Consider the following 576,716-nt stretch of genomic DNA (forward strand, 5'->3'; position numbering starts at 1 on the left):
AGAAATTTATAAAAGTTTCCCTCAGCCCTTCATTCAGGTTGATACAGTACAGTGCGCTCAGCTAAGTGCACCGTTTAACACCTGTTTGGATTCGCGTTTTCAACGTGCTCCTATTACCCCTTATACTGTAAGAGGTAATAGCGCATGGAAAACACACGGCCAACCCCTTGGAAACTAATAGTGCTCATCACATGCAGATGCATGTTGATGAGCCTATTAGTTATTACTCCGGAATACTGAAAGTAAAATGGGCGGCCAAGCCGCACATTTTACTCTCAGAAATTAACGCCTGCCCAAGGGCAGGCGTTAACTTAGAAAGCACTGGGAAAAGTGTACAGAAAAGCAGAAAAAACTGCTTTTCTGTACACCCTCCGACTTAATATCTGAGCGATATTAAGTCAAAGGCACCAAAAATTAAAAAAAAAAAAAAATCTTCCCACTAGTCGGCAGGTTCGAAAACAGACGCTCAATTTTGCTGGCGTCCATTTTCCAAACCCGTAGCTGTCAGCGGATTCAAAAACCGACGCAGGTAAAATTAAGTGTCAGTTGTCAGACCCGCTGACAGCCGACTCTTCCGCTAATAAGGAAGCGCTAGGGATGCACTATTGTCCCTAGCACCTCCTTATTAGTACCCGGCCTAATTTAAATACAGAATCGCGTGCCCAGGAGAGGTGCCTGGGCGCGTGTCAGAAGAGCGGGCGATCAACTTTGAGCGCCGGCTCTCCCGTACCTTTTATTAAATCGGCCTGATTGGTAGTAACAGATGATGACCATGATTCCTCTGGGGACATAAATGCTGCCTCCACACATCCCTATCTAACTAGGAGAGTGGAAGATCTGACTCTGACAAAGAACGAGGACAGACCAATCCAAATCATTCCAAAAAAGATCAACATTAAGGAATAAAAAGGATAAGACTAAAAATAGTTGCAATTGCGTTTTCTTCACTCTCCTCCTTACAGTTTTGGTGTCAGTATGATTTATGAAGGAAGTACAGTTCCATAGCCTTCTTCCAAGGATTTGGTGATTCCATTTTTTCTGTAGAAATCACAGCGTATGAGGCCCACCCTCACAAATTTTCTATTTATGGGATCCACTCTGCGTTCCAAGTACCTTCCATATACTGACGATGATAGCACTGCCAGTGGTCTTGCAATTTCCTATGAACAGAAGAATGTCAGGATTTTAAAATGGTTCCCTTTTAATTAATAATAATGCACTGCAATATTCATTATTATTGCGCCGATCTGGTGTAATAAAAGTCAGTCAGTCTTATTCGGTGTCCCCTTTTTACCAAATAAATCTGTTTTTCCTGACTATGGCTTCTGTGGCATAGGATTTAATGTTTCAGAGAAACACAAGCAACCACTGGTATCAAGCAGGTACTATTACTGATTATGACTACACAAAAGCAAGTCAATATTCAGTAAGGGGTAGATTTTAAAAAATTGCGCGATCGCGTACTTTTGTTTGCGCACCAGGCGCAAACAAAAGTACGCTGGATTTTATAAGATACGCGGATAGCCGCGCGTATTTTATAAAATCCGGGGTCGGCACGCACAAGGGGGTGCACATTTGTGCAACCTGCGCGCGCCGAGCCCAGCGTGCGCTGCCTGTTCCCTCCGAGGCCGCTCCGAAATCGGAGCAGCCTTGGAGGGAACTTTCCTTCACCCACCCCCTCGGCCCTATCTATACCCCTCCCCTTACCTTTGTTCCACGATTTACGCCTGCTAAAAGCAGACATAAATTTGTGCGCGCCAGCAGACTGCTGGCGTGCCATCACCCGACCCGGGGGCTGGTCCGGAGGCCTCGACCACGCCCCCAGGCCGACACCACGCCCCCGGGCCCACCCCCCAAATGCCGCATCACGCCCCGAAACGCCGCATCATTTTAGACACGCCCCCCGACACGCCCCTTTTAGAAAGCCCCAGGACTTACGTGCGTCCCGGGGCTCTGCGCGCACCGGCGGCCTATGCAAAATAGGCGCTCCGGCGTGGGAGGGCCCTGCATGCGTAAATCCAGCCGGATTTACTCGTGCAGGGCAATTAAAATCCACCCCTAAGTCGAATAGTGGACAAGTTATTCGACTAAAGTCAGCTGAAAAACTTGTCCCGGATATTCAGCATGATAAACATCCTGCTGAATATATTCCCCAAACGTTATCCAGCTACATGCAGCCAAATCATTTTCTACTTAACCAGATATCCAGGTAAGTAGCACTGTTAGTAGAAAAATAAAAAAACTTAAAGGGGCTTCCCCCCATCCAAATTATGCATATTGCCCTTTTAGGCCGTGCACCCCCATTCCTCAAATCCCTCCTACATTAATGAAAACTGTTGCAGTTTTTGAATATAATCTAAATCTGGCTTCCTTCATGGACCCACCGACCCTCCCACTTTCCCTACTGTTTAGGCCACAAATGCCCCCATAGCATCCCAGGTCTCAACTCACTCATTCCCGGCTCCAGCGCTGTTTCTGACAGAAGCAGCCCTGAAAGTGTAAATTACCTGCTGCCAGAAGCAGCGCTGGAGCCGGGAGTGGGTGAGTTGAGACCTTGCTCCCAGCCTTTTTTTTTTTTTTTTTTAAATCTGGGATGGGAGGAGGGGTACGGTACAGACAATTGGGACAGCAGGTAGGTGGGAGGGTCTGCGGGAGAAGTCAGAATAAGATCATATTCAAAACAAGAAAGGGGGGGGGCTGACTGCAACAGTTTTCATTAATGTAGGAGGGTTTTGGGAAGTGGGGGTGATTGATCCAACAGGACCATATGTGAAATTTGGGGGGGTTGGGGGTTTGGAGGAAGAATCAAGATGAAAGTCCCTTTATTTTTTTTATTTTTCTCCTGACAGTGCTGCTTAAGCAGATATCTTTTGCAGATATCTGGTTAAGTAGAAAGTTATCTGACCACAAAAGGCTGGATAACTTTAGAACTTCTCTGAAGCAGGTAAAAGGTTATCCAGCTAATTTAGCCAGTTACAATTAAAAATTGACCAAGTTAGCTGGTTAAGTTAGTCATGCCCCACAATGACCTATCTGGCTATAATTTAGCATGATAAGTGGCCAAGTATTTAAAAAGTTGCCATTTAGATGGCTAACTTGTGAGTTATCCATCTAAATGGCTTTGAATATTGACCTATGAATGTTTAGCAATAACCTATATTAGACGTACCACACCTGACATTCAAACTGGTAATAACATTTAATTATGTCACTTTAAAAAATATATATTGATTTCTGTTACTGCATGTAAACACATATAACTTTACAAGAGGTGAGAGATTCTTAATATAACATAGAAACATGATGGTAGAAAAAGACCATGTAGCCTAGGCTAATTAGCCCATCCATACCAACTATTCAGCTTTATAATCCCTACCACCCCCTTCAGTAATGTACAGCACAATACTTTAGGAAAAGATAAGTTGCTTATCCGTAACAGTTGTTCTTCATAGTCAGCAGAATAATCAGCCACAGCAATGTGTGACGTCATGTGATGGTGTTGATGCATGGAGTATTCTTCAAAGCTCTGGAAAAATCTAGAATGCTAGACTGCACAGTGCATAGAAGCCATGTAGCCACTGTCAGCTGCATGAACCCTCTCAGTCCTCTATAAAAGCTTAAGAAAGCCAACTTCAAAAGGGGAGGGACAGTTTGTGCAGCTGATTATATCCTGCTGTCTACCGGGAAAGGAAAATTGGTTCTTACCTGATAATTTTCGTTCCTGTAGTACCACGGATCAGTCCAGACTCCTGGGTTTTGCCTCCCCTCCAGCAGATGGAGACAGAGAAGGTTTGTCAGATTCTGCCCTATATCCTAAGGTGCCACCTACAGTCCATCAGTATTACTCAGTAGCAAAGCAGAATGGTTCAAAACCAAACTAACTATATACAACTTAACATGTTACCTGAACTGGATCACAAACCCCAAATGGGACCAGAATCCGTTGAACACGGTGAACAAAATTGATCTGTAGACCTGAAATAAACAAATGATGAAAAATCACCTTCAACATGAGATCTTTCAACATTGCCCTCTTCAGAGGCCCAAAGGGCGCCGCACACAGAGCTGTGAGGACCAAGTTTAGTCTCCAGGAAGGACAAGGGTGTCTGACCAGGGGACGTAAGTGCTTTGCACCCCGAAGAAAATGAGCCACATCCGGATGCGCATCTAATGCTATCCCCTGGATTGCACCGCGTAAACAACCAAGAGCTGCAACTTGCACTCTCAGGTTGCTACACGATAAGCCCTTGGATAGTCTGGCTTGTAGGAAACACAAAATATCAGACACCGATGCCCAGGTAGGAACGCACCAAGATTCGAAGACTTTCCACAACCAGACGTAAGCGAGGGAGGTGGACGTTTTGCAAGATCTCAAAAGCGTTGTCACTACCGCATCAGAATAGCCCTTGCTCTTCATTCGCTGCTTCTCAAAAGCCATGCCACTAGACAAAAGTGATCCACCTCATCCAAACATATGGATCCTTGACGCAGAAGGTATGGAAGGTTCTGAAACCACAGGGGCCTTGCCATCGCCAAATTGAGCAGATCTGCAAACCATGGATGCCTCGGCCACTCGGGAGCCACAAGGATTACCTCCGTCAGGTGGATTTCTATTTGCCTGAGCACCTTGCCGATCAGAGGCCAAGGTGGAAACACATACAGCAGAATGTTTCTCGGCCAGGGAAGAACTATGGTGTCTACGCCTTCTGCTCCCGTTTCCCGGCGGCGAGCGAAAAAGCGCGGGGCTTTGGCATTCTGAAAAGTTGCCATCAGATCCATGCTTGGTGTGCCCCACGTCACATATGAGCTGAAAAGCCTCCTTGGCCAACTCCCACTCCCCTGGATCAAGACAGTGACGACTGAGAAAATCTGCGTGAATGTTGTTGACACCAGCTATGTGAGCTGCCGCAATACTGACCAGATTTTGCTCCACCTAGCTGTTCAACTGTCGAGCTTCCAATGCCACTTGCTAGCTTTTGGTCCCTCCTTGGTGACTGATATAAGCCACTGTGGTCGCATTGTCGGACAACGCCCTGACTGACTTCCCCTGGAGGAGCGGAAGGAAGGCTTGCAACGCTAAATGCACCACTCTGGTCTCCAGACGATTGATGGACCACTGTGATTCCTCCCGGGACCATTGGCCCTGTACGGACTTCCCCAGACAAACCGCTCCCCAACCAGAGAGGCTGGCATCCGTGGCAACCACTGTCCACTCGGGCACTACCAAGGGGACTCCACAGCTCAAATTGTCCGAGAGTAGCCACCAATCGAGACTGGACTGCGTTGAATCCGTAAGAGGCAGGAGTAGATGAAATTGTTCAGAGACTGGGTTCCACCAGGAAAGCAATGCAGACTGTAAAGGACGCATGTGAGCAAAGGCCCATAGGACCAACTCCACAGCAGATGTCATTGAACCTAGGACCCGCAATTAATCCCAAACTCACGGAGGATGTTTGGACAACAAGACTTGAATCTGGCCTTGTAGCTTGACAATGCGATCTGTGGTAAGGAACATTCTCCCCTGTTGCGTGTCAAATAGAGCCCCTAGAAACTCCAAGGATTGAGAGGGTACTAGACGACTCTTGGAAAGGTTGACAACCCATCCGAGTGCTCACAATAGTTGAAGCACACGGTGGACTGCCGAATGGCAAAGCGACTTCAATTTCGCTCGAATCAGCCAGTCGTCCAGATATGGATGCACCAACAATCCTTCCCTCTGTAGTTGTGCTGCCACTACCACCATTATCTTGGTGAACGTCCTGGGTGTGGTAGCAAGGCCAAAAGGCAGAGCTCGAAACTGATAATGATGTCCTAGGATGGAGAACCTCAGGAACTTCTGGTGGGCGGCCCGAACTCCAATGTGTAAATAAGCCTCCATCAGATCTAGCGATGCTAGGAACTCCCCCTTTCAAACTGAAGAAATGACAGACTGCAAAGTCTCCATGTGGAAGAGGAGGATCCAAAGACATCTGTTGACCTGCTTTAAATTGAGAATGGGCTGGAAGGTTCCCTCTTTTTTTGGTACCACAAAATAAATGGAGTAGTGGCCCACCGTTGCTCCGCAGGATGAACTGGCATAATTGCGCCAAGTTCAAGAAGGCGCTGCAATGTCTCCCATACCGGCTGCCGCTTTGACTCATAAGCACATGGGGAGACTAGGAACCGGTGCTGAAGGCGACTTGCAAAATCTAAAGCATAACCGTGTTTTATCACTGAGAGGACTCACTGGTCCGATGTGACTTTGGCCCATTCCTCGTAAAATAGAGACAGTCTGCCCCCTACAACCAGAACCAAAGAATGGACCGGCCGCACATCATTGTGGAGGCTTACCTCCCTGCGCAGACTGGGGGTTACCAGGCCTGGTGAAGCATCGCCCGTGAAAGTACTGAGCCCAGGACTGATGTCTGTTGGAATTTTGCCTAAAAGAGGAAGTAGACAACTGGGGCGCTTGAGATCTTCGACTCTCCCAAAAACGAGACCTAGAAGAAAAGGAACACCTCGGCTTTGACCTATCTTCAGGCAGCCGGTGAACCATATTCTCTCCTAGGGACTGAATATTGTCCTCCAGTTCCTTTCCAAAAAGTAACTTGCCCTTAAAAGGCAAAGACCCCAGTTGGACTTTGGAAGAAACATCCACAGACTAGTTTCTTAACCACAGTAGCCTACGCACAGAGACAGCAGAAACCATTGACCTAGCAGAAGTCCGTAATAGATCATAAAGGGCATCCGTACTATAAGCGATCGCAGCTTCAAGACGCCCAGCCTGAAGAGCTTCCCCTTCTGACAGCAATTTGTTGGCCTGTAGCTGTTGCACCGAGCGAAGGCCAGCTCTCAAAGAAAAACTACTACACATCGCTGCTCAGACTCCAAGCGCTGAGACCTCAAAGATCTTTTTGAGTTGAAGCTCCAGCTTTCGATCCTGCAAATCCTTGAGGGCCATTGACCCCGTAACTGGGATGGTGGTCTTTTTGGTGACTGTCGACACCGCTGCATCCACCTTGGGAACTCAAAGAAGGTCCAAGCATCCTCTGGCAGAGGATATAGCTTGTCCATCGCATTAGTGACCTTCAACCCCAAATCAGGGGTGTCCCATTCCTGGAATAGCAAGTCAGTAACCAAGAAATGAAAAGGAAAAGAAGTAGGTGGACCACGCAGGCCTAACAACACTGGATCTATAGTTCCCAACCGGGATTCTTCTTGTGGAGCCTCGATGCCCAATTCCCCCAAAATAGTGGGAATAAGAGGCCCAAGCTCCTCCTTCCTAAACAGGCGGACCACCTTTGGATCGTCCCCATCCACAACATGAGACCCAGAACAGCACCCTGCTGCTGGTCTACAATCCCCTTCAACCCCCCGCGGAGGCTGGGATGGCAAGTTCTGAACATCCTGGTCAGAGGTTTCCAAAGACGTATCCGTGTCGTCCTGGAGTGCCACTGACCTTAAGGGGTCCAAGCGGTAGGCTTGGACCCCTTTCTGGACTTGTAAAGTGGCCCTGAGAAAGCAGATTTGTCAGCAGCCAGCTTTTTTCCTGATTTCCTGGCCTTAAAGGCCTTATGTAACAATAAAACAAACTCCAAGGAGAAGGAAGATGAAGAAGAGGAGTCTGAATCCCCTTTGGGGTTCCCCTCTGGTGTATTGGAACCATGTGCTGCTGATTTACCCCCACCGGGGCTCATTTGCTGTGGAGACAACGAGGGCGGGAGAATCCCCTCCCCCACTGCAGCTTGTGCTGCCGACCTAATGGAATCCAAAATGGCGTCCGCTCCCGTGCTCAGCGGGAACAGATCAGGGAAAGGAGGCCGCAGTTCCCCGAGGGCTTGCAAGATCGTGCTCATCCTGTCTCCCCAGGGGCCACGGAGGTACCCTCCTCCCTAGGGAGACAGGATGAGCATAGGCTGTCCCTCAAGAGTTGCGTGCATGCCACACCGCATGCCCGACACGTTGATCTCTGCGGCATGTCTGAGGGAAGTAAAAAAAGAAACTTATTTTTTAAATCCGGCTAAAACGGTGGCACAAGATTGACTGCGGCAACGAGGGAAGGGAGAGCCCAAGCAAAGAACGCAAAAGTTCTAACAATTACTTTTTTTTTTTTAAACTTGCCCGGCAGTCTATGAGTCCTGGTCCTTCTGGGGTGAGTGAGCCAGGCTCCCCGGTATCACCCCCAACACTGCTGTAAAGTGGCAATAGGGCCCTCAACCCCTAGCCGCAGCTGCCTCAAGCACCAGGGGGGATGGTCCCCTCAGGACTTAGCAACCTCCAGGGAGGCTGAAGAATATCCTCTTCGTCTTCTTTCTTTTTTTTTTTTTAATTTTCTATCTGTCAAATTTTTTTTTTTTAATACTAAGTAATCAGTACAGACTGTAGGTTTTGCACCTCCACCATCTGCTGGAGACAGAGAAATACTGATGGACAGTAGGTGGCACCTTAGGATATAGGGCAGAGTCTGTTAAAACTTATCTGTCTCCATCTGCTGAAGGGGAGGCAAAACCCAGGAGTCTGGACTGCTCCAGGTACGTACAGGGAATACCTTTTACAGGTAAACAAGTTTGTCAACAGGCAGGATATGATTAGCTACACAAAAAAGAATCCCTAGCTATTTGTTGCCTTCCAAAAAAAGGGGGGAAATAATCCAACAACAGGCAGAACAAATACTGTTTGTGGAATATGTCCACTTTTCAGTTTGACGGGGTTTTAACAATTTTTTAATGGAAAACAACTTAAATAATATTATTGTTTGTAAGGTTTTGGGTGGACCCTTGGACACTGTGGCTGCTGACCACGCCCACAGGGGGAAGTCCCGTGAGGGGCCACAGGTCAGGCTCAGCTTTAGGACACACAACACAGATAGATCTTTTATTAACAGAATTGAGGAGCCACCAAAGGTGGCAGTAGTGAGCAGAGATGAAGCCCGGCTGGGCTTGTAGTCCCTCAGGGCTCTGGAACAGTGATCCCACAATGGCTGTGCTGTAGTGAAGAGAAACTGAGATAGTGAGTACAATGAAATATATGCAGGGTTCTGGAATAGAGCCTCATTGGTTGAGTACTCACACAGCGGTTTCTCTCGGTGGGAATCACAGGAGCTGAAGTAGAGGCAGGCCCTCGAGGAGCGAGTACCTGGTTTCAGGGAACAGCTCTGAGAGAGAAGTAGATGGTAACTCACTGATGGTGTAGGTAGCGGTATCTTCCAGGCAGAAGTGAAGTCCAGGCAGCGAGTCCAGGAACATGGGCCCTCGAGAAGCGAGTACCGGTTCCAGACAGTGACCTGAAAGAGAAGAGAGAGGCCCCCGAGGAGCAGGTACCCCAAATAGAGTAAGTCCAATAATGGAGAGGCAGAGTAGCTAGGTACGGAGAGCGAATCCCATCCGTAAGGAGTTCACCAGTATGAATACCTGATGCTAACTCGATTAGCTAGCAGTAGTGTAGGCCTTTTGTACCCGGGGTGCATGACATCATCACAGAGGGACGCCACTGAGGTTCACGGCAAAGAAAGTATTTGAAGCAGGGCCGCGCAGCGCCCGCGTCTTAAGGCAGCTGGATAGCAGCGCCCAAGCCGGACCGGGGATGCCGGAGAGGACAGCAGGCAGACGCCACGGCAGCCAAATGTCCGTCAACCGTGGGAGGAGTCGCCAGAGAGGTAAGGAGGGTGGAGTGGAGACGTCGAGCAGCGACAGTCAAAACAGTACCCCCCTTCAAAGGGCGCTCTCCTCTGCGGGTACCAGGTTTAGGTTTTGAAGGATGCGCGAGATGAAATTGACGGAGCATCTCTTTATCAAGGATGTTAGCCTGAGGCTCCCAAGAGTTTTCTTCGGGGCCGAAACCCTCCCAAGAAAGGAGGTATTCAAGTGTTTTGCCTCATCTTTGGACATCAAGAATCTCTTCAACCTTGAATTCCAGGTCATCTTCTGTGTTGATGGCAGGTGGTTCCTGAGTCTTGGAAGAGAATTCACTGAGTAAGAGAGGTTTCAAGAGTGAAACGTGAAAAGCGTTGTGGATGTTTAATCTGGGTGGAAACTTCAGACTGTAGGTGATGTTGCCAAGACATCGGAGGATTTGAAATGGTCCAATGTAGCGAGGAGCGAACTGAGTAGAGGGTAACTTCAGTCTGAGATGTTTTGTCACCGGGTTTGAAGACAGGCACTTGAGAATGGTGAGCATCATAAAACTTCTTAGCACTGTCACTCGCTTTAACTAGCATGTCTTTCGTATGAATCCACAGGTTATGGATTTCATCAGCAGTAGATTGAGCTGCTGGAGATGTCACTGAGAGCTTCAGTGGAAGTGGCGGTGTTGGAGAACGTCCATATACCACTTCAAAAGGTGTTGATCCAGTTGATGTTGCTGGATGAGAGTTGATGGCGAATTCAGCCCAAGGTAACAGTTCGGCCCAGTTATTCTGACGGCAACTCATGTAGGCTCGAATGACCTGCTTTAAGGTTCTATTCATCCATTCTGTTTGGCCATTTGATTGCGGATGATAGGCTGAAGTGTAGTCTAGAGAGATGTCGAATAACTTGCACAAGGCTCTCCAGAATCTTGCCGTGAATTGAGATCCTCGGTCTGAGACAATGTATCTTGGTAGGCTGTGAAGTCAAAAATGTGCGATATGAAGAGCTTCGCAAGCTCCAAGGCTGAAGGTAAGCCAGGCAGCACCACAAAATGGGCCATCTTGCTGAAGCATCGACTGTTACCCAGATGATATTCATTCCTCCAGAAGGGGGTAAATAGACTACAAAATCAGTAGCGATGTGTGACCAGGGCTGTTCCGAAACTGGTAGTGGTTGCAGCAATCCCCGCGGTTGGCCAGAAGCAGGTTTGTGTTTGGCACAATTGGTACAGAATGCCACGTAGGATAGGATATCCTTCTTGATAGTAGGCCACCAATAAAACTTCTGGATCTTGAGCAGGGTACGGCGTTGACTAGGATGGCCAGCCAGCTTGGAATCGTGCGCCCAAAAGAGCACTTTCTTTTAAGTGTTTAGGCACGATGGTCTTACCAGTGGGCACAGAATGTGTAGTCACCAAGATGACTTTCTTCGGGTCAATTATGTGCTGAGGTTCTTCAGGCACATCCTCCGAGAGAAAGGAGCGTGACAAGGCATCAGCTCTGGTATTTCTGTCTCTGGGGCGATATTTAAGCACAAAGTCGAAACGATTGGAAAATAAGGACCATCTAGCTTGTCTGTGGTTAATACATTGCGCATGGCGGAGATACTCTAGATTTTTGTGGTCTGTGAATACGGTTATTTGATGTTGAGCGCCTTCGAGCCAAGGCCGCCATTCCTCGAATGCAAGCTTTATTGCCAAGAGCTCTTTATCGCCGATCCCATAGTTTTTCTCTGCCGGGGAGAAACATCGTGAGAAGAAAGAGCAGGGACGTAAGGTTTTAGAGTCTCCAGTCTGGCTCAATATAGCCCCCACACCAACATCTGAAGCGTCAACTTCTACGATAAAGGGCTTGTTGGGGTCAGGATGCCGCAAGCATGGTTCCGTGGAAAAGGCAGTCTTTAGTTTCTCGAACGCGGAAATCGCATCCGCTGACCATTTTGAAGCGTTGGTACCCTTGCGGGTCATTGCGGTCAAGGATACTGTTAAAGAAGAGTAGTTCTTTATAAAGCTTCTATAATAGTTGGTAAACCCCAGGAATCATCTCAGGGCCTTCAGGCTGGTAGGTTGGGACCAATTTTTGATACTCTCGAGTTTTTGAGGGTCCATCTGGAAGCCATCTTTAGACACGATATAGCCAAGAAAAGGCACTGAGTCTTTATGAAATTCGCACTTGGAGAGTTTGGCATAGAGCCGGTGTTCACTGAGTCGATGTAGTACTTGCTTGACATCCTCTAGATGAGTAGGCAAATCCTGGGAAAATATCAGGATATCATCCAGGTATACCACGACACTCTTGTTCAGCAGGTCCCGCAGGATGTCGTTCATCATGTTCTGAAATATAATGGGTGCGTTGCACAGGCCGAAGGGCATAACTAAGTACTCAAATTGGCCGTCTCGAGTGTTGAAGGCTGTTTTCCATTCGTCACCACTACAAATGCGAACTAAGTTGTAGGCCCCCTTCAGGTCAAGTTTTGAGAATATTTTGGCCCCCTGAACACGGTCAAACAGCTCTGAGATTAAAGGCAGGGGGTAGTGGTCTTTAATCGTGATCTCGTTCAGACGTCGGTAATCAATATAAGGACGTAGGGTACCGTCCTTCTTCGCCATAAAGAAGAAGCCTGCACTGGCTGGAGACTTTGATGGTCTAATAAACCCCTTCTGTAAATTCTCCTCGATGTAGTCGGACATCGCCTTGTTCTCAATCGCTGAGAGTGGTTAGACACGTCCTTTAGGAGGTTCAGTATTGGGTTTCAGTCTTATGGCACAGTCATAGGACCTATGCGGAGGAAGGATGTCAGCAGCTTCTTTGGAAAACACATCACTAAAAGATGTGTATTGGGGAGGCAGTCCTGGCATTGCTGGAGTAATAGGCATGCAGATGACAGGAGCAATCTCCTTAAGGTAAGAACATAAGAACATAAGAAAATGCCATACTGGGTCAGACCAAGGGTCCATCAAGCCCAGCATCCTGTTTCCAACAGTGGCCAATCCAGGCCATAAGAACCTGGCAAGTACCCAAAAACTAAGTCTATTCCATGTAACCATTGCTAATGGCAGTGGCTATTTTCTTAGGGGCGGATTTTAAAACGAGCGCGAATAGCCTACTTTTGTTTGCGCTCCAGGCGCAAACAAAAGTACGCTGGATTTTAGTAGATACGCGCGGAGCCGCGCGTATCCGCTAAAATCCTGGATCGGCGCGCGCAAGGCTATCGATTTCGTATAGCCGGCGCGCGCCGAGCCGCGCAGCCTACCCCCGTTCCCTCCAAGGCCGCTCCGAAATCGGAGCGGCCTCGGAGGGAACTTTCCTTTGCCCTCCCCTCACCTTCCCTTCCGCCCGGCCCTGTCTAAACCCCCCCCTTACCTTTGTCGGGGGATTTACGCCTCCCAGAGGGAGGCGTAAATCCCCGCGCGTCAGCGGGCCTCCTGCGCGCCAGGACGCGACCTGGGGGCGGGTCCGGAGGGCGCGGCCACGCCCCCGGGCCTCCCCGGGCCGTAGCCACGCCCCCGGAACGCTCCCGACACGCCCCGAAAACGCCGCGTGGTTCGGGCCCGCCCCCCGACACGCCCCCTCCGAAAACCCCGGGACTTACGCGAGTCCCGGGGCTCTGCGCGCGCCGGGAGGCCTATGTAAAATAGGCTTCCCGGCGAGCAGGGCTCTGAAAATCCGCCCCTAAGTGAACTTAATAGCAGGTAATGGACTTCTCCAAGAACTTATCCAATCCTTTTTTAAACACAGCTATACTAACTGCACGAACCACATTCTCTGGCAACAAATTCCAGAGTTTAATTGTGTGTTGAGTAAAAAAGAACTTTCTCCGATTAGTTTTAAATGTGCCCCATGCTAACTTCATGGAGTGTCCCCTAGTCTTTCTACTATCCGAAAGAGTAAATAACCGATTCACATCTACCCGTTCTAGACCTCTCATGATTTTAAACACCTCTATCATATCCCCCCTCAGTCGTCTCTTCTCCAAGCTGAAAAGTCCTAACCTCTTTAGTCTTTCCTCATAGGGGAGTTGTTCCATTCCCCTTATCATTTTGGTAGCCCTTCTCTGTACCTTCTCCATCGCAATTATATCTTTTTTGAGATGCGGCGACCAGAATTGTACACAGTATTCAAGGTGCGGTCTCACCATGGAGCGATAGAGAGGCATTATGACATTTTCCGTTTTATTCATCATTCCTTTTCTAATAATTCCCAACATTCTGTTTGCTTTTTTGACTGCCGCAGCACACTGAACCGACGATTTCAATGTGTTATCCACTATGACACCTAGATCTCTTTCTTGGGTTGTAGCACCTAATATGGAACCCAACATCGTGTAATTATAGCATGGGTTATTTTTCCCTATATGCATCACCTTGCACTTATCCACATTAAATTTCATCTGCCATTTGGATGCCCAATTTTCCAGTCTCACAAGGTCTTCCTGCAATTTATCACAATCTGCTTGTGATTTAACTACTCTGAACAATTTTGTGTCATCTGCAAATTTGATTATCTCACTCGTCGTATTTCTTCCAGATCATTTATAAATATATTGAACAGTAAGGGTCCCAATACAGATCCCTGAGGCACTCCACTGTCCACTCCCTTCCACTGAGAAAATTGCCCATTTAATCCTACTCTCTGTTTCCTGCCTTTAGCCAGTTTGCAATCCACGAAAGGACATCGCCACCTATCCCATGACTTTTTACTTTTCCTAGAAGCCTCTCATGAGGAACTTTGTCAAAAGCCTTCTGAAAATCCAAGTATACTATATCTACCGGTTCACCTTTATCCACATGTTTATTAACTCCTTCAAAAAAGTGAAGCAGATTTGTGAGGCAAGACTTGCCCTGGGTAAAGCCATGCTGACTTTGTTCCATTAAACCATGTCTTTCTATATGTTCTGTGATTTTGATGTTTAGAACACTTTCCACTATTTTTCCTGGCACTGAAGTCAGGCTAACCGGTCTGTAGTTTCCCGGATCGCCCCTGGAGCCCTTTTTAAATATTGGGGTTACATTTGCTATCCTCCAGTCTTCAGGTACAATGGATGATTTTAATGATAAGTTACAAATTTTTACTAATAGGTCTGAAATTTCATTTTTTAGTTCCTTCAGAACTCTGGGGTGTATACCATCCGGTCCAGGTGATTTACTACTCTTCAGTTTGTCAATCAGGCCTACCACATCTTCTAGGTTCACCGTGATTTGATTCAGTCCATCTGAATCATTACCCATGAAAACCTTCTCCATTACGGGTACCTCCCCAACATCCTCTTCAGTAAACACCGAAGCAAAGAAATCATTTAATCTTTCCACAATGGCCTTATCATCTCTAAGTGCCCCTTTAACCCCTCGATCATCTAACGGTCCAACTGACTCCCTCACAGGCTTTCTGCTTCGGATATATTTTAAAAAGTTTTTACTGTGAGTTTTTGCCTCTACAGCCTAACTTCTTTTCAAATTCTCTCTTAGCCTGTCTTATCAATGTCTTACATTTAACTTGCCAATGTTTATGCTTTATCCTATTTTCTTCTGTTGGATCCTTCTTCCAATTTTGAATGAAGATCTTTTGGCTAAAATAGCTTCTTTCACCTCCCCTTTTAACCATGCCAGTAATCGTTTTGCCTTCTTTCCACCTTTCTTAATGTGTGGAATACATCTGGACTGTGCTTCTAGAATTGTATTTTTTAACAATGACCACGCCTCTTGGACATTTTTTACTTTTGTAGCTGCTCCTTTCAGTTTTTTTCTAACAATTTTTCTCATTTTATCAAAGTTTCCCTTTTGAAAGTTTAGCACGAGAGCCTTGGATTTGCACACTGTTCCTTTTCCAGTCATTAAATCAAATTTGATCATATTATGATCACTATTGCCAAGCGGCCCCACCACCGTTACCTCTCTCACCAAGTCCTGTGTTCCACTGAGAATTAGATCTAAAATTGCTCCCTCTCTCGTCGGTTCCTGAACCAATTGCTCCATAAAGCTATCATTTATTCCATCCAGGAACGTTATCTCTCTAGCGTGACCCGATGATACATTTACCCAGTCTATATTGGGGTAATTGAAGTCTCCCATTATTACTGCACTACCAATTTGGTTAGCTTCCCTAATTTCTCTTAGCATTTCACTAACATCTCACCATCTTGACCAGGTGGACGGTAGTATACCACTATCACTGTAGTCTTCCCTGATACACAAGGGATTTCTACCCATAAAGATTCAATTTTGTATTTAGTCTCATGCAGGATGTTTATCCTGTTGGACTCTATGCCATCCCGGACATAAAGCGCCATACCTCCTCCCGACTGCTCCTCTCTGTCATTGCGATATAATTTGTACCCCGGTATAGCACTGTCCCATTGGTTATCCTCTTTCCACCATGTCTCTGAGATGCCAATTAAGTCTATGTCATCATTTACTGCTATACATTCTAATTCTCCCATCTTACTTCTTAGACTTCTGGCATTAGCATACAAACATTTCAAAGTTTGTTTTTTGTTTGTATTTTTATTCTGCTTTTTAATTGATAGGGATAAGTTAGAATTTTTTAGCTCAGGTGAGTTTTTAGTTACAGACACTTGGACTACTTTTCTAATTATTGGAACCTCACTGTCGGGATGCCCTAATTCTAATGCATCATTAGTATCCTTTAAAGATACATCTCTCCGAACCATGCGCTGCTGAGCGACTGTCGGCTTTCCCCTTTGTTCTAGTTTAAAAGCTGCTCTATCTCCTTTTTAAAGGTTAGCGCCAGCAGTCTGGTTCCACCCTGGTTAAGGTGGAGCCCATCCCTTCGGAAGAGACTCCCCCTTCCCCAAAAGGTTCCCCAGTTCCTAACAAAACTGAATCCCTCTTCCTTGCACCATCGTCTCATCCATGCATTGAGACTCCGGAGCTCTGCCTGCCTCTGGTGACCTGCGCGTGGAACAGGGAGCATTTCAGAGAATGCTACCCTGGAGGTTCTGGATTTAAGCTTTCTACCTAAGAGCCTAAATTTGGCTTCCAGAACCTCCCTCCCACATTTTCCTATGTCGTTGGTGCCCACGTGTACCACGACAGCCGGCTCCTCCCCAGCACTGTCTAAAATCCTATCTAGATGACGCGTGAGGTCCGCCACCTTCGCACCAGGTAGGCATGTTACCAGGCGATCCTCACGCCCACCCGCCACCCAGCTATCTACATTCCTAATAATCAAATCACCAACTATGACGGCCGACCTAACCCTTCCCTCCTGGGCAGTAGGCCTTGGGGAGATATCCTCAGTGCGAAAGGACAATGCATCATCTAGAGAGCAGGTCCTTGCTACAGGATCCTTTCCTGCTACACCTGGTTGGTGCTCTCCCATTATGAGACCTTCTTCCTCCAAGGCAGCACCAGGGCTGCCAGTCTGAAGTTGAGACTGGACTACTATGTCCCTGAAGGTCTCATCTATATACCTCTCTGTCTCCCTCAGCTCCTCCAGGTCTGCCACTCTAGCCTCCAGAGATCGGACTCGTTCTCTGAGAGCCAGGAGCTCTTTGCATCGCATGCACATGTACAGCTTCTCACCGGTGGGTAAAAAATCATACATGTGACACTCGATGCAAAAGACTGGGAAGCCCCCCTCTTGCTGCTGGACTGCTGCCTTCATCTCAATTTTGATCAGTTCCTAGTTAAGTTTTAGGTTGCTATGGGAGTAGGAATGTGTCTAAGTTCCTTTAAATGTATTAGTGAATTCACTATATGTCTGGTAGTGGCCTACTGGGGTCTGATCGAATTCTCAATAAAGTTTTTGTTGATGGGTTTTGGTTTTTTTTTTGTGCAAGTGGCACCTGCCTATAAATTAAGGGATGAGCTTGGGGTGGGTGGGAGGGTTGGGAATTACAAACAGTCTAACTTTAGTTAGTCAGCCTGAGTGACTCACAGCTCCCTTGATTAACAAATGTTGTTCCCTATTCAAACCTAATCACACTACCTCAACACCTTTCCAAGGTGAGTAACTGAGCTGAACTATTCAACTTTTTTACTTTGGTATATACTGCTCCTAGCTTATTTCTAGCTTCTGGCTACTTTTTTGTGGGGTTTTTTTTTTGTTTTTGTGGGGGGTTTTTTTGTTTTTCAATACAGTGCACTCAGTTATTATTAAATAAAACACTTAGCTCTTTAAAAGTCTGGAGGACACTTTAATAGTCAGGCAGACTTTTAAAAAATAAACACACTACCTACTGCTACCTTATTGACTGACTAAAAATACAAACAGTCTAACTTGTTTATTCACTGCCAACCTACTGCTGCCTTATTGACTGACTAAAAATACAAACAGTCTAACTTGTGTATTCACTGCCTACCTACTGCTACCTTATTGACTGACTATTTAAAAATGCAAACAGTCTAACTTGTTTATTCACTGCCTGACTATTAAAGGCACAAACACACAAACACACTAAATAATATTCCCAAATAGTTAACTTTGCCCCAATACTTTTAAAAAAGTCAATGTCAATGTCCCAAGCAAAAACTTACTGATTGCTTTCAGCCACCAGCAAGGTGATCCTCTCCTCTCAGTGTTTCCACTGGAATGTGGTACTTCCCATGACAACCTGCGCCGCAGCGGGAGAGTCCAAGGATGCCCAGTCAAATTGGGGTTGGTGCGACTGCAACCAGGGTAACCCCAGGACGATAGGGTGCATGGCCTTCTCTAACACAAAGAAGGGAATTGACTCAATATGGAGAGTTCCGGTGCAGAGAATTACCGGTACAGTTTGGCACTTACCGGGTGACGTGACGTCACCCGGTAAGGGCTCTCCATGGATGGAGGATAGGAGTAGTGGAACCGTCAAGGTGACGAGGGGAATCCTCAGATGTTCCACTAGGCGTTGAAGAATAAAGTTGCCTCCTGCTCCTGAATCAAACCAGGGCAAGAGTTTGAACCTTAGACGGTCCACAGATCAAGGAGACTGGGAGAGAGAGCGGAGGAGTGGGCGTTGTAAGGCTTAAGAACAGTCCTCCTGCAGGACTTAGGCCTGTCCGTTTCCCCGGATGAATTGGGCATGTTGGGACATCATGACCAGTCTGTCCACAGTACATGCATAGACCATGCCTCTTCTGAAGTCTTTTCTTTTTGGAAGTCAAATGTCCACGACCAAGTTGCATCGGTTCATCTCCACTGGCAGCAGGAATTACTGGAACCATCCGAGGTGCAGGTTTAGCACTAACCGCCTCCTGACCAAGTCCTCTATTAGGCCGGAGCTCTTTCACCTTATCATGAAGCCGGTGATCGATCCTAGTAGCCAAAGCCACTAGTTCATCCAGCAAATCATGTGTTTCACGAGCGGCCAGCTCGTCTTTCAAGCAAGTATCCAGGCCTCTGAAGAAGAGGGTCTTCAGGCATTTGGGGTCTCAGCAGAGTTCTGTAGCAAGAGTCTTAAACTCTATTGCAAAATCAGCCAGTGATTGGTTGCCTTGCTTCAGGTCTACCAGAGCAGAACCGGCAACTGTCACTCAAGCAGGATCATTGAAAATGGATTTAAATAAGTCCAAAAATCCATCTATGTCCTGCAAAATAGGATCCTTGCATTCCCACAGTGTAGAGGCCCAAGACAAGGCCCTTCCATCAAGATAAGATAGAATGTAAGTAGTCTTGGAAAAAGCTGTGGGGAACTGAGAAGGCTGTAATGCAAAAATGCATGCAGTACTGGTTTAAAAAGCCCCTGGTCTTCTGAATCTGAGAAATGAACTGGAGCAGCCAGCAGTACAGCAGTCTTTAAAGTTACTTCATGTAACTGACCTTCATTGCTGGAATTAGCACCTTGGGTCTTCTGTGTGTGCAGTTGATGAAACGCTGAAGTGAGTTTCTCCAATGCATCTTGCTGTTCAGAAATGCGCAGGGCCAGGCCCGGAATGGCCAGTAGGGCATTGAGCTGTGCCAGATCCATGGAGTTAGCAATCTGTTATTGTTTGTAAGGTTTTGGGTGGACCCTTGGACACTGTGGCTGCTGACCACGCCCATGGGGAAAATCCCATGAGGGCCACAGGTCAGGCTCAGCTTTAGGACACTCAACACAGATCTTTTATTAACAGTATTGAGGAGCCACCAGAGGTGGCAGTAGTGAGCAGAGATGAAGCCCGGCTGGGCTTGTAGTCCCTCAGGGCTCTGGAACAGCGATCCCACAATGGTTGTGCTGTTATGAAGAGAAACTGAGATAGTGAGTACAATGAAGTATATGCAGGGTTCTGGAATAGAGCCTTGTTGGTTGAGTACTCAGACAGCGGTTTCTCTCGGTAGGAATCACAGGAGCTGGAGTAGAGGCAGGCCCTCAAGGAGCGAGTACCTGGTTTCAGGGAACAGCTCTGAGAGAGAAGTAGATAGTAACTTACTGATGGTGTAGGCAGCGGTATCACTCTTTCGGATAATAGAAAGACTAGGGGGCACTCCATGAAGTTAGCATGGGACACATTTAAAACTAATCGGAGAAAGTTCTTTTTTACTCAATGCAAAATTAAACTCTGGAATTTGTTGCCAGAGGATGTGGTTAGTGCAGTTAGTATAGCTGTGTTTAACAAAGGATTTGATAAGTTCTTGGAGGAGAAGTCCATTACCTGCTATTAAGTTCACTTAGAGAATAGCCACTGCCATTAGCAATGGTAACATGGAATAGACTTAGTTTTTGGGTACTTGCCAGGTTCTTATGGCCTGGATTGGCCACTGTTGGAAACAGGATGCTGGGCTTGATGGACCCTTGGTCTGACCCAGTATGGCATTTTCTTATGTTCTTCTTATGTTCTTATCTTCCAGGCAGAAGTGAAGTCCAGGCTGCGAGTCCAGGAACATGGGCCCTCGAGGAGCGAGTACCGGTTCCAGACAGCGACCTGAAAGAGAAGAGAGAGGTCCCCGAGGAGCGGGTACCCCAAATAGAGTAAGTCCAATAATGGAGAGGCAGAGTAGATGGTACCCATCTACTCTGCCTCTCCATTATTGGAGAGGCGAATCCCATCCGTAAGGAGCTCACCAATATGAATACCTGATGCTAACTTGATTAGCTAGCAGTAGTGTAGGCCTTTTGTATCTGGGATGCGTGACATCATCACAGGGGGATGCCCCTGAGGTTCGCACCAAAGAAAGTATTTTAAGCAGGGCCGCGTGGCGCGCGCACCCTAAGGCAGCTGGACAGCATGGCGGGAGAGAGCGTCCAAGCCGGACCAGGGCCGCTGGAGAGGACGGCAGGCAGACGCTGCAGCAGCCAAATGTCCGTCAACCGCGGGAGGAGTCGCCAGAGAGGTAAGGAGGGCGGAGTGGAGATGTCGGGCAGTGACAGTCATAACAATTAATAAGCCCTATGGGGGTGAAATTTAAATTCTACCCCTCAAAGAGACCCTGGAGGATACACTAATAAAACTTGCTATCATATTGTGAGTCAGTATTCAAACAATAAATGGACTTAAATGTGTGGACAGAAGAAAAAGATGCTGATTGCTCTGAAAGAGGATTTGTCTAGGTCTCAAAAACCCTTTCCTACCTTCAGGGCTAGATTAAAGTCAACTGATGCCCTAAACACAGCTCAACAGTGGTGCCCCCCTCGGCCCTTCCATTGCTTAACTGACAAGACATTAAGCTTCAATAAGTGCTGAAGGTGACATAGATTAAAAATTCAGTTTTCTTGAGGCCATTCCGACATCTATATTAAATATAAATTTTTTAAAAATGTTATTTATTTAACACTGAATAGCAGTATGCAATATAAGCAAATCATTTACTTATAACTAGGGGGCAACCAAATGCAAATTTTTAGCTCTCTGTGGTGCCCCCCTTCCCTTAGGGCGCTACGCATGTGTTTATCTTGCTGAATGTTTAATCCAGGGCTGCTTACTTTGCAGTTTGCAGTATTCCATGCACAGAGGATTCTGAAACTTTGTAGTAAATGCTTTACAGAGGGCTCCGGTAGAATAAGACCTGTAACACATAGATATCCAATTTCCTCAACAGTGCAGCATCCAGAATATCCATCGGCACTCCCACAGAGGAGTCAGAAACCCAGGAATAAATGAATTACAGTGGACTGTGATAGAGCAAGACCTATAAAGAGACGTGATACCCTTACTGTTACGCCTGTCGGTCGCAGACGGCTGCGACCTCTCATGCTCACCTCCTTTTTCCCTGCACCGTCAATCCTAGGAAGAATGGCGGCCTCCGCCAATGAACGCCGACCTCCCCGGCATCCCTGGAATGGCATGGGTGCTGCCGACAGACATTTTGTCTCCGGAATCACCTAAGGCGCGTGCAATGGCCTCCTTTGTACACGTCATGGAGGGAACCTTGAGGGCGTCCCCTCCCGATGATGTCAACTTGCTGCTGTACTTAAGCTGACCAGCCCTTTGCTTCAACGAGTTAGCAAGGAGTTCCCTCGTTGCTGAATCCGCTTCATTCTTGGACTTCCAGTTCTAGATTCCTCTCTTGGCGTGTGGACGCTCTGGGTACCCGTTCCTCGGGGCCCTTCCGCATTCTTAGCTATCTGCTTCTCGGAGGGCCTTCCTGCCTTGGACTACTACCTGACCCACTTCTTGGGACACTTTCCTGGAACTACCACTTGTGAGTACCTTACCACAGACTTCAACGATATCAGCTTTACTGAAGCTTCCCTACGGTGTACCCAGTGCCTCGGGCCACTACCATTCTCTTCAGTAGAAATACCCTGTGCTGCCCAGCTACAAGATCCACTTCCGGGTTCCTGCACCTCAGACTTCTCATCATCATCATCTTCTTCAGTACAGTCATCCTTGGCATACCCCGCTTGCAGGCCACTACCAGATCTGCACTTCTGAGGTAACCTCTACTTGTCTGAAGGGACTTCCTGGTGTACCCCGCTCTGCGGGCCACTACCGGATCTTCACATCAGTGGTATCACCCTGGGTATACCCCATGGCTCAGAACTGTACTTATTTGCATCTCCCGCTCTGCGGGCTCTGCTTTTCCTTCCTTCATAATAAAGTCTCTATCATATAGCTGCATCCTACGTCACTGAGACCACGCCTACCGACGGTGAGGCTCACAGGGCTCCTCCCTGTAGGCGGAGACACCTCGCATCTCGGCCCAGGATTCACATCCTTACCAAAAACATAACACTTACAAAATGCCTTTTCTATGAAATTGATACGATGAAGTTTTTCCTGATCTGACCAGGGACCCAGTGGGTGAAGCTTGTGTGTGTGAGTTTCCATAATTTAAGGCAGATGCATCAGTTATCAGAACAGTATAATGTGGGGAACTTGGAAGGATAATTCTCTGGTCAGATTGGAATGGGTAAACCACCAAGATAGGGAGTCTCTGAGCTGACCTGTGCTTATTTAGCTTTTGATTTGTTTGATCCTACTGAGAATTTTAGGGCCTCTTTGGCTTGCCTCATATGGAAGTGTGACTGAACTAATGAGGCTACCTAACCCAACATCCTCAACATGTCCGAAGCTGATTTCTGCTAACTCTGCAAAATACTCATTATCTTGGATCTCAGGTCAACATGCCTGTTAATTTATTGATTTGATGAATCGATTTTCAACATAATATCAAAGTGTTGTACAAACAAAAACATATAGTATATATAATTACATTAAAAACATACTATCATACATCAATAAAAATAGAACATACTATAACAAAGTATAATAATTAAACCAGGGCTTCCCAAACCTGTCCTGGGGACCCCACAGCCAGTCGGGTTTTCAGGTTATCCACAATGAATATACATGAGATAAATTTGCACATACTCAGTCTCCATGGTATGCAAATTTATCTCATGCATATTCAATGTGGATATCCTGAAAACCCGACTGACTGTGGGGTCCCCAGGACAGGATTGGGAAACTCTGAATTAAACAATAACACAGCAATAACTTAAAACATCAATAACAGTAAAAGCAAAAAGGTGAAAGACAGTCGAAGGGCCAAAAGCTTGCATATAAAGCCAAGCTTTGATTCCTTTCTAGAATGTTGGATAATTAAGCTCTGACTTCAAATTAAAAGACAGCATATTCCAGATAGAAGGAGCTGTATAACTGAAGGCAGAGCACCAAGTAAATTCCTACTAAAAGTCTGAGATTCACCCAAGACACAGGAGGTGATTGCATCCATTAGTTTCAGAGCATAGCCAGTCTCCCTTGTTTAGGAGGGCAATGAAGTGGCCCAGAAAAATCATCTTGAAGTTTCACTAGAATCTTATTCAAGGCCTTTAAGTGTAGGTAGGAACAGTATTCCCCAGTTTTCTTGGGCACCAGGAAATATATGTACTAAAATCTCTGCTTTTTTTCTGCACTGGTAAAAGCTTGACTGCTCTAATCTATAAAAGGGAGATGTCCTTCTTTAGAATTTCCTGATGAGAGAGGGAATGCACTCAACTCCTTGGAGGTTAATTTGGTGGCATCTTCTGCAACCTGAACCAATAGTGCCCTAATACTCAAATAATTCAATTATCTGAAGGCAAGAGGAGCCAACAACTTCCATAAAACTTCAGGCTTCCTCCAACAAGCAGATTTTCTGAGATGGAGGCTGGGATACTGGCAATGAGCTCTGGCGCTACTCAAAAACCCAAGCCTAGTTTTCACTGGATTTCCAATTGGACCTTTCAGCTACTGCAGTCATGTTGGTGAGGTGAGGAGCCCTGATGTTACCAAGACTAAGTGTAAGTAGGATAGCATTTCTTCAGAGGAAACAACTCTCTCTTCACTGGTCCACTCAAGTAACTCCTGGAAGTGGAGAGCAGATCAGAAGTGGCAGGGGAGCATCAAACAGCCTTTTTCCTTAATGAGATTTGCCACTAATGAGATTCTCCCTACTGCAAAGCAGATCAATGAACATCATATACATATCTTCTCTGAGACCTGAGGCTCACAATCTGCAGGTCTCAATGCTCAATTAAAAGTATCATAAGTTGAGAGAAAAAGTACTTTTCCACACTCTTCTCTTTGTCTTGCTGTGGAAAAGACATCCTCTGTGTTCTTCAGAGAGAGTGAACTCCTGGAACTTCCTATTAGGAAAACCAAACAAATCGGGCTGCTATCGATCCCTACACAGAAACTACACACTAGCAAAATAGCTCACCTTAGTCACAAATGCAGAACACAGTCAGACCCTCACCAAATACAGAATAAAGAGACCCTAAAGTAAAAATACAAATCAGACGAAAACTGAACTAGAAACTGGAACAAGCTAAATTCTGTATGTAGCGCAACAATGGAAAAACAGAAACAATGACATTCTTCATAAAATATAAAACAAGAAAATCAAGAAATATAAATTAATAGTAGTAAAACCAATATAATAATATAGCATCCAATAATTAAAAACTCATATTTAAAAAAATATTCCAAACACCAAAATAATATTGCATAACAACAGACACATCAAATAACACCCAATGATTAGAACTAGCAAGGATATAAATCCACCAACTCTCCATACCTGGGAACTTTGATTTCCAGATGCCCTGAGATTGTTGTCAATTAACTGGTGAGGTGGGGAGGGGAGGGTTGTGCACAAACTTTATCTTCTCTCTCTCTCACACACCATACATGCACATATTCTCTCCAGACACACAGGCTCTCCCACAGATACGGTCTCTCATTCTCACATATACACACTCCCTCTCTCACACACACGCATAGGTTCCTTTTCTCACTCAAACACACTCCCTCACACACACCTAGGGACAGAAGAAGAATATCTTTTTGGTTGTGGGGAGGCAAACCAACCACTGACCCTGTTGCTGTTCTAATTGCTAATGCTATGTGGGGCAAAAAATTGGTAGGACTATGGCCCAGTGTCCCACCCCATTCCACAGCTTTTGCTCACATACTAGGTGATTTCCTACTATTTATTTTGTCAGTTTGTCCCATTACATCTTCCAGGTTCACAGAGATTTGTTTCAGTTCTTCTAAATCATCACCTTTAAATATCACTTCTCACATGGGTATCTGCATTACATCATCCTCCATAAAGACAGAAGCAAATAATGTATTTAATTCTCTGCTATGGCCATGTCCTCCTTTAGCCCTTTTATCCAGGGCTAGTGTGTCCATAAGGCAAACTAGGCAGTCACCTAGAACACCAAACCTTAGGGGGCACTACAAATCACCAGCACAAGCTCCTGGTCTGGTGACTGAAGATACAGGGAAGAAAGGCCTAGTAGGATTGAGGCCGAAGAAGCAGGAGAAAGGCCCAAGGCAGTGAGGCCATGAGCAGAGCCCCACCCACTCACAGCCAAAGAAATGGGAAGAAAGGCCCAAGCAGTGAGGCCACGGGCAGAGCCAATCCCACCCATGGCTGGAGAAGCAGAAGAGAGAGGCCCAGGAAAGTTGTGAATGGATCCCATCCCACTTGCAGCCAAAGAAGCAGAGGAGAGAGGCCTGGGAGAGCCATTGGTGGAGCCCATTCTGCTTGCAGCCAAAGAAACAGAGGAGCAAGGCCCAGAAGAGCAGTGGGTAGAGCCCATCCCACTCATGTCCGAAGAAACAAAGGAGGGAGACCCTGGAGAGCCATGAGCGGAGCCTGTACTGCCCATGTCCGAAGAAATAGAGGAAGGAAGTCCAGGAGAGCCATGGGAGACACCGTGGATTTGTTTGCAAGTGAGAGACAGAATTAATGTAGTGTGTGTGTATGCCTGAAAGTGTGCCAGAGTGAGGGCTAGAGTGAGAGCTAGAGGGCACTTGTGAGAAGTGAGGTGTCATGTTATGTGTGAGAGAGAGAGAGAGGGGGACCTTGTGTGAGGGAGTGAAAGGGTGTGTGTATGAGAGAGAGAGGGAGATTGAGGTAGTGAGTATGTGTGTTTGAGTGAAAGAAGGAGCCTATGTGTGTTTGTGAGGGGGGAGGGGAGTCTGAATAATTTGTGAGTGAGGGTATATGTGTGAGTGAGAGACAGAAGGAGCCTTTGTCAGCGAGATGATGTGTGTGTGTGTTAGAGAGGGAGCACCTGTGAATAAGGGTTAGTATGAGTAAGAGGATGTGTGTTTGAGTGAGAGGAGGATCCTGAGCATGTATGTGAGCCCAGGAGAGGTGCCTGGGCGCGCGTTGGGAGAGTGGGCACTCGCCTTAGAGTGCCGGCTCTCCTGCACAGTTTACTGTATGGGCCTGCATATTAGCAGCAGAAGACAAGTCTCCTGTGCTGCAACACATTGTCTTAGGTCTAATTCCTCTTCCTCAGCAGGCTGTTTCTTCCCTCCAGAAGCTGCACACGCTAATGCAACACAAAGAGGATCATGAAATTCTGTAAATACAATTGCAAGCAATAGGAAGATCCCTACTGTACTGGCTTTTTCAACTTTGTGGCATTACTGAACATTACTTACTGTCTGAGATGGAAAGTAACCTAATTATTCCATGTATGTCTTGTTTCAGCTTCCATTCATACCATGCATTAGCTCTTCCTAAAGCTGTTTCTCAGCTGCACATCCTGTAATATCTGAACTGGTTTGAGAAGAGAAAAGAATTCTAACAGCAAAAGTTAATGTTGCAGAGTCTATTCTGTACCTGGCCGTGAATGTCAAGACCTTGATGTTTTGTATGTTCTCTGTCATCCCGGTGGATTTTCTGATCATAGCCAGCTGGTCTTTTAAAAATTGAGTCATATGTAGAAACATGTCCTGCCTTCAAAATAATAATAAAAAAAAAAAACACTGTTACTTTATTGTTTTCACCAGTGGTACCAACTATAAATCTGAAAGGAAGAATACAATTGTCTGCTGCCCTTCTTTGATGTGTCATGTTTATTTTCATTGCAAATACATTCCTTCTTCTTGATTAGATGCTTTTCTAACACATTTGATTTGTGGATATTGTTTACTGTATTGCGGTTCCTAATTATATTATTGTTTACAAGTACTTTTTGATGCAAATGTAATGTTACTGCTTCAGTTAAGATATCTTTTAAAACCAATATTGGAACTAGTGAGTAGCATCTTATGAGAACCATTGTCAAAGTACATGGTGAGTGCATTTTGTCCCTGGTTAGTAAGTGGTGGAGGTTAAAAAAAACAAAACACCTTTGGGAACTGTTGAGCACTCCTTTCCAATCTTGTTTAATTAGAAGAGGCCTAAGATTACAGCATGGTGTTGCAATTTTGAAATATTTCACAATGCTCAGTAGGTACAAGTTTCTTCCTAATTCTGTCGAGACCTGCTGATGACATAATCTGCCATACAGAGAATGAAATAATATGACACGGTAGCAAAAATCCAAAGATGTCTCTACAACCTAATTAGGCAATCATGAAATACCTGATCTTTCTCCGATGCTGTTCCTCCTCTCATATACATGCTCTGTGTCTGTATCAGTGCAGCCTGATCCTCTCTCCTCACAGACTGCTTCTTACCATCTTGACTCTAACTATTGACACATCCATCAAGCTAACAGGTTTTGTTAAAATGAAAGCACTGAACTTTAAAATATGAGGAATTTTGCAGGGGCAACTGTGAGAAAATGTGACTCTACTGGAAATGTCAGAGAGGGGTCCTGCTGACAGCTTGCTGGTGTTACTGGAAACCATACAATAGTGATTTGCAGCCTTAATTATACTGTCACTTTTGTTTAATTTTTTATTAGATGTAGCAAAAACGCTTATTTTTTTTCCTGTGACTGAATTTTAAAACAGCTTGACATTTTGAAACAAGCAAATCCATTTTTATCAGAGCTACAGAAGCTTTGAAAAGCATCACTTCAACATTTGCGGCAACTGGAAACAGGTCTTATTGGTGCAGGCAGAGGGGGTATTTTGCATTGATAATATTTATTTAAGCAATGCAGCACTTTAAGGTCAGACTTCTTTGCCATTGGTCATAAGTGCTAGGGACAAAAAGTTTACATCAATTAGAAATAACTTTCCAACATGTCTCTCCATCCTAGACATTCTCTCACCCACTGGGTCCAATCATTATATGGGAACTCCAAAAGTGCTCTCTGATTGGGCTCAGCAAACATCAAGGGATGAGGGAATAAAAGGGTAATTAAAGTTGCACGGCACTGGACCTGGGCGCTTGCTCAGGTGTGAAGTACTTTTGTGCAGATTTCTTGGGCCCACCCCAGAACACCCATTCCCTGCCCACACCATGCCCATATTCTGCCCGATGTGGTAGCTTTTATCATCCGAAATTTATTTTGTAACACGTATGCCCCAAATGTATAGCAACATACTTGGTTTTTTTTACAAATTTAGGGGGTCATTTATCAAAGTGCTTTATGGTGTTTTCACATGCAAAAAACACCTTTAACGCATGGTGCAATGCAAATTTGGAAAAGGGGAGAGGAGTCTGGGATTTCTGGCCAAGTGGGCTGGCTTTACAATTTGCAAAGCCATATCGCACAGTTTTAACATAGGAAATAACTACACCTTTTTCATTGTACTTTGCGATGTTTTCGCAAATAGTGCTTTCACTTTTTTAAGGGGAGGGAGGGGGAGGGGAGGGAGAGAGACAGAGACTAACTATAAGGCCCTTATAGTATGTAGGCATTTATACCTCTATATGAGGCCTACCTAGTACCTCGAGGTGAGGTTTAGGTAGTAGTGTACGGGTTAGGGACCAATTTGACATTCAGAATGAGATGTATGAACAGAACAGTGCTCTCTTGTGAAGATTTGAGGTCCTTCAGAGTGAGGAAACTCTCACAAAGATGAGATTTGTGCAATGTTCTCTCAACCTAGCTTGATGTTACCCAGGTAGAGAATCCATCAAGCTAGGTTGAGAGAACATTGTACAAATCTCATCTTTGGGTGAGTTTCCTCACTCTGAAGGACATTAAATCTTCACAAGCGAGCACTGTTCTGTTTGTACATCTCACTCTGAACGTCAAAGTGGCTCCTAACCCCTACACTACTACCTAAACCTCATCTCAAGGTACCAGGTGGGCCTCATGTAGAGGTATAAATGCCTACGTACTATAAGGGCCTGATAGCTAGTCTCTCTCTCTCTTCCCCCCCACCCCCCGCCCTGTGGTTGTAGATAGGAATTGCAACAATTGTGGAACTTACTACACAGTGTGAAAAAGTTATCACAGTCTGTGATAATACCTATGCAAAGCTAAACAGGCTATTACCATAAAACACACCCCTTTTCCTATCGCATGCAATATTTACTGCATTTTGATAAATCCAGGCCTTAGTTGCTGAACTGAGTCATTTTTTTAATTGCAAACTGATCTTAGGAGGAGACTTTAACTCAATAATGGATCCACATAGAGACACCAAGTTGATTAGAATTGGCAGATCTCCTAAGACAAATGAAGGTATCCAGTTTCTTAATAAATAGCTACAAATGATTGCTGAATGGCATATCTTTCATCTGACAGAGTATGATTTCACACTCTTTTTCAAGGTACATAATAGTTATTCACGAATTGACTGCTTACTGATTTCTGACTCTCTGTTTTCAAAGATTTGTCAAGTAAATATTGGCACATTTACAATATGAGATCATGCTCCTGTTTCTGTTCTTTTGTAATTGAATATACAGCACTCTTCAGCATTTCAATGTCGCCTCCATCCTTCCCTGTATCAAGATGCCAAATTTTATGCTTATTTAAAAGCAAAATGGCAGGAATATGCTAGCTTTAATAGGTCACCTGAAATGTACCCTTAAGTTTCTTGAGAGGCTGGACAGGCTGTTCTAAGAGGGGATATAATTGTGTATACTGCTCATAAGACCAAAAGTAAAGATGCAGAAATGTTGAGACTGACTTTACACCTGCACAGTCTGAAATCTACACATATTAAGTAAATGACATTGGAAATTTGGTCGCAAATGGAGGAGGGTTCAGCGGTCTCATAATCAGTTTCCTTTTCAAAGGGAATAAATGGTCAGTTTTCTTAATGGAGAAAGATAAAACACTGGAGTGCCTAGACCATCCAGTCCAGAGGCCTCCACAAGCTGAAGGTTATGCATAGCTAAAGAAATATCCATAATAGAAAACAGGTCTCTCAAACAATTGTACCTGGGATGGTAGCAGCTGAGGTAGTTAGGTCAGCAAAAAATTGTTGCAAATTACTTTCTGAAGCAGAATGAGTTGTGTTCAACTTTAAATAATATTCATTAAAAAAGTTAGTTATACTTTCAGTGGAATTGCAACTATTCCCCAGTGGAGTTTTTAGCTGTAAAATATGCTGTTTAGGCTTAATATTTTTCGCCACTTGGGCTTTATCACCAAATCTAAATAGGTGAGTACAGAACTATGTCCTAATCTCGGTTTCCTATCTTTTAACCTGTTTGCAATATGCAATAGGTCATTGCCTCCTATCCCATGACTTTTTAATTTTCTCAGGACTGTCTCATGAGGGATTTTATTAAATGCCTTCCAAATAGGATTTTCAGATACAGATCTTATCTGTGCATATTTTATATCCAGAGAATCTCTGGGATTTAGATGGAATTTGTTTTTTTTACTCCATTTCTGGAGGCCTATGAGACATGTACTTGGCTTATTTATAGCTGTTGATTGATTCTGATCCATTGTTGGTATGAGCTGGATGTCATCAGAGTAGAAATGGCTTTTATATCAAAGATTCTGATCAAATAAATAAATAAATAAGCTGTGTTAGTGGTCTAAGAGGTACATGTTGCAACATACTGTTGATAGTATAGGACCCTGGAGGAACCCACAATTCAAGATCCAGGGTGCTGATCAAGTGTCAGGAAAAAGCCCAAATTGTTGTCTGTCAAAAAGAAAGAAGTTGAACCATGTTAGCACCTTGCCCCTTAGACCGACTTCTGCTAATTGTGTTAACATGATATTGTGATCTAGGGTGCCAAAAGCTGCTGAGAAGTCCAAGAGCACTCAACCTGCTGCCTGGCTTCTATCGTGGCATCTAAGAAGGTCATCTAATAGGATAGCAATGACTGTTTCTGCTCCATGACCTTGTCTGAATCTGGATTGGAACAGGCTGGCCAGTATCTTTCTGCAAACCAGTTATTTAGACGATTTATTCTGTTTATTCTAATAATTTCCCAGAAATGGGATGTTAGACACAGGGCAGTAGTTTTCAGGTTTGTTTGGATTCAGGGTGGCCTTTTTAAGTAATGGCCTTATCACAGTTTTTTTTTAGATTTGCATGGAGCAGCCCTTCTGAGAGAGAGAGAGAGGAGTTTCCAATTTTGGATGCCAGATTGCAAGGCTCCCACTTGCTAGCTTTACTAACTTGGATGGGCAAGGATTAAGGGTACAGGTTATTGGAGATAAGGCAGCCAGAGCCTTTTTGTAATTGGGGTAAATGAGTCCCAAACCTCTAGTGTACTTGGCAGATTAGAGGTTATTTTTGTCTCCATGTTGGGGATGTTTTAGTGGAGATGATGGAGATCCTTCATTTTGTTCTCAAAAAAGGAGACAAATTCATTTGAGGTCAGTTTGAATTGAGAAGTATGATTCTGTGTAAGTGGGTTTTGTAGCAGTCCATTTATTAGTTTAAATAGTTTATTGGGTGGATTTGGGGCTTATACAATACAAACAGAGCATTATTTTTTTTTTGGCTCTTGTTATAGCCCTGTCATAGTTATTACAACTTGCTGGATGTGGATTGGAGTATCGTATTTGCCAAATCAGAGAAAAGTAGAGAGAAATTGTGGATGCCTTTCAAGGAGTTCTGCTCAGACAAATGGTAAAGGAACCCAAAAGGGAAGGAACAGTACTGGACCTGGTACTTACAAATGGAGGAAGTATCTCAAATGTCCAGGTAGGTTCCCACCAGGATTCGTCAGAATAGTTTGATATAATAGCCAAGGTAGAGAGAAATCATACAAAGCTCAACATCGTGAATTTAAAAAATACTGACTTTGGCAATATGGGCAATTAGCTGAAGGATGTGCTGGTGGGGAGGGAGGAAGTAAATGAAGTGGAAGAACAGTGGACCAAACTAAAAGGAGCCATAATAATGGCAACAAATCTTTATGTCAGAAAAATAAATTTTAAAAAAGAGGAACAGGAAACTGATATGGCTGCAAAAATGAAGACAAAAAGATTTGCATCTATGTTGTATATTTTGTATATTATTTTTAGGGCTGTTCTTATCTTGTATGCTACTTTGAGCTGTGGATTTAGGCAGCATACAAATCTGGGAGATATATAAATTCAAAAAGTACTAAGGTTCTCAAAAAAGACCATCACCAGGAAGAATAACTAGAAAAGTCGAATGAGACAAAGCAAGAAATCTGGATGACAAAAGTGCAAGAGGAAGAAACGATAGGTAAAGAAATAAAGCAAGATGACAAGACATTTTTCAGGTATGTCAGAGAAAGGAAGAAGACCACAGGCAGAATAGTAAGATTAAAAAGTGACAAGGAGATGATGGACTTCCTATATATGTACTAGAAATAGTCTTCTCTTAGCTATGGTGTATACAAAACAAACAATGACATGTTGGACACAGTGATACAAATATCACTGTGTCCAACATGTCACTGTTTCTATTGTGATTCAATAAAAATACTTGAACCATAAAAGGTGACAAGGATCCATGTGTGGAGAGAGCTAAGGACAAAGCAGAAATGATAAACAAATACTTCTGTTCAATAATCGTTGAAGATGACCTTGGACAAGGACTGCTGATGGTTGGCAAGAAAACAGATGGAAGAGAGTATTTGCAAGGAAATAACAAAAGTGAAAGTGAACAGTCATGGGGCCGGATGGGATGCATCTTAGAATGTTAAAGTAGCTCAGAGCGGTCCTAGTGGGTCCACTTAAAGACCTGGTCAATAGATCATTGGTGATAGGAGTGGTTTCACGGGACTAGAGAGAAGGGCAGATGCAGTTCCTTGTCATAAAAGTGGTAAGTGAGGTTGGAAACTATAGGCCAGTTAGTTTTACCTCAGTAGTGGGAAAATTAATGGATATTCTCCTGAAAGAAAGGATAGTGAACTATCTACAATCCATTGGGTTGCAGGATTCAAGGGAGCAAGACTTTACTAGAGGCCAAGTGTGTCAAACAAACCTGATATATTTTTTTGGGTGACAAAGGAATTATATCAAGGACATGCAATGGATATGGTTTACTTGGATTTCAGAAAAGCTTTTGATACAGTCCTACATAGCTCAAGAGTAAACTAAGCAGTCTTCCCAAGGTGGAAAACAGGCTTAAAAACTGGTTGAGTGATAGATGACAGAGGGTGGCAGTAAATGGAAATCATTCTGAGGAGAGAGTGGTGATTAACTGAAGTACCTTAAGGATTAGGTCTGCGGCCAGTTCTATTCAGTATATTTTGTAAGAGAAATTGCAGAAGGGATATAAGGGAAAAGTCTGCCTTTTTGTGGATGACACTAAAATCTGTAACAAAGTAGACACATCTGAGGGAGTAGACAAAATGAGAAGTGATCTATGAAAACCTGAGGAGTGATTATATGCTTGGCAATTAAGATTCAATGCAAAAATGTGAAATCTAAATAAAAGTAAGTATGTAGATATCCAAAGGAGCAATATGAGATGGTGGGAGAGAAGCTAATGTGTACAATCAAAAACCCTGGGGTGATAGTGTTGATGATCTCAAGGTATAGAAATACTGGCAAGGCGGTGGCTAGAGCCTGGAAAATACTGGGATGAATAAAGAAATGCATGACCAAGAGAGGCAAAGGAAGTGATCATGCCTCTAGTGAGGCCTCACCTAGAGTACTGTGTTCAATTCTGGAGACTGTATCTCAGAAAGGAGAGAGAAAGGCTAGAGGTGGTCCAGAAAGAGGCAACCAAAATGATGTGGGGCCTACATCAGAAACCATATGAGATGATACTTGAGGATCTAAAAATGTTTACCATAGAGAAAAGGAGAGATAAGGGAATATTATACAGACATTTAAATATCTGAAAGGTATTATTAATAATGAACAAGAAGCAAACTTTTTTCAATGGGAAGGAAATTCTAGAACTCAAGGGCATGATATGAAACTCCAAGAGGGAAGACTGAGCACTCATGTCAGAAAATATTTTTTTCTGGAAAAGGTGGTGAATACCTGGAATGCTGCCCCAGTGGCGATGGTAGAAATAAAAATGGTATCAGAATTCCAAAAGGCATGGAATAAACACACAGAATCCCTAGGATGGTAATGAAACAATGTGGTAACCTGTAGTTATAACCCTACATGGAAGGCGGGAAGGTAACATGTATGGAGCAGTTATTGTAATCCTAAAAATTCTTGCTGGGTAAACTGGATGGGCCATTTATGCCTTTTTCTACGGTAAAAATCTGGAGATGGCTGAAAAGCTACCATCCAGGAGCTACCACCCAGGAAAAAGATCTAGGCATCATAGTGGATAATATTTTGAAATTGTCGGTTCAGTGTGCTGCAGCAGTCAAAAAAGCATACTGAATGTGAGGAATTATTAGAATGGTTAATAGAACGGAAAATGTCATAATGCCTCTGTATCGCTCCATGGTGAGACCGCACCTGGAATACTGTGTACAATTCTGGTCACCACATCTCAAAAAAGATATAATTGCTATGGAGAAGATACAGAGAAGTACAGAAAATGATAAAGGGGATGGAACAGCTTCCCTATGAGGAAAGGCTGAAGAGGTTAGGGCTGTTCAGCTTGGAGAAGAGACGGCTTAGGGGGGATATGGTATTTAAGATCATGAGAGGTCTTGAACGAGTAGATGTGAATCCGTAATTTAGTATTACACTTTCAGATAATAGAAGGACTAGGGGGCATTCCATGAAGTTAGCATGGGGCACATTTTAAAACTAATCGGAGAAACTTATTTTTCACTCAACGCACAATTAAACTCTGGAATTTGTTGCCAGAGGATGTAGTTAGTGCAGTTAGTGTAGCTGGGTTCAAAAAAGGTTTGGATAAGTTCTTGGAGGAGAAGTCCATTTACGGCTATTAATCAAGTTTACTTAGGGAATAGCCACTGCTATTAATTGCATCAGTAGCATGGGATCTTCTTAGTGTTTGGATAATTGCCAGGTTCTTGTGGCCTGGTTTGGCCTCTGTTGGAAACAGGATGCCGGGCTCGATGGACCCTTGGTCTGACCCAGCATGGCAATTTCTTATGTTCTTAAGATCCACTACCTCCCAATTGTACTGAATTTCACTCAGCAAAGAATTGCCCTCTGCTTTCTTCTTCAACTCCTCCTTTCCCAGCATACAGAAATCAGGTAGGGAGGGGGTGAGGCTAAAGCTAATGGAGGAAAGAAAAGCTTCTCTGCTCCCTAATCCAGGTCCATCTCTCCTGTCCTGTGCAGGGAGGAAGGACACACCAGCTGTGTCTAGGGGCAGCCATAGCAAATACCTAAATCTGTTAGCTGGGGAAGAGAAAATGAGGAGAAGGAAATTAATTTAAGGAACACTGAAAAGAATCTGCTGGGAGATAGAGAGAAAATGGAAGGAGTAGGTATAGGGGAATCTGTAGGGAGGAGATGGAGAAGAACTTGTCAGCAGCATTTGGGGGGAGGGAGGAGACGAGGAGGAAAGGAGAGAAGGAGCAGAAGGGAAGGTTAAAGAAGTAGGGGATGATACACTATATCATATGCAGCCCCCTCCCTTTTTTAAATTCTAGATCTACCCATGTGTGCCATATAAGATTCAGTCACAGCAACAGCAGATGACAGTAAAAGACCAAGCAGCTCATCCAGTCTGCCCAGTTATTCCTGCTCATGCTACCAGCGTGTGACCTCTTATGCTAGCTCCCCCTCCCCCAAACCCTTCTCACCGGCTGGTGCATTTGAGTCCCTGATTGGGCAGGACTAATCCCATTACTTCTGCTCTGACAGCTTTGTAAATCAAAATGCTGCTGACTGACTCAAAAGCTCTTCTTCACATGTGGGGCAAAGGGAAGCCTTGCCAGAATAAGAGTGACTGAGGATTCAGTCACTGTGGGTTCCTGCTCGATAATGAACCCAGGAGCTCCAGAATGGGGTAATTTTTGTGGAACTGAGTGACTGGTGAGGTTTACAGCTGAGATGACTCTTAGCAGCTCTGCTTCATTTCAACACTTTTATGCTCCAAGGCCCCCTGTCCTCTGCTCAGGAAAACAAATTACCAGGACAGGTAAAAACAAACTATCACTCTTTAGGGATTGCCCCAGGAAAGGAGGAGTCATGAGGCAGGGTACACTCAGGAACCCCCTCTTTGCCCCATTACTATACCTCGCACTCCTGATAGAAATAGCTCTGTTCCTTGGGTCCCTCTCTTCTGGGTGGGATATTTGAGAAGGCAGACTGGGCAGCGACAGGCGGTTCCTTGGGCTTCTTCCAGAGCCTGAGTGCAGTTTCTTCCTCATCTTCTGGCAGCATCCTCACAACGGTGTAAAGTTGCCCACCCTTCTACTCTTTACCTCCCCACCGATTCCCTTTTTATTTCCTGCCGTCGGCCCTTGCCTGGGACATCCTGTGGTTGCTAAGATACTAGACGGAATGTGGACTCTGTGACACGATTGGCAGGGTCCCACTGTTGCTAAGGACAACACATGTGTCATACCTAGCTCTTGCTCTCGGGTTGCAGATGCCTACCAGGGGGTAAGAACATAAGAACATGCCATACTGGGTCAGACCAAGGGTCAGACCAAGGTTCCATCAAGCCCAGCATCCTGTTTCCAACAATGGCCAATCCAGGCAACAAGAACCTGGCAAGCACCAAAAAACTAAGTCTATTCCATGTTACCGTCGTTGTAACAGCAGTGGCTATTTTCTAAGTCAACTTAATTAATAGCAGGTAATGGACTTCTCCTCCAAGAACTTATTCAAGCCTTTTTTAAACACAGCTATATTAACTGCACTAACCACATCCTCTGGCAACAAATTCCAGAGTTTAATTGTGCATTGAGTGAAAAAGAACTTTCTCCGATTAGTTTTAAATGTGCGACATGCTAACTTCATGGAGTAACCCCTAGTCTTTCTATTATCCGAAAGAGTAAATAACTGATTCACATCTACCCATTCTAGACCTCTCATGATTTTAAACACCTCTATCATATCCCCCCTCAGCCGTCTCTTCTCCAAGCTGAAAAGTCCTAACCTCTTTAGTCTTTCCTCATAGGGGAGCTGTTCCATTCCCCTTATCATTTTGGTCGCCCTTCTCTGTACCTTCTCCATCGCAATTATATCTTTTTTGAGATCTGGCGACCAGAACTGTACACAGTATTCAAGGTGCGGTCTCACCATGGAGCGATACAGAGGCATTATGACATTTTTCGTTTTATTCACCATTCCTTTTCTAATAATTCCCAACATTCTGTTTGCTTTTTTGACTGCTGCAGCACACTGAGCCGACAATTTCAATATATTATCCACTATGACGCCTAGATCTCTTTCTTGGGTGGTAGCACCTAATATGGAACCCAACATTGTGTAATTATAGCATGGGTTATTTTTCCCTGTACGCATCACCTTGCACTTATCCACATTAAATTTCATCTGCCATTCTGATGCCCAATTTTCCAGTCTCACAAGGTCTTCCTGCAATTTATCACAATCTGCTTGTGATTTAACTACTCTGAACAATTTTGTGTCATTTGCAAATTTGATTACCTCACTCATCGTATTTCTTTCCAGATCATTTATAAATATATTGAAAAGTAAGGGTCTTAATACAGATCCCTGAGGCACTCCACTGCCCACTCCCTTCCACTGAGAAAATTGTCCATTTAATCCTACTCTCTGTTTCCTGTCTTTTAGCCAGTTTGTAATCCACGAAAAGACATCACCACCTATCCCATGACTTTTTACTTTTCCTAGAAGCCTCTCATGAGGAACTTTGTCAAACGCCTTCTGAAAATCCAAGTACACTACATCTACTGGTTCACCTTTATCCACATGTTTATTAACTCCTTCAAAAAAGTGAAGCAGATTTGTGAGGCGAGACTTGCCTTGGCTAAAGCCATGCTGACCTCGACCCATTATACCATGTCTTTCTATATGTTCTGTGATTTTGATGTTTAGAACACTTTCCACTTTTTTCCTGGCACTGAAGTCATGCTAACTGGTCTTTAGTTTCCTGGATCGCCCCTGGAGCCCTTTTTAAATATATGGGTTACATTAGCTATCCTCCAGTCTTCAGGTACAGTGGATGATTTTAATGATAGGTTACACATTTTTACTAAAAGATCTGAAATTTCATTTTTTAGTTCCTTCAGAACTCTGGGGTGTATACCATCTGGTCCAGGTGTTTTACTACTTTCCAGTTTGTCAATCAGGTCTACCACATCTTCTAGGTTCACCGTGATTTGGTTCAGTCCATCTGAATCATTTCCCATGAAAATCTTCTCCAGTATGGGTACCTCCCCAACATCCTCTTCAGTAAACACCAAAGCAATCATTTAATCTTTCCGTGATGGCCTTATCTTCTCTAAGTGCCCCTTTAACCTCTCGATCATCTAACGGTCCAACTGACTCCCTCACAGGCTTTCTGCTTTGGATATATTTTTAAAAGTTTTTATTGTGAGTTTTTGCCTCTACGGCCAACTTCTTTTCAAATTCTCTCTTAGCCTGTCTTATCAATGTCTTACATTTAACTTGCCAACGTTTATGCATTATCCTATTTTCTTCTGTTGGATCCTTCTTCCAATTTTTGAATGAAGATCTTTTGGCTAAAATAGCTTCTTTCACCTCCCCTTTTAACCATGCCGGTAATCGTTTTGCATTCTTTCCAACTTTCTTAATGTGTGGAATACATCTGGACTGTGCTTCTAGGATGGTATTTTTTAACAATGACCATACTTCTTGCACACATTTTACTTTTGTAGCTGCTCCTTTCAGTTTTTTTCTAACTATTTTTCTCATTTTATCAAAGTTTCCCTTTTGAAAGTTTAGCACAAGAGCCATGGATTTGCTTACTGTCCCCCTTCCAGTCATTAATTCAAATTTGATCATATTATGATCACTATTGCCAAGCGGCCCCACCACTGTTACCTCTCTCACCAAATCCTGTGCTCCACTGAGAATTAGATCTAAAATTGCTCCCTTTCTCGTCAATTCTTGAACCAATTGCTCCATAAAGCTATTATTTATTCCATCCAGGAACTTTATCACTCTAGCATGTCCCGATGATACAGTTACCCAGTCAATACTGGGGTAATTGAAGTCTCCTATTATTACTGCACTACCAATTTGGTTAGCTTCCCTAATTTCTCTTAGCATTTCATTGTCTGTCTCACCATCTTGACCAGGTGGACGGTAGTATACTCCTATCACTATAGTCTTCCCCAACACACAAGGGATTTCTACCCATAAAGATTAAATTTTGCATTTAGGCTCATGCAGGATGTTTATCCTGTTGGACTCTATGCCATCCCGGACATAAAGCGCCACACCGCCTCCAAGGTGCTCCTTTCTGTCATTGCGATATAATTTGTACCCCAGTATAGCACTGTCCCATTGGTTGTCCTCCTTCCACCATGTCTCTGAGATGCCAATTAAGTCTATGTCATCATTCACTGTTATACATTCTAATTCTCCCATCTTACTTCTTAGACTTCTGGCATTAGCATACAAACATTTCAAAGTTTGTTTTTGTTTGCATTTTCATTCTTCTTTTTAATTGATAGGGATAAGTTAGAATTTTTTTTAGCTCAGGTGAGTTTTTAGTTACAGGCACTTGGACTACTTTTGTTATTATTGGAACCTCACTGTCGGGATGCTCTAATTCCATTGCATCATTAGTATCCTTTGAAGATACCTCTCTCCGAACCATGTGCTGCTGAGCGACTGTCAGCTTTCCCCTTTGTTCTAGTTTAAAAACTGCTCTATCTCCTTTTTGAAGGTTAGCGCCAGCAGTCTGGTTCCACCCTGGTTAAGGTGGAGCCCATCCCTTTGGATGAGACTCCCCCTTCCCCAAAAGGTTCCCCAGTTCCTAACAAAACTGAATCCCTCTTCCTTGCACCATCGTCTCATCCACTCATTGAAACTCTGGAGCTCTGCCTGCCTCTAGTGACCTGCGCGTGGAACAGGGAGCATTTCAGGGAATGCTACCCTGGAGGTTCTGGATTTAAGCTTTCTACCTAAGAGCCTAAATTTGGCTTCCAGAACCTCCCTCCCACATTTTCCTATGTCGTTGGTGCCCACATGTACCACAACAGCCGGCTCCTCCCCAGCACTGTCTAAAATCCTATCTAGGTAACGCGTGAGGTCCGCCACCTTCGACCCAGGTAGGCATGTTACTAGGCGATCCTCATGCCCACCAGCCACCCAGCTGTCTACATTCCTAATAATCGAATCACCAACTATGACAGCTGACCTAAGCCTTCCCTCCTGGGCAGTAGGCCTTGGGGAGATATCCTCAGTGCGAAAGGACAATGCATCACCTGGAGAGCAGGTCCTTGCTACAGGATCCTTTCCTGCTGCACCAGGTTGATACTAGGGTAGGGCCTAGTGATGCACGATGGGATCCGGAGCCTAAAGATGTCTGCTCCTGCCTCCTCCCCTTCCCTGCTGATATCATCACTTACTCCTGCCCATCCCACTGAAGCCATAACTTGCTCTTTTTCTCCACATGCACTTCCAATCTTTCCCCCAAGCTGAACTGCTGGGGGCCTGTAGTTTAGTTTAGTTTATTTGCTTGATTAATCGCTATTTCTTACAAAAGTACACCAAAGCGAAGTACAATAAAAACATAATAATATAGGCCTATTGTGGTGTCTGCAAGTCTCGTAAGAATTCTCTCAGCACTGTATGAGAGCTTGAAGCCCGACTGAGAAAACTGGAAAAGAAGCCTGAAAGCATGCAAGCAAAGCAGACTCCTGCACTGCTTAGCTCTTCATGGAAAGTAGGATTTGGATTATACTGGGGGCAGTGTGGGGAGAGAGGCCCTGGATTTTGCTGTGTGTGTGCGGTAAAATAGGAAACATACCTGGACCATACTTGGGGGTGGTGGGGAATGAAGGAAGGATCCATGACCTAGGATAGACTTGGTGGGGGGAGAGGGTGTAGAAATATATTAATACTTGCAGAGGTCTGAGAGGGTTAACTACAATTATACAATGAAAAAATAATAGAGTGCAGGCTAAATCAGTTTCTGTGAAACTCACAGCAGAAGCTTTTCAGAGCTATATTTAAAGCGTGTGATATTATTGTAATTCCAACTGGAAACAGAAATTGGTTCCATACATTTTTTTTTCCTACTGGTGCCTCCTCTCTGCATATTTTTAAACAGTCATCAGACCACATGTGCGACCACATTAGAAGACATCAAATGAAGATGCATAGAGACCTAATGAGGAGCCATCTTCTAGGGCGAATGTCCAGAAGATTTGCCCTCCCCCCCCCCCCATGATGAAGTGAACCTTCATCACTGCAGAAGGCAGATGCAGTGTCACATGTAACAAAGAAGAACCCAGCATGCTCTCTGATGATAAGAAGGTAAGATACAACTGGGAAAAAATAAAAGTTTGGAAATGTAAGAATACTTCTGCATGTATTCCTATATGGGACATACCCAGATCATACTTGTGGATGGATGGGGGAGGTTAAAAGAGAGATGGTCAAGCAATTGCTGTTCACACTTAGGGCTGGGAGGAGCAGCTGGGTCAGCATAGAGGAGAGGCTGTGGGTGGATGGCAGGGGAGAAGGAAGATTATGCTAGGAAAGGATATGGGGTGAATAAGGGACCCAGAAAAGTGATGGCTCACAAATTTCTGTCAGTAACTCAGCACCTCCTCTCATAAAAAATGCAATGAAAAAAGTGCCAAATCTAGTAGATCATCATCTAGGGTGCTTAGAAATTGCCAATAGTAAAATCCAGCGATTTAGCTTTAGACACAATTGTCAGCAAAAAAAAAAAAATGATGTTAGGAAATAGAATGCCAAGAATGACCACTCAGAGACCAGGCAAAGGAGGCCTTCACTGACAATATGTTCCTGCTGAATTTTACTGTGACTCATTCAGATCATTTGACTGCAGATCCCTATCTCAGGCTCTGCCCTACAATGGTTCCAATCCTACCTGATGGAGAGACAATTCAGTGTGCAAATTGGAAATTGCATTTCCAAACCTATTGCTGCAGCTCAAGACGTACCCCAAGGCACATCTCCCTATCCTCTACACTTTTCAATATATACCTCCTACCCCTCTGCCATCTCCTTTCCAAACTAGGCCTTCCGCATTTTATATATGCGGATGATGAGCAAATACTGATACCTGTAACGGACACAATACACAAAGTCATCGAAACCTGGAAATCAGCCCTCATGGTCATCAGCACCCTGCTTTTTAACAACTTTCTCGCAATCAACACTGCTAAAACCGAGCTCATCCTCATTTCACCCCACAACATCAAACTCCCTCTACCATTGATCAATGCTCCCTCTACTAATATCACCTTCCCACTACACGTGCGCAGCCTCGGCTTCACCCTTGACAATCATTTTAACTTCAAAAAATTCGTCAATGCTACTCTTAAAGACTGCTTCTTCAAATTGCACACACTGAAAAAACTCAAACCCCTTTTACATCTCAATGATTTTCATACCAAACTACAAGTCTTCATCATATCTAAAATCGATTACTGTAATTCTATGCTTCTGGGCTTACCTAAAAGCACCATCCAACCCCTTCAACTACTCCAAAATGCAGCAGTCCGTATCCTCACCAACACCCACAAAAGTGACCACATTACCCCTATATTCAAACATCTGCATTGGTTACCCGTATCGTCAAGAATTACATACAAATCTCTCACTCTAATACACAAATCCCTTCACAACCACAACATGCACTGGTTTAAAGAACATTTCACCTTTCATAACAATGATAGACCCACCAGAAAACAGTACCTGGCTACTCTGCATACCCCCTCACCCAAACTTACTAAGCTTCGCTCCACCAAAGAAAGGGCCTACTCCCTAGCAGGGCCTTCCCTTTGGAACAAGTTACCATCCTTGCTCTGCCAAGAAACTTGTCCTAAAAAATTCAAGCAGAACCTTTAGACTTGGCTCTTCAAGCAAGGCTACACCTAACTGCATGCCATCTCTATTGCTGCCCCTGACACCACCTTACAATTCCCACTGCATGACACCCTGCGTTTCCCTTTCCTCCAACCCCCCACCTGTTGTAAAATCTTCTCCTATGCATTCAACTCACCACCTTTTGTAATATCTTTGCCTATGCATTCAAATCAAAGTACAATTTGTCAGTATAACCTCAGCAGCCTATGATAATGCAACCTTCTTAACTCCCATGCTATCTAATAATTGTATATAATATGTATATAGTATGTATATAACTGGTACATAGAGCCTCATTCTAAGAATGTGTTGTTAAATATAGTCAACCACTTCTCCCTGTCCCTTGTTCCTCTCCCTCGCTCCCCTCCCTCCCCTTCAGTTCTCCTCCCCCCTGCCCCTCCTTCTCCCTTGCCCTCCTTAAATTTCCTTCAGTTCTTTGTACCTTGTAAAGCCTGTTGCTAATTTTTGTTCATTGTTAACCGATGAGATGTTCCCAAAGTTCGTCGGTATATAAAAGCTGTGAAATAAAAATAATAAATAAATAACTGTGATAGTATTCCATGCAATGGGCATTACCTGAAACCTCACCTTCAGCTCAGAGCAGCTAATTATTGATATATGCTATTATCTTATGTTATTGACCCTTGGCCTGTCCAACATGCTGAAACATTGGAAAACGAACATATAGATCACTTTTGCTACATGGTGATGGATGTTCTGGGTGAGTTGCCAGAGTCCTGACAGGAGTGACACATGTGAAAGCAGATCCCCTTATAGAAGGGCTATGCCTATTTTTGAACTTTTTGGCTTTTGCTTGCTCTTTTTATGTTTTACAACGTATTGGATGTTGGAAAGAATTATAAATAAAGTATCAATGCCCATCTGTGTTTGTCCATGTTTAAACACAATAATTAAAAAAAAAAGGGGGACAAAAATTCACACATTTGGCATGCAGAAAGAAAACTGAATTTCTCACTACAGTTAGAAAAACCAGAAAGATTGGGTCAACATTTTCAGAGAATCAATCCCTCAGATAAGATCCCTATTGCTTTCTATGGGAAACAAAAATTGACCAGTGCTCCATTCTCAAAGCATATCCCTAACCCCCATCCCACCCGTCACCCTTCCAACACTTTGACTCAGAACAATGCAAAGAAAGAAATAAGGAAAACTAATTGAAACAGCTGGTATAGGAATGGCACCAAAAAAAAATGCACCTTCAAATCCACCTCTCCCAAATTTCCAACGTTACATACCCACTCATCACTGCACACACACACTTACACTCCCCCAGAAACAGGGAACATAGCTGTGACTGGTAAAGAATGGGACCAAAAGGTGCCCTCCAAGTCACCCCGCCCCCCCCACCACAGCACACACACCCACATGCATAAATCTTTGCAACTCCCACCTACACATACACAGCCATACAAAAAAAATGCATATCCTACAATCCCCTCTATCCACCCAACTTCCACCCACACAAAAACTCCTATCCAAATACTTCATACACATGCCTTCCACACACCAACAGCTGCACACACATAAACACCCCTAAATGCCCCCACACACTTCCCTATACCTCAAAGACACCTCCTACACTTCCCAGATGCTTGCCACACCCCCCAAAATTCCCCACACTCCACATGCATACAGCAATTTCAACACAACCACTCCTACACATAGCTATTCCCCCCAAAACAACTCTCTCCAAACAACTCACTCACCTCCACCCTAGACACCCCCCCATCACAAACCATCTTCCGCACCCATGTACCCTGAAGCCATGCCTTTCTATGCTTTCTTTACTTGTATGCTTTCCAAAATACAGAATCTGGGAAATAATTATGTAAAAAAAGATCAATGTCTCTCTTTTGGCAGCATTGCTCTCCAGAAAAGGGCCATAAATTCACCATATTTGGCAAACAGAAAGAAAATGCGAACATCTCAAAAGGGTTTGAAAACTAGAAACATCGGGCCAGTAATTTTGAAGAACTAGGCCTCCAAAACGTATCCTTTCCTTTCTATGGAAAAAAAGTTTTAAGCTGCAGAATGTTGCCCAGCATTTCATTCCAAAAGCCCCCACCCTCTCCTTTCCAGCATTATGACATAATGCAACACAGGCAGACAGAGGGACAATAACTGAAACATCTTCCAAAGGATGGCACCAAAATGTACTGCAAAACCACCTTCCCCACACTTACAAAGTACACATGCACTGCACACCAAGCCTCACACACCCCAAACTCCCTTCTACACACAAACATCACACATACATACCTGCTATCAGCACATTCACACCACCTCTCATATATACCCCTGCCAAAGACAAGGAAATGAACTGATTTAGCTGATGAAGGATGATGCTGAAAGCATCTTTCAAGCCACCTTCCCCAGACTTCTCAATTCACACACACACACACACATCCGCACATGCACCCCAACCATATCCCACCCCACTTTACAGCCCCAACATCTGCATCCCACACCTAAACACACAGCTATACCCAAAAACTACACATCCCACAATCTCCCCTACACACAAACCCTGCTACACATAACCGTCCACTTAAGACCTACCCACACATACAAATCCTACCCACCCAATCCATATACATCCATCCCCTTAACACAGGGGTTCTTATCTCAGTCCTCTGGACACACCTAGCCAGTCATGTTTTTAGCATATCTACAATGAATACGCATGAGGTAGATTTGCATACAATGGAGGCAGTGCATGCAAATCTCTCTTATGCATAATCATTGTGGATATCCCCTAAATACATGATTGGCTAGATGTGACCAGAGGACTAGTTTGAGAACCCCTGATGCACAATGGCCCCCCTGCACCCATCTCACCCACACATATCCTCAAAAAACATACTGCTACCTGTACAAACAAAGTCATGCCCCAGAAAACACACAACCTCCATCCACACAAACACATCCATCCCACAACATCCACCCAACCACACCCTATTCCACACAAGCACACCTCAACACCCACATATACCCCTTCAATAAATCTCTGTTGGAAAGCATTCCCATAGCTATGCTTCTGCATGCTTTGCCTACTTACATACGGGCCGATTCAGTAAAGTCTGCGGGAGAGCGGGCGAATGCTCGCTCTCCCGTCGCGCGCACAGGCCACTCGCCTGTGCACGCGATTCTGTATTTAAATGAGGCCCAGCGGTAGAAACAGGCAAAAGGAGGCGCTAGGGACACTAGTGCATCCCTAGCGCCTCCTTTTGGCCCGGAGCAGCGGTTGTCAGCGGGTTTGACAGCCGACGCTTAATTTTGCCGGCAAAATTGAGCGTCCGGTTTTTGACCCGACAGCCGCGGGCCGACTTCAAATTTTTTTTTCTTTTTTTACCCTTCGGGACCTCCGACTTAATATCGCCATGATATTAATTTGGAGGGTGCACAGAAAAGCAGTTTTTACTGCTTTTCTGTGCACTTTCCCAGTGCCCGAAGAAATTACCGCCTACCTTTGGGTAGGTGCTAATTTTTGAAAGCAAAATGTGCAGCTTGGCTGCACATTTTGTTTTCTGAATCACGCGGGAATACCTAATAGGGCCATCAACATGCATTTGCATGTTGAGGGCGCTAATAGGTTCGGTGGGTTGGACGCACGTTTTCGGCCCCTTACTGAATAAGGGGTAAGGGAAAACGTGCGTTCAATGGCAGGTTACTGTACTGTATTGGCCCGTTTGTGTTTTTCTGGAGCTTATATTTGCTGGACAAATGCCTATGCTCTGGAACGCCCCCGTTCTGCCTCTCACCAAACCAGCTTCATTTTAGCTGGATAAAAAGTTAGCTAACTGGCAGCTGCTCATCATGCTCAAATATTCAAATGGAGCCACTTAGATGGTTATGTCTGAACTTAATTGACGTGACACTGAATCTTGAACCCTCTTTAATTTGGATTTCTTTTTTCAATTTTAATGTCTGTTTCATTACTTTTTTGCTTTCTGGCTTATTTTCTTTTATTCTTACTGCTATTTTTGTTCTGTTTTTTTTTACTTGCTTTTTTTTTTTTTTTACTAATTTTTATTTGTTATCCTCTGTAGCTTCTCTTGTATATTTGCAGGGAGCAGTCCCAGGCCTCAGTGACTGCGACTTTCAACAGTGAGGATGGCTTTTCCTGGCCCTCGGTCTAGGACAGAGGTAGGAACCAGGTGCTCGTTTTTAGGTGCCCAGGGATTTGACATCTTTGTAAGTGTCTTGTGACGGGCTTTTCCCCTATTTTACCCAAAGCCTTTAGGTTCTTGCTGCAGTTCAGGGTTAGATTCTGTGGCAAATTTTCTGAATTTCTGTAGCACATCTGTATAAATCTGAATCATTTTTACAGAGTAAATGTTAATTATTTTGCATAATAAAAATGAAGTCATTTTCTAAATTTACTTTGTGTCTGCATAATTTAATTTGTTCTTATAGGTGGAGGATCTCAAATATCGATGTGGGAGAGGTGAGAAAGACAATCCAAGGGATAGGGGAGGACAGGGAGGGAGCTTTGGGGAGGAGGTAGAAAATAGGGGATGGGAGAGAAGATTGGGGGCTAGGAAAAGGGGAAGAGAGGGAGGTTCTGGGATCTCGGGGAGGAATCCAAAGAGGGGTGTATGTGTGAAGAAAGTGTACATTCCCCATCTCCAGCCCGGTTTCCCCTTGCATCCCTAGCCTCTATTCCTCCCCTTCCTTTTCCCATCCCAGGTGCCTTCTCTCTCATCTTATCCCATCCCAAAGGCCAATACACATACATGTACACATCTATTCGCCCCCCATTCCTCTTTCATATATAGCCTTCATCCTCAGAGCACAACCCATTCCCTATCCTACCGTACCTCCTAATTCTCTCTACCCACCTACCCATTCCTCTCCCCTCCTGCACTGATTGAGTCTGTAGCGACTTGGGTTGTGACCTCCCTCTCTGTCACAGAGATGGATTTTTGAGGGGCGTGGGATGCGTGTGGGTGAGGACGGTGGGGAAGGTATTATAGTTGTTCTGTGTATGCCTGGGGAAGGGTTGCAGTTTCTCCGCAATAGGTTTCACAGGAGGGCGCACATTCTCTCACACCTTCTCCACTCAGAAGTGCATTTCTATCTGTGACCATGTGAAAAACCAAAATAGAAATGGTCATTCACTACAGAAATGGTGATGTCTGAAAAAGGTATGAGAGTGTTGTTGGTATACCAATAAAAACTTCAAACTGACGTACTGGTTGCGAAGGCAAAGGAAAAATAAATTGCGATTGGTCATGCTTTTTTTCCCATACCATTAGAACATCACTGATATAGCGCCACCAGAACTTGATCTCATCTTTAAAGGGCGAGGTAGCCAGCCATCACTGTTCAAAATCACTGACATACAGATTTGTGACATCTGCTGCCATTGTGGGCACCCATGGCCATACCCTTCACCTGTTGTAAAAAGTTCAATTAAGCATACAAAAGATCTTTTCTAAAGCTACTGTGGCCAAATCACATAACAGGGGGAAGTAGACACTCTAATCTCTGCCGTTCTGGAATCCAAGTTCTGCCTTCCAATTTGCGCTGCCCTGTCCTGGGGAAAGGTAGAATGAAGGAACTCGATGTCTGTGGCGCTCAATACTAAATCTGTCAGTTTCATGATACAGTAATAATGTCTACTGTGTCGCGGATGTATGAGGAGGGCCACTGGCACAAAGATTCTCACATAGACCTTTTATCCAAAATGAGCATTGCCTTCAAATACTCCCCCCACTCAGGGCTGATGCAAGTCATGCACTTGGCACAGGGCGGAGGCTCCAAGGAGGTGGTGACCTGGGTCAACTAGTGGCCAAAATGGAGTGGAGGCTGCAGGGCCACCCGCAGGACTCCACACCATGGGCACACAAAGTAAAAATTAAAAGCTATGGGATGGATACGAGGCTTAACAAACCCCTGCTGACTTGGTGTAGAGGAGCAAAAGCACATCAGCTGCGTGAGCCAACAGTAGGAAGAGCAGCAGCATTTGAGCGACGTCATCTCCCACTGCTGCGGGGATCAGTCTCGCAAGAGGAGCAGCGAGATTTCACAGCTCCTACTGCGAGACTGGCTCTGCAGCAGCGGGAGATGACGTCGCTCAAATGCTGCTCCTGCTGCCGGCTCCTGCGGGATGAGGGAGAAGCCCGGCTGTTCAAACTGCGCTGGTGATTCCCAGTACTTGGAGAGGGAGAAGGAAGAGCCTGGGAGACACTGAATGAGAAGAGTAGGGGAAGAGCATAGGGAAGGTAGAGGAAGAAAGTGATGAAAGCATAGGAAGGGGAGGAAAGAGCAAGGGATGGGGAGGGGAGGGAGGGATGGGGGAAAAGCTGAGGTAATGAGGAAATAAGGTGAGCAAGGGGCATCAACTGAGATAGTAAGGGATGAGAAGGAGAATCTCTAGAGGGACAAGAATGGGGGAAGAACTGAGGCAGTGTGAGAAGGGGAGGGAGGGAAGAGCCTCTGGAGGGAGAGAAGGGGTGAAAAGTGGGGGAAAGGGGAGGAAGAGCTGAGGTGGTGAGGTAAAGGGATGAGAAGTAAAAAGCAGAGATAGTGAGGCCACGGTCCACGGTGGACCCCATCCGTCCGCCGATGGCCTAAGTAGAGAAGAGGCTTTGGGCTGCCCTTGGACCGCATCCCACCAGCAGCTCAAGTGGAGTGGAGGCCACCTTGAACCCTGACCCGATAGAGGCCAAAGTGAAGAGACGAGCCCAGAGCTCCCAGGGGAGCAACTGGAATAAAAGAAGAGATGAAGCCCGTGTGTGTGTGAGAGACAGCATATTTGTGTCTGTGGGAGAGAGGGAGTATGTGCATCTGAGAGAGGAAGCATAAGTGTGTGAGCATGAAGATGTATGAGAGAAAGAAAGTGTGTGTGCATTTGTGAGAGAGATAGGAGAAAGCTCCCTCCACCACTAATGCCCAGGTTAGGAGAGTGGGAATTTTTTTTTTATCCTTATTAGTGTTAATTATTGGGTGATTGATGTCTGCTGTTTTGAAATATTTTACTGGTGTTTGGGAAATTAAAAAAAACAAACAATTTAAATGAGTTTCCAAATATTGGATGTTTATTCTTTAGCTGTCTTGAAATATTTCTGTTATTAATATGGCTTTACGATTATGATTGATATTTTATATTTCTTTATTATTTGATATTTTAGGAGGAATGGTGGTTTCTGTTTTTGCATTGCTGCTCTGTAAATAGAGTCTGGCTTTTTGCCATGTCCAGTTCAGTTTTTGTCTGCAAACCTCTATTTCTACTTTTTGGTCTCTTTATTCTGTATTTGGTGAGGGTATGTCAGTGTTTTGTATGTGTGCTAGAGGTGAAGTATTTGCTAGGAGGTAGCTTCTGTATAGGGCTGTATAGCAGCCTGGCTTGTTCCATTTTCCTAATAGGAGGTGTATTGGTATTTTAGGAGCTGGTGTTATATTTGCCGTGTTACTTTTTCATAGGCAAGATTGTTATTGTTTGAGTGCTGGCAATTAGTGCTGTTTTGGCATGGGAGGTTTGCTATATTGTAATTGTTTACTCATGGCTTTCTGAAGGTCAAGCCCACATTTAACATGCATTACAATAGGCATAATAACATATGGGTATTTTTGCAGGGTTTTCTGGTAGGCACCATAGCATGTAAATATAATATAGAGGTTGCTGTAAAGATACTTTCACTTCAGAAGACTGTACTCTGAATGTTATTTGAATGCAAAATCTGGCATTATAGATGCATAATTTGTAATTGTGTGTTTGTAGAGGGCTGGAGTGGGAAAGGGGGTGCTAGGGCAACTAATGCTCTTGCATTGACCATGAGTTCCAGAGGAGATGGGGTGGACCCGGGCATTTATTTATTTATTTATTTATTTAGTAAGGTTTATATACCATCATTTGGATCAATTCCTTCACAACGGTTCACATGGCACATAATATAAATTAATAAGGTACAAACAATAAAATTAGTTCAAGTGCCAAACATTACTACATTGTAGTCAAATTAATAAAATAATAAACTGTTAGTATTGATATTTCTAAAACAATCTATAGCATAAAATGACCAATCTTAAAATCCTATGCACAACATAAAAAACATTGAATAAAACAATTCTTAAAAACCTACATACACAGTAAAATTAGTAAAATGAAATAAAACAATTCTATGTGTCATTGCTCTCGTATGTAAATGCCGGTGTGCACAACCAAATTTTAAGATCTGATTTAAAACGTGTATGCTCTGTGATCACTCTTAATTCTTGTGGCATTGTGTTCCACAGTGTTGGGCCTGGGTAGGGAGAAATGTCTGATTTTAAAGTTTTTAATTTACTAGAGGGAGATGAATGAATCATGGAGGGGGGAAGCACACTACTTGTTCGCACAGGGCAGCAAAATATCTAGCACCAGCCCTGCCCCCATCTGCTTCAATGCAGGCATAGGAGTGCCAACACCCAGCCCGTGTGAGGTTTTTTTTTTTCTTTTGCAATGTGCTTTAATAATATGCCCAGGGCTGGCGCATCCATTAGGCGAACTTCGGCGGTCGCCTACGGCGCGCCGAAGAGCAGCCACCTGGTGCCGCAAGCGGGGCCTATCCCGCTCGCGGCAAAGAGAAATAGAGACTGTTTGCTGCAGTCGGCGCCGAAACAGGTGGGGGCGCAGCACAAGGGTCGCCTAGGGTGCCCAATACCCTTGCACCAGCCCTGGGTATGCCGAAACAAACAAGGATTTTTAATGGTAAATGATGTATAAAAAGTGCTTATGCACTGAGAAATCATGTAGCACACTAGCACATATTTATCAATACAGGATATTTATCCACTACAATTTCTTAACTGCATAAAAAAGAAGGCAGAGACTGCCTAAGTTTGTATATACTTTTGCTTCCAAGTATTATTTTTTTCAGTTCTTGTTTTGGGGTGAGAAAAAATTGTCCGACTCACTTAAAATGCCAAAATAAAACGCGTCTTGTTGAATGACATGGCCTCCAAGTATACTTTTGTCTTAAGTGTCAGTCCTGAAATGTCATACCTAGCAGCTATGTTTCATTTTAACACCTTCCCTTCACCTTCACGCTCCTCAGCTCAGGAGGATAAAAACATCTCCAGGAAAGAAAACGAACTAGGACTCCTTTAGGGAATTCTCCCAGGAAAGAACAATGGCAGAGGAAGCAGGGTGTGCCCGAGACCCTCTCCTTGCCCCTGTAATGTACCTTGCACTCCTGGTGGAAGTAGAGCTCCTCCTTGGGTCCCTCTCTCCTGAGTGGGAGGTAGGAGAAGGCAGACTGGGCAGAGATGGGCAGCTCTTTGGGCTTCTTCCACAGACTGGGGGCAGTTTCTTCCTCGCCTAGTTCTGGCGACATCTCCCACCACCCCCGTTCTCTCGTTCCCTTTCTGCAGATCTCTTTTTATTTCCGGCTGGCAGGCCTGGTGCAGAGGCGTCCTGTGGTTGCTGGGATACTGTAACCCGAGGGCAGGATTTCAAACTGGCTTTTTTTTTTTTTTTTTGTTAACCTTTTTGTTTCAGGGATGTTGCTTGGACAGTTCTTGGAGGCAATGGAAACCTGTGCGGACAACGGGGGGGCTTTAATTTAGGGGAAGCTTTCCAATAAGGCGGGGGGGGGGGGGGGCTTTTGTGAAAAAATAAAAATAATCAAAGATAAACCAAGCCGGTTCCTATGGGCTGCACTGATGCCGGACTGGGACTGCATTCTTTTGGATGCTGCAGGCTGGAACGTGCACCAGGGGAGCCCCGGCTGCACCTTTCCCGGGGCTGCTTATGGAATCTGTATGTCAGAGGGCGGAGGGGCTTTTTTTATTATTTTGAAGGGGGGGGGGGGAATTATCAAAGTCTGGTGAAAGGATTTTTTTTTTTTTTTTTTTTTAAGAGTCTTTGGGTTAGAGCTAAACCTGAAGTAAGAAAGCTGCTTTCTCTAATCGGCTTCTCAGCAGATTGAGCCTCCTAGAGGTGTGGAAAGTGACACCTGAACTTGTAAATAGAAATAATTCACGTGAGTCCAGCGAGTGTGGTACATGTAACAATATATATAGACACACACACACACCAAAAAAACACTCCTACTGGAATGAAAATCAAGCACATCTCAATATTTAACGCTGAATTTTATATTTTGAAAAAATACCCAAAAACATTCATATAACTTTTACCAAAAACATTCATGTAACTTTTACCATTCATAAGATATGTAATTTACATTTATTTTTCACAATACATATTCAATAAAAAACATTCCCACTCATACACACTCAAACACACTTAATCCATTCATAAAACATTTTTAAGATAGAGAATCCTATTTCATTCAAACCCACCAGAATCTGACCATAATATATTTTTATATCTTAATCTGTTCTTTACATCAATCCCTTGATCTTTCCACCAATCCCGGATAGTTTTCCTGATATAGGCGGTATAAAAAAAAAATTGGAAATAAATAAAAATATAAATTCAACAATCTTAATGTGTGATTGCTGATGTACTGTATGGGTATTTGGCTTGAAGCATGATTAAATTAAGATATTATGACTTTTTATTGATTCCGTGGTGTTTCTAGACTGTATAATTTGGGGGTGAGGGGAGGGGCATGATGGGGAGCAAGCCAAAGTGACATTTCCACAAATAATGCCCTTCCCTACAGCATTGTCCCCTGTCTTTAAAACTGACTACAAAAGACAATAAGAAAAAGCCCCAAAGACTTCTAAGCAATTTAAAAAACCCAGCCAGTTTCATCTTCCCAGTAAAGATAAGATTAAAATTACTTTTTATTCTCATTCAACCAGTTCTTCAATATAGATACGAGCGTGAAATCTGGAGTCTGTCCAGGAAGCGACAGAATCTCAATATCAGCTCTCCATCTCCAGCTCTGTAACACACTTCACATCCATAGAAATTTATCCTACAACATACTTTGGATGTTTCTCCTTAAAACTCACTATATAAAATAACATTTTCAAATTTTTGTGTCACCTCAGTAATAGAAGCACAAACACCTTCTACTGCAACATACTTTGAGAAATAACACTAAATCCTGCAAAAAAGACCCTGCAAAAAAGACACTAAACCCTGCAAAAAAGACCTGGATAGCAACCCTGCCATACTATAACAGCACTAATTCCAAGAATTTAAACAGGAACAACCCTATCTAAGAAAAGATAGCACTGCAATATTATACCAGGTCTGGAACGATGCATTTCCTAGGTGGAAAACAAAATAAGCTGTACTGCAACACATCCTTACGGAAGCTGCACATTAGCAAAATCCCTCATTTTGGTCACACATACAGAATACAGATAGACCCTCACCAAATACAGAATTTGGTGACTATAAATATAAACAGAAATGTTCAGACAAATTGAACTGGAAACCGCACCAAGCCAGAGTCTGTATGCAGTGCAACAATGGAAAAACAGAATCACCATTCCTCATAAAACATCAAACAATAAAATTAAGACATATAAAACATCAATCTAACAGTAAAACCATGCTCATAAATAATTGAATAGAATATCATAAATTTCCCAAACACCAATAAAATATTTCAAAACAGAAGATAGTCAAGCAATAATTAAAACAAGAATAAAAAAAATCCCTCTCTCCATACTTGGGAACTTTTGATTTCTAGATTTTCTGAGATTTTCATGGATTAGTGGGGAGAAGAGGGGAAGGCACTCACAGCTTCTTCACATACACACATGCATGCAACCTCTCACTCTCACACATACAATCTGCCCTTCACTCACACCCACCCACACACACACACACACACAGACAGAGCCTTTTTCATAAACACACACCCTCAACTCATGGCCTTCCCTTCATTTCTGGGCCTCTTCTTTAGCTCCCAGGGGGATGGGGTCTGCTGGCTGCTTGCTGAGCCTCTCTCCCTCACTTCAACCGCCAGCAGGTTGGGGTCCACTGGTGGCCACTGGGTGAAGTCTCCTTCTCTCTCTTCATTTGCCATGGGATGAGCTCAGAGGTATCCTGTCTGGCCTCTGTCCATCTTTAGCCACCAATGAGCTGGGCTCCACTGGCAGATTACCGGGCTCCCTATTTTCAGCTGCCAATGGGATGGGGGTATATTGGTGGGCACCAGGTGAGATGCCCTCTCTTTGGCTGCCAACAGGATAGGCTCTGTGGTGGCCTGCTGGACCTCTTCTCCATCTTCATCCACCAGCAAGATGGGCTCTGCTGGTGAATGCCGGGTTGGCTGCCCTCTTTGTCTTCAGCCACCATGGGATGAACTCTCTAGTTACCTGTCGATCCTCTCTCCATCTTCAGCCACCAGCAAGATAGGATCCTCTGATGGCCACTGGCTCATGGCATGGGCAGCAGCAGGAGTTGCATTTAAGGAACATCATCTCCCTTTGCTGTGGTGCTGATCTCATGGTAAGAGCTGCAAGATAGGTCATGCAGCAGCAGGAGATGATGTAAGTTTAAATGCAACACCTGCTGCTGACTTGGGGCATCTAAACATTGATGCGGGCGGGGATTTGGTTTATCCCTGTCCGATCTGATGTATAAACCTGGGATAGCAAAGGGGTGGTAAACCATTTTTTGGGGTGGTACTTGGCACCCCTTATGTTACGTTCAGGAGGAGAGGTGGACCCTTGGACCGGCCAGGAGAGGGAGATCCTCTTGGAAGGCCGGGAGGCGGACTATAGCAGGTGGACAGGTGATGGCTTCACCCAGAGCCCAGGATCCCCCCAGGAGGAGCCCATAGGGATCAGGACTACTGGGACTTACAAGGCCGGGAGGCGGGGTCTTCACCCGGGGACCCCCCCAGGAGGAGCCCGTAGGGGCCGGGGTTCCCGGGGCTTGCTGGCCTGGGAGGTATTCTCTTCACCCAGAGCCTTGAATCCCCCCAGGAGGGGCCCGTAGGGATCGAGGCTACTGGGACTACTAGGCTGGAGCTGGGGACTGGAACCAGGAGTCAGCAGCAAGCAGGCAGAAGTGAGGTAGAGAGGTCAGTAGCAGGTCCGAGGTCAAGACAGGCAGCGAACAGTGGTGTCAGGGGGAACCGGAGTCAAGAACCAGGAGGCGGCAGCAGACAGGAACAGAAGCAACACGAGTCTCAGCAGAGGAACCTCGTTGCAAGGCGAGGTACTGAAGCTGGGGCCCGACCTTTATACTCGGCCGGCGTCTGATGTCATCCCGGGGGCGGTCCCGTCTCCCCGGGGTGCTGGACCTTCAAAAGTGCGCGCGTGTGGCCTGCGCTGAGGACGGAGTTCGTGAGGGCCCCGGTGGCGTCTCCTACGCAGAGATGCCGCAGCCATGCGGCCTACTCGACTGGGTGTTTGGCGTTTCTTCCCGCGGACCTGGGCAAAGGTAAGAGGACCCGAACCCGGTCGTGGGAGAGGCGGTCGGAGCCACAACACCTTAGTTTCACCTTTTATTGATCAACAAACAAAAAACATACTTTGAAATGTCTGTATACAAATACAGGAAGTCTAAAAATTAAAATAGGAGAGTAAGAGTGTACAGCACTGAACGAAGAGGTAGACATAATTGGCATCTCAGAGGCCAGGTGGAAGGAGGATAACCAATGGGACACTGTGATACCAGGGTCTAAATGATATCAAAATGATATGATGGATCAAATTGGTGGAGGGGTGGCACTATATATTAAAGAAGACATTGAGTCAAACAGGATAAAAGTTTTGCAGGAAAAATGCAATATTGAATCTTTATGGGTAGAAATTCCAGGTGAAAGGGAGAATAAAATAGCAGTGGGTGTGTATTACAGTCCACCTGGCCAGAATAAACAAACCAACAATGAAACGTAAAAATAAATTAGGAAAGCTAACAAAATCAGCAGCACAGTATTAATGGGTGATTTCAATTACCCCAGTATTGACTGGGTGAATGTTATATCAAGTCATGCTCGAGAGGTAAAGTTCCTAAATGAAATAAATGATTGCTTCATTGAGAAGCTAGTACAAGCACCAATAAGTGGAGGAACAATCTTAGATCTAGTCCTTAGTGGAACAAGGGATTTGGTGTGAGAGATAACAGTATTAGAACCACTTCACAATAATTATCACAACATGATCAAAATAACTGGAGAGAGGACACTAAAGAAATCTACTGTGACAGCATTTAACTTTCAAAAGGGTGACTATGATAAAATGAAGAAAATGGTTAGGAAAAAACTGAAAGGAGGAGCTGTAAAGTTCAAGAGTTTACAATAGGCATGGGCTTTGTTTAAAAACACCATCTTGGAAGACCAGACCAGATGTATTCCACATATTAGAAAAGGCAGAAGGAAGGCTAAATGATTACCAGCATGGTTAAAAGGTGAGGTGAGAGAGGCTAAAACAGCTAAAAGAACATCTTTCAAGAAATGGAAAAGGGATCTGAATGAAGATAACAGGAAACAGCATAAGCACTGGCAAGTTAGATGCAAAGCACTGATAAAGAAAGCAAAGACAGAATTTGAAAAGAAGCTTGCCTGGAAGCAAAGCTTGCCTGGAAGCAATGCATATCCAGCATAGCTCTCTGCTTCAAGGGCAGGGGAGATAGTCTGATACTTCACGCTTATCCAGCATAACTCCCTGCTTCAACAGCAGGGGAGAAAGTCTGATACTTCACTTTCAATGCACATCCAGCATAACTCTCTGCTTCAACAGCAGGGGGAATGAAGTAAAGTGGATCTATATACAGACAACAACCAACAAGGACTGAATTACATAGTCTGGGTAAACAAATAAGCATGGGTGTAGCTTGCTTATTGCGGCGGTTACTACCCCTAACTAATTAAGCTAGATATTTCACTTAGATGCAGTTCCAGCACTGCTCTCTACATTAATGGTGGGGGTGGAAGGGAAATAGAACCAAAAGGTTACTAAGAGCCAAGAGTAACTGATAAATATGAGAAAAAAGGAAAAAAAGTGTGAAACTTGCTGGGCAGACTGGATGGGCCGTTTGGTCTTTTTCTGCTGTCATTTCTATGTTTCTATAATAATAAAATCTTTTTTAGGTACTTTTGGAGGAAACATCTGCAAGAGAGTCAGTTGGACCATTAGAAGATCAAGGGAGTAAAAGGGAGTAAAAGGGGCACTTAGGGATGACAAGGCCATAGCAGAGGGACTAAATTAATTCTTTGCTTTGGTCTTCACAGAGGAAAATGCAACAGAGAAACCTATGCCAGAAATGATATTCAAAAATTATGATTCAGAAGAATTGAAACAAATCTCAGTGTACCTGGAAGATGTAATAGGGCAAGTTGACAAATTAGAGTCACAAATCACCTGAGCCAGATGTGCTGAAAGAACTTGAGTACAGGTGTTTCCCAGGGATCCTCCCTTTCTCCTTGTTCCCCTCTGCACAGTTCTATCCAATCTAGGTGTGTCTTTTAGTGTGTATGCAGATGACATACAGTTTTTTATTCTCTTTCTTCCAACATCAGCGATGGATAAGCTAGCCACCTGCATGACAAAAATCAAGGAGTGGATGACTGATAATCAGGAAAACAGAAATCATGATTCTTTCCCACTTCCCTTTTATAGATGCCCCCCTCAAACTTCTTATTTGAAGACTATACTATCCCTATTCTATTGAAGGCATGAAACTTGGGGGTTCTCATCGATTCCTCCTTGTCTCTACAGCCTCATATTGGGTTCCTGGTTCAATCTTCTTATTATAAGCTTTGCCTGCTGTGTCCTTTGAAACCATTTCTCTGTTATTCCAATTTTTACATCATCATGCAATCCCCAATTTTGTCACCCCTGGATTACTGTAATAGTCTGTTGTTGGGCCTGCCTAACTCATTTTCATGCCCTTCAAATAATCCAAAATTCTGTGGCTAATCTTAACTCTGGCACTTCTCTACATAATTATATTTCTCCAGTTCTTGCTGAGTTGCAGTGATTGCCCATCATATGGTGAACAAAATTCAAAACTCTCATCTGGATCTTTAAGGTCCTTCATGGGTTAGCCCCCACCTTGCTTATCTTCCTCTATTTGGGTATACCAGCTGGCCTGTAGTTTCTGCTCTACCTCCCAGCATTTACTAGAAATCCCCTTTCTCAAACAAGCAGGGCTATTTGAGTCTTGCAAGCACATGTCTTTCTATTGCAGGCCCAGCCCTATGGAAATCCATTCTTCCACTGGAATTCAGAGCAGAAAAAGACCTGCTTCATTTTGTTTACCCTGACCTTCCTTGACTGATGTGATTCACTTATGCCTCTTACCTTTCAGGTTTCCAGTAGCTTTTGCTCCTTAATTGCAAGTGCTGCTTAATATTAAGGGTTTTTGTTTTTTTTTAATTGTTTGTCCAGTTCTATTTTAATGTTTTTTGTACTCCACTGAGATTTGCAGATCAGCAGAAGTTTGAATTAATAAAAAATGAAATTGCCGACCTGCTATTCGTATCATTAAAATCGTCTATGGTACCTGAAGACTGGAGAGCTGCCAATCTAATGCCAATTTTTAAAAAGGGATCCGGGGTGATCCAGGAAACTACAGACCAGTGAGTCTTTCATCTTGCCAGGCAAAATGGTAGACACTATCATGAAGAACAAAATTACTAAACATACAGATAGCCAATATGGATTTAGCCAAGGGAAGTTTTGCCTCATCAATTGTTTTGAGGGCATAAATAAATATGTGGATAAAAGTGAGCTGTTGATATAGTCTATCTCAATTTCCATAAAGCATTTGACAAAGTCTCTCATAAGAAACTTCTTAGGAAATTAAAGTCATGGGATAGGGGGCAGTGTCCTATTGTGGATTGGGAACAGGTTAACAGAAAGAAAAAAGAATAGGTCTAAATGATAAATTTTCTCAACCGAGATAGGTTAATAGTAGAATGCCTCAGGGATTTATTCTAGGACCACTACTTTTTAAATGTAGTTATAAACTACCTGGAAATGGGAAAGAGTGAGGTGATCAAAGTTTCCAATGACACAAAATTATTCAAAGTTATTAAATCACAAGAGGATTGTGAGAAATTGCAAGAGAAACTTGCAAAACTGGGAGACTGGGCATGCAAATGGCAAATTTAATTTAATGTGGACAGCATTCAGGAAAAGGAGCTAGGTGTCATTGTTGATAATAAGTTGAAATCTTCTGCTCCATGTGAAGCAGCAGCCAAGAAAGCAAATACAATGCTAGGAATTATTAGGAAAGGAATGGAGAATAAAACAGAATATCATAATGCCTGTGTATTGCTCGATGGTTCAACTTTACTTATTTTATTTATTCAAAAACATTTATATCCCATGATCTGCACAATTCAGCGGGTTACAATATAATATATATGAAATAAAACACAAATAAAATAAATAAAATGGATAATACCAAAAGAATTAAATGCAGACATACATCAAAGCATCACCTGAGAACTAACCACCCCTTAGAGTTTTGCTGCTGTACCTCTCCTTGGGATGCAGGATGTGCAATTTCACTTTTACATGTGGCGAAGACTAGATGGCCTTTAAGCATTTTTCTAAAACGTAGATAATCATGTTCCTTTAAAAAAAAAGTCTGGGAGCTCGTTCCAGAGCATAAGACCAGTAACCTGAAACTTCCAGCCCCAAGATTCCTTCAATTGGTTTGATTTCTGGGACAGTATACTGAGAACTGTTTAGACGCAGATTGTAATGGGTGAGGCGGTTGATAAGTAGGTAATGCTGGGATGCTGTGAGATAATAGCCCTTTAACAGACTTGAAGACATGCGGGATAATTTTAATTTCATGTGCCAACAGACCGGAAGCCAGTGGAGAGTCATAAGTGTAGGAGTAATACGGGAGCACGAAGGAAGACCAGTTATCAGGCACGCTGCAGAGATCTGTTAAAATGAATTGTGGGGACTTCCGGCGATGATGTAAGCGAGGCCTTTAAAGATGACTTAGGTAAACCCATGTACAAAGAATTACAATAATCAAGAGGTGATAAAATAAGAGCTTGGTCCACTATCTGGAAAACTAATACATTTAAGAATGTTTTGACAGAACGAAGATTATACTAAAGATCGAATCTGAGGGCAAAAACACAGAAGAGTCAAGCTGCATACCCAAATCTCCTGTGCAGGATTTTATAGGTATATGTGCACCATCAAATGACTAATGCTGGAATACTAGAGATTGCAGTTTGAGACAGCCAAATGATTTCTGTCTTATTGAGGTAAAGGACTAGATTGTCTGTTAGCCAGACTCAAATGTTGGTCATACTATGCCTGGTAAACATAGACTCCAGAGAGGAAGATACAGGAAGTAAAAACTGAATGCCATCTGTGTATATCATGAAAGTCAAGCCCAACTGAGCGAGCAGATCACACAGCAGCAGCAGCAGCAGCAGCACATAAATGCTAAACAGAATAGGTGACAACGTGGATCCTTGAGGGAATCCAGTAGTTCTCAGACAGGTTGAGAACAAGAATTACCAATTGCTACCTTACAGAAGAACTGTCAGAAAAGAGGAAAACCATGAAAAAACTTCAGCAGCAATATCAAGTGACTTGAGACAACTTAGCAAATGTGATGATTCAATGTATCGAAGGCTGCTGTCAGGTCGAGCAGCATTAAAATGTACTGGTACCTTCATCAAAGACTTTTCTTACAATTATCCAAACAAGATAGTAGCAGTAGTTCAGTGTTGTGACCTGGCTGGAAGCCAAACTGTGCATCACGTAGAAAATGATTGTTATGTAAAATTTCCTGTAGCTTTTTAAGAACTACCTTCTCAATTATCTTGCTTAGCAGAGGGAGCAAAGTGATTGGGTGATAGTTGTTAGGATTATTCATCCTGGATCCCAATTTTTTCAGAAATGGATGAACCATTGCAACCTTAAGAGTGGCTGACTTGCTGGAGTAGAGAAGCATGAACAATGGAATTAATAAAGATTGCTAAGTCCATTCTCAACATTTTAATTAGTGCAGTTGAACACGAATTAAAAGGGAAAAAGTTATCCTTCATAGCAGAAAAAAATGGAACTAATCTCTAAGGAAAAAGGCAATTCAAAGCAGCTCCATAGGGCCTCTGACTAGTGTTGCTGAGGCAAGCAAAATGAGGTAGGCACTAAGTTAAGAGTCAATTAAGCAATCTTCTGAGAGAAAAATATAGTAAATTGCTCACATCTTGAGTATTGTGAGCAGTTCTGGTCGCATCACAAAAAAAGATATAGCAGAATTAGAAAAAGTACAGAGAAGTGCAACCAAAATGATAAAGGGGATAGAACGATTCCCCTATGAGGAAAGGTTAATGGGGTTAGAACTCTTCAGCTTGGAGATGAGGTGAGATATATAAAATAATGGGTGGAACAAGTAAATGTGAATCAGTTGTTTACAAACTCTCTCTCTCTGGCACTCACTCTCAAACATCCCCCCCCCCCCCCCGTTCTCTCACCTCCCCTGCTCTCTCACAGCCTCCTGCTCTCTCTCACACACATTCACTCTCACTGGAGCCTTCATCTTCACCACAAGCGAAGTACGTCCCTCGCCACGTGGGGGGGCCTTCATCTTCGCTGCAAACAGCAAGTCTAAAGTTATCCAGCTAACCTACCCAGATATATCCAATATTTGGCTAGGTTAGCCGGATATCTCAGCCTCTTCCTGGAACGCCCCTTTTTTATCTGGCTATAATTTAGATGCATAAGTGGTTGAATATGCAATATTTGCCATTTAGACAAATAACTTTTGAGTTATCCATCTAAATGGCTTTTGAATATCTACCCCTTTGATTATTGCTCACCCTATACATAGGTAAAAATATCTACATATATCTTCGATGTGATACTTTTACCTGCATATGTTTAGAAGTTATCTTGGGCTTGGGTTTGGTCAGGGGTGGCGCTTATGCAGGCAATTCTAATTTGCCTTGAAAAAGTACCCACATAAAAACCAAGCACAGTTGTGTGCAGGCACTTTTCCATAGTCAATAATCAAAGTAAAACTATATGAGTTTTGCTTTGATTAGTTTTAATTTGCTTATTTCAGCAAACTCTGGGGGCAAAAACTACCCACAGGCTTTGCAAAAATGTGGGTAGTTTATTTACTCCTTAGTGGGTAATTTTCATAGATTTTTTCACAAGTAAACAACAGCTTTTTACCCATCTAAATCCCCCATTGAAAACTGCCAACCCTCCTCTGCAGGTATTTTTACTCACCAGCAAAAATGGCCAAGTCAGGGCAGAGGCAGGTTTGGGGAGTTAAAGTATGCATGGGGGCTTCAAACCAGGTGCAAATGTACATGGATATATTGTATCTGCTGTCCGCGGCCACCAGGATTTTCAAAAGGAAACCCCCAGAGTTTTCCCTTTAGTTTGCAGTACTATGGGTTCAACATATCCACAGGACTGCAAGCTCCGCAGTTAGATTAAAAATCCCTCATTTAGGTATTATGTATCTGAATGTTGTTGATTTAGACTCAGGAGGGCTGGGAAGGTTCATTCTAATTTTTGTCACATCTATTCTTTTCCAAACTAGTTTTCCTTTTAGCCTCTCACTTTCTGTTAGTGAATTTCTTTGTTTTTTGTTTTTCTGCAAGGAGATTTAAAATGAGATTTTGTTTTCTAAGTTTAAATTGCTAAAATGCACTGAGGGCATTTTCCAAATCATTGCATTGCATGACAGTAATGTTAAACCAGTAGCTCCAAGTGATATTTCAGCACTGAGGAACTTGGATGTCAGTAACCATATACTGCATGTCCCTCTCAATAAGATGCATGAACTAGACAAGGATAACTTCCATGACAGCTATTAAGTGTATCTAGCTGTGATATACGATGACTCCTTAGGGGATTTCAGCACTGCTGTGTGTCTCTGTATGTAGTTAGTGGAGGGAAGTCATTTGTTCAATTTTTCAAGGCAGCCTAAATAAAGAGAGATAATTCATAGAAGCCTCTGTAGATACAAAGCCACATGGCTCAAAAACCTGATTGTTCAACCACATGGGCACAGACAAGAAACATCAGTGCTGTGGAAGTAAGAACCCTGGGACAGGATTGCAAGCACCAGGTGGAGTATGGAGGAGGGAGGTGAGAGGTGAGAGGAGAAAAAGGCAGGGAGAGGATAGCTGCAAGAACAAGCTTAAAGCTCTGAGAGGGTGAAGGGGGAGTGGAAGAGGATGGAATAAATGACAGTTTTATGGAGCAATTGGTTCAGAAGCCAACACGAGAGGAAGCAATTTTAGATTTAACTCTCAGTGGTACGCAGGATTTGGTGAGAGAGGTAACAGTGGTAGGGCCGCTTGGAAATAGTGATCATAATTGAATTAAAGAATAAAAGAGGGACAGTAAGTATATCCACTGCTCTAGCACTAAACTTTCAAAAGGGAAACTTTGATAAAATGAGAAAAATACTTAACCCCCTCTGCCAAAAAAACCAAAAACCTAATACCTGAAAGGTGCAGCTACAAATGTTAACAGTGTGCAACAGGAGTGGACTTTGTTAAAAAATAAAAACCCAAAACAAAAAACCCCCCAAACAACAAACATCTTAGAAGTGCAGTCCAGATGTATTCCACAAATTAGGTGGATGGAAGATCAAAGGATTGCTGGTGTGGCTAAAAAGTGAGGTGAAAGAAGTATTCTAACCAAAAGATCTTCACTCAAAAATTGGAAGAAGGATCCATCAGAAGAAAAAAATAGGATAAAGCATCGGTAAGTTAAATGTAAGACATTGATAAGACAGGCTAAGAGAAGATTTGAAAAGAAGTTGGCCACAGAGGAAAAAATTATTAAAAACTTAAAAAAATATATCTGAAGCAGAAAGCCTGCAAGGGAGTTGACTGGACTGTTACATGATCGAGGTGTTAAAGGGGCACACAGAGAAGATAAGGCCATCTTGGAAAGATTAAACAAACTCTTTGCTTTGGTATTTACTGAAGAAGATATTGGGGAGATACCCATTCTGGATATGGTTTTCAAGGGGGATGATTCAGATGAACTGAACCACATCTCGGTGAACCTGGACGATGTGGTAGGCCAGATTGACAAACTGGCCTACCACATCGTACCTAAAAACTGGAAGGTGGCTAATGTAACCCCAATATTTAAAAAGGGCTCCAGGGGCAATCCAGGAAACTATAGACTGGTGAGCCTGACTTCAGTGCCGGGCAAAATCGTGGAAACTGTTATAAAGAATAAATTCACAAAACATTTAGACAGACATGGTTTAATGGGTCACAGCTAGCAAGAATTTACCCAAGGGAAATCTTGCCTCACAAATCTTCTACATTTTTTTGAAGGGGTGAATAAACATGTGGACAAAGGTGGACCGGTAGATGTGGTGTATTTGGATTTTCAGATGGCATTCGACAAAATCCCTCATGAGAGGCTTCTAAGAAAACTAAAATGTCATGGGAAAGGAGGTGATGTCCTTTTGTGGCTTGCAAACTGGTTAAAAGACAGCAAACAGAATAGGATTAAATGGTCTGTTTTCACAGTGGAAAAAGGTAAAAAAAAGTGGAGTGAATCAGGAATCTGTACTTGGACCGGTGCTTTTTAATATATTTATAAATGATCTGGAAAGGGGTACGACTAGTGAGGTGATTACACTTGCAGATGACACACAATTATGCAGAGCAGTTAAATTTCAAGTGGATTGTGATGAATTACAGGAGAATCTAGCAAGACTGGAAGACTAGGGTTCCAAATGAAAGATGAAATTTAATGTGGACAAGTGAAGGTGATGCATATAGGGAAAAATAAACCTTTATGTAGTTACACAATGTTATGTTTTATCTTAGCAGTTATTACCCAGGAAAGAGAACTAGGCGTCATAGTGGATAATACATTGAAATCGATGGTTCAGTGTGCTTTGTCGGTCAAAAAAGCAAACAGAATGTTAGGAATTATTAGAAAGGGAATGGCAAATAAAATGGTAGATGTCATAATGCTTCTGTATCGCTCCATGGTGAGACCGCACCTTGAATACTGTGTACAATTCTGGTCGCCGCATCTCAAAAAAGATATAGTTGCGATGGAGAAGGTACCGAGAAGGGCAACCAAAATGATAAAGGGGATGGAACAGCTCCCCTATGAGGAGGTTAAGGCTGTTCAGTTTGGAGAAGAAACTGGGGATATGAAAGTGGTCTACAAAATCAAGAAATGACTTGAACAGGTTAATGTAAATCGGTTATTTACTCTCTCAGACTAGGGGGTACTCCATGAAGTTAGCAAGTAGCTCATTTAAAACAAATCAAAGAAAAAAGAAAATTCTTTTTCACTTAGTGTATAGTTAAGCTCTGGAATTCATTGCCAGAGGATGTGGTTACAGCAGAGTAACTGGGTTTAAAAAAGGTTTGGTAAGTTCCTAGAAGAGAAGTCCATAAACTGATATTAATTAATAAGCAATAGTAGCTTTGAGATCTATTTAATGTTTGGGTACATTCCACCAGGTTCTTGTGACTTGGATTGGCCACTGTTGGATTGGCCATTGTTGGAAACAGGATGCTGGGGTTGATGGACCCTTAGTCTGACCAGATATGGCAATTCTTATGTTATGTTCCTTTGGGAATCAGCTAAACTGTAGTATTTATTTCCTATACCTTCGCACAGATGCGTGCCCGATTTTATGAAAGTGCTCGCATGTGCATGCGAGTGCCTACTCGTGCGCACGAGGGGGGATTTGATTTAAACGCGTGCGATTACACGAGCGGACCTTGCCCAGTTCCTTCCCAGTCCGATCCAATAAAGGAGTCCCCCTATCTTTCCTTTTTCCCCTCTCTGCCCCAACCCCCAACCCCCCCAACTCACCTACATTTTGTTTTAAAACTTACCTGCTCTCACGAGCAGAAGTAAGTACCTCGCACTGGCGCCTGCCCCCACCCCTTGAGGAACCCGGCTCTTCTGCGCATAAAGAGAGATACACACGTGGCAGGGTTGCTCTGAAAATGCGCTTTGCATGTGTGTGGCTGGGCCACGTGCATATCTCCTGAAATTGGTGTGAGCTGGGTTTTAAAAATTTGGCTGTTAGATTATAAGCCCTCTCTGGAGAAGGGATTTACCCTCTGTATCTGAACTGTACCACAAGTTTGGAAAGATAATTAAATCCAAGGTCTTGTCTTCAGTATTCTATAATCTAACTTAAAACTGATTTTATGCTATTGATGTTGGATGATTAGAAAGGGCTATGTGTGATCATTAAGGCAGCTTTGTTCAACTGGATGCTAATTCATTTAAAGATACCCATAGGAAATCAAGTTTGCTACCAATGTGTATGTTTAAATGCTTTTCTAAAGAAAGAAGTGTGTTTTCTGGTATTTAAAAACAACTATCTTTATGAAGGTTGTCAGGAGCCTGAAAAGATCTGTTTCATAATTTTGACAATTTGTCATGTGCATTATATTGGTGCAAGAAATAGGAAAATTGGTTCCTACCTGCTAATTTTCGTTCCTGTAGTACCACAGATCAGCCCAGACTCCTGGGTTTTGCCTCCTCTCCAGCAGATTGAGACAGAGAAATTTCAACGGACTCTGTCATATACCCCTGAGGTGCCACCTAGAGTCTGTCAGTATTACACTGTACCCAAGCAGAACCAGAATAAAACCATAACTTTCACATGAACAACCTTCCCCCAAAGAGCAGAGGTAATGAAAAAACATGTAACTGAAGAAATGAAATCATGCCCAGTAATTCTTACCCTAAAAGGGGGGCATTATGTAACTCGTAGAAGAAAGACCTAACTGCCGGCCAAGCGGACTCTCCCATAACCCCATGGGTGGGACTCTGGGCTGATCTGTGGTACTACTGGAACCACAGATCCTTTCCCTGTACGTAACCCCGATCAACTCAGACTCCTGGGATGTACCAAAGCTTCCCTAACCAGGGTGGGACTGAGAGAGTCTCGCTCAGAGCACACTGGCTCCAAAAGAACCGGGCTCCAGGGCCCGGACGTCCAGTCAATAGTGCCTCGCAAAAGTATGTGCCGATTTCCAGGTAGCCGCCCTACAAATCTCTTGAGGTGCCACCTGCTGGCATTCCGACTACGAGGTCGATTGCGAATGAGCCATAAGTCCAACCGGAATCGGACGACCCTGCACAAGGTATGCCGAAACAATAGCCTCCTTCAACCAACGTGCGATAGTGGCCTTTGAAGCCTTATGACCCCTCCTGGGTCCATTCCATATGACGAACAGAAGGTCCGAGACACGAAAGTTGTTCGTAACCTCTAGGTAACGCAACAACACCCTCTTTACATCCAGCTTCCGTAAATCTCTGGCGTAGAAGAATCCATGTCTGCAAGAGAAGGAAGCTCCACTGACTGATTCAAATGAAAGGAAGAGACCACCTTCGGGAGAAACGAGGGAACTGTTCTTAAGGAAACACCCGAAACAGAAATCCGCAAAAAAAGCTCCCTAAAAGATAAGGCCTGAATCTCTGAAATACGCCTTGCTGATTAAATAGCCACTAGAAACACGACCTTCAATGTTAGGTTCTTTAGAGTTGCCCGTTTCAACGTCTCAAAGGAAGCATCACAAAGAGCGCGGAGAACCAAATTCAATTTCCACGAAGGACAGGGGTTCCAGACCGGTGGTCGCAAGTGTTTAACTCCTCTCAGAAACCGAGCCACGTCCGGATGAGAGGCTAGCGCAACCCCCTACACTTAACCACGAAAACAGCCCAGCACCGCCACCTGGACTCTCAGGGAATTAAAAGCTAAGCCCTTAGATAACCCTGCCTGTAGAAATTCCAGAACCTCCGGAACTGAGGCCCTGGACGGTTGCACATCATGGTCCAAACACCAGGACTTAAACACTCCCCAAACTCTAACGTACGCTCTGGAGGTAGAAGTTTTACAGGAGTGCAAGAGCGTGGCAATAACCTCTGCCTTTCAAAAGCCATGCCGCTAGACAGAAGCAATCTACCTCTCCGAAACAAACGGGACCCTGATGCAGGAGATGAGGAGACGTTCGAAACCTCCGTGGTCCTTCGACAGCCAGATTTAGGAGATCTGCAAACCATGGGCACTGCGACCACTCTGGAGCCACAAGAAATACCTTGCCTGGATGAATTTTGATTCGACACAACACCTTTCTGACCAACGGCCACGGCGGGAAGACATACAACAGGACGTCCTTGGGCCAGGGAAAGACCAGAGCATCCACTCCCTCTTTTCCTGGTTCTCGTTGCCAACTGAAGAAGTAAGGAGCCTTGGCATTTTGATACATGGCCATGAGGTCCATGGACGGTCTGGTCCAGTGCTTGCACAGAAGATGAAAGGCATTGTCAGAGTTTCTACTCCCCCGGATCCAACTGGTGATGGCTGAGGAAGTTGGCTTGCACATTGTCTACCCCGGCAATGTGGGAAGCCGCAATCTTGTAGAGGTGTTGCTCCTACCAGGTAATCAACAGCTGTGCTTTTGCTGCCACTGGACGACTCCTGGTTCCTACCTGTCGATTGATGTAAGCCACCGTCATCACATTGTTGGACAATATCCTCACAGACTGACCCTCTACTAAGGGTAGGAGGGCCTGTAACGCCAACCGAACCGCCTTGGTCTCCAAACGATTGATTGAGCAGGATGATTCCGTCTTTGACCACTGGCCTTGTACCGCCGACCCTAGGCACACTGCTCCCCAGCCGGAGAGACTAGCATCGGTAGTTACCATTATCCATGAGGGAATCTTCAAATCCACTCCTTGACGCAGGTTGTCCGGAGAAAGCCACCAGAGAAGACTGGAGCGCGCCGAGTCTGCAGTGGCAAGCGAAGCTGAATCTGCTCAGAAAGAGGATTCCAGCAGGAGAGCAATGTGGATTGAAGAGGACGCATATGCACAAATGCCCATGGGACCAGTTCGAGTGTGGAAGCCATTGACCCCAGAACCTGCAAATAATCCCAGGCCCTGGGCTGCAGTTTGGATCTCAAGGATTCCACCTGAGCGACAAGCTTGGATATGGATAGTCTCTCTTCGGTAAGAAACACCTTGCCCAAAACTGTATCGAACCAGGCACCCAAAACTTCCAAAGACTGGGAAGGAACCAGATGACTCCTGTCGGGGTTCACCACCCAACCTAACGAGGTCAGCCTCTGTAGTACCCTCTGGACCGCCGCTCTGCAAAGATCTTCCGACTTTGTTCAAATTAGCCAATCGTCCAGGTAGGGATGCACCAGTATGCCATCCTTTCTGAGAGCCGCTGCCACTACCACCATCACCTTGGCAAATACCCTGGGTGCCGTCGCCAAGCCGAATGGCAGGGCGCAAAATTGGAAATGTTGGCCGAGGATCGTGAACTGTAGATGATCTGGACGGATGGGTATGTGCAAGTAAGTTTCTGTCAGGTCCAGTGATGCCAGAAACTCTCCCTTGTGTACGGACACTATCACTGAGAGTTTTCATCCGATAATGAGGCGCCTTTAGCGTCCGACTGACCCTTTTCAAGTCGAGAATGGGGTGAAAACTGCCCTCCTTTTTCGGCACTATGAAGTAGATGGAGTAACACCCTCGCCTGAGCTCTCCTGTGGGAACAGGAACAATGGCGCCCAGAGCCTTGTAACCACTGCAGGGTGTCTCGCACGGCCTGCCGCTTTTGACGGTAAGAGCACAGAGAAAACATGTAGTGCTCCTGGACTGGACGTGCAAAATCTATTATGTTTAGGACCATTGATCCGATGTCATGGTGGTCCACTCCTCTAGGAACAAGGACAACCTGCCCCCTATTCTTGGAACTGAGGAGTGAACCGGCCTCGCTTCATTGTGTGGACTTGGGACCCACATGAGCCTGGGGAGCTCCTTCCCTGGAGGGCCTCTGACCCGAAAGGACTGGTTCCACGAGTTTTGGCAACCTTGCCCTTAGCAAAAGGAGGATCTGGTGGACCTCGAGGATCGAAAACGTCGATTCCCCCGAAATCTCGCCCGCTGAGGAAAGGAGCCTCTCGTCCTGGGCCTGTCCACCGGCAGCTTATGGTCCTTGTTCTCCCCCAGCGACTTTATCATATCCTCCAATTGCTGTCCAAAAAGCAGTGTCTCCTTGAAGGGCAGAAAACCCAATTGTGCTTTAGAGGAAACATCCGCCGAACACTTCCGCAGCCACAGGAGTCAGTGGGCTGTGACCGCCGAGACCATCGTTCGTCCTCAAAAGATCATACAATGCGTCAGCACTGTAAGCCACCCCGACCTCCAGCCGACTTGGCCTGCTGCGCCTGAGTGTCCGAAAGAGTCACAGTCGACTGCAAGTCCTGCACCCAGTGGAGACTGGCCCGCTGCGCAAACCTGCTGCACGTGGCAGCCTGGACTTCTAGAGCCAACACTTGAAATATTTTCTTGAGTTGCACTTCCAACTTGCGGTCCTGCAAGTCCTTCAAGGCTGTGGCCCTGTCACCGGAATGGTGGTCTTTTTCGTCACCGCTGACACGGCAGTGTCCACCTTAGGGACCTTGAGGAGATCCAGCGCATCCTCTGGAAACAGATACAACTTGTCCATAGCTCGACTTACCTTCAAACCCAAGTCAGGCGTGTCCCACTCCCTAAACAAGAGGTCTGTCACCAACAAATGAAAGGGAAAAGACCGAGCCGGACCTTGGAGCCCCACCATCACCGGATCCATAACACCAAAACGGGAATCCTCCTGAGGAACCTCAATCACTAGCTCCTCCAGGATGGCCGGTATCAGGGGTCCCAATTTGTCCTTCCTGAACAAGCGGACCTCCTTGGGGTCATAACTTTCCACTGGAGGCGAGCCCACCTGCTTGGATGGCTGAAGCTGTATATCGGGATCCGCAGCTGGCCCCTGATCAGGAGCCTACAGGGGAGGCTCCTCATCATCCGGCTGGTCCAACGAGGAACTGTCCACCGGACAAGCAAAGGACCTAAGCGGACACTTGTCCTTGGGGGCACCGTCCACCTTTGGCACCTGAGCTCGCTTCCAGGCCGAGGAGGACCCCTCCCCTGCAGGCATTGCAGACTTGCACGCCAACTTAGAACTTTGAGCTTTAAATGCCTTGCGGGAACTGAATGCCTTGTGCATTAAAAGAACAAAATTGGAGGTGAATGAGGAGGAAGACCCCTCCGAATCTCTTCCGGAGCCCTCGTCTAAGGAATCATCCGTAACCCCTTCCAAATCGGCCCTCCCGGGAGCCTCAGGCCGCAGCAACAATGGTGGAGGGGAAAGCCCTCCCCCCCCTTGCAGCTTTCTCCTGTGCCCTGCCTGCACTCAAAATAGCCTCCGTTCCCGCACTAAGCAGGAACACAGCAGGAGGCTGAAGTGGCAAAAAGAGTGTCCCAGACCCCCCAACGTGATCGTGCCGCACTGCCCCGCGATTTTCCCGGTGCTGCGACCCCCGAGGACCCTTCTCCTCCCGATACACAGTCCATGAAAATGCCGGCACAGGAGAGCACAACGCGGCATGACCAGCGGGCTAAATTTAGAAGCGGCAGTGGAGAAAAACGACGTGAAGAAAACAAAAAAGCGATCGGGAGCTGTCCACGGTCTGAAGGGAATCGGACACTTAACACCGCGCCATGAGTGAACTAGGCCGGCAGAGCAGGAGAAATTAAAGTTATTTTTGCTTTTTTAAAGTATATAAACCTAAGAAAACCTGTGAGCTCCCCGGTATCACCCTCTGTCTTGGGCTGTCACAGGGTTCTCAACCCTCTGCTCCGGAGCCTCTACTACCAGGGGGGGTGGTCCCACCAGGACCTGGCAACCCCCTCGGAGGCTAAAAGGGATCCTAAGCCAAAAACCCCCCAAAAAACTAACTTAGTCCTTTTCCTTTTTTTGAAGTAGGTACCTACAAGCCAAAAATCCAAATCTAAACCTAACTACCAGTCTAAAGGGATGCACCTTCACCATCTGCTGGAGAAAGAGAAACACTGACAGACTCTAGGAGGCAACTCAGGGGTATACGACAGAGTCCGCTGAAATTTTTCTGTCTCCATCTGCTGGAGGGGAGGCAAAACCCAGGAGTCTGGGCTGATCCGGATACATACAGGGAACCAATATCATAAGAAATTAACATAAGAACATGCCATACTGGATCAGACCAAGGGTCCATCAAGCCCAGCATCCTGTTTCCAACAGTGGCCAATCCATGCCATAAGAACCTGGCAAGTACCCAAAAACTATGTCTATTCCATGTTACTGTTGCTAGTAATAGCAGTGGCTATTTTCTAAGTCAACTTAATTAATAGCAGGTAATGGACTTCTCCTCCAAGAACATATCCAATCCTTTTTTTGAACCCAGCTACACTAACTGCATTAACCACATCCTCTGACAACAAATTCCAGAGTTTAATTGTGTGTTGAGTGAAAAAGAACTTTCTCCGATTATGGAGTGCCCCCTAGTCCTTATATTATCCGAAAAAGTAAATAACCGATTCACATTTACCCATTCTAGACCTCTCATGATTTTAAACACCTCTATCATATCTCCCCCTCAGCTGTCTCTTTTCCAAGCTGAAAAGTCCTAACCTTTTTAGTCTTTCCTCATAGGGGAGCTGTTCCATCCCCTTTATCATTTTGGTCACCCTTCTCTGTACCTTCTCCATCACAACTATATCTTTTTTGAGATGCATTGACCAGAATTGTACACAGTATTCAAGGTGCGGTCTCACCATGGAGCGATACAGAGGCATTATGACATTTTCCGTTTTATTCACCATTCCCTTTCTAATAATTTCCAACATTCTGTTTGCTTTTTTAACTGCTGCAGCACACTGAACTAATAATTTCAATGTGTTATCCACTATGACACCTAGATCTCTTTCTTGGGTGGTAGTTCCTAATATAGAACTTAACATTGTGTAACTATAGCATGGGTTATTTTTCCCTATATGCATCACCTTGCACTTATCCACATTAAATTTCATCTGCCATTTGGATGCCCAGTTTTCCAGTCTCACAAGTTCTTCCTGTAATTTATCATAATCTGCATGTGATTTAACTACTCTGAATAATTTTGTATCATCTGCAAATTTGATAACCTCACTTGTCGTATTCCTTTCCAGATCATTTATATATATATTGAAAAGCACTGGCCAAGTACAGATCCCTGAGGCACTCCACTGTTTACCCTTTTCCACTGAGAAAATTGTCCATTTAATCCTATTCTCTGTTTCCTGTCTTTTAGCCAGTTTGTAATCCACGAAAGGACATAGTCACTTATCCTATGACTTTTTACTTTTCCTAGAAGCCTCTCATGAGAAACGCCTTCTGAAAATCCAAATACACTACATCTACCAGTTCACCTTTACCTACATGTTTATTAACTCCTTAAAAAAAGTGAAGCAGATTTGTGCGGCAAGACTTGCCATGCTGACTTTGTTCCATTAAACCACTTTCTATATGTTCTGTGATTTTGATATTTAGAACACTTTCTCCTTTGTTTCCTGGCACTGAAGTCAGGCTAACTGGTCTGTAGTTCCCCGGATCTCCCCGGAGGTCTTTTTAAATATTGGGGTTACATTAGCCACCCTCCAGTCTTTCGGTACAATGGATGATTTAATAGATTACAAATTTTTACTAATAGGTCTGAAATTTCATTTTTGAGTTCCTTCAGAACCCTGGGATGTATACCATCCCTTCCAGGTGATTTACTACTCTTCAGTTTGACAATCAGGCCTATCACATCTTCTAGGTTCACCGTGATTTGGTTCAGTCCATCTGAACCATTACCCATGAAAACCTTCTCCAGTACAGGTATGTCCCCAACATCCTCTTCAGTAAACACCGAAGCAAAGAAATAATTTAATCTTTCCGCAGTGGCCTTATCTTCTCTAAGTGCCCCTTTAACCCCTCGATCATCTAACGGCCCAACTGACTTCCTCATAGGCTTTCTGCTTCGGATATATTTAAAAAGGTTTTTACTGTGAGTTTTTGCCTCTACGGCCAACTTCTTTTCAAATTCTCTCTTAGCCTGTCTTATCAATGTCTTACATTTAACTTGCCAACGCTTATGCATTATCCTATTTTCTTCTGTTGGATCCTTCTTCCAATTTTTGAATGAAGATCTTTTGGCTAAAATAGCTTCTTTCACCTCCCCTTTTAATCATGCCGGTAATCGTTTTGCCTTCTTTCTACCTTTCTTAATGTGTGGAATACATCTGGACTGTGCTTCTAGGATGGTAATTTTAACAATGACCACGCCTCTTGCTCACTTTTTACCTTTGTAGCTGCTCCTTTCTGTTTTTTTCCTAACAATTTTTCTCATTTTATCAAAGTTTCCCTTTTGAAAGTTTAGCACAAGAGCCGTGGATTTGCTTACTGTCCCCCTTCCAGTCATTAATCAAATTTGATCATATTATGATCACTATTGCCAAGCGGCCCCACCACCTTTACCTCTCTCACAAAATCCTGTGCTCCACTGAGAATTAGATCTAAAATTGCTCCCTCTCTCGTTGGTTCCTGAACCAATTGCTCCATAAAACTGTCATTTATTCCATCCAGGAACTTTATCTCTCTAGCATGTCCCGATGATACATTTACCCAGTCAATATTGGGGTAATTGAAATCTAGTACTAGAGAACAATGGTGCAGGAACAAATCTCAGTTCCACCAATTGTTTCAAATAATGTTGGGATTACTACCTGATAATCCCCTTTTCCTTAGTGTAGACAGATGGACTCAGTACAAATGGGGTAGTATCCGCGTGCTAGCAGTTGGAGACGGATCTGACGTCAGCACGGGGGCGTATATATCCCCACAGGAAGCGTAGCTATTCAGTAATCTTCCTTGCAAAAGCTGTTATAGTGTACTGACGCACAGTTAAAAAGTGAAACAGGATTCCCCTGACGATTGATAGTAGCTGGAGACCGCCAGCATTCCCAACCAAAAGGCGTGGACACCTGGTAGAGTGTACGCTCTCATGGAAACAGATGACATGGCTTACCTGGAATCTGTGATACCCATGTACGCAGGCAGCTGAGCGGGATGCTGAGTCCATCTGTCTACACTAAGGAAAAGGGGATTATCAGGTAGTAATCTCAACATTTCCTGGCGTGTAGCCAGATGGACTCAGTACAAATGGGATGTACAAAAGCTTTACTCCCCACCTGGGCGGGAGGCTGCCTGAGGCCCATGTAACACCGCCCTGGCAAATGCTGAGTCCTCCCTGGCCTGGACATCCAGGCGGTAGAATCTGGAAAAGGTATGGAGGGAGGACCATGTCGCCGCTTTACAGATTTCCGCAGGCGATAGCATCCTGGATTCCGCCCAGGATGCCGCTTGAGCTCGGGTAGAATGAGCCTTGACATGTAGAGGCGGGGTTTTTCCAGCCTCTACGTAAGCTGCCCGGATAACTTCCTTGATCCAGCGGGCGATGGTGGGCCGAGAGGCCGCTTCACCTTGTTTCTTCCCGCTGTGCAGGACGAACAGATGGTCCGTCTTTCGTCGGTCTTCTGTAAGTTCCAAATATCTGGGCAGCAATCTGCCAATGTCGAGATGGCGCAATAAACGCCCTTCTTCAGATTTCCTCAGCCCCGCCGTGGTAGGCAAGGTTATGGTCTGATTAAGATGAAACCGTGAAACCACCTTAGGTAGAGAGGAGGGAACCGTACGAAGATGGATAGCCTCTGGAGTGATCCTGAGAAATGGATCCCGGCAGGACAATGCTTGTAGCTCTGAGATGTGGCGGGCTGAACATACAGCCAGCAAGAATACCATCTTCAAAGTGAGGGAACGAAGAGACAGGCCCCGAAGGGGTCGAAAGGTGGATCCCGCAAGGAAATCCAAAACAAGGTTGAGGTTCCACAAAGGCACAGGCCACTTCAGTGGCGGACGAATATGCTTGACCCCCTGCAGGAAGCGAGAAACATCCTGGTGCTTAGCGATGGTCTTGCCAGCCCTCCTGGGACCATAACAAGACAGCGCAGCCACCTGAACTTTGATGGAGCTGAGGGAGAGACCCTTCTGAAGGCCATCCTGCAGGAAATCCAACACAATAGAGATCGTGGTTGCATGTGGATTGGTGCCATGCGAGTCGCACCAGGCTTCAAATACTCTCCAGATCCTGATGTATGTGAGGGATGTGGAAAACTTGCGAGCTCAGAGGAGGGTATCAATCACGGGCTCCGAGTAACCCCTCTTCTTCAATCTAGCCCTCTCAAGGGCCATACTGTAAGAGAGAATTGAGCCGGATCCTCGTGAAGAATGAGAAGAAAAGAGAAAAATTAAAGTAGTCTTGGAAAGCACGCTCAACTAGCGTGCAGGCACTCCAAACTGCTTTGGAGACGGAAATTACTAAATAGCTACGCTTCCTGTGGGGATATATACGCCCCCGTGCTGACGTCAGATCCGTCTGCTGAGAAAAAAATCAGCAGAACCAGGGGTCACGATTTGAAGCTCCAGGGAGGAAGATTCAGAACCAATGTCAGGAAGTATTTCTTCACGGAGAGGGTGGTGGATGCCTGGAATGCCCTTCCGGAGGAAGTGGTGAAGACCAGAACTGTGAAGGACTTCAAAGGTGCGTGGGATAAACACTGTGGATCCATAAAGTCAAGAGGCCGCCAATGAAGAGTGGGTGACTCGCCAGAATGATGGCTACTGCCTGGACACAATACCCTTATTCAATAAACATACACATGGTTACTGTGACTCCAACATCACTCTAAGCTTCAACAGCAAGAGGAAATGTGGAAAAAAGGATTTGCACTCACAAAGCTGGGAGTAGCTGGCTTGTTACGGCGGTTACTACCCCAAACCAAATGTGCCTGATACTTCACTTTCGATGCACATCCAGCATAGCTCTCTGCTTCAACGGCAGGGGAGAAGAAAAACTGATACTTCACGCATACCCAGCATAGCTTCAACGGCAGGGGAGAAGAAAAAAGGATTCACACTCACAAAGCGGGGAGTAGCTGGCTTGTTACGGCGGTTACTACCCCAAACCAAATGTGCCTGATACTTCACTTTAGATGCATATCCAGCATAGCTCTCTGCTTCAACGGCAGGGGAGAAGAAAAACAACCAATAAGGGCTGTATAACATAGTCTGGGTTAAAACAAATAAGCATGGGTGTAGCTTGCTTATTGCGGCGGTTACTTTAGTACCCCTACTACCCCCTAACTAATCAAGCTTGATATTTCACTTGGATGCAGCTCCATCACTGCTCTCTACATTAATGGTGGGGGAGGAAGGGAAATAGAACCAAGAGCTAAAAGAAACAGATAAGTATGAGAGAAAAAATGTGTGAAGCTTGCTGGGCAGACTGGATGGGCCGTTTGGTCTTCTTCTGCCGTCATTTCTATGTTTCTATGTTTCTATGTTTCCAACTGCTAGCACGCGGATACTATCCCATTTGTACTGAGTCCATCTGGCTACACGCCAGGAAATGTATTGTTTATTTTCACAATGTTCAACTGGCGACTCCACAAGTAACAGCAATAACTTATCAAAGTCCCCTGACACTGTCCCGTGTTTCACTGTGGCTGCATCGGGAGGGACCAGGCATATAATTAGAATCTGCAATAAAATGTACATATAAATAGTGGAACCAAAAAACATGGCTACTGTGTTTCATTAACGTTATACACATACCTTTTGTATCAGTCAAAGGAGCGCAAGTACCCTCAAAAAGTGACAGCCATTTAAAGGAGAAGAAAGGCACGAAACGGGAATCTATCGCGAGACTCATACCAACCAATCACAACAGAGCACGGAATCACTCACTCAGTCAAACCATTGTTCTCTAGTACTTGCGTATGTGCAAGGTGTTGCTTCGTTGGCTTTTTGGAAATTGAAATCTCCCATTATTACTGCACTACCAATTTGGTTAGCTTCCCTAATTTCTCTTAGCATTTCACTGTCCGTCTCACCATTTTAGCCAGGTGGACGGTAGTTTACTCCTATCACTATAGTTTTCCCCAACACACAAGGGATTTCTACCCATAAAAATTTGATTGTGCATTTAGTCTCATATAGGATGTTTATCCTGTTGGACTCTATGCCATCTCGAACCTAAAGCACTACACCGCCTCCCGGGTGCTCCTCTCTGTCATTGTGATATAATTTGTATCCTGGTATAGCACTGTCCCATTGGTTATCCTCCTTCCATCATCTCTTTGAGAAGCCAATTAAGTCTATGTCGTCATTCACTGCTATACATTCTAATCCTCCCATCTTACTTCTTAGACTTCTGGCATTAGCATACAAACATTTCAAAGTTTGTTTTTTGTTTGTATTTTCATTCTGCTTTTTAATTGATAGGGTTAAATTAGAATTTTTTTAGCTTAGGTGAGTTTTTAGTTACAGGCACTTGGACTACTTTTCTTTTTATTGGAACCTCACTGTCGGGATGCCCAAATTCTAATGCATCATTAGTATCCTTGGAAGGTACCTCCCTCTGAATCAAGTGCTACTGAGCAACTATCCGCTTTTCCCTTTGTTCTAGCTTAAAAGTTGCTCTATCTCCTTTTTAAAGGTTAGCGCCAGCAATCTGGTTCCACCCTGGTTAAGGTGGAGCCCATCCCTTCGGAAGAGACTCCCCTTTCCCCAAAAGGTTCCCCAGTTCCTTACAAAACTGAATCCCTCTTCCTTGCACCATCGTCTCATCCACGCATAGAGACTCTGAAGCTCTGCCTGCCTCTAGGGACCTGCGCGTGGAACAGGGAGCATTTCAGAGAATGCTACCCTGGAGGTTCTGGATTTAAGCTTTCTACCCTAAGAGCCTAAATTTGGCTTCCAGAACTTCCTTCCCACATTTTCCTATGTCGTTGGTGCCCACATGTACCACGACAGCCGGCTCCTCCCCAGCACTGTCTAAAATCCTATCTAGGTGACGCGAGAGGTCCACCACCTTCACACCAGGTAGGCATGTTACCAGGTGATCCTCACGCCCACCAGCCACCCGGTTGTCTATATTCCTAATAATCGAATCACCAACTATGACGGCCGACCTAATCCTTCCCTCCTAGGCAGTAGGCCTTGGAGACACATCCTCGGTGCAAAAGGACAATGCACCACCTGGACAGCAGGTCCTTGCTACAGGATCCTTTCCTGCTGCACCAAATTGATGCTCTCTGATCATGAGACCTTCTTCCTCCAAGGCAGCACCAGGGCTGCCAGTCTGAAGTCGCTAATTTAGTGCAAATATTGCACAGTGAATGGTTTGGCCAGCCACTAAACCTTCCAAACAAGTCATGCAGAGTGCCCAGCTGTTGCAAACAAAATAAGGTATCAATAAAAACAATGTCTCAACCCACTTTCTCCCTATCTTTTACAGCCTTCTCTTTATTTAAAAGAGAGCATCAGGCATTAAAAGTCACTTTTTAAAAAACAAACCCTCTGAAATTATATGTCATACATGCTCAATTTACTGGATTAAAAAAGTCACACTCCTTACATGTTCAGTTAATGCACAGTAAAAATGCATTTGGGATTTAGGATTATGTTTGCCCCTATAAACCATGCCTATATTTGCCCAGAGAATCAATCTAGTTTGCCTTGCCAGCAACAAAACATATAGCATGAATTGCACGTCCCTTGCTCATCATCATATATTATACCCTCCCCCCCCAAAGACAGTATAAGCATATGAGCTTTGGAGAGAAGGAAGGCCCCCTTCTTCAGATGTGGCCAAGATGGCTACTAGAATTCTGCACTGTGGACATATGGTACACGGTTATCATATTTTCTGAAAAGCCAGTCAAATCCATGAAAAGCATCAATGTAAAGTCCAAAGCTGCTCCTCCTCGTGAGCACAGAGCTCCTGACTGTAGTCCAGATTCCTCTGGAGATCACCAGCTGAGCCTGAAAGTATAAGGAAAGATTTTCTTGTGGAGGTACGCGACAATGTCATCGCTGCTCTGTAATGCTTCAAACTCAAAATAGGGAATCTGCAAGTTAAAAAGAGATGCAGTTAGATGAAGAGGCATTTTGGGTTGTATTGCATTATAAATGTACAGCTGTGACTACAATTTAGAACTAAAGAACAGTGTCTTGTTCTCAGCTGCACCTGGAGTGGCAATATTACCTAACTTGATGGCGTCTGCTCCTTGGGTGACCAATCAAAAAGATGTCTGGGTCAACAGTGAAATAAATGACTGAACACTTGGTTTTAATTTTCCAGCATAGCTTCTGTGTTTAGCATTTTAGAGTGCAGCATATTCAGACAGTAAAGTATATGATTAATGATTATTTTGGATAACAAATATTTTACTTAATATAGAACACTGTATATTTTTGTGTGTGTGTGTGTGTGGGGGGGGGGGTCAGCAGTTTCCCCCTGCTTCTTTGGGCTTCCCGCTCATCTGGAACCTGGTGCCATAAGGCTTCATTTACAACTACCCAGGCATTCTTCTCCTATTCTGTATCCCTTCTCAATTTGCTTTAGTTCAGTCACTGCAGCATCAATCCTCAGAGGCCCATGCACCAATGCTCCTTCCAGAACTGTCCAATCATGCGCTGTAAATCGGCCACGAAGTGCTGCCGTTGCCAGATGTTGTGAATGCTGCCCTCCACAGCAACCCCAGTCCCAGCTGGCACAGCAAAGTAAAAATTAAAAAAAACATGCCCTGGGAATCAAACTCAGGGCCTCCCACATGGCCCCAAAGTGCCAATTTTACAAAGCACTGGGAGCAATGCATAGCAACTACTGTGGAACTCCTGGGGAAAATCGATGAATTCAAGCAATCCGTTTACACAGCACTTTTTGCCTGTGGGGGGAAAAATGGTTCTTTATCTATAGAAAATAACAGTTAGAAAATTGTGACTGATACCAGTCCCACTTTAAAGGATTCTCTTCCTATGGATTTGAGAATGGAAAAGAATGACCTCAGATTTAGGAAACGGACTACAGCCTGGCGCTTTACTCAGGTTTTCAATGATTTATCTTGAACTGTTATTAATGCTGTCCAAGAAATTATTCTTGAGGTCTTCCTTCAAGTGTTTTGTTAGTGATTAATGTAGAGGTTTAATGGATTTTAGGATGTATCTTGCAGTTTGTAGCATACTGTTCATTTATCATTATTTATGGATTCTGTGCACCATTTTGATTATACAGAAAATCAGTATATTAAATAAATTTACATTCACATCTATAATATATCGGGCTTGGTAGTGTGTCAGTCAGTGCTCGCGCATGCTCCCCAGCCCGCCGATAGATGGCACAGGCGGCTCCTGGCTGCCTTGGAGGCTCAAACACGCCGTATAGTGGCCATGTCACAACACCAGCTACAAGAGGTACTCCTGGGGGAATTCAGCGCTACTGCGGAATGCAGATTTTATGCAGAATTCCTCCTTCCCGCAGATTTCCTCCCTCACCTCGCCAATTTCCTCCCTTGCTGGCAGACTATTCAAAACCGGAAGGACAGCGGCCATCGCGGGACAGGCAGAAAATAGCAGAGGAGACCCTGGGATACCGTGAACGGAGCGCGTCCTGCGACACATGCTCCGTTCGCAGCGAAGATGAAGGCCCGGCATGCCATTCGTGGCAAAAAGGGAAGGCCCCCATGTGCCGCGAACGGTGCGTCAGGCCTTCATCTTCGCCACGAATGGCATGGGTCCCGCGGCATGCAGGTGAGAAAGAATGTGTGTTGGGAGGGGAGGGTGGGAGAGAGCAGGAGGGTGAGAGAGAGAGAGCATGGGGGGATGCTGGTGAGAGAGAATGTGTGTGTGTGAGAGAGGGGGGGTGATAGAGAGCATGGTTGGTAAGAGGAGGTGGGGAGGGTGTGAGAGAGAGCATGGGAAGTAAGAGAGGGTGGGTGGGGGGATGCTTGAGTGTGGGTTTCAGAGAGAGGGAGCCTATATGAGGGGAGGAGATGCCGTTGAGAGAGAATATGTGTATGAGAGAGGAGAGGGGGTGTGGGGGAGTGCGAGAGACAGCTTGATTGGTAAGAGGGGGAGTGCAGGGGATGCTTGAGTGTGGGTTTCAACCTAGCATGATGTTACCCAGGTAGAGAGGCCATCAAGCTAGGTTGAGAGAACACTGCACAAATCTCATCTTTGTGTGACCAAAGGTCATCAAATCTTCACAAGAAAGCACTGTTCTGTTCGTACGTCTCACTTTGAATGTCAAAGTGGCCCCCTAACCCCTTACACTAATACCTAAACCTCACCTAGAGTGACTAGGTGGGCCTCATATCGAGGTATAAATACTTACCTAGTATGAGGGCATTATGGCTAGGCTTTCTCTCTCTCTCTCATTGTAGAAGGGGCCTGATAGCTAGGCTGGCTCTCCAGCAGCTTAAAACTACTAAAAACAGCATGTGCGAAAACATCGCAAAGTGTGATAAAGCCCTATCACACGGCTTTCTGCAAATGAAAAAGGTGTAGTTAAAATTTGCGTTAAAGCCGTGCGATAGGGCTTCGCAAATCATGAAGCCAGCCCGCTTGGCCCCAAAACCCGCCCCAAACTCCTCCCCTTTTTCTAATTTGCATCGCACTATGCGTTATGGTGTTTTTGCATGCGTTAAAGGCGTTTTTTGCATGTGAAAGCGCCTTAACACATGCGAAAACGCCATATAGCAGTTTGATAAATGACCCCCTTAGCCGGCTAACTGAACTCCTCTCAGTTACACCCCCAGAACGTAGCCAGTTAAAATGTAGCTATATATCATACTAGCTGGCTAGAATTTAGCTGGATAAGTGTTCAAATATTAATTTGGCTGATTAACTTCCGAGTTAGACGGCTAAATGCTTTTGAATATGGACCCCTGATGTTAACTTAAAGCTCATATATGTCATTTCATATCTTTTTGGGTGGTCCAGTAAAACATCAGAATCTACTAAAATTCAAATGTTTTCCTGGATCAACTAGAACTTTGCACCACATAATTTCAAAAGATAACTTATAAATGGCAACAAAAAAGATAATACACCACAAAACAAAAAAGTGGAATATAACGGAAGAGTTATGTTCCTTTTAACATAAAGAAAAATACCCATTTACGCCAGTGTGTCTGTGACTGGAATTGTCAAAAACACAAAATAGAAGATTTTCCTAAGTAAATCCATGAGATAGAAACACCTTAAAATCACCCCCTGTCCTTGCTTCGTCAGTGATGTCACAATAATGGGGAATTTCCATGCCCCAGACACTAGACTGTGTCTTTACTGAATAGCATTCTAATACTTATTACTTCTCAATACTTGGTTATCTGTGACCGACGGCCCGCAAATGCGCAGTAGAGCGCAGCTCTACTGCGCATGTGCGGGCAAGGATGTCGATCAGAAAAAAAAAATGGCGGTGGGGCCGCAGGAGCGGGAGGAGAAGTAGCGGCGCCGCGCGCGCGCGCGGTGCCGCTGCTTCTCCTCCCCAGATCTGCCGGCAGATCTCGGGGGGGGGGGGGGTCACTCCCGCGCCCCCCCCCACCGAGATCTGCCGGGCAGATCTCGGGGGGGGGGGGTGTCACTCCCGCGCCCCCCCCCACCGAGATCTGCCGGCAGATCTCGGGGGGGGTGTCACTCCCGGACCCCCCCCCCCCCCCGAGATCTGCCGGCAGGAGCGGGAGGAGAAGTAGCGGCGCGCGCGCGAGCGCGGCGCCGCTACTTCTCTCCCCAGATCTGCCGCAGATCTCGGGGGGGTCACTGCCGCGCGCGCGGGGGGAGTGACCCCCCACGAGATCTGCCGGCAGGAGCGGGAGGAGTTAATGGAGCCGGGTGAGGGTTGCGGGAAGTAGCGCTTACGGCGCCGGGAGGAAATGGAGGTGGGTGAAGGGAGGGAGGGAGAGGGGGACTGAGTGAGTGGGAGGGAGAGGGGGGACTGAGTGAGTGGAGGGAGGAGAGGGGGACTGAGGGAGGGAGGGAGGGAGAGGGGGACTGAGTGAGAGGAGAGGGAGGGTGGAGAGGAGTGGGTGGGGGAGGGGGGTGGTGAAGAGTGAGGGGAGAGAGAATGAGGGGGAGGTGAGAGACAGAGGGATGTAGCCCGTTTTAACGGGCTTTACGGCTTGTGATAGGATAAGAGAGAGCTGTAAAACAGGATAGTTACATGGAGTTTGGGGAAAATATATTTGTGTAGAGAATTAGAGATTCCATCTTGTAATATTAAATAAGTAGAAGAACTAAAATGCTTAGGGGTGAATTTTTAAAGCACTTATGCATATAAAATTAACATATATGGGCTGCTATGCAACCTCCCCATGCCACGGATCTGCCTGTTATGCAGCCTCCTGACCAGAGGAGGCCTTCAGCAAGCCCTGCTCATAGCTGCCCTAGCCACCTCCTCATTGATCACGACACACCAATTCCAGGCCTACTTAACCCAGCCTGCCCAGTCCCTCCTTGCCACTTCATGGAGTCACCTTGGCACCTTGACCTGGCCAGCTGTCTTGCTATACTTTGCTCTGCAGCCTACCCAGGCCTTTTGCCTTGCTTTGGGGCCTACCTTGGCTTTCTGTCTTGCTCTGGTGCCTACCTTGGCCTTCTGCTTTGTTATGGGGCTTTCTAGGCCTGCCTGTCCTGCCAGGTGGCCTTTAGGCCTACAAGGGTTACCTTGCCCTATCTCATGCTCTGTTGGGCTTTCCTGTTTACTGTTGCACTTCTAATCCTTGTCCTGCCCAGTCCAGTTCAGTCCCTTGTCTGTTTCCCATGCATTGCACTTGTCCTTTGTTTAAGTCCTGCCTGTATCCACCCCCTGCCTGTCCTCATTACTAGTCTTGCATTTGGCCTTGCCTATGTCTGACCCTTGCCAGTCCTCAGTACCAGCCTTGCATTCAACCCCGCCTGATTCCAGCCCCTGTCTGTCCTCAGCACCAGCCTTATAGCCTGACTCCAGCTCTGAGTCAGTGCCTGGATGCAGCTCCCAGCCAGTGCCTGAATCCAGCATCAGAGATGGTGTTCTCCAGGGGGAAAGTCCTGCCAGGCCCCAGAGCTCAATATGCGGGGGGGAAGGGGTTGGTTAGACGGCAGACCATCTCCAGTCCTGCCCTGTAGTCCTGTGACACTTCTACGGGGGTGCTCCCTGATTCCAGCCTGCCAGACTGTGACAGTATTCGTGTAATTGCTATTTTATAAAAATCAAAATATGTGCAATTTAAATTTCATGCGCACATATATGAGTGAAAAAGGGGTGGTGTAGGGGTGTTCTAGGGCCGGCTCAACAGTTACATGCATAAATTGCTATTTTATAAGAGATTTATATGCATACATTTGTCAACGCGCTCGCGGAATTTTATAACATAGAAGTAGATTTTAAAAGTCTTCCATAAGCAAAAACAGCCACACACGCGCGTAAGTTGGTTATGCAGGAGCTACACAAATTTTAAATAGCCGGGAAAGGTGCGCGTACATCAAAGCATTTTAGACCTTATAAATGGTGAAAATTCTAACAAGGGAAGTTGATTTGTACACTGCAGTCTCTGCTAGCTGCATTGCACAAATCAAGGTCTAATATTCTTTTATGATATCAGTTTTACAATGGATACCTCTGAATGTGTCCATCTCCCGAAAACTCACCTTGAATCAAAGTGCCCCATTACAATAGTCCACATATAGAGTATCAGACTGAGCCTTATAAAGAGTGTCTCTCAGCACACGTAAGATATGTGTGCAGACTTGCAGACATATGCACGTGAAGAGAATTTTATAACCTATGCATAGTTTATAATATAGTGCTTATCTTTGTGTGCGGCAAGATATGCGTATTTATGGGCGCACGCACGCACAGCCCTTTTAAAATCTATCCGAAAGTATCTTGTGTAATAGATATCAGACTTGTTTATTGTCTGTTATTGGCTGGGTAGGAGGCTTGGATGAACTGGGGCGAGTAAAGGCTGAAGAACCAGGAGGGTCTCGATGACCTAGAGAAAGACTGGGCAAACTGGTAGAGGAATTGGAAAACTGGTAATTTCAATTGTGTAAGCATGTTCTAAAATATACCAAATTTCACGCATGAATCAGGTTTAGCGCAAGCAAATGGAGAAATTACTTACCTGATCATTTTGTTTTCCTTAGTGTTGACAGATGGACTCAGGACCAATGGGTTATTTTCTCTGCTAGCAGATGGGAGACGGAGTCAGGTTTCAAAGCTGTCATCACCCTAGATATACCTCTGCAGTGACCTCAGCTCTTCAGTATACCGCACTAGGAGTCTGCCAATGTTTAGATGGCTAAGAAGGCGGGAGTCTTCCGCATTCTTGTGTCCCTCCGGTGACGGCAAGGAGATGGATTGATTCAAGTGAAACTCCGAGACCACCTTTGGTAAGAAGGAGGGGACAGTGCGAAGCTGTACTGTTCCTGGAGTAAATCGAAGGAATGGTTCCCAACAGGATAGTGCCTGTAGTTCTGAGATGCGACTGGCCGAGCATATTGCCACCAAGAATACTGTCTTTAGTGTTAACAGGCGTAACGTCAGACTGCGCATCAGTCTGAAGGAAGGTCTTGCTAGGAAGTCCAATACTAGATTGAGGTTCCATAGGGGCACCAGCCACTTTAAGGGTGGTTGGAGTTGTTTAACCCCTTTTAGGAAATGGGCCAAGTCCAGATGTGCCGATAGACGCTTTCCGTTCAACTTGGCCCTGAAGCAGGAGAGGGCTGCTACCTGGACCTTGAGGGAGTTGAGGGACAACCCTTTCTTCAGGCTGTCCTGTAAAAATTACAGAATCATGGGGATCTTGGCCATTTGAGGGGGCACTCTGCGGCCCTCGCACCAGGCCTCAAACATTTTCCAGATCCGTATGTATGCCAGGGATGTTGAGAACTTCCGTGTGTGAAGCAAGGTGGTGATCACGGCTGCCGAGTAACTGCGTTTCTTCAGGCGAGCCCTCTCAAGGGCCAGACCATAAGAGAGAATCGAGATGGATCTTCGTGAAGAATCGGGCCCTGCTGGAGAAGGTCCCTATGTTGGGGGAGGCACAGAGGACTCTCCACGAGGAGCCTTCACATGTCTGCGTACCACAGGCATCTGGGCCAATCCGGGGCCACTAGGAGGACTAAACCCTCTGTTGTGTTCTATCTTGCGGATGATCTTGCCCGGTAGAGGCCATGGGGGGAAGACATACAGTAAGTCCTCCTCTGGCCAGGTCTGGACGAGGGCGTCGATCCCTTGGGTGTGCTGATTTTGTCTGTGACTGAAGAACCGGGGGGCTTTCGAATTGTGAGATGTGGCCAGTAGGTCCATGGCTGGGAGGCCCCAGTGATTTATTAGAAGCTGGAAGCCTTTGGACGACAGCATCCATTTGCCCGGGTCCAGGCTTTCCCTGCTGAGAAAGTCCGCTGTGATGTTGTCTTTTCCTGCGATGTGGGAGGGCAAGATCCCTTGTAGGTTTAACTCTGCCCATTCCATAAGGGGGTTTATTTCCAGAGACACCTGATGGTTCTTGGTTCCTCTCTGGCGGCTGATGTAGGTAACTGTTGCTGCGTTGTCTGACATCACCTGGTTCACTTGCCCCTGGAGCCTGTGGCTGAACTGCAGGCATGCTAGTCTGACTGTTTGAGCTTCCAGGCAGTTTACGTTCCAGTACACCTCTTCCTTGGTCCATTGTCCCTGGGCTGTCAGCTCCTAAAAGTGAGCTCCCCACTTTCGGAGGCTCATGCCTGTCATGAGGACGATCCAGCTTGGTGGGGATAGGCTTATGCCCTTCCTTAGGTGGATTTCCTGAGCCACCACTGGAGCCGAGAGCATATCTCCGTTGGTAGGTGGAGGTGAATCCAGTAATCTTGGGACAGTGGGCTCCAGCATGACAGTAAGGAGCGTTGGAGAAGTCGCATGTGAGACCTCGCCCACGGTACTACTTCCAGTGTTGATGCCATGAGGCTGAGGACCTGAAGATAGTCCCACACCTTGGGGCATATTTTGGTCGTCAACCGGCATACTTGGTCCACCATTTTCCTCCTCCTCGGGGGAGGGAGGAAGACCTTGTTCTGCTTGGTGTCGAAGTGTGCCCAGCGAAACCATTTTGAACTTTTTCTTCACCAAAAAAATGGTTTAAGGCAAGTCCAGAATGGATCGAAGGCCACCCATTTTTTCGGAGATTAGAAAATACCTGGAATAGAATCCCTCCCCCTACTGGCTGAGTGAAACGGGTTCAACTGCTTGAGCCAGTATGAAGTTGGAGAGCTCTATCTGAAATATCTGTTAATCCCTTGCTGCTCGCCACTGGGGACATGGAGGTGAGCAGGGTGGAAGTCGCTGGAAGTGCAACTGGTAACCCTGATGCACCATGGGACAGGACCCAAAGGTCCGAAGTAATTGAGGTCCATTGATCCGCAAACAGCTGGAGCCGACCCCCAACAGGGGGGGGGGGGATGGCGTGCTGCAGGAGGCTGGCTCGTGCGCCCTGACTGCCAGTCAAAACCCTGTTGTGGGGTTCTGTGGTGGGACTGTAGTTGTCTGTTGAGGTTGTCTTGGCCTCTGGGCCTGCTTTCACAGGTTTCTGGAGTACCGACCCAAGTATAGCTGGAAACAAGCAATGTGGGCAGTCAACATTGCACCCTGAAAAATATGATTACCCCGGACATCAAGGGCCCTATGCTCTCGCCCCGGGGGCTGAGGCATGGGTACGGCTCCTCTTTGACTTCTTTAGAGCAGATTCTACCACCACCGACTGGTGGGGCAGCTGATGGTGCTCAAACCCGGTGGTAGGTTGGACCAGGTAAATGGCATCCGTCTTACAGTTCACAGAAAGTACCGATATGGGGTGCTCCCAAAAGCGGGAATTGCAGAATCTCGAGCATTTTGAGTCTAGAGTCCTGTTCAGTTAAAAGTTGGAAAAACATCGATTCTGCCATGGACTTCACGAACTCTACAAAGGAGAGATCCTCCGGAGGAGATTTTTGCCATTCCTCTGGAGAAGGCTGAGAAGGAAGATCCTCTGATTCCTCAGTGGAGGATATGGACGCCTCCCCTTCCCAAGGGTCATAAGGAGCCTCTCCCTCACTGCGATCCCCCGAGGATGCGGGGCTGGGAGACCCAGTTGTTTCCAGGGTGCAGGCTCTGAGAAAGGCACCGAAGGCATTGATGGGCCTTGAGGTTGCACGAGCGTCGACAGATCCACTGGGGTCGGTGGGATCAGTTCCACCAGTGCCGTCGGTACTGCCAATGGCCCTGGGAGAGCTGGGAGGTGATGAAATACTGTACGATTCCGAGCCACCATCAAATTAGATGGCCCTTCCTCGGAGGAGTCACTCACCGGTATGGGAGCTGGTGGCAAAGGTGCTCCCTTCGACCACAAAGGGGATTTGGGCACCGCAGCCGGCTGCGTCGGTTAGACACCGAGTAGCATATTGAGCCACTCCAGTAAGAGTGCAAACACCAGAGGAGTAGGCTCTTGCGGCGGTGGCAGTCCCAGTGGAACTGGAGGCTTGAAGCCCTGCAAGGCCCGGCTGACTGCCAACTGCATGTGCCTCTCTAACTTCTCCTCAAAAGCAGCCGATGACAAGATTGTATGATGAGGAGGGGGCAGAATTGGGACATCCCCGGGAGAGCTGGGGGGCACAGATTCCTCCACCGGTGTTGGTGGAGGCAGCTGAGAGGCTTCAGCAGGACCAGAGTGAACCATTTTCTGTGCCCGGGACCGCTTCGGAGGAGGCACCGATGTCTATGCCTGTCTGTGATACGGCTTCGATGACGATCAGCGGTGACAATGTTTCTTAGATCGCTCTCAGTGGTCACACGGTCTCTTTCCGGGACCGAGGGAGATGGAGAGGAACCCGATCAGGGATGGGATGACAGAGACCACGGTTGGTCTCCTGCTCCCAAATTATGTCCGGGGAGCAATTGTGGTGGTGACCCCAATGGAGTAGAAATTTGAACCTCCTTACCGAGAGGGGTGGGAGTTCCTGATACTGATGAAGGATCAGATCCTTTGGATCCGAACAATTTCTCCATCTTATCGAGACGTGCCCGAAGGCCCTTTGGGGTCATCTGGACACAAAGGTGGCAACCACAGATGTCGTGGGATGCCCCCAGGCAAAAGACACAGACCTCATGGGGGTCTGTGATGATCACAGTCCAGGGGCACTGGAGGCACCGGCAGAAGCCGGGTGACGCCATCAGAAAAAGTATGCGGCACGCGGTCAATGGCCACCAGAAGATGGAATTTTCAGCGATCGACTGCGAAGAAGCACGAAACTTACCATGATGCAAAGGAACAGACGAAAAATTGGAGGGACCCTACACGACGTGGGAAGCAAAATATTGAGAAAAAGTTGTGAAAAAAGTGCAAGCTCACAAACTGCGAGGCAGCAGCTTCACGGAAGAAACTGAAGAGGGACCCCGCATGGACGCGTGGTTAGCAGCATGCTGGCCATGCTCAGTGTGCCAAAGTTTTCCTTGCCGGGCTCCAACCAATGATGTCACCCATGTATGAGGACTACCATCCTGCTTATCCTTGGAGAATATGCTGTTCCTCTGCTGAATATTGTCTCATGATTCTGATTTGTTGATGATTAGGAATATTCTTGAGTTATGTTTTGAAAGGTTTGTGATTATTAGAATTAACTGTTTTGTCAGTTGCAGTAATATCTGTATTGTTTTGCATTTAATATTTGTTTCAACTGGTTTGTGTATGATTTTATTGTAATTTATTTTGATTTAATTGGATTGACTTTATTATTGGATAAGAGATGTTTGTATTTTTGCTACGTCGTAAAGTACTTTGGGTGTTATAAGACAAAAATAAAGTTCTTCTTCATCTTTTTCTTATAAAAGAAGCTCCAGAATACACGTTATGAAGGTTTTAAGACTATAGGGATAGACTCAGGAGTAATGTAAGGAAGTAACTTTTACAGTGAAGTGGTGGTAGATACATGGAACAACCTCCACATGAAGGTGCTGGAAGAAAAACTCTAGCAACTGAACTAAGAATGCATGGAACAAGCACAGAGGATAGAAACATAGAAATGACGGCAGAAGAAGACCAAACGGCCCATCAAGTCTGCCCAAGAAGCTATGCACTTTATCCATTTTTTTTTCCCTTTTTCTCTCTCCCACCTGTTACTATTGGCTTCCAGTACCCTCCAGCCCTAATTCCCCTCCACCCAATTTAGAGAGCAGCTCTGTATCTGCATCCAAGTGACATCCAGCTCAATTAGGGGTAGCAACCGCTGTAACAAGCAGGCCACCCCCTTGCCCCATACTCTTACCCACCCCTGTTTTTATTTTTTTGTTTTGTTTTATTTTTTTTTTGGAAATAGCAGCCCTCCATCCTTCCGCTCCGTGAAGGTGGAACACCAACTACTGGCCACTGGCATCCCGCTCCGTGAATGCCTCTGTCGCTACTGCCGCTCCGTGCAGTGTTTGAATGCCGCTGTGGCTACTGCCGCTCTGTGCAGTGTTTGAATGCCTCCACTTTATTCACGCCCTCTAGACTTGATGGATCCACAGTGTTTATCCCACGCCCCATTGAAGTCGTTCACAGTTTTAGACTTCACCACTTCCTCCGGAAGGGCATTCCAGGCATCCACCACCCTTTCCGTGAAGAAATACTTCCTGACATTGGTTCTTAGTCTTCCCTCCCTGGAGCCTCAGCTCGTGACCTCTGGTTCTGCTGATTTTTTTCCGACGGAAAAGGTTTGTTGTTGTCTTTGGATCATTAAAGTTTTTCAAGTATCTGAAAGTCTGAATCATATCACACCCCTGCTCCTCCTTTCCTCCAGGGAGTACATATTTAGATTCTTCAATCTCTCCTCGTATGTCATCCTATGAAGACCCTCCACCTTCCTGGTCGCCCTTCTCTGTACCGCTTCCATCTTGTCCTTGTCTCTTTGTAGATACGGTCTCCAGAACTGAACACAGTACTCCAGGTGTGGCCTCACCAAGGATCTGTACAAGGGGATAATCACTTCCCTTTTCTTACTCGATATTCCTCTCTCTATGCATCCCAGCATTCTTCTGGCTTTTGCTATCGCCTTGTCGCATTGTTTCGCAGACTTCATATCATTAGACACTATCACTCCAAGGTCTCTCTCCTGCTCCATGCACATCAGCCTTTCCCCCCCCCCATCGAATATAGTTCATTCGGATTTCCACTCCCCATATGCATGACTTTACACTTCTTGGCATTGAATCTCAGCTGCCATATCTTTGACCACTCTTCCAGTTTCTTTAAATCCCGTCTCATTCTCTCCACTCCTTCCGGCGTGTCCACTCTGTTGCAGATCTTAGTGTCATCCGCAAAAAGACAAACCTTACCTTCTATCCCGTCCGCAATGTCGCTCACAAAGATATTGAACAGGACCGGTCCCAACACCGATCCTTGCGGTACACTACTTAAAACCTCTCTCTCTTCAGAGAAAGTTCCATTTACCATCACGCATTGTTTTCTGTCTGTCAACCAGTTTTCAATCCAGGTCACCACCTCAGCACTCACTCCTAAGCTGCTCGTTTTATTCACCAGTCTCCTGTGCGGAACCGTATCAAAAGCTTTGCTGAAATCCAAGTAGATGACATCGAGCGATCTTCCTTGATCCAATTCCTTGGTTACCCAGTCAAAAAAGTCATTCAGATTTGTCTGACAGGATCTTCCTCTGGTGAATCCATGCTGCCTCTGGTCCATCAATTCTCCGGGCTGTAGATAGCTCACAGTTCTCTCTTTCAACAGTGACTCCATTACTTTTCCCACCACCGAAGTGAGGCTAACCGGTCTGTAGTTACCAGCTTCCTCTCTGTTCCCACTCTTGTGAAGGATAAAGCCACAGTTAAAAACAGGGTCTGCTGGAATGCACTGCATAAGGGAAATGGATAGATTAGATGGGACTGTGATTATTCTGCCTATCTCTAATCATAAAAAAGGTAAACTGAAACGGATCTGTTCAGGAACATGTCCTTACCTGCACAATTTCATAACCAAGTAGTCGGAGCTGTCGCTGTTTTATGGCTTCTTTTCCTAGTAGATTGTGACTGTTGGCACAAAATCTCTTTGGGCCATCAATACAGAGAGCTATTCTGTAAAAGTCAACACAAAAATGAATGGAAGCACACATTAATATTGCAACTCAAAAACACCTGTTAATACCATTACTGTGTAAATACTTTCTATGGCAGTATGAATACCACACCACACAAATTGATTGGAAATCTGTGCTTCGCAGCTGAAAGTCAGGATTAATCATGATTACTAATTGAAAGCAAGATTTCCTTTGACATCAATGGCTGCCAGAGGTTCTATGTTCTACTGATGATCCAGCACGGCTGGAGCCATCTCATATAGCCACATCTTGGACACCAATTTCTCCTACCCTCTAAAAATTATTTGAACAAAAACAAAAGCAGACAAAAAGAAAAATTCTAGAGTAGATTGAGGAATTCCTTGTGCTCCTCAAAATTACTCTTTTCTGTACAGTTTTTCGACCTTCCAGGTCCCGAGTCTCAGCTTTCTTACACAGTGCAAGGGACACCTCTCATCTGCAGCTGACATTTTTTATGTCTTTGTTCTGGCTGCTGTTGAGAGCTTCAACTTTTCCTGGGATCTATTTATGTCATGGGGGCATGATGGTGCTGCCATGGGCAGCAGTAAGAGAAAACACACATTTGGGGGAAATTCAAGAACTGATAAATAAGGTGTAGAAGCAAGCCCTGGTTAGCAGATATTTTGTATGAAAGTCCTGCATCCCAGCACAGCTGAGATGAAACTGGAGCTAGCTATAGAGTTCTAAAATATGTGCAATACTGTTTCATTACTGTCATCTGAGCTTATCTTTTAGGCTGTTTCACAAAGATTTTTTTCTAAACTACAACTGATGCAGATTCACCAATTTTTTTCTTTTATGTAACAAGAACATATAAAATTCCAATTGATTAATATTTACATTGAAAGGTGAATTTTAAAAGAGCTGTGCATGCAAAAATGAGCATATGTGTGCGCAAGTAAGGCATATATGCTTATGTACTATTTTATAGACCTCAAACATTCGCGTACAAGTAATGGTGTGCAAATAAATTTGCTCATATAACAAAGGAATGGGTCAGGGTCATTCCTGGGTGGGGGTCAACATTTACACATAAGGTGCTTGTTACTTGCACACATAAGGTGCTTGTTACTTGCACATATCTACCCCAGCTAATTATCTGCTATAAGTCAGAATAAAAATCTTTATAGCCAAATACTGACTGGGTGTGGGGTCTGGGTAAACTGGGAAGAGTGTGGGCTGAAGAACCAGGGGGGTCTTATGAACTAGAGATCGATTGGGAAAACTGATGGACTAAATCAGTAAAACTGGTAATCTTCTTCACACGCACATGTTATAAGAATTGATAATTTACACAGATAAAAGACAACAAGTGCTAAGGAAACTATGCAAATTACATTTCCTAGTGTAAATGATTAAAATTAGGAGCACAAATATGTGCACATAGCAGATGTCTGCCACTTATCTGGTTAAATTTGAACGTATCCGGCTTCTCTGGATAAGTCTTAGAAAGTGCTACTTGGATGGATCATTACAGTGGAATGATGATGTGCAAAACCAAAAGGGGTGGGGTGATAGTGTGCAGCTGGCCACATCGCGGCGGTGCGTTTTCACCTGCCGTGGTTGCGGCCGTGCCGAACACTATCGCCCCCATAGCGCCACGGCAAAAAGCTGATGTTATTACCCGTGCTACTGCCGGCAATAATGTCCAAAATATTATAGCCTGCAGCGGTGCCGCCATCTCATTTGCCTTATCCCCGCCCAAACTCCTCCCGACCTCCGCCCCTTCCCCTAATTTAAATTTTACAGCTGCGATGTGGTAGTTATTTTGTGTGTGGTAGGCGTTATTGTGTGCGATAATACTCCATCGCATGCGATAAGCCCACATTGTGTTTTGTTAAATGACTCCCTAAGTCTTCAAATGTTAGTAATCAAGCTAAGTAGCACTTTTCTTTTACTTATCCTGCTATCTTACTTAGCTGGATAAGTCTTAAACAGTGCTACTTAGTTGGATAAGTAGCCTCAGCACTACTTAGCAGAACTTTTGTCACCATTTGGCTGGATAAGTCAAAACTTATCTGGCTGTGTTTATAATACATGCAGTGTATTTTTAGATATGTGAACATGTTGTTGGGTAGGTTTAAGTGTATTTTCTATAGTGTACACATATTTGCATACGCGATATAAAACGTGTGCATGTGTGCACACGTCCATATAGCTGCATATACAGGCGTGCTCGTGCATGTTTTAAAGTTTTCCTCTAGAAGAAATATATTTTTTTTTTATTGGAACTTTGATGTCACTGACCCCCATTTGTCTGTAATCCCCCTCATTTAAACCTCTTTCCCTACACCTTTCTGTGAGTCTGTAATCCCTGGCAAAGTCATAAAGGCTGTTCAAATTTAGGAAGCTTTCAAGTGGGACTTTTGAGGGTTGTAATGTAGATGTTTTGTGTGTACATATATATTTGTCCTGTTATATAACAATCACATACTCAAGTTGCAATAAAAAAAATTAGGGTATATTTGTTAGCTCTTTATCAGGTTGGGTCTGATTGCTTATTAAGCTAGGTTCCTTTGTTGTGCTTGTTATATACTGATCTGCTGCGTGGTTTATCGATGCATTATGTTTTTGTTTCTATGCTAATTTTATAGGAAAATTAGTTTCTTACCTGATAATTTTCGTTCCTGTAGTACCAAGGATCAGTCCAGACTGCTGGGTTATGCCTCCCCTCCAGTAGATGGAGTCAGAGAAAAGCTGAAAAGGCACCCCCTAGATATACCGGTGTGCCACTGCGATCCCTCAATATAATTGATATCAAAGCAGAAGGAAATAATCAAATACCTACGCTGAATAAGCCACCAATTTAATCCAACCACTGACCAGATCAAGTAGAAACAGTACCCCAAAGGACAGAAAACACATACGTCCCCCATGTGAGTAAACAGAATGGGGAGACGAAACTTAGAAGAACTTACCGTATAAGATGCACTTGTACCTATTATCCAAACATGGCAACGTGAAACACTGTGAGGCACACAGACCAAAGTACGAGCGGACTCTACCGAAAACGACTTGGGCGAGCGTCTGGACTGATCCTTGGTACTACAGGAACGAAAATTATCAGGTAAGAAACTAATTTTCCTTTCCCTGTACGTACCAGGATCAGTCCAGACTGCTGGGATGTACCCGAGTCGCCTTAAATGGGGTGGGACCCTGAGAGTCCCGCTCGAATGACACTGCTTCCAAAGGACTCATCTGACGGACCACGAACATCCAAGCGATAATGTCTAGCAAACGTATGCAAGGACTTCCACATGGCCACACTGCAAATCTCCTGGCTAGACATGAACTGGCTTTCCGCCCAGGAAGTCGCCTGAGATCTCAGAGAGTGAGCCTTAAGCCCATCAGGGACAGTCTTACTGCAACCAATGTAAGTGGACGCGATTGCGGCCTTCAACCAACGGGCGATAGTTGTCTTGGACGCCTGAAGACCCTTCTTGGGTCCATTCCACAACACAAAAAAGGTGATCCGACCTTCGAAACTCATTAGTTACCTCTAAATATTGCAGAAGGACCTGACGGACATTCAAACGCCTCAAGTCCCGACCTTGAGAAGACTGGAGCTCCTCCGCCGAAAAAGAGGGCAAATCCACCGTCTGATTAACATGAAAAGCTGATACCACCTTGGGCAAGAAAGAGGGTACAGTGCGCAAGGACATTCCAGACTGAGAAAAACGCAAGAACGGCTCCCTGCATGAAGGAGCCTAAAGCTCCGAAACATGAAGCGCTGACGAAATGGCCACTAGAAATACCGTCTTGAGTGTCAAATCCTTCAAGGTAGCTGTCTTAATTGGCTAAAAGGGGCCAAGCAGAGCCCCCAGAGCACCAAGTTCAAGTTCCAGGAAGGACAAGGACTTCTCACCGGACGCAAATTCCGAACACCACGCAAAAAACGTGCCACATCCAGCTGGCACACCAACGAGGAACCTTCAACCTTGCCCCTCAGGCAGCCTAGAGCCACCACTTGAACCCGAAGAGAACTGTAGGCCAACCCCTTTTTCAGACCATCCTGCAAAAAGGTAAGGATATGGCCCACTGAAGCTTGCCATGGCACAACATGTAAGTCACGACACCATGAGTCAAAAACCTTCCATACCCTCGCATAACTCAGAGTGGTGGAGGGTCTGCGCGCCCGAAGGAGGGTAGATATCACCGGTTCCGAATAACCTTTCTTCCTCAACTGTCTCCGCTCATAAGCCAAGCCGCCAGACAAAAGCGATCCGCTTGATCGAAAAAACACCGGCCCCTGATGAAGGAGATTTGGGAGATGACCGAGACGCAACGGCCCGTCCACCGCCAGATTGACGAGATCCGCGAACCACGGGTGTTGCGGCCACTCCGGCACCACAAGAATCACCAGACCCCGATGGGAATATAACACCTTTCCTACTAGAAGTCACGGAGGAAACACATATAAAAGGACGCGGCGGGGCCACGGAAGCACGAGCGTATCCACCCCTTCCGATCCGTGCTCTCGCCTTCGGCTGAAGAAATGCGCCACCTTGGCATTTAAACGAGTCGCCATCAGGTCCAAGTGCGGAGTTCCCTAACGCTGAGTTATAAGATACAGAGCCTCGGTCGACAGCTCCCACTCTCCCGGGTCTAGTTGCTGCTGACTGAGATAATCCGCCTGAATGTTGTCCACGCCTGCAATATGGGTGGCTGCGATGCGGGATAAATGGCGTTCCACCCAGACCATTAACAATGACGCTTCAGCCGCCACCGGACGACTCTTTGTGCCTCCCTGTCGGTTTATATATGCCACAGTGGTCGCGTTGTCCGACAGAACTCGCACCGCCTGACCACGAATCATCGGAAGGAATTGACGTAAGGCCAGACGGACCGCCCTGGTCTCGAGACCGTTGATGGACCAGGTGGTCTGGTGAGGAGACCACGTCCCCTGCACCGCTCGGGACTGACACACAGCCCCCCCCCCCCGTCGGACAGACTGGCATCCGTCACGACTATCCAAGGTGGAGGTTCCAAGTCCACCCCCTTCAAAAGATGGGCCGGTATCAGCCACCACGCGAGGCTGGACCGAGCCGGCTCCAGCAATGGTAACAACATGCCGTACTCCTCGGACTTGGGGTCCCAGCGAGAAAGAAGCGCTGTTTGTAAGGGCCGCATATGCGCAAAGGCCCATGGTACCATCTCCAGAGAAGACGTCATATGACCAATGACTTGGAAATAATCCCAGGCCGTAGGCAGCAGCAGATCCAACAGGTTGTGAATTTGCGCCATCAGATTGACCCGCCGCTGATGGGGCAGGAAAACCTTGCCCAGCGCAGTATCAAATCGTGCTCCCAGAAACTCCAACTGCTGAGTCAGTCTCAACTGGCTCTTCACGAAGTTGACTACCCAACCTAGTTTCTGAAGTTGCGCTACCACGAACCGAACCGCTCGCCTGCACAATACTTCCAATTTTGCTCGGATGAGCCAATCGTCTAGATAGGAATGTACCAGAATTCCTTGACGGCGTAGAAAGGCCGCGATGACCACCAGAACTATGGTGAAGACCCTGGGGGCAGTTGCTAACCCGAACAGAAGGACACAAAACTGGTAATGTTCCCCCAAAACCATGAACCTCAGGAACCTCTGATGTCGTCCCAGGATGCCAATATGGAGATACGCTTCGGTTAGATCCAAAGAAGCCAAATATTTGCCCTTTTGGACGGCCGCAATGACAGACCGCAGTGTTTCCATGCGAAAATGGGGAACCCGTAAGGCCCTGTTGACCTGTTTTAAATCTAAAATCGGTTGGAACGTGCCCTCCTTCTTTGGAACTACGAAGTAAATCGAATACCGACCAGTGCGACGCTCGTCCGGTGGTACTGGGACCACCTCCCCAAGCGCCCGCAATCGGTCCAAGGTTTGTGCCACCGCTACCCTCTTTTCCGGAGGGCCGCAGGGGGACTCGAAAGAAAGATCCCGGAGCGGACAAGCAAAATCCAATGCGTAACCGTGACTTACAACGTCAAGGACCCAGTGATCCGAGGTTATCTTGACCCATTCCTCCCGAAATAGGGACAATCGACCCCCGATTCGTGGAAGGGAGGAATGGGCCTGCGTGCTTTCATTGTGCAGCCTTGTTAGGGGTAAAAGCCTGCGAGGATCCCGCTCGCTGAGGCCGTAGGAACCCAAATGGGACTTAGAAGAAGCATCCGCCGCCCATCGACAAAGCCACAGCAACCCCCTGGCGGATACAGCAGAAGACATAGTGCGAGCTGAAGTCCTCAGAAGATCATATAAGGCATCCGCTGTGTAGGCCACCACAGCCTCCACGCAATTGGCCTGCTCTGCCTCGTCCGGCGGAAGATCCTGGGCTGTAAGCATCTGCTGAACCCAGCGAAGAGTGGCCCGCTGCCCGAGGCTGCTACAGACCGCTGCTCGGACTCCTAAGGCCACAACCTCAAAGATACGTCTCAATAAGACCTCCAAGCTTCGGTCCTGGAGATCCTTCAACGCTATACCCCCTGTGACGGGGATGATAGTATGCTTTATCACGGCCGTGACTGCCGAATCCACCGTGGGAACTTTGAGAAGGTCCAAGGAGTCAGTAGGCAGGGGGTCCAATTTAACCATAGCCCTGCTAACCCGCAAGGAGGCTTCAGGAAGGTCCCATTCCTTAGACACAATCTGCACCAATTTGGGGTGAAAGGGAAAAATTTGCGGGGGGGGGGGGGGCGAAGGCCTGCCAATGCTAAATCACCCGTGGAGGTGTCTGCTACCTAGTGGGCTGTTGGAAGGTCCAGCTCCTTCAAAACATACTGTATTAAAAAAAAAAAATTCAATTCGTCTTTCCCGAATAAACGGAGTACCTGGGGGTCATCCCCTTCCACAGCCACCTGAGTGTGCAAATCACCCTCACCGGCTGTGACTGCACCGTCCACGTAGGGATCCGGAACCTCCTGAGCTGCCGCGGCACCCTGCGGGCGAGGACCCCTCTCCCCCTAGCTCTGGCACTGACCTGGGAATCCTAGGGGGAGCCCCCACTCCCCCCAGCTCCGGTGCCGACTTGGGAATCTTCGGGGGAGAAGGTCCATCTGCCTCCCAACCCGCCTCTGCCTTCAAAAAGGCCTTGTGCATTAAAGCACAAACGTCGATGAAAATGGAACTGACCTGTTACAAGTTTTCCCCGCGGGTCGGGAGGGGAGGGGAATCGGGTGTGCTCAGCGGGCTGCGAGCCGGTGGGGAGAGAGGAGGAGCATCCGCCTCCTCTGACGCTGCACTTACTGAGTTCAACGTGCTCAAAATGGTCGCCGCCTCCTTCTCTATGGGAGGCGGGGCTGCCGACCGGGACCCAGCAAGTCTCCGGGACCGCGCCGAAGAAGCAGGGGAAGAAGATCTGCGGGCAGTGCTCGGCCCCCAAGAGGGTCCCTCGCCCCCGGGAAGACATCGGGAGCAGAGACCCTCTCGGGAGAGTCGCGCCCCAACCCCCTCACAGGCCGTGCAGGCCGAAGAACGCGGCATGCCGACGTGGGAAGATAAGCTGCCACAAAAAAGCGCGCCAAAAATGTAAGTACTGCACCGCAAGTTACAGGAACGCGCCGGGTGAGCCAGCCACCCCCTCCGGAGTCCCGGGACAGATTAATGGCAGGCCGGGGCTGAAATGAAAAGGCTCACTGCCTGCCACCAGCAGGACTTACGCGGCCGCTTCTTTGTTTTTTTTTTATAAATGAATACACAAAGCTTACAAGCCCCCTTCAGAGGAATCCTCTGGAATATGTTACATGTGGGGGGAGGGTGACCGGCCCACCAGTAATCTCTCCCCCTGTCCCCTGGGACTATCCTAGCTCTGGGTAAATAGTGAGAGGGCAGTGCCCTACAAGCCTGCCCTGAAGTTTGTCACCTCGCTGCGCGAAAACTCCAGACAAGACCAGCCTCCCTTAATCCAAAAATATTTCTTTTTTTTTTTTTTTTTGAACTAGACAGACAAAGGAAGGAAGGAACAACCTAATTGATCTAGTCAGGATTAATTGAAATAAACAAAACCTGTATAAGTAATGTAGAAAACCGAGAGATCAGGACTGCAGGTTATGCCTCTCAATCTGCTAGAGTCAGAGAAAATACTGAGGGATCGCAGGTGGCACACCGGTATATCTAGGGGATGCCTTTTCAGCTTTTCTCTGACTCCATCTGCTGGAGGGGAGGCATAACCCAGCAGTCTGGACTGATCCTGGTACGTACAGGGAATAGTGTATTTTGTAACTTGCCCAGAATGGTGGATGGATGGGAAACATTTTCAATAAATCAATAATTTTTAAAACATAAACAAGACATTGGAGGAAAAAGCTGAGAAGAGGCAGATGGTGCAGCTGGGGGAGAGGGGTGCTGGGATGGAAGACAGAGGCGAGAGAGGGAAGCTTGGGGTCAAACAGATGGAGGTTGATGAGTTTGTATAGCAATGGCTGACATAAGGAGCATTGTGTGCTCTTTCAGCGGTGCTACAGAGGAGGAACATTTTGAGAAAATGTTGGAAGAGCTGCCTTGAAAGTAACACCAGAAGCTCATACAAGTAAAGCCTGGTCTATGAGTTTGATTTTTGGTGGCATTCTTTAGGGTTGTTCACTAGTATTTATATCTGTGGAGGAGTAGCTTAGTGGTTACAACAGAGGGCTGAGAACCAGGGAAGCCAGAGCTCAAATTCCACTGACACTCCTTGTAACTCTGGGCAAGTCCATTCACCCTCCATTACCTCAGGTATTAACTTATGGGATCATTTACCAACCCTGCACGATTTTCTCCAGAGGTTATTATCCCTGGGAGTGAGATATAAGAAATAGATCAATTATTGGGGATCTGCTGGGTACTTGTGACCTGGACTGGCCACTGCTGGAGACAGGAAGCTGGGCTCGATGGACCTTGGTCTGGACTAGCATGGCACTTCTTATGTCCTTAGGCTTCAAACACATCATCAATACACATTTTAAGTTAAAATGTGCAGGCGCCAGAAATTTTCAAGTAATTAAAGCTTAAAAATAGAATGTTCAGCAAACTGGAGATAAGTAAACTAATGCAATCCGTTTTTACTCCCAAATGACTCTGGACATATTAGACACACATAGCCTAATGCTTCGCTATTTCAGCAGATGCGGATTCTCTTACCGCTTAAAGACCTCTTCATGACGATTTGCAGATAATACGAATCCTTCTTCATCTAATTTAATCTCCACATCTAATAAAAAAAATATATGCAGAGAAAGCAAGATGTCATCCAAATAATATACAGTAGTATCTGGCAGAAGAGGACAAATGTGTTATAGCAACTATCGCAGGCATGGCAATAAAAGAAAAAAAAGAGGGTTAGAGACCAATGATTATATATCTTGAAATGTGGCAAATATGAAATGCCAATGAAACGGTCTTTTGGAAACTACCAAGAAAGCGAGAGTATGAATATATGAGGTCTCCTCCCTCTAACAAAATAAGATAAAAAAAAGAAATAACAGCTTCCACTTATGATGTTATTTTGAATCACTTTGTTATAGCTACATCATATAAGCAGTTTATATTGGTATAAATGGCATGGAGGGAAGAGGAGACTGCATGCAGACATGACTTTATTATATGGTGTGGAGGAGCAGCCTAGTGGTTAGAGCAGCGGGCTATAAACCAGGAAAACCCACTGCTCCCGTGGTAGAGTTAAAGGGCCATGAGGCCCAAACATCTTACGATATCACCACTATAGGGCTATATTGCATGATATACAGCCCTATTGTAGCTTAATAAATCTCCCTGTTAGTTTGTACCTGAGACAACACTGGGTAAAGTGACTTGTCCAAGGTCACAAGGAGCAGTAGTGGGATTTGAACCCTCATTTTCCTGGTTTGTAGTTTGTTGCTCTAACCACTATGTCACCACTCCAATATGTATGGATGTAAGGCTCAGGAGCAACTTTTCATGCTGTATGGATTCCTCTTCATTCAACCTTTCAGCCACTTTTCTTATACTTTACCTTCAAATATGTTAAAAGGAATTAAAATTGAGGAGTCCTATTTCTTCCAAGTCAGATTATTATTATTATTTTTTTAATTCTTTATTTATCTGCTTTTCAGTTTACAAAAATTCATCATTTTTGCAATACAGAAAATGGAACAACCAATTGTAATATTAGAAGGAAAACCAAAAAATAAAACTAGACTAAATCCTATCACATTACTTCACCATCTTTTGTTATCGAAATATTTCCATTTACCCCAAAATCAATATCATCAATGGGACAACTCCATGGAATTTAAAGAGAGAATTACAGGAAATAAAATATTCAAAATGAAAATGGCCTTTACACGCTATGCAGCAAACAAAAAAAAAAAATCATACATTTGTGGGAGTCGATGTGACTGGCTTTCTCAAATCAATAAAGGACTTTAACTGTTCAGGAGAAAAAAGAATAAAGGTATCTGCACCTTTCTTGAGCACGCATTTACACGGAAACTTTAACATAAAAGAAAAACCTAATGCAATCACTTCCTGACGTAGGGCTAAAAAGCCTCTACGTCTTATTTGTGTAGCAGCGGCCAAGTCAGGGTAGATTTTAACATTAGCATTCATACATGAAACTGGAAAAGAACCAAAATATTTTCTCATAACCAGTTGTAAATCTGTTAAGGAAATAAAGGAGACCAGAAGTGTTGCTCTCTCCAGCACATTAATATCTGAATTTTCTATTATTTCAGTGAGGTTCCCTTGCCAATTCTGAGCAGTAGCTGTTGCTGCAGACTTTGGGAGGAAATAACATTTATTAATAGATGGAAGTTCTTCCTGGGATATTCCCAGTATTTCCCCCATACATTTCTTTAAGGTGGTATATGGAGTCTCTCCAATCACTCTTGGAAAAATTCAAAATACGCAAATTCAATTGCCTTGACTTATTTTCCAGAGTCTCAATCCTCTTAGCAAGGGTATCGCTCTCTCTTACTGTGGCAGCTTTGAACTCCAAATTTCCAGACTCCTTCTCTTCCAAAGCATGAACTTTATCAGTAATCACATTTATCTGTTTTTGCATTTGAGAAGTAATTATAGTACTTTGTAATATTGAATGCTCCAGTCTTGTATTAAAACCATTGAAGGTATTCACTACGCCTGCCATCATTTCCCACAAAGCGACAAGAGTTATAACCTGAGGCCGTTCAGGGACAACCAACGGGGCAAATTCGGGTACTCCTCCCGCAGGAGTTTGCAGAGTTCCTCCCGAGGGTTCTTCCCCGATTACCCCTGGTCCTAGCCCGGTGCCTGATATTACTTCGCCATTCGGTGTCCCTGGATTGTTTGTAGCCGCAAGTCCCGCTTCTCTCGGAGCTGCAGTTACAGCTGTTCCCGCTGCTAGCAATCCAGGAAGGTGTTCACCGATAAGCGGTCCGTGCTGCAACACCGTCTCAGCCCTCTGCGTCGGCCCTTGTCTTAGGTCTGGACTCAAGGATAACTCCTCCAAGGACAGAGACGGAGCTCTCTCCCCATCTAGTCCAGCGGGATCCTCGTTCCTTGGAAAGTTTGTTGCCGGGCTAAGGAAGTTCGTGATTTCTTGTTGTCCCATTACTGAAGGTAAAGAGACCGAGGGGAAAACACGAATTTTCCCCTTTCTTTTCGCAGGCATTATTTAAAAAAAGAAGGTAATTTTCAGGAGCTTCAAGAATCCTGGCTTCCCGAGCCTCTCAGCGTGCAGCCATCTTAGGAGCCCCCAAGTCAGATTATTATCTGAAAAAATCTTCATAATTAGATTGTCCCTTTGATCCTGCTGCTCTCTCCCCATCTTCCTTCTTAGAACATAAGAAATGCATACCAGGTCAGACCAAAGGTCCATCAAGCCCAGCATCCCATCTCTGACAGTGGCAAGTCCAGGTTGCAAGTACTTGCAGGATACCACAAAATAGATCCAATCCTTGCTCATGAAGAGGGACAAGCAGTGGATTCTAGAACAATAGCCAAGCCCTCAATTCTCCTTTATGCTGCCTATTCTCAGGACATCACAAATGAAATCTTAGCATTTTTAGCTAAGCCAGAGGCTTCCCCTAACCAAGCTTAACTATTTCTAACTTTCTGTTCTTTTAACAAGTTTTCCCCAGAGCCAAGAGGATGGCTGTCAATGGATACAGTAGACTCTGAAATTTGTTTGACTCATGGGAGTAACCTTGACTGATGACAGGGCAAATTCTGCAGTTCCAAGGAAAATAATAATACAATTATTAAAAAGGTTGTAATAAAAACATAAGAAATTGCCATGCTGGGTCAGACCAAAGGTCCATCAAGCCCAGCATCCTGTTTCCAACAGAGGCCAAACCAGGCCATAAGAACCTGGCAATAACACAAACACTAAGAAGATCCCATGCTACTGATGCAATTAATAGCAGTGGCTATTCCCTAACTAAACTTGATTAATAGCCGTTAATGGACTTCTCCTCCAAGAACTTATCCAAACCTTTTTTGAACCCAGCTACACTAACTGCACTAACCACATCCTCTGGCAACAGATTCCAGAGCTTTATTGTGCGTTGAGTGAAAAAGAATTTTCTCCGATTAGTCTTAAATGTGCTACTTGCTAGCTTCTTGGAATGCCCCCTAGTCTTTCTATTATCCGAAAGTGTAAATAACCGATTCACATCTACTCGTTCAAAACCTCTCATGATCTTAAAGACCTCTATCATAGCCCCCCTCAGCCGTCTCTTCTCCAAGCTGAACAGCCCTAACCTCTTCAGCCTTTCCTCATAGGGGAGCTGTTCCATCCCCTTTATCATTCTGGTTGCCCTTCTCTGTACCTTCTCCATCGTAACTATATCTTTTTTGAGATGCGGCGACCAGAATTGTACACAGTATTCAAGGTGCGGTCTCACCATGGAGCGATATAGAGGTATTATGACATTTTCTGTTTTATTAACCATTCCCTTCCTAATAATTCCTAACATTCTGTTTGCTTTTTTATTTATTTATTTATTTAAGTTTTTTTATATACCAACATTCAAGACAATAGTCCCATCATGCTGGTTCACATGAAACAGGAGTGCAAAATAACCTTAAACTTGAACAATAGTGCGGAAAAAGCAGTTACATGTAACAAGGAAAAATAGAACTTGGAGTGAGAAGGAAAAAGGAAAAGGAAAAACCAGCTAATTACATATAATTACATTGTAAGAGGTAGCTAATAGTGATATTGATGGTGATGTGTGTTGATTGTTAGGAGTTAAATAATATTGGAGTTAGGAATAATATTGGAGTTAAATAATATTGGAGTTTGACTGCTGCAGCACACTGAGCAGACGATTTTAAAGTATTATCCACTATGATGCCTAGATCTTTTTCCTGGTTGGTAGCTCCTAATATGGAACCTAACATTGTGTAACTACAGCAAGGATAATTTTTCCCTATATGCAACACCTTGCACTTGTCCACATTAAATTTCATCTGCCATTTGGATGCCCAATCTTCCAGTCTTGCAAGGACCTCCTGTAATGTATCACAATCCGCTTGTGATTTAACTACTCTGAATAATTTTGTATCATCCACAAATTTGATAACCTTACTCGTCGTATTCCTTTCCAGATCATTTATATATATATTGAAAAGCACCGGTCCAAATACAGATCCCTGAGGCACTCCACTGTTTACCCTTTTCCACTGAGAAAATTGACCATTTAATCCTACTCTGTTTCCTGCCTTTTAACCAGTTTGTAACCCATGAAAGGACATCGCCTCCTATCCCATGACTTTTTAGTTTTCTTAGAAGCCTCTCATGAGGGACTTTGTCAAACGCCTTCTGAAAATCCAAATACACTACATCTACCGGTTCACCTATATCCATGTTTATTAACCCCTTCAAAAAAAATGAATCAGATGTTAGGCAAGATTTCCCTTGGGTAAATCCATGATGATTGTGTTCCATTAAACCATGTCTTTCTATATGCTCTATGATTTTGATCTTGAGAATAGTTTCCACTATTTTTCCCCATCACTGAAGTCAGGCTCACTGGTCTATAGCTACTCGGATCGTCCCTGGATCCTTTTTTAAATACTGGGGTTACATTGGCCACCCTCCAGTCTTCAGGTACAATGGATGATTTTAATGATAGGTTACAAATTTTAACTAATAGATCAGAAATTTCATTTTTTAATTCCTTCAGTACCCTAGGATGTATACCATCCGGTCAGGTGATTTGCTACTCTTTAGTTTGTCAATCTGGCCTACTATATCTTCCAGGTTCACAGTGATTTCGTTCAGTTCGTCTGACTCATCACCCCTGAAAACCATCTCCGGAACTGGTATCTATCAACATCCTCATTAGTAAACACGGAAGAAAATAATTCATTTAGTCTTTCTGCAATGGCCTTATCTTCCCTAAGAGCCCCTTTAACCCCTCAGTCATCTAATGGTCCAACTGACTCCCTCACAGGTTTCTTGCTTCGGATATATTTTAAAAAGTTTTTATTATGAGTTTTTGCCTCTATGGCCAACTTCAGTTCAAATTCTCTCTTCGCCTGTCTTATTAATGTTTTACACTTAACGTGACAATGCTTATGTTTTATCCTATTTTCTTCAGATGGATCCTTCTTCCAATTTTTGAAGGATTTTTCTTGGCTAAAATAGCCTCTTTCACCTCACCATTTAACCATGACGGTAATCATTTTGCCTTCCATCAATCTTTCTTAATGTGTGGAATACATATGGACTGGGCCTCTAGGATAGGAAAATTATTCTTTACCTGCTAATTTTCATTCCTGTAGTACCATGGATCAGTCCAGATGGTGGGTTATTTCTCCTGTCCAGCAGATAACCCACCAAGCTTCTGAAGGTGCTGCCTTATAAACCAATGCACCCTCTGCTACTCTTCAGTAATAAGAATATCAAAGCAGGATACACAGAGAAGGATGGATCAAGGAAATCACACACGTGTAACTTCAAACAGTGTGAATGAAAAAATTACCAACTGCTTCCAAAGGGCAAACTACAAATTGATGCCAAAGGGCAAACTTGCAAAGAGAGGTATTGAACGGCACCATAAGAGAGAGGCTGCCGCAGAGGTCAGAGAACAGAGAAGCAAAGCAAGGAAGTCGAGCAGTAAATCCCAAACAAATATCCCAGTCAGACTTAGGGAGGGTGTCTGGACTGATCCATGGTACTACAGGAACGAAAATTAGCAGGTAAGGAATAATTTTCTTTTCCCTGTACGTACCAGGATCAGTCCAGACAGTGGGATGTACCAAAGCTTCCCTACTTCGGGTGGCCCCTTGACAGATCTGCTCGAATGACCCTGTCGCCAAAAGAACCAAAAGACGACGACTGGAGATTCAAGCGATAGTGCCTAGCAAAAGTATGCAATGATTTCCAGGTGGCCGCCCGGCAAATCTCCTGGGCAGAAACAGACTGGCTCTCCGCCCAGGGCGCCGCCTGAGAACGAAGAGAGTGGGCCCTGACGCCCAATGGGGATTGCCGACCTGCTCCAATATACGCCGCCACAATAGCTTCTTTTAGCCAGTGAGCGATCGTTGTCTTCATGGCCCTGGATCCCTTCTTGAGATCATGCCAAAATACAAACAGATGATCCGAAAGGCGAAACTCATTAGTGACCTCCAGGTAACGGATCAGAATGTGCTTGACATCAAGCTTACGGAGCTCACATGGCTCATTAGTGGAGAAAGAGGGGAGCTCCACCGTCTGATTCGCCAAAACCACCTTAGGCAGGAAGGAGGGCACTGTGCGTAAGGAGAGCCCAGAATCCGTGAAACGGAGGTAGGGCTACCTGCAGGACAGCGCCTGGAGTTCTGAAATCCGACGGGCAGAGCAAATGGCCACAAGGAAAACCGTCTTGAGTGTGAGATCTTTGAGGGTAGAGTCACGCAGAGGCTCGAAAGGAGGGCCTCCCAAGATCCGTAGGACTAAGTTGAGGCTCCAGGAAGGACAAGGAGCCTGAACCGGAGGCTTTAGAAGCTTCACAACCTTGAGGAATCAGACGATATCCGGGTGAGAGGAAAGCAGAATTCCCTCCTGCCGATATACCAGGGATCAAAGAGCAGACACATGAACTCTCAGGGAGTTGTAGGCGAGGCCCTTCTCCAGGCCCGCCTGTAGGAACGAAAGGATCTGAGGGACCGAGGCCGGATGGGGTTGAGCTGAATGGGAGGTGCACCAGAATTGGAAAACCTTCCACACTCTTTCATAAGCGAGAGACATAGAAGTCTTTCGAGCCTTGAGGAGAGTAGAAACTACGGCCTCCGGATATCCCCGGCGTCGCAGTCTATGCCTCTCAAAAGCCAGGCCACAAGACAGAAGCGATCTGCCTGGTCGAAAAATACTGGCCCTTGATGAAGTAGACGCTGAAGATGGCAGAGGCGGAGAGGGCTGTCCACCGCTAGGTTGATCAGATCTGCGAACCACGGACAGCGGGGCCATTCCGGCGCCACGAGAATCACTGGACCCCGGAGGAATTCGATTCTCCGAAGGACCTTGCCCTCAAGGGGCCACGGTGGGAACACGTAGAGAAGGTGACATAGCCAAAGGAGCACTAGCGCGTCCACCCCTTCCGCGCCGTGCTCTCTTCTGTGACTGAAGAACCGCGGAGCTTTTGCGTTGTGGGAGGTGGCCATGAGATCCAGGTGAGGAGTCCCCCAACGCTGGATGAGGAGCTGCATCGCCTCCTTGGAGAGCACCCACTCCCCTGGGTCGAGACGTTGTCGGCTCAGGAAGTCCGCCTGAATGTTGTCTACCCCTGCGATGTGGGAGGCCGCCAGCCGAGAGAGGTGGAAGCCTCCCACATCGTGCCTCCCTGGCGATTGATATACGCTACCGTGGTTGCGTTGTCCGAGAGAATCCTGACCACCCAATGATGGATGAGAGGGAGGAAACTTCTCAGCGCCAGGCAAACCGCTCTGGTTTCCAAGCGATTGATTGACCAAGTAGCTTGAGACCTCGTCCACTGCCTCTGAACCGAGCTCGTTTGGCAGACTGCCCCCAGCCAGAGAGACTGGATGCGCCTTGTGCCATCCTGTCCCTTGCCAGTGTATGGCCTCGAAAAGGACGGGACCGAGACTGAGAGCGGGAAGAGGGCATCCTAGGTGTCACCTTGTCTAGTGGTGCGGAAGTGATGTTGACCTCGGAACCGGCTTCTGGAGGCTGTGAACGATCTGGTAGTTCACGGCCGATCTTCCGGGAGCCTATGTACAGTGTTCTCTCCGACATCTTTGATGATCTGGTCCAGACTGTCCCCGAAGAGGAATTTCCCCTTAAAAGGGAGGGATCCCAACCGTGTCTTGGACAAGGAATCCGCCAACCAGTTGTGGAGCCAGAGGAGACGGCGGGCCGAGACTGCCGCTACCATTGATCTGGCCAGCACTCTGATGAGGTCATAAAGTGCATCTGCTCCGTAGGCAATGACGGCCTCCAGACGGTCAGCCTGATGTGCTTCCTCCGGGGGTAGATCGTGAGAAGTGAGGAGCTGCTGAACCCAGCGAAGTCCCGCTCTTTGCGCCAGAGAGCTACAGATAGTCGCCAGGACTCCCAGCGCGGAGACCTCAAATACCCTTTTGAGGTAGACCTCTAATACCCTTTTGAGGTAGACCTCTAGCTTTCTGTCCTGTAGATCCCGTAGCGCTGTGCCTCCCGTCACCAGAATAGTTGTTCGCTTCGTGACTGCAGAAACCGCCGAGTCAACCTTCGGGACCATAAGCAGCTCTAGGAAATCCTCAGGGAGAGGATACAGTTTTTCCATTGCCCTGCTGACCTTGAGGCAAGCTTCGGGTGAGCCCATTCCCTAGCTAACAGCTGGAGAAAGGTAGGATGAGTAAGAAAGGCCCTGTTCGGAGGGTGGAGCCCCGCCAGAACAAGGTCCCCCTTCTTCCCCGACGGAGTGGGAGCAGGTGGATCTAGAGGTGGCTCAATGTCCAGTTTTTGTAGGATATGAGGGATAAGAGTGTCCAACTCGTCCCTTTGGAAACTCCGCAACACTCTGGGATCGTCCTCTTCCAATTGCAAAGTAAGCAGGGGATCATCCAAGTCTGGGTCTGGCCCATGATCCACCCCCCCCCCCCCCCCGCAGGGCCCGGGACCCCCACCCCTGGTGCCCCTACTCCCTGGTGGACTCCCACGGGAGGAGGGTCAGCCATTCTGGGGACCTTGGGCGGTGGGGGCCCAGGGAGAGGATCCGAAGGCTGTGACATCCTGGCCAGATAGGCATTGTGCATGAGGAGCACAAAATCTGTAGAAAACGGGGGCGGGCCTGAGGGGGGTAGAACGAAGGATCCCCCGCAGGCAGGACGGTCTCCAGAGGGGAAACTGGTGTTAAAACCAGGGGAAACAGCATCAAAATATCATCCGATGTGTCCCCTGTCGGCTCTGTATCCAAGATAGCCACCGTTCCCGCGCTAAGTGGGATCGGGGCCTGCTTCTGCCTGTGCATGCGCGCTTGACTGCGCGAAAATCGTACTTCCCGCTGGCTGCGAGGTGCTCTCCCCCCCAGGGAGGCACCTCGTGCAGATCCCCTCGCGAGAGAGCCGTGACCCGGGCTCTCCGCACACCGAACATCTGACGGCCCTCGGCATGACCGGGGGGAGGGGTGCAGCAAGGAAAAGGCAGGTTGTGCCGCGGAGAGTGGGAAAGGACAACCTCCGCTGCAAAACTAACACCGACCCTAGGAGCGCCTGCTCCCTTCTGTCAGGCACCGCAGAGGAATGTGACCTCTCTGCGGCTGGCAGCCCCGGGGAATGCGTGTCTCGGGGTTGCGGGTCGGAACGCAGCAAGGGGGGAGAGGTTGAAACCTCCAACGTGCATCCCCCGGTCGGGCTGTATTGGGAAATAACCTGTAGAAGCCAAAGTATACACACTTACCCCGCACAGCCAGAGGTGAAGAGACAAACAAAAACTAGACAGAGGGAGAGAAGGAACAAATCTGTCTGCAAGTTTGAAAGAATAAAATCTCTTCTTTTTTTTTTTTTTTTTTAAACTAGAGTGCTTGATCCATCCAGAGAAGCTTAGTAGAGGTAAGAGAAATGAACAAGTACACTGACAATGTACTGGAGAAACAAAGGTTCCCCTGCTCCTATCTGCTGGAGTCAGAAAGATACTGAAGAGTAGCAGAGGGTGCATTGGTTTATAAGGCAGCACCCTCAGAAGCTTTGTCTGACTCCATCTGCTGGACGGGGGTCATAATCCACCATCTGGACTGATCCTGGTAAGTACAGGGAATGTATTTTTAAACAATGTCCATGCCTGTTGAACACATTTAACCTTTGCAGCTGCACCTTTCAGTTTTTTTCTATTTTCCTCATTTTATCAGTTTCCCTTTTGAAAGTTTAGTGATAAGAGCTGCAGATTTACTTATTGTCCCCCTTCCAGTTATTAGTTTTAATTTGATCATGTTATGATCACTATTGCCAAGTAGCTCCACCACAGTTATCTCTCTCACCAAATGCTGCGTTCCACTAAGAATTAAATCTAAAATAGCTCCCTCTCTTGTTGGTTCCTGAACCAATTGCTCCATGAAGCAGTCATTTATTACATCCAGGAACTTTATGCCTCTAGCAAGTCCTGATTTTACATTTACCCAGTCAATATTGGGGTAATTGAAATCTGTAAACAATGAGGGAAACCAAATTCACTTCAAACACAGCCCAAGTGACGGTGTCAGCAAGCCCAGCTTTTTTTTTTTTTTTTTAACTGACTTTCAAAAAGGATCCACAAGCATATGATTTCCAATAATCTTCTTTAAGAACATGTGCATATTTATGACACACACCCTTAAAAACATGACTAAGCAGATCCCTTAGAATATGCCTTGTCATAACAACATCCCAAACGTGGGATGAGTGCATACTCCTCCTGATCTAATTTTAAAAGTAAAACATGAGCTTAGAAAGTGATAGAGAATCTGAAGGATAAAAAAAAATGTGAACTTTGTGGGTGCCCACTTCTAAGCCAGCCTTCATCAAGTCATGTCCTCCTGTTGCTTTGGATGTTATAAATCTGTGCAAAGCGAGGAGAAAGTAAAAGTACTGTAAAATAAAAGCCCTCAGCAAGTCGCAGCACGCTTCACCAACTCATGCATCTTGCTCCTGTAAATTTCACTCTTATTTCTTCTTTTTTAAATATCATTCTCTTTTTACCTTAATATATTATGTTTATATATTTATGGCTTCTTTTCAGAATAAAGGTCTGAACTTTTTATGACTACGTCCCTGACTTCTATTAATGCAGTATTTCTTCCACCAGGTTCCTGATGTGGATCGATACCTCAGTTTGCCCAGAAAGGCAGCAGTGAAAATGGCAACGCAGGGGAATCCTTCACAACTTTTAGACACTTATTTTATTTTATTTTTTTTATTTATTCATTTTAATACATAAACAAAAAAATCATATTTGCTTATACAGAAATACTGTGAGTACCTTAATATCACAATTTAATTTATCCCCTTGCTACCATTTCAGCAAGGAAAACTCATAAACAAAGACCATAAGCAAAATGTTTAAATCTATGCGGAAGTGACACGCAAAGAGCTTTTTATAATCACTTTTTAACATTATTCAGTTATTAAGACCCACACCTAGCAGAAAGACCAGTTGGGGGAGACAAGAAATCTTTTAAGGAAGAAAAACAATAGGTTAATAATAAGACATTTATCATGGTGCACGTAACAACAGTGCAATATATTTTTACTGGGTTAGTATGTTCACTTTCCTAGCCTCTATAAACTCTTTTAACTGGTCTGCAGTAAAGAATACATAACGCTCATTTCCCTTCGTGAGGAAACATTTACAAGGAAATAAAATCTAACAACATAACCCAGCCCTATAGCCTCTTGTCTGAGGTTTAAAAACCCCCGACGTCTGGCCTGGGCTAAATCAGGGAAACTTTTTACTGCTGCCTCGTGAAAATTAACAGGATATTTCCTGAAATATGATTTCATAACTGAGCCAATATCTTTAACAGTTATAAACGATACCAAAAGTGTTCCTCTACTAATTACATCCAGTGTAGAATCTTCTAAGAACTCCGTCAAATTCCCTGCAAAGGGAACATTAGGCGTGTTTCCTGAACGAGTCGACACAGGGAGAAAAAAGCAGGAATTGATTGAAGGCAAATTTGCCTCAGTTATGTCCAACTTTTCCAGGAAAAATTTCTTAAGGGTAGTGTAGGGAATTTCCCCCACTACCTTGGGAAAGTTAATAAAACGTAAATTCAAGTGTCTAGATTTGTTTTCAATAAATTCCATTCGTCTAGATAATATTTGGCTATCTTTAATTGCAGCGATCTTATACTGTTGAAACTGCTTACCTTCCTCTTCCAAAGTATTCACTTTCTCTTTCAAACCATCAACTTGAATTTGTATGGCAGCAGATTTATGAGCGCTTTGTGAATTTGAAAGTTCCATATTTTCATTCAAAGAATTTATAGCTGAGGCCATCCCAGCCATAAAGTCCCAGAGGGAGTCTAATGTTACCTGTGCAGGCCGCGTTGGAATGGCGATTAACTCCTTCCTCATGATGTTCTCCGGGGACATACCTCCTTCCAGAATTACTCTGGTGTCGGTTAGTCCCTCCAATCTCTGATCTTCTGCCGGGCTTGATGTGAAAAATCCCGGTACTATACCTGGGGAGTTAGTGAGGGGTCGTCTGGGTTCGGGTTGGCTTGAATTTCTGCCGAACCTCCACTCCTCGTCTCCTCAACCAACTTCTGCACAGGCGGCTCCCTCTGTTCCGGGCTTAGAGACACCTCCCCTGCCGGTGAAAACGGCTCTTCCACGCCGTCACGCACATCAGGTTCTTCGGCTCTCTGGTGCTGCAGTGTTGGACGCATAAAGCCAGTGATCTCCATCTTGATAGTCGAGGAGGGGGTTGATTCGGACGGGTAAGTCCAAACTTTACCCTTCCTCTTAGCAGGCATTTTTTCGACGAAAAGGAAAAAAGGCAGAGCACTCCCGCTTAGGTCTCAATACGTGCGGCCATCTTAGTTCCCCCCCCAACAATCTAGACACTTATTTTATTCAAGAGAATGAAATAAAATTCTGAAATTAAAAGGAATGTCTTTGCTGACATGATTTTTTCAGAACCCACAGGTTTCCCGTCGATAGCAGGATGAATTAGCCATGCTGTCATGGGATCTGTCAATCAGGTCCGGGAGGCGGAGCTTGTCAAAGCAGAGATCAGAACTTTGTTCTCTGCGGCTGCACGTGTGTTCCCGCGCAGGAAAGTAACGGAATCTCCTCAGTCTGTTCTTATCGCACGTGGAGCTGTTCTTCTCCTCAGCGTTATAAAATAAATATGTCAAAATCGGGGTTTAAACCCGGTATTTGCAGCAAGGTAATGTCGGTCACAGATGGCCATGACCGATGTTACCGATGCCTAGGGCCAGATCACAATCGTGAAGATTGTGAATTTTATTCGAGGATGTCTCTGAGAGCCCTGAAACAACGGGCCTACAGGCTTCAGGAACTCTTTGCCTCACCGGAGACATTGGAGGCTCATCATCGTGGGATCATCAGTCCTCCAATCTTGGAGGTAAGGACGTGGCAAGCTGGCAAAGGCCATCGGATTTCAAACAATCCACAGAGCCAAAACTGCCGGCGCAAGAGACACTGGCGCCAAAAATCACGGCGCCTAAGACTTCTGCGCCTAAGATGCCTTATGTGCATAAAACAATGACGGCGCATAACACTTCTGCGCCTGAGGAACTATCGGCGCACAACACTTCTGCGCGCATGGTGCCGAGGACACTTGTGCGCATGGCGCCGAAGGATCCTGCGCACACGGCGCAGAAAATTTCTGTGTGCAGGGTGCCGAAGACACCTGTGCAAGCGATGAAGGGAAAATCTGCGTGCACGGCGCCAAAGTCACTTGTGCGCACGGCGCCGACAACACTTGTGCACACGGTGCCAAACATGTCTGTGCACATGGCGGCAGAGACATCGGCGCCGATAACTTTTGCGCACACAGAGGCAGAAAGATATACGCACAAGTCCAGATCCGCACACAAGACACAGGAACACACATCTCATGTAATACAACATGAGTTGAAGAGACGATGTGGACCCTCACAAATGTCTCATTCCACCTCTCCATCGATAACCCCACCTCGTTCGGGTACTTCCCTCTCTTCGAGAGCTACTTCGACAGTTTACAATAAAACTGCCTGAGCTGCCACTGGAGATATTATTGCTGAAGTCCAGAGTGTAAGCAAGACTCCAGGTCACTGTTCTCACAAGCCAGAAGATTTTTGGAAAATGCTTTCTCCTTTAAGGAGCTCATGATCTAGATGTCTTCTTCCAGGCTGTTGTTCCTATGCAAGCCTGCATTATTATAAGGAACACAGTCACACCGAGCTGTCTTATTCCCTAGCATGTTTGCGCTTCTTACAGAGAGCAGTTCAATGCCAAGGCTAAGTCAGGGACAGGACTGCATTGGCAATGTTTGCCTCCAGGAGGCTGAGTTCAAAATGATATCAGCCACCACAAAAGACCCAGAGAAGCATAAAAACAAATTGTGTCAGTTGTGCAGTGGCAAGCTCTTATTAAGTCGGTCAGATGGTTTTCACTTCAGCAATCAACGGTGAAGAAGAAACTAGATAAAGATGGGTCAACACTTACTGCAACTTGCGGTCAAAGTTTATGAATCGAGTAGACAGGAGCAAATGATGTACAATTAGAACTTGTGTACTTTTCAATTTTTCTTCACATGTTGCTATTATAGAATGGAAAACCCCAATAGCAATTATACAGATCTGGCAGCCTAACAGCTGATATAATGAGCAAATATGAATACACAATCTAGTCACATTTTTAAGGGACAGTAATCTTTGCAAAATAAACAAGTCAGAAAATGCTGTTTTGCAGAAGAAAAAAGTATGATGAGTCTGATGTTCAAACGCTACTTAGCTGGATAAGTTGGATTAGCTGGTTAAATGGTGAGTGCTGAATATCCGGCTATGTTCAGTAGCCTCCACTTAGCCAGATATGTTGTGGGTGGGCAGATTGAGTTGGCACTATTTATCTGGCTAACTTCATACTTATCCAGTTAAATTAATCTGATAAGACAGACCTGCCATAGAGTTAAATATGGGGATATTCAGCAGCATAGCCATGCTGCTGATTATCTCATGTAAGTTAGCTGGATAAGTCTTATCTGATTAACGTACCGAAATGAATTGCTTTGAATATTGAAGCTGATGTACCTGGTAAAGCTTTATCAAATACTTCATGCTTTTTTCCAAAGAAAGTATGCTCTGTTTAGGAGATCTGTACCACTTCGCAGAGCAAATTTTTTTTAGCACGGATTTGCAGTTTAATGACATACAAATGAAACACGAGTTATAAAAAACATGCTTTTTAGCTTTGGACGGGTCGGCTGCATCTCATGTGGGGTGCGGCTGGGTCCTGGACCCGAGCTGGTTCCCCTTTTATTGTGCTTGTTCCGAAAGGACTGGTTCCTGCCTGTAGGACGGGGCGCTTGATAATTGTTTCTGTATGGATTGAAGCGCTGGAGGATCAGGGGAAAGGTCGCTGGTTTCTCTTGCTTTTGTCCTCCGGTAGCCGCGGTAGTGGGGACTCGCCCCATTTGTCAGCCAGTTTCTCTAGTTCACTGCCGAACAGGAGGGATCCCTTGAATGGCATCCTTGTGAGTCTCGAGTTGGAGGACGCGTCGGCTGACCAGCTTCGGAGTCAGAGTTGTCTTCTGGCTGCCACAGCTGATAATACTCCTCTAGCAGCGGTGCGTACCAGGTCGGATGAAGCATCCTCAAGGAATGACACTGCTGGTTCCATGGCTTCCCCAGGGGTGAAAGGCAGGCACGTGTCACAACAGTGCAGCAGGCCGCTATTTGTAGGGACATAGTGGCGACGTCACAGGACTGTTTAAGGAGGGATTCCAGACATCTGTCTTGCGCATCTTTGAGTGCTGCACCTCCCTCCACTGGGATAGTAGTGTGCTTCGAGACCGCGCAGACCATAGCATTCACTTTTGGGCATGTCAGAAGGTCTTTGGCCGCCGGGTCCAAAGGGTACATGGCTGTCATAGCCCATCCCCCTTTGAATGCGGACTCTGGAGCAATCCATTCCAGGTCAATTAGCTGTTGAACGGCTTGTAACAGAGGGAGATGGCGGGAGGTCTGACGGAGTCCCTCTAGTAGAGGATTCGTCTTAGGCTCCCCGAGGCACTTGTGCCCGGGATAGCAAGCTCCTTCAGGCTGTGGGTGACCAGGTCTGGAAGCTCGTCCTTGGTGAAGAAGCGTCTCATGGTCCGGTGAGGCTCTGTCCCTGGAGGGAGTTCCCCCTCCTCCAGGGGCTCTGATTCCTCCTCAGAGATGTCCATGTCCCCGTAAGTGGGGCTTCTGGGTGTTGGATTCACTTCCCTGGGCCAAGAGGGGCCTGGAGCGTAGAGGTCCTCTGGGGGAGGCTGTGGCCGTGTTACTGGAGGCTCTGTCTGCATGTGAACGAAGGTGTGTAGGCCTTTGAAAAATTCCACCCAGGAGATAGATACTGGGCCCAAGCTAGGAGGCGCTGTGTCCCTGGGGGGCCCCGTTTGGGGGGGGGGGGTCCCGCTGGGATTTGCTAGGTCCGGGGTACTTATTGAGGAACTAGTACTCAGGCCTGGATGGGGCTGGCCCTGGGCTTGATCCCCCAGGGCCTCTTCGCACTGGGTACACAGGGCGTCGGCCTCTTCATGTTGTGCGGCCCTAATGTGGCATGCTGGGCAGAGGCCCTGAACTTTGAGCTCCTTTTCTGGTGGTGCCATGAATATAGACGCGTAAAATCTCTTGTGCGCTCCAGTGCGTCTAATATGTGCGCGCGGACGGATGTGTGCGCAGGTGTGCTCACAAATCGTAGTTATGCGCCCTGCCTAGTAAGCGCGAGTAACTTGTGCGCCTGGCACTTGAGCGTATATCGTTGTGCGCACGACTCGCCTTATGCGCATGGATCGAGTCGGCGGACAGTGCGGCAAATAGGCTAAAATGGCGATGGCGACCACGCAGGCAATATGGCGACCACCTCGGAGGGTCCCCATGTGGGAGAGCCCTTGGCTCTAACCGGGGTCTAGCCCTGCTAGGGCGGATCAACCCGGTGGCACTGGTCCCGGCCAGCGACCTGTGCGACTCCTCAAGCTTCGGAGACCGGAGACTTTAAACAAGATTTCTACCTTACCTTGTCTCGACGCTTCACGGTTTCGTTCCGGGCGGTCCCCGGCTGCGGGGGGAGAGGGCAAATACCTTCACCGCCGCGCTCGTGGTTGCGCCCGTTGCCTCAGCCCCGCCCGAAATCGGGGGCTCGGTCCCCGCTGAGTGTTGGCCGCCAGACTGAGGCTTCACCTCCGAGGGACCACGGAAATCACCTCGGGAATTCTCGACTGGGAGAGGGACCTGAGGGTGTAACCGCAGGAGAGCGGGGTTCGCTGTTGAGGTAAGATTTCTTCTTATTTTGGGTTTTCTCCGTTAAATTTCGTTCTAACGCTGGAGAGCGTGCAGGTGGTCCGTAATTGCTATGGAGACGGAAAATACTGAAGAGCTGCACTTCCTGCAGGGGTATATGTACTAGGACTGATGTCAGATTGAAATCTGATCCGTCTCCAACTGCTATCAGGAGTACACTATACCCATTGGTCCTGAGTCCATCTGCTATACGCTAGGAAATTGTATTATTGACAGGCAGGATGATTATTTATGAAAATAATACAGCAAAAGTTTATACAAGAAAAGAATTTCACAAAGAAAAAAAAAAATCACATTTAAAAGGAGGTCATGTTGGGCCGGTCTGCTGACTCGCTGCTTGTGCTACGCACTGCCATGTGCAAGATCCAGCTGAGATTCTGAGTCCAACTTCGGCCCCACCTAGTGGGAAGGGAGTACCAGTCATCATGCAACAGCAACACCTAGTGGTTGGCTGAAGGATGCATATGTGCCAGGTTGTAGAAGAAACTGTGACCCATGACTGTCAGTCAGAGGACTGCTGCTGTGACGACTGGGCCAAATGAGAACGGGTTAAAGCTGCTGGAAAAATATACATTAAAAAAATCTTCCCCTCCTACCTGATTCCAGTTGAGCTAGAAGCTCAGATGAATATGAAGAAAATGCCAGATTATAAAGAAAAAAAAACCCAGTAGGGAATCATGGTAAGAGAAAGCCAACAGCATAAATGGAAGGGAAACGCTGAGTTAGGATTAAGCTTATATATGGCAATATGTAGAAACAAACCTTGATTCATATGACAGCATCACGTCTTGTGACTTCGCTCCAGAATGAGTCCTCAGCACAGCAGCAGGCTGATCCTGACTGTGCAACCACCCTTCCTTTCATGCTGGGGTCCTTCTCCCTGCATTGCTTTTCAATGCACTTTTTACATAATGGATTCAGTCCAAATTCACCAGCAAAAGGGACATGTAACTTACCTAAGGTGTAACAGTATGGGGTCAGTACATGTGAAGCAAAATACATCCTTGCTCCCAAGAGTTCAATCAGTCCAGTCTTTACTCTGTTAAAGAGGTGAGTATCCAGCGGAGTCTCCAGCGAACGGCCCGGTGTGAGAAAAGTCTTCACGCGATACTTCGGAAGGAGTCTGGGACCCTAGGAATTTGTGAGAAACTGTCTGTCAACAGAGGAAGTCATTTTCATACTGTATAACTTCCAAAGTACAGAATGCAAATCTATATTACGGCATGACCTCTCTGAGGAACTGTAGGGGGATAATTTAAAAAAAGACAGGGGAAATCCTTGATACCCTCAGCTATTCCAGGGAACGGATATAAATTATTATTCCAATGGCACCTCACCTCACACAGGTTACAGTACTTAAAATTTAGGTCTAATACCTCTGCAGAGCACTGAGGAAGGTTCTCTGATACTGATAGGGTGGGACAGTTTTCAACAGCCTGGAATTAACTACAGCAGATGTGCAAGAGAATATCAAAAGTGGGTTTGCTCTGGAACCCCAAACCTTTTTGTTAGGTTTGCCTGAAGAATAAACTGATCAATCTTCTGGTGGAAGATCACTGGGACTAAAGCTAAATTTCCTTACAAGGACTGACTGGTTGAAATAAATGTGGAATGGTCTCACTATGGAAAAACTGAGGGAGAAAAAGAAGAGAAGAAAAAGGTCTATGGCTCCACATAAACTGGGATTGCTTCACGAAGTCCGCTGGGTCAGGTTTTCGTGATATTAAGCCAGTTCACCTACAAAATCTCTGTCTTGGTTGTTAATATTTATTTATTTTAAATGACATATTACCTGAAGCCTCCCTACAGTTCAGGGCGGGTAACCAAAAAAAAAAAAAAAAAAAAAAACCCACGCACACATAAAATACAATTAAAAAGAAACAGCACATACTGTATAACAAACACTTTGCAAACAGACACCAAAACAGCTGTACAGCTCAAAAATACCAGCTGGAAAAACAGAAAGTAATCTACTCTGGCAAACGAAAGGCATTTTTAAACAAAACTGTTTTAAAGCCCTTTTAAAGATTTGAGTGTCCAAGATGGTGCTCAGGAAAGCTGGAAGAGCATTCCACGCGACTGCTGCAGCTCCTTTAAAAGGTTTCTCCAAAGTGGGTATGACTCACTGAGGGGAGGTCAAGAAGACCTTGCTGTGAAGATCTTAGTGTTCCTGATGATCTCTGAAGGATCAAATCGATCCAAGGTGCATTCAGGTTATTTAGGAGGATACCTTGTAATCAATCTGCTGTTGTACTGGGAGCCAATGCAATGAATACAGTGCTGGAGTATTGTGCTCATGCATATGGATCCCAGTCAACAGGGCGAGCTGTGAAAGCGCTTGCTGGAAGAGTGAGGTAGAACGTACTGCAATAATCTAAGGCTGGAAATATTAACATCTACAGCTCAGAAATAAAATAAAAAGTAATAACTCACAAATGGACTAAGACAGACATAATGAGAGCATAAATAGAAATATGGTTAAAGTTATATATTTTCTTTTGGCCTTTTGATGCTAACATATGGAATGTTGGAAAGAATTATGTAAAAGGGGTCAATGCTTGTCTGTCTGTAGGCATAAACATTCCTTAAAAAAGGGATGGGAAGTCACATTTGGCATGCAGGGAGAAAATTCAAATATCTCAGAAAATTAAAAAAGCAGAAACACCAGGTCAATATTTTCAGACAACTAAACCTCCAAAACAAATTCACATTGCATGCCTTGCAAAATAGTTCCACTCTGCAGACTAGAGCTGTAGCTATCCTATGGCCTGGGCCAGAAGGGCCTGACAGCTGCTTTTCCTGCAGTCCAGAGGGGGAAAACAATAGGAAGGGAGGTGCTGGATTAGGCAGCTGTTGTGTTCACACTTAATTCTTCTTCTCCCCTCCTGTTCCCTGCAAAAAAAAGGAACTGGATTAAGGAGCAGGGTGGTTTTTTTCCTTCTCTGCTCTCTATGATCTAGCTCCTCTCCCAGCTTCTCCGCTGCAGGCCACTTGGTAGGGGAGGGACTGGAGCAGGAAACAGAGGGCTGTTCTCTGCTGAGTGAGATTCCTAGCCCAAGCCCTGTGTGCCTATGGCTATGGAAGGGGAGAGTGCTGAGGTTGATCCTGGGGCCACCTCTGGAGGAGGGGAAGATAGAATATGTGTGAGAGAGTATGTATATGTGTGTGTGTGGGGGGGGGGGGGGAGAGAAATGGAAGAAAAAAAGTTGATGTGTTCACCCCCCCACACACACATTCAGAATTTCCAGGTGACTACAACTCAAAAGTTCCCAGATATAGAGTTTGCAGAAAGGTGGCTGGATGGAAAAAATGGTTGGATGGAGGGTTTGCTGTTTCAGACTACATACAAACACTATACACTGGAAATGTAAACAGGCCTAGAGTAAGTGCTGATCCCATTCATAAAAATAAAGGCCCCCCCCCCCCTAAAAAAAAGAGACTGAAATGAAGAACGGACATGACACTTTGGACTTATGGCAAACAGAGAAATCTTGTGAGAGATTAAGCAGTCAAAAATGTTTAGAAAGTGGATGAGTGGGTCCGCCAGGTGTGTGGGGAGAGCTCTGCAGTAAGGTTGTTGCTGTGGCAGTCCGGGGTGTTAGTGTTATTATGGTACGACAGGCTTGCTGTAAAGGTTCTGAGAGGGTGCTTGGGAGAGTTTGTGCATCACAACCGGCCTGGTAGTGGAGGGATTTTGCTTTGCTGTAAATGAGACCTGGATCCTAATTAGTTTAATACAATAAGAAACCATATTTTTTTTATTTAGGATTTCAGTTCTGCCTTGTGTGTCTTGACAGTCACTTCAAAGCAGATCACAGAGTAATTTAACATTTATCTGCAACCATTGTGTACTCTGATGGAGGAACATAGTTTGAATTTTAGGTTTTATGCAGCTTTGTTTTCCGGTACATAGCGATATGGGTGAGGTCTGTTTCAATATCTGTCTTAAGATTACAAATGATTTTAGGAAGTCAGACAGACAGTTTGGGGTCAAAGACAGGGCCCGGCGGCATCCAAAGCGAAATGGATCAAAGAAGCAATTATAGCGGCCTACATTGGGGAAGGACATGTGCCACCAAAATTAAAGACCCATTCGACAAGGTCCCAGACTGCATCATGAACAGAACACAAGCTAGTGTCTCCACAGGATATTTGCATAGTGGCTACATGGTCATCTCTACATTCATTTGTAAAGCATTATAGGTTGGACCTGCAAACAAAAGAGGAGGTAGCCTTTGGTAAAAAAGTTTTAATGGCCATTGGGGCCTCATCCCACCCGGGGTAGGCACTGCTTGGCATATCCCATTTGTCTGGACTGATCTGCAGGATGAAAAGGAAGCTGAAATTTAAACTTGCTGGTTAATTTTTTATTGTTTTATTGTAACTTTGCTTCCTCTTTAATGTAAATGTTAGAACCCCCTTGTTCCTTGTGAACCGATATGATATGATTTGTATCATGAATGTCGGTATAGAAAAGAGATAAATAAAATAAATAAATAATTTCCTTTCCTTGAGTCCTGGCAGACCAGTTTAGTTCCCCAGAGGAGATAATTAATAGAGAGAATTCTGTTTCTTTTATTTTTTCCCCTCTCTCTCTTGCTGTGGAAAATGGGAAGAGAGAAAAATTGAATTAAGAAACAGGAGAAAAAGGTTTCACTATCTTTCTGTCGAAGTTCTCGGCAGTGAATTAAAAAAAAAAAAAAGATGATGTAATGTAAAATTCACCCTCCACCATACCTCATCCAGAGCACCAGTGGTTTTTGAGACACCTTCGTCACACTGGGAGTTACTTCGTCCACTGTGAGTTACTCACTATGACAATGGTGAGCAGCATGAGCGGTCGGGAAAGGCCAGGGATCTACTCCGAGTGCCTCAGGCAATGGCAGGCGGCATTCTCCCTGTCTGTGCGACCCTCAGCCATTCCAGGATTCTACCATCGTCCCGTCATAGTCTCAACCTCATCAGTTCTGCACTGCACAGTGCTGAGGAGCACTGGCATGGGAGACGTCATCACACTCTCTGTGCTTTGTCATGGGGTAGTGCGTAGCCACTAACTCTGGCACGTGGTGCTCTGTCCTCGCTGTGGCTGGGATTCTACCCACAGACACAGCGTATTGGATCATTGGTGTGCAGCTATCCGCAGGATGGGATACGACTACATGAGTACTGCTCAGCGTGCTTTTTCAGCAGGGGCTTGTTCCTCCGGTTGCCCTCTGCTGTCTGAGCGGCTGTGTGCGTGTGCTTTTCCATTTGGGCGGACACAACAGGTTAAGTTCGCAGCCACAGGACTGTCCCAGGACTGCGTTCCTGGTCGGACCCTGAGGGGAGTAGACATCGAGAGAGTGGCTTGGGAGTCCTCTTCTCCCTCAGCAGAGGAATGTGTCTTTCGATCCAACAACCCTTTTTTGTGAGGAAGCCCCTAAGGCTCTGTCCTGACAAGTTTTTCTCTGAACTAGGGCCTCGATCTTTGAATCGGTGTGTCTCCTTGATGGCCAGGGTCGGGGGAACGGCAGGGGCGGTCGTTGGACAGTATTCGCTGGGGCCCTTCCATAGATTATAGTGACGACCTTCCCCATCCGAGGCTGGCTGCCTGTGGGGTGTTAGTTGCTTTGCCACCTCAGCGATCAGTGATTGTGCCTCATCTCTCCTCTGGGGAGATGAAAGGTCTTTTGGGATTCGGAGGCCCCAATCCCATTGCTCCCTCTCCCCTCTGGACAGGTAGATTCGAGTGGGTTCCAGGGCAACCCTTATGGGGGGTGTCCCTCGTTTCTCCATTCCCGGAGAAGGGATGGCACTGCTCTGACTGGCACCAGCCTCGAGAACCAGTCACAGGTAGCTCTCTCTCTCGGTTGCTCTAAGATGCAGCAGGTCTATTCACAAGGGAGCCTGTCCAGTATTGCTTCCCGGTGACCCTCCAGGGTTTCCTCTGTTCCTGAGTTTGATATCTGCTGGACTGGGTAGGCATCTTTTCTTAGGGACTGCTATCGCCAGTTATTCTTGCCTGCGGGACCCTCCTCTCTGTGAGAAGAGTTTTCGTCCATCAAATGGACGAGAATGCCTTTCACCCTGTCCATGGCTGAGTGGGTTGGAGACCAAGTGACTCTGCAACAGAGGTGGTTGCCTTTGCTCGCTGTAGCATTCACTCTCAGTTTCCGCTGTTCCTAGCAGGCTGAGGGATCTATCTTGGTGGGTGACTCCCTGCTGGATTCGGCAGTGAGTTGTTCACTTGGGGTTGATACACACGACTTGTGCTTGCCCCAGCAGTCAACCGGTCTGCCTCCTTGTGTTCTTCACTCCTTCTGACTTCCGGTGGTTTGTCAAGGGGAGGGGAGGACTCGTGATATATCTTCTGTATACCTTCCAGGAAGGATACACCCCGTATTTTGGCATGCTCTGGCCAACACTGCCTTTAGCTTTTCTCATTTCTCTAGATTGCCCAAAGGGCCTTCCTGCTCCCCTGTGCTATCCTGTGACAGGACAGATGAACCTGTTCTTGACAGGTACTCTTGGGTGAGCTTCAGGCCTATCTCAGCTCCCTGCTTGGGAGTTTTGGGCTACAGGCTTGTTTCAGGGATTGCTCCTCACCCCCAGAAACCCTTGCACTGCACTGCGCAGTGAACTAGGTCTGATGCTTCAGCATGTAGTGTCTGTCCCAGGCCCTGCTGTGGTTTGCTGCTTTTTCTCCAAGCGTTGCTTGGGTTTTTCTGCCCATTATGCCTACCAGTCATACCTGGGCATTCTTCTGCAGAGACATTCGGTCCTTCGGATGTCAGTGGACTACAGTTTCTTCTGTTGGGGCTCTTGGGTCCCAGTTGTTTTTCGGTTGTCTTTAACTCCAAAGGAAACTGGGTGGCCTTTGTCCAAGAGTTTTTCTCTTGTCTACACCTTTGGGTTCTTCCTATATCCAGGAAGTTCTATACTTATTGTTGTCAGGGTTTACTTTTCAGGAACCCTGCTTGTACTGTTTTCCATGATACGGAGTTTGCTTCTGCTTGCACCCACATCACTCCTCTGCCTTAGGCTCCCCTGCTGCGCAGAAGGATTTGTGTCTCAGTCTTTCTATGGCTTTTCTTTGTATAACCTAACTCTTCTCCAGCCTGAACCCCTGGTGGGTCGGCTGCCTCTCAGGCAAAAGAGGGAGGTAGTGCTTCAGCACTGTGCAGTTTCCCACTTTGTCCTGCTCAGACAGCCTATAGCTAGGGATTCATCTATGTGTGAGGACTACCATCTTTCTTGTCCTAGGAGAAAGCAGAGTTGCTTACCTGTAACAGGTGTTCTCCTATGACAGCAGGATGTTAGTCTTCATGAAGCCCTCCCACCTCCCCTGGAAGTTGATTTCTCCATGTATTAGCTATATCATGGACTGAGGGACTCTGCCTAGAGGGCAGGATGATGACTACAGCTGCACATGCTCAGTGGGGCATGTTTGAGAGTTCTAGAACCTTTGAGATCAAAATTCTGTGCCAGGCTCTATCTGATGATGTCACCTATGTGTGAGGATTATCATCCTGCTTGTTCTAGGAGAAATAATGATAGCATTATTTAAAATAAAAAAAAAACAAAAACGAACTTTACAGAATTTCCCAGCTCATAATGTTGTGCGTTGTGTACAGGGTGAGGGTGCACTTTTTCACTTGGCCATAGGGGCCAAAATGCTTGGCTAAGGCTCTGATGTGATGGGCCTAAGGAGTGAACACAGCAGTCATGCTGATCAGATAAGGATATCTTGTAAAAACAGCCGGGGCATCTTTTGAAGCCTGGTTTGCTTTCTGTCATCAAGAAGAGAGCAGAGGCTAGGACAAACTCAATTTTGGAAAACAAAGTAAGAGAAAAAAATGTTCTTATCAAAGATTTTCAAAACAAAAAGTCAAAATACTTTGATAAAGGAAATAAAATAATAAAAACTGCAAGAGCAAAAAAACTAACGAGTGGCAGAGAGAAAGCAGAAACACATCCCTTCACATAAGCAGAAGAAAGAAGACTGAAGAGACTCAGGCAGTGGCTGCTGTGCAAGAAAACCCGTGCATGCTCAGAAATCCTTTTTAGGTTTTCTGCATTGCAAGAGAGCTTTTCCATCTCAGCACTGTCGGATAATGTTACTCACTTACGTGGTTGATTGCTGTCTTGTTTGTCCACAGAGAAAATTAACTACTGCACGGAGACGGTGATTTTATATGGTATTATTTTGATAAATATAGTATGCAGAATTTTACAGAAATTTAAAAATAAAAATGTGTGCAGAATTCCCCCAGGAATAAATGTCTGGATGAAAGATGCTACAGAAAAACAAGCTAATAATACAATATATAATCCTCAAGTGTGTCTTTATGGCTTACAAAAGGCAACTTCCACATGCAGAACCCATAGATAATGAAAATCTGTTGTCATTTAAATTTTAGCTGTCTCTGTAGCATTCTTTAGAAGTTGGGTGAAATCTAGTTATAGAGAACTATCTTTCCAGTAATCTCACAGAGAGCCAAACAAACCTGGAGTTTATAGAACTGGTGGATTTTTCTTGCTAAGTCTCGACTAATTCTCAGCTAATTTTACATCATTCAATAATTGGTAGCACATAGTTTGCAATGTTGGGTAAAGTGCAGGCCAACTGTGGAAATGTAGACATTTGCTGATATATGTGAAATGTCACAGAAAACCCTAGCCTAATAAAGTGACCCTCTTTAATAAAGGCAAATATGATACCAGTGTATACTCTACCTCATAGAATGGGCACTCTAGCCTCACAGTCAGGAAAAGCTGAGTCAGCTGGGACAGAAGAAACTTATCCATGCCTTTCTCTTGAGCTGAAATGAAAAAAAAAAAAAAAAAAGAAAAGAATCAAGCTTATTGTTTCATTTGATGTCTTGCCTTTCATAGGTAAATCAAAGTGAATTACAATGTAAAAACATAGTAAAAATACAATCATATAAAAAAGCAAACATATCAGCTTTTAAGCCCGTGTATCAAGTTGCACCAGGCATTCTGTCATTTCCATCCCTCCCTGTGATGTAAGTGGTTTAGACTTTCACAATCTAATAAATCCCTACCCCAGGAATAGGCAGACCATAATACATTTTTGGCCCAGCTTTCAAAACATATTTTTTGCACCTATAATTTAATCTACATTTTTGCATCCCATACATAGCTCTCCCTCCTATTTTGTTGATTACTCTCACATGTATTATTATTCAATGTTCCATGTTTACTGTAAAGCCTGCTGCTGCTGCATTACTTTTTCTGTAAACCGATAAGATGTTCAAAACAATTGTCGGTATATAAAAATGTTAAATAAATAAAAGACATGCAGGTAATTCTCATTGTATAGGAGGGCATGGAAGGATAAACCACCAATGAAAAATCTATACCTTCACACCAGAGCAGCAAAAAATTTTGTATCTCCGTCTGGCAGACAGGCACTTGATGCATTTGTCAGATGTATCAAGAGGCATTCTGTTTAAAACTTTATTACTCACTCATCTGGCTACCCTGTCCAATTTATTTTAAAAAACTATTTTAAACAATATTTTAGAACTCCTGAGGACTCTTTGACCTGTCTTGCTGGAAAAACCACTACCCCCAAAGAAGACTGTGTTAAATTTCCTGGTTGAATCCATGCAGCAGAGACACACTCCTGTTAGTTTAAGGACTCCTAAACTGCTGAGACCTACGTCACAGCAAAAAGCTAATCTGCTTTTATATTAGTAACCAACTAACTGAACTCTTAAACCGTTCTTTCAATATAAAGATCAAAATGTCTTTGCCTCAAAGATTAGAACTCATCCAGTTATAGAACGCATGATCCAGGCACACAGGACAAGATTTCTCAATTTTTGAAAAAAATATTAAAACATGGGAGATAGCCAAGTTGCTTACCTGTAACATGTGTTTTCCTAGGACAGAAGGATGTTAGTCCTCACATATGAGTGACAATATTGGATGGAGCCCGGCACGGAACTTTGATTTCAAAGATTCTAGCGCTTTCAGCATGCCCCACTGAGCATGTGCAGCTGTAGTCATCACCCTGCCCCCTAGGCAGAGACCCTCAGGCCATGAAATAGCTAATACATGGAGAAACCAAGTCCCAGGGGAGGCGGGTTTCATGAGGACTAACATCCTGCTGTCCTAGGAGAACATCTGTTACACGTAAGCAACTCTGCTTTCTCCTAGGACAAGCAGGAAGGTAGTTCTCACATATGGGTGAATACCAAGGTACAGGATGTCTGAGCAGGACAAAATGGTAAACCACATAGTGCTGGAGCACTACTCCCTCCTTTGCCTGAGAGGCAGCCAACCCTCCATGGGTGCAAGCTGGAGAACAGTTGGGTTCTACAAACAAAAGCCAAGAAAAAGACCGAGACACAAATCCTTATATGTAGCAGGGATGCATGAGGCAGGGGAGTGATGCGAGTGCAAGCAGAAGCAGCAGTGCATCACGGAAAACAGTACAAGTAGGGTTTCTGACAAAAACAATAGATCTAGATCCTCCTGGATACAGGAAAGAACCAGAAATGCAAACAAGAGAGAATCTAGGAGGAAAACCGTACAGTTTCTTCAGTGAGAAAAAAACAACCTAGGGTCTGAAAGCCCTCCAGAAAGAGACTGTCGACCACTGACAGTCAAAGGTCTGGAGAAGAGTGTATGGCTAGTAGGTCAAATGGGCAGAAGAAACCCACGTCACGCTTGAAGAACAAGCAGTAAACTACGGCAGGGCCTGGGACAGACACTACGTGCTGAAGCATCAGGCCTAGCTGACCGTGCAGGACAGCGTCAAGGATTTCAGGGAATGAGAACAATCTCCGAAACAGACTTGTAGCCCAAAGTTCCCTGGAAGGGAGATAAAATAGGCCTGAAGCTCACTCAAGAGCACCTGCCAGAACTGGTTCATTTATTCTGTCACAGGATAGCAAGGAGAGCAGGAAGGCCCTTTGGGCATCCCAGAAAATGAGAATATGTGACAACATTTCACATATATGCAGATATACGGAGAGATACCATGGGCATCTTAGCTTCATCTCCACTCTCCCCGACAAACTAATCGGAATTTGGAAGGAGAGAAGAACATAAGGAGGCAGTCTGGTGGACCGCCGAGGCAAGCACAAGTCGCCCGATTGTCTATCTACCCCAAGCAAACAACTCACTGCCAAAGAAAGCAGGGAGTATCCCACTGAGATGGAGCCCTCAGTCTTCTTGAACAGTGGAAATTGGGAGCGATTGCCCCTGGGGCGAAGTCCCGAAGGCTCCACCAGGAGACGGGAAGTCGCAAGCGCAAACCCTGGTAGAACCTGATTGTATTACCAGCCTGGAAACCCAGAGGGCATCAGGGCAGGCCCAGGGCGATCTCGAGACAGAGTACCAAGTCACCCGGCAGCGGTATCATTACCCCAGTCATGAGTGCACATACTTCCCCTCCTAAATGAGCACATGGCCTAGCAATGGACAACGTTGCATGACCCAGGATTGCTCTGCCCACAGATAGGGTGGCCCTGAAAACGGGGGAAAAATAGCTTGCACGCTACCACGAGCAGAGGGCAGAACCCTCATGTGGGGTACTCGGCCCCCAAGTCCCTCTGCCATGGACATGGCAAAAAGGTGAAGGGCATGATCGCCTAGCTGATTGACCGAAACACTCCTCACAGAGGAGGGTCCCGCAGGAAAGGATGACTGACGATAGAGATCCTTAAGAAAGACGCCCACAGATCTCAGCCGATACCAAGGTTACTCCTGAACGGGGGGGGGGGGGGGGGGGAAGACACGGGACGGGACCTGGAGAGCCACCAGGGAGCAACACTGGACAGGCTCTCTTGAGGTTAGACATGCTGCATCTCAAAGCATCCATGGGAGAGTGCTACTCTCGACTATTGCTGGGAAAGGCGCCTGTCAAAGTAGTGGCATCCCTTGTCTGGGAACGGAAACAAGGTACACCCTCGAAGGGTTGCACAGCATGGCATCTATAGTGGAACCCGAAAGAGTTGCCCCAGAACTCAGTTGAATCTCACAGAGGGGAGAGGGAAGCAGCAGGATCAGGGCCTCATGATTCTGAAAGACCTAGCAACTCCCTGAAGGAGAGTTGAGGCACAATCACTGCTTGCTCAGGTGCCAACGCGACCAACTCACAACAGGCAGCCGGCTTTGGATAGGGGAGATCACCACTGCAATCCCCAGAGGGGCTCCAGCTGAAGACAGTCCAATGACTGCTGCTGCCGGTTCCCAGCCCTGGCCTCCAAGGAGACGTGCCAATTCAGAGGACTAGAGCTCCAGATCAGAGAAAACAATTGCTCTGGGAGAGAGCCCCAGGAACTGTTCCACAAGAACATGGTAGAGGGCAAAAGACATATTCCTCTACTGAGAAAGGAGAGGATCCTTGAGCCACTCTCGTGATATTCACTCACCTTGGGATCCGACCAGGAGTGCAGTCCTAGGTCAGTCCTATGGCTGCAGAACACAACCTGTTGTGACCGCCCGGAGGGAACAATGCACACACACATACACCAATGCCCAGGTGACAGAGGGCAACTGGAAGCCTTCCGCTGTGAAAGCAGGCTGGGCGGACTCATGCAGTGGTAACCCATCCACAGATGGTTACACCCCTGATCCTGAGCGTCTTGCTTGTGGGAGAAATCCCACGCCCCAGCGAGGACCGAAAACCACGTGCTAGAGTTGGTGGCTACATGTTGCCTCATGACCAAGCACAGAGTGTGTAATGACAGCTCCTCCGCCAGTGCTCTTCAGCGCTATGCAATATGGACTGACGTGGAAGCTGACACTATGCCGAAAGATGGCAGAACTCTAGTGTGGCTGAGGACTGCACAGCCAGAGAGAATGATGCCTGCCAGCGTCCAAGGCCCTTGGAACAGATGCCTTATCTGTCCCAACCAAATAAGCTGCACCTCAACGCCACAGTAACAGCAGCGGAGTGGAGAGGATGCAAGACGATGGCATCCCCAGCTCGGGGTAAAGCATCGCCACCCTCAGTACTTGAGAATGCTCCAAAAGGCAGGCCATCGAAACTGCGTCGGAACCTGCTCGTCTGCAAGTCCCACAACTGCAGCGCAGGTGCTTAAGGAGGACTGCGGACACGTCCTGCAATCTATAAGCAGTTTGCTGTTAATTAGAACCTTTCCTGATGCCACAGATGCCCACAGACATTGACCGCCCGGGGGCTCTGATGCCTGAAGGTATGGACCAAAGAAGCCATGGGCATCTGCAGGGAGAGGCCCTCAACCCCATGACAGGCCATCAATATCAAAAAGGTACCAACTACTGCCAGTGCCAAGGCAATTCCCCTCAGCTCCTCGATTTATCCAGTGGTGTCAATGCTGCAAGCTAGATGGCCTCGCAAGCATTACGGCTGTCAAGAGCGTCACTAGCGTCCAGTAATATTGATTTTGTGTGCATCCTGGTGGGGCCCCCAGCATTGGGATTGTTGGTTGAAGGAACAGCCCTGCGTACAGACACACACAGCACACCAGGGTGCCTCGAGTAGATGGCTACTTCTCGCTCGATCCATAAGAGGCAAGAACCCGTGTTCTCCTGCAGGGTCATGTGAAGACTTCAGAAAGTGATGGTAGTCGATGGCCACAGGGGAGACAAGGGCGCTCAATGAAGAGTCCGGAGCCAGGTCAGTGGCACCGGACTCATTACTGCCTCGACTACATGACGTAGTCGAGGCAGTAATGAGAGGCATCGGTGGTCTGAAGGCCTCTCCGGTAGACCCCCCCCCCCACCTCGATGTCCTCGAGGGCATCAATAGTATTGGGGCAGCACCGCATCGTGATGGCATTGAGGTCATGCTGGCACCAAGGCCATGCACTTCAATAACCTATGGCATAAAGGGTATGTGCCTTGACAGCATCGAGGGCCTGCCCCCACTTCAACCTCGACAGCCCAGAGGATGGCCATGTATGTATATTGATGGATCAAGGGCGACTATGGCTCAGCAGACATCGAGAGCACCACAGCATCGATGGTACCACGGTAATCACAGCACTGAATGCAGTTAGGGCACTGAAGCATCGAGTGCACTGAAGCATTGCGTGCTTGGACAAGTGTACCAAGGGCACCGCAGCATTGAATGCATCTAGAGCACAGAGGCATTGAGTGCTCCGAAGGCACTGAGTGCACCGGACAAGTGCACCAAGGGCACTGTGACATCGACTGCATCAAGGTACTGTGTCATTGAGCTTGCCACATCACGGCACCATGACAACGAGGCATTGGGTCATCGAGCATGCAGCATCACAGCACAGCAGCACCGAGGCATCGACGCCCAAACTGGTGCAGCGAGATTCCAGTTCCACCGACACCAACAGCACAGAAGGCCACCACGGTATCATGGGCGGTTATGCACTTCGATGGCAACGAGGGTGACCATGGACCTCGTCAGCATCAAGGAGACCCTGGTACCGAGGATGGGCCATGTCCCTGAAGTTCAGTGCTCTTCAAGGTAAGGCCTGTGAGCCATTGGCAGTTCCTGTGGATTTCAAATGCAGTTCCCCCTGGCATTGGGGATTTTTCTTTTTTAAAGGTGTTGGCAACATTTGCAGTCGATGAGTAAACCAGACTGAAGCTGGAAAGGAGTAGATTCAGGCCAGAGCCCATCCCATTCAACACATGTATACAGTTCCTCTCCTTTCTACCCATGTATACTCCCCTCCTACACGTCCTTCCTTTCCTCTACATCTCCCAGTGCTGGTATGGCGCCTCTCCCTCTGGGTGCATGATGAAGAAGAGGGCTGGGCAGCTGATACTGCAACAGCCACATGGGCCAAGAGGAGGAACTGGGGTCACACAGTCTGCATGGGTGGAGGGAGGACCAGACAGTACTGCTTCTACTTGTGGGTGGAGAAAGGAGATGCTAGGATCTGGGGGTAATTGTATCTGATGATCTTAAGGTGGCCAAACAGGTGGATAAAGTGATGGTAAAAGCCAGAAAGATGCTTGGCTGCATAGGGAGAGGAATGGTCAGCAGAAAAAGGAAGGTGATATTGCTCCTGTATAGGTCCCTGGTGAGACCTCACTTGGAATACTGTGTACAATCCCGGAGACCAAAAGTTCAAAAGGATATAAACAGGATGGTGTTGGTCCAGAGGGAGGCTACTTAAATGATGAGTGGTCTTAATTCTAAAGCAGACTTAAAGATCTAAATATGTATACATTAGAGGAAAGGTAATATAGGGGAGATATGATTGAGACATTTAAATATCTCAAAGGTTTTCATGCATAGGATGTGAGCCTCTTTCAACAAGAGAATCATGGGATGAGGGTAAAAGGGGGTAGACACAGAAGTAATCCTAGGAAATGTTTCTTTACAGAAATGCATGGAGCAGCCTCCTAGTGGAGATAGTAGAGGCAAAAACAATATCTGAATTCCATAAAGCATGGAATAAATACAGAGGATCGCTAAGGAAATGAGAATTATAATGCTAAATTAATTGGACAGATGGGCAAACTGAATGGGCCATATGGTCTTTTTCTGCCATCATGTTTCTATCCCACTGCTGCAGACGGAGCACGGAACGTGCTCGTGAGTCCCGGTGCCTTGATGTGATGTGTACAACCCCGAGGCTGGCCGTGGTCCAGGTCGCTGGTGGGCCAACGCATCTGAGCACGGACTAGGCTGAGACTGGAATATTCTTGAACTTAGCATATAAATTGAAGACCTCGCTGAACCTACATGAGACCCAGCAATGCAATGCTGGTCTCTGGTGTAGCCTCCGGCCACTCTGAAAGCCCTTTTGAACTTGCCACTTGAGAACGGCTTGAGTGTTAGGACAAATAGAGAACGAGGACAGTAGATGACTATGGTAATGAGGACATCACAAAGGCACCAAAGAGTTAGACAAGACGAAGGCACTGAAGACTTGGACGAGATGAAGGCACTAAGGGTAACTGGCACCACTGAGCATCCTACACAACCTGAAGGCTGGTCGCGGACCACGACAATAGCAGTGCAGGCACTGGCTCAGGAACAAGGACAAGATGAAGGCACTGAGCGGGAGTGGCACCGCTGCACACTTTACACAACCCGAAGGCTGGTCGCAAACCATGACAACAGCAGTGCAGGCACTGGGCTCAGGAACAAGGACAAGATGAAGGCACTGAGAGGGAGTGGCTGCACACTTTACATAACCCAAAGGCTGGTCGCAGACCATGACAATAGCAGTGCAGGCACTGGGCTCAGGATCAAGACTGAAGCTGGAACACGACTCTGAAGACCGGGGACTGGACTCAGGAACTCAGATTCAGGTTCAGGAACTCAGATTCTAGTTCAGACTTTAAAACCAAGGTTGGACTTCCGGAGACTTGATGTAGCAGCGAAGACTGAAGACTCTGGGTAGGACGAAGACTGGAACATTAGGAACTTGACAGAAGACTTGGACAGAACGCAGGAATGGGCTGAAGACAAGAAACACTGGAGCAGGAACGAAGACCAGGAGCAGGAACGTGATGAGAGACCAGGGACAGTAAGACCATTGATGATCACAGGAATAAGGAAGACCTTGCGAAGGCAATGCTAGACTGAAGAAAGGCCCCTTATATAGGCCTGGCAGGATGACATCATCAGGTGGGGCTGCGGGGCTTTTCACGCTGCTGTCCCTTTAAATTCAAAGCAGGGGCTCGCACACCAGGAAACACTGGTGGTAAGTCAGACTGCAAAGAGCAGGGCCATTGGCATCGGCTCCTCGCCATGAAGACCACAGGCAGCGATCCAGGCCGCATCAAGAACAGGAAGTGGTGGCATTGGGGATAGGCGGCGCTTCAAGGCCATGCTGGAAATCAGCGCTGGGGTAAAGGAGGTGAGAGAGGAGCTCAGGAGTAGCAATCGCAACACCCACAGGCTGGTCTGGCCAGAAGAAAGAGCAATGCAGCTGAAGCTTAATCTTCCCTCAGGTTCAGATGAACAGATGGAAGTTGGGACCAGAGGCAGGAGGGATGGGTGAGAGTATGTAAGTGAGGGATAGTGTATGTGTGAGTAAGAGAGATTTTGGAGGGGGGGGGGGGAAGTGTGTACTGCTCGACATGGTGGGGAGGGCCAGGGGGAGAGAGAGAGGTGGGGGGGAGGCTGAGGGAAAGGGGCTATGCTTGACAGAGGAAGGCTGCATAATTGTAAGGGGGCCAGTTGGCTGTGATATCAGAGGGGTTCCTCCCAACCCTATTGGCCGCAATATTAGAGGGGGATCCCCCCCTCTTGGGCAAACTCTTTTAAACCTTTTCCTCCTAGTCAGTTTCTGCTGATTCATGCTGACAACTGTATTTCTCATTAGGAGCTGTTTTCCAGTTCAAACCATGGTTGGTTCCTGCCAGCACATTCCCAACTTCATCCTTTCTTCCAGTGCAGGGTCTACTAATCTACCACAGCCAGAAATAAAGACATTGTCAACCACCACAATGCAATGCAGTCTATTACACATCACTTGACCCATCTTCACTATACACATCAAGTACAACTGACCTAATGATGTGAAATAAGGCGAGGTGAGAACCAAATTAAAGAACAATAATCCGTGAAGGGCACTAGAGAGGTCGGTTTATTTATTTATTGGCTACATCAGATCTCTCCGCTAATTTTTTCCAAAAATACCTCAGCCTGATTATAATCATAAATCAGAAGATAAAAAAAGTATCCTGCTTTTGTGCTGCATTGGAACCCCTCAAATGAAATTGAAGCAAATAATCCTAGATAACCGTAGCCAATGCCTGCATTGATGTCATATTGGTATGAATAGGTGATATCTCATATGTGTTTTCTGGGGTCTCCATGTGTATATTTTTTTTAGGTGTGTTGTTTGTATTTTGTATGGCATGCTGGCTTGGAGCATGTATAGCCCTTTATTCCACCACAATGTTTCTAACAACAAGGCATGTTGTGGTACTCATATTTTGGTTCCTTGAGGTTGATACTTGCATGATACACAAATGCATCTGCTCAAACTGAATGAATTTCAGCTGGGCAGACTGAATGGACCACTTTGGTCTTTATCTGCTGTCACTATGTTACTGTGTAATTTTACGGATTATTGACCTTATTGAAAGGACAGAAACATATTTTTCTGGATTACTGTAGGAGAGGATTACGTCTGCACATTTCTTTGATACGCCAGTTGATCTTTCATTAGACTGGATAAGGCTTATTGAATTCTGTTTTGAAAATCCTAGCTATTTCATGAGGTGGCAAAGGGTAAGGCCCACCCTTGATGAGAGAATAAGAAGATTGGTTCAACATTGTTAAGCACTTTTTTTCTCAGAAACAGATGGATAAGGCTAAAATGAAGAAATGCTGAGCTTAAATGGCATCAAGGTCAGACCTAATAGCAAAGGCCACACAAACGTGTCACAGAAAGTTTGCTCTCTTACAGAAGTAAAGCAACTACAGCTATTTCATAGATTTGTCAATTTTAACATTAAAGACAATATTTAAAGCATGCCAGTTTTCTCTGTATTGCAGGTATTTTGTTAAAAGTTAAATTCTATGATCATGTTTTGTGTATTCTTTTGTTAACTTCAGTTACAGATTTTCAAAGCAGCATTCTGGCAGGTTATGGTGTCCCTATTTCTCCTTAAAAAAAAAAAAAAAAAAAAAAGTTTTGATTTATTTCAAGTTGTCACATATGTGTTTTTCCCTTTCCTATCTCATCGAGACTAGGGCAAACTCCCATACATATTTCATATTATTTTTTAATCAATTCCCAATTTGGTGATCTGTTATAATGCCTTGCATTTCAGGCAACCTTTCAGAATAGTGTGCCCTTCTCCATCACTGCTTTTCTAGGATCTAAAACAATTCCTTGTTGTTTGTCTTGGTTTTAAGGTTAGTCTGGGCCTTGTTCTCTGTCAATTCTTTATTTAACACAATCAAACAAAAATATAAGTATCTCTTATTCCCATGTTTACCATCAAAATCTCCTTGAATTTTTTTTTAATAAAACAAAGCAAACTTTATCACTAAAAGATATAAATTCTATAAATTGGATACAGTGTAAATACAACAAAGGGCAGTTCAAAGGCACTGCAAACACGGAGCATCCAGTATCTAACAGGTAAGATAAGGAGGTCAGTTGCATAGTTGTCAGATTATGTGAGCATCTTACCCACGTACAGGTTGATGCAATACAGTGTGCTCAGCTGAGCATACTGTTTAACCCGTGGTTGGACTCGCGTCCACAATTCCTTATGCTATAAATGCATATCCAACACCCCCCCCCCCCCTCCCCCCGTGAAGCTAATAGTGCTCATCACATGCAAATGCATGTTGATGAGGCTATTAGCTATTCGCCCATGATTAAAAAAAAAAAAATAAAAAAAATGTGCGCCTGAATCGTTCATTTGTACTCTCAGAAATTAATGCCTGCTCTGCATAATCTGACAGCTATGCAACTGATCTCCTTATCTTACCTGCTAGATACTGGATGCTCCGTGTTTGCAGTGCCTTTGAACTGCCCTTTGTTGTATTTACACTGTATCCAATTTATAGAATTTATATATCTTTTACTGATAAAGTTTGCTTTGTTTTATTAAAAAAAAAAATTCAAGGAGATTTTGATGGTAAACATGGGAATAAGAAATGCTTGAGTAGCCCAAAAAGTGTACAGAAAAGCAGAAAAGGAAAATTGGTTCTTACCTGCTAATTTTCAATCCTGAAGTACCATAGATCAATCCAGACAAGTGGGTTTTGCATCTCTACCAGCAGATGGAGGCAGAGAACTAAAAACTTTGAGGCTCTGCTATATAATCGAGAGTGCCACCTGCAGTCCCTCAGTATTGACCTGTACCCAAACCAACTATATAGTAACAACTCAACAACCCCTTAAATGAGGGCAAATGCCAAACCCAAAAGTTGGAGCCCCCCCCCCAAAAAAAACAAAAAACAGAAAAACCACAAATCAACCCAAGGGGCTAACCACAACCTGGCAAACTTTTTTAGATTCTGTATATATACATTCTGACAGTTCTTTCCAATAAGCATGCCAGAACACAGATTTGCCATAATGGTCTTGAGAATATGAAGGGGCTGGGTCTCTGGACTGATCTGTGTTACTTCAGGAATGAAAATTAGAAAGTAAAAACCAATGTTCCTTTCCTGTTCATACCCCAGATCAGTTCAGACAAGTGGGATGTACCAAAGCACCCCTACACTGGGTAGGCCCGCGAAAGACTTCCTCTAAACACAATTTCGCCAAAGTCCGACGGCTCTCCTGGAGCCTGAACATCTAAACAGTAATGGCAAGATAAAGTGTGAATAAGACCACGTCAGTGCTCTACAAATCTTCTGCGGTGACTGTAATTGACTCTTACTCCACGACTCTGCCTGCACATACAACCCCTCTGGAGTTCTTCTCCCCTTACAAAGGTAGGCCAAAACAATAGCTTTCTTCAGCCAATGCACTATCGTACCCTTGGAGGCTTTGCATCCATTTCTGGCACCTCCAAACAATACAAATAAATGATCCAACCACTGAAAACTGTTTGTGACCTTTGCCTCCGGTGATTCAGCAGATCGATTTGGGAAGGAAGGAGCACCACAGACTGATTCAGGTGAAACGAAGATACCACCTTAGAAAGGATTGAAGCTATCATGCTCAAAGACACCCCGTCATCCAAAATCTTCAAAAATGGTTCCCTACAGGACAAAGGCTGCAGCTCTGAGATCCTTCTGAACAAAAACATTGCCAGCAAAAATACCACCTTCAGCATGAGGTCCTTTAACGATGCCTTCCACAACAGGCCCACAAAGCACCCGCAAGACCAAGTTTAAAGTCTATGCCGGACCCAATCTATGTACAGGTGGCCACAGATACTTGACCCCCTTCAAAATCTTCACAACATTTGGATGTGAGGCCAACAACCTTTTCCCAGTAGTATACCTCTGATACATTATTTATTTATTTATTTATTTATTTAAAGTTTTTCTATACCGGCATTCGCGATGGGTATCGCATCATGTCGGTTTACAATTAACAAGTGAAAAGGTAACAAGAGGTCATAAATAACAATAAATAACATAAATTAAAAAGGTAGTAGTAATAGTAACAATATACAAGTGAAAGTTAAGGGTTGCAGTTACAATAAAGCAAGGTAGTAATATAACTAGGAGCAGAGAAAAGAAGCAGGGGTATTTAACTAGATACATATGATACATATATGCCTATCAATGCATTTGAGGTAATAACGAATTGCCCTAATGCTGTGGAGTTAGTGATTAGTCAAAGACTGATTAAGGTTCAGTTTACGTCAGGAAATGCTTTCATAAAAAGCCATGTTTTGAGTCTTTTCCTGAAAGTGGGGAGGCAGGGTTCCTGTCGCAAATCTGGTGGGATGGAGTTCCACAGTGATGGTCCTGCGGTGGAGAAAGCCCTGTCTCTGGCTGTTATGTGTCGCATGGTTTTGGAATGTGGAATTTGTAAGGATTCTTTGTAGGACTCTCTGATTGGTCTATTGGAAGTTAATTTTTTGAGAGGAATTTGAAGGTTGAGCTGAGAGTGTTGATGTATGGTTTTGTAAATAATGGTTATGGACTTATAAATAATTCTGTAGTGAATTGGCAGCCAATGTAAGTCTTTGAGAATTGGTGATATGTGATCTCTTCTCCGGGTGTTTGTTAATATTCTTGCAGCTGTATTTTGAGCCATCTGAAGGGGTTTAGTGTGAGAAGAGGGAAGACCTAATAGTAGAGAGTTGCAGTAATCTAGTTTAGCGAATATTATTGAATGAAGAATTGATCTGTAGTCTTGAAAGTGAAACAGTGGTCTTATTCTTTTTAAGACTTGGAGTTTATAGAAACAGTCCTTAGTAGTTTGATTTATGAATGATTTAAGGTTTAGCTTATTATCAAAGATAGCTCCTAGGTTTCTTACTTGTGGGGTTTGTAAATTCGGTGGTGGATTTGTGTCTGTATTACTGTTTTCGGTGGAAATTAGGAGGAGTTCGCTTTTTGAAGAGTTTAGTATTAGATTTAGGTTGGAGAGGAGTCCGTCAATTTTTTGAAGACAAGAATCCCAGAATTCAAGAGTTTTAGTATAGGATTCTTTGATGGGGATGACTATCTGGACGTCATCTGCATATAGATAGTGTTTAAGGTTTAACTTGTTTAGAAGTTGGCAGAGAGGAAGCAGGTAGATATTAAAGAGCGTTGGTGAGAGGGAGGAGCCCTGTGGAACTCCTGAAGAGGAAGCGTAGTGCTGAGATTCTTTGTTGTGTAGTTTAACTTTGTATTTTCTGTTCCCTAAGTACGATTTGAACCACGATAGAGCTGTTCCTGTTATTCCAATATTTGCTAATTGAATTAGTAAGATGGAGTGGTTAACCGTATCAAAGGCAGCTGAGAGGTCCAGGAGGATTAGCAAGTAAGCTTGACCTTTGTCCAGGCCCATGATAAGGTAGTCAGTCAGGGAGATTAGTAGTGATTCTGTACTTAAAGATTTCCTGAAACCATATTGGGTCGGGAACAGAATTTTATGTTCTTCGAGGTAGTCTGATAGTCTGGAGTTAACCAATTTTTCCATTACCTTGGCTATGAATGGGAGATTTGATATAGGACGGAAATTGGTGGGATCATTGGGGTTTAAGTTAGGTTTTTTTAAGAGCGGTTTGATGGATGCAATTTTCAGGTCGTCAGGATAGATTCCTTGTGCTAGTGAACAGTTAATGATGTCTGTCAGAGCGGTAGAGATGGTGTCTGGTATTAGCAGGAGAAGTCTGGATGGGATGTAGTCTGATGGGTGTGATGAGGGTTTCATTTTCTTCAATGCAGAGAGTATCTCTGATGTAGAGAGTAGTTCGAAGGATTGTAGAGAAGTGTCTTTGTTGTGATGGAAGTATAGGTTTGATGGATCTGAAGTATTGGGTCTCAGCTGTGTTATCAGGTTGGAGATTTTGTTGCTAAAGTAGAGGGCCAGTTCCTCAGCTTTTTCTTGTGCTAGGTTTGCCGGGATGTTAGGAGTAATGGTTTGTGTTAAGTTAGATACATAGGCAAATAGGGCTTTGGAATCGAAAATAATGTGGTGGATCTTCTGTGCAAAGAAGTCCCTTTTAGTTTTTAATGTGGCGTTTTTGTATTGGTGTAGAGCGAGTTTGTAAGCGGAGAGGGAGGTCGGTGTTGGTGATTTCCGCCATTTGCTTTCCTTCTGTCGGAGGGAGTGTTTGTGTTTTTGAAGTTCTTCGTTAAACCAAGGTTGTTTTTTGGAAGTGTTCTGTTTGAGTTTTTTTGTTGCCAGTGGACAGAGTTTGTTTGCTGCTGTTTCTGTTATCTTGTTCCATGAGTGAAGGGCTGAGTTGGCTGAGGTGATGTCTATGAGTGGGAGTTCTGGGACCAGATGATTGTGTAATTCCTCTGATGTGCAGGATTTCCTGTATATAAATTCTGGAAGTGGGACACATTTTTTGCTTGTTTGTTCCAACGAAAAGGCTGAAGATATTAAAGTATGGTCTGACCAGGGGACTGGTTGGCATGTGGGTGGCGTTGAGTGAGATATGTTTGAGTTGACAAATATAAGGTCCAGGGTGTGGCCAGCTCTATGGGTAGGTTTGTTTATAATTTGTTTGAAGCCTAAAGCTGACATGGCGGTTAGGAAAGCTTCGCAATTGGTAGAGCGAATGGGGTCGTCGACGTGTAAGTTAAAATCACCCAGAATTATGGTCGGACGATCCAGATTTAAGTGAGTTGCTATTAATTCTAGTATGGGTGAAGCATTGGATTCCAGCAGGCCTGGGGGGGCGTAGATTAGAAGAATTTGCAGATGGTCTGATTTGAATAGTCCTGTTTCGATTTTTGAGGGTGAACTAATTGGGAATTGAGTAATTTTTAGCTCTTTTTTGGCTGCTCGGAGGATACCTCCTCCCCTTTTTTTCTTTCTGGGAATGGAGAAAATATCGTAGCTTTGAATTGGCAGTTGGTTTATTAGTGCTGTGTCCGTTTGTTTAAGCCATGTTTCCGTGATAGCGCAGAGGTCAGGATTGACCTCTGCGCTATCACGGAAACATATCAGGCTGCCACCTGATAGCGCAATTTCTTGCGCTATCAGGTGGCAGCCTTGGGATTGACATCCCAAGGCTGCCACCTGATCCCGCAAGAAATTGTAAACTAAGCTCTTGAAAATCACGGGCTCAGAGTATCATTTTTGTTGCAAGCGCTTGCTCACAAAAATCAAGATGCGAGACAAAAGTGATCCCGCCCGATCCAAGAAAATAGGGCCTAGCCTTAACAGCCCCTGCAAATGAGCCAATTTCAGGGACCGTCAATTGTGTGCTGAACCAGATTCATGAACCACGGATGATGCAGCCTCTCTGGCACCCCCAGTACCACCTGGCCCGGATGCTTCTTGATGTGCTAAACACTCGACCTATTAATGGTCACGGAGGGAACACATATAGCAAGGATCCCCGTCGGCCATGAAAAGACCGTCTATGCTCTTGGCTGCGATCTATCATCTGCAGCTGAAGAAACTTGCTGCCTTGGCAATAAGGAACAACGTCATCAGATCCAGACAGGGATTGCCTCAATAAGACTGGATAAGGCCTCCTTCGACAGCTCCCATTCTCCCGGGTCCAACTGTCACCTGCTGAGATAGTCCGCTTGCATATTGTCCACTCCTGCAACATGTGAAGCAGCTATCTCCTGCAAATGTTGCTCCTCCCAGGCAAAAAGATCCTGGGATCCTTTGGCAACTACGCGACTCTTCATCCCCCCTTGCCGATTGATATAAGCCACTGCTGTCGCATTGTCCAAAAACATTCTGACCATTCGACCTTGGACTTGTGGAAGGAATTCCACCAACACCCTGCTCACTGCTCTCATTTCCAAGCGATTGATAGACCAGGATGCTTCCATTGGCGACCACAGTCCTTGTGCCAGCTGTTCTTGACAAATCACCTCCCAACCCTTGAGGTTGGCATCTGTGATCCCTGTAACCCAATCCAGAACCTCCAGGCACATCCCTTTCTCCAAACTGGACAGACACAGTCATCATGAGAGACTGGACCTGGAAATATCCTGCAGCGGTAAAGCTCGATGAAACTCCTCTGACAACGGATTCCAGCGCAACAGCAATACCTCCTGTAGAAGGCACGTCGGCAAAAGCCCATGACATCAAATTCAAAGTAGATGCCATTGAACCCAGAACCTGAAGATAATCCCAAGCCCTGGGCACTGGCATTCGCAAAATCTGCACCACCTGGGATTGTAAATTCCGAATCCTCTTCGAGGTGAAAAATATTCCACCGAGCTGAGTATCGAACTTTGCTCCCAAGTATTCCAGCATCTGGGTAGGGCTCAGATGACTCTTCACCAAATTCACCACCCAGTTCAAGGACCACAACATATCCTTCACCGTGTGCACAGACTACCGGCATACCTCTTCCGATTTCCCTTGGATAAGCCAGTCATCTGGATAAATATGAACTCGGATCCCCTCCCTGTGGAGGGCTGCTGCCACCACCATCACCTTTGTGAACATGTAAGGTACAGTCGCCAAACCGAATGGGGGGGCCCGAAACTGGAAAAGTTACCCCAGAACCACAACATGAAGAAACTTTGATGTTCTTCCCGAATGAGAATGTGCAGAAAGACTTCCGTCAAGTCCAGTGAGGCCTGAAAAACTCCACGAGACAAACTGCCATTATCACCGTCTGCAATGTTTCCATACGGAAAAAAGGGGGTACTCACAGTATCACATTTCACCTTTTGCAGACTGAGGATGGGATGAAAGTCTCCTTCATTTTTTGGCACAATACAGTAAATCGAGTACTTCCCCTGGCCGCTACCGGTACTAACATGCCAGCAACTGAAGGCGACACAATGAGTCTCAAATGCAATGGGACACCACGAAAGCTTCCATGATGGGACGAAAAAATTCTAAAGCATAGCCATCCCTTATTACCTCTAGGACCCATTGGTCCGAGGTAATCCTGGTCCACTCTTTGTAAAACTGTGATAGACGGCCTTCTACCGCTATCTCGAGAGAGTAGACCAGCCCGGCTTCATTGTGAAACCTTACTGCCTTCGGCCCCCTGGGCCCCCTGGTCGGAGTCCTCTCAGGGAAGTCTACGGGCACCTCAAAAGGACTGCTGCCTACTGGAACCCTGGTTCTGCCTTGACGACAGTGTAGAACCCTTATTGGGACAAAAATTACCGCAACTCCCAAAACCTAGAGCGAAGCAGAAAAGACTTCCTGACTGTCATCTTATCCTCCAGCAGCTTATTCCCTTTAGACTCCCCCCAAACCTTCATCAATTGTTTCAGGTCCTCCCTGAACAATTTTCCTTCCTTTAAATGGAAGATTACAGAGCTGAGACTTGGACCACATATCAGCTGACCAATTCTGCAACCACAGCAGATGTCTCACCAAGACCCAAAAAACAATTTGCTGCTTTCAGGCAGGATACAGGAAACAGAGTCTTCTCCCCTCCACTTCATGTATCCTTCCACTGGAATTCAGCCACAGAACATTTGGTGCTGTTTCTTGTATAGGGTTATAATGGCTAATAGCAATATTGCCAAATAGTAATAGAGATCTAGTGAGCCTGTTTCTTTTGGGTTTTGACAGAAATCTTGTGTAAATTTCCAATGTAAATTTGGAAACTGCAGAGTCCAAACATTCACATATTAATGTTCTCAGAGTCTATGGGGCGATTCATGAGTACTAAATTGCCACTGACAAAGAACTGGATTTTTACAAGGCCAAAAATATAAGTACAGAGAGGTTAAAAAATGAAATTTTGGAAGTTGGAATCACAATCCTAATCTTAATCCAGGAATTTTCAGACTTTTTTTGGAAGCCGCTGAAAATGGGCAAAACATGGTAAAATCCCCAATATAACAGGGGTGAATTCCTAGACCGAGGACACAGTTTAGGGAAGCGATCCTGGAACCCGATTTCAGTGTCAGTTTATACTTGTAACCACTAATCTGTGGCCCAGCAAGAAATAAGCTAGTAATAAAATTCACAACAGATAATGAACCTCTACATACAAGTATAAAATAAACTCCATTCTGGAAAAGAGTACATCTTTCCTTCTCCTGGGGTGGGTTTGGACAAAACCTAGTTGGGAGTCTGCTGTGTTGAGAGGGTGCCGTTAGGGTTCTCCTGGGCCTAACGTCCATAACTTTCAGTTAATGAATGAATAATGCTAGTGCAAAGCACAATCGAGTGGATTTTGTGCCAAAGTGACTGATCAACATACAGGGTAGTGAAATGAAAAGAAAATATGTTATGCTAGCCTAGACCCTCCTCAGCTGTGCATATCATTATGTATCCAACTGGCCCATATAGGCAACTGTGAAAAAATGTTCAGTTTATGTGAAAAGCAGCAGAACAAGGAATGAGAGAGGATGCGGAAATCCAACATATTCACAAACCTGGGAAAGAAGTACTCTAAAATCTCCAAACTTTGGATCATGGTGCTTCTTGCACCAACAGCCACCAGGGCCTGTGGAGTTCAATTTTCTTTCACATTTGATTGGAAAAGGCTGTGAAGGTCGGGAATGAGCTTTACAGACAACTGCAACAAGTAGAACCTGGGCATTCAAACAAAAGGCTTATGCAGATCCATGTGGAGGCAGGCAGTAAATATTATGGGACACTGACAGACATGCAAGTCTGGAAATACAGAATTGGGGTGCTGTACTTGTTTTAAAAAAGAACATACAAATACATTTATTTCACCTAAAATACATTCACACACTGATCTAGAGTTAACTACAGATGTTGCACTTAATTTTTTGTATGAGTTGTTGGTTAAGCTAACAAAACTGGTAGTCACAAATAAGTTTGCATGCTGCCATGCAGAAAACTGGGTTCAGTTCCTTAGGGTGGAATGAGGGATATTGCAAAAGCAGCATTTACAGTGCCCAGGCTATTGCACAATGGTGCCACCTAGTGGTCAAATCCTAAGTGTACATGAACTGGGTTCTGCAAGAAGATGCAGTCCCTGGCTCATGGCAGAGAACTGCTGCTTTAATGGTTGGGCTAGATGGGAGGATGTGAGGGGGGGAGAAAAAACCCTGGGTAGTTGTGAATGAAAGCTCTTGATGCTGTTACACCAGTCAGGGGCAGCAGAACACCTTTTTGTTTGGGGAGGCCAAATGAAACAACTTCTTCCCCTGCCTAAGCTCCTTCGCTGCAAAGAGTTGGTGGGTCCATGCCCTTATGGTTCGCCCTGGTCCACTGCCTATGGCACCAGTAGATAAAGATTCTGATTGAGCTAGAGGATCCTTTTTTTTTTTTTAGTAAAAGTAAAGTGGACTGATCTATTGAGATTACTGAGTCAAAGTTCCTTATAGTGGACACACAATTTTAGTGGCCCCTATATCTGTCTTCAACAAGCTGAATGGAATTCAGCGGAGCGCACTGTTAACCCGCGATTGGATGCGCGTTTTCGACGCACTAGCATTACCCCTTATTCAGTAAGGGGTCGAAAACGCGCGTCCAACCCCCCTGAACCTAATAGCGCCCGCAACATGCAAATGCATGTTGATGGCCCTATTAGGTATTCCCACGTGATTCAGAAAGGAAAATGTGCAGCCAAGCCGCACATTTAACCTTCAGAAATTAGTGCCAACCCAAAAGGTAGGCGTTAATTTTTCCAGGCACTGGGAAAGTGCACAGAAAAGCAGTAAAAACTGCTTTTCTGTGAACTCTCTGACTTAATATCATGGCGATATTAAGTCGGAGGTCCCGAAAGTTACAAAAAGTAAAAAAAAAAATATATATATTTGAACTCGGCCCCGCGGCTTGAAAACCGGACGCTCAATTTTGCCGGCGTCTGGTTTCCGAGCCCGTGGCTGTCAGCGGGTTTGAGAACAGACACCGGCAAAATTGAGCGTCGGCTGTCAAACCCGCTGACAGCCGCCGTTCCTGTCCGAAAAGAGGTGCTAGGGACGTGCTAGTGTCCCTAGTGCCTTTTACCTCTTTTTACCGCCGTCCCTAATTTGAATACTGAATCAAGCGCACAGGAGAGTAGCCTGTGCCCGCTCTCCCGCGGACTTTACTGTATTGGCCAGTTGGTAAACTCTTGTAAAGTGAACCCAGCTTTGCTGGAGTGTAACTTTCTGGAGACTAGGTCTACAAAACTTTTGAAAAGGTGCTGCAAGGAACAAGCAACCCTTTTCACTAGACTGCTGACTTGTTTCAGCTTCTCAGACAATGCTGCCGCTTCTATCCCCCCCTACTTCTGTGCTGTGATGAGAAGTCAGAATCCTGGGAAGGACACCACCAGTGAAATCTTTCTTCCAAGGGTGGGCGCGTGTTTCATCTGATATTTAAGCGAACTCTACAAAACACCAACCCCATCAGACAAAAGACTGCCACGCACAGTCCGAGCTTTAAATTAACAACCTCCCTTCGCCCCACCCAAAAAAACCCAAAACACTTAAAAATGTACAATTGCATGCACTGATTACTAGAAATACATATTGTCTGCTACAAAATTCAGTAGTGTTTTAATCTGTACATCCCCATTACAATTAAGTGATTTCTGCTTCTTACATTTAAGTTTTGTTTACTGCTGAACTAATTTCTTTGTCTCTCATGGTCCAAGCAATTTTTATACCAAATATCATTTCAGTTGTTATGAATTCCTATCTTGGCTGCAGCACACTACATTTGGAAGAGCCACTTATCTCATGAAATTAACATTATGGCGTCTCATGGCAGAAAATAGATTTTCGGAAGCATGAGAACGTGTGCAGACAGGACCAAGCTGAAAAGAAAATGGAAGGGAATTAGTCTTCTATTCCGTGCAATGACAGACATTTTTGCCCTATTGTTCAGAGACTGCCCGAATTCTCCACTTGTTCCCACTCGTGCTGCCGTTAATGAAGTTTTTTCAAGCTGCATTATAAGGTGGCATGCTCACATTATGTTTCAGACTCCTGCTTCCACATCTGCTTAACATATTCCGAGTTCGCCTTGGAGCCTCAATTTTAAATTAAACATCAGCAGTGCATTAATAGTAGGCTATAAATGTACATTAAACTCCCATCAGCTATCGCAGCCTGCTGAAGCCTCCTGCAAAACTACTGAACAATTATCAGCACAAGACTGAGTGTGGCTGTTCCACCAATCGCATATATATAATGATAAATCACTATGCATCTCTCGGATCTTGGGCAAGAGATGGGGTTTGGGGAGGGGTGAACGACTCCTGTCAACTTGTGAGCAGGGCTGCAGAGCCCGGCCCTTGGTTAAGAGTAAGAGGATCTGCACGTACCACATAACTGGCTGGGGAAGGTGAGGGACAGGAGAGAGTGAGGCAAAGAAAATACATTTTCACACAATGTGGTGGCGGGTGGGGGTGGCCCCAAGAAGCCAAATCCCAGCACCATGGGACCGAAATCCAAACGCGTTGCCAAACACCAACTGATAAGTTCACCAAGCCAGCGAATGCACGCACATACAAAACTGCTCCTCAGAGAAATGTGAAAAAACAAAACAAAAAAAACCAAACATGGATGCTTGGTGCCTATACTGCTTACAAACTGGACTGAATCTGTAAATTCATGTACGGTACCGGCTTAAATGTAAGACGAGAGAGAAAGATATGGGGATGGGGGGAGGGGCGACTGGAAAAAACCAAACATTTCCATAATCTGTCCCGACTTTGATTTGTAGCTTAGACTGATCTGGCACCTGCTGGCCTGTTAAGGAAATAAGCGGTGGCATCCAGCCCAGGTACAGCAGAGGAGTCAGTCAGCTCCTGCTGTGGGTCCAGCAAAGGAGGAGTCGGCAGCATCTGCTCAGGCCGGGAGAAGGAGTTAGCAGCATCCTGCTGGAAACCCTGGCAGAGAAGTCGTCTAGCAGGGGAAGATGTGATAGGCGTCTGGCGGCAGAGAGCTGCGTCCTGCCTCGACCCGGCAGCATCTGCTTGAACCAGTGAGGAACAGGAAGCAGTGCTAGGGCTTGGGCAGAGAAGAGACTGCAGTTGCTGGCCACATTAGTTTTTCTACTGTACTGGCCTAAATATAAGGGGAGGGGGGGGGGGGGTCATCTTATATTCAAGCCAACACTAATAGAAGAAAACAGGTATATTTAACCTTCTTTCCTGCCATTCCCTGCAGTTTTGTACATGCACTCATTGTGTTGGTGGCCATAATGGTGCCATGCTGTGCTGGTGATCATAAAGGGGTGTCTCAATGACCCAGTGTTGTCTTGGGAGTTTCCTGCTTCAGTTCTTGGCTAGTATGAGCCCAGAGTGCTACAAGCACCAGGAAGGAGTCCCAGCCATGACCCAACAGCAGCACCTGCTGGACAGGTCAAGATCAGACTTGCGCTGGGATCTGAAGGCTGCTGCTAAGTACATGGTCAAAGGACATGTCCCAGGGCTGCGAAAGAGAAGTGAAGATGGATGTGAAAGAAAATCTAGACTAGAGCAATAGTAGTAGAAAGTGCATGCAGATTGCTACTGGCAAACAGTGGCACCAGGTTCCCAAACCAGCACAGTAATCTCAGGAAAAAACACAAACACACCAGGCACTCTTTTCTTTAATTAACTAACTTTCTGCATTGAATAGCTCCAAGATTACAGTGTTTCAGTTCCTACAAAAACCAGGATAAAGTTCATGAAGGGAGCTGTGGATGTTTTTTTTCCTTCATTCATACAGTCGGCAAGATGGGAGTTCAACAAGCAACTTCACTTCTTTTTAAGTGCAAATAAAGAGTCATGGTGCCACAGCTTCGGAGCATCCCCATTAAAGACAGGAGAGAGTGTGTGGGTGTGGGTGTGGGGGGGGGGGGGGGGGGGAGGAGAGGAGAGAGAGAAGCAGAATCCAATCAGCCCAGAGAGCCGGCCCAAGCAATCCAGTCAAAAACGGAAGTGTCAGCCTTTCATCTCACAGCTTAGGCGGCCACCAGCATCCCTCAGTAGTTTTATTGGCCCAGATCAGCGTTCCCTAATAGCACCTAACTGGAATGTATATAACGAGTTTCAACTGAATAAAGAGTCACTGGTTCATGGGATTTTCTTTAAATTACCATAAAGAAACACCAAAACATGTAACAAGTCCCAGGAAGCAGCAACCCTGTTAACTTTCATCCAACATTATGGAAAAAATGTAGCTAAACCAATAACAATGAATTGAAATGTAGATAGAATTAGTTTTTGGGTACTTGCCAGGTACTTGTGACTTGGATTGGCCACTGTTGCAGACAGGATGCTGGGCTTGATGGACCCTTGGTCTGACCCAGTATGGCATGTTCTTATGTTCTCCATTAACTGGCTCACTGAAGGTGAGATGAGTAAGAGGCAGTGGTGTGACTGGATCTTAAGATTTCATAGTTGTAATTTCTATGTTGCATAACTGAGGATAAAACCGTTTAATTCTATGAAGCAAAGCAGTGGGGTGGCAATCATTAGACGAGGCATCTCTCTGAGAATAAGCCTTAACGGTGATACCTAATAAAGTCTCCGGGATACTGGGATACAGAAATGACTAAAGATTTAGAAAGCAGAGAAATCAGGTTAAACTACGTACAAGTAAAGTAAAACAAAATAATTTTTAATGCGTGCTTAATTGATGTTACAAATCTCTTAGACCTCTTATTTTAGGACTATGGTTCAGTCTACTTCGTGGGAGTAGTCATCTTAGCATCCACTGACCCTGCATTACAGGAGACTGGTATTTTAAGTCTTTAAATGTGAAATAAGGTCAAATTCACAACAGAACGCGGTTCCTGCTTTTTGTCAGACGTTTGTTAGCACTGAGGCAAGAAATCAAGAGGCAGGCAGCAAAGAACACACTATTGATATTCATATTACGTTGGCTCCCTCTTATGGCAAGATGTTGGAATTGCAGCCCAGTAAAATCAGCACCAAAGGGCTGAGGGCATGTATTGTATACCAGGCTAGAGCGGCATTTCATGTCAGCATATTACAAACTTTCCTTTTAAAATTAATGGCATTTGTCTTCTTCAGAGCCCCAACTGTTGTCTTCCATGTTCTTTATATCTATAGATAAATCTTAGCATTTTAAAAAGCTGGCAAATGGCTGATCCAATGAGTGTCTTGTGCTGCATCAGCCTCTCTGTGGGTCACTGTGAAAGGCTGACACATATACCTATCATGCAGGGATGACAAAGGAGGCTGAAACTGGAGGCACACACTGCAGGGGAGGAGACAATCATGCACCCAGGAGAGTAGGAAGAAGTTTGATAACAACTAAAGGCTTACTTTTAAGTAAAAGTACCATCTCTTTATTTTCATTGATCAGTGGCAGACGTATTCTGGGCTCCCGGTAACGCAGACATTTAAAATAATTGCTGGCGCCTACCCCATGGGAAAACCTTCTGGGACATACTGAGGAGGATGTGCGGATGCGGTGCTGTCCCCACTGGGCTACTAGAATTAGAGATCATGCCAGTGCAGCCTCTACTGGGTGACTGGAAGACCACGGGATTGCTGGCACGGGCCCTGGGAGGGGAAGACAAGATGCTGGTGCAGATCCTGCCAGAGAAGGAGCCGCTGCAGGATCTGCACCAGCCAGAGTTGAAGATACTGGAGATGGAAGAAGGTTTAAAGGAAAAAGAGATTGGGAGATGGCCAGAGGGAGAGACAATTCACTTCTCACCCCAAAATGAACAAAATAGGTAAAAAGTAGTGCAAAGAATAGAATAAAAGAACAAAAAAAAAAAAAAAAAAGCAAGATGAATAAATTGTAAAGAAAAAGAATAATTTTTCCCAGTTCTTTAAAATTTCAGCAGGGGCCTAACTTTTCTAACTATTTTTCCACAGCATTAAATAATTTATTTAAGGGTTAGAACAGTCACTAATGTTTCCTCTTTTGTTCTCCTGTACGTGATGTCCCTTAGAGGTATGAAAATGCTTTTCAAAAGTTGTAGTAAAGAAAAAGAACAAGCTGAAAAGCTTCCAATCCCAGAGGGACTGATCAACCCAGTTTTCCAGCATTCTTTCCGGTCCAGCAGTAACCTCTTTCTCCAGTCTGCTATGAGATAATATTGTATTATTGTCTCTGTCCCTGCAAGTTGCTAGCAACTTCCAATACCCCTGACCTCTCCATCAATGTTGCTCAATTCTCCCCAGCGATCCAATAGTGGGATTCACATTCACCAGTTCTGGGTGCACTGCCTTGCTCTCCTGGACTACTGCTCATGTACCGTTGCTCTCTGGATGCAACGCTAGTTACCTCCAAACCCTGTTCAGTGCATGCAATGTATGCTGTGTACATTGCACAGAGTTCATGTACGTGCACATATAAAAGGGTCACAAATGGATGGACAGGGCCTGGACAGAAGGTGCTTTTTGTTTTCTTTTCAGAAAGAATGTCTAGCGTGGCAATGATACCATCTTGGCCAGCAACAGTAAGGAGGTGCGCTCTGGCTCTGAAGTAATTGGTTTTCCTCTTGCTGTTTTTCCTGAAGTGGTTGGATTGGTGAGGAAAAGGAAAGGTCAGGTCCAGCTTGCTATCACCAATGCTGCTGGAAAAGGCTGAAACAATGATGCCAGAGGAAGGCAGGTCGCTCTCCTTAGCGTCTCTGAGCAGCCCCCACTCTGGAGGCTTTGCGGCCAGTTGAGTATCGGGTGAAGGCGGGACCAACACAATCGAGTTGCCAGTAAATCTAGATGTACAGGAGACTACGAGAAAAGATTATTTTCTGCAGCAAAGGAAGGTAACGCTTTTGAATCCCAAGCTACAGTTCTTGATGAGATTCCTAAGGAGGCTTTCCTGCTCCTAAAGAACATCCTCAAAACCTCGTCTCTTTCCATATTCATTGCAACAGAAGCCACAAGTGCTCCCCTATTCGTTATCTCATCTTCAGAATTTTCCAGTAAATCTGTTAAATGCTGGGACAATGGAATCAAAACATCTAGAGGTTCTCTGCACATTCAAGCTTATATCCAGAAAGGTAATACATCCAAGACACTGCAGGTATTATTACCTCAGGCGAAAATATTAGAACCTCAAGAAAATGTTTCTTCAAAACATAATACAGAGCGATCAATATAAGCACAAGAAAGTTAATTATCCGTAAATGTCTATATCTCATGGTTTCTTCCACAAGATCTGTATTATACTTTAAGGGGGCTACATCCTTCACCAAGACTGCCTTGGTATTTTGTAGTTCTACAATCTGTCCCTGGGTCTCCTCAATTTTATTTTAACAGTTACTGATGGCCGTTCCTGATTAGAAAACTTACTCACTATACCTGATATAAACAAACACAGTTCCCGTCAAATTACACTCAGCTCTGGCCATCATAAACCATAAATCCTGAAGACACACATTTTCTGGAGCCTGTAACACTTCCTCGGACATCACAGAACTTATAAATGAAGGACTATGGGATAGATAGTCAGGACCTATCCATATCTAGCCAGGGGTGTTCAAACTCAGGAAGAATTCCTTAGCTCTGCAGCAACATGTTCTAGACGTAGGGGCTACATTTATTTCTTAAATATCCCTGTAAGCGTACAGTAGCACATCAGGGCAACACTTCCATTTTTGTTGTGCCCAACCAACTGTTTTTCTTAAAAATAAAGCAAAAAATTACTTTGACTCCTTCTTAGATGAGAAAGCTGTTCTATCATAGGTTTGTGCTGGCTTAGTATAATATTTGTTTTTCTGCTCTTCTCTTTTTCTATTTCAAGCGCTGCTTGGATCCCATATGAGGACTGTGGATCATGTATGTTATTGTATTATTTCCTATATTATGTTCTTTCTTCGAGGATTGGTACATGCGTGATGGATTTCTTGTGCATGAGGCCTAATCTGCTTTAGAATGAAGACCACTCACCATTTTAGTAGCCATCTTATGGACTGACTCCATCCTGTTTATATCCTTTTGAAGATGCTGTCTCCAGAATTGAAAACAGTATTCCAAAAGAGGTCTCACCAGGGACTTATGTGAGGGCAATATCACCTCCCCTTTCTACTGATCATTCTTTTCTCTATATAGAAAAGCATGCTTCTGGCTTTTGCTGTCTCTTTATCCACTTGTTTGGTTATCTTAAAACCACCGGATGCAATCGGATCCCACTCTTCTTTCATGCTTAGAAGAATTTCATCTCCAATACTGTACCTCTACCATGGGTTTTTGTATTCTAAATGCATTACTGTTCAGTTTTTTACATTAAATCTTAGCTGCCAGAACTTAAACCATTCCTCGAGTTTCACTACTTGTTCATGTTTTCCACACTTTCCAGGCTGTTCACCCTGTTGCAGATTTTGGTCTCATTGGCAAAAAGACAAACCTTTCCCAACAATCCTTCTGCTATGACACTCACGAAAATGTTGAAAAGAACTGATCTGAAGACCAAACCCAGAGGGACGATCCCTGAGGCACATTGTTAATACCCTAATACCCTCCTCCTCAGAGAAAACTCCATTTACCACTATCCTTTATCACCTCCCACTCAGTCAGTTTCTAAACAATTGAGGTCAGGATATTCATTTTATTTATAAGTCGCCCATGCAGAGCTGCATCAAAGACTTTACTGAAATCCAAGTACACTACATCTAGAGCATTCCCTTGATCCATCTCCTGTCATCCAACGAAAAAAAATTGAGCAGATTCGTCCGACAAGATTTACCTCTGATAAAACTATGCTTCCATGGATCCTGCAATTTATTGGATTCCACAAACTTGCACTATCCTCTGTTTTAGCAGCGATTCCATTCATTTGCTCACCTCAGAGGTCAGACTATCTGGCCTATAGTTCCCAGCCTCTTTCTTACTTGCACTTTTTTTTTTTTTTTTTTTTTAAATTTTTTATTTATATTATTACATTAACAATCAAAATAATCATGACTGAACAGGAAACAAAATTTAGCCATTCTCCATATTCCAATATAATAACAAAGTACAAACATTCCCCAAATTAATGGCTAACATCGTAGTTCTCAAAAAGAAGGGGATCCAATTCTCATGAGAGCACTAACATAATATAACTTTACAGAAGATATTAGTAGATAGGACTTACTACTTAATTAATAGAACATTAGCTTACTGAGGTAAGGAGACTTCTGGTAGATTTATTACTACATTGGGAGTCACTCTATCTGATATAAATTTTACCAATTGGGATGGAACAAAAAATGTATAATTAACTTCTTGATACCTTATGTTACATTTACAAGGGAATTTTAATTTAAATTTTGCTCCCATATTTAAAACCTGCGGTCTCATCAACAAGAATTGTTTCCTTCTCTCCTGTGTTTTCTTCGCTACATCTGGGAAAATCTGTACCTTCATCTGAAGAAATAACTCTTTTATATTTCTAAAATACATTTTCATTACCAAATCCCTATCTGAATCCAACAGGAAAGAAACAATTAATGTTGCAGGTTGGGCCAAGTTAGTGTCCGACGTCTCTAGTAACTCTGAAATATTTAAAGGTGAAAGTGTTCTAAATTCCTGACCTTCAACAGGTTTTTCCTTCCATGGTATCACATAATGTATCTTAGTTAATGGAGGCATTGTTTGGTCAGAAAATTTCAATATTTCTTGAGCATATTTCACCCACATAACTCTTGCTGATACCAGAGGAACCTTTGGAAAATTTATCAATCTCAGTGTTTTCCCCCGTGCTTGATTCTCCATATTTTCAAGCCTTTTATCAAGGATTTGATTTTCTTTAATCAAATTTGTATATAGATCTTTTAAGTTTCCTATATTTTGTTGCACTGAGTCCAATACCATTTGCTGTTTGACTTTTTCTTCTTGCAGGACCTTTACTTGCAAACCCAGATCTTCAACTTTAGTTGCTACCGGGTTTAATTGGAGAAAAATGTTCTCATTCAAAACTACTAAGGTTTCCCATATTGTACTTAAAGTTATATCAGGAGGTCTCACCAATGGAATAAGATTTCTTCGTACTTGCACTTTTATGAATAGGAAACACATCCGCCCATCTCCATTCGTCTGGAACTATTACAGACTCAAAAGAAGCATTGAAAAGATCAGCTAGGACATCTCTAAGTTCCCTTAGTACCCTCAGATGTTTACCATCCTGCCTCATCCTCCCGGATTTATGCGCGCAGGGCACTCGCGCTCCGGCGTGCCTATTTGGCATAGGCCGCCGGCACGCGCAAAGCCCCGGGATGCGCGTAAGTCCCGGGGCTTGCTAAAATGGGCGGTCCGGGGGGCGTGTCTGTGGTCCAGGGGCGTGGCCGGGGCGTGGCCGAGTGCAGCAACCCAGCGGCCTAGGGGCCTGGCCAGCTGGCGCGCACAAGTTACGCCTGCCAGCGGCAGGCATAACTCCATCGAACAAGGTAGGGGGGGATTTAGGTAGGGCCGGGGGGGGGGGGGGGTGGGTTAGATAGGGGAAGGGAGGGAAAGGTGGTGGTGGTGGGGGGGGGACGGACAAAAAAAAAGTTCCCTCCGAGGCCCTCGGAGGGAACGGAGGCAGGTTGCACGGCTCGGCGCGCGCAGGCTGCCGATTCTGCGCAGCTCTGCACGCGCCGACCCCCGATTTTAAAATATACGCGCGGCTACGCGCGTATCTTTTAAAATCCGGCGTACTTTTGTTCGCGCCAGTTGCGCGAACAAAAGTACGCGCTCACGCGTTTTGAATTTTGGCCAAAATACTCTATTTTTGTCTCATTTGACCAAAAAAAACATCCCACATTTTAGCTGGTCAATAAAATGCTTTCTGGGAAAACTCCAGACATGCTTTGATATGGTTTTTCTTCAGTAATGGCTTCTTTTTAGTTACCCTCCAATGCAGGCAAGTTGTATACACAGCTCTTGTTATGAGTGACTAGTGCACCTCCACTCCAGTCTCAGCTATTGAACTCTGTAGCTCCTTCAAAGTGATTGCTGGCCTTTCTGTGGCTTCCCTCACAAGTTTCCTTCTTGCTCTGATGTTGAGTTTTGAGGGACAGCCATGACTAGGTAGTGTCTGGGTGGTATGATGCAGCTGCCATTTCCTCACAATTGATACAACAGTGCTCACATGGATATCCAAGCACTTGGGATAGCATTTTGTAACCTTTTCTTATTTTGTGCATTTCTATACCTTTATCTTTAATTTCCTTAGAATACTCTTTGGTCTTCATTTGCACAGCTTTCCTTCAGATTCAGTCTGACCAATGGTACTAGAATTAGGGGGTCCTTTATCCAGAAAAGCTGACCCTTTTTAATGATTCACAGGTAGAAGTCAATTGAAAGCCAATTGTTAGGGCAATATTTTTCATCTGTGTAAACTTGGAGCTCCCATACAACAGGGGTTGAATACTCATGCAAGCAGTATTTTTCAGTTTTTAATTTTACAAAAAATGCAGAGAAATAATGAATTGTGACTTTGAAAATTTACTTTAAGAGCATACTTGCTTGCAATAAACATACTGCCTGGAACAATCTGCGTTAAGTGTAATTTGTTATCCACACAAATCTGCTTTTTAGGGGATCACATACTTTTGCAACCCACTGTATTTCAGGCCTGCCCTGCTCCAAGCAATGGAGTGCATTACCTGTCTCATTAATACTATGCATGACCCCCATGAGCCCTTTTCAGACATGCAATGACTCGGCTGACATCATTCCCTTATTGCAGCAATTCTCAATCCAGTCAAGTCTTCACGATACCCATAATGAATACATATGAGATAAATTGCATACAATGGAAATACTGCATACAAATCTATCTTATGCATATTCATTGTGGATATCTTGAATACCTGACTGGCTGCCTGTATCCTGAGGACTGGGCTGAAAACCTCTGCCTTATAGAAAAAAGCAGATAAGCCACACTGAGCATGCTCACAACATGATGTTAGTGTGAACTAAAGGCAAACCCACCCTCAAAATACCTCTCCAGACTTCTGTTTCTACACTGCCTTATTTGCATAGTCTGGAACACTTGTTTGCCCTAGTTCCATAGGATTCAATGGGGAAAACCCCATCATTCAGACACATGAGAAAAGAAAAACCAACAACAAATGCTTTAGCAAGCTTCAGGGCATGAAAGACAAGCATATATCTAAATGGTAAAAACCACACTTTGTCCCATCTACAAAATCTTTATTCTCCATTCTTTAATTTTATTTATTTATTTTATTTATTTAAGAATTTTTTATACCGATATTATCTATTTATTTATTTATTTAAGGCTTTTTTATACCGACATTCATGATTCCAATCATATCATATCGGTTTACAAGAAACAATGGTGAAAAAAACATTAACATCAACATGAACAATAGGCGAAGAGAACAAGTGAACGAAAGTTACAATAAAACAGGGGTACATGAACTGGGAGGAGGAAGAGCCAGAGACATGGCTAAATCAGCGCTAAATAGTATCTAGTCTTAATTCAGGATTATAATAAAATATGTACTCAGGGATTGGATTATTTCAAATATACAAATATTAGTCGAAACATCATATCGGTTTACAGTGGAACAAAAGGATGGAAAATAAATTGAACAGGGAAAGGGGTACATAGAACCAATAGAAAGAATGGAAGGAGCAAAAACGGGCACAAAGGCAACATGGGAAAAACAAATGCAAAGCAAATAAAGCAATTAAAACAATTAGAAAATTTAATTGATTAAATTAAAGTTAAGAAACATAAATATGTACAAGGATAGGGTGAAGACTGTGGGGCATGGGGCGCGATTGGGCAGGGGAGCTCTTAATTGTTCGGAGGGTAAGCTTGTTTGAATAACCAAGTCTTTAGTTGGGATCTGAATTTCAGGGGGCATGATTTTAGCCGGAGGTTGGATGGGAGTGCGTTCCAGTGCGTAGGGCCGGCAATGGAAAAGGCCCGATCTCTCGTGGATGAGAGGTGTGCCTTCTTTAGGGATGGCACATGGAGGGTCCCTTTGTTGGAGGTTCTAGTAGGGCGATTAGAGCATGAGAGACGGAGAGGATCATCAAGCCAGTCTGAATTGTGTGTGAAAATGGCTTTGTGGGTAATGGTAAGGGCCTTGAAGAGTATGCGGGATGATACCATGAGGCAATGAAGGTCCTTGAGGATAGGGGTGATATGGTCATATTTACGTGCATTGGAGATGGTTCTGGCTACTGCATTTTGCAGCATCTGGAGGGGTTTTATGGAGGAGTAGGGTAGGCCAAGGAAGAGGGAATTGCAGTAGTCCAGTTTAGAAGAGAGTGTGGCTTGGATGACGGTGCGGAAGTCACCGGGGTGCAGTAAGGGTTTTAGTTTTCTCATGATATTGAGTTTGTAAAATCCCTCCTTGAGGATTGGGTTGAAATTCAGCTCGCGTCCAGAAAAGGATATGCATGTATTACACCGCGTCATTTGATGATTCTTTTCGTTGAATTGGATTCTATTCTCCAGCGTTTCCCCTGAAGCAGGACTTCGGTCCGAAACATGGCCATGTCGGGACGTTTGGGACCTATTCATCGTGACAAGGATAAATTTCCTCATCGTGGTTAAGTATAAATATCATTGTTTGGAATTACTAGTTGGGAGTTTCCCCATGAATTTTTGTCGGGACTGTTTTTATAGATATATTTGAAAAAGCAAAAAGAGATGAGATTGAAAATTAAAGTAATGAGACCTCTTATGAGAAACGAGACGGATTGATTTATACCTCCTCGTGAATAGAAGGTCTAACAAAAATTTACTGGTAATAAGGTGCTGCTTAATATATACCAGTACATTGGTTTGGATTTGTTGTTGTTTACAGAGTTGTGTACTGGAATACACGGGTGGTGTGAGTGGGTGTTTGTGTGATTGATATAAGTAAATAAATTTGACGTGTGTGTGGGGGGTGTGAGGAGGGTGGTTTTGTGTGTGTTGGGAGGCTGTGGGAAGTAAATCAATTTGGCATGTGTGTGGGAGGTGTGAGGAGGGTGGTGGGTGTATTTTATCTGTAAAGGAAATAGTTATCTTCCGGCGAAAAACGTGCACGAATGTGTTAAAATGGAAGTGAAACGTGGACCTGGACTGGCGAAATGATTAGTGTAGCGTGTGTTAGTGTAAGGTGTAACAGATGGCGCTTACATCCAGCAGATGTCGCTGTTTTCTCAAAAAAAATTTTAAACCATTTTACCTGTGACATATCTGTAATATAAGCACAGAAGAACCTTCCTGTATGCGAAATGAAGGTTGTGTCCAAATTTGAAAGCAATCGGTTCAGTGGTTTCTGAGATTAGCGATTTTGTCAAACTATTTAACATTTTTAATTATATAGATCTTCCACTATCATGACACATGCTTTCAAATGTCCTGGATTAATTCATCTTTGAATGCCAAGAGAGGGAGATCTTGCTCCGCCATCTCTGACTCGACTAGATTTGATTTATCTTGGAGCCCTTGGGAAGCTTTCACAGACATAATACATAGTAGGAAGATAGGGTAAGGATCCTGAGTCAATACCTCACTGCTAGAGAATTTAATTAACAAAAGTCAGCAAAAATTAAAAAGAAAAAAGTATCGGAAGAGTATAAGCAAAGAAAAATAAAACTGGCCCCAGGAGCTACACCACCTTGTGACTTCCTAGGCAGCTATCTTGACCGGAAGGACAGCTTATTCTTATACACTCAATGCAATCCTCAGGGATATGGGGGCCTAGAGGACCAGCTCTGGCTGGCTGAACAGATTTACCCATTTAGTATTTCCCTGAAATTGTTTGTCAAATGTCCATCATGGCAGCTTGTCTGTGTGTTTTCACATATCTTTTCATGTGGGGACTCTCTCACTCTCTGTGGCATACTGATATGGTAAATGCTGTGTTATTTTGTGTTGATTGTATGTGTCATTTGGTCCAGATTTTCTCAGAGTCATGCACCTCCTTTCTATCCTTCTCTGCTGTGTCTATACTTCAGGACTGTGGTCTTTCTCTGCCTCACTCAGTGGAAGAACATGTGCTATTTCAGTATTTCCCGCATAGTATCTGTCATGATGATTGACTTTGTCTTATGTTACATTGTATGTCTTCTCTCTTCTGAGCATACTGGTTTTGTATTCTTTGTTCATACTGCTTAATGCAACTGCTATTATTGTATTGGAATTTCTTCCCACTTCCCTATTTCTCTATCTACCCAAATATGCAGCAGGCTCTCAAAAAGGCCAGTGACCTGTAGTGCAGGTATGCAACTAGTTGATGTAGGCATTCAGTTCCAGGTGTTTGCCTTAGAGGTGAAGAAATGTTCTGTGCTGAAGGTATAGTTATATGCATTGACTTCTTTCTGCTTTGCACCTGCTACTTTCTGTGCTGTCCGAGGTATAACAATTGTCCTTTTCCTACTCTTTCAGCCTCACCAAGACATGCTGCTGCTCCATCTCCAAAAGCAACAGCACAAGGTGAAACACCATCCCCACTGACCCTAAGGCAAAAGAGAACTCTCACTCTTACCTCAACCAGAGGTACTGAATTATCATCATTATACTCCTCTCCCTTCCCAGGAAAATGTAAACCCCCCCCCCCAAACATATATTTCTTATCTAAAATGAAAGTTATTCTCTTTTAGTTCAATATGGTATCCTCTGTGGATTTTCCTAGGCTTATGGTGTGATTGTATGCGCATGAACAATTCCTTGCCTTCCCATTGCTGTTATTGGTATTTTGCAGACTTGTCATGCTGCTGCTTTGTTCTAGCCTGTTGGTCCCAATCACTTTTGCTTGATATCACTGGACTTGGACATTTCCTGGAGCTTAGAGGGCTATCTGGAGATGGAACAACGTGGAAATTATTTACCTGATAATTTCATTTTCCTTAGTGTAGACAGATGGACTCAGGACCAATGGGTATAGTGTGCTCCTGATAGCAGTTGGAGACGAAGTCAGATTTCAATCTGACATCAGCACTACATATACCCGTGCACGAGACTTTGCTCTCCAGTTTTCTCCTTGAAAAGCAATTATGGATATATGTGTGTTTGGATAATTTTGATTAATTTTGTTAACTTGATATTTGATTAATCAGATTGGTTGACATGGTTTCTAGCTGGAGACCGCCAGGGCACTCAACCGAGAAGAGCCGACACCTGGAAATACGGGTGTCTGAACTAGAGATAAGGGTTGCTTACCCGTGCTTGTGTTGCACTCGGGGGGGAAGGTTCCCCCGAGGATTCTTGATTGCGAGGCAGCCATGGGTGGGGTGCTGAGTCCGTCTGTCTACACTTAGGAAAATGAAATTATCAGGTAAGTAATTTCTACATTTCCTAGCGTGTAGCAGATGGACTCAGGATCAATGGGATGTACAAAAGCTACTCCCGAACCGGGTGGGAGGCTGCCCGTGGCCCATTTAGTACTGCCCTTACGAATGCTGTGTCCTCCTTGGCCTGAACATCCAGGTGATAGAATTTCGAGAAGGTGTGGATGGAGGACCATGTCACTGCCCGACAGATCTCTGCGGGTGACAGCATCTTGGTTTCTGCCCAGGACACTGCCTGGGCCCTTGTGGAATGGGCCTTGACTTGTAGAGGTGGAGGCTTGCCTGCCTCTACATAGGCCGCCTTGATTACTTCTTTGATCCAGCGGACAATGGTTGCCCGCGAGGCCGCTTACCCTTGCTTCTTCCCGCTGTGAAGAATGAACAGATGGTCCGTCTTTCGTACAGGCTCCGATCTTTCCAGGTATCGGACTAGGAGTCTGCCGACATTCAGGTGGCGAAGAAGGCGCGAGTCTTCAGAGTCCTTGTGCTCGTCTGGAGATGGCAGTGAGATGGTTTTGTTTAGATGGAAGTGAGAAACCATCTTTGGCAGGAAAGAGGGTACAATGCGCAGCTATATGGATTCCGGCGTGAATCTGAGGAATGGCTCCCAGCATGATGGTGCTTGAAGTTCGGAGATTCGATGGGCTGAGTAGATTGCTACGAGGAACACAGTCTTCAAGGTCAGGAGCCATAGGGACAGACCGCGAGTTGGTCTGAACGAAGCTCCCGCTAGGAAGTCTAACACTAGATTGAGATTCCATAGGGGTATCAGCCACTTTAGAGGTGGCCGAATGTGCTTGACCCCTTTTAAGAAACAGGAGATGTCTGGATGGGCCGCTAGGCTGGTGCCGTCCACCCTGGGTCTGAAGCTGGCCAAGGCGGCCAGTTGCACCTTGATGGCGTTGAGGGGCAACCCTTTGTTCACGCCGTCCTGCATAAATTCCAGGATCATGGGGATTTTGACTGTCCATGGAAGGATGTCGCGGTCCTCAGGCTTCGAATATTCTCCATACTCATATATATGTTAAGGAGGTGGAGAACGTGCGCGCTCGGAGCAGTATGTCAATCACTGGTCCTGAGTATCCACTCTTTTGCAGGCGAGACCTCTCAATTGACAGACCGTAAGCGAGAATCTCGTTGGGTCTTCGTGGAGGATAGGTCCTTGCTGGAGTAGATCCCTGTGTGGAGATAGGCATAGAGGGTTTCCTGCCAGAAGTCTTCGCATGTCCGCGTACCACGGTCTTCTTGGCTAGTCCAGGGCCACTAGAAGTACTAGCCCTCTGGGGTGTTCTATCTTGCGGATGATTCTGCCCAGTAGTGGCCATGGAGGGAAGGCATACAGTAGATCCTCCTGAGGCCAGGTCTGGACAAGGGTGTCAATTCCCTGGGACAGCAGTTCCTGTCTTTGGCTGAAGAATTTGGGAACCCGGTTGCCAGAAGATCCATGGCTGTGGTTCCTCAGTGGTTTACTATCCGCTGGGAGGCTGCTGTAGACGGTGTCCATTCCCCCGGATCCAGACTCTCTCTGCTGAGGGGGTCTGCAGTGATGATGTCTCTTCCCGCGATATGGGCGGCTGATATCCCTTGTAGGTTTGATTCTGCCCACGTCATTAGGGGCTCTATTTCCAGAGACACCTGCTGGCTTCTGGTTCCCCCCTGGCGGTTGATGCAGGCCACTGTTGCGACGTTGTCCGACATGACTGACTGATTTGCCCCGGAGTCTGTGACTGAACCGTAGGCAGGATAGTCTGACTGCTTGGGCTTCCAGTCGGTTTATGTTCCATGCCGAATCTTCTTTGTCCCATTGCCCTTGAGCCATTTGCTCCTGGCAGTGGGTTCCCCATCCTCGCAGGCTCGCATCCGTGGTGAGCAAGATCCATTCCGGTGGGGATCGGCTTGTTCCCTCACTTAGAAGGTCTTCTTGTAGCTACCATTGTAGTTGGTTCCGAACCTTTGCTGGTAGCCAGAGCGGAGTAGTTTTAAGACATCGGGTTCCACCGTGACAGTAGGGAATGTTGTAGGGGCCGCATGTGGGCCCTTGCCCATGGGACGACTTCTATGGTTGATGCCATGAGTCTAAAGACTTATGCCGTGGGGAGAATGGAATTCAACAATGCTCGTAGTTGTTCCATCAATCTCCTTCTCCTTGTAGGGGTAAGGGTGACTTTGTTCCATTTGGTGTCGAACCGGACTCCCAGGTACTCTAGGGTTTGGGAGGGCTGCAGGTGGCTCTTAGGTGTGTTGACGACCCACCCGAGGTTCTGCAATAGTTCCTTGACTCTAGTGATTGCTTGATGGCTTTCCTCTGGCAATTTCGCTCTGATCAGCCAATCGTCCAAGTATGGATGCACGAGGATTCCTTCTTTCCTCAGTGTCGCCTCTACTACCACCATGATCCTGGTGAACGTTCGGGGAGCCGTAGCTAGCCCGAACGGTAGGGCCTGGAACTGGTAATGATGGCCCAATATCACGAAGTGTAGGAAACGCTGATGGATGCGATGGATCATTATGTGGAGATAGGCTTCTGACAGAATCAGGGAGGTCAGGAATTCTGACGGTTGTACCTCCTTTGTGACCCAACGCAGGGTTTCCATGCGGAAGCGGGGTACCTTCAGGTAGCAATTGACGGTCTTGAGGTTCAGTATGTTCCCTCTTTCTTGGGCACGATGAAGTAGATGGAATAGTGCCCAGAATTTTGTTGATGCGAGGGCACCGGTGTTATTGCCTTTAGGGTGAGTAGTTTTGATAGTGTGGTTTCCACTGCCTTCCTCTTGGAGGGGTCGTGGCACGGAGGAATCACAAACTTGTCCAGGGGGATGCTGTGGAAGTCCAGGTAGTATCCCTCTCGGATGATGGATAGGACCCAATTGTCCGACGTTATTTCGACCCATCTTTGGTAGAATAGGGCAAGCCTGCCCCCTATGATCTCTTCCTGTAGATGGGTCTGCTAATTCTCATTGTGTGTTGCGGCTGGGGCCTGGTCCCGAGCCGGCTCCTCTTTTGTTGTGTCTGTTCCGAAAGGACTGCCTCTTGCTGGCGGTGCGGGGGGGGGGGGGGCTTGGTAAGTGTTTTTGTATGGTCTATAACGCTGGGGTCCTCTGCCCTTGGGTGCCCAGGGAAAGGGGCATTGGTTCCTCATGTTCCTGTCCTCCGGTAGACGGGGGTACTGGGGACTATCTTCATTTGTCGGCTAATTTGTCCAGGTCGCTTCCGAATAGGAGTGTTCCTCTAAAGGGCATTCTCGTGAGCCTTGTCTTAGAGGTCGTGTCGGCTGACCAGATTCGGAGCCAGAGCTGTCTTCTGGCTGCCACTATGGACGAGAGGCTCCTGGCTGAGGTGCATACCAGGTCTGAGGTCGCATCCGTGAGGAATGATATTGCCGGGTCTAATGCCTTGATTGGCGTAGTTGCGTCCCTGGCCATAACTAGGCAGGCGCATGATACCACGGCGTAGCAAGCAGCGATCTGTAAGGTCACAGCTGATATATCGTAAGACTGCTTGAGGATGGATTCCTGCCATCTGTCATTGGCATCCTTGAGTGAAGCTCCTCCCTCGACTGGTATGGTAGTGCGCTTTGTGGTGTAATAGACCAGGGTGTCGACCTTGGGAAACCTCAGGAGTTCCTTTGTCGCGGGGTCCAAGGGGTAGAGAGCTTCTAGGGCTCGACCTCCCTTAAAGGTGGCCTCTGGAGCGTCCCATTCCAGGCTGATCAGTTGTTGTACAGCCTGTAGCGTAGGGAAATGGTGTGAGGTCTGTCGGAGCCCGGCCATGTGTTGTATGTGTCTGGGATGGCCAATGCCTTCAGACTCGTGGCTACGAGATCTGATAATTCATCTTTTGGGAAGAAGCGCATCATTGTGCGATACGGTTCCATTCCTGGTGGGAGTTCCCCCTTTTCCAGGGGTTATGATTCCTCCTCCAAAACATCTGTGTCCCCTAAGAGGAGGTATTTGTCCAGGGGAGCCTCATCTGGTGGAGGCCGGGAGGGGCCTGGGAGGTTCAGGACCACTGGTGGGGGTTGTGGTTATGACGCTGGTGGCCCTGTCTGTGTGTGGATGTAGGACTGCAGTTCAGCGAAGAATCCCGCCCAGGTGAAGTTGCCTGGGACCGCATTGGGTCCGACGGCACTCCCCGAGGGCCCCCACAGGTGCGCGTGCTGGGATGCCTGGTTATGCATTCTGGGTGTGCCTATGTTGTGCGCGTAGGAACGGAAGATGCGCGCGTGGCTGTGCGTGTGGACCTAGTTGTGCGCTTGGCACCCCTGAGTGTGCCGCTGTGCGCCCGGTCCCGATGTGCGCGTTGCTCTGCGCACGGCGTAGATGCGTGCGCCGCTATGCGCACAAAGTACTGGCTGGCCACTGTGCGCACGGCTCGGTTATGCGGACGATGTAGCGACCGGGGGGGGGGGGGGGGGGGAGGGGAGGCACCGGCAACCACGCGGTAAGATGGTGGCCCCCCACGTGGGAGGACCCTCTTGCCGGATCGGGGTCTAGCCCGGACGGGGCTGCTCAACTCAAATCTATAGACACCGGAGAGATGATCTGTGCGGCTGTCCGAGCCTCGGAGACCGGAGACTTAGAAAATGTTTTCTACCTTACCTTGTCTTGGCGCTTCCCGGTCCTCTGCCGGGCGGTCTCCGGCTGCGGTGGGAGAGGGAATTACCTTCACCGCTGCGCTCGGTTCTGCACCCGCTGCCTCTCAGCCGCTCCCTTTTCAGGGGGGCTGAGTCCAAGCCGGGTCGGCTACCTGACTGAGGCTGCCTCTCAGCCACTCCCTTTCCTGGGGGCTAAGTCTACATTGGGACTGAGGCATCTCGGAAATCACTTCAGGAAATCTCAACTGGGGGAAGGACCCTTAGGTATCACCGCAGGAGAACGGGGCTCGTTTTGGAGGTAAGTTTTTCTTTGTTTCTTCTTTAAATTTGGAGTTTGGTTTTCTAACGCTGTGCAAGCACGTGTGAAGTCCCGAAATTCTATGGAGACAGAAAAAACTGGAGAGCAAAGCCTCGTGCACGGGTATATGTAGTGCTGATGTCAGATTGAAATCTGACTCCGTTTCCAACTGTTATCAGGAGCACACTATACCCATTGGTCCTGAGTCCATCTGCTACATGCTAGGAAATATTAAATGGAGGCATTTTACAGGACTTTTGCTATCAGAATATTGTTAGAGGTTTTATTTTCTGTTTTCGTGTATGCTGTTATTTTGAAGTACGATTCTGTTAAATTTCCGCTATTCAATTCTGTTAGAATTCTGCTTCTATTATGTTTCTCTGTGTTACTGGCAGATAATTCTAGTGGTATGTCATAGGAGGTACATGTTGCTATACAGGGCTAGGCAGGAAGTTGAACCAAGTGGCTCCTAGTTTTAATATGCAGTATTTAAATGTTTCAGGAGTGCTAGCTGTTTCTAAACCTATTAAAGAAGTTTATCTTAAAGTTAATCTAATTAATGCTAATTCAGAAAGAGGGAACCTCAACGTGATACATGACTTCATAGTTGAAGAGCAATTAGATTTAGTGTTTGTAGCTGAGACCTGGCTAACTAAGGCTGATTGTCTCTTTAGTTCTTAATTGTGTGCTTTTGATTATGCCCTTCTTTCTTGCCTTAGAGCTGATAAGAAAGGAGGAGGAATAGGGGTAATCTCTATGTTGAGGGAATGTGCTCACAGCTGAAGCATGCCTTTTGGGACTGACTGCATGCTTGTTAGTTTAGGAGACACTAATGAAGTGTTCTTTCTTGTGTATCATGTGCTACTTGAGTTACCATTATTCATCCAATAGCTATTAGATAAGACTATTCAACAATTCTATTTCTTTCCATAGCTTAATTATTCTGGGTGATTTTAATTTGCATTTGGATTCACTGTCTCTTAGCTCTTTAAACAATTATATGAAAGCCATGAGTAATTTTAGTTTTAAACAATAAATTGCTGAAGCCACATATTCAGCTAGGAGGATTTTAGATTCAGTTTTTCTATCTTATTTCTTAGCTAGATACTTTAAACTTATGGATTTAACTATTGCTTAGGTGTACTGATCAAACCATTGTTGATTTAATTTATTTTAAAGGGTTCACTGGACTTAAGTTAACTAGTCCACATATGTGTATGAACATTTAGATCAAGAGATGAATAGTCCCCTTCAATTTAATTGTGACACTGCGTGATTTATCTTTGGGGAGGGTAATTTTCAAACAGCCTGTGGAGGGCTTTTGTTTGTGGATACAGACTTTATCCTGGATTTTCAAAGAGGATCAATGAGCATGTCTGCTCTGAAAATTTGTAGGTTGACCCGGTGCACATATATATAGGAAGTTACACCTGCTCTGGACAGGGCTAGCACGACCACTGTGCAAGCCATGCATTTGCACAGAATGGCAGTGGCCTAAACCAGCCGATGAAGTCAGCACTGGCACAGAGCCCCAGCAGCAGGAGGAATAGGCAGCACCAAGCCTAGCTTATCATCAGATGTTTCCCTTTCTCCAGGCTAGCAGCAGGAGTGGATGCTGCTTATTAAAGCATCAGAAGTTGACACTATATTAAATACTGCCTACTCCTGCTGGTGGCCTGGGGAAGGGGAAAAAGCAGGGGCACAGCCACACATGAACCAAAAGTGAAGTGTCTGTCTGCCAGTTGAGCCCTCCCCATTTTACCAGGCCCAGCAGTGGGAGCAGCAATAGCAGCAAAATAAAATCGGCACGAACTGAGAATCAGTGTGCACCTGCTTAAAGGTTCTGAAGTGGTCCAGCTCTCTCCTATTGTATGGGCTGCCTGCAACCAAGGAAACCAGTACAGGGGAAGATTTGCTGCAGGATGGTTAGGCATGCACAAACCAGCTTTGTGCCCTGCACCAATTTTATTTGGCTGCTGCTCCCATCACTGGGCCTCGTAAAAAGGGGATTTCTAGAGATGGGGGAAATGTCAGGAAAGGGCCATTGGGTGAGCAGAAGAGAGAACCTGGTTGGAATGAGATCATGGGAAAGGGAAGTTGACATAAGAAGGGCCATGATGGGGAAGAGGATTAGAGGACGCACCATGGTGGAAGGAAGAAGCAGCCATGATGGGGAAGGGTTGTGAGTCTAGTACAGAGTGTGAATGCAAGTGTACAGGGTAGGCCAAGAAACAGCAGAGCTGCTTAATTGTAATAGGTATTCTCCGAGAACAGCAGGATGTTAGTCCTCACACATGGGTGACATCCTCATATGGAGCCCCGATGAAGAAAACATGTCAAAGTTCCTAGAACTTTGATTAGGCACACTGAGCATGACCAGCATGGTCTACATGGGGTCCCTCTCCAGTCTTGTAACATAGAATTATAATTAAAACAAAAAATAGGAGAAACCCAACTCTGCAGGGAACACCTGTTACAAGTAAGCAACTCTGCTTTCTCCAAGGACAAGAAGAATGGTAGTCTCCTGATACATGGCTGAATTCCTAGTTATAGGCTGTTCCCCAACACAAAAGGAGACCAACAGACACCCAACCAGGTCCCAATGGGCACAACAACGACAGTGCTGTTGAAATAGCCTGAACCCAAACAATGGGCCCTATGAGGGAAGAGTTGAGTTCTACACCTCAAACAGGTTCTGAAGGATAGACCTGCCGAACCTACTGACACGTCTGCCATCTCTATCCAGGCAATAGTGTGATGTGAATGAGTGGAGAGAAAGTCACATTGCAGCCTTGCAGATCTCCTCCACAGGAACTGCTCACAAGTGGGCCACTGACACTGTCATGGCTCTGACAGAATGAGCTTTGACATGACCCCCAAGATGCAGTCCCGCCTGGGTATAGCAGAAGGAGATGCAATCTGTTAGTCAATTGGATAGTGTCTGATTGGTAATGTCAATGCCCAACTTATTCCTATCAAAAGAAATACAAAAATCAGGTGGACTGTCTATGGGCTTCTGTCCACTCCAGATAGAAGGCTAAGGCTCGCATGCAGTCCAAACGGTGCAGGCCCCGTTTGCCTTGGTGCAAATGGGGCCTGGGAAAGAATGCTGGCAGGACGATGGAAGTCCGTCAACACCTTAGGCAGGAACTTAGGAAGTATATGCAAGACCACCCTGTCATGCTAAAACTTATTGTAAGGTGGATAAGTCACTAAGGCCTGGAGCTCGCTGAGCCTGCATGCTGCGGTGACTGCCACCAAAAATGCAATCTTCCAGGTCAGGTACTTCAGATCACAGGTGCACAGTGGCTCAAGATATGCTTTCATCAGCTGAGCTAACACCACAATGTGGTCCCAAGACACAGCAGGAGGCGTTAGGGGAGGTTTCAGTTGAAGCAGACCCCACATGAGTCATACAACTATAGGCTGAACAGAGATGGGCGTACCATCTACACCTTGGTGGTACATGCCAATTCCACTGAGATGAACTCTAACGGAGTTGGTTTTTAAGCCAGCTTCATATAGGTTAGGAGGTAATCAAGCAGTTTTTGTTTGGGGCAGGAGAACAGATCTAGGGCCTTTGGCTCACACCACACGGAAAACCTCCTCCATTTCAGTCCATAGGACATTCTAGTATAAGGCATTCCAGAAGCCACCAGGACCTGAGATACATCCTCTGAGAGAATGAGTGGCTGCAGGATTAACCTCTCAACATCTGGGCTGAGTGACAGGGCTTGGAGACTGGGATACTGCAACCTGCCTTGATCTTGCATGATGAGATCTGGGGAAGTTGATCGTTCTCCAGATGGACAACCTCTGTAGGAGTGGAAACCAGACATGGCTTGGCCAATAAGGGGCTATGAGGATCATAGTCCCCTTGTCCTTGCAAAGCTTCAAGAGAGTCTTCACTACTAAGGGAATCAGAGGATACGCGTACAGAAGACCCTTGCCTCAATGACAGGCAAGAGCATTCGAGGCTGGTTTGCCATCTGACCTGTTAAGAGAGCAAAACCGAGGCATCTTCCTGTTGCAAAGAGACGAGAATAGATCCACATCCAGGATCCCCAGAGCTGAAATATCTGATTCACTATCCCCTTCCAGGGACCACTCTTGGGGTCTGAAGGCTTGACTCAGCCTGTCTGTTACTAGGTTTGCCGTCCTGGCCAGGTACATGGCCCTGAGCACCATGACCAAATCTGGACCACTTCCTGATATAGAAGGTATGTTCCCGTGCCTCCCTGTTTGTTGACATACCACATGGCTTCCTGGTTGTTGGTTTGGATCAGGACAACTTTGTTGGACAGCCAATCTCTGAAAGCCCATAGCATGTACCTGATTGCCCGAAGCTCCAGGAATATGACTTGACAAGAGCATTCCTGATTGGACCAGATACCCTGGGTGCTGAGCCCTAACAATGGATGCATCTACCATGGGGTGGATGCATCCATTAAGACAATTTGGGTAGGGGGTCTTTGAAAAGAGATCCCCCATTCTAGATTTAAAAGTACCCCCCACCAGGACAATGAGTCCCGAAGAGACGGGGTGACTCGGATGCAATCCCGGAGGCTCTGAGTTGCTTTGCGCCACTGCGACATCAGGGTTCATTGGGCTCTGTGCATGTGTAAACGTGCCAAGGGAGTGATATGGATGGTTGCGGCTCCCAACAGCCTCAACATGTATCAGGGAGATACCTGCTGGCTTTGCTGAATCTCTGCCATGATGGTCATCAAGGTGATGGCCCTTTGACGAGGCAGGAAGGCCTTGGCCTGAGCCGTGTCTAGCAGGGCTCCTATGAAGTCCAATTGATGTGATAGGCTGAGATGGGAATTCTGGTAGTTGATGATGAACCCAGATTGTCAAGTGCATGGACTTGGCGGCCCTCTCCTGAGAGGTGCCCTTGACCAGCTTGTGGAGGTGTGGCTCCACCATGGCCAGGCATTTTGTGAAGACTCATGGGTCGGACGCTAGCCTGAAAGGCAACACCCAATACTGGAAGTACTGTTTTCCTACCACAAATTAGAGATACTTCCTGTGACTGGGGAAGATCTCAATGTAAGTGTATGCGTCCTTTAGATTGAGGGAGCATAGCCAGTCCCCTTTTTATAAAAGGGGAATCAAGATGCCCAGGGAAACCATCTTGAACTTTTCTTTTTTTTTTTTTTTAGAAACTTGTTCAAGGTCCTTTAGGTCTATTCTCTTTGGAATCAGGAAGTATTTGGAGTAGAATCATAGAAATGACAGCAGAAAAGTATCAAATGATCTACCCACTCTGCCCAGAAAGCTTATGCTAGTATCTGCTGCACTGTGCAGGTTACCCCCATGTTTATCTGTTTCCCAGACTGCAAAAGACCTTAACTATAAAAGCAAGGCCTTCACTGGATGCTATTTGAATCCAATTTCCCTTAATCCTTGCCGTGGAAGCAGAGAGTTGGAGTTACATCAAAGGTATCAGGCTTAATGATTAAGAGTAGTAAAAGCTGCATCAGCAAGTTACCCCCATATTTATTTATTTATTCCCCAAACCATAAAAGACAGAGCCCTAGTTATTTGCTGTCTGAATCCAATTCCCATTTTCCTACTGCTGTTGAAGCAGAAAGCAATGATGTAGTTGTATTAACCCTTTAATGACCTCTTTGCCCTGGTGGTATGGGCTCAACTGCCCTGACTGTTAAAAGGGAGGAGAGCTCCACTAGCAGAACCTCCTGATGCACTACTGGCCCTCAAAATGGGCTTCCATAGCAGTTCCTGAAACCTGCTGAATCTTTTATCAAAAATGAAAACGTTTTTGGTCAATGCTAGCCTTAAGAGTTGCAGATAGCTACGCCCTCTCTGTCTCACCTCTTTTCTTTTTCTTTCCTCTCCTCTGGGCAAGATGGCAGCCTCCGCCTCACCTTGCCAACCTCTCCGGCGTCCCTGGAACAGCATGGGCGATTGCGTTCGCCATTCTCACACTGAGGTCATGCGTGTCACCCTCCCTTTTGAATACGTCATGGCGGGAACCTCGGGGATGTCCCCACCGCAAGACGTCACTACCTCCGGGTATTTAGCCTCCGATCTCCAATCCAGCTATGAATTAGCTGGATTGGACGCTCTAGGTACCCGCTCCTCGGGGGCCTTGTTGCTCCTACCTACCCTCCGGGGTCTCGCTGTTCCAGCAAGGATGCTCAAGGCACCCGCTCCTCAGGGGTCTTGCTTCAATCCTATCGACTCTCCAGGTTACCCTGCATCTACAAGGACGCCTATACGCCTATAGGTACTCTCTCCCCGAGGGCCTTGCCTCGCTCCTGTCTTCTTCCTGGGTTGACCTGCTTCCTGGGTTGACCTGCTTCTACAAGGACATCCTGGCACCGGCGCTCCGGGCCTTCGCGCTGCAGAGGTCATCTCTCCAACAGCATTACCAGCCTTGTGAGTACCTTCACTCTTCAGTCTTTCTCTGCCTGGCTCACCACCGAACAGATTCTCAGTGTACTCCGTTCCGCGGACCACTACCGGATCTAGCACCGCTGGCTATGTCATCTGTGACTGGGTTCTCAGCCTACTCCGCGCCGCGGACCACTACCGGACCCCTCACTTTCCAGCATCAGGTGAGATCTCCTCTGCATTTACTACATCAGTGCCTGGACTGAACACTGCCATCTGGGACAACTCCTTGGCTGAAGAGAGCTGCCCGCTCCATGGGCATTGCTCTATTGCTGTCTAATAAAGCTTCTATTCTCTCTGTGTTGCTTACTGTAGAGCCAGCCTATTGCTGTACTTTCCCCACGGGGCCCCTCCCCATGGGAGGTGTCATCAATATAGCAACCAAGGGCCCACAACCATGTCAAACCCACAACAGGTACATCATGAGGACGTGGTCTTTGGTACAAGATATTTCTAATAGTTGTCATAAGAGGACCTTGTGGAATAGAGGTGTACAATGATTTGACATCTAGAGTGATCAAAATAATTTCACTGCAATTTACCTCCACACTTCTCAAAATATTCAGAAAATGAGTTGTATCTTTGATATGAGATGTCATATTGGGGACATAATTCTTCAAAAACTGTCCACATACATTTTCTAAAACAGATCATGTAAACAAACAAATCACCCCTCTTCATTACTTCCTGGAAGTTTCATCTGTGTGGTTCCCGAGCCTGAAATCACTGTTTACCATTACAAAAGGAGATATTTTTTTACCAAACTACACCATCTTCTCCATAACTTGGGATGGCCAACTCTGGTTCTCAAGAGCCACAAACAGATCTAGTTTTCAGGATATCCATTATGAATATGCATGAGATATATTTGCATACAGTGAAGGCAGTACATGCAAAACTATCTCAAGCATATTAATTGTGGATATCCTGAAAACCAAACCTGTCTGTGGCTCTTGAGGACCGAAGTTGGCCATCCCTGTTCTAGGCCAAAGGACTACTGCAGCGACTGCTGGCCTGAAGAAGCAACTCCTCTCGATGCATGCATGTTTCAGTTGGCGGTCTTTTGTCCAGAAAATGATATGATTCATTGGTTTTCATCTACAGAGTGGTTTTGTCTGGTGGCGGAATTTCTCCTTTTATAGCCGGACAATTCTTTATTTTTCGTGTTATTTGACTCCCACATGGTAGCTACAACACTACAAATACCAGAATTAATTGGAATTCAAGTTTAAGAATCAGGACCTCCGCCAGACCCTGGGTCTCATCATATCTCTGCATGAGCCTCATCAGCAAGAAGTCTCTTACCTTGTAGCTGCTGGAGAAAGTAAGGGCTGAAGACCTTGGCCAAGAAATTCACAGGAAACCGCTGGATAAGTGTGCATGAGTGAAGCAGGTTCAGGAGCGTGCGAGGCTGGAACTGCGAGAAACGATTGTTCAGTACATTTTCCAGCTTCCTGAATAATGCAGTGGCATTGGGTGGCAGGTAATTCAGTTTCCCGAAGGGCATGATCTGGCGAGCGACCTGACTGGTGGTAAACTTGTCTGCATTGTAGACAAAACTTTCCGCTATGGCATCAAATATGGGCCGAGAGAGGATTTGCCTGCGGCTGCAGTATTGAATGGCCTTGCTGACTACTTCAGGGTGCATGGTGAAAGATGCTTTGGCAACGTGCCTCTCCAGAGCTTCAGTGAAGTATCTGTCACTGTGTCCAAAGTGCATGAGAGCCCCCAGCACATTACCCAGTTCATCATCCATGAAGTGAGGGAGGTGCCTCACTGATTGCTTGCACAACCTGATTACCAGAGAGGTGGCTTGAGTTTGGTTAAGGACAACGAGAGCATGCAGTACTGTGCTAAGTAGTTCAGAGCTCAGTTTGGGTGCTATAGACAGTGTGAAACCATTCATGCGGTTTAGCAAGCCTTGGTACTGCCCTCCTTCTCCGACACCCCACTGCAACAGCTTATATACCATTGCTATTTCTTCAGGTGTCCAATCTTCAAGTTTCTTTTCTTGTACTTGCTCCATGATTTGCTGCAGAACTGCACAACCTGGACCCTCCAGGTCCAGCATACTTTCTCCCAGGATGCACAGGTCTACGATGCTCATGTGTTCTTTATCTAACCGCTCTTGGCTTTCAGATACCAATCGCACCATTAAAGTGCTCCAGGGATCCACACATAGCTGCACCAGAGCTCGCAAAACCCGCACCAGACTGGCGGTAGACACCTTCTGGGAATCCTGCTCAAACTGAAAACACAGAGCTTTGAAGACTTCATTCTCAAAGATCTCTATGGGCTTCATCAGGCTACCATCCTCCTGAACTTCAATCTGGGAAATTCTCTGCAGTGCTAAGGCCACTATCAGGTCAGACAACACTTCCAAAGAAGCCACGAGCTTAAAAACATCACTGGAGGATTTGTGGCAGCTCAGCTGTTCAGCGAACTGCTTTTCATCCACACGCGCTTTCTTCAGGCCCAAACCACTGCCAGCATCTCCATGGTGCCGCACAGTGCCCCCAGTAACAATGTCGGGCTGGCTCCAGATTGTTGAGTGGTAACATCTGCAGGACAGGGGCAGGAGCTTGCCATTGGTGTACCCAGCATGCAGGACCAATGCACCACTGTGCCACGAGCTCAGTGTCTTGCGGTATGTGGTGGCGCAGTTCAGGGCCTTCCTCAGCTTTACTGTGGATCTACAGACTCGAAGCATGTGACGGGTGTAAAACTGAAGACCTTGCCAGTTCACCAAAGCCATGTTAAGCATTCAGAGTTCTGATGCTGCCTAGGGTAAAAAAAAGAATGAATTACAAAAAGAAATTTAAAACTCTAAAAGGTTTCTCATTTACAAGGTGATAAAAGCATAGGACTGATATTTTTGATTTGAAGACCATGAAGAAAAGGAGAAATTACCACTTACCTGATAATTTCCTTTTCTTTAGTATAGACAGGTGAATCCAGAACCAGTGGGTAATGCACCTCTACCAGCAAATGGATACGGAGCAAAGCTGACATCACGGTATATATATACCCCTGCAGTGACATCAGCCTGCCAGTATTCTCTGCAAAAGCCAACTGTGGACAAACTAACAAAACTTGATTATTAAGAGATAACCAGCACTCAGCCAACAGGAAAACACTGAGCTTCCTTTGGCTCAGACATAGATTCATCCCCAGATACACTCAGCAACTTCTGGGAAATCAAGAGACGGTACTCAACTCTATGAAAGAACCGCAAAATAGTTCCATACAGCTCCAATCTTGGAGGAATTTCCCCATCCTCCAGGGAGTAAAGATTAGCTTCATCATCTGTGCCATCTGGGTCCATATCAGGAAGACCAGCAGCCAATCTAGGTGACACTGACCCACAGCACCAGGCAGGCGGGATTTCACCGCCTGCAACCCTGATCTGTTAAGATTGGCTGGGACAGAGGACTGCGTCTGAAGAAAAGACTGCAGTCCTTGAAAAGATTCTGCCCAAGAAAAGGCAGAGGGATCCATGCCAAAACCAGGGGGTACCTATCTTGTGCCTACTGAACTACCTTCCCCTGCTGATGAACCAATTAGGGGAGTTCCAAAGTCAGGCAACCCTTCTGGCAGCTGTTTTCCCAGTCCCACATCAGGCTGGGAAGAACCAGGCTTAGTAGAATCAGACGAAGGCAATTCCCCCTGAGCCTCCAAGCAACGCTGACACAAGTTAGAGGGAAAGCCAGGCTGAGATGCTCGAATATGACAAGGAGCACAGAGGCTAAGGCACTTAGAGTGATGGCGCCTACAGCAAAGAAACCTATCAGTATGCTCTAATAAGCGTCTGAGGAGTTTGTGCCAAGCTGTATTCACGCTGCAAAAAAGATATAATTGCGATGGAGAAGGTACAGAGAAGGGCTACCAAAATGATAAGGGGAATGGAACAACTCCCCTATGAGGAAAGACTAAAGAGGTTAGGACTTTTCAGCTAGGAGAAGAGACGACTGAGGGGGGATATGATAGAGGTGTTTAAAATCATGAGAGGTCTAGAACGGGTAGATGTGAATCGGTTATTTAGTAGATGTGAATCGGTTAGTTACTCTTTCGGATAGTAGAAAGACTAGGGGGCACTCCATGAAGTTAGCATGGGGCACATTTAAAACTAATCGGAGAAAGTTCTTTTTTACTCAACGCACAATTAAACTCTGGAATTTGTTGCCAGAGAATGTGGTTCGTGCAGTTAGTGGGCTTGGACCTGTGGAAGCCATGAGTAAACTGAATTACAATTACAATATAGTAAACCTTCTATACCAGAATATCACTAACTGCCAGATCCCAAATATTCACAACCCTATATATGAAAAGGCAACACTTTCTCTAACTCACACACACATACTCACTCTTACTCCTGTGCTCACTCACTCTTCTACCCCTCTGCAATCAGCAGCAGCCTCCTTTTCTCCTGGCCGCTGCTACTCCTGTTCCTCTGTTCTGGCAGGCCAATGCTGCCCCTGTTCCTCTCTTCCATCCGTGCTGGCCACGGCTGCTCCCTCCTGCTCCTTTCTGCTGGCCCCATTGCCCACAGATGCTGCTCCTGAGTCTTCCGGCCATTGCATCTCCTTGTTCTTACTACCCAAGTGAGCTCGAGCAAAGGATTTCCTCCTCTAGGTCACATGGGTGGAAAGAACAAGGCGGCACACTCACCATGGTCCTAGCACGGTTGTGCTGCCGCCTCCACTGGTGCTGTAGGCAGTTGTCTATGCTGCCTAGTGCTTCCAATAGCCTTGCATATGGGACACTGGGGCAAACAGCCTCACAAGCAGCATAGGGTGAGGGAGGAAAAGGCTGTAGCATCCCAGACAGGAGTCAAGGCAATATAAGCAGGGCTGCCCTTGTTCTGAAGAAAGCCTCATTGTTTTCATTTTATTTTATTTGCTAACCCAACCTGCATATGAGAGAGGCCATAGAGGTAGAGAGGTACAGCTAGCAGTGGAGAGGCAACGATGGAAGCACTGCAAACAGCCTCCTGCTGTGGGAAATTGCATGGGATCGGCAGATAGCCGCATCAGACAGAGCCAGGAGCAGCGGCGGGAGCTCCTGCTGCCAGTGGCATCTCTAGACATAAGTATTTGGAGGGGAGCAAGCCTGAGCAATATTTCCATATGTCACACACACCCCTTTTCCATATGTCACATACACCCCCTTTCTGCATTCAACACAGATGTGCACTTTTCTGTGCAATTGCTACACATGATGCCAAGGGCACAGCAAAGGATTTTGGAGCATAGGACAAGCTGTCAATTTGATCGTCATCATGCCTGTACAGAGTAAGATAAACAATCTGCAAATAGCTACAGGCAGGAATATTTTCCACCCCTGAATTAGTTATAAAGACCCTTAAAGAAAAAGTCCTAAGGGCCTTCTATGCAAAAAAGAAACCCCTTACCAATTTCAACTTCTCAGCAAAACTACCATTAAAATGATTTGAATGCATCATTCAACCAATTCTCTCAAATGTTAGAAATATCTGAGATAAAACAGAATCCCATTATAAATCCTGCACCTCCAGTTTTGTAAATATCCCCCACAGCCACAGAAATTCCCTTGCCCTGCTCCCTCATCCAAAAGTGAGTGTAGAGCAGCAAAATATTGTTTCCTCTTACACCTCAATAGAACAAAAGTTCAGTTTTTGTGTCACCTCGGTAAAAGCAACACAATCTGCCTGCATTGCCAAGCTCAACTGTGAAATACAAAACCCTGGAAAAATCACTGAGTAGATACTGTACATAGGAATCCTGCCATACCAAAACAGCATGAACTCCTAGGACACAAACAACCACCACCCTACCTATGCATAGGCAGCACTGTAAGTCTTACTCTGGATCCTAAAACACCAATACACCTTCTTTGGGGAAAATAGAACAAACTGGACTGCTACAGATCCCTACACAAAAACCTACTTGCTAGCAGAATCCCTAACCTCTGTCACACACGCAGAACACAGACAAACTCACCAAATACAGAATAAGTGACTACAAATTTGAAATATGAAGACCAAAAATGAAATGGGAACTCCCCTTCCAATAAGCTAGACTCTACATGCAGTGCAATACTGGAGAAAAACAAATCAAAATGCAATTTCTCTTGTACCGAGCACAAAAATATAAGAGATGTTCATTGCCAAAGCTGACATGTTCTAATCATTAAAGAGAAAATAAAATGCTTTTTTGCTATCATTTTTGTCTGGACATTTTATTTTTTTCAATCACATTGTCCTAGTCTCTTGTTCTCAGCTCTCCTATCATCTCTCTTTATCTAACCCCTTTTCCAGGGTCACCTGTCCATTTTCTGTCTCTTCTCTTTCCTCCTGTCTTCTTCATCTGCCTCTCACATAGATTTCTTTCCACCTCCCGTTATTCCCAAGATCTCTCTCCCCTGTCCAGCATCTCAAAGCTCTCTGTCCTTTTCTTCATCTCCCTAGCTTCGGCATCTCCTCTCATTCTTTAGCCCAACCTACTTCAGCTCTCCCATTACTCTCTACCCAATCCTTTATTCTCCCCTCCCCCCACCACAGTCCAACATCTCCCCTCACTTTCTTCCCTCCCCATCCCATCTATTCCGTTCACCCAACGCCTCAGCCCAGCATCTCCCCCTCATCCCAACATCATCCGGCATCTCCGCCTCTGTCTTCCGCAGCCCCCTGATCAGCTTCTTCCCATGGCCCCAACTCGGGTCTTCCTACTTCGCCTGGCTTGGATCAGCTGATCCAGTAGGACTCCAAGGGAAGGGCTAGATGCCAAACAAAAAGGCCACAGTGCAGCTGAAGATGTGCAGAAAAGGAAAAAAATAAATATGGGGCCTATCTGTCGGTTGGCATTTGCTCAGGCCCTCAATCAACCCCACCTTCTCCTGCCATACAAGTTTCCTGTTACCCAGCAAACCCATGCGAGGGATGGGGTTCATTGAAGGGCTTGAGCATGTACCAGCTGACAGATAGGCCCCATGTTTATTTTCTATTTTTCTGCACATCTTTGGCGGCACTGCAGCCTTTTGGTAAATGTACTGTGACTCCCACCTCTTCCCCCATAGTTCCAGCACTGTCACAGGGAAAGGGAGAAGTAAATGATGTCGCAACGGGGTTGCGAGCCCTGTTTTTGGAGGGGAGGGGGTAATTTGCCATCCCCTTGCACCCCTCCTGGGGGTGCCATTGTGTGCTGCTGATGACTGCTAGGATAGGGTTGACTGAAGGTGGGGGGGAGGAGGGGCGGGCACGGACAGTCTGGACCACAGCAGGAGTAGAAGTGCCTGTTTTCACTGCTGTCACGGATAGCCAGGCCCAGTGGTGATGCTAAGCATGCTGCTGCAAACCCGAAAGCGGGGGCCTGGCCTTGGCGTCATTGCTGTGGGAAATCAGATTTTTAAAGTTGCAAATATAAATTTGCCACATGGCCTGGATTCACATGGACAGCTAGACCAGCCCACTAGGGCATTCCTGAATGCAAGATAGGCCAATCCACTCCTAGGCTCCCAATCATTTGTTTTAAGTCTCAATTTGCCACTTAACTGACTACATTCTTTTGAATATATCCGCATAATTTTAGATTTGCACTCGGGCACACCTACTTAGCCAAAAAACTTATCTGGATAACTCCTAATATCAGAGTTAGACAGTTAAGTTATTCTCTTAACTTGGCCCACCCCAGAATCTTAGTCAGATAAGGAAGGGGAATATTCAAAACTAACCAACTCACAAAGTTATCTGTCTAAATGGCTTTGAATATTGACTTCTAAATATCTTAAGGGCAGATCAAACTTGAGAAGTAAATCACAGTTGGGGATGGACAGTGAAATGAAGGACATGAATCACAAAAGGCCTTCTAAAATGGTACAGAGACCATGCACAAAAGGCTTAAGAAATTCAAAATCTACTCACTGGAAGAAAGAAAGGGTATAAGATTGCAATCAATTCTTGAGAATGAGAAGAAATGTGGCTTCTTGTGCTGAACATCTTCTATGGCAAATACTTCTACCTTGTACTTTATGCAAACTTTAGTCCTGGGGGAATTCTACGCTAGCACGGAGCACAGAATTTGCGCAGAATTCTCCCGCTGCACAGAGTTGCCACTTTCTGCGCTGAGTTTGGCAAATATGGAGGAGGCCCTGGTGTGCTGCGAGTGGAGCTCATCCTGCTCGTGGCAAAGATGAAGCAAGCCAAGGAGAGAATGTGTGTAGAGGTGTATGTGTGAGAGAGTGTAAGACTGCGAGCCTGTGGGGGGTGAGAGAGAGCATATTTGAGGGTGAGTGAGTGTGGGTGCCAGAGAGAGGGCACCTATCTGAGGAGATTGTGAAGGAGTATGTACAACTGTGTAAGATTGGGAGCTGGTGTGTGTGAAAAAGGGATTGTGTGTATGTGAGGGTGATTGTTTTTTTTGTGAGGGACAGCCTGTGTGAAGGGGTGTGTGAAAGAGAGAGACATAGATAACCTGTGTGAGAGGGTGTATGCATGAGAGAGAAATGGAGCCTATGTGGGTGTGTATGCAAAAGAGAGAGGGACCCTGTATGAGAAAGAGTCTGTATGAGGGGGTATGTATGTGTACTAGAGAGAGGGAGCGTGTGTGTGTGTGAGAGAGAGAGAGAGAGAGAAGGACAGAGGGAGCCTATGTGAGGGGCAGTATTGAGAGAGGGGGGTCAAACTCTGGGAGTGGTGAAAGAATGGAAGGGGTTGAGCCTAGAAGGGAAGGGGAGAGATACTGGCAGGTGGAGGAGTTGGGGCCTGAGAGGACAAAGTGGCCTGGGGAGTAGTGAGAGCGAATGGGACACTTTTACAGTGAACTTCTAGGGAAATTCTGCTCAAAATATTTAAAATTCTTCATCTTTCCTTGCTGTCACCATTCATCATGAGAGGTCTAGAATGGGTAGATGTGAATCTGTTATTTACTCTTTCGGATAATAGAAGCACTAGGGGGCATTTCATGAAGTTAGCAAGTAGCACATTTAAAACTAATCGGAGAAAGTTCTTTTTCGCTCAATGCACAATTAAACTCTGGAAGTTGTTGCCAGAGGATGTGGTTAGTGCAGTTAGTATAGCTGTGTTTAAAAAAGGATTGGATAAGTTCTTGGAGGAGAAGTCCATTAGAGAATAGCCACTGCCATTAGCAGTGGTTACATGGAATAGACTTAGTTTTTGGGTACTTGCCAGGTTCTTGGGGCCTGGATTGGCCACTGTTGGAAACAGGATGCTGGGCTTGATTGACCTTTGGTCTGACCCACTATGGCATGTTCTTATGTTATTTAATTTTGTTCTTCTGGAAACACAGTGATCTACTCAATGAGCACTTCTGTTGGAACTCCATCTGTTCATATTGTAAATATGAAAAAACTGTCGCTATTAAAAGTAGTCTTGCCTCATGGTTGTGGGTGGGGAAACCATGAGACGATTATTTTGACTCTCTGGGTAAACCTCACTGGTGCACAACTCTTTCCACTAATGTAGCATTATCCTTACTGTTGTTTTTGTAATTATTTTGTTAGGGCAGCCTTCTCTAACCTGTGTCTGTATTTTGCAGATTTGGTTTATTCTTTTCTTTTTTAATGTCTATGTCCTTGGACTTGTATTCTTTTTCTCATTTAATAATTCTTATAATAGAGAATTGAACATAAAAAAAAGTCTGCATCTTTAAGTAATAATTTTTTTCTGTATTACATTTTAAATCAATTACTTAAAGACTGCCATGTATAGTGTGTTATTTTGACCAATATAAAGTATGCAGAATTTTAAGGTTTTGTGCACAGAATTTTATGTGGTGTGTGCAGAATTTTAATTTTTTTTTGTGCAAAATTCCCCCAGGAGTAAAACTTGCTACATACCTGAATGTTTCTGCCGGCCCTCAAGAATAGTGCTTGCAAATGGCGAGTAGAACTGTTGAGTTAGGACCCTGACTGGTGCCGTAGTAGGAGTATGAGGTGCTGCTTTCTGGAACAGAATTAGCAGTAGGACTGTGAGCCGGCACGTGATGGCCAGCCCCATTCCCTCCCACGGATTTCCTTTTCACAATCCTGTTGATTCTTTTCCAGACAGCAGTGCCCCACATATCCTTACTGGGGGTATGGATTACCAAGAGAGGGGATACGAGTGGAAAAGAGCAGGAGATGGGAGTGAATAGGAAGTACAAGTAGAGGATATGTTATACCCTGCAGGGAGCAAGGATTTTGGACCTGTGGGTTATAAAAACTTTCAAAGTAAATAAATAAAGCTAGGAGGAGCGAAATGTGAGGAAATACTTCCTGACAGAATTGTGGGTGCCTTGAAACGCCTGCCAGCAGAGATGGTAACACATGAAGGAGCGAAGGAATTCAAGCCTGCTTTGGACACATACAGGTTGAAATTATAAGGAAAAGGGAAGGAGAAGACTGGAGATCAAGTAGGGTCTGCGGTGACACTGTAGGGCAAGGGCAATCGAACAGAATGGACGGGCCAACAGATCATTGTCAGCTGACAACTACTGCATTATTAGGTATTCATACAAATGTGTCATCCATTTTCAGCATTTTTACAGCATGTCACCGACAGGAAAATAACATCATAAAGAGAAACTGGAACGAACAAAGCTGAGGCCCCTAATTCTCTAACTATGGCAACAAAGGGAGGAAATGACTTGCCCAAGGTCACAAGGAGTATCAGTGGGATTTGAACCCTGGGTCTCAGCCCGCTGCTGTAACCAGTCTACAGAGGGAATGGACAAGGTCCGTGGACACAGTTGGTAGCAGAAAGAATGCAGCTCGAGTACTAAAACAAGAGCGTGAAATGAAGATTGGGAGTCCTGGGCAGTCGGGCAAAGGATTCCCAGAGCTGTAGGACTCGTTAGTCGGAAGAGGTGCAACATCGCAAGGAGTGATAGTTTGATTACAGTCAGTATACAGAGCTTAAGCTCGATTTGATAGGCTTGAGGTTTTGGAAAAAACACGAGGGTGATGAAGTGGTTGATGTGGAAGCTGAAAGCCATTTGTATGAAAAAAAGGCGGGATGCATACGCAGCTTAACCCTATGTCTGAAGTAGGTGAGGGCGACCGAAACGAGCAGCTTCCAGGAAAGTAACGTTAGAGGACAAGTGTCTAGCCGGTCATCTGATGGAAGCATGAATTTGCTCCAGCACGTCATCTATATAGCATGGAAATATATATTATTTATTTTACTTCATTATTTATTTATTCATTTAATTGTGGCTCTCGGCTCGGACAGGAGAGGTAGGATTCTCGACGTGAACTCAGAGCTGAGCGGGTCCAGAGTGTGGCTCTAGATTGAAAGACTGGTAGGGGTATGGCCCCGAGGCATGCTGGAACAGAAACCGGCCAGAGGGTTCTGGCAAAGGAACTCCCCAGCTGTCATGGCGAGCAGGTGAGCGGGTTTGCACTATGCTGAACACTCTAAGGTGTAGCACCTCTTTCCCCGCCGGCAGTTGATGTGAGTGGAGAGCGCCTTGGAATGAGAGGAGAAGAATTCCATGCTAAGTAGAAAAATGTCCCGGACCTGGGATCAGACGCGTGCAATCCAGAGATGAGTGAAGCGGGTGGAAGAGGAGATCACCGCTTCGGTGAGGAGATGGGTTGCTTCACAGGGGTGTCGGCTGGCCACACCCCTGTGAAGCAACACCTATAGGAATGTTTGTTCGTGGTATGTGCGATGCAGCGGTGTAATGTGCAGGGAAGTTTGTTTATGGGAATGACTTCCCTTCAGTCTATGAGTATTGTAAGCTGTGGTAGAGAGCATGCAGTGAGGCACTAGCTGTGTCAAGAGGCCACCAATGAAGAGTGGGTGACTCGCCAGAATGATGGCTATTGACACAATACCCTTATTAAATAAACATACACATGCTTACTGTGACTCCTACATCGCTCTAAGCTTCAACAGCAAGAGGTAATGGAAAAAAGGATTTGCACTCATAAAGAGGGGAGTAGCTGGCTTGTTACGGCGGTTACTACCCCAAACCAAATATGCCTGATACTTCACTTTCAATGCATATACAGCATAGCTCTCTGCTTCAATGACAGGGGAGAAGAATAACTGATACTTCACACATCCAGCAGAGCTCTCTGCTACAACGGCAAAGGAGAAGAAAAAGGGTTCGCACTCAAAACGCGGGGAGTAGCTGGCTTGTTACGGCAGTTACTACCTCAAACCAAATGTGCCTGATACTTCACTTTCCATGCATATCCAGCATGGTTCTCTGCTGCATCGGCATGGGAGAAAGACTGATACATCACGCATTTCCAGCATAGCTCTCTGCTTCAACGGCAGGGGGAAAAAAAAAAAAAAAACAAACAAAAAAACAAAAAACTGATGCTTCACGCATATCCTGCATAGCTTCAACGACAGGGGTGAAGAAAAAAAAGGATTCGCAATCACAAAGCGAGGAGTAGCTGGCTTGTTACGGCGGTTACTACCCCAACCAAATGTGCCTGATACTTCACTTTCAATGCATATCCAGCATGGCTCTCTGCTTCTACAGCAGGGGAGAAGAAAAAAAAAACCAACAAGAGCTGTACAACATAGTCTAGGTAAAACAAATAAGCATGGGTGTAGCTTGCTTATCGCGGCGGTTACTGCCCCTACTACCCCTAACTAATCAAGCTAGATATTTCACTTGCATGCAGCTCCATCACTGCTCTCTACATTAATGGTGGGGGTGGAAGGGGAATAGAACAAGGAGCTAAGAGTAACAGATAAGAATGAGAGAAAAAATGTGTGAGGCTTGCTGGGCAGACTGGATGGGCCATTCGGTCTTCTTCTGCCGTCATTTCTATGTTTCTATGTAAAGAAGATTGAGTATACTGTTGTGCTCAGTCGCAAAGAGGCCTAGATTCCAAGCTCAGAAACAATATAACATATATATATATATATTTATATATATATTTTTTTTTGTATGCCCTGAAGGTATTAGTTATGGGCAGGAAGTAGGGTGTAGGAAGATGGGTCTGCTTTTCCCTTGCTCGAGAACTTCTACAGATGTTTGCAGGGGCAGCAGGAACTCCATTGGTGGAATAGAAATTGAAATCTGGTTGTTCAGGTGGACTACCAGAGTGCGTCTACGGGGGTGTGCTTGAATATCTGAAAAGAAAGCTGGGGGCTCAAAGATCCTGGCAAGTCGTGTGTCACGCTGTTGACAAGCGGATGACAGACCCTGAATGCACAGTAGGGCAAAAAAGAAAAAAGGGGGAACTGCACTACCCGGTGTGCCATCCTGGTCCCATTGGAATAGAACGTCCTCCGGAGATTACAACCAGCCTTCATGGAAGGGCTTCTGAATCCCAACCCATAATCAGTGGTTGAAGGGAAGATCCCTTCCCACCTTTTTTTTTTTCTTTTGAGGGTTGCCCATGCACCGCGGGTGTCCAGAGGCAGCGAGGAAACGATACGCCAGCAACCGGCATTACAGGGTCCCTCGTTCTGACGCCTCCACACCGGCATACGCTGCAGAGACAATCGCTGGACGCTGGTGCATTCACGCCTGCGCAGCCGGATACTCCGGTCAACTGGAGGGCGCGTCTGTGCGACATTCATGGACTGCGGACGCATTTTGTCACGGACGTGTCAGCGTTAGTGAACTTGTGTATGCGCCCATGTGTCATTGTATGCGTTGATCCATCAGCGTGCCCGCAAGTGTTTATGTACGCACCGGCAGCCGCATCAATGTGTCTGCGCACCGGCGGTGCGTCGATGTGCCGGGGGAACACCTCAGCTCTTATTTCTGCCGGTGGGCGTATTGGTTATTCAACCAGGTGCGTCGGTGTCTCGCTGTCGACACCATTTTGGATGCCTCGTCGATGCCCCGGGTCGGTCATCGGCGCCAGCTCGGAACCGGGAGGTCCACCGAGGATCCCATGGTAAGGATCCCTTTATGGCTGGGGGGGAGGGGGGGGGGGAGGAGATCCTGGAGAAGATTATATATATATACACACACACACACCTCTCCTTAGGGCAGTCCTCAATACTGTTTCTGACAGTTTCAGAGGATTTTTTTTTTTTTTTTACAGTTTGTATCTTCTTTTAAAAATGTTGTGAATATTAGTTGAATGGAATTCCTGTCCCTCGTAGAGGATGTCTCCCTTACGTACTCAGTCGCGCGGAAAAAAAACGGACTGAGGTGATTTGGGGTAGCGCGGCATGGTGCAAGCAGGCGCTCCTCACTGGCAAAGATCTGTTTTTCAGCTTTGAGAGCTCCGCCACCTAGTGGCACGGAGGACGGTCCCAGACAGCATGGCTAATTCATGCTGCTTATCTACAGGAAAAAAAACCAGGACTTAGAAAGCAGTTTTCTCTGACAACTCTGCTATATTTTAGCAGGGACCTGGTAAGCCAAGTTCCAATTCTGCTGTAAGAAAAAAAAAGAACGGTGCTCCTTCTTGCATTAGGTGTGAGGCATATGCAGAGGTGGAAAAACACGCACTGTAGAGCAGTTGCTTAAATTGATCCCTGCATTTAAATCTTTAGAAATAAAGGTTAACCACAATGTTGCAGGCAATACCTTTTTATTGGACTAACAATACATTTCTGACTTCCCTTCAGCAGGTCAAAACAAAATGAGCTAATCAGAATTCTGCTAAGTTTTTAGTCCAATAAAAAAATATCACCTGCAACTTTCTGGTTGACCTCTATTTCTATAAATGCAAGTGGACACATTTATTTAAGTGGTTGAATGGCCCAGTGCTGGGTTTTGTTTTTTTGTTGCAGTTAATTCAGATTGGCCTTGGAAAAAAAACAAAACACAAAAACAGGCCAATGGCCAGCTTTCTAAAATTCTACAAATGGTTCAGCGCAGGGTTTTGTTTTCATGCTGTAGCTCATTCCTCAGTTTTCAGGGATAAGTAGAAGAACGTGCTTAGGGCACCAAATTTAGAAGACATCCACAAACTGGGACTCCCCCTGCTACTCTGATTTCCAGGGGCAACCCCCTGCTACTCTGATTTCCAGGGGCAACCCCATATTCTTAGTCCATTGCCCATAGGCCTACGCCCTTAAATCCCTTAAATCCAGCCCTGCTCTGCTTTAATCAGTACACGTGCAAAATTGAAGGGATTACTGAATTATTTTCTTGCTTATGATGCCAAAAGCTTTCCTTATGGTTAGTTCCATACTAATAAAAAAAAGGGGTTGTAAACAATCTTTAAATTGAATTTAAAAATGTTTAAATCTCTTTCTCAGGACAACATCCTGTAAGAAGTGGTGCACATCCATTCAGCTGGAACTAGAATGGGTCTTTCCATACAGTTGGAATATGGGCCACTGCCAGTCTGGAAAGGCTTCATGTAGTGCATGCTGGGATTTGTATTCACTGGGCATCTTATTATGTGAATGTATTACTCATCAGTTTGAATAAGAAATTAATGCAAGGCAGGGTATGATACAATTCAATCTTGCCTGCTGATTTGCTTTCCTTGAGTCCTGACAGACCAGTAACCTGTGGGATTATCTCTCCCACCAGCAGATGGGGACAAAGTGTGAATGCTTCCTCTCTGAAGTCACTACCATAAAGGCTGGCCCAGCAGAGGGGATGTCTGTAGTCTTTTGCCAAAGTGTGGCTTGTTGCTTGTACCTTTATATCTTTCTTCTGAAGCCCTTTTTCTTTCTTTCCATTTTAAGGAAACTTAGCTCATCACCCAGCCTGCTTCCTTGTCCGTTTGTCCTTCCCAGCATGATAATTCCCCTGGTCACTCTACTTCCTGCAGTAAGGGAATGCAAAAAAACAAAACATAATGAAAATGGTAATGAAAAAGCTGTGTTCCCTTCTTATATTCTCATTTACTTATCGGGGTATGTATTACTGTATTTTTTGCTCCATAAGACGCACTTTCTTTTTCCCCAAAAATGGGGGGAAAATGTCTGTGCGTCTTATGGAGCGAATATATATAAAAAAAATAAATTAACTACAACCCCCCAGCCTCCTGACCCCCCCAAGACTTGCCAAAGGTCCCTGGTGGTCCAGCGGGGGTCCGGGAGTGATCTCCTGTTCTTCAGCCGTCGGCTGCCAGTAATCAAAATGGCGCCGGTGGTCCTTTGCCATTACTTTGTCACAGGGGCTACCGGTGCCATTGGTCGGTCCCTGTCACATGGTAGGAGCAATGGATGGCTGGCACCATCCCTGGTCCCCGTCATTGCACGCTTTTGTCACTAAGGAGGGCTCAGGAGTTCCCTTCCTTTGGAAATTGTCTTCTGCCCCGAAAGGGCCGAGATCTGCCTGGGATCCTATCTGGAGGGGATATCTGGTGTCTACTGCCCCTTTTTCTATAATCTCTGGGCCACTGTCTCCAATTACTCCCCTCATGAAGCCTCTGGGGCCTTGCTCATCCCAGTCTTTGACCATCTTTTCTAGGTCCTCTCCAAGCAGTAGTCTCCCTTTAAAGGATAGCTTCCCTAGCCTGGTCTTGGATGCTGAGTCTGCCGCCCAGTTTTTCAGCCATAATAGCAGTCTTGCCATGACCACTGTTGCTGCTAATTTAGCTAAGACTATTATTTATTTTATTTATTTCTAATTTTTATATACCGATGTTCTTGTATGAAATACAAATCACTCCGGTTTACATAAAACAGTGGAATGCCCAAAATAGGGGAGGGGCTTTACATAGGACAGTAGAACAAAATACAAATTAAACATAGTATAGTATAGTATAATTACAAGAAAGCGTTTGAACTCAAAATCATAGTACAGTTAAAAAAAAGTCATAATAGGATAACTCCAAGAGGTATCCCATAATTGAGTTTATCAAAGCATCTGGGCTGCATTAAATGTCTGGGAAGGCTTGGCGGAAAAGCCAGGTTTTTAACTTTTTTTTTAACTCTTGATGACTTGGTTCAAGTCTTAGATCTGGGGGGAGCACGTTCCATTGGTGGGGGCCTGCTGAAGATAGTGCTCGTTTGCTCAATGATGATTTTACCAGCGAGGCATGCAGTGTGCCTTTGTATGCGCCTCTGATGGGTCTAGAAGATGTATGAGGTTGGAGTTGTGTGCTTAACCTGATGGGAGCAAGTTTGTGTGTTGCTTTGTGAATGATTGTAAGAACTTTATAGAGGATCCTTTGTTTAATAGGAAGCCAGTGGAGGTTACGAAGGATTGGAGTGATATGTTCTCTTTTGTTAGAGTTTGTGAGGATTCTGGCGGCAGCGTTCTGTACCATCTGTAAAGGTTTGATAGTATTTGTGGGGAAACCGAGTAGGAGGGCTTTACAATAATCGAGCTTAGATAGTATGATTGATTGGAGTACCAGCCGGAAGTCAGTGAAGTGAAGGAGGGGTTTTAGCTTTCTGAGGACTTGCAGTTTGTAAAAGCAGTCCTTTGTGGTTGTGTTTATAAACTTTTTTAGGTTTAGATTGTTGTCTAACCAGGCTCCAAGATCCCTGACATCAGGTGTGAACATGCTATTTGAATTTATTGATTGAGAGGAGCTTGATGAGCTGGTGAGGGGTCATGGGAGATAATGAGCATTTCAGTTTTATTGGCATTCAATACTAAGTTGAGGCTAGAGAGTAAGTCTTTAATTGGCTGAAGGCAGTCATTCCAGTAGGTGATAGTTTTTTGAAGGGATTCTGTAATTGGAAGAAGGATTTGTATGTCATCTGCATAGAGGTAATGGGTAAGCTTAAGGTTTGCGGGTAGGTGGCAGAGAGGGAGGAGGTATATATTGAAGAGGGTGGGTGAAAGTGAAGATCCTTGAGGGTCTCCTTGGTCTGTAAGGACTGGATGAGATTCCTTGTTGTTTATCCTGACTTTATAGAATCTGTTGCTCAAGAAGGACTGAAACCAACTGAGAGCTGAGCCTTTGATGCTTATGTTGGCTAGTTGGTCTATAAGTATAGTGTGTTTTACCGTGTCAAAAGCTGCAGACAAATCTAGAAGAACAAGCAGGTAGGATTGTTTTTTCTCCAGGTTAACGAGGATGGTGTCTGTGAGAGATAGTAAGAGATTCGGTGTTTAGGCATTTGCGGAAGCCGTACTGAGCCGGGGACAGAATGTTGTGGTCTTTCAGATATTCTGACAGTTGCTTGTTGACAATTTTCTCCATCAATTTGGCAATGAGTGGTAAGTTTGCGATTGGTCGAAAGTTGGCTGGGTCCGCTGGAGAGGCGTTTGATTTTTTTAGCAGAGGTTTGAGGATTGCCAATTTTAACTGGTTGGGTACTAGGCCTTGAGAAAGAGATGTGTTAATAATTTCAGAAATTGGTTTTGAGATGGTGTTCGGGATGGCGATGAGCCATCCTGAACACCACTATTATGAGGTCATACATCGTATCTGCCACAAAGGCTGCTGCCGAATCCACTAGGGACGCGACCGCCATATCCCCCGAGGGTTCTGCTTCCTCGGGACCCTGGATCTCTTACTGAAACCAGATTAGAGAGGCCCTGACTACATAACCTCCACAAATAGCCACCTGGAAGGTCAGGGATGAAAGATCAAAACCTTTCTTCAGTAATGTCTCCACTTTCCTGTCCTGAGTGTCTTTTAGGGCTGCTCCATCTTCTACTGGTATCATAGTTTTCTTTGCTACTGCTGCAATAGCTGCATCCATTCTAGGAAGATCTAGAAGCCTATCATTATCCTGCTTTTCTATTAGGTATAGTCTCTGTATAGTTCTATGGCTTCTAAAGCCTAGACTCTGGCACTTCTCACTCCGCTGTCAACATGTCCTGGATTGCTGAATGGATGGGAAATGCCTTACATGATTTCTTTATCCCTGTGAAGATGGAGTTTCCCTTCATTCTAACTTTGGGCATTTCTACCTTCAAACTTAGGACTTAAATCACATCTGAGTGCCTAGTCTCAGGTTCCTCCTCACCTAAAATCTCTTCTTGGGATGAATCCTCTTCCTCCTCAAATCCTCCCCACCCCCCCCGGGCCACCACGTTGGTACTCCAATCCTTCTAGCCTGGGAGCGACTTGGGCTTTTCCCCGGAGAAGCTGCCTTGCTCTGCTTCTCCTTCATCTGGAGGTAGGCTTGGTGCATAGCCAAAATGAAGTCCAAGGAAAACTCAAAGTCCTCCTTCCCCTGGGACTTTGGTCACTGAAGCTGCTTGGCTGAGGCTTCTTCGCTCTCCAATGTTGTGGAGGAATACCTCGACTGCCCTGAAACCGGCTCCAGAAGCAGCGGAAAGGACATGCTCCCTGACGTGCATTGCTCAGTTGGCCCAGCCTTGCCTCCTTCCTCTACCGGAGCCTGTTTTTCGCAGTTGTGGCAGAAAGAGCTGGTGATGCTAGGGATCCTCCAGGCCCCGTAGCTGGCACTCTTCCTCCCCTTGTCCATACCTGGGCCAGGCTGCGATGCTTCTGGCTGGGTTGCTTCTCTGCCTCTATGTTTTGTTTTGTTTTTTTTTTTTTAACATCACAGTTTAGTTGATTTCACCAGGAAATCGGGAGACCAAAACAACTGGTTGCCCTGGGGAGGGAAGTTCTGACCCACGGAGGCTGTTGTCCCACAGGGTTCCCCACCCTGGCTCCTGCTCCTTGGGAAAGCGACTTTAAGGAAGGTCATTGTCCTAGGGCCACGCCTCACACTACTAGACCAGTGACATCTGTGCTCCATCCCCTCTGCTGGAGGCAGAGACTACCGACTTCCCCTCTGCTGGGCCAGCATTATGGTAGTGACCTCAGAAGAGGAAGATTTTGCATTCTACCCCCATCTTCTGGTGGGAGGGAGAATCCTCAAGTTACTGGTCTGGCAGGACAATGAGGAAATTCATACTTACAGAAACATCAACTGGTAGTTTCTGTGGGAGTTTTTAGAGAGGTATTTTCCTCTTTTCTGGCCATGCCACCAAAATGAGAAAGGGGAAAAAAAAAAAGACCACCTGCCTTGTTCAGTCTTTTCGATTCAATCGGAATTTGGGGAAGAAAAGTACCTAGGTTATGACCCCTCTGTAGTCTCTATACATAACACACAAATAGTGATCTTCACAATAGCTGCTTAATCGAAAATTGACAGTACATATACACATACTGTCAATTTCCGTGCAGACACACAAAGTTTATGGGAACATTGTCATAAAAAAAAAACCCACCCCAGAATGTGTTTACAATAATTTGCACAACTACCTCCATTTCAAATGCAGTTGTGGGGTTTTTATGCTCTCTCCATCGCTGTAATGCAAAGTCAAGTAAACTGTTCTATGCGTTTGCGCTTCGCAGGAAACCAGTGCGTTATCTTGCTGCATTTCAAATGGTCATTGCAACTCACCTTTTGATTGGACAGGGGGCAGCCCGCGGTCTCCCGTAGCAGATCATCTGGCGGTGTTATGAAGGAGGCGGCTGTTTTGATCGAGATCACTCTTTCCAGGGTTGTGGCTCGTGCCGGGGAAGGTCAGAGCCAACGAGATTCCTCCTGTGATGCTAAAAGTGGGGCCCAACTGAGCACTTCCTACAGCTTTTTGGGTCCAGCAACCAGTGCATGCAGGAAGAGCAGAGAAAACGGCTGAGAAAACATTGCTCAAATTGCAGAAGTAATGTTGATTAGTAGTGTAAACCACAAAAAAAAAAGTATTTATTTGGGTTGGGTTTTAAATTTACTTTTGTCTAGGAAACTGCCACTTTAACAGACCTGTCACCTAGGGAAAAATAAAGAGATCATACATGGATATCATCCCGCGACTCTACAGACCTGATTTTTATTGTTTTCAAGAGGTGAGGAAGCCCGGAACAAGAGCAACAAGAAAACCTCTGCCGCAGCGACGTGCATGGTGTTGCACTATTAGCGGGCCGGGGGGAAACACGGCCCGGGCGGTACAACAGGGAAAAGTCTCCCCGTCATGGTAAAGCCTACCGAATACGAACTGCGGATCGTGCGTTGGGGGCGACAGTGACGTCGCAGCGCGGGACTGCTCACTGCCGTAAGGTGGGATGGCAAGTTTATTGATGGCTGCACGGTCTTGGTGCCGACCGTGAGAACAAAACTTAAAAGGCGGCAGTAGGCAGAAAATTGGAAACGGGTCCAGAGATCAGCTCATGGTGACAGGGGACACAATCTGGACTCCCCACATGTCATGGTCAGTTCAGCCCTGCTTGTTAACGGAGATAACAGGTTCCAATCATGTTTTTTGAGACCTCTGACCATACGGCGCTTAAAATATCCACATTTAATTTGGTTCCGTATGTGTGCTTTCATGGATAAATGGGGATCAAGTAGCACTCTGAGGTCATGTACGCAAGCTGATAAATTAATTTTCTGTCCACTGAACTCAAACTGCAGAAGCTGGGCTTTTGCAGTCATTACAGATGTTTAAAGTAAGCTATTATAGAATAGCCATTTTTGTATGGCATCAAGATAAATTTCCAGATATTTGAGCATGGTGGATAGAGAGTTGGTTACTGGAATGAAGAAACAGTATGTCAGATGCATATTTACTAAAATTCAGACCCAGACAATAATGTTCCCTAAAATTTTTGAAAGACTGTGTGCAAACATTTTTGTGTGCAACTTTTTGTAAGCTAACTTCAAATTTGTGTGCTATGAGCTGATATAATGCAAATAATATTGTGCTGATAATTTACACAGCAGCAATAGATAGTTAAACATTGTTGAGAGAGCTAATCCCTGAGGTAATCGTAGACCATCATGAAGTGTTATTTCCAATATAAATCTGTTGTGAACACGCAGATAGAAACAACCACTTTTAACTCTGTCCAACAACGCCGTATTCCTCAAGCTGCTTAATCAATTTTATATGACATATGGCAGTGGTTCTTGATCTTTTTTTGTTTTGGGACACACTTGACAGGTGATGATCACATGTGTGACACTGAATACATGACTGTTATGGGGCTAAATGTAAACATATACTCTGCATCCACAGGAACTCCCAACTTTCGGGCTGATTCAGCCTGTGCCCGCTCTCCCGGTGCGCGCGATTCAGTATTTAAATGAGGCCCGGCGGTAAAAAAGGGCAAAAGGAGACGCTAGGGACACTAGTGCGTCCCTAGCGCCTCCTTTTGGACCGGAGCAGCGGCTGTCAGCGGGTTTGACAGCTGACGCTCAATTTTGCCGGCGTCGGTTCTCGAGCCCGCTGACAGCCACGGGCTCGGAAACCAGATGCCAGCAAAATTGAGCGTCTGGTTTTCGGGCCCTCCGACTTAATATCGCCATGATATTAAGTCGGAGGGTGCATAGAAAAGCAGTTTTTACTGCTTTTCTGTGTACTTTCCCGGTGCCCGAAGAAATTAGCGCCTACCTTTGGGTTTTGCCCGCCACAGTTTGGTATCTGAGTAGCCAGGGGCTCCTGGCTACTCATCACGGTCTCTGCTACAGCTGCTCCCTTGCCTCCTGCAACAGCTTTTCTATGTGTCTTGGTAAAGTTTAATTTTAAAAAAAGAGCTGTTTTCACTGCGGCTGACTGACAGTCTTCAGTGCTGAGGTAAGGAGAGGTGCAGGAGGGACCGGTTCTTTTAAGGCCGGCTGGGGAAGCTGTCAGCAGTGTTCCCCTCAGCTCCCTGGGCTCCGGGTCGTTTTCTGAGGGCAAGGGTGAGTTTTTCTCCATGTGCCTCGTTTACTCGCTGCTTCCCCGCTGGGGGCCTTGCGATTTCACTATAGACAGGCTCTTTTCCCGCGGCACGGCTGCACGCATTTTTTTTTCTCCTCAGCCGGTTGTCTCTTAGCCCGCAGCACAAAAGTTTCTTTTTTTTCTGGTCCTGCCTGACTGGAATTTTTTCTGCGTCGCGGCTCCGAGTGTTTCTTTTTTTTATTCACACCCTTATCTATTTCACTTCAGACTATCGGCGCGCTGCTGCGGATGGGACCGAAAACAGAATTGCAGGCCTGCCGCACGTATGGGTCATGCGGCCAGGCATTAGATGCGGCCTCCTTATGCGCGGTGTGTTCCCCAGAGTTAGAGGGCTCTTCAGGGCTTCTTGCCTCCTCACTCGGGGAGGGAACGTCTGTGTCACCTTCGGCTTCGCGGGAAGAGGATTCTCTGCCTGTTCTAGCCCCGGCGAGGGAAGACCTCACCGGGGGAACTGATGATATCACCCCTGCTGACTCTCCAGTGGGGGAGGGGGACCCGGAGGGGTTTTCCCCAGAATTTGTTCTCCTTATGCATCAGGCTTTCCTGGTGAGGAAACACTTGCAGTAAAGCAGCCCGGTCTCCTGGGGCAGGTTCGGACCAGCCTGAGAAAAGAGGTCGGGTACAGATCCTTGTCAGCGCCTCTCTGATCAGGCTCACCCCAGGGTATGTGAGATCCGATCCTGGGGTCTGGGGCGACACCGGCTTCAGGGGTAGTAGGGGCGGCAGACCCGGATCTGCGGCCGGATATGGCTGATGTGGATACTGCTGATCCGGATGAGCCCGATGAGCCTCCTGCAGAGGGGGATGATCCCAGCATGGTGCGTTTGTTCAAGCAGGATGAGTTAAGACCCCTTATTCCCAAGGTCCTTGAAGTTCTGGGACTTAAGGTTTCTCAAGAAGAGTCTGACAATGATGGCGTCAATCCAGTCCTCGACGGCATTAGGAGTCCCAGAAAATCTTTTCCTCTGCCTAAGAAGGTTCGAAAACTAGTGACCTGGGAGTGGGAGACTCCGTATTCCAGCTAGAAGGTGGGCAGAGCTATGGCGAAACTGTGCCCGATATTGTCTGATGTTTTGGATTTACTGAAGATTCCAAAGGTGGACGCCGTGGTCTCGGCAGTCATGAAAAAGACCACTATCCCGGTTGCTGGGGCGGCTTCCTGTTGAAGCGAGCATTCGAGGTTGCCACGCTAAGCCTTCGGGTGGCGGTTTGCGCTAGTCTCATGCAGAGGACCTGTCTGTGTTGGGTCCAGGAGTCGGCTGCTGGGGACAGTAGGGCTCTGCAGTCTGCCCGCCTAGAAGCAGGCGTCACTTATGTTGCAAATGCTTTGTATGATCTGGTGAGAACCTCGGTGAGAGGTATGGTGTCCTTGGTGTCAGCGCGGCGTCTTCTCTGGCTGCGAAATTGGGCGGCGGATTTGTCCTTCAAGTCCCAGCTTTGTAATCTACCCTTTTAAGGGTAAGCTCCTGTATGGGGAGGATTTGGATCAGCTAGTAAAGCTGCTTGCCGAATGCAAGGGCAATCAGTTGCTGGAAGATAAAAGATCTTCTAAGAAAGTCTTCCCTCCTCGAGCAAGGTTTTGGGACTCTCGCCGCTTCAGAGCGGGTAGATACTCCGCACCTCCTGCTTCTAAACCTGCTTTGGGGCACCAGCAGTCCTTTCGAGGGGGTCGCCGGCCCAGAAGAGATTCGGGACATCTTGGTGCAGGAAGTAATAAAAACCTCCAATGAAGCCACAAGCACCCATTCCGTCGTCGAAGCTGTCTGAGCAGATTATCCAACTTTTACATGGAATGGGCAAGAATTACATCAGACCGCTGGGTCTTAGAAGTGATCAAAGACGGGTATGCACTGGAGTTCTCGCGCCCGGTCCGGGAGGTTTTTGTGGAGTCCTCAGTGGCCTCAAATGTCAAGCCAGAGGCGGTCCTCCTGACTCTACAACGACTTCTCGAGCTCAAAGCTATTGTCCCAGTTCCGGAGGCTCAACAGGGACGAGGTCGGTACTCCATGTACTTTGTGATGCCTAAGAAGGAGGGCACGTTTCAGCCCATCCTTGATCTGCAGAAGGTGAACCGTTGCCTTCGGGTTCCTCGCTTTCGTATAGAAACCCTGAGGACAGTGATGGCTGCGGTTCGAAAAGGGGAGTTTCTCGCTTCTCTGGACCTCAAGGAGGTGTATTTACACATTCTAATCTGGCTGAACCATCAGAGGTTTCTGCGGTTCAAGGTCTTGAGATGACACTTCCAATTTCGAGCCTTCCCATTTGGTCCCGCAACAGCTCCTCGCACGTTCACCAAGGTGGTGGTGGTGGCGGCCTTCCTTCATCAGGAGGTAATCTTGGTCCACCCATACCTGGATGACTGGTTGATTTGCGCGAAGTCTTGGGTGGACTGCGAGAGATCAGTGCACATGGTGATGTTCACATTGCGATCCCTAGGTTGGGTAATCAATGTGCAGAAGAGTCACTTGGAACCCACTCAAAAGTTGATTTGTCTCTAAGCACAATTCGATATCTTGCTGGGCAAAGTGTTTCCAGCGGCGGACCGAATAGGGAAGTTGCAGGAACAAATACATTCCCTTCTTCGAAGGAACAATCCCACAGTGTGGCATCATCTTCAGGTCCTGGGCTCCGTGGCTTCAACCTTGGACTTGGTTCCTTGGGCGTTTGCTCACTTAAGACTTTTACAGCGTGCGCTTTTGTCTTGCTGGAGCCCGGTGTCAGAGCAATTCAATCTACCAATGCCTCTACTTCCGGAATCCAGAGCCAGTCTGTTATGGTGGCTGTCACTGGACAATCTGGAATGGGGGGTGGATTTGGACACTCTGAATTGGCTGATAATTTCCACCGATGCCAGCCTCGCAGGTTGGGGGGGCGGTGTGTGCAGACAGGTCTGCCCAAGGGCTCTGGTCGGCGATGGAAAGATCCTGGTCCATAAACTGGCTCGAGACCAGGGCTGTACATCTGGCCCTGCGGGCATTTCTTCCCTGGATCCAGGGCAGAATGGTGCAAATCTTCTCGGACAATGTGACAATGGTGACATACATCAACCGGCAAGGCAGGACTCAAGTCCTGCCGTAGCACTGGAGACACATCTTCTGTTCACCTGGGCGGAGTGCCATCTCGAGGGCATTGCCACATCCCATGTCGCAGGAGTAGAGAATGTGCAAGCCGATTATCTCAGCTGTCAGCAATTAGACCCAGGGGAATGGGAACTATCTCTCGAGGCATGGAATCTCATTTGCACCAGATGGGGAACTCCTCAGCTGAATCTGATGGCAACGCAAGCGAATGAAAAAAGTTAGTTTTTTCAGCCGTAGCCGAGAACAGGGCTCAGTGGGCATAGACGCTCTTATGTGTCCTTGGCCCACAGGGATTCTGCTGCATGCCTTCCCGCCCTGGCCCCTCATAGGTCGGCTTCTCCATTGCATAGAGTGGCACCCAGGAAGGGTGCTTCTGGTGGCGCCGGAGTGGCCACGTTGTCTGTGGTCCACGGATCTGGTACGCTTGGCTCTAGAGGGTCCACTTTAGCTGGCTCATTTAACGCATCTGCTCCGTCAGGGGCCCATATTTTCGGATTGGGAGGATCGCTTCTCTCTCGCGGCTTGGCTTTTGAGAGGCGACGTTTACGCTTGAGGGGTTATTCAGAACAAGTCATTTCCACCCTCCTACAGGCGAGACATCCAGCCACTTCTATGGCCTATGTGAGAGTTTGGAAGTTTTTTGAGACGTGGTGTCATCAGCGTTCCTGTGACCCTTTAGCGGTGCATGTTCCTCAGGTGCTTGACTTTCTGCAACAGGGCCTCGCTAAGGGCTTGGCTTTCAGTTCCCTTCGTGTACAAGTTGCAGCTCTAGGTGCCTTGCGGAGAAACTTTGACGGCTGTTCGTTGGCAGCGCATCCGGATATTGCTCTGTTTCTTAAGGGGGGTCAAACAGTTGCGCCCTCCCATCCGTTCGGTGTGCCTGGATTGGAGTTTGAATTTAGTCCTGCGAGTTCTATGTGGCGCTCCTTTCGAGCCTCTTCATGGAGTTTCCCTGAAAGATCTGACTTTGAAAACGGTGTATTTGGTGGTCATTTGCTCGGCCCGCTGGATCTCAGAGTTGCAGACGCTGTCTTGTCGGGATCCTTTTCTTTGGATTTACAACGATTGGGTATCGTTACGACGGTTCCTTCCTTTGACCCTAAGGTGGTTTCAGCCTTTCACGTCAATCAAACTCTGGAGCTTCCGGGGTTCCCTAACTGGTCCTGGGAGTTTTCTCAGAACAGAGACCTTCATTTTTGGATGTGTGGCGTGCCTTATTGCGTTATCTGGAGGTTACCAATGACTTCAGACGTTCTGATCATTTGTTCGTTCTCTTTGGTGGCCCAAAGAAGGACAAAGCATCAAAGGCGACCATATCTCGGTGGATTAAGGAAGCCATTTGCGCGGCATACATAACCCAAGGGCGTCAGGTGCCTTTGGGTCTCAGAGCTCATTCCACTAAGGCTCAGGCTACCTCCTGGGCAGAGTATCAGTTACTGTCGTCTCAGAAGATCTGTAGGGCGTCAGTGTGGTCGTCTATTCACACTTTTATGAAACATTACCGATTGGACGTTAAGGCTTCTGATGAACCATCCTTCAGGGAGAGTGTGCTTCGTGCGGGTCTTTCGGGTTCCCGCCCAGTGTAGGGTTCCTTGGGTACATCCCACTTTTCTGGACTGATCTGGGTATGTTCAGGAAATGAAAATTGGTTCTTACCTGCTAATTTTCGTTCCTGTAATAGCACAGATCAGTCCAGAGACCCACCCCTTTCTTCAGATACTTAAAGACTGTCTTGGTCAGAACCTGCTTAAGTTTTTTATTATTGAAGCTCCTTTTTTGTAGACATGATTCATGGAGCAGTTTTTAGCAGTTGTTCGGTCTAGTTTTTGCCTATGACGAAGTGGTAGTCCGGAAATTTGGTTGGGTGCTACCCTTCGTTATTTAGTTCTATTAGCATGGACTTGGGTACAGTTCAATACTGAGTGACTGCAGGTGGTGCTCTCGTTATGTAGCAGTGCCCAGAGTTCTAATTGTTCTCGGACTCCACTTGCTGGTAGGGATACACAACCCACTTTTCTGGACTGATTTGTGGTATTATAGGAATGAAAATTTAGCAGGTAAGAACCAATTTTCATTTTATACACACAGAAGCAACCTTCATCAAATACAGAATAAAACACCACAAATTACAAATCTGGAGACAAAAACTGTAATGGAAACCCCAAAAAACTACTTTGTATGCCGTGCAAAACGAGAACTAGAAACAGAAATACATTTCCTCCTACACTAAGCAAAGCACAAAGATAGTTTTGAGAATGTGCATTTCTTCTGACATATTATGGCTCTTGCACTGTGTTACTTGCCCTCAATGTCTTCATTATTCCCTCACTTTTCCCAACTACTCCCTTTCAATCATCCACAAACATTTGCATCCTACCCAGCATTCCCGATCCCCACCCCTCAACATCCTCTTCCCTGCTTGCCCCTTTCTCCCCTTTCCTCTTCCCTGCCCAGCTACCCAGCCCTCTCTTTCCCAACCCTTCCTGCTCAGTAGCCCCCACAATCCCTCTCTCTTCCACCTGTCCCTGCCCAGCATCACCAACTTTCTTTCTTCCACCCCACTCCACAGAGTGACAAGAGCATCAGCAGCATCACTTTTGAGCTTATCTGCGGAAGATAAAATTAGTATCCCTTCGGGTCCAAAAGAGCAAGAGTTGGTAATGTATTTCTCTGGAGGAAATAGCCTCCTACTGGGCCAGAAAGCGGAGAAGGAAGCAAGAGTAGCCACCTGTTAGGCCTGCTAAAGGAGGTCGACCAACTCCCACCAAGGTTAATGAGGAGAAAGCAGCCTCCTGCTGGCCTTGCAACGCACATCCAAGGGCCTCGCGGCACTTCAGTGTATCCCGACATATCTGTTGAGAACCACTGATCTATGGTGTCTAATGTGGCTGAGATATCATGCAGCACTATAGAAGATAATGTTGGCCATTTGTCAAATCCTCATCAGATCCTATCAAATATTGACAATAATGTTTTAGTGCTACATTTCCTTCTGAAAAATAAACTGATTTGGAAATAACACTGAATTTTCCTCTAGATAGTTAAATTTGTTGAGTACTAAATGTTCAGTTACTTTTGCTATGAAAGGGAGTGAGGATATCGGTTGACAACTTGATAGTGAATTTGGTTTGGAATTACATTTTTAAATTATTGGATGAATTGCCACCTTTTTAATCGAACTAGGAAGCAGTATTTCTGACAATGATAAATTAACAATTTTAGAGGGTCATACTTTTAGATTTTTTTTTTCTTAACCAGAAGTTCTTTAAGTCTGAAAAAAAAAATTAAAAATTAGTACTGTTCCCTGGTCTGGAGTGATGAAAAGTGAAAGAAGAATAGATTTGTTCCATGTTCTCTCTACTTAGCTTGATCGCAGCTAGGCAGAGAGTGCATCAAACAAGGTAGAGAGAACATTGTACAAATGTATACTCTTCTTTCACCTTTTAGTCCCTCCAAATCACATTAAAACTTCACTGATGGTAACTGGGCAGTTTGTACGTATGACTATGCATGTAAAATTGCCCCCCCAGAACCCATCCCACCCCACAAACCTCACCCTGAGTTCATAATGCCCTCTCTTACAGTGATATAAAAAGTTCAATTATACATAACCCTCCACAGAGGCTCGCTCTCTCTCTCCTTTCTCTTTCCTCCCCGAACCGGCATTTGGGATAAATTTCACTTCAGTCAGTAGTGCACAGCTAACGCAGGACTAATGCACAGCAAAAAGTGTAGTTATTTCAGACTTTAAATCCCACGAAAGTGTGTTACTTTATCGCACGCCATGTTAACCAACCTTCATTTCTGTTTACTCCGCCCAAACTCCTCCCTCTCAAATAATTTTAAATTTGTATATGCATTTCGTGATGCGGTATTTATCGCATGTGTTATGGTATTATCGCCATAATTTGGTCCCACCTCAACGGAGTCATCGACTCCAGAAAAGTTTCACATGCAATTGATAGTGGTATTTGATCAATATGTAAATTGAAGTCACCAAGCAAGTACTATATTTTTTGCAGCATTTAAATCACTGTTGACTAATAATTCAATTAGAGATTACATGTTATAGGCCAATAAGTCTGGTAGAAAATATGTCAGACATACAATAAAAATGAAATATATTAAAAGCATGTGAAATCAAAACTGCTACTTCAAATGGTGACTCATTGGTTACTTTGACAAGAGTTAGGTTTAAAGATCTTTTAAATACGATCTTTAGCCCTCCACTCCACCTACCAAAGCATGACTGAAAAATAACTGAATAGTCTTAAGAGGAAATTTGATTCAACAATACATGATCCATATGTCAGCCATGTATGTTTCTGTTAAACAAGCACAATCTGGCTTTTGGTCATGAAGCAGATCAATAGTGATAGGAATTTTTACTGACATCGATTGAACATTCAACAGCATAAAAGACAACTTCAAATGTGTTGATAACACGATAGCACCAGATAGTTCAATAGGCTTTAATTAACAAAGCCTTTCTCTAGCATGAGGAAAAACTAAAGAGGTTAGGGCTGTTCCTCTTGAAGAAGACGGCTGAGGGGGGGATATGAAAGGGATTGAATGTAAATCTGTTATGCTCTGACAATGAAAAGACAACATGAAGTTAGCAAGTAGCTCATTTAAAACAAATCAGCAAAACATTTTTCACTCAACGCATAATTAAGCTCTAGAATTCATTGCCAGAGAATATGGTTTCGGCAGTTAGTATAACTGGGTTTAAAAAAGGTTTGGATAAGTTCCTAGAGGAGAAGTCCATAAACTGCTATTAATCAGTAAGGAATAGTAGCTTGGGATCTATTTAGTGTTTGGGTACTTGCCCAACTACTTGTGTCTTGGATTGGCCACTGTTGGAAACAGGATGCTGGGCTTGATGGACCCTTGGTCTGACCCAGTATGGCATGTCTTATGTTCTTATGTAAGATTTCTTGATAGCGGTCTCAAACTCTATACCCCCAGATAACTTGGATAAGCTCCTCAGAGGCCATAGTGCAACAGACAATCCTAAGAAAATGACTATTAAAGGATGTCATCTAAAACTGACCTGATATCAGTTCAGTGTCCCATGCACTTCAGATGCACATAAAGGGGTGAGCACCTTTTGTGGTATACACCTTTGTGTGACAAAGATGTGCGCTGTGAGTTTCCCTAAAAGGTTGCACTTATTGATAATGTCAGGACAGGGGTGGACAGCTGGAAGGGAGTCCTGGTAGTTGTATCTGCACAGAAGGGGTTGAAAGAGCTCAGATGGTAGGAGGGCAGCCGGTTGACACACAACAACACAGGTCAGAATAGAACGGGTAAATGCCAATCGTTTATTTACTCTTTCAAATAATACAACAACTAGGGGACAGTTCATAAAGTTAGTAAGTAGCACATTTAAAACAAATTGGAGAAAAAAATTTTTTTCACTCAGTGCTTATTTCAGCTCTGGAATTCATTGCTGGAAGATGTAGTCAAGGCAGGTAGCGTAGGTAGGTTTAAAAAAGGTTTGGCCAAGTTCTTGAAGGAGAAGTCCATAAACTGTTATTAATCGGATAGACCTGGGAAAAGCCACTACTTATTCCTGGGCTTTAGCAGCATGGGATCTACCTACTGTTTGAGATCTTGCCATGTACTTGTGACCTGGATTGGCCACTGCTGGAAACAGAATACTGGGCTTGATTGGACCCTTGGTCTGATCCAATATGGCAATTCATTTGTTCTTATGAGAAGGAAATTGCAGATGAGTGGAAGGACTAAAGTAAAACTACCAGTTTTATTTATATTTCACTTCACTGATTAAAAATCAAACATAATACATATAATGATGCAATAGAGAAAACTTGAACTAGGGAATGTTTATGTGCTTATTTGTCATACACAGAAATAAAGATCAACAGACATGTTGTAGGTGTGGGTTTTTTTTTTTTTGACCAGCACTGTTTGTGTCTAGTGATCAGGAGCTGTAGAATTTTCTTTTATTTATAGAGTTGTAGTCCCATTCAGTTGTACTCCCATTCAGAGGGGGGGCTTCCCAGTCTTTTGCATCGAGTGTCACATGTATGATTTTTTACCCACCGGTGAGAAGTTGTACATGTGCATGCGATGCAAAGAGCTCCTGGCTCTCAGAGAACGAGTCCGATCTCTGGAAGCAAGAGTGGCAGACCTGGAGGAGTTGAGGCAGACAGAGAGGTATATAGATGAGACCTTCAGGGACATACGGTAGTAGTCAAGTCCCAACTTCAGACTGGCAGCCCTGGTGCTGCCTTGGAGGAAGAAGGTCTCATGATGGGAGAGCACCAACCAGGTGTAGCAGGAAAGGATCCTGTAGCAAGGACCTGCTCTCTAGGTGATGCATTGTCCTTTCGCACTGAGGATATCTCCCCAAGGCCTACTGCCCAGGAGGGAAGGGTTAGGTCGGCCGTCATAGTTGGTGATTTGATTATTAGGAATGTAGATAGCTGGGTGGCTGGTGGGTGTGAGGATCGCCTGGTAACATGCTTACCTGGTGCGAAGGTGGCAGACCTCACGCGTCACCTAGAAAGGATTTTAGACAGTGCTGGGGAGGAGCCGGCTGGCGTGGTACATGTGGGCACCAACGACATAGGAAAATGTGGGAGGGAAGTTCTGGAAGCCAAATTTAGGCTCTTAGGTAGAAAGCTTAAATCCAGAACCTCCAGGGTAGCATTCTCTGAAATGCTCCCTGTTCCACGCGCAGGTCACCAGAGGCAGGCAGAGCTCCGGAGTCTCAATGCGTGGATGAGACGATGGTGCAAGGAAGAGGGATTCAGTTTTGTTAGGAACTGGGGAACCTTTTGGGGAAGGGGGAGTCTCTTCCGAAGGGATGGGCTCCGCCTTAACCAGGGTGGAACCAGACTGCTGGCGCTAACCTTCATAAAGGAGTAAGAGCAGCTTTTAAACTAGAACAAAGGGGAAAGCCGACAGTCGCTCGGCAGCACATGGTTCGGAGAGAGGTATCTTTAAAGGATACTAATGATGCATTAGAATTAGGGCATCCCGACAGTGAGGTTCCAATAATTAGAAAAGCAGTCCAAGTGCCTGTAACTAAAAACTCACCTGAGCTAAAAAATTCAAACTTATCCCTATCAATTAAAAAGCAGAATGAAAATACAAACAAAAAACAAACTTTGAAATGTTTGTATGCTAATGCCAGAAGTCTAAGAAGTAAGATGGGAGAATTAGAAAGTATAGCAGTGAATGATGACATAGACTTAATTGGCATCTCAGAGACATGGTGTAGAGAGGATAACCAATGGGACAGTGCTATACCGGGGTACAAATTATATCGCAATGACAGAGAGGAGCACTCGGGAGGAGGTGTGGCGCTTTATGTCCGGGATGGCATAGAGTCCAACAGAATAAACATCCTGCATGAGACTATATACAAAATTGAATATTTATGGGTAGAAATCCCTTGTGTGTCGGGGAAGACTATAGTGATAGGGGTATACTACCGTCCACCTGGTCAAGATGATGAGACGGACAGTGAAATGCTAAGAGAAATTAGGGAAGCTAACCAAATTGGTAGTGCAGTAATAATGGGAGACTTCAATTACCCCAATATTGACTGGGTAAATGTATCATCAGGTCACGCTAGAGAGATAACATTCCTGGATGGAATAAATGATAGCTTTATGGAGCAATTGGTTCAGGAACTGACGAGAGAGGGAGCAATTTTAGATCTAATTCTCAGTGAAGCACAGGACTTGGTGAGAGAGGTAACGGTGGTGGGGCCGCTTGGCAATAGTGATCATAATATGATCAAATTTGATTTAATGACTGGAAGAGGAGCAGTGTGCAAATCCACAGCTCTCGTGCTAAACTTTCAAAAGGGAAACTTTGATAAAATGAGAAAAATTGTTAGAAAAAAATTGAAAGGAGCAGCTACAAAAGTAAAAAATTTCCAAGAGGCGTGGTCATTGTTAAAAAATACCATTATAGAAGCACAGTCCAGATGTATTCCACACATTAAGAAAGGTGGAAAGAAGGCAAAACGATTACCGGCATGGTTAAAAGGGGAGGTGAAAGAAGCTATTTTAGCCAAAAGATCTTCATTCAAAAATTGGAAGAAGGATCCAACAGAAGAAAATAGGATAAAGCATAAACATTGGCAAGTTAAATGTAAAACATTGATAAGACAGGCTAAGAGAGAATTTGAAAAGAAGTTGGCTGTAGAGGCAAAAACTCACAGTAAAAACTTTTTAAAATATATCCGAAGCAGAAAGCCTGTGAGGGAGTCAGTTGGACCGTTAGATGATCGAGGGGTTAAAGGGGCTCTTAGAGAAGATAAGGCCATCGCGGAAAGATTAAATGATTTCTTTGCTTCAGTGTTTTCTGAAGAGGATGTTGGGGACGTACCTGTAATGGAGAAGGTTTTCATGGGTAAAGATTCAAATGGACTGAATCAAATCACGGTGAACCTAGAAGATGTGGTAGGCCTGATTGGCAAACTGAAGAGTAGTAAATCACCCGGACCGGATGGTATACACCCCAGAGTTCTGAAGGAACTAAAAAATGAAATTTCAGACTTATTAGTAAAAATTTGTAACTTATCATTAAAATCATCCATTGTACCTGAAGACTGGAGGATAGCAAATGTAACCCCAATATTTAAAAAGGGCTCCAGGGGCGAACCAGGAAACTACAGACCAGTTAGCCAGACTTCAGTGCCAGGAAAAATAGTGGAAAGTGTTCTAAATATCAGAATCACAGAACATATAGAAAGACATGGTTTAATGGAACAAAGTCATCATGGCTTTACCCAGGGCAAGTCTTGCCTCACAAACCTGCTTCACTTTTTTGAAGGAGTTAATAAACATGTGGATAAAGGTGAACCGGTAGATATAGTATACTTGGATTTTCAGAAGGCGTTTGACAAAGTTCCTCATGAGAGGCTTCTAGGAAAAGTAAAAAGTCATGGGATAGGTGGCGATGTCCTTTCATGGATTGCAAACTGGCTAAAAGACAGGAAACAGAGAGTAGGATTAAATGGACAATTTTCTCAGTGGAAGGGAGTGGACAGTGGAGTGCCTCAGGGATCTGTATTGGGACCCTTACTTTTCAATATATTTATAAATGATCTGGAAAGAAATACGACGAGTGAGATAATCAAATTTGCAGATGACACAAAATTGTTCAGAGTAGTTAAATCACAAGCAGATTGTGATAAATTGCAGGAAGACCTTGTGAGACTGGAAAATTGGGCATCCAAATGGCAGATGAAATTTAATGTGGATAAGTGCAAGGCGATGCATATAAGGAAAAATAACCCATGCTATAATTACACAATGTTGGGTTTCATTTTAGGTGCTACAACCCAAGAAAGAGATCTAGGCGTCATAGTGGATAACACATTGAAATCATCGGTTCAGTGTGCTGCGGCAGTCAAAAAAGCAAACAGAATGTTGGGAATTATTAGAAAGGGAATGATGAATAAAACGGAAAATGTCATAATGCCTCTGTATTGCTCCATGGTGAGACCGCACCTTGAATACTGTGTACAATTCTGGTCGCCGCATCTCAAAAAAGATATAATTGCGATGGAGAAGGTACACAGAAGGGCTACCAAAATGATAAGGGGAATGGAACAACTTCCCTATGAGGAAAGACTAAAGAGGTTAGGACTTTTCAGCTTGGAGAAGAGACGACTGAGGGGGGATATGATAGAGGTGTTTAAAATCATGAGAGGTCTAGAACGGATAGATGTGAATCTGTTATTTACTCTTTTGGATAGTAGAAAGACTAGGGGGCACTCCATGAAGTTAGCATGGGGCACATTTAAAACTAATCGGAGAAAGTTCTTTTTTACTCAACGCACAATTAAACTCTGGAATTTGTTACCAGAGGATGTGGTTAGTGCAGTTAGTATAGCTGTGTTTAAAAAAGGATTGGATAAGTTCTTGGAGGAGAAGTCCATTACCTGCTATTACGTTCACTTAGGGGCGGATTTTAAGAGCCCTGCTCGCCTAAATCCGCCCAAATCCGGGCGGATTTAGGCGAGCAGGGCCCTGCGCGCCGGTGAGCCTATTTTACATAGGCCTATTGGTGCGCGCAGAGCTCCGGGACTCGCGTAAGTCCCGGGGTTTTCGGAGGGGGGCGTGTCTGGGGCGTGTTGGGGGCGGGGCCGAGCGCCGCTCCGTTTTCGGGGCGTGTCGGCAGCGTTTTGGGGACGGGCCCGGGGGCATGGTTACGGCCCGGGGCGGTCCGGGGGCGTGGCCGCGCCCTCCATACCCGCCCCCAGGTCGCGGCCCGGCGCGCTAACGGCCCACTGGCGCGCGGGGATTTATGCCTCCCTCCGGGAGGCGTAAATCCCCCGACAAAGGTAAGGATGGGGTTTAGACAGGGCCGGGCGGGTGGGTTAGGTAGGGGAAGGGAAGGGGAAGGTGAGGGGAGGGCAAAAGAAAGTTCCCTCCGAGGCCGCTCCGATTTCGGAGCGGCCTCGGAGGGAACGGAGGTAGGCTGCGCGGCTCGGCGCGCGCCGACTATACAGAATCCATAGCCTTGCGCGCGCCGATCCCAGATTTTAGCGGATATGCGCGGCTCCGCGCGTATCTACTAAAATCCAGCGTACTTTTGCTTGCGCCTGATGCGCCAGCAAAAGTAGGCCAAATCGCGCGGTTTGAAAATCTACCCCATAGAGCAGAGCTTTCCAAAGTGTGTGTCGGGACACATTAGTGTGTCGCCTGTAGTGTGGAGGTGTGTCGCCTGGTCCACAGGGCTGGCGGAAGCAGGGAACTATAGCAGGAAGATCGGCGGGCAGTGGTGGAGCTTACATCACCACGGTCCGAAGAAAAGGGTCACGTTCACTCCTCCTCCTTCCTGCCTGTGCAGCCCTGGCAGAAAAACATTGCCGGAGCCGCGTGGGCAGGAAGGAGGAGGAGCATCTGCTGCGTACAGAAGAAGAGCAGCATTAATGGGCCGTTGTGGATCCCACGTCGCGACGGCCCGAGAAGAGGAGGAAACCCGATAGCAGAGCCGCTGCAGATCCCACGTCGCGGCAGCCCGAGAAGAGGAGGAAACCCGATAGCAGGGCCGCTGCAGATCCCATGTCACGGCCAGGGAAGATCAGGGCCTCTGAAGAGCCCATCCTTCGGCAACCCGTGCAGAGGGACAGCATGTGCCAGTGAGAGCCTGTGCTTGAGCAAGAGAGCATATAGGAGTGAGAGAGCCTGAGTGTGTGAGAGTGAGACAGCATGTGCACGAGAGAGACAGTATGTATATATGTATGAGAGAGAGGCATGTGAGAGTGAGAGCTGTGGATGTGTGAGATTGCATGTGAGTGAGAGCCTGTGTGTGTGAGAATGTGTGAGATAGCGTGTGAGAATGAGAACCTGATTGTGTGTTTGAGGGAAGACAGATGGAGAGAAAAGAAATAGAAAAAAAGACCCTGTAAAAGGAATTGGCAAAAAAACAAGAAAGGAAAGGTGGAAAAAAAAGCCTGTGACCAACCGATTAGAAAACTAAGATCAGACAGCAAAGGTAAAAAAAAAATTACTTTTTAGTGATTGGCACATGTAATCTTTGGGAATGTGCAAGAGTAGCACTTTCTCTATGCCGATCTCACAATGTACAAGATCAGCATGGAGGAAGTGGAAGCCTGCAAATATTTATTATGAGATAGGTTGTGTTGTGAAACATTTTATTTATGTATATATTTAAGGAAACATACATAAATTGTTGAAATACATTTTGTTCGTTTAACCTTTAACTTCTGGTTTGCTGGTAGACTGAATTACTGTGTCACGAAATTATGTTTGTCTAAAAAGTGTGTCACCAACATGAAAAGTTTGGAAAGCTCTGCCATAGAGAATAGCCACTGACATTAGCAATGGTAACATGGAATAGACTTAGTTTTTGTGTACTTGCCAGGTTCTTATGGCCTGGTTTGGCCACTGTTGGAAACAGGATGCTGGGCTTGATGGACCCTTGGTCTGACCCAGTATGGCATTTTCTTATGTTCTTATGTATCACAAAGTCTCCATGGTCATTGTTTTTTAGTGCTAGCAAGGAAGCAGGCTCTCTGGTATAGGAGGTCTAAAATAGGTCACAGATGATGATGGTAGTTTGGAAGGGTTACAGCTGGTAGTGGAAAAGTGGAGGATAGGAGAAAGGGAAAAGGAAAATGAAGAAATGTGGCAAACGTCAAGGCAGTGCGATCTTCATTCTTAGCCTGCAGACATGCTTTTACTGTCTGCCATTTCTATAGAGTTTTGTGTGGCAAAATAACCCTTTTACAAAATTGCCCGCTCGATGTGCAGGTAAACATATGTGTGTAAGTTTTACCCTCCGTGAGCAGAGGTGTTCCTGGGGGTGGAGTTAGGGAGGGCTTGGGTTTAGCATACGTTTGTGTTTTTGAAAGTATGGGTGTAAATTTTCCTGATAAATGTCCACCTTCATGATAGCAGGAGTTAATTGGATGTGGATGAAACTTTGGTGGGATAATTTTGAAAACAAATGTATATGTGGTAGTCTGGATTGGTCTGGCATGGACAATAATGAATGTGAAATTTAAACTTACCGTATTTTCCGGCGTATAAGACGACCCCCCCTTTTTATACACATTTTTAAGAAAAAAATAATTTTACACTCAAACAGGAGCAACCCTATCTATGAAAGGGCAACACTACAAATACCGTATATCAGGCCCTAAAAACCAATACACCTCTTATTAGGAAAACAGAACTAGCAAGCAGCTAGAGATCCCCACACAGAAATAATTGTAAAACTATACTAATAAGCAGAATAAATGTTTCAAAATAGCTATGAACAGAATAACATCCAACAATTAAAACTCATAAAAACTATTAAACATTCTCCAAACACCAATAAAATATTTAAAAAAAGCAGACATATCACATAATATTAAATAATTAAAATGGCAGTCAATCAAGAAAAATAAACTTAAAGCCACTTTACTTACCCCCTCCAGCAGCTCTCCTATTCCTCTTCCTCTTCCTCTTCCTTAGGGCCCATGTCTCTCACACACACACACCATACCAGTCATGTCCCCATGACCAGTTTCTGTCTCTCACACACCAATCATTTTCCAAACAGTCTTTGACACACACACCAGACACCTTCCTGAACAGTTTCTCTCATGCCATACACACACACAGGCTTCCCAATCCCGTGTTCTGCTTACCGTACATATACGGGCTTCTCTGTCTCACACACACACACCAGTCTCTCTCTCATTTCCATGCTTGCTCTCCACGTGCACAGGCTTCTCATTCCCTGAATCACATTCTTTCTCTCACATTCACACACACCAGTCTCTCTCACACACACCGTCACCTTATCAACCAGTCTCTCTCTCATGCACGCACACACACAAAGCCCTCCCACTCCCATGCTCTCTCTCACATAATCAGGCTTCTTACTCCCATGCTCTCTCTCACATAATCAGGCTTCTTACTCCCATGCTGTCTCTCACATAATCAGGCTTCTCACTCCCATGCTTTTTCTCTCTCTCTCTCTCACACTCACATACACATGAGCTCTCTGACCAGTTTCTGTCAAGCACACACAAACTCTCAATCAAATGCATGCTCTCACTTACACACAGGCTGGCTGGCTGCTTCTCTCTCTCTCTCTCTCTCACTCACTTCCTCTCCCCTCCCCCCCCCCCCCCCCCCCCGAGCACAAATGGTAGCTGCTGCAGCCTCCTCCTCCAGCCCCCGCAGGCCAAGAAAGAAGAATCCCATCGGCCGCGGGAGGCTCATGCTGCTGTCTCCTTTCCCTATTATCAGCTGCTTCGATTGCTCCGGGGCCGATGCTGCTGTCGCCGCTGCTATTTTTTCATGCAGCACAGCTCTTTCTCCTTCCCGCGCACCACTTCCTGTTCCGGGTCAGAGGGGAGGAGAAGAAAAGGCCAGCCGCGGATGCCACAGCTTTTTTTTTTTTGCACCGCTGCCATTCCCGCTGGGCTTGAACATGCTGATAGCCCAGCGGCAATGGCAGCAGGGAAGGAAGAGCAGCGGGAGAGACCGGGAGCACGCGACACACCGGTGAGAAGCGCTGCCCTATAAGACGATACCCGGCGTATAAGACGACCCCCGACTTCTGAGAAGATTTTCAGGGGTTAAAAAGTCGTCTTATACGCAGGAAAATACGGTATCTATTCATTTCCTCTTCTTTTCATCCTGCTGGACCAGGCCAGTCCAAAACCCATCCAGGGAGGCTGCGGCTTGGAAGGCAAGTTCAGAAAATTAACAGCGAGTACGTTGCTGCCCACTCTGAAGGTGTTTGGCCTAATTGTGCCTTTGGTATGTAGGGATTATCTTATTCCTGGGTTACTTATTATGGAGTTAAGTTGTTTTGGCTGCACCAGGTTTGGTTGTGGTGGTGATTTGGAATCCATAACAAAACCATTGCCTTCAGTTATCTTAGCTTTGACATTGAATATTGAACAACTGAAGGCTGCACCAGGCTCCTGTAACAGGAAATTGTATAAACATCATGAGATCATTATATTAGAAAAGCACACGTATCACAACCGTGAGAAGATTGTAGAAAATGAAGAAGCTGTGATCATCTGGGATGTTCCTGTTCCAACAGATAAAAAGCTCACTGCAAGAAAACTAGTTATTGTAGTAAATGAGGAAAAACACATGAACAGCATTGTTGATAGAAATGTCAGTAGCAAGGGACTAGTCTGTGGATCATGTGGAAAGAGAGAAGATCCTCAAGTATCAAATGATGCAATCAGAGACCAAGAAAATGTGACAGTAAAATACAGAGAAATAGTCCCAATTGTATTAGATGCCACTGGCCTGATTAAAAAAAGTTTTCAGGTGCATCTAGACCTTTTGCTTGTACATATTACATCTTATGAACTCAGTATGAAACTTACTTGTAAACCAAGGTATGCTGAGTATAATCTTAGTCTCTAAGATTATACTCAGCATACCTTGGTTTACAAGTAAGTTTCATACCTCTCAAGATATGTGAAAAATCTACCCATTTGGAGGCATTACCCCATCTGAGGTCCGCTTTGAGCTTTTATTTCTCTGTCTCCTAATACTGTGAGGAGGACATAACACACTTGTCTGGGTTGGTCTGGTAGGATTAAAGGAAAGGAAATTAATAGGAAGTTTAAATTTCGCCTTTTCATGGGTAAAGCACTGCATGGAAATACCTTTTAAAGTTACTCTCTATCAGGCTGATACAGTACAGTGCACTCAGGTGGAGCGCACTGTTAATCCGCGATTGGACACGCGTTTTGGATGCGCTAGCTTTACCCCTTATTCAGTAAGGGGTAATACCCCTTATTCAGTAAGGGGTAATAGCAAGTCAAAAACGCGCGTCCAACCCCCCCCCCGAACCTAATATCGCCCGCAACATGCAAATACATATTGATGGCCCTATTAGGTATTCCCGCGCAATTCAGAAAGCAAAATGTGCAGCCAAGCCACACATTTTACTTTCAGCAATTAGCACCCTCCGACTTAATATCATGGCGATATTAAGTCGGAGGTCCCGAAAATTAAAAAAAAGTTTAAAAAAATAAATAAATTTGAAATCGGCCTGCAGCTCGTGGGTTGAAAACTGGATGCTCAGTTTTGCCGGCGTCCGGTTTCCGAACCTGTGGCTGTCAGCGGGCTCGAGAACCGACGCCGGCAAAATTGAGCGTCGGCTGTCAAACCCGCTGACAGCCGCCGCTCCTGTCCAAAAAGAGGTGCTAGGGACGCACTAGTGTCCCTAGCGCCTCTTATTACCGCCGGCCCTAATTTAAACATTTTAGTTTACTGAATCGCGCGCACAGGACACTGGCCTATGCGTGCGCCGGGAGAGCGGGCGCTCGCCCGCTCTCCTGCGAACATTACTGTATCGGCCTGTATGTATGTATAGCAGTGTGCTGCCTGCCTGAGACCCTAATAATTGCATGACATGTTCCAGCTTGCTTAGATTCCTAACAGTAAGTGTTGGTAAAATGGAGAAACCTTTTATATGCCTATGCATTTGGGGCTGGCTCCGGGTACTGCTGCCCATTGTCACGTAGGAGATATGGGTTTGATTCCCCAGTTCAGGCTTCTGAACACTAATCTGGCCAAGGAAAGGTGCATGAGAAAACTGCTGAGCCAGGAAAAAAAATGAAGTCATAACAAAAATACGGTGACCTCCATGACTATTTTTCTTTAAGCAATATTTTATGATTTTGTATGTTTTTAAATTTTTTGTTTTTTATGACTTGTCATTGCATTGTTTTGTGATCTGTGCATGTTCTGGTTGTACAACGCTTTGGACAGTTCTTTCAGAACTGGGAGAGCAGTCAATAAGAGATTTTAAATAAACTGATTTATCTAAGCTTTTTAAATTATTACTTTGCTATGCTAATCTTGGCCTCCTTTCAGAGAGGAGCTTGGGGAGAGTGGTTAGCTTGCTACTCGTCTTATCTCTGTGCTTTTGCTGCAACCATTTCTAGACAGACAGATCCACCAGGCAAGCTGCTGATAAACTCTGCCACAGCCCCTTCCTGAGACTTTATTTCTAGAACGTGGAAAACAGGACGTCCCTGGGGGGTGCAGGAGGGAGGGCAGCTCATGACATCAGAGATAAGCATCCACGCGGTGTCTGTTTACATTACAGTTTTCTCTCATCAGAGTGACTCAACTGGCCTGTGAGCTGTCAGTCAAGCATCCCATATGGGGCTATGGTGAAGAGCACTTGGCTCCTCTTAAGAGTGCAAGCTTCTCCAGCGCTGGACACAGCAGAGGAGGACTTCAGCACGTGTCACTGACTAACACTTTGAGGAAAAGGTAAGCCATTGCTTGCAGACTTTTTTTTACAGACGATGCTGATGTTATTTATATTCACTTAGTGTGTGACTTGAATTATAGGAAGCATCGCCTTTAATTGCACTGTGAGCCTGGAGATATGAAAATCCTTCTTAAAATGACATTAGTCCTAACTTGGACAATAAACATATTCTCATACAATTGTTTTTTATGGAACTCTTTTTTTTTTTTTCTTTTCTTTTCTACATTTGGTGTTTGTGTATGCTGATGTTTATATATTTTTATAAACCAGGGTGCTCTACAACAAATTTTGTACAGGTATGACGAGGCCCTATGCTAGAGAGCTTGATAATCTAAATGGGCACATGGGACTTGTCCAAGATCATAATGAGCATTATGGCACAGAACCAGTTTTAGTGCGCAGATTTGGAAAAAGGGAAAGACATACAGGACTGGGCACTTTTTAAAAAATTAAATAGAGTAAAAACTTTGAGGATTGTTTGAGAAAGGAAAAAAAGAATTGTGTTAAATAGATCTATATCCGGTTTGAACCTGAAGCATTAACTGAAGATCATGGAGGAGTCCCCTGATGGTGAACAACATTTTGAAGGGGAATACAATTAAAGAGCAGAATGGGAGGTAGGCTTAGAATCAGAAAGCCAAGATTTAAGCCCTGCTTTACGTTGATGGAAAAGCTAGTTGTGATGAATTACTAGATATGCATTTGTAACATCAAAAACCAGGTGTGACAGCAGTTTATTTAAACAAAAAAAAGTGTAACCTGCTAATCTATATTTCTCAGCAAGTAACAATAATTATTCATAGTAAATATTGACAAAATGTAAAATACCAATAAGACAGTTGGGCTGGAGATGGATGGATACCCTCCAGTGAGTGACTTGGTACTGTTCTGTGCTTGAATTTATGCAGTTACTTTCTCCTTTTGAGGATGGTATGTATTTTAGTTTAGCGACGAATCACTCAATTGAAACAGACTTGAAAATAATAACAACTTGCCTAGCGCCAGCAGTGTACACCACGTGACACCAGAGCATTCTTATGGTTCCACCATCTCTTCTCCGAGAGCTTACAATTTGAGTTTGAGCAAGTGAAGGTTGCGACGTGCTGATGGTTACACACTGATCAATGCGGGTGTGTGTGTGTGTGTGTGTTTCCATGTTCCCAGAGGTTTGCGCATTAACAGCAGCAGATCTTGGCTGTCTGACCGTACGTTTCCCGGCCGTTTTTGCCTGTGTTTTACAGTTCCTATACTGTGCGTAATCAGAAATAGGGGGCCAGTATTACTTCTGTAAAGTGAGCAGTCCTCACGGAGGTTAAGACTTTGTAAAGGCAGCGCAGTCCCATCTGCCCCATGCCAGTGGAGTGTGGTGTTTCACAGGGTTAGGGTCTTTGACATTTTTTTTTTATTGTTTCTAAAATAATTGTAGAGTACGGAAAGGTGCAGACATGCCCAAATTCAAAGGATCGCTTTTACAGCAAATTCTCTTTTTCCCAAATGGCAAGAGAGATTCTGTGTCCAGCATATAAAAGGTCCATATGGGTGAGATATGGAATAAACAGCAGTCTCATCCCTAGCACTTTGTGCTCTATTCTAGTGGTAAATGTAAGCAATAGCTTGTAGCAGCAGCATAGAGGAGTGCAAGGTTTTGTTTTGGCCTGTTGATTTCACTCCTTGTCTGCCAAGATAGTTTGTTCAGTACGAGGGTTCTTCTCTCCAGTCTTGGAGGATCAGAAACAGGTCTGTTTTTCAGGATAACTCATCTGTGTAAACCAACCTCATTCTTAGAGCCTAGGTATAGAAATGTCTTGTGTTTGAAAAAAAATAGATTGATTCTTTTTAAATGCTCTTTGGTAGTATTTATTATATATTTTAGGGGAGTTTGGAAGTAACCAGGAGCCTTGGAGGCAAGCAAGCCTCCTCTCTGTTGTTCCAGAGAAGCTTATAAGAGCAGGGATTGAGATGGGAGCTGTTTTGTTGGTTGCTGATTAAAAAACACAAAACAAAAAAAAAAAAAAACTGTCTCCATATTTATTAGAAAGTCAATGTCCAGCCCAGCCAGACAAGTCTCGGAACTTCTAGGCTAACACCATCATTACATTGTGATGTGACCAGGGAACCCAGACCATGTAAAGTCTGAGTTACAGATAGGGAGAGACCAATGATTAATGACCTGAGAAAGGAGAGAGGGAAAAAACCTGTGAAATGTAGAGATCAGAGAAACTACAGACTGAATCTTTTAGGGTTTATTTCTAATCATAAGAAAGTTAATTAAAATAAAGTCATTTTGGGAATACATCCTCTTCTGCTCCCCCTGGATCACTGTCAGTCTTTCCTACTCTGTTATGATGTCATGATGATGACACAATGGCTGCCTATAAAGGGCTAAGTAAGGAGAGAGCAGCAGCATTTCATAGGAGGACTGCGAGCAGTGAGCATCTCTGCAGGGGAATGAAAAATCTGCCCCTTCTGGGACTGAACTACAAGCAAAAGATGAAAGAGAGGAGCACAGTAAGACCACCCTCAAGCAAAGTAAAAATTCTTACCCCTTCCCTACCTTGTCAGTCCTCAGTTTCTTTCTTCCCTTGTTGTCCTTATCTTAGTCTCCTTTAAACTTCCCATCAGCTCGCCTTTTTCCCATCTTCCTCCTCTTCCCTACCTTCTGTTCTTCATAATCTCCATTCCTTTCCCCTCTCATTTTCTCCCTTTCCCTTCAGTCTCCTTTATTTCTCATGTTCTTTGCCCCTTCTCCTTCCACTACCCATTTTCTCCTGTTTGCCATCCCCGTTTCTCCCCCCCCATACTGCCATTTTGCATCCCCTTTACCCTTTCCGAATCCTCCTATCATCCCCTATCCTTCTACTTCGCACCCCGTTCTCCTCTTGATGGGTGTTAAGGTTTTTACATTTTTTTATACCTTTTTGTTTTCTCAGAACCACCTTGTCTCTTTTCTCTTTTCTTCTCTTATTCCTTTTCCCTCTCCCCTTCCTGTCTCTAATTCTCCTCTTTCATCCTTTGTAAACTTCTAATTTTCTATGACCCTCTCTTCCTCCTTTTTCCCCTTGTCCCTCCTTTTGCCATCTGCTCCCTTCTTCTTCTCCTCTATATCCTTTTGCTCTCCCCTTCTTCTCTTCTTCCTCCATTTGCCTCTTTTGCTTTCTTGCCTTCCTCTTACCCTCTTTTCCCATTTCCCTTTTTTCCTTTCTTGATTCCAGTTTCCTTCTCCTCTTTGCATTCTCAACTACTTTTACCTCCCCATCCTTTTCTCCCATTATTTTTCTTCCTTTCTTCCTCCTTTCCCCTTCCTCTCTACCCTCCCTACCATCTCCTCCCTCTTCTGCTTGTACTCCTTTGTTTCCCCTACCTCTTTTCTTCCTTTGTCCCCTTCGTCCCTTTATTTTTTGTCCACTCCTTCTCCCTTTCTATCTCTTACCCCGGCCTCTTCATCCCTTTACACTCTGTCTTCTCTTCATTGTCTCTCTTGGTTTCCATTTCCACTTTTCTTTCCATTTTCATCCCTTCTACATTCCTTACCCTTTCTACTTTCTGCTCCCCCTCTCTCTTCCCTTTCATGTCTTTTCCCTTTCCTCTTCCTTGTCTCTCTCTCTTTCACATCTCCCGTTCCCACTTCATTTTTACTCTTCCTCTTTTCCTCTCCCATGTGCTCCTTTCTTTCTGCCCTAATTTTCTTGTCACGTCTCTCCTCTATATCATTCCTCAACTCCACCACGGCTCAGTGCCCTTCACCTGTTTTCGCTCTCTCCCTAACAGTGGAGACGGTTGAAGCACAGGGTGATGTAACTGTAGTGGCCCATATATGAAGGATCTTTGAAGCCTTCATCTCCATTGACATATATTGCTCTGGATAAATATTTTGGAGGTTGAAGGGGAATATTTGAAACAGTAATTATATTGTTATTGTTTAAAAAAATTTCTAGTCTGTTAGGCAATATAACTTGTTTTAAGCGGATTATGTCATATAAAACATCTTATATGCTTATATGCAAGTGTCTTAGAGATATTGTGGGGCACAAAATGAAGCTGAGTGAAGAACACTTAACTCTTTTTTATATTCTGTAACTTTGAAAGGGGCATGGGGGATTTCTCTTTGCCCTTGAGGTCCAATATGGCTGCTCTCAGAGGAATGGCAGTAGATGTGCTTAAAGAAAATAGAAAAATCAGTTAAAAAATTATAAGTTTAGGATGGTACAGTTAGATTATTTCACCTTGCCATGTATATATTTTTTAAATAATATACAGCTCGTAACAGGTGGTGCCAATTTTTTTTTTTTAAGATGTTTGACTTTCATCATGCGTTAGAGCCAATTAGGAACAGGAATGTAAGGGTCAGTCCAAAGGCTCTAGAAAGTACCTGACAGATCTCAAAGAATAGATTCATTTCTTGATGCCCACTTCCAGCAATAAGTGGTGGCTTTCTCACATCTACCTGGCTAGTAATGTTTTATGAACCTTTTCTCCAGGAACTTGTCCAGATCTTTTATTTTTTATTTTTTTGTAACTTGTGTTTATTGTTTTTTCATTATTTATTTTATTTATTTATTTAAAATCTTTTCTATACCGTCGCTAAGTTATATACCATCGCAACGGTTTACATGTAGGCACATATTTAATGTAAGTAAAAGTGTACTATAGTACATTCTAACAGGTTCCGTCAAAGGTTCGGTTACAATATATCATTAGACAAAATAATTTTTAGAGAAGTGGGTCATGACCGAGTGTACTGAAAGTACTTTTACGGGTAAATTTATTCTACATAGTGTTATCAATATGCTAGCTGTGATGTGGGGTTCATAGACTACTCTACTGTATTGTCATAAGTACTGTGTGTCGGTGTTTATCTGCTTATTCCTGAATAATTTCTATTCTCCCGTCTCCTTGTATGCCTGTTTAAAAAGCCATGTTTTTAAACTTTTCTTAAATGCCTTGAGATCACTTTGTAATCTGATCTCTGGAGGCATTGTGTTCCAAATTGTGGGTCCTGCTAATGATAAGGCCCTTTCCCTCACTTGGGTTAGTCTTGCTGTTTTAACTGAAGGGATGGTTAGGAGTGCTTTATTTGCTGATCGAAGATTTCTGTGTGGGACGTGTACCCGTAATGCTGTGTTTAGCCAGTCTGATTTCTCATCATGAATTAGTTTGTCAGAAGAGAGAATTTCCAAGCTCATGTTGCAGGTGGAGTCCTTGCGCTCTCTATCTTGACCCAAGGTCTGGGATTATTTATTGGTCCTGGGTTCAATGGCTTCGATGATCGATCTAGTTCCGTGGGCCTTTGCTCATATGCGTCCTCTTCAATCAGCCTTGCTCTCCCGATGGAATCCCCTCTCTCACAGAAATTTCATCATCTTCTGCCCCTGAAGGACGAGGCGCACTCCAGTCTTCTTTGGTGGCTTTCGCCACACAATTTGCGCCAGGGGATGGATTTGGAGATTCCCTGTTGGATAGTGGTGACCACCGATGCCAGTCTCACCGGCTGGGGAGCTGTTTGTCGAGGGATGGCAGTCCAGGGACAATGGACCAGCACGGAGGCCTTCTGGTTGATCAATCGCTTGGAAACCAGAGCGGTTCGGTTAGCGCTCCAAGCCTTCCTCCTGGTTGTACAGGGCAGGTCTGTGGGAATTCTCTCCGACAATGCCACAATTGTAGCTTACATCAATCGCCAGGGAGGAACCCAGAGCCGTCCAGTGGGGATGGAGGCTCGGCTCTTAATCACCTGGGTGGAGAGGCACCTGTACCGGATAACGGCCTCTCACATTGTCAGGGTGGATAATGTTCAAGCGGATTTTCTCAGCCACCACCAGCTAGATCCAGGGGAGTGGGAGCTCGCTGACGACGCGTTTCAGCTCCTGTGCGACTGCTGGTCCAGGCCTGCCATGGACCTAATGGCGACGTTTCGCAATACCAAGGCTCCCCGGTTCTACAGCTGTCGGAGGGAGCCAGGAGCAGAAGGGGTAGACTCTCTGGTCCTTCCATGGCCAAAAGACATTCTGTTGTATGTCTTTCCACCGTGGCCGTTGGTCGGCAAGATTCTACGCCACATCGAGGTCCACTCAGGCAGGGTGATTCTCGTGGCACCGGAGTGGCCGAGGTGCCCGTGGTTTGCGGACCCCCTGAATCTGGCAATGGACGGTCTGCTGCGGTTTCGTGCGTCTCTCACTATTCTGCGTCAGGGTCCCGTTTGTTTCGGAGAGGTGGAATGCTTTTGTCTAGTGGCATGTCTTTTGAACGGAGTAGGTTGAGGAGTAAGGGTTACTCGCAGTGGTGGCCATGCTCTTAACATTCCTGTAAAGCTTCTATCTCCAGGTCATACGTTCGAGTTTGGGGAGTGTTTGAGTCTTGGTGTCTTGCTCACAAGGTACATCCGGATAGGGCTTCAATCCCGGATATTTTGGAATTTTTACAGGCAGGGTTAGCCAAGGGGTTGGCGTTCAATTCCCTGTGGGTTCAGGTAGCAGCTCTTGGCTGTTTCCGTGGAAAGGTGCAGGGAGTTGCACTAGCCTCTCATGTGGACGTGGCTCATTTTCTGAGAGGAGCTAAGCATCTATGTCCCCTGGTCCGGAGTCCCTGCCCCTTGTGGAAGTTGAACTTGGTCCTTCGCGCCCTTTGTGGTGCTCCTTTCAAGCCAATGAAACGAGCAACCCTGAAGGATCCGACCTTAAAGGTCGTTTTCCTTGTAGCAATTTCTTCCGCGAGGCGGTTGTCCAAGCTTCAGGCCTTATCTTGCAGGGAGCCTTTCTTACGGATTTCGGAAGCAGGAGTTTCCTTGAGGACAGTTCCCGCCTTTCTCCCGAAAGTGGTGTACTCTTTTCACTTGAACCAGTCAGTGGAGCTCCCTTCCTTTGCGGGTCTAGATTCATCTACTCCGGAGTCTAGGGAGTTGCGCAAGTTGGATGTAAAGAGGGTGCTGTTATGCTGCCTGGAGGTTACGAACAGTTTCTATCTCTCGGACCATCTCTTCATTCTGTGGAATGGACCCAGGAAGGGTCAGAAGGCTTCCAGGGCTACGATCGCTCGCTGGTTAAAGGAGACGATTGTTTCGGCGTACCTGGTTCAGGGTTGTCCAATTCAGTCTGGTCTTAAGGCACACTCTACTCTCTCGCAAGCAGGTTCGTGGGCGGAATGTCAACAGGTGTCTCCACAGGAAATTTGTAGGGCGGCTACCTGGAAGTCTCCGCATACTTTCGCAAGGCATTATCGACTTGATGTCTGGGCTCCAGAGCCCAGCTCCTTTGGAGCTAGTGTTCTCTGAGCGGGAGTCTCTCAGTCCCACCCTGGTTAGGAAAGCTTTGGTACATCCCAGCTGTCCTAGACTGATCCGGGTACGAACAGGGAAAGGAAAATTTGGTTCTTACCTGCTAATTTTCATTCATGTAGTTCCATGGATCAGTCCAGACGCCCGCCCAGGAGAAAACATAGAGTCAGCTCAGTCGGTAATTAGTTGCAAGTAATTTTTCGCTGCTCCCTTTTTCAAGGTCAGGATATGGGCATGGTTGAATTCATTGTTTCATGTTTCTCCACTCCCTCTGCTCTTAGCGGGGAGGTTGTTGTTGAGTGAAAATTATAAGTTCTGGTTGGTTATTCTGCTTGGGTACAGTGTAATACTGGCAGACTCTAGGTGGCACCTCAGGTATAGGATGGAGTCCGCAAAATCTTCTCTGTCTCCATCTGCTGGAGGGGAGGCAAAACCAGCTGTCCTGGACTGATCCGTGGTACTACAAGAACGAAAATTAGCAGGTAAGAACTAATTTTCCTATTGCTGTTACCCATTTGCCCCTTTACCTTGCCTTACGCTATTCATGCCACTTTTAGTGCCATGTTAACATTGCCTTGAAGCACTACCATGCCTTCATGTTTTTGATAAAGTATAACAATCAATTAGGCTCTATTACACTACGTGTATTCCGGGTACCCCACTTGTAAACAAAATATTAAATAATCGGTACATCTGATCGTCTATTCTAAATTAATTGAAGACTAGCTACTATGTATTTGTAGGACCGCTCCTCACAGGGTCATGGTATTTTTACCAGACTCTATCTTGTGGTATTTGGTCCATTTTACTTTATATTTTTTAGGATATTTTTTCCATTTTTTTCACCACATTTTCAATATGTATTAAAACTTTTATCAAAAAACTGATGAAACCTTCAAACACAGTCCAATATGAAAGTTGTCACTTTTGCTTAATTCCAGAAAACGCTGTATTCTGCAAGAGTACTTATCTGCATCACCCAACACAATCGCGTTTCGGATCCCCTCCCTTGAGGTCCTGCTTCAGGGGATAAACATTTCCATATTTCTTCTGTGACAAAAATAACCAGTTAGCAAAGTTCGATAGCTACATTCAATCCTTGTATTTTTGTAGCCGCGATCCCAACGTGGATCGCCGTTGTTCCACGTTGGGAACAATGGCGATCCACGCTCCTCACCATGAACCTGTGAGGAGCGGTCCTACAAATACATAGTAGCTAGTCTTCAATTAATTTAGAATAGACGATCAGGTGTACCGATTATTTAATATTTTGTTTACAAGTGGGGTACCCGGAATATACGTAGTGTAATAGAGTCTAATTGATTGTTATACTTTATCAAAAACATGAAGGCATGGTAGTGCTTCAAGGCAATGTTAACATGGCACTAAAAGTGGCATGAATAGCGTAAGGCAAGGTTTCATCAGTTTTTTGATAAAAGTTTTAATACATATTGAAAATGTGGTGAAAAAAATGGGAAAAAATATCCTAAAAAATATAAAGTAAAATGGACCAAATACCACAAGATAGAGTCTGGTAAAAATACCATGACCCTGTGAGGAGCGGTCCTACAAATACATAGTAGCTAGTCTTCAATTAATTTAGAATAGACGATCAGGTGTACCGATTATTTAATATTTTGATAAAGTATACCCATCAGTTTAATTAGAATTGAGAAAACCCCAATTTCAGAGCCCAAAATAGCTGCAGTTCTTCTCCTCCCCCAGAGACTTTAATGGTAAACGAACAGAACAAATACACTTTTTTTTTTTAGTTTTAAAATAATGAACCAAATAGAGGTGCCCTATGAAACAAATGAACAAATTTAAACCTTATTTTTTCCTCTGCTCATCCTGAGTTGTGACATTGGGAATAAAGGGGATGTGGCCTAGTGGTTAGAGCAATAAATTTTGTGTCAGAAGAAATTCTGGGGCCAAAATTTATTCCGGCCGGATTACAAAGTAAGATGGATAAACTTAGGTGGCTGCACTATTGACCATAACCAGCTATATAAAGATAACCAGATTACTTTATATGGCTAAATTTAGGAGAGCTCTTTTTGGGTGCGATCAGAGTTAGCCAGATAAGTTATCCGGCTAACTCTGAATATTAGAGTTAGCTATAGAACTTAGCCGGCTGACTTAATTCCTCCCAGAAATGGCCCTGGAACACCCCTACATTATCCAGCTCATTTAGTTTAGCCGGATAAGTACCCAAAATATTCAAAAGCGGATAACTGGGTAAATAAATAAGCATGGGTGTAGCTTGCTTATTGTGGCAGTTACTACCCCTAACTAATTAAGCTAGATATTTCACTTAGATGCAGCTCCAACACTGCTCTCTACTTTAATAGAGGGGGGGGGGGGAAGGGAAATAGAACCAAAAGGTTACTAAGAGCCAAGAGTAACAGATAAGTATGAGAGAGAAAAAAAAAGTGCGAAGCTTGCTGGGCAGACTGGATGGGCCATTTGGTCTTCTTCTGCCGTCATTTCTGTTTCTATGTAAATGCCTCAGAATATGGACCCCTCTATAATTTATTTATGAGTTATCTTGCTCTCCCATTGTGTGGTGTTAGGAAAGCTATGTTTATCTTTCTTTGCCTCAGTTTATTTGACTGTAAACCCGGTCTTAGTTCCTTCCTTCTTTGTTCTGGAAGTTTTCATGCAGATCAGCTGTTCTGATGAGGCCCAGTCTGAGTGAGAGAAAGCAAAGGGCATAACAGGTTTATTCAAGAGAGAAAGTCGGCTCATATAGTGTGTATGTGTAGCTAGATTATGCTTGACTGCCATCTAGCTGTTTGAGTTAATATTGACATGCTAGGCCACAAATTTTCAAAGCCAAGGATGAGAGCCAGTATTGGTTGAGGTATGCCAGTGATTGGGTCTTGTCCCTGCTGCACTTCTGCTGGGTTGGGGGGAAATGCAGCTTACACAGCCGCGTTGTGCTGCACATGCCTGGCCCTGCACGGCTGTCAGGAAGTTTGAGAGATGTGGTGCCCATATTCATGTACTATCCTTGCAGTGGTCACTGAGAAGGACAGGAGAGCAATCACTGCATGGCTCAGTGTCTGAGAACTGCGTGGAGCCAGGAGTCTGCATCAAATATTAGGAGAGAGTGAGAAATGGGGGCTGGGAGGAGAGTGAGTACTCTGAACAAGAGAGATGGATAGCAGACCTCGTATTTGGGCAGCTTTGCATCAGATTAGAAGGAGATCAGGAACAGGCAGGCCCATCTCTCACGTTTATATGTAAGTGCAATAACTTGATCATTTTCTTTTATTCTATTTATTTCATACTGTCTTTGATGTTCCTTGTAAACCAGTTTTATGTCTAATTTTCATTATTACTTGATGTGAAGTGGTTATAGTAGCTGTTATTGCCCTTCATCTTTATATTTTTAAACTAAAGTCAGAAGCTATTATTGTTTGCATCATTGTAATTAAGTGGTTTGTTTTTTTTTCTTCCACTGGGTCCTGAGAATTATTTTTTTCTTTCACTGTATCCTGGAGGAAAAAAGTTTGAAAACCACAGTACTAGCCTGAGGACACAATACAGTATTAGCTACCAAAATTAGTATCCAGTGGCTTTATGTAAGTTTCTGAAATGTCAAATTGAGATAAGTGGGACTGAAATCCAGTGGCAACCCTAAAAGCTAATCTGGTCATCAGTTTTCATCAATAACCATAACACCATCGAGCTTTATGAGCTTTGCTTGGTTGAGATCCTGTTTTGATAGAAAATATGCCACAAGTACAAGTTGTTATTGTGAATAGCAGCTGAGACAGGAGAGACTACCAAACTTAACTAACAAAACTGTTCAGAATAAAATAACTTTGTGCATTCAAATTGGGGTGTCTCTTCAAGTGGAACTGACTTCACATTGCCTTTTCATTATTTTCTCATACAGTACAAACCATCAAATGAATATCAAAGAGAAATTCTCCATGTACATGTGGGATACTGGAGTACTGCATAGGAAAATAATTTACTCTCTACTGATTTTCTGCCTGCCTCCTGAACAAAGTGGCTATTACCGGTTTACGTTCTTAGCTCATATTTTAATATTTTTGCAGTAAGACGTTTCTCTAATCCTGAATCTGTGCTGGTGTGAGGCAAGTGAACTCGGCTCCTTTTTTTCCTTCTCTTCCCTACAGTGTAGTTGGTACCGTACCATGCCTTGTGAAGTAAAGAGGAGGTTTTTGCTACTTTTTGGCACTCAGCTGGGGCAGGCGAAAGCCATCGCTGAAGAAATAGACCAGCAGGCAGATGGACATGGTTTTATTGCCGAGATCCACCCGCTGAGCGATTCTGATAAGGTGAGATACTCCACAGTCTTCTGCTGTATTGTCTTTCACTGACACTCTGCCAAACACAAGCTTGCTGGTGATTGGGCCCTCTGTGAACTTAAAATCCTTTTTCTCATGGCTTGTAAGCCTGGTGCTGTGTGACGAACGATGATGTTTCCTTCTCATCTTCTCCTCCCCTTTTTGTAGTACAATTTGGAAGGTGAAAAGGCCCCAGTCGTCATTGTTGTTTCCACTACTGGCACCGGGGAGCCTCCTTTTCAAGCTCTGAAATTTGTTAAGGAAATCCAGCGCCGGGACTTGCCAGCCAATCATTTTGAACATTTAAGATATGGATTGTTAGGTAAGAAAATGTTTTCATTGAAATAGCACACTCTACCATTAGCCTGCTGATCTTCCTGGGGAGAAAGTTAACTACCCCACTTCTTTTATTTAATTGTGTTTTCTCCTGCCCTTTTTGTACTTCTAGCTTAAGTGGAGCCAGGGCTGGAATCTTGGTGCTATGAGCTTTAATTCACAACTACGCAGAGATTTTTTTGCCCCCCTTTATTGTATATCCTTTCCCAATTTATGTTGAGTTCAGTTATTGCAGTGATGTTCTGGGCGGGGGCTGTGAATCCAACCACCAGGAACTGCCATAGAGAATGACCATGAGTCCCTTCCCTCTGGCTGTGAACGCTACCTTCTCGGCATCCCCACCCCCGACTGGACCTGGGACGTGGAAAACCTAATCCGGGGGTCAAACGGGGACCACCTGCTTGGCTACTGGATGCGCTACTCCTTGGCATGGCGATGAGCTGCTCTGCATGTATTGGCAAATGATTCGGCTCCTTAGTGTTGCCCACGTCTTGCCTGATTTAGGAGCCGGAAATAATGCTTAGAAGTGTGCAGTTCCGCTGCAATGACACGTTCTACAGTGAAGTAAATTCTGTGGCATAGCTTTATTTATTTATTATTTTCTATACCGATATTAGTGGGGACATCATATCGGTTTACATCAAAACAAAAAACATAAAGAGTGGAAATTACATAAACAGGGAGGTGTGGAGGGAGAGATAGGAACTGTAAGAAAGTAGGTTGAAAATACATAGGAATCAGGTTACTCTGAAACATGTGAGAGCCAGTAATTAACATTGAGATTATATTTGTATAACAAAACAAAACAAAAACAAAAAAAGCTTGGTAAATAAGACCCCTGAGCATGTTGGGAGGGGTGGAGGACTTTAAAATGGGGGAAAAATCCCCAGGTACTTGTGAAGAGAGGCTCCCTGTGCTAGATCCCAGCTGTGATTCTGACAGAGGTAGAAGTACAAATGAACAGGAGGAAACTGCGGGGGCCAAATTAAAAAAAAAACCAATGAACAAAACATCTTGAAAACTTCCTTTAGCTTACTGATGACTTCCCTCTTTCCTGATTTCCCCACTTCCTGCTGTCACAGAGTTGATTGTGCCTCTTTTTCCCTATCTATTGCAATTTCTCTGCATGATGAGAGTAATCTTATAACGCCCGCATAACAGTAAAGCCTCTGCGAGCAATGGACACGCAGACTTTACCCAGGGATTTTCACAGAAAACTCGTGCACAAGTTTGCTTGGAAAATTCGCACATAAGTGCCCTACTCTGTGCACAGATTTAACTTCTGTAAAATTACTGCTGCTCTTCGGAGAGCATAACTTATGCACTAACTTATTCTCCGAGGGCAAGAAGATACTCGAGCTGGAATATCGGGGCTCCATCTGAAGATGTCACCCATGTCCTTACACATGGGTGACATCTTCAGATGGAGCCCCAATACAGATAACTTATGTCAAAGTTTCTAGAACTTTAACTAGGCACACTGAGCATCCACCAGCATGTCCTATGTCCATGTGGGGTCCCTCTTGAGTCTCTTCTTTTCCGCAGAGCTGTAAGCCCTCACAGTCTGATTGCGCTCGCTTTGGCTGTGGTTTTCAGTATCGCTCCATCGCTGGGTCCCTCTTGGTGCCTTCCACAGTATCCTAGTCGGGGTTTTTGGCATTTCTGGTAAGTTTCTTTTCGTGGTCTATTCCCCCAGCGGCAGTGGTGCCCTGATGTCTGCTGGCCATCGATGGCTGCTGTCTTAGTTTTGTGTCTGTGGCTACTTTTCTTCCGTTCGTCATGGCCACGTCCAGTTTTTGGTGATGCCCCGGTGTCCGAGGACCATATCCATTACGTATCCTCATGAAATATGGGTCCTCTACCTAGGGGCATCACATGACATCTGGGGTTGTCGCTTGTGTGCCCAAATGACCCCAAAGGGACATCAGCTTGGACTCAACAAGATGGAGCAACTCTTCGGGTCAAGAAAGTCCGAGCCATCAGCATCGGCATCGATGGGTCTTGGAGCAGCACCGATGGACACCATGCCAGCATGCCAGCAGCAGAACCATCAGTGCCCACAGCCTCTGTCTCATACAGACTAGTAACTTCCCTAACTAGTATCTCTGCCTCACACACACATACACACACACCAGTCACCTCCCTTATCAGTTTCTCTCTCTCACACACATACACACACACACCAGTCACCTCCCTGACCAGTCTCTCTCAATCACACACATGCTCTGTCACTTAAATACAAGCTCACACATACTCTGTCACTTACAACCACACACACACACACACACTGCCACTCATGCACCCATTGTACCACACACCGCCACTCATGCACCCATTGTACCACACACACACAAGCTCTCACTCATGCACCCATTGTACCACACATGCACACACACACAAATCTGCCATTCACACACCCAGGCATGCATTCTAACACACACACACAGCTGCCACTCACGCACCCAGGCACCCATTCTACCACACACACACACACACACAGCTGCCACTCATGCACCCAGGCACCTATTCTACCACACACACACACACACACACACACACACACACACAAAGCTGCCACTCATGCACCTAGGCACCCATTCTACCACACACACACAAAGCTGCCACTCATGCACCTAGGCACCCATTCTACCACACACACACACACAAAGCTGCCACTCATGCACCCATTCTACCACATGCACAGAAGCTCTCACTCATGTACCCAGGCACCCATTTTACCAATCACAAGCTCTCACTCAAGCACCCAGGCACCCATTCTACCATACACACACACTCTCACTCATGCACCCATGCACTCATTCTACCACACACACACACACACAAGCTCTCACTTATGCACCCATTCTACCACACACACACAAACTAACGTGGAGCCTCTTCTCATTCTTTGGCCCAATAAGCCTGGCCTCTGCTTCTCAGCTGCCTCTTGCCTGACCTCCGGCAGCGTGCAACGTCTCTTCAGCCGCCTCCCGCGGTGCGCAGGGTCTCTCTGCTCTTCGGCCGCCGGCAGCAGTGCACAGCGTCTCACCATTCTTTGGCCCTGCCAACTGCGCGCAACGTCTCACCAGTCTTTGGTCCCGCCGACGGTGGTGCACAGGTCTCTTCACTCTTCGACCGCCGGCTGCGGCACGCAGCTCATCACCATTCTTCGGCCGCCAGCAACGGCGTGCAGCGTCTCACCATTCTTTGGCCCTGCCGACGGTGGAGCACAGGTCCCTCACTCTTCAGTCGCCGGTGGCAGCGCGCAGTGTCTCTCCATTGTTCGGCCCCGCCGACAGCGGAGCACAGGTCTCTCCATTGTTCGGCCCCGCCGACAGCGGAGCATAGGTCTCTCCACTCTTCAGCCACCGGCGGCAGCGCGCAGTGACTTTCCATTTTTGGCCCCGTTCCTAGGGAGAAGGAAAGCACAAGCGGGGCAGTGGAACACCAGGAGATGCGACACACCGGTTGAGAACCCCTGCTCTATAGCATACAGTGAGGATGAGGGTTTCTATGACCCCTGGGGGTTAATTCAACAGAGTCCTCCAGGGGCTCTGATGGTCTCCTGTCAGATCCTTCCCCTTCAGATGAGTGAAGGAAGTCCTCGCCTGAGGACTTGACTTTCGCAGGGTTTGTGAGGGTGATGGCGGAGGCCATCCCATTTCAACTTTTAACAGAGGAGGATGCCAGGCACAAAATGCTTGAGATCCTTCAGTTCATGGAGCTTCCTAAGGAGATCATGGTGTTCCCGGTACTTGATATCCTTAAGGAGTTGCTGCTGAGGATATGGGAACATCCCCTCACGGAGCAGAAAGTGGACTGTGTCTATCTCGTTCAGAAGGCTGCTGAATTTGATAAGCGACCACTGCCTGACCAGTCGGTGATGGTGGAATCCACTCTCAAGAGGGCCAAATGCTCTCTTTGACCCATTTCTTGGTGCCCCCGGGAAAGGACCACAGAACAATGGACGCTCTTGGGAGGAAGTTGTTCCAAGGCATCATGCTTATTGTCTGCATAGCTGCCTACCATCTCTACATGGGCTAGTAATCATGGAACATCTGGAAGCAGGTGCAGGAGGTGACTGATTAGCTGTCTCAACAGCAGCAAGACACTCTGTCGTTAGTGCACAATGATCTGGAGTGCAGAAAACACAAAGTCCATGTGACCTACGATGTTTCTGAAACAGCATCTAGAGTCTCTACAGTGGGAATTGGCACGTATAGAATGGCATGGCTGTGAGCCTTGGATCTCCGACCAGAGGTACAGGATGATGTGCCATGTACTGGAGAGAATATCTTTGGAGATAGGGTAAGGGTTACTGTGGCCCAACTTTGGGACCACCATGAGACCCTTCAACAATGCTCCACCAGTACTTCGGACCTGTCCTCCTCATCCAGGAGGCTGTGAAGACTGGGACCAAGAAAGTCTTTCTTTCACTGCAAATATTACAAAACTCTGCGGCGACAGTTCTCACAGGCAAAATGAAAAGGGATCATATTACAGATACACTAGCGGAACTACATTGGTTACCAATCGAACAAAGAGTTCAATTCAAAGTTCTGTGCACCATACACAAACTGATCCATGACGAAAAAGCAGAATGGCTAAACACAGCACTACGAGTACATGTACCACACAGAAATTTAAGATCAGCAAACAAAGCACTCTTAACTATTCCGTCAGTAAAAATGGCAAGACTGACCCAGGTCAGGGAGCGAGCACCATCACTGGCCGGTCCCATTTTATGGAACACTATGCCTTTAGAACTAAGACTACAGAGAAACCTCAAACTGTTTAAAATAAATCTGAAAACTTGGCTTTTCAAACGAGCCTTTTATAAAGAGAACGGTGAAAATAAGTAAGGTACAGCTAGCAGAAAGCACCCAACACACAATCTTCAGGTGCCTACCTGGAAATAATTTTATCACACTGTTAATCGTAAAAAACATCTGAGAAGTTTAGAATGAATGTCATGTGCTTCACACATGAGACTTGTAATAGATATCATTATTCAACTAATCTTTAAACATTTTTATGTTACCGGACACTACTGTCACCTCTTTTGTAAAGAACTAATTATTCACTACTATATGTGCCTTATTGTAAACCGTTATGATGGTAAATAACTTAATGACAGTATAAAAATTTTTTAAAATAAATAATCACTAGAGAATGTACTGTCCTCCGCCTCCTCGCTCCCATCAACACATTCAAGGCTCCCGTGGCCGTCCCAGGCAGCAGAGAGCCTCCAAACCCCGGGGACAGGGTTTTGACTGGGCCATAGGGAGCATAAACCAGTTGCCCATACCCGGGACGATGGACTCTCCGGTCGGGGGTAGGCTGTGGTTCTTTGCAAACCAGTGGCCCAGTGTAATTTCGGACCAGTGGGTCTTGTCATCATTCACTAAAGGTTCTAACTGAATCTATTGGATGTCCTGCCAAATTGCCCCCCGTGCCCATATTGGGGCCGGTAGTTCATCAGGTAGTACTATAAGTGGAACTCTTCTCCCTCTGAACAGCCAGGGCGATAGAACTTGTACCACCAGGGTATAGAGGGTGGGGATTCTACGCCAGGAACTTCCTGATTCCAAAGAGAGCAGGAGGACTCCATCCCATTCTAGACCTAAGGGCTTGAACAAGTTTCAAAAAAAGAAAAGTTCAGGATGGTTTCCCTGGGCACCTTGAATCCCCCCTTTTGCAAAAAGGGGATAGACTATGCTCTCTCAACCTTTTAGAGGACACATACACTCCTGTCAAGATCTTCCCCGGTCACAGGAAGCATCTCTGATTTGTAGTGGGAACACAGCACTTCCATATTGGGTGATGGTGTTCAGGCTTGCATCCGCCGCATGGGTCTTCTCAAAATGTCTGACCGTGGTGCTGGTGCACCTCCACAGACTGGGATTGATATATTCCTGTATCTGGATAATTGGCTGGTAAAGAACACATCTCAGACAGGGGCCATCAGATCCATGCGCTTGACCAATCAGTTGTTGGAGACACTAGGGTTCATTCTCAACTACCCAAAGTCCCATCTCAGCCTGTCACATCAGTTGGACTTCATAGGAGCCCTGCTAAGCACATCTCGGGCCAAGGCCTTTCTGCCTTGCCAGATTCAACAGAGCCAGAATGTATCAGCCTGGCAGATGTTGAGGCTGTTGGGCCATATAGCTGCAACCATCCATGTTACTCCCTTGGCATGTTTATACATGTGCAGAGCTTAATGGACCCTGAGGTCACAATGGTGCCAGGCCACTCAGAGCCTCCAGAATTGCATCCGAGTTACCCTGTCTCTTCAGGATTCATTGTCCTGGTGGCGGGTACTTTCCAATCTGGAACAGGGGATTTTGTTTCCCCATTCAAATTGTCGTAACCATGGATGCATCTACCCTGGGGTGGGGAGCTCATGTAGATGAACTTGGTACCCAAGGTTTGTGGTTCACTCAGGAACGTTCTTGTCAAATCAACTTCCTGGAACTTCGGGTGATCAGGAAAGTGCTATGGAGTTTCAGATATCGGATGTCCAACAAAGTTGTCCTGATCCAGACCAACAACCAGGTAGCCATGTGGTATGTCGTCAAGCAGGGAAGCACGGGGTCGTACCTCCTTTGTCAGGAAGCAGTCTAGATTTGGTAGTAGGCCCTGTCCCATGGAATAGTGCTCAGGGCCATGAACTTGGCTGGGACAGAAAACATGGTAGTAGACAGGCTAAGTCGAGCCTTCAGACCCTATGATGGTCCCTGGACCAGAGGGTAGTGAATTGGATATTCCACTTTTGGGGGAGCTCGGACGTAGCTCTGTTCACATCCCCCTGCAACAGGAAGATGCCTTGGTTCTGCTCCCTGCACAGGACAGACGGCAAACCAGCGATGGACACCCTCGCCCCTCATTGAGGCAAGGATCTTCTGTATGCGTATCCTCCAGTTCCCTTAGTGGCGAAGACTCTCTCTTCGAGCTTTGAAAGGACAAATGGACTAACTATGATTCTCATAGCCTCTCATTGGCTGGGACAGGTCTGGTTTCCACTCCTTTGGGAGTTGCCCATCCAGAGACCGATCAGTCTGGGGACTTCCCCAGATCTCACCACTCAAGACCAAGACAGGTTGCAGTATCCTAACCTCCAGGCTCTGTCGCTCACAGCCTGGATGCTGCAAGGTTAATCTTGCAGCTGCTTGATCTTTCAGAGGATGTGTTTCGGGTCTTGGTGGCTTCTAGAAAGCGTTCTACTAGAAAGTCCTATGGACTGAAGTGGAGCAGATTTTCCGTGTGGTGTGAGCAGATGGCCCTAGATCCGTTCTCCTGCCCCACATAAAAACTGCTTGATTACCTTCTACACCTATTGGATGCTGTCTTAAAAACCAACTCCATTAATAGTTGTTCTTAGTGCAGTTGGTGCATTCACTAAGATGTAGATGGTACATCCTTCTCTGTACAGCCTATAGTTGTACTTTTCATGCGGTACTTTTCATTCGATTGAAGCCTTCCGTAAAGCCTCCTGCTTTGTCTTGGGACCTCAAAGTGATGTTAGCTCAGCTGATGAAAGCTCCTTTTCAGCTGCTGCACATTTGTGACCTGACCTAGAAGGTCATATTTTTGGTGGCAGTCACTTCAGCATGCAGGCTCAGCGAGCTCCAGGTCTTAATGACTTATCCACCTTATACTAAGTTTTATCATGACAGGGTGGTCTTGCGTACGCATCCGAAGCTCCTGCCTAAGGTGGTGATGGATTTCAATCTTAATCGGTCAATTGTCCTGCTAACATTCTTTCCCAGGCCCAATTCTCATCAAGGCAAACGAGCACTGCACAGTTTGGACTGCATGCGAGCATTAGCCTTCTATCTAGAGCAGGCAGAAGCCTAGAGACAATCCACCCAACTTTTTATTTCTTTTGATAAGAATAGGTTGGGCATTGCCATTGCCAAACAAGTCACTATTTATTTGGCTAGCAGATTGCATCTCCTTCTGTTATGCCCAGGTGGGACTGCATCTTGGGGGTTTTGTCGAGGCTTATTCTGTTAGAGCCATGGCAGCGTCAGTGGCCCACTTTTGAGCAGTTCCCATGGAGGAGATCTGCAAGGCTGTGAAGTGGAGTTCTCTCCACACATTGAGATCACATTACTGTCTGGATAGGGATGGCTGATGTGGCAGTAGGTTCGGCCACTCTGTCCTTTGGAACCTGTTTGAGGTGCAGAACCCAACTCTCCCAGCCAAGGGCCCGTTGTTTGGGTTCAGGCTGCCTCCCCCTCTGTTGCCAACAGCACCGATGTTATGCCCGTTAGCACCTGGTTAGCTGTCTGTTCCCCTCTTTGTGTTGGGTTCAGCCTCTAAGGATTCACCCATATGTGAGGACTACCATTCTTCTTGTTGCCGGAGAAAGCAGAGTTGCTTAGTGTAACAGATATTCTCTGAGGACAGCAGGATGTTAGTCTTCACAAAACCTGCCCGCCGCCCTGTGGAGTTGGGTTTCTCCTATTTTTTATTTTAATCGAAATTCTATGTTAACGAGACTGAAGAGGGACCTCGCTTGGACGCATGGTATAGGACAAGTTGGGCATGCTCAGTGTGTCTAGTCAAAGTTCTAGAAACTTTGACATGTTTTCCACATTGGGGCTCCATCTGATGATGTCACCTGTGTGTGAGGACTAACATCCTGCTGTCCTCTGAGAACGCCTGTTATAGATAAGCAACTCTGCTTTCCCTATTCTTGTCCCTCCGCCACCGTTCCCAGAATGTATGTGCTCAGTTTGTGTAAAACTATGCGTGAAACCCAATTATGTGCACATTTTTATGTGAGCAGAGCTCCGGCTGATTTTACAGCAGCTGTTTTATGCGCAGAAAGCTTGGTTTTATGTGCATTCATGGCTGTGAAAATGACCCCATATCACTTTTTAAAAAATATTTCCTGCTGCTTCTGCTACTCCTTTTCTGTTCTCAGCTCTTTCCCCTGTGCTTGATTTTATGGCTTCCATCCCCCACCTATCTAAAGTTGAATGCTGGCACAAAATATTGCTTATGCTACAGAACGTGGCCTATACAGGTCCCTGCTAATCTCAGGTTTTAACTGCTTTCCAGCCAGGGCCATTGCCTTCACTTCCAATACATCAAAGAATTATTTCCTACTGGAAATCTCTCTTTTCCTCCCCATAGATGCTTGCTTCAACCGTTAACTCAACCGATGATTTTGCTGAGTTCTTTATTTCTAAAATATTAAAAAAGTTATTTTCTCTCATCTGACAACTGAAAGCTTCCAGCCCCATTTACTTGCTTTTCTTCTACTCGCATCTGCTCCTTCAGTCTGACTGCTTCCCAGGATTAGGACTTGTCACCAACCTGGGCTTGCAATTCCCTATCTTTTAATGCTTACCACTGTACTTATCCATCAATACAATGTGCAGTAATCTGGTTATGACGTGTTTTACCTGTTCTTAACGCTCTAACCACAACTTTGTGTCACAGTACTTCATGTGTAAGTAGATGTCATTGCTTTGGAAAGCTCTTTGCACAAAGGTGGTGTGACAAGCCGCCTAATAATGATTTTAATGTTAATTCCCTCTGGATGGGAACATTTATTAGCTAATTAAGTAGCTTTTAATCGCAGCTGAAGCATTAACTGTGGATGGCTGCCCTGTCTTGTGAATGTGTATCATGTTTACTTGAATTGGGATAACAGTATCCCAATTCAAGTTGTTGAAGGTCCTTAATTACCATTTTTAGAATAATTAAATAAAAAAGGAAACCACTGAACTGAAAGTAATGAAATGATAGATAGCTGCAGGTTAATGATGTCCAATTACTAACATAAAATTATAGCAAGCTGGGGTGTTTCTGGTGTATTGTGACACATCTTCTGGAAGCAAAAATCACAAAGATAAATAGGTCATGTCCACCACTTGGACATCATCGGAAATAACCTGTAAATGGGCCAAGACAACTTACCCCATATATCTCTCAAAATTGGCCAAATTTTCAAAGCCATTTATGCATAAAAAACAAGTTTTTAATCGCATAAATAGCTGTTATAGAATTGCGTCTTGGGGCTCAGGGTATGTAAAATTGCGTGCGTGTACTCATGCGCACTGGTGATAGCATTCTGGGGATGAGACATTTTACACCCACACTTCTTTGTATTTTACAAAGTATGTGTGCAAGTTCACCCACACCAGTTATACTCTTGATAGAGAGCAGATGTAACTTTGTGCTAGTGAGTTTGTGCGCTTGCATTTCCACGCAAACTTTCAAAGTGAAGCTATGTGCAGAAGGTAAAGTCTGCGTGTAAAAGATACATGCAGCCAATACCCCAATCTGCACAGATATAAAATTATTCTCCTGAGACTAAGGGGTGTATGTGGTGGGGTTTGTTTGTTTTATCAGGTACTTTGTGTGATCAAAATACCTTGCTATTTTTTCCTTTAGCATTGTCTCCATGAGTTTTCCCTCCACTGAAGTCAAACTAACCAGCCTCTTCCTATTACCACTTTTATGAAGGGAGGCCCCCAAAATAATGTTTTGAAATGACAGAATATAGCAGGCGTTTACTACAAATGGCACAAATATGTTATCTTTGTTGTTCCTTTCAGCTCTCGGAGATTCTGAGTACACATTCTTTTGCAATGGTGGGAAGATAATTGACAAAAGGCTACAAGAACTGGGTGCTCAGCATTTCTATGATACAGGATATGCAGATGATTGTGTAGGGTAAGAGCACAGTTAGTTGGATATATTTCTATTTTATTTTTTTTGGCAATTCAATAGTTTCATGGGACAGATCTGCTTTTCAGTATATCTACAATCAGTACTCATCAGATATATTTACCTACATATGGTCTAAGAACAATGCTAATTTGCATAGCTTGGTTACCCTGAAATCTATCTCTTGTCGCCTTCAGGGACTAGATTGAGAAACCTCGGGCTAGTAACAAATAGCTGATCAGTACCGAGCAACAAAAGGAATTTGTCTTCATAGCATAATTTGCTAAAAGCATTCTGTAAAAAAATTTTCTTCAAGGACAAACAAGGAGTTAAGCCTTCATAAGTGGGTGTTCCCTGTATGTCCCTACCCAAATCAGTCTAGACTCCTAGGTTTTGCCTCTCCTCCAGCAGATGGAGTCAGGTGGTGGCAAAATTAATGGAGATTCTACTGAAGGACAGGATAGTGAACTATCTACAATCCGGTAGGTTGCTTGATCAGAGGCAGCATGGATTCACCAGGGGAAGGTCCTGTCAGACGAATCTAATTGATTTCTTTGATGGGGTGACTAGAGAACTGGATCAGGGAAGAGCACTCGATGTAATTTACTTGGATATTAGTAAAGCTTTTGATACGGTCCCACACAGAAGACTCATCAAGAAAATGAGAAGCTTGAGAGTCAGCTCCAAGGTGTTGGCGTGGATTACAAACTGGTTGACGGATAGAAGACAATGGGTGATGGTAAATGGAACTTCCTTGTACGTACCAGATCAGTCCAGTCTCCTGGATTACGCCTCCGCACCAGCAAATGGAGACAGAGCAAAACTTGACAGGCTCTGCCATAAATGCCAGGGTGCCACCCACAGCCTGCCAGTATTACTCTGCCTCCAGCAGATGGTCCGGGTGCATCTCCCACAGTCTGATTCGATTTAAAAAAAAAAAAAAAAAAAAAAAGAGGAAAGGGGATTTAGTTTAGTCAGGTGTTTTGTGTGCCTTTCTTCTTTCGATTAAGTTTAAAAAAAAAATAGACTTCAGGAGGAAGCCGTTGGTGGAGCCGATCTTTTGCTCCCAGGGGGTTGTCAGGTCCTGAGGAGACCACCCCCCTGGTCGAGCAGTTGCTGGGACTAAGAGTTGAGGACCCTGTGTTAGTGTGCAGCCCAGCCGGGGTGATACCGGGCAGCCTGGTTCACTCACCCCAGCCGGACCGCTTCAGGACCCGACGAGGGACAGCTCCAGGTAAAAAAAGAAAGAAAAAAAAAAAAAAGACGGAGCGTTTTTTATTTCAGTCGGACGGTGGTTCTCTGTCCTCAGTGCGGCGGAGGCGGTCGTTTTCGGCGTCTCCTTCCCCCCCCCCCTTCTTCACCGCGGTTTAACATGCAAATAGAAAAACTTTTTTTGACTCATTATCCATTTGCACGCCATTCTGCCCTAAACAACCTCCCTTCATCACCCCCAAAACAAAACAAGTTCACTGCCTCCTGATTGGTCCAATGTGGCGAGGGTGGGTCAGCCTGGCAAGTCCTCCTTCCCCTCCCAAGCATACAGAATCCCTTCCCTCTCACCTTAAAAACAGTTGGTCCTCCCTCATCTTAGTGTTACTCCCACCTCTGGAACCCGCTCTACCTTCCTAATCGCACCTCCCACCTGCATCCCGGGAACCCCACTCTGAGAAAAATTTATCTCGTGTCACAGATGGAAATGAGAAGTGGGATTATCAGGATCAAGAGGCGTGATCGCCAGGTGCCCCCCCAGCTGCGCTGGCCTGAGAAGCCAGCTCTGTCAGGTGTCCAGCGCCCTTGGGGAAGGCAGGAGCCGAAGAGGGGGCAGCAAGTGCCCCGAAGAACATCGATTCGGACCTGCCCCTTGGCCCGGTGGCCCACCCCCTCCGGCGACATCATCATCAAGCGCCCGACCCACCTGGTCAAGAGACGCGATTGCCAGGTGCCTCTCCAGCTGCGCGGACCCGAGAAGCCAGCTCCATCAGGTGCCCAGCACCCTCGGGGAAGGCAAGAGTGAAAAGGGACAGCGAGTTTGGATAGAATTCTTCTTATCCAAACTAACTATCAACAAACCCATCATCATCATCATCTTAGGAGACTTTAACATACACTTTGACACAATCCCCCACTCCCCTACATGCAACGCAATAATAGAAACCCTATCAACCCTAGGACTAAGCCAAATCATTATCCAACGCACAAAGCAGGTCACACACTAGACCTCGTCTTCATCAATACTGACATATGGGCTAATTACCACACAAATATCACTAACATCCCATGGTCAGACCACTCTCTAATCAGCACCAACCTGTCTTCCAACCGTAATCTTACAACAGAAAAAAGCCCAACTAGATCCTTCTCCTACTGGCCTCCCTTCAACATAGAGACACTTCAAGATAATCTACAAACAGAACTAAGAAACTTAGACCTATCTAACGCAGAAAACACCACCTCATCCTGACTCAACATCATGAAAACAATAGCAGACAAGATAAACCCCATGATAAAGAAAATAATAAAAAACCCAAAACACCAGAACACCAGAACCAATGGTACAATGAAAACATCAGATCAGCCAAATGCGAACTCCGAAAAAAAGAAAAAACCTGGAGGAACAACAAAACAACCATGCTACTGAACGCATACAGATCGTACTTAGCATATTACAAAAAACCTATCCACAACGCAAAAAGACTTCTACTCAAAAAAAATAAACAAATTCCAACACAACCCACGAATGCTCTTCAATATTGTACATGGCCTAACCAAATCCCCCAATGACCAAACATCACCAACCTCAAAGCTCTCAAGCAACGACTTTGCAGACTTCTTTAAGAAAAAATCAAAAACCTCATAAGCAACAACAATGCTCAAGACCCAAAAATACAAATCAATCAAACAACAAACTGGACCAATTTTGATATAGCATCATCACTGGAAATACAAAATATCATCAAAAAAATGAATCCAGCTAAACACCCCATTGATAGCATACCCATAGAAACAATCAAAGCCATCAAACCATCAATTACTAAAACATTAACTGACATCGTGAATCTATCCCTCACAGAAGGTAACTACCCCGATTACTGAAAATCAGCAATTATCAAACCCATACTGAAAAAGAACAACCTGGATCCAGAAAACCCACTAAACTACCGACCCATATCCAACCTACCATTCATTGCCAAAATTATTGAAAAAATCATCCACTCCCAACTCAGTGACCACCTGGAAACAAACAATATCCTACTTCCCACGCAATTTGGCTTCAGAAAACAACTAAACACCAAATCACTACTCCTATCATTACACGACACCGTGCTCAAAGGATTTGACAAAGGCTACAGCTACCTTCTAGTCCTACTAGACCTATCAGCAGTCTTCGACACTGTAAACCATTCAATTTTGATTGAATGTCTATCAGAGATCGGTGTAAAAGAAAAAACCCTACAATGGTTCTCATCATATCTATCACAAAGGACATACCAAGTGTCACTCAGTGACACCCTCTCAAAGAAAATAAACCTTGACACTGGAGTTCCCCAAGGCTCCTCACTATCGGCGACACTCTTCAACATTTATCTTCTCCCGATATGCCATTTCTTCTCAAACCTTAAACTGACTAACTTCATATATGCTGATGACATCCAAATACTTATCCCAATACACACCTACAAAAAAACAGCCAACTACCTCACCAAAATAAAGCACCTACTAACCGACATGAGACTTATCCTAAACATTGATAAGACAGAAATAATCATGCTGGATAGAAAGAATAACCCTACACATATACCAACACTCAGCAATCTCCCCTGTCACCCATGCCCGCAACTTAGGAGTAATAATAGACAAGGAACTATCATTCAAGAACCACATCTCCGCAAAAATCAAAGATGGATATCACAAACTCCTAACCCTACGACACCTAAAACCTTTCCCCCAATGACTTCAGAACAGTCCTCCCAACTATTCATCTTCTCAAACCTGGATTACTGCAACTCCCTGCTTTTCAACTTATCTTTCACCACCATCCAACTGCTCCAAATCCTCCAAAACACAGCCACCAGAATACTCACAGGAAAAAAAAAATACGATCACATTACTCAGACTCTCATATCACTACACTGGCTTCCAATAAAATACAGGATAGACTATAAAATACTATCCATAATACACAAAATAATATATGAAGAACAAACAAATTGGCTAAGTGCATCCATAAAACTCCACTCACCAAACTGAAATCTCCGTTCAGCTAACAAAGATCTATTAAAAACTCCACCAGCTCATCACAAACTTACCTCAACTCGGAAGAGAGCCATATCCCTAGGAAGCCCCAAACTATGGAACTCCCTCCCAACTGAACTGAGAACAAAACATAATATAAAAACCTTCAAAAAAGAACTAAAAACTTGGATATTCACCAAAGCCTACCAAAACAACCTATGACTCTATACTACATCTTCCCTCCCTATCAGTCCTCATAAACATGCAGACCCAATCCAAAACACATATGTTAACCTGCACAATTTGCAACCAAGCTATGCTTATAATGAATAAGATAACTAAGTTAACAAGCGTATGAATTTAAAAGCGTATGACTTTTGAACACTCTTTTAAACATCGAAACTTTGTAAACCGTTGTGATGGCGAAACTGGACGGTATATAAAACTCGATAAATAAATAAATAATGCAAAAGGAGTGTATTTCTGTATCCCACAGATAATGTATTGTGGATTCCTGCAGGTGGGAGTCTCTGAGAACTACGGAGCAGGCAAATAAACCTCAGGAGCCAATAAGTGATGTGAATAATTTTGAGATATATGTATTCTGAAACAACTATCTATATTTATATGCAAAATATACTATGCTAACAAATATATTTATGTATACAAAATATACTGTGCTACAGCTTCCCAAAACAAGAAATATAAAACCCTAGTGCTCACGTAAGAGAATGAGCACACCGTAACATACCGGTACATAAGACAGAGAAAAAAACAGCAGTGATAATACTGGAAAAAAATATCTATAATACAAACAAGTGCTAATCGCAAATCACTTCTCTCAGCAAGCTGTCCTCTGACTTGAGAGCAGTGAATTGAAAGCTTTCTCATGAGGACAAAAGAACGGTACTGGAAAATTGGGGTCATGCGAGCTTGTCTCGGGGTTGGCGCTCGGCAGAAATCTGATGAAAATTTTGGTTAGTGGTCTCTTAAGCTGTTGTTATTACATGTGCTGAAATTATTTTTCTCCCTTCTGTCATTGAAGCATTGCCAAGCTAACTGATAAGAAAAGCAATGTATCTCAGCACTACTCTGAAATGGTGGTTTTCTTGTCTTTTATATTCACGACCTCTAATTGCCATTTTGCCAAGTCATTCTCTATCACATGTAGAACTACTAGTCCTTAACCATCCTCTAAACATAACGCACCTATTCCAGCAGTGTCACTTAATATTAATTTATTCACTTCTTCACTGTCTGCCGATTGGTCCCTCCACTGTCAGCTGTCAGTGAAAGGACCAATCCCCTTTCAGAAGACTATCCTGTCAGAATTCCTTACTTCCTCCTGACATGTGAACAGCCCTATTGGAGGAAGTAAGGTTCGCGGGTGGAAGGGGCGAGTAATTAGGAAGGCTATCTGCAGTTGATGGGTAAGAACGGGTTTTGGGAGGAGTTCCATTCCAGCCTGGTTAATTATTTGAAGGTAAGAGGGAGGAAGGGATGGTCCGGCCACATACGCTGGGGTTGCCTGGGGATGGGGTAGAATTTTTACAAGGTGAGGAGGTTCAACCTGCTTGGGAGGGGAGGAAGTGTGGACTCACTCAGCTGACCTGACTTACCCAGACGAAACCAAGTGGAGTTTTGTTGCCCTCCTCTTTACCACAGGGTTTAATTCCTGCCTCTAACCAGGAGTTCAATTTCCTGCAGTAAAAGGAGGCACACTAGGAACCCTCCCCATTAGCGCATCTCCCTGCATTGCAGAGTAATAGCTGATAAGGCTTATTACTCTGCAGTTAGAATGAGACATGTTAATCTTGCTGCGGGTGTTATATCCTGTTTTAGCACAGGTTTTTCTGGCACTAAAATCCCTGTAATATATACCAGGGTTAGGTGAGCGCCAAAAAAAATTGCTAAAACAGATGTTAAAACTCGCAATAAGGTCATCATGGCTTATGACAGTGGCCTCTTTATTAGTTTTTTTAATTATTTTCCCTGTTTGTCTCTCTTCCTGTGTTCCTCTGTGGCAAAGTGCTGGCAGGGTGAGGTGGCGGGGATATTTGGAATGTAGCACTTAGCATTCCAACAGCTTCCCATAGAAAGCAATCAGGATTTTTTTTTCCCTGTTGAAGAAATGAGGACATTTTGGGAGGCTCTGTTCTCTAAAAATACTGAGTTAATGTTTCTGGTTTTTGAACTTATCTGAAATATTCTCATTTTTTTCCTGCATGCCAAATTTGGTGAATTTTCCTTCTCTTTTTGAAGAATTGTTGTGCCTACAGACAAATGGACATTAATCCCTTTTACTTAATTCTTTCTAACATTACATATGTTGGAAAGCATGAAAATGGCATTAGTGGTTAGACAACGAGAACAGTGTTTGCTTCTGCCTGTTAGTGTTTGATTCTAGCTGAGCAGTAGACCCTTCCTCCTTTACTTGCATGGCGGTAGGTTTTGGTTTTTGTTTCTTTTTCTGCTGGCTGTGTTCCTGGTGATTACCACCACTGTGCAGTGATGGCCGGGGGTCAGCATGCCACGCGTGCAACACGACTCGATCGTGGCTCAGCCACATCAGCCTTTGTGCCGTATGTTCCGAGGAGGGGGAGGGCCCCTCCGACTGCCACAAAACAGCACCGGAGCTCCTCCACTTCATCTCAGACTTGCATGGATTTGCTGACTGGGGTACTGATCCCTTTCTGATCAGCGTGGGAATGGCGGCCATCTTGGATTTGAATTCGACCATTCCCACACTGTTGGATGGGGAAAGGGAAGCTCCTCCTTACTTGTCACCGGCCCAATCCATCTCCACCCATGATCGGGGGGACTGGGGTGACTTGGAGGCCACGGGCTACTGCTTTCAGGTCCTCTGCTGGAGAAAGCTAGTTCTTTCCGGCCTTTTTCCGCAAACCTTGTACTGCTGCTTCATGAGGCTTATTTAGCTAAGAAGCAGGCTGTTACTACAGTCAGGGACTCTCAAGTTTTAGCAGCCTAGCCTATGGGGGGGGAGCACATCTTCTCTACTTGAAAGTCTCAATCTAGCCGGCATAGGGGCACTCTTGTGGTCAGGGTGGCGGTGCCTCGGATGACTCGGTCGAGGCTTCTCCAGTGTCAGAGGACACTCAGGTTCCAGGGGTTCCAGTGGACCCGGGGGATCCCATTTCTGGTGATACGGATACAGAGGACACCATGGTGATCTTGCCACCTGAGGGTGATGACCCAAAGGTGGTGCATCTTTTTAAGAGGGAAGAGATTGACTCCTTGCTGCCACTGGCTTTTCAGGTGCTTGGGGTTAAAATCCCCAGGAGGAATCTGATATAGATGGAGAAGATTCGGTCCTTGATGGGATGCGGGATACCCCCACGGCTTTTCCATATCACAAGTTGGTGCAGAGGTTGATGGAAGCAGAATGGGGTCTCCTGATTCTAGGTTAAAGGTTGGGAGAGCCATGGTGCAGCTTTATCCTTTACACGAACATGCGCTTGAACCTTTTGCTCAAAAGAACTAGCATTCCGGTGGTAGGCTCCGCAGCGCTGAAGGATGTTCAAGATTGTAAGTTAGAGGTCCACCTCGAGGATTTTTGAAGTCTCGGCCCTGGGCTTGTGCACAACTGTTTGTACTAGTTTTATGCAGAGGGCATGTCTCCAATGGGTACAACAGTCCCAGGAGAACCTTTCCACCTCAGGGGAGGATACAGACAGGGCCGAGAGAATTGAGGCGGCAGTGGCTTATGGGGCTCTGTATGACTTGGTCCGTACCTCATCTCGTATTATGGTGTCTGTGGTTTCTGACAGAAGGTTGCTCTGGCTTTGTAATTGGGTGGTGGACGTTTCTTCTAAGGCACAGTTAGGCTCCCTACCCATCAAAGGTCGTCTTTTATTTGGGAAGGACCTTGAGCAATTGATGTAGTCTCTTGGACAATAAAGTCCTCAGGTTACTGGAAGATAAGCCTAGGGGCAAGCGGGTTTTTCAGACGTGTTCGCGGTTTCGGCTTGATAGAAGATCGCATCCATCAAAACCTCTTTCTGGACCCTAAAGGTAGTCCTCTTATTGGGGTCAATCTGGAGACCAATCCTTTCGGGGGCTTGATGGCCCTTCTGAGGAGCCAACGGTGGGGTACTTCTGGTACTAAACCCCCACAATGAGGCGAGGCTGATCCACTCCATCGTTCCCGTTATAGGTGGTCGCCTAATGCTGTTTTACGATGAGTTGGACCAGTATCACTCAGGATCAGTGGGTTCTCAATGTGGTAAAGGATGGTTACGTGTTAGAATTTGCTCGTCCCATCCGCGATTTGTTCCTAGTCTCCCCGTGCGGCTCTTTAGAGAAGCATGCATCCATTTGAGATATGTTAGACCGCGTACGTCTTCTGGGGGTGGTGATTCTGGTGCCCTGCGAGGAGCTTTGCAAGGGGCGGTATTCCATTTACTTTGTGGTCCCAAAGAAGGAGGGGACCTTTTGCCTGATTTTAGATCTGAAGAAGGTGAATGCTGCACTCAGTCCTGCGTTTCAGAATGGAAACCCTCAGGTCCGTGGGTGGCGGCAGTTTGCAAAGGGGTTTTTAGCATTCCTGGCTTTGACGGAGGCTTATCTGCACATCCCCATTCATCAGGCCTCGCAGTGCTCTCTCCGCTTCATGATTCTCGGAGAACATTTTCTGTTTCAGGCTAGCCACGGCACCAGGCACCTTCACCAAAGATGGTTGTGGTGGCGGCGGCGGCACTCTGGAAGGAGGGGATTTTAGTGGATCCGTATCTGGAAGACTTGCTTATTTGGGCGAAATCGGAGGCCCTTTGTCGCCAGGGTTCTCTATCTCCTACAATCGCTTGGATGGGTGGTGAACTTAGCAAAGAGTCATCTCTCACCGACGCAGTCCCTGGAGTTTCTGAGGGCTCTGTTCGACACCCTGGACAGGAAGATTAAGTTGTACCTCTCCGAAGAGCATGTTCTGAAGCTGCAGGGGCAGATTCGGCATTTGTTGCAGTTATAGGTGCCCAGGTGTGGGATTATTTGCAAGCACTGGGCTCAATGGCCTCAACACTGGAGTTAGTGTCGTGGGCCTTTGCTCACATGAGACCATTGCAGAGGGTGCTTTTGTCTCGGTGGAGCTGCTCTGAGGATTTTCAGATTCCATTGCCACTCGAGGGCATTGCACGGGATAACCTTTCCTGGTGGCTTCTAACTTCCAATCTAGTCCAGGGTGTGGACCTAGAAGTCCCAGATTGAGTGATAGTTACTACCAAAGCCAGTTTCTCTTGTTGGGGAGTAGTATGTCAGCACTGGTCAGTTCAAATTGGCTGGTCCAGGAAAGAGTTTGTGTGGTCTATCAACCGACTAGAGACCCAGAGCAGTCTGCTTAGCCTTGCAGGAATTTCTTCCGTTGGTGAGAGGCCAGTCGGTGAGGATTCTCTCAGACAGTGCCACGATGGTGGCTTATATCTATTGTCGGGGCAGAACCAGGAGTCAGGGAGTAGCACAGGAGTTGATTCATTGGGCAGAACAACACCTGGAGCGCATAGAGGCATCCCACATTGCCAGGATCGAGAACGTTCAAGCGGATTTCTTGAGTCGGACGGTATTAGATCCGGGTGAGTGGGAGCTGGAGAAAGCAAATCAGCTCATTTGCGAGCAGTGGGGACCTCCCCAAGTAGATCTAATGGCTTCTGATCAGAATGCCAAAGCACCTCGGTTTTTCAGTTAAAGGCGAGAGCACAGGGCCAAGGGGGTCGATGTGCTGGTACTTCCTTGGCTGAGAGGAGTTCTACTCTCTTTCCTCCTTGGCCTCTCGTGGGAAAGGTGTTGTGTCGCATAGAAAACACCAGGGAGAAGTGATCTTGGTGGCGCCAGAGTGGCAGCTCCGTCCGTGGTTCGTGGATTTGATCAATCTGGCGGTAGACAAACCTATTTGGTTGGATCATCTAGAGGGTCTTCTCCACCAGGGACCCGTGGATTCCAACCAGGCTGCTCGCTTTTGTCTAGCGGCCTTGGTTTTGAGAGGCGAAGGTTAAGGCGCGGGGGTTATCCTGAGGTGATTATTACTACATTGTTGCAAGCCAGGAGAAAATCCTCTAATCTTTCCTATGTATGGGTCTGTAAAGTTTTTGAGTCTTGGTGTTCTGCCAACAAAGTTTGTCCTCTCAGGTTGTCTGTCTCTGACATTTTGTCCTTTTTGCAGGATGGTTTCGTCAAAGGCTTGTCTCTTAGCTCATTAAGGTACAAATAGCAGCCCTAGGTTGCCTTCGTGGTAAGATTGATGGTTCATCTATTTCCGCACATTCGGACATCCTCCGCTTTCTTTGAGGGGTGAAGAATTTGCGTCCTCCACTTCAACGAGTTTGGCTGTCCTGGAATCTTAATCTTGTCCTCAGGGGTTTATGTGAGGCTCCTTTTGAACCGCTTCAGAGGTCGACTTTAAAGGACTTGACTGTGAAAGTGGTTTTTCTGGTGGCCATATATTATTCTAGGAGGATTTCAGAGTTGCAGTTGCTGTCATGTTGTGATCCATTCCTTCAGATTTCGAATTCGGGTGTCTTGTTGAGAACAGTACCTTGTTTTTTGCCGAAAGTGGTATTGGCGTTCCACGTGAATCAGACTGTGGAACTTCCAGGCTTTCCCATGCTAGTCACGTCTATTCCTCATGCGAGGGATCTCAGGTTGTTAGATGTCTGAAGAGCTTTGTTACTTTACCTCAAGGTAACAAATGACTTTAGGAGATCAGATCACCTCTTTGTTCTGTAGAGTGGCCCCAAGAGAGGTTTTCAGGTTTCTAAGGCTACCATTGCTCATTGGCTTAAGGGAGGCTATTGGTTCCACCTACATTCTATGAGGCCGGCCGGTCACGGAGGGGTTATGTGCTCATTCTACACATTCCCAGGCGGTCTCATGGGGGGAAGCTCAGCTAGTTTTGCCCCAAGAAATTTGAGAGCGGTGACGTGGAAGTCGCTGCATACTTTTATGAGTCCCTATCGTCTGGATGTGGGTGATATGGGCTCCCCATCCTTTGGTGAAAGTGTCCTTTAGCGGGATTCTCCAGGTAACACCCTGTCTAGGGAGGTTTGGTTCATTCCAGGAGTCTGGACTGATGTGGGTATGTACAGGGAAAGGAAACTTGGTTCTTACCTGCTAATTTTCGTTCCTGTAGTACCACGGATCAGTCCAGAACCCGCCTAGTCAATTGAGGGGGAGAGTCATCCACTCATCCAGTTTTTAAAGCAGAGTATTTTCAGATATTCATGTTTTTGTAATGGTTTAAAAGTTGACATTTTTTCCTTTTCACTGTGTTTGGCTTGGATATAGATAACTAATGAGGGACTGTGGGTGGCACGTGTGGTTAAGTAGCAGTGTTAGTAAAACTTTCTCTGTCTCCATTTGCTGGAAAGGAGGCACAACCCAGGAGTCTGGACTGATTCGTGGTACTAGAGGAACGGAAATTAGCAGGTAAGAATCAATTTTCCTTTAGAAAGCAATCAAAAGTTATGATTTTCAACCTGGTATTTTTGAGCATTTGGGTTGTTTTTTATTTTTTTAATTGCAGCTCCCTGATGAGTTTTTGTGTCAGAATGTATTCTTTATTGTTTTAGCTTGGGAAAAGTTTTTTGATAGAAACAGTGTAATTTCCTCTCTGTGGTGTTTGTTTCAGCCTGGAGCTGGTTGTTGATCCTTGGATTGAAGGACTTTGGGTTGCTCTCAAAAAAGAATTCATGTCCAGGACAGGAAAGGAAGAGACTCTGGTCAGTCTTGGGACCATATCCAATGGTGTGTCTGCCAGCCAGAGCGCCTCAGAAATACCCAGTTTGGACTCACAGATGCAGCTGTTAATAGTGGAACCTTCAGTGCAGACACGGACCGTTTTATCACAAAATGTAGTTGATGTCCATCCTGAAGTACAGAATCAGTCCTCTGAGCCTTCTCTTACCCAGTCAGTACCTCCTCTTTCACAGTCTACCCTCAACATCCCTGCTCTTCCACCTGCATACTTAGATGTCCAGTTTCTCGAGACCACTGACCAGGTGAGGAATTGTAGTATATTTGTTTTTCAATTGTTGCTACGGTGCAATGTCGAAAATATTTTATGTCAAATCTGTTTAATTGGATTAATATAAGAGCAATACAGCACACTATATATTTGCTTCTTATACACGCTATGCAAAGACTAGATCGAACAGAGACCACATTTTAATTTATAAAAACAACCTCTCACTGAAACCAACTTTCTCCACCCAAGCCCACCCATATCTATGAAGGATTAACTACAAATCAGCAAACTGCACACCAGCAAGTACAGTCAGAAATGAGTCAAAAAGCATTAAGAACTAACAAGTTAATTTTAAAAGCCTGCTGCACGTAAAAAAAAGGGGGTTATGGGCGTGGCCGGGCCGTTTATAAAATGCATGCGATGCGCACAATGCCCGGCCACGCGTGTAACCCTCGTTATATGCCAAAGTGACAGGGCAAAAGAAAAGGGGGGGGGGGCCGGGGGGTCATAATCTGGGAGGGGCAGGCAGGGGGGCGGGCTGGAACAGCGGCATTCGACACTGTCCGGGGGAAGCGCACACAGACAGCCAGCGCGCTGAAATTACTTCTGCTCCAGAGGAGCAGTAAGTAGCAAAATAAAAAAATTTGGGGTTAGTTAGGTTAAGTTTAGGGGGCGGGGAGGAGAGGGGAAGAGGGAGGAAGGGTAGGGTTAGGGATAGGAAAGTTCCCTCCCAGTCTGGCCTCTCCCAGTCCGAGGGAACAAATCAGCAAACTGCACACCAGCAAGTACAGTCCGAGGGAACTGGGGGAGGCCCAACTGTGTTGCAGCACGTAGCTTATAAAATCTCCCCCCCTCCCTTGCATGCGAGAGTCGCGGGCCGCCCGACATGCACATGCAGCCATCAGATTTTATAACGTGCGCACGCCAACGCGTGCATAAAATCAATGTTGACTTTTTAAAATCGACCTCTAAGAATTTTAAAAGAGTTGCTTACATAAAAAAGTCCATATATGTGAGCAACAGAACATGAGTAAAAAAGAGGTGTATTAGGGGCGTTCTTGGGCAGGGCCAATATTTACGCACATATGTAGCTATTTTAAAACTGCCAAAGTGACATACATACGTTTTTTACTTGCATATATTTTATTCCTGCTGAAAACATCTTAAAAGTGAAAAAAATAACTGAGTGAGAGGACTGGGTGACATGGGGGAGTTCAGGCTGAAGAGCTAGGAGGGTGTTTCTGAGCTGCAGCTAGACCAGGCAAACTGGTGAACTATTTGGTAAAACTGGTAATTTCCTTCTTGCATACATTTTACAAACTTAGAGAAATTCCACCTGTAAAATCCGACAATTGTTAAGAAAACTATGCGAGTTAAATCTTGTGTAAATGATTAAAATTAGGAGCATAACTACATGTGTAGAACAGATTTGCGCCACTTATCTGGACAAATTTTGACTTCTCTGGGAAAGTGCCTGCTTTGCTACCACTTAGCTGGATAAGTCTGAAAAACTGCGACTTATCTGGCTAAATAATAGGGTCATTCATCAAAAACCGTTATGGCGTTAACACCCGCAGTAACGCCATAACGCATGTAATGTTTATGGTATCGCATTGCGCGAATGCAAATTTTTCATACGGATGGGATTTTGGCGGGATTAATTAAAAAGAGGGGCATTATTGCACCGTGCGATAGCATAATGCATGCTATCACATGTTTTCAATGCTGGAAATAACTACACCTTTTTTCCTGATGTTAAACTGTGCAATATTCCCAAAACGGCCATAATACGATTTGCGATAATAATTGCAAATTGCATCTCAGCCATTTCTGGCCTTGGAGAGAGAGAGAGGAGAAGAGTGGAGTAGAGAGAGAGAGAGCTACCCTGGGGAGGCCTTCACAGTGTCCAACTATTAATATCACTACAGGAGGATCATCTAGTAACTTAAGGTGATGTTTTGCTGGTGGTTTAGGGTTTTGGGACCAGTTTGACATGCAGAGTGAGACATATGAACAGCATAATATACCCCGTTTAAGATTTGACGTCATTTGGAGTGAGGAAAGTGTCACAAAGTTGAGATTTCTACAATGTTCTCTCGCCCTAGCTTGATGGACTCTATAACAGGGTGTGTACTGTGCTGTTCATTTATCTCACTCTGCATGTTAAACTGGCCCCAAAACCCTAAACCAGGCTCACTCTCTCTCTCTCTCTCAAATTAAGAAAATGCATCTCGCAGGTGCGATAAATTTAACGCGGATTGCAGTAAAATACCTGTGTGGTAACTCTAAAATTATCATAGCCACACTCCTTTTCCTTATTGCGGGCATTATTCATGTGAAATTTATAGCATTTTGATGAATCTAGGCCTAAGAGAGGCAGATAAATGTTAAAATGCTACTTATCTGGCTATGTTCAACATTACATGCTACATATCTTTTAGATATGTGAATATGTTGGCTTGATTTTCATGTGTTTTATATCATGCGCGTGCAATATAAAATACATGAGCATGCGTGAGCATTTCCATATAGCTTCATATGTGGAAGCATGCACTTGTTTTAAAATTATCCTCCCTGTTTCTTGCTCTATGTTGTAGAGATTGAATATATAGATCCCGCAAATCCAAAGTTATTCCCTTCTTTTTGGGGAGTCTTCTTTTCCAGCAAGGAATTCCATTAACATAAGCTTATGAATTCCATTTCTCCAGTGCATCAAAGAAAGCATGCCTATCAGTCTCTAGCAACTCACTATGGTGCGTTTAGCAAGCAGAAAGACTTTCCGTATCCACAGTTTCTTGAGTTTATTGCCAAGTGGAATATAAGCCATATCTCCAAATAAAGCTGTTTTTGCAGTGAGTTGCAATTTTAAAACTACCAAAAAGAGTGACCCTGAGTACCAATGTCGGTGTTACATTGGTCAGAATCTGTTAGTTTCATCAAATGCACCTGCCTTTGTGAAAAATAAAACCTGGTCAAAAATGTGTAATACTTTTCTCTTAAAACATTAGAAGTGACACTATTAACTTGGGTAAAACAATCAAATGTATTTATTGATAAATGCCAGGGGTGGCTCAAGGCAATCTACTGCCTGAGGTGAAGAAACCCCTCTCCCCCCCCACCAAGGCGAGGTACAGGTCAAATCACAGAGAGAGTGGGGGGAGGGGATTATCCCACTTGGAGTCTAGCCTTCTTGGTGATTTGAAATGCTGGGAAGGGGGAATGCGAGGGTCAGGGTTCCCAGAGGAGTGGCAGATAGAGTGCTAGAGATATTCCATGAAAAATCCCGCAAAAAAAGCAAGATACTTGCAACCTATTTGGGATTAGGCCTATTGTAAAGTGCGTTAGTTGTGAGCTTGGCCCTCAGAAAGCTATGAATAAACTGAATTACAAATTACAATACAGTAAGCCTCCCATACAGAAACAGCACTAACTACCAGAGCTGAAACAGTATCAACCCTACCCATGAAAAGCAACACTGCAAATATTACATCAGGCCCTGAAACACCAATACACCTCCTGTTGGGAAAAGAAAATAAGTCAGGCTGTTACAAATCTCTAAACAGTATATGCTAGCAGAATACTTCACCTTGATTTCACATGCAGAACACAAACAGACCTTCAAATGCAGAATAAAAAGACCATAAGTTATAAACAGAAACATCCAGACAAAAACTGAACTGGAAACCACAAAAGCCAGTGCAACAATAGAAAAACAAAATCACCATCTTTTCTTATAAAATATCAAGCAATAAAATAAAAAAATATAAAACTTCAACCATAATAGTAAAACCATACTAAAAAAAAGAATAAATATTTCAAAACAGTTGACACATAGAACATTCAATAATTGGAAACCAATAAACTATTTTAAAACAGCAGACACATTTAATAACATCTAATAATTTAAAATAATAAAGATTAAAAATACCACACTCTATATTCCTGGGAACTTTTGATTCCTATCACTCTGATATTGTCATGGATCAAGCAGGCACAAGGGTGAACACAAACTCTTCGCTCTTTTATATATACACACACACACTCTAATACAGGTTTGTTCTCATACATACTCTGTCTTATGTGCCCTCACAAACGCTCTCACACATGCTCACTGACTCGCAAATGCACTCTCATGCACGCTCACATATGCTCAGTGACACACTGGAGAACAAGCAAGCAAAGCAAGGCAAGGCTGGTGTGATGAAGGCAGTGGGAGGAAAGAAGAGAAGCAAGCACAGGCCCATGTAGCCACCTTATTGCTGCCGTTGCCGCATGAATCCAAAAAAAGAGAGCCTCGGGGAACTGAAAAAAAAACCCCACCAAAACATAAAACTGCTGTGAGATGGACGGCAGCTCACAGCAGAGCAGTTCTTTTCTTGAACTGTGACTGGGTAGAAGGCAGAGGCAGCCTGCAAGAAGAAGCGGCAAGAGTAGTTCCCGCTGCCACAGTACTGCATGGGGGAGGAGCGCAGGGAGCAGGTCCAGGCCCATGCTGCCTCTGTGCTGAAAACGAAAAGCCAGCCTGAGCAGAGAAAGAAGAGTTCCTACGGGGTTGTGATAGGCACAGCGACTCCGCAAGCATGGGGCCGCTGTGACCAACACCAACTATGTGATTGGGCTGACCGGCCCACCGGGGCATGCCCGAAGCCCCGATAGGCCAATCCGCCCCTGCACGTGAGGGAAGGAGCCAGGAGTGCGGTGCCTGAGCAGAGCAGCGACAACAGGCGCATAAATCTGCTGCTGGTGTTACTGCAGCAAAATAAATAAATAAATGGCAGAGTGAGTGCATAGCCTCCAGGGAGGCTCCCACGCAGTGCTAAAAGATTGTGTGGGGCCTGGTGTTGGTCGTAGTGGCTCCACGGGCATGGGACGCAACGACTAACACAAACCTCATGATCCCCCCCCCACCTGGCGTACTACGCTGCCGCTCTTTCTTTTTTGCTGCCCGCAGGGAGTGAGGACTCTGCGGGCTTGATGGCAGAGTTGAGCGTTGATGACCCCAAAGGCAGGGTGAGGCAGCCCTGGATGGAGAGTTTTGAAGGGTAATTTTTGTCGCTTCAGAATTTTGCTGCCTGACGTGACCGCCTCACCCTGCCTCTTTATAGAACCGCCCCTGATAAATGCAATTGCAGTTCTTGCATTTCCTTGCTTCCTAAAAGATTGCCATCCCAAATTGCCTCCAGAGACAACAATGATCTATGCAGTGCTGCAGTCTCATATCTCCTGGGACATTTCAGGTAAAACAGTTCCCTAAGCATCTCCCTCTTAGAGGAGGTGAGATCTTCGTCACTGAAAGAAGAAACATAGGAGCTAAGTTGAAGATAACTGAACAAACCTTTTTGTAAAATCCCAAACAATCTTTGCAGCTTACTAAGACCTAGACTCATCAAAATGCTATAAATGTAGCGGAAATAGCGCCCACGATAAAAAGGGGGCGTGGTTAGGCTAATTTCTGTGCTCCCGCATTGCATAGGTAATTTCCGCAACGCACGATACATTTATCACACCCGCACTATTTTTCGCGTCGCACACTGATTAATCCACCACATGTGTATTACTGACTGAAAAGATTTTTATTGAAAATACTTGTTTGGGAGGGAGGGAGAGAGAGAGATTCTGTAGAGACCAATATGTAAGTTTACTATTTATACCACTGTAAGAGGGGGGCACTTTTAACTAAGGTGAGGTTTGGGGGTGGGGTAGGTTTTGGGGGGCAGTTTTACATAAACAGTCAGAGGTACGCACAGCCATGTTGACATCGGTGAAGATTTTCTGTTATTTGGAGTGATGAAAGGCAAAAGAAGAGTTGATTTGTATAATGTATACATGCCCTCTGAGTTGCGTCTAGAACTGTCCACCAAGTTATTCAAACAAAAACTCAAGACATGGTTATTCACTCAAGCTTACACATGATTCCAATCACCTCCTCCATAGCTTCCTTCTGCCACGCCTTTCATTCTTTATCTTGCCTCTCTCACCCTTTCTTTTCTTCACCTTATAACCCTAGAGGTTCACATAGGTATCCACTACCCCGGGATATCTTTGCCACCTAGCCCTAATGACACCCTCTTGTGTCACACTTATCGCCTCCCAACATGTAACGTCTGTTACAGCCTCTCTCTCCCAACTTTTTACTCTCTCTCCTTCCATCCCACTCACCCTACCTTCCCCGTCATACTAATTTATTTCCACCAATGTTAATTTTTAAGCTATATCTATGTAATATCCTAAGTTGTTATATCTATTATTGACCCTTTGCCACGCATATTTAATTAACTTAAGCCTTGTTTGCCTCCTCCACATTATTGAGTTGTTCATTGTATTTAATTTTACTTTTATATTTTGTTTTATATATAATTCTTTGGCGTATAGTTTATTAACTTTTTACTATCTTGTTCTATGTATAACGCTAAGGCGTATGTTAATATGTTCTCTGTACACCGACGTGATATCTTGATAAGCGGCGGTATATAAAAACCAATAAATAAATAAATAATGTATTCTCTACCTGGCTCTCTCCGCTACAGAACATATATGCCTTTCCATAACCATGCTTTGCAAATGCTAAAGTGCTTACTTGGTATCTGAAGTTTAGGTGAAGTCTTGTGCAAAACCATTGCCATATTTTCTGTAAAAGCACAATAAGACTAGCTTTAAAGATGGAACACCACATGAACAGCCCCTGTATGCAGAATAAAGCTAGGAGCCAAGTGATCCATTGGGACCCTTTCTAAGCCCAGAAGATGATGATAAATCAGTACCCATCAACCTCTTCCCAGTATGATGATTTGCTTCCATGCTGTATAATTTGATATTAGGCATGCTCAGCCCTCCTTTACTCCAGGGTTTCATTAGTTGCAATAAATGAAGACATGCTTTCTTCCCCTGCCAAAGACATTTTCTTTATACTTTCCAAGTAAGTCCAAATCCTTTAGTGTGAGTAAGATGGGGAGAACCATAAGATCTAGAGCCACATAGGAAGAATTATCATCTTAAGTAAACGGACTTTTCCCAGTAGAGAAAACACAAGAGATGTCCAACTTTACACGGACCTCTGCATGACTTGTAAAATCCTTGAAATATTTAACTTATAAAGATGAGATTGACAAAACTATACCTGACTACCTAAAAAGAAGTCTGTGGTCCATTTAAGGGGAAAGTCAGCCTCCCACATCTTTTCTGCCATATCTCCCATCAATAGAGCCTCAGATTTGTCCAGATTTAATTTTAAGCAGGCTAATCATACCTGCCCACTTCCTGCAAGATTAAATTTAGGGAGTCCTGGTGGTAGGTTACATGGATTAAGATATCATTGGCAAATGCCGCAATTTTAAATTGGTGCTCCCAAATAATTTCATTTGCTATGGGTTTTCCTAGAAAGAGCATCAGAGAAAGAAGGAAAAGTAAAGATGACAAAGAACACCCCTGTATCATGCCCCTTTGCAAATAAAAGGCCTTTGAGAGAGTGTCATTTACCAAGTTTGCTACAATGGGATTTTTTTTTTTAAGACTGTAAACAATAAGACCCAGCTCACCCTGTCAAATGCCTTTTTGGCTTCAAGGTTTACCAGCAAGGATTTAAAGTGACATTGGGAAGATTGCTTAATGGATGTTGTTATACTCCATACATTCAAAACTGCATGTCTATCTTTAACAAACCAAGTCAGATAGTATTTTTGCAAGACAGTCTGCCATTATTTTTGCTAGTAACTTAACATCAAAATTAAGAAACAAAATGGGACTATAACTTGGTAACTTGGGGTTACAATCAGACTTAGGTAACACAATAATTGTCGCACTAGTAGTCCCATCAGCAAACTATCCCTTCTCAAGCAAAGCTTTGAATATGGAGCCCAGAGGCAGGCAGATGTGCTCTAAGATTTTATAAAATTCTCCCAGGAGTCAATTTGGATCTGAGGCTTTGCATAATTTTAATTGCTTAATTGCCATCTGGATTTCTATGAACTCTAATGGGTAAAGAAGAAGAATGCAAATATTCCAAAATATCATCTGGGTCACAAGAATCTGCCTTATAAAGGTTAGTATAATAGTCATAGAAAATATCCCAAATCTTCATATTAGAATTTTCTAACTGTCCTTTAGCATTCTTCATGGCCATTATATATCTTGTACCATTCTAAGACCTGATGACAAAGGCTAGCATCTTCCCTGTTTTGTTACCACGTTTAAAAAATCTATACTTGTAATATAATTTCATTTTCTTTTGGTGTATCAGAGTGTTGAATGCTGACTTTGTAGCTATTGTGATTTATTCACTTGAGAAGAGGTGCTCCCATATCTGAGTTTATTCAATTTCAGCTTTCTCTCTAACAGTAAAATTTCATTAGCCAGTGCCCTTTTTCACTTTGCTACATATGCTATTATTTCCCCTTGGCGCACTGCTTTGGCAGTTTTCCAATATAATTGGGAGTTCTGTGAGAGGGCTGCATTAAACTCAGAGTATTCCTTCCATTTCAGTGTTGGGTAATCTTGGAATATTTTATCATAATATAGGTATGTAGGAGATCTCTGGCTTTTCTCTTGGTTCCCACTGCCTAAACCCTCCAAATCCATTCATATTGGGGCATAGCCTAATTTCCAAGGGACCAATATCTGTGCCCACCACTGCAGAAAAGCTACATCTGGAAATCGTAGAAATGTGATGGCAGAAAAACCCATATGGCCCATCTAGTCTGCCTATCAGTCCAATTTATGTAGCCCTTACAATTCCCATCACTCCCTCAGAGGTTCCCTGTATTTATGCCATGTCTTCGTGAATTCAGATGCTGTTTTTGTCTCCACCACCTCCACTGGGAGGCTGTTCCATGCATCCACTACCCTCTCTGTAAAGAAATATTTCATAAGGTTATTCCTAAGACTATCCTCTTTTACCCTCATCTCATTTCTCCTTGTTCTAGAGCAGGTCTTACCAAACCTGTCCTGGGAACCTCACAGCCAGTCAGGTTTTCAGTCCATCCACAATGGAATAAGATAAATTTGCATACCATGGAGACTCAGTATATGCAAATTTATCTCATGCATATTCATTATGGATAACCTGAAAAACTGACTGGCATTGGGGTCCCCAGAACAGGTTTGGGAAGCCCTAATCTAGAGCCTCCTTTCTGTTGAAAGAGGCTAGTCTCTTTGAGAAATGTAAATGTTTCCATCATATCTTCCCTATCTCACTTTTCCTCTAGATCTTAAAGCCTATCCTCATATACTTTAGAATGAAGACCACCGGCCATTTTAGTAGCCACACTCTGGAACAATTCTATCCTGTTTATATCCTTTTGAAGGTGCGGTCTCCAGAACTATACACAGTATTCCAAGTAAGGTCTCACCAGCGATCTATGCAGGGGCAATATCACCTCCTTTTTTCTGCTGACCAATCCTCTCTCCCTGTCAGCGAAGCAACTTTCTTGCTTTTGCTGTCACTTTAGCCACCTGTTTGGCCACCTTAAGATCCTCCGATTCAATCACCCCAGATCCTGCTTTTCTTCTTTTGTGCTTAGAAGAATTTCATCTTCAATATTGTACTCTCTCCTTGGGTTTTTGCATCCTAAATGCATTAGTCTGCATTTTTTAGTATTAAATCTTAGCTCCGGAGGTGGAGGTGAGAGCGGACTACAAATTTTCTTGAGGAGGTTGAAACTGGACAAAGGTTTTACCTTACCTAGCCCAGCCGGGGCCTCCGTTAACCTTTCGGGACGCTGACGTCATCAGGGTGGGACGGGCCTGGGAGATATAAGGCCATCCCCTTGTCCAAAGATTTCAAGGTGGAGGAAAACTAGTGAACTTACTATACACCTCCCTTATTAAAGGACCAATAGAAACATTTCAAACCGCTGCTTTGTGTGGACTTGGACTTTTGTTTCTAATTTTAAATGCCTCATAGTGTCAGAAAAAGAAGGGCTAAGGAGAAGGTGTGCCCTGGAACCTCCCTAAACCCTGAAAAATCTGGACAAATGGACGCACATATTATACGAGGAGGAATTGAATCGGGTGTGCAGTCGCTAGTGCAGGGAGCTTCAGAATTGTCTCAAGCTCCATTGCCTGACTCTGACATCTCATTATCCCCGATTTTGAGAGTGGCGCCAGCAAACCCTGCCACACTTGGGCCCCAGAGTCAGAGTCGGATATGCTGCAGGCCGAAGTTGCCTGCAGTTTTGAAGGTCCAGGGTCTCCTAAACGGGGAGAACCAAGTGAGGACGCTGGGAAAGTCCTAACCTAACACGATGTTTTGAAGGTCCAGGGTCTCCTAAACGGGGAGAACCAAGTGAGGACGCTGGGAAAGTCCTAACCTAACACGATGTTGGGTTCCATATTAGGTGCTACAACCCAAGAAAGAGATCTAGGTGTCATAGTGGATAACACATTGAAATCGTCGGTTCAGTGTGCTGCGGCAGTCAAAAAAGCAAACAGAATGTTGGGAATTATTAGAAAAGGAATGATGAATAAAACGGAAAATGTCATAATGCCTCTGTATCGCTCCATGGTGAGACCGCACCTTGAATACTGTGTACAATTCTGGTCGCCGCATCTCAAAAAAGATATAATTGCGATGGAGAAGGTACAGAGAAGGGCTACCAAAATGATAAGGGGAATGGAACAACTCCCCTATGAGGAAAGACTAAAGAGGTTAGGACTTTTCAGCTTGGAGAAGAGACGACTGAGGGGGGATATGATAGAGGTGTTTAAAATCATGAGAGGTCTAGAACGGGTAGATGTGAATCGGTTATTTACTCTTTCGGATAGTAGAAAGACTAGGGGACACTCCATGAAGTTAGCAAGGGGCACATTTAAAACTAATCGGAGAAAGTTCTTTTTTACTCAACGCACAATTAAACTCTGGAATTTGTTGCCAGAGAATGTGGTTCGTGCAGTTAGTATAGCTGTGTTTAAAAAAGGATTGGATAAGTTCTTGGAGGAGAAGTCCATTACCTGCTATTAAGTTCACTTAGAGAATAGCCACTGCCATTAGCAATGGTTACATGGAATAGACTTAGTTTTTGGGTATTTGCCAGGTTCTTATGGCCTGGATTGGCCACTGTTGGAAACAGGATGCTGGGCTTGATGGACCCTTGGTCTGACCCAGTATGGCATTTTCTTATGTTCTTATGTTCTTATGAAATTGAGACCCGGCGAGTCTGCTGGCAGTCCAGTGAGGGGGGGATCAAGGATTAATTGCTGGACTTGACTCCTCAACTCCTTCTTATTCATTACAGAAACCTGCTGAATTTACTTTAGAATCTTTATGGACTTCATTTGAGAGTTTAGGAAATTTTATAGCTAATAAAATTTCTCCTATAAATGATGTTGTACAAAACCATGAAGTAAGATTATTATCAATAGAGAAGGCAATGAAAAGTGTTACGGTGCAGAATACAGAGATTAAAAATCTTATGGATTCAAATAAAGAGTCTCAACAATCTATAATGAGGGTTAATACAAAAATGTTAAATAAACTGGAAAGTATGGGAAATTCATTAAGAGTAAGGAATCTAAGATTTGTTAATTTTCCCAGATTAGCTCTTATATCTCCAAAAGAGATGTATTGAAAGTATTTAGTTGAGATCTTAAAAGTACCAGCAGGAAATATACCCTCAGTGGTGAGAGCTTTTCACCTCCCACAAGGGAAAAAAGTTTTAGAAGGGAAAAAGGAAGGAGGGAATGGAGGAGAAACTCTTGAATTAATATAGAGAATCCATTGTTAAATCTGACAGAAATGTTAGAAACTTCAACTCCACTTTAGCTGAACCTAGTACCATGATAATAACATTTGCACTAGAAATGGATAGGGAATGGGTATTTAGATTATTCTTTAAATATAGATTGGATACATTTTTGAACATGCAGGTGAGGATTTACCCCGAAGTGTCAAGAATGACACAAAGGAAAAGAAAACAATTTTTGCTTTTAAGATCTCCGGTCCAACAAATAGGAGCGAGCTTCCTATTGAAATTTCCCTGTAGATGTAAATTGGATACAGAGGGTCAACCTATCTCTTCTTCCTTCCAGAACAGTTAGTTAATTTCCTGTCTGATAAAGATAGAGTAAAAGAGGGGGGTAAAGGAATAAAATTCCAGCTAGATCCAAGAACCCCCTAAATACACTGATACTATCTCTCACATAGAAATATTCTCCTCCCAGCTGTTTGAAAGGTAATGTCTATTAATTATAGTGTAATTATTAGAATGTCGATCCTTTAATAAGTAGTTAGTATAGGGTACCTCATTATTCTCAAGTATTGAGTTGTGATTGGGTTATGATTAATCCAATGATGTTATAACTATGTAAAATTGATATTGATACTTCAGAGTTTCTATGTCAAGATTGCTTTCTTGGTATGTAAGATTATTAAAACCATAATAAAAAAAACAAAAAAAACAAAAAACTTAGCTCCCAGTCTCTAGCTAATTACTAAGCATTTCATCGGCCCCAGTGAGGGTGGATATTAGCCGGCCGAGTACAACTCCCCCGTGCGAGGAGCAACAGGAAGGATCACCATTCGAGTCGCTCGCCTCGTCACCAGACTCCTCGACAGGGTACCCTTCAGATCCCCCGGAGGAACAATCTAGGCCCATCTACCCCCCAGAAGACCTCTACTACTCAAAATTTGTGGAGAAGATGGGCACTACCCTCAAAGATGAGACCAAGAAAGTGCCGGATCCCAGAGCGGAGGTCCTAGGGATCCTCAAGATCTTTGAGGCACTGGCAGAGCCAACTGCATTGCCTTCTCATGCGGTCCTGGATGAAGTGATGACTCTGGCATGGCAACTCCCTTTTTCTGGGGCGGCAACCTCGTGCAAAACGGATTTGAAGTTCAGGATGCAGGAATCACTCTTTTATAGCATGGTGCAGCTCCCTCATGCCTCTATCATGGTAGAATCAGCCATGAAGAGGGCAAAGAAACCCTGATTACAAGTGAGTGCCCCTCCAGGGAGGGATAACAAGTATCTGGACAGTTTTGATAATTGCATATTCCAGGCCGCAATGCTGAATGCCAAAATTCAGCAACATCAGTTATACATCACCCAATACTTATACGAATGCCTTCAGTCGTTAAGACTAGTGGTGGTGGCAACTGATCCGGATGGGAACCCCCCTCACATTTACATGCGTTGGAGGAAGGACAGCGCCATTTGCGTCAAACTATCTATGAAGCATTTGACATCTCAGCCAGGATTTCCGCAGGGGCCATTGCGGCCAGACACCTGGCCTGGCTGCGGGCAAGTGCCATCAGGGAAGATGTCCATGATATGCTCGCTGATCTTCCCTGCCTTCCCGATAACCTCTTCAGCGATAAGCTGTGGGAGACAGTCACCCAGTTAAAAGAGCAAAATGTTGCGGTACAGTTGCTGACTCTCCCAGGGGGAGCAACAGCTAGGAAGAAGATATCCCTCAACCCCATAAAGAATGCAGTTGCATCCAGGGAGCCGCAGACTCAACAGCCGCAGACTTGCGGCTGACAACGCAGCCAGCGCCAGCAGCAGCCCCCTGAGGACCCAACCAGCTCCAAGCCCCAACAGGGGTTTTAGGAGCAATCGATTGTGCTTGATTGGTACTGAAGCCTTGAGCAGGCTCCCAGGGGCAACAACATCAGGAGAAACCCACCCCCAAGACACAGAAGGCTGGCGTAGTGCCATACAGGAGTATCTTGGGCCATTGATTCACCCCCGGTGGGTTCAGGGGGTTGGATCACTGTGCTATCCCTCCCTCCCAGAGATGGAGGGCCCGCACCCAACGTACCTTGGGCAATACTGATACTTCCAGCTCAGTGGAACACGCTTTAACTGAAGGACTCCCTTGTTCACACGGGAGCTGTGCAAGTAGTCCACCATCAATCAACCGCTGGTCCCTCCCACACCCTGGCAGTGGTAGTCGCCAAACTTCTTGCCCAGCGACATCAGGGCCTTGACAATCCGGGAAACACGGATCGCGTCAACCACTTCTGTCACCGGTCGGTGGCGCCGGTCGTATCCCGGGGAAAGGCAGACCTGGCCGGATTCCGGGCACATGCTCCAAGCAGAGCAGGATCATTTGAGTACTCTCCTTGCTCTTACCATCCGGAAAATGATCAAAGGAGGGAGAAACGCCGGCCTGCTCCTTCAGTCCAAGGGGCGGACACGACACCCGGGACATGTGGTGCTCAGGTCACGAAAGACGGGGTCTGCAACCTCATCCACCAGTGGATAGTGCAGAAATCGAGAGGACAGTTCTAACACACTTGGATTTACATGGAGTTCTATCATGATAAAGTAACATTAAGGACTCATCCTGCTACATTATCTTCATTTCTTATATCAAGCAGGCCTATCAACAGCTTCAGTTAGAGTGCATGTAAGTGCGATTGCAGCTTACCACTTTCCTTAGGGGGGCTCTCCGGTGTCATGCCACCCACTCGTCTCCAGGTTCATGAAGGGCATTCTCTGGCTGCGCCCACCGGTGAAAAAGCAACCAGTGCCATGGGATCTTAATCTGGTCCTAGAGCAGTTGATGCTCCCACCCTTCGAACCTATGGACAGCTGCCACATGTGATACCTTTCCTGGAAAGTCCTCTTTCTAGTGGCACTCACCTTGGCGAGGAGAGTCAGTGGTTCATTACTCACCTTACCTGGAGTTCTACCATGATAAAGTAACATTAAGGGCTCATCTATCTTTTCTTCCCAAGGTGGTGTCAGCCTTCCACCTCAATCAAACAATTATGCTGCTGACCTTCTTCCCGAAGCTGCATGGATTGGAGATGGAGAAATGGCTTCATACGTTAGACTGCAAACGGGCCTTGGCATATTACAAACAGTGTGCACAGTTGAAATCCAGAGCCTCGCAGCTATTTGTTTCTTTCAACTCGAATGCCCCGGACTCCCCATCACCAAGATACTGTCGTCATGGATCACCCAGTGCATCAGGTTCTGCTATGACAAAAGAGTGGAAACCCTGTCTACCGCAGCAAATGCTCACCAGGTTAGAGCAATGGCAGCCTCCATGGTACATTTGTGCGCCTAGTCAGGATATATGCAAAGCCACCACATGGTCGTCACTACACACTTTCACGACACATTACTGCCTCAACCCGCAAGCAACCGCAGACGCGGCAATGGGTCGAGCCATCCTGGCAGGAACAACAAAAGAGACTGTCCGAAAAGAGGAACCAGGTTGAGCATAACCCCATGCGAGAACCGGAATGGACTATGTCACCTCCAACACCAGGGGGCGCTCAACCCTCTCAGCTTGGGACTCCCCAGATGTCGTGACTAATTCAACCTGCTTATTTGTGGAAAAAAGCAAGTTTGCTTACCATAAACTGTTTTCCGTGGATAGCAGGGTGAATTAGCCATGCTAACCCACCCACCTCCTCAGACAGTCTCCGGACAGTGCAATTGCAAGCTTGGATAAACAGACTGAGGCAAGCCAAGAACCAAGTGGCGATATGCACAGGCAGACACACAGAGCTCAACTCTGTGTGCTCTTTGGAGCTCCGCCACCTAGAAGACCAGAGGAACGTCCCCAGATGTCATGGCTAATTCACCCTGCTATCCACGGAAAACACCATTTACGGTAAGCAAACTTGCTTGTCTGACAAGATTTACCTCTGATAAAACCATGTTACCTTGGGTCATGCAATCCATTGCATTCCAGAAAATTTACTATCCTTTGTTTTAGCAGAAATTCTATTAATTTGCTCACCACAGAGATCAGACTAACTGGCCTGTAGCCTCCATCCTTCTCCTTACTTCCACTTTTATGACTAGGAACCAAATCTGCCACTCTCCAGTCCTCCAAAATTGCTCCCCACTCTAAAGAAGCATTGAAAATGTCAGCCAGTGGACTTCTCTAAGTTCCCTCAATACCCTTGAATGTATGCCATTCAGCTCCATCACTTTATCTATTTTAAGTTTAGTTAACTCCTCATGAGCGCAGTTCTGAAAATTGATTGCTGTTTACCTCCCTGCCAATCTTATTTGGGTTCATTTTATGTGGTCCTGCTCCAGGGCCTTCCACGGTGAACACCAAACAGAAATATTTTTTAAGCAATTTTGTTTTTTTTCCTCAGCATCCTTTAATCTTCTTCCTTTTCATTTCTGAGTCTCACAATGCCTGTGCATCATAGTCTCTCGAAATGAGAGTGAATTCTTTCTCGAGGCAGGTAGACATATCCACACATTAATTAAATCTAAGTGGTGGTACAGAAATGGGAGTCGTCTTGATACATCAGAAGAGTGCTTTGGCTTGACAGGGACCCTATCCAACTCTGTATTAAAAACATAGTCACATCCCAAAAGCATGGGCATATGGCTATATTTTGCCAAGCGATTTATCTGTTGTGCAAAGAAGCTGTGGTTGTACATATTTGGGACATAAACATTGCATAATAGAACAGGCTTACCAAATAATTGTCCTTCTACCAGAACACATCTACCCTCAGGATCTCTTAGTGTATGTAATGCTGTGAAAAGTAAAATTTTGCTGATTAAAATGCCAACACCAGCTCTCCTGTGCCCAGGTGAAGCAACAAAAAATACCTTCCCCACCCATTGCTGTTTCATATTGCCAGTAAAAAAAAAAAAAAAAAATCAATTCAGTTTTCAGTGTATTGGCTAGTTCTTTTCAAATCTGGTGTGATGTTTTCTCTACTTGTTTTGTACCCATCTTTTCATCTTGGTATATATCTGTGTACCTTTCTCTGTAGGAAGCTTGTCCTGCCATGATGCATTCAGAGGAGACAGTGTTCCAGGTTCCTGTGACAAAGGCTATGAAACTCACCAGGGAGGATGCAGTGAAAACGGCCTTGCTCTTAGAACTGGATATTTCGGTATGTTGAAGAATGGCTCTTCATTTTGACTTTTTTAGATTCTCAATAAATGGCCCTGGTAACTTAGAAAAAAATAAATTATGACTTGGCAGACTTGAGCTAATTTTAGTTCAGTATTTATTTCTGAGGTAAAAAGCTAGAAATAACTGACAGCCCAAAATTCTTTTTGTTTCAATTTGTTTTTAAATCTATTGTTCTTTAAAATTTGAAGTATTACTATTTTAAATTTGAAAACCGGAAGAAAACTCATACATTTAGATAAAAGGAATTTTTTTTTTTTACTTCAGATCATAAAAGTAATCTGTCAAGTGCATGACCTGCCAAATTGGATTGAGATGGTTAGTTGAGGAAAGACTTGAGCCTTAGCTCATTCAAATATTAAAAAAACATTTTTGCTGTCCAGTTTCCAGGCTCTTAATAGAGGCACCTTGACATTTGCACTCTGCTTGGACATAGAGATGGAATTACTAGCACACAACGGTGGAAAAGAGTGGAAGTTGCTAATGACACTGCCTTTGACCCTCATTACCACTTGCCAGTCCATATTTGACGTTTGACTAATGCTTTTTGTCTATTGTAATCTTTGGACCTAGACCATCATGGCAGCATAGTACAGATTACTGCAAGATCTGATTTACATTTAGCTCAGTGTGCAGGCCTGCTGTTTTTTTTTTTGCATATCAACCTCTGTGTATTTCAAGGGCAAAAAGTAGAAGCAGCAAGACCGTTGTGTATATAAAAGGGATATGAAAACTCATGATCATTTATAAGTAATGCTCAAGTAAAAGAATAATTACTAATAGGTCTACATAGGCAGGAGAATAGACAAAGGGATAGGTCATTTATTTAAAAAAAAATGATATTCTGCATGATCCAATGTACTCTGAGTTATAAAATACACATTATAATAAAAAAAAAAAGCAACTAAAACGAAGAGACAAGACATGACATAATAATAAAAAGTATAACTGACCTGTCATACAAACAAGCTACTAGTTACACAGTCATATTTGTAATGAAAGAACAAGTTAAATATTCTAACAGGAATATAAAATTTACAGGAAATGATGAGAAGACGTGAAGCAAACCTGTTCCATCATAAATTGCTGAAAACTAGCCCTATAGTTCAATATACAAGTTTGAATCAGCTGGCAGCTGGGTCTGTCTGGAAGGCTACATAAGAGACCTGGGAGACGTCCTACTAATAGTAGCTCTTTAGATCATATCGAGATGTTAGAATAAAAACTAGTAGCTAGTTCTTTCTGGCAGACTTCAAGTTCTGTAATTAATTAGAGATCAAAATGGAAACACAGGTAGCCAGGTCTATGCAAGGGATCTAAGAGACCGATTGCTGTTATCTATTTAAATTATTACAGAGCCCTGTGTTTAGGCTTGGGAAAGGTGAGATGCTGGAGGGAACCAAGTTGGGATCTTGTATGCTTTTCTACCATAGACAGTGGAGTACAAAGGAGGAAGATTCAAAGAATGTCATGGTTATGAAGAAATATTGCAGGTGGTTACATTCTATGGCTGTCTGCTGAGATGTATTCTTAGCAGTAGGGTGAGAAAAACTGAACAGACTGGATAGGCTGGATAGTCTTTTTCTGCCATCATTTATTATGTTATTGTGCTAATGCAAAAACTATAATTTAAAAAATAAAGGCACTGCCAGGTGCAAACAAACCTTTGAGACAGGTTTGCCATAGGCTATAACAAAGATTCATAAGTGTTAGATACTTTCATTGGAAATATCAAATGGAGAGTAACTATCAAGAGCATGAGCCAGTGCAGAGCAGATTATTCCAGGGTGGTCTCAGGCCAGTTCCAGGGACCATAGCAGAAGTGTTCATGCTGTAGCCTGTTGTGGGATGAAAGAAGTACTTAATACCAATAAACAAACGAGAGAAAAATCATTTATTGAGATATCCCAGGAGGAGAGTGCAATTACCAAAAAAGGCAATTCAGGAGCAGTCTCAGAGAATGTTAGTGATGCAATAGGTTAAATAGGCCACCACCTATAATTTGTACACCAATGAGTTAGCTACTTAGTTAACATATTTTCCTAATTGTTTGATATTATAATGTTATCTCATATATGCAAATAAGATTGGATTCTTGTATGTCATGTGATTTCTTGTAAATTGAGCCCAGAAGGTAGAAACAAAATTCAGAGCTGACCCTTAAAATATTTTTTGACCTTTAATATACTTTTCAGCATTTCAGCAGCTTTGGTTATTCCTACAAGTCTGATCAGTGCAAACTCATTGCTATATAATTATTTGTATTTTGTTATCACCATCAATGTAATCTGGCTTCATAGAAAAACCATCTCAAAGCACCCTTACAAGCCCCTGTCAGATTCCTATGAATCAGTGATTCCCTGTACGTACTAGGATCAGTCCAGACCGTGGGTTATGTCCCCCGTCCAGCAGATGGAGTCAGAGCAAACTTCCGAGGGTGCTGACGTATAAGCAGGTGCACCCTCCAGGGATCCTCAGTATCTCTCTGACTCCAGCAGATGTGAGTGGGGGAACCTTTGCTTCCCCAGTTTGTGGCTTCTGCTACATTTTTTCTATCATTTTCTTCTCAGGACAGGATCAAGCAGGCCTGGGTTCTTAAATTAATTAATAGATTAACAAAAAAAAAAAAAAAAATTTCTCACTTCAGGGAGTCTCTTTGAGCCCCTGCCCGGGTCTCACAGCCCTGCTTAGCTTGCCAGCGGGACTGTTTTTTCTTCTTGCCTGCCTTTTCTCTTTCTCCTCTCTCCGGCGGTAAGTTTGTGCTGTTTTGTTATTTTCTCTTCACAGCTTCGCCGTCGGACGGCTCAGGTGGATGCTGGTGGGGCCAGCCTCTCCCCTTCGGCGCGCCGTGACTCGGACCCCCCCCCCTCGGCCCTGCGAAGTATACATTCCCCGGGGCCGCGGCAGCAGGGAAGTCGCATTCCCCTGCTGCTCCTGAGGGGAGGGTTCGCTGAGTTAAGCCTGGGCGGACGAGCCCGCTCCTCCCGCGGCGCGGATTCCTCGCATCCGGTCCTAGGGGCGGTCGCTGAGGGGATCCTTCCTCCCGGCCGCGCGCCATGCAGCGCCTTAAGGGGTCTCCCGGCGCCGACCCGAGGGCAGGGCGGATCGCGGGATGTCTCCTCCGGTGTTGGTCTCCCCGGGGGAGAGACCGGACCAGCTTCCCCGACTTTTTCGCCGTCAGGCTCGGAGCGCCGCGGCACCAGGGGAAGGGCCCCGCCCCCTTCTTTGGCGGGAGCGGCGGCCATTTTAGAGCTGGAGAGCGCTGTTGACTCTGATGCTGAGGAGTCTCAGCATGGTTTTTCGCCGCGATTAAGGCCGATTCGAGCTCCATCTCCCCCCCCCATCGCTTCGGGGCCCCCCAAGGACCTTTCTCTCGCCGTTCCTCCACCAGCAGGGGGCTTTACTGTGGATTTTGTCCTCCTGATGCATCAGGCGTAACTCCAGAGCCTGCAGCCGGCGGGGGGGGTCACCAGTCGGTGGTCAAGCGAACCCCACGCCCGCGAAGATGCCCCGGCTGGTGGGGGTGGGGGGGGCCAATCCAGCGCCCTCGGGGGGCGGCCATAAGACGCTCCTGGCCCTTCCACCCAGCGGAGCGGCTCCAACGCAGGATCCTGGGAGTGACCCAGCTTCGACGGCTGACGATGATTCGCTTCTGGCAGCGCACCTGGAGTGTGACGACCCGAGGGTGCTCCGGATCTTCCGTAAAGAGGAGCTGTCTGATCTCATCCCACACGTCCTCCAGGAATTGGATCTCGATCCGCCCGTCGAACCGCCAGGGCCCCCGGCCCCCTCCGTAGCCTCAGCAAGCTCAAAAGGGGACCCTGTCCTGGCGGGCCTACGTCCCCTGGCGCGAATGTTCCCAATTCATGAGTCTTTCCTTCACCTTCTGGTGCGGGAGTGGGACACGCCGGAGGCATCTCTCCGAGTGGGCAGAGCGATGGACAAGCTTTACCCTCTACCCGGCGATTTCCTGGACCTGCTTAAAGTACCCAAGGTCGACTCGGCAGTCTCTGCCGTCACAAAGAGGACCACAATTCCCGTTACAGGGGGAACGGCCCTTCGGGATGTCCAGGACAGAAAGCTAGAAGTCTGCCTCAAGAAGATCTTCGAGGTTTCGGCGCTGGGGGTCCGCGCAGCTATTTGTGGCTCTCTTACCCAGCGAGCCGGTCTTCGGTGGGTGCAGCAGCTCCTTACTTCACAGCAACTGCCACCAGAGGAAACGGCGCAAGCGGACCGTCTTGAGGCTGTCATTGCCTACGGGGCCGATGCCCTCCATGACTTACTACGAGTCCTGGCAAGGACCATGGTTTCGGCTGTTTCCGTCAGGCGACTATTGTGGCTTAGGAATTGGGCGGCGGACGCTTCGTCCAAATCCAGCCTAGGGGCTCTACCTTTCAAGGGTAGGTTCCTTTTCGGCGAGGATCTTGACCAGATCATCAAATCCCTGGGGGAAAACTCCGTACATAGGTTGCCCGAGGACCGCCAGCGGTCATATCGTCCGTCTAATTCCTTCTCCAGGAATCGATCCCGCCCTCAACGACGATTTCGGGGCTCCAGACCTCAGGGCCCGAGAAACCCCTCGAACAGGTCTCAGTCATGGACCCGGTCCTTTCGTGGCCGTAGACCACCCAGGGACTCGTCGGCGCAAGGCACCTCCGGCAAGTCCACCCAATGATGTCAGGCCGGCCCACTCCTCCCTCCCGAGGATCGGAGGACGACTAGCCTGGTTTTACGAGGAGTGGGCCAACATCACCACGGACCAATGGGTCCTGGATATTCTAAGGCACGGTTACGCTTTGGATTTGCGGCATCTCCCCAAAGAAAGATTCGTCTTCTCGCCCTGCGGGTCAAGTCACAAGCGCCTGGGAGTACAAAGCACGCTGGACCGGCTCCTAGCCCTGGGGGCCATCTCACCCGTCCCCTCCGGAGAGGTGGGCTCGGGTCATTATTCCATCTACTTCGTGGTACCCAAGAAGGACGGATCCTTTCGTTCCATTTTAGACCTCAAGGAAGTCAACAAGGTCCTCCGGATACCCCGGTTCCGCATGGAAACCCTCCGCTCGGTCATCGCGGCAGTTCATCAGGGGGAGTTCCTGGCCTCCCTGGATCTGACGGAGGCCTACTTACACATTCCGATAAGCTCGGACCATCACAGGTTCCTCCGCTTCAAGATACTGGGGCAACACTTCCAGTTCCAGGCCCTCCCCTTCGGGTTGGCAACGGCTCCCAGGACGTTCACCAAGATCATGGTGGTTGTGGCGGCCGCGCTCCAGAGAGAGGGGATTTTAGTACACCCTTACCTGGACGATTGGCTCATCCGAGCAAAGACCTTCTCTCAGGGGCAGCAGGCGGTCGACAGGGTGGTCGATTTTCTTCAGTCTCTCGGCTGGGTAGTCAACTTTGGCAAGAGCAGTCTCCTCCCGTCTCGGCAGCTGGACTTCCTTGGAGCGCGCTTCGACACGGCTCAAGGCAAGGTCTTCTTGCGGCCGGACAAGGCCCAGTCGCTGAGGGAGCAAATTCTCCACTTTGCCTCTCTCCCAGTTCCCACAGCGAGGGATTACCTGCAGATCCTGGGATCAATGGCCTTCGCCATCAACCTGGTACCTTGGGCCTTTGCACACCTGAGGCCCCTTCAGATGGCGCTACTTTCGCGGTGGAAACCGGTCTCGCAGGACTATCAGGCGATACTACCTCTTCCGCCGGCGGCCAGACTCAGCCTTCGTTGGTGGCTAGACCCCAGGAACCTGGCACAGGGTTGTCCTCTGGAGTCGCCGGAGTGGATTGTGGTCACTACCGATGCCAGTTTGTCCGGCTGGGGGGCCGTGTGTCTCCGAAGCTCGGCCCAGGGGCAGTGGACACAGGAACAGGCGTCCTGGTCGATCAACCACCTGGAGACCAGAGCAGTCCGTTTGGCGCTCATTCAATTTCTGCCCCTCGTCCGGCAACGGGCGGTCTGAGTTCTCTCGGACAATGCGACCACGGTAGCCTACATCAACCGACAGGGAGGCACCAAGAGCCCGGGGGTGGCCATCGAAGCGGCCCGTCTCATGGCCTGGGCGGAGCGGTTCCTCGACCGCCTGGCGGCCTCCCACATCGCAGGCATGGACAATATTCAGGCGGACTACCTGAGTCGGCAGACGCTGGACCCGGGGGAATAGGTCCTCTCCGACGAGGCAATGTCAATCATCACTCGGCGCTGGGGAACACCCGCCATGGACCTCATGGCAACGTCGGGCAACGCAAAGGCCCCGCGTTTCTACAGTCGGAGAAGAGACCACGGGGCGGAAGGAGTGGACGCCCTGGTGCTACCCTGGCCCCCTCATCTTCGGCTGTACGTCTTCCCTCCGTGGCCTCTGGTGGGCAAGGTGGTGCGGAGAATAGAAGATTATCCAGGGCAGGTCATCCTGGTGGCGCCAAAATGGCCGCGGCGCCCGTGGTTTGCGGATCTACTCAACCTGGTAGTGGACGGACCTCTGCGATTGTCACACCTTCCGCGGCTGCTCCATCAGGGTCCGGTATTTTCGGACCAGGCGGAACACTTTTGTCTCGCGGCTTGGCTTTTGAGAGGCAGAGTCTCCTGCGCAAGGGATACGCAGTAACCGTGGTAGACACTCTTCTCAAGGCACGTAAGACCTCCACTTCAGTCGCCTATGTACGGGTCTGGAAGGTGTTTGAGGTCTGGTGTGCTGGACATGGAGCCTCCGCGACCGCAGCTTCGCTACGTCAGGTCCTGGCCTTCCTCCAGGAGGGCTTGGAGAAGGGTCTCTCCTACAACTCCCTGCGTGTGCAAGTCTCTGCCCTAGCCTCCCTGGCTCGTACCACGGGAAATCCAGATCCTTCGTCTCATCCGGACGTCTCGCGCTTCCTCAAGGGAGTCAAGCACCTGCGGCCGCCGGTGCGACACCCCTATCCCTCCTGGAATCTCAACCTGGTTCTACGGATCCTTGGACAGGCTTCCTACGAACCACTGCGGCAGGCCTCCCTTAAGGACGTCACACTTAAAACGGTGTTCCTGGTTGCCATAGCCTCGGCGAGGCGCATCTTCGAGCTTCAGGCGCTCTCGTGCCGGGAACCGTTTCTACGCTTCACGGACTCGGGAGTTTCCATTCGAACGGTCCCTTCGTTCCTACCTAAAGTGGTGTCCTCCTTCCACTTGAACCAGTGGGTGGAGCTGCCGGCCTTCCCATCGGATGCGCCCCAGGCCCTCCGGCGTCTCGACGTGAAGCGCTCTCTGCTGCACTACCTGGAAGTGACCAATGAGTTCCGGGCGTCCGACCACCTCTTTGTGCTTTGGTCCGGTAACAAGAAGGGACTGCAAGAGTCTAAGACGACTATCGCAAGGTGGCTCAAGGAAGCGGTGTCCTCGGCCTACATCGGCGCCGGGAAAGCTCCCCCGGAGGGAGTCCGGGCTCATTCGTTGCGTGCCCTGGCCACGTCCCGGGCGGAGTCTCAACATGTTCCAATTCAGGAAATCTGTCGCGCGGCAACATGGAAGTCGCTGCACACCTTCTCGAAGCATTACCGGTTGCAACTGCCGGTAGGTGATTCGGGTTCCTTTGGGGACAGGGTTCTCCGAGCAGGGTCTTCAGGGACCCACCCGGTTTAGGGAAGCTTTGGTACATCCCACGGTCTGGACTGATCCTAGTACGTACATGGAAAAGAAAATTATTCCTTACCTGCTAATTTTCGTTCCTGTAGTACTTAGGATCAGTCCAGACGCCCACCCGGGTTTGCTAAGTGCTGATCAGACGCCTGCTCGTTTACGTTCTATCTCCTGTCACTCACGCTCCTACATTCTGATGTTTTTGTTGTTACTTAGTTCTTTCACAGTTCTCCTTGCAAGTTGCATTGGTTATTTGTTCATGTGGTTACAATTTGATGGTGCTTGATCCATCCTACTTTTCTGTCAAGTGTTTTTTCTCTGGGCTTTGATATTCTCGATACTGAGGATCCCTGGAGGGTGCACCTGCTTATACGTCAGCACCCTCGGAAGTTTGCTCTGACTCCATCTGCTGGACGGGGGACATAACCCACGGTCTGGACTGATCCTAAGTACTACAGGAACGAAAATTAGCAGGTAAGGAATAATTTTCTTATTCTGCTAAACACCTGACAAGTATATGAGGAAAGAGCAAGAAAAGCAGATTGATTCAGAGGTAACATAAGTGAGTGTAAAAATGTTTCTTTTAGTAAACTGGTTACATTAATTTGCTCTTGATATTTCATTAAATACCTCATATTAACCATCTTTCTCTGTATGCCCCATCTCTCATGTCCTGAACATGAATTTGATGCTACTGCAAATCTCACATCACATTACATATGATCACTAGAAATAATTTTCTTTTTGATAACTGTGGGGGTAATTTTCAAAGGGACTTCTGCGTGCATGATCCATAAATCTTTAGGAACTTGAGAGACAGAGCAGACAGGGAAAGACGGTTGTTTGGTAAATGTCAGATATTTAATGAAATGTCAAAAGCAAATGAATATAATAGGGTTTTATGCACATTAGTAGCCTTTTATAAAATTGTCTGCTCGATACGCGGGTTAACTTCATGCATATGCCATGTTTGTGCATGAGTTTATCCAAACTGAGTAGAGTAGTTCCTGGGACGGAGTTAGGGAGGGGTTGGATTTACACACACACTTTATAAAATTTGGCAGTATGCACACTAGGGGTGTGCAGAGGAAAAATTAACGTTTAGGTTTGTTAATTTGTTTCATAGGACACTTCCATTTGGTTCATTAGTTTAAAGAAAAAAAAATCTGTTCATTTTATTCATTCATTCTTTTTCCATTAAGGTTTGTGGGGGAAGCTCTACAGCCTATGTTGGGCTCCAAAGTTGGGGTTTTCTTATCAGTCCTTAAAAAAAAAAATGGTGGGTAGACATCAGAAAGGTGAAGGCATGGCAATGCATCAAGATTATGTCAACATGGCACCCAAAGTGACATGAATTCTAGCAGTGATAGTTCTCCAAGTCACTATCAGAGGATCAAAGCAGCAGCAGGAGTGGGAAGAACAGCCCAAGGCTTCAAAAGAGAACACCAGCAACAGTGGCAGTAACCCTGGAAGGCAGCAGAAGAGGCAAAGTGACATCGAGTGGCATCAAATCCCAAGGCATCATGAAGGGAGAACAAAGTAGAATAGGTGGCAGGAAAAATCCCAAGGTGATAAAGGGACAGTATAGAACAAAGAGTGGCATCAAAACACCAAGGCACCATGAGAGGTGTAATGAAGCCTCCCCCTTCCCCCCCCAATGGCAAAAAATACCTCAAAGTGTAGAGTCTAAAGAACAGCAGAGTGGCAGAAAGAACCACCAGGTGTAAAGTCTGTGTATGGAAGTAAGGCTGAATGGCAGAAAGATCTCCAAGGTGTAGCAGGAAGGGTATAGCAGCAAGGCAAAGTGGCATGGGAGATCTGTTGAAGCACTCACTACTTGTCATATTTAGTACAAGTGAATAATCTTTCATCAGTATCACTGCCTTTTTGATTACTACCCTTTCCAATGCTGCCAACCCTGCCAAGATCCCCTCTCCCTTTCTCTCTTTTCCTGACATGATAGAATTTGCTGACATGTACTGCCTACTGGAAGTTTGGATAGTATAAATGAATTTATTGATACTGTAACTTTATCCCCATTCAGAGTATCACTCATATGGAGAACTATGTTTCAGACACACATACAGTGTGTGTGTGCTGTGCTGTGTTCCAGCAGTGCTGGCTGACTGCACATACAAAAACACTTTTAAACATTAATGGACAAAAAATAAAACTGGCAGCCTGATGAGTCTTCTGCTCAGTTTGTGTGCTGGGCTCATCTCACTGTCCAGAGACAAAAAAATCACTAGTGCTGCTGCAGCTGTAATTTTCATGCTGTCTCCCACCCTAACCGTCCCCCAGTAAAGTGAACAATCAAAATTGGCAGCAGTGTAATGCCTCTCTTCTGGCACAATGAGGGATGCTACTGTAGCACAGAGAAAATTAGAAAAGAAAATTATAAAATATCCAGCTAAGTTACAAGGAATATTCAGTGGCTCGGCTATCCTGCTGAATATCTGTTCACAAATCGCTACTTTCTTAGCGGCCAGTCAGATGAATCCAGAACAAGTAGGTTTATGCTCTCCTACCAGCAGATGGAGACGGAGTAAACTGATGTCACAGTATATAACTACGTCTAGTGACATCAGTTTGCCAGTATTCTTCATCTCCAGCAGATGTACGTGCATCTCCCCACTGGGGATTGCGTCCTCCCCGTCTTCCTAAAAACCTTGTGTACACTGTACACCGATGTGATATTCCAGATCAAACACCGGTATAGAAAAACAAACAAATAAATAAACCTCACTCTCCAGGAGTGATACCATAAGATCCCTCCCACAGTTGAGAATTCCTGAGGGATTTCCATGGTGCCTCAGAAGTCTGCCTTGTTCTGGTAGCTGGTTTTTCAGCCAGTGTGGACTTAACTGCTTCAGCAGCTGAAAGGCAGCGGGTGCAGGAAGCTGAGTGCGGCAGTGACGGCAAATGCCCTCTCCCCCCACATCTGGAGATCGTCTCTGTGCTTAGCCAGGTAAGGCTGAGCTCCAGTAAGTATTTTTTAATAAAAAAAAAAAATAAGAATTTGTTGCAGAGACAGTTAAGGAGAGTTCTGCTAGGGCTTCCTTCCTCTTAGTCTTCATGCTCAGCTTGCCGTTCTGACGTTCGTCCTGCTGTGTGGGAGGTCAAGGGACAATGGGCAGCCTGGCAAATTGAGCAGCCTCCATTGGTTAGGCCCCACTCTGAGGTTTCTTAGTTGTACGCCGCAGGATAGGCCTCAGCTTTACGCACGCTTCTTAAGCTGCCCTCTACAGGATTGTCTGTTCGGCATGTGTGTCCAGTTTTTTCTGGATGCCTAATCGGGCTTTGTTGTGCATCCAGGCTCATGCTTCCTGTGTGTCCAAGTTAAGTGGGTTTTTCTGTGCGCCTATCCTTTGAGCAGCACTTATTCTACAGGCGCCTAGATATGGGATGCCTAGTGTTGTGACACCCAAGTGTCGGAATCCCAAGTGTTGGATGCCTAGAATTTTTGGATGTGCCAAAAAAAAAAAAATAGCTAGACACTCTCCTCCGGCCACCTCTCAGTGCTCTGTCAGCCATATTGTCGCCTGTTCCTAAGAAGCCTAAGCGCTTTTCCTTTTGCACTGCCTGTCATTTTAGGGCATCTCAGCAAGGAGTGCCTGCTAACTTGTGCCAGCGCTGTTTGGTAGCTCAGGGAGTATTATCCTCCTCTGTTTTCACTAAGCATGGGTCTTCCCAGCTAGCTGTAAGTCTTGGTAAAGAAAGCTCAGATGGAGCACCTGACTTTGAATCTCCCCTAATTGACTCCTCAAAAGGGGATGGTAGTTCAGTGAGTATACCCCAGTTGTTTCCTGGTTTGGATACTTCTACATTTTCCCTTTTTCAGGTGCAGTCCTAGAGTAAAGGAGCAGGTAGGGTCCTTGTCTAGACCTTTTCTTGAGTGCTCTTAGAATGACAGTGGATCCTCCTGATAGGGATCTGGATGGCACAGATGATGACACTGATTTCTGCTTCTCTGGAGGATGGTGAAATTCCTCCAGGTCTAGAAACATATAGAACTATGCTATGGTTCTTTCCTAGAAATGAACTGCCAGCTCTGATCTCCCAGTTCTTGGACATGCTTGCAATCCCTGGGACAGATTCCGTGTCTGAGCCGAAGAGAAATCCCATTTTGGTGTCCTGGCATAAAGCCTGTACCCTCTGGATCCAGTGGTAAGAGGGCGCTTATGTTTCTGAAGGTAGATGCACTTGAGTGTATAGCCTCCAAGCAGGTCACTATTCTTGTGGAAGGAGGAGCAGCCTTGAAGGATGCTCATGCTAGAATGATTGAGACTATCCTTAAGCAGGCGTGTGAAGAGGTGGCAATGTCCTTGCAGATTGCTTCTTGTTGTTCCCTCATGGCTCGCTCTTATTTACATAGTAACATAGTAATGACAGCAGAAAAAGACCAAAATGGTCCATCTAGTCTGCCCAGCAAGTTTCTCAAGGTAGTAACTGCTGCTCCGTGCCAGTTAAGCTTTATTTATTCCCATCCCCTAGCCTTTAGGGATCCACAGTGTTTATCCCATGCCCCTTTGAAATCCTTCACAGTTTTAGTCTTCAATTCCTTCGGAAGGGTATTCCATGCATCCACCACCCTCTCAGTGAAGAAATGTGTTTCTCTCCCAGGAGGTTGATGACTCTGGGATGAATTCCAGGGCAGTTATGGTCCCAGCCTTCTTGGCTGATTTAGGCTGTGATTTGGTCTGCATCTCCACCAGAGGGATGGCTTTGATAATAGCGGCTAGGCTCCAGTTATGGTTGAGAAATTGGTGAGCTAATGTGATCTCCAAGGCTAACCTCACCAAGTTGCCTTTGCCTTTATTTGGGAGCGAGCTGGAGAAACTGGCTAATAAGTGGGGCAAATTTCTGGTTCGTTTACTGGAGGATAAGAAGCAGACGCAGTGCCCCTTTAGCACAAAGGGGTCGTGCTAGATGATCCAGATGTTCTCATTGCTATAGAGGAGCGACCTTTCAGAAGACTCGGCCTTTCGGTAGGTCTTGGTGTTTACATTCCAGACAGCCCAGAAGAGGCACAGGCTCAGGTAGTGGAACCCCCTGAGCCTCCCAGTGAAGGTTTGCCGACTCACTCCCAGGAGCAGGAGATAGGGGGATGCCTCTCTATTATTAGCGATGGGTCAAAATCACATCTGATTAGTGGGTCCTGGAAGTGATGCAAGATGGATATGCGATGAGGTTTCGCAGTATTCCTCTGGACGTATTCATGGAGTCACCCTGCCACTCCCTGCAGGAGAAGCAGGCGGTAGAGAGTGCATAGTCAAGGCTTCTCAGTCTGAGGGCTGTGGTCCCAGTGTCTGCGTCTCAAGAAAATACAGGGCGATATTCCATTTATTTCACTGTGCCAAAGAAGGAGAGCTCCTTTCATATCATCCTGAATCATTTCTCCAGGTGACTCCAGGGACGGTACAATTGTGTACTGTTCCTTTTTTACAGAAGGTGGTCACTGAGTTTCTCTTGAATCAGTCCATCTCCCTGCCATCTTTAGACAGAGAACGAGATGTAGCGGAGTATTGTTTGGATATTGAGAAGACATATTGTCAGTTATCTCAAGGTTACGGAACCCTTGCAGCAGTCTGACAGTTTGTTTGTCCTTCACAGCGATACTAAACAGGGAGAGCCAGTCCCGCAGGCTACTGTCGCTCGCTAGATTAAGGAGATAGTTACAGCTGCATATGTGAATTCCGGGAAGCCGATAGCTAGTCAAATTGGGGCTCCTTCCACTAGGGCTCAGCAATGTCATGGGTAGAAGTTAGTTGTTGTCCCCCGTTGACATTTGCTGAGCTGTGATGCGATCCTTTTTACATAACTTTTCCAGGTATTATCGACTGGATGATAAGCCTAGGAGGACGCAGCCTTTGCACTTGCTGTTTTGTCTGGACTGCGGGCAGCCTCCCGCTCTATGAGAAAGAAGCTTGGGTATATCCCACTTGTTCTGGATTCATCTGACTGGACGGCAAGAAATGAGAAATTACTACTTACCTGATAATTTCCTTTTCATTAGGACAGGCAGAGGAATCCATTTTTTTGCTAGCCTGTCCACAGTTGCTTTTGAAGAGAATACTGGCAGGCTGATGTCTCTAGAAGTGATTATATATTGTGACGTCAGTTTACTCCGTCTCCATCTGCTGGTAGGGGAGCATAAACCCACTTGTTCTGGATTCATCTGACTGTCCTAAATAAAAGGAAACTATCATATAAGTAGTAATTTCTCATTAGCGGGTCTATGGCTGGTCTAACTTATCCAATTAACTATAACCAGATAAGAGCAAATATTGCAATTTATCTGGTTAAGTTAACTGGATAAGTAGCACCGCCCATTGCCCGCCTACTTTTTAAGCAGCCAAACAATAGCTGGATAAGTGTCTTATCCGACTATCTAGTGGCCACTGAATAAATCTGGATATTCAGTGGCTGAAACATTTTCGCATACCAAATATGAGGCATAATTTGTGTTGAATTACTTTGGTGGGATGATTTTAAAAGCATAAGTCCACTTTGAAAATTGGTGTGACTTACACGTGTTTCTGCTGACTTTCTTATGCAAACTATTGGAAAGTTACCCTCCTTATGAGCAAGGTTTGTCACATCATTTGCATTTGGAAAGCTTTCATCGTAAGAAGTATTTTGTTTGCTATAATAAAGCTTCAGTCTGTTTCCTAAATACGTGTAAATCATCCCTCTCTTACAATGGCAGCCAACATCAGTTTTTGTATAACATAAGAACTTGAGCTTCTGGGAAGATTCACTGCCTAGGGTTGGAAAATTCAGTGTTGCAGTTTGTGAAATTATTCTATAAATATGTATATGTTTATGTAAATTTGCATATGTCTATACATTACTTAATATTTTTCAAAGTTATTTATGCACATAAAACATGCTTTTGTATGTAAATGCTATAAAATGTAATGTTCTAGGAGAGTAGAGTTGGGGAGGTATACTTAGGTACACAGATACTTTAGATTTTAAAATGTGTGCATTTAAATTTGCTTGCACAAATTGTACTTTTCAAAAAACAAGTGTAACTTTGTGTTTACTCTTAAGGGATAATTTTTCCAAGCGAGCTTCGCACATTTCACTTTGAAAATTGGCAAGCTTATGTGTTTTGGCAGTGCATAACTTACATGGGTTGTTATAAAATTAACCTCCCTATGACCATAAATAACATTTTTAGTTAAAATATTTCAAGTTTTAAATGTTTTACTTTAAAAGCTTTCAAAATTTTACTGTATATAGTATATGAAACATTTTTCCTTCATTTTAGTTCAATTACATTCATCCTTTTTTCTTTTACTCTTCATTTTAATTATACATTGAGTTTTAAAAAACATAAATCAAGTAAAACTTTAAAAATCTTACAATGATCATTTGAAGATTAACAAGCAAAGAAAAGGCAAAAGAAAGAAAACCAGAAAACTTGAACACTGCACTTTTAAACCACAGTTAGGAGAAACAATTATAAACAAAGAAAAGAAGAAAAATCGCTATCCATTATAGTCTCTTTGCCTAAGTTCCACCCATCCTAAGATATACAGTAGCTGCTCTGTTCCTTATAAAACCCTCTAACTGATCTGAATCATAGAAGACAAATCTTGCATCCACTAACTTAACACAACACGTGCAAGGAAACTGCAAAATACAACTGGCTCCCAAAGCAAGTATCCAGGGCTTCAACTGAAGAAAAAGCCTACACCTATTCTGCATCATTTTGGATACATCAGGAAACAATGCTATTTTATTACCAAGAAACATCTTCTCCTTATCCCAAACAAACAATTTAAGCATCAGTTCTTTATCACATTCTTGGCCATAAGTAAGTCAATGTTGCCCCTGTTGAACTCTTCATAGAGGGCTTAGGTAAAATGGGTAATGGTTCAATCGTACCTGATGCAGCAGAAGATGCATCAGGAATTTTAGATGAATATACCTGCAATCTATCTACCTGTAGATAAAATACCTTCAAAATAGTAGGCACCTCCTGGATGGGAAAGGTTTTAAAAATTCTAAATAGAACCTTTTTAGTATACCTACAGGAGAAATAGTTGAACAAAATCTCAGATTAAACCTTCTAGTAAAATTCTCTCTAAATTCCAGTTTACGATGCAGCTGTTCATTATCATGTATTAATTCAAATCTGTTTTATTATTAAAACACAATATTTGATACATTCCAACAGCATGCGTGACACTTTGCAACTCTACACATAAAGAGCAGTTACCTTTACTCCGGGTAAGGTTATGTGCGTGACTTATCTAGGTAAGTCTAGCTAAACGTCCAGATAAAATTATGTACATAACTTCATCCCAGATAACTTACCCGCTCACCAACTGTCTGAATACTAAACTCATTGTAATAAAAGTGCAGTTCAAGCCAGCACAAACCCTGTCCCAATTCAGCGTGATGCTAAATGGGCTTGCACCACTTGATGCTTATAGGGGTGGGGCAGAGACATTTGCGTCAGGACAATGCAGTGCGGACCCATTTGCAGTAGCTTAAAACACTTGGTGCTTTGTCCTGTCTGCGTCATTGTGGCTGTGATGCATGTACAAGCAGAACCTGAGAAGGGCGCAAAGTTCCTTGATAGGAGCTGCTAGTAGTTTTCACTGGATTGATCTGTTTTACAGAACACTACTTTCACGTATCAGCCTGGCGATTCATTCTGCATAGTATGTCCCAACTATGCCAGTGAGGTAGAAGAACTCCTTCACTGTCTGCAGATCTTGGAGAAGAAAGACCATTCTGTCTGCTTGGGAGTTAAACCAGGCACGAGAAAAAGAGGTAATGGTTATTACTGAGCTGACCTTGGGTAGCACTGAGCATTTATAGCCGTGTATTATGCCTGTTGTCCTAACAATTTGTTTCAGCTCAGTCGAGTTGAACAATGCGAGATGATTTCTGCAGCCCATACAATGGTGCTGAGTGCTGGAAACTGAGAGGCAGGAACTATTGGTAGTAGTATTCTGCCACACTTATACATGTGCTAGCAAAAGTTATTATGCTCATTCCATAGCACTACAATAGATAATTTATTAGTAAATTCTGTGTAAGTTGTGATATTCATTCACATGATATTTCTTCCAACTAGGTCCATTTTATGCTTCCTGAATTTGTAGGAGAGGGTTAGAGTCCTAGACTTTGACAGCCTCCTAAATTTCTGAAAAATTAGTTTAGTAGTTTGAGATCAATAAGGGTGAAAAGAAAGGTAAAGTGCACTGCTTCAGAACATTCTCCCTTTCTTTTATCTTTGACTAGCTCAAAAAATGTTGCAATTGTAAGCCAAAATTTGAGAGGGATTAATTAATTGCAAGTATATTTTGAATTTTTAAATTGAAATGATTGGGAGTTTGTGAGTAATTTGAATGCAAAATTATTGTTCTGTACATGGTAAAGAAACACATTCAACAACAATCTGATGGCAGTTCATGTGCAACAAAAAAAATTCCTTCATACTGTTTGACTTTATTTATTTAAGATTTTTATATACTGCACCCTAGATACATTGTTGATCGGGGCGGTTTACAATATAACATTCACAATGTTAGGCACTGAAACTACTTAGGACAATTAAAAAATAATAAAATCACCAAATAGTATAACAACTTAAAATATGCAATGAAAAATTTACAAAAAAGTTAAAAAAAAAAAAAAATCATTTACATCCGGACTTGCCTCAGTATATTAATCTATGTTGACAGAATCCTTTTTTATCTTGTTACCAAAAGCTTTTTTAAAGAGGTGTGTTTTTGAACTCTTTAATATTAGACATTAAGCGGGGAAAGTCAGGTAAAGCATTCCAGAGTGTGGAAAGTTTCAGAACTGTGTTTTTTGTGGGATGGTAATGCCATGGAAATGGACCACGGCAGTAGGCAGCCCTTTCTTTTTCAAGTCTGAGCAAGCTGAAGGGCTGAGACCGAGTTTCAACCACTCAGCTCCTCCAGATCAGAGGAGGGCTTCTGCCCCACAGTAGAAACGACTACATAACTGTGCTTTCCCTATCAGCATGTTCTTTTAAATTGACTTTTAATTGTAACATCCTATTTTATTTTAGCAGTATAGCAGCATCATGAAAAGTAATCTCACCAGTCCGGCCAGTCCAGGAAGCATGGTGCAGCATGGCGTTAGCCTTTGCTTCTCTGGTTTTGGAAAAGTTGAAGTTTAACTCTTTCACACCTTAGCTTCTCTAGTCATGCTGCCAAGTAATATATAGCCTTCCACCTCGACCCTACTGGCATAACCCACGCAGCCTGTCAGAAAGACTCAGCTATATGCCTTGCCTGCATTTCTGTTAGGACTTTTACATTGCTGACTTTGTCAAAATGGCATTCCTTTTCTCTTTAACTACACTGACCAAGCTAATGGAGGAATGTATATATTTTGGGGGTAATTTTGTAACTGCTTGCACTGGTGCAGTCTACAGAGGTCCCTTTTGAAAATTACCTAGGAAAATTAAATTACTCGCACACATTCACACCTTTTAATTTCTGCGGGTGAATTTGTCTGAGAAAAATTCCACACATACTTAGAAAATTCAAAACTGTGTGCCTAAGTGTAAATCCCTGCCTAACCCTGTCTTCAAGAGCTCTTCCTGTTATTGTAGGTAAAGTCACATGTGCAGTGTTGCTGAGTACATAAGTTTTTCTGCACACAGGGAGGGCATTGTCCTAAAACCCATTTCTATGGATAAAGCACTGTTTACCATGGAAGTAACTTTCAGAATTACCCATCCGTCCTGGCACTTTGCCAAACCAGAGCTTTCTTCTCCCTTTTGCCATCAGCTGACACAGCATTTCTTCACTTGTCCTAGCTCTGGGCCCACTCCCTGTGACCTCAAGATAGTAATTAATTAATTGGTTTGATTTAGAGTCCACTTTTTGGCGCTTCAGGGTGGATTACATTCAAGTACTTTATTTACTTGAGCAATCTGGAAAATGTGCGCATGTCTCTTTTAAAATAGCAACTTATACGTGCAAGTGTTGGTCCCTCTCTAGAATGCCCCTAGTCCGGCCCTTATTGACACACACACATGTGAAAATGCATGCATGTTTTCAACATCTATAAAATATGGAATACGCAAATTGAGACTACTAAACCTGCCTTCAGTTTGTCTTGAAAAGTATTGTAACAAAATTTACTTGCCAGTCTTTGATAAATGCATGCCACCTGGCTGATAAAACCCTGCATAGTCCTAGGTTATCAATTTGTGTTTCACTGCCAGTCTTTCTATAGTGGTAACAAATTTGGAAATGTTTAGATTTCCTCTTTTCCTCCTTGACGTCAAGTCCTTCCTAGCCATGCCACTTCTCCTCTATATCCTTGTAGATTATATTTGACCGCATGATTTTCAATTTAGCGCAGGTAGTTTCTTTATTTCCTATGTCCTCTTTCATCATCAGTATGAGCTTGGCACACTTACAGGCTGAAATGCCATTGTCTTCTAAATGAGTCCCAATATAGCAGGGCTTGGCTGCTGTTTCTTGTTGGATCAAAGTTGGTATTGGCTATTCTCACAGGACAAGCAGGATGGTAGTCCTCACATATGGGTGACATCACAGGATGGAGCCCAATCACGGAACACTTCTGTCAAAGTTTCCAGAACTTTGACTGGCCCCTACTGGGCATGCCAGCAGGGGTCCCCCTTCAGTCTTCTTTTTTCCGCGCAGCAGTAGCCATGCGGTTAAGGAGCTCTGTAGAGATTCCTGACAGGAATTTTCCTCACGGAATTACTAAAATTTAATTTTATTTATTTATTTTTATTTATTTATTTAAGTTTTTTATATACCAACATTCAAGACGATAGTCCCATCATGCTGGTTCACAAGAAACAGGAGTGCAAATTATAATAAACTTAACAACGTGAACAATAGTGCAGACCGTCCGGCATCGATGACTTCTCAGCCTTTGTCACCCTCTATTCCCCCTCAGGACCGAGGGGATCGTAGAGATAAACATCGCCACCAGCATCGAAAGTCTCGGACCATTGAGGGAACAAAATCATCGACCTCGCCGCTGTCGAAGACACCCCGTCCAGAAAAGGCACCGACCTTTTCGGGGACCGGGTCTCCGAGGCAACCCTCACCTGACAGGGTACCTGGAGCTGCGACTCCGCCTTTAACAGTGGTCCCTCCGGCTATGCCTCTGCCTCCTTCTTCTGTTCCGGAGCTGGGGCTGCTTGCTCCAGGTCTCTGAGAAGAACTAGACCGGATAGTTCAGGAGGCCATCGACAAGGCGATGCATCGACTCCAGGTTCCTCTGGCACCGACACCAGTACCGATTGCGGAACCGACCACTGACCTGATTCCAGCAGCGTTGGCACCGCTGCTCTTGAGGATGGAAGTGCTTATGGCTGCTGTTCCACCGATGGACCCCGGGTCACCGATGGCTCTGGTGCCCTCCCCGCTTGCGTTGTCATCGGGAGGAGAAACACCGATCCGCATCCCTCCTTCGGGAGTTCTGCCAATGCCGATATGTCTGTCAGTGCCGCTGATCCACCCATCTGTGCCGACGCGTCCATCGGCACCATCGAGCCATCCATCGATGCTCTTGATGCCTGCACCGGTGCCTTTGATGCCTTCATCGATGCCTCCAGTTATTCCTTTGAGTCTTTTGGAGCCTTGACCAGGACCTTTAGGGATCCCACCACCCCATCCTCCTCTAGTCCCTAGAGGAGCAGGTGCTGATCCATACGACACCTGGACTGATGATTCTTCACCAGACACCAATGATTTGCCTTCACCACCTTCACCTACTGAAAGTAGAAAGTGTTCTTCTCCAGAGAACCTTTCCTTCATAAATTTTGTGAAGCAGATGTCTGAATTGGTACCCTTCCAATTGCAGACTGAACAAGATGACAGGCATCAAATGATGGAGCTGTTACAATTCCTGGATGCTCCCAAGGAAATAACCTCCATCCCTATTCACCAGGTTCTTCTAGATCTCCTCAAAAAGAACTGGGAACATCCTGTCTCTGTGGCTCCAGTCCACAGGAAAGCGGACACCACCTATCTCTTTCAGTCAGCTCCAGGTGTTTGCAAACCTCAATTGGATCACCAATCTGTGGTTGTCGAATCTGCCCAGAAAATAGCAAGGAGAGCAAAACCTCACACTTCCTTTCCCCCAGGCAAGGAACAGAAATTTCTAGATGCCATTGTTCACCGTGTCTTCCAGGGATCAATGCTCATCTCCAGAATTGCCTCTTATCAGCTCTATATGACCCAATATATTAGGGTCTTATTTAAGCAGATACAAGACTTAACACACTCACTGCCTCAGCAATTTCAAGATCAACTCCAAACCCTAGTGAACAAGGGTTTTGAGGCAGGCAAGCATGAGATACGATCATCTTATGATACCCTGGTTGCAGTGTCAAAGGTATCTGCAGCTGCTAACTCGGCAAGACGATGGGCCTGGCTCAAGTCTTCCGACCTTCGCCCTGAAGTTCAGGACAGATTGTCTGACCGCCACTGTGTAGGAGACAATCTGTTTGGCGAGCAGATTCAACGGACCGTGGCAGAACTAAAGGACCATCATGAGACCCTGAGACAGCTCTTTCTCATGCCTTCCGAATACTCTTCAAAACAGCCTTTTAGGAAAGACTCTAAGAAGTCATTCTTCCGCCCGAAGAAGTCCTACCCGCCACCAACTAGAACCCGTTCTACGAGACCGTTTCAGAAAACCCGGTCTCGTCAGACACGGAAATAAAAACCGCAAACAGCCCCTCAGCCGGGCCCTGCTTCTGGTTTTTGACTCTTACATAGAGAGCAGCAGCCAGCTTCCATTGCCCCACATACCAGTGGGAGGTTGATTGTGCCATTTAAACAACAGGTGGCACTCAATCACCTCAGACCAGTGGGTCCTAATGATAATTGCTCAAGGTTATCTTCTGAACTTTCTCTCCATTCCACAGGACTCCCCACCTCTACCGACGTGGAGAACATCTGACCACTCACTGCTCCTGGAGCAGGAGGTCTCCCTCCTCATCCAGTCCAGAGCAATAGAATCAGTGCCATACTCACAACAAGGCCTAGGGTTCTATTCCTGGTACTTTCTAATCCCCAAAAAATCGGGAGGCGTTCGTCCAATTCTGGATCTATGTGCCCTCAACAAGTACCTCCAGCGAGAGACGTTCAAAATGGTAACCTTGGGCTCTCTTCTTCCTCTTCTACAAAGAGGAGACTGGCACTGCTCTCTAGACCTCCAGGACGCATACACTCATATCGCGATAATTCCATCTCATCGCAAATACCTGAGGTTTCTAGTAGGCCCCAAGCACTATTAGTACCGGGTGCTTCCATTCGGCCTTGCGTCTGCACCACGTGTCTTCACAAAATGCCTCATTGTAGATGCAGCCTTTCTCAGAACTCAAGGTGTTCATGTCTACCCCTATCTAGATGATTGGTTAATCAGGGCTCCCACTCAGCAAGATGCTTTGTCATCCCTACGTCTTACTTTACACACTCTAATTTCACTCGGATTTCTCGTCAACTACAACAAATCCTACTTGGTCCCATCTCAAACCTTATCATTCATTGGGGCAGACTTGGACACCTTGCAGGCAAAGGCTTTTCTGCCTCGACAGAGAGCTCTCACTCTCGTGTCTCTTGCACACTCAACACTCCACGACTGCACACCGCTTTCTCATCCTCCTGGGACACATGGCATCCTCAGTTCAGGTCACCCCAATGGCCCGCTTGGCCATGAGAGTCATGCAGTGGACTCTAAGGTCACAATGGTCTCAATCCATTCAGCCCCTGTCAACCATTGTCCACGGAACCGACTCACTCAGTCAGTCTCTCGCCTGGTGGAGAAATCAGATCAATCTCCTCCAGAGCTTGCCCTTCCAGGCTCCAGACCCTCAAAAGACTCTCACCACCAATGCTTCCAACCTCGCTGGGTAGCCCACGTGGCCGATCTGCAGACACAAGAATCTTGGCCTCCAGAGGAAGCCAAACACCAAATAAATTTCCTTGAGTTGCGAGCATTCAGATATGCTCTCGGGGTATTTCAGGATCGCCTCTCCAATCAAGTCATCCTGATCCAGACAGACAACCAGGTGGCCATGTGGTACATCAACAAACAGGGAGGGACAGGCTCCTACCTTCTGTGTCAGGAAGCTGCACAGGTATGGGCGGAGGCCCTCTCCCACTTGATGTACCTCAGAGCCACCTACTTGCCAGGAGTGGACAATGTGTTGGCAGACAAGCTGAGTCGCACCTTTCAACCGCACGAGTGGTCTCTCAACCCCTCAGTAGCGAACTCGATCTTCCATCAATGAGGTTATCCTCAAATAGACCTCTTTGCGTCACCTCAAAATTGCAAAGTAGACAACCTCTGCTTTCTCACTCGCAGCCAACACTATCAGCCAAGAGACGCGTTCTCCCTATATTGGGCAACCGGTCTCCTATACGCATTCCCTCCACTTCCACTTCTCTCAAAGACTCTCGTGAAGTTATGTCAGGACAAGGGAACTATGATCCTGATAGCACCTCATTGGCCGCGCCAAGTGTGGTTTCCAATACTTCAGGATCTCTCCATTCGCAGGCACATTCCCTTGGGAAAGGACCCGCTTCTAATCACTCAAAACGACGGGTGCCTCTGCCACCCCAATCTTCAAGCCTTGTCCCTGACGGCATGTATGTTGAAAGGGTAATCCTTCAGCGACTTAACCTTTCTGAACCAGTTTCCCGTGTTCTGATTGCTTCACGGAAGCCTTTCACGAGAAAATCGTATTCTTACGAATGGAACAGTTTTACGTCATGGTGCTCTTCTCAATCCCTTGACCCCTTTACCTGTCCAATCACGAAGTTTCTGGACTATCTCTGGCACTTGTCAGAGTCAGGTCTAAAAACTTCCTCCATCTGAATGCATGTCAGTGCGGTTGCCACCTTCCATGAAGGTATTGAGGATGTTCCTATTTCAGTACAACCCCTTGTAACACATTTTTTGAAGGGCTTGCTTCACCTCATGCCTTCTCTGCATCCTCCGGCCCCTTCTTGGGACCTCAACCTAGTTTTGGGTCGGCTCATGAAACCACCATTCGAGCCTCTTCAATCCTGTGACCTTCGATATCTCACATGGAAAGTGATTTTCCTTTTGGCAATCACTTCCACTCGCAGAGTTAGTGAATTACATGCTCTAGTTACTTACTCGCTTTACACTAACCTTCTGCAGGACCAGGCAGTACTTCACATTCACCCTAAATTCTTACCTAAGGTAGTTTCGGAGTTTCATCTCAATCAATCCATTATACTACCTACCTTTTTTCCCAGGCCCCATTCCAATCCAGGAGAGCAGGCTCTGCATACCCTTGACTACAAATGGGCTCTAGCGTTCTACCTAGACCGTACAGCTGCCCACAGGAAAAGCACTCAGTTGTTTCTCTCTTTCCATCCTAATCAAATTGGGACACCCTGTGGGTAAGCAGACTCTCTCCTCCTGGTTAGCGGTCTGCATATCCTTTTGCTATCAGCAAGCAGGCATTCCACTTCAAGACCGTGTTAAAGCACACACTGTGAGGGCCATGGCGACTTCAGTAGCACACCTGCGATCGGTGCTGCTTCCTGACATTTGCAGAGCTGCCACCTGGAGTTCTCTCCATACCTTTGCAGCCCACTATTGCTTGGACAAAGCCAGAAGACAAGATTCCATCTTCGACCAGTCTGTCTTGCTCAACCTGTTTACAACGTGACGTACCAACACCCTTCCGCCTGCCCATTAGGGTTCACGATGCCCTCGGCCAAATTTCATCCCAGGCCTAGTGCCTTGCATGCCTAGGTACATTTGGTGCATACTTGGACATCCTCAGCTCGGTACTCACCCATATGTGAGGACTACCATCCTGCTTGTCCTGTGAGAAAGCAAATGTTGCTTACCTGTAACAGGTGTTCTCACAGGACAGCAGGATGTTAGTCCTCACGAAACCCACCCGCCGCCCCGTGGTGTTGGGTTCGTAATGTTTTCTTATTTTATTTTCGGCACTACCTGTAGCTTTTTAACAAGACTGAAAGGGGACCCCTGCTGGCTGCAGGGGTTAGTGCCTTGCTGGGCATGCCCAGTAGGGGCCAGTCAAAGTTCTGGAAACTTTGACAGAAGTGTTCCGTGATTGGGCTCCATCCTGTGATGTCACCGATATGTGAGGACTAACATCCTGCTGTCCTGTGAGAACACCTGTTACAGGAAGCAATATTTGCTATCCCACTTCATTCCTCAGGTTTCTATCCATTGAATTCTAATTCTCTGCAGCAGTAGAGCAAATTGTTCACCCCTCTACCGTCTGAATACTCACTTTCTACCTCAAAAGATGCATGAGTGGTAACATACACAAACTATCTGTTGGTTTGGGAAAATAACATGACTTAAAATTCTATATACATGCAAACTTTACTTATTCACCCGTATCCCGTGTCCCTCTTTTCTCCATTTTTGCCACTTATTGGTTGTTTGGAAAGCTAGCTGCCACCATTGTTTGCTGACTGATATAGCACTTAAATATGTTGGAATGCCAACCTCTTGATCCTACACACCAATACTTCCATGGATCCTGCCAGCAGGGCAGCCCCAATCCAAAATGTGTGAGTACCAAATGCTTTTGCACTGAAACCAAAGATGCACAGACCCAGAACCCACCGCCCCAGAAAAGTTCAGAAAAATGTTTTTTGTTTCTGTTTCCCCACGAACAGATACATTTTAAATGGAACGCGTGTATTGCAGCACGAGCAAAAATATGCCTCATTTTATAAAGTACACACATAGCATATAAAATACTGTTGCCTTGCAAACTTCTACAGCCTTTACACATGTATCTTGCGCACGAAAGAGAGAGAGACAGAGCGCCTCTATAGTCAGTCTGACACTTTATATGTACGTACCACTCTAGAAGAGCACTTTGAATCGGGGTGAGTTTTTGGGAGGTGGGTTGGGGGTGGGGGGGAGGGGTTGTTACAGACACATTCAGAGGTATTCATAGTAAAATTGACATCCGGCTATCTTTAAGATATCCAGCTATATCGAATAGTGCAGTAAAGAATTATAGCCCATATAAGTGAAGAAAGATCTAACACTTATAAGGACTACAATTCTTTACTGCACTATTCGATATCGCTGTATATCTAAAAGATAGCCGGATAACTTTATCCAGCTAATTTTAAGACTACTTTTTTGGCCCGACCAGAGTTAGGTGGATAAGTTATCCGGCTAAATACTTTGTCCTAGAATGCTCCTTTATATTACGGCTGTAAAAATGCACAAAATATTCCAAAGTCAGCATTTAGCCAGATAACTTGTGCGTTATCTGGCTAAATTCCTCTGAATATGGACCTCTTTTTGCATAGTTTTGGATGCATAAATTATCCACAGAAAAAGCAGGCACAAACCTCTGTGGTGACTTTTTCCTTGGACAGTTTTCTAAGTGAAAGAACTCATGGACTTTGCAGCGATGTGGGCAGTTTGAATATTGCTCCCTTTATTTCTGTTTCTTTTTATTTTTCAAGAAAAAAGGGCAGACTTTTTTATGGTCTTCTGCCTCTAGTGGGTCATTGTTTGTTGTAACATTAACGTCAGAAGACAAAATATGATGGCAACAAAGATAGGTTTTCTGATGTTACTCCTGAACCTCAAATCATGACCTCTTGCTCTAGAAATTGATTTTGTCTGAATAAAGTGCAATTGTTGATGTATTTATAACTTTTGAGGTTGTTCGAATATTTCTATCATATCCTCCCTCTAAGGCAGGGCTTCCCAAACCTGTCCTGGGGACCCCACAGCCAGTCGGGTTTTCAGGATATTCACAATGAATATGCATGAGCTAAATTTGCATAACATGAGTCTCCAAGGCCAGGTTTGGGAAGCCCTGCTCTAAGGAGTACCTGTTGAGGTCCTTAGGTCTCATCTTGGAGGGTTCTGGTGTAGATCCTGCTTCACTGTGGTAGTCTTTCTCTGTATTACCTCCCGCCTGTGTGTGTGTGTGTCTGTGTGTGTGTGTGTGTGTGTGTGTGTTTGTCTGTGTGTATCTATCTTTATAAAGGTGCAGTCTCCAAAATTAGTCAGCTGTGACAGAGAACTGGAACCTCAAGAATCTTATTTCCTGGAGCACGATCTATGGTTATTTGCTTCCCGGTCTTCATACTGCTGAGAAATCGTACCATGCACTGTGTGAAGTCGGTCTCCCCTTCCTAAGGTGTGGGTTTTAAATGATGAAGTTTCTAATGTTAAAACTGGTGTCTCTCCCTGCTAAAAACAGGAGCAGCTCTGCCGCAGTATATTCCTCAGAAGAATACTCTGACCTTCATTCTTTCATGGTGCCTTGAAATAAGAGCAGTCCTCAAAAAGGTATGGTTTTGCTTTATCCTTTTAAATAAAATATAATGTAATGCATTTCTTTCCTTATTTTCTTCTTAGCCTAGTTTCTTTTCCAAAAACTGGATATTGTGTCTCATCCCACTCCCTCACTCTGTTAATCCAGTTTCATTCAGACATGCATCACAGATAGTGGAGCACCCATTGAGCTCCAGATCTCACCTTTTGGGATTGATTTTAAAAAAGATTTTACACATGTAAAACCCAGTTTTTGTGCATAAATTGCCTTTTGAAAATTGGCCATGGACCAGTACATGCACAAGTACATGGGTAACTCGATTACATGCATGCTTTCATGTACACTTAGAGGAGACGTTTTGAGGGTGGTTAGGAGGTGGAGTTGGGTAGGGAAAGGATTTCCGCAGAAACTGACAATTTTCAAAAGTATATTCATAAAAGTACACGCACTGATTGTGAGCAGGTGTAACTTTCTACTCGTATGTCGGTGGGCATGCTCGGGACACCCGTGAATTTTCAAAGCAGACTTTCACACACAACTCTGCTTTGAAAATTCGGACTAAATTTCCCACAGATGTATGCTGTTTGAAAATGACTCTCTTTACATTCCAGCTGAATTTTAAAAGCCATTTAAGCACATAAAAACTTGTTTTCATGCATATAAATGGCATGCAATAAAACATCCTGGGTTATACACGTAACCTAATTTCACATGGACTTTTACATGAGCTGGCAAGAAGCGTTCTGGGGAGGGTGAAGTTGGGATGAAGTTCAGATTTCTGGTTTTAAAAAGTATTGTATGTGCATAAATTCAGCCATACAGGCTATGCTCTCCAAAGAGGAGGTGTAATTTGTGCGAGTGAGTTAGTTAGCATACTTGAGCGCTTAAGCACAAATTTTCAAAATGAGCTAGTGTGGCTAAGAAAATTCAGCGTATAGTCTGCTTGTAAAACATATAGGGCTAATTTTAAAAGCCCCGCGCACGTGAAAACCAGGAGATACCCGCATGGCTGGGCCTTGTGCGTGCCGCAGGGATTTTCAAATGCCCATGGCCACGCACGTATCTCCCAGTATACGGCGAGGAATGGGTTTAGGAAAAAGGAGCGGGGCAGGGTCTGGGCAGGACATGGGTTGGCCGGGACAGCGCAATTAGGCACTGTCCCACTGAAGTGTGAGCTGGGAGCCAAGCGGCCCATGCAACCTGCTACTGCTCTGGAGAGCAAGTAAGTTGTCAACCAAAAAAAGAAGGGTAGTTAGCAGAGCTTTAGGGGTCGGGACGGATAGAAGAAAAAGCAGGCAGGTTAGCTAAGGGGTTTAGGAACTTCCAATAAAGGAGGTAACTGGGATTAAGGTCTATCGCGTCGCCCGACGCATATTATACAATATGATACCCGCGCACACATGCGTGCCCGATTTTATATCCACGCATGCATGTGCAGGTGGGTCGCAACTCATGCACGTGAGGGGGTGATTTAAAAAAAAAAAAAATGTTCGGTGACACAAACTGCCTTTCCCCCGTTCCATCTCGGTCTGCTCCAATTAAGGAGCGGACCAGGAGGGAACTTCCCTAACCCCCTACCTACTCTGCCTCCCTTTTCCCCCCCCTCCTCCCCGACCCCCTAAAAACCCCTCTTCCTACCTTTGTTTTTAATTTTGAAACTTACTTCATCTTATAAGATGAAGTAAGTTCTGCGCTCCTGCCAGCTGCCGGCGCGCGCTTCCCCAGGACAGGGCTAATGGCTGCTGTCCTGGCTGGCCCAGACTCTGCTCCCCGCTCGCCCCGTTTTGACCAACCTGGCACTTCCGCGCCTACCGGGAGATACGCGCATGGCCGGGCCGTTTTTAAAATGCGCCCAGCCACACACGTATCTCCTGGTTTTTGCATTCGCCGGTTTTTAAAAATCTATTCTTTTCTCACCATGTGACAACAATTCAACATTAGCTCACATGTATTAGAGAAAAGTAGTACGTTTTAAACGTTCTTGCACAGCTCAGTGTGGAAATTCTGCTGTAAAGAACCCCGACAAAGATCCTTGTTTCACCGACTGGCTTCTACAGGGGGAATTTAAACACAAAGAAGCACTGTGTATTCTGAAAATTCAAATGTTTAAAAACATTTTTGTTTCAAAATGGTTAAAATAGATACTTCTGGATAGAACTCTCTCTGTTATAATTATTAAATAAAATAGTAATTTACAATCTGGAGAGAGGGACGGACCTTGAGATGCCTGACTGGGTGGTCGTGACCACAGATGCCAACCTCAAAGGATGGGGGGTGATTTGCCAAGGACGATCAGCCCAGGGTGAGTGGTCGCCAGAAGAGGCATCTTGATTCATCAATCGTTTGGAGACCAGAGCAGTTCGCAGAGCCTTGCTTGCATTTCTCCCTCTTGTTCGCAGAAAGCCAGTGCGGGCATTCTCCGGCAATGTGACGACTGTGTAGCGTACATCAGTCGTCAAGGCAGGACGAAGAGTTGGCAGTTAACATAGGAGGCGCAAGACCTGTTTGCCTGAGCAGAGAACCATCTAGTACAAATAGTTGCATTGCATGTGGCTGGAGTGGACAACGTCCAAGCGGGTTATCTCAGCAGACAGCGACTGGATCCCGAGTAGTGGGATGTGTTGGCGGAGGCCTTTGCTCAACTTCAGGCCAGGTGGGACATGCCGGAATTGGACCTCATTACGGTTCCAGGAAATGTGAAGGTGGACAGATTTTTCAGTCGCAGGAGACAAGTCTGCTCCAAAGCCTTCGTGCAGCCATGGCCGACAGAGCTGCTGCTGTATGTGTTTCCCTCTTGGTCTTGCTGTTGCGTCAAATCGATCTTCATCTGGGCAGGGTGATTCTAATGGCATCCGAGTGGCTGCGCCAACCATGGTGTGCGGACCTGGTTTATTTGGTGATACAGTACTGTGCGCTTAGCTCATCTGCCAGACTTGTTGCGACAGGGGCCCATATTTTCAGACCAGGTGGATCGCTTCTGTCTAGCAGCCTGGCTTTTGATAGGCGGTGGCGGCTCCGCATGAAGGAATACTCAGAACCGGTGATTTCTACTTTGCTTCAGGCCTTCTACTTCTCTGGCATATGTCCAGGTTTGGAGAGAATTCGAGTCCTGGTGTTTGCAGAATAACTTCCAACCTTTGAAGGTGGATATTCCGCAGGTTTTATACTTCCTACAGAATGGTTTGTCTAAGGGCTTAGCCTATAATTCCCTTCGGGTTCAGGTGGCAGCTTTGGGATGTCTTCAAGGTAAGGTACGTGGAAGGCCGTTGGTGGCCCATCCGGATAAGGTACATTTCCTGAAAGGGGCTAAGCATCTGCGTCCTCCAGTCCGGAAAGTATGTCCCGCCTGGAAACTTACCCTGGTTCTTAAGAGTTCTCCATTTGAACCGATTAGGAGGGCATCCTTAAAGGATTTGACCTTGATGTTACCGAGGTAACTTTAGGACAGCATTTTTTTTTTTTTTACCAGACTGGATAGGTATAGCTGGATAGCACTCAGTATTGGTACTACCTGGCTAAACTGAAGTCCTGCCCCAGAACTCTCACTGCCCTTCCTTCTTTTCCCACGCTACATTTTTCCTGCATAAAAAGTTACCTCGGTAAAATTTTAGCTAGTAAAAGGAAAATGTTCAAATAAAGGATTTTGTCCAGGTAACTCTTGAGATACCTGGACAAACCCCTTTGAGATACCTGGACAAACCCCTTTGAATATGGACCTCAGTGTTTGAACATTAATAAGATGATATCTGCTCTAAATATATAATTCATTACATGGATATGTTCTTACTAGGAACAATTAGGCAAGCTCGGAGCAGACAGACTTGCTCTGTGGTTGATTCCTGCAGCAACCTTTTCCCCGCTTATACCAAGGATGATACTTCAGGGACACTTACCTGGTGCAATGACACTTGTTGGTGTCCTCAAAGTCCAGAATTACCCCGCCTCCCTCTGCACACACTAGTAAGCCGATTTATATATTTTATATTACATTCACTAATAAATTTGGGGCAGGGAATAGGGCTCTGTATCCGTTAGAGGCTTTCAGAAAACAGAGTGCAATATCCAGCGTGGCCTATGAGTGGAAAAGTTATCCAGTTAACATTGCTCAGATATTCAGCAGAACCTACCCAGATAAGTGGAAATGTTATCCAGGTAGGTATTTTTCCAACGAGACTTTAGCCAGATAGCACTGAATATCAGCGCTTGCCAGTTAAAGGCTAGCCCCACCCTTATGGTGACTCCACCATTGCTTTTTACCTGGGTAAAATTTAGCTGGGGAATGGGGAGAAATTTTGAAATCAGAAATTTTTGTCCAAAAGTTATCTGGACAAAGCCTTTCAATATCAACCTTCTAGAGATTAATAGTGTTTTAATTCAGCACTAATGTCCAAAGTACAAAAGACAATACACATTTTGTTATGGGTGGCTATTTAGGATGCAAAATCTATCTGTTACCAACTTATTGTTATGCTTTTGAAACTAGTATTTTTGGTATCTTCGCTCTGCCATCCTCCAGCGCAGTTGGCTGCTCTCTCTCACCCTGTCACACCCAGTGCTGCTGGCTGCTTTCTGTTATACTGGACCATTGGATTCTGTATCAGAGACATTGAAATTGATTGACTTGAGAGCTGCATCGAATGCTGGCGATGCTTCGATGTCAAGGGGGCATCATGTTGCCTCGACATTGGGCATTGAGAAGGACCAGAGAGGCCATTGCTGCCTCTATCCGCTCACAGAAGGTGACACATTCCACCTCTTCAATTCCAGCATCAAGGAGTTCTGATGCCAGGCACTGAGGGAAGACAAGCAATTGGCATCAATCTTCATTGGTGCATGATGCCTGGAGTAGGGATATTCTGGCTGCAGCCATGAATCCCCTGAAATGGTCCCATGGAGAGGAGAGCTCATCCTCTATGTAGTCTCAGGAACTGCATCAATCTCCAAAGGTCCAGATGTCTGCCATTGATACACTTGTTTCTTCCCAGGAAAATATGGCCACTCTTCCTACCTGCCATTCAGCATCAGCAATCTTTGAGGAGGAGCTGGACAGAAAGATCCAGCAGATCTTGGATAAGGCAATACAAAGCCTCAATACTGTGACAACAGCATTGGGACCAATGCAGGCCAAAGTCCCGCCGCTGCTCGAGTCCTGACAGCTTCCTGGCAGCCTTGCACCTGTGCTAGTGCTGGTGCTGGTTCCCAAAGAGGAATCAGCATTGATCCTGCTGTCCTCGGAGAATACTTGTTAAAGGTAAACAACTCTGCTTTCCCTTGGGAGGCCTGAACTATGTAGTGCATTAAATACATTTTTCATCTTACAATAAAATTCCATAGACTTAAAGGGCTTGAGTTTCTGTGGGATTCTGTTTTTCTAGATTTTCCCGCTTACTCCTAAGGTCTTTTTTTGCCCCAAGATAGTGTGCCTTGACAATAACTGGAAGACAGGTTGATGGTATTTTAAGAATATGCGTCATATATTCTTTGAATAATTCCACTGGCGAGAGTTGATCCATCACAGGAAAGTTGAGTACTCTTAAATTCATTGCACGTGCTGTATTCTCTAAATGTTCAATTTTTTTCAACATTTCTCCTTCTGTTTGAATTTGATGTTGTTGTATCTTCTCTGCTTTATTCAAACACTCATCCATACTCAATATTTTCTTTTCCTGTTCTTTCAATTTATCAGTATTATCTTTTAAAGATCTAGCACCACTGAATATTTCCGAAATATTACAAAACTCTACGATTTAGAAGTAAAAAAGAGAGAAACACTCTTGATAACTTTTGTCTTTATTTCTGAAAGAGATACAGTAATGTGATTCTTTTTTCGATCGAGACTATCTAATTCTATGGACAAAAAGTATGGTTATATCCTGACCTCGCAAGGAATACGCAATTGCGTAGAAGGAAATTTATTGCTCTTAGGCAGGATTTGTTATCGAAGGGGGGTAGTTTTACCTTGAAATATCCATGCAGATATATGGTAAATTATCTGAATGAAAAGTATGTTTTCACAGACCCGGAACAACTAAAGGGGCTTTTGGGAATAACAGTACAAATCTCTGATAATTAAAATGCAGGGGATCCAGTATTTTCTTTTTGAATATGCATTGTATTGGACTGCTCCATTTTCTTAATGTCTCTCCCCCAAGTTTCCTATATGAATGGGATTAGGTTTAACGTTGGATTTGTAGTGAAAGTTTATTATATGCTATTTCTTTTTCTGTAAACCTCATGTTTTCTAATGCAAGAAAGATTCTTGTTAATTTGCTTAATTTGCTTAATATGCAAATAAAAATAAAATTAAAAAAAAAAGGGCTTGATTTTCAGATCGTTACATGCATAAACCCCTCTTTTATGCATGTAAATTGTGCATTGAAAATCAACTCTATGGTTCTGCAGTACAAGTAGGCCTGAAACCCAATTTCATATGTACTTTTACCCACAGCTGAAGTAGTTGCTCTGCGAGAGTGGAGTTGGGGGCAGGAAAGGATTTATGTGCATACTTTCTATTTTCAAACATATGTGTGGAAATCTAGACGCACAAAGTTCCACATGCTCGGGAGCAGGTGTAACTCTGTAGATACATACCCATGCACATAACCGGCAAACCCGCAAATTTTCCAAGCATAAGGCCTACCTTTGAAAATGTGGGCTGAAGTGTGCAGGTAAAAAATACCCACAGACTTTGTCCCATACAGGCCGTTATAAAATAACCTGCAAAAAGCTGAAGGCTTTGGGGAGTGCCCATGACAGAGCACTGTGGAGCGGTACACTGCATTCTGAGGCAAAACTAAAACTGAAACAGATTCATGGTGGCTGGTGGATTAACTGATGATTATTTGACTTTCAGGCTCTTATATCCACAGTCTCTGCGTGTTTAGAACGAGCCTGCCTCAAGGCCATTCTTTGTTTCCTTGCCTTGGGCCGATATTCTTCCTTTGCTATTTACTTCCGTAAAAAAAAAAGAACATTCTGAAGCTCAAACAGTGGTGATAATTTGATGCTTTTTATGTTTTTTGTTTTTAAATTTAATTTCAGTGCTTTTTTTGGAAGACTCTTTAAACTTGTAGCATCCGTTATGTTTTAGCAGTTCCTGCTAGTGCGCACTAAGCTTACTCTTTCATATAATTTGAACTTGTTCCGTACTGTTGTCGGTGGTAGCACCATGAAGTTGGGGGGGGGGGGGGGGGAGGGGGCAGGCAATGTTGATCTTTTTTGTAATTGGTTGTCTTCAACTGGAGAAATCATGCAGTGCTTGTGCGTGACAGTGATTCCAATGGGGCAGGAACATGCACGAGCAGTACAGCTGGCAACCTTCTGAATAACGAGACACACGATGACCACAGCTAGAGCATCGTACTCCTTTGCAGGAGCTTTTCCTCCGATAAGCGACTTTGATTTGGTGTTTCTTTTTGAGATTCGAAGCCAGCTGAGATGTTTGGAAAATGTTGTCGTACAATGTGCGCAACATGGGCTTATAGCTTGAGTTTGCATTGCTGACGTCAGGATTTCAAAGGCATTTTTGCATATTTTAGCTGGGTTTTATGAGTATAAATGGCTGTTAGGAAACATCCTGGGGCTTGACGTCTGTATGATTATGCACAGAACCCAGTTATGAAGGTATTTTTACAGGACTGGGGTGAGGCATTCTGTACTTTGATATTCTAAATCATATGTGTATAAGTTTACCTGTATAAATTACTATCTCTGAAAAGCAGGTGTAACTCTGTGCGAGTTAATCTGTGCTCGTACCAGTTCAATTGCCCACAAATTTTTCAAAATAAACTTTCTCTTTATCCAGTTAGACCATTCTGATATCCTAATTGTCTGGACTGGTCTGGCTGTATTCAAGGAAAGGAAATTATTAGGTAATTAGTAATTTCACCTTGCCAAAGTACAGAAAGGACGACAATGAGGTCAATTCCCAAGTTCTAATGTGGGTTCATATTGTCCCTGGTCAGATTACATTTCCGGCTTGGGGACAGGATACAACATATGTTGCTCTTCTTCTGACATCTTTGTGTCTCACCCTGGTCCTCTCCTTCCTTGTCTTCTGCAACCCTCTGTCATCTTCATCACCTCCTGGTTACTTCTCTCATGCTGTTCTAGCTCTTCTCACATCTTTCATCTCGCATGCACCCCTCCTTTCTTCCTCTGCCTCCTCCTCCTCTCATCCGCCATCATCGCCTTTTCTGCCCTTCTACCTCCCAGTTCTGATCCATTATCCCATACTGAGCCCTCCATCTCCCCACCTCTCACTTTCTCATTCTGTCCCTGCACCCCCATCCCTCACCTATCCTGTCCTCTCCCACTCCTAAACATGACTGTGGCAGGGATACAAAAAGCTGCGCTGCTGTCCCCATGGCTGCCACCCTTCTCTCTCCATGGCACAGGCATGCCTCCTTACAAAAGCAGCGTGCACGGAGGAGGAATAACCACGGCAGCTCTTCTACTATCCCGGCATCTGGTGCTGTTCTCTCATTTGATCTGTAGGCCTGCATTTGCTTCTGTTTCTTTCCTTCTCTGCTGCTACTGAAGTGCCCATGTGCCGCTGTGGAACTGGTGCTTTCAGCCAGGAAATCAGGAGGAAGAAGTATGTGTGTTGGGTGGGATGAAGGGACAGAGCCCAAAGAGACTTGGGCTGACTGTGAAATGTCCTTTAAAACTCAAATGGAGATGCGTTTCACATTCATTTGAGAGAAAGTTAAATGAGGGCTGTGAGGCAGCGTGATTAAACCCTCTCTCTCCCTAATTTGCACGTAGTAATGCCTTAGGAGGAAAGACTAGAGCACTAGCATCAGGTATGGACAGCTGTTGCAATGAGAACAAATCTTTGGGAAGCCGGTAACTCTCTTTTTGTTGCTTTTGTGTTTGTATTTTGCCTCTAGATGTCAGCGTTGTACAAGGATATGCTATATGTGGCGCCTGTTAATTGTGCTGTAACCTTACAAGTTCACTGTTAGCAGCTATGCAAAATTTGCTTTAACAAAGAAAATAAGCAGCGCAGTGGTTAGGGAATAGCACCATTAGATGATTTTCACAAACCATCTGCTCCTTGGCTTCCTCAGATGTGTAGACTGCTTTGTGCCTGTCAAGTCCAGAAACACCACTCTGCAGGAAGTCTTCTGAATGCCTCTGAAGGTTTCCTCATTAAGCACATTCAGCATCTACTCCAGCTTGGGACATCTATTTCTTCCCGTGCTTGAGAAGTTAGGTTGAAAGTGTAGCTATCCCCTGGTTATTGATTATTTGAATGCAGAGAGATGCCCTTTCTAATAAGATCAGAATGTGCATATTATACTGCAGACCAAGTTAAAGGAAAAAGAATGTCAGGACCAAGAAAAAAGGCATTTGCTTACATACATACCCGAAGTTTTCATATATTTTATGCCTGTAGTTTTTCTTTTTTTTTTATTGTATCTATGTGGCAGAGGCCAAGACTCAGATTTGAAAAGGCAGGCGCGCTAGTTAACACGTCTAATGTTGTGTCTCATGTGTGGAAGTTGCTGGGGCCCCAGTCTGGATAGTTAACACCCTGGCATGTCTCACTGACTCTCCCTGTATCCCCAGGAGGGGGGCTCAGGGTGCAGCACGTTAATTTTTTTTCACCTGCCGGTTTGCTTCCAGCTTGATCAGAGCCATGGCTAGGATCCCATGCCATGAACCTTCATTCACTACAACCCATAGATTTTTCCCTCTGTTTTATAACCCATCCCGTCTCTCCATACCTCCACCACCAGGGTAGTGAGTCTGGCCATTGCTGTGACAGTCCTTTGGCTGGGGGCCTTTCGGAATTCTGCAAACACAGGCCTGAATCTAGCCACTAGGTGTCTGCCTTGCACCATGATCATGATTCCTTCGCCTTCCGGGGGTTGTGGGTGCTTCCTCTGCAGCATCCCTAGCCCCAGCCGATTCCCAGAGCAGAGGACCCATCTCGGGGTCAATCGCCTTCAAGCTGCCTAGCCAGCCCTACATATGTGGATTCCAAATCAGGCCAATTACTGGTTACATGACATCCTAAATTTAATTTCAATTTTTTAAATAAGCAGCAGTATAAAGGTCTAGAATTGAAATTGTGTGGTGTAGGTGTGTACTTTAACCACTAAGTTATATATATAAATATGCACACACAGAAATACACAGTGGAAGAGTAACTTAGTGGTTAGAGCAATGGGCTGAGAATCAGGGAAGCCAGGGTTCAAATTCTGCTGATACTCCTTGTGAACTTGGGCAAGTTCCTTCACCCTCCATTGCTTCAGGTATAAACTTAGAGGTAGGTTTATCAAGCCATGGTAAACACATTACTGTACAGATAATGCTTCAGATTTTAAGTTCAGCACATTTTCTGCAACATTGCAAATCCAGTGCAACGCAGAAATTCAAATGAACTGATTTGCATGTAAGTGACGTACTCAAGTAGCAGTATTATTTGATCAAAAGTCGGCTAAATTGCAAGAGGTGTAGCTTAACCTACCCTGGGACAATAACACACGTCTTGATGCTCCCAAGCTGTTTCCTTAAAGAGCCCGTGCGGCTTGCAGATTCTTACCACTCGAGTGATGTGGCAAAAGTGTGCCTGATCCCACCTGGTGCCAGTGTGAACATGGCGAGGCCAGACCCAGAACCACTAGACACCAGGGAGATTACAGTCATAGTCAGGGTGTTAGGAAATATCTTTAACTCCAAAGTAGAGGGGTTTAGCACTGGGGCTGGAACATATGACACTTTTTTTTTTATTTGTAATACTCTGACTTCCTCGGGTTGGCGAGGGGATGAGTAGAGAGTGGATCGGGGTCTCGCTTTACCACCAGGGTTTTTTTTCCCACTGTGGGGTGTCTGTGGGCTGTAAGATCCCTTTAAAAGATGGCAGCCCCAGGATGCAGGGCCCCCATTGCGTGGGGTGAGTTTGCTGCAATATTGTAAATACAATTCATTTGAATTTCTGCATTGCACTGGATTTGCAATGTTGCAGAAAATGTGCCAGACTTAAAATCTGAAGCATTGTCTGTGCAGTAGCGTGCTTACCAGAGCTTGATAAATCTACCTCTAAGTTTATAACTGAAGCAATGGAGGATGAAAGAACTTGCCCAAGGTTACAAGGAATGTCAGCAGGATTTGAACCCTGGCTTCCGTGACACACACACACTCTGCTGGAAGTGGGCCGGTACAAGATGCTATACCACATCACTTCTTTTTTCTGAACTAGAATATAACCGTCACTAGTTTTCCTCATGTTACTGAATTGTGAATGGCTGCATATAATGCTGAAAACTGTTCCTTCTTCTGCCATCAGCAGATCTGGCAGATTCAAAAGCACAGAGGCTGCTGTGTAACAAGTTCACAAGCAAGTAAGGGAGATAATTACACTGGCGGCAGGAGCCCTTTGGCAGCACATGCTGTCTTGAGGAATATACCGATGAGAGAAGAATCTTGAGGAACCTGCATGAGCCACCTGTTCCTTCTGAGCGCTGCTGGAGTCAACCGACTAACTCGGCACTGTTTTCTGCTCCTGTGGCTGGGCCCTTGTTATCTAGCCCTATTAACAATACCATAGTTGTTTCTCACTTTTAATCTTGAACTTATTTTTTTATTTGTTAGAACATACCAGGGTTTTGTTTTGGTTTTTTTTGCACCACTTCACGATGTTGGTGTGTCTATGTGTATTTGTTTGCAAGGTTTCAGAAATCCTTGTTGGCTGGTGAGCTGGCCCTGGAAGTAAGAAGCTGCAGTATCTTTCCTTCCCAGTTATGGCCTAGGAGAAGGTGGTATTGTAGACCTTATTAATCCTAATCGGGGCCTCAGAAGGTGGAGGAGGAAACATTTTCAGCCCTTATTAGGGTCTGGGGAGAGGAAGAACTGTTTTTGGCTCTGATTAAGGCCTGGGAGGCAGCAGTCGGGCCACAGGGAGGAGTATGAAAGGGCTGCAGTGGGGGTGGGAGAATAGAAATGGAGAGAGTGATGGAGGGACAGAGTGAGATCGTTATAGGGGGGAGAAGGACTGGAAGAAGAGAGAGAGAGAGAGAGAGGATTGCACCTGAGCAGTAACAAAGGAGGGAGAATGCCACATGGGAGTGGGTTTGGGTGGGCTACTCTTACCAGGGCAGCGATAGACTCAACCTGTACTCCTGCTGCCCCCCACCAAATCAAATTATTGAGGAGAGGTGAAGGTGAGACTACATGATGAATGCTTTTCTTTCCTGGCAAATAAGTTCTGGAGGGATAGTGCTATGTATGTATGTATTTATTTTAATTTATTTAGACCTTTATAAGTCACCTACTGCCAAAGTTCTAGTTGGCATGCATCAGAAACTTTCATAATATAATAATATATACCCTCAAATAGAGCAAACTGCTGTTTAATTTAAAGCTTTTCTCCCGAATTTGGAGTTGTGCACAAGCTGAAAAGGTTTGTTCCAAATCTGACTGTTTTCAGCCTCTTCGTTGATGCATTCTATAGGAAATTAGATTGAAACCAGGTTCATGGTACCCCAAAATAATGGCAAATATAGGTCTTAATTTATTAAGAGGCTGATATTCAAAAGATTTTGATACCTAGGTCTTTCTAAATAAAAATTTTCTTCCACTGAGTACTTAAATTTAGGCTCCCATTTTTACTAGGTATTTAATTTTAGGTATCCTAAAAGTAGACAGGGTCAATGGAGTGGGAGTGAAGTTAGGTGCTCAGTGCTGATTTCTTGCTCTGGGCACCTAAACTTAGAAAAATCAAAGCGCCTTTAAATTTATATGCTTTGGTTTTAGCAACTTTAAGTTAATTGTGTACCTATTTTCAGCCCAAAGCTTGTGCCTACATCTACAGAAAATAGGCACCTAACGTGGGTGTCTAAATTGAGATATTCAGCAATCTTTGAACATCAGCAATTCTCCATCAACAAGCAGGGCTGAATTAGCCATGACACAGGGGTGACGTCATCTAGACGGTGCCAAACAGACCCTTCTCTCTTAGCTCATGGAGCTTTAGTTCTACTGAGCATATGTGAGAGTTCTAGCTTGGTCGTTGCCTCATTTTGCCCCTCAGTCTTTTTTTCATCCAAGTTTCAGCACGGACATGTATCCTACTGCATTCCTTGAGGGCTACAAACAGGCCAGGTTTTCAGGATATCCACAATGAATATGCATGAGAAAGATCTGCATGCATGTCTCCATTGAATGCAAATCTTTCTCATGTGTGCTCATTGTGGATATCCTGATAACCTGGCCTGTTTGCGGCCCTTGAGGACTGGAGTTTGCCATCCCTGCTCTAGCTTTTAGGGATCTACAGTGTTTATTCCATGCTTATTTGAAATCTTTCACTATTTTTGTCTTCACCACCTCCTCTGGAAGAGCATTCCAGGCATCCACCTCCCTGTCCATGAAGAAATATTTCCTGATGTTGGTTCTGAGTCATCCTCCCTGAAGTTTCATTACGTGACTCCTAGTTCTACTGATTTCTTTCCAATGGAAAAGTTTTGTTGTTGATTGTGCATCACTAAAACCTTTCAGGTTTCTGAAGGTCTGTATCATATCTCCCCTGCACCTCCTCTCCTCCAGGGTATATATATTTAGCTTCTTCATCTTCTCCACATAAGTCATTTGATGGACACCACCCACCATTTTGGTCGCCCTTCTCTGGACCACCTCCATCCTATCTCTGTTCCTTTTCAGATACGGTCTCCAGAACTGAACACAGTACTCAGATGAGGCCTCACCAAGGACCTGTACAAGGGGATTATCACCTTGTTTGTTTGTTTATTTATTTCTAGTTCTTCTTCTCTCTGTGCTGCCCAGCATTCTTCTGGCTTTAGCTGTTTCCTTGTCTCATTGCTTTGCAGTCTTCAGATCACTAGATACTATCACCCTAAAGTCCCTCTCTTGCTCCGTGCACAACAGCCCTTCACCCCCCATCACATACAACTCTTTTGAATTACTGCACTTCAGATGCATGACTCTGCACTTCTTGGCATTGAATCCCAGCTGCCATATCTTCAACCACTGTTCAAGTTTCATTAAATCACGTCTCATTCTCTCTACTTCTTCCGGTGTGTCCGCTATGTTGCAGATCTTAGTATCATCTGCAAATAGACAAATTTTACCTTCTATCCCTTCCGCAATGTCGCTCATGAAGATATTGAACAGAACCGGTCCCAACATTAATCCTTATGGCACTCCGCTTAACACCGCTCTCTCTTCTTAGTAGTTCCATTTACCATCACATTCTGTCTTATGTCAGTCAATCAGTTTGTTATCCACACCACCACCTTGGTGCTCACTCCCAAACTTCTCATTTTATTCACCAGCCTCCTTTGTGGGACCATATCAAAAGCTTTGCTGAAATCCAAGTAGATCACATCAAGCGTTTTTCCTCAATGCAATTCTTTAGTCACCCAATCAAAACAATCAATCTGATTTGTCTGACAGGGCCTTCCCCTAGTGAATTCATGGTGGCTTGGGTCCAGCAGTCCTCCCAAATTTACATTTACATTTATTGGATTTATGAATCGCCCAACACAGAAAGGCCTGGGTGATGAACATTAAAAACATACATAGGATAGGACAGTTCACTATCCTTTCCTTCAGCAGAGTCTCCATTGATTTTCCCACCACCAAGGTGAGGCTAACCGGCCTGTGGTTTTCAGCCTCCTCTCTGCTACAACTCTTGCGGAGCGGGACCACCACCGCACTTCTCCAATCACTCGGCACCACTCCTGTTTCCAGGGATCTATTGAACATGTCACACAGTGGACCCGCCAGCACATCTCTGAGGTCCCTCAGTATCCTGGGATGAATCTCATCCGGCCTCATGGCCTTGTCCACTTTCAGTTTTCCTAGCTCTTCCCATACATTCTCTTCTATAAATTGAGTTTCATGTACCCCATCTCCACCTATGGTCTTGTCAACCAGCAAAAATCCTTCTCCAGGGTCTTCTTTAGTGAACACCGAACTGAAGTATTTTATATTTCTACCTTTTCTTCATCTTTCTCCACACATTGGTCATTGTCACTTTTCAATTTCATTATACCAGTACAGAGCTTTCTTCTTTCTCTGATATATCTGAAAACTATTTTGCCACCTCTCTTTACCTCATTGGCAATTCTTTCTTCCACCTGACTTTTAGCTTTCTTGATTTCCTTCTTTGTTTCCCTATGTCTCACCAGATAATCTTCCCTGTGTTCTTTATTTTGGGATTCTTTATATTTCTTGAGCGCTGTTCTTTTTGCTTTTATTTTATCAGTCACCTCCTTTGAGAACCAGATCGGTTTCTTATTTCTCTTAAGTTTGTTTACTCTCTTAACATATAAAGGTGGTGTTCTTATGGCCTTGGACTTCAAGAGATGAAGGCCCTACTCTTGGCGTCCAGAACTTCCATTTCCCTGTTTGCCTTGAGCATGGTCCACTCTTTTAAGGTCCTTGGGCACAGACTCATGTGCATCTCACTCAGTTGTACTCCTCTAAAGGTGTTATCCGGTGCCACAAGCTACACATGTCTCTTGGGAGGTTAGGAGGAGCCTGAGCAAAATAAGTGGCTATTCATAGTTGTCACCTGCAGTGAATGGGTTTGGAGTTTCCTTCTTGATTGTTTACACCATAGGTGTAAGCCTTAGGTGTTAGACAGGGGAGTTATGATCCAGGGAAAATGAAGCAGGGACAGGATTCCTAGTAGAGAATCTACAGGTTCAGGTTTAAGCTGAGGGCCGGAGCCAGCCAAGGGTGGTGCAAAGACGTGGGTTGCACGCACACCCTAGTAGGTACCTGAGAGGAGCAATGGCGGGAGGCTGCACCATAGCCGTTCTGGGGATGCCAGAGAGGTCAGCTTGTAGACACGGCGGTAGCCATCTTTCCCAGGTAAGCGGGAGGAGCCATGAATAAGGTGAGGCAAACGGGGCGAAGCCGTCAAGGACCGACGGATGCAACAGCTTCTTCCCTACTAGCAGTCAGGTGGGGGTACCATTACGAGTGGATTTCAGGTCAGTCTGGCAAAGCTCCAAAATAAGTTCTTCAGCTAAAAAAGGAAAGCAGGAGCCTGGGGTTTGGATATCCTTGTAAACCATGTATCCAGTCTTGTATGTGCATTCCTGCTAGGAGCCTGGACATTTCTTAAACTGAGTTTCGAAAGTGCAAGCAGGGGTGTTCACCCTTTCCTCTGGTCAGATTGTAAAAGAGAATGGAATGATTATTCTAAGGTTTATAGCCTTGGTTGTTGAGAGAACTAGGATACCATAGTGAGGATACTTTGTGAAACAGGTTAAAATGTTTGGTGGCATGAAAGAAGATCATGAAGTGGACCTGTCTTAGGAGGTAATTTTAAATGGAATTACATGTGTAAATGTAACATACTGTTGTAGCAATTCTAAAAAAAAGGCCATTTTTCATGTGTTAAGTGAATATCCTATGAACAATTCAATGGTATATATTGTAGCAATGTTCAAAAGCCCAATTTCACATGTAAAGGGCATTTACACATATATAACCCAATTTTAAGCATGTAAATGCTTTTTAAAATCAGGCCCTTAGAGTTTTGAGCCTCTGTGAGTTCAAATTTACAGAGGAGACAATATTTCCCTTCTGAGGGATCCATTTCTTCTATCTTGTTCTGCCATCAGATGAGACTGGGATGAAGGCATAACTTGCAAATTTTATAGAGGGCAGAGACAGGTGCTGGCTTGCTGCAAGGGACATAATCATGGAAGCTCTCTTACTATTCTCTTGGATGCGCTTCTTTTTTCGAATGGGATACTTTCTTCACGTTTTCCACTGTGGAAGGTTTACTCAACTTAGAACCTGAGTTTAGTTTTGAATTGATCTGGTTTTCCTTCCTCTCAAGCCTCAAAGAACATAAGAACATAAGAAATTGCCATGCTGAGTCAGACCAAGGGTCCATCAAGCCCAGCATCCTGTTTCCAACAGAGGCTAAACCAGGCCACAAGAACCTGGCAATTATCCAAACACCAAGAAGATCCCATGCTACTGATGCAATTATTAGCAGTGGCTATTCCCTAAGTAAACTTGATTAATAGCAAGAACTTATCCAAACCTTTTTCAGGGTGTCTGAGTCTTGTTGAAGTCACTCTCTTTGGCGGTGTTTGGTAATTTTAAAGGAAAGGGTATCTTTGAGCCCAATACTATGCCCCTTCTATGGGTAGTGTCTCACTACTGTCAGAATAAGGCTTTTCTCGCATATGACAGTGAGAGTTGGGCAATATAGGCCAGGACACTGGCGGAAATTCTCAGATCCATTGTGGGTCCCCTTTGAGATGTTTGTAGGTGACCAGTTTTTTCTTGGATAGGTCTTTGATGTGTCCTATTAAAGCACAGTGATTTCTAAGGCATTTATTTCAGGAGGAATCGAGGAAATGAGCACTTCGGCCTGCTCCAGCAAGAGTTTTAAGGTCTTGGAGAGGTGTCAAGCCGACTTGATGAGGGTACAGGATTCTTCGTAGGCAGAATCAAAACTCGTTTTTCCAGAGAATAATGGCAGGGTAGCACCCTTATTTCCATTGCATTCCTACTCTAAGGACCTCAGTGTGCGTGTGTAGGCCAGGAAAGGCTATACTTTGGACAAAGGAGTCCTGAGAGCTATTGTGACTTTCCTCGGAAATGTGGGACAGAGGATTTGCATTCACAAATAAGCGTGGGAGTCGCTTGCTTGTTGCGGCGGTTATTACCCCTAACCAATTAAACCTGATACTTCACTTTGAATATATATACAGTGCAGCTTACTGCTTCAACGGCAGGGGGGAATGAAGATAAGAGGATTTACAGTCAGACAACTACCAACTAGGATTGAATTGCATAGTCTGGGTAAACAAATAAGCATGAGAGTAGCTGGCTTGTTGCGGCGGTTACTACCCCGAACCAATACTTCATTTTGAATACATATACAGCGCAGCTCACTGCTTCAACGGTAGGGGGGAATGAAGAGGATTCATATTAAGACAACCAACATGGACTAAATTGCACAGGCTGGGTAAACAAATAAGCTTGGGAGTAACTTGCTTATTGCGGCAGTTACTACCCCTAACCAATTAGGCTTAATACTTTACTTTTATGCAGTTCCACCACTACTCTCTACATCAGTGGCAGGGGTGGAAGGAAAATGAGAACCAAAAGGTTACCAATAAGGGTCCTGACCTCAGCGGTCAGAGTAACAGATAAGTATGAGAAAAATAACTGTGAAAGATTGCTGGGCAGACTGGATGGGCTATATGGTCTTCTGCTGTCACTTCTGTGTTTCTTATATTTCTTCCACTCAGTCCAGGTAGAGCTTTGGTATGCCCCACTTATCTAGACTGATTTGGCATGGATGATAAGGAAGGTGAAATGTAAACTTACCTGTTAATTTCCTTTTCATTAGTTCATTAGTTCTGCTAGACCAATCCAAAATCTACCTATGGAAGCCACAACAATCAAGGGCTTTCAGTCTGGCAAGTTCAGAAAACTAGCAATCAAGTACATTGTTGCCCAGTCTGAAGGTAGTTAACTTTGGTGATGGAATTATCTAATTCCTAGGTTAATGACCATAGAGTAAATTTTCTTGACTGCATCAGGACTTGGTTGCAGTGATGATTTGGAAACCAAAACAAACAATTGCTTTCAGTTGTCTTAGCTTTGACAAAGGATACTGAAGAACTGAAAACACCAGACCCCTGAAAGGGAGAGTGAAGAGAGCTTTGAGCCATTTTTCTCTGTTGATCTGCAGGCACAGGGAGCATTACCCACTTGTCTGGACTGGACTGGTCTGGCAAGACTAAAGGAAATACAATTTAAAGGAAGTTTAAATTGTATTTCCTTTGGGAAATACAATTTAAATTTTCAAAGGCATCCCATGGATGCCTTTGAAAATTTACCCTCAGTGCATGTAAAAATATAACATTTTAATTAGAATATTTGCATACTGTTTAGACTTTACCCCAGATTTTCAAAGTGAACTTATGCACATGTTAGCTTTGAAAATTTCTGGAAAAGGTGGCCTGGAATGCACACAATCTCACCTGTAGAAAAATAAGCCTATTTATCGAGGATGTGAATTGGTGGGATAACTTACACGTATTCTAGTCAAATACAAAAGGCTGCATGTTAATCAGAACTCTGCCCCAACTTTACCTCCTGGAATGCCCATCATCAGTTTGCATAAATGCATGCATGAAATCGGGTTATGCACACATTTTTATGTGAACTGAGCATCAGGCTATTTTATAACAGCCATTTATGCACATAAAATACAACTGACCACCTGGGGTTCTATGCATGCAAATGACTTTGCAAATCAAGCCCAACAAGGAGACTTGACAGTATGACTAACGAGAATGTAATAGACTCAGAAATCTGGAAGATGGATATTTTGAGAAGTCTGGACTCTGCTAACTTTCCAAAAGCAGATTTACATTTAAGGAAGTTGCTGGGCACCAACAAAATACTGGTATGGAAGGCTTCACTTGTAAGCTTATATGATTCGGTATCCAGTTGTTTTCTCAGCCAAGTCATAGGATGGCAAAAGGAGCAGGAGAAAGCACAACTGACAACTTGGGCTTTTACCAGAATCCACTTCATAACATTAAGCATTATTTATATCGTTACCATAATAAAACAACCAAACAGCCTTGGGAAATGTATTTGATTTCCATCCCTCTTGAACTGCTACTTAATGATATTTTTCCATGTATTAAATCTGTAGCACGTTCATGTACACAGCATTTACCAAAAGGGATAATTTTGTCTTCTGAGTATTGCATGCTTTTATCAGATCTTTTGACACTGTCCTACTTAATCTGACACAAAGCAGAGCGAAGAGGCAACTTTCCTGCATGGCAGGTGGAAATATAGCAATACTCTATGGCCCCCACCCCCATCTCCACATCTTGCTTCCCCATTAACTGGTTGTCCTCCTGGCAAGCATATTTCCAGCTTGTTGACAGATGAGACTCCTTGGTCATATCCATGTGTTCATCATACCTGTCCCTACTTTTCCCATTTACCTAGGCCTTCCTACGAGCCCTTGTGGAGCACACCACTGATGACATGGAGAAGCGAAGACTGCAGGAGCTATGCAGCAGGCAAGGTGCAGCTGATTACAACCGTTTTATAAGAGACCCCAGCATCTGCTTGTTAGATTTGCTCCGGGCCTTTCCAAGTTGCAAACCACCACTTGAGTTGCTGATAGGTGAGTTGATGACTTCAGTGCTTGTATGAAAGTGAATTCTGTTTCTGGATGCACACTGTAGCTGGTGAAAGGACTTTCGAGTCCTTGCAGTATGCTTCCAAAATAGTTGTCTGGTTGTACATTCCAGATGCACACAAATGGTAAACCTGTGGTTTTTGGGTTTTTTTATACATTCCTTTATTTTAATTTTTCTCTAAAACTCTGTCTCTGTCAGATTAGCTAGTTACTAGTTCAGCAATTCAGCTTGTTACTCATTGCTGTGATGAAGGTCTGTGACTAAAACTAAAAAAAAAAAAAAAAGCCTACACTTTAAAGGCCCTATTTTTGTTCCACTCTGTGTGCTGATAGAAGATTCTTTTGGAAATGAATCCCTTAGAAAGTGATCATTAGCTTCCTCATGTCATCGGTCAGTGTAGGCAACTCTGAATGAATTGGAGATACAGTGCCATCCCAAAAAAGCTTTGTTTTCCCACCGCCAATTTTAATTTGAATGAAGTTTTCATAGACCCACAGCTTCTTAGTAGCCAGTACAGCATTAGTCTGATAGAAGTGTCAGTTCCAAGTGACTATTCTGTGGCTTTTATATGGAGAAGATCCTTACGTATCAAATGGTGCAATTGGAGACCAAGAAAATGTGGCAGAAATATATAGAAATAGTCCCAACTGTATTGTGCACCATTAGCCTGATTAAAAAGAACTTCCAGCCATATCATGACTTGTAACAACATATTAACTCCAGAGGGAAGCTCTCTTTGGTGCAGTGCAAGTATTAAGAAGGGCATTGATAGTAAATGTGAGAGACTGAGATCATACTCAACATACCCTGGCTTACGAGTAAGATTCATTTCTGTCAAGGTATGTGCAAAATCAACCCATTGAGACATTACCCCTCCTAAGAGGATAAGAACATAAGAAGTTGCCATATTGGATTAGAGCGAGAGTCCATCCTGTTTCCAATCCATGTTTACAAGTACCTGGCAAGTACCCAAACATTTAGATTGATCCCATGCTACTAATGCCAGTAATAAGCAGTGGCTATTCCCTAAGTCAGTTTGATTAATAGCAGTTTATGGACTTCTTTTCCAGGAATTGGTTTAGTTCAAAGGGGTTTGGCCAGCTGACAGGTCGATACTCTAAGGCTGCGGTAGAAAGAGTGCGGCAGTGCCTGGCGCACCCTCGTTCCCCGCACGCACAGTTCTCTTCACCTACCGCTCGATACTCTCTTCTAATTGCATGCAAATGCATGCCGCTTCTGCGAAGTGTTAGGGAAGCGTTAGGCCCGCGCAACCCATTTTACGGTATAGAGCGCCTATACAGTAACCTGGGTGCTCGGGCCTAACGCTTCACGGCCACACTGGTATCTGTCATTTCAAATGTCATTTGAAATGACAGATACCAGGAAGTCGGGATTGCCGTCCCCTCTCCCCTCCTCCCGAAGCAAAAAAAAGTGAAAAAAAAAGTTGCGAGAGAGAGAGGGGAGAGGACGGCAATCCTACGCTCGGCGACTTACTTTTGCAGCCCCCCTCCGGACATCGTGGCTTCCCCCGTGCCAGTTCCCCTTCCCCTCCTCCCGAAACAGGGCACGAAAAGCGCGAAGCGACTTACTTTTGCAACCCCCTCCGGACATCGGACGACCTCTCCTGCCTCCAGCTGCTCGCGAAGAAGGACGCCTGCACGGCTGCTGAAGACGTGACGTCACAACGTTTGGCGTCACGGCATGTGACGTCACGTCTTCAGCGGCCGTGCAGGCGTCCATCTTCCCGAGCAGCTGGAGGCAGGAGAGGTCGTCCGATGTCCGGAAGGTGCTGCAAAAAGTAAGTCGCTTCGCCGCTTTACACTGCCAGTCCTTTCTTCCCTCCTCCCGGAGCAAGGCTGCTTTTCGCGCCCTGCTTCGGGAGGAGGGGAGGGGGAACTGGCACGGGGGAAGCCACGATGTCCGGAGGAGGGGGGCTGCAAAAGTAAGTCGCCGAGCGTAGGATTGCCGTCCTCTCCCCTCTCTCTCTCTCTCTCGCAACTTTTTTTCGCTTTTTTTTTTCTTCGGGAGGAGGGGGGAGGACTGGGGCTGCCCCGGAGGCCAGCATCCATGGACGCGGCCAGGGCAAGTGAGAGGGGGCTGGGGGAAAGCTTGCCGCCTACCCTTACCCCCTGCCTCTAACGCAGGGGTAGGGGTAGGCGGTAAGTTAGCAGGTTAAACGCGGGGCAAAATGGCAGCGATAGTCGGGGCGCGCGTTACAGTATCGGAGGGGAATAGCTAATTCCTTCATTATACAGCTAATTCGTTCATTTACATATCATATACATGCTGCGTGCGGAAAGGGTTATGCGTCTGTTTTAAGAAGCGCTAAGGACGCGTGAAACTGGAGACTGTATCGCTGGATCGCCTTACGCATCCGAATTGTGCGCTCCCAGCACGTTACAGACGGGAAATCTTCAACCACACGTTACAGTATCGACCTGTAAGTTTGGGATGGAGCCAGACAAACCCGTTATCAGTTTCCTGTGTCGCTCAGCAGATAGGTTTTATCTAGATAAGTCATTACCCGGATAAAAAAAGAGGCAGTGCAGAGGTGATCTGGAGTGGGGCTTCAGTTTAACTGGGTAATGCCGAGACTCTGCACTGTCTGGCTAAGTTTAAACAGGCAAGTCTGGTCGTGGTGGAGATCAGGTCTAAAGTCATCTGGGTAAACTTACCTAGTTAACTGTAAATCTAACCGGGCATGTTCAGAGGGTTACATTTCCCCCTAAATATCTCAACTAACGTTACCCAGGTAGTTTGCTGCTGCCTGCTCCTCTAAGTCTAGATCTCTAAGTGACTAGAACAGGATTTCAGAAACATCAGTTCAAAAATGTTTTATGTTACTTTGCACCTGAATTTGTGACACTGTGACCTGTGGGTATCCCTAGAAGGCCATTCAAGAAGCATTCCAGGAGCCTCACGTCAAGGGGAGTGTGATGGTAAAGCCAAAAAAGGTTAATCTGCCGGCTTTAAATTTGTCATAGGATGGCCTCATAAAGGAAGAAATGGAAAAAATAGGGAAGGCTGAAACAGCTATAGTGTGAAGTAAATATGGACTGATATGAAAACAAATGTAACTATCTATAAACTGTTCCCTGTACGTACCGGAATCAGCCCAGACTCCTGGGTTTTGCCCCGCCTCTAGCAGATGGAGACAGAAGTTTCCAAAACAAAACTCCGCCTTATATAGGATGGTGCCACCTACAGTCCGGCAGTATTTCTCTGTCTCCAGCAGATGGTGGAGGTGCAAGGCCTACAGTCTATGCTGATTGCTCATTGGAGTTAGTTAGAGTAGTGAGTTCTGTGAGTTTTAGAGAGTTTTCGGTCTGTAAAACCTTTTTACTTTGATTTAAAAAAAAAAAAAAAAAAAAAAAGGTCCTGAGGGGACCATCCTCCGCTGGTTGTTGAGGCAGCTGCATTACAGGGTCGAGGGCCCTCTTGTTCCAAGCTAGCAGTTCTGGGTGCAACACCTGGGAGCCTGGTTCACTCCACCCCACCAGATCAGGACCATGGACCACTGCCAGGCAAGTCTTTAAAAAAAAAAAATGTTTTTGCTTTTCTTTCATTTTCTGTCAGTGTCACCGGCACAGTGGCGCTCTTCCTTCCCTGACTCAGCACTTGCAATTTATTTTTCTATTTTTTTTTTTTACAGAATTGAATTTTAGCTTTCTCAGGCCCGCTGCCCGATGCCGCGCTCGTCTGCGTGCTGCGCATGTGGCTCGGCCCGCGCACGTCTTTCTCGAGAGGGGCTGTGCTCGGCGTGACTTCCTGGGGGGGAGGGATCCTCCGGGTTCCTCAGGCAGAGCAGCGAAAAGGGCGTTATTCCATTTACTTCGTAGTCCCCAAAAAAGAGGGGTCCTTCCGACCCATTCTGGATTTGAAGCGCGTAAACTGCTGCCTCAGGGTGCCACGTTTTTGCATGGAGATGTTACGGTCAGTCATTGCCTCGGTAAGAAAAGGAGAGTTTCTGGCATCACTGGACCTAACAGAAGCGTATCTTCACATAGGTGTTCGGGCTAACCACCAGAAGTTTCTGAGGTTCTCGGTGAAGGGTCACCATTTTCAGTTTCAAGCTTTGCCCTTCAGTCTTGCCTCCACACCCAGAACATTTACCAAGGTAATGGTTGTGGTGGCGGCTCATCTGCTCAGAGAGGGGTTCCTGGTGCATCCATACTTGGACGACTGGCTAATTCGGGCAAAGTCGGAGTCGCTTGGCCAGTTGGCAGTTCGCAAAGTGCTTCAACTCCTGCGATCACTGGGTTGGGTGATCAACTTAGACAAGCGCCGACTGGTGCCCACCCAATCTTTGGATTTTTTTGGGATCTCATTTCGACAATCAACAGGGGAGAGTGTTCCTTACTTCGGACCAAATTGTCAAGCTACAAGGACAAGTGCGGGACTTACTGGCCAACCGTCTCCCCAGAGTGCGAGATTATTTGCGGGTTCTCAGCTCCATGACTTCCACCCTGGAGCTGGTGCCTTGGGCCTTTGCTCGCAATGATAGGGAGGATCAACTTGGCGGGGGTGTGGCACTTTATGTCCGGGAGGGTATAGAGTCCAACAGGATAAAAATCATACAAAAGACTAAATGCTCAGTAGAATCTATATGGGTAGAAATCCCATGTGTGTTGGGTAAGAGTGTAGTGATAGGAGTATACTACCGTCCACCTGGACAAAATGGTCAGACAGATGATGAAATGCTAAGAGAAATCAGGGAAGCAAACCAATTTGGCAGTGCAATAATAATGGGAGATTTCAATTACCCCAATATTGCCTGGGTAAATGTAACATCAGGACTTGCTAGAGACATAAAGTTCCTGGATGTAATAAATGATTGCTTCATGGAGCAATTGGTTCAAGAATCAACAAGAGAGGGAGCTATTTTAGATTTAATTCTTAGTGGAACGCAAGATTTGATGAGAGAAGTAACGGTGGTGGGGCCACTTGGCAACAGTGATCATAACATGATCAAATTTAAACTAATAACTGGAAGGGGGACAATAAGTAAATCTGCAGCTCTAACACTAAACTTTCAAAAGGGAAACTTTGATAAAATGAGGAAAATAGTTATAAAAAAACTGAAAGATGCAGCTGCAAAGGTTAAAAGTGTTCAACAGACTTGGACATTGTTTAAAAATACAATCCTAAAGGTGCAGTCCATATGTATTCCACGCATTAAGAAAGGTGGAAGGAAGGCAAAACGATTACCGACATGGTTAAAAGGTGAGGTGAAAAAGGCTAATTTAGCCAAAAAATATCCTTCAAAAATTGGAAGAAGGATCCATCTGAAGAAAATAGGATAAAACATAAGCATTGTCAAGTTAAGTGTAAAACATTGATAAGACAGGCGAAGAGAGAATTTGAAATGAAGTTGGCCATAGAGACAAAAATTCATAATAAAAACTTTTTAAAATATATCCAAAGCAAGAAACCGGTGAGGGAGTCGGTTGGACCATTAGATGGCCGAGGGGTTAAAGGGGCTCTTAGGGAAGATAAGGCCATCGCAGAAAAACTAAATGAATTCTTTGCTTCCGTGTTTACTAATGAGGATGTTGAGGAGATACCAGTTCCGGAGATGGTTTTCAGGGGTGATGAGTCAGACGAACTGAATGAAATCACTGTGAACCTGGAAGATGTAGTAGGCCAGATTGACAAACTAAAGAGTAGCAAATCACCTGGACCGGATGGTATGCATCCTCAGGTACTGAAGGAACTCAAAAATGAAATTTCTGATCTATTAGTTAAAATTTGTAACCTATCATTAAAATCATCCATTGTACTTGAAGACTGGAGGGTGGCCAATGTAACCCCAATATTTAAAAAAGGCTCTAGGGTGATCCGGGTAACTATACACCAGTGAGTCTAACATCAGTGCCGGGAAAAATAGTGGAAACTATTCTCAAGATCAAAATCGTAGAGCATATAGAAAGACATGATTTAATGGAACACAGTCAACACGGATTTACCCAAGGGAAGTCTTGCCTAACAAATCTGCTTCATTTTTTTGAAGGGGTTAATAAACATGTGGATAAAGGTGAACCCGTAGATATAGTGTATTTGGATTTTCAGAAGGCGTTTGACAAAGTCCCTCATGAGAGGCTTCTACGAAAACTAAAAAGTCATGGGATAGGAGGCGATGTCCTTTCGTGGATTACAAACTGGTTAAAAGACAGGAAACAGAGAGTAGGATTAAATGGTCAATTTTCTCAGTGGAAAAGGGTAAACAGTGGAGTGCCTCAGGGATCTGTACTTGGACCAGTGCTTTTCAATATATATATATATATATATATATATATATATATATATATATATATATATATATATATGATCTGGAAAGGAATACAAGTGAGGTTATCAAATTTGCAGATGAGACAAAATTATTCAGAGTACTTAAATCACAAGCAGACTGTGATACATTACAGGAGGATCTTGCAAGACTGGAAGATTGGGCATCCAAATGGCAGATGAAATTTAATGTGGACAAGTGCAAGGTGTTGCATATAGGGAAAAATAACCCTTGCTGTAGTTACATGATGTTAGGTTCTATATTAGGAGCTACCACCCAGGAAAAAGATCTAGGCATCATAGTGGATAATACTTTAAAATCGTCGGCTCAGTGTGCTGCAGCAGTCAAAAAAGCAAACAGAATGTTAGGAATTATTAGGAAGGGAATGGTTAATAAAATGGAAAATGTCATAATGCCTCTATATCGCTCCATGGTGAGACCACACCTTGAATACTGTGTACAATTCTGGTTGCCACATCTCAAAAAAGATATAGTTGCGATGGAGAAGGTACAGAGAAGGGCAACCAAAATGATAAAGGGGATGGAACAGCTCCCCTATGAGGAAAGGATGAAGAGGTTAGGGCTGTTCAGCTTGGAGAAGAGACGGCTGAGGGGGGATATGATAGAGGTCTTTAAGATCATGAGAGGTCTTGAATGAGTAGATGTGACTCTGTTATTTACACTTTCGAATAATAGTAGGACTAGGGGACATTCCATGAAGTTAGCAAGTAGCACATTTAAGACTAATCTGAGAAAATTCTTTTTCACTCAATGCACAATAAAGCTCTGGAATCTGTTGCCAGAGGATGTGGTTAATGCAGTTAGTGTAGCTGGGTTCAAAAAAGGTTTGGATAAGTTCTTGGAGGAGAAGTTCATTAACGACTATTAATCAAGTTTACTAAGGGAATAGCCTCTGCTATTAATTGCATCAGTAGCATGGGATCTTCTTAGTGTTTGGATAATTGCCAGGTTCTTGTGGCAATTATCCTCTGTTGGAAACAGGATGCTGGGCTTGATGGACCCTTGGTCTGACCCAGCATGGCAATTTCTTATGTTCTTTACAGTCAGCGTTGCTTTCGCTTTGGAATCCAGTCTCTGAACCGTTTCATTTACCTCTCCCTCTTACGGATATGGCGCGCTCCAGTCTTGATTGGTGGCTTATCTCGGACAACTTATCCCGAGGAGTTCCCCTGGAGGTGCCCGAATGGACAATGGTGACCACGGACGCCAGCCTCTCCGGTTGGGGAGCGGTTTGCCTGAGGAAGTCGGTGCAGGGACAGTGGTCCCAGGAAGAATGTCAGTGGTTGATCAATCGACTGGAAACCAGGGCAGTGTGGTTAGCGTTGCAAGCGTTCCGCCCTCTCCTCCAGGGGAAGTCAGTTAGAATTCTTTTTGACAATGCAACCACGGTGGCTTATATCAGTCTCTCTCTAAGGTGGAACCAAGAGCCAGCCAGTGGCCACAGAAGCCCGGCAGCTGATCAGCTGGGCGGAGAAGCATTTAGTAAGTTTTGCAGCGAATCACATAGCAAAGTTAACAATGTTCAGGCGGACTTTCTCAGTCGACACCGCCTCGATCCCAGGGAATGGGAGCTCGCAGACTAAGCTTTCCAGCTCATATGCGACACATGGGGCGTACCCCGCATGGATCTCATGGCAATGTTTCAGAACACCAAAGCTCCGTGCTTCTTCGGTCGCTGCAGAGAAACAGGAGCAGAAGGGGTAGATGCCCTGGTGCTGCCCTGGCCGACCAACGTGCTGCTATACGTCTTTCCTCCTTGGCCGCTGATAGGCAAAGTGCTCAGGAGAGTGGAGATACACCCAGCAGAAGTCATCCTCGTAGCCCCAGAGTGGCTGAGACAGCCTTGGTTTGCGGACCTGGTCAATCTGGCAGTAGCGGGTCCCCTGCGGTTGCCACTGCTCCCGGACCTTCTCCATCAAGGGCCCTTGTGTTTGGAAGAGGTTGATCACTTTTGTCTAACGGCATGGCTTTTGAGAGGCGCTGCCTGAAGAGCAAAGGGTATTCAAATGCTGTGGTGGCAACACTTCTCCGGTCGCGCAGGACATCCACCAACCTCGCGTATGCGCGCGTGTGGAGAATCTTTGAATCTTGGTGCGTGGACTGGGCGATTGTTCCTACTCGGTCCTCAGTGTCGGATATTTTAGGTTTCTTACAATCTGGACTTGCCAAGGGCTTATCATGTAGTTCCCTGAGGGTTCAGGTGGCAGCTCTTGGTTGTTTGCGCAGTTCCATTCAAGGCGTAGTGTTGGCTGCTCACCCCGATGTGGCTCGTTTCCTAAAGGGGGCAAAACATTTACGTCCCCCGATCAGGCACCCTTGTCCTTCTTGGAATCTGAACTTGGTTCTCTCAGCTCTATGTACGGCGCACTTTGAGCCTCTGAAAATGGCTACAATAAAAGATATCACTTTAAAGGTGATTTTCCTTATCACTATCACATCTGTTCGCAGGGTATCTGTGCTCCAGGCTCTATCCTGTAGGGAGCCGTTTCTGAGAATTTCAGATCCTGGTGTATCCTTGCGGACGGTTCCTTCCTTTCTTCAGGAGGTGATGTCTGCTTTTCACGTGAATCTGTCAGTGGAGCTTCCATCGTTTCCCGGTTTGGCCCGGTCAGACCCTATGTCTAAAGACTTACGAAAGCTGGATGTTTGTCGGGTGTTGTTGCGTTATCTGGAAGTTACTAACGCATTTCGTGTGACGGACCGTCTTTTTGTGCTGTAGGCTGGTCCGAAATGAGGAAATATGGTATCTAAAACTACGATTTCACGATGGTTGAAAGAGGCTATAGGCTCGGCATATTTGCTGCATGGTAATCCTGTACCGTTTGGTCTTCGGGCTTATTCTACCAGTTCACAGGCGGCTTCTTGGGTGGAGTGTCAAATGGTCTCACCGCAGGAGATCTGCAGGGCGGCGACTTGGAAGTCTTTGCATACCTTTGCCAGACACTACAGACTGGATGTTCAGGCACCGGGTGAAGGAGGCTTTGGAGAATCAGTGCTTAGAGCGGGCCTCTCCAGGTCCCATCCAAGGTAAGAAAGCAATGGTACATCCCAGGAGTCTGGACTGATCCGGGTATGTACAGGGAAAGGAAAATTAGTTTATCTGATAATTTTCGTTCCTGTAGTACCCCAGATCATTCCAGAGTCCCGCCTGGGAAACGCATGGATGTAAGGGAGAGTCCACTCAGTTATTGATTGATTTGTTTTCAGATCTGCAGAAATTGAATTGACCGTCCTCAAGTGGCTCTACAGGTTCAGTTCCTAGGAGAGGGTTAAGTGAACCGGTTATTTCTTTTTCTTGTTGAAGGATTATTGTACATAGTTATGGTGGTTTTTTGAGAGCCATTCTGCTTTGACATTGAGTAATACTGCCGGACTGTAGGTGGCACCATCCTATATAAGGTGGAGTTTTGTTTTGCAAACTTCTGTCTCCATCTGCTGGAGTGGGAGCAAAACCCAGGAGTCTGGACTGATCCGTGGTACTACAGGAACGGAAATTATCAGGTAAGAAACTAATTTTCCTTTAAGGACTAGCCTATTGGTCCATCTATAATCATGTATACCTTATAGCCTATTGGTCCATCTATAATCATGTATATCTTATCATATAATCTTGCTCTAATTCTTTCCCCAGTTACATCAACCTTGTTGTAATGTAACTTTATGACCTCTTTGCACTTGTTAATGTTCCGTTTTACTTTTCGTTTTCACACCCCCTTGTTATATGTAAACCAGCATGATGTGATTTTTAATCATGAATGCCGGTATAGAAAAAAAAAAAAAATTGTGAGCAAGCATCTTTCGATGTGCTCGCATATGGAGTGGGCTGTGGACTATGCAACTGGGCAGCAGTGCATGTTGTGATTCCAACACACAGCCAAAACGTGACATGGTCTTGGTGCTGCTATAACTCTGATACAGCTGCTAGAAATGATCAGCAGTGCTTTACAGCAGTGGTCCCCAACCCTGTCCTGGGGGCTCACCAGCCAGTCAGGTTTTCAGGATATCCACAATGAATATGCATGAGAGAAAATTTGCATGTTATGTGTGCATGCAAATTTTCTCTCATGCATATTCATTGTGGATATCCTGAAAACCTGACTGGCTGGTGGGCCCCCAGGACAGGGTTGGGGACAACTGCTTTACAGCACCATCAAGAACCCCAGAAAACTTGCTTTGCACCATAGATGGAGGCCTATGAATTCAAACAGCTTCATCACCTTTTCTGCTGTAAATATGGTCCCCTTTCAGTGCCAAGTTAGTAATCGTTGTCTCTCTGTCTTTGTTTTCAGAACATCTTCCTAAACTACAAGCCAGGCCTTACTCAGCTGCAAGGTTTGCACATTTTCTTATTTATGAGACATATCATAAGAAAAGACATATATATTATTGCAGATAAGAAGGAGAGTTTGTTTCATGAAGCCAGAGACACATTTGAATGTTTTATTTTGACAGAGATTGTTTTCCTGAATGATGGAAAGTAATAAAATAGAGAAGGTATGCATTAAAGAGATTGCCATAAAATTATAGTTAATGTTTTCAGAAATTAAATTGGCTTTCATATCTCCTTAGGAGAAATAAATTGAATACTTTGTTACTGGTTACTGCTTTTTTATCATATATTTGTATTTTCTGTTGATATGCTATGCATTTTCCTTTTTGATTAGAAAATAGGGAATGAATGCATATTTGATATAGTTCAAATTACTTATTACAAGAAGGAGACAGCAGCTGATGACTCATCAAATTTTTGCCCTTGCCTCCGATGGTCATTAGGTATTTTATGTATCGAGGTAAGCAATTTGATCCTTTAGGCTGCACAGGCTAACCAAGATAAGGAAATGAAGCTCGTATGCAAGAATCCCATGGATATTCATTGTGGATGTTAGCATCCTACTCCTGATAAGAACATAAGATTTGCCATATGATCAGACCAAAGAGCTATTAAGTGCAGTATCCTGTTTCCAACAGTTGTCTAATCCAGGTTACAGTTATCTGTCAGGATCCCAGAAGATCGACAGATTCCATGCTGCTTATTCCAGGGATAAAGCAGTGGATTTCCCCAAGTCCACCTTAATAATGGTTTATAGACTTTTCCTCCAGGAACTTCTCCAAATCTTTTATAAACCCAGCTACACTAACAGCTTTCACCACATCCTCTGGCAACAAATTCCAGAGCTTAATTATGCGTTCAGTTAAAAAAATATATTTTCTACCTTTGTCTTAAATATAAAACCTAGTAACTTCATTGAATATCCCCTAGTCTTTGTCCTTTTTGAAAGTGTAAACAGCAGATTTGCGTTTACCCATGCCAATCTACTCATCATTTTATAGACTTTTATCATATCTCCCCTCAGTTCTCTCTTTTCCAAGCTGAAAACCCTAAACTTTTTAGTCTTTCCTCATAGGGGAATTGTTCCCCCCCCTCCCTTTATCATTTTGGTCACCCTTCTCTTTTTTTGAGATGCGGTGATCAGAATTTCATACAATACTTAAGGTGTGGTCACATTAAAGAGTGATACAGAAGTATTATGATACTCTGTTTTATTCTCCATTTCTTTCCTAATAATACCTAGCATTTTATTTACTTTCATAGCTGCTGCCGCACACTGAGTAGAAGATTTCAACATATCACTTCTATCCTTTTCCTTGGTGATGACTCCCTATGTGGAACCTTGCATTGTAGCTATAATTTGGGTTGTTCTTCCCTTTGTACAACATTTTGTACTTGTCCATTTTAAATTTATTTTGCCATTTGCATGCCCAGTCTCCCAGTTTTGCAAGGTCCTTTTGCAATTTCTCATAATCCTCTTCTGATTTAACACATATGAATAAATTTGTATACAGTGTATAATGTCTTTAAATTATTTTGTTTACTTCCAAATTCAGCTGCTATGGTTTGAGTCTAGTGTTGCTGATTTCTGATGGCCATTTGGTATGCCTCTTGGTAAGTGGTATATCCCAGTTAATTAGTTAAGTAAGCAGTCAACTAGTATATTTTGACTCTTAAGAAATGTTATCTTTTTCTTATCTTTTAAAATATAAAAATTGATTTTTTTACCATATGAAAGTTTGTAGTAAAGATCAGATGGAACAGTCTTCCACTGGAGACTGAGAGAAAAGAAGGCAAAAATGATAACAGAATTCAAGAAACCATTAGACAAGTACAGAGAAAACCCTCAGTGTGATAGGGAAGGAAGGTTAGAGCCAGAGATCAAGTAAGAGTCTGTGTTTGTATAATAGTTGGTGAGAATGGACAGACTATGTGGAAAGGCTGAAGAGGTTAGGACTGTTCAGCTTGGAGAAGAGACGGCTGAGGGGGGATATGATAGAGGTCTTTAAGATCATGAGAGGTCTTGAATGAGTAGATGTGAATTGGTTATTTACACTTTCGAATAATAGAAGGACTAGGGGGTATTCCATGAAGTTAGCAAGTAGCACATTTAAGACTAATCGGAGAAAATTATTTTTCACTCAATGCACAATAAAGCTCTGGAATTTGTTGCCAGAGGATGTGGTTAGTGCACTTAGTGTAGCTGGGTTCCAAAAAGGTTTGGATAAGTTCTTGGAGGAGAAATCCATTAGTGGCTATTAATCAAGTTTACTTAGGGAATAGTCACTGCTATTAATTGCATCAGTGGCATGGGATCTTCTTAGTGTTTGGGTACTTGCCAGGTTCTTGTGGCCTGGTTTGGTCTCTGTTGGAAACAGGATGCTGGGCTTGATGAACCCTTGGACTGACCCAGCATGGCAATTTCTTATGTTCTTAGATGGGCCTTGCAGTGTTTGCTGTTTTATTTCTCCGCTTCTAAAAGTTTTACAGAATATTTTTATTTATATAAAAAATGAAATGTTAGTCATCCACGGATTTACTCATCTTTTCCTTTTTTTTTTTTTAACTATTATTCTAATACCATGATGGCTTTATTTGTAATGCTCATTTCTGACTTCTGGTAGTTCTAAGGTTCCATAAGCCTTTTTTTTACAAATCCCATATCATTTTCCCATTTCTTTCACACTCTAAGCAGCTTGGACTGTCCTGGGCTAAGAATCACAGAGCACAACTCCCTACAGAGCTTGGTAGAAGTGCACTTTATGACCAGAAAGTTGGTGCTGCCCAACTGTGAAGATTAGGACTCCCCTTCCCCCCCCCCCCCCCCCCCCATGGGCTGCTTTCTCAGCATCTACAGCCTGGCAAGCCTAAGAAGCAGAGTCTAGGTGTACTCACCTTGGGTTCTAGGGACATCATGTTAAAGCATTAACGTGAAAATCAATTAATTGTGTGATATTGCCAGAAACCAACTTGCTGTTCTACATGTCATCCTGAGGTTTCATCTTCTCTTTAGCATTTTCCATTAAAATATTAATTTCTCTTTTAAAATTCAGCTCTGTGAGATGGGCTTACATTTTCTAATCAGGCTTTTTGGTTATTATGGAAGTCACAGAAGCGTTATCATATTACAACTAAGTATTACTGAATTTTGTTACAAATAATTAAGGGTATTAATATGGATGATTTGTTAGGCTTGACAGTATATTGGGGAAAATAATTCCAAAATTTTCATGAAAATGTTGCCAGTAATGTACTCAAAGCTGTAATTAAATTTAGGTACTAATTAATTTTAATAAACTTCCTACCAAAAGAAGTTTTATATCTGATAGTTAAGAAATCACAAAATGTGGTAACTCAGCTATCTTAGTAGGAGAAATTCATTTGCTGCATATGAGGGGTAGAGAGCAAGCCTGGCAAGCAAGGCAATCAACTGCAGTTTGTACATAGGACCTATTTCTGTTGGCATCCACAATTTCTGATCCCACGTTGATCTTTAAAAAAAAACATTGCAGGGTCTAGCTGCACTGCCATGCAGAAGACTGAGTTTAATTCTTGGCATGGTTTTTTCTCTGCTGCCTGACCTGGTCTGGGGCTGCTGCAGAGACAGAGTCTGCAGCTCTTGGGCCAATGCAATACAGTGCACTCAGCCGAGCGCACTGTATAACCCGCACTCCGACGTGGGTTTAATAGGAGCTAATGCACCCCCTAATGCAATAGGGGGATTAGCACCTATTTAACCTGCGTCGGACGCGGAGTGAATGCAGTAGCACTCATCACATGCAAATGCATGTGGATGAGGCTATTACTCACTCCGCATGCAAAAAAATAAATGTGCGTCTCAGACGCCTGGAGCAGGCGTTAATAGCTACGCACAGGTAAAAGAAGTACAGAAAAGCAGAAAAAAACTGCGTTTCTGTACTTCTTTTCTTAAGTTAAAAAAAAACAAACTAACCTCTGTAATGGTTTTCATAACTGGCTCTCTGCCAGTAATGAAAATGGCCGACGATACTGTCTTCATAACCAGCAGCTGCGGCAGGGTCGCGTTAGCAAGGAGGTGCTAAGGTCGCGCAAGTGACCCTAGCACCTCCTTGCTAGCATGACCCCCTAATTTGGGTATTGCATGGCGCCCCCTTTAGAAAAACGGGCGCTGACATTTCAGCGCCCGCTTTCCACGTTTTTTATTGCATCAGCCACCTTTTAGGTAAAGGAATCCCAGTCATTGCTCAACAGTGACGCATACTGGCCAGACTGAAACATACACACATACCAGGTTTTGGAGGAAATCATGATTTGTGACTCCTGACCACAGCTGTTACTGCCATGGCTGTGCTAAGGAAAGTTATAAATATAAGAGAAATACCTCAGGTTGTTGTGAATAATAGCTCATGGCCAATTCTGAATGAGCTGGAACCCCAATGAAGCATGAGAAAACTGCTGGCTCAAAAATACAATTAAAAAAAAAAGGCATTTCAGCCAAGTCTCTGAAGTCAGAATGCTTTTGAGAGTTACATTGGTAAAAATGGAAAGGTAGACATTCCATCCAGTGTGGTGAATAAGTCTGAAATTAAGTATTTTTCTTTGTGGTTTTTTTGGGTGCTTGCTTTCAGGTGTTTTGTACCCCAATGACATCTACTGAGCCTATTGGAGAGCTGTGTGTACTGCATGCAGCTCTCTGATAGGCTCTGCAGGAGGCTCGGCCAACCCTCAGGAAGGGAGCAAACCTTCTCTTCATGTGTCTCAAGCTTCAAGTCATTGAAAAATAACTTCTAATTTTAAAACAAGTTCTTATCCCTTATTTAAATTTCATTTTGCAGTATCAAGGCACCCCCACCCCTTGCTTAAGCTAAATCCCCTGGCAAGCTAAACAAATAAGGAAGTACCAGGTAATAATTTTGGTGGCAATGTCCACTAAAGCAGTACGAAAAAATGAGAAAACAAAACAGCAGGGTGAGAAAATGATGGAGGCATGTGGAAAAGAAGAGACAAATGGCCTACTTGAACAAATGATCTCCACACTGATGTATGCCGTTGTGCAAGTGATCGATCAGAAATTGGACCAAAACCTGGACAAATTATCGAACCAAGTGCAGATCATCCAGACTCAATTGAGTCATTCAATAATAGGATGGACACGGCAGAGGCACAAATGTGCTGCAATGAAGAAGAGGTGAATTTGTTACAGATAAAAATGAATATGCTCAAAAAACAATGAAAGAAAAATAGGAAAAATGAGAAGACCTGGAGAACAGGTCTAGGTGAAACAATATACACCTCATGGGAATCCTGAGAACTTTACAAGAAAAAGAATTCAGTGTAAAGCTTGAGAAATGGTTACCAGAAGCGCTGATGCTACCATCTTTACAAGACCATCTGCAAGTGGAGAAAGCACACAGATTGGGCCTGCGGCGGGAAAATATGCCAAAGCCGAGAGTGGTCATCGCACAAGTTCTAAACTGCTCATAAAGCAGAGCTTCTATGGAAGTTTAATAAAGTGAGAAGTTTGGAGTGTCAAGGAAGCAAGATCTTAATGTTCCAGGACTATTCTGCAGCGGTCTCGGCAAAAAGAAGGGCGTTCTCAGCCACATGTAAAGAACTGGTGAAAAAAACAGATAAAATTTGCCTTAACTTACCCAGCGAAGCTAAGAGTATGGCAAGATGGAAAAATGCTAATATTTGAATCAGTTAAGTCAGCACAAACATTTTTGGAAACAAAGCAGACTCATGAAGTAACAGATAGGAATGGAAAGAACAATGAAATCTACTGACAGATCAGGAAGAGGCTAATGGGAAATGACCAGAAGTATTTTCAAGAGATATAGAAACAGTAGAGCTATGAATAAAAGGAAAAAGAAAAGGAAAAATTAATCTATAGCAGACATATCCATATGCTATATAGTAAGAATTGAAACAATAGGGCAAAATTACAAGTGCAGAGCTATGTATGATAGAGCCTAGGAACCAAATGCTTACTAAGGAAAGTGAATAGGAAGATACTAAGTTTGTGCTACGTATTAAAGCTTGTGTCTTTGTGTTATGTTGGTCTGACCATGAGGGGGAATGTTGTTGTTAGGGGGCAGTACCTGAACACGTCAGTTGTACCTACTTGAGCTCCAATGCAGGAGTGGAAGGAAGAGAGGGAAGAAGGGAGGGAAGGGGTGGGGGGAGGGGGATAGATTGAGGGAAGGGAGAAAGGGAGAGGAGACGGAACTTGGGTATGCTTGGGAAGATATGAATATATTCATTTTAAAATGTATGCTGGTGTTGATGATAATTATTTTACTGAAAAGGGAAATAAGCTGTAGAAATGGATATTTCAGAGTGGCTACAATTGTTGTAGTGAAATGGAAGATAGCTAAAAGACTGAAACCGAAAATATCAATAATATGGGATCTCAGATAAAATGTGTTACATGTACAAAATATATTATGAGAATATGCACGTAAGTTTGAAAAGGGTCATCGTTCTGTGGAAAGAAAATAATAGAGTGGCGAAAACAAAAGATAAAAATAAGACAAAAATAAAATGTCAAATAGTGTTATTAGGGAAGGGACGTTTTGGTTATGTCATCATTCACTGCTATCCAATTCACATTCAAAAACCCCCTTTATGAATTATTTTCAATAAAATCTTTAAACACTCAATGGGTCACAAACTGTGAATCTTGTCATTCAAAATTCCAATGCTATTCATACAGGAGGCTGTCGGATCTGTGTATTGACCCAAACTGGCCTCACTGTTTAAATTGGAAAAATATTTTTGAAAGATGGAGGGCAGGTTTCATATATATGAGTTTAAAACCCCAACCAGGGTGAACTCAAATTTGTACATATAATCATAAACCGGACCTCCTCCATCCAATTTTTTAAGAAATGTGCAACCAGTTCAAACACCTATATCCATTTTCTTAGTGTGATTTTTCATTTTTTTCTCTTTTTTCTTTTTAAATATCATAAACAGCTGACTTCATGAAATAATTTTTAAAGTCCCGACTTATCTGGTAATAGTTGACAACCCGACGTAGCCACGTTTCTGGTCCGCGAACAGACCTTTCTTCAGGGGATGTTGTCCTGTTTCATAATCAGTCGGTGTACCAAACGTCCTCTGTTAGTGTTACATTCTTTTTTCAAAAAGACGCCATCACGCGTTCAGTGTTGTTGAGACGCTACCAACTAACCCTCTCTGCTTTTAAACCGGACACACAGATGATTAAACTGCCAATCACAACGCTCGTTGCTGTAATGTAGTGACGTAATTGGTAAATTCATTTAAAACCCACTACGGTGCTCCATTCAGATCCCGGGGGGTGGAGAATAACAAACACGTCATAACGTATAAGTCTAAATCAATGAAATCCATTCTAGCTCTTCATTCAAACCCGAAGGTGCCTGTGTCTTAAGCGTAAAAATCCAAAAAGCTTCACGCTTATTTAGTAACCTTTCCCGATCACCACCTCTCAGAGATATTGGCACATGATCAATGACATGTACCGACCACATACCGTTCACCTTTTGAGTCTCGCATTTCAATACATCGCTTCATACGTAAATTGAATTTACGATTATATTTTGCTCAGGCTGAAATAGGAACTAATCAAGACATGTCGTTAGTTCGTCCTAAATCAAGGTGGCATCCACCAGGTCCTATGGATTCTCACATTAAAACATTTGAACAACTTGTTTTACAAGATCTAGGTGCTTTTGAATCCCAAGAACATCATTGGAAGAATAACTTGTCATCCCCTCTCAGAATGGCTTTACAATCTTTGGAAAAGAATGAACAACTTATTATAAAACCGGCAGATAAGGGTGGGGGAGTGGTGGTTCAAGATAGATCGGTGTATGAGGAGGCATTGTTGCAACATTTGAATGACACCAAATTTTACCAAAAAATGTCTTCGGATCCCACTCAAACAGTATCATCTATCTTGCAAAGTATTGTTGATTCGGCGTCAGGTTTAACTGACAAAGAAAAAAAATTTTTGCTTGTACAACATCCGAGGTTACCAGTCATATATTCTTTGCCAAAGATACATAAAGATTTGGTTAAACCCCCTATTCGCCCCATAGTATCTCTAAATGACTCGGTGCTGGAAGCTCCTGCCATATTAATTGATAAAAGTTTACAACCTTATGTGACACAAGCAGAATCTTACATTAAGGATACAATACATTTATTGCAAAAACTTCAGTCAACACATTTGGATGTATCTTGCAATTATTTGTTGGTCACATTAGACATTACCGCATTATACACCAATATTCCTCAAACACAAGCGTTTGAGATGATTTCACAATGTTTAATGCAGCGAATAGATCATCATCGTATACCCACAAACGTGATTCTACAATTGTTAGATACTGTTTTGCATCATAATTATTTTATGTTTAAATCCGAGATTTTTTTACAGACTCATGGTATCCCAATGGGTTCCCCATTGGCACCGACGACAGCAAATATTTATGTAATGAAATTTGAGGAGAATGTCATTTATAAAGCTACATGGTGGCAGGAAATTGCCTTATGGGTCAGGTATATAGATGATATACTGATGGTATGGCGGGGTACACCACAACAACTTACATCATTTTTTGAGTGGTTAAATGAGCAAAATTCTCATTTAAAATTCACGATGCAGAGTTCATCATCTCATATTGCATTTCTTGACGTTCAAATTTTTTTGGAAAATGGGTCATTTAGAACCACTATGCATCGGAAACCGACCGATAAAAATAACTTGTTGAAATTTCACAGCCACCACCCCCATTCCTTTAAATGCGGGTTGCCTGCTAGCCAGTTTTTTCGCGCTAAACGCATTTGTTCCACCACGCATGACTTTGAACTGCAAGCATCTTTACTTAGGAAAAGATTTTTGGAGCGAGGGTATCCACAATCAGCGATCAAGAAGGCCTACAAACGGGCCAAATACTCTGATAGACAGAGTCTTTTGCAATATAAGCCCTCCAAACAAGATCCACAGCTTGTCTGTGTACTCAAACATTCAGTGGCTACCAGTGCCATTTCTACATCAATACGCCGTCATTGGCACATATTGGCTCTCCATGATATTTTCAAGGATACACCATTGATTGTTACTACCCAGGGAGTTAACATCAAAGACAAGTTAGTACATGCACAGTGCTCAATGTCATCAGAGGAATCACCTGAAGGACATAGATGTTGTGGACAGTGTCCTCATTGTATCAACAGTATTGATGGTCAGATGTGGCAAGAACCGATTACAGGCTATCGTGTCTACCGTAAATTTGATACTACCTGTAATTCTGATCACGTTGTTTACGCAATTATTTGCCCATGTCCTCGTGTATATGTGGGTAGGACTACCCGCAAATTAAGAATAAGACTCAATGAACATAAGTCAAAATTGAATACAGCTACGTTGTCAGCTCCCATAGTCACGCATTGTGTACAGCAAGGTCATTTATTTAGTGCATTAAAATGGTCTGTCATTGATCATGTGCCAATATCTCTGAGAGGTGGTGATCGGGAAAGGTTACTAAATAAGCGTGAAGCTTTTTGGATTTTTACGCTTAAGACACAGGCACCTTCGGGTTTGAATGAAGAGCTAGAATGGATTTCATTGATTTAGACTTATACGTTATGACGTGTTTGTTATTCTCCACCCCCCGGGATCTGAATGGAGCACCGTAGTGGGTTTTAAATGAATGGAGCACCGTAATGGGCTTTAAATGAATTTACCAATTACGTCACTACATTACAGCAACGAGCGTTGTGATTGGCAGTTTAATCATCTGTGTGTCCGGTTTAAAAGCAGAGAGGGTTAGTTGGTAGCGTCTCAACAACACTGAACGCGTGATGGCGTCTTTTTGAAAAAAGAATGTAACACTAACAGAGGACGTTTGGTACACCGACTGATTATGAAACAGGACAACATCCCCTGAAGAAAGGTCTGTTCGCGGACCAGAAACGTGGCTACGTCGGGTTGTCAACTATTACCAGATAAGTCGGGACTTTAAAAATTATTTCATGAAGTCAGCTGTTTATGATATTTAAAAAGAAAAAAGAGAAAAAAATGAAAAATCACACTAAGAAAATGGATATAGGTGTTTGAACTGGTTGCACATTTCTTAAAAAATTGGATGGAGGAGGTCCGGTTTATGATTATATGTACAAATTTGAGTTCACCCTGGTTGGGGTTTTAAACTCATATATATGAAACCTGCCCTCCATCTTTCAAAAATGTTTTTCCAATTTAAACAGTGAGGCCAGTTTGGGTCAATACACAGATCCGACAGCCTCCTGTATGAATAGCTTTGGAATTTTGAATGACAAGATTCACAGTTTGTGACCCATTGAGTGTTTAAAGATTTTATTGAAAATAATTCATAAAGGGGGTTTTTGAATGTGAATTGGATAGTATATTGCAACTCCCCAAAAAATTTCTTTGGGTGCTTGTTTCTATTAGGTATCATTCACTGCTATACATTCTAATTCCCCCATCTTACGTCTTAGACTTCTGGCATTAGCATACAAACATTTCAAAGTGTGTTTATTGTTTATATTTTCATTCTGCTTTTTAATTGATAGGGATAAGTTAGAATTTTTTAGCTCAGGTGAGTTTTTAGTTACAGGCACTTGTACTACTTTTCTTATTATTGGAACCTCACTGTCGGGATGCCGTAATTCTAATGCATCATTAGTATCCTTTGAAGATACATCTCTCCGAACCATGCACTGCTGAGCGACTGTCGACTTTCCCTTTGTTCTTCTTTAAAAGCTGCTCTCTCTCTTTTTTAAAGGTTAGCACCAGCAGTCTGGTTCCACCCTGGTTAAGGTAGAGCCCATCCCTTCGGAAGAGACTTCCCCTTCCCCAAAAGGTTCCCCAGTTCCTTACAAAATGGAATCCCTCTTCCTTGCACCATCGTCTCATCCAAGCATTGAGACTCCAGAGCTCTGCCTGCTTCTGGGGACCTGCGCGTGCAACAGGAAGCATTTCAGAGAATGCTACCCTGGAGGTTCTGGATTTAAGCTTTCTATGTAAGAGCCTAAATTTGGCTTCCAGAACCTCCCTCCCACATTTTCCTTTGTCACTGGTGCCCACATGTACCACGACAGCTGGCTTCTCCCTAGCACTGTCTAAAATCCTATCTAGGTGAAGTGTGAGGTCCGCCACCTTTGCACCAGGTAGGCATGTTACCAGGCGATCCTCATGCCCACCAGCCAACCAGCTGTCTACATTCCTAATAATCGAATCACCAACTATGACTGCCGACCTAACCCTTCCCTCCTGGGCAGTAGGCCTTGGAGACACATCCTTGGTGCGAAAGGACAATGCACCAACTGGAGAGCTGGTCCTTGCTACAGGGTCCTTTCCTGCTGCGCCAGGTTGATGCTCTCCGATCATGAGACCTTCTTCCTCCAAGGCAGCACCAGGGCTGCCAGTCTGAAGTTGGGACTTGGCTACTATGTCCCTGAAGGTCTCATCTAGATTATATTTTTGTTCTAAAACATCCTTTGGGTATTGCTCTAAAGCAGAGATTGAACTGTTGATTATATCGGACCATTGTCCAGTATCATATGTAATGGAGATAGGGTTACCAAGGTCAAATAATAACACTTGGAAAATGCCAGTGCACGCAAGGGGGGGGTTTAGATTTGTGCAAGTTTCGCGCAGCGACACCGTGTAGCCTTCCCCAGTTCCCTCCCAGTCCGCTCCAATTAAGGAGCTTACTGGGAGGGAGCATCCCTACCCCCTACTTTAACCTCCCTTCCCCTTCCCCTCTCCCCAACCCCTAATTCCTACCTTTTTCCTTTTTTATCTTTTTACTTCGCACTTACTTCAGTTTGGGCCCGGAAGTAAGTTGCGCACACCGGCCCACCTGCCCAGGACACGCCCCCCTGCCCGCCCTTTCCAAGAGGCCTGGCAGTTCTGCTTGTGGCCAGGTCCCTTTGAAGATGCACGCGGTGCGCGCAAGGCCTGGCCTTGCGCGTAATCCCCATTTTTAATGCACGCGGGGGATTTAAAATTTGGCCAATAATGAGTAATCTAGATCTTAAGCCATATTATTCTGAGAAACTGCAAAGGTAATATTAAGAGGGGAAATAATTAGATATACTAAACGGAAAAGGAGGGAACTAGATAGGGATGTTTTAGAGCTTGCAAATAACGTAAAAGAGGCAAAAAGAGTTTTTGAGAATTTGAATTTAGAAACGGATAAGCAAATATTCTGATCCCTTCAAAACATTCTCAATAATAGAATACATCAAAGAGCGAACTCATCGATGATAGCTCTTAGACATTTGGGGGTAAATTTTTAAAGAGCTGCGCGGGCATCCATGTGCATGCAGTTCCCGGCATGCGCACGTGGATGTACCAATTTTATAGCATACTCGCATCGCCGCACACATGTTATAAAATCTGATACCAGCACGCACATGCGTGCCCGATTTTATATTGACATGCACGCAAGGAGGGGTATTTTATAAAAAATGCGTGTTGACGTGATCGGGCCTTTGCCCAGTTCTCACCCAGTCTGCTGCAATAAAGGAGCAGACTGGGAGGGAACTTCCCTATCCCCCTACCTATCCTTCCTCCCTTTTCTCCTCTTCTCCCCGACTGCAAAACCAACCCTAACTTCACAAAATTTTTTTGTTTTGGAACTTACCTGCTTGATGGAGGAGCAGTAAGTTCTGCATGCTGGCGCGTTCTTCACTGTGACAGCGTCTAATGGTTCTGTCCTGGCCAGCCCCTGTCTCACCTCCAACCCGCTGCTTTAAAAAAAACATTGTGTATGTACCAGGGATATGCACGTGGCCGCAAGCATTTGAAAATGTGTGTGCAGCCTGACCACACATGTATTCCCTCGTATTGGCGCACACCGGGCTTTAAAAATCTGCCCAAAATATATGTCCATGGCACTAAAGTAGGTAAGTTGTTGGCAAAGTTGGTTAAGCCCAAATCAGGGGCCTCATTCATTACTACAATGAAAGATAGAGATGGGAAAATTGTATCATCTTCAGATGAAATTGGGGAAATCTTTAAGGAATATTATAAATCTCTGTATTTGAAAGAGAATACTGATGTAGAAGAAAGGGAGAAATATTTAAAGGATATCAATTTACCATCAATAATGGGTTATCATTTGGAATTTTTAAATCATCCAATAAATGAAGTAGAAATCAATGCAGCAATAACCGAGCTTAAGCCTTTAAAAGCTCTGGGGCCTGATGACATGACTGCTTTATTTTATAAGTCATTGGACCTGGAGGTAGTGGAGCCATTAAAAAATTTATTTACAGAGATGATGAAGGCAAAATGTCGGAAACTATGAAAATGGTGCATATTAGTGTGTACCCAAGCCGGGGACAGATCCACAGTTAGCTTCTTCATATTGAATTATTTCTCTTCTGAATTTTGACATGAAATTATTTGCAAAAATCCTAGCAAATCGATTAAAAATAATCTTGCCAGACATAATATCAATAGGTCAAGCAGGATTTGTTAGGGGGAGGAAACCCAGTATTAATAATCGTAGATTAGCAGTACTTCAGACCCTATGTGCATGAATGGGAGCGAAGGATCTGGTTCTATTTGGATTTGATGTGGAAAAAGCATTTGATAGGATTGATTGGTTGTTCCTGGAAAGAGTATTAGAAACTATGGGATTTCAGGGGTTTATTAAAGAGGTGATTCAGGTGTTATATAGTAATCCCCATCAGATGTTATATAGTAATCCCCATCATTTTGCTTAGAGGCACTAGACAGGGGTGCCTACTCTACCCACTACTTATAATATCTCTTGAGCCATTAATCAAAGTGTTAGAAGAATACCACCAGGGTATTGAAGTAATTAAGTGTAAAAAACTTCCATCGGTGCTCCTGTTTGCTGATGACATTGCTTTTCCTGCCTGAGGCAAGATGGCATCTGGAAGCAATATTTCATATGTTTAGCCGGTATGGAAGTTTCTCTGGATTCAAAATTAACAAAGACAAATCAGAAGCGTTACATCTATCAGGAATGCTGGAGGGGTCCTGGGAAGGGTTTCCGCTACAATGGGCAAGGTAGAAACTGAAATATCTAGGGGTATATATCCATAGAGCTTTATTGAATTGGTATAATAGTAATGTAGATCCAATTATAACAATATTTAAAAATAAAATCCAGGCTTGGATGGTGCTACTGCTGAATATACTGGGAAGAACAACAATGATAAAGATGATATTACTTCCAAAACTTATGTACATATTGCAAATGATGCCAATAATTTATTTATTTTATTTATTTTGCATTTTTTATATACCGACAACCGTTTGCACATCGTATCAGTTTACACAAAACTTGAACTCTGACAGGGAACTGTCAGTTAGGCATTGCCTTTACAAGGAACCAAGTTAAATATAGGGAAACAGGACTTTAATACAGGAGTAGGATAACAGGGAGGTGCGAGAGTATTGTCTGGGGAGACTGGATTAACTATAAAATTATAACCAAACTTCTATGTACAATATATACAAGTGGGTTAGGGACAAGAGGTGAAAAACAGGTGGGGGGGGGGGGGCGGGGGTAGAGGAAAGGCTAGGAGGAGAAAGTGATTAGGGGAGGGAGAGGGATCTATTAATGTTCCAGGAGTGCAGAGGGAGGAAAATACGCTATGTCATCAACAGGGTTGGTTACACTGAAGTATTTTGTCTTCAGTGGGGGTTGGTGTCGGATGGGAAGGCCTGTCGAAATAGCCATGTTTTCAGTTTCTTTTTAAACTTGGGTGTGGAGGTTTCGGTACGCAGGTCTGGAGGCATGGAGTTCCAAAGTGAGGGGCAGGCAAGGGAGAAGGCCCTCTTGGTGGTGGAGGTAAGTTTGGTGGATTTGATAGGTGGCAGGTGTAGCATTCCTTGATGAGAGATACGGGTTGGACGTGTGGAGGTGCGTATCATGAGGGGAGGATTGAGCCAGTGGATGTTTTCATGTATGATACTTTTATGAATGAGGGATAGGTTTTGTAAAGGATTTGTGATTTAATTGGTAGCCAATGTAATTCGATGAGGGTTGGTGTGATATGGTCTCTCTTTCTGGAGTTTGTGAGGATGCGAGCAGAGGCGTTTTGTAGGAGTTGTAAAGGTTTAATAGAAGTTGAGGGGAGTCCGAGGAGAAGGGCATTACAGTAGTCTAACTTAGAAAAAATGATTGATTGTAGGACTGTGCGAAAGTCAGAGAAGTGGAGAAGAGGACGTAGTTTTCTTATTGTTTGCAGTTTAAAATAGCAGTCACTGAGGATGGATTTGATGAAAGGTTTCAGGGTAAGCTGATTGTCGATTAGGACACCCAAGCTTCGCGTGTGGGTAGGGATGGTGGTGGAAGTAAAGGATGGGGGAATGGAAGGTAACGGGTGTTGAGAAGAGATGATGAGGAGTTCAGTTTTTAGAAGGTTAAGGGCTAGATGCATGTCAGTGAGAAGTTGTTTAATGGAGGATAAGCATGATTCCCAATTTTGGAGAGTATCCAATAATGCTAAAGAAGAAAGATCTTCAGATTTTACATAGAATATGTTCTACCTTTAAATGGAGCGGGAAGAGGGCACGTATGCCTGTCTCAAAGCTGGCAGTTCCAATCGAGGATGTTGGATTGGGACTTCCTAACATGAGGTATTACAACATGGGATGCATGATGCGGGCCTTATGTGACTGGATAAGTAGCTCTAATGTATACGCTGACCTTCATTTAAAGCAGCTGATAGTGGCACCATTAGACCTACGATATGTACTACATGCCCAGGCAGAGAAGTTATCTCCACATATGCGTTCAAATGTATTAATGAATAGTATATGCTAAGTTTAGAGAAGGCTAAGATAACAATTAAACTTACCATGGGAATTCTCTCTCTGGTTACCTATTTGTTGAACCCCTGATTTTCTCCCAGGGCAACAAACCAGATGCTTCCAAGATTTAAAGAAGCGAAATAATGATAATTTAAGTTTTTTTGTTAATGCTCAAAATGGTGTTATATATAGCTTTGACAAATGTCAGGAATCACCGGGGTGACAGAAATGGGACTTTATGACTTATAAACAACTGTAGAGTTATATATCCTTGGTGCTATCAAAACCAGGGATGCAGCTTTTTTTTTTTTGTTTGTTTTAAATTTTATTTTTATTGAATTTTAAATAGACAAAGAACAATTCAGAAATATTTCAGGCTCATTACTTACAATGTCAAGAAATATAAAAATATACTGAAATTTATGCTTACATTTGCACATAACCTGTCTAAATAAAAAGAATATTGGGAGTCCAATAATATAATAAGAGAAGACTCAAAATAAATGTTTCAATAATTTTCTGCACAGTATTTGCCCATGCTATATATTTTTGCCAATCCCTAACAGAGTCACATCAGGAGTGGGAGTCCAGATATATGCGTAATTGTTCTGGTTCTGTAAAGACATATATCTTGAATTTTGAGATATGATTATATATTTAGATGGAAACCACAGATGAAACCTTGCCCCTCTTGAAACTGCCTCGTTCCTCATTGTTAGGAATTGTTCTTCTTACTTGGGTAACTTTTGTTATATCAGGGAATACCCATATTTGTTGCCCGTAGAATTCTTGGGCTTGGTTTCTGAATGACATCCTTAGTACCGAATCTCTTTCTGAGGGAAAGGTGAATGTTACTAATAGTGTGGCTCGAGAGTCTATTATTATTACTTGAGACATTTCAAGAAACGCAGACAGGTTCATTGATATTCCATCCTGTTGTATATCGTTTCTCACTTCTTTATTTATAGGAATATAAAATATCCTAGATATCGCAGGAATAGCTTGCTCTGGGTATTTTAAGACATTCATTAAGTAGCTTTTAAACAAATCATGAGGAGATGCCATTTTAGACTTCGGGAAGTTTAATAGTCTCAAATTAGATCTTCTAAGGTCATTCTCCAGATTTTCCAACTTCTTGTTATATATATTTTTGGATTTAATCAAGTTATCTTGTACCTGTTGCATATTTTCAACTTTAGTTTCTACTTCTTTCACTGATGTTTCAAGAGTTTTCACCTTATTCTCCAGGCTCTGCATTTTGTTCATATTTTCTTTAACCAGTAAAGTTAGATCTTTAATCTGTTTATCCATTGATATTAGTACATCCCATATTTGTTCCAAGGTAATTTTAGTAGGTTTTATCAAAGGTTGGTCACAAATTATCTTAATATCCGGCTTTTTTTTTCCTGGCTCTGCCAGGCCCTTCCCTCCATTGTTGCCGAGCTGTTCCTCTACCATCGCCCCTGTGGAGCTCTGAAACACTGAGCTCTCCGAAGCAGATGGTCCTCTAAGCTTCTCAGGGTTATGAGGTCATCTGAGGCCGTTCTTTCCTTCCACTCATTCCTCGGATCCTCCGTATTCCCAGGGGATCCGAAAGGGGGCCTGGGAAGTATTGGCGTGCTGGGGCTGAGGGATGTTTCCTCTGCCTGAAGAGTCAGCATCTGCTTGTCACTGACTTCTCTCGCGGCTCCTCCCTCCGTCCGTGAGACCCTGCTAGTATCGATTCAGTCGTCGGCTGTCAAACCAGAAACAGGTGTAGAGGTAACAGTCTCTTTGATTCTTGCCTTCCTTTTGGTGTGAGGCATGTTGGATTTCAATAATTAAGAAACAGCTCCAAATTTCAGCTTGTATCAGAGGGGATCCAAGGGACCGAGTTGCTAGCGTGTTTCCTGTGCAGCAGCTATCTTGGACTCCGTCCTTCAACTCCACCAGGGATGCATCTTACCTCTAGTGCATTTCAAAGATTATTATGCACATAGCGTACAAAAAGATATAAATTATCTCATATGTATAAATTCTTACAAAAGCAAACAAAAAATAATTTAATGGATGGTTTGGTGGATAAATGGGGCTCTTACTTAGGATTGAGTCCATTGAGCCTAGCATCCTGTCTCCAACAGTGGCCAGTCCAGGTCGCAAGTACCTGACAGATCCCATAAAGTAGATGTAATTAGTGTTACTTGCTCCCAGGTATAGCAATAGCTTTCTTTAGTTTACCTGGCTAATAATTGTTAGAGAAAATGCTTATAATTAACAGCAAACATTTTTTATTCAATTTTAAATATTTTATAGAAAATTACAAAGATTTGCCAAATGCATAGCATGCAAATTTGTTGTACAACTTCACTAAATTCATATCCCAGCCCATAAAAGTACAGTAAAACAAGCACACTCACTCAAACTAATCACATTCACACCTTTCTATTTCATACATACCACTAGCAATAAATAACTAATTTGATTCACAAAATATGTAACATCGAATGTGATCAGTAAGAAGGTTGTAAATCTTCTTCTTCAACAACGTTTTGGATCTTAACCCCTTCTCGGGTATTGTCATCAGACTCAAAAAGTTGAGAATATATATATATTTTTTTTACAAGTAATCCCAAATCCTCAATTCCTTCTTTTCTTATATTCCTGACAAAGAATTCTTCGTTTCACCCTACAAACAAAGGGCTTCCTTAGGGGAAACTTTTAAGATGTAACCATACATAGTCTTGAACATGAGACCAAATTATATAACAGTATATGTCAAGATTCAAAAATGTCCTCCCATGAATATTTTTCAATGTAACAGAATTGTATAGAAACACATCCATTGACTGTGAGGGAAGCAAGAAATTTCTATAACTAACAAGTGGCAAAGCCAGAGAAGTTTCTAGTTTTAGTTTGAATTGATATATCCATTTCAAATATACTTTTTTTTTTTTGCATACTATATGAAGGGTAGGGAAAGAAGTTTCGGTTGCACCAGGCAAGAACAATTAAATTATTATTTAGTGTGTTTGTGTGTTTGTGCCTTTAATAGTCAGAAAGGCAGTGAATAAACAAGTTAGACTGTTTGTATTTTTAGTCAGTCAATAAGGTAGCAGTAGGTAGTGTGTTTATTTTTAAAAGTCTGCAGAACTGAGTGTTCTCCAGACTTTTAAAGAACTGAGTGTTTGTATTTAATACTGAGTGCTTGCATTGAAAAAAAAACAAACCACAAAAAAAAAACCCCAACCCAAAAAGTAGCCAGAAGCTAGAAATAAGCTAGGAGCAGTGTATATCTAAGTAAAAAAGTTGAATAGTTCAGCTCAGTTACTGATCTTCGAAAGGTGTTGAGGTAGTGTGATTGGGTTTGAATAGGGACTGACATTTGTTAATCAAGAGAGCAGTGAGTCACTCAGGCTGACTAACTGAAGTTAGACTGTTTGTATTTCCCAACTCTCCCACCCCTCGCCCACCCACCCCTAGCTCATCCCTTAATTTATAGGCAGGTGCCACTTTCACAAAAAAAAAAAAAATCAACAACAAAACTTTATTGAGAATTCGATCAGACCCCGGTAGGCCACTACCAGACACATAGTGAATTCACTAATACATTTAAAGAACGTTAGACACATTCCTACTCCCATAGCAACCTAAAACTTAACTAGGAACTGATCAAAATTGAGATGAAGGCAGCAGTCCAGCAGCAAGCGGGGGGCTTCCCAGTCTTTTGCATTGAGTGTCACATGTATGAATTTTTACCCACCGGTGAGAAGTTGTACATGTGCATGCGATGCAAAGAGCTCCTGGCTCTCAGAGAACGAGTCCGATCTCTGGAGGCTAGAGTAGCAGACCTGGAGGAGCTGAGGCAGACAGTGGTATATAGATGAGACCTTCAGGGACATAGTAGTCAAGTCCCAACGTCAGACTGGCAGCCCTGGTGCTGCCTTGGAGGAAGAAGGTCTCATGATGGGAGAGCACCAACCAGGTGCAGCAGGAAAGGATCCTGTAGCAAGGACCTGCTCTCCAGGTGATGCATTGTCCTTTCACACTGAGGATATCTCCCCAAGGCCTACTGCCCAGGAGGGAAGGGTTAGGTCGGCTGTCATAGTTGGTGATTCGATTATTAGGAATGTAGATAGCTGGGTGGCTGGTGGGCATGAGGATCGCCTGGTAATATGCCTACCTGGTGCGAAGGTGGTGGACCTCACACATCACCTAGATAGGATTTTAGACAGTGCTGGGGAGGAGCCGGCTGTCGTGGTACATGTGGGCACCAACGACATAGGAAAATGTGGAAGGGAGGTTCTGGAAGCCAAATTTAGGCTCTTAGGTAGAAAGCTTAAATCCAGAACCTCCAGGGTAGCATTCTCTGAAATGCTCCCTGTTCCACGCGCAGGTCACCAGAGACAGGCAGAGCTCCGGAGTCTCAATGCGTGGATGAGACGATGGTGCAAGGAAGAGGGATTCAGTTTTGTTAGGAACTGGGGAACCTTTTGAGGATGGGGGAGTCTCTTCTGAAGGGATGGGCTCCACCTTAACCAGGGTGAAACCAGACTGCTGGCACTAACCTTTAAAAAGGAGATAGAGCAGCTTTTAAACTAGAACAAAGGGGAAAACCGACAGTCGCTCAGCAGCGCATGGTTCGGAGAGGTATCTTTAAAGGATACTAATGATGCATTAGAATTAGGGCATCCCGACAGTGAGGTTCCAATAATTAGAAAAGTAGTCCAAGTACCTGTAACTAAAAACTCACCTGAGCTAAAAAATTCTAACTTATTCCTATCAATTAAAAAGCAGAATGAAAATACAAACAAAAAACAAACTTTGAAATGTTTGTATGCTAATGCCAGAAGTCTAAGAAGTAAGATGGGAGAATTAGAATGTATAGCAGTGAATGATGACATAGACTTAATTGGCATCTCAGAGACATGGTGGAAAGAGGATAACCAATGGGACAGTGCTATACCGGGGTACAAATTATATCGCAATGACAGAGAGGAGCACTCGGGAGGAGGTGTGGCGCTTTATGTCCAGGATGGCATAGAGTCCAACAGGATAAACATCCTGCATGAGACTAAATACAAAATTGAATATTTATGGGTAGAAATCCCTTGTGTGTCGGGGAAGACTATAGTGATAGGGGTATACTACATTCCACCTGGTCAAGATGGTGAGACGGACAGTGAAATGCTAAGAGAAATTAGGGAAGCTAACCAAATTGGTAGTGCAGTAATAATGGGAGACTTCAATTACCCCAATATTGACTGGGTAAATGTATCATCGGGTCACACTAGAGAGATAACGTTCCTGGATGGAATAAATGATAGCTTTATGGAGCAATTGGTTCAGGAACCGACGAGAGAGGGAGCAATTTTAGATCTAATTCTCGGTGGAGCACAGGACTTGGTGAGAGAGGTAACTGTGGTGGGGCCGCTTGGCAATAATGATCATAATATGATCAAATTTGATTTAATGACTGGAAGAGGAACAGTGTGCAAATCCAAGGCTCTCGTGCTAAACTTTCAAAAGGGAAACTTTGATAAAATGAGAAAAATTGTTAGAAAAAAACTGAAAGGAGCAGCTACAAAAGTAAAAAATGTCCAAGAGGTGTGGTCATTGTTAAAATATACCATTCTAGAAACACCGTCCAGATGTATTCCACACATTAAGAAAGGTGGAAAGAAGGCAAAAGGATTACCGGCATGGTTAAAAGGGGAGGTGAAAGAAGCTATTTTAGCCAAAAGATCTTCATTCAAAAATTGGAACAAGGAGCCAACAGAAGAAAATAGGATAAAGCATAAACATTGGCAAGTTAAATGTAAGACATTGATAAGACAGGCTAAGAGAGAATTTGAAAAGAAGTTGGCTGTAGAGGCAAAAATTCACAGTAAAAACTTTTTAAAATATATCCGAAGCAGAAAGCCTGTGAGGGAGTCAGTTGGACCGTTAGATGATCGAGGGGTTAAAGGGGCACTTAGAGAAGATAAGGCCATCGCGGAAAGATTAAATGATTTCTTTGCTTTGGTGTTTACTGAAGAGGATGTTGGGGAGGTACCCGTAATGGAGAAGGTTTTCATGGGTAATGATTCAGATGGACTGAATCAAATCACGGTGAACCTAGAAGATGTGGTAGGCCTGATTGACAAACTGAAGAGTAGTAAATCACCCGGACCGGATGGTATACACCCAGAGTTCTGAAGGAACTAAAAAATGAAATTTCAGACCTATTAGTAAAAATTTGTAACTTATCATTAAAATCATCTATTGTACCTGAAGACTGGAGGATAGCTCCATGGTGAGACCGCACCTTGAATACTGTGTACAGTTCTGGTCGCTGCATCTCAAAAAAGATATAATTGCGATGGAGAAGGTACAGAGAAGGGCTACCAAAATGATAAGGGGAATGGAACAACTCCCCTAAGAGGAAAGAATAAAGAGGTTAGGACTTTTCAGCTTGGAGAAGAGATGACTGAGGGGGGATATGATAGAGGTGTTTAAAATCATGAGAGGTCTAGAACGGGTAGATGTGAATTGGTTATTTACTCTTTCGGATAGTAGAAAGACTAGGGGGCACTCCATGAAGTTAACATGGGGCACATTTAAAACTAATCGGAGAAAGTTATTTTTTACTCAATGCACAATTGAACTCTGGAATTTGTTGCCAGAGGATGTGGTTAGTCCAGTTAGTATAGCTGTGTTTAAAAAAGGATTGGATAAGTTCTTGGAGGAGAAGTCCATTACCTGCTATTAAGTTCACTTAGAGAATAGCCACTGCCATTAACAATGGTAACATGGAATAGACTTAGTTTTTGGGTACTTGCCAGGTTCTTATGGCCTGGATTGGCCACTGTTGGAAACCAGATGCTGGGCTTAATGGACCCTTGGTCTGACCCAGTATGGCATTTTCTTATGTTCGGATTTTGCTAAGCCTGGTTCCTCCCATTCTGATAATGGATTGGTCATGGCCTTGACTGGAGGGATGCCAAACCTTGGTTCTCCCTTGACTGGCTCCTCCGCAGGCAAGGGCAGTTCTGTGGGACCAGCTCCAGTTCCTTCTGGGCTTGGTCTGGACCCGGATGCTTTTTCTTGGATGGAATTTTTTTTAAGGCTTACAAGCTTTTCTTCAGGCGCAGTTCACCGCTTCCCCCATGCCTGCCTGGTCGGTCCCTCAGCTGGTGGCTCCTCTGTCTTCCAGTCCTATGCTTAAGCGCCAGAGCTTGTCTCTGCTCTCTGTGGATGTTCCTGACAGGAATCCGGATGGCACTGATGATGAGGTTGATCCTGGTTCCCTGGAAGATGAGGAAATTCCTCCCGGGCTGGAACCATATCGAACCATGTTGTGGTTCTTTCATAGAAATGAACTGCCAGCCCTGATTTCCCAGACCTTGAAACAACTGGGTGTCCCTGTTTGGATGCCATGTCGGAGCTGAGGAAGAATCCCATTTTTATTTCCTTATGTAAAGCCTCTTGTTTTGTGCCTGTGATGGATGCCATTCAGGAATTGAGTGATCTGGAATGGGATGCCCCAGAGGCAAATTTTAAAAGGGGTTGTACATTGGAAGGCCTTTACCTCCTGGATCTGGCTGAGAGAGAGCATTTGCGTTTTCCCAAAGTGGATGCTCTGGTATGTACCATCTCTAAGAGGACGACTATCCCCATAGAGGGAGGAGCGGCTTTGAAGGATGTACATGATAGAAGGATGGAGGCTATCCTTAAGCAAACCTTTGAGGCGGTGGCAATAACTTTACAGATTGCTTCCTGTTGCACCCTAGTGGCGCGATTTTGTCTGCTTCTCTCTCGGGAGTTTGAAGAGTCTGTAGGGAATTCCAGAGCGGTTATGGAGCCTGCTGCCGCCTTTTTAGCAGACGCAGGCTGTAACTTCGTCTGAATCTTGGCCAGAGGAGTGGTTTCGGTGATAGTGGCAAGGCGTCAAGTCTGGTTGTGAAATTGGTCAGCTGATGCAGCCTCCAAAGCTAATCTTACTAAGATGCCCTTTAAAGGTTTGATCTTGTTTGAGAGGAGTTGGAGAAACTGGCCAGTAAGTGGGGTGACTCTCTAGTTCCTCGGTTGCCAGAGGATATGAAATATTTACAACACCCCTTTGGTATGAGGGGTTGTTTCCGGGCTTCCAGGCGGTTTCGTCCCTAGAGAGGGTCAACCTTTCAGCGGACTCAGCCTTTCGGTAGGTCTTAGTCCTTTCGTCCCCAACAGCCCAAGAGAGAAGAGGGCTCTGGTGGCAGACCTTCCCGAGCTTCCCAATGAAGGTTTGCCAACTGTTTTTCAGCGGGTAGTAGAAATGCACCTTCAGACAGCTTTATGATCTAAAAGGCAAATTTATTGATAGCAATACATGACAATATAAAAGAAGAAACAAGGAAAAGAGGAAGTCGTTGTTTCCTGGAGACGCAGGTCTGTGTCAACTGGGTAATCAGCTTGCTTCTCAGATGCGGAGCTCTTCGGCTAGAGTTTTTAAACTTTTTGCATTGTCCAATAGAAATACATTGATGCGCATCCTGGGTGTATTATCTTCTTCTAATATCCAATTATGAACGTAGCTTTATAGTCCAATCAAGTACCGTCTCTGGGGTGTTGCCTTCTTCCGGTAATGAGCTTGCCAAAGCACATGGTTGTGAAATATGTTGCCAGCAGAATCAGGAAATACATAGCTCAGGCCTAAGGCCTATATACATTCCCCCCCTTGAATCGTTCGGGAACGATTCACCAATGAAAGGCTGAGATTGTATTTCCCGGATTGAAATGGTCATAGCATCAATTTAGTATAACCCACATTTTTGTACTATTAAAAATGGCTTCCATATTCCTTATGGTGTTGAATCATTCTTTTTATATAACTCACATTCACAATCACAATCACAATTGCTCACGCACACTCATTTTGTACTTTGTTTTATTGTCATTCAATCTCACATTCATTCTTCATTCAGGTATTGTTCTGGCCTTCTTCCAGTTGATCCAAGATTCTGTAGTGTGTTCCTATTAGCAGCATATAAATCAATTAATCCACTTAATGATTGATTATTGATTGTCAATGAATGGTTAGAATGTTGAAGCAATAATCCATCATTCTACTCAGGGTTAATGCCACTGTCTTAGGTTGCCCACGGTACGCAATCCTAATGATTTGCTACCTGGTGCTTACCCGTCATCGTTAAGCATAACAGCCTGAGGAAATAACATTGCTGCTGTTAAATAAAAGACCTTCTGCTGTCTTCACCGATGATGATATCCTAGGCCATTAAAATAACAAACTTCATTCATTCTCACAATTAACCATTGCAAACTCACTTAGAAATGTAAGCCACTTTAAACTGTGTTTCCCGTCAATTAAACCAAATTCTGTGAAAATACAACCTTATCCTTTAGAAAATCTCACTCATTAGTTTCAGAAGGAGATTCAATCATGCTCATCATCAGATGTTGACGAACTGCAGCAACTTGAGAGTGTACTTCAGATGTAGAATTTACCATAATATTGAATCCTGGCTTTTCGGCATAGCAGAAGCAATAGTTAGAATTAATTAGAAGCAAAACCATGCTTGGGAGTACTATTGCTTATGTCTTAGCCTACCATACATTTGAGCGTTATAGGAATATAAACAAATGCTTCAAATCTAAATTAAGAATAGGATGTCGAAGGAGACATCCATATGGATGAGGGATAAGATATCTCTGTAACCAATGGAATGGTATCTACAAGCTCTACTAAATGTGATGTTTAAGAATAGGGAAATCAAATAAAAGTCTGTCTTCAATTACCAAGAATAACTATATAAACCTTTGGGACTACATTAAACCTTTAAACTTACTAAATGTACTCGAATTGAAGAGGACATATCTGTCTGCACAGCCTATTCACATGAGCTGCCCAAGAACGGTGCGAAGGCTGGACTGACAAACTATGCTGCGGCACACTGCGCCGGTCTGCCATTGGCTCGCAGACATCTGAACAAGTCTGGACTAGGAAGGGCAGAGTGTAGCAACTGGAGATGAACACAACGTGGAAAGCAATATTGAAATCATAGATGGTAAGTCAAACCAGTTATCTATGGGACCTAGGGATGAATGATCATCTTAATTAATCATATAATGGATATGAGAGAACTGGGAATAGCAGCAAAACTTTAGTATTTTAAATTAATGTGGTGTGTAACATGTAGGTGTATGTAGATGTATGTAGATATCCAAATCATAACATTTGCAGAATGGCATATGGGCTTGGAGTATATGGCAATCAATTATCAATGACATTTGACAAAGCATAGTGTGGTGTAATGCATAACAGTTAGTCTTTGTGTAAAGAGATGACAATAATTGAGAATGGATCTAATCTGATCAGGGCAATAAAATTCACACAATCATGAGAACTGCATTAATGTAGAGTACAACAACATAAAGACAAAATATAATCAAGCAAGAGTAGTAAAGTTCAATGATGAGTGGAAGATGAATTCTGTGTTAAGGCTAAGACTTCCGTAGAAGGGATGGGAAGAATGGAGTGAGTCCCATAAATGTTGTTTTCAAGCTTTCAGTAAGGTGTAACAGCTTTTCATTCATCATGGCCTAGTGGGGATATGTGCTTCTTTAATAGTTTCAGATACCTAATATGGTAAAGTAGCATAAAAGCAAATTAAGCATTTAAAAAAGTCATCTGTGGTAAGCTAAACCACAAATAACACGTATTTCAAACATGACATTGAACATATGTTACACTAGACTGACACATATTCATCCATCCAACAAATATACATTCCATGTCTTCATCACACAGGACAAACAACAGATAACATATAATTTGAGCTCAAAATTCATATCAAAATATGGACCAAAAGAAAAGTGGATCAAAAATCAAAAATCAAAAATGTGTATGAAAAATAAAAGTTCAGAATTCTGTCAAAAAGGTAGGAGTCCTTGAAGACCTGAAAAGTAAATACTAGCATACAATTGAAATATCAAATTAGCAAATATTGTACATGTAGATTTCCAACCAATAATATTAAATAAATTTAATCAATAATGTTCTGAGCTTATAGTCAATGTGTCATACCAAATAATTATAATAATTAGAACTCAAATATCAAATAATTAATACTTAAATATGCTACATTTTAATACTTCCGTTTTTTTTTCTTCCGTTCGCAGCACAGCCAGTGCTGGCAGAACAGATAAGCTGTACTCTGCAGGTTTGCTACCCGTCAACTTCCCCTTTTTTTCTAAAGATACAGTTTTAACTCTTAAGCTAAAATGTCCTTTCAAATTCATAATTCTCTTCTCAGAATCATAATTCAGCAGCTCAGATTCTAAATTTTAACACTAGTATATGTTCTTGTCAGTACTCCAGTTCAGTATTAAAGGAATGTGAAGTCAGTAACGTAATAAAGGATCAGTATGTAAAGTTGAGAGCAAAGGGGATTTAAATTGGTGGGAGATGTATCTCGCTCCCCCCCTTGATCCCTCTTTTACCACAAACGTACAGTTTAGAGCAGAAAGGAAATAACATGTTGTAAGAGGAAAATATCGCATGCGCTTGGCGATTACCTTAATGAAAATGCATTCACATTGAAAAGAGGAACTTACATTTAAAACTTAAAACTATACGGTACCATTTAAAAATTAACTTACTTATACTAAAAATCCTTATACTAAAAATATACCTGCAAACAATAACATAACTAAATCTTAATAACTTGAACAATAAGACCAGTAAATACATTAACATGCGAAACCTAGCAACCCGTTATATCTGTCCACAAGCCCATTAATTTCAGGGCGCTAAACGTCTGTGATGGCATTAAAAAAGTTCTTCAATCTGATAAAACTGACCACATGCAACTGATCCCAGTGCATGGCTGCTGTCCCTATTACAGAAGACAGGGAAGCACGTAATTAGTCAGCCAAAGTCTGTAGAGACATATCTATTTATTTTTGGATTTTATATACCGGAGGTTCCTGTATGCTACGTGTATCACTCCGGCTTACATGACAGACATCGGGAAGGCTGGCAAGGATTTACTAGTCTCTATGTACACAAATATCCTAGGTAAGCAAATTCTTATCTTAGCTTCTTTGTCCTGAAATGAATATTGCAGTAAAGCAAGCAATAGCTATAAAAATAAGGCTCAGAATAAGGAGATCATCCTAAAGGATGGTCGTACTAAATGTGGTTCCATTTAAAACTGTGTTTCATATTAAGTTCACACTGTGTCCTGTCCAAGCTTCACTAAGGTGGCAATGTAAGGTCCTACATACGCTGATACCTTCTCTGATAGGTGTGAACTCACTGTATCTGGGGACATGCTCTCTAAAACTCAGGTTTCCTGTAACGGAATACAAGGGCCCATGAAAGGCACTTCTTCCAGATGTTTTCTGCTTGTCCCATTACTTGGCGTAATCTGGTTTGAAACAGGCCATTATATTGTCTTACCAAATCATTTATTTCACGCCGACACTGTTTCTGTTTATTATGCCACTGCGATGTCAGTAGTGATACTACCTGGCCCAAAGTCATGCATCTGGTCATGCATTTGGAAGCATGGTTACGGCTTCCAGCACTCTGAACAGTGTTCAGTGCAATTGCAGTCAGGGATCCTTCTAGAGGACAGACTCTCTTCTGTGGGCATAAAGCAAGTGTCCATCCATGAAATGAATCAACCCAAATAGTGACATAAAAAATTGAATGATCTAATTTAGCAATTTTGGCTGCTGGAGGACCAGCGGCAGCTGAAGTCACAGTGACTAGTTCAATTTCCTCACTACTTTCTGTATTCTCATCGCTATCTGTAATCAAAATAGGCATAGGTCGGAGGCAGGGAATGGGTGACAGGTCAAAAGGTTCAGGAATTTTCAGAAGGTGGTGACAATACTGGAGGAGGCGGTGTAGGAGGAGGTGAAGGAGGAGGCGAAGGAAGAGGTGTGGGAGGAGGTGGTGGACGAGGGGGTGATGAATCATCTGGCACAAGAATAGTACTCAGTGCAGAATCTACTGGCATTCCAGTGTCTGCTGAATTGTGCACATCTACAATTACTGGGCTTTCTACTGGGTCTACTAACCATGAGCCGTATTCCTCAAATGCAGGAACAGCATCTTCAAAAAGGTCATCTTCAATTTCAACTGTACTGAGTTTGGGTGTGTTTGTGTGAACTGTGGGGCTTACTCGGGGTTCTCCTTCCCTTTCTGAAAGTACAGCAGGATCTGTATGTAAATTACCCACTGCAGTCACTGTTTCTTCAGGCACTAAACAATCACGAACATATAGTGAATCATATGGGGGTGGTGACACTTCTCTATCACCAGTAATAGCTACTAAATATGTGCCTGTCATAGCGAACCATCTGGACACTTGTATATGGTCCGCTAGCCTCTTATTGTCTTTTGCCCTTGGCTTGCTATACCTGTTCTTAAAATAGGCTATTAGCTGTATGAGCGTGGACGGGTCAAAGGAGCCCCCTACTGGCCATTCTAGGGAACTATCCCTTGCTGCCCACGCAACCCACTTAGAGTGGCATTTGCGAATTAATTTCTCATTGGGCTTATGCAGAGCAATGACTCTGCTCAGGGGACATGACGGACAGACCTCCCCTGCTATCTTGGGACCTCTTAATATTGCAGACCAAAACTTCGACATATTTATTAATAATAAATTTCGTGTAGCCACTCCCTTATGAGAAAGAGTGGTTCAACCTTACCTTAATTGTAGTTTTCACCGTACCGTGAATTCACGCTTCCGGTGTGCTGTACTTCTTCAAACGCGAAGGTATTCACAGCGGGACAGGGAGAGATAGCCTGCAGACAAAGGTACTGAAGACCTATCTACTCCCTTCCGTTCCGTTCGACTGGTTACCGGTTCCTACTAAATTACTTGGGCTCCAGTGCGTTACCGCCGAAACAACCGGGATAGGGCCAGAAGGCAGCGTCAAGTCTGCCAACTGTTTTCGAACTTATTAGTACACTAACGGAAAAACCTATGACTCACTCGTATAAGACAAGTTTTTTACTTACCTTTCCAGTCAGCTCCACGTATTTCTAGAGCTTAACTATGTGCCAGTTTTTCTATACATGTAATGAAAACTTTGCCTGCTGATTGGTTTATCTGGCTCTACTTTCTATTTAAGGAACTGGAGAGTGATTTATCTGTGATGTGAGATGCTAACTTCATATATACAGTGTCATATTTGAAGAGGTGAATTTTGGTATATATTTATTTTTTAAAATTTATTTAGATTTATATTCCGCTTTCTGCACTTTTTCAGCGCTTCAAAGTGGATTACATTCAGGTACTGTAGGTATTTCCCTATCCCCAGAGGGCTTACAATCTAAGTTTGTACCTGAGGCAATGGAGGGTAAAGTGACTTGCCCAAGGTCACAAGGAGCGACAGTGGGACTCGAACCCTGGTCTCCTGGTAGCACCTTAGCAGAGCCATGATGAAGAGGTGAACTCTGGCGACATGATAACTGACGCTATGATGAAGGAGGGAACATTATGCCATTTGAACCAAGACTTGATAAAGAGTTTAGACACTATTTGTTAAATGAGGTGAAGCCTGTAAAAATTTTGGACAGTGTTTCATTTAACCAGGGGAAAATAATAGACTGTTCTGTAAGGTAGGAAGTGTGGGACTTCCGAAACGTGGACCCTGTTGGTTTTGGTCTTTTCCCTTTTGGTAAATTTATTGTGATATCCAGAAGAATGTTTGTCACAGCTATTTCACTTATATTTCACTAAAATTTTATTAAGGAAATGTACAAAGGTTGGGAAGGAGGCAAAGATCAATGATTGTATTGATATTCAGGCAATGAAAAGACATTGCGGTAAATATTGCAGCAATAAACCTGGTGATTATGATGGTCATGCCTTTTCCTTTTAGATAAAAAAAAAAATATATATATATGTATATATATATATATATATATATATATATATTGATTTTTGATTGAAGATATATTTTTCAGGTAATTTTTTTCAGGGAAGGTTTCAGTTGTTTTGATTTATAAGTTTTCCTACCCAGGACTTCTGTACTGTATATTCTTTACATACATCTGTGAGAGTGCATCGATGCAGCATAGCCGTTACATGTGTTTTGTAGCATAATTCATGCATTTTCAATATAGATGGGATGTTTCTGTCATCCTGACCCAACACATTTTTTTTTCAGCAGTACATACACTTTTTTTTAAATTTTGTTTACAGGAGCTGTTAAACTGTTTATATAGCATCTAGTCGACTTCTGTTAGAAACTGTTAACACAACTCCCTGCTATTTTACACTGTTCATAACAAACTAAAAGAAAAAAATGACAGGAGTTACAATTGTAAATTGAAATGCAAAGCACATACTGTGTCAGAGGAAGCATATTCCAAGTATGTTTTAGGTTCTGATTCCTGCACATTATCTCAGGATCACAGGTGTACATATAAAAAGATTAAAGATAGAAAGAGCCCAGCTGGGAGCAATTAACAGGGGTAGTTCTGAAACAGAATCGGATGCAAGAGAAGCTGATGAAAGATCTGAAAGACGTCAAAGAATTGGAAAGGATGAAGTGAGAAAGTAAAAAAAAAAAAATCAATTTCCATGATTCAGGCCGATGCACTTGAGCCGTGCTTGATTCTGGGGCAGGAGGAAGGACGGCAGCTGCTACTGTGGCTGCTCTGGCATATAGAGTGGTATAGAGGGTTCATTTAGAAGGAGGCATCCGTCCAGGCCTGAGGGCTGGTGGCAGTTTCTGTTGCTAACCTAGCATGCAGTGTAAGGTAGGCTGGAGAGAAACAGTTGAGTAAAATAGTTTATATTTTACCAGGTTTAGTCACAAGTTGAAAGGAGATGGAAAGAGCCCTACTCTATAATAAAAGTTACAGTGAATAAGCAATGAACATTTGTAAATCGCTTAGACCAATTCGCATTAAGCGATTAATACATTTTAATAAATGAAATGAAGAAAAAATCATATCTACTTTTTGTTTGCTTTGCAAATTACTTCTTTTTGCCTACTCATAGATTTTTACAGTGACAGAGCGATACTATAAAAAGGAGATGGATTCATTTGTAAAATGTTCACTACTCAAACGGCACTTTGTGTCTTTTTACTTCGTCTGCAGCTACGCAAGCGATTTTAGTGTGATTCTAAATCTGTAAGATGCTTCTCTGGCCAGCCAGGACTAGTTGTGCTGTGGAGGCAATATTCATGGCCATTGGATGGGTAGGGAGACAGTCACAGCCATCATGTGATAGTGACACCTAATAGCTAGACTCAGGAAGCACACATACCATGGCCTAGATCCATAGTTCATGCCCCTGGCCAAGGACTAGGTGAGATAGAGTTAAAAATTGGAGGAAAAAAATCCGGATAGCTCTGAATGAAGGCTTGTGGTTCTGTAGCACCTTTAGGGTTTGTTTGTAGTTGAACTGGAAATCCAAAGGAGCAAGTGGGAACAGGCCAAAACTAAAAAAAAAAAAAAAAACCCAGTCTCTTCAGCCATGAATTAACATCTGTATTCTGAATTGCTGGTGTACCACCCTTGAAATTTGAGGCACAGGAAAAGGGATTGTGTCTGTAAATAACAAAATCAATGAGGAAGCGATATCTTTAAAAGATTTTGAATATGTCAGACAATAAGTTGTGACTGGGCCCTCCATCCACTGTGGGAGCCCTTTTGGATTCTTCTTCTGTGCGTGTCTCTATGACTGAGTTGAGTGCCTTTATGCCAGGTATGGCCAACTCCAGTCCTCAAGAGCCCAAAACAGGTCTGGTTTTCAGGATATTCATAATGCATATGCATGAGACGGATTTGCATGCACTGCTACCACTATATGTAAATCCGTCTCATGCATATTCATTGTGGAGATCCTGAAAAGCCGACCTGTTTGTGGCTCTTAAGGACCACAGATGGCCACCATGTTATATGAAGTACTTTCTTCTGGGCTGCAGCATTTGGACCTTTGTCCAGTCTGGCTCAGCTAACTTTCTCTTGGTCTGTCGATTCCAATGTCGCTCCACCCTGTTCTTTAGTGTGGTTCAATAACGCAGAAGTTTTAAAACTCTGCAATCTGTGCAAATCTGAGCAGTAACTTTAAAATTGCAAATTAAACATAAATACTATTTCAAAGTGGTTTCTTAAGATGCAGATCAACACAAGATCATGCCATCAATAGTATTTAGTGCAAAACAAATGTGTGCCCTGGGAGATATCTGAGATGAGACGTGAAAACATTGTAGGACTAGAATGCTGCTGTTGTCTGTAGGGAAGAGCTGAGCCCGACAATGGCCATCAGATTCAGTAGGGGTTTGGGAAGAATTTTAAAGGAATAAAGGGGAAAACAGGGCAGCAAAACTTCAAAATGGATTGTATGGTAAAATATCAACAAGTTTCTCCAGGGAGCAGTTTGTCCCAGACAATTTAGTTTAGTTTGTTTTTTTTTGTGATGCAGTAGTAAGCCAGCCTAGTACAGGTTACTGGGCAGCTCTCCTGTACTCTTTCCAACCCTTACTTTAAACATGTTTCACGCTGTTTTATTAAAATGCTATATCTTGTTTTATTAAAATGCTTCATCTTTTATTTTGCAATTTTAGTATGATACATTTTTACAGCTGGCCGCACCACCTCGAGTTCAGCACATTTTCAGTTCCCTCTAGTTTATGGGCTGGTTCTTGCTGCAGGGTGAGGGCTGAATTTTGGCTGGATTACAGTCCTCAAGCAAAGACAGCTACTGTTTATAGATACAAAATGTCAGATCTTAAAATCTGCCATAGTAGAATGACAACTGTCATACCATGTGGCAGTCATTTTTTAGTTCCCATTGGACAGGTGATCTCATTTTATAGATATATATGTGCTGGTAAGTTTTATATGGTACTGCACATCTGAATGATGCTCATTTTGTTTGACAGATTTTCTTAATGACAGATATAGTTTAACAGATTTGAAACACTGGCAGAAGAACTTTGGTGCTTTCATGATTTACTTATCTGTGTTTTTGCAGTTCCAACTTATTTCATCCAGGAAGTCTACGCTTTGTTTTTAATATTGTGGAGTTTCCATCCTGCCCAGAGCGACCTATTTCCCGAAAAGGAGTCTGCACTGGCTGGCTGGCTGAACTAGTTAAGCCATTGCTTCATCAATATGACAACATCCCACACAAGGACAGTCCAGGAAAAAATATGCCCTTGTCTTTGAAGGTACAGTATAATAAAACCAAGCCACCTGTATACCAGTACAGCAAACTCATAACCGGCTTCAGAGTTTTGGGTTGAACACAGATTTCACTTTAGGTATCTGATTGTATCTGGTGATTTCCCAACCCACATTCCCGCCAAAATATTACATTCAGTAGATTTTGAGCATGACATCATTCACATAACATCTCTACCTGTTCCAAAAACTAACCCAGAAAATGTAAGGCATGTGATGCAGTCAATCTGAGAGGCATGTACATATCTGAGGTTGGGTCAGGTTTGGGTTTCTGAAGGCCCAACACAGTTAAAACTATAGAGAAAAAAAATCATCACCTGGCATTGTCAGTAATATCTTTATAAAGTGTGTTATCAATAAAAATAAGTTAAATGATAAGGAGTTAATATTCCAAATAAAGATTTTGGCAGAAAGGAGTGGTCTCTGTAGGTGTTGGGACAATGTGTACACCAGAGGGGCACAACCCTGGTCCATGAGGGCCATAAACATAAGAACATAAGAAATTGCCATGCTGGGTCAGACCAAGGGTCCATCAAGCCCAGCATCCTGTTTCCAACAGAGGCCAAACCAGGCCACAAGAACCTGGAAATTACCCAAACACTAAGAAGATTCCATGCTACTGATGCAATTAATAACAGTGGCTATTCCTCAAGTAAACTTGCTTAACAGTCCTAATGTTCAGAGCATCTGCAGTGAATATTCAGCAACTATATTTACATCTATTTGGTGTGGGAATGAGGAGAATTTGTACAGTTTGGTTACTCAGAAAACCAGAGCTGGTTGCAGCCTTCAACCCCAGGGTTGCCTTCAAGGACCAGATTTGTGCTGAATACAAAGCCTCTTACAAAAAATAAAAACGAAAATGATTTTCTTTCAAACATTTTCTTATCCCATTTCTGTAATCCTCATCTGATTAGGTGAGAGGGAGGCCCGTTTTCAAAACGCTTTCTGCCGGTAAATAGTGACTTGCTTGCATAAATCGGCTGTCTGAGAATTACTCCCCCTTCCCCTTCAGTGTGGCTGAAAGCTTTCCTGCTGTTCCTTCCCATATGTGCTTTCAGCTGCAGGGAGAGGAGATGTTCTTTTAAATCGGGGGGGGGGGGGGGGGGGTGGAAATAACCCATGTAATTTGCATGGTTGTTTTCCATGCAAAAAATACTCACATAAAAAGGCAGGGGGTAAATGGCCATAGCAAGTCTCTCACTTTCACTTTCAGAATTGGTGCAAAGTCTGTGGGTAAAATGTAACTTCGGCCTTTGTCCCAATGCAGGCAGAGTGAAAATTGTTCGCAGAGTGAAAATTTTTCCCAGTAGGTGTGTTTGATCGTAAAAAAGATTTAAGCTTGCATGCTGTAAAAAAAAACAAACAATAATAATAAATTAGTTGCTAATCTAGCCACGTAATCTGATATGCAGCAGAGAAAAATGCACTGTACACTGATTGTAAATTGTGTTGAATGCAAAAATAGAAAAAAGTGACTTAGCTTGAAAATAAATGCCATTCCCTGTACATACTCGGATCAGTCCAGACAGTGGGTTGAGCTTCCTGTCCAGCAGATGGAGACAGAGAAAAACTGAAAGGATATCCTATATCAGGACAGTGCTCCCCCTGCGTCCCTTCTCTGTCTCCAGCAGATGCGGACAGCAGAACCTGCGGTTCTCCTTCTCTAGACAGTTTTCTACTTTGGGAAAGTTTTTTCCTTCCGTCTTTCAGGATCAAGCAAGTATTTCTCTATAAACTTTAATAAAAAAAAAAAAAAAAGATTTTGAAGAAAGAGAAGTTTTGGCAACTTCATTCCTGTATTGCTCTTAAGGGGCAGCTTGCTGTTCCTTGCTCTTATCTGGGCCTAGGGGGGCTTTGCCTTTTGATTTTGTCACCTAGGACCCTTCCCGGTGACCTGCCTGACTAGGGGTGACACTGGTGGTCCAGTCCCTCCCTCCATTCAGGATATTCCTGAAACAGGCGTGAAGGTCAGCAGGGCCATGGATAAGTTGTATCCTTTACCAGAGGATATGCTTCAGCTTCTGAAGGTCCCAAAGGTGGATGCATCTGTTTCAGTTGTTACTAAGAAGACTACCATTCCGGTTACCGGTTCTACAGCTCTGAAGGGCCTTCAGGATAGGAAGCTGGAAGTGCACTTCAAAAAGATTTTTGAGGTGTCTGCCCTTGGCATTCAAGCTGCTGTGTGTAGCAGTTTTATGTTGAGGGTCGGCTTATGCTGGGTACAGCAGTTACAGGCTGACATGTCCATGTCTGAATCTGAGATGAAACAGGCAGAGTGGCTGGAAGCCATAGTGATGTATAGTGCGGATACCTTGTATGATCTCGTCAGGACCTCCTCCAGGACTATGATGTCAGTGGTTTCGGCCCGGAGATTCCTCTGGTTGAGTAATTGGTCAGACGACTTTTCATCCAAGTCTCAGTTGGGAGCTTTGCCTTTTAAAGAGAAATTGCTCTTTGGTAAGGACTTGGAGGAGATGATCAAGCTTCTCAGTGAGAATAAGTTTTATAAATTGCCTGAAGATAAGCCAAAAGGAAAAAGTTCCTTTCCTCCTCATTCTCGCCTCAGAGGGAGTCTGCGATTTCGGCCGCTCAGAGCATCGGGGACAACCATCCTGGAACCAGTCCTTTCGAGGTTGTAGGCCAGGTAGTTCTTCCCAAGGTGGAGGAGGAGCCAAATCCACCCAGTGATGTAAGGCTGATCCACTCCTCAGTTCAGTGATAGGGGTCCAGCTGGCTCTGTTCTACGAGTAGACCAAGATCATGTCATACCAGTAGGTCTTAAGCGTGATAAAACAAGGTTATGCTTTAGAATTTGCTAGGCCGCTAAGAGATTGGTTTATGGTCTCTCCGTGTACTTACAAAGAAAAGAAGCTGGCAATGTGAGAGACTGTTTGTCGCCTGCGCAGGCTGGGAATCATTGTTTCTGTCCCCTTGGAGGAGCAGGGGGCAGGCCATCACTCCATTTATTTCATAGTTCCCAAGAAAGAGGGTGCGTTCTGTCCAATCGTCAATTTAATAAAGGTGAACGTGGCTCTGAAGGTTCCTCTGCTCTGAATAGAACCCTGCAATTGGTGATTGCCTCGGTGCACAAGGGGGAGTACCTACCATCTCTGGATTTGACCAAAGCGTACTTACACATAGGAATCTGGACTGATCATCAAAGATATCTGAGATTCATAATTCTGGGAGAATATTTTCAATTTTGTGCCCTGCTCTTCAATCTGGTGACGGCGCCCAGGACCTTCACCAAGATAATAGTCGTGGTGGCTGCAAATCTCCGGAAGGTTGAGGGTCCTGGTCCACCTATCTGGACAACTGGCTGATTCAGGCAAAGTCAGAAATTCTTTGTCGGAAGGCAGTGGACTTAGTCCTCTGGCACCTAAAATCATTGGGGTGGATAGTCAATCTGTCCAAGATCATCTTTCCCTTCCCAGATTTTGGAATTCCTGGGGGTATGAAGAGCAGATTTCGAAGCTGCAAGCTCAAATTTGTGATTTGTTGAAGAAGCAAATGCCAAAGGTCTGGTTTTATTTGCAAAGTTCTCGGGACTTTGGCTTCTACCTTGCAGTTGGTTCCATAGGCATTTGCTTATGAGACCTCTACAGTCGGCTTTAGTATCCCACTGGGACCCGTTGTCGGAACAATTTCAGCTACCTCTCCCACTTACAGAGTTTGCTCAGTCCAGTTTCTCATGGTGGCTCTTTCCGGACAAGTTAAGTTGAGGTGTGGACTTGGACATCCCAGTCTGGACGATCGTAACCACTGATGCCAGTCTCTCCGGGTGGGGAGCAGTGTGTCAGAACCAATCTGTGCAAGAGTGGTGGTCGGCGGAGGAAGCTTCGTGGTCCATCAGTCGTCTAGAGATGAGAGCTGTGTGCTTGGTTTTGCATGATTTTCTACCCCTGGTGAGGGGGAGGCCAGTGATAGTCTTGTCAGACAATGTGACAACGGTGGCTTACATCAACCGACAGGGGGGCACTAAAAGTCTAGCAGTGGCCCGGGATTTAATTGGTTGGGCAGAGCAATATTTGGAGTGGTTAGCAGCCTCCCACTTAGCAGGCATGGACAATGTGCAAGTGGATTTTCTGAGCCGGCAGCAGCTGGACCCCGGAGAGTGGGAGCTGTCAGAGAAAACTATGTGCCTCATCAGTCACAGGTGGGGCATGTGTGTGTAGATTTAATGGCAACCTTCTGCAATGCCAAGGCCCCACGTTTCTTCAGCCTGTGAAGAGAAAGAGGAGCAGAGGGGGTAGATGCCCTAGTTCTGCCTTGGCCGATGGATGTCCTTCTGTATGTGTTTCCGCCTTGGCCATTAGTGGACAAGATCTTGCGACTCATAGAGATCCATCCAGGTGACATGATTTTCATTGCGCTAGAATAGCCAAGGCATCCGTGGTTTGTGGACTTAGTCAACCTAGCAGCAGATGGTCCATTATGTTTAAATCAGGCAGATTGCTTTTGTCTAGCAGCTTGGCTTTTGAGAGGGAGCGTTTGAGGAGTAATGGTTATTTGGAAAGGGTCATTGCTACCCACTTGCAGTCTAGGAAGACTTCCACATCCTTGGCCTATGCGAGAGCATGGAGAGTTTTGAGGCCTGATGTACAGGGCAGAGGGTGGATCCTATGCGAGCCTTACTGGTGTATATATTGGCCTTTCTGCAGGAGGGTTTGATCAAAGGTTTATTCTTTAATTCCCTCAGGGTTCAGGTGTCAGTTTTGGGATGTCATCGAGGTAAGGTCCAAGGAGTATCTCTGGCAGCACATCTGGACGTTGTGTGTTTTCTTCAGGGAGCGAAACATTTGCATCCTCCGGTTCGGAAGCCTTGCCCTTCCTGGAGCCTTAATGTTCAAACCTCTGAATTGAGCTACTATGAAGGATCTCACTTTCGGCAATCTGTTCAGCTCGCCGAATCTCCTAGCTTCAGGCCTTATGTAGGGAGCCTTTTTTGAGAATTTCAGATGTGGGTATGTCCTTGATAACGGTTCCATCCTTTCTGCCAAAGGTGGTGTCATCATTCCACTTAAATCAGTCAGTGGAGCTCCCATCCTTCCCAAGTTTGGATCCTACGGTGCCTCAAGCTAAAGAGTTATAACCGTTAGATGTAAAGCATGCTTTTTGCAGTACCTGAAGGTCACGAACAGCTTCCGCTTGTCAGATCATCTCTGTGCTGTGGAGTGGTGCCAAAAAGGGTCTTAGGGCATCTAGAGTCACAATTGCACAGTGGTTGAAAGAGGCTATTAGCTCTGCATATATCTGACAAAGTCACACTGTTCTGTAGGGACTATGGGCGCATTCTACCCATTCTCAGGCGGTCTCCTAGGCCAAGTGTTAGCAAGTTTCACCACAGGAGATCTGTAGAGCGGCTACTTGGAAATCGTTGCACGCTTTCGCCAGGCATTACCGTTTGGATGTCCAGGTCCCAGAGGCCATGGGCTTTGGTGAAAGTGTGCTTCCAACGGGACTCTCGCAATCCCACCCTGTTCAGGGAAGCTTTGGTACATCCCAGGAGTCTGTACTGATCTGGGTACGTACAGGGAAAGGAAAATTGGTTCTTACCTACTAATTTTCATTCCTGTAATACCACAGATGAGACCAGAGTCCCACCTACTAGGGAAAGGGAGAATTGGAGAGTCTGCTCAATCTGTTTTTATGATTACTCTGAAGAATGGCACAGGTTTTTGTTACTCCTACACAGGGTTTTGTGTGGGCACAGTTTTCGGTTCCGGGTTTCCTCTTTCCACTGCTCGTTCAGGGGAGGTTAGTTATTCAAGGTGTTGGTTTTATTTGTTTCATTTCTGGTTTGGCTACAGTTCAATACTGAAGGACTGCAGGTGGCACCTCATGTTAAGTGGCATTGTCAGTAAAACTTTCTGTCTCCATCTGCTGGAGGGGAGGCAAAACCCAGAAGTCTGGACTGATCTGTGGTACTACAGGAACCAAAATTAGCAGATAAGAACCAATTTTTCTTTTTAAGATTAATAGCAAGCTTCTTGTAATTTTTTATGCAATTTATGAAATGAGAAGTGAGCAAGAAGCATAGCCACTTAGGAGGAAATACTGTAACAGCCTGCATGGGTTAACTGGCAAATATGCACATAAGTTACACCAGTTTTCAAAGGATAGGTATGCACACATTTCCCCTTTGAAATTAGCCTGCCGAAACTACCCATACACAATTACATCTGCTAAAATGTCCACATGAATTTAACAAGAAAATTTGAACGCATACTTTTACAAAACCTCTCCAAAATTCCACCCCTACCTTCAAGTAGTCTGGGTAACCCTCCATGCAAGTAAGCAATATGCACTTGTTTACCTGCATATTGGGTAGGCAGTTTTGTAAAACACCATTATTCTGGATAATACACTGTTTTACCAACAGGAAATGCCTTTGAAAATTACCCTCATACTGTATACAGATATGCTCTGTATACAGTATGAGGGTAACCATAGTTTCCGAATTCTCTCAGATGACCTCAGGAAAGAAAGAAAATAAAATCACTAGCACATATAAGAGAAATATTGTAATCTAAGCATAAGAAAAAAATGTTTCAGTAAAAAAACAGGCCTCCTTGAAATCAACTGAATTGGCCCGGTGGCAGCCCTGGATTTTAGTCCAGATCCAGCTTCTGCTGGGGACACTGCAGAGGAAGCATTCACAGGCCCTGGGAGGGATGGGGAGGTCCTGGTGGTCACTCTGTAGCAACACTGACAGGCTAGGTGCAGTCCATGCCTCTCAGCCAAAGACCATCACAACGAAGGCTAGACTGAGGTGGGGAGAAACAGAGAAGGTTAAAATCCCAGTAGTTGTGGAAGAATCGCTACTCCTGGAAAACACTGGAGAAACCAGGAAGCTCGGTATTGAGCAGCATAGAAAGTGCCAGATAAAATGATCAAATGTATCTTATTATTTTTTCTAGGTCACCATCTTTGCTCGGCCATCCAGTTCTTTCCATTTACCAACTGACCCGTCTGCCCCCATTCTCATGGTGGGTCCAGGAACAGGAATCGCGCCCTTTGTTGGCTTTCTGCAGCAGAGGTATAAATCCTGTACTGTATGTATGACTATCACGTACTTTGAGTGAAGAGGGGAAACTATGTATGTTTCTCACCTCATCGTCTTTATGAAATGAGCATATGAATGAAGTTCTGCCTTCCAGGTTGCATTGAAGTAAATGTTCTTTTGCTTTACTGCTTTTATAGTAACATAGTAGATGATAGCAGATAAAGATCAACTGGCTCAACCAGTCTTGACCAGTTATTCTTGTCCAAACTGCTAAGGTTGTATTCCAGCTGCCAGCCATAGAGCATGAGAACTCGTAAGATCGCTGTCCTTATCCAGGAAAGTGTTTGTTTTCTTTTTCATTAGTGTTTTTCCATTTTGGACAGATGAGCAATCTCCCACTTAGTTCAGAGCTAGCATCTTTCCCTTCCTGTGTCTTAATTACAAAGCTTTGTGACAATCTGAATAGCTACCCTTACTAGTGTAATGTTATCTGAACATCTAGCCTCCTAGATCCCCGGGTAGCATTTCAAGCTGACCTGACCATATGAGCACCTGCATTCCTGCTAGGGTTTCTAGTTACTGCTGTGCTAACAGCCTACCAGACAGACCCAGTGGTGCATAAATTTGCTTTGAAAATCCTTGGGTGATTGGCAGAGTACGTGCATGATTTAGCTTGCTTGCAAGGTACACTGCTTCAGACAGGCCATAACCTGTGCATGGTAACTTATACTCCTAGAGCCCAATTTTATCACAGTGTGCTTAGGGTTGAAGCCCGCGTGTACAGAGTACACAAGAACTTCAGCTCGAATTTCGAATTTTCAAACAGACTTTTGTGCATGTCTACTTCTGAAAATGAGCAGGATATTGCATATTTTCGTATTGCATAGGCACAGGTGTAAATGTTCATGTAAACATTTACACACATACTTTCTGGCAACTCCAGCAGTCATCATGGAATCATGTGAATAAGGCATTTAAACGTGTGCCACAAGATTGTGCTTGTCTCTTAACTGTTTTGCAATTAAGGATCCTTTTGCTTATCTCATGTCTTCTTAAAGTCTATTACCATTTTAGCCTTCACCTTTTACTCCAGGAAGGCATTCCTTGTACCTTTTCTGTGAAACAACATTCTTTGATGTTCCTGAGTCTACCTCTTTAGAGCCTCATAGCATGACCCCCTTTTTCTAGAACTTCCTTTACACTGAAGATGATTTACTACTTGTACATTGTTAATACCTTTCAGATATCAGCATGTCTCAATATAATTTAATTGATGTATTTATATTCTGCATTACATGGTTCAAAAACTGCTTCAAAGAGGATCACAACAATTAAAGGTTCATGTTCTGAGTATACAATTATACAACTCACAAATGTAATATTCTTCTTCCTCCAGTCAGGCCATTCTAGACAAATGGGTTATGCATGCCAACCAGCAGATGGAGACAGATATCAGCAGACTCTCTGATATCACTCCTTGTAGTCATCCATGCTGATACTTGCCTGCCAGTATTCTTTGTCTTCAACAGATGAAGAATATAATACATTCCGTGCTATGTACTGTGGCCTGGTAGGCTGAAAAGAAAGTCATGGGAGAGGCTCTTGAGGGTGAAAGTTTAGGTCTCCCTCTCTGTTGAGTGGGATCCTTGGTTATACTGCTTAAAAAAAAAAGTTGAGAGGATCAGAGCCAGAGGCTTCCTGGAGGACTCTTCCTATTTCCTTGCTTCTTTCTCCCTTGCTGGTTTTTAAAAAAGATGTGGTTCCTTTAATTCTTGGGCTGTTTGGACAGACAGTGTGAAAGTTTGAAAAAAAAAAAAGGGCAGTGCTGAAGGAGACTTTTGCTGCTCAGTGACTGGGAACCATTGCAGCAGGAACAAAGCTGAGGTGTTCAAGTGATTTGGGCTGAAGAAGTGGAGTCTGTATAAGCTGCCTCCCTTTGGAGTCTTTTAGGGATCATGTGGGGCTGTTGACTGGGAGAGATGATGGCTGTGCAGGCAGAATACAGGGAAAGGACTGCGATCTGTAGTGCAGGTGATTTAAGGAGAGTGCAAGCAGATGTGGCGGATGTGGTTATGGCTGATGTGGTTATGGCTGACAGGCAATTCCGGAAGAGTTTGTTTGCAGGTTTTGTCTCTGGAGGGGACCCACAGCTGGAAACACACTATTTCTTGCTTCTGATGGAGCTCTGGTAGCCACTGCTGCTGCAGGGCGGTACAGGAGATGGCAGCCCTCCTCCTATAATTCCTAAAAAGAGGCCCGTTTCCGTCACTGTGGGATCTGCTCCAGTCCTATCTGCTGGTACTCAGGTGCTAGAAACATAGAATGGGGAAAGAGTATGGGCCTCCTTCCTTGAGACTGGAATGGGTGGTTTCAGGTTACCGCTGTGGTTTCTTGGGAAGCTGCATATGCTGCTTCAGCAGTCCAGGCTTTTCTTGCATTGTGTCCTTCTTACTAACGGGCCGATACAGTACAGTGCGCTCCGACAGAGCACACGCACTGTTAACCTGCCATTGGATGCGCGTTTTTGACGCGCTAGCGTTACCCCTTATTCAGTAAGGGGCTGAAAACGCGCGTCCAACCCCCCAAGCCTAATAGCACCCGCAACATGCAAATGCATGTTGATGGCCCTATTAGGTATTCCCGTGCGATTCAGAAAACAAAATGTGCAGCCAAGCCGCACAGGATGAGCTAGCTGCTTTAATTTCCCACTCTCTGCATACAGTGCATGTTGAAGAGAATATGAAGGGAGAGGCTCCCTGTACCACAAAGGATCATGTTCTGATCAAATTTAGGAAGCCATCAAATTCTTTCAGCTGTATGAAGTGGTTAAAGATTGGTTGTTCTGGAGTGGATCTTTCTGGAAGCTAACTTTAAGGGGGATTGCTTGCTAGCCACATTGTATCCCTTGGATTTGGAGGTAAAAGAGAGCCTCACTCCCTGTAGTGGGACATGCTGCACTTCTGGATTCTCCAAAATCATAATTGAAGTAGCAAAGTTTGCAACCCAGAGAACATCCAGAGCTTGGGTCTAGCTTCTGGGTGTTCACTGGACTGCAAACTTTCATACTTGGTACAGTAGCTGTGACTTTAGATCTAGTATCATGGTCCAGAGACCACATGTGTCTCAGCCCTGGATTTGTCAATAGGCACCCATTATGCCTGTGCCTAGGGTGGCAAACATTTTGGGGCTGCAGACAGCATGCTTTTATGTACAGAGCAGCAAAAAGAGAGAGAGGTAAGATATTACTACAACAACAACACACTAAATTATAGGTTTACTTCCCTTATCACTCCCCCCAAAAGATTAGTACAACCCAAGAGTTGGCGTAAGGCTTAAACAATTCTCCCCCTAGGTATGACTGTGAAATTGTGTAGGAGAACAGATCTGCATCTAGTGATCTTCATCTGTTCTAAGGAATTAGGGCTGGGGATGAGACCCTATGCATACATCTTCCGGTTCACTTGCCTTAATCCTAATACAATGGTAGCCATGCACCCTAAAGAAATGTATAAAGCAGATATGGTTTTCTTTACACTCTTATGCTAAGTATAATAGATTGGATGTTCATGCTAAGAGGATGCTGCTTTTGGAGTGGGTGTACTCAGATTAGCCCTAACTTAACATAAGAAATTGCCATACTGGGGCAGACCAAGGGTCCATCAAGCCCAGCATCCTGTCTCCAACAGTGGCCAAGAGGAAGTAAATGAGAAATAGATGCCTGATGTCCGTCAATTAAAATTTATTTTGAAAGAGAGAATAATAAAACACTTTAAAAAGTATACATTTCTTCTTCCTTTTCATCCTGCCATACCAGTCCAGACAAGTAGGAAGTACCAAAGCCCAACCAATTTGGGAGGGTGGAAGTCCTTCTCTTTCGGATAATAAAAGGATTAGGGGGCACTCTATGAAGTTAGTATGTAACAGTTAAAACTAATCGGAGAAAGTTCTTTTTCACTCAATGCACAATTAAACTTTGGAATTTGTTGCCAGGGGATGTGGTTAGTGCAGTTAGTGTAGCTGGGTTCAAAAAAGGTTTGGATAAGTTCTTGGAGGAGAAGTCCATTACCCTCTGTCAATCTTTGACTTAGAAAATAGCCACTGCTATTACTAGCATCAGTAGCATGGGATAGACTTAGTTTTTGGGTACTTGCCAGGTACTTATAGCCTGGATTGGCTTGATGGACCCTTGGTCTTATGTTCTTATGAACCACTCCCCATCATCATTTTGGGAGGTACTATAATTGTAAAGGTGCTGTCTTTCAGGTGAATTAGCAAACCAAACTCCTTTCTATGCTGACCCTTTTTGCATGGGTAAGGATGGTATCTTGGGTGTCATGGATACATTTAAATGGTGGATGTAGAATCTGGCCAACATTTCTCCTGTAAAGAGAACCCAATTAGGCACCAAAAACTCTCTGCCCTGTACTTAGACATATATGCCTTATTCAGTTAACACTGCAGAAAACGCTTATTATGTTCTGCCTTTAAAGTAGATTACATTCGGATAGGAGTGCTTTACCTGCAAAAATGTTTCTTTTAAAAAATGTTGAGACTCATACGTGGGTAAAATTATATACTTGAACACTGTGCTTTTACATGGAGAGAGGTGTTCCAGGGGGCAGAATTTGGGTGGGATTGGGACTTTGTATGTACTTTTTGATTTTAAAAAGTATAAGATGAATTAAAATGTAAAATAAGCACTTATGTTCTAAAAAGGCATGTACTTGTGCAAATGGTATTTTAAAAGCCGAAACATACGTACTAAGTAGGCATTCGTGAGTAAAATTGCACGTGTAAAAAAAAAAATGGGTAGTCCAGGAGCATTCCTGGGTGAGGCTAACATTTATGCATATAAATTGCTATTTTAGAACTTCCCAAAGTGACATACTTAAGTCTGTTACTTCGGTATATTTACACCTGCTAATTATCTGGTGTGAGAATAAAACTTTTGTTGCTAAATTCGGACTAGATGAGGAGTGTGGGTAAACTGGGGGGAGTTCAGGCTGAAGAACCAGGAGGGTCTTGATGACCTGCAGATGGACTGGACAGACTGGTAGGCTAATTGGTAAAACTGGTAATTTTATTGCTGCATGCTTGTTACAAAATCTTCTGATTTATATGCTTAAAACCTGGCTTTGGTGGAGGGGGAATAAATGCATGTAAATTATGCAGGTAGAATCTCCATGTAAATATTTTTAAAGTTGGATGCAAAAATACACAAGTATAGCAGTTGTTCCCTACTTATCCAGATAATCGATTTATTCTGCTAAATCTTGAATGCATCACTTAGCTGGACAAGTTACGATTTATCTGGCTAAGTAGCGCCACTTATCCGGATAAGTGGTGGCAAAGGTGCTACTTAGCCAGATACTTTCCAGGTATCTGACTTAGCTGGATAAGGGGAAAAAACGCTACTTAGCCGGTTAGCTATCTTACTTAGCCAGATAAGTGTTTAAAAAGCGCTACTTAGCCAAATAACTAACGCTTTTTGAGAAATGTCCGGCTTTGTTGCCACTTAGCCAAATAAGTCGTAACTTATCCAGCTATGCTGTAAATACATGAGCATGAGCGCTTGTGCCCCTATACATGCATATAGGGTTCTGCATGCAAGTTTTAAGTTATCCTCCCAGTGTATAAACTGTCTCAGCAAAACTATGCACACCAAATTGGTGTAATAGTATGCACATAGTTTTGCCTGGATAATTTTGAAAGTACACTTAGATGTGTAAGTTTGTTTTGAAAATTGGTGTAACTTTGGCAAATAACAGCCCGCAAATTTATTCAGCCTGTTATAAAATTATCCCTATAAAGAACAGTATATGAAGGCCAATTCCATTATCTTATTGAATACTGAATCTGAAATACGTAATATGTTCCTACTTTCCAAGAAGTTGTCAAACCATTGTCTGGTCAATTTTAAAATCCCTACGCGCACTTAAACCGGGAGATATGCACATGACTTGGCGTGGTGCGTGCTATGCGCTGTGCAGATATTAAAACCGGTAGGCGCACAAAAATAATTTTAGCAAAGCAGGGTGTGGGAGTGGTCGGGGCGGGACATGGATGTACCAGGATTGCACAATGAAGTCTGTGCGTAAGTCTTTTCATGCACAAGCACATGCTGGGGTCCCCTACCACACAATTTTATGAAAATTGTAAAAGAAAAATAGGGTAGTCAGCGGGGTTTTAAGGTTCTGCCTAATAGGGTAAAAGGGAGGCTAGTTAGGGGTATTAGGAAGTCCTCTCCTTTACTGGGGTAAACTGGGAATAAAAGTAATTACATCTATGCGTGTTTGGTATAATATCCCCCAGTTACGCGAGCCAGGTGGCATTTGCATATACATATGCACATCAATGTAAAGTCGTGCGCACATGTACAATAGCCAATTTTAAAGCACGCATACATATAAGCACATATGTTTCAAAATCGATTCACGCACGTGTGCCCGCGTGGGGCTCTTAAAATCTACCTCTGTGAGTGTCATTTTGTAACATCTTGAATAAGTTACACTGATTTTAGAGATAGACTTGCATGCATAAGTCTGCTTTGAAAATCATCTCATCAAAACATGCACACAATTACACTTGCTCATTTTGCCAAGAGATTTTACACACATGGGGTGTATTTTCAAAGCGTTACACTTACAAAAATGAGTAAATGTGCTCATAAGTAGCTTTGTGTTAGCACTATTTTAAAACTGCATGACTACTTTATAGTTCATGTGCACATATTCACATGGAAAAATGGAGTGTTCTAGGGTTGGACCAACAGTTTCATGCATAAGTTATTTTAAAAAACATGACAAATCACATAATTTTACACCTGCTAATTATCTTGCGTAAGAGTTATCAGACTTGTTTATTGTGTACTGTTACCTCAGTGGAAAGTCTGGGTGAACAGGCTGAAGATCTTGGGCAAACCGTTGAAGGAATCGTAAAACTGGTAATTTCAGTTATTCATGCATGTTTTAAAATATACTGATTTCTGCACATAAATCAGATTTTACGAGTAAAAAATATACATACCTATGGGCCAGATTCATTAAGGCTTTTCTCCCAATTTGTGTCTATGGGAAAAACCCTTAGGGGTAGATTTTAAAAGGTGCTCCTCATAGGGGAGCTGTTCCATCCCCTTTATGATTTTGGTTGCCCTTCTCTGTCCCTTCTCCATCGCAACTATATCTTTTTTGAGATGTGGCGACCAGAATTGTACACAGTATTCCAGGTGTGGTCTCACCATGGAGCGATACAGAGGCATTATGACATTTTCTGTTTTATTAACCATTCCCTTCCTAATAATTCCTAACATTCTGTTTGCTTTTTTGACTGCTGCAGCACACTGAACCGACGTTTTCTGGTCGCCGCATCTCAAAAAAGATATAGTTGCGATGGAGAAGGTACAGAGAAGGGCAACCAAAATGATAAAGGGGATGGAACAGCTCCCCTATGAGGAAAGGCTGAAGAGGTTAAGGCTGTTCAGCTTGGAGAAAAGATGGCTGAGGGGGGATATGATAGAGGTCTTTTAAGATCCTGAGAAGTCTTGAAAGAGTAGATGTGACTCGGTTATTTACACTTTCGAATAATAGAAGGACTAGGGGACATTCCATGAAGTTAGCAAGTAACACATTTAAGAGTAATCGGAGAAAATTCTTTTTCACTCAACGCACAATAAAGCTCTGGAATTTGTTGCCAGAGGAGGTGGTTAGTGCAGTTAGTGTGGCTGGGTTCAAAAAAGGTTTGGATAAGAGAAGTCCATTAATGGCTATTAATCAATTATACTTAGGGAATAGCCACTGCTATCAATTGCATCAATAGCATGGGTTCTTCTTAGTGTTTGGGTAATTGCCAGGTTCTTGTGGCCTGGTTTTGGCCTCTGTTGGAAACAGGATGCTGGGCTTGATGGACCCTTGGTCTGACCCAGCATGGCAATTTCTTATGTTCTTATGTTCTTAAGAATTATCCACTATGATTCCAAGATCTTTTTCCTGAGTGTTAGCTCCTAATATGGAACCTAACATCGTGTAACTATAGCAAGGGTTATTTTTCCCTATATGCATCACCTTGCACTTGTCCACATTAAATTTCATCTGCCATTTGGATGCCCAATCTTCCAGTCTTGCAAGGTCCTCCTGTAATGTATCACAATCCGCTTGTAATTTAACTAATCTGAATAATTTTGTATCATCCGCAAATTTGATAACCTCACTCATCGTATTCCTTTCCAGATCATTTATATATATATATATCTATATATATCTATATATATATATATAGATATATATATATATATATATTGAAAAGCACTGGTCCAAGTACAGATCCCTGAGGCACTCCACTGTTTACCCTTTTCCACTGAGAAAATTGACCATTTAATCCTACTCTCTGTTTCCTGTCTTTTAACCAGCTTGTAATCCACGAAAGGACATCACCTCCTATCCCATGACTTTTTAGTTTTCTTAGAAGCCTCTCATGAGAGACTTTGTCAAACGCCTTCTGAAAATCCAAATACACTACATCTACCGGTTCACCTTTATCCACATGTTTATTAACCCCTTCAAAAAAATGAAGCAGATTTGTTAGGCAAGACTTCCCTTGGGTAAATCCATGTTGACTGTGTTCCATTAAACCATGTCTTTCTATATGCTCTATGATTTTGATCTTGAGAATAGTTTCCACTATTTTTCCCAGCACTGAAGTCAGGCTCACTGGTCTATAGTTACCCGGATTGCCCCTGGAGCCTTTTTTAAATATTGGGGTTACATTGGCCACCCTCCAGTCTTCAGGTACAATGGATGATTTTAATGATAGGTTACAAATTTTAACTAATAGATAAGAAATTTCATTTTTTACATCTTTCAGTACCCTAGGATGCATACAATCTTAGTGATTCTCATTAGCTCACTTCAAAGAAAATATATACTTTAGTAGCTTCTATTAATATCCTATTATATGTTTTAAACCCTGTAATTGTATTGCTTAAAACCTCTTTCTTTTAAATGAATAATGACAATGGCTAGTAACAGCTGACCCATGTTGCTAGTGGGAGTGTGTGAAACCTGGGTTTGATTATAGATCTTGACTTCTGCTCCTGGAGTTGTTTGAAGTCTTGGGATGCTGTAGGGTTAATGTTCACAGCGCCTGGGGAAAGTCCCAACCATTTCCCAACAATGAAACCTGGTTGCCAGCCATAAGGTGCAGGTGTATCAAGTTCTAGGAGCCAAGATCTGTGGCTATTGGTCAAAGATTGTCATTGCTATGGATGGGCTGGTTAAAAGGGGAGGGAAATAGAGTTGTTAAATAGGGAAAAAAACATTGAATATTTATGCATGAAGGCTCATAGTACTAATCAAATAGAGGCTGCTTCAAATTTGAGGTGGAAGACCAAGTGATCAGGAGGAAACTACTGGCCCCCAAATTAAATAAATGGGACACTTTTTATCTTGTGCATGTGATCATTTGCTAGTTGCTTTTTTTCCCCTCTGCTCCTGTTCTGGATATCATTCTTGAAGGGTGGAGACTACATTTGAGTTCAGTATTTTAAAGAATGAGTTAATCAACCTGTAAAATATCTGAATTGGATAAATATATTTACCTCATACCTGATCATAACAAACCAGTCCAGACATATGGGTTTTACTCCCCTACCAGCAGATGGAGACAAAAAGGTTTTGCTGGAAACAATCTTATAAGGAACTGTGCCACCTGTAGCCTCTTCAGTATTGCTCTGTCTTCAGCAGAAGGTGTAAGTGCCAAACCTGCAGTTTGGAAAGTTGGTGGAAGGTCTCTGAGTGGTGACGTAGGAGGGATCTTGGTCTCCTTTCCATCCTCTGATTACAAGAAAGGCGAGTAGGGGAATTATTGACCCTTTTTTAGCTAGCTGAGCCCTGTATTGTAGGGGGTTTTAAAACCAGTGATGCTGGTTCCATCTTATCACCACATCCTTCTCTGTAATGGCCAGACTCCTGGGAGGCTAAAGATTTACATTTTGTCCTTTCTGTTAGGTGACCTGTTTCTTTAAAAGTTAAAAAAAAAGAAAAGAAAAAGAGTCTGAATGAGAAATGCAGTTCTGTGCCAGCAGCCATAAGAGCACTTAGGAATTTGGAGATCTCTCGGCCCCACAGTGCGGGGGTGGGAGTGAGGATAAATCAGAATGCTGTTTTTTCCATTCAGCAGTGCAGGAGTGGCTGGTTTCTGGGTGGAAAATGTTCAGGGAAGCCTCATGGCTGCATCAAAATGGGAACCGTTCCTGAATGTGGGAAGAAATATCCTGTGTGTGGGGGGCTTCGTGGCAACGTTACTGGCTCGATGCTTTGCCAGGCCTGTAACGGGGTATATGGGGGTTTGAGGGTCACGTCAGTAGTCCCTCGTAGCTGGGAAAAGAACATAAGATATGCCATATTGGGTCAGACCAAGGGTCCATCAAGCCCAGCATCCTGTTTCCAACAGTGGCCAATCCAAGTCAAAAGTACCTGGCAAGTACACAAACATTATAAATAGATTTCAAGCTACTATTCCTTATTGATTAATAGCAGTTTATTAATTTTTTCCTTTAGAAACTTATCAAAACCTTTTTTTAAATCCAGTTACATTAACTGCCGTACCCATATCCTCTGATAATGAATTCCAGAGCTTAAGTATGTGGCGGTGTGTATTTGAAACGGGAAGGATTGCTTGTGTGTGTGTGTATATGTGAAGGGGGAGGGAGCTCTGTGTGTGTTTGTGTGTGGTGTGTATGTGAGGGAGGAGGGTGCTTCTGTGTGTGTGGGGAAGAGAATGTGTGTGTGATTGAAAGTCTGTGTGTAAGTGAGAGAGAGAGAAAACGTGTGTGATTGAAAGCTTGTGTGTAAGTAAGAGAGAGAGAGCATTGTGTAATTGAGAGACTGATCAGGGAGGTGACTGGTGTGCGTGTGTGTGTGTGAGAGAGATACTAGTCTGGGAGATGATTGGTATGTGAAAGACAGAAACTGGTCCTGAGGGTGTGACTGGTGTGTGTGTGAGAGAAAGAGAGACAGAGACTTGTTGTGGTCCTTAAGGAAGAGGACCATGAGGACAGCTTCAGCAGCTATTGCTGCTTCTGGTGTGACCTGCCAGAAAAAGGAGTAGGAGAACTGCTGGAGAGGGTAAGTAAAAGTGGCTTTTTAAGTTCATTTTTCTTGATTGACTGCTATTTTTATTATTGGGTATTATGTGATATGTCTTCTGTTTTAAAATATTTTATTGGTGTTTGGAGAATAATTTTTAATTACTTTTAATTGTTATAGATGTTCTGTTCAACAGCTGTTTTGAAACATTTATTCGTATAGTTTACAACTATAAAACTGTGTGGGGATCTATAGCAGCTTGTCTTTTTCTGTTTCTCTAATTGGAGGTGTATTGGTGTTTAGGGCCCGGTTTAATATTTGTAGTATTGCCTTTTTATAGGTAGGGTTGTTCCATTTGAGTGCATGCCATAATGTAGTTGTAACTTTGTGCGGATTAGTTTGTGTGCATTATTGCAGATCCTAGTGCTATGTATGGTGCAATATTTCTGTTTCAAATTTCTCCAGTTTTATACTACTTGCAAAGTGGCTTTTTCAGGTTTCCATTCCAGTTTCTGTCTCCATATTTGTAATTTGTGGTCTTTCTGTACCTGATGAAGGTCAATTTTGTGTGTGTAACTGAGTTGAGGTATTTAACCAGGACATGCATTGGTGGTGAACTACTGTGTTTTTGTAAGTAGGTCTGTTGTGCCTGGCAGTAGAGGGAGTTTGTGTTGCTGTTATTGAGAATATATATTTTTTTATGGTGAGTTGTACGGGGAATGTTCTAGTTCTGCTTTATACTCATTGCTGAGGGTCGGGGTGGGGTTGGGGTTCCTGTGGATGCAAAGTGTACATTTACCCTTGTGACTGTCATGTGTTCAGTGTGTCACACATGTGAGTACAATCTATCAGGTGTGTCCCAACAGAAAAAAGGTTGAGAACCACTGCCCTATCATATCCCCCCCCCCCTCCAAATTGAACAGCCCTAACCTCTTCAGCCTTTCCTCATAGGGGAACTGTTCCATTCCCTTTATCATTTTGGTCTCTCTTCTCTGCACTTTCTTCAGTGCAACTATATCTTTTTTGTACCTTTTAGGTACCAACATTCCACAAGTGGAAAATTTTTTCATATATTTTTAATTACTTGCAAATTTTTTATACCATATTTATGCCATATTTGGGTCTGGTTAACTAAGATATGTAAAAAGGGGCATCAGGAAATAATTCCTTCAATGAGCAGGATCTAAAAGGTTAAACCTGCGCGCGGGCGTAGATTTGTTCGCGCAAACCGGCGCGAACAAATCTATGCCTGATTTTATAACATGCGCATGCTGCCGCGTGACCAGAATTGCATACAGTATTCAAGGTACAGTCTCACAATGGAGTGATACAGAGTCATTATGACATCCACCATTTTATTCACCATTCCTTTTCTAATAATTCCTAACATTCTATTTGCTTTTTTGACCGCGACAGCACACTGAACCGACGATTTCAATGTATTATCCGCTGTGAGCGTAGATTACTTTCCTGGGTGGTAACTCCTAAATTAGTACCTAGCATTGTGTAACTACAGCAAGGGTTATTTTCCCCTTTATGCATCACCTTGCCCTTGTCCACATTAAATTTCATCTGCCATTTGGAAACCCAATCTTCCAGTCTTGAAGGTCCTCCTGCAATTCATCACAATCCGCTTGAGATTTAACTGATTTGCATAATTTTGTGTCATCCGCAAATTTGATCACCTTACTTGTCATAACCCTTTCCAGATCATTTATAAATATATTGAAAGCACCAGTCCAAGTTCCTGAGGCACTCCACTGTTTACCTTTTTCCACTGTAAAAACTGACCATTGAATCCTACTCTGTTTCCTTTTAACCATTTTACAATCCACAAAAGGACATTGCCTCCTACCCCATGACTTTTTAGATTTCTTAGAAGACTCTCATAAGGGACTTTGTCAAACACCTTCTGAAAATCAAAATACACTACATCTACTAAGAGGAGCACAGCACTGGTAGCATTGGGGGAGGAGCAGTTGCAGACTTCTGGCAGTGTCCTGGTGGAAGCAGCTCAAACCACGGTTGTGAAGTTTGGGGAGTTTTCCGGAGGTCCTCCATTGCTATTGCTAATGGAGCAGACCCTGTCCCATATGGATAGTCCTGGGAGAGAAGTGGCAGCTGTGGGAGTGGGGGATTCCTCTCCTGAGGAGCCATTTTCTCCTGAGTTTTTTTTATTAATGCACTAAGGGGCAGATTTTCAAAGGGTTATGTGCGTAACCCCCGAAAAGCTGCCTCAAGTTGCCCCTACGTGAGCCGAGCCTATCTTGCATAGGCTCGGCGGTGCGCGCAAGCCCCGGGACGCGTGTATGTCCCGGGGCTTCGAAAAAGGGGCGTTCTGGGGGCAGGGCTGTGGGTGGGGCGCCGGTTTGGGGGCGTTCCAGGGGCAGGGCCGAGGCCTCCGGAACAGCCACTGTGCTGGGGGATGGCGTGCCGGCACCCTGCCGGCGCGCGCAAGTAGATTGATGGTCCACAACCCATGCAAAAATGAGTCCAGAGGACCTACGCTGTCCACTCCTAACAACAGGCTCCCCAACCACTGAAACTTGCATCTGTCACCCCCATTGTCCACTCCAAAACATCCAGCTCCATGCTCTTAGTCAAATGTTTCCTCAAGAGCCACCAGAATAGATAGCATTTGGCCTCCAAACAGAATGGAAACTGGACCTCCTAACTCTGAGACTGAGGAATTCAATGTGTCAGAAGAGCCCTGTGCAATAAGCGCATGAGAACCAAATTCAGGGTTGAGGCCATTGACTCGGCATCTTCAGGTAATTCCACGCTCTGGGCAGTGACAATTTCATGAACTGATGTATCTGAGACTGAATCCTGGCTGTCTGCCATCAGAAATTTTTTCCCTCCAGAGTATTGAAGCGGGCTACCAGATATTCCAGCACCTGAGAGGGCTGAACCTTGCTCTTGGGAAAGCCGATAACTCAACCCAGATCCTGCAAAAACTGGACCACACTGGAGGAGGCAACAGAGTGACTTTCATCTTCTGACCTTGCCTGGTTCAGTCATTGAGATAAGACTAAACCAGCATCCCCTCTCTTCAGAGTGCCACCGCAGCCATCATCATTACCTTGGAAAAAGTTCTGGGATCCATCTTGAGACTAAAAGGCTGAGCCTAAAAGCTGGAATATCTGGTAGCCCGCTTCAATACTCTGGAGGGAAAAAATTTCTGATGGCAGACAGCCAGGATTCAGTCTCAGATACATCAGTTCATGAAATTGTCACTGCCCAGAGCGTGGAATTACCTGAAGATGCCGAGTCAATGGCCTCAACCCTGAATTTGGTTCTCATGCGCTTATTGCACAGGGCTCTTCTGACACATTGAATTCCTCAGTCTCAGAGTTAGGAGGTCCAGTTTCCATTCTGTTTGGAGGCCAAATGCTATCTATTCTGGTGGCTCTTGAGGAAACATTTGACTAAGAGCATGGAGCTGGATGTTTTGGAGTGGACAATGGGGGTGACAGATGCAAGTTTCAGTGGTTGGGGAGCCTGTTGTTAGGAGTGGACAGCGTAGGTCCTCTGGACTCATTTTTGCATGGGTTGTGGACCATCAATCACCTAGAGACAAGGGCTATCACTAGTGTTTGGGAAAGCAGTGAGTCTGTTCTTGGACAGTGTGACTGCAGTAGCCTATATAAACCAACGGGGGGTGGGGATCAAGAATGAAGCAGAGAGTCATATTCTAGTGATTTCTGTGGCACATATTGCCAGAGTGGAGAATATTCAGGTGGATGTTTTTGAGCAGGTATTTTTTGGATCCTGGGGAATGGGAATTGGCGGATGTGGCATTCAGCTTGATCCGGTCCAGGTGGGGGATCCTCAGGTAGACTTGATGGTGACAGCGAGAAATACCAAGTGCCTGCAGTTTTTCAGCAGAAGGGAACTTGGTTCGGCAGAGCTCAATGCACTGGCTCAGGAGTGGTAGTAGGCAGGGGCTTGTCTTTATGTGATTCCTCCTTGGCCGTTGGTGGTCCAGGTGATTTGAATAATTCAGAGGCACCAAGGGTTGGTGATGCTCGTTGCCCGGTGGTTTGTGGATCTGGTTTGCCTCAGGGTGCAAGGTCCCTTGAGGTTAGATTACATGTTCTTTTATATCCCTTGTTAACAATCCCCATATTTAAATGTTTAATGTATTTGACAAAGGTAACGCATAAGTTCCTGCAAATTTTGTTTAAATGTAAACCGATGTGATATGTAAAATCGAACACCGGTATATAAAAGTAAATAAATAAAATAAATAAATAAATAAATAAATAAATAAATAAATAATGTGGAAGATGTTGCATTAGGGATCGGTGACTTGCCAGCAGCAGGTTCATTTCTGTCTCATGATCTGGCTTTTGAGAGGAGAAGGTTGAGAAGTAGGGGTTACTCAGAAGAGGTGATTTCAAATCTGCTCCATGCTTGAAAGCAGTCAGCTTTCTTGGTGTTGCATCTGTCGGTCTCAGACAGCTTCGCCCGACATGCCTCACCTCTATTTCAGCCTTCTCCACCAGCCTCGGGAGAATGGCGTCCGTAGCGTCTCCTTGCCGCACCCTCCGGCTTCCCCGGAGCGGCTCTGGTGCAGCGTCCCACCATGTTGACCTGAGGCCTCCTAGGGCGAGCGCACGCCTCACGTCTTGTAGTAGTGTTGGCGCGAACCTGGAGGCGTCCCCTCGAGTGACGTCACTGCTTCTGCATTCAAAAGGTTGCACATTTGCTGACTCTTGCCAAGTTCGCAACAGATTGGATTTGTTCCAGTCTGAAGCTGCTCTGCCGCTTCTAGTCTGTTGGAAGCTACCTTCACCCTCCGGGGTTCTACTAACCTGGGTACCCGCTCCTCGGGGGGCTCTTTGTTTATTTCCAGGTGCCTATCCTAATTACAGGTACTCGCTCCTCGAGGGCCTGTGTGTCTATCCTGGTGCCTGCTACCAATTCTTCAACCTGCTGGAACACTACCTATCAGCTACAGAGAGTGAGTACAACTTCTCCCAGTCTGTCCATCTACAGCTTCTCGCTGCCCATCTGCATCGGGCCCTACACCACCATTGTAGAACGGGTCTCTGCTGCCGAGGATTACAGATTGTTAATACCTATCCTCTCTCTACTGCTCATTGGGAACTCTATCTACTCAGCTATAAGGGAGTGTATGATAATATCTGCCAGTCTGTCTCTCCTACAGTGCCTTAATGGACATCTGCATTGGGGCCTTTCACCACCATTGTGGGACGGGTCTCCTACGCCAAGGATCACAGACTGTTGCTACCAATCTACTCTCTACTGCCACCTCTGGTGGACCTCATTAGCTGTATAATAAAAGATATATTCTCTGTGTTTGTGCATCTGAGTCTAGCCCGGTGCTTCAGTTCCCTACAGGGCTCCTCCCCGTAGGAGATATCATCACTGTTGCCCCTGAGAATCCACCAAACACTTCAATATCATAACACTTGGCCTAAGGTTTGGAAAAATTTTGAAGCTTGGTGTAAGGAAGCCAATTTGGTCCTGTTGTGGGCCTCTGTCCCAGTCATCCTTTCCTTCTTACAGCAGGGATTGCAAAGGGATCTGGCCCTGAATTCTGTCAAGATACAAGTTGCGGCAATTTCTTGTTACTATGGTAAGATTCAAGGGAGTTCCTTGGCATCTCATCCTGATGTAACTCGTTTCCTCCAAGGGATTAAATAGTTGCATCCTCTTATTAGGGATCTTGGAATCTTAATCTGGTGTTGCAGGCTCTGAGTATGTTGCCATTTGAACCTCTTAAAAGGCATTGCTGAAGGATCTCACACGGTGTTTCTTGTGATCATTTGTTCAACACAGTATGTTTCAGAGTTGTAGGCTTTGTCCTTCAGGAATCCATATTTACGGATCACTTTGGAGGCTGTTTCTATTCGCACGGTTCCATGCTTTTTGCCAAAAGCAGTTTCAACAGTTGATAGAACTGCCAGTTTTTAGGAGATCTGGTTCTGATGGTGAGGTGGAGAACCTTGATATGTTGGATGTTTGGAGAATTCTGTTATATTATGTTATTTGAAGTTAACCAATAGGCTCCACTTGTCAGATCACTTTTTTTTGTGTGTTATTCAGTGGGCATAAGAGAGGTCAGATAGCTTTGAAAGCCACCATTGCCAGGTTTATTAAGGAAGCTATAGCGTCTGTGTTCATTTGCAAAGGTTTACAGGTTCCAGAGGGCCTTAGAGCTCATTCCATTAGGGCCAATAGACTTCATAGGCATTTGGTGTTGCTACATGGTCCTTTTTGCATGCTATTTCCAGGCATTATCATCTGGATGTGCAGGCTTGGGGTACCTACTGCCTTTGGAATGGGCATCCTGGGAGCAGGACTTGCAGGATCCCTCCCACTCCAAGGGTGGCTTGGGTACATCCATATTCATTTGGACTGGTCTGTTAGGGACAATCAGGAAGGGAAAATTAGGTTTCTTTCTTGTAATTTTATTTCCTGGAGTTCTAACAGACTAGTCTAGAAATCCTCCCGTAGTTCTGTTCATGTAGTTATTTGTGCAGCGTGCTATCTGTTACAGAGCCCTTTCAGTTGCAGGGGCTCAGCAGTTTGAAAGTTTATTGGTGGTTGTTCTGTTTTATTGTTTTACCCTTGTTTGCCAAGAAGGGTTGCTTTGGAAGATTCATACTGAAGAGGCTGCAGGTGGTACAGTTCCTTATAAGGCTGTTTCCAGCAAAGCTTTTTTTTTTTTTTTTCATCTGTCTCCATCTGCTGGTTGGGGAGAAAAACCCATGCATCTGCACTGGTCTATTAGGACTCCAGGAAAGAAAATTAGCAGGTAAGAAATCTAATTTTACCTTCATCTCTTTACTCCTTCTATACTGCCTCTGAGGTTGCCTAAAATTGAATTATAGGGCTTTCTTTCATCATTCAGGTCCAATATTTATTTATTTATTTATTTAATATTTTTCTATACCGGCTTTCACGACTAGTAGTCGCATCAACCCGGTTGATACAGAATACAGAATTGATACAGAATACAGAATACAGGTTGATACAGAATACAGAATGTCTTAGCTTGGCATCACCATCCTATTGCCCAGATTCAAGCAGCTCTCTAGGTATGCTATAATTTAATCCTAGCAAGCCTGAAAAATTGTATAAAAAGCATATGCTAGATTCGGTCACACCAGAGCATTCTGAAAGGGGAAAGAATTATATTTGGTATGCAAATCATAGCATGACATGATTATTAAAAGATTGTCCATAGTTCAATTATGCGCTGCTGGCTATCTGAGCACGTATGGGCAGGCTTGTTACTATGAGATATCCTTGCTGCTTCTAGTCATCTGCAAGGAAATCTTGCATCATTGATATTGCAGGAAATTGAGTTTCCATGCCTGGTAGTACATAACAGTAATATATCATCTTGATTGCCTTGGTTAAATTTTTCAATTCTTGTAAATTATAGTAATAAAGTATGAGATGATAGAAGCAGTTTGGCTCCAAATTAAAGACCCTTCCTATGCTGTTAGAGAGCAGTGACTGCGTACTTCTTATCTTACCATAGACATGCTAGTTAATTTTGATACAGTTACACCAGAAGCAGCTAAAGCAAACAGTAGTGAATCATTTTCAGTGCAGCTGTGTTATTATCAAAAGAAGAGTTCAATATACGTAACAAAAGCATGTTCTTTGGAAGTAATAATTTCACTTACTTCCAATTTCATGTGATAGTAAACTGCCACAGAGTGCCCCAGAGCTGCAAAGGCCATATTTCTGGAGCTGCTTAACAAGGTTTCTTAAAAGAGGTTTCTAATGTTAGTGGCATTTCTTAGAAAAAATAAAGGAAACAGAATGTTTTAAATCCATTTTTTTTTTCATGAAACTTAATAATTGGTTAATTGCATTTTGTTTTGTTTTAAAATATTCCTTGCAATATCAAATTACATCAATGAATGCTGCAGAATGACTATCAGTGAAATTTATTAATATATAAAGTGTAAGTGAAAAGTTTTCAACTGTAAGGTATATTCCCATGTAACCTGCATCCTGCAAATATTTTCCAGCATCTGTTAAGTTAGATCAAAATATTTGGTCTCTATAAATTAATTACTTTTGTGCACAGGTTGTATAGACACTAATCTGTAGTGTGCATGACATGCAAATTGCCACAGAACCAAAAGCAGTTCTCCCAGAGACAGAACAAGAGAAACACTGTGATAAAGCTGACTGAAAACAAGGTATTTGATTTAATAAGTTGTCTCAGGAAACAAATTTATTACAATAAAAATACATATATATGTGTATGTGTGTGTGTGTGTATAGACTCACACACATTAGTAGTTGAGTTTACCTTTTTGTTTGTAACCCCTGTTCCACTCTTGGTCACCTTCCCAGCCTTGGAGAGCACTGGAGCCGCTCTCCCAGGATGGGGGGAAAGTAACTTTGGGGCCATGAACTGGGGAGGCCAGTACTGGGCCAGGGACATTTCCAAGAAATAAACCAATCTCCATGTAGTAGTTGTGCTCCAACATAAAAATAGTTTACTGCTGTAGCTTCAAAATAAAGCATAGTGAAACAGTAAAAGAAGCAGTAATAACAAAACAAAAATCACAGTTCTTAGTCAGATCTCTTCTCCTTTCAACTCAAAATGCTTCTCTCTTCTCAACTCGAAATGGTTCTTTATTAACATAGTATTTTATTCGGCCTACCCTGGCCCTTGCTTCCTTTCCATAAGCAAAAGTAGTTACTCATAGTGCCCTCATCAGCTCAAGGAAGAAGTGCCTCTGAGTATGCAGACAAGAATCCACCGAGCCCTGCAGAGTTTTTGCTGGCACAGTTTGCCTCCTGGTCCAAGTCAGTTCCCACTTCAGTTAAGTACAGGTTTCTTTAACTTTTCAAAACAGTATTGCCAAATTCTTAGTTTTCTTTCCTTCAGGCTTCCTGAGACTCTGGTTGAGAATATCTGCCTTACTCCTGCTTCTCCCCAAGCGTAACCCTGGGAGAGAGTCATAGCTACATCCTCAGTTTAGATCTGCACCCCTGAAGAATCCCCAGACCAAGTATAGTCAGGGTTTTTCTAACTTTCTCCTTAAACCAAGCCCTTAGGAGCTGTGCTGGACTGTCCGAGAGCTATCTGTAACACCCTCTGACCAAAAGATGACTTTTAAGCACTGGAACCTTCTCACTACACTTCAGATGCAACTTTGTGCACCCTTTGCAACCTTTGCAAACTTCCTATAAAGGGAAAATCTCCACTTTATACTACACATCCTAAAACAGCAACATTTACACTTCTGTGGCACATGGGGCCACATGCTCATGTTAAAAATATTTTATTAGAAAATTATTGAAAGAAAGCAAGCTGGTATGCTGTACTGCTCCCTTAAAGATGAATTTTCAAATGACATGCACGTAAAAAGTAGCACTTACATGCATTAAATAGCATATATGCGAGTGCATGCTATTATAAAAACCGCAACATACACATGAAAATCGGGGTCATGAGCAAATGTGCATGTGTAAAAAAAAAAAAAAAAAAGGAGCAGGTGGGGCATTCTGGGGAGGGGGCCAATATTTACACAAGCAAGTTGCTATTTTACAACCTGCCAAAGTGACACGTGCAAGTCTTTTATGTGTGTGTACTTACTCCTGCTCAATATCTGGTTGTAAACATCTTAAAAATGAAACAATGATTGGGTTGGGGGTCTGGGCAAAATGGGGGGACTTTACTCTGAAGAGCCAGGAGGGTCTTCATGAGCTGCAAATGGACTGGGTGTACTGCTAAATAGAGAGTTTTCCATAGCAGGACCACACCTGTGAAATTCCTTACCTGAATCCATTCATACAGCCTCATCTCGGAAAACGTTGAAAACTTTCCAGTTCATGCAGGCTTTTCAAATTAACATGAGTTCTACCTAATTGTCTTTATATATATATTTATTTGTTTTATTTATTTATTTATTGTAGTGTATTGTATTGTATTGTATCGCTTTTATTGATGCTGTATTGTTGTATCAGAATACAGTGGGGAAATATAGTAACACTTATTACAAAGAACACTCACTTAGAACAATTCGATTTTGCCCTTATGCTACACAATGATAGAATGATTCTGAACGGTCATAATAGGCACTACCAGCAAAAGAATGTTTCATTGCCTTGTAATTAATCATAGGTCAATGAGTGTATAAATGAAGAAATATTTTTCAAGCATTTCTTTGCAAGAAATTTGTTTTGAAAATCTGTTTTATTAAGTTTATAAAGATAACAGAACATTCACATAACATACAGTTGTTGCTGTTACATACTGTACAATAAGCAGAAAAACACATACAAGAAATTATTCATCCCTCCAATGTTCCTTCCCCCCCTCTCACACCCTCCCTCCCTTATCCCCACAGTAATAATGTTAAGAGCTGATCCAAGTAATCCAGGTAAATCTGAGGTGTAAATCAAAAACTAAAAGTCACTCAAAATTCATTCAAAATTTGCTGTGGGCTCTGTGAGGAAGTCTAATGATTACAGGGAAGCCCCTATGTCTTTTTTTTTACCCCCATAACCAGTACATTTATAAATTTTATTTCTCCAAAAAGTAATAGAGGGAATTTCCGTTTTCTCCAAAAATGTAAAATAGTGAGTTTGACCAGTAAAAATAAATCCTTCTTCATCCATAATTTCTGGATGTCTGACCAAATATCTCCAAACAAAGCTGAAGATGCATCAAAGACCAAAGTCTGTGGAAAGAATCCATTCTGCATGGGTAAAGACTTTCTTCCAAAAGAGCTGCAATTTTGTACAAGTTGTCCAAGGGTCTCCCCTGCTAAAGAATGCTTGATGCAAGAATCTGAGTCTGAAAAGTAAGTTTTTTAAATTACATTTTCATTGTCACACTTATCTTGAAATTGTTTGTTTATTCCGTCTGCCATTGAAAAAAATGAATTGAATAAACAGAGCAATTTCAAGGTAAGTGTTAGAATGAAAATTTCATTATAAAAATTTGTACTTGTAAAGAAAAAATGTTTTAAAATACTTCTTCATTTACACACTCCCTGACCTATGATTAATTAAAAGGCAATGAAAGCATTATTTTGCCATTAGTGCATATTATTACCGGTCAGATTATTCTGTCATTGTTCAGTGTAATGAGAACAAAATAGAGTTGTTCTAAGTGAGGGTTCTTTGTACTATGTATTCTTACTTTGTGCAAACATGTGAAACTAGGTTATGCATGTACTGATGTAAGCTGCATAGTACTGCCCATGGAATATGCAGGTTATAAAGTTTCTTTAACCAACTTTATTTATTTCATTACCATGTGCATGTTATAAAATCCCCTGATTTACACGTGTAAAAGCCAACTTATGGGAGGTAAAAGCATCTAATTAACGCAAGTAAAATCTAGTCACATGTCCTTTTAAAATTTGAAGTACAAATACGTGATTATATCATTTGTACACACTTATCTGGCTAAATTCCAACTTATCTGGTTAAGTAGTGGCTTTGTAACTTCCTACATAAACAAATGTGAACATTGAATAAATAGTGGCACTTATCCGGCTACATTCCTATTTATCTAGCTAAGTAGCATCAGCGCTATTTAGCTGGATAAGTCTGAAAAGCGCTAATTGTCTAAGTAGCACTTTTCAGACTTATCCCGATAAGTGCCACTACTTAGCTAGATAAATCAGCATTTGTCCAGATATGTTCGAACTTGCGCAGCTCGTGGTTTTAACTTTTGTGTATGTGTGTACTCATTTATTTAAAAATGTATTACCGCCTATCAACAATTCTAGGCAGTTTCCAATAAAAATCCACAATTCCATAAAAACAATAATAAAAACATAAAACATTATAAACCCTTTACACAAATTTAAAAAAACATTACAAACCCTTTAAATAATACAGACCATAAAACAATAATGTGATCTCCTTTCCATCGAAGTACAATATATGCTCATAAAATATACATATCTGCTCTTCATAATAGTACTTCCTAATATTTAATTGGAAACCGCCTAGAATTGTTGATAGGCGGTTAATACATTTTTAAGTGTATTAACCTGCCTGTCAACTTTTAAGATGGCTTTTACCATCTTTTCTAAGTTTAATAACCCAGTTTCAGTTTTCAAACACCCAGGCAGTACATTCTAAAGTGTTGGTCTCTGCTCAAAAAATGTTGTTCTCGTGAATCATCTAAGCAAATTACCTTAAATGATGGAATATTCAGCAACATCTGAGAGCCAGATCTCAGTGCTCTTGTTGGTTGATACAATTTCAAAGCTGAATTAACTGTTTGGAGCCAGCCCATTTATACCTTGAAAAACCAACATTGTTACTTTAAACTTGAGTCTTCAAATAACTGGCAGCCAATGATACTTTATGAAAAATGGTGTTATTTGTTGATGTATTGGAATTCCGGCCACAATTCGTACAGCTGAGTCTTGTACATATTGTAGGGCATACGGTGTACTTTGTGGTAAACCACATACAGCATATTACAATACTCAAACAAAGGCATAACTAAGGAATATGTAACTGTTTTCAAATCATTTTCATTTAGAAAAGGACATAAACATCATAAGATTTGTAACTTTAAAATAAGGTGCTTGCACTACTTGTTTTATTTAAGTGTTGTCAATTAGCAAGTGTTTTGGCATGCTATCCTATTGAAACCTTTACAAGTAAAGAATCTCTGTTGTAGCCATATTAATGACTAATCTGTTCCTAGATAGCCACAATTGTAATCTGAAAAGACATTGTGAAACTTTTCTCAAGGCACTAGGATAGACCTAATAGGCACATAGATTTGAATATCATCTGCATAAATTCAATATTCAACATCTAATTCCGCAAACACATGACAGATGGGCACAATATAAATATTAAAAAGTGAGTCTGTTAAACCCTGAGACACTCCTGTCATTGGTTTAAACACTCCAGACTTTACAATGCTGTCTGTACCCTATAACTCCCATCTTCTAAGAAAGAAGAGAACCATTTCAGGACAACATTACCTATCCCTTTGTCTTGCAGACGTCTCAACAAGATGGAATGATCAACCGTTTCAAAATGCTGCTGATAATTCCAGCAGCACAAGTAAAAATTCTGAGCCAGAGTTAAACCCTCTTCTAAACAAATCACACAGAGATAACAATAACGTCTCTGTGCTATTGCCTGGCCTGAACCCATATAGATGTAAATCTAGAATGTCATGATCATCTATAAAGGCATGTAATTGTTTTGAAACAACTTTTTCTAAAATGTTTGTGATAAAAGACAGGTTAGAGGCAAGACGATAGTTTTAAAATCATTAGGAGTTAAATTATTTTTTTTTCAAAATAGGCTTTACCAGCGCAACCTTTAATGGTTCTGGCATGTGGCCCTCTCTCAATGAACAATTCACAAGATTACTAATAAAAGGAGCACTTTCGGGAAGCATTGTAGTGAGACCTTCCTACTGAGTATCTGGCCTGAAGACTGCGAATTAAAGAGCCATTCCATCTTGGCCTGCTGTGTCATGGCACCTCCCTGAGCCTAGGGTCATTATCAGCTAGTACCTGAGGAGCTGGTAAAAGCTGTGAGGTCAGTGACATGCAGCCACCAGCTCACGGCCAAAGCTGCGCACCCCTTATTGCGTTTTTGGGCATTTTATTGCCTGGATGATATATGGGTAGGAAGAGGAAGACCAAGGTTCTGACATCTACACTAGGTTTGACTGTGATGAGAGACCCCCATGGAGATACATTTGGTGTGCAAGGTGAGTCAATCTATGCAAAATTCGATTCCTGATATATCTTTTTCCTCTGGGTCTTTAGAGAGTCCAGGCCAACACCGTTACCTCAAACGATTCTGGGTCCCCTTGAAGTCCATTCTTTGACTTTAGTAAATAAATCTGACTCGGTAGTTAATACTCCTCAGCTTGGCATGACAGAATCAGGACATCGGGTGGTACAAATTATGTGTAGAAGTCCCGCTTGTTGATCTGAAGAATGTGATGCTTTCCGATGTATTGGAAGGCAGTCGTAAATATGGAGAAATTATTATCTCATTCAATGTCTGTTTGGAAATTTCTCTGCTGAAACTAAGTCTACTCTTGAAAATCATGGAATGTGTGCCCATATATACCCGCAAATGGAGCAAACGCAAACAGTTTTGAAAGTTATCCTCTTTGGGCCTGATTTTAAAAGCATTTGCTCGCTTAAAATTAGGTTTATGATGTTCAGTCATGGGAGCTGCCTACACAGACATGTTGTAAGGTGAACTCCATGGTCCTCCCCTAAAATCCCCAAACAACGCAATTTAACTAACAGGCATACCTTATTTATCACAAAGGAAAAGGTGGACAGTAGTGCAGGAATCCCACCAGTAAGGATAACAAAAGGAAAATTGTGTGCTATGCTAACACTTATAGTGGAATATAAGTTAAGACAATAAATCAATAAATTAACAAAATGAATGTAATACAACAAATAGCATCTGATTTTTAGAATAGTTTTAGTTAAGAGGAGGCCTATAAGAATTTAATTAGATGTTCAAAACAGTCACCTAATTGGATATTAATGAATTTAGTCCCCCGACATGGGATCATGTGTCGCAGAACTGCATCGGGAGGGACAAAGGATGACTTTAAAATTGTAGAATGCAATCTGTAAAATAAAAAGATTAGTCCAACAACGTGATACAAAACCACAAAGAGAGCATACAGCAAGGGACATGTAGGGTGTAACATGCGTGTAATGCAGAAAAGCATACTTATTTTTTGATTTATTGTCCTAACTTGTATTCCACTATAATTATCACAGCACACGGTTTACCTTATTTATCACCTTTTTGGTGTTCTGCATCAGTGGGTGTACCCTTCCTGTGTTTTTCTTTCCGAGTGTATGAGTGTGATGACGACTCCTGCCACGAAGGAGAGAGGCCTGACTGGTACAGTGCAGAATGACATCAGAAACACACCACAAAGCATCCAAGAATCAGTAGTAGCTGTGGCGTCAGAAGAAATGATTCTTAGCATCTCCAAAAGTGTGTTGGCTGCTTCGGAGGATAGACTGTCTAAGCTACAGTTCACAATAGCTAAAATTAAGGAAGGCTTCGAGTCACATGAATGAAGGATATCTGAGATTGAACAGCAAGTGTCAGATCAAGAGGATTATGCTGAAAGAGTGGACGCCCAGATCTCAATGCTGTAAAATGAAAATGCAGCTTTGGCGGAAAAATTGGAAGATCAAGAAAATAGGAATCATCGCAACAACTTGAGTGTGATTGGATTGCCAGAAGCTCTAAAAGACAGAGATCTTCCTCCCTTTTATTTTTTTATTTTTTTATTTTTTTTTTAAATGGCTGCCTGTTTTTACTTACAGCCTGAACATTAATATTCACATCCATTACGCTGTTTGTTTTCTTCTGTAAATGTCACAGCTAAAACGCCCAGCAAATTTAATTACTGAGAAGTACCCATTTCTCTCCCTTCCCATCCCTATACTTTTGTCAATTTGTATTTATATCAGGCAGTTATATTATAGGAATGAAATTTTTTAATATCAATGCAGATTCTAGATTCCTCCATCCTTCCATTTATTTCCTGTAAGCCACAATTCCATAATAGATCATTGTAGAAGTACTATACATGTAACATTCAAAATGTAAAAGTAACAAATCAGATACTAATATAATAATGCAACTGCACAACAATACATCAAACAATAATAAATACATCAGCCATTGAATAACTAGCTTAAAACAATTAAAATATGCAATAATATGTGTAATACTAGAATTAACACAACCCCCTCAAACATAATAAAAGGCAAACACTAGAAGTGTTATAATTATTTGTAGCCTACCAGAGAACTAACATGCAAAATTTAATCTAAAATAATTGTTCCCTACAGTTATTTTTTAAACTCTATCTTTACATATGAAAGAGCTTGCTATGAACTTTCTACAGCATTTGAAATGATATTGAACCAAACTTTAATCCCTAGCAACTTAAATGACAAATCTTCAGCTAGATACGTACTCTACCACAGCATTAAATTTCCCACTCACTGAAAGCAAAATTTTAAAACCAGGCTTTTCAATAACATCTGAAAGGCAGATATTCCAATTCTTGGCACAGGTCCCTAGGATGTGCATTCCACACAGACCCATCCATGTAAAACCATGCATCCTTGTTCTCACAAGTCAAATTTCTGAATGCGAGGGAAATCTCATGCATATCCTAGGGCCATAATAGTGCATGCTGATGTTTTGTGTATGTCAGAAGTTACAGCATCTGGAACAGAGGTTCCCAGCCAGTGTACCAGACCTCAGGTGTGCTATGAAATTTTGGCCCCCACCTGAAAAAAAAGGCAGGAGCGCATCACAGCCACTACCGCATCAAAGTCTTCCTCTCTCCTTTTTCCCCTCATGTACCTGCATATGGCTTCCTGCCAGCATGAGGAGTCAGCGAGCAGCGCTTCTTACCTGTTGCTGTCTTCTCCTCCTCTGCCAGATTCCTGGTTGAGTCTGTGATTGTCACGAGACTACTGTGGGCCCTTTACAATTTTGACTTCAGCAGGAAGCTGGCAGAGGAAAATGCAAAATGTAAGGAGCGCTACTCGCCTGAAGGAGGCGATCCCAAGGAGGGAGGACAAGATGACAATGCGAGAAGGTAGGGAGGGTGGAGGGAATGGAGGCGGTGATGCCAGGCACGTAAGGGAGGGACAGTGATGGTGATGCCAGAAGAGGAATGTAAGGGAGGGCATGTTGCAAAGGTTGAGGAGAAGGAAGATGATGCCAGGAGTAGATGAGGGAGGGTACGTGAAGATGTGCTATCACAAAGTGAACCCAGTTCTGGGCATCACAGATTTATAAAATCAAATACTTTTCTAAAAGTCAGACATGTGGATATGGCCACATCATACACACTATTTTCCTGGAAATCCTCAGCTTCTCCAGTGCCATAGTATTAAACTTGACATTCTGGGATTTGCTAGATGTCCAGTTTGAGGACAATTTTCCCACTCCCTCTTAGGTACAAATTCCATAGTTATTTTGTACCCATGCACTTTGTACCTATATTTAAGGATCCAAGAACTATGCACATTTTTTTGAGTGGATGAAATTTCAACAGAAAATAATTTGCATACATTTGAGAATACACTCTACACACCTTATTTTTCACCCCTGACCTAAACATGCCTCTGGGAATGCCACTTTGCAGTCCAGCTAAATATATTTTTAGCCAGATTTAGGAGGAGTAATTTTCAGACAGTCAATATATATAAGCAATTAAAATTTATCTTGGTATATGGCTTTGAAAACTGCTCTCTGTAGGTTACTACCCTTGTTTCATGGCTCATCTCTAGTTCTCCTCATCAGTTGAGATTGTCAGCTCACCCCATTTTGTCTTTAAGGAGGTTTTGGTTTTTTTTTAATATCTGCTCTGCTTGCAGACCTGTATCTTGTACCCATGGGTCTGCAAGTGAATTTTCAAAGGCAGAGCCGGTCCTTCCATTACACAGATTTAGGCAGTTTCCTAGGGTGCAGCACTTTTGGTGGTGGCACTAGGGGCTTTGCTATGCATCGGCACACACAAGGCTGATGATGCCCTGATGATTCTATTGGACAGTGTCTCAGAATCTCAGACAGCAGAGAACAGTTTTTTTGCGTCCTGTTCCAGCCCCTCTCCTCCTAGGCATTGTGCAGGAAAGCAGGGGGGGGGGGGGCACCTGGATCAGAGTACAGCAAGGAAGAGCTACTCTGTTCCTTAATCCAATCCTTCCCTTCTGTTGTTTGCCCCTTTCTCTCCGTTCTGCAAGGAACACGAGGGAGAGGTTGGAATGGTCAAGAGTTCAATTTTTGTCTTTATATTTCTATTTATAATTTCTGGTGATTTATTCTGTATTTGGTAAGGGATTTTCTGTGTGTGACCAACATGAGGAATACTGCTAACATATAGTTACTGTATGCTGTAGCTTGTTCTGTTTGCCCCGTAGACTGTGTATTGCTAATAAATTTTGGATTTTTAGCTCGTTTTTCCAAATAATGCTCAAGGTGGCTTACAATGTTTTTAGAATTCACGTTCAATAAGTCCCTGCCCAAAGATTAAGAACATAAGAGCATAAGAAAATGCCATACTGGGTCAGACCAAGGGTCCATCAAGCCCAGCATCCTGTTTCCAACAGTGGCCAATCCAGGCCACAAGAACCTGGCAAGTACCCAAAAACTAAATCTATTCCATGTTACCATTGCTAATGGCAGTGGCTATTCTCTAAGAGGTAGATCTTCAAAAGATATGCGAGCGCGTACTTTTGTTCACGCAGCAGGTGCGAAAAAATGTTCCCTCCGAGGCCGCTCCGATTTCGGAGTGGCCTCGGAGGGAACTTTCCTTCGCCCTTCCCCTACCTAACCCCCCCCCCCCCCCGGCCCTATCTAAACCCCCCCTTACCTTTGTCGGCAAAGTTACGCCTGCTCCGTCCTCCGGTCCCGGGAGCTGGTCCGGAGGCCTCGACCACGCCCCCGGGCCGGCGCCACGCCCCTGGCCCCGCCCCCCAAAACGCCACGGCACGCCCCCAAAATGCCGCGTCGTTCGGGAACGCCCCCGGACACGCCCCCTCCCACCCCTTTTTGAAAGCCCCGGGACTTATGCGCGTCCCAGGGCTTTACGCGCACCAGCGGCCTCTGCAAAATAGGCGTGCCGGCGCGCGCGGGCCTTTTAAAATCCGCCCCTAAGTGAACTTATTAGCAGGTAATGGACTTCTCCTCCAAGAACTTATCCAATCCTTTTTTAAACACAGCTATACCAACTGCACTAACCACATCCTCTGGCAACAAATTCCAGAGTTTAATTGTGCGTTGAGTAAAAAAGAACTTTCTCTGATTGGTTTTAAATGTGCCCCATGCTAACTTCATGGATTTTACGATTTAAGTGGGTACTTGAGATGGCAGGAAGTAAAGCAAGGAATGTTTGTGGGGGAAGTGGTTTACAAGGCTTCTGCTTTTCTCCACTGGAAAGAAAAACAATGTTTTTTTGGGCCTGGTGTAATATTTGCAGTGTTGCTTTTTCGTAGGTAAGGTTGTTGCTGTTTGAATGCTGGGAGTTAGTGCTGTTTTGTTATGGCAGGCTTATTCTGTGGGTTCTGAGTGACCTTTTTTTTTTCAGAGTTTTGTGTTAATTTACAATGTTTCTGTCGCTCCTCATTCCCTAACTTCTTTCCCTATACCCTTTCTTATGAACTCCGTTCATCGGACAAGTCACTCTTATCCGTGCTTTTCTCTTCCATTGCCATCTCCCGACTCTGCACTTTCCACCTTGCTGCTCCATATGCCTGGAATAGACTTCCTGACTTGATGCATCATGCTGTTTTCCTGGCCACATTCAAATCCAGTCTAAAACCTCACCTTTTTGAGGCTGCTTTTATATCCTAACCACTTCTCTATAATAAATACATTTCCCGTAAACCTTTGCCTTTATGTGTGTTTGACTAGATTGTAAGCTGCATGGAGCAGGGACTGTCTCTTATGTGTACTTGTTCAGCGCTGCGCTTCTCTAGTAATGTTTTCAGAATGATAAATTATAGTAGTAATAATAGTAATAGATGGTTTGTTTCACTTTTACTAAGGTGACAAACAAAGCTGAAATTGTTTTTTGTATGGTGAGTAGTAAGAGGGGAAACATCCTAGTTAAGTCCAGCCAGAGAGGCTAGCCAATTATTTCAGAGACTATTCTCAGCCTGTGCGGTACGGATTTCTTTTAATTTACGTATGTCTGTATTCATTGAGCCCATAGTGCTTAGGGCTGAAGTGCATGTGCACAAAGTGCACGCAGATTTCAAACATAATTTTCAGAGTGGACTTGTACATGAACCCCTGCATGGCACACATGTGCACATTTACGTCTGCATGGGAGCAGGCATAAATATTCATGTGACGTTTGCACACATACTTTCAATTTTAGAGGATATGTGCGGAAATGGTTTCTCCATCCTGACTCTCCAGGGACGTCTCTTTCAATTATGCATAGAAGTACATGTGAAATTGCTTCTGCACTTAGTTATATATACAACCCCTGGGGTCATTGACAAAAGGCCTATAAATATGCATGTAATATGACATTTTCCACGATCGTATGCTTTTGAAAATTTACTTCTATATTTTTATGTATTTCTTGATTTTTTTTTTGTTTTGTTTTGTTTTTCAGTCTATCCCCAAACAAGTTCATCAGATACTGTGACATGATTTCTGAAACCTATTTGGGGTAGTTTTGAAAACTGAAGTAAAATTTAAGACCCGCACGCGTGCATACATGTACGTGCGTTTGCCGGCGTGCGCACATGGACAACGCTTTTATAACATACACGCGTATATGCTGTGTGTTATAAAATCTATTGCGCGTACATGTGCACACAATTTTATATTGATACACGCATGTGGCCATGAATGCCTTCTCGAGCGCATAAGTAGGAGAAATTTTAGTAGGTACGTGCAGCAGGCCTTTTTCCCAGTTTGCTCCAGTAAAGGAGAGGACATCCTAAAACCCCTAGCTAACTTGTCTCCCTTTTACCCTATTAGCCCCGAGCCTTAAAATCACAGCCGACTAGCCTCGGGTTTTTTTTGTTACATGTCGTCCATAGCAGAAGTAAATTTACCCGGTAGGGGACCCTGGTGCGTGCTTGTGCAGATAACTACTTATGTGCTGACTTCATTGTGCAGTCCCGGCCTGCCCAAACCATGCCCACGCCCCATCCCTTTTTCGGAAAACTTTTTTTATGCGCATACCTGCACGGTTTTTAAAATCCATGCAATGCACGCCAGACCGAGTAGCGATTATCTCCCAGCTTTGGTGCATGTAGGGCTTTTAAAAATCGGCCAGTGAACATTTTAGTGCAAGGTCCATGGATACTTTTACCTGCAAGCTTTGCAGCAGTTCTCGAAGAGAAGGTTTAAGCAATCTTCCCTTTGATCCATGTGCTTCAAGAATGGGCAATTTTCAAAAAGCCTTTTTATGTGGTTAAGTCACTATTTACCCAGATAAATGGGTTTTGAGAATTATCCTCTCTTTGTACAATTATGTATTTTTACAGGATTGTTCTGAGAGGGTGGTAGTGGGGTCATCATGATTGTTGAATTTAATTAAACAAACTTTCAACCGAAGATTTTGATAAGGTGGCTAATGCCTTTGTACCAGCCTTGATCATAGGATTCCCCTTTGAACATTTGGGGGCCGGCTGTGTCCATATAATTAATATATTTCTTGACACCGATCTAATTTTGTTTTGGTCGCATTCCTGCGTTGGATCGGCTTCCGTATTGTTTTCTGGGACCATCCCTCTAATTGTAAATGTGCCCGAGAGCAGGTCTAAAGTTAACCGGCTATAGGCAAAAAGAATATAGCCAGTTAATTGAAGTAGTAAGACTTAAAAAAAAAAAAAATCACAGGCCTACTGGTCCTAATATCCCTTGCCTGAGGTCCAGTGTCCAACCCTCCTGAGCAGAGCATGCAACCCCCCCCCCTCCCACCTACCTCCCAAAACTCCCTTCCCTTTTGAAAATCTGTGTGTCGCAGTTGTTCCCAGTCTCACATCTCTCCTCTTCCCCACCCGCTTCAAGGTCCTGTTAAATGATTACAAAATGTATAATCCTCAGGGCCCCCACCTCCCCCTCACCCCACCCAAACCCATACCCTCTCGGTACCTTAATGCCCTTAAATTTTCAGCCAGGGTCACAATAGTGTCCTACCGTGACCCAGACCCAGATATATCAGAGAAAGGAGGAAGGACAGAGATGGAATTGTAAGACTGAAAACTGATGAAGAGCAATATGTAGAGAGAGATGAGGAAAAGCAAAAAAAATTAGAACAGTGGCTTCTGTTGTTTACTAAAGAAGACCTTGGAAGAAGATTACTGCTGGTCAGCAAGAGTACAAATGGGTATGTGGGTGAGACTGGCAAAACTGAAAGTGGACAAGGCCATAGGGCCAGATGAGATACATTCCAGGATCCTAATGGAGTTCTGAGAAGTATTGGTGGGTCAGCTGAAAGACCTGTCTCATAGATCCTTGGAGACGAGCTTGGTACTGCAAGATTGGGAGAAGGGCAGTTGTGGTCCCGCTTTACAAAAGTAACAGTGAGGAGGGTAGAAACTATAGGCTGGTTAGCCTTACCTTGGTGGTGGGAAAATTAATGGAGATTCTGCTAAAGGAAAGGATAAATCATTGTGTACAGTTCAGTGGGCTGCAGGATCTGAGGCAACATTGTTTTACCAAAGGAAGGCAATGTGTTGAATGAATCTGATTTTTTTGATTGGGTTACAGGAGAATTAAATCAATGGCAGTAATTGATATGATTTACTAGAATTTCAGCAAAGCTTTTGACACAGTCTTGCAACCTGGGAGAGGAATGGATTAGAAATTGATTGACTGACAGAATGGAACTCACTAAGAAAAGAAGGATGATTAGTGCAATGCTTCAGGGATTGGTTTTGGGACCAGTTTGAGTGATATTGAGTGATACTTAAAGAGATTAGAAGGAAAAGTTTTTATCTTTTTGCAGATGATACTAAGATCTGTAACAGAGTGGACACCCCAAAAGGAGTAAAGAGAATGAGATGTGATCTAAGAAAGCTTGAGAAGTGGTCAAAGGTTTGGCAGTTAGGATTTGATGCCAAGACATCAGAGTCATGCATCTGGGGTTTACAGAAATCCAAAGGAACTGTACATAATAGGGGGTGAGAGACTGATGAACACAGACAGGAGAGATATGAAGTTAGCAAAGCAATATGACTGTGAGGACCGTAGTTGCAGTGCAGCCCCCTACCTGCAGGGGCCTTCAGCAGGCTGCAGTCTGAGCTACACAGGCCTTGAGGACTCCATGACTCAGCTCTGCCATGCCTTTTTAAACCTGCTTCATTTTGGAGTCTCCTTACTCTTTGCTGTGGCAATCCTAGTGCTTTGCTTTAGCTCTTGTTTGATTTTCTGTTTCTTGCTTCTGTTTTTTGTGTGGTCTTTATTGTGGCCTTCCACTTCTGTGTGTTGCTCTGTCCTGTGGTTGTTTTGCACTGTTACACTGCATGTGGCCCTCTTACTGTGGCCTTTTAATTTTGTTTGTGTTTTGTTGTTAACCTCTCTGTCTTGCGGTGCACTCTGTTCCCTGTATTTTTATGGAAACCTTTCAGTACCCTGCAGCCAACTCTGCCCCAGTGGTGTCCTTTTGCACCTTGTGAGCACCTTCCATCTAAGTCCTGCCAGCCACCAAAACCTGAGGGCCCAACCCCATATGGCTGTTTGAAAGTTACCCTCTTACTGTGTAACAGTGTCAAAAGGCTAACTGGTCCAGATAACAAAAGTGGTGGATCAAAACTCTCAAACACCAAAAGGTCTGAACACATCTCACCAATCCTCAAAAACCTGCACTGGCTACCCATCCCACAAAGAATTTGATACAAAGTTCTATACACGGAAAAATTCGACTGGCTAAGCCCTTCCCTTCACTTTCAATCCACCCAGAGAACACTCCGATCCACTAACACTGGACTCATTCCTACACCATCACCAAAAATGGCCCACCTAACCTCAATAAGGGAATGAGCCCTAACACTGGCAGGTCCAATACTCTGGAACAGCCTTCTACCTCAACTCAGGCTTAACCCCACAACCCAATCATTCAAAAAAAAAACCCTCAAAACATGGCTCTTCAAAAAAGCATACCCTACTACCACCCAACACATGAACACTAGCTCCCCCCCACTCACCTCCCTCAACACCCACATCAGATCCGCATAACCACACATTATGATCAACCCCAAAAAAACAGCCTTTGTACCATTCTTGATGCAAATTCGTAAACGATCTTCTATACCTCGCATATGATCCAGTACAACTCCGCATTGACCAACTATCACACATGCTATAAAGTTTCAATGCTCAACGCCATAAAGTCTCAATACATAATGTTCTTCAATACATAATGTTATAAGGTTCAATGTAATATTTTATTACGTTCAATGCAATATGTTTTATAGTTCAATTCAAAATGTTACAAAGTTCAATGTAAAATGTCAAGAAGTCCAATCTTAAATGTCACAATGCTCTAATGTAAAACAAGAAGACTATGCCAATAGACTCCTGTAGCACTGTAAACCGGTGTGATATGTCTGATGAACATCGGTATAGAAAAACAAACAAATAAATAAATAAAATCAAATGTTGCCTATCTCTCTAAGAACTCAATCAAGCTTGTCTGTGAGGATCCTTTCTTTGTCTGGGGTCTTGTAATCTGTTTGTTTCAAGGTGCTTTCAAGATGTTTTCCTTCATAATGTTTCCTTAGCTTTGTCTACTACCAAAATTAGACTGATGGATCTGTTGTTGCTTGATTCCTGGAACTAAATCTTTTTTTCCCTTGAAAGCTCCCGTGTCTTCAAAAATAACTTGAATACAATTGTAAACTCATTTTTTTGTGCTCCATCAGATCCCAATGCTTTTACTCATTTGTGCAGCTTTTTCAAGTAAGTTCTGTTCTGTAATGGGTTTCCGATCATTTTACTGCCACTTCCAGCCTTAGGTACATTGCTTTCTCCTCCTCCTTTAAGATTTTTGTCTCCTACTGATCTTCCTCCATGCTAATCCCACTTTCTCCTCTTGTTTTAGCTATTCCCCCATTTGCCTTTATGTCTCTCCCTTACATATTTATAGAACGTTTTATCTCTTCTTTTTATTGACTAGGCAGTTTTCCCTTCTGTTTGGAATTTTTCTTCTCCATCTGTTCTTTGTGTCTGCCTTTAATTTTCCTGGTTATTCTGCCTATCCTACTTGTATTGTTTTGTACTTTTTGAATGTTAATCTTTTATGTGGAGCATGAAATTGAATTGCACACTCAAAAGTTTGCAGTCACATAATAAATTTGTTGAAAATTATTAATTGGTACAGACAGAAGAAAGAAGATTTACTGAGGTAGAAAGTGTTTAATCTGTAAGCTCCTACATCTTTCATAGCTTTTATTATCAAAAAAGGACCGCTGTACATTTCTTTAACAACTTGCTATTGAGATGGATTTCCTGGAAGAATTTAGGCTCATCAAATCCTGTATGGTCATTCAAATCTATCTTGGGCAGTCTCAAATATTTTTAAGTTTAATTAAGTTTAGATGCGGTTACAAAGGAAAGATTTGTATTGTGACTTTAGAAGAGTTTCAGCTATGATACTTTGGTTATATATAGCACTGTGACTAACTAGATAAACGACGCTTGACCAACGTGCCGCAAATGCACAGTAGAGAGCAGCTCTACTGCGCATGTGCGGGCGAGCACGTCGGTCTTCAGCAGCGTCAGGAAAAAAAAAACATGGCGGCGGGCGGCGGCGGTAGCGCGGCGGCGGGCGGCAGCGGCCAGTAGCGAGGGAGGGAGGAGAGAGAGAGAGGGAGGGACGGACTGAGTGGGAGGGAGGGAGTGGGAGGGACGGAGAGAGAGAGTGAGAGGGAGTGACTGAGTGAGAGGGAGCGGCTGAGTGGGAGGGAGGGATTGAGTGGGAGGGAGGGACTGAGTGAGGGGGAGGGACTGGGAGGGAGGGACTGAGGGAGGGGGATGGAGGGACTGAGTGAGAGGGAGGAACTGAGTGAGAGGGAGGGAGGAGTGGGTGAGTGTGTGGGAGGGAGGAAGGGGGTGGGAAGAGTGAGGGGAGAGGGAGAATGAGGGAGAGGTGAGAGTCAGGGATGTAAGTAGAAGGGGGAGAGGGAGAATGAGGGAGAGGTGAGAGACAGGGATGTGAGTAAGTGGAAGGGTAAGAAGTTATGGAGCAGAGAAAAAGGGAGTGGAGGAGGGCTGAGGGGGAGGGGATGGATTGAGGGAGGGTGGGGAGTGACTGAGGGAAGGGGAGAGAGGTGGGAGTGACTGAGGGAAGGGGAGGGAGGTGAGAGTGAGGGGAAGAAGGCAGTGGGAGACAGAGGGTGAGTAAGACTGAGTGGAGGAAAGGGGAGGAGTAAACGAGGGGAAGGGGGAGAGAGGGACAAAAAGTGTAGAAGGGTGCTGTGTTAGAAAATGGACTGAAAACAAAATGTAATGTAGCCCGTTTTAACGGGCTTAACGGCTTGTATATTAATATTACATCATACTCCATAAGAACATAAGATAAGCCATACTGGGTCAGACCAAGGGTCCATCAAGCCCAGCATCCTGTTTCCAACAGTGGCCAATCCAAGCTATAAGTACCTGGCAAGTACCCAAAAACTAAGTATATCCCATGCTACTGATGCTAGTAATAGCAGTGGCTACTTTCTAAGTCAGCTTAATTAATAGCAAGTAATGGACTTCTCCTCCAAGAACTTATCCAAACGTTTTTAAAACCCAGCTACACTAACTGCACTAACCACATCCCCTGGCAACAAATTCCAGAGCTTTATTGTGCGTTGAGTGAAAAACCTGATTGGGTTTAAGACTTTTCCAAACTCGTGCCCCCTCACCCCAAACAGTGCCACAGCTAATGTAGTTGTTTGAACAGATTTGTAGGTTGTCATGAGAGAGACCAGAGTTCATTTTTTTCTCTCTGTCCAGAGAAAAACATGTGGGATCTTTGTAGTTGTACAGTATATCTTGTTTAGGTAAGATCATTGATATTTTGAACCAGACTTATCCGGGATGACTTTCTGAAAGTAGTGTGATCGCAATGAAAAAAAAATTGATAGATGGAAAGATCACAAGAAACTAACTGCAGTAAAAGATTTAACTTCTGACCTAACTTGCAGAGTGATTATCCACTCTTCCACTTCATGGTGTGTATGGTTTCATGAAAACATATGTCCTTGTGTCTAATCCAAGTACCTAATTGCTTGAATTTACTCTGGTGGGTTTGTGGAAGCAGGCTAGACAGCTGCTCACATTGACAATTTCATTTTTAAAACATGCGCAGCACAGTCAAATTGCTTTATTAGCTTCCTGTTGGATGCAGAGCCTGGACCAGGACTGAGATCACTGGGGGTAGCCTGCTCATTTTCATCCTGTTTATCCTTCCTTGCATGGCACTTCTCCTAGCACCTTTGTATTTGACACTCATTAAGGAATTATTGCCAAGATAAAACCAGGACTAGGTCTGTCTGTCTATGGAGGCAAAGAATCATCTAGTAGCCTTAGAGCAATCAACTCCAGTGAACGTGAGATAATGTTTGCCTTTCATGAAAACATGGCTGCTGCTACTAAGATTCATTGGACTTGTGGTGAGAGTTGCTTAACATGTTCCAAAATGATATCTTTAGCAAAACCATTTCAATTGATACTGGTTAAATATTACCCATTCCTGAACATACCCAGATCAGTCCAGAAAAGTGGGTTTTGTATCCCTACCAGCAGGTGGAGTCAGAACAATTAGAACTTTGGGCACTGCTACATAACGAGAGTGCCACCTGCAGTCACTCAGTATTTCTCTGACTCCAGCGGGTGGTACAGATGCACACCTGCAGTCTTTAGTTATCCTTTTTATTTAGTTAGTTTGAATTTAATTTTTTGGTTTACGGTCGCTTCCTGAGGTGTTAGGCGCCTTCGTGGGCCATCCCTCAGCAGAAGCTGGGCATCCAGGGAATTGGATATTCCTGTCAGGGTTTCGCCCACCACAGTTCGGTGTCTGACGACCAGGGGCTCCTGGCTACTCACCACCGTCTCTGCTACAGCTGCTCCCTTGTCTCCTGCAACAGCTTTTCTCTGTGTCTTGGTAAAGTTTAATAAAAAAAAAAAAAAAAAAGCCGTTTTCACTGCGGCTGGCTGAGGTAAGGAGAGGTGCAGGAGGGACCGGGTCTTTTAAGGCCAGCCTGGGAAGCTGTCAGCAGTGTTCCCGTCAGCTCCCGGGGCTCTGGGTCTTTTTCTGAGGGCAAGGGTGAGTTTTTTCTCCATGTGCCTCATTTACTCGCTGCTTCCCTGCTAGGAGCCTTGCGATTTCACTATAGACAGGCTCCTTTCCCGCGGCACGGCTGCGTGCATTTTTTTCTCCTCAGCCTAGCCCGCAGCAAGAAAAGTTTCTTTTTTTTCTGGTGCTGCCTGATTCAAATTTTCTCCACGTCGCGGCTCCAAGCGTTTCTTTTTTTTATTCGCGCACTTTTCTATTTCACTTCAGTCTGTCGACGTGTTGCTGCGGATGGGACCGAAAACAAAATCGCAGGCCTGCCGCATGTGTGGGTCACGCGGCCAGGCGTTAGATGTGGCCTCCTTATGCGCAGCGTGTTCCCCGGGGTTAGAGGGCTCTTCAGGGCTTCTTGCCTCCTCCCTTGGGGAGGGAATGTCTGTCTCGCCTTCGACTTCGCGGGAAGAGGATTCTCCGCCTGTTTTAGCCCCGGTGAGGGAAGACCTCACTGGGGGAACTGATATCACCCCAGCAGACTCTCCAGTGGGGGAGGGGGACCCGGAGGGGTTTTCCTCAGAATTTGTCCTCCTTATGCACCAGGCTTTCCTGGCAAGAAAAAGCTCGGCGGTAAAGCGACCTGGTCTTCTGGGGGCAGGTTCGGACCCGTGTGAGAAAAGAGGTTGGGGTACGGGCCCTCATCAGCGCCTCTCGGATCAGGCTCACCTCACAGAGGATTCTCCCCAGGGTACGCGAGATCCGATCCCGGGGTCTGGGGCAACGCCGGCTTCTGGGGTAGAAGGGGCGGCAGACCCGGATCCGCGGCTGGATCCGGATGAGCCCGATGACCCCAATGTGGTGCATTTGTTCAAGCGGGATGAGTTAAGATCCCTTATTTCCCAGGTCCATGAAGTTCTGGGACTTAAGGTTTCTCAAGAAGAGCCTGACAATGAGGGTGTCAATCCAGTCCTTGATGGCATTAGGGGTCCCACAACATCTTTTCCTCTGCCTAAGAAGGTTTGCAAACTAGTGAACCGGGAGTGGGAGACTCCGGATTCTGGCTTGAAGGTGGGCAGAGCTATGGTGAAACTGTACCCGATATCGTCTGATGTTTTGGATTTACTGAAGATTCCAAAGGTGGACGCCGCGGTCTTGGCAGTCACGTAAAAGACCACTATCCCAGTTGCTGGGGCAGCTGCCCTTAAGGATATGCAGGACCGCAAGCTGGAGATCCAGTTGAAGTGAGCATTCGAGGTTGCAGCGCTAAGCCTTTGAGCAGTGGTTTTCGCTAACCTCATGCAGAGGGCCTGTCTGTGTTGGGTCCAGGAGTCAGCTGCCGGGGCCGGTACGGGCGACAGTGGGGCTCTGCAGTCCGCCAAGCTAGGAAGCAGGCATCGCTTATGTTGCAGATGCTTTTTATGATCTGGTGAGGACCTCGGCGAGAAGTATGGTGTCCTTGGTGTCAGTGCGGAGTCTCCTCTGGCTGCGAAATTGGGCGGCAGATTTGTCCTCCAAATCCCAGCTTTGTAATCTACCTTTAAAGGGCAAGCTCCTGTTTGGGGAGGATCTGGATCAGCTAGTAAAGCTGCTTGCCGAATCCAAGGGCAATCAGTTGCTGGAAGATAAAAGATATTCTAAGAAAGTCTTCCCTCCTCCATCTAGGTTTCAGGACTCTCGCCGCTTCAGAGTGGGTAGATATTCCGCACCTCCTGCTTCTAAACCTGCTTCGGGGCGCCAGCAGTCCTTTCGAGGGGTCACCAGCCCGGAAGAGATTCGGGACATCTTGGTGCAGGAAGTTAAAAAACCCCCAATGAGGCTGCTCCTGCAGGGATTTAAACCCTCCATCAGCTAGGCGCTGCGCGCCGAAGGAGCGCGACAAAGGGGCCTGCCCCTTTGTGCGCCCCTTCGTGCAGCTCCTGAGTGCTGCCAGAGCCCCCTCTTCGCTGCTGCTCTCAATCCCTCGTCTGCCTGGGACCCCAGATCACCTAGGACCATCAGCTCTCCAAGTCCTCTACACCCCGTTCGTCAAGCCTCCTCATTGCCTCCTGCTTTTCCCACAAGCCTACAGACTACTCGCCCATATCGGAGACCATTCATTGGAGGCCAGTCTCTTCCAATTCTCGCCGGCGACCTTATCCTGCCCACAACGTAGAAGGACTTAATTATCTGCTCACCCCACAGGCGCCGCGCTCATATTGTGCCATCTCCTTCTGCCCTCACCTCCGCCACTCAACCTCCATCTCTCCACTCCACTACCCAGCTTCCCCCCAGGATACGCATCTTCCCTATACCTATAATATATAACCGCTTGGCCAGTCGGCCCAAACCTTCTTCCTATCATCCGGCAACAGAGGCTAATCCCAATCATGATCTCACCGGTCACACAAATACTCGGTCTCTCACTCTTCTCCCTAACCCTTTTCAACGCCCAATCCCTCACCAAAACAACTCACATTCTGAACGACTATCTGTCAGATGCTAAACCTGACATCTGTGCAGTCACAGAAACCTGGTTGAAACCTACTGATATAGCACTAACAAACCAGCTCCCAACTCAACTATATGACCTCCTCTCAATCCCAAGACTCAGAAAAAGAGGAGGAGGGCTTCTTTTAGCCGCAAAAAAGGGTCTAGGCCTATCTCTGCATCTGTCTACCTCCACAACCAATCTCGAACTAGCTCTTTTCAAATCCGAACATCTTCAACTCGGCTTAATCTATGCACCTCCAGGAAAACTTGACTCAGACCCTTCTCCCATGATCAAATTCACCACCAAACATTTCAACACGGACAAGCCAGCCATATTGATAGGAGACTTCAATCTACACGTGGACGCTTCACCACAATTCCTGAACTGCAAAATTCTCCTCACCACACTAAGCCACATGGGTTTCAGACAAATTGTCAACAGCCCTATGCACAAAGCGGGCCACACATTGGATCTCATCGTCATAAATGAGGGCATCTCCTTATCCACCAACCCTACATGCTCCCCAGTCCCCTGGTCAGACCATCAGATCATCTCCACGGTGCTACAGATCAAAGAAACACCCCCCCCCCACTCCTACCCCAAAACCACAATCCAGTTTAGGAAACCCTGCTCCATAGCCCACCTCAGCACTCAGCTCACCAAGGAACTAGCACTTCTCGACCTCGAAGATGCCAACACAGCAACTAATTCTTGGATCAATATCACTAACAAAGTGGCAGACCAATCCTGCCCAACAATCACCAAAACCTTACACCTAGCACAGGACAACAGGAAACCTTGGTTCACCCCAGAACTAAAGGCCCTGAAGCAAAACCTACGAAGCAAAGAACATAGATGGTGCAAAAACCCGGGATCCTCAACTCTATTGGCCTACAAAGCCCAACTTACTGCCTACAGGAACGCCATTCACAGATCCAAGAAAGATTTCTTCTCTAAAAAAAATCCTTCATTTTATATTTGATTCCAAAGCCTTGTTTTTCTATGTCTCAGCTCTCACCAAACCAGCCCCACCCATCATACCGGATGACCTAGCCTTCAGCAAAGCTTCAGATCTGGCCAACTACTTAAAAAAAAAAAAAAATCACCAACCTCATCACACCCTTCACTGCCTCTAATCAGTGTTCTAACCTCCCACCCTTAACCTTACCACAACGTAACTCTTCGCTGGAAATTGAAAACATTCTGAAGAAACTCAAACCTTCCTCTCATCCGTCGGACCCAATACCTCCCAATCTTCTTCTCTCCATTCAGAACATCATTTCTAAGCCTATTGTAGATATCATTAATTGCTCTTTGGCCCAAGGGCAGGTGCCTGACCAACTAAAACTTGCTATACTTAAACCCCTATTAAAAAAAACCCAAGCTTTCAACTACGGACCCAGCTAACTTCTGCCCCATAGCGAACTTGCCTCTGATCGCCAAAATTATGGAAAAAATAGTAAACAAACAACTGTCAGAAAACTTGGAGGACAACCATTTTCTCTACCCATCTCAGTTTGGCTTCCGCAAAACTCTAAACACTGAATCCCTCCTATCTTCCCTTTCGGACACCATCCTCCTTAACCTGGAAAGAAAACAACCTTATCTCCTAGCGCTTCTCGATTTATCTGTGGCCTTAGACACTGTGAAACATACAATCTTATTAGAGCGTCTGGCAGACATAGGTGTTAAGGGAGTTGCGCTCAGCTGGTTCGAATCCTTCCTCGACAACAGATTCTTCAAGGTGAGGATCGACAACAAAGAATCACACCCAATCAGATCCAACGTGGGAGTCCCCCAAGGCTCATCCCTCTCACCCACCCTCTTCAACGTCTATCTTCTCCCTCTCTGCCAGTTACTCACTAATCTAAATCTAACTCACTACCTTTACGCGGGCGACATCCAGATCCTTCTCCCAATCACAGAATCTCTTCAAAAGACATGGTCCCACTGGAATAGCTGTCTCCAAGCAATCAACTGCCTCATCACCAGCCTTAACCTCGTCCTCAATACCAATAAGACGGAGATTCTCATCATATCGCTTGATGAAAACAACGTGCTCCTCAACTCCCCAAGCTCCTCCCAATTTGCCAAAACAACTATCAATCACTCATCATCCGTTAGAGACTTAGGGGTTCTGCTTGATAACCATCTAAACCTAAAAAAATGTGTACAAAACACCACAAAAGAATGCTTTTTCAAACTGCAAGTTCTTAAAAAACTGAAACCTCTCCTTCACTTCCGAGACTTCTGGCTGGTGCTTCAATCCATCATCCTATCGAACGTTGATTACTGCAACTCCCTCCTCCTCGGTCTTCCTGCAATCGCCATTAAACCCCTACAGATGGTTCAGAACGCTGCTGCCAGGATTCTCACCAGCTCAAACAAAAGAGAGCACATCACTCCCATCCTTCAGAATCTCCACTGGTTACCCATCAAATTCAGGATTCTTTTCAAAGTCCTCATGATGATCCACAAAGATATTCACAACATCTCCCCCCTCAAGCTAAGCATCCAGCTACATCCACACACATCGGACAGACCCATCAGAAGAGCCTACAAAGGCACTCTCTATGCCCCTCCTGCAAAAACATCCTTAAGGAGGCGTGCCTTATCCACAGCGGGTCCCACCCTCTGGAACACTCTTCCGCCTGATCTCCGACAAGAACTCTGCCTTCAGACATTAAAAAAAAAACTTAAAACCTGGCTCTTCAGCCAAGCCTTCAACGGAGATTTAAGCTCCTCCTGAAACCGCCTCCCAGTCTAGGTTATGTCGCACTCTCAAATTAATCCTCCCAGCCCTTTTCAGGGGCCCCCTCTTTCAAACCTAGCATGCTCTTCTGCTCACATCAGGTTCCTGCCCCCTTATAGTTTGTCCTCTTATGGCACGCCAGTTCCTGTTCGACTCTAACCCTCTATCCTACCTGCTCAAGTTATCCGGTATTTATCCTGTTACTCAGCAGATATCATTTCACAGCCCAATGCTCTCCCTTAACTAGCCCCTCAAGCTGTGAGCCATCGACCTAAACTCATCAGCTCCTTATTCTTCCAGGTTCATTTCTTGATTTTAACAGAATAATAATTTTAACTGCTCTGAAGTTATTTATTTCAACTCTGATAGTATTTATCTACTCAATTTTAATTGTTGATTTAATTTATACGGAAGTTATTTCATCTACTTGACTTTATTGTTCCTTGTTTTAAATTGTAATTGTAACTGTTCCTTGTATCGCCACCAAGCGGCTGTTCTGTGTTTAATGTAAACCGGTGTGATCTGTATTCTATACAGGAACGTCGATATAGAAGAAATCAAAATAAATAAATAAATAAATAGAAGTGATCAAAGACTGGTATGCACTGGAGTTCTCGCGCCCGGTCCTGGAGGTTTTTGTGGAGTCCCGAGTGGCCTCAAGTGTCAAGCGAGAGGCGGTCCAGGTGACTCTACAACAGCTTCTCGAGCTCAAAGCTATTGTCCCAGTTCCGGAGGCTCAAGAGGGACGAGGTCAGTACTACGTGTACTTTGTGGCCCCAAGAAGGAGGGCACATTTTGGCCCATCCTCGATCTGCAGAAGGTGAACCATTGCCTTCGGGTTCCTCGCTTTCGTATGGAAATCCTGAGGACAGTGATAGCTGCGGTTCAATAAAGGGAGTCTCTCACTTCTCTGGACCTCACGAAGGCGTATTTACACATTCCAATCCGGCTGAATCACCAGAGGTTTCTGCGATTCAAGGTCTTGGGATGACACTTCCAATTATGAGCCCTCCCATTTGGTCTCACAACAGCTCCTCGCATATTCACCAAGGTGATGGTGGTGGCGGCGGCCTTCCTTCATCAGGAGGGAATCTTGGTCCACCCGTACCTGGACGACTGGTTGATTTGCGCGAAGTCTCGGGTGGACTGCGAGAGATCAGTGCACATGTTGATGTTCACATTGCGATCCCTAGGTTGGTTAATCAATGTGCAGAAGAGTCACTTGGAACCCACTCAGGAGTTGATTTATCTCGGAGCACAATTAGATACCTTGCTGGGCAAAGTGTTTATAGTGGCGAACCGAATAGGGAAGCTGCAGGAACAAATACATTCCCTTCTTCGAAGAAACACTCCCACAGTGTGGGAGTGTTTGGACTCCCACACTGGAACCAAGCCTTGGACTTGGTTCCTTGGGCGTTCACTCGCTTAAGACCTTTACAGCGTGCACTTTGTCTCGCTGGAGCCCGGTGTCTGAGCAATTCTATCTACCAATGCCTCTACTTCCGGAATCCAGAGCCAGTCTGTCATGGTGGCTGTCACTGGACAATCTGGAACGGGGGGTGGATTTGGACACTCCGAATTGGCTGATAATCTCCACCGATGCCAGCCTCTCAGGTTGGGGGGGCGGTGTGTGCAGACAGGTCCGCCCAAGGGCTCTGGTCGGCAATAGAAAGATCCTGGTCCATAAACCGGCTCGAGACCAGGGCTGTACATCTGGCCCTGTGGGCGTTTCTTCCCTGGATCCAGGGCAGAATGGTGCGAGTCTTCTCGGACAATGTGACAATGGTGACATACATCAACCAGCAAGGCGGGACTCGAAGTTCCGCCGTAGCACTGGAGGCACGTCTTCTGCTCACCTGAGCAGAGCGCCATCTCGAGGGCATTGCCGCATCCCATGTCACAGGAGTAGAGAATGTGCAAGCCAATTATCTCAGCCGTCAGCAACTAGACCAAGAAGAATGGGAGCTATCTCTTGAGGTGTGGAATCTCATTTGCGCCAGATGGAGAACTCCTCAGCTGGATCTGATGGCAACGCAGGCGAACGCAAAAACAGTTCGTTTTTCTGCCGTTGCCGAGAATAGGGCTCGGTAAGCATAGACGCTCTCATGTGTCCTTGGCCCACGGGGATTCTGCTGCATGCCTTCCCGCCCTGGCCCCTCATAGGTCGGCTTTTCCATCGCAGAGAGCAGCACCCCGGAAGAGTGATTCTGGTGGTGTTGGAGTGGCCACGTCATCCGTGGTTCGTGAATCTGGTATGCTTGGCTCTAGAGGGTCCACTTCAGCTGGTTCATCTAATGCACCTGCTCTGTCAGGGGCCCATATTTTCGGATCGGGAGGATCGCTTCTCTCTTGCGGCTTGGCTTTTGAGAGGCGACGTTTACGCTTGAGTTATTTAGAACAAGTCATTTCCACCCTCCTACAGGCGAGACGTCCAGCCACCTCTATGGCCTATGTGAAAGTTTGGAAGCTTTTTGAGACGTGGTGTCAACGTTCCTGCGACTCTTTAGCAGTATGTGTTCCTCGGATGCTTGACTTTCTGCAACAGGGCCTTGCTAAGGGCTTGGCATTCAATTCTCTTCGAGTACAAGTTGCAGCTCTAGGTGCCTTATGGGAAACTTTGACGGCTGTTTGCTGGCAGTGCATCCGAATATTGCTCTGTTTCTTAAGGGGGTCAAACATTTGTGCCCTCCCATCCGTTTGGTGTGTCCGGATTGGAGTTTGAATTTAGTCCTGCGAGTTCTATGTGGCGCTCCTTTCGGCCTCTTCGTGGAGTTTCCCTGAAAGATCTGACTTTGAAAACGGTGTTTTTGGTGGCCATTTGCTCGGCCCGTCGGATCTCAGAGTTGCTGGCGCTGTCTTGGGATCCTTTTCTTCAGATTTACAACAATCAGGTATCGTTACGTACGGTTCCGTCCTTTGTCCCTAAAATGGCTTCAGCCTTTCAAGTCAAACTGTGGAGCTTCCGGGGTTCCCTAACTGGTCCCGGGAGTCTTCTCAGATCAGAGACCTTAATCTTTTGGATGTGCGGCGCACCTTATTGCATTATCTGGAGGTTACCAATGACTTCAGACGTTCTGATCATTTGTTCGTTCTCTTTGGTGGCCCAAAGAACGGGGACAAAGCATCAAAGGCGACCATATCTCGGTGGATTATGGAAGCCATTTGCAAGGCATACATAGCCCAAGGGCGTCAGGTGCCTTTGGGTCTCAGAGCTCATTCCAATAGGGCTCAGGCTACCTCTTGGGCAGAATGTCAGTTACTGTCGCCTCAGGAGATCTGTAGGGCGACCGTGTGATCGTCTTTTCACACTTTTACGAAACATTAAGGCTTCTGATGAGTGTGCTTCGTGCGGGTCTTTCGGGTTCCCGCCCAGTGTAGGGTGGCTTGGGTACTTTCCACTTTTCTGGACCGATCTGGGTATGTTCAGGAAATGAAAATTTTTGTTCCTGTAATACTATAGATCAGTTCAGAGGCCCACCCCTTTCTTCAGATACTGAAAGACTGTCTTGGTCAGAACCTGCTTAAGTTTTTTATTGTTGAAGCTCCTTTTTTGCAGACATGATTCATGGAGCAGTTTTTAGCAGTTGTTCGGTCTGGTTTTTTGCCAGCAACGAAGTGGTAGTCCAGAAATCTGGTTGGGTGCTAGCCTTCGTTATTTAGTTCTGTTAGCATGGGCTTGGGTACAGGTCAATACTGAGTGACTGCAGGTGGCACTCTCGTTATGTAGCAGTGCCCAAATTTCTAATTGTTCTCTGACTCCACCTGCTGGTAGGGATACACAACCCACTTTTCTGGACTGATCTGTGGTATTACAGGAACGAAAATTAGCAGGTAAGAACCAATTTTCATTTGTGTATATATTTGAAATACTGTACAATACAGAGAAGCCACAGCTTTTTTTAGTATGTCTCCATGAAGTAAATCAATTTAGTCTAATTAGTAGGTAAGGGTTGTTTTTTTTTTTCCGTTTTGTTTTGTTTTTTATTAACAAAGGCAGCATTGAGGTCGGAATTGTGAATTCCCCAGTCTTTTAGTTTGTTCATATGTGAAATAAGATCATATCTGTTTTCTCTTTTTTATTTAGAGAGAAACTTCGAGAACAACATGAAGAATGGACCTTTGGTGAGACATGGTTGTTTTTTGGCTGCCGGCATCGTGACAGGGACTATTTGTTTAGGTAAGAAACAGGTGCACATGAGGAAAAGTCTATTACAAAGTTTCCCAATCCAGCCCTAAAGCCACAGAGATGTGCATATACTAGGTCTACAATATATGAAAATGTGTCTCAAGCATATTCATTATGGATGTCCTGAAAACCAGGCCAGGTCTGCCTCTAAGACAGGGTTGGGAATCACTTGCTCTGGTATTTGTATCATTGGATTGACTTTTAGGAGATGTTCTGGAACATTGCTTGAAGACTGCCAATGAATAAATATGATTCTGAGCAAATCAATTTAGCCCAGTGGTTTCAGAGCCAACCAATTAAAAAAACAGTAGCTTGATTTAGGTAAAACATAATATTTTCGAAGTACAAAAATTTGATGTATCTGAATTTAAAATAATTTCCTCACTATGGAGTCTGTAATTTAGGGAGGTTTTGGAAATACAAATAAAAAAAAAAACCTCCAAATTTAGGTTGTGAAATACAAGTTAGAAAGTCTCCAGGAAGATATAAATAACTAAAGCTGCACAAATACATTTTCATCATTATTATTAGAATGAAGGTTTATCAAGTTCTCATTGTTCCTTTTATACTTCACTTAACTATGACTTATCAACACAAAAAGGTGTTGAATAGTTTCAACTTCATCATTATTTTTTTTATATACAATTTAAAATGTATTTAAGATTATACTCAAAAAGTGAACATACAAAAAGCTATAATAGCAATATTTCCATGAACATTTCAGAAAGTAAAACCCAATTCCCCACCCCCCTCCTCTTCCCAGAATCGAAGTAGATTCTCACCGTAGGTGGTTACAAGTGTTCCAACAAAGAACTCACTCTATCCCTGACAGGCAGCAGACCACAGTTGATAGGTCCCCAAATATCATTAAACTTAAGAACAGTGTCATTCTTCGGTGCTTTCAGTTTCCCTGAATAATGAACAGTTCAAAGGCGTTTGCACACTATAGTGTGTGGTGGCGTAGTTGTTTTTTTTCCCCTCAGGATGCCCGCGTACATCTAGCAGCAATGAATCAGATGTTGCAATAAGATTGACACATCTGATACAGGAATGCTCAGAAGGAATATTTTGGGATCTTTAGGAGGCGTAATCCTTGTAATATCTCTAATTAACTCCAAAATCTCTTCCCAGAATTGCTGAACCAATAGCCATTGCCACCAGCCATGAAACAGAGCCTATCTCACTACATAGAAGGCAGCAATCCTCGCCAACATTAGGATAATTTTGTGAAACCTCTCCAGTGTGAAATAACAATGATATAAAAATTTATATCCATTCTCTGCCAGCAAGGAGGAAATTAAGCTATGCCCCACTGCTATGAAACAAAGATCCCATGTATTCTCATTCAAAATCTCTCCCAGATCTCATTCCCATGCCACTAAATTCCTAGGCTTAGTGGATAATTCACCATTTAGCAGAGCATAAAGTTTCGAAATTAACCCTTTAACACTACTTCCTTTGCTACAATAATCCTCAAATATAGTTTTCCCCTTCTTTAAATACAATTTAACAGGGTCTAAATCCATATAATGCTTTAACTGAAGATAGGGAAATGTATATATATATTTCTCACAGGACAAGCAGGATGGTAGTTCTCACATATGGGTGACATCACAGGATGGAGCCCAATCACGGAACACTTTTGTCAAAGTTTCTAGACCTTTGACTGGCACCTACTGGGCATGCCCAGCATGGCCCTAAGCCTGCAGCCAGCAGGGTCCCCCTTCAGTCTTCTTTTTTCCGTGCAGCAGTAGCCACGCGGGTTAAGGAGCTCCACAGAGATTCCTGACAGGAATTTTCCTCACGGAATTACTAAAAACATTCATACCCTTTCGAAATTTTGATTCTGTGGTACTCCGGTAAGTCTCTTACCCATTTTCGGTCAATTTCCATCGAGTTTGGCCCTTGCGGCGTACTGGCCTTTGACCGCACCGCAGCTCAATTTTTCAAAGGCCATGGCGTCGGAGTTCCGTCGGTGCCCTGACTGTACTCGCACCATGTCCATAACAGACCCTCATAAAGTCTATGTAATGTGCCTCGGGTGCGAGCATGATGTCCCGACTTGCACCAACTGTGCCTTAATGACACCAAAAGGTCGCAAAGCCAGAATGGAGAAAATGGAACTTCTCTTCCGTTCGCAAACTCCGGTGCCGTCTATTGCATCGACGTCCTCTGAACCGGCACCGTCCACTTCGCGCCAGCATCGGGCACCAGCCAGTGACCGTCTGTTGTTGACAACTTCCCGGCCATTGACTACCTCTACTCCCCCTCAGGACTGAGGGGATCGTAGAGAGAAACATCGACATCGGAAGCATCGGACCATCGATGAAGGAAAGTCATCAACTTCGCCATCGTCTGAGCCGCCATCGAAGAAACCCTGTCCAGAAAAGGCATCGACTCTTTCTGGCACCGGGTCACCGAGGCAACACTCACCCGGATGGGTATCGGGAGCCGCGACTCTGCCTTTAACGGTGGTCCCTCCGGCTATGCCTCTGCCTCTGCCTCATTCTCCCCTTCCGGAGCCGGGGATGATTGCTCCAGGTCTCCGTGAAGAACTGGACTGGATGGTTCAGGAGGCCATCGATAAGGCGATGCACAGATTTCAAGTTCCCCCGGTGCCAAAACCGGACCCGGTTGCGGAACAGACCACCGATCCCATTCCGGCAGCATTGGCACCGCTGCTTTCGAAGATGGAAGCGCTTATAGCCGCATTTCCACCGATGGATCCCAGATCACCGATGGCTCAGGTGCCTTCTCCTCTTACTCTTTCATCGGGAGGAGAAACACCGTTCCGTCTTCCTCCAACAGGAGTCCTGCCAATGCCTCAGCCATCGATGCAGATGCGGCCATCGGCTCCACCGATCCATCCATCGATGCCCTCGATACCTGCACCGGTGCCCTCAGTACTTCTCTCGATGCCTTCAGAGCCTAGACCAGGATCTTCAGGAATACCATCGTCCCATCCTTCTCAGGTTCCTAGATGAACAGGTACTGATCCTTATGACACCTGGACTGACGATTCATCTCCAGAAACTGATGATTTACCATCACCACCTTCTCCTACTGAAAGCAGGAAGCGTTCTCCTCCAGAGGACTTGTCCTTCATAAATTTTGTGAAGGAAATGCTGAGTTGGTTCCCTTCCAATTACAGACTGAACAAGATGATAGGCACCAAATGATGGAGCTGTTACAATTCCTGGATGCTCCCAAGGAAATAACCTCCATCCCCATTCATCAGGTTCTTTTGGATCTTCTCAAAAAGAACTGGAAACACCCTGGTTCGGTAGCTCCAGTCAACCGAAAGGCAGATACCACTTACTTGGTCCAATCAGCCTCAGGGTTCCAGAAACCTCAGCTGGATCACCAATCTGTGGTTGTAGAATCTGCCCAAAAGAGGGCACGACGCTCAAAACCCCACTCTTCCTTCCCCCCAGGTAAGGAGCAGAAATTCCTGGATGCCATTGGCTGGCATGTCTTCCAGGGATCAGTGCTTATCTCTCGGATCGCCTCTTACCAGCTGTATATGACCCAGTATAACAGGGTCTTATTCAAGCAGATCCAGGACTTTGCAGAGTCCCTGCCTCAGCAATTCAAGGAACAGCTACAAACCCTAGTTCACAAGGGTATTGAAGCAGGGAAGCATGAAATAAGGTCCTCTTCCGATATCTTCGACACCGCTTCCAGGGTATCTGCAGCTGCTATTTCTGCAAAAAGATGCACTTGGCTTAAATCTTCGGACTTGTGCCCTGAAGTACAAGACAGATTGTCTGATCTGCCTTGCATAGGAGACAATCTGTTTGGCGAACAGATCCAGTGGACGGTGGCGGAACTCAAGGAGCATCATGAGACCCTTCGCCAACTCTCTCTGATGCCTTCTGAGTATTCCTCCAAACAGCAATTCAGGAAGGACACTAAAAAGTCGTTCTTCCGTCCAAAGAAGTCCTATCCACCACCATCTAGAAGTCAACCTCGGAAACAAAAGCCGCAAGCAGCTCCTCAACCGGGCCCTGCTTCCAGTTTTTGACTCCTGCATAGAGAGCTGCATCCAGCTTCCACTGCCACAGATACCAGTAGGAGGTCGATTGTGCCATTTCAACAACATATGGCACGCAATCACCTCAGACCAGTGGGTCCTTGCCATAATCTCTCAAAGCTATCACCTGAACTTTCTCTCCATCCCACCGGATTCCCCACCTCGGCTGACATGGGGAACATCCGACCACTCATCACTCCTGGAACAGAAGGTCTCCCTCCTCCTCCAGTCCAGAGCAATAGAACTAGTGCCCTACTCGCAACAGGGCCTAGGATTCTATTCCTGGTACTTTCTAATCCCCAAAAAAATCAGAAGGCGTTCGTCCAATTCTGGACCTGTGTGCCCTCAAGTACCTCCAACGAGAGAAGTTCAAGATGGTAACCTTGGGTTCCCTCCTTCCTCTTCTGCAAAGAGGAGACTGACTCTTCTCTCTAGACCTCCAGGACGCGTACACACACATTACGATAACTCCATCTTATCGCAGATTTCTGAGGTTTCTGGTAGGCCCCAAGCACTATCAGTACCGAGTGCTACCATTCGGCTTGGCATCTGCACCACGTGCCTCGTAGTAGTAGCAGCATCCTTCCTCAGGACTCAAAGTGTTCACGTCAACCCCTATCTCGACGATTGGCTGATCAGGGCTCCACTCAGCAAGATGCTCTGTCGTCCCTACATCTCACCTTACACACTGCTTAGTTCCATCTCAAACTTTGTCCTTCATAGGGGCAGACTTGGACACCTTTCAAGCAAAGGCATTTCTGCCTCGACAGTGAACTCTCACTCTCATTTCTCTCGCACACCAGCTACAGTCTCAGCACCGCTCGACTGTTCGCCACTTCCTCATCCTGCTGGGACACATGGCATCCTCAGTACAGGTTACCCCAGTGGCCCGCTTGGCCAAGAGAGTCATGCAGTGGACTTTAAGGTCACAATGGACTCAATCCGTCCAACCACTATCGACCATTGTCCACATCACCGACCCACTTGGTCAGTCTCTAGCCTGGTGGAAAAACCAGATCAATCTCCTCCAAGGCCTACCCTTCCAGGCTCCAGACCCTCAAATAATTCTCACCACCGATGCTTCCAACTTCGGCTGTTGGGTCGCCAATTTTCCGACCCAATGAGCTTGGTCTCCAGAGGAAGCCAAACCCCAAATCCATTTCCTGGAGCTACGAGCAATCAGATATGCTCTCAGGGTATTTCGGGTTTGCCTGTCCAACCAAGTCATCCTAATTCAGACGGACAACCAGGTGGCCATGTGGTACATCAACAAACAGGGAGGGACAGGCTCCTACCTACTGTGTCAGGAAGCAGCACAGATATGGGCGGAGGCCCTTTCCCACTCGATGTACCTCAGAGCCACCTACTTGCCGGGAGTGGACAATGTGTTGGCGGACAAGCTGAGTCGCGCCTTTCAACCACACGAGTGGTCCCTCGACCCCACAGTAGCGGACTCAATATTCCAACATTGGGGTTATCCCCACATAGACCTTTTTGCGTCTCCTCAAAACCGCAAAGTAGAGAACTTTTGCGCTCTCACTCGCAGCCAACACTCACAGCCAAGAGATGCGTTCTCCCTCTCATGGGCAACCGATCTCCTTTATGCATTCCCTCCACGTCCGCTTCTCTCAAAGACTCTCGTGAAGCTACGTCAGGAAAAGGGAACCATGATCCTGATAGCACCTCACTGGCCACGCCAAGTGTGGTTTCCGATCCTTCATGACCTCTCCATTCACAGGCACATTCCCTTGGGAAAGGACCCGCTTCTGATCTCTCAGAACGACGGATGCCTATACCACCCCAATCTTCAGGCCTTGTCCCCCTGACTGCCTGGATGTTGAAAGGTTAATTCTTCAGCCACTCAACCTTTTGGAGCCTGCTTCCCGTGTCCTGATTGCTTCACAGAAGCCTTCCACGAGAAAATCTTATTTTTACAAATGGAACAGGTTTAAATCATGGTGTTCTGCTCAATCCCTTGATCATTTTACCTGTTCCACCACAAAGTTTCTGGACTATCTCTGGCACTTGTCAGAATCAGGTCTTAAAACTTCTTCCATCAGAATGCATGTCAGTGTGGTAGCTGCCTTCCATAAAGGTGTCGGGGATGTTCCTATTTCAGTACAACCCCTTGTAACATGATTTCTGAAGGGCTTGCTCCACCTCAAGCCTCCACTGTGCCCTCTGGCCCCTTCTTGGGACCTCAATCTGGTTTTGGGTCGACTCATGAAACCACCATTCGAGCCTCTCCAATCCTGTGATCTTCGTTATCTCACATGGAAAGTGATTTTTCTCCTGGCAATCACATCCGCTCGCAGAGTTAGTGAATTACAGGCCCTAGTTACCCATCCGCCTTACACTAAACTTCTGCACGACCAGGCAGTACTCTGCACTCACCCTTAGTTCTTGTCTAAGGTAGTATCGGAATTTCATATTAATCAATCCATTATACTACTCACCTTCTTTCCCAGGCCCCATTCCAATTCAGGAGAACAGGCTCTGCATATCCTTGACTGTAAACGGGCTCTAGCATTCTATCTAGACCGTGCAGCTGCCCATAGGAAAAGCACTCAATTGTTTATCTCTTTCCATTCCATCAAACTGGGGCAGTGTGTGGGTAAGCAGACTCTTTCTTCCTGGTTAACGGACTGTATATCCTTTTGCTATCAGCAAGCAGTCTTTCCACTTCAAGACCGTGTTAAAGCACACTCTGTCAGGGCCATGGCAACTGAATTTGCTATGTTTTTACTGTATTTTGTATCAACATGCTGGGCTCCAGCCAATATTCAAATGCTTAGGGTGGCATATTTTGCAAAACAATCATCACCTTTGTGCTTTATATTTTTAGAGAGGAGCTGCAATGTTTCCTTGAAAATGGGACACTGACTCACCTCAAGGTCTGCTTCTCCCGAGACACTCCAAGCTACCCGGAAAGAGCAACTTTGAAATACGTGCAAGATTATCTCCGAGTTTGTGCTCAGGATATTGCAAAAGTCTTGGTCAAAGAGAGAGGCTATTTCTATGTGTGTGGGTAAGTATTCAAAAAATCAAAAGGCCCAATAAAAGATTCTGTCGGAAATACTGTATTTTTAGACGGCTGTGTTATGTATATTTGGGAGAGCGTGCAGCTTCACTGAACATATGACTTTAGTGGCATCACAAACAACTACATTAGCGGTGTTAAGACTATAGATTGTGTACTTGGAGTAACAAATATTGTTAGTTTTATATCTTAGGCACTGTAATTTGTTTTTGTTTAAGGAAAAGGGAGCTCAGAGAGAGCATTTTAAAAGAGAAATTCTCTACACACATCCAGTTATCAAAATGTTTAACCCTTGGGGCCTGTTCCACTAAGGCCTTTCTCCTATTCTGTGTTTATGAGAAAAGACCTTGATGAAGCAGACCCTTCGTTGGTGGGATTATGATGATTGTATGAAAACTGGTCCATGCATTATGGGGCATGTGATAATAGCAATACAATGGGAATAGTTCTCACTTTGATGCTTGCAGTTTGTTTATGTTTATACTTGATATACCACTTATACAAAAGATGTAGGTGGTTTACATAAAAGCAAGTTTGCTTACATAAACTGTGTTTTCCGTAGATAGCAGGGAATTTAGTCATGCATGCTACCGGTAGGTAGGATGCCTGAAAGAAGATCTTATTGTGTTCCGCCCACTGAACCGCTTCTTTGCAAAGAATCAAGGAACCGGATCCTCCTTGTTTGTTTATATAAAACATCGCTACTTGATTGTCTGTATGGATCATTACTGACTTTCCCCATATCCATGCCTGGAATTCAATTAGGGAGTTCTTTATCACCCTGAGTTCTAACAAATTTATTTGAAAACTCTGTTCGGTTTCAGACCATAGTCCTTGAGTTTCTAGATGTAGGAGATGGGTTCCCCATCCCTTTGTTGAGGCATCTGTTGTGAGAATTAACTGATGAGGGGGGTGTTTGAGTGGGCTTCCTTCTTCCAAGATGGATGGTCTGAGCCACCATCAGATATCTTTCGTCATGGAATTTGTAACCCATACTTTGTGAGACATTTGTTGAGTAAATTGGTTCCACTGAGATTTTAGACCCCATTGGAGTCGTCGTATGTGGAGATGAGTATTTTGGATCACATGAATCGCTGCGGCCATATGACCTAATAGTACCATAACGTGCCGAGCTGGAACTACCTTCCAATACAGTAGAGTTTGAGTAAGGAACCCTGAAGTTTGGATTCTGTCTGGAGGTAGAAAGGCTCTGGAAAGTGGGGTTCGAATAATCGCTCCTATGAATTGAATGTTTTGGGTGGGATGGAGCTGAGATTTTTCATAGTTTATTATCCAACCCAAGCTTTCCAGATAGAGGAGTGTGTGTTCTACCTGAGTTTGTAGTAGCTGAACATCGTAAGATACAATTAACCAATCGTCCAAGAAAGGAAAAATGTTTATTCCCTGTTTGTGTAAGTGCACCACAACAACAGCAAGACATTTCGTGAAGACTCTTGGGGTAGAGGAAAGACCAAAGGGAAGTACCTGGTATTGGTTGTGCTGATTTGCAACTTGAAAACAGAGGTATCGCCCAAAACGTTTGTGAATTGGAATGTGAGTGTAAGCGTCTTTTAGATCTATCGAGCATATCCAATCGTTTGTCTGGAGAAATGGAAGTTCTGTCTTGAGAGAGGTCATCTTGAATTTTTCTTTTGTGAGAGATATTTGTTGAGTGCTCGGAGATCCAAAATGGGGCGGAGGCCTCCTGATTTTTTGGGAATGAGGAAGTATTGGGAATAGAAACAGTTTTCCCTTTGATTGGAAGGCACTGGCCGGATAGCCTTCTGTTGAAGGAGGAGTGATATTTCCTTCATGAGCGAGGGAACTTGAATCATTGGAGTCTTGGAATGAATGAGACGGGGATGTGTTGGAAAAGAGCTGAAACGCAGTCGGTATCCTTGCGTCTGTGGTGATATTGGGAATGGAACAAAGATAGTCTTCCCCCCACATAAACTGCTGTTGTGGCAGGTGGACCTAAAAAGATTGTTTAGGTGGCTGCTGAGAAGCCTGAGGTTTTTGTTGCCTCTGGGATCTCTGACGTGGTATTTGTCCTTGCATCTGAGACTGAGACCGCTGTTGTTGGAAAGGCTGTTGTCTATAGTTGGATTGATAGGGCTGATAGTAGCGATACGGTCTGCTGTAGTAGTATCCTCTTTTATATTGGAAGAAGTAATGCCTAGATGTAGAAGGCGTGTCTAAAGGAGCAGCTAAAGATTGAACTGCGATATTCTGTTCCTTGATTAAAGAGACGATCTCTCTGAGCTTTTCCCCAAAGAGATGTCTGGCCTGCCTGGTAAATTTGCCAGTCGGTCATGAACGTCATCCCATATTCTGCTGGCTCAGAGCCATGCTAGACGTCTAGCTGAGATTGAGGTTGCTCATGACCGTGCCGAAGTATAGAATGCTTCATAAGCTGTGCGCAATAATTAAAACCTTCCTGCAGATCTAGGAAAGCTTGATGTTGTAGAGAATCCCCATGCAAGGTGATTAGCAAGGGCTGTAGTTGTTGAGTACAGTTGAATAAATATTGGATGATATAAAACTGATGGTGGTTAATGCGAGAATTCAGCATTGAGTTTTGATAAATCTTTTTTGCAAAATCATCCAAAAGTTTATTTTCTCTTCATGGAGGAGTGTTAGAGTAAAGCCTGTTCTTCTTGGCTCTTTTTATCGCCGATTCTACTACTATTGAATTGTGAAGGATCTGAACATTCGAATAGTAGGAGATCTTCTGCATCCTATATTTCAAATCTAGCTTTTTGGAGACTGGGGTGAGAAGGTGCGGAGTATCCCAAGCCTTGTCCATAAGGCCCTCTAGAATTTGATAAGGAGGTAGAGCAGTTGGCTCAGCTGGGACATCTAGAATTTGAAGAATCCCCATTACCTCAGATCTCGGGTTTGGAAGTTTCCGAGTCTCTCTGTTAAGAACTAAACCCAGCTTTTCCAGGAATTTAGCATAAGTAAGATCTTCCAGCAGTGACGTAGGCTGGGGAAGATCTTGCGGAGGGTCTGAAGGAATACCCATTGAACTCCCCAGAGATGATGGGGAGAGAGATCCTCAGAAACCGTGTGTATGGACGACACAGGAGAATTGGAATGTCGTGGAGATGGTAGATTTTGAAGTAAAGAAGGAGAAATATGCGGTGATGCAGGATCTTGAGGGTCCGGTGGTAGAAGATTAGGATCTGGAGGTAATCCCTGGAAAAAGCTGTGTAACAGTGAAGTGATCTGAGACATAGTCTCCTCAGCTGTCGGGCGGTGAAGTTGGTCAGGTGTTTTTGCAGATTTTTTGGATCGCTTGATCGATGTCTTAGGCAATGGTACCTGAAGCGATCTTGGTCTCTTCTTTGAACGATGAGGAAGAGAAACAATATCTGGCGATGAGTCCCAACTTCCAGTTGGCTCGTCAATTATAATGTCAGATAATATTGAGGAAGAAGAGTGGTGATCTCTGAGCAGGGATGTAGGGTGCTGCAGAGTAGATCTGGTTGAAGATGGTGCACCCGACGGAGGTGTAATGTGTTTTGTTTTTGATGTTGACTTACGTGGCCTTTCTGGCAGTGTAGGGGGTCTGTATTTGGTTTTTCTGGCTGAGTATGAGAAGTCTTTTTGTTGTGACATGGTTGTGGACCCTTGGTTGCTGTTGATGACTCCTTCCATGGGGAGGGGCCCCGTGGGGAAACACAGCAATAGGCTGATTCTACAGTAAGCAACACAAGGAGAATGGAAGTTTTTATTATACAGCAATAGAGCAACGCCCGTGGAGTGAGCAGTTCTCCTCAGCCACTGAGTAGTCTTCGATGACAGAGTTCAGTCCAGGCACTGGTGATATAAGTGCAGAGTAGATTTCACCCGATGCTGGGAGGTGTTGGGTCCGGTTGTGGTCCGCGGAGCGGGATACGCCGAGAACCCAGTCACAGGTGATGTAACCAGCGATGACAGATCCGGTAGTGGTCTGCAGAGCGGAGTATGTCGAGAATCTGGTTTGTGGTGAGACAAGGTAGAGACTGAAGAATGAGGTACTCACAAGGCTGGTAATGCTGCCGAGGATATAGCTTCCGCAGTAGTGAAGGTAGAGAGGCAGACCAGGACGCCGGTGCCGTGGTCCTTGAGCAGGTAACCCATGAAGACATCGGGAACGGCAAGGCCCTCGTGGAGCGAGTACCTTGGCGTCCTTCTATGCAGGGTAACCTAGAGAGGAGATAGAAGTGAAGCAAGGCCCTGAGGAGCAGATGCCTTGAGCGTCTTTGCTGAGTGAGAAACCTCGGAGGGTAGATAGGCATGGCAGGGCCCCTGAGGAGCAGGTACCCAGAGCTTCCTTGAATCAGCGTTGCCCTGGAGGGTCATAGAATATTTCAGGAAATCTGGAGACCTGTAAATAGAGTGTCTTACGTACTGTAATTACAATCTGTTTTTTGCAACATTAGATAAAATGTTATACAATGTCAAGTAAATTTTAAAAGCCCTGCGCGAGTGAATTATGGGGGTTACGCGAGTGATTGGGCCCTGCGCGCATTTTCGGAAGGGTCCCCGTTATGCGCCGAAGTGCCAGGCTTTTCAAAAGGGGCAGGCTGGTGGGCGGGATCTGGACGGGGGCAGGGCTGGGACAGATGCTATCTCGGGGAAGCATGCGCCGGCAGCCGGCCGGTGTGCAGGGTTTATTTCTGCTCCCGATGAGCAGTAAGTATAAAAATAAAGAAAATTGGGGCTAGTTAGGATTAGATTAGGGGTCGGGGAGGAGAGGGGAAGAGGGAGGAAGGATGGGATTAGGGTTAGGGAAGTTCCCTCCCACTCCGCTCCTTAATTGGAGCGGACAGGGAAAGAAATGGGAAAAAGGGTCGTCATGTCGCTGCGAGTATTTGAAAATCCCCCCTCCCCCCCGCATACGCAAGTCGTGGGCTGCCCGTACATGCGTGCACAAATGTTAAAATTTGGCATGCATGTGCACGTGGCCATCGTATTTTATAACGTGTGCGGCGATACGCGCATGTTATAAAATCGGCACATCCATGTGTGCGCGTGGTCTTAAAATCAACCCCTATGGTAGAAGCATCCTCCCAGTAAATTAATGATATGCTCACTAAATGGAAATTATATATATAAAAAAAAATTCTTGTCAATTCAATAAAAATATATGAACATGGAAAGGCATTCAAAAGAGATCCAAAAGATTAGTTTGTAGCTGTTCCAGTGCTTTGGAATTAAAGTAAAAGTGCCCCATAGCATCAATGAGATTGACTGTGAAGTGATTGCATAAATCTGAAGCAAAAAGTGCTGAGGTTGAAAACTTGCGCTGCTGTGATTGTGCCACAAATATTCTTCCCGTTTATTTGTGCTGTAACTGATGAATAATAAAAGAAGGGACTGTGGAGCTGCCAAGTTTTGTTTTTTTTTAATAGCTGTTCTATTATAATTAAATAGTTATCTAGTCATATATTTAAATGTAGCCCTTAAACTAATTGGGAGACAAGATTTATTTACTTACCTAGCTGGGCAAACTTTTGACATCTTGTTAATGCATTCTTCATTTATCTCTATGTTTCCAGCATCTGCATGCTGAATTAATATATCCTTAACACTATCTCACTGTGTATATTGGCATCTATATCTCAGCACTTTATTTTTTCATGTTCTTGGTAAGCGTGCAGAAAATCAGAGACAGTGCTAGCATGAGACAACTCAGGAGAAACCGGTTAAACCCAGCATAGCCAGTTCCATGAACTGCGCCACACAGCAGTGGAGTTCTGGCCCGGCCTTGCATGAGAAAGTTGCTCTGCTTCATGAGTTCATTCACTGCCACCATGGCACATTATAACAACTGGCTAAATGCTGGTCTTACGGTGCACACTTACAATTAAAAATAGTGCTGGCATCTGAGAATAACTTGTCATAGCGATGGTTTATTAACCAGTAAACTTACTTTCCACCCTCTCTTTTTTTTTTTTTTTTTCTTTTTCATAGTGATGGAAAGCACATGGCCAAAGACGTGACTGAGGCTCTTATGGAGATTTTGAGCACAGAGCTTAGTGTGGACAAACTTGAAGCTCTGAAAATCTTGGCCATGCTGCGAGAGGAGAAAAGATACGTAGAAGATGTCTGGGCCTAAATGGATGGTCTCTTCTGTGGAAAAGCAAACAGTAAAGTGGTTATTTTCAGAGAGACCACTTTGGATTAGCCATTACAGAAGCCTTCTGAAAAATCCATCATTTGACAAATGTTTTATTTTGGATCTGATAATCATGAATGTTTTCTTGATGATGTATAATATTTTATGGTTCTGGGATGTGTTTAAGCAATAAAGGAAAATTCAGGCCTTATGATTCAACATTTTGTGTAGACACTGACTTGGAACGATGCCGTCTAGGTGCATTCTTCTGTCACTAATAACACTTGTAAAGATGATAATTAGCCTGCATTAAAAATGTTTTTTTGTTTGCCCCACTATGTTGTGGTTGATTGTGTTGCAGGTATAAGGGATTCCCTTTTTTGAATGAGTTAATTGTCACATGAATTTACTTTTTATTATACCACATATGACAGAGGTCTGTTATTTGGCTCTGAGATGTGATCCTAATTAGTGGTATCATTAGGAAACATACAGACAAAACACCTTATTATGGTTTGTTCATTTTCATTCTAAACATTACAGAACGAATTTGCCTGCTGGTCAATTTTCTCATCTTTATCAGATTTGTACTAGGGAAGATGTTAAGGTATAGAGCAGCAATTTGTGTAATAAAATTTATAGCGGATACTCCCCAAAATCCATAAAGCACATTTTTCAAACAGCCTTATATGCAGATGGATCACTTTTCTGAAATTTCATCAAAAAAGAAACCATGTGATTTACAGTTTACAAAGTACTGTGTTGTGCAGAAATCCCTTCCTATGCAGAATTCTGAATTTGCCCCACAGAATTACTTGTGGGAGGGGAACAGCAGCAATGTCAGTGGAGGCTTGTGTGGACTGGAAGAAAGGAATACTGTCTGGGTCACCTAGAAGTCAGAAAGGTGCAGCAGCAGCGGGCTGGTGTATGCAGGCTGAAAAAGAAGTGGGGGAGTTCTCATTGGCCCATGCAGGCTGAAAAAGATGAGACTGCAGCATTGGCCTTAGCTTGTGCAACTCAAACAATGGGTGTCCATGGACAGCGAACTTGATGGTAGAAGGTAGAGGAGAAAGCTGGGGATCTTGCTAAACAGGGGATGGCAGAAAGACAAAACTCTGTAGTCTTGTCAAAGCAGGGGGTAAGGGACAATAGAAAGCTGAGGTGGGGAGGAGATCTTGCTGGAGTAAAGAGAGACAGCTGGGGGAGGGGGGAGTTTTCTCTCCCCCCCTCTTACACACACACACACACACACACACAAGCCTGGGGATAGACAGAGAGGAGTCTTGGTAAAGAAGCAGATAAAGCTAGGGGGTCTTGTGGGGTGAGGGGAAATAACTGGGATGAGCAGACAGAGAAGAGAGTTGGGGAGGGGTTTCAAGCTTTGAGCAGAGCAGAGAGAAACCTGGGGATCTTGCTGGGGAGGGGCAATCAAGCCTGGGGAGGAGGAGGAGAAGAACTGGGAGCAAGAGAGTTTGCGTCTGGGGGGGACAGAAGCAGTGAGAATGAGTCTTCCTGGAGCATGTGGTCTGATCCTGGTGGAGGGGAGGGAGAGGGGGTCAATCCTGCCGGGGGAGGGGAGATAGCACCTGAGGATGCTGGTGGGGCAGAAAGCTAGTGGGAAGGGAGAGAGGTCAACACTGGGAAGAGGGGAAGATAGCAAACTGGAGGATTGACTGGAGCGAGAGGGGAGATCAAGAATGGGAAAGGGGTTTAAGCCATAAGGAGGAGAGATTTGGTGAGGGTTGTTGAGTCTGGAAAAAGGTGAGAACAATCTGGAGGCACCAGGACTTACGATGGGGAAAATCTGTATCTTGGAGTAATAACTTTTTTCTGTATTGTATTACAAATTGTTACTCAAATACAGTGATTATATTGTGTTTTCTGAACAAATAGTCTGCAGATTTTTAAAAACTACAAACTACTAAATTGACCATCTGAATTTAAAATAATAATGGGATATTCCTTTTGTACCCATTCTATGAAAGAGTATGTACAAAGAAATTTTATACATTGCAATACTTCTAGGATGGTATACATTATTCTGTGCCCTTGTAATTTATGTTGGCTAGACTAGACAATCAGACCTTTAAGAACCTAAATCAGGTGTGCTCCTACTGGTCCTCAGGCCTCCTCCAGCCAGTAGGGTTTTCAGGATATCACCAACGAATATGCATGAGAAATATTTGCATACATAAGAGGTAATGCATGCAAATCTCATGCATATTCATTAGAGAGATTCTGAAAACCCACCTGGCTGGGGGAGGCCCCATGGATTGGTTTACGCAGCCCTGACCTAGATAATTGAACATAAATTAATTTCAGAAATAAAATGCTATGTTTCATTTGGGTGCTCATTGTTTACACTTAGGCTACACTGCTAATAATAACTAGTTTTCCGCAATGGATTCCATCGCCCCTCATGCAACCAGGAGGTTTCTGTTAAGAGCAAACAGAATGTTAGGAATTATTAAGAAGGGATTGGCAAATAAAATTATGGAAGTCATAATGTCTCTGTATCACTCCATGGTGAGACCGCATCTTAAATACTGTGTGCAATTCTGGTCGCTGCATCTCAAAAAAGATATAGTTGCACTAGAGAAAGTGCAGAGAAGGGCGATCAAAATAAGTGGCATGAAATGGCTGCTGTATGAGATAAGGCTAAGGAAGTTAGGGCTGTTCAGTTTGGAGAACAGACGACTGAGGGGGCATATGATAGTTAATGTAAATCTATTATTTAGTCTCTCAGATAATAGAAGGACCAGGGTACATCCTTGAAGTTAGCAAGTAGCTCATTTAAAACAAATCAAAGAAAATTATTTTTCACTCAGTGCATAGTTAAGCTCTGGAATTCATTGCCAGAGGATGTGGTTACAGCAGTTAGTGTAACTGGGTTTTAAAAAGGTTTGGATAAGTTCCTAGAGAAAAAAAATCCATAAATTGCTATTAATTAATAAGCAATAGTAGTTTGAGATTTATTTAATGTTTGGGAACTTGCAAGGTACTTGTGACTTGGATTAGCCACTGTTGGAAACAGGTTCCTGGGCTTGATGGACCCTTGGTATGACCCAGTATGGCAATTCTTATGTTCTTAATAAGACTGTAATTTTAAGTATTTAAAATTAATTTTTCCCAAACACGGCTTTTATACAGTTATGGATCTTTTAAGATTCTTGTTTTAGAATAGCATTCTTCCGTGTTAGTTGCTCATAATGGTTTAGTTACATAAAAGTGATCATATTTTTATCCATTTTTTGTTGTTTTCCTGATTATTATGGAAAAGTTATGACACTGGAGACTGCTGGAAAAAATGTTTTTCTTTATGACTGTCTGACGCCAATCTATTAAAAGGAAAATGAATTTGGATATAGATGATTGAGATTAGTCATCTATTTTTGAAAAGTGGAATTAAAAATGGCATGCCAGTCTGAGATTTAATTTGAAATTGTTTTGCCAATCAATTCTGAGAATGGTCAGTGCAATGATATTGTAGATACCAAAAAATACCTTTTCTAACTGACAGTACAGGTTTATATATCCTAATATTTTGTTAAAATATTGCTATTACAATGAAAAAATGGTTCTACCTTCATAGGTTCTTATTTTGGAAATATCTGCTATTATGATGAATGTTTCATTTGCATGTCCATTTTGGATGTTTCTGATGTGATTGAATTATCTGTCATGTGATGTTTAAGGGTTTGACACTCACACACATATTCTTTTTTTTAGCTTGTGACGCCATCATGAAAGCAGCTATTTGTGAGCTATTTATAAAAAATGAAAGTAATTGTTGCAGCCTAAAACATATTCAGCCGAATTTTTAAACGGCCACGCGCGCAATTACTGGCAGTTACATGTGTTGCCAGGCGCTGCGCACATTTTCAAAAGGGCCCAGCCTAGCACGTAACTGCCGATACGCGTGTGAGTGCTGGGCTCTGAAAGCGGGATGGACTGGGACGGAGGCCGCCAAGTTGCTTCTGCTCCCATGTTATAAAATCTGTGCATCCATGTGGGCGCACACCTTTTAAAATCTACCCCATGTGCAAATATGTTCAATGCATTAAAAGAGTGTACTTTTCCTACCTATTTTAAAAAATATACATGCATATATATATATATGAACAAAAATAAAGTAAGTCTTATGTAAACTGGGATTTGCGCATGCAAGTTGGTATATTTTAAAACATGCTCACATAATTGAAATTGCTAGATTTACCAATTAATCCACCAGTTTGCCCCGTCCTCTTTCAGGTCATCAAAACCTTGGTTCTTCAGCCTGAACTCCTCGCCCAGTCAACCCAGACCTCATACCCAGCCAAATAGTATACAATAAACACATTTAATATTACTTATGCCAAACAAAATTATGCAAGTAAGATAGCAAATCTATCTGTGTATCTTTTAAAATAGCAATTAATACATGTAATGGCTCTCGAACACCCTTAGACCACCCCTTTTACAAATGCATATATGTGTGTGTGCAAAAGTGAAAAAATGTACATACGATTGATTTTTATAAAATACAAAATACATGAGTAGGGGCTACTTACATGCAAATATGCTCATTTTTACATGTATGACATTGTGAAAATTCAACCCCTAGTTCGGAGCAGGGTATGCACAGGTGTAACTATGTGCACGTACGTCAGCACTAGCTTTGCACGCACCTACAAATCAGACTTTAGCCTGTGCAGACTATTTGAAAATTACTCTCTCCGTGTATTATTTTCTAACTGAACTCTAAATTGAACAGGAAGTAAAATAAGACATTTGTGAAATCTGTGCTTAATGCTCTAATGACGGTATATAAAATCATTAAATAAATAAATAAATAAATAAATAAATAAATAAATAATACAGCAAATCTTTTCCCTTGCAACTAAGTAGTATCTGCTATTTCATGAAATGCAAGAAACCTATACTTGTTACACACCAGTTTAGGCTACAAAACAAATGTGGCAACAAAGTAGGGCCACTCTTTCTTATAGCTTCCCGGAATATCTCCTATAAATCAACATTTTCCCTTTGATCTACATTTGAAGCCATTTCACTTTGGAAACATAGAAATGACGGCAGAAGAAGACCAAACGGCCCATCCAGTCTGCCCAGCAAGCTATGCACTTTTTTTTTTTTTTAAATTTCTCTCATACTTCTGTTACTCTTGGCTCTTAGTAACCTTTTGGTTCTATTTCCCTTCCACCCGCACCATTAATGTAGAGAGCAGTGTTGGAACTGCATCCAAGTGAATATCTACCATAGTTAGGGGTAGTAACCGCCGCAATAAGCAAGCTACAACCATGCCTTTGTTTACCCAGACTATGTAACTCAGTCCTTGTTGGTTATTGTCTGTATATAGATGCACCTTTCTACGTTCCCCCTGCCGTTGAAGCAGAGAGCTATGCTGGATGTGTTTTGAAAGTGAAGTATCAGACTTTCTCCCCTGCCATAGAAGCAGAGAGCTATGTTGGATATGCGTGAAGTATCAGACTTTCTTCCCTGCCATAGAAGCAGAGAGCTATGCTGGATATGCATTGAAAGTAAAGTATCTGGCTTATTTAGTTTGGGGTAGTAACTTCCGTAACAAGCAAGCTACTCCCTGCTTTTTGTGAATGCAAATCCTTTTTTTCCACACTTCCTCTTGCCGTTGAAGCTTAGAGCAATGTTGGAGTTGCATTAACCGTGTGTATGTTTATTGAATAAGGGTATAATCTCCAGGTAGTAGCCGTCATTCCCGTGAGCCACCCGCTCTTCATTCACATCCTCTTGACTTGATGGATCCACCGTGTTTATCCCACGCCCCTTTGAAGTCCTTCACAGTTCTGGTCTTCACCACTTCCTCCGGAAGGGCATTCCAGGCATCCACCACCCTCTCTGTGAAGAAATACTTCCTGACATTGGTTCTGAGTCTTCCTCCTTGGAGCTTCAACTTGTGTCCCCTGGTTCTGCTAATTTTTTTCTGACGGAAAAGGTTTGTTGTTGTCTTTGGATTGTTAAAAACTTTCAAGTATCTGAAAGTTTGAATCATATCACCCCTGCGCCTCCTTTCTTCCAGGGTGTACATATTTAGATTCTTCAATCTCTCCTCATAAGTCATTCGATGAAGACCCTCCACCTTTCTGGTCACCCTTCTCTGGACCACTTCCATCTTGTCTCTGTCTCTTTGGAGATACGGTCTCCAGAACTGAACACAGTACTCCAGGTGAAGCCTCACCAAGGACTTGTACAAGGGGATAATCACTTCCCTTTTCTTACTCTATATTCCTCTCTCAATGCAGCCCAGCATTCTTCTGGCTTTTGCTATCGCCTTGTCACATTGTTTCGCTGACTTCAGATCATTAGACACCATCACCCCAAGGTCTCTCTCCTGCTCCATGCACGGGTGGATATGAAATTCATCATATTTTAAGTGTGGTGACATGGAAATCATCACTTTCCATTTGTTTGAATCTATAATATCAAGATAAGTAGTAAGCACTACAAGGAGGGCAAAGTCCCAGTTTGCTGCCATTAATATGGTGATGGGCAGGGCTTCCCTCTCAGACCTTATGCTGAGTCCTATGGGTGGAGAACTGATTGTGGGAAAGGTGGGGGGGGGGGGGGGGCAGGGAGTTGGCCAAGCAATTATGCCCGCCCATTACCCTGCCTTTTCCTTCCTGTTATCTCCTGAGATTTTGGATCTAGCTGGAGTGTACTTTACTGCATTTAAAACTGGGGGGGGGGAGGGGAGGATATTCCTCCCATGCTTGACCTCCTTTCTTTCTGCCTCGGCTTTCTGTTCTTTTTTTGGCATGGCCTATCTGATCCAGGGGAGAAGAGGTCCGGAGGCAGTCGTCTGCTATGGAGTTGAGGGAGCTGTATGAACAGAGTTCAGTACCAGAGGGACTAGCTGCAGATCACACTCCCATGCATCTTGCTGGGCTGAGAGAGTAGGTGAGTTGGAGGTAATCCATGGCTCTTCAAGGAAAGCCAGTGTGGAGGGATGCAATGCATCGAGCAAGCTCCTCTGCAAAAGCATGGGTCAGCAGGTAGGAAGTGCTACCTCTGCTGCTGGCACAGTGACATTCTGCTACTGAGAAGGTAGGTCTTGGGCTCAGCAGTTGGGAGAGTCTAGCTAGTACTTGGGGAAGGGGAGTTGCCATGCAGGGCAGGGCCCTGATCATGGGAGGAGGGACTGAGGCTATGATTCATCAAGGCAAAGGCACCTGCCAGTATGCTAAGGGGAAGGGTTGAGCTGACTCAAGGGGAATGGGGGGGAGGTGCTTCTGGTAGTATAAAGCAGGTCAATTGGGCTCCCATCTGGCAGATTGTGTGGCTATTTCAGAAGCAGCGGACACAAGGACTGGTATTGGGGCACTCATTGACTTTGGTGGTAGAAGATTGCTTTTTGGGTCACAGGTGTGCAGAGGCATGGGTTCCATCCCTAGATCTGGATACAGAATGGAGCAGCTTTGCAGTGTGTGGCACCATTGGATTGGTGTTCAGGAGGGGTTGGAGGGGGGCTCATCAATGAGGGGCAAATGGGGTAAAATGATGTGGGAGCCTCCTGGCTTGTAGGGTAGGGGTAGTTTGGTTGGAGTTGTTAGTCATGGATGGGTTGGCTGGGTTATGAGGTAAGATGGAGGAGAGTGGGTAGGGAGAGTTTCAGTGCACCAGGGGCCTAGGAGTGAGGGGAAGGAGGTTTCTGGGTTTGAGGGTGTTGTCATTGATTGTGGAGGGGCAGAGGACAAAAGTCATAGAGGCAGGGGATGTGAGGGGCCCAGTGTTGCCTGTTTTTCAAAGACCTGCGAGAGGGATGAGCTGCCTAGAACATCCTGATAGGAAGCTTGGAGAGAGCATGCATGATCCAAGGTGTCCTGTATGCCCATGTTGCATGGATATACACCTCAATAGTTTGTTCGATTCATATGTAGTTATAGCTTGTCACAATCATGCAGATTTGTCCTCTGGAATCTGCTGGCATTGCCTGATTACAAACTGAAGCTGGCAGAGGGAAAACATGTATATAAGAAATGCTGCTATCCTATTGCTGGGGACAGGGAAGATAAGGAAGTGGGGGTGGGGGAAGAGGAGGAGTTGCTGAGAGGATAGGGCACATGACTTGTAAATCTGCCCCATTTGCTTTGACATTTGATAGATTGCCCTTGTGGGATGAGCAAGCAACTTTCTTTGTTAGAGGCAGAAACCACACAGACTCCAGCCTTTTTTTTTTTTTTAACAGATTATAACTTTATTCACACTTCTCAGCATACAAAGTAGAGTGCCTACCTTCTAGCAGCAACTCTCACAGGTTTGTCAGGACATAAATCTATATAGGAGCCATGGGCATAGTGTCCATACTGCGCAGTGGTGCACAGGCACCACCAACTTTAAAACAGGGTGTACTGTGCACCATCAACTACGTGCATATCCAGGAGAGCAATGACAGAGAAGAGGAATAGGCCTGCGAGGCCACTGGTGAACCCCATTTCACCAGTGGCTGAGAAGATCAGGAATAGGATGCCGCCGGCAGACCTCATTCCACCGGCGGTCAAGAAGAGGAAGAGGCCCACGAGGCTGCTGGCAGATCCCATCCTGCCAGTGGCTGAGAAGAGGAAGAGGCCTTTGAGGCTGCCAACGGACCCCATCTCACCAGCGACTGAGAAGAAGAGAAGTACCGGGAGGCCGCCAGCAGACCCCATTCAGCTGGCAGCCGCGAAGAGAAAGAGGCCTGTGATGCCACCAATGGACCCCCATCTCGCTGTTGGTTGAAAAGAGGACTAGAATCAGGAGGCCACTGACAGACCCCCATCTGACTGATGGCCAAAGTAAGAAGTCTGGGAAGCTGCCAGCAGCCAAGAAGAGGAAGAAGCCTGGTCTCACATTCTTTAAGTGTGCTGGTCTTCAAACCACATGTGGACATTGTGATCTATGTTGATCTTGTATATCGTGAGATCAGCATAGACAAAGTGCTAGCCCTGCATGTTTTAATTGGCATGGGGCAGTCACACAAGAAGTAGCGGGATAATGAGTTCCTTCCTTTTCTCAGCCACCGGAGGCTTCCCGGGCCTGTGCCTCTTCTCTTCTGCAGGCAAGATCAGGTTCACCACCAGCTTCCTTGGTCCAATGGGGAGCCTTCTCGTGTTTTATCTTTGTCTATGTGAGTGAATGGGAGTCTGCCTGGGCATATATGTGTGTGAATGGTAAACTGCCTGGGTGTGTGTGAGAGAGAGAATGGTAAGCTGCCTGGGTGTATGTGAATGGTAACCTGCTTGGGAGTGGGTATGGGTGTAGTGTGAATGGTAACTAACTGGATGTGTGTGTATGGACCCTGCTTGGGGGGGGGGGGGGGGGGTGCGAATGGAGTCTGCTCGAATGTGTGTTGTGTGTGTGTATCTGTGTGAGAGAGAGACCATATGATTATAAGAGCTTGTATTTGTAGGTGAAAGAGAGAGCATGTGGAAGTGAGAGCCTGTGTGAGGGAATGTATGGGTAGGAGCCTGCGTATGACAGAGCATGTGAGAGTGGAAGCCTGTATATATATATGTGTGTGTGTGTGAGTGATAGTGGCAGCCTGCATGTGAGAATGAGAGCCTGGGTGTGTGTGTACATATGAATGGGAGTGGGAGCTTGCATGTTTGTGTGTCAATATGAACCTGTGTGAGAGAGCAATTGTGTAACAGTGGGGTGGAATGGACGTCTGCGTGTGAGAAACAGCATGTGAGAGTGAGCGCCTGTGTGTGTACATATGGATGGGAGTGGGAGCCTGCATTGCAGAAGCCTGTGTGTGTGAGATAGCATGTAAGGATGAGAGCCTATGGGCCGGATTTTAAAAGGGTTACGCATGTAACCCTTCTAAAATGGCCCTGCGCACGCCGAGCCTATATTGTAGGCTTCCGGCGCACGCAATGCCCCGGGACGCGCGTAAGTCCCGGGGCTTTCTTGGGGTGGGCGTGTCGGGGGGCGTGATGCGGTCGGCGCTTCATCCGGGGACAGTGTCGCGGGCGTGGTTTCAGCCCGGGAACATTCCTGGGGCGTGGCCGCGCCCTCTGGACCAGCCCCCGGACTGGAACATGGCGCGCGGCAGCCAGCCTGGCGCGCACAAAGTTACGCCTGCCTCTAGCAGGCGCAACTTGTGCGATAGAGGTAGGGGGGGTTAGATAGGGCCAGGGGAGTGGGTTAGGGAGGGGAAGGTGGGGGGAGTCAGAGGGAACGGGCAGCGCACGCAAGTTGCACAAATGTGCATACTTTTGTTCGCGCGCGCTGTGTTTTAAAATGTACCCCTATATGTGTGATGGGGAATGGGAACATGCTCTGAGACAATGTGTGTGAAAGTCTGTGTGTTTGGGAGTAGGATCCTGTGTGTGAATGAGAGCATGTAAGAGTGAGAACTTGCGTGCGTGTGTGTGTGTATGAGAGAGAGAGCATGTGAAAATGGGAGCCTTTGTGCAAGTGAGAGAGAGCATGCAAGAGTGGGATCCTCTGTGAGAGAAAGCTTGTGTGTGAGAGCGTGCATCTGAGAGAGAGCCTGTGTGTGTGTATGAGAAAGGAAAGGACAGAAAGAGAGAAAAATAGAATAAAAATGATCCTGAAAAGGAATAAGGGCAGGACAGACAAGGGGAGAAAAGAGACTGGGACCAACTGATTAGAAAAATAAGATCAGAAAAGAAAGGTTAAAAAAAACATTATTTTGCCTTTCAGCAATTGGACTATGCCATCTTTGGGAATGTGCATTTATTATATATTTTGCTCTTTCTTCAGTTCCCAGAGTCTGGTTTCTCTGGCTTTCCATTTCAGTTGTGCCTGCATTTTTCTTTTTGTAATTTGTAGTCCCTTATTCTGTATTAGGTAAGGATCTGTCTGTAGTCTGTTGTTTCTTTCTAGGGATTTGTAACAGTCTGGCTGGTTCTGTATATCCAGTAGGTGGTGTATTGGAGTTCTAGGGCCTTGTGTGTCACACACAGACTCACTAGCATGCACACGGGAGAAAGAACCTGTGTGTGAGAGAGCATTGGCATGTATATGAGAGAGGAAGTATGTGAAAGAATGAATGTGTTAGTATGTGTGTGTGAGAATGAGAGAGATGGGAAGTAAATTGTGTGGCCCTACATCAATCAAATCTTGATAATCTCAGGATGAGTTGAAATCAAATGGCCCCTGATACGGAGAGAGAAGATTTTTTTGAAATCCTTATTAGTTTTAATTATTGGGTGTAATTTGATGTTTCTATTGTTTTGAAATATATTTTTTATTTTGGGAAACAGAAGATTTTTAATTATTTAATGCTTTATTCATCAGATGTTTTGAAGTATTTTATTGATATTTGGGGAAATATTAGAACAAATTTATGCAAGTTTTTAAAAATTATTGGATATTCGTCAGCAGTGTTGACATTTATTCTTGTTGTTAGAATGGTTTTAATATCAATAATAATGTTTTATATCTCTTGATTGCATTGCTTGATGTTTTGTAAGGAATGAAGATTCTGTTTTTCCATTGTTGTACTGCATAAAACATTTGGGCTTGTGGTTTCCAGTACAGTTTTGGTTGGCACATTTCTATTTTTCTCACAGGACAAGCAGGATGGTAGTCCTGTAACAGGTGTTCTCACGGGACAGCAGGATGTTAGTCCTCACATATGGGTGACATCACAGGATGGAGCCCAATCACGGAACACTTTTGTCAAAGTTTCCAGAACTTTGACTGGCCCCTACTGGGCATGCCCAGCATGGCACCATCCCTGCAACCAGCAGGGGTCCCCCTTCAGTTTTCTTTTTTCCACGCAGCAGTAGCCTCATGGTTAAGGAGCTCTACAGAGATTCCTGACAGGAATTTTCCTCATGGAATTACTAAAAGTTAATTTGCCCCACAGGGGTCCCTCCTTTAACGTTTTCAAGCCGTGGTACTCCAGTAAGTTTTTACCCATTTTTCAATTACCGTTGAGTTTGGCCCTCGCAGCCTACTGGCCGTCGACCATACCGCGGCTCAATTTTTTCCATGGCCATGGCGTCGGGGTTCCGTCTGTGCCTGGACTGTAATCGCACCATGTCCATCACAGACCCCCATAAAATCTGTGTAATGTGAGCACGATGTCTTGACCTGCACCAAATGTGCCCTATTGACACCAAAAGGTCGCAAGGCCAGAATGGAGAAGATGGAACTTCTCTTCCATGCTCAAACCCTGACTCAGTCCATTGCGTTGACATCGTCAGAACCAGCTCCGTCAACTTCGCGCCAGCATCAACCACCACCTGGTGACCATCCAGCATCGATGACATCTCGGCCTTCGACACCCTCTACTCCCCCTCAGGACCGAGAGGATCGTAGAGACAAACATCACCATCAACATCGAAAGTCTCGGACCATCGAGGGAGCGAAATCATCGACCTCGCCATCGTCCGAGCCGCCGAAGAAACCCCATCCAGAAAAGGCACCGACCGGGTCACCGAGGCAACCCTCACCCGACAGGATATCGGGAGCCGCGACTCCTTCTTTAACGGTGGTCCCTCTGGCAATGACTCTGCCTCCTCCGGAGCTGGGGCTGCTTGCTCCAGGTCTCTGAGAAGAACTAGACCGGATGGTTCAGGAGGCAATCGACAAGGCGATGCAACGACTCCAGGTTCCTCCGACACTGGTACAGATTGTGGAACCGACCACCGACCCGATTCCGGCAGCGTTGGCACCGCTCTCTCCAGGATGGAAGCACTCATTGCTGCTTTTCCACCGGTGGACCCCAGGTCACCGATGGCTCCGGTGCCCTCCCCGCTTACTTTGTCATCGGGAGGAGAAACACTGTTTCGCATCCCTCCATCAGGAGTTCTGCATCAGCCATCGATGCCGATACGTCTCTTGCCACAGATCCAACCATCTGTGCCGATATGCCCGTTGGCGCCACCGAGCCATCCATTGATGCCCTCGATGGCTTCATCGGTGCCTCCAATTATTCCTTCGATTCCTTTGGAGCCTAGACCAGGACCCTCGGGTATCCCACCACCCCATCCCTCTCTAGCTCCTAGAGGGACAGGTGCTGATCCCTATGATACCTGGACTGAAGATTCCTTCCCAGACACCGATGGATTTGCCTTCACCACCTTCACCCACTGAAAGTAGAAAGCATTCTCCTCCAGAGGACCTTTACTTTATAAATTTTGTGAAGGAAATGTCTGAATTGGTTTCCTTCCAGTTACAGACTGAACAGGATGACAGACATCAGATGATGGGGTTGCTTCAATTCCTGGTGCTCCCAAGGAAATAACCTCCATCCCTATCCACTAGGTTCTTCTGGATCTCCTCAAGAAAAACTGGGAACATCCTGGCTCCATTGCTCCAGTCCACAGAAAAGCTGACACTACCTATTTGGTGCAGTCAGCTCCAGGTTTTCAAAAACCTCAATTGGATCACCAATCTGTAGTGGTAGAATCCGCACAGAAAAGATCAAAAAGATCAAAACCTCATACTTCTTTTCCTCCTGGCAAGGAACAGAAGTTTCTAGATGCCATTGGTCACCGTGTCTTCCAAGGATCAATGCTCTTCTCCCAAATTGCCGCTTATCAGCTCTATATGACCCAATATAATAGGGTCATTTTCAAGCAGATACAAGATTTAGCAGACTCACTGCCTCAGCAATTTCAAGATAGCTCCAAACCCTAGTAAACAAAGGGTTTGAGGCAGGCAAGCATGAGATCAGATCATCCAATGATATCTTTGATGCTGCTACTAGAATATCTGCAGCAGCTATTTCGGCAAGGAGATGGGTCTGGCTCAAGTCTTCCGACCTTTGCCCTGAGGTACAAGACAGGTTATCTGACCTGCCTTGTGTAGGAGATAATCTGTTTGGAAAACAGATTCAACGGACGGTGGCAGAACTTAAGGACCATCATGAGACTCTCAGACAGCTCTCCCTGATACCTTCTGACTACTCTTCAAAACAGCCCGTCCGAAAGGACTCTAAAAAGTCTTTCTTCCGCCCGAAGAAGTCCTACCCGCCACCAGCCAGATCCCGTTCCACGAGACCTTTTCAAAAAGCCCAGTCTCATCAAACAAAAACCTCAAGCAGCTCCTCAACCAGGTCCTGCTTCAGGTTTTTGACTTCTACCTAGAGATCAACAGCCAGCTTCTATTGCCTCACATACCAGTGGAAGGTCGATTGTGCCACTTCAATATATGGCACTCAATCACCTCAGACCAATGGGTAATGGCGATAATCGCTCAAGCTTACCATCTGAACTTTCTCTCCGTGCCACCGGACTCCCCACCTCTATCAACGTGGAGAACATCCAATCATTCCATCCTTCTGGATCAGGAGGTCTCCCTCCTTCTCCAGTCCAAGGCAATAGAACCCATACCCTGCTCTCAGCACGGCCTAGGATTCTATTCCTGGTACTTTCTAATCCCCAAAAAATCGGGAGGTGTTCTTCCTATGCTGGACCTACGTGCCCTCAACAAGTACCTCCAGTGAGAGAAGTTCAAGATGGTAACCTTAGGCTCGCTTCTTCCTCTTCTACAAAGAGGAGATTGCTCTGCTCTCTCGACCTCCAGGACGCATATACCCATATTGCGATAACTCCATCTCATCGCAAATTCCTGAGGTTTCTAGTAGGCCCCAAGCACTACCAGTACCGATTGCTTCCATTCAGCCTAGCGTCTGCGCCACAAGTCTTCACGAAATGCCTTATAATGGTTGCAGCCTTCCTAAGGACTCAGGGTGTTCATGTCTACCCCTATCTAGGCGATTGGTTAATCAGGCCTCCCACTCAGCAAGCTGCTCTGTCGTCCCTCTAACCTTACACACTCTAATTTCATTAGGATTTCTCGTCAATTACAAAAAATCCTCTTTAGTTCCATCTCAAACCTTGTCGTTCATTGGGGCAGACTTGGACACCTTGCAGGCAAAGGCTTTTCTGCCTCGACAGCGAGCTCTCACTCTCGTGTCTCTTGTGCACCAACTGCAGCCTCAGCACTCCGCAACTGCACGCCACTTTCTCATCCTCCTGGGACACATGGCGTCCTCAGTGCAAGTCACACCAATGGCCCGTTTGGCCATGCGAGTCATGCAGTGGACTCTAAGGTCACAATGGACTCAAAGCATTCAGCCCCTATCGACCATTGTCCATGTAACCGACTCACTCCGTCAGTCTCTTGCCTGGTGGAGAAATCAAAACAATCTCCTCCAAGGCTTGCCCTTTCAGGCTCCAGACCCTCAATTAACTCTCACCACCGATGCTTTCAACCTCGGCTGGGGAGCCCATGTGGCCAATCTGCAGACACAAGGATCTTGGTCTCCAGAGGAAGCCAAACACCAAATAAATTTCCTGAAGTTTCGAGCAATCAGACATGCTCTCAGGGCATTTCAAGATCGACTCTCAAATCAAGTTATCCTGATCCAGATGGACAACCAGGTGGCCATGTGGTACATCAACAAACAGGGAGGCATGGGCTCCTTCCTTCTGTGTCAGGAAGCTGCACAGATATAGGCGGAAACTCTCTCCCATTCTATGTGCCTCAGGGCCACCTGGTTACCGGGAGTGGACAATGTGTGGGCAGACAAGCTGAGTCGCATCTTTCAACCGCACGAGTGGCCTCTCAACCCCTCAGTAGCGAACTCCATCTTCCGACAATGGAGATATCCTCAAATAGATCTCTTTGCGTCTCCTCAAAACTGCAAAGTAGAGAACTTCTGCTCTCTCATTCGCAGCAAATACTCTCAACCCAGGAATGCATTCTCCCTCTCATGGGCAACTGGTCTACTTTATGCATTCCCTCCACTTCCTCTTCTCTCGAAAACTCCCGTGAAGTTACGTCAGGACAAGGGAACCATGATCCTGATAGCACCTCACTGACCACGCCAAGTGTGGTTTCCAATTCTTCAGGATCTCTCCATTCGCAGGCACATTCCCTTGGGAAAAGACTCGCTTCTGATCACTCAAAATGACGGGTGCCTCCGCCACCCCAATCTTCAAGCTTGTCCCTGATGGCATGGATGTTGAAAGGTTAATCCTTCAGCCACTTAACCTTTCTGAACCAGTTTCCCGTGTCTTGATTGCTTCACGGAAGCCTTCCACGAGAAAATCTTACTCTTACAAATGAAACAGGATTACATCATGGTGCTCTTCTCAGTCCCTTGACCCCCCTTACCTGTCCAATCATGAAGTTTTTGGACTATCTCTGGCACTTGTCAGAGTCAGGTCTAAAAACTTCTTCCATCAGAATGCATGTGAGTGCGGTAGCCACCTTCCATAAAGGTGTCGGGGATGTTCCTATATCAGTACAACGCTTTGTAACACGTTTTCTGAAAGGCTTGCTTCACCTCAAGCCTCCACTGCATCCTCCGGCCCCTTCTTGGGACCTTAACCTGGTTTTGGGTCAGCTCATGAAACCACCATTCGAGCTTCTTCACTATCTCATGGAAAGTGATTTTCTTTTTGGCAATTACTTCAGCTTGCAGAGTTAGTGAATTACAGGCCCTAGTTACCTACCCGCCTTACACTAAACTTCTGCAGGACCGGGCGGTACTCCGCACTCACCCTAAATTCTTACCCAAGGTAGTTTCGGATTTTCATCTAAATCAATCCATCCTACTACCTACCTTTTTTCCCAGGCCCCATTCCAATCCAGGAGAGCAGGCTCTGCATACTCTTGACTGTAAACGGGCTCTAGCGTTTTACCTAGACCGTACAGCTGCCCACAGAGAAAGCACTCAATTGTTTGTCTCTTTCCACCCTAACAAGTTAGGGAAGCCTGTGGGTAAGCAGACTCTCTCCTCCTGGTTGGTGGACTGCATATCTTTTTGTTATCAGCAAGCAGGCATTCCATTTCAAGACCATGTTAAAGCAGACTCTGTGAGAGCCATGGCGACTTCAGTAGCTCACCTACTATCCGTGCCACTTCCTGACATTTGTAGGGCTGCCATTTGGAGTTCTCTCCATACCTTTGCAGCCCACTATTGCTTGGACAAAGCCGGAAGACAAGATTCCATCTTCGGCCAGTCTGTCCTTCGTAACCTGTTTACAACGTGACGTACCAACACCCTTCCGCCTGCCCGTTAGGGTTCAGGATGCCCTCGACCAAATTTTATCCCAGTCCTAGTGCTTTGCACACCTGGGTACAATTGGTGCATTTCTTGGACATCCTCAGCTCTGTACTCACCCATATGTGAGGACTACCATCCTGCTTGTCCTGTGAGAAAGCAAATGTTGCTTACCTGTAACAGGTGTTCTCACAGGACAGCAGGATGTTAGTCCTTACGAAACCGCCCCGCGGTGTTGGGCTCGTAATGTTTTCTTATTTTATTTTTCGACACTGCCTGTAGCTTTTAAACAAGACCTGAAGTGGGACCCCTGCTGGCTGCAGGGTTGGTGCCATGTTGGGCATGCTCAGTAGGGGCCAGTCAAAGTTCTGGAAACTTTGACAAAAGTGTTCCGTGACTGGGCTCCATCCTGTGATGTCACCCATATGTGAGGACTAACATCCTGCTGTCCCGTGAGAACACCTGTTACAGGTAAGCAACATTTGCTATACTTTTTGGTCTTTCTATTCTGTATTTGGTGAGGGTCTGTCTGTATTTGAAAGGTCCAGTTGCTTGAGAAAATGGTACTTATCACTGGCTTTTACTGCATTATGGTCCTCTCTTCCTCATTTCTATTTTAAACAGAAGTTTGCTCTTTATTAATTTAATTTGCATGCAGAAAATGGTTTTCAATGTTGTTGCAGAAAATATTTTTTTCATTCAAATATTTTATTGTAACTACTGTTAGTAAATTAGGCAATTATTTTAAGGGATGGATTTAGCTAATTTTCCCTCTAAGGACTGGGTTGCTGTGAGCATAAAATTGATAGAAACATAGAAACATAGAAACATAGAAATGACGGCAGAAGAAGACCAAATGGCCCATCTAGTCTGCCCAGCAAGCTTCACACATATTTTCTCTCATACTTATCTGTTTCTCTTAGCTCTTGGTTCTATTTCCCTTCCATCCCCACCTTTAATGTAGAGAGCAGTGATGGAGCTGCATCCAAGTGAAATATCTAGCTTGATTAGTTTGGGGTAGTAGCCGCCGCAATAAGCAAGCTGCACCCATGCTTATTTGTTTTACCCAGACTATGTTATTAGCCCTTATTGGTTGTTTTTCTTCTCCCCTGCCGTTGAAGCAGGGAGCTATGCTGGATATGCGTGACGTATAAGTCTTCTCCCATGCCGTTGAAGCAGAGAGCCATGCTGGATGTGCATCGAAAGTGAAGTATCAGGCCCATTTGGTTTGGGGTAGTAACCGCCGTAACAAGCCAGCTACTCCCCGCTTTGTGAGTGCGAACCCTCTTTTCTTCTCCCCTGCCGTTGAATCAGAGAACTATGCTGTATATGCATTGAAAGTGAAGTATCAGGCTTATTTGATTTGGGGTAGTAACCGCCGTAACAAGCCAGCTACTCCCCTCTTTGTGAGTGTGAATCCTTTTTTCCACATTTCCTCTTGCTGTTGAAGCTTAGAGCGATGTTGGAGTCAAGCCTGTGTATGTTTATTTAATAAGGGTATTGACTCCAGGCAGTAGCCATCATTCTGGCGAGTCACCCACTCTTCATTGGCAGCCTCTTGACTTTATGGATCCACAGTGTTTATCCCACGCCCCTTTGAAGTCCTTCACAGTTCTGGTCTTCACCACATCCTCCGGAAGGGCATTCCAGGCATCCACCACCCTCTCCGTGAAGAAATACTTCCTGACATTGGTTCTGAATCTTCCTCCCTGGAGCTTCAAATCGTGACCCCTGGTTCTGCTGATTTTTTTCCTTAGGAAAAGGTTTGTCGTCGTCTTTTGATCATTAACACCTTTCAAGTATCTGAAAGTCTGTATCATATCACCTCTGCTCCTCCTTTCCTCCAGGGTGTACATATTTAGATTCTTCAATCTCTCCTCGTACGTCATCCGATGAAGATCCTCCACCTTCCTGGTCGCCCTTCTCTGTACCGCCTCCATCTTGTCTTTGTCTTTTTGAAGGTACGGTCTCCAGAACTGAACACAGTACTCCAGGTGAGGCCTCACCAAGGACCTGTACAAGGGAATAATCACTTCCCTTTTCTTACTCGATATTCCTCTCTCTATGCAGCCCAGCATTCTTCTGGCTTTAGCTATCGCCTTGTCGCATTGTTTCGCCGACTTCAGATCATTAGACACCATCACCCCAAGGTCCCTCTCCTGCTCCGTGCACATCAGCCTTTCCCCCCCCATTGAATACAGTTCATTTGGATTTCCACTCCCCATATGCATGACTTTGCACTTCTTGGCATTGAATCTCAGCTGCCATATCTTCGACCACTCTTCCAGTTTCCTTAGATCCCGTCTCATTCTCTCCACTCCTTCCGGCGTGTCCACTCTGTTGCAGATCTTAGTGTCATCCGCAAAAAGACAAACCTTACCTTCTATCCCGTCCGCAATGTCGCTCACAAAGATATTGAACAGGACCGGTCCCAACACCGATCCTTGCGGTACACCACTTAAAACCGCTCTCTCTTCAGAGAAGGTTCCATTTACCATCACACATTGTCTTCTGTCCGTCAACCAATTTGCAATCCAGGTCACCACCTCGGCACTCACTCCCAAGCTTCTCGTTTTATTCACCAGTCTCCTGTGCGGAACCGTATCAAAAGCTTTGCTGAAATCCAAGTATATGATATCGAGCGCTCTTCCTCTATCCAATTCCTTGGTTACCCAGTCAAAAAAGTCAATCAGATTTGTCTGACAGGATCTTCCTCTGGTGAATCCATGCTGCCTCTGGTCCATCAATTCTCCGGACTGTAGATAGTTCACTATTCTCTCTTTCAACAGTGACTCCATTACTTTTCCCACCACTGAAGTGAGGCTAACCGGTCTGTAGTTACCAGCCTCCTCTCTGTTCCCACTCTTGTGAAGCGGGACCACCACCGCTCTTCTCCAATCACTCGGCTTGGGGGGGCCTCCTGACCCCCCCAAGCTGGCCAAAAGTTCTTTTTGGGCCGAACGAGCCCTCCGGCGCGAACGAGCCGGGAATCACGTGACGCCGGCGTCACTCGACGTGCCGCCGACGTCACATGCTTCTCGCCAAGGATTGCAGAAATGGCGTCCTCACTCCTCGCTCGATCACCAGGGAGTTGTGGTAAGTCTGGGGGGGGGATTAAGGAGGGTGAGGGGGTTTAAATTTTTATTTTGGCTCAACAATCGCGATTTCCCACATATCGAACATATCTATGTTCGATATGTGGGAAATCCGATCGTTTATGTCGAATCAATTTTTTAAGTAAAAAAAAAATATGAGTTGCGTTTTACTAATGCGGTCAATCCGAATGCACACCCCTAATTATTTCCTCCTCGGACAGATCCAGAAATTGTGTCCAAGTCCTGTAAACTCTGTGTAAGGGGTACTCCTCCTCTGCATTTTTCTTCTTCTCTCTCTTTCTCTTCTGAGCCGTATAGATTTGAGTACCCATGCAGCTATTGTAATCATAATTTTGAAAAGAAAAACAAATTAGGACTGTCCCCCTCAAAAGCTGTTGGAACAACACATTTTTCACCTCCTGTTCCTGTCTGTTCCCTATGTTATACTAAAATCACCAGTGCATACATGAAAATAGTTTTCCAGGCCTTATTCCTTTCAAACCCACATTGTAAACCTGCTAGCCATGTGCTGTTAGCTAACACTTTCCCAGTTTGTACTAGTAAATCCCAGAAACACTCCCTCCCACTTCAGCCTTGCTCCTGCATCCAGTGACCCAGAGTGAGGAGCCAAACCAACAGAAAACACCTGAGCAAAATGTAAGTTAGCACTCGCTCGCGTACACATGCAGTAGCAAACGAACGCACATGAGTTTGGCTGAACTTGCTATATCATAAGCAAGTGGCCCTTATAAAATATGCCAAATGTGCGTATGTCTAGTATCCAACCATGACATACGCTTACAAATACCAGCTACGTAAAATTACATGTGTGTGCGCCAGCATTACAAATGCACATAAGCTGGCGATTTTGCGGGCGCAGCACTTTGAAATTTGGGCTCTAGAGTGCCAGAGGTTTGCAGATTGCAGCATGGCAGTGGCGATATCACCTCCTTGTTTCTGCCTTTGCGGCCTGGAAGAGGAAGTCCTGTTGCATCTGGTCCGAAGGAGCCCATATGGGTGCAAATTGTTTTAACATTATAGGTGGGCCCCTTGCCGCATGGTCGGAGCCCACCCTTGATGGCAGCGGGCCCGGTGACATGGACGGAGGGGGGGAGGGCAGGGGGAAGATTGAAGCGGCCGGAGTCTGCTCTTCCTACCTTTTTTTCAGCAGGCAAGCAAGGGCAGAGACCGAGTGATGTCATGGCCCTGCCCAGGGCTATGATGTCGAAAGGGGGCGCCGGCAGTGCCCTCTGATGATGCATACGGCCCCTTAAAGGGCCGTGGAGCGCTGTAAGCGATCCTTTTCGGATCGTTCAAGAGGTTGAAAAGGCAAAGGAACATCACACAGCACAAAGTCACCTAGATGCGTATTTGCATATTTTATTATTTTTCTCATACTTAACTACTAATGTTAAGAGAAATTCAGTATAAAGTACAATACTTGTAATGCTACTCTATTAATCATATAAATGGACAAGATCCATGTCACTTATCATATACCTTATACTATTTAAACATGTAACCGAAACTTTATTGGCACTTTGTTAGTAAAAGTTTACCCAAATTTAAATATACGTGCCTCTCTGTAAACCGTTGTGATGGTGCATTACTAAATGATGGTATAGAAAAGATTTTAAATAAATAAATAGCGAGGTTACCAGAAGAGAAAGTCTGCAATCTATGAATAATTATCCAGCAAGCGACTGCGGCAAAGAAATAACCCTACAGGACGCTCAATCCATTCTGGGATCATTGAATTTTGCATGCCGAATGATTCCTATGGGTAGAGCATTCATGAGAAGACTAGCAGCAGCAACAGCGGGAGTTCAACGACCCCATCATTTTCTATGTCCAAGCAGATTTTCAGATATGGAACTCATTCCTCAGCAAATTTAATGGAGTATCGGTGATACAGGGGCCACCATTGTCCAATCAAGACTTAAACATTCACACAGATGCATCAGGAGGCTGAGGTTTTGGAGCAATTTGTCAGGATTCATGACGTGCGGAAAGATGGCCCGAAGATTGTATCTCGCAAGGCCTCGCTAAGAACGTTACCTTTTTGGAACTCTTCCCTATATGGGTGACACTGGTACTGTGGAGTGACAGGATAAGAAATAAACACATCATATTTTGGTGCGATAACCAAGCGGTAGTGTAGGTATTAAATGCACAATCAGCCAAATGCCCGATGGTTGTCAATTTGCCAAGGGAAATAGTTTTAGAGGCATTAAGAAATAACAACACTGGGCGCTAGGCACATGCCAGGCATATGTAATGGCGCAGCGGATTCCTTAACCCGTGCTAAATGCCATTTGTTTCATAAGCAAGTACCAACAGCGGATGAAGCAGGGATACCATTGCCAGCTTGCTTATGGAACATTGGTCGACAACCACACAGGAACTAATACGCAGATCAGTCGCCCTGTCCACTTGGTCCTCGTACTGCCGGGGATACGAAGTTGTGACCAAGTTCTGGGGAGAGAACGGTTGGCAGCAAGGCCCGATAAGTGATTAACTGATTGTCAAATACATAGATACAGCAAAGCAGGGCGGAGTAACACGGAACACCGTAATAAAACGACTGCCGGATTGGCATTCTTTGCTAAGGCACATGGCTGGGGTGATTGCACCAAGTCATTCATTATCAAAAAGATGATGACTGGATGGGCGAGAAAAATTGGTACCACCTAGGATAGCAGGCATCCCATCACACACAGCATGCTAAGGTCATTATGGGCTCAGTTATCAATTTGCTCTTCAGATTTCGAAACAAGACTTTTTCGCTTGACATTCTCTTTAGCATTCTTCGGAACATTCAGAGTGAGTGAATTGGTAGCAGATAACAAGGAAGACAAAGGAACTAGCGGACTGCTTATGAAGAACGTGGTGTGGACATCAGAGAAAATAACAATAGAGAAATCCAAGACAGACCAAGAAGGACGGGGAACTACGTTATCACTTAAGAAAGTACTGGAGTGCGAAACTTGTCCGATATACAATATGATAAATTATCGGGTGGCGTGGGCGGCCGGGGGGGGGCGCACCTGCTGATACACACCAATGGTACTCCGCTTTCCAGCTTCCAGTTCTCTGTAGTACTCAGAATATCAGTAGAAGAAATGAAATTGGACCCAAAAAAATTCACCACCCACTCCTTCAGAATTGGTGCGACCACAAGTGTGGCGCAAGCTGGACTCGAAACGGTCGCAATAAAGAAAATTGGACGTTGGCGATATGGGATATCGGTCATTCCTATGTGCACTGGGTGGCCAAGAGAGCACAAGAACGATCATACGGACAACATTTGGGTCTGGCGCCAAAAGGTTGGGTCATCTATTGGATGGGAAAGCCAGGCATGCATTGGGAACAGTTATTGCCCTTTATATGGCACCTGAAGAACTCGAGGGCAGCTCCGTATGTAATAATATTGCACCTGGGGGGCAATGACTTGTGTTCATGGACATGTAAGCGATTGGTAAAAATGGTAAAAAGCAACCTGGCCAGGATCCTGGAGCTATACCCTACAGCCGTGGCATGCTGGTCTGATATCATACCCAGACCAAAATGGAAAGAATCAAAATTATGGGGTCTTGGGAGAAAGAAGGTAAATCGACTAATTAGCTTATGGATACAAAAAAATGGGGGGACAGCAGATAAGGCATCAGTGGGCTGATTATATGTCTCCAGGGCTGTTCAGACCAGACAGAATACACTTATTGTATATTGAATATGACATATTCAACAAAAACCTACAAAACGCCATGTAGGCGCAAGACAGTAAGGTTAAAAGGCGGCAGCTTATATATTAGTGGGGGGACACGAGGCAAGGATCCTCCTACCTCGTGTCTTGGCGGGTACCCGGGCCAGTTGTGCCGGATTACAAGTGGTGCTGGTGACATCATACGACAGCGGGGTAGCCGTCAGCGCCGGGACGCGCAAAAGGCAATGGCCCCCTTGCTCGGGAACAAGGTGGGGGGCCCACGGAGTCAGGCTGCCTTGCTTGGTTCATGCGGCGGGCAGCGGTGGATACATGCCTCCGGCTCGGGTATCATGAAAAAGTTATGTTATGTTTAAAATAAAAGCTGCGGCCATTTTATACCAAGGACGGAGTATGTGTGATTATTATTACGGCGGATAATGACCAAAGGGTTGTTAAGGTATGGGTAAGGATAATTTGAAGGGGTGACGGACAAGGAACAAGTGGCACCTGCTAGCATTAATCCTCCCTGTCTTTCCTCTATGGCTTTGTCTTCTCTTCAAACCCCTATCTAATGGTCTAGCTGACTCTCAGGTCTTTTTTTTAAATTCCTGTTTCAAATGTATTCGCATTGAGAAACATGAGAGAGTTTTTGAAACAGGAGCTGACCTTTTCCACATGACTTAGTCAGGTGGCTATCTTGTTAATAAAAACTGTGCATAACAGAATTAAACTGATGGAGGGTATCTAATACAGTAATGATTTACCAATTTCTTTTCAAGGGGCTTCCTCCAGCTCGGCTCCATTTTGTCAAACAATTTATTTTTTCCGGAAAATTTAAGGGTACAGCACCAGCCTACTAATTTTATGTTTTATATCTGCAGTATCCCCTTTGTAGAACATGTCATCTGTAGAAATCACTGGCTGTCTTATCAGTAAAAGATGTATTGATTGGACAACCCTTAAGCAATCCATGTAATTAATACAGAAAACTCAGATTTATGAGCTTTATCTGAGAAGCAAAACGTCTGAAGCTCTTTAAATCTGAAATTTACAGACCTACTAATGTGAAAAACTGCAAAAGTTTAATGCCACAGAGTTTAAAAGCATTCTGTTCTAGTGGCTTTTATAGCAAAGGAATCATTAAGACCAAGTGATAAATGCAATATAAAATACTGCTGTCTAAATTCTTTACACATTTTCAGCATAATGAAGTCCTATTTATTATTGAGGGGCATTTGGTAATTTTGGTGTGTAAAGTATGTTTAGCTTTCCGGAGTGATTTATAATGTGGACCAGCTAATTAGCCCCTTTCGTAGTCCAGAGTAATGCATTATGTATGCTACTGGTTGGCATGAACGCGTATGTGAAAGAATGAAAGAAACACCTACCTTAGTTATCTTTTTGTTAAAATAAATGTACATATATTTTTTTAAATTGTGGGTTTACCAGCTAAATTAAAAACTTAGTAAATGAGAAAATTATGAGAGTCCCTGCAATCCTTTCATAAGTTTAGTAGGTTTGTGATTTGCATGGGAGAAGCACCCTACATACTATTGTGCCCAGGACTCTTACTAGCATCACTATCCAGCTATATACTCCCCCCCCCCCAAAAAAAAAGCACTTATTTTTTATTAAAAGTTATTTCAATAATTTTAGCATTGACAAGCTAAGAGAAATTATATTCCTTCCTCTGAGGAGGTGCTCCATAAGAACATATGAAATGTCATGCTGAGACCAATCAAGGTCCATCAAGCCCAGCATTTGATCTCCGACAGTGGCCAGTCGGGTCACAAATTCCAGTCAGATCCCAATAGTTGATCTATTTCTTGTATCTTACTTCCAGAGATAAAGCGATGACTTTCCCATGTCTGCTTGGCTAATAACTAGTTACAGACTTTTCCTTCAGGATCATGTCCAATCCTCTTTTGAACCCCACTATGTTAGTTGCCTTGACCACATCCTCTCGTAACAGATTCCATAGAAACAGGCCCCAGCACATTTGCTATTATTATCTTCCGCTGAACTTTTATCCCTCTGCAGGGTAAAGTACCAGTCGGTGAGTCATATGACTGCTGTGCTTCCTCTGCTTCCAGATGCACTGAACCCTTCCCTGGCCTTACTTCGGGCAGGCTGGTAGTTAGGAGTGCAGGCTCTCTTTCATGGCACATTCCCAGGAAATCTGACTCCTTATGGCACTTTTTCAGTTTTCTGTATTTTTTCAGGAGGCTTGGAATTCACACTTCTATTTCTTGCTCAGACATTTTTTTTCACAGACAGGCTGATTTCCTTGAGCTCTAGTGCAGAGCAGCTGGCATGCTTTTAGAGGGCCACGACCTGTTCAAACACACACACCAACAAACTGATCCTTGTTTTGAACTCTATACTAACATCCCACAATCACAGGCACAGGGCTGGAGAGAGAGCAGGAATTAGGCCCATGCCATCTAAGAAAAGTAGGCCCCTATGTAAGGTTCTGATGTGATACTTAAGAGAAATCATTTTCTAAATTTTCCAAATAATTTTTATTTATTTAAGAAGGCTTTACAAGCTTTTTTGTTAGCAAATTATTAAATTACAATTGAAAAGTCAAGTAGCTTTGCTATATCACTATTCATATTCAATATAGCCAATCCATTTAGTCGTTCTTGTCCCATTGTCGATTGCAAATAGGATTTAATTAATTTTAGGACACAAAAGCTCCTTTCATTTGATGCCACCATTGCTAAAGTGTCAAGAAAATTCTGAGTGCAATAAGGACATTCGGAAAAATATTAGATAACTTCAAACTCCATATTTGACCGTAAATTTTTTTCGGTGACACATCAATTTTAAAATTTACGTCAAACACTCTCTTAAGCAAAGCTAGTTCAAAGAGTTCAACTGAAACTTGATTTGCATATTGGCTAACAAATCTGTTAACTTTTTGAAATAATTTGTTTTCACTCAAGTTCTTAAAGTCCCATAAGAAATCAAAATGGTTGCATATTTCTTTAACTGCAGAAAATTTTTGCTTGAGCCCATTAAGTACAAAGTATTTTATGTGATGGAAGACATTCACCATGAAGTAATTTTCTGCATGTTGAGTTGAGTGTGTGGAACCACGACGCAAATTAAAGTTAGTCAATATACCTATTTTACTTGAAACTGTTCGGGCTTCTTGAAGTATTTCATCCCACTTGTCTCTAAGCTTCAGAAGATCTTGTAATTGATTGATATTGTCTCTTTCTGCGTCCAATGTTGCATCACGACATTCCAATAGTAGATTTACCTCATGTATCATTGTTAGCACTTTAATCCAAAAATTGAAGCCATTAAAACACATTTAAAACTGTCCAGATACTTTTCAATACCACCGAGGTCAGCCTTACATTCTGCTGTTAAGTTTGTAAGCTTGCTCACCTCTTTTACAGCATTTCTAATACTTCCTAAATATCGAGCAATAGGTTGAATACAATCTATCCTGGCTGACCACCTCGTTTTAGACATTTGATGGAGGGATATAGGAACATGTTTTTTCAGTATTTCCCATCTTTGTGAACTAGAGCTGAAGATATTCATTTTTTGAATTGTTCCATAAAATGTAATCGCTTCTTTACATGCCTCGGTACTATCCGCTCTGACTAAATTTAATGTATGGCTTGCACAGCTTGAAAACAAGCAATTATTATTTCTCTTTCAATTTAGCTTGAACACCATTGTACGTGCCAGCCATATTGGCACCATTGTCATACGATTGACCTACACAGTCAAAGTTAAGGTCAAAACAGAGGACTTAAAATTTTTTTTCAGCAATTTCTTCACCAGTCTTTTTAGGGAAATCACAAACCATAATAAAGCTTTCAATAGAAAAGCTTGTATCTGTAACTTTAACATATCTCAAGATAAATGACAGCTGCTCTTGATGAGCATAGTCACATGTTCCATCCACAGAAATGGCAAAATATTTTGCTGCTTTAACTTCTTCTATAATTTTTTTCTGAACAAAAGAGCCACAGATTTCAATAAATGTGTTTTGAATATGAGAGAGATAATGCAACTGAAGATGGGAGTTATTTTCTTGTGAATTATGAATTTGTGCAACATGATCACTCAGTACCTGGTCATACTTGCTCAAAAGCTCAAATAGGCCCAAAAAGTTACCATTAGTACTCTCTCCTATTTGTTTGGAAGATCCTCTTTCAGCCAAAAAAAATATCTAAAATTTGATGAAGGATCATCTTCCATTTTTCACTTTCTGCCTTAAGTTGATTAACAAAATTATCGATCGTAGAATTACATGTAACTGCTTTCATTGCTTCCTTCCAAGTGATATAATTTCCTATATGTATATTGGAATTTTCATGATTTGGTACAATGTCTTTCAATCTTCGCCATCCTTTTTGTAATATCCCAACCTGGATGTTCAGCTAATGTGCTTACATTTGAAGAAAGTTCTCTTTTGTTGAACAAAAAACTAGGAGCACAATACAAAGAAATATTTTCTTTACTCCAACATTCTTAAGGGTCACTGTAAAAATTCTAACTGGAAAAGAATGATTATCTTTATCATTAGGAAAATTGGTTGGTATTTCAAAAGCTGGAACTTTCAGTGTGAAACATGTTCCTCTTATCAATCAATCCAATGTCGTGTTGTGATAATAAGCAACTTTCAGACTCTGTTTCATTATTTTTTTCCCCTGTAGAAGGCTGTTCCAATTTGATTGTTTGATTTATTTCTTTATCGAATGCTTGTGAGGAATAGTCATTGTCTAGTGCGGAATGTAATACAAATACTTAATTGTCTACTAATAATCTGATCATTCCCAGCCTCTTGTGTTTTTTGGTTTTTGATCAGAAATCCTGTAATCTATTTCGACCTTTTGACTGCTTCTTCCTATAATTTGGCTCATTTTCTTTTTGCCACACCACTTTCAAATTTTTTCATTGTCACCCAAACCTAAACGGAAAAAGAATTGGTACAAAACTATGTAAGATAGAATATTTTAACTTCTAAATTAAAAATTAGTATTACCTAATTTTTTTAATAATAATAATAAAAAAGACAATTGTCTTTATTAATTTATTGTTAAAAATAAGATCGCTTCTAAATAATGTTGTGATTCTTTGTAGGGATGTGCAGCAGGGATGCATTCATCCGATTCGGTATTCGTCGGGACCCAAATCAGTTGCATCCATTTCGGGGGACCCTGATTCATCCATTAGTTACATATGGTATTTGTTTCCCATTAAAGTTGAAAACCCCCCCATCCCAACCCTTTAAATTTAATTAACTGCAACCCCCCACCCTCCTGACCCGCCAAGACTTGCCAAAAGTCCCTGGTGGTCCAGCGGGGGTCCTGGAGTGATTTCCTGAACTCAGGCTGTCTGCTTCCGGTATTCAAAATGGCGCCGATAGCCTTTGCCCTTACTATGTCACAGGGGCTACCAGTGCCATTGGTTGGCCCCTGTCACATGGTAGGAGCAAAGGACATCCGGCGCCATCTTGCAATTTCACTTTATGTTGCATTTGGCGGTCTGCAGGTTGACCTTTAGCACTGAACCGTCCACGAGACTTCCTGATGTTGGTGAAGGTCCCCCCCAGATGAATATATGACAGGCTGCCATGTTTAACCAGGCCCAAAACAGTGTGTGGAGAGACTCCGCTGATTCTGAAGATGACCATCCTTAAGTGCATGTATGCCCGACCTGCCACTACTTAAAGGACCTGCAACGGGAAATCCCACTTGGCACTCTCAGATGACATCAGGAGCCTTGGCCTATAAAAGTCCCATTCATTGTACAGTCCTCACTTGGTAATAGATCCACTACAGCTTTGTAGAGTGAGTTGCCTCCGCATTCCTTGCCTGTGTTCCTAGTCTTCTTTGTTGTCTGTTCCAGTGGTCTTCGTCTCACTTAGTATGGTCAGTCTTCAGTTCAGCCTAGTCCTCTGTCTTCTCACCTGCCCACCTGTGCTATTCCTTGCATCCCTGCCTGCCTGTCTGTCCAGACTTCCCTTGGATGGATCTTCAGTACTGACTTTGGCTTGCTTCTTGCATTTCAGCTGAACTCTGCCTGCCACTGATTACTGCCTGCTATCTGACCTTGCCTAAACTCAGCCTGCTACTGACCTTGGCCTGTTACCTAACTACCTCTACAGATCTTCAGCTCAGCAAAGGCTCCCATCTAATACCTACTGGCCCTGGCACCCAAGGGCTCCACCTATGGGAAACATGGGCTGGTATAGGCGAAACTCCAATTGGGGCTTTGCCTCATCCAACTCCACCAGCCAATGATGGGGACCTGCGGGGCTCCTCCCTTCAAGTTGTGCTAACTCCACCTCACCCAAGGGTCCACACCCACAATACTTTATTTGCATGAGCATTACTTCAACAAGAATGACTGCCTACTTTGCAGTACACGTCCCACTTGCTGGGGTTTGGGTCAGCATAGATTTATAGGAGTAGCCTCTCCTAGAGATGCAGGGGCCTCCTGAACTTAGCTGGGCTTATACTCTTATTCTGGCTCTAGCTGGTCCCACCCTCAGGATTCTCCCTGCCCCAGCAGGGTCCCACCTACAGAACTCTCTCCTTCTGTGGGATTTAAGGTGGACCAGGCCCCATGCCTGTTCCCACACAGGTTTAAAGAGGGAAACAGGTAACTCTGTCACATTCTGGTTAAATCAATGCAATCAACATTTACAATTTACTGGTAATATCAGTCATAATTTGTTACCAAATTTAATATTACCATTAAGTTAGGATATAATATTTGTAACAGAAATTCATTATTGTTATATCAGAGTTGTCATCCCTATTGTCTCCGCGATAACTTACCATCAGGCCAATTTTTGCACATTTCACGACTTTGTTCTCTGATTGAGGAATATAAAAGTAGAACTGAAGAAATACATTCTAGTTTTATTACACATAGGTATGCCTTGAGAGTTGTAAAGAATGTGTATACCAGAGCAAAATTGGCAAATTTGTACCTTTTATTACAGCATGTGCAACATTCTCAGGATGACTGACTGGTTTGCGTATTACCATATTCTCCCTAGATGTTTTACATCCAAAAGCGTATCTGCTAGCATTGGGAAATATTTAAATTGTATTCTGTTTTTTCAAAACCTCTCATTTTTGCTCTTCAGCAAGGTAAGAATATACATGATTTGTCTGTGCATTCAGAGTATTGAGAGGAGATATAAGATACACTGGATCAAAACATCAAGGTTGGGCATTATCCTTGTGGTAGCTGTTCTGTGTGCAGTCAGCATATGTAGGAGATACAATACCATGAGGGAAATTGAACAATTTAAAATGAGATATAATACTACTTGTGATATGGCTTATGTTGTTTACTTAATTGGGCGCCCTTGTAATTTAATTTACATAAGTAAAATCAAACAAAAACCGCATATGCGTATCACTGAACACCACAGTGCTTTAACACGACAGAAAATCAATGCACTGCTTCTCCAGCATTGCACACAACAGGCTCATAAATTTGAGCAGTTATATTTTTTAGTCCTTCAGCATTTTCATCTGAAATGCTGAGGGGGCGATATAGATATATTGCTATTACAGGCTGAGCAAAAATGGATTTACACTCTTCAAATGGTACAAACTAAAATGCCTCAAGAAGGAAATTGAGTGGTCGTTCTTTCTGTTTCATACTTGTATGCCTGTTTTTTTGTTATGAAAGGGCATACAAATGGTTGGCTTTGATTGCTCCATCAACTCTATTAGAGCAAAATGTGATTGGTCTCTTTGCATCGTACATCATTCATTATAAAGCATCATGGGGGCTTCTTGAGTAGGGATGCCACCATTTTTTGATACAATGAATATACATGGTTGAAGTAAGATATCAACAGGCTGTCTTTATTTTTGTTTTTTTGAGTTTTGCGCTTTGTTATATATCTTTTAACTATCTATTTCATTTATTCTATGAACCCCTGAGGAAGACAATGATTTGGTCCATGTCAAAAAGATAATTTGGTAGGTGATTTCAAATCATGCAGTATCTTTGAATTGCCTGAAGCCCATTGTGGGCAAGAGGCAAAGAGATTAATCTTTGCATATAAAATTTTTATACCAGATTTAAAAGTTATACTAATTCAGTTTTAACTGTTGTACACCTCTTATGTTCTTTTGCTATGACATCTATATGTAGAGTGTTCTACTAATTTTTTATATTGAAAGTTTTTTGTTTTTTTTTTAATAGAAAAGTATTAAAAATCCCTGCTTGTCTAGCATTGACTCATTTTTTTAGACCCTGTTTAGCCAGGTGGGGCTATTCTCGTTATCTGCAATACTGCTTTTTTCAAAGTTACTTTTTGCTTCAGGCCCCAGGACAGCTTTCTGTATAAAACAAACATTTTTCAGCTGTTTGCCTTCTGTGCACTCCGAGCCACAGTCATTTAAATTCCTCAGTGCAACACTGCTTCTGCATGTAAACTGCTTCTTTGGGCAGGAATCACTCAGAAAAAAACTTCTATTTTCTTTTCTAGTCTCTTTTCCTTTCCTAGAGGCTTGGTTTTCTGCCTATGCAGTCGCATAGCACAGAAATCCCTGAACTGACACCATACGTGGGATAGCCAAGTAAGCTGTCAGGCTGGAGACATAAACCATACTGAGTCCAGCCTTCTTCTTAAAGATTGTTGTTTCTGTATATTAATAAAATACATTTACAACATGTTAACTGTTTACCTCCATCAGTGTAACTCACAGCACTCACTTCACCTTGGGACAGTGATATTTCAGGAGCTGCCTTTCCCTGTCTGTTCCTAGCTGGGCCCACAATCTTATTCATTCTCTCAGAGGACCCACTCACAGAGCTATTTCTCTCTCTGGCTTTTAAGGTGGACCAGGCTAGATACCTGGCTCTACACAAGTTAAGGGATACTCCTTCACAAGGTCATACTATCAAAAGTCCCTGGACAATAGTGGGCTGTTTCATTTGAATGCTTCTGCAAATTGTGATACTTTGTCTTTTAGATCCCCTTGGTCTTTCTTAACTTGTTTTTGGATCTCATTTTGAACCAAATCTGTAAAACTTTTATTTGTTTTTAAGCATGCTTCATCCCTAGGCATGCCAGGCCCAATGTACTGAATGCAGTTACTTTACACTGCTATGCCATAACTTATCAGAAGCATCTATCTATTAAATTAAATGGAAATTGGAACTGTCTTTCTAGAACATTAAATGATGAACTTAACTATAGAGATGTCCTTTACCAAGGAGCTCTAAGCATTATTTGCTCTTTCATAGCTCAGGAAGAAAAAAAACAATGAAATCTTTTAATGATTTTATATACCACCGTTCAGACTTCCATTTTGATAGAGTAGTTTAAATTTTGTCTGCAAACATCTTTATTTTGTTTATCTGCTCTTTGTTTAAAGGTCATAAAGTTTACAAAAAATGCATCTAGAAAGTATTACTTTTCTTCCTGATATATTTTTTTAATGATAAAAACACTTATTAAAGTATTTACAGCTTTAGTCTGAACTTATTGAAGAGACTGCTGCAATACAGGGTGTGGCAAACACCAGGAAAACTTGTTAGGAAAATAAAACCAGTACAGAAATCATTTTGACTCAAAAGATTTAGTGACTATTGGTGCTTGACCTCCATCAGTACAATTTATCTGTGGCCACCACACTGTAAATTTCATTTCTGTATATTCTATTTTGAAATGCAACCTTTCTTGCAATCACACTGCCCTTTCTAGTGGTCTATATTCATACTGACAGCTCGTGATTTTATTTCTACAGGTAATGCCCAGAGATATGATAAAAATGAATGAATATGTAGTAACTTACCTCATTACAAGGACTACTCCAAAAATAACACTGAGATGATACAGCTTTAATATTCACAATAAATGGTTGGAACTGAATAATATTTAGGTTTTGCAGTGATAAATATTTAGAAATTGAAATAAATTATTTAAAGACATTGACAAAATTGTTGTGACATCACCCTGAGTGATTAAAAATAAAGCATGAGATATAAATAAAACAGGTTTATTTGTATATGCTGCTTTCACAAACACATGGAGTTGACATAGATCTACAGCAGATGCAGGTCCTAATCTTATGTTTATCAACAGGCAGCATAACATGGCTGTCAGGTGGCTCAAGACAATCTGCTGCCTGAGGCGAGGGATGAACATAAGAAATTGCCATACTGGGTCAGACCAAGAGTCCATCAAGCCCAGCATCCTGTTTCCAACAGTGGCCAATCCAAGTCACAAGTACATGGCAGGTACCCAAACACTAAGAAGATCCCATGCGACTAATGCCAGTAATAGCAGTGGCTATTCTCTATGTCAGCGCTTCTCAACCGGTGTGTCTCGACTCACCAGTGTGTCGCCAAGCACCGGCTGGTGTGTCGCGTGCTCCCGGTCTCTCCTGCTGCTCTTTCTTCCTTGCTGCCGTTGCCGCCGGGCTATCAGCACGTTAAAGCCCAGTGGGAACGGCAGCAGTACTAGAAGAAGCTGTGGCACCCGCGGCTGGCCTTTTCTTCTTCCCGCGCCTGCCCCCCCCCCCCCCGTGACCCGGAACAGGAAGTGATACGCGGTGCGCGGGAAGGAGAAAGAGCTGTGCCGCGTGATAAAGTAGCAGCAGCGGCTGCAGCATCGGCCCCCGAGCAATTGAAGCAGCCGGTAATCGAGAAAGGAGACAGCAGCATGAGCCTCCCACGGCCGATGGGATTCTACTTTCTTGGCTTGCGGGGGCTGGAGGAGGAGTTTGCTACAGCTACCATTTGTGCTCGGGGAGGGGCAGGGGGAGAGGAAGTGAATGAGAGAGAGAGAAGCAGCCAGCCAGTGTGTAAGTGAGAGAATGTGTGTGTGATTGAGAGAAACTTGTCAGAGAGCTGATGTGTGTGTATATATGTGAGAGGCAATGAAAGTGACTGCTCAAGGAGATGACTGATGTGTATGTGAGAGTGTGAGACATTAGTCAAGGATGTGACTGATGTGTGTGTGTGTGTGAAAGAGAGAAAAAGCATGGAAGTGAGAAATCTGGGTATGTGAGAAAGCATGGGAGTAAGAAGCCTGGTGTTGTGGGGGTGTATGTGAAAGAAAGCATGGGAGTGAGAAGCCTGATTATGTGAGAGAGAGCATGGGAGTGGGAAGCCTGTGTGTGTGTGCATGCATGAGAGAGAGACTGGTTGGTAAGGTGACTGTGTGTGAGAGAGAAAGAGACTTGTGTGTGTGAATGTGAGAGAAGGAATGTGATTCAGGGAATGAGAAGCCTGTGCAGTGGAGAGCGAGCATGGAAATGAGAGAGAGAGACTGGTGTGTATGTGTGTAACAGACAGAAAGTGATTATGGGAATGAGAAGCCTGTGCATGTGAAGAGAGTGAGCATGGGAGTGAGAAACCTGTGTGTGTGAGACACAGCATGGGAGTGAGAAGCCTGTATATCTGAAAGAGAACATGGGAGTGGGAAGCCTGTGTGTGTATGCATGAGAGAGATCAGGTGAATGGTGTGTGTGTGTGTGTGAGAGAGAAATAAAGTGATTATGGGAATGAAAAGCCTGCGCATGTGAAGAGTGAGCATGGGAGTGAGAAGCCTGTGTGTGTGAGACACAGCATGGGAATGAGAAGCCTGTATATCTGAAAGAGAACATGGGAGTGGGACGCCTGTGTGTGTATGCATGAGAGAGATCAGGTGAATGGTGTGTGTGTGTGTGTGTGTGTGTGTGAGAAAGAAAGTGATTATGGGAATGAGAAGCCTGTGCATGTGGAGAGAACAAGCATGGGAGTGAGAGACTGGTGAGTGTGTGTGAGACAGAGAAAGTGATTATGAGAGTGAGAAGCCCATATATGTAAGTAGAACATGGGAGTGGGAAGCCTGTGTGTGTGTATGGCATGAGAGAAACTGTTCAGGAAGGTGACTGGTGTGTGTGTGTCAAAGACTGGAAGATGATTGGTGTGTGAGAGACAGAAACTGGTCATGGGGGCATGACTGGTATGGTGTGTGTGTGTGTGTGTGTGAGACATGGGCACTGCTGTGTGCTATAGCCTGCATGGAAGAGGAGTAGGAGAGCTGCTAGAGGGGGTAAGTAAAGGTGGCTTTTTAAGTTTATTTTTCTTGATTGACTGCCATTTTAATTATTTAATATTATGTGATGTCTGCTTTTTTGAAATATTTTATTGGTGTTTGGAGAACCTTTAATAGTTTTTATGAGTTTTTAATTGTTGGATGTTATTCTGTTCATAGCTGTTTTGAAACATTTATTCTGCTTATTAGTATAGTTTTACAATTATTTCTGTGTGAGGATCTATAGCTGCTTGCTATTTCTGTTTTCCTAATAAGAGGTGTATTGGTTTTTAGGGCCTGATTTAATATTTGTAGTGTTGCCTTTTCATAGATAGGGTTGCTCCTGTTTGAGTGTATTCCATAATACAGGTGTAACTGTGCGCGGATTAGTTTATGTGCATTACTACAGATGCTGGGAGTATGTTAGGTCAGTTCTGTGTTTGTTACCGAGATGAGATATTTTACTAGCATGTAAGCGTTTGTATCAGTCTTATTTGTTGTGTTTTCTCAAGAGGACATGCATTGGTGGTAAACTGCTGTCTTTTCATAAGTAGGGCTATTGAGCCTGGAAGTAGGAGTTTGAGTTGCTGTTACTGAGATGACACCAGAACCAGAATATCTTTTTTGTAGGGTGAGTTGTATGGGGAATGTCATAATTCTGCTTTACATCCATTATTGTGGGTTAGGGGGGGTTCCTGTGGATGCAAACTGTACTTTTACATCTAGCCCCATGACGATCATGGGTCAGTGTGTCACGCATGTGAGAACCATTTGTCAGGTGTGTCCCAACAGAAAAAAGGTTGAGAATCACTGCTCTATGTCAACTTGATTAATAGCTTTAATGGACTTCTCCAAGAATTTATCCAAACCTTTTTTAAACCCAGCTACAATATCTGCACTAACCACATCCTCTGGCAACAAATTTCAGAGCTTAATTGTGCATTGAGTAAAAAAGAATTTTCTCCAATTAGTTTTAAATGTACTATTTGCTAACTTCATGGGGTACCCCCTAGTCCTTCTATTATCCAAAGAGTAAATAACTGATTCACATTTGCTCATTCTAGATCTCTCAAGATTTTATAGACCTCTTATCATATCCCCCCTCAGGTGTCTCTTCTCCAAGCTGAAAAGTCCTAACCTCTTTAGCCTTTCCTCATAGGGGAGCTGTTCCATCCCCTTTATCATTTTGGTCACTCTTCTCTGTACCTTCTCCAGTGCAATTATATCTTTTTTGAGATATGGCGACCAGAATTGTACACAGTACTCAAGGTGCGGTCTCACCATGCAGTGATACAGAGACATTATGATATTTTCCGTTTTGTTCACTTTCCTTTCCTAATAATTCCTAACATTCTGTCTGCTATTTTGACTGCCACAGCACACTGAGCCAACAATTTCAATGCATTATCCACTATGACACCTAGATCTTTTTCCTGGGTGATAACTCCTAATGTGGAGCCTCACATTGTGTAACTACAGCAAGAGTTATTTTTCCCTATATGTATCACCTTGCACTTGTTCACATTAAATTTCAACTGCCATTTGGACGCCCAGTCTTCCAGTCTCACAAGGTCCTCCTGCAATTCATCACAATCCGCTTACGATTTAATTACCCTGAATAATTTTGTATCTGCAAATTTGATTATCTTACTTGTCGTACTTTTCCAGATCATTTATAAATGTATTGAAAAAAGCACCGGTCCAAGTACAGATCCCTGAGGCACTCCACTGTTTACCCTTTTCCACTGAGAAAGTTGACCATTTAAACCCACTCTCTGTTTACTGTCTTTTAGCTAGTTTGTAATCCACGAAAGGACATTGCCCCCTATCCCATGACTTTTTAGTTTTCTTAGAAGCCTCCCATAAGGGACTTTGTGAAACACCTTCTGAAAATCCAGATACATAACATCTACAGTTCACCTTTATTCACATATTTATTAACCCCTTAAAAAAAATGAAGCCGATTTGTGAGGCAAGACTTCCCTTGAGTAAATCCATGCTGACTCTGTTCCATTAAACCATGTCTTTCTATATGTTTTGTGATTTTGATCTTTAGAATAGTTTCCACTATTTTTCCTGGCATTGAAGTCAGGCTCACTAGTCTATAGTTTCCCAGATCACACCTCAAGCCCTTTTTAAATATTGGAGTTACATTGGCCACCCTCCATCCAGTCTTTAGGTACAATAGATGATTTTAATGATAGTTAAAATTTGTAGCCTAATAGATCTGAAATTTCATTTTTTAGTTCCTTCAGAATCCTGGGTTGCATACCATCCAGTCCAGGTGATTTGCTACTCTTTAGTTTGTCAATCTGGCCTACTACATCTTCCAGGTTCAAAGTGATTTCGTTCAGTTCATCTGACTCATCACCTTTGAAAACCAGTATCTCTGCAACATCCTCATTAGTAAACACAGAAGCAAAGACTTCATTTAGTCTTTCTGCAATGGCCTTATCTTCTCTGAGAGCCACTTTAACCCCTCAGTAATCCGACGGTCCATCCAACTTCACAGGTTTCTTGCTTCGTATATATTTTAAAACTTTTTTTTTTTAATGAGTTTTCACCTCTACGACTGACTTAATTTCAAATTCTCTCTTAGCCTGTCTTATCAGTGTTTTACAATTAACTTGACAATGTTTGTTTTTTTTCTATTTTCATCAGATGGATCCTTCTTCCAATTTTTGAAGAATGTTTTTTTGGCTTAGATGGCCTCTTTCACCTCACCTTTTAACCATGCCGGTAATTGTTTTGCCTTCCTTCCATCTTAAATGCACGGAATACATCTGGACTGCACTTCAAAGGGGGTCATTTATCAAATTGCTTTATGGCATTTATGGCATTTATGGCATTTCGCATGCGAAAAATGCCTTTAATGCATGCAAAAATGCCATAATGCATGCAAAAAGCACCATAATGCATGGTGTAGTGCAAATTTGGAAAAGGGGAGGAGTTTGGGGCAGGATTTCTGGTCAAGTGGGTTGGCTTCGTAAATTGCGAAGCCATATCCATGTTACCCAGGTAGCCATGTTACCCAGTTAGAGAGTCCATCAAGCTAGGTTGAGAGAACATTGCACAAATCTCATCTTTGGGTGAGTTTCCTCAGTCTGAAGGACATCAAATCTTCACAAGAGAGCACTGTTCTGTTTGTATGTCTCACTCTGAATGTCAAAGTGGCCCCTAACCCCCTCTACTACCTAAAGCTCACCTTGAGTAACTAGGTGGGCCTCATATAGAGATATTTATATCTCACTACTATAAGGGCCTTGTAGCTAGTCAGTCTCTCTCTCCCTTACACCGATGCTCTCACACATGCGCTTTCACACACAGAGATGTTCACACATGCTCTCTTACACATATACACACATACTCTCACTTATGCCCCTTTCACACAAACATAGATGCTCTTATACATGCATTTTCACACATACAGATGCTGACCCATGCTCTCAATTGCACGCGCACACACACACACGCTTACATACTTTTACACATATACACACACAGATGCTCTCACACATGCACTTTCACATACACAGATGCTCATACTTGATCTTTCACACATACTCACTCGCCCACATGCTCTTTCACATCACTCCCAAATGCTGTCTCATACATGCTCTCTCACCTACACATACTCTGTCAGTCAATGCACATACTTTCTTTTACCCAGCCATGCACAAATGCTGTCTCATACAAACATACACAGAACCTCTATCTCACTCACACATGCTGTCAATCAGGCTGTCTCTCCCTTTTTTGGCTGTGGGCAGGAAGAACGCATCAGGCAGCTAGGGCCTCTCATTTTATTTTACTACCAGCAGCTGCTGGGCCTCTCTTTTCTTTGGATGCTGGCAGGGCCTCCTCTCTTCTTTGGCTGCCAGCGGATTGGGCTCCGTAAGTGATTTGTTGGGCCTCTTTTTGTCTTCATCTCTGCGACACGTAATTTTTCTGAGCCATTGCGGGACTCCTCTTCTGGCCCACAGAGGGTGGGAACCCTGTGGAAATGTCCTTAAATATGTGTTTGCTGGCAAGGTGAGGTGGCCGCCAGAGCAGCATTTTGGGGGATACTCTCTGCGCCTCCAAACCTTTACTTCCCCAATGGCTGTAGATGGTCACCTTCCCTCTAAATAGCCCATCCCCCATCTTCTTTTCTCAACTTCCTCTCAGCATTGATTGAGTTGCACAAGCCCAACAAGGAGGAAGGTGGGAAGGACTGTCCTTCTGGTTCACTGGTTAACTTATCAGATAAGAGAAGAATTGTCCATCTGCTCAAAATTTTTATTCAGTTTCAATAGCATTGCAATTTGGCAGAAACCACCTGTAAAGATAGAGCTTTTCTCTGATGAGAGAGAAGGTTTTGGTGTTTATATCCAAGGAACATAGTGTGCAGAACCTTGCTGCTGCATTAGCATAAAATGAGACCATGAAGAATATTACATTTCTAGAGTTATTTCCCATAATAGTTGCTCTGTATAATTGGGGAAGACATTTCATCAACAAGAATGTGATATTGGGATCAGAGAACAGGGAGATGGTGGAAGCAATTAACAAGCAGTCAGCTAAGTTGTCCTAGTATGCTGAGGGGAATTATATTAAAATGCCTGATGTCAAACATCTTTTTCTCTGCTAAGCATATACCCAGGATACAGAATGACTTTTTGATGTTCCCTACTATTTCAAGCCAATTCATGAAATTTGCTGGTATCTAAAGCAGAATAAAATAGATCTTTCATCCTGAAAGTCCTATTGAACCATAGGATAATAGGGCCACAGACCTCTTAAGTAAATCAGCATCACATAACTTGCATGAGCTAAGTACAGGGTCTATGGCATTGTTTGAGTTTCAAGAAACAGCATAAGAACATAAGAAGTTGCCATACTGGGTCAGTCCAAGGGTCCATTAAGTCCGGCATCCTGTTTCCAACAGTGGCCAATCCAGGTTTCAAGTACCTGGCAAGTACCCAAACATTAAAAAGATCCCATGCTACTAATGCCAGTAATAGCAGTGGTGAGTCCTTAACCACTAACTGCCCTAACCACATACTCCAGCAACAAATTCCAGCATGTAATCATGCATTGAGTGAAAAATAATTTTTTTTCCCCAATTTATTTTAAATGTGCTACTTGCTAATTTCATGGAGTGCTCCATAGTCTTCTATTATCTGAAAGAGTAAATAAGTGATTCACATTTACCCATTCTAGTCCACTCATGATTTTATAGACCTATCATATCCCCCCCCCCCACCCCCAGCTGTCTCTTCTCCAAGCTGAACAGCCCTAACCTCTTTAGCCTTTCCCCATAGGGAAGCTGTTCTATCCCCTTTATTATTTTGATTGCCCTTCTCTGTACCTTTTCAGGGGTTCTTTATCTTTTGTGAGATGCAACGATCAGAACTACACACAATACTCAAGGTGCGATCTCACCATGGAGCAATACAGAGGCTCTTGACATTCTTCATTTTATTCACCATTCCTTTCCTAATAAATCCTAACCTTCTCTTTGCATTTTTGACTGCCGCAGTACACTGAGCCAACAATTTCAATGTGTTATCCACTATGATGCCTAGATTCTTTTCCTGGGTGGTAACACCTAATGTGGAAGCTAACATCATGTAACTACAGCATGGGTTATGTTTCCCTATGTGCATCACCTTGCACTTGTCCACATTAAAATTCATCTGCTATTTGGATGCCTAATCTTCTAGTTTGACAGTAGGTAATAGAAAACTGGTAAATTAAGTGGTAAGATTGTCTAAACGAATGATGAACCACATACAAAATATGAAATTACACTTTATTTATATCGGTGTTCACCCTCATAAATGAGCCAAAGGCACTAGCGCTGCAAAGCATTTTCGTAGCTTGTTCATTTGTTATGATGATGCAAATTTTTTGCAAAGTGTAACAAAAGTGCCTGCTCTAAAATACTTAATCATGGGGTTTTGAACACTTGTTCATAAAGTGTACCACTTTTTTTTTTAGAAAGAAATTAGGAAGATCATTGAAAAACACATAACAGCTTTAGAAGAGTTTCGCTTCACCCTTAAACAGGCAAAAGTAAAAAAATTAAGGGATGAAGGGGATTATGTGACTAATAATGTATATAAATGGTTGAATAAAGAAGAGGAACATATGACACCCCGTCAAGTTACATTTGAAGAATCTAACAGTGACAACTCGGATGGCTCTGACAGTGATGGCACACACAAATTTTAAGGCAGAGGACAAAATTCTTCCAACACCCAACCTTTTTTAGGTCGAGGCCGAAGAGGTCGATGGCAGCAACAGAATTTCCGAAGATAACGGAAAGATCAAATCTCGCAAGCCCACCACGAGTGGGAAGGTCCTCAAACGAGATTGAAGACGAAACCAGATCAGTTATAGCCAACTTATCTAAAATTGCCCTTTCTGAAGAACAAGAAAATGTTAAATTTGGGTTTATCTTTTGTGCCCCATAAGCATGATCCATTTGACAGTCGAATTTCATTGTTTCGATTCATAAGAAAGCTTCAGATTAAACTATTTTGTACATCTAATAATATTCCACAGGATGATATCTCGATAGTCTGTTCTAAATCGAAATGGGTTCCCCCAGGGCCCTTGGATTCTCACATAGCCACATTTAGGGATTTAATGCTACATGACATTGAAATGTTTGAATCTTCTACACATAAAGGATATGTTAACTTTTCATCTAAAATGAGGGATGCGTTACAATCATTATCGTCAAACCAAGAAATCATAATCAAACCTGCTGACAAAGGAGGTAGCACTGTTATCCAAGACAGAAAACAATATATACAAAGCTTAGAAATGCAAGTAAATGACCGCAAATATCATCAACTTTTGGAAGAACATCCCACTGTTTCATTACAAGACCAGATCACAGCTTTGTTGATGGAAGCTAAGACACCTTTTCTCACAAGGAAGGAACACCAGTTCCTCACATTGTCCCATCCTTGGATACCGATTTTATATGGAGTCCCCCAAAGTGCACAAAAAGCTCGTTAATCCACCATTGAGACCCATCATCTCCAGTAATGGCTCGTTGCTTGAATCACTCACCATTTTTTTTTTAGATAAATTCCTTCAACCGCATGTAAAAACAACACGTTCTTACGTACAAGATACTTATGAATTAAGGAAACTTCATGAAGTTGAATTACCATCTGAAAAGGTTCCATTCATCTCCATGGATGTGGTGTGTCTCTACACAAATGTGTCCCATACAGTGGCAATTGAAGTGGTAACAGAAGTATTATCAACTTTAGATTGGATACCCACCACATTTTTACTAACTATAGCTCAACTAGTATTGCGACAAAATTATTTCTCTTTCCATGAGAAATTTTATTTACAAATACATGGCTTAGCAATGGGGTCCTCGGTGGCCCCCTCAGTCACCAATTTAGTCATGAACCGTTTAGAAACATAATGGGCCGGATTTTAAAAGCCCTGCGCACATAAATCCAGCCGGATTTACGCACGTAGGGGAATTGCGCGCCAGCGCACCTATTTTGCATAGGCCGCCAGCGCGCGCACAGCCCTGGGACACGCGTAAGTCCCAGGGCTTCATAAAAGGGGCTGGGAGGGGCATGTCTGGGGCATGGCGCCGGCCCGGGGGCGTGGTTGAGGCATCCGGACCAGTCCCCGGGTCGGGTGGTGGCGCGCCAGCAGCCCGCTGGCGCGCACAGATTTACACCTGCTTTCGGCAGGTGTAAATCTGCCAACAAAGGTAGGGGGGTTTAGATAGGGCCGGGGGGGGGGGGGGGGTCGAAGGAAAGTTCCCTCTGAGGCTGCTCCGATTTTGGAGCGGCCTTGGAGGGAACAGGCAGCGCGCGCCGGGCTTGGCCCACACAAGTTGCACAAATGTGCACCCCCCTTGCACGTGCCGACCCCGGATTTTATAAGATACGCACGAGGCCGAAGAGGTCGATGGCAGCAACAGAATGATGCAAATTTGCGCTGAAAGTTTTGTGCTGTGGGGAAGGAACCGGTAATGGTCAGTAAAACGAGAGGAATCCCCTGAAGCAGGCGAGCTGTGCCGCCGAAACATTGCAATGTCGGGAGGGTAGAATTTTAGCAGTCACACACACATATTGGTTGATAGCACTGCCTGTCAGGCAGTTGATTTGGATATTCACGGGACAAGTTCACACAACGGTGCGAAGAGGTTGTCATGAATTTGGCAAGATAAGTAAAAACATTTTTAAAACGATTAAAAAGTTAAAAATTGGCATATATAATAAAAAGAGTACATTAGTGAAATTGGTAAATGAAGTTACTATTCTAGTGCCATTGCCATCATGAAAGAGGTTGTAGTCCTGTATAGGGCAAGAGCCTAAGCGATTGAGCACGCATTCTGATACCAATTTCTGAAGGTGAAAAATAAACAGATGAAATGTTAAGATATAATTAATCCTCACATATTGTGTATGTTTGATTCTTCTTTTTAGTAACATAAAACACCCCTGACGAAGAACTCAAAATACCAGTGGTTTCGGGCGTGCAGAGCTGATGTTTTGAATGCTCTTTTGCTACTTTAAGGATAAGTGTCCAGAAAAATTCTTTCAATCGTTAAAATTGTTAGAGTTAATGTTGGAGTATAGTATATATAAAAAAAAAAAAAAAAAAAAGGGGCACATTTTAGGAACAAGTGTTCAAAACCCCATGATTAAATTTTAGAGCAGGCACTTTTCTTACACTTTGCAAAACATTTGCATCATCATAACAAGTGAACAAGCTACGAAAACGCTTTGCAGCGCTAGTGCCTTTGGCTCATTTATGAGGGTGAACACCGATATAAATAAAGTGTAATTTCATATTTTGTATGTGGTTTATCATTCGTTTAGATTAGATGATCTTCTAGTTTTGCAAGGTCCTCCTGCAATTTATAACAATCTGCTTGTAATTTAAATACTTTGAATAATTTTGTATCATCTGCAAATTTGATCACCTCACTTGTCATACCTCTTTCCAGCTCATTTATATATATATTGAAAAGCATCAGCCAAAGTACAGATACCTGAGATACCCCTTTGTTTAGCTTTTTTCACTGTGAAAACAGACCATTTATTCCTACACCCTTTTAACCAGTTTGCAATCCAAGAAAGAACATTGCTTCCTTTCCCCATGACTTTTTAGTTTTCTTAAAAGCCTTTCATGAGGGACTTTGAAAATCCAAATACACAACATCTACTGGTTCATCCAAATGTATATTCACTCCTTAAAATAAAATGTAACATATTTGTGGGGCGAGACTTCCCTTGGGTAAGTTCATGCTGGTTGTGTTCCATTAAACCATGTCTTTCAATATATTCTCTGATTTTGTTCTTTAGAATAGTTTCCACTATTTTTCTTGGCACTGAAGTCAGGTTCACCTATTTATAGTTTCCCGGATCATCCCTGGAGCCCTTTTTAAAAAATTGGTGTTACGTTGGCTGCCCTCCAGTCTTCAGGTACAATGGCGATTTTAATGACAGGTTACACATTTTTACCAAAAGATTTGAAATTTCAATTTTTAGTTCTTTCAGAATCCTGGAGGTATATATCATCCAGTCCAGGTGATTTGCTGCTCTTTAGTTTGTCTATCTGGCCTACTACATCTTCCAGGTTCATCATGATTTGGTTAAGGTCCTCAGAATTATCACCCTTGAAAATTGTCTCCAGCAACAGTATCTTCCCAATATCCTCATTAGTAAACATGGAAGCAAAGAATTAATTTAGTCTTTCCGCAATGGCCTTATCTTTCCTAAGGACCCCTTTAACCCCTCAATCATATAACAGTCCATCCGATTCCCTTGCAAGTTTCCTGCTTAGGATATATTTGAAAATTTTTGTCTCTACAGCCAACTTCATTTCAAATTCTCTCTTAGCCTGTCTTATCGATGTTTTACATTTAACTTGACAATGCTTATGCTTTTTTCAGATGGCTCTATCTTTCAATTTTTTAAGGACTTTTTTTCGGCTAAAAGAGCCTCTTTCACATCACCTTTTAACCATGCCTGTAATAGTTTATCCATGCTTGTTGTACAGTCTTAACCTTTGCAGCTGCACCTTTCAATGTTTTCCCATTTTCCTCTTTTTATCAAAGTTTCCCTTTTGAAAATGTAATATTTACATATTGTCCCCTTTCCATGGTTGGAGTAGTGAGTGGCCAATGAGTTTACATGGAGTAATTTGTCATATTTGTTGTTATGAATGGCTTCAATGAGATTGGGGGAAAGAAGGAATCAGAAAAATAAGTCACATAACGCATGGCATGTTAGACACCAGCACACAACTCAGGCAGTATGCATATACTTTAACATTCCCCCAAGTTACAATCTTTACTGTAGTATCTTGCAGCTGGAGCACAGTTACTTGTTAGTAAAACCCTATCAGTCTGCTGGAATTCTACAAGGAAAGTACAGCTATCCTAGGGAACAAGGACCCTCAGCTCTGATTTCAAGTTTATTCTCCCTCCCTAGCAGTAGTCATAGTCCCACTGGTTTTGTGTTTATTATCTCATAAGAAAGATTTCTCCTAGACAATGATCATTTCCCACTGAGCTTTGAAAGACAGTTTATGCCAGAAAATGAACATCTTGCAGCATGCAGAACAATTCTTTCACCGACAGAAATCCCTAGAAGTAAGTTCTAGAGATAGTAATGGTTATTTGCAGGAAGCAGACAGCCTCCACAACAGATATGTGTTATTTTATTTATTTTAAAATCTTTTGTATACCGCCATTCAATAAATATCAAAGCAGTTCAGCTTTGCTAAGAGATCTCCCCTTCAGCCGTGCTCATTTAGAATAAATAGTTTTACTCTATAGCCCCTAATTTAGAAGAAACATGGAGAATACATCTCTCTCTGGATGTTGCAGAGCTGTGTGATTCTTTATTGTAGCTAGCATCTGTGAATTAATAATCTGTTTAAAGAAGACAGGCCTGAAAGAGTTAAACTTGCTAGACTTTTATTATATAAAAGTTAAAACCTAGTATGGTCTAAATTATTATTGAAGGAATTAAAGCATAAGATATCTCTCTGATACCAGGTATAAATTTGCTTTGAAAATTGGTGTAACTTATGTAACAGCCCACAGATTTATGCAGACTGTACCAAAATCACTCCCTTAAGGCAAACTAAAATCCTTTTGACAAGTTAAGAATTAATGTAAAAAAGTTGTAGCCTGCTAGCTTGACTGACGGGCATGATTATCCATTTAAGAGTTTAGATAAGTTGTTGAGGCTGAGAATAAAATGCTTACTTTCTGTTCCCTGTTGCTCCAGCTTTTGTGTTTGACATGTGACTTCCTGTATAGCCTCCTGGGAGGATGACATTGTTACCAGCCTAGGAGCCTGCATTGATAAACCCAACTATATCAAGAATCTCAGCATGGGAAAGAAAGAAAAGCCTCTGGTGATGTTTTCCTGTCAGTTACAAAATCTGTGCCTTGACAGTAAGGCAAGATAAAATGAGAAGCTGGGGTTCGCAATCTGATTTATTTTTCACTATGTATAAGCTTCAGTTAAATCATCTGAAAACATTTTACTTTCAAAATTAACTAACTCAGAGGCTGAAAGCATTTGGCTTGCAAAATTAGTTTAATATTTATGGTCTTTAAACTATCAAAATAATGAGACTCCACGTTTGAATACATGAAAGTTTTATTTCAGTAATAATGACTTTTGTTTCTTTTTGTACTACATTTAAATCTCCTAGGGTCATGTGTACTAAGGATTTTTTTTTCCATGGACACAACATTTCAGTAGTAGTAGTACATCTGGCCCTTAATGAACTATATTCATTGTTTTAATTTAATTTCTCTGCCTCTCCATTTGTCAAACACATATGTCTCAGTTCCTCCGGTCCGTGCACTCCCAACTGTGTTGTTTCCAAGGTCCAGCCCCTGAGAGAGCTTTCCTGGTCCCTTGAACACTCAAATAGAAGATCTTTGTAATTTATCCTCATAACTCCCCAGGTGGGGTTTGAACCCTCCCGGCCTGGCTGGAAGGCAGATGCCCTCCCCAGTGAGCCAGTGACTTACCCTGCAAAGGCTGGCTTCAAATGTTCATAACCAAACAACATCAAGTCCAAAGTCCAAAAGTCTGGCCCCATGGACCTAACTGCCACCTTCCACAGTATCTCTCAGGATATTTTCCTTGTCCCTTCAGATTCAGCCACCCACTGGCAGTCTCTCAACCAATATCCTTAAGTAGGCACATCCAAATATTAAAACAGTCTTTAGCTCCCGGTTCGCCTTCCTGGAAGTCACACCAGCCATCCGTCTTCCATCTAAGCAGGAGCACAAGGTTCCAGTCTTGCAGAGCAACAGGTAGCCTGGTCCTTATCCTCAGTCCCCAGCAGGAGACTGAAACTGCTGGGTTAGGGAGTCTCTTTTATACTCTGTAACTCCTCCTCCTCTGCCAGCTGATTAGCTCCAGGGAAGTCCCACCCTTAACCTCCCACACCTGTGAATTTGTCTCTATGGTTACAGGGGAAGCAACCAGTGTATATCCTTGACTCTGTGTCGCCTGGGTTTTCTTCCCCCTCCTTCTAGGACTTTGGTTCCAGGGAGTTTTTGTTCTTGGCTTTATCCTACCTACCCGCTCTAACATAGTGACCCCGTCACAACATATCAACACAACTAGTTTCCATTGAACAGAGATCCCTTTCTTTGATCCTTCCATCCACACCATGCAAGTACCAAATTTCATAAGAACCAGAATATCAACAGAATACATGTGTATGAATTCCAACGTAAATAGGGGCACATTTTGTCATTCAGTAAATATGTCTTGCAAAGATCCAGTTCCTTGCAGGAATTCAGGTAATTATTAAGTTACTGTATGAGTGTATGAGGTAGGTCTCTTCCGGTGAATACCTGAATGGCTTAGCTTTCTTAAAATGTAGTCTTGCAGTAATTAAAGTGGACCTTGGGTGTTATAAAATAGGCTGAACCCACACACATGTGCACAATTTTATAAGGATAGGTGCATGTGTGCGCAAATGCTGCCTCTTCTACATATGTGGAGGAATTTTATAAGGGACGTGCTGACGCCATAGGTAGTTTTCCTAGCTTACTCCCACTTTGTCCATTTAAGGGACAGACCTTTCAAAGCCCCCTAGATTATTTGCCTCCCTTTCTTCCTGTTAGCCCCAACCCTTAAAACCCTGCTGACTAGCTTAGATTTTTTTTGTTTTATTACTTACACGCCATCCATAGCAGTAGTAAAGTTATGCGGCAGGGGACCCTGGTACACACTTGTGCGTGTAAATACTTATGTGCAGATTTCAGGTTAAAGACCCGGAATGCCCATGTCTGCCCACATCCCATCCCTTTTCCATTTGTGAGCATAGCGGGAGGTATGCGCGTACACAGGCGGCTTTTAAAATCCGCTTGCCATATGCCAGCCCAACATACTCACATATCTCCAGGTTTTGGCATGCCCTGGGCTTGTAAAATTCACCTTTATACCAACACACTACTCCCTTCTGTCTCAGACTTTCACATCCTTATTGGAGTGTCCTCCATGGTACTCACTCATTGAATCACAATTATTAGTGATTCCTCCAGGATGGAGAGACCTGGAAGAATGCAAGGTAGTTAACATAGGGCCTCCCCTTCATGCTGACAAACTATTACAAAACACCAACAACTTAAGCTATTGCTTACAGACTCCTCTTTAACAGTGTCTCTGTTAATTTCACAGTCAGGCATGCAAAGTCTTGCCTGGTTGTCTTAATATGGCCACGGATTGCTTAGCCCCTGCCTCCTTTGGATTGCAATACTTGGTTGAGGTATTGGCTCACCTCAAGTCATTTAGCTTGATCTGCATTTGCCCCTATGCCACTTCCTCGCCTCCCACATGATGTTCTTTCTGGGCATGGATTTTCCTCCACTTTCCCCATACTCCACAGCTGATCCTCATGGGAGTTTTATTTTAAAATATTAAATGATTTTACCCTGGTTGGTCAGCTTGTGCATGGATCAACTGTGGAGGGCGAAGTGAGATACACTTCTTTTATAGCAGAACAAAGTACGCTTGGGGCATTTGGTTGTTTGTGTCTCTCTCCCTCCCTCCTTCCCTTGCTTTGGTTGTTTCTTCCTGTTTCGGATGTGTTAGGCCACAGTTTCAGATAACTTGAGCCCTAGTTAATGAAGGTGTCTTAAGCTATGATGCTTACACAGGATAGAAAGTCATGTATGGGTAGGGTTGGCCTTGAAGCCCTATGCTCCAGTTCAGGGACAGTGAGGTCATTGACCTTGCTGTGGGGCCTCTCATGCTGGGTCATGGCAGAGTGGCCCCGGGGGTGGCAGTGTTTTCAGTTTGAGTGTCAGAAGCCCTCTTGAACAACAAGCCAATATCTTTGGGTTGTAGAAGTTGAGGCTTATGACGCCAGAAGAGGGAGGCGGCTTAGGGGTAAATAAAAAAAACAAAAAACCGTGTGGGCATCCATGTGCATGCATTTCCTGGCGTGTGCACGTGGACGCGGTTATATTATAACGTGTGCATCATTTGCAGGTAGATGTCTTCTAACGCACGCAATGGGAAATTTTCGAAAGAAACGCGCAGCGACACAACAGGGCCTTCCCAGTTCCCTCCCAGTATGCTTCAATTAAGGAGCGGACTGGGAGGGAACTTTCCAATGCCTCTACCAACCATTCTTCCCTTTTCCCCTCTCCTCCCCGACCCCTAAACTAACCCTAGCTATCCCCAAATTTTCTGATTTTATAATTACTCTCCTTCGGAGCAGAAGGAACTTCTGCGCGCCAGCTTCCCCGGGACAGCATCTAATGACCGCTGTCCCAGCTGGCCCCCAGCCCACCCCTTTTCCATGGCCTGGCACTTCTGCTCATATCGGGGGTTATGCGTGTGGCCGGGCCCTTTCTAAAATGCGCTCGAAATGTGCAGGCCATCGAAAATGTGGGCGTTAGTGTTATTTGTTTAATTTGTAAATGGCCTCGATTTGTTTTGTTTGTTCTGATTGTTTATTAATAAACTGTGGCCTTCGGTTAATCCATCACTTGTATCTTTGTATATTATTGAAGGTGGGGAGGGGGCGAGACAGGAGCCACTAGTTCGTACTTGCCATGTTACTGGCTCCTGCACACCTCAAGCTGACTGCTTCCAAATCAACTCCCCCAGCAAGATAGTCTTGATGCATGCCCATACCAGAAACACTGAATGGACCACCTACCCTTCCAACACTGGAACATAACATATTCCCAGGACACTCTTCTCCTTGTGACCTTGGGCAAGTCACCTTACATTTTGTTGCCTTCGGTACAAACTTAGGGCCTGATTTAGAGAGGCATTTCGTCCATTCTGTGTCTATCAGAAAAATATCTAGTAAATGAGACCCATGACTGCCTAATTTTAAAAGGAACATGAGTGCACTCATAAACACACATATTGGCATGTGAGCAGAGATACGCTAAATGGTGCGCTCAAGTACACGCATATCATTTAAAATATCCTTGCCGCACATATGTGCACAGCCTTTACGTGTGTATTTGAATAAACATATCTCGCACAAGTGACTGTATTGGGGGGGGGGGGGGTAAGAGAAAGAGAGAGCACCTCCGTAAAAAAGACAATCTGACACTATATATCTCCCACTGTAAGAGGGAACTTTCAACTCAGGGTGGGTTTTTTTTTGGAGGGCAGTGCTACAATGATCTACAGACCCTTGTGTCCTAGGCAGACCAATGTAACACCCCCCCCCCCCACCAAAATAAAACCCCACCCTGAGTTGAAAGTTCCCTCTTACAGTGGGAGATATTTAGAGTGTCAGATTGTCTCTCTAACAGAGGTGTTTTCTCTCCCTCCCTCCCTCTCTCCCTCCTCCGGGGTTCAGGAGACTTGTTCCTCTTCAGGACAAGCCGTGAAGATGCACAGGTAACATGCCAACTTTCCTGGCTTCTTAAAATGCACATATTTGACTGTTTTCTTGTCTTACGCTTTTAAAATCTACCTTTTATATTGAAAGCCCTTTAGGATAGGGAAATACCAAGAGTACCTAATTTAATCTGGTTTGAAATGTCGAAAAGTGGAATATAAATCAAATACATAAATAAGACACAGGGGCTACAGTTAAAAAGCCAAAAGACCAGGCAAAAGGCTTCTGCAAACTTCCCTGCCCCCCCCCCCCCCACCCTATGTGGGATTTTTAAATGATCATTAAATTTAGCCCTAAATGGTAAATGCCCCATAGTGCTTTCTGCATAAGAGTTTGCTTATACAAAAAAAAAATGTTGTGTTTGGTGCTCTAGACAAAGAGCCTCATTCTGCTTGCTGGGCTGCAGATGATGGTGGTGGAAGAAGGGGATGCAGGCTTCTTTCAGCTAGCAATGACTGGCCATTCTGAGACCTGGTATCCCTACAACCCTGGCACAAAAGGGGAGGAGGCCCTACGGGGATGGGGAGAGCATGTGCTGCCCCATGAGGCCCGGGGTGCACTGGTTTGTGGGCAGAGACGCTGGACCTACACCACTGCATCCTGCTCCTCCCTAGCAGTAGCTGCCGCATCAATAGGGTTTGGAGCTGGGACCTCACCGCCTACTGCTTGTTCTTCCTCCTCGTCCACCAGGAGTTGTCATTTGTGTGTTGTATTGTGTGCTCACATGTTGCAGAGTATGATGCTCAGAATGACAGAGGCACTTAGAGGAATTTCCTTTTCTGGGGGAGGTGTAGGCAAAAGGAAGCTCTCTTAGCTATGGGACAACATGTCTTCAATGTGCTGCCTTACATATAGAATGATCTCTTGACATCCAAATTATTGATTTCAGCAGGATGTAGTTTGATGGAGCCTCCTATGTGCAACAGGGATGTGCAGAGCAAAATTTTATGTTCATATTTCTTATGTCCGAAAGGGGGTCCCACTTGCGGCCAATATGGACATAAAAAAAATCCAATGAGTTGGGTATATGTACATATGTGTAAAAAAAAAATTTAAACCCCCTCACCCTCCTTAATCCCCCCCCCAGACTTACCACAACTCCCTGGTAATCGAGCGAGGAGTGAGGACGTCATTTCTGCAATCCTTGGCGAGAAGCATGTGACATCGGCGGCACGTCGAGTGACGCGGCGTCACGTGATTCCCGGCGAGTTCGCGCCGGACGGCTCGTTCGGCCCAAAAAGAACTTTTGGCCAGCTTGGGGGGCCTCCTGACCCCCCCAAGCTGGCCAAAAGTTCTTTTTGGGCCGAACGAGCCGTCCGGCGCGAACGAGCCGGGAATCACGTGACGCCGGTGTCACTCGACGTGCCGCCGACGTCACATGCTTCTCGCCAAGGATTGCAGAAATGGCGTCCTCACTCCTCGCTCCATCACCAGGGAGTTGTGGTAAGTCGGGGGGGGGGATTAAGGAGGGTGAGGGGGTTTATATTTTTATTTTGGCTCAACAATCGCGATTTCCCACATATCGAACATATCTATGTTCGATATGTGGGAAATCCGATCGTTTATGTCGAATCAATTTTTTAAGTTAAAAAAAAATATGAGTTGCGTTTTACTAATGCGGTCAATCCGAATGCACACCCCTAATGTGCAATGGGTTTTGAGTTTGAATCTGCAACAGGGTTCAAACTGACAGCTTTAGGTATACATAAGGCATCTAGAGTCATGAGATTGCAAATTGTTATATCGGATAGAGGTGGGAAGAAGAAAAAAATGTAGTTTCATTTTTAAGGAGCAGTAGTTTCCCACAAATTTCATTTTGTCTAATGTTTATTTCATTTATTTTGTTAAAAAATGAAATAAGCAATAAATTCCTTCCCCTAAAATGAAAACCAAAATAAATGGGACCTCCTGAGGCCTCCCATGCACCCCACCCATCCCACCCACCCAATAAAAATGCCAGAGCAAGGATCCTTCATGGCCCCCATTTTCCTGGTCTGTGGGGGATCTGATGCCGAGACCTAGGCCCAGGCTAAAGCTTGGGCCTTGCATAGAGCCTAGGCAGAGGTCACAGCAACCTACCGTGCTCTAGGCCTAGGCAAGGTTGAGGCTTCAACCTGGGCCTAGGCATCAGGACCAGGCTTCAAGGTCTAATCCTAATACCTAGGCCCAGGCATTGAAACCCATCTTCCAGACCAAGACCCAGGTATCAGGCCTGGGCTTGGACCATGATGCTGGATCCCTGATGGAACAGTAAGTTTGTTCAATTTTGGGGGTCTTGGCCAAGGCTCTGGCATCACACTCAGGCCTAGACAATGGCTCTTGCATCGGGCTGCAGCTTATGCCTAGGTGAGGCTTCGGGCCTGGGCCTGGGCCCGACAGATACATTTTTTTTGTTTTCAAAATGAAATATGAAAACCAAGAAAATTTTGTCAGATTTCCATTGTTTCACTTTGAGAATGAAAAGAAATGAAATAGGAAATTTTGTCTCATTTCCTATTTCATTTCTTCTGAATGCCCATCCCTACTATAGTATAAGAGCCATGTAATTTGAATGGAAATACATGTAGGAGAGGGTAGGAACACTTTGATAACATCCCAGCTAGGCCAGAGGGTGTCTTCCAAATCAAACTTCAGGAACGTGCTATCTCTGACAGAAAGATTTGTCTATACCAGTTTATGTGTGAAAAGAGAGTTTGCAAAGCTGAAGGTGATTCAGAGCTGTAGGCCAATAGTGTGGTCTTTGATGGAAAGAGAGTATAGACCTTGTTAACAGGTCTTTGTTGGCTTGATAAAAATCATACCTCCAGCCCTATTCTGCTGAGCTCGCAGCCAGTCCAGCATCCTCCGCTTTTTCAGGTGCAGCTCCCAGGCCTTCTTCTTGAGGTCTTCTATCTATAGGGGGAAATAGGATGACACCATTAGGTGTGCACTGATGTGGTCAATGTGAGCTCCATATTGGTATATAACTATGTGTTCTGATTTAAGAAGTGACTAGTTGTAGGATACTTGGCCACCCCTCCTTGTAGACCTCACAAGCATATCCTGATCTTATCCACCTTTCTCACCCTCCTATAACCAAGCTTATCCTAAGTTTATCCACTCTTTCCATCCCCTATAGCCCCCTAATAGCTCCCACGTTCATATCCTGAACATATCCACCCCTCCCATCCCCTGTAGCCCCCACATGCATATCCTGACCTTATTCATCCCCTATAACCCACACATGCATATCCTAAGCTTACTCACCTCCACCTCCCACATTCTATTTACCCCATGTGGATATGAGCACCAGGGTTGAAAAGGGTGTGCACTAGGCACCAGTCATTTTTGTTAAACCTGAGGTTCCGGTACACCCCCAGTCTTGTTCTACCACCAGGGAAGCCAGGTGGTGAAATTTGGCTTCTGGGCTGGAGCTGGCATTGTTTTGATGCCCCGCCCCTGAGGATCTGGATGTTGTGTGTCTCTGAAGCCTTTACATAAACTGCTCGCACACATGAGTATGTTAATGACTGTGTGCATTTTCCTTGATACTTGCATAATTCTGTGCACATTATAAAATAGAAGCACATGAGATCATGCACTTGTGTATAGGGAATACGTGCACTTGTTTGAACGTTATCTTCCCTGATTGAAAGCCCTCTGGGGATAGAGAAATAGCTAAAGTACCTAAATGTAGTCTGCTTTGAAATGCTAAAAAAAGTCGAACATAAATAAAATAAATATAAAATAGGTAACAAAAGTCTGCACTTTCCATACATTGCTGATATTTGCACATAATGAAATATATACATATATGTAGGGGGTGGACATATGTGTATATATGTGGACCAGATATATGCAGGTTGTAAAATACTATAGTAGATCTCTGCATGCCCCTATTCATGCATAATGGGACTATGCTTAGATCTACTACAGCATTTTATAACCAGTGCATATCTAGTCCATGCAGATTATAAAATATGCATATTCTACCTCCCAACATACTCACCTATGTTTGATTATCAGCGAATATCAGCAATGCATTTAAAATGCACACTGTTTTACCTGTTTTATAAATATTCACAAGTATATTGTACCTGCAAAAAAATATGATTTGCTCACGAAAAAACCCTGATTTACATGTGGAGGTAGGTAAATTTTAAAACGTGCATGTAATTGAAATCACAAGTTTGCCGATACCTCCACCAGTTCACCCAGTCCTTCTCCATGTCATCAAGACCTTCCTATTTCTCCACTTTGACTTCCTTCAAGGTCACCCAGACCTCCCTTCCAACAACAGCAGACAAGAGACAAGTTTGATATCAATTGTGCTAGACAATTAGCAGGTGTAACATTATGCTTTCAATGCAATTAAATATTTCCTTTCAATGCATTGTATGTATCCGTGTGTAAGCATACATATATATGCACATATGTTTCTGGATAGAGATATGCGCAGGTTATAAAATACTGTTGTAAATATACATGTAGCCATTAATACACGTATATATAGTCATGTGCAGTTGTTTGAAAGCTATCTTCAGGGGTAGATATTCAAAGGTATCTGGTTGAAATCAAATGTTGTAGATGACATCAGTCTGATAGATATGCTACCAAGCTAAAGAACTGTTGAGTAATATCAATATATTTTCTTTACCCAACTCCTTTTGTTATTTAGAGGGAAACAGTAAAAGCCATTTCAGAGGGTAAAATGCTGTATTGCATGCTGAAATGGGCTGTTTATTGTCCACCCTGTATACAGTAGAAAAATGCATCAATGTCAACAATAGGCATACGTTTACCCATATATTTCTGTAGGCCAACACAGGGGCAGGGCAGGTTGGGGAGGTACACACAGGGATCCTAAATTTCTATTCACGGTAAATGGATGCATGGATATTTAACCTAATATTTTATAACTATGCGGCAGATGCTGCACAGTTTATAGAATTCTGCATAGCTGTGCTGTGAAAGTACACATGTATGTTTCAATACACATGAATATTTCCAATGCAAGAAAATGCTTACTTTGTGTACCAATTTTATAATCATACAGGTGGATATTTTAGACACAAAAAATCCCAACATGTACACATAATAACCCTGATGTATACCGGTATTTTAAAAAGTATGTGCATATGCCGTTTTGAAAATACTTGCATGACTACTTGAAATCACCAGTTCACCAATACCTCCACCAGTTTGTCCAGTGTATCTCCAGTTCACTGAGACCCTCTAGCACGTCACCCTGAACCCCCACCAATTCACCCAGGCCTCCCACCCAAAAATTGGAGACAACAAGTCTGATTTCACTTACACCAGCCAATTAGCAGGTGTAAAAGTGTACAAATAAATTCTGAAATGGATACATATATACCTCTTACAAAATAGCAACTACTGCACATACTTCTGAACCCTTCCCCAGAATACCCCTATTTCCCAGCAGTAAAACGTAAGTGTGAAATGGAAAATACACGTGCACTCTCAATGTTTATAAAATATCACATAAACGAATACATGCCCCTTTGAAAACTTCATAGTTTTAGATATTCAAAATTATATATATATATAGTTTTGCCTTAAAAAATACATGGCTATTGTGACTAAGAGAGATAAGTCACGTTATGGTCAGCTTTTGTAGCAACAAGACCATTCCATCATGAGTAATTGGAGCAAGGGTTGCTGAAGGGTTGATGAAGATTACCTCTACACCCCATCCAAGCAATGGGGGTACCCTTTTAGAGCAGTATCTTCGTTGGTGGATGATGAGACTATATTGTCTTCTTTGACCATCCTATGAAGCCAGATGCTGAAATACTCCCTGAAAAAACAGCAGTAGTAACACAGGATTCTTTATAGACAGCTATTTCTAGTTTGGAGAAATCTCTGATTAAAAGAATTGATAGTACATTGTTAGTATTAACTTTCATTCATTCTCAGATTAAACCTCAAACTCAATTAGTTACTAAATTAGAATAAAGACTAGATGGAGTGTAATTATAAGGAAGTACAAGAGTGTGAACGTTGCGTGACCCGTCCACGCTAGGCACGCACCTGCTCACCTTGCTCCTGCGCTGTCAGGCCCTGGGCTGTCCACTGCTGCTGCTGCAAGTGCTTCCCGTCTGCGGCGCTCCGCGGCAGCGTCTCCCAGGCCCTCCATGTTGGGCCTAGCTCCATGCTGGAGCGCGGCATCCTCCCTGGCGTCAGCCCCACCCCTAGGTGTGCGTGCATGGACCGCCCGGCCCTTTAATGGCAAAGGGTGGGAACCAGCTCCATGCCGCAGCCTGATGATGTCACGTAAACCTCACATAAAAGCGAGGTCCTGTCCCCCAGGACATTGCCTTGGCAATCAGGTCGACACCATGGTGTTATTTGTTTGCCTACTCCATGTTCTGGCATTCCTTGTTCCAATGTCTCCTTGTTCCAGCATCTCCTCATTCCAGCATCTTCCTGTTCTTGAGTCACTGTGCGTTCCTGCGAACCTTTCTGAACTGTGACCTCCCTGAGATCTCCGGAGCTTCCAGTTCGGGTTTAGTCCATCCTATCTGTGTTAGCCGCGCGCCCTTGCTCATGGTGGGCACACCTCTCCAGGAGACCATCTGAGGCCCAACTAAGTCCAGGCGGTCCAGGAACCCAAGGGCTCAACCTGCGGAAACCCTGGTTTGGTGAAGCTCCAGCTAGCCTCTGTCTCCTCGTGTGCTCCGCCTCCTGGTGGCAGGCGCTTTCTGGGTCCGACCAGAGGGCCTTACCAATCCTGCACCAGGCCAAGGGTCCACCTCCAGCGCAACAGTGAATTTGCTTTGATAAAGGATGAATACATGGTTCCTTGTAAATTAGCAGTGTTGGAAAATCAAAGCAAGAGATATAATCTTCAAATAAATTATCCTAAATCTCCTCTGATGACACCTATTGATATGCTGAGAAAATTTTATCAGAATTTTTTAAAGGTCCCCTTGGGCTTTTTATTTTCCTGCTTCTGCTAGGAAAGTCAACTCTGTTTTTATCAGGTGCTGAACTTTCAGTAGATAGCCTTAATCTTACTGCATTGCTTCAGGAGTTTCAAGTAGAAATTGCAACTAGAGTTAACCTATTGGTAATATTTGCACTGCAGCCAGATAAATCCTGGGCCTTGAAGATGAATTTCACGGCTGAACAGAAAGGGGCTGATGAAATTATCAAACCCATACTGAAAAAGACCAACCTTGATCCAGAAAACCCACTGAACTACCGACCCATATCAAACCTACCATTCATTGCCAAAATCATCGAAAAAATCGTCCACTCCCCAACTCAACGACCACCTTGAAGAAAACAACATCCTACTACCCACACAATTTGGCTTCAGGAAACAACTGAACACTGAGTCACTACTCCTTTCATTAAACGACACCGTGCTCAAAGGTTTTGAAAACGGCCACAGCTACCTTTTAGTCCTACTTGACCTATCAGCAGCCTTTGACACGGTAAACCACTCAATCGTGATTGACCGTCTATCCGAAATTGGTGCAAAAGAAAAAACCCTACAATGGTTCTCATCCTATCTATCACAAAGAACCTACCTGGTGTTGATCAACGACACCCTCTCAAAGAAAATAAACCTAGACACCGGAGTTCCCCAAGGTTCTGCTTTATCTGCGACACTCTTCAATATTTATCTGCTCCCAATATGCCACTTCATCTCATACCTTAAACTGACCCACTTCATATATGCGGATGATATCCAAATATTAATCCCAATACTCAACACTCTGGACGACACCTACAAAAAAACAGCCACTTACCTCACCAAAATAAAGCAACTACTAACCAACATGAAACTCATCCTAAACTCCGATAAGACAGAAATAATCATACTGGATAGAAAGAACAACGCTCCTCAACTACGACCACCCAACCTAATGAACCAAAAAGCTGCAATCTCACCTGTCAATCATGCCCACAACCTAGGAGTCATAATTGACAATGAACTTTCCTTTAAGAACCACATCACCACTAAAATCAAAGACGGATATCACAAACTCTTAACCCTACGTCATCTAAAACCTTTCCTCTCCCCCAACAACTTCAGAACAGTCCTTCAACTACTCATCTTCTCCAACCTGGACTACTGTAACTCCCTGCTATTCAACTTACCTCTCAACATCATCCGACCACTCCAAATCCTCCAAAATACAGCCGCCAGAATACTCACTGGAACTAAAAAACATGATCACATTACTCCTACACTTATATCACTACACTGGCTCCCAATAAAATTTAGGATAGAATACAAAATACTATCCATATTACACAAAATAATATACGAAAAACAAACAAACTGGCTAAGTACATCCATAAAACTGCACTCTCCAAACAAAAACCTCCGCTCAGCTAATAATGGTCTATTAAAGATTCCACCTGCTTGTTCCAAACAACTTACCTCAACTCGGAAGAGAGCCATATCCCTAGGAAGCCCCAAAATCTGGAACACCCTCCCAATTGAACTTAGAACACAGCAAAATTTAAAAACCTTCAAAAAAGAACTAAAAACCTGGATGTTTACCAAAGCCTATGAAATCACCCAATGACTCTAAAACATCATTTCCCTCCTACTGACCCTATGCAAACATGTGGAACCAATGCAAGCACGTAATATAACACATAACTGAAACTGTATAGTTTGACATCTGAACTACGTTTATAAAGCCTACAATATCTATGTTAACAATCACAGGAACCTTTTAGAAACTCTGTTAAACATTGAAACTTTGTAAATCGTTGTGATGGCGAAACCGAATGACGGTATATAAAACTCGATAATTAAATAAATAAATGAATAAATAAAACCTGTGGTTGGACGCGCCTTGTGTAGGCACGTCCACAGCCCCTTATGCTATAAGGGGGATTAGCAACACCACAATCGCGTCCAATGCATAGCAAAATGAATAGCACTCATCACATGCAAATGCATGTCAATAAGGCTATTAGTTATTCACCCCACATGGAAAAAAAATGTGCTTCCAATTCGCATATTTCTGAGCATCCTCCGACTTAATATTGTGGTGATATTAAGTCGAAGGAAGGAAAAGTTTAAAAGATTTAAAAATAAATAAATAAATAAAAAGTGTGTAAGCAGTCAGGTTAGGGAAACGGATGCTCAGTTAGCCAGCATCCGTTTGCCTAACCCGTGGCTGTGCGCCGGTTAGGGAAATGGCCGCCGATAAATTATGTCTGTTTTCTTACCCGGTGGACAGCTGACCTCTCCTGGGCATGCACTGCCAAGGAGGTGCTAGGGGCGTGCAATTTACCCTAGCACCTCCTTGGCAGCGCAGCCCCTAATTTAAATATTGCATGGTGCCCCCAGTAGAAGGGCCTGGGGGTGCGTTAGGAAAGCAGGCGCTGAAATCTCTGCCCACTTTCAGCGCATTTTTTTTTTGTATTGGCCCCAAAGTGTTTTGAGGTCATAAAATTGCACTTTCTTGATGTATCTAGAACTATGCAGGCTAGGTGTAAATTGATCCTAGGTGAGAGGCAGGATGGGATTACCTTTGCAGCAACTTTTGTGTTAAGGTTTCCTTGCAAATGTGATAAAAAATTAGAAAGTAAGAAATATACATTTTATGACCCTGATCATCTGAATCCTTTCACAGGCCAGGAATAATAGATAGATTACCCTTAAAGGTAAAATCAGCTATTACGATTGGTCCAGAGAATATATACTTTTCTCATTTTTTTTCTTTTTCTGATTAAGGGTTCCTCCAGCTGTGGTTGAATATGAGAATAATGCGTGTTTTTTTAAAATTAATTTTCTTCATTTATTGTGTCATTTATTTTCCCTTTCTTACCAGGGAATATTTCCTAGCGAAACCAATATATTTTTGTAAACTGATGAATAAAAAGCAGGTACAATTTTGTCTGGGTACTTTTGAGGGGGCAATAATCTTTTATTCTCTGTGAGACAGCTTAGATCTTCACACACATGATCACAACAAAATACCAGTTGTGTACACGGACACTTACCTTTCCTTAATTGTGAAGGAGGAGGAACATACTTTAAAAACAGCAATCTTGAGAAAATAAGGCCACTATAAAAAAAAAAAAAAAGTTAATGTAACACTGTCTTTTTATTTAATTCCAGAACAATTTTCTGAGAGCTGCAAAGAGATTGCAAAGTCTAGAGACTTTTTTAACAAGTTTAACCTCAAGCACTTCTATTTATCATTTTTAGCTGGTGGTATTAACTTAGTTTCAGTAGGTACTGACAGATAAATTTCTTGATTTATGATTTATTTTGACTGAGACCTAAGAGGAACCTTTAAAATGCATGTAGCAGAAATTGTATATATTGACCTATTGAATGATTGATCTCCAATGGAAAGTGCAAAAAAAATTGTAATGTAGCCACAAACTCACATTTCAGGAAGAGGGCTCATCAATCTTGATGCCTTGTTTAACATTTTTAGTGATTTAATCTTCTATAGTTAGGCTGCAGTTAATAAGGTGTCATGAGAAGTTCTCAGTTCTGTGAGTTTGGAGGCTTCAAGATGTTCTGAGAAAAAGAGACACTTTTACCATAAAGCAAATTCACTGCAGAGGACAAAATCAACTTGGCAAGTGGTATAACTGCTTGGTGGTATGTATTTAGAAATGTTGTGGAAGACACTGGAGATTATTCTTTCACAGAAGAGCCAAATTAATAAATCCAGATAAATGGCCAACTATAACTTCGCAGTACATTAGACAAATCTGGTGTGCTTTAAGGTAAGAGTTCCATTATTCAAAGTGACAAATGGGACTGCACCGGAAGGATTTTGAGAGGGAAATGGGTGTCTGAATATTCTGCAAGAATGTTTTTAGGAGTTTAGTTAAAGGTTTGAGTATTTTGGGCTTCTCTAGACTTTATATCAGTTCTTTGTAGAAAGCTTTTCTTAGCTGTTCACAGATTCAGGAGGTGATACAATATGCCTTAATGAAGGAGAGGAGCTGTAAGAAGCTTAGAGGTCAGAACTGCCACACAGAAGCAAGCAAACAACTGCAGGAAAAGAAGTTTAATGTGGAGTGTAATGAGGGCATCCCTTTCTGGGTTGAATTTTTAAAGTCATTTATACATATAAAACATGGGTTTATACACGTAAACGACTTATTGTTAGGGAAGCACTAGGAGAGCAGTTCCACTTTCTGTGGGATTGTGTGTCCTTGGACCACGGCTCAACCCCAGAGGAACTCCAAAGAGGTGCCGAGGCAGGCGAAGTGTACCTGAGCATGGGCTGGACAGGAGCGAGGCTGGAGTGAAGACAGGCGGAATCCGGAGCAGGAACAAGGCTGGAGCGAAGACAAGGATGACTGAAGGAACTGACCCTCCACCGGACCTGCACACTTTGGGGAGACCAACAACGAAATGGTGGTCTTATGAACAGTCCTCCGATTGTTCCAAGCCCTTTCAGACCTGCCGCTGGGTAATGGCAAGAAGCGGCAGGCCGGATGGAGGCCAGGGGCAAACGAAGACCAGAACATGAAGATTCAGATGAAGACTCAGGTGAAGACGTAGGTACTTGGACGAAGACTCAGGAGCGAGGTTCTGTAGCCAAGGTATCAGGAGCGAGGTTCTATAGACAAGGTATCAGAAGCGAGGTTCAAGAGCTGGGTTGAGACTGTGATGCAGCGCGCCCTACATAGCCCACCCGCGGGGCTGGTCATGGACCAAGCTGGGACCGACGTAGACTCTAGACAAGATAGTGGAGTAACTGAGAAAGGCATGTTGCAGAAACTGTAGAGGCCTGCAGTGGGGCACGCCCTACACAGCCGCCAGTGGCTGATCACAGACCATGCTGAACGGCACAGGTTCTGGCAGAGTCTTTAGCATGGGCAGAGCAGGTGCAAGGAACTCCGTAGACCAGGGACAAGGATTCAAGCGGAAGTCTTCCGGAGGCTTGTGCTGCGGTAGTGAGGAAGGCAATGTGCCATGAGGCGCCCTACTCAGCTCGTCCGTGGAGCTGGTCGCAGACCACGACATGGCACGCCAGGAAAGGTGGCGCATGTTATAAAATTGGGTGTACATTTTTGTGCGCCGGGTAGCGCGCACAAATGTACCCTGCTCGCGCTGGTTTACAAATCTGCCCCCATGTGTATAGTTTCCCCCTGAAACTCCAGCCAAACAAGTAGCAGGGAAAAAGTACTCTGGTACTATAAGCTCATTTTCAAAGAGAAACTAGGTAGTTTCTTTCTGAAAACTGGCTAACGTTATGCAGTTACAAAATTACCGGCATACTTTGCAGCTATGTGGCTTATTGAAATAAGGCCCCATAATGTTTGGCCCCTTGGAAGAGTTCACAGGAAGATTCCATCATGAAGCTGAACTTAATATTTACAGAAATTGGTAAATGTATGTGTCTTAATCATCTAAAGTTGGATGAAGACAAAACAGATATATCTCTTTTATTTTACCCAGAACAATTTTCTAAAATTAAGATTGGCAGCTCTTTAACTATACTTTCAAGGGAGGTAAAAGGTTTGAGATTTCTTATTGACTCTAAACTTACATTTTAAAGTCAGTTCTCAGCTGTTTTGAATACAGCCTTTTGTGATTTACAATTGGTAAATCAGCTTTGGCCAGTCCTATATCCACAAGACTTAAAAACAGTAATACAGGTCACAGTATTATCACACTAGGACTATAGTAATTCAATTTATCTGGGCTTGCCAAAAATATTTTAAGCAGGTTGCAGTTGGTTCAAAATACTGCTGTGAGATCCATTTTGGGTTGTAAGCAATGAGAAAAAGCATCTCCGCTGTTACATATACTGCATTGGTTACCTATGATTTAATGTATTCCAATTTTAAATATTTTGGTTTACCAGGTTTTGGCTGGAATAAGCCCAAGTTATTTAAGAGAGAAAATTAAATGGTATAAACCTGCCAGTTCATTATGATACAGCCCATAAAGTAGGCTGGGGATGCCTTCAATCAAAGTCATTATGAAAGCAAAGACCAGGTCATGCACTTTCACAGATATACTATAACTCTTGCCCTGTGAAATCCCTTGTCAGATGTCCTAATAAATATTTTGAATTGTCTTCTATTTTGACAGAACCTGAAAACTTGTTTCTTCAGGAAATAAGTAAATTATTCCAATGATAGGACTGTTTTAATGATTAATGTCATTTGGGAAGGAACTTCAAGCTTTTAAACCCTCATTAGAAGGAAAAATATATTTTGTAGCCTATATCTTATAGGTCCACTGTTGGTTTTATTATTAAAGGTATATTAATGAAATCTGAAACTGAACGAAGGTGATGTTAAATTACTGATGTTTTTATGATTTATATTGTATTTTAAAACACTTTGTGATCTGGTTTGAAGGGGTCACTAGACCACAGAAGGTGGAATATAAATATGTAAATTAAATTGAGTAGAAGATGCTGTTTTGACAAGTCCATCACCACTCCTTACTCTTCCAATGCTTGCACCTCTGTGATCTCTACTAAAGATGGTCATCCTACACAGGATGCTTCCACCTAGACCATATTTTGACTTCTCAGTTTCCTTTTGCAATATTGGGCTTCCAACTCAATTGTAACTAGTCTTTTTGGGCTATGATATCTATGAGCTTTCATTCATATTTCCCTCTTTGAAAGGACTTCATGTTGCGGTCCTGGGCCGTGCCCCGGTCCCTCCACCTACCTCTGGGACGGCCCGGACCGTTTCAGGGTCTCCACGGGCCTGCAAGCCTTCCAGCGCGTGTCTCCCTCCTTGGGAGAGATGCCGACGATCCGGCGCGGCTGGCCCTGCCCCCTGATGCACACGCGAAGAGGAGTCCCATTTAAAGGGGCCAGGGCGGGAAAACCTCAGACCTGCCTTGGATGATGTCAGACGCCTTTAGGGTATTTAAACCCTGCATCTGGACTCCCTCAGTGCCTTGCAATGAGGTTCTCTCTGTTTTCAGAGTGTCTATTTGCTGCGTAGGATCCTGGAACGTCTCCTCTGTCTTCTGTCTTCAGGCTTGACCCGGCTTCGTCTCCTGACTTGTCTTCAGCTTCCACCCCTGGTTTTGGTATTGACATCTGACGTCTGGCTTCTGACTCAGCTCCGTTCCACGACTTTGTCTCCAACTTCCGTTCCCGGCTTGATATCGTCTTCTGACCTCTGGCTCCTGACCCGGCTCCGTCCCATGACTCAGTCTTCTGCTTTCGTCCCTGGCTTTGGTTTGGATCTCGGACTTCTGGCTTCTGACCTGGCTTCGCTCTTGGACTCCGACTTCAGCTTCTTCTTCACCTCAGGTATCCAGTACTTGCTGGCCCAGAGGATTCTCCTAAGTCCCAGCGGCTCGGGCTCTCATGGGCTCCTCCCCGGGGAGCCGCGGGCTTCCAAGGGTAAAGACTCTCCAGCTACCTGGGCCCAGCCCGGATCCTTGGTTGCATAGGATCCCACCTAAGTCCAAAAGGTCCGGGTCCCTATGGGCTCCTCCTGGGGGGACCTCGGACTTCCAGTGGTGAAGCCTCATCCAAGCCTCTTCTGTGCCGCCTCCCAGCTGTGACTCCTGCTGTGGTCCTCCACAGCATACCATCCACTGTCTCAGCCAGCCCAAGGGTCCACGATCGTAACAGTTTGCAAGGCCATGGACCCGGCGGATCTTGCAGGCTTAAAAGCCATCCTGGGTATTGCCCAGAGGCTGCAAGAGCAGCAAACCTGCCTCGACACCCTGATGGCAACAGTGCAGGGATTAGCCGACCGTGTCGGCGGAGACATGGCTGCCAGTTCCTCGGTACCCGGAGCTGGGACAAATTCCGGATCTACTGAACCCATACAGATGCCAGTAGTTTCGCGGTTTTCAGGAGACGCGAAGCTTTGCCGAGGGTTCCTGAACCAGTGTTATATTCGATTCAACCTCCTTCCACTTCAGTTCCCAACAGACCGGGTCAAGACAAGTTTCATTATCTCTCTATTGGACGGAAGACCCCTGGTGTGGGCCTCCAATCTCTGGGAGTGCCAGGACTCCCGCCTAGACAACTTGGTGCAATTCGTCACTGCCTTCAGACAGGTCTTCGATGAGTCCTCCTGCAAACCCACTGCCGCATCAGAACTGCTCCAGCTGTGTCAGGGTAACTGCCCTTTGGCGGAACACACCATGGACTTCCAAACTCTTGCCGCCGAGTTGAACTGGGGAAGTGACAGCTTGCATGGTATCTTTTTGGAGAGTCTCTCCCCAAGACTCCAGGATGAATTGGCAGCCAGAGACCTCCCAGACAACTTGAATGATCTCATTGATCTAGCGGGCCGCGTGGACCGCCGCATCCAACGCCTGTTCCGGGAGAAGAGGTCGGCTCCTAGGCCCGGGACCTGTGGAACCACTCCGTCCCGAAGCGGGAGTTCCCCATCTGCCTCTCCGGGAGCTCAAGACACTGAACCCATGCAGGTGGGTTGGGGACCTATCTCCAAAGAAGAAAGAAGGAGATGCCGGTCTCTGGGCCTATGCCTGTACTGTGGTAGCAAGGGCCACTTCCTTGCCCGTTGTAGTGAGCGTCTGGGAAACGCTCGGACCTAGGGACAGTCGGGGAGCTAACCCTAGGTCACACTACCTCTGACTTCCTGTGCATTGTACCGGTGACCTTACTCCTCCCCGATGGGGAGTTCGATACGCAAGCCCTGATCAACTCGGGAGCCGGGGGGGACTTCATACTTAAAGAGTTAGTTCAGCAACTCCAGATTGGGGTCCAACCCCAACGACTCCCTCTCTGTGTGTCTTCCATTCAGGGGAAACTCCTCCCAGGCACCATTGCTACCTGTACCAAGCCCCTCACATTACACACTGGCATTTTGTATCAGGAGGAGATCTCCTTCCTCATCCTAGAGAAGTCCATGCATCCGGTCATCCTGGGCCTACCTTGGCTTTGGAAGCACTCGCCTGTAATCTCTTGGGATTTCCTCCAGGTGGCATCCTGTGGACCATCGTGCTTTGACTCCTGCCTCACCACGGTTCCTTGGCCTCTGATACCTCTCCTGACGGCTTCCTTGGCCCTGCCTTCGCACTACCAAGACTTCCACAATGTCTTTTCCAAAGAGAAGGCCGAGATACTTCCAGAGTATCGCGCTTTTGACTGTGCGATCAATTTGCTGCCGGGTACCACACCGCCCCAGGGACGGGTATACCCGTTGTCTCTTCCGGAGACATGAGCCATGTCCGCCTATATCCGGGAGAACCTGGACCTGAGGGTTCATTCGGCCCTCCAAGTCCCCGGCTGGAGCCTGGTTCTTCTTTGTAGTGAAGAAGGATGGGTCCCTCCAACCCTGCATAGATTACCGGGGCTTGAACAGCATCACGCGCCGGGATTGGTATCCATTACCCTTGATTCCTGAACTCCTCGACTGCCTGCAGGGAGCCAAGGTATTTACCAAGCTGGACCTCCATGGGGCATACAACCTAGTGCGCATCTGTCCTGGAGATGAGTGGAAGACCGCTTTTAACACAAGGGATGGCCCCTATGAATACCTGGTCATTCCCTTCGGCCTTTGCAATGCCCCGGCAGCCTTTCAGAACCTCATGAATGAGGTCCTGAGGGAGATGCTACATATGTCCGTAATTGTCTACCTTGACGATGTCTTAATATATTCCAGGGACTTAGGAATGCACCGTCAAGATGTCCGCCAAGTACCGCAGAAGTTGCGAGAGAATCGTCTCTATGCGAAACTTGAGAAATGCCAATTCGAGCAAGAATCACTACCCTTCTTGGGGTATATCGTATCCTCTACAGGGTTCTGCATGGACCCAGACAAGGTTGTCGCCATCAAGGACTGGCCTCAACCGGTGGGAGTTAAGGCACTCCAACAGTTCCTCGGCTTTGCCAATTTTTATCGGCAATTCATTCCCCATTATTCCCAGATGGTGGCTCCACGGACGGCCCTCACCAGGAAGGGGGCCGATGCCAAGAACTGGCCGGCCACGGCCATGTGGGCCTTTCGGGAGTTAAACAGCGCGTTCCTCGACATCTGCCTTCGCCACCCAGACCCCCAACGCCAGTTTCTCGTAGAGGTCGACGCTTCAGACATAGCCGTCGGGGCCGTGCTAAGCCAACTGTCCGCCGGAGGCAAATCCCTGCCGTGTTCATTCTACTCACGTAAGTTCATGCCCGCAGAGAGGAACTACGGCATCGGTGATAAGGAGCTGCTGGCCATCAAGCTAGCTTTTGAAGAATGGTGTCAATGGTTAGAGGGTGCCCAACATCCGATAGTCGTCTACACCGACCACAAGAACCTTGAATATCTGTGCCGTGCCCAGCGTCTTAATCCACGGCAGGTAGTCTGGTCACTCTTTTTCAGCCGTTTCAACTTTTCCCTCCGTTACCGACCAGCATCCAAGAACGTACGGGTGGATGCTCTCTCCTGTACGACGGAGACTGAAGATACCACCAACCCGCCTCAGTACATTTTGGACCCAGCCAAAGTCCTGCTGGCCGCTTCTGAGGGCTCCCGTGGGTAAGACTGTGGTGCCCTCTCGTTCCTGCAGGAAAGTCTTAGCATAGGCCCATGATTCGCTGACCGCTGGACACCCAGGAATTGCCAGGACTCTAGAAATTCTGACCGAGTTCTATTGGTGGCCGCAGGTCAAGAAGGACGTACAACACTATGTCCAGTCATGTCCTACCTGCGCCCGGCAGAAACCTCTGCACAGACGCCCCTGGGGGCTCCTGCAGCCACTATCCATTCCCACTGAGCCCTGGGACTCTTCTGTACACAGATTTTATTGTGGATTTGCCGGTTTCCAATGGGAAGACCATGATCTGGGTCACGGTCGACCGTTTCTCAAAAATGGCCCACTTTGTGCCACTCGCCAAACTGCCTTCAGCGCCGGAGTTGGCTAGCCTCTTCACACAGCACGTCTTCCGACTACATGGCTTCCCTTCGCACGTTACCTCAGACCGTGGCCCACAGTTTACAGCGAAGTATTAGAGGTCCCTCTGCAGGAAGTTCGGGGTGTGGCTGGACCTCACAACCGCCTTCCAACCTCAGGCCAATGGCCAGGCCAAACGGACCAACCGAACTCTGAAGGCCTTCCTCTGGGCCTTCATCAGAGATCTGCAAAATGACTGGGTCACCTTATTACCTTGGGCGGAGTTTTCATATAACCGCCACAAGCACTCTGCAACTGACCTGTTCCCGTTTCAGTTGGTCTATGTTAAGAGCCCTAGACCTCCATTGCCTCTGCCACTGACAGTACCCTCGCCTGCGGTTCAACTTATGGCACGACTTCTACCCAGGAAAAGCTTCAGACAGCGTCTGCCAAGGCGAAGAAGTACGCTGACAGACTACGGCGCCCGGCCCCGGTCCTCCTTCCAGGGAGCAGGGTCTGGTTGAGCACCAGAAATATTCCAGCTTCTATGCGCCTGGCCCCCAGATATATTGGTCCATTCACAGTGACAGAGTGAAATGGGGCTGTATCCTACCGCCTACGACTACCATCCACGTTGCGGATTCACAACGTGTTCCATGTGTCCCTGCTTAAGCCTGTGGTGCTCTCCACCTTTCATGCCAAGCCTCCGGAACCCACCGCCACTGAGGCCAAGACCGGCACCTATATGGTGAAGGATGTTCTGGACATTCGATTCCACCACCGCCACTGGGAATACCTCCTCTCCTGGGAGGGGTACGGCCCAGAGAAGAATTCCTGGGAGCCTTCATCCAATATCCTGGACAAAGGTCTCCTCCACCAGTTTCATCTGGACCACCCAGAGAAACCCAGACCCCCAAGGAGGGGGCATAAGGGTGGGGTACTGTTGCGGTCATGCCCCGGTCCCTCCATCTATCTCGGGGACGGGACGGGCCGTTTCAGGGTCTCCACAGGCCTGCAGGCCTTCCAGCACGTCTCTCCCTCCTCGAGAGAGACGCTGACGATCCGGCTCGGCTAGCCCCGCCCCTGACACGTGCAAGGAGGAGTCTCATTTAAAGGGGCCAGCATGGGAAAACCTCAGTCCTGCCTTGGATGACGTCAGATGCATTCAGGGTATTTAAACTCTGCATCTGGACTCCCTCAGTGCCTTGCAACAAGGTTCCCTCTGTTTTCAGAGTGTCTAGTTGCTGCGTAGGATCCTGGATCGTCTCTTCTGATTTCTGGCTTGACCCGGCTTTGTCTCCTGACTTGTCTTCAGCTTCCACCCCTGGTTTTGGTATTGATGTCTGACTTCTGGCTTCTGACTCGGCTCTGTTTCATGACTTCGTCTTCTGCTTTCGTCCCTGGCTTTGGTTTGGATCTCGGACTTCTGGCTTCTGACCCGGCTTTGCTCTTGGACTCCAACTTTGGCTTCTTCACCGCAGGTATCCAGTACTTGCTGGCCCAGAGGATTCTCCTAAGTCCCAGTGGCTCAGGCTCTCATGGGCTCCTTCCGGGGGAGCCGCGGGCTTCCGAGGGTGAAGACTCTCCAGCTACCTGGGCCCAGCCGTCCTTCGTCCATCTCTTCAGCCGCAGCCCGGATCCTTGGTCGTATAGGATCCCACCTAAGTCCAAGAGGTCCGGGTCCCTACGGGCTCCTCCTGGGGGACCTCTTACTTCCAGTGGTGAAGCCTCATCCGAGCCTCTTCTGTGCCGCCTCCCGGCTGTGACGCTTGCTGTGGTCCTCCACAGCATACCATCCACTGTCTCAGCCGGCCCAAGGGTCCATGACCATAACACTTCAAGGCTCTAGCTTATTCCCTATCTTGTTCTCCCTGCCAACTCGTTTAGCCTTGTCACAGCAGTAAAAATCTTCAACTGGTAATCATGTATTAAGGCTTTGTCCAGAATATACTGCAGTCATGGGGCTTAAATCCAGTCACTGGGTGTTGCTGTTGAATAATGACTTGATCCTCTCCTAAAGGGCTGTTTATGCTGTCTCTGCAATATCCCTAGTCCCAATTCACTTGGGGAGTGGAAAACCTGCCATGGGAATTGACTCTAACTTCTCTGCATGGCAGTGCCACTGTGCCACCAAGCCAGCCCCATCAAGTGATAGAGCAAGCTCAGGTCAATGTCATTTTGAAAAATGGCATTAATGGGCTTGGAGCTAGAAGGCGCTCTAGACAATTCTGGCTATTGAAGTTGCATTTTGGAGGTATTGGGGGATTAGGGAGGTCGGGGTTGGGGATTGCTTGCCCCCCAAGACAACCAGGGCCATTTTTTGGGGGTTGAGGGTTTTTTGGGGAGAAGACCACTAGACCCCAGGGATTTGACATTATTTGGAAGGAAAGGGAAGGGATCGGCCTTATGAGGGGAATCTTTTGGCTAAAAGAGACAGTTTTTTGGTTTAAGGGAAGGGGATAGGAAAGAGAGTGGGCCGTAATCATGCAATTTGCCTCATTATTTTCTATTTATATAGGGGTCCAGAGCCTCTTCAGAAAGTGGTGGTGGTGGTAGTGTAGGGGCAGCCAAGGATCTCCAATGTCCCTCAGGGTGATTTTTAGCTGGTTTATGAGGGATGTATTTTGGGCATCTTGGCTCTTTAATTTTCCCAAGGGACCATCGGGGACCTGCATTAGTGGCCCAATGCTTCCTCAGGAAAATAACTACACTTCTCTCAAATGCACTAAAATAACAGGACTGACTTATTTCAAAATCAACTCTGTTATTTTATTACCATAGGATTATCTATACATAAGCTACTTTGCATGCATTAGGAAATTTTATGTACGCAAAGCAGCTTATTTCCATAGGGGGAGGAAATTTGCTCTGTTGCGTGATATTGCAAGATAAACAGCAATTTATACACATTATTTATTTATTTTTATTTATTTGTAATATTTATATACCATTGTTCTGAATCAAACACAGCTGTTTACAATGTATAAAATAAAATAGTCAAACAGTAACATTTAATTCAAATAATAAACAGAGTAAAAACAAACAATATAATAATAAACTATTTAAAATGCAACCATAAAATATAATTTGAATAAAATAAAATAAGTTAAAAAAATAAAGTTAAAGAATAAAAGAAAAAGAAATATGCCTCATTTAATAATTCTGCCATGTTGTTTAACTCATGATATGGCCTTACTTCTGCTGCCATGCTGGGTGGGATTAGTGATTACCTCCTCAGGAGCAGGGCTGGACTAGGATTTATCTTTTGCCTAGCCAGCCAACCCCCCCCCCCCCCCTACCACAAGTTGAGCCCTTGGGTTTAGGGGGCTGATAGGTGTTGCGATTCTGCCCTGTTTAGGCAGTATCTCACCTTTCTTCTTTTTCTTCCTCAGCGAGGTGGGAGCCGCGCTGCTACAGCTTTCCCTGCAGCCCGGGCTGCCGACGCTCTCATGCAGCTAGAGCTGTGTTTCTGTACATCTTGCGGCCCGGAGGCCGCCGACCCACTCCCCATGCGGCTGGAGCTGTGCTGTGACACCATCCGCGGTCTGGAGGCCGCTGACACGCTCTTAGCATGGCTGGAATCATGCTACTGCTGCCCTGCAGCTTGGGAGCCACCAACAGTCTTCTAATGCGGCCAGGAGGCTGCCGTCAGCATTCTCATAAGGCCCGGAGGCCACTAACTTACTTCCGGTTCCTCTATGGGAGTAGGCCATTATCCCTGGCCTCACTTGGTGCCCGGAGCCATCCTCGGTTCACCTTCTGCAGCAGGGAGCCGCCGTCCATCCTGGGGCCTGCCGTGCGGCCTGGTTCTTGCTCCTGTAGTCTTCAGCGGCAGGGAAGCCACTCTCCAAGGTCCTGTCCATCTTCTCCTAAGGGGCGAAGCCACACCTCCTCTCCTTTCTTAAAGGTATAGCCAGGGAGTGGTGCACCTCTGATGTCATCTAGGGAGTCTCCTCTTCAGCCCTATAAAAAGGGCCTGGCTTCACCACACCTTGCCTTCACAAGGAGCCAGTCCTCCTTAAGACTTCTCTTCATTTCCAGCTTCTCGTTGGCACTCTGTTCTTTGTGGGATCCCGTGTCTTCATCCAGATGTCTTCATCATGTTTCTGGTCTCATCTTGTTAGTTCCAGTTATCCTGATGTCTCCTTTGTCCGTCTCATTGGATCTGCTGATGTGTTGTTCGTCAGAACTCCTGGACTCTTCATCTTCCATTGTCTTTGTCTCCAGATATCTTCATCTTGTCTTCTCAACTCTGGATCCTGGACTCTCACTAATCCTTGTTCCATTGTCATCTTCCATGCCTGGCCTTGGTTGGCTGTGCATGGTGTGCAGGCCTTGTCTGAGTCTTTGTTGGATTCTTTTATCAACCTGTGTGGGGGAACCACAGCGTGGTCCGCGACCAGCCCTGACTGGCTGTGTAAGGTGAACTTGCCGGCGTGGTACACGACCAGCTCTCATCAGCTGAGTAGGGCACGTGATGTGGCAGTACCTATTCTGTATGGTGGTTTGTGACTCTGTTGGAGTCCTTCTCTTCTAGCAACTCTGAGTTTGTCTCAGTCCTTCTGCATCAACTATATATATTGATTCATTCTCTTCAATCAACTTTCATTTTGTTATCATCTCTGTGAAGCCCTCTCGTATCCTGTACCTTCGTTTGATGTCTTCATCCTTCAACCACGTCAGTCCTGTTGCAGTTGCTGCTCCCGTGTGGCTGGTCCGAAAGGGCTATTGAGTGGTCGGAGTACTACTCCAGAGACCAACATTGTGTTGTTGGGTCTCTTTGCTGTGTACAGGTTTGGCAGAGGTCAGGGCGCTACTTCTAGCAACACCAGCCCATGCTTGAACACTGTTCACTTGCCTAGGTGCTTGCCGGAGCTGCTCTGCGGCTGCGTCATTGCCCAGGGGCACAAAATTCCTCAGAAATGGAACTGCCTCCTGCGTTTCCACAACAATAGGTTGCTAAGCATAAGGCCCAAAGGCCACTAGGAAAGTAGAGGACTGGTTAAGCAGCAAGGCAAGGCACAAGGTGAAAGAAGGCCTGGATTCTACAAGCCAAGGAAAGGTCTGACTAGGCCACAGAGCAAGGTACAAGGCAAGACCAGGACAAGAAGCCACAAGGCATGGAACAAGAAAAGAGAGCCAAGGGTGATTCCTTGAAGAAACCTTGAAATAATGGCAAGGCTGGCTTAAGTAGTTCAGGAGCTGCTGAGTCTGAGACACAGTGAGGAGATGGCTCAGATAGCTCGGAGCCAGGGCTTGCTGAAGGAAGGCATCATTGCAGCTAGAAGCAGATTATGATGAGGCTGAATGGTAGGCAAAACTGTTACAAGACCCCCCCCACCTCCCTTCAAGACTCCCTCCTCCTGGGTCCCATGGGGGTTGCAGCCAACAAGTACTTGGTTTCTTTTGATTGCAGTCAATGGAGTCCAGTGTCTCATGGACAATGACGTTTTTTGGCACAAAAGGGCTAAACTGGTATTTTTCTGTAGCAAACTTCTTGACCCAGAGTCTTTCTGGGAGTGTGGTCTTGGTCCAAGGTTTCTAGGGGGCTGTGGTCTAGGAGCAGTACCTTCCTGAGGCATAGAATGTAAAGCAGAACTTTATTGGCACTGAATGGTGGGATCAGGCTCTCTGGAAAGTTGAGGCACTGGGGCACAGAAATGCTAGATAAATGTCTAAAGTGTTCAGGAGCAGGATTCCCCTGATACTGGACATTAGAATCAGGAGCTCTCTAAAGGTTGATACTCTAAGGCCGCAGTAGAAAGAGTGCGGCAGTGCCGGGCGCACCCTCCTTCCCCGCACACACAGTTCTCTTCACCTACCACTCGATACTCTATTCAAATTGCTTGCAAATGCAAGCTGCGTCCAACCCGTGCTCAATGCGCGTCCATGAAGCGAAACCTCTTTTACTGTATAGGTGGTATATTCAGCGCCTATACAGTATCCCGGGGTGCGCTGGTACCTGTCATTTCAAGTGACATTTGAAATGACAGGTACCAGGAAGTGGATGGTTCCCCCCCTCCCGAAGCAAGGCGCAGGGCGAAAATTAAAACAAAAGGGAATAAAGTGTAAAAAAAAAAGTAAACGTACTGGTGGGAGCCGGCGGGCGCGCGTTCGATCAGGCGGCGGTGGGAGCCGGCGGGCGGGTGGGCGCCCATTCATCCAGGCGGCAGCGGCGGGAGCCAGCAGGCGCGCGTTCGATCCAGGTGGCGGCGGGAGCCCGTTCATCCAGGCGGCGGCGGCGGGAGCCGGCGGGCGCGCGTTTGATCCAGGCGGCGGCGGGAGGGGGGGGTGCGCGTTTATCCGGGAGCCGGCGGGCGGGTGGGCGTGCAGTCATCCAGGCGGCGGCGGGGAGCGGCGGGCGGGGGGGCACGCATTCGATCCAGGCGGCGGCGGGAGGGTGGGCATGCATTCATCCAGGCGGAGGGAGCCGGCGGCGAAAGCGGCCTTCGGCAGCCGCCGCCGGCATTGAATGAATGCGCGCCTGTGCGACCCGTGCGATTTTGGCGCGCCTGTGCGACCCGTGCGATTTCGGCGCTCAAGGCGACGTCAAGCGTCGTGATGTCACACCTTGAGCGCCGAAATCGAACGGGTCGCACAGGCACGCCGAAATCGCACGGGTCGCACAGGCGCGCATTCATTCAGGCGAAGGGAGCCGGCGGCGAAAGCGGCCTCCGGCAGCCCCCGCCGGCAGTGACAAGATAGATATATATATATATATATATATATATAACAACTTTAGCATTTTATGAGAACTGTAATTTTTTTTGTAAGCAAATAACTAATGCAATCGGAGTTCCGTGCAGCATCGTTCATGCAAAAAGAAGGGCTGAATGCAGTTTGAAAGCGGGTTAGTATATATGGAGGTCGTCCATGGTGCAGGACTAACACCAGGTACAGGGTAGGCGGTAAACTAACAGGCTAAGGACGCGGCAAAATAGCGGGTTACAAAGGAGATAATCGGAGCGCACGTCACAGTATCGGGAGGGAATAGCTAATTCCTTCACTAAATAGCTAATTCGTTCATTTACATATGATATACATGCTGGGTGCGGAAAGGGTTATGCGTTGGTTTCAAGAAGCGCTAAGGACGCGTGAAATTGGAGACTGTATCGCAGGATCGCTTTACGCGTCCCAGTTGTGCGCCCACAGCGAGTTGCAGACGAAGAATCTCCAACCGCACTTTACAGTATAGACCTGTAAGGCTGCACAGTTGGATTGGAGCTTCTTTGGAGCTGGAATGCAAACTCAGAGTCTCCCTGGGTCTGGACTGATAACTCAGAATCTTTACAAGGCTAAGCTAATAACACTGGATGTCATGGTACTTTGGTCTCTGAATCAGGGCATCTTGTTAGTTTGGCCTCTGGATCAGGGTATGTCAGCAGCTGGGCTTCTAGCACAGGGTATCTTGATGGTGGAACTACTGGCTCAGACTCTCTGGGTGGTTGGACCGCTGGCACCGGATTATTTGAAGACTCGGTATCTGAAAAAGTATCCCCCCTTCTAGTGCTGGGCACCCGGAACAATGCCTCCGTGTTAGCGCTGAGTTAGAGGACTGGAGTTCCTTAGAGATAAGGCTGGAGAGGCAGACTCCCTCTGAAGCAAGACTTGAGCTGCAAGCTTCTTCTGGAGTGGCTCAGCCAGAATGGAATATACTTCCAGAAGTAGATCAGTTGAGCTGGGCTGCTCCTTCTGGAATGGGGCAGCTAGGCCAGACTCTCTCTGGCACTGGATCACTGGACCAGGCACTGGCTGGTTGAAACAGCATCTCCTTGAAGCTGGGTGTTTGAACCCATGTCCCTCTGGCACTGCCTGGCTGAAATAGTCTGTGCCTTCTAGATGGATCAGCAGGACTGGAGTCCTCCAGAAGCTGAGGCAGGGCTGTGACAACCGGGTCAAGTTCTTCCTGATGCAAAGGCATTAACAGTGGTTTCACATTGCTTGATGGCTGGAGGGAAGCACAACATTTCCCAGGTGACTGGGAAATGTTGTGCTTCCCTCTGCTGTGTGTGCTGCTGTGGTAGAAACAGAAAGTTGGAGCAGATTCTGTGCAGTAAGACTGAATAACTGAGCCTTGTATACTCAGGAGAGGTCCAGAGAAGGCTGACATAGAAAAGGTACATGCTGTTTTCCTATGAGTCAGTGGAGCTTATTAGCAGTTTATTACCTGCACTTGATAATGGCTGAGTTCTCCGGACTGAATCAATCAGTTCTTTCTGTTTCAAAACTTTTGCTGTCTGAGACCAGGGTAGGACAGCTGAAGTAGTGCTGCAAATAGAAGCTTAACTGACTTTTGCAAGTGAGGAACTTGGCTTAATTTGGCAGGTTGCATTTACTGTGCTGCTTAAATCAATTTAGTAAGCTGTGGTTTTCAAAGAACCAATGTGTGTTGTGGATTTTAAAGAACCAGGTCTGTGCTTTTCTTTAACAGATTGTATGGAAAGAGTTTGCTTTTGTAGGTAAAAAAACTTGATTTAACTTGGCACTGTAGTGATTGCATTGGTTGTGCAGTTTAAATTAGTATGGCTAGTTGTGGTTTTCAAGGAGCCAGGTTATGAAGCAATTTTTACCCCTATAGATATTGATTTTAACTTCTTTTGGCTGTTTTTAGTTGTGTGTAGATGTGCTGGGGATCCCAGACAATCAGAGCTGAATCTAGAAGCAGGCTGTTCCTTTATAGGTAAGGAATTAAAATGTCCTTGGCAAATTAGGCTTGCAGTAGTGGTGGTTCTCAAGGAGACAGTGCTGGGTATTAAAGCATAGTTTATCTTTGTAAGTGCTGGTTTCAAGTCACTGTAGCTGTCTTTATCTGTCTCTGGATGAGCTATGGTTTCCAAAGAAGTTAGGCTTGGAGCTTCCTCAGCAGATTGCATACTTTTCAAACTATTAGTAGGAGAAATCACAGCATCTGCGTTTTTTAATAGATTGTGCACATTGAACTGTGGATTGGGCACTGGGCTGGTTGCAGAGCAAAATGGACAGACTCGGTCAGAAGGCATATACCCCAGAAGGCATTTATATTTCCACCAGATAGGATTAAGGGAACCACATCCCATACAGTCTGGAAATATCAAAGAATTATTAGCTGGGTATTTGTTGCATTTCCAATAAACTAGAATCTGGGGTGCAGTTGTATCATCAGGAAGTAGAAGCCACATCTGCCTCAGATCTTTATAGAAGCAGGGTTTGTAGATAAACATTTAGTACAATCCTTCAATTTAAAATTAGGGAAATGGCAGACTTTGCATTCTAAATAATGTGAAGGATTCCAAACTTGGCAGGCAGGGCAAACAAAATGACACACAGAATCTGGACTAGCTTAAGTTACTAAGGCAGGAACAAAATGGTGAGAATAATTAGAATCTGAACTGATTCGCCATGTTGACCAGGAGCCCTGCTCCCACTCCTGCCAAGAGTTTTTGGCCCGTTCATTCTGTCATGCTAGCTAGCAGGGCCAGTGGAAGCACTAGGTGGAGTCTTAGGGTGCCAGGGTCCCAAGGGGTAGCAGATGTGACACAAGAGAAGAGACAGCCACTGCCACAGTGGTGGTAGTGTCAGCTCAGCAGCTGCCGGTAGGATATTTCACTGACGACTGATGAGCAACCCATCTGTCACGCCACCCTCTACTGGCATGAGTCAAACTAGTTTGACTAGAGCCAATAGTCGGGTCGGGTGAGGACAGATGGGTCAGTCATCGGTGAAATATCCTGCCGGCAAATGCTGAGCTGCCACTACCGCCACTGTGGCAGTAGCTGTCTCTTCTGTCTTGCTGCCAACCGACAAGTGACTCATCCGTCCTTACATGACCCAACCCAACTACTGGCTTGAGTCAAACTTGCACTGGCCTTGCTGCCTGGGGGTCAGAGAACACCACCTCAGGAGTAGGGCTGGAGTAGAATGTATCTTCTGCCTAGCCAATCCCCTCCTCTAAAAGTTGAGTCCTTGGGATCTAGGGCTGGTAGGGCTTGGCTTCAGTGGCAGAATATCATGGTAAGGCAGGGTGGATGAGACTGGGCAAGGCTGGACAGGCTGCATAAGCCAGGGCAGGCACAGGCTGGAACTCAGGTCAGGCACAAGTAGGACATTTTGCCAGAGTCAGGCTGGAAGCTGAGGACTGGAGTGGATACAGGTTGGACAGACTCCTGAACAAGAACTGGGATTGGATACATATGCAGACTCAGGCTGGAGCAAGACAAAACAATGGCAAGGCAGGGAATGGATACTGGGAACTGGACTGGGCAGGGCATGACAAGACTAGAAAATAAGGACAGGACCAGAGAAGGTCTAGACAAGATAACACAGAACAGAGAACACTGAGGCCCAAAGGCAGCAAAGCAGAAGGCCCATAGACTAATAGGGATAAGGCCCAAAGGTCAATAGGCAAGGAGAGGCTTGGATTGGCTGCAAGGCAAGGTAAGGTCTGAGTAGGCCACAAAACAAGGTACAAGGTGAAAGCAGGCCCTGAGGCCATAAAGCAAGGTACAAGGTAAGAGCAGGCCTGGAGACCACAAGGCATGGAACAATGAAAGCATGGCCAGGTCAGAGAGCCAAGGGCATGAAGAGGTATTGAGATAATGGCAAGGCTGACTTAAGTAGTTTGGAATTTCTGAGTCAGGCAGTCAGTGAGGAGATGGCTCAGATAGCTAGGAGCAGGAATCCTCTGCTGGCAGTGAGGCATCATTGCAGTGAGAAGCAGGTCACAGTGAGGCTGCATGGCAGGCAAAACCATGACAGCTGCTTTGTAAATCCTTCTATTAATTTGTAAATCAAAGAAAAGATAAGGCATACATTCTTTCCTTGTTTCTAAACAAATAAGGTAGGAAATACCTACTTCCTATCCTGTATTTTCACCTGAAAAATGTTACTTTATTAATTCGTACACAAGGGGATAAATCCCTTCTGTTCCAGCTAAATAATTTTCTTTTTCTTAGGCAAATTAAATTATGCATTTTACTCTCTTATTCTACAAAGGCCTCTGGAAGTCTAATTAAATGAGCAGACATAAAGTATCAAGCTAACACATACAGGGAAGGAAGGGAAAGGAAGAAACAGAACAATTGCAAGCAGAATGACAGCAGGAATGATATCTCTTTTTTATGACCAATTAAAAAGGACAGACCTATACAAGCAAAGGCAAGGAGAGAGAAAACTTTGAGAACAGAAATTAACAAGTATCTTGGACAAGTTCTGAAAAAGCACGCACAGTTCTTTATTTTTTAACTATTTATAGATTACATAGTTAACATTCAAGCAAAACCTGCAATGAATAAGCAACCAAGAAGGACAAATAATACAAAAGCTTATACTTAAGAAAATATTGATTTATGGATACCCACGAAGAGTCAGTGCTGCTCCATTATTAAAACAATTACACTGGCTCCCTGTCCAATAAAGAATACAATTTAAGATCATGAGCTTAATCTTCAAAGTGGTTAAAGAGCAGGGGGCAAAATATTTGCAACAGCTGGTGATAATTTACAAGCTGAGGAGAAATCTCCGCACAATATCGAAGATTCACTTTGTTGTTCCATCAATTAGGACAGTAGCCAAGAGCTCAATCAGGAAAAGGATTTTTTTGTTACAAGTCCTGAATTTAGGAACTCAGGACCAAGGGAATTAAAGGTGAAGCCAAATTATTTGGCCTTTTGAAAAAAGGTGAAATCTTGGTTATTTCTATGTTATGGTCATAGATAATGAGGAACAGCAGTTATTGATAGGCTTTTATTTTTAGGTTTTATTTTGATTTTAATTTATATTTAGTTTGTACTATTTTATTTTGAAGTGGTTAATTATTTTTGTCATATTATGTATTGTTTCAAACTGTTGTACACCACACCAGCCAAAATTGTCCCTGAGTGAGTGGTTAATAAGAATGGATGAATACATAAATAAAATATACATGATTACATACAGAGACCACAACAATTTGAGGGGGGTCCAGAAATTCAGGGAGAGAATACAGGAAAAAATAAAAAGAAGTTTTGTACAGGAAGACAGTGTCACTATATTAAAAAGAGCATACACCACTCACCCATTTCATAACCTAAACCCATCAAGATTCAGCAGGTCCATCCCCCGCAGAAATTTAAAGTCAATGAAATATCTAAGGTGAGAGGGTTCAAAAAAGACAAACCTATTTGAGGAAAAAACAAACATTTACAGGAAAAATGAAGGAAAAAACAAGCACCCAAATGTTACAACTTCCTGGTGCATGGCCAGGAATTTTTTCGTATGTTTCTGTGTTGCTCTACAAAAATGAGGACACTTTTTTTTTTTAATCTCATAAAAAACCATCAAAGTGAAAAAACAGTCTGAGCACTAAGTCTCGATCTAACTGAGAAGAGAAAATCATTAACAGGGTGGCACAATGAGCCTCATTCACCTCTGTGGATTCCAGGAACATGGAGATATCCAAAGACTCTCTAGATTGCAGTCGTGATTCTGAATCAGCCTGTTTGGCAATTTTTCCTCCTCCACCAGGAATATAAAAAGCTTTCCTGATGGAGGGCATAACCGCTTGTGATAAATCCCAAATATCTTGCATATAAGACTTAAATAGTTCCTCAGGAGATAACATAAAGATAATAGGAAAATTAAGAACTCACAAATTTAAAGATCTTATAGTATTTTCCAAATTTTCCATTTGACAATAGACCTCATTCTTATCTTACATAAAGGCTGACCAATCACCTTTCTGTATAGTCTGTGTAAGTGAAGCAATTTGTTGAGAATGATTCTCCAGTAAAATATCATGAGACTGTATCCAGCTGTTGAAATTATTAATAGACAAGGAAAAAGAGGCTATAGAGGACTTTACCGAGGAAAGGATAGTCCAAATACTCTCCAAAGTATTAGGAAATAGAGATGTGAATCGTGTGATCGATCGTCTTAGCGATCAATTTCGGCTGGGAGGGGGAGGGAATCGGATCGTCGCAGTTTGGGTTTTTAAAATATTGTGTAAATCGAAAACCGGCACACTAAAACATCCCTAAAACCCACCCCGACCCTTTAAAATAAATCCCCCACCCTCCCGAACCCCCCCAAAATGCCTTAAATTACCTGGGGTCCAGAGGAAGGGTCCCGGTGTGATCTTTTACTCTCGGACCTCCGTGTGTTGTAGAAATGGCGCCGGCGCTACCTTTGACCTGTCATATGACAGGGCAAAGGTAGCGCCAGCTCCATTTTGTTTTTTTGTCCCCCGACGGCAGGATCGTAGGAGATCGCTCCCGGACCCCCGCTGGACCCCCAGGGACTTTTGGCCAGCTTGGGGGGGGCCTCCTGACCCCCACAAGACTTGCCAAAAGCCAGCGGGGGTCCGGGAACGACTTCCTGCACGCGAATCGTTTTTCCGTACGGAAAATGGCGCCGGCCATGCCGTATGGCCGGCGCCATTTTCCGTACGGAAAAACGATTCGCGGCAGGAGCGTAGGAGATCGCTCCCAGACCCCCGCTGGACCCCCAGGGACTTTTGGCCAGCTTGGGGGGGCCTCCTGACCCCCACAAGACTTGCCAAAAGTCCAGCGGGGGTCCGGAACGACCTCCTGCAGTCGAATCGTGTTGCCGTACGGCCGGCGCCATTTTGCGCAAAATAGCGCCGGCCGAACGGCAACACGATTCGACTGCAGGAGGTCGTTCCGGACCCCCGCTGGACTTTTGGCAAGTCTTGTGGGGGTCAGGAGGCGCCCCCAAGCTGGCCAAAAGTCCCTGGGGGTCCAGCGGGGGTCCGGGAGCGATCTCCTACCGCAAATCTTTTTCCGTACGGAAAAACAATTCGCGTGCAGGAAGTCGTTCCAGACCCCCGCTGGACTTTTGGCAAGTCTTGTGGGGGTCAGGAGGCCCCCCCAAGCTGGCCAAAAGTCCCTGGGGGGTCCAGCGGGTGTCCGGGAGCGATCTCCTATGCTCCTGACGTCGGGGGACAAAAAAAAAACAAAATGGTGCCGGCGCTACCTTTGCCTGTCATATGACAGGTCAAAGGTAGCGCCGGCGCCATTTCTACAACGCACGGAGGTCCAAGAGTAAAAGATCACACCGGGACCCTTCCTCTGGACCCCAGGTAATTTAAGGCATTTTGGGGGGGTTCGGGAGGGTGGGGGATTTATTTTAAAGGGTCGGAGTGGGTTTTAGGGTTGTTTTAGTGTGCTGGTTTTCCCGCCCTCCCCCTTCCCCTCCCCCTCCCCCTCCCCTTCCCCCGATTTACGATTTTTTTACTATAAATCGGGGGAATTGTTATTGTATCACGGCTCTAACGATTTTTGACGATTTAAAATATATCGGACGATATTTTAAATCGTCAAAAAACGATTCACATCCCTATTAGGAAAGGACTTCAGTTCATGGGATATCATCACTAGAGCTTCCACAAGTGTGTGAGCACAAACAGTAGGAGCCATCATTTGAAAAGAAGAAGAAACACTTTCCACAGAAGGCACATTACTGACCTTTAAGCCAATATGATCCACACCAACACATGGTTGATCTCAGGCTCCACTCCTGATGGCATTTGTGGACACAGGTCCAATCGGCATCATCTCAACCACTTCGCTCTGACCCAAGCCAGTCACTGCAAGTTCCAGGGCAGTTGATGAGGATACCACTAACAAGATCAGTGGGAAGGGAAGGACTCTAGCATCAGGGCTCAGGGACACTTCCCTAGCATCTTATGATTGCTGGGCTTCTCCCTCAGACCCAGCAGCAGTGAAGGACAAACCCAACATTGATGGTGACACAGAGAGAAACTCTGGAGTTACTGCTTGATGCATCTGGATTGATTAGGAGTGGGTAGGGGGACCCCCTTGAAGCTTCCCCCTTGCACTTTACTATGGGGAAATGCTCACAAAGGAAAAATCCCCAGCAAGATCCAAGCTCCTCTCCAAGTGTCTTTCAACACCACAATCTTGGTCCCCCACAGTTCTTATATTTATAACACAAAATTCAACAGAACTCCAACTGCATAGCAAGCTAGAACTTTAGGTTTTTCTTTCATACATACACATCATTTGAATGGCAACATAATGAGCAATCTCAAGATAGTTATTTAAATTAGATTCAAAAATTGAGTTTATGCCCAGAATGCCAATGCCCTTTTGTAGTGGTTGCACATCTTCAATTTGCAGATTACTTAGCTCAATAAGACAATATTTATTAATATATTGAAGACATAGATATAAAGGCAAACAGACAAAAACTGTAATATGGTCTGAAGCCAGCAACAATTTTCTCATAACCAGCCTGAAGGACTGATTAGCTCAGTTTCTCAGATGAAACATAAAACAGAACACTGACTGACACCACAAAGGACAATAAACAATACTTCCCATCTGCTCATTTGGAGCAAAACCCGTTTCAGCCACAGCAAACTTACAAATGGCTTTCATACTGTACATTCAGAGAGAGAGAGACAGAGGATCCTCTATACACAAAATAATTTCAGTTAGCTTATACATATTGGTAATTTCAAGAGAAAGAAGGAGAGCTCAGCTGGTGAAAGAATATTAGCACAACATTTCAAAGATGAGAGACACTTGGGAAAAGGAGAGATGATGAAGAAGGAAACCTAGAATGGCTCATAATGGGGTAGATTTTATAAAAGTATGCCCACGTGTACTTTTGTTTGCGCACCAGGCGCAAACAAAAATACGCCAGATTTTAATAGATACGCGCGTAGCCACACATATCCTTTAAAATCCAGGGTCAGCGCGCGCAAGGCTGCCCAAAATCAGCAGCCTGTGCGTGCTGAGCCACGCAGCCTGCCTCCATTCCCTCCGAGGCCACTCCGAAATCAGACCGGCCTCGGAGGGAACTTTACTTCTACCCCCCCGCACCTTCCCCTCCCTAACCCCCCTACCTTTGTTTTAAAAGTTACGCCTGTGCCAGCCAGCTGGCCAGCACACGATTTCCCGGCCCGGGAGCTGTTTCGGAGGCCTCGGCCACACCCCCAAAACACCCCCGGACGGAACCACGCCCACGGCCCCGCCCCCAAACGATGCGCCATGGCAACAGGCCCCCCAGGAAAGCCCTGGGACTTACGCGCATCCTGGGGCTTGTGCGCACCACCGAGCCTATTCAACATAGGCTCGGCGCGCGCAGGGAGAACTTGGGGCCGGTTTTCGGAGGGTACGCGCGTACCCCTTTGAAAATCTGCCCCAATGTTAATAACAACATTGAAATCCTGAGATCCTCAAATCCTGCTCGCAATGCCAAACTTGTTACAGATTCACACTATATGGGTGTGGTAAAACATAAGGTCATAAAGAGCCGGTATCCTGCAGGCTTCCTTCCTGACAGGATCTGCTGCTCGAGATACAAACCAGTCTGGTGACTTGCCAGCATCCCTCCGCAGGATTTGCTACCCTAAGCATAAATGAAGCCAGTATCCTGCAGGCCACCCATGACAGGATCTGATACCCAAAGCACGACATGCCACACTCACACACTAATTAAGTATAACTGTGGATACCAAGATAAGCAGTGTTTTATTACCAATGCTAGATTATGCTTCAGAAAGCAATGCAGTAGAGGTTAGATAAATATAGCCATGACAATAGTTTCATTATCCGTGACAAGACAGCGCCCATTTTCCATTTATGGTCCTGTACTAAGGAATTTACTATTTAACTATATCCAACTTACCTAAGAGAGTAAGGAATTTAACAACCTTTTAAAAATACATTTGTTCAGCATAGCTTTTATCAACACTGATTGATATTTTGGATGATTGCTCCTTGTGATTGTTGCATCAACACAGATTGTTCCTATTTATTAAACTGATAGCATGATATTGTTCTACTGACGCTGCTTGATATCTCTAATAATTGCTCTTTTTTGTTAAACCTGTGGCATAATAATAGTCATCTTTGACTGTGTTGCTGTTTTCATGAAATTGTGTGTTTTATTGTAGCCCACACAAACATTTTTTTGGAAGGTAGGGTTTATTACCTATTAAACAAACAAACATAAATAAATATAGCCAAGACAATAGTTGCATTAATGTAGTGCAAATATTTTTCTTAGGATTTTTAGAAGGGGGGCTAAAGGTTCAGGATTCTCTCTCTCTCTATGTCTGTCCCTCTTCCATCTCCCTCTCCTGCCTCTGTTATGCCCTTTTTGTCTATGCATCTGAAACCATATTTTGAGAGATGTATACAATTTTCCAAAACATACTAACCTTTTCTGATATGGGGCAAGGGAAAAAGAAGACAGACTCAATGTGAGGATGGCAGCAGCAGTAGAAGAGGACAAGGAACTGTGCATCAACTCAAGCCAACACAGTGCTCCCGGTTCTGTTCTGATCAGTGTCTGCAGTAGATCTTTGCAGAACTTACTGATATAGATGACTCATGTGATGGATTTGAAAAATTAGAGGAAAATAATATTGTAAGTCTAGTAGCTGAGAAAGATCTGAAGAAGCTAATTACTAGTGTGGTATTTGGTGAGCAACCATAGGCAGTAAATGATCCTGCTAGGGCCAAGATCATGCCCTAGGAATAGCAGGCAGATGATAGCATGAGAGACTCACCTGTCCTTTTCTCCTGGTCCACCCTGACGCCCAGTCTCAGTAACAGCACCCAAGGATCCAGAGAAGGAATCCTACAAGATAGAAGTGTGAAGACACTATACAGTTATGGAGTTTCAGTATTTTTCAAAATGAAATCACTGTCGAAAGGCCATCAGTAGAAGGAAGGTAACAGACCATTTTTTAAACAGTGTTCTCAACCATCTACAGGGGCAAGCCTTGCAAGGTAATCATTTTTTCTATAGTCTATTTAACCATCTTCAATTGTGATTCCCTTCTGCCCTGGTACAGTGTTAGGGAACACCATCAAATCTGCTCCATGGTGGTTTGCTACTGACGTAGGGGTTGGGGCTTCTAGGCTGCCATCTCACTGGGAGAAGAGGCCAAGGTCAGCTTGGGAGGTGGACTTTCCAGTGATCTGGCTTTCCTGCTCCTGCTGATAGTTTGAGTGTAAGAAGGGGTCCCTAGACTAGTACCATTCTCCCCTGTTGCCAACACTAATGGGTGTTGTTTTTGAAAAAGATGGAGCCATACCATGGGGTTTAAGTAGCTGTTGCACATCTTATATCCAAATTACAAAGTTCAGTCTAGAACAACATTTAGTAGGCCCCTACTTTGTATCCTCCGTGCCATGCCAGATGCAGTGCAACTGTCCAAGACAGAGGGGAAATAGCATCCATTGCATGCATGACATCTAGTCTAGCCAAGATGCCATGCATTCCTACCTCTCCTTGATGGCGTACTGGTAGCAAATGGATGAGGCAGGGCAGCAGCTCTATGAAGGCACACTAGCAGGGTAAAGTTGGGCTATCCTGCAAATTCAAGAGATGGAAGAGAGTCATATCTTGGCCCATATCTTAGTGTTGATAAGGCTAGACCAGAAACATGACAATTGCTGTTCATTTTGTTATAGACGGCAGCAACATGATCAAGTCAGTAGATGATGAGGGCTATCAGGGGATCTGATGCTATGCACACTCATTGCACCTGGAAGGAGAGAGGCCTTAGGGTTGTAGGCAAGGAAGAGGGCAGCTTTATTCTGTGGGACCTGATAGAGAGGTGCAGGAAAGTAGTAGGGACATTTTTACCAGAGCATGAAAAGTGGGAAGCAGCTCTGTGAGAAGCAGGTATCAGTCAGAACACCTGCTCATCAGCATATCCAGTATGAAGGCCCCAGGTGGAATTCCACCTATCTGATGATGCAGAGATTACTGGAGTAACAAACACCTTTTGACAAGCTATATGTAGAGGCTGAGATTGGTGTGGATCACCCTCTGGACTGTCAGAATTGGTTATACCTGATACGGGCAATAAAAGTCCTGAAGCCCTTCAAGAATGCCAGGTAGTATCTCTTTTTTTTACAGCAGCTACCTCGGGTGAAGTCATCTCTATAATCAGTATCCTAGAGGAAAGGTTTCAGGGTTTTTGGCAGGAACAGGAACAGAAACTTTCCATTACAGATGGAAAGTTCAGCTCAGACCCCCTCATCTGGCTCTTTCCTTACATGCTGGCCATTTTGTGTGATCCATGGATGAAAGTGAGTATTTTTTTCTAAGCTAGCAATCTGACTTACTGGAAGGAGAACCTAGGATACAAGAATGGGGAGCACTAGAGGCAGAAGGGGCAGTTGTAGTACAACAAAGGAAATAGTGGACTCTCAATGCAGTACTGTTAGCATTAGCTACCACTTTCTCCCCCACATCCAGTGGCCACCATCCAGTGGTTTCTTCTGCCACAGTCTGTAACTTCAGTAGTTGGCAATAGAGACTAGTATCCTCCCCCCCCCCCCCCGCATAGCAAAGGAGACCCCCTATACAAATTACAGTCATTCATATCTTGGAGAGCTTATTAAGGTCATGGTCACAGAATTGTTGATATAATGGGCACACGAGTGTGTGGTTTGATCAAACCTCACCAATCTTGCCTAGCATTTCCTTTACTGCCCACCTACCAATGTGCCTAGTGAATGAGTATTCTTAATGGCAAGGAAGATTGAGAATCCAAATCATTCTCAGTTGGTACCAGAGCTGCTGGAAAAGTTGATCTTCCTTGACCTGGGTTTTGATGCCACTATGCCGTCTGCCATACCTCTCAATCTATGCCTTGGGGCGTAAATGGAATTATTTGTGCATTTTGCCCCTATTTTGGAGCTTTGGGGTGTTAATTCCACTGTTTGTGATGTTTTACTCCACTTTAGGGTGTTCATATCACTATTTTTGCTACTTGACCTTTCTCACGATGGATTAGGCTGTTTATGCTACTGTTGTTCCCTTTGTCCCTCTTTTGGTGCCATGGATTGTTCATGCCACTCTTGTATCTTGGATTGCTGTTGCTTTGGCTGCTGCTGTCTGTTAGCAAGTTTTTAAAAACTTGGATGAAAAATCCTAATAAAGTAAAAGAATCCAGGTCCAATTCATTTCAATTATACTTGAGACATGATTCTATTTTTCACAGTATTCCAAAAATACTCATCAAAGTAGCACACAGCAGATGACTACCCTATTTTCAGATGAATTTTGTACCTGAATTTAATCTGCTTTCAACTAACAAAAAAAAATGGAATATAAATAAAAAAAATAAAATAAGCCAAAGTTGAAAGTACAAAATACCTCAATCAATTTAAAGTTAGGCTGTCTCTCTTTGAATCACTATATATTTATGTCTACAGTGTATCTCTCAATAAATCTATCTATCTATGTATATATATATATATATATACACACTCACACACACACAAAAATACACACTTGAGATATTCAGAATTAGAAATAGATTATACAGGGTGGCTCATGGAAAAGTAGCCCGCCTCCAATTCCAATTATTGGAGGCAGGCTACTTTTCCATGGGCTACCCTGTAGATGCACTATTTTTTGCTTGTTGAATTTTATGGCTTCTAGTTAATCACTGCTGTACAGCAGAAGGCAGAAAGTGATCTTTTATTTTATTATATCTTAAGTTGGTATAAGCTAGACAAGGTTTTGCCATTTTAGTTTTACACAAGTGATATAGAGGGATTTCCCTTCATTGTTAACATTTATTGAATGCCACAGAAGCAATTGATGAGTACAAGATATTAAATAGCAAACTAATCTGTTCTAGATGAATTTGATTTTCATCCACTATGAACTGATGTATTATAAGAAGTGAAAAATGTAGGATTTACTTCTGATTTTATTTTTTTACCGTGGGCTAAATTCAGTTAACTTTGTTTTGGACTATGGAGGCAAATATCTAAAAGAAAATAATTGTGAAAGCAGATATTTGGGAGATATTTACAAAAACATTAATATTTGTCTCTACCCAAGATATTCTAGAACACATAGAAATTGAAGTCACTATAGATGTTCCATCAATATCCTTCATTCTGTCCATAGATATGCTGACAAACACCAATTCACTCAAAAAAAATGCATGTCTTTTATTCAATTTCAGGGCCACAAACCTTTATATATTTGATCCAGCCCAGATGTCCACCCCTATTTTCACAGATCAGTCAGAAACCCATCAATAAATGGATTACAGTGGGCTCTGGTAGGATAAGACCTGTGACGCAGAGACTCCTACTCTCTCAAATGACATAAATACAAAATGCCTTCTCTGTATTAAAAAATGAGGACGCTCTAGTAATGATGAATGAAGTGGTATCTGAAAGGAAAGAAGAAACCCAATACACACAGAAATCCCATAAGGCAACCAAAAACCTTAACAAAAAGCTTGCTGTGCTGGGATGTTCAGTCATCAGAGGCACTAATTTGGGAATTCTTTTTGAGGGAAACACTATGAATAAATGCTTTCCTGGATACTTACTCAGCTGATAGAAATGCAATTCAGATAGTCACTACAATCAAAGAAGAAAGTAAGGACTCTGAAATTGACATTATCATCCATCTGGGAACCAATGACCTTGCTAGAAACAGCATCTAAGTGGTACAGAGAGATTTTCAGACTCTGCAGAAGCAGATAAGGCACATGGCAAAGACTATTGCCTTTTTAGATGTGTTACCTTTCATGGAAAGGGGAAGGGGAGGCTAAACTATATAAATAACTTCAATACATGGCTCAAACCCAGTATAAGGAAGAAAGTTTTGGATATATTGGGGGCTGGGGCCTCATATGGAATAATAAAAGGTTCTATGTCAAAGATGGCTTACATCTGTCTGTGACAGGAAAAAGGATTCTAAGTGAAAAATTAAAATCATATACCATAAGGCATTTAAACTAGAGGATGGAGGTGACAGAAGGAAGTTGGAATGTTCCCCCGACAACTCCAGGATGTGGTGGAAAATTAACAAAAATCAGTTGAATAGGGCAGAGAAGATGTCCAAGAAGAGGAGCAAGCTGAGGGAGAGAAGCTGGAAAGCTATGACTACAAATGCTCATAATCTGGGCAATAAAATCCAAGATCTGCAAGCCCTAATAGTGGAGGCAGACTTGGCATTGTTGCTGTTACAGAGACATGGTTTACTGATTCTCATGACTAGGATACAGCCATCCCAGGCTATAACTTGTTAAAGAAGAACAGAGAAGACAGAAAAGGGGAAGGAGTATCTCTTTATTTCAAAAACAATATCCAAGTAACTGAATTTCAAGGGGCATGGGGTAGAGAAGAAGTATTATGGAGTAGAGATGTGCGTCTGGTAAAATATTCATTTTGGGCTTCGGATTTGGCCCACTGTGGGAAATTTCATTTTTCTGTGGTACAGGCTTTTTTTTTTTTTGGGGGGGGGGGGGGACCCCATGCACTAACGGGAGGTAGCGCGTACTAACTCCCGTTAGTGCACGCTTACCCGAAACATGAAATTTTCCGAAATTTTGGAAAAATTTTGATCGTTTTTCAGGTCCATTGAAATTGTCTAATTTGTTCAAAACGAATGCACATCCTTATTATGGAGTGTCCTAAAGAAAGAAGTTGGTGCTTTCATTTTTACTGGTGTGGTCTACAAGCCTCCATCTTAAACAAACGAACTGGACAGAGATCTAGTCAAAGGCATCTAAAAGGTGGGAAAGAAGGGTGAAGTGTTGATTGTTGGAGATTTTAATCTGCTGGATGAGTATTGAAGTATTCCTTCTGCAGAATCTACAAGAAGTAGAAGTATAGTGGATGCCCTTCAAGGGGTTCTGCTTAAACAAATGGTAATGGAGCTCATAAGGGAGGGTGTGATACTTGACCTAGTACTCACTAATAGGGATAATGCCTCTAATTTCCAGAGAGGTGCCCACCTGAGTAACATAGTATGGTTTGATATCGCAATTAGGATACAGAGACGTCATACAAAGATATGAGTTTTGAATTTCAAAAACATGGACTTTGTTAAAATGGAGAAGAAAATTGGTAAGGTAGAACAAAAGTGGGCCAAAGTAAATGGAACTATTACTATTACAAAGGCAACACATCTATATGTTAGAAAAGTAAGGAAAAGGAAAAAGAAGGTGACTGGAAAAGATAAAGGCAAAAAGAATAGCATCAAAAAGTATTAAGGATTTCAAAAAGAGGAAGACAGGGAAGAATATGTAGTGAAACTGAGGGAGGCAAACAAAGAAATCAGGAAAGCAAAAGGTCAAGTGGAAGAAAGGATTGCCAAAGAGGTAAAGCGAGGTGACAAAACATTTTTCAGACACAGAGAAAGAAGGGAGGCCAGAAGTGGTATAGTGAAATTGATTATGACAAGAAGCAATATGTGGAGAGAAATGAAGAAATGGCAGAAATATTAAATAAAAACTTCAGTTCAGTATTCACTAAAGAAATCTCTGGAGAAGGACCGTTACTGGTTGACAAGACTGTAGACAGGGGTGGGATAAACACAACTCCTTTTATGGAACAGAATGTATGGGAAAAGCTAGGAAAACTGAAAGTAGACAAGGCCATGGGGCCAGATGAGATGTATCTCAGCATACTGAAGGAGCTTACAGATTTGCTGGCAGGTCCGCTGAAAGATCTGTTCAATAGATCCCTGGAAATGGGAGTAGTGCCAAAAGATTCTAGAAGAGTGGTTGTGGTTCCACTTGACAACAGTGATAACACAGAGGAAGCTGGTAATTATAGGCCAGTTAGCCTCACCTCGGAAAATTAATGGAGACTTTGCTGAAAGAAAGGATAGTGATCTCTCTACAATCCAATTGGTTGTGGGATCCAAGGCAGCATGGATTTACCAGGGGAAGTCATTGTCAGACAAATCTTATTTTTTTAATGATTGGGTGACTAAAGAATTGGATAAAGGAAGAACACATGATGTGCTTTACTTGGATTTCAGCAAAGCTTTTGATACAGTCCCATATAAGAGGCACATGAATAAAATGAGAAGCTTGGGAGTAGGTGCCAAAATGGTGGAGAGGATTACAAACTGGTTGACTGTTAGGATACAACTGTTAGGATGCCCGGCCACAGCCACTCATGGCCAGGTCCTCTTACCTCCGCTGGGAGTTCTGCGTTGTCTCCTGATCCTGCGTTCCAGTCTTGCCTCCTGATCCTGCATTCCTGCCTTGCTCCTTGCCTCCTGCTCGTCACTCCTCTGGATATGGACCTCCTGGTTTTGGGCCTGATACTCTGACTCTGCCTGATCTGCGCCTGCCTGACCTTCGCCTGGTAATCCGACTCTGCTTGACTTCCACCTGCCCTGACCTCCAGCCTATTTCTCCGTATCAGTCTGTTTATTGCCCATCCTCACCATTGGCCTGTTCCTGGTTCCAACTGTCTGCTGCCTGCCTTTTATGCTTGCCTGATGCCGCTTCAGCCTCCTCTGGTTTCATGCCTCGAGAGGCCTGCACCTAAGCCCTGCCAGCCCTGGCACCTAAGGGCTCAACCTGCTGGGAACAAAGGCTTCCAGAAGAGGTAGTGAGGATGAAAACAGTAGACAAATTCAAAAGGGCATAGGATAAACCTGTGGGTTCCTAAAGGCTAGAGACTGGAAATGAAGAAAAGAGTGGATGGGGTAACCTATACAAAGCATGGGGATTACTAGCCTTAAACAATTAACTTTGATGCTTTTGATGCAAATGCAACATTGCTCTCCACTTTGGTGAGGGGAAAAAGGGGAACTGGATTCAGACAACAACCAATGCTGGGCCCTGACTTTTAAAGTTTGGGGTACTGATACGTAAATATTATGGAAAAAACACAGGATAGCTTCTAATCCCAAGTCCAAAAACAAAGCATGTTCAAATAGCATTGTCTGAATTATATTTGACTGCTCACCCCTAAAAAATGTTGCGAGCAGTAATTTTGTTATAGGTTTGACAGTTGCTTTGTTTTGATTGTAAATATTACTCCTCTTAACTGTTATTGTTTGTAAGGTTTTGGGTGGACCCTTGGATACTGTGGCAGCTGACCATGCCCATGGGGGAAAGTCCCGTGAGGGGCCACAGGTCAGGCTCAGCTTTAGGACACACAACACAGAGTTATATCTTTTATTAGACAGAGTTGAGAAGCCACCAGAGGTGGCAGTAGTGAGTAGAGATGAAGCCCGGCTGGGCTAGGGTTCCTCAGGATACTGGAACAGTGATTCCCTCTATGGCTGTGCTGTAGTGGAGAAAACTGAGATAGTGAGTACAGTGGAGCAGACACTGAGTTCTGGTATACAGCCTCGTTGGTAAAGTTACTCACACAGCGGTTTCTCCCGGAAGGTGACCCAGAAGCTGGAATAGAGGCAGGCCCTCGAGGAGCGAGTACCTGGTTCCAGGGAACAGCTCTGAGGAAATAAAGTTGGTAACTCACTGATGATGTAGGCAGCGGTTTCTTCCAAGCAGAAGCGATAAGTTCAGGCAGCGAGTCAGGGAACATGGGCCCTTGAGCAGCGAGTACCGGTTCCTGATAGCGACCTGAAAAAGATGAGAGAGGCCCCCGAGGAGCGGGTACCCGTTAGGATAAAGTCCAAAAGTTGGAGAGGCAGAGTAGCTAGGTACGGAGAGCGAATCCCATCCGTAAGGATTCCCTTGCTAACTCGATTAGCGAGCAAAAAGTGTAGGCTTTTGTATCCGGGATGCGTGATGTCATCACAGGGGGACGCCCCTGAGGTTCACGCAAAAGAGAGAATAAGAAGCAGGGACGCGCAGGTATGCGCCCTATGGTACCTGGACAACATGGCGGGATGCAGCGCTCAAGCCGGACCGGGGATGCTGGAGAGGACGGCAGGCAGACGCCGTGGCAACCAGACATCCATCAACCGCGGGAGGAGTCGCAAAAAAGGTAAGGTGGGCGGAGTGGAGACGTCAGGAAGCAACAGTCGTAACATTAACATAAAGTTTGGGATTAACTTGCACAGAGCAGCAGTTACTACCATAGGAAACTTGCTGGGTGGACTGGATGGACCATTTGGTCTTTTTCTGCTGTCAATGCTATGTTACTCTGTTACTGTCTGAGGTTAGTGAAAGTTTAGGATCAAGTAAGGCTGTAGTCAAAAAGTCCCTTTTACTTTATATGGATCTATTTTAGTCCATTTAAAACATTTGTATGTTGCATATGTGGCCCAAGTCCTAAATTAGGTACTAGCTCATTAGAAATTTAGGGGTAGATTTTAAAAGGTGCACGCACATGTTATAAAATCGTGGGTCGACGCACGCAAGGAGGTGCGTCAACCCACGTTCCCTTCCCCCTAGCTTGACCTTCCCATCCCTTCCTCCTCCTAGCCCTACTCTACCCCCCGACCTTTGTCTTACTTTTTGCACCTGCCGGCTGCCTGCCTGCACACGATGCTCTAACAATGGCCGCTGTGTCGGAGGCCTCTGTCCCCGCCCCTGGACTGCCCCGCCCCTGGCCCCACCCCTTTAGTAAAGCCCTGGGACTTACATGCGCGTCGCCGGGCCTTTTAAAAATAGGCCCGGCGCGTGTAACCCCCCTACACACGTAAATCCTCTGGATTTACTCACGCAGGACTTTTAAAATCCGGCCTTTAGTCTTTAGCTATTCCTAAAAATGCACCTAACTTCTACCTTTGATTAATGTGCCATTTTGCTTTTTACATAAAGAGTATGATCTGGTTCTTAGCTGCTTCTGTAAGCAAATGTATGAGAGAGAAAATCAAGGGGGAGTATGACCTGTTTAATATAAGGTTGTTCCTAGAGTGGGAGTTCTCTCTTTATTTTCTGACTTGGGATACTATGCAATTAGATTTGGAGAAGTGGTTACAGTTGGGCTGCTTTTATATTAAGAATCCAGGAAGATATCATGGAAGCCAGTATATCATCATTATGCTGCTTGGTAGTGCGTATTAGAGATGTGAATCTGAACCGGAATCAGTTCCGATTCCGGTTCAGATTCACATCGTGAATTTTTTTTCCTGCAGCCCGATCAAGTTTTTTTTTATCGGCTGTGCCCGAGCCAATAAACAAAAAACCCACCCTAACCCTTCAAAACAGCTCCCTTAGCTTCCTCCACCCTCCCGACCCCCCCAAAAAAAACTTACCTGGTGGTCCAGGGGTGGTCCTGGGAGTGATCTCCCACTCTTGGGCCGTCAGCTACCACTAATAAAAATGGCGCCAATGGCCCTTTGCCCTTACCATGTGACAGGGTATCCATGCCATTGGCCAGCCCCTGTCACATGGTAGGAGCACTGGATGGCCGGCATTTTGGGGGGGGGGGGGGGTCGGGAGGGTGGGAGAAGCTAAGGGAGCTGTTTTGAAGGGTTGGGGTGGGTTTAGGGATTGTTTTTGTGTGCTGTTTTTCCCGCCCTCCCCCAAAACGATAAGAGAACCCCATGAACAATTTCGTGGGGTTTTCCTATCGGTTTTGGGGAGCCCCCAATTTCTGACAACTTTGAAAATATCATACGATATTTTCAATCGTCAGAAATACGATTCACATCCCTAGTGCGTATTGCACCTAGGGGACCTATGGCTCACAACATTCTCATGGGAATTGTAAAGGAATTTGCTGAGCAGTACTGCTGAGAATAAGCTGAAAACCTGGGGGGGGGGGGGAAGGTTAGGGGAAGGGGTGCGCAAGTTATAAAATCGGGGGTCGACGCGTGCAAGGGGTGCACAATTGTGCACTTTGCGCGCGCCAAGCAGCGCTGCCTTCCCCCGTTCCCTTCCAGGCTGCACCGAAATCGGAGCGGCCTTTGAGGGAACTTCCCTTCCCCCCCAGCTTGATCTTCCCACCCCTTCCCCTAACCTTCCCCCCCCCAGGCCTACTCTAACCCCCCCTGACCTTTCTCTTACCTTTTGTGCCTGCCTCTGGGCAGGCACAAGTTGCGTGCACCGGCAGCCTGCCGGGATGTGATCCTCTAACACAGCGGCAAATGGCTGCTCTGTTGGAGGCCTCTAGTCCCGCCCCCACCCGCCCCGCCCCTTTAGTAAAGCCCCGGCGTGCGTAACTTTTTTAAAATCCGGCCCGTATTGTTTTTGCTGATGTTGCTATTCTCTGCTGTGTGATTTCAGCGATTTATCCTTTTGGCGATTTTTTATTATTCTGCTTTTGATTGCAGGTAACCCTAGGAGAATAAAACTTTCTGATTTTGAAATGTACCACTGGACGGAGGCTCTATTTACTTGATCTCAAGGTTGTGGGTACAAAGTGTGAGTCTGCCAGTCAAAGGAAGAGAAAAGTGACTGATTTATTATTTAGAATTTTTGATTAGTACAGAAGCAAACATTTCTGAAGGTAACATCAAAATTACAGAGAGATCGCAAACAAGAAAAAGAAATATCTAACAAACAATAATAGTTAATAACCCAGCAAGCTCTCATTAGACCACAAAATGGGGGAGCATAGTATAGTCTGTCTTCATAGATAACAAATCATAAATCAATAAATCATCCATATTATTTGTTAAGCCAACATATTCCCTTACATTCCCTTCATTATGGGGCCTATCTCTACCTTGAAGAAATGTCAAACTGATGCAGTTCATAAAACACATATTTCTTACTTGTATAATTTATTGCTTGCCAGGAAACCTTATTGAAAAAGATGCTCCTAATGAAATCACTTCTTACTTCTTACTCAGAAACAACTTACATTACAACTGAGTAACCTTTGAAACATCTGGAAACAGCTATTTTTTTGCCCCAGTCAGATGATCACAGAGAGGAAAGGGAGGATTTCATGCTTTTCCTTGTCTGGCATGAGGAATTACAGCCCTTACCTCTGAGCCAAGTCCACTACAACCATCTGCTTGGCCCATTTTGTGAATTTTGATCTCACAAAGACTGTTGATAGGCTCTGAAATCCAGCATCAGACACTGTTTTTGTTTTAAGTACCTCAGCATGGGGTTACACATACAGCTGGCAGCAACAAACCGGCTTCTTTCACTGTACTGCAGAGGTGAGCAAAGTTTTCAGATGACACTTCCTTTCATCCAGGCAATTGTTTGAGACTTCCCCCACACTTGGTTTAATCCAAAAATTTGTTTTGTACTAGCAACATAACCTGCTTGATGGGCCCAATACTATTTTGATTTCCAGTTTAAAAAACAAATACCAGTTTGCGCCCATCTAATCCCAATACCATTTTCTTACTAGCTGAAACACACAAAAATGTATGCTTAAATTTCTTTATTGTTAAATCTCTCCTACCCCCAGTTTCTCTCTCTTATCCCCTCATCCCCACTAATCTCTATTTTTCTCTCCCTCTCTATCAATCCCATCAGTGTCTTTCCTCACCACAATCTCTTTCTCTCTCTTCCTCTGTTTCTCTCATTCCCATCCCGTCTTTCTCCTCCCAACCCAGCAGCCTGTTTCTCCCCTACCTGCATCAGTCTCTCTCCCTAATCCCAACCAGGTTCTCTCTCCTTATCTCCCACCAATTTTGCTCATTTTCCCCAACTCTCACCAGTCTCTCTCTTTTCCCCACCTGTCTCTACCAGTTCTCTCCCTCCCACGCACTTTCATCCTCACCAGTTTCTCTCGTTTTATCTCTCTCTCCAGCTTCAATTTTTTTCTTTCCCCACGAGTCCTTCCCTATGACCCTCACCATATCCCAGCATTCGCTCCCTCTCTCTCTGCCCCTCAACTCCCCCTCCCATCCCCACCCCTACCAGTCTCTCCCTTTCTCTTCCCTCCACTAGTTTCTCTCTCCCTTAACCTTACTGCTTTTCCCAAGAAGCTGCCTCGAATCTTTGGACCCATGTGGGATGCATCTGATTCCAAGCTGCCTCTGATTGGATCTTCAAGTCTGTGCAGACTATTTCTGCTCCTAGGCTGCCACTGATCTTCTAGCCTGCATGGGCAGCTGCTGCTTTCCACATTCCCCCCACCCCCCAACAGGATTGTTCAAGCCCCCCTCCCCAGTTTGCAAACACCTTCTCTATTGCATAGAGTGGCTATAAACATTTTAGCATCCTTATACTACTTAAAAACACTAGTTAAAATTTTCCCTGCAGAAACTAGTTTTAAATGCTAATGCTACTTTTCCAGTTGGGGCTCACATTTTTGTTATATCCAAACAATTAGAATCTCATCTACAACATGTAGACCTTCTCATCATAATCTAAACAATTTTCCTTGCATTCACATCTTTATTCCTTCTGTCTCTATGAAACTTATTCTTACCTCACATGCGTACACTATACACACTTTCTATACATAAGAAAACCTCTTTACACACATATCTTTCAGCTATCCAAGCACACATCGGACAACTATGTAACTATTTATTTCCATAATTCTCAGCCATTTTAGCAAGAATACCTCACTCGCTCTGATTGCTCATAACACTATGTAGCACTACTACATACAGTCACATCCCTAGGGCAAAACATATTGCACACATAATTCACACACATTATTTCCCCATACCATATATACAATGCTTTCAGTTGTAAATCTTCATTCAGATTTTCTAATAGAGTTGTTCTTAAGTCAGTTAATCTTTTTCTCAGGATATGCACATTAAGTATGCATGAGAAAGATTTGCATGCACTGCATCTGCTGTATGCAAATCTGTCTCATAAATATTCATTCTGGAATCTGATATCCTGAAAGCTAGACTGCCTGGGTATCCCAAGGACTGAGTTGAGAACCATTATTCTACAAGGTACATTTGTATGGTAGTGCATCATAATGGGATTGGAGGAAGGTGCCAAAATGACATCACTTCGTGTCACCTTGCAGATGGATGGCACCATTGTTAAAGGACCAGAACCCAGGCATTGTCCCTGCCCTTTTTCACAGAGGCTGATTGTAACTTAGAAGATGGAACCCTCTTCACCCTGGCCATGATTTTGGATGGCAGAGAGACAGCTGTCTGTCTATGTGTAAAGGCAACCAGAAGTATCAATCTACTGCTGTTAATATTTCAAATGTTTGCGTGGCACGTATTCTGATTTTTTTTTTATACCTGTGCTTCTTGGGAAAGGAAAATATGATTTGGGTAAGCTAATTTCACAGCCAAAAAAGGAACCTAATGCTCAAGTTGTTTGCTATAGTTCTAAACAGGCAGGCCTAAATAGCAGGATAACCTTGATCAAGGATTTAAAGATAAGTCTGTTTAATTCATGATCTCTTAGAAATAAGACATGTAATATTCATCATATTCTGGAAGACAAGATTGATATCTGTGCTATCACAGAAACATAGCTTGGAGATTTGAATAGAGTTTTAACCTTTCAGTTGTGTGCTTTAAGATCATTTTATGCATCTCAATCAAGAGTGGGAAAGTGTGGGAGGCGGGAGTTGCTTTTTGAATTCTGGAACACTCTGCCGTTAACCCCTAGTCTTCAACATGAATTTGAAGTTTTTGAGTTAATCAAGCTCCAGATATTTTGGAGGACCCTTCCCCTGAAATAAACCTGCCAGTAGATTTTAAACTTGAATGCAATGATTTATTGTTCCTTGGTGATTTTAGTTATCTTATAGATAATTTACAGGATAAAAATTATCGGGAGTTTCTTTCAACTACGTCTATTTTAGGACTGGTATGGGTGGTCATGGGACCCACTCACATTGCTGGACACACACTAGATCTCATTTTTTCTGGCAGAGCATGGTATTCAGGTAACTTTAATAAAGAATCTGTTGATCTCAGCAGTCCCTTAGTCAGATCACTGATCTTGATTATCCTTGATAAAACTTTTATGGGTACTGAAAAAGAGAGGAAGACAGAAGTCCATTTTAAGAGAGAAAAAATTGATCTGGTTAAATTTAAGGATGTTATTCAGTTTTCCTAGATTTATATGTCTTTTACATCATATTTTATACTAGATGAAAAATGGCATAATAATTTACATGGTAGCTGAAATATTGTGGGGAACCACTCAATCTGCTACTGGGGTCCCCTTGCTCAAGGGAGACACAGGGTTACCTCTTGAACTGCCTCTGAGGTCCACTTCCTTCTGGGAAACTGCTCTACCTCTGAATCTGCCACTGTCCTTCAGTGCCTCTCCCTTGAGCCTTGGTAGGAGGGCTTTTACTGGCTTGGGTTTACAGCTCCACTAGGCACATGACTTGTTTAGCATTCAGTGATTCAAGCTCTCTGCAGTCTCAGCTTTTAATGATTTTAGCTCCACTAAGCTCAAGGCCAGTCATTCGCTGTTACCCAGCCTGGATGGGTCACCTTCTTTCAGCCAATAGGCCAAGACCCAGACAGGACCATGGGAAGAGAATTTGTGCATACCCTTCCATCCTGCCTGACTTTTTCTTTTCTGTTTTCTGAGAACTGGATACCCAAAGGTCTGACTCCACCTTGTTAGTCAGGGTGTGAGAATCTGTTTGCTTCCTAGGACTGTTTTTTTAGTACATTTTCCTCATAAATCCCTTTCTCATTCAGAATTCTCCAACATAGCACTTTTGCAGTCATAGTTCTGTATGATTTAAAGTGATAATTCACTGCAAGTTACTAGCAGTAGTCCATGGGGCTGTGACATGAATATCCTCTACCTGAGTCTCTAACTCATCTATTCAATAGCCATTTAAGCACCTTCACAATAAGGGATCTGGCAACCTTTTCAATCTCATTCTGGGTTTCCTGGGCTGGCAGCTCATGTTACATAGCTGCATTATTCTCTTTTTTTTTTCTGCTGCAGTTCACTTAAATAGTAGCATGCTGTTTAACCTCCGTCTTCCTTGGGAGGGTGTCACAATTTTCAGAAAAATGTTTTCATGAGGAGCTAGCAACTAATATTAGATAAAGTGATGGGATTGGATGTAATATATCTGAGGGTTTTAAGGGAATATAGAGAAGTTCTGGCAGGTCTGCTGGCTGACTTTTTCAATGCTTCTTTAGAGTCAGTGGTAGTTCTGGAGAATTGGGGATAGGCATATGTGGTTCCTTTTTCAAAAGTGGAAATAAGAGGGAGGTTTAGGGCTATAGGCTGTTGAGTAAATTAACGGACTTGCTGCTAAAACAGAGGATACTAGGGATTTGCAGGGGAAAAGATTTGTTTTCGTTTCATTTTTGGGAGTTTTTTTCCACACAAATTTTGGTTTGTGGATTTGTTTGATTTGTTTCATTCATGAGAAAAAAAAATCAAACAATTAAAAAAAAAAAATCCTAAATCTGCCAAAAACCAAAAATGAAGCCTCCCGGAGCCACCCACCTAGAAAAATGCCAGGACCAGGATCCCACCCAACCTCACTTAGGCCAAGGAAGGTGTAAGTCACTGCAACCTCAGCCTACTCAAGGCCGATGCTTTGGCCAGATCCAGGCCCAAATCATGGGCCTTGGCCTTTGGCAGGAGCCTAGACTCATAAGAACATAAGAAATTGTCATACTGGGTCAGACCAAGGGTCCATCAAGCCCAGCATCCTGTTTCTAACAATGGCCAATCCAGTCTACAAGTACCTGGCAAGTACCCAAAAACTAAGTATATCCCATGCTACTGATGCTAGTAATAGCAGTGGCTATCTTCCAAGTCAACTTGATTAATAGCAGGTAATGGACTTCTCCAAGAATTTATCCAAACTTTTAAAAAACCCAGCTACACTAACTGGACTAATCACATCCCCTGACAATAAATTCCAGAGTTTAATTTTGCGCTGAGTGAAAAAGAATTTTCTCTGTTTAGTTTTAAATGTGCTACATGCTAACTTCATGGAGTACCCCCAGAGGCCAGAAACTCGGCCCGGAACCAGACTCAATGCCATGACCTGAACCGGAGGCTAGGGCCTCAGCCTAGGCTACAGCCCAGACCCAGGCCTACTTCTGTGATCCAGCCCGGAGGCTGGGTTATGAATCTGGGGCCTCAGCCCAGTTCCAGGCCTAATGCCGAGACTCAGGCCAGTGCATGTCTCGATGCACTGGCCTTGGCCCTGACCCATGCCTGATGCTACAACACAATCTAGAGGTCAGGTTATGATGCCTGGGCCTTGGCCTAGGCCGGAGCTCAGACCCAGGCCCAACACCACAATCTAGCCTGGAGGCTGGATCCCAGTGCCATAGCCTGGGTCCAAACCCAGGTCTAACGATGCGACCTAACCCAGATGCTGGGTCCCAATGCCTCGGCATAGGATGGAGCTCAGGCCCAGACCCATGCCCGATGCTGTGACATGACCTGGAGGTCAGGTTCCAATGCCTAGGCCTTGACCTAGGCTAGAGCGTGATCCAGGCCCAACACCGCAACTTAGCCTGGAGGCTGGGTCCTAGTGCTGGACCCAGGACCGATGCCACGACCTGAGGTCGGGTTCTGACACTTGAGGGACCCAGGCCCAACACCACAACCTAACTGTTGCCTTGGAGGTGGACCCTTGGGCTGAGGTGGGTTGATAGGTCCCCACCGTCGGCAGGTGGAGTGGGCTGATAGACAGAGGCCACTGGAGCTTCACCTATACCAGCCCTCATTTCCCGCAGATTGAGCCTTTGGGTACTGGGGCCAGCAGAACATAGGTGGGCCTCTGTGTGTAGTTGAGGTATGAGTTGGTTCAACCCAGAGACAGCAGGTGAGAGATAGTACAGTTTTACTCTGAACAAGGTAGTGTCCTGGAAACTCAGGCACCAATGGAACAGAGGCAGACAGGGGGCGCTTGAGCAAGAGCAGGCTGAAGCCTGAGTAAACCACGTCCAGGGAGTAAGCTGGAGAGGCGTTGAAGAACAGGCTTGAGTCAGGGCTGGCAGCAATCCGAAGGCAGTGGCAAGCAAGGCTGAGGTCTGATCATGGAGAAAGTCAATCGTAGTATGCACAGTCATTCGAAGCAGAGGTCTGGGTCTGGAGAAAGGCAATAGCGTAGTCACGCGAAGCAGAGGTCCGGGCTTGGAGAGAGTCAACGGCGTGGTCAGGCGAAGCAGAGGTCGAAGTCCAGAGAAGCAATCCAAAGGTAAAGAACTCAGGAATTTGAAGGATAGCCTGGAGACAATAGGGAGCCTTTGCAAAGGCAAGCTCTGACTGTCAGAGCGTGCCTTAAATAGGTCCTGGTGATGACGTCACCCGGACAGGCTGGCACTCTCAGCGCGCCGCGGGCCCTTTAAATCGCGTAGAGAGGCATGCGCTCGCCAGAGGAACCCGGAAGTAGGAGGCAGGCCGGCGGTGGCATATCTGCCTTGAGACAGAGCCGCGAGAGAAACGGCAGTGGCGTTTCCACCGCGCTACTAAGTCGAGGGCTGCCGAGAGGAGGGCAATACAGGTGCCACGATGGCAGCGGCGGGAGGTGAGGAAGGCCGACCATGGGTTCTGTGGCCGGCCGATATAACAGTACCCCCTCCTCCAGGCTCCCCTTCTGAGAGTTTTGTGGGCAGGGATACTGAATGTTCTCAGAATCATGGGAATCCGGTGACTGCGGTTCCATGGAATGTAAAGAGAAAGATATTCCGGAGTTACTTAGGGCACTGGCTGGAGCCAGAGTGAAACAATATTTCCCCTTCCCTTGTTGCAAAAGAGCATATAAGTTCTGTATCTCATCCTTAGCCTTTCCGTATGGAAAACGATTCGCGGCAGGAGATCGCTCCCGGACCCCCGCTGGACCCCCAGGAACTGCATTCCTTAGCCTTTCTCTTGTTTAATGTGTTAATGTTTTATCATTACTATTATCATTATTTATTACTATTATTAGGATCAATGTTATTTTTTACCTTTTTGTTCCCTATCCACTTGTTAAATGTAAACCGGTATGATGCGATATTTATCGCTAATGCCGGTATAGAAAAACTTAAAATAAATAAATAATAAATAAATCTTCCTTTAAGGTCAAGAGGGACATGAATCCTTCCATGGCCTGGGTATGCTTCTTAATGAGGGCCTCGTTCTCTGCCATCTGACGGGTCAGTCGATCTTCCAGTTGGGCAAAGACTGCCCTCAAGACATCCTTTCGAGGGGAACTGGATCTGGTCTGGGTTTCCTGAGTTTTCCAGCAAGGAAAAAGGTTAGGAAGGGCGGTAGCCATGGTTGAGGACTGGGGAGACTCTATTGATTCCAGGATTCAGAACATTGTGGTCCCCACTGGATCATATCGGCTGTGGCCCAGTCAAATTGAGGCTGATGCTTCCACAGCCATGGGAGGCCCAGAATGACTGGGTTCACAGCCATAGGAAGAATATAAAAGCAAATAAGTTCCGAGTGACACGGGCCGAACTTCAGGGTAAGGGGTTGAGTGGCCTGTGTCACTACTCCGGGAAGGAAGTCCCCATTGATTGAAGAGAGAGCCAATGGTGGAGTTAAAGCATTTGTGGGAAGTTGGTACTGGTCCACGAGATCCTGCTGAATAAAGTTTGCCCCTGCGCCATAGCCCACTAGGACTTGAGTAGAGAATAGGGATGTGAATTGTTTTTTGACGATTTAAAATATCGTCCGATATATTTTAAATCGTCAAAAATCGTTAGGGCCACGATACAATACCAATTCCCCTGATTTATCGTCAAAAAATCGTAAATCGGGGGAAGGGGGAGGGCAGGAAAACCGGCACACTAAAACCCCCTAAAACCCACCCCCGACCCTTTAAATTAAATCCCCCACCCTCCCGAACCCCCCCCAAATGCCTTAAATTACCTGGGGGTCCGTAGCGGCGGTCCGTAGCTAAATCGGGGGAAGGGGGAGAGCAGGAAAACCGGCACACTAAATCGTGTTGTCTTCAGCCGGCGCCATTTTGCAAAATGGCCGCCGCAAAATGGCGGCGGCCATAGACCAACACGATTCGACGCAGGAGGTCGTTCCGGACCCCCGCTGGACTTTTGGCAAGTCTTGTGGGGGTCAGGAGGCCCCCCCAAGCTGGCCAAAAGTTCCTGGGGGTCCAGCGGGGGTCCGGGAGCGATCTCCTGCCGCGAATCGTTTTCCGTACGGAAAATGGCGCCAGCAGGAGATCGACTTCAGGAGGTCGTTCAGTGAGGGCCCGCTGAATGACCTCCTGCAGTCGATCTCCTGCCGGCGCCATTTTCCGTACAGACAATGGCGCCGGCGATACGCATATGGCCGGTGGAAAATGGCGCCGGCAGGAGATCGACTGCAGGAGGTTGTTCAGCGAGGGCCCGCTGAACGACCTCCTGCAGTCGATCTCCTGCCGGCGCCATTTTCCGTACGGAAAAGGATTCGCGGCAGGAGATCGCTCCCGGACCCCCGCTGGACCCCCAGGAACTTTTGGCCAGCTTGGGGGGGCCTCCTGACCCCCACAAGACTTGCCAAAAGTCCAGCGGGGGTCCGGAACGACCTCCTGCGTCGAATCGTGTTGGTTTATGGCCGCCGCCATTTTGCGGCGGCCATTTTGCAAAATGGCGCCGGCTGAAGACAACACGATTTAGTGTGCCGGTTTTCCTGCTCTCCCCCTTCCCCCGATTTAGCTACGGACCACCGCTACGGACCCCCAGGTAATTTAAGGCTACGGAGGTAATTTAAGGCTACGGAGGTAATTTAAGCTACGGACCGCCGCTACGGACCCCTAGGTAATTTAAGGCATTTGGGGGGGGTTCGGGAGGGTGGGGGATTTAATTTAAAGGGTTGGGGTGGGTTTTAGGGGGTTTTAGTGTGCCGGGGGTGGGTTTTAGGGTGTTTTAGTGTGCCGCTGGACCCCCAGGTAATTTAAGGCATTTGGGGGGGTTCAGGAGGGTGGGGGATTTAATTTAAAGGGTCGGGGGTGGGTTTTAGGGGGTTTTAGTGTGCTGGTTCATGATTTTAATGATTTTCACGATACTCTAAACACCCAAACGGCGACAATACGATTCCCTCCCCCTCCCAGCCGAAATCGATCGTTAAGACGATCGAGGACACGATTCACATCTCTAGTAGAGAAACTGATGAAGGACGTCTCTACAGAGGCAGGCAGCAGGAATAAGGGTGAGGCCATGGTGAAGCCCAGGGCTATTGCCTCAGGGGTCTCTCGATGTGAGATTGTGCCCTTCCTTGGGCACTGAGGTAACAGATGGCCCGAATTCCCACAGTAGAGACAGAGTCCGAGTTGATGTTGACAGGATCTCTCCTCATCTGGAAGACGAACGTGACCCAGCTGCATGGGTCCCTCTGAAGAATTTCCAGAAGGCAAGGGACGATCGCAAGAAAGGGGCGATTCTCTGGTGTGACTCTTCAGGGTAGAGCGGTTTTCCTGAGACTGATCCTGAAGACGCCTATCAATTTTCTCAGTTAGGTCGATAAGGCCTTCGAGGGAAATAGGAAGTTCCCGTGCTGCCAGTTCATCTTTTATCCTGAGGGCCAATCCATCTAGGAAGATGGCGAACAGACTGTCCCCCTGCCCATTTAGTTCTGTGGCCAGAGTACGGAATTCAATTGCGTAGTCAGAAAGAGAGTGAGTTCCTTGGCATAGCTGCAAAAGATCAGATCACATAGGTTCCTCAAATACTTGTTTGAAGGCAGACACAAATTGCGGAAGTTTGGAAAGCACGGGATTGGAGTGCTCCCAAAAAGGGGAGGTCCATACCAATGCCTTACCATCCAAAAGGGATAAGATAAAGGTCATCTTGACCAAATAATTCGGGAACAACATCGCTTGGAGAGTGAAAATCATATGGCATTGGTTTAAGAATCCCCAACACCATTTGGGATTCCCTGAGTAACGAGGTGGGGCTGGCAGAGGAATGATCACCCGACCAGGGTCGGATGCTGGTATGGAGGTCACTGGAGAAGGCAGTGGGGCGTTTGGCTGGGTCAAGGAGTCTTGCCAGGCAGCAAGACAGTTCATGTCCGCCAACACCTGTTCCAAGGTTGCCTGGAGATTTTGAAGCTTCACAACGAGCCCGGGAATGGATTTCAGTGCCACCAGATCCACCGGGTAGGAATCCAGTCAGGCGTGCAGACGCTCTGTAGAGGAGACCAAAGCCTCAAGAAATCGTTGCTGCTCCTGTACCCTGGATGCCAGGCTTGGGATGGCCTGAAGGGCACATGGTTCAACAGAGTCCCTGGTCTTTGCAATCTGTTGTGTCGGAGGTGGACCCTTGGGCCGAAGTGGGGTTGATGCATCCCGTAGGTAAGGAGCTATGGGTCCTCACCATCGGCAGGCAGAGTGGGCTGATAGACAGAAGCCACTGGAGCTTCACCTATACCAGCCCTCTTTCCCTGTGGGTTGAGACTTTGGATGCCAGGGCCAGCAGGACTTAGGTGGGCCTCTGTGTGTAGTCGAGGTATGAGTTGGTTCAGCCCAGAGACAGCAGGTGAGAGATAGTACAGTCTTACTCTGGACAAGGTAGTGTCCTGGAAACTTGGGCGCCGATGGAACAGAGGTAGACAGGAGGTGCTCGAGCAAGAGCAGGCCGAAGCCTGAGTAAACCACCACATCCAGGGATTAAGCTGGAGAGGAGTCAAAGAACAGGCTTGAGTCATGGCTGGCGGCATTCTGAAGGCGGCGGCAATCTGAAGGCAGTGGCAAGCAAGGCTAAGGTCTGATCACGGAGAAAGTCAAACATAGTATGTGCAGTCAGACGAAGCAGAGGGTCTGGGTCTGGAGATAGGCAATAGCATAGTCAAGCGAAGCAGAAGTCTGGGCTTGGAGAGAGTCAGTGGCATGGTCAGACAAAGCAGAGGTTGAAGTTCGGAAAGAGTCAATGGCGTGGTCAGGTAAAGTAGAGGTTGAAGTTCGGAGAGAGTCAACGGCGAGTCAGGCGAAGCAGAGGTCGAAGTCCAGACAAGCAATCCAAAGGTAAAGAACTCCAGAATTTGAAGGATAGCCTAGAGACAATAGGGAGCGAGGGAGCCTGTTACAAAGGCAAGCTCTGAGTGTCAGAGCTTGCCTTAAATAGGTCCTGGTGATGACGTTACCAGGACGGGCTGGCAGCCTCAGCACGCCATGGGCCCTTTAAATCGTGTAGAGAGGCGTGCGCGCGTGCCAGAGGAGCCCGGAAGTAGGAAGAAGGCCAGCGGCAGCGTATCTGTCGCGTGGCAGAGCCGCGAGAGAAATAGCAGCAGCGATTCCACCATGCTACTAAGTCGAGGGCCGCTGAGAGGAGGGCAGTGCAGGCGGCACTCCCTCCACATCGCGGAGGAGCTCGCGTCTGTTCTCAGGACGGCAGTGGCGGGAGGTGAGGAAGGCCAGCCATGGGTTCTTTGGCCGGCCGACGTAATACTAACTTGGAGGCTGGGTCCCAAGGCCAGGGCTTGGGTACTGAACAAGGCCCAATGCCTTGGCATAGCCTGGAGTTCAGACCCAGACCATTCACCATGACCTGGCCTGGAGGCCAGGTCCTGATATACTGGCCTTGACCTGGACCCATGCCCCATGCCATGACATAATTTGGAGGCCAGGTTCTGATGCCTGGGCCTTGTCCTAAGTTGGCCCAGACCCAGGTCCAAGGCCGGGTCCTGATGCCTTGGCATAGGATGGAGGTCGGACCAAGGCCCTCCGCCATGACCCGGCCTGGTCATCATTGCCATACATGAAAATGGTGCCGTCCTTTGTGGTGAATGCACCAGAGTTAATTAACTCTGGCACGACCCCCGTGAATGGTATCAGAAGAGAAGAAGACAATGTGAGAGCAGCTGTGAGACCCGAGCCTAGGCTGAGACCCAGGAATCAGGACCTGGCCTCCAGGCTATGCCCTGGCATTGGGACTCAGCTTTCAGGTCGGATTGCTGCGTCAGGCCTCAGTCTGGACATCAGCCTAGGCTGAGACCCAGGTATTGGGAACTGGCTTTTGATTAGGGTCGTGGCATCAGGCCTGAGTCCAGAGCGAGGTCCTGGTATTGGGACATGGTCTTTGGGCCAGGACGTGGTCTGGCCTCCAGCTTTGGCCGAGGCCTCGGTGTCAGGACCTGGCCTCTGGTTTGGGTCGTAGCAGTGGGCCTGGGTCTGTGCTCTGGCCTAGGCTGAGGCCCAGGCATCAGGAACCAGCCTCCAGGTTGGGTTGCGGTGTCTGGCCTGGGTCTGGACCAAGGCCCTGCTTTGTACTGGATAACCGACAGATCAGGTAACACCATTTTCGGGTCTCAGCCGAGACCTCGGCATTGGGCTGGGCCTAGGCTGAGAACCCAGCATTGCGCTCAGGCCTAGGCCATGGCTTCTGCTTTGGGTCTTAGCCTATGCCCTAGGCGAAGCCCTGGCTTCAGCCCTAGGTATAGGCTGAGGCACTGCATTCACGCTAGGGCATAGGCTGCGGTCCCTGCTTTGGAACTCAGACTCTGCCATAGGTGAGTTCCTGGCTTTGGGTTTAGGCTTAGTCCTGATGCATTCTTTTCAAATGAATAAGGTTTGTTTCATCCAGGGAACATAAGAACATAAGAACATGCCATACTGAGTCAGACTAAGGGTCCATCAAACCCAGCATCCTGTTTCTAAGTGGCCAATCCAGGCCATAAGAACCTGGCAAGTACCCAAAAACTAAGTCTATTCCATGTTACCGTTGCTAGTAATAGCAGTGGCTATTTTCTAAGTCAACTTAATTAATAGCAGGTAATGGACTTCTCCTCCAAGAACTTATCCAATCCTATTTTAAACACAGCTATACTAACTGCACTAACCACATCCTCTGGCAACAAATTCCAGAGTTTAATTGTGCGTTGAGTAAAAAATAACTTTCTCCGATTAGTTTTAAATGTGCCACATGCTAACTTCATGGAGTGCCCCCTAGTCTTTCTATTATCCGAAAGAATAAATAACCGATTTACATCTACCTGTTCTAGACCTCTCATAATTTTAAACACCTCTATCATATCCCCACTAAGCCATCTCTTCTCCAAGCTGAAAAGTCCTAACCTCTTTAGTCTTTCCTCATAGGGGAGCTGTTCCATTCCCTTTATCATTTTGGTAGCCCTTCTCTGTACCTTCTCCAGTGTGATTATATCTTTTTTGAGATGTGGCGACCAGAATTGTACACAGATTTGAAGGTGTGATACAGAGGCATTATGACATTTTCCGTTTTATTCACCATTCCCTTTCTAATAATTCCCAACATTCTGTTTGCTTTTTTGACTGCCGCAGCACACTGAACCGACGATTTCAATGTGTTATCCACTATAATGCCTAGATCTCTTTCTTGGGTTGTAGCATCTTGTTGCGGTCTCCACCGCTTCCCCTTCTCTCACTCTGAACAGGGCTCACCTCCACTACTGGAAACGCTGCGTTCTGCACGCCCGGGACCCCTGCAGCTCCGCCGGTTCCTCATGGCGTCCGCCATTGCTTGCCCGTCTCCCCGCTGCCTCGCGCGCGCGTGAGGACGCACACTATGTGCGCACAGCTCCCGGAAGTCTGGCCCCGCCTGTGCTAACGACGCCACGCCCTAAGACTGATTTAACCGGCGTCCGGACGCCTTCTCCTTGCCTTGCAACGAGGTTCACTACTGCCTAGTAGTTCTGAGTTGCGCTTTCATCTGTTCCTCGCTCCTGACTTGACCTTTGGATTGCCTTGACTTCGCTTCAGCTTGCCGCCTGCCTCCGACCTTGGTCCATTCCTGAATTTGCTTCAGCCTGCCCCCTGCCTCAGACCTTGGTCCGTTCCTGACTCCGCTTCAGCCTGCCGCCTGCCTCAGACCTTGGTCCGTTCCGATTTCGCTACAGCCTGCTTCAGTCCTTTTGCCAGCTACAGAGTCCATTCCAGTCTACAGCCTGCTTCACTACTACTTGCTCCAGTTTCAGCCTGCTTCAGACCTGCTTCAGCTTGCTCCAACACCGGTACGCTACAGTCTCCGCGCCGCCCGCTGCCTGTCATCAGCTGGCCCCCGGCCTGTACAGCCGGTTCCTCATCTACCAAGTATCCTTTGGACTTCCTTACATTACAGACTCCGCTCCAGGCTACTGCTGGCTACAGACTCTGTACTTGCCTAACTCCTAAGTCCCAAGGTTCCAGGACCCTACGGGCTCCTCCTGGGGGGTTTCTGGTTCCCGGGTGAACACCGCTAGCCTGTGGCTCCGCCTCCCGGCCTACCCTGCTTTCCTGGGTAGACCGGCCCAAGGGTCCACTATCCTGACTGCAGCACCCAACTGCAACACATCTAATATTGAACCTAACATTGTGTAACTATAGCATGGGTTATTTTTCCCTATATGCATCACCTTGCACTTATCCACATTAAATTTCATCTGCCATTCTGATGCCCAATTTTCCAGTCTCACAAGGTCTTCCTGCAATTTATCACAATCTGCTTGTGATTTAACTACTCTGAACAATTTTGTGTCATCTGCAAATTTGATTATCTCACTCATTGTATTTCTTTCCAGATCATTTATAAATATATTGAAAAATAAGGGTCCCAATACAGATCCCTGAGGCACTCCACTGCCCACTCCCTTCCACTGAGAAAATGGTCCATTTAATCCTTTTCTCTGTTTCCTGTCTTTTAGCCAGTTTGCAATCCACGAAAGGACATTGTTACCTATCCCATGACTTTTTACTTTTCCTAGAAGCCTCTCATGAGGAACTTTGTCAAACGCCTTCTGAAAATCCAAGTATACTACATCTGCCGGTTCACCTTTATCCACATGTTTATTAACTCCTTCAAAAAAGTGAAGCAGATTTGTGAGGCAAGACTTGCCTTGGGTAAAGCCATGCTGACTTTGTTCCATTGTTTCGCTAGGCTGCTTCGGGAGGGACCAGGGGTATATTTTAATCTAAGATACAAAACAAATATCAATCAGTATAGGCAATGGTGAAGCAAGGCTACAAAGTACCGACCTTTACAAATGTACATACCTTTATGAGGATACCCGGAGCGCGCAAGCTCACACAGGTGTAGGACATTTAAACACGGAAAAGGCGCGAACGTGACAGCTCTCGCGAGAGCTGTCAACTTACAGCTGGTCTCGGCGGATCCGCACAGTGACCACCCATTTAATAAAACAGGTTCCACTCAATTTCTTTATTGAGGCCAGAGGGGGCTACCGTGTCTAGAATGAAAATCCATCTCTGCTCCCTCCTGCCTAGGATCTCGGGGTAGTTGCCTCCCCGGGGAGGGCGGCACACCACCTCGATCACCAGGAAGGAGAGATCAGAGATGGTATGTTCACATTCAAGCCAGTGGGACACCAGGGGTTCATCAAGTCTGTGTAAGCGAATGTTAGAACAATGTTCAATCATTCGAGTTTTTAACATGCGTGTCGTTTTTCCCACGTAGAGCAACGGGCATGGACACTTCACAATATATATAACCCCTTTAGTAAGACAGTCCGAGGAAGAACGGAGTTTGAACACCCGCCCCGTAATTGGATGTGTGAATTCTGACATATTGGCTGTGTGGCTGCACATAGTGCAATGACCACAAGGACCATGTATTCCTGAATTGTCAGATGGATCAGCGGATGTATAGGTATGCACTAACCTGTCTCGTAGATTTCTGCCACGCTTAAAAGTAAACCGAAGCGGACCACGTAATAGTTCTGTGAGTGACAGTGCTGACCAATGTCGCCGTATCGTCTCGGCAATGGAGCTCCCCATTATCGAAAATGGCAGAATACAGTTGTTAGACTCATCAGGCAAACTAGAGGATGGTAAAAAAAGCCAGTCACGATTCGTGTATAATGCTCTCTTGAATGCTCTCTTGACTACCCTATGGGGATAGCCGCGGTCCAGAAAACGGTTGACCATAACCTTTGCCTGTGTTAAAAATTCCAGGCGAGTGGAGCATAAGCGACGTAAACGTAAGAACTGGCCCGTGGGAATATTATCGCGCAAGGCGCGAGGATGACAACTCTGATACTGTAATAGGGTATTCCGGTCGGTGTCCTTACGATAAATGGACGTTTCAAAATTCTCCTGACCTGCAGTGATCAAAATGTCTAAAAAAGCAATTTTCCAGCGGTGAATACAAAAGTTGAATTGTATGTGGGCATTGAGAGAGTTGAGCCAATCCAGAAAACAATAAAATTGTATGTCTGTGCCCATCCAAATCACCAAGACTTCGTCAATGTACCGACGCCAAAGATAAATAAATTTGGACCATTCGGATGGATAAATAAATTGACTCTCAAAATTGTCCATAAAAAGACAAGCCAAACTGGGGGCCATAGTGGCCCCCATAGCTGTGCCTTTAATCTGTTTAAAGTATGAATCATGGAACTGAAAAAAATTCTCAGTGAGCGCTAGTTGACTACATGGACTCTGCCCAGTATAGTCAGCTCTATACCCTTCCACGTTTTAGCCTCCTTTTTATCAGTTACATGTAAGGGCCCTGCCCAAAAGTTACGCTGTTTTACAATGTTATATGTAAGGGTTTCCACCCATCTGTTACTGTTTAATTGTAAACCGATGCGATGTGTGAACGGTCATCGATATAAAAGAGACTTTAAATAAATAAATAAATAAATAGTTCAGATAATTGCATTAGAAAGGAAGTGGGTACACGATGAGGATGTGGACGTTTGTCGAACGCCTAGTCAGTAGGGATATACATACGATTTTTTTTTATCCAAACGATTTATCCGTCTCAAAATGACTAGAGACGAGACACATGTTTTATTGGCGTTAAGCAGGGATCACTCTATCATGATTAAACCAGCGGACAAGGGCGGCGGGATCATCGTCCAGGACCGTTCTGACTATGACAACGAGGTTGTTCGCCAATTGAGTGACCGTGAATTCTATAGCCCATTATTGACTGACCCCACCGAAGAGCTACAGGGTACCATTAAACAACTTGTCCAGGAAGCGTTGGATCGGCATATTATTACAATTAAAGAATGGAAATTTCTTACCACTCCACATCCTGTCACGCCACAGTTCTACACGTTACCTAAAATCCATAAAACGTTGACGCATCCGCCTGGTCGCCCTATCGTCTCGGGCATTGGCTCTCTTCTTGAACCCTTATCCCAGTTTGTGGACTATTTCTTAAAATCTTTTGTGTCACAGATTCAGTCATATGTGAGGGACTCCACCCATTTGATCTCTCTACTATCTGAGCTGCCACTTCCTCCTAACCCATTCTTCTTTGTCACACTTGATGTTATCTCATTATACTCAAATATACCTCAGACTGAGGCACTCCAAGTGATCTCACACACCTTGGACAAACGTCCACGTCCTCATCGTGTACCCACTTCCTTTCTAATGCAATTATCTGAACTAGCGCTCACTGAGAATTTTTTTTCAGTTCCATGATTCATACTTTAAACAGATTAAAGGCACAGCTATGGGGGCCACTATGGCCCCCAGTTTGGCTTGTCTTTTTATGGACAATTTTGAGAGTCAATTTATTTATCCATCCGAATGGTCCAAATTTATTTATCTTTGGCGTCGGTACATTGACGACGTCTTGGTGATTTGGATGGGCACAGACATACAATTTTATTGTTTTCTGGATTGGCTCAACTCTCTCAATGCCCACATACAATTCAACTTTTGTATTCACCGCTGGAAAATTGCTTTTTTAGACATTTTGATCACTGCAGGTCAGGAGAATTTTGAAACATCCATTTATCGTAAGGACACCGACCGGAATACCCTATTACAGTATCAGAGTTGTCATCCTCGCGCCTTGCGCAATAATATTCCCACGGGCCAGTTCTTACGTTTACGTCGCTTATGCTCCACTCGCCTGGAATTTTTAACTCAGGCAAAGGTTATAGTCAACCGTTTTCTGGACCGCGGCTATCCCCATAGGGTAGTCAAGAGAGCATTCAAGAGAGCATTATACACGAATCGTGACTGCCTTTTTTTACCATCCTCTAGTTTGCCTGATGAGTCTAACAACTGTATTCTGCCATTTTCGATAATGGGGAGCTCCATTGCCGAGACGATACGGCGACATTGGTCAGCACTGTCACTCACAGAACTATTACGTGGTCCACTTCACTTTACTTTTAAGCGTGGCAGAAATCTACGAGACAGGTTAGTGCATACCTATACATCCGCTGATCCATCTGACAATTCAGGAATACATGGTCCTTGTGGTCATTGCACTATGTGCAGCCACCCAGCCAATATGTCAGAATTCACACATCCAATTATGGGGCGGGTGTTCAAACTCCGTTCTTCCTCGGACTGTCTTACTAAAGGGGTTATATATATTGTGAAGTGTCCATGCCCGTTGCTCTACGTGGGAAAAACGACACGCATGTTAAAAACTCGAATGATTGAACATTGTTCTAACATTCGCTTACACAGACTTGATGAACCCCTGGTGTCCCACTGGCTTGAATGTGAACATACCATCTCTGATCTCTCCTTCCTGGTGATCGAGGTGGTGTGCCGCCCTCCCCGGGGAGGCAACTACCCCGAGATCCTAGGCAGGAGGGAGCAGAGATGGATTTTTATTCTAGACACGGTAGCCCCCTCTGGCCTCAATAAAGAAATTGAGTGGAACCTGTTTATTAAATGGGTGGTCACTGTGCGGATCCGCCGAGACCAGCTGTAGTTGACAGCTCTCGCGAGAGCTGTCACGTTCGCGCCTTTTCCGTGTTTAAATGCCCTACACCTGTGTGAGCTTGCGCGCTCCGGGTATCCTCATAAAGGTATGTACATTTGTAAAGGTCGGTACTTTGTAGCCTTGCTTCACCATTGCCTATACTGATTGATATTTGTTTTGTATCTTAGATTAAAATATACCCCTGGTCCCTCCCGAAGCAGCCTAGCGAAACACGGGACCGTGTGGGGGGACCTGTTCGAATTATGTCTCTTTGAACGCATGGAGTTGCCATTATAAATACTGAGTCTTTTCATTATTGGAATTGTTAATAACCACCATAGAAATTGTGGTGATTAAATTTTGATCTTGCACCAGTGTTGTGTGGTAATTGAAGTCTCCCATTATTACCGCACTACCAGGGGGCTCCCATTTCATTTCGGGGCCCCCTGAATGAAATGAATTGTCCTTATTTGTCGCATTTTTTAAATTCGTTTGAAACGAATGCACATCCCTAGATTATATTAGAGTTTCTGGAATACAATGGATCACAAAATCTGAGGCAGTATAGTTTACCAGAGATAGGTCTTGTCAGACAAATTTGAACACATTTTTTACATGGGAGCACAGAGAATTGGATCATGGGAGTGCGGTAGGTTTAGTGCCCTTGGGTTTCAATAAGATCTTTGACATGGTTACACAGAGGTACCTTATAAATAAACTGAACTCCCTTGTAGTGGGCCCTAAAGTGAACAAATGGGTTAGTAACTGAGTGAGTGGGATAAAGGATAGTAGTAAATAGAGCTTACTCTGAGGAAAGGGATGTTACTAGTGGTGTCTTGCATGAGTTAGTCCTTGGACTGATTATTTTCATCATTTTTGTTAGTGACATTGCAGAAGAACTATCTGGAAAGGTTTTTATTTTTGCAGATGATGCCAAAATCTGCAGCAGGATGGACAGCCAAGAAGATATAGAAAACATGAGGAGTGATTTGCAATAGAGTGGACACAGCTGAAGAAGTAGAGAGAATGAGAAGCAATCTAAGAAAGCTTGAGGAGTAGTCAAAGGTTTGGCAGCTAGCATACAATGCCAAGAAGTGCGGAGTCATGCATTTGGGGTACAATAATCTGAAGGAGCTGTACTTGATGGGTTGTGAAATTCTGATGTGCACATACCAGGAGAGACACTTTGGGAGGATAGTATGATTTTAAAATAGAGAAGCAATGTGACAAGGTGGTGGCGAAGGCTAGAGGGATGCTGGACTTCAAAGAGAGAGGTATAAATAGTAACAAAAAGGTGAAAAAGTAGGGAATGGTAGCACCACAAAAATATAACTACTATTATATTGGAGCCTTTGATTGTATAATGTACAGAATTTATTAATTTATTAATTACTCAGTAGTCTGAGGCTTTTTCAAGTGCTTTATTTACAATGTAGGAAATACCAACAATCTACTTATTCTCAGCAACACAAATTCAAGTTAAAACATTCACAGTCTTCTCACTAGAAGTAGGCCGGCTATATTAAAAGGACTGGCTTTCCCTTCTTACGGTTAGGACAGAAATATTACTAGAGCTGCCTTCTCCTGGAGTCTGTCTTCCTTCTCCTAGGGCAGTACTCTTAAACCTGCTCTATGTGCCCCACCCTTAGATCTACCCGATTGTCTTATACTTTTTAAGGTGGACCAGGCCACATTTGTGCTCCAGCACTAGTTAAGAAGAGTTTTCAGGGTCATTTCTTCATACTAGGGTTGATCAGAGTTCATTTTAATCAGAACAAGGACTCATTTAGGGGTAGATTTTCAAAACGTACACGCGAGCATCCATGTGCATGCTACGAGGTGCGCATACATGGACGTGTGATTTTATAAGATGCGCGTGCTGGCGCGCGCATCTTATAAAATGCCAGGTCAGCATGCACAAGGTGGAGGGGATGTCTAATTTTGCAAATACATGCAGCGACGCATCAGGGCCTTCCCCAGTTCCCTTCCAGTCCACTCCAATTAAAGAGCAGAATGGGAGTGAAATTTCTAACCCCCTACCCTAACCTCCCTTCCACTTCCCCTATCCCACATCCAGGGAAAGGCCCTGATGCATCGCTGCATGTATTTACAAAATTAGACACCCTCCCACCTTGTGTGTGCTAACCTGGCATTTTATAACATGCTCGCGCCAGCACGCGCATCTTATAAAATCACACGTCCATGTATGCGCGCCTCGTAGCATGCACACATGGATGCACGCATGTACGTTTTGAAAATCTACCCCTAAATGAGTCCTTGTTCTGATTAAAATGAACTCTGATCAACCCTAGTATGAAGAAATGACCCTGAAAGCCCTTCTTAACTAGTGCTGGAGCACGAATGTGGCCTGGTCCACCTTAAAAAGTATAAGACAATCGGGTAGATCTAAGGGTGGGGCACATAGAGCAGGTTTAAGAGTACTGCCCTAGGAGAAGGAAGACAGACTCCAGGAGAAGGCAGCTCCAGTAATATTTCTGTCCTAACCGTAAGAAGGAAAGGCAGTCCTTTAATATAGCTGGCCTATTTCTAGTGAGAAGACTGTGAATGTTTTAACTTGAATTTGTGTTGCTGAGAATAAGTAGATTGTTGGTATTTCCTACATTGTAAATAAAGCACTTGAAAAAGCCTCAGACTACTGAGTAATTAATAAATTGATAAATTCTGTACATTATACAATCAAAGGCTCCAATATAATAGTAGTTATATATTTGTGGTGCTACCATTCCCTACTTTTCACCTTTTTGTTGCTATTTATACCTCTCTCTTTGAAGTCCAGCATCCCTCTAGCCTTCGCCACCACCTTGTCACATTGCTTCTCTATTTTAAAATCATACTATCCTCCCAAAGTGTCTCTCCTGGTATGTGCACATCGGAATTTTACAACCCATCATGTACAGCTCCTTCAGATTATTGTACCCCAAATGCATGACTCTGCACTTCTTGGCATTGTATGCTAGCTGCCAAACCTTTGACTACTCCTCAAGATTTCTTAGATTGCTTCTCATTCTCTCTACTTCTTCAGCTGTGTCCACTCTGTTGCAAATCCCTCCTCATGTTTTCTACATCTTCTTGGCTGTCCATCCTGTTGCAGATTTTGGCATCATCTGCAAAAACATTATACAATCAAAGGCTCCAAAATAATATTAGTTATATATTATAGAGTAGTTATATAGCTACCCCAAACTGTTTTATTTTACCTTTTGCTCCTGCCAAGGAGCAGGAGCAAGTTGCGCGCCAGCGCACGATCCCTTGGCACAGCGGCAAATGGTCACTGTGCCAGGCGCCTCTAGCCTCGCCATGCCCCTGGACCATCCTGCCCCACCCAGAAAATGCCTCCTGGCCTGTCCCTTTCAGGAAGGCCCGTGCTTATGTGCGTACCGGCCTTCATGCACGTGGCCAGGTTTTTTTGAAAATAGGCTCGGCACGCGCTAGGCCCGGTCTTCCAGACCCTTCTGGTTCTTCATCCAGCACACCCCTTAGTTTACCCAGTCTCCTCATCCTGACCTGTAAACCCTAAAACTCGAGATCTACAGACTTGCTCCTCACCTGGAGCGGCAGTAAAGTTACATGGATAACAATTGATGTGCACTACGGTCTCTGGTTTTAAAATATGGAGATAATCATGTAACTGTTGGGCCCACCCATGCTCTGCCCATACCCCACCCCTTTTCTTTCCTCTTATTTTTGATGCACATACAGGTACATACACATGTACTTCGTGGCTTTTTAAAATCCGCTTTGCTCTTGTGTGGCCCACATACATGCGCACGTGGACATTTTTGTTTGAGCAAAACTTTTAAAATTGACCTGTTAGTCTGAATCCTGCAAGATCAGAGTTCATGTGGGTTAGTAAGTCTGCATCCCCCACCTGCGAATTTCAGTGCTCAGTTAGCTAGCCTGTGCTTTGCCCCCAAAATGGAAGAGAGAAATCTTGGAGTAATTTTGGATTCCAAGTTATCAATGCAGGTCCATATAGATGCAGTAGCTAAACTTGGCTTTAGCAAATTACGTACACTTCATCTACTGCAATCGTATTCGCAGCCATCAGATCTTAAAACTATTCTTTAGGTGGTCATTCTTATCTGGATGGACTACTGTTTTTTTTTAAATAAATAAATACATTTTACATAGGGGGGCTTCCTGCAAGCTCATTTCAGGGTTTTCACTTGATACAGAATTCTGCTGCATGTTTTGTATCTGGAACCAGGCACAGGGAACACATTACCTCAACATTAGTCAAATTACACAGGCTCCCTATAAAATGGCAAACTGAGCTTAAGATATTTCAGATCCTGAGGGACCTTTGCCATCCACATACTTAAAATCCCCCTTAGTTTATATTCCATGCTCATATCTGGCAACTCTCAGGATTTCACCCTGAGACTCAGGGAATTTGCATCAGTTGCAGGGTCTCAGGGGAAACACTAGAAATCCCAGGGCTTCTCTGTATACAGGTCAGTCCCTTCCCTTCCTCAGTAAGTCTGTAGAGGACAGGAGACATACGGTGAGTCTGGAGCAGACACTGCAAACAGCATGTGGGGAGAAACCGTAGGGGAGCTGCAATACAGACAAAACTCAGTCTGCAGCTGTGATTCCAGGACTTGGGACTCATTCAGCTAAGGGCAGAGTGAGGTTGCTTAAGTCATGGAGCTGTAACTTATAGGGGTGGGAGCAAAGAGAGTGTGAAATCAGAGAGAGAGGAAGGGGAAGTGTGCTGGGATAATCTCCAGGTGATGGTGGTGGGTTGGAGAAAGAGAAAATGTGGATTAGTTGGAGGAAGTGGCAGAGCAAAAGCTGATATACATTATTCCATTCCTCCTTCCTCACCCTGCCCTCTGCTATAATCAACAGCAATTTCAGGGTGGCTATAACTCAAAAGTTCCCAGGTATGTCCATGCCACACTTTGAGATTCTTGTCTGAGACCAGCCTGGTAATCTTCACCCCTCAAAGTGTTTCATATGGCCACAGCATGAAACCGAATGTGTTCTTGTGCAGTGACCACTTTCTGGAATTCATTGTTTCTTGATTATTGGCTAGAGAACAATTATTGTACATTTAGAAAGCTGTTAAAACATATATTTTTAAAGACAGAATTAGGTAATAGATGTATAATTTTATGAAATTATATTTTGCTGTCTTTGGCTGTGTTGCATGTTTATTTATTTACTTTGCTTTTAGACTACTTTGTAATGAACTTTATTTTGGGGTTATTAGTTAAAATGTAAATCTTGCGAGCTTTGAAATGATAGCTATGTTTAAGAGCTATTTATTGATTTCATTCTATTTTTGTTGTTGCTTATTCATTTCATTATTGCCATTTTGTATTTCACTATTACTTAAGCATTATGCCTTTTTATTTTATTTTAGATATTTTTTAACGTTTATTGTCATTCAGCCATTATATTTAGTTTCCTAATTTCAGTTAGGTTAATCTATTATTATTGTTTATGATGCAATTTTTAAAATCTTTACTGTTCCATCAGAACTTTACTCATTAGTTTTATGTTAAAAAAAAATATGTTCTGTTTTTATGATTCTTTTGATGTTGTTTTATACTTTGGGCGATACTGAAAGGGTGGAATATAGAAATGTTGAATAAAATAAAATAAACAAAGTGTGATTTCAGAGGTTGTCTGCAGTGTGTGATCTTGTGCCTGTATGGCTGCTGTGTCCTTGTTGTGTGCATGAGTCCTACCAAGTTGATGCTCACTAATATTGTTGATTGGTTTGCTGTCCATGTTTGACTCTTGTGCTATAGTTTAATGTATTTTAACTTTTTATATTACAAGAATAGTTCCAACTGAGAACTCATGGAAGGTTTTGACTATGAAAAAATGGAAATTTCCCTGAATCCTTGATGGAGGGTGAAAGTTAAAACCAAAATATGCTAGATGCTGTAAATGTCCCAAAAATTGCTTTGTAAGGCATGAATTTGCTACAACAAGGCTCAGATACTGGGAACAAATTTGTTCATCCCTTTCCCCAACAGCCCTACTATTCTCACAATGAGTGTTCCAGGTCAGTAAATAGAACCCAGTGAAATCCATCCATCAGATTTCATAAGGAGGATACAGGATATCTTGCTGTGCAAAATCAAAGTGGCTTGCTGCCAGAGACACAATTACATGTTATATTGCATCATTCCCATTTATGCTTCATTTCCTCAGTAAATGCTTCTATACAGCATTGCAATAAAAAAAAAATAGAAGAGATGGCTGAACCCAAAAATGTACTCTGAAAAAACAACATAATCTAGCAACAGAAGAGCCTGTCGCTCCCATAGAATCAATGTAGCAGTGACAGGAACAGTAAAATCTATACTAAAGCAGTAATTTCTACTCTGTGGATCTGTCTCCTGACATGAGCAGCTCTGCTAAGCAGACAATTCAGTCAAAAAGTTACTAGTAAGAGAAATAGTTTTTATTTCTTTTGCCTGGAAAATAACCCTTTTCCGTGTGCCTTCTTGGAATATAATGATAGTATAACTTTGAAATAAGGGGACAAGGGGGGGGGGGAGGGAGGGAAGGAGTCAAAAAGAAACTGGAGAAACAGAAGGAATTAACATGGCAGTATTTCTTCTCATTACACATCTTTTTTGTGATGCTTTTGCTTCATTTAGTGGAAACAAGGTAAGTATCTGAATTCGGGAAAGCATGGGACAAGCACAGGGGACCTCTGAGGGGGAGTGGTAAGGCTTGTTGAGCTGAGCAGTTGGTGTGGATGGGCAGATTACAGAGGTTGTACGGTCTTTTCTGCCATCTTGTTTCTATGTATTATGTAGCGGGGACTTTGTTTCCTCTGGGGGCTAATAGGAGAAATTTACCGTCTTGCAAGACCCATCCCTAAGATTTTCTTTTTCTGGCCCAGGGTGTTGGGATTGGTCCAGCTCAGACTATCAGGCTGATACAGTACAGTGCGCTCCGGCGGAGGGCACTGTTAACCCGCATTTGGATGCGTGGTTTCGACGCGATAGCTTTACCCCTTATTCAGTAAGGCGTAATAGCGTGTCGAAAATGCGCATCCAATCCCCCTAGAAACTAATAGCGCCCGCAACATGCAAATGCATGTTGATGGCCCTATTAGTTATTCCCGCGCAATACAGAAAGTAAAATGTGCAGCCAAGCCGCACATTTTACTTTCAGAAATTAGCGCCTACCCAAAGGTAGGCGTTAATTTCTCTCGGCACTGGAAAAGTGTACAGAAAAGCAGTAAAAACTGCTTTTCTGTACACCCTCCGACTTAATATCATGGTGTGATCTTTTAAATAATATGTTTTACTAAAGTATTTTTTCAATAAAAATAGCCTAATTTCTTTGAGATAGATCCATTAGTGTCTACCTCTCTATCCCACCACCAGTCTGTCTCAGTCCTCCCACCAGTCTGTCAGGGTTCTCTCACCCTGCCCTAACCATTCTCTCTCAATCCTTCCACTCTCTCGCTACCAGTCTCATTCACTCAGTTCCCCATCCTGTTCCCACTAGTTTCTGTCTTCTCACCCTTTCCCTACCAGTCTTTTTCACTCCTTCCATCAGTCTCTCTCTCTCTCAATCCCACCAGTCTTTCTCAGTCTTTCTTCCAATCTATCTCTCTCAATCCTCCCCATCCTGTCCCTGCCAGTCTCTTAGCAGCACATGTTTAACATCCCCCATCCCTCACAATAATGATGGAGGTTCAGCAGCCCAAACATAACACCTTTCGCACCCACAGTCTTCCTAGTACCAATATTCCATTCCTTTCCACGATGGCCTATAGATTCTCTAAGTGCCCATTTAACCCTTCGATCTTCTAACAATCCAAACAATTCCCTCATAGGCTTCTGACCGGATATATTTTAAAAAGTTTTTATTATGAGTTTTTGCCTCTACAGCCAATTTCTTTTGAAATTCTCTCCTTCATTTGGTTGCTTCTTTCACTATCTCTGTCAGGCTCCCTTATTTTTTCCCTCAACAGCTGCTCCTCTTTTATTCTCCGAAACTCCCTCCCCTCCCTCAACTTACAGCACCCCTCACCTTCCATCCTTCCCTTCACTTTCTATTCTCTCCTCCTCCTCCTCCTCCTTTCCCTCACCTTCAAATTCCTTCCATTTCTATCCCCTCTCTCACTTCCCAAACCCCTCCTTTTCCATTTATTTATTTATTTATTTATTTAGATTTATATTCCGCTTCTTGCACTTTTTCCATTTCCTTCTCACCTTCCAAGCTCTATTTCCATCGCCTTCCTTCACCTCCCAACCCCCTTACCTCCCACCCTCCCTTTTCACCTTTTATCCAATATCCTCCCTCTCCTTTCACACCACAACTTCCTTCCTACCCCCTTACCTTCCACACTCTCCTCCCTCATCTTCTATCCTACCCCCTCCCAACTCCCTCACCTTCCATCCTACTCCCTCCCTCACCTTTCAATCCCCTCACTTTCTACCTTTCCCATCCACTCCTTTACCTTTTACCTCCCCCATGTTCATCCTTCCCTTCCCTCCTCCTCTTCCAAGCCTCCTGACCTTTTGTCCTTCTCCCTCCTTACCTTCTCTCCCTCTCCAAACCTTCTATCATGTGACCTGACATGCAGGAGAGTAGAGCAGGTGGCCAGTGCTTCTAACTTTTTCTTCTTACTGTTGGCTCCTTTTCCTCCATTTCAACCCATCCCTCGCCTAAGGCCTTGAGCCATTCCTGGGCTGCCGACACTCTGAACTACTCCCCACAGTCTGACATCATCATCAAAGGCCGGCTCAATGTTGCACATGTTAGCATGGCAAAAGAGACATTTTTGGCCTGGCCTTTGTTGAAGATGTGAGGCTGGGGAGGCAGCTCAGAAGGCTGGTCACATGGCAGCACAAATTTCCTGATGCACCACCAACTTCAGCAATTTCCCTATGCCCCTGCCAACACATATCTTTGTATTCATGGCAGCTAACAAAAATAAAATATTCACAATAAAAGCTTCATAACACATAATAAAACAAGAACACCCCTTTTCTCTTGCTACAATCACTCTGGCCTGACTGGAACTATAGTTGACCCCTTCCTCCCATCTTTTGTCAGCTGAATCCCAAGTCCTGGGAGCACAGTGATCTTCTAGACTTGGGTCAGTGTCCATTCCAGCTCCAGCCTTCCAGACTGCAAAACTGAGAACAGCCCATTACTCCCAGGCAGCAGGTGGGATGGAGGATGGACAGGGCTGGGACAGCTGAAGGGAGGGAGTTGACCGGCTCTTCTCTGCTCTCCTCTTAGCTTCATCCTTGCCCCTCCTCCCCTCCAGTTCTCCAGTGCTGTTGGTTGCAGACAGGAGGGAAGGGGCACAGCAGGGAAGAACAGAGGTCTCTGCTCCTTGCTCCAGCCCCTTCCCTCCTGACTCCATGACAATCAGCAGCTCTGCAAGGACAGGAAGGGAGGGGCTGGAGGAAGGAACAGTTATTATTCTCTGTTCTCTTGTCTGCATTCTCTGCTCCAGCCCATCCCTCCTGTTCTCCGAAGTGCTGCTCAGTTGCCTTGGGGTCAAGGAGGGCAAGTGCCACATTTTGCAAATGGAAGAGCCACATCTGTCTTCTGAGCGCTGGTTGCCCACCCATGAACTCGGGCAATATTGAATCCTTTTTCCTGCTGATGACATCAGTTGCTTTTATTTCATTGATTGACTACCTCAAGGTCATCTGAGATGATTAATCCTAGATATCTTTCTAGTTTAATGATGTTTAATTCTTGTCCTTCTAACTGAAATGTGGCTATTGGATTTTTGAGTCTCAAATGCATAATTTTTCCACTTTTTAGTACTGAAGTTTTTTTTCTAAACTCTTGACCATTCTTTCAGTTTTATTCAAGTCCACTTTCATTTGTTCACTCCTTGCAACGTGTTTACTCTGTTACAGGTTTTTGCATCACCAGCAAACAAGCTTTTGTTTCCACTCAGATTCCTTAGCTAAGTCACTAATAAAGATATTGAAAAGAATTGGTCTTAGCACTCAGCCCTGGGTACTTTACATTCACCATTAACCACCACTTTCTGCGTACTGCTGCTAACCAGTTCTTCAATCAGTTTACAACTTTGTCCTATTCCCATACCTCTCAGGTTGGTTATCAGTCTTGTATCTGAAACAGTGTCAAATGCCTTATTGAAGTGCAGATAGACAATATCTGTTGCATCTCTCTGCTCCATCACTTTCATTGCCTCACAAAAGAACCCAATATAATCTTCCCTTTGTGAAATCTGCTGTCTGGTATCCTATGATCTATTTGTTTCCAGGTACTGCATGATCTTTTTCTTTAGTATTGTTTCCATATTTTCACCCATGACTGAAGTCTGAGTATTGGGCCTCTAGTTGCCTGCCTTTTCTTTATACCCATGCTCTTTGAGTCCCTGAAAACATGCCTTATCTTCAAAGACAAATTGATCAGAGTGACAAGGACCCCTATATTCAAAAGTATCCAGGCATATAACTTAGCCGGCTAAGTTACAAGGGATATTCATCAGCACAGCTATGCTGCTGAATAACAGTGTACAAACAGCTGCTTAGCTGGATAATTAGCACCTCCCAATCCACCCACAAAGTTCTCCAGCTAAGAGAGAACCGATTAAGGCCTAGATTCTTCAAATTGCTATAAATAGAGCAGAAATAATGCCCGCATACAAAAAACATGGTTAGGATAATTTCCTATCTACTGCATCACATAGGCGATTTTTGCGAAGCATGATATGTTATCGCGTCATGTGTAGCATCAGCTCGTTGCGTGTTGTTTTACGCAATGCATGTTGATTTATGCGTGGTGCATTAATTTTGTTTCTTTATATATACTGGCTTCCTGCAGCTGCCCCTTTGAGGGTGTGTCAGGCATTGGAGAGAGGAGAGTTGGTGGGTTGGATAGTGCAGATAGGAGCTTTTTCAGAATTGATTACCTGAGTGCATTGTCTGGTCTTCTGTTGTCTCTGTTTCCGTTTACCATGGTCTTTTGTCTCATTTGTTGGAGTGAAAGTTTTTATTAGTTTGTCCAGTTTTGTCTGTCTTTTTGTGTGGAGGATTGAGGAGGAGTGGTGGTGGTGTGGTGTAGAGGAGTGAGGAGTGGAGAGAATGGAGTGTGAGAGGAATGGGAAGAAAGGAGAAGATAGCCATTAGGGGAGGAGGGGGAGCAGGGAGGAGAGGAGGTGGGAGGATGAGGGCAAAAGTGCTAGGAGGAGGAGTAGGGTTAGGGACAGGAGTAGAGATAGGCAAGCAGAGAAGGGATAGGAGGAGGTGGGAGGGGAAGGGGATAGACAGGCAAGCATGGAGAGAGGAGGACGGCAGGCTAGAGTTAGACAGAGAGGCAGAGGGGATAGAGTTGGTAGGGTAGGTGCAGGGGGGAAGAAGTGAGGTGAGAGGGGGAGTGGGAGCGAAAGGGAGGAAAGGGAGGACACCTCTCCAGAAGTGGAAGTGACACCCCATTCTGGCAACCAGGCAGCAGGATGTGCTTGTCTGAGGGCTTTGAAGTTCAGCATGGAGGACAAGGAAATGATCATTGCAGAGGTCCTAGAAAATTTTGCAATGCTGTTTGGGAACTGTGCAACCAAGACATTGAGCACCAGTTCTGGCGCATGATTGCCCAGGCACAGTGGCGTAAAACAGAGTGCGGAGCAGGTGGCCCACAGGTGCAGAAACATCAAGGCCCAACTGAAAAGCAAGGTGTCTAACCTCAACATCAGACCAGAGGATGAGACCCTTGACCCATCATATTGAGATCAGTGGAAGAGCACCTTGTCCAATGGCTGGGACCAGATGTCTTTGAGGGCATGGATGAGTGGCTGGACACCACTCAAGCCAGAGCCGGTAAGTTCACCTCACCTGTAAATGGCAAGGCAGCTACAGTTGTTCACATAATTTGGCATAAGATGCTAACATTAATTGATGCAAAGTGTGCATCTGATGCCAACCAGTACATGTGTACTTCTTAGCATTGGTACTTATGTCTTCTTTGTTTCCACAGCTCTCACCCAGGACTCCACTGATCCCAGCTGTCAAACCCCAGGAACCAGCAGCACTGCAGCAATTTTCTGTAGCCCCTTACTGATGGATGTACAGATTCAGTTCAGCGAGGAAGAAGAGGAGCAGCAGCACCAGCCTCCTCAGCAGGTATATATTATAGAGATGTGAATTGTGTCCTCGATCGTCTTAACGATCGATTTCGTCTGAGAGGGGGAGGGAATCGTATTGTTGCCGTTTGGGTGGGTAAAGTATCGTGAAAATCGTTAAAATCGTGAGCCGGCACACTAAAACCCCCTAAAACCCACCCCGACCCTTTAAATTAAATCCCCCACCCTCCCGAACCCCCCCAAATGCTTTAAATTACCTGGGGATCCAGCGGCGGTCCGGAACGGCGGCGGTCTGAAACGGCCTCCTGCTATTGAATCGTATTGTCTTCAGCCGGCGCCATTTTGCAAAATGGCCGCCGCAAAATGGCGGCAGCCATAGACCAACACGATTCGACTGCAGGAGGTCGTTCCAGACCCCCGCTGGACTTTTGGCAAGTCTTGTGGGGGTCAGGAGGCCCCCCCAAGCTGGCCAAAAGTTCCTGGGGTCCAGCGGGGGTCTGGGAGCGATTTCCTGCCGCGAATCGTTTTCTGTACGGGAACCCCGCTGAACGACCTCCTGCAGTCGATCTCCTGCCGGCGCCATTTTCCGTACGGAAAACGATTTGCGGCAGGAAATCGCTCCCAGACCCCTGCTGGACCCCCAGGAACTTTTGGCCAGCTTGGGGGGGCCTCCTGACCCCCACAAGACTTGCCAAAAGTCCAGCGGGGGTCTGGAACGACCTCCTGCAGTCGAATCGTGTTGGTCTATGGCCGCCGCCATTTTGCGGCGGCCATTTTGCAAAATGGCGCCGGCTGAAGACAACACGATTCAATAGCAGGAGGCCGTTTCGGACCGCCGCTCTACCCAGGGTAATTTAAGGCATTGGGGGGGGGGGGGGGTTCGGGGGGGGGGGGGATTTAATTTAAAGGGTCGGGGGTGGGTTTTAGGGGGTTTTAGTGTGCCGGTTTTCCTGCCCTCCCCCTTCCCCCGATTTAGCTATGGACCACCGCTGGACCCCAGGGTAATTTAAGGCATTTGGGGGGGGGGGGGTTCGGGAGGGTGGGGGATTTAATTTAAAGGGTCAGGGGTGGGTTTTAGGGGGTTTTAGTGTGCCGGTTTTCCTGCCCTCCCCCTTCCCCCGATTTACGATTTTTTGACGATAAATCGGGGGAATTGGTATTGCATCGTGGCCCTAACAGTTTTTGATGATTTAAAATATATCGGACGATATTTTAAATCGTCAAAAAACGATTCACATCCCTAATATATTATATACATGATGTAACCCAACTTTGGTGGGTGGGGGGAACAACAAATTATATGGAAAGAAGGGGGCTATGGCTCAAAAAGATTGCTCACCTCTGGCCTAGAATGCCACCGGTCTGGGAGCAGTGACAGCATGGTATTTCCTTCCTGCCTGTGCAGCCCAGAAAAGGAAGTGGTGGGTATACACGGGTGGAAAGAAGGAGAGGCCATGCAGTCGTGGCTAGTAGGGATGTGCAGAGGGATGCCATACGTTGCATTCAGAATTTGTATTCGGCAGGGGACAGATACATTGCATTCGGCAAGGGGGGCCCCTGATACGTTAATGCGTTCATTATTATTCATTTCCCAGCTAAAATTGAATTAACTACAACCCCCCCACCCTCCTGACCCCCCCCCCCATGACTTACCAAAGCTCCCTGGTGGTCCAGCGGGGGGTCTGGGAGCCATCTCCTGCACTCACGCCCTCGGCTTCCGGTATTCAAAATGGCGCCAATAGCCTTTGACCTTACTATGTCACAGGGGCTACCGGTGCCATTGGTCGGCCCCTATCACATGGTAGGAGCCATGGATGGCCGGCACCATCTTGTGCTCCTACCATGTGACAGGGGCCGACCAATGGCACCGGTATCCCCTGTGACATAGTAAGGGCAAAGGCTATTGGCGCCATTTTGATTACTGGCAGCCAGTGGTCCGAGTGCAGGAGATGGCTTCCGGACCCCCTCTGGACCACCAGGGACTTTTGGTAAGTCCTGGGGGACCCTCCTGACCTCCACAAGACTTGCCAAAAGTCCCTGGTGGTCCAGCGGGGGTCCGGGAGCGACCTCCTGCACTCGGACTGTTGGCTGCCAGTATTCAAAATGGCACCAATAGCCTTTGCCCTTACTATGTCACAGGGGCTACCGGTGCCATTGGTCAGCCCCTGTCACATGGTAGGAGCACAAGATGGTGCCGGCCATCCATGGCTCCTACCATGTCACAGGGGCCGACCAATGGCACCGGTAGCCCCTGTGACATAGTAGGTCAAAGGCTATTGACGCCATTTTGAATACCGGCAGCCGAGGGCGTGAGTGTAGATGGCTCTCGGACCTCCTGCTGGACCACCAGGGAGTTTTGGTAAGTCTTGGGGGGGTCAGGAGGGGCGACCAATGGCACCGGTAGCCCCTGTGACATAGTAAGGGCAAAGGCTATCGGCTATCAGTGGGGGTTTGTTTAAATTCGCTCCTTTAGACGGCCGAATAATTCAGCAAAGATTTGTTGTATTCGTGGGGAATTGTGATATGTTTCGCTTCCCCACGAGTACAATGAATATGGCCCTATACGTTGCGGATTACCAATACGTTAGAAACGAATGCACACCCCTAGTGGCTAGAGAAAGAACAGCATGTCCTCTGTGCTGTGGTAAGAAGAAGAAGGATTGGCCCTGGGCCTATGCGGTGTTGGACCACAGGAGGAGTAACAGCGTGTTACTTCCCCCCCTGCATATGCAGGAAGCACTGTGGAATCAGTCCCCATGGCCTCAAGAGAGGAGGCTGCCTGCTGGAATTCTGCTTGTGTTGGGAGGAAGTGAATGTGACTGATGGGGAAGGGGGAGGAACTGAACATATCTGTGTGTGTGTGTGAGAGAGAGAGAAAGAGAGAGAGCATTTGTTGTGTTTGTATGTGTTTGTGAGAGAGAGAGAAAGAGAGGAGCATTTGCTTGTGTATGTGTGTGTGAGAGAGAGAGAAAGAGAGAGAGCATTTGTTTGTGTATGTGTGTGTGTGAGAGAGAGAAAGAGAGAGAGCATTTGTTGTGTTTGTATGTGTGTGTGAGAGAGAGAGAGAGAAAGAGAGAGAGCATTTGCTTGTGTATGTGTGTGTGAGAGAGACAGAAAGAAAGAGAGCATTTGTTTGTGTATGTGTGTGTGTGAGAGAGAGAAAGAGAGAGAGCAAGTCTGTGTATATGTGTATTAGCATGTCTCTGTGTGTGTGTTAGAGCATGTCTGTCTGTGTATGTCTCTGTGTGTGAGATATGTTCTATAATTCTGCATATGTGTACGTGTATATGAGAGAGAGTAGAACACTGTGAGCAACAATTCCTCTCCTCTCCACTGCTAATCCACAACAATTTCAGGGCATCTGGAAATCAAAAGATCCCAGGTATGGACAGAAAGGGTTTTATTGGGGTTTTTTTTTTAACTTTAGATTGTTGTTTTGAAATATTTTATTGGTCTTTGGAAAATTAATATGAGTTTTATATTATTGGATGTTATTCTTTTTGTCAACTTTTTTGAAATATTTTATTAGTATGGTTTTACTTCTATTAATGATTTATATTTCCTGATTTTATTGTTTGATGTTTTATGAAGAATTATAATGTTTCTGTGTTTCTATTGGTGCACTGCATACATGGTCTGGCCTGTTATGGTTTTTACAGTTCAGTTTTTGTCTGCACATTTGTATTACTTTATGATCACTTTATTCTGTATTTGAAGAGGGTCTGTCTGTGTTCTGCATGTGTGATTGAGGAGGTGTTCTGCTAATGTGTCATTTCTTTTTTTTTTTTTTTTTAGTTTTATTAATTTTCAATATAATTACAAAGCATAAATCTTTGTACAGAAAATAATAGAAATAAGATCTATATATCATATTAAAGAAATCATACCTCCATATCAGACCCCAAGTAATTTGTAAGGGGGAAGGAAATTACCATAAGGAGCTTTAACAGTAGGAAAAAAGAATATTAGGAAACAGTATAACATGTATTTAACTACCCATAATTTCCTAAGTTATAGGGCTTTCTTGTGGAGAGGAGGTTGGGAGCAACCTTTTACGAGAGTCTGTAAACGGTTTAAGCTGCTCTGGCACAAAGAATATATATGTATCTCTATTATGCTTAAAATACATTTGCAGGGATATCTCAGCTGAAATATAGCCCCCAAAGCCTGAGCTTCCTGACGGAAAGTCAGGAAGCCTTTCCTCCTCTCCTGAGTGGCCTTAGCTAGGTCTGGAAAAATTTGTACAAATTGACCAAGAAAATTAACCCCCAAATTCTGGAAGTAACTTCACATAATAAGGCTTAAATCATTTTCATAAACAAACAAGATTAATAAAGTAGCTCTTTCATAGATCTCCACTGTAGAGGATTCCAGGAATTCCATTAAGAACCCAAAATCAAACTGTTGTTGAACATCCAAATGGTAGAAAATATACTCTATTAAGTAAAGGAAAATTTTCTGAGGAAATGTGCAATACCTCCGTCATGTATTTCTTCAGTGTTCTTCTTGGCTGCTCACCAATTATTTTAGGAAAGTTCAATAGACGTAAGTTCAAACGTCTCAGCCGGTTCTCAATAAACTCCACTTTCCTATTCATAGCCATCTGTTCCTGGATTATAGATAAATGAACATTCTGTCCCTGTTTTACTTGATGATCTAAGCCTTGGATTCTAATTTTATGATCAACAAGTTGAGAGTTATGTTCTTGTATCAGTGTCCAATTTAGAAGAAATCGTTGCAATTTGTAGTGAACAACTTTGTAAAGCTGGCACTAGCTGGGCCACTAATTCCCATAGGGAATCTAAGGTCACCACTGTAGGTTTGGGGAGTGGGCTGACAACACCACCATCAGAATTAATAGCAGGCAAAAATGAGTGAGAGTTCTGTGATAAAATCACCTTAGGCTCACCACCTTCAGAAGAATTCCTTTGTAATGTTCCTGATAAGGCCATCCAGCCTAAACTCCCTGCCATTGACGACGCTGTACTACTCCCCGACTCCGCGGCTCCTCCCTCTATTGCTGAGTCAGTACACATCCTGTCTGATGCTGCAAGCACCGGCTCCGGAGAACTCTGGGGATAGTCGCTGTCGGCATCTTCAGAGCAGGGGTCTGAGAGAAACTTCCCCAGATGAAAACAAGGTTCCTCTTCCTGTTTCATCAGCGGGGATTGCCAACCCTGCTTTCAGGTAGTTAGCAGTGAGCTGAGGTATGGTACGCTGCCCCGGAGGGAGAGAGGGTGCCGAGGGACGCACCCTAACTCTTTCTTTGCATTTTGGAAGCATCAACGCGATTAGGAAACAAAATTCAGAAGAAATTCAGGGAACAGGTCAGAGCATCGCTACTCACATGCCGCCATCTTAACTCCTCCCCTCGACTTAGCCACTAATGTGTCATTTCTATGTAGGGACCTATAGAAGCTTGGTTTGTTCTGCTTTCCTAATAGGAGGTATATTGGTGTTTTTGGGCCTGGTATAAGGTTTGCAGGGTCACCTTTTCATAGGGTTAAAATTGTTTGAGTGCTGGAGGTTAATACTGTTTTGGAATGGGAGGTTTATTATATTGTAATTGTAATTTAGTTTGCTCATGGCTTTCTGAGGACCAAGTCCACACCTAACGTGCATTACAATAGTCCTAATACCATATGTGTTACAAGTGTCATCTTGGCTTTTATGCAGGGTTTTCTGGTTGATACCACAGTCGTGCATGTAAATATAATATATAAGCTGTTGCAATATTTTTACTTCAAAAGACTGTACTTTGAGTGTATATTTTCATGTAAGATCTATTATTATAAATGTATAACTTGAAATTGTGTAATTTGTGTGTGAAGAGGAAGGCTGGGCAGAAAGCTATAAGATTCACAGAGAGTGCCTAAAACCCTTGCATCGACTCTGATTAGTAAAAGATGCAAATTAAATGTTAAAAAAAAACCAAAACAGAATGAGGAGGGGCAGCCCAGTAATTGTTTTACAGAAATGTTAGCACTGGCCTGTATGGTGAAGTCCTGTGGTGACGTGCTGGTGGGGTTCCCATCCCTCCCCAGTGAAGACATCCCACACGGTGGTGCCATGTGGTGATGCACTGGCGGATGATGGGGGAGGAGAAAAAGGGGGGCCCCCACAGGGGAGACAACACTGAATGCTTTTTGCAAGGAAGTAGCAAATATAAGATTTTAATAAATAAATAAATAAAAATAGGCCCCCGGAGTCCCTGGCTATTCTTCTGGGAGGCGGCAGGTAAGTGAGGAGCAACACAGGCAGGAACAAAGGTCACCGAAGGCTTGAAGATGAGAAGCTGAAGACTGACCATGAAGGAGACTAAGACAAGAACTCAGGAACACAAAGAGGAACCCAGGACCCAAGAGCATTAACAATGCTGTGGCAACTAGTTCTGCTGGATGGTAGTGGACATATGAAACATTTTTATTAAATACCAAAATCTCCATACAGCAAGAAACAAGTGCAACTACAACTTTTTCTCCACCATTATCCCTTCCCCTACATCCATACATCATAACAACTGTACTCTGAAACAATGCAGTGTGTGTCTGGCGTTGTTCTCTGATATGCCAGACCCAATGAAACAAATGGATGTGTTGTTTCCTGCAACTATCCCATTACCTCCCTAACCCTCCCCCCAATCCTCAACATACATGCAGAGCTAAATATTGCCGAAGCACCGGATGGGAGGTAAGCGCAGCCTTATATAGTCCTGACCAGATGATGTTATCGGGGAGTGCCTCCGGGTGTTTCACATCACTGGCCCTTTAAGAGGGATGGCGTTGATGTGTACGCACCCCTAGGAGGGCTAGAAGCAGAAGCCATGTTGGTGGCAAGGCCTGGCAGAGGCCTGCTGCACAGCCCGAAGAACTCTACCTGGCATCGGGAAGCCTGGGAGAGCAGGTGAACAGAATGTGGCGACATGCCGAGCATGCCCACGGAGGTCTTCCCTGGCAGAGGATCTCCAGGGTCCGAGGCTGGAGGTAAGTGCAGTGGTGTGCGGGAAGCCATGAGCCGCCAAATGCAACATCCACTTAAAAGACAATCTGGACCATACCCTTTTTAGGTCTCACACAAAATAAAATATGTTGTCTGCTTGCAGCCTGCTTGTTATGGTTTCGAGGTGTTTGAGTGGATTCTTGGCTACTGTGGCAGATGACCACGCCCACAGGGAGGAGATCCCCGTGGGGAGCCACAGTGCTGGGCTAGACTCAGGATGCACAAGCACAGAGTTTTGTCTCTTATTGTACAGCTTGTATATATAACCAGAGGTGGCAGTAGTGAGTTGATCCAGGGGTAGCAGTCCAGGGACCCTTGGCAGAGGGAACCCGTCTCACCAAGATGGTATAGGGATATCCAGGTGTAGGTTTCCCAGCATGGCAGAGCTGTAGATTAGACAGACTAAGAATTAGATTACTCACTAGATGGTAGCTGTAAGGTTGATGATTCCACCAGGCAGAAGTAGATGGTAACTGGCACCGAAGCAGGGAGAGCAGGCACTCGAGGAGCGAGTACCTGATCCCAGTAATAGGGATGTGAATAGTTTTTGAACGATTAAAATTATCGTCAGATAATTTTAAAATCGTTCTAAATCGTTAGAGTGCACGATACAATACAAATGCCCCCGATTTATCGTCAGGGGCATTTGTATTGTATCGATAAATAGGGCACGGGAATTATTTGGGGGAGGGCGGGAAAACTGGCACACCAAAACAACCCCTAAACTCACCCCGACCCTTTAAAAACAATTCCTTACCCTCCCCCACCCTCCCGAACCCCCCCAAAATGTTGTTACCTGGTGGTCCAGTGGGGGGGGGGTCCCGACGCGATCTCCCGCTCTCGGGCCATTGGCGCCATTTTGGCTTCTACTAATTAAAATGGCGCCGATGGCCCGATAAAAAAAAAAACCCACCCGACCCTTTAAATCGACCCCCCTTAGCCTCCCCCACCCTCCCGACCCTTTTTTTTTAGGGAGGCCCGCACTGCTAAAAAAAAACAACCCACCCGACCCTTTAAATCGACCCAACCCTCCCGACCCCCCCAAAACCTTTTAAAATTACCTGGTGGTCCAGGGGGGCCTCGGGGAGAGATCCAGGGGGGCCTCGGGGAAAGATTTCTCGTTTCCAGGCATCAGCTGTTCTAAAAAAAAAAATGGCACCAATGCCCCTTTGCCCTTACCATGTGACAGGGTATCCGTGCCATTGGCCGGCCCCTGTCACATGGTAGGACAGGGGCCGGCCAATGGCACGGATACCCTGTCACATCTTTACTCATCAGCCCCTATTATACTATAGGGCTGATGAGTAAAGATGGTAGTAAAGATGGTAGTATCATCTGCAAATAGACAAACTTTACTTTCTATCTCTTCTGCAATGTCGCTCACAAAGATATTGACCAGAGCCGGTCCCAATACCGATCCTTGAGGCACTCCACTTAACACCGTTTTCTTTTCAGAGTGGATTCCATTTATCATTTCCTGTTGTCTGTCAGTTAATCAGTTTGTAATCTACTCCACCACCTTAGCGCTGACTTTCAAACTTCTCATTTTATTCACAAGTCTTCTATGTGGGACTATATGAAAAGATTTGCTGAAATCTAAGTAAGTCACATAGAGCACTCTTCCTCGATCCAATTCTCTAATCCCCCAATCAAAAATATCAATCAGATTTGTCTTACTGGACTTCCCCCCTGGTGAATCCGTGCTGCCTGGGATCCGGCAACTTACTGGATTGTAGATAGTTCATTAATGGAAACCTATTGCAGAGGATGCTATGTCACTATCTCATTCTTAGTATTATTTATTATAAACTTCAAATAGCTAATATAATCACTTTTTATTTTCTTTCCCAGGCTTGACAATTTATGAATTGTAATTATGTCTTGTAGAAGCTGTTGTTGGAATAATTGCTTTCACAAAGTCATCTAGTAATTGGGTTTTTATTTGATGTTGTGAAAAATGCAGTTATTTCATTTAAAGTGGAAAAGAAAATCTTCCACTGTCAAACATATCCAGCACTTTGACTCTATTAAAAGCTAAAACATATGCATTACCGTGAACAAACATTACATCAGGAGTTTCTTTTTGAATCATGGATTGCACTCTCTGCAAATGTGAAGCTATTAATGGAGCTCTTGCAAATGTACAATACAGTTTTGCAGACACTGACATTTTTCAAGAGGTGGAAGAATAAGAGTTGAAATTTCATGCACACTTCTATGTTTGAGTTTAATATATCCAAAAAATCTCTCCTTTGGCCCACTATTAATGATAATATATCTGACTGAAAGTAATGTATATGGCACAAGGTTCTTCAGCCTCTACTGCAACAAATATTAATTTCCATTGTTCTCTAATCAAAGAATCAGTCATGCAGCAGTTGAAGACATTAAATCATTCTGAATATCGTTTGAAAGGATTCACATGGCAAAACATTTTTTTTGTTTAGTTTATTTTCATTAAGTTTATTTTAGCTTAGTTTTACATAATTTTTATTTTTTAATTTGTTTCATTTTTAGTGCATACTAAATCAAATTAGAGAGTGCTTAATCAAATTATGGGTACATTTTAAAAGGAATGCATGTGCGCCCATAAACGTGGGTATAAAAATACGCCTCATTCTATAAAGTACCCACATAGCATTTAAAATACTCTTACTATGGGTACTTCTATAGCCTTTACATGTGGAGAGAGAGAAAGATGTTGCGTCCGGCTTCGCCCCGTATGCCTCGCCTTGTTCTCGGCTCCAAGGTAAGCGGGAAAATGGGTAGCCATTTTCCCGCTTACCTTGGGAAAATGGCTACCACCGCATCTGCAAGCCGCCCTCTCCGGCGTCCCCGGAACGGCTATGGTGTTGCTTCCCGCCATGCTCCTCCCAAGGGCCTACTAGGGTGCGCACGCGTGTGCTACCCTCATCTTTATTCCAGCATTGGTGTGAACCTCGGGGGCGTCCCCCTCTAGTGACGTCACGCCATCCGGGTATATAGCCTGTACTTTGTTGCTAGCTCACTGAGTTAGCAAAGGATTGGATTCATTCGGTCTAAGCTACTCTGCTGCTTCCGTGCTGCCACTGGAAGCTCTCTCTCTGCCCTTCGGGGTATTGACTAACCTGGGTACCTGCTCCTCGGGGGCCCTCTGCTTTATTTCAGGTGCCTTACAGGGATCAGGAACTTGCTCCTCGAGGGCCCGCTCTCCCTGCCTCGGTGCCTGTACTTTCTACTTCAACCCGGTGGAATCACAAACCTACAGCTACCATCTAGTGAGTAATCTAACTCTCAGTCTGTCTCATCTACAGCATTGCCTTGCCTGGGAAATCTTCACCGGAATCCCCTATACCAACGTGGTGAGACGGGTTCCCTCTGCCGAGAGTCCCGGGACTGCTACCTCTGGATCACCTCACTACTGCCACCTCTGGTGGGACACATCAAGCTGTATAATAAAAGAACTAAATTCTGTGTTTGTGCATCCTGAATCTAGCCCAGTACTGTGGCATGGTCATCTGCCACAGTACCCAAGAATCCACCCAAATACCACTAAACCATAACAAAAGAAGAGAAAGAGTGCCTCTATATAGGGTCAGCCTGATACTCTCTATATAGGTACCACTCTGGAGGGGACTTTGAATCGGGGTGGGTTTTCTGGAGATGGTTTGGGATTGGGTGGGTGTTGTTACAGACCTATTCAGAGATATTCATAGTAAAATTGACATCAGTAAAGAATTAAAGTCCTTATAAGTGATGAAAATCCTAACAAGAGTAGTTGATTTGTACACTGCACATCTACTCCTTTTCATCACTTATAAGGACTATAATTCTTTACTGATGTCAATTTTATTATGAATACCTCTGAATGTGTCTGTAACAACACCCCTCTAACCCTAACTCACCTCCCAAAACCCCAACTCACCTCCCAAAAACCCACCCCGATTCAAAGTGCCCCTCCAGAGTGGTACCTATATAGAAAGTATCAGACTGACCCCCCTATATAGGAGTTATCTCTCTCTCTCTCTCTCTCATAACCAACAACAACCGAACACCAAATTTAACAACAAGATAACCTCATCATGGTCAAACTTTGACACTGCCTCCACCATTGAAATTCAATTTATAATAAATAAAATGAACCCCGCCAGCCATCCTTTAGACAACATCCCAATAACAACCCTCAAATCAATTGAATCTACCATATCAAAAACCATCACCAAAATTGTCAATTTATCACTGACCAAAGGCAACTACCCCAAATGCCTCAAATCTGCTGTCATCAAACCAATCCTTAAAAAGAACAACTTAGATCTGGAAATCCTTACCAACTACCGTCCCATATCAAACCTTTCGTTCATAGCCAAAACCATTGAAAAAGTCGTACACACTCAACTAGATGACTACTGGAGACAAACAGCATCCTACCTCCATCCCAATATGATTTTAGAAAAAACCTAAACACAGAATCTCTCCTCATCTCCCTAAATGACATTATTATAAGAGGCTTTGACAAAGGTGAAAAATACTTGCTCATTCTTCTTGACCTTTCAGCCGCCTTCGACAGAGTGAACCACAATATACTATTGGAGTGACTATCCCAACTTGGTTTAACTGGAAATACCTTACATTGGTTTTTTTTCCTATTTATCTGATCGAACATACCAAGTATTAATCAACAACAACCTATAAAAAACAATCAACCTCAACACCGGAGTCCCTCAAGGATCAGCTTTATCAGCCACCCTTTTCAACATATACCTTCTTCCCATCTGCCAACTACTAAAAGAATATGAAATCACACACTTCCTTTATGCTGATGACATTCAGCTCCTCATTCCCATACAAAATTTGATTGAATTTTGTATGGGAAGAAAACCCATACAAGAAAACCTCAGAACTACTTATCTCAATCAAACATCTCCTAAATTCCCTGAAACTCATAATCAACTTTGACAAAACTGAAATAATACTCATGGATAAAAAAACCAATCCAACTCCGCCATCCCTGACAATACTTGACAAACAAATGATAACTATACTCCCTACCACCCACACCAGGAACCTTGTAGTTATCTTTGATAAAGAACTTTCTTTCAAGAATCACATAGCAAATAAAACTAAAGAAGGATACCACAGACTCCTAACCCTAAGACACTTGAAACCATTTCTCAACCCCTACGATTTCAGAACTGTATTACAACTTCTTATCTTCTCCACCTTCGACTATTGCAACTCCTTACTAATTGGAATACCTTTTTCATCCCTCAAACCACTCCAAATACTGCAGAACTCAGCTGCCAGAGTCCTAACTGGAACAAAAAGAAGTGAACACATAACACCAATATTGACCTCACTTCACTGGCTCCCTATTACTGCACGTATTGCTTACAAATCAATGACCATAATCCACAAAATCCTAAACAATGATCATCAAGGTCTTAACACCCTAAACATAATCCCTCAAAATCCTCCAAGAAACCTACGCTCTAATAACTCAGGTTACCTAAACATTCCTCCTATCAAAGATGCGCATCTGGCAACCACAAGAGAAAGCCTTTTCAATTGCCTCACCTAAACTTTGGAGCACCCGATCTAAAAACATTCAAAAAAGACCTAAAAACACTAATGTTCCGCAAATTCTACATTGACCTTCAGACATCTGATCATCCCAACTCTCAACTGAACTCTCAGTTTGTAAACCTCTTAATACATTCTCTTCACCCTGAACCTACATACCCTCCTCATCCAACCTAATAATGCTCTCTGGACTTGATATGCTTATTTCTGATATTGTTCAAATTGTTTTTACTGTTGCACAACTGCTAAGAAAATGTATAACGTTCACATTGCTTTTCTGTTACACAACTGCTCAGAAAAATGTATACTTTTGTAAATCGTTGTGATAGCTCTACCAAATGACGATATATAAAACTCAATAAATAAATAAATAAATAAATAAATAAATAAATAAATAAATAAATAAAGCTTCTGCTGAGAAGCGAACTCCACTCCTATGCATAACTCTGAAATGCCAGCAGCTATGACGGGGTCATGGCATTGTACACACTTTAGTTAAAGCCCTCCCCCACTTTTTTTTTTTTTTTTAAATTAACGTTTGAAACCAAGAAAACACATTTCTAAATAAAGAAACACTCCAGAACTTCCAACATTAATACAGGGTGGAAAAGATTTCACACGCCATTTCCAGAAAACTAGGTATGATGCGATAGATTGGTTAACAGGAAATGTTATTTTAAACAAACTCTTTTGCTGGTCATGTCTACTTTTCAATATTGACAAAGGTACATGGAACAATAATGGATTCCTTAAATTAAATAATTTGACATAAGCTTGCCAGAAACCTTAATACGCTCAGGACAATTTGCGAGATATTTTCTAGCTCAAAATGTTTTGTCAAAGGCATTATTGATTTCAAACTTAATGGAACAGCACAGGCTTGGGATTTTGAAACACAATGAGAGGGTCAGAAGAAACAGATACTTTGAAAAGATTAATGGTTAAATTTCCTCAGTCAACAAGAAATAGCATTTCAAGGTCACAACAAGACTGTGCAGTCACTTAGAGGAAATTATGCCCAACTGCTGCAGTTTTTGTCAAGTTATGACTGAGTTTTATGTCAGCACATAGAAATGGCTACCATTTTTTCCAAAACATCAAACCATTAGGGAAGTGCTTTCATTTGAAACTACACAGACAATATCAATGACTTTGTCTATATTGTTTCATGTGTTTTTTTTAAACAAAATGAAAAAGAAATCCCATAAAATTTCCTTTTGTGTGTGTCTTTAGAGCACATTAATTTACAATTGTGTGAATTAAATCAAATACAAGTTAACTTTCAAAAACATATGGCCTTATATATGCATATGTAGGGCCATGTGGAGATTTACAATAGTCTTTTATAACCTGCTCGTATCAGATATTTGCATATTATAAAATACACATATGTCTATCCCCATCATACACACAAATGTATGCTTAGGTGCAAACACATGCAATGTATTGAATGTGTGTGCTTTTCCTACCAATTTTAAAAATATACATGTGTATTTTTTGCATGTGATAAAAGGTAGGACTTGCTTGCATAAAAGCCATTTATGTGTGAAAGCCTGTATATTGTAAAACATACATGCATAATTGAAATTACCACCTGTTCTTCCAGTCCTTCTCCAGGTCATTGAGTCTCCCAAGGTTCTTCTACCTGAGCTCCCACCAAGCCACCCAATAGTACAGAATAAGCAAATCTAATATCAGTTATGCAAGAAAATTAACAGATGTAAATTCAGTGAGTAAGTTGCCAAATGTACATGCGTCTTATAAAATAGCAACTTGCACATGTAATTGTTCGCCCTGCTTTAGAGCACCCCAAATTATCCATTTTTCACGTATTTGCTGTATGTGCGCACAAAGGGGTAGATTTAAAAGATGTTCGTGCGCGTCCATGTATGCGCGGTTCCCAGTGCATACACATAAATGTGCCGATTTTATAACATGTGCATGTTATAAAATCGGGTGGCCACGCACACATGCGTGCCAGATTTTATAATCTACGCGTGCATGTGCGGATGGTGCGAAAAGGGTGTGAATATTTGCAAAGTCCGCGTGGTGACGCAATCAGGCCTTCCCCAGTTCCCTCCCAGTCCACTCCAATTAAGAAGTGGACTGGGAGGGAACTTCACTAACCACCTGCCTAACCTTCCTTCCCCTTCCCCTCTCTTCCCCACCCCCTAAACCGCACCTACCTTGTCTCAATTTTTTTATGTTATTACTTACTGCTCCTCAGGAATAGAAGTTATTTACGCATGCCGGCCGACTGCCATTGCGAGATGAAAGTTGCGACAAGCCAGGTTCAGTTCCCCAGTAACATAGTAAATTTATTTATTTATTTATTTATAACTTTTTTTATACCGAAGTTCAGGTAACAGAATTACTTATCACTCCGGCTTACATTATAACAAGTAGAAAACAATGACAACATATGTTTTACAATGAACAAGGGAGTGAACAACTTGGATAATATAACATAACATAACATAACTAGGAACAGTAGCAGTATGCACTATTAGAGCGAAACTAGCGCATGGGGAGGGAGGTTTGCTAATGGGGGGGAGGGGAAAGGAAGGTTGTTCGTGGAGGGGGGGAGGAGGGGGAAATTTCTTATTGATGAGTAAAAACATGAGCATAGGTTCTGGACGTCAACAGTATGAAAACAGTCTATGGGAGCTGTGGAAGACTAAGTAAGTTAAGGGAATGCTTAACCGAATAGCCATGTCTTGAGTCTTTTTTTGAATGTGTTGGGGCAATGTATCAGCCTTAGCTCCGGAGGAAGCAGATTCCACTGTTTGGGGCCTGCTGTGGATAGAGCTCTTTTACTTAAAGATGTTTTCATGGGAGGTGCATGTAGAGTTCCTCTTTGTGCTAATCTTAGCGGTCGGGAAGAGGTGTGAAGCTGAAGAGGGATTCTGAGGTCCAGTGGAGTGTTGTTGAATATGGCTTTGTGGGTGATTGATAGAAGTTTAAACAGGATTTGAGATTTGACTGGGAGCCAGTGGAGCTTCTTTAGAATTGGTGTTATATGATCTCTTTTGTTGGATTTAGTGAGACACCTTGCTGTAGCGTTCTGTAACAGTTGAAGTGGCTTTAGGGTATAGACTGGGAGACCATGAAGCAGTGAATTACAGTAGTCCATTTTCGAGAAGATGATGGATTGTAACACTGACCTGAAATCGTGAAAATGAAGGAGGGGTCGAAGCCTTTTTAGAACGTGGAGTTTGTAGTAGCACTCTTTAACCGTAGTGTTGATGAAATCAGAAAAGCTCAGATGGTTATCCATGACCACCCCAAGGTTTCTGACCCGTGGGGTCAGAAACCTTGGGGTGGTCATGGATAAATGATGTGAGCTTTTCTGATTTCATAAATGATGATAAATGATGATAAATGATGGAATAAATGAGGATAAATGATGGAAGATTAAAGACCACAATGGTTCCTCCAGTCTGCCCAGAAAGGTGTTTAAAGTCACTACTCTCATTCCATGCCAGGTTACTGTAATGACTTCTGTTTAGGGATGTAACTGCCGCTCCATGCAGGTTACCCCCATACAGAAATGTTGCACCAAAAGACACCACAGGTTATCCTGGTTGTTCATTTCCATCTTCTAGTCAATAGGGATCCTAAGTGTTTAACCCATAGGATTATGGGTTAAACACATAGGCTATTCTTGTCTTCATCTCGTCTTCTGGGAGGGCATTACATGCATCCACCTCCCTTTCTGTGCAAAAATATATCCTGGCATTGTTCTTGAGTCTCACCCTCTTACTTTACAGTTTCTTTCCATTGGAAAAGGTGTGATTCTTGTTAATTTTTAATACCTTTCATATCCCTCTTGTCTTTCTTCTTCTCTAGGTTATACATATTGAGATCCTTAAGTCTCATCTCTGTCTTTCAGTGCATCTCTATGTCTTTCATTTTGGTTGTCTTTTTCTGGATCACTTCTATTCTTTCTCTATTCTTTATGAGATACGGCCTCCAGAAGTGAACAAAGGTACTTTAGGTGAGGTATCACCAAAGACCTGTGCAAGGACATTATCCCTTCCTTTATCCTACTGGTTCGTCCTCTCTCTTTGCAGCCCAGCATCCCTCTGGCCCTAGCCACCAACCTTGTCACACTGCTTTGCTGCTTTCAGATCATCAGACACTATGGGCTGGATTTTCAAAGGGTTACGTGCGCCGGGCCTATAGCCCCGGGATGCGTAGAAGTCCAGGGATTTTACTGAAGGGGCGGGGTGGGCGGTGTCAGAGACTCCTGGCACAGTGGCCATTTGCCACTGTGCAGGGGAATAGGGGGGAAAGGGTAGGGGAGGTAGGGGAAGGGAAGGTGGGGTGGGGGTAGGGAACGGGGGAAGGCAGCGCGGCTCAGTGCACGAAAGGTGCACAATTGTGCACCCCCTTGCGCGTGCCGACCCCTGATTTTATAACTTGCGTGCACCTGTGTGCGCAAGTTATAAAATTGGGCATACATGTGTGCGTGCCAGGTAGCGCGCGCACATGTATGCCCACTTGCACCTTTTAAAATCTACCCCATCACCCCAAGGTTTCTTTCCCAGTCCATGCACATCAATCCCTTGTCTCCTATCACATTCAGCTCCCTTGGATTTCTACACCCCAAATACATGAATCAGCAGTTTTAAAAAATATTTTTTTCAAAGCATAAATAAAAAGTAACAATCAAGTAAAACATTTTAAACAGCAATTATAGTAATAGTACAAAAAATAATCCCAAAAAGAAAATATTATTTAAGAAGAAAACATAAACTAAATACAATGGGTTAATATTCAAAAGCCATTTAGATAGATAACTGAAAAGTTATCTGTTTAAAAGGCAAAACGGCAATATTCAAAGCTATATGCAGCAAAATTCTCGCCATATAATTCGGATGTTCCGGGGGCAGGTGGGAGGTGTTTCAGGGAGAAGCGGATTTAGCTGCATTAGTTAAGTGGCTAACTCTGATTTTTCAGAGTTATCTGCTTAACTTATGTGACTGTCTCTGGTCGTGCTGCTGACTTGTCCTAAAATTAGCCATATAAACATATGTGGCTAACAGTAAGGTAGCTGGGTATATTCAGTGGCACAGTTGCAGTCATGTCGCTGAATATACTGTGCTAGTTAGCTGTATATGTTTATACAATTAACTTGTCAAGCCACTCAATGGCTGAATAATGGCCCCTGTATACCTAGTCTACAACAGAGGGGTACTCCACTAGATAACCATGTGTACTATAATAACAACAAAAAGAAAAAGAGACATTGTAAAATCAATACCAAGGCCTCATAAAATTTCAAAGGCATATTTATTCTGGTACCAGTCCAGATGTCTTAGCCAACAGAGATCTCAGCTCTTTCCTAGCACTAAGAAATGCAATATGTTGTGGGGATCAAAGAAAACATATTTAGTGGCTT

At 44.5% G+C, this 576,716-nt stretch overlaps 3 protein-coding genes across 9 annotated transcripts; 1 reads left to right on the forward strand and 2 right to left on the reverse strand.

Moving 5' to 3' along the window:
* Positions 1–582: 582 nt before the first annotated feature.
* On the reverse strand, positions 583–52,887 carry C2H5orf49 (chromosome 2 C5orf49 homolog). 2 transcript variants are annotated; one of them, XM_029590015.1, is made up of 3 exons: positions 52,658–52,887; positions 27,089–27,205; positions 583–1,160 (listed from the first exon to the last, which is right to left on the reverse strand). In XM_029590015.1, exons 1-3 carry the CDS (start codon positions 52,805–52,807, stop codon positions 981–983), a joined length of 447 nt encoding a protein of 148 aa, XP_029445875.1. In that variant the 5' UTR covers positions 52,808–52,887; the 3' UTR covers positions 583–980. The 2 variants fall into 2 exon arrangements, with proteins under 2 accessions (XP_029445875.1, XP_029445876.1); XM_029590016.1 differs by lacking the exon at positions 52,658–52,887 and adding an exon at positions 36,678–36,895.
* A 27,657-nt stretch (positions 52,888–80,544) lies between these two features.
* Positions 80,545–196,641, reverse strand: FASTKD3 (FAST kinase domains 3). Of its 3 annotated transcripts, XM_029590022.1 has the most exons (8): positions 196,146–196,614; positions 191,515–191,641; positions 177,266–178,742; positions 129,294–129,379; positions 121,535–121,709; positions 103,291–103,360; positions 94,045–94,159; positions 80,545–81,173 (listed from the first exon to the last, which is right to left on the reverse strand). In XM_029590022.1, exons 3-8 carry the CDS (start codon positions 178,722–178,724, stop codon positions 81,075–81,077), a joined length of 2,004 nt encoding a protein of 667 aa, XP_029445882.1. In that variant the 5' UTR covers positions 178,725–178,742; positions 191,515–191,641; positions 196,146–196,614; the 3' UTR covers positions 80,545–81,074. The 3 variants fall into 3 exon arrangements, with proteins under 3 accessions (XP_029445882.1, XP_029445884.1, XP_029445883.1); XM_029590024.1 differs by lacking the exon at positions 191,515–191,641 and having other exon boundaries at positions 196,566–196,641; XM_029590023.1 differs by lacking the exon at positions 191,515–191,641.
* Positions 196,642–196,666: 25 nt separating this feature from the next.
* Positions 196,667–430,439, forward strand: MTRR (5-methyltetrahydrofolate-homocysteine methyltransferase reductase). Of its 4 annotated transcripts, none has more exons than XM_029590020.1 (16): positions 196,667–196,799; positions 218,156–218,311; positions 229,731–229,892; positions 230,070–230,223; positions 240,815–240,932; positions 252,793–253,162; positions 269,822–269,944; positions 286,204–286,357; positions 296,814–296,902; positions 316,866–317,046; positions 327,659–327,701; positions 361,462–361,657; positions 368,594–368,712; positions 416,821–416,913; positions 423,801–423,983; positions 429,957–430,439. In XM_029590020.1, exons 3-16 carry the CDS (start codon positions 229,749–229,751, stop codon positions 430,099–430,101), a joined length of 2,112 nt encoding a protein of 703 aa, XP_029445880.1. In that variant the 5' UTR covers positions 196,667–196,799; positions 218,156–218,311; positions 229,731–229,748; the 3' UTR covers positions 430,102–430,439. The 4 variants fall into 4 exon arrangements, with proteins under 4 accessions (XP_029445880.1, XP_029445881.1, XP_029445878.1 ...); XM_029590021.1 differs by lacking the exon at positions 196,667–196,799 and adding an exon at positions 196,815–196,950 and having other exon boundaries at positions 218,142–218,311; XM_029590018.1 differs by lacking the exon at positions 196,667–196,799 and adding an exon at positions 196,821–196,950.
* The last annotated feature ends 146,277 nt before the right edge of the window (positions 430,440–576,716 follow it).

This window comes from Rhinatrema bivittatum, chromosome 2, assembly GCF_901001135.1.
Source record: "Rhinatrema bivittatum chromosome 2, aRhiBiv1.1, whole genome shotgun sequence".
Lineage (NCBI taxonomy): Eukaryota > Metazoa > Chordata > Amphibia > Gymnophiona > Rhinatrematidae > Rhinatrema > Rhinatrema bivittatum.

Coding starts and splice junctions, on each gene's coding strand:
- FASTKD3 (XM_029590024.1), bottom strand. CDS start 178,724: ATGCTTAACATGGCTTTGGTGAACTGGCAAGGTCTTCAGTTTTACACC. Junction 121,710..129,293: donor TAGAGTGCCCATTCTATGAG/GTAGAGTATACA, acceptor ACAAATTCCTAG/GGTCCCAGACTCCTTCCGAA. Junction 103,361..121,534: donor CCCATACTGTTACACCTTAG/GTAAGTTACATG, acceptor TTTTTTTATTAG/ATGTGGAGATTAAATTAGAT.
- C2H5orf49 (XM_029590015.1), bottom strand. CDS start 52,807: ATGTCGCCAGAACTAGGCGAGGAAGAAACTGCCCCCAGTCTGTGGAAG. Junction 27,206..52,657: donor ACTTCCACCAGGAGTGCAAG/GTACATTACAGG, acceptor ATTATTTTGAAG/GCAGGACATGTTTCTACATA. Junction 1,161..27,088: donor GTCTTGACATTCACGGCCAG/GTACAGAATAGA, acceptor TTCTGTTCATAG/GAAATTGCAAGACCACTGGC.
- MTRR (XM_029590017.1), top strand. CDS start 220,761: ATGAAAAATCTGCCCCTTCTGGGACTGAACTACAAGCAAAAGATGAAA. Junction 230,224..240,814: donor TTTAAGATATGGATTGTTAG/GTAAGAAAATGT, acceptor TGTTCCTTTCAG/CTCTCGGAGATTCTGAGTAC. Junction 416,914..423,800: donor GACAGGGACTATTTGTTTAG/GTAAGAAACAGG, acceptor TTATATTTTTAG/AGAGGAGCTGCAATGTTTCC.